This window comes from Trichosurus vulpecula, chromosome 6 (genome assembly GCF_011100635.1).
Source record: "Trichosurus vulpecula isolate mTriVul1 chromosome 6, mTriVul1.pri, whole genome shotgun sequence".
Lineage (NCBI taxonomy): Eukaryota > Metazoa > Chordata > Mammalia > Diprotodontia > Phalangeridae > Trichosurus > Trichosurus vulpecula.
The window spans coordinates 81,241,095-81,766,352 of NC_050578.1; the positions used below are offsets into that span (position 1 = coordinate 81,241,095).

General features: G+C 38.5%; 2 protein-coding genes and 1 pseudogene across 2 annotated transcripts; 2 read left to right on the forward strand and 1 right to left on the reverse strand.

Annotated features, from left to right (window-relative positions):
* The first annotated feature begins 116,017 nt into the window (after positions 1 to 116,017).
* Positions 116,018 to 130,291, forward strand: LOC118854664 (annotated as a pseudogene).
* An 86,498-nt stretch (positions 130,292 to 216,789) lies between these two features.
* On the forward strand, positions 216,790 to 486,222 carry ADAMTS3 (ADAM metallopeptidase with thrombospondin type 1 motif 3). The gene is made up of 22 exons (XM_036763494.1): positions 216,790 to 216,858; positions 218,266 to 218,293; positions 239,366 to 239,772; positions 315,403 to 315,559; positions 416,076 to 416,275; positions 431,565 to 431,648; positions 433,418 to 433,574; positions 434,624 to 434,729; positions 435,313 to 435,456; positions 438,416 to 438,548; positions 440,803 to 440,916; positions 446,261 to 446,406; positions 450,375 to 450,550; positions 453,155 to 453,288; positions 454,605 to 454,728; positions 459,851 to 459,931; positions 463,235 to 463,398; positions 466,679 to 466,844; positions 467,073 to 467,205; positions 468,959 to 469,166; positions 481,667 to 481,784; positions 485,453 to 486,222. Exons 1-22 carry the CDS (start codon positions 216,790 to 216,792, stop codon positions 486,004 to 486,006), a joined length of 3,603 nt encoding a protein of 1,200 aa, XP_036619389.1. The 3' UTR covers positions 486,007 to 486,222.
* Positions 486,223 to 502,227: 16,005 nt separating this feature from the next.
* On the reverse strand, positions 502,228 to 508,909 carry NPFFR2 (neuropeptide FF receptor 2). The gene is made up of 3 exons (XM_036764976.1): positions 508,582 to 508,909; positions 507,098 to 507,197; positions 502,228 to 503,080 (listed from the first exon to the last, which is right to left on the reverse strand). The coding sequence occupies exons 1-3, from the start codon at positions 508,907 to 508,909 to the stop codon at positions 502,228 to 502,230; spliced, it is 1,281 nt and encodes a 426-aa protein (XP_036620871.1).
* Positions 508,910 to 525,258: the final 16,349 nt, after the last annotated feature.

Consider the following 525,258-nt stretch of genomic DNA (forward strand, 5'->3'; position numbering starts at 1 on the left):
TCTGGCAGCTAGGGAGCACGGTGATTAGAGTGCTGGAAGACCTGAGTTCAAATCTGGCCTCAGACACTTACTAGCTGTGTGACCTTGGGCCAGTCATGTCACCTCTCTGCCTCAGTTTCCTCATCTGTAAAATGGGACTAATACTGCCTACCCTCTGAAGTTATTGTGAGGGTACAATGAGATCATATTCAAAGAGCACTTTGTAAACCTTTAAGTGCTTTATACGTGCTAGCCATTATTGAGGCCACTAGGTGGCGCAGTGGAGTGAACTTTGTATCTGGAGTCAGGAGGTCCTAAGTTCAAATCCATACTCAGACACTCACTAGCTTTATGACCTTGAGCAAGTCACTTAACCTCTGTGAGTCTCAGTTTCCTCAGCTCTAAAATGGGGGTAGTAACGGCACTGACTTTCCAGGGTTGTCGTGAGAGTGAAGTGTGACAATATTGGTAAAGCACTTTGCAAACCTTTAAGGCTGTGTAAATGCTATTATTGTGACGATGACGATGATGACGATGATGATGAAGAAATAACTAAATATTCATGGGCTGTTAGATTTAGAGCTGGAAGCAGTCTTAAGGAATATAAACTCTCTTTTACAAATGAGGGAAAAGACCTAGGGAGTAAAGTCATCCAAGGTTATATACATAGTCAATGGCCACTGGTCATTAGCTGGAGGATTGGGGTGATGCATGGCTGCTGTACTTCTAGCCTGGGTGAGTTGGAGATACCAAGTCTTGAAGAAAAGAAAAGGAAAAACAAAAACAAACCATAATAAAGACAAATGAATAACCTAACTTCCCTTAGCAAAGCAGAGGGCCAGAGTCCAGTAGGCGTGGAAACCTTTTATTTTGTTGAAGTGCCTTAATTTTCTGCCATCGGAGTCACATCCTTCACAAAGTTCTACTCTTATACCTCGGCAAGAGACGCAGGTAACTCTAGGTTCCTAAAGCCTGTATAGGTGGAATACAAACTTTGGAAAATTATACCACACTGGAAAGACCTTGTTGTATGGCTCAGCAATGGAGTGAGTCTGTTTTCTAGGGATCAACCTAAGTGAGTATAGAGAGACTTACTACCAAAAGACTGGCCACTTGAAAATGAATTTTGGGGTGATAGTCATCCATGAAATAAAATGACTGTCGATTCTGCGTATTCCTCCATCTGCTTCTGCAAAAAGAGTAGTAAAAAAGGAGTAGAGGGCTCTAAGAAGCACACAGCTTTTAGGTTGTATATAAATTTTGATTCATTGACACTCTAAATGTAAAATGTGTGTCTAATGATCAAGTCGACCTATTGCTGGAGGAGCTGAATCATAGCAATCTTGACATTCTTTCTTTAAACAACACTAGAAGAAATACTAAGTTGCCACAGAATGGAAGGAAGACTCACAGGTGCTTATGGATAAAATCAAAGAGTTGGCCAAATGAGCTTTACCATATAACCAAAAGCAACAAGAAACATTATTTTATGGAATCTTTTGGTCATTGCATATCGCTAATACTATCAATAAACATTTATTAAGAGAAAATAACAAAATAATTATCATTTATGTCATATTGCTAATACTATCAATAAACATTTATTAAGAGAAAATAACAAAATAATTATCATTTATGTCATATTGCTAATACTATCAATAAACATTTATTAAGAGAAAATAATTGGTTGCTGAGAATGAAGAGGGGTAGAAACTATGAATAATGATATATTGTCAAATCAAATCAATAAACACTCTAATACTTGGTGACTTCAATCCAAGGGAAGGAAAAGGTGATGATGGGAAGAAATATATGGAAATACATGGGAGAAGTCAAAGACTTCCAGATTACACAAGGACCTCATGCTTTTATATCATGAATACTTTTTCTTTTTGGAAAAGAATTGGTAGGCCCTGGACATGATGAGTACTGAATAGCATCATAAACAATGAAGTTGTTTATATTTTAACAGACATTGTTTGTGGGAGATTGACATATTGATGTGGGAGATCTCCAAGTCAGCTGTCTATGTATAGTCAGTATCAGACAAATGACTCATCCATCAGTACTAAGATCTGAGATAGAAAGAAGCAAGAATTGATGATGATAATGATGATGCTGATGACCACGATGATGGTTATGATGGTGGTGGTGATAATGATTCAGTGTACATTTGAAACAACTCAATCCTGAACTATTTCTGAACTTGACCAAAAAGCTTGAAAATCTTTAAAAAATGTGGATGCCAAGAAGAAACCCTTTTATCCTTAAGGCTAGCAGTTCTAGTAATGTCTTCTGGTCATAACCTTGAGAGAATATTCAACCTTTCCTATTCAAGCCCATTCTCTTCTCCAGGATGGGATGATTTTCTTCAGCCTGGGATACACTGATCTGCCTTTGAGCTGAAACGTACTTTTAACTCTTAAACTACCCTTTACTACTCACCCTGCCTGGACTTGTTTGACCCCTCCACCTGCTTGGGAGATTCTGAGACCTGACTCAGTGTGCTGGATTAGGAAATGGTAGTTTTGATTAATGGTCTCTCTCCTTACCTCTTTAATTGTGGATTTTTAGTAATTCTAGAGGTAGCTAGGTAACTCAGTGGATAGTCATGGACTGGCTTCAGGAAGAACTGAATTCAAATCCAGATTCTGGTATTCTTAACCATGTGATTTGGGCAAATCACTTAACCATGGCCTGCCTCAGTTTTCTCATCTGTAACATGGAGATAATAGTAGCACCTACCTTCCAGGGTTGTTGTAAGGATCAGATGAAATAATATTTGTAAAGTGCTTTGCAAACTTTAAAATGTTATATGAATGCTAGTCTATTTAAACTAGTAACTCACAATCGAGAATGGGAAGTTATAAATGACGTCAATTATAATAATTTCATATACAAGTTTAACAATAAGTCGATCAACAAGCATTTATTAAGCACCTAAAAGGCACCTATGGTGCCAGGTACTATACTAGGTGCTAGAAATATAAATTAAAAAACAAAATCTCTGTTCATGAGGAGGTTACATTCTAATGGGAGAAGTAGCAACTATATCATATATATATGTATATACACACACAATGCATATATGTATATATAATACACAATGTATATATGTGTATCTATATATGTATGTATATATAGACACATATAGATACATAGAGGCATGTATAGATACATATCATGCAAAAAATATAAGGTAGTTTGAATGGAAGGGTAGTAGCAGTTGGATCATCAGGAAAGGATTCATGCAGAATATGGTGATTGACTTATGAAGACAATAACTCTATGAAGCAGAGATAAAGAGGGAATGCCACCGAAGCATGTGGTATAGCCAGTGCAAAGGTATAGTTTGTGTGTGTATGTGTGTGTGTGTGTGTAGCTGAAAGGCCATTTTTTTCCAGATGGTAGCATATGGATGGGGTGTGGGGAATAATTTCCTGCAAGGTTAGAAAGATAAGTTGGGGTCAGGTTGTTATGGTCTTTAAAGTTAAAACAGAGGAATTTATATTTCATTCTTTAGGCAATAGGAAGTGTTTGGAGATCACTAAGTAATTGAATCACATGGTTGGGACTACACTCAACAATTACTTTACTGTGTGTAGGATGGACTGGAGTGGAGACTTGAGGCAGGGGGACCAGTTATCTAGGCAAATGTGGTTAATGGGAGTGGACAAAAGGGTTGGATGCAATAAATGTTGAGGAGTTACCAATGGCATGATTTGTTAAATTATTGGGTATGTGGGATGTGAGAGAGGAAGGAATGGAGGATAATGCTGAGATTATGGCACTAAGACCCTGGAAAGGGGGTGAAACAGTCTGGTGTTTGCCAAAAACAGTCAAGTTTAGAAAAGAGGGGAAAGATCATGAATTCTGTTTTATGCACATTGGGTTTGAGATGCCTCTAGAACATCCAGCTAAAATGTCCAGCAGGTAATTTGTGGTATGAGATTGAAACTCAGGGGAGTGTCTGGAGCTGGAATTATCTTTATGGAGTTAATAACTATATCCAGGTAAGTTGCTGAGGTAAACAAAGTGTGAAGAGAAGAGGACCCAGAAGAGAACTTTGGGTAACACTCAAAGTTAGGAGGTTGAGTCAGTGCTTCTTAAACTATGGGTTGTGACCCCTTCTGGAGTCATGTAACTGAATGTGGGAGTGCTGAGAAAAATTTGGCAACCATAAAAGGTTTCTGAATACACAAGGACCAAAACATCAGTATCAAATATTCTGCCAAGATTTAATTCTTTATGTAAAAATACACAAGCACATCTATCTCATTAGTATGCAAATTTGCTTCTGTCTTTAATAAATAGTAAAATTATAGGTATACCAAAGAATTGTTTTAAAATAAATTCCTTTATGATTTTTATCAGTTAATGTTTAATTTGTATGCCTATTTTATATACCTATGTGCCCAGAGTCAGGTAAAAAGTTCTTGAGCAAAAAGGGTGGAAAAAGTTTAAGAAACCCTGAGTAGACAATACACTAGTAAAGGAGGCAAAGAAGGAATGGTCAGACAGACAGGAGATAAATCAGGAGACAGCAGTGCCACAAAATTCCAGAGAAGAGGGAGTATCCAGGAGGAGAGGGTAGTCAACAGGCTCAAATAACTGTTAGAGAAGAATTAGGAGAAGCTGTCAGATTTGGTCATTAAGAGAGCGTTGTTCACTTTAGAGAAAGCAGCTTCATTCGAGCCACGAATTCAAAAATGAAAAGCCTGCTTGCAAAGGGTTGAGGAATGAGTGAGAGGAGAGGAAATGGAAACAAAGGATGTACATAGCTTTATCAAGGAGTTTGGCTGAAGAGAAGAGAGATATAGGATGATAGTTTGAGGGGACGTTAGGGTTTACCGAAGGATTTAAAAATCCTTAAGAATGACAGTGATGGCCATATTTGAAGGCAGTAGAAATAGGAATCAATAGATGGGGAGAAGACAAAGTTGAGAGAGAGAGAGAGAGAGAGAGAGAGAGAGAGAGAGAGAGAGAGAGAGAGAGAGAGAGAGAGAGTCAGAGAGACAGATAAAAGGCACAGAGAGAGGGGATAACTGTTGAACAAGGGAGAGGAAGGGGATGGAATCAAGTACACATATAGAGAGATTGGCTCTACATTGGCTAAGGAGAAAGGCTACATCTTTGTTAGAAGCTGGGGGAAGCAGAGAGAGGGAGATGACACTTAAGCATTTTGAGATGAAGAGAATGGGAAATTGTCCATGTTAAGTAACTTCAATTTTCTCAACAAAATGAGAGGTGGGGTCCTCAACTGATGGGGATGAGAAAAGGGTGAGGTATGGGAGGCTTGATGAGGAAAGAAAAGTTTTAGATTTGTTTCTTTGGGGAGTCAGAGAATCAATTAAAGAATAAAAGCACTACCTTTTTTTCAGTAAGGGCCTAGTTGAAGGTTGGATAAGATGAGTTTATAGCATACCCAGTCAGCATGGTTGAGACTTCCTCCAGGAGCATTCCATCTCTCATGTATAGATTAGAGGAGGCAAATGGTGGCAGTAATTCAGTGCTAATTTTTGACAAGAGATGTAGGTGATAAACCAAGGGCACAAAGGATTCAAGAGCAGAGGAGTATAGTATTAAAATGGCTAACTATTGGTTTGAGACTAGAGAGGGAGGAAAGTGAAATTAGTGTAGTCGTATTAGCTTGAGAAAGTAACTAAGGGGTAGAGATATTGGAAATCTTGATGACAGTAAAGAATGGATTTAGGAGGAGATGACCACAGGGAAAGGCAGAATGATAGGAGGTTATGGTCATATAGAGAAATGTCAGAATTGCTAATTAAAGAAGTGGAATACTTATAGGCACCTGTAAGATGTAGTATATGACTATCCCAATATATGACTAAGGTGGAATAAAAAAAAAAGGTCATGGGATTTGAGAAGGCTGAAAATTGGAAAGTTAGGATATTTGAAGGAGGATCTAAGTAGATGTTGAAGTCCCCTAATAGGGGCAGAAGCTGGGAAGAAGATGAAGATGATGACCCAAGTGCTCAAGTCCTTCAGAAGTAGGGAGAATGACTCTGGGGAGGGGTCGCTATGCCACAGCCACCATAGTTTGGACTGGGTGCAAATTTTGATTGAATGGACTTCAAAGGAGAAAAAGTAATGGAATGTCTGGAAGTGACTGTGGAGAGCAAGGAGCATTCTGACTGCCTCTTCAGGACCACTGTGTTGGGGGGAGTGGGAGGAGGTATAGCTAGAACAGACAGGATAACTGAGGATACTAGGAGCCAGGTCTAAGTCAGAGTTAGTCAATAAAAGAAGTGTGAAAAGAAGATGTCCAGGGTGAGGGGAAATTTGTTCATTACAGAACAGAACTTCCAGAAGGTATAATGGCCGTGGTTGATCTAAAGAAGGATACCCACTGAGCTCAGAAAACACCTTATTCTGCTACCCAGAAAACAAACAATTGACTTACCAGAGAGATGGCTGCCAAAGGAATTATGAGTTAGAATATAAACTTGTTTTAAAAATCAAAATGGGAAAGGATAAACAGGAGCACTATCACACCATAAAGCACTGAGAAGCAGTAGATGGCAAAAAAAATTGGAAGAAAGCTTGGCAAAGAGTAATCATTAAGGGAATTTATACCTTGACTTTCTTCACCAAAAAAGAGAAAGAAAAAGTAGATGAATTGGGCATGCAACTTAAAAACAACAACAACTGGGAAACCAACACGTTTTAAAATGACAACTAAATACCAAAATAGAAATTCTGAAAATAAAGAAGAGGTTAATAAAATCAAAAGCAAAAAACCCTAAGCTAATTGAATTAAGCAATAAAAATAGCATAGAATGTTTGAGAAAAAATTCTAGCTATTAGCTCATCTGAGTTTAAAAGAGAGGAATACCAAATTTCCAGTATAAAAATGCAAAAAAAATCACATGAAAAAGAAGGAAAAAAGAACTTATTAGAAACTATTTTGCACAACTATTCCATCATCACCCCCCAAATAGGCAATTTAAATTAAATGGATGAATAGCTACAAATGTGTAAAATATCCAGATTAACAGAACAAGAAACAGAATTTAAACAACCAAATCTCTTAAAAAGAAATTAAGCAAGCCTTAAACAGACTCTCAAAAGGAAAAAAAAAAACCAGGGTCCAATGGGTTTATAAGAGAATCCCATCAAACATTAAAAAATTCCAATATTGCATAAATTATTTGCAAACATAAGAAAAATTGATATCCTACCAAAATCCTTTCATGATATAAATACTGTCTTGATACCTAAATCAGGAAAAGCAAAAGAAGAGAAAGAACACTATAGACCAATATCTTTAATGAGCATTAAATTAAAAATTTTTAAATAAGATTGATAAGAGGTTATAGCAATACATAAAAAGATTCTATGTTATGAAAGGTGAGATTTATACCAAGAGTAGTTCAATATTAGGATAACCATAAACAAAATAGGCCATCTTCATGAAAAAATAATAATATATCAATAGATGCAAAAAAGCTTTTCAAAAACATACTACCAGTGGGAATAGTGGCACATTTTTATTCCCTGCAACCACAAGAGGTTAAGATTGGTGGGTCCCTTAAGCTTGGGAGTTCTGAGGTGCAGCACCAATATGGTGAACTTCCAGGAATGGGGAGCATTAAGCTGCGTAAGAGTGGTGAACTAACACAAGTCAGAAATGGAGCAGGTCAAAGTTTTCATGCTGACCAGCAGTAGGATGGGCCCCATGAATTTTTACTCCACTTCCAATTGGTGCAAGACAAGGAGACCCAGTATTTAAACAAGACAAAACAAAACCAAAAAAACCACAATTATTTCTGGTAAAAACACTAAAAAGTATAAGAATAAGTGGATTTTTCCTTAATATGGTAAATAGTATCCATCTAAAACCAAGAGCCAACATTATATGTAATGGAGATATTCAAGAAGACTTTCCAGCAAGATTAGGGGTAAAGCAAGGATGTCCATTACTACCACTGCTATTTAACATATATAAGTGCTAGAGTTGCTATCTATAGCAATAAGAAAAGACAGAGTAACTGAGGAAATATACATGTGGAAAGAAGGGAAAAAATTCTTTTTATAGATAATATGATGGTCAACATAGAAAATCCTGAGTCACCTAAAATTATTTGAAACAAAAATTACAGCAAAATAGCAGGATATAAAATAAAATTGCACAAATCATTCTTTTCTCTTTATTGCCAATTAAACCCACCATTAAGAGCTAGAAAGAAACTCCATTCAAAATGATTACAGATAGTACAAAGTATTTGGGAATCTACTTCCAAGATATATACAGGCATTATATGAATATACTTAGAATGTGCTCTTTGTAGAAATAAAGGCAGACTTAAATGAGAAGAGAAATATTAATTGCTTAACATTGGACTGTTCCAACAGAATGGCAGTACTGCCTAAATTAATGTATCCAGTGCCATGCCATTCTAACCTCCAAAGAATTACTTTAGAAAGGTAGTGGGGGAAACCAAACAACATGAAATTTTTCTAGAGGAATGAAAGGCAAGATTCTTAAGCAAAGTAATTTTTTAAAAATGAGAAAGAAGAGGCCTTTAGGCCTCCTTAGGCCTAAATTTCTGCCAGATCTCAAACTATACTGCTAAATAGTAATCATCAAAATGATTTGATACTAACACATTGAAAATTCAGTCAGTGGAACAGATTAGGTGTACAACATACAGAGTGAAACGAAGCTAATAACGATATTGGATGAATCCAAAGTCTGTTACCACTGGGATAAAAATTCACTATTCAACAAAAAATGTGATGAAAACTTGAAAGTGGTTTCTCAGGAAATAGCTTTAGACTAAGATTTTGTACCATGTACTATAATATGCTCAAAATGGATAGATGACCTAGATATAAAAGGGCCACGTCGTAAACGAGAACAAGGAAAAACTGACTTTTGCAAATAAGGATAAAGAAAGAGCTCATGACCAGATCAGAGATAGAGAGCATTACAGAAGACAAAATAGACAATGTTAGTTACATAAAATTAAAAAAGCTTTTTTGCATTAACAAAACCAATGCAATTGAAGTTGGAAGAAAAACAGCTAAGTGGAAAAAAATCAGTTTCTCTGATATCTAAGATATATAATGTAATGTAATATAATATATAACATAATATAATAAATTCCATGTATATGTGGAATTCATTTAAATATATGAGAATTCCAGTCATTCTCCAATAGATAAATGGTTAAAGGAATCACTTGAAAATTAACAAGCAGTTCTCAAAAGAGGAAATGCTTCAAAACACTAATGGTACAGAAATTCAAATTTAAAATACTCTGACTTCTAGGTCATGCTCACATTTGCAAAGAAAGTGATAGGTTATGGAAAAGAACCTATTTGTACAAAAATACTTATAGCAGCTCTTTTTGTGGTGGCAAAGAATTAGAGAGGGGATGCCCATCAATTGGGGAATGGCTGGCCAAGTTGTGGTATAGGATTGTGATGGAATACTACTGTGTGATACGAAATGATGAACAGACACATTTCAGAAAAATTTGGGAAGACATATATGAACCGGTGCAAGGTAAAGTGAGCAGAACCAGGAAAACATTGTACACAGTAACAGCAATGCTATATGATAATCAACTGTAAATGACAGCTATTCTCAGCAATACAATTATCCAAGATAGTTCTGAAGGGCTTATGATGAAAAATGCTATCCACTTCCAAAGAAAGAACTGATAGAGTCTTAGCAGATAGAAATATCTCTCTCTCTCTCTTCCTCTCTCTCTCTCTCATCTATGTTTTCTTTTACAATATGACTAATATGGAAATATGTTTTACATCATTTTTTAAAAATCATTTTCCTTTTCTCTAATATATTTTAGTTTTCAACATTGATTTCCATGAGATTTTGAGTTACAAATTTTCTCCCCATTACTACCTCCCCCCCCCCACCCCAAGATGGCATATATTCTGATTGCTCCTTTCCCCAGTCTGCCCTCCCTTCTGTCACCCCACTCCCCCCAACTTATCCCCTTTCCCCTACTCTTGTAGGGCAAGATAGATTTCTATACCCCATTGCTTGTATATCTTATTTTGCAGTTGCATCCTCCTTGAGAAGGCAAGCAATTCAACATAGGCCACGCATTATCATTATGCAAATAATAGTCATGTTGTGAAAGACTAACTATATTTCCCTCCATCCTATCCTGTACCCATTTATTAAATGTTTTCCCTTGACCCTGTCCCTTTTCAAAAGTGTTTGCTTTTGATTACCTCCTCCCCTGCTCTGTCCTCCCTTCTATCATCTCCCCTCTCTTATCCTCTTCCCCCTTACTTTCCTGTAGGGTAAGATATACAATTTAGTGTGCATGTTATTCCCTCCAAGATTCACTCATTCCCTTTCACCTGCCCCCTCTTCCCTTCCAATAGAACTGCTTTTTCTTGCCACTTTTATGTGAGATAATTTACCGCATTCTATCTCTCCCTTTCTCCTCCCTCTCTCATTTCATATTCCTCTCTCATCCCTTAATTGTATCTGTCTGTATATCTATCTATCTGTCTGTCTATGTCTGTCTATCTATCTTTTTATCTACCCATCTATTTTTAAATATCATCCCTTCATATTCAACTCACCCTGTACCCTTTGTCTATACACACACACACACACACACACACACACACACACACACACAGATATATTCCCTTTAACTACCCTAATACTTAGAAAGGTCTTATGAGTTACAAATATCATCTCTCCATGTAGGAATGTAAACAAAACAGTTCAACTTTAGTCTCTTATGATTTCTTTTTCCTATTTACCTTTTCATGCTTCTCTTGATTCTTGCATTTGAAAGTCAAATTTTCTATTCAGCTCTTGTCTTTTCATCACGAAAGCTTGAAAGTCCTCTATTTTATTGAAATTCCATATTTTGCCCTGGAGTATTATACTCATTTTTGCTGAGTAGGTGATTCTTGGTTTTAATCCTAGCTCCTTTGACCTCCAGAATATCATATTCCAAGCCCTTTGATGCCTTAATGTAGAAGCTGCTAGATCTTGTATTATCCTGATTATGTTTCCACAGTACTCAAATTGTTTCTTTCTGGCTACTTGCAGTATTTTCTCCTTGATCTGGGAGCTCTGGAATTTGGCAACAATATTCCTAGGAGTTTTCTTTTTGGGATCTTTTTCAAGAGGTGATTGGTGGATTCTTTCAATTTCTATTTTACCCTCTGGTTCTAGAATATCAGGGCAGTTCTCCTTGATAATTTCTTGAAAGATGATATCTAGGCTCTCTTTTTGATCATGGCTTTCAGGTAGTCCAGTAATTTTTAAATTATCTCTCCTGAATCTATTTTCCAGGTCAGTGGTTTTCCCAATGAGATATTTCACATTGTCTTCCATTTTTTTATTCCTTTGGTTCTCTTTTATAATATCTTAATTTCTCCTAAAGTCACTACCTTCCACTTGTTCCAATCTAATTTTTAAGGTAGTATTTTCTTCAGGTCTTTTGGACTTCCTTTTCCATTTGGCTAATTCTGCCTTTCAAGGCATTCTTCTCCTCATTGGCTTTTTGGAGCTCTTTTGCCATTTGGGTTAGTCTATTTTTAAAGGTGTTATTTTCTTCAGTATTTTTGGGGGTCTCCTTTAGCAAGTCCTTGACTTGTTTTTCATGATTTTCTTGCATCACTCTCATTCCTCTTCCCAATTTTTCCTCTACTTCTCTTACTTATCCAAATCCTTTCTGAGTTCTTCCATGGCCTGAGACCAATTAATATTTTTCTTGGAGGCTTTTGATGTAGGCTCTTTGACTTTGTTGACTTCTTCTGGTTGTATGTTTTGATCTTTTTTGTCACCAAAAAAGATTCAATAGTCTGAGTCTTTCTCTGCTTGCTCATGTTCCCAGCCAACTACTTCACCCTTGAGGTTTTTGTCAGGTTATGACTGCCTTCAGAATGGTGAGTGTTTGTCCCAAGCTTCAGGGGTCTTGCACTGCTGTTTTCAGAGCTACTTCTACACAGCAAGCTCTACCACACCAGCACTCCTCCTCCCCCAAGCCAGCCAGACTGTGACCCAGATCCGAGCAGGACAAAGCAAGAGAACCCTGACTCCATACCAGCAAAGCACTCCCTACACTCCAGCTCTGATCTGCGGCTTGATTCCTCCCACTGGGTGGCCCTGAGGCCGGAAGCAACCGCAGCTGGAGCTCTAGAAGCAGCCACAGGAACTTCCTGCTGCCACCGCCTCCCCCACACTACCTCCACTGCCCCCAGGGCTGGGACTGGACTGCACACTTCTCTGACCCTGACCCAGCAGTTTTCCCACTGACCTGTTAAGTTGTCTTTGGTGTGTGTGGGTTGAGAAGTTTGGTGGCTGCTACAGCTCAGTGATTCACGGCCTTATGGCCTGCTCCGCCCAATCTCCTCAGCCCCTAGTCTGTTCTGGTGTGGCCCATGCTGGGCTGCGCTCAGAGACTAACATGGTGTGATAGACCCTTCCCAGTGACCATCCAGGCCATCTTGGGCTGGAGACATGCTTCCCTCTGTTATTATGTGGGTTCTGTAGCTCTAGAATTTGTTCAGAGCCATTTTTACAGGTGTTTGGAGGGATTTGGGGGAGAGCTTAAGCAAGTCCCTGTTTTCCAGCTGCCATCTTGGCTCCACCCCGCCCCCTCCCCCCACCATTGCAGTTGTAAAAAAAAAGAGAAAGGCTGTGGAAAAACAGGCACTGTTGGTAGGTCCAATTCATCTAGTAATTCTGGAAAGTAATGTGGAACTATGACCCAAAAGTCATTAAGCTGCTCACACCTTTTGACCCAGTAATACCACAAGATCAAAGACAGCGGGAAATGACCCACAGGTACAAAAATACTTGTAGCAGCACTTTTTATTGTAGGAAAGAAATGGAAACTAAGGGGGTACCTATCACTTTAGATATGGATGTAATGGAAAGTTATATGCAATAAGAAATGTAATGAAAAGAACCAAATTGAGAGAAACCTGGGAAGACTTTTATAGACAGGAACAGAGAAGGGTATGTAGAAGCAGGAGAACAATTTACACCCTGACTTCAACATAATCTTAACGTGCAGAATTAGACATAGGTAATGTATGGATTTATTTTGCTTGAATGCGTTTATTTGTCCTATCTCCCCACCAAAAAAAAAGAGAGAAAAGATTTTCAAGATGTGCAGCAAAGCAAACTCTTACCTAATAGGGTACAAGGATGAAAATGGGAGGATAACAAATAGAAGAAAAATGGGAAAAATTTATTAAAAGAATTATAACATTTTCTCTGTGAAAGGAGAATGATCACATTTGGGCTCTAATATCATGGTCACAGTTGTGCTGCTGGGGAAATAGAAATAACATTAATGAAAATAGACAGGAAAAACAGATGAATAGGACTAAGAGGAGATCCTCTTGTGAGGGTATGGAGAGAAAAAATATACAAGTTATCTGAAGGAGGGGAGGGTATCAAAAATGTGGGGGAAAAAACCTGAGATCTTGTTAATACTAGAAAAAGGAATGGGGAGGGGGACACTGAGAGAACATCAATGACTGCTTATTCTGTTCTAGAGTCAGACATAAGCTAATTGAGATGATCTTTTCTGACAGAAGAAGCAGCTTTTCCAACTTCTAAAACTGTGAGATCACAGTTATAATGGAGAGACAGACACACACACACAGACAGTGACAGAGAGGCAGAGAGATACAGAGAGAGACACACACAGAGACACACAGACACACATACCGAGAGAGACACACAGAGAGACACAAAGATACAGAGACAGAGAGAGACAGAGAAACACAGAGATAGAAATAGAGAGCTACCTCTGTGGGTTCAGACATCCTTTCTTAAAGTGCTGTCAAGACACAAATTTGTTATTTGGGAAAGAGAACACATTAAAATATTAACCTCTATTATCCTATCAATTCATTTGTCAGATTTTCACGGGCCTTCAGAACATGGGCAGATAGACTCCCAAATATTTTATATTGTCTCAAGTTATTTTAAATGGAATTTCTCTTTCTATCTTTTCCTGCTGGGTTTTGTTGGTAATCTGGTTCTAAGATATCTGAGGAGTTTTCCTTAATGATTTCTTGAAATATAGTGTCTAGGCTCTTTTTTGGGTAATCCAATAGTTTTTAAATGATCTCTTCTTGATTCATTTTCCATGTCAATTGTGGTTTTTTTGTTCACACTTTCTTCCATTTTTCAGCCTTTGAACTTTGTTTTATTGCTCATAAAGTCATTAGCTTCCACTGAGTCAATTCTGCTGTTTAAGGGATTGTTTTCTTCATTGAGGATTTTGTGCCTTTTTTTTTTTTACTGTTTACCCAATTCTGCTTTTTAAGGAATTCTTTTCTTCAGGCAGGTTTTGTACTTCTTTTTCCATTTGGCCAATTCTGTGCTTTAAAGTTTTTTTTCTTTCACAAGTTTTTGCACCTCTTTTTACCACTTAGCCAATCCTACTTTTTAAGGAGTTATTTTCTTCAGTTTTTTTAACCAACCTGTTAATTCTTTTTTTAAAAATAATTTTGTTGCATTGTTCTTATTTATTTTCCACTTTTTCTTTTATAATTCTTATGCTTAAAATTTTTTTTCTCTCTTTTTATCTCTTTAAGCCTTTTGATAATTCTTCTTGGGCTCATATCCAATCTGCATTTTTTTCTTTGGATTTTTACTTGTAAATATTTAAAGTTATTGTCTTCTTCTGAGTTTGTGTCTTAGGAGAATCCCTGTCACCATAGTAGCTTTATAGTCAGGTGCTTTTATTGTTGTTGTTGGTTTATAACCACCACCACCCCTCCCCCAAAGCCTATTTCTTGACTTTGAACTTTTGCTAGAGTTGGGTTCTGCTCACCTTTGGGAAAGAGGTGTGGGGGTCACTGTCCCATGCTGCAGGCTTTTTTGCTATGCTATTTTTACCATTAGTTCTAGGGGTCTATACATTTTCACTGCTTCCAAAGTCTGGAGGGAGAGGTCTGAGGAAAGGTGTGGCAATTAATCTCCTAGTTTGCATACTGTCATTACCCAGGTAGGGCCCCTGCTGTCTTGCAACCATAAGCATTAGCATTCCTCTCTCCACCTGGAGCTGTGACCGGGAATTGGGTTCTGGGTCATGGTGTTGCCAGGCTGGCATGCAGTCTTGCACCCAGTGCCAGTATAGGGGTCCCCTGTAATCTCTTTCTGACCAGGTGCCCAATCCTTTTACCATCTTTGGCAGTGAAAGCTTTAGGTGCTGCTGCTGCTGGTGTTGCTGCCACTGCCTCCCAGGCCCACAGCTGGTGTTGCCTCCAGGCTGTACTCCCAGCCAACTTCCACCTCAGAGCGTCCCAAACTTTTCCTTCCTACTTCCTAAGTTGTCCTTGGCTGGAAAAAATGTCTCACCCCATCTTTTGCTGATTATGCCACTCCAGAATTCAATTTGACACATTATTATAAAGTTGTTTAGAAGGAAATATTGGGAGAGTTCAGCTTGAATGCTCCCTCTACTCCACCATTTTGGTACCTAGTTCACATTAAGTCTAAAGAAATTGGTTTCAGATTTCCTTTTGACCTTCTTTCTCTTGGATGATTCATTCTTTTTAGCATACACTTGCTTAGAAAGCAACTAAAACCAGCTATCTGGACAAAAGTCCAGATAGCAAACAAGCATGTTTTAAATAAAGCAGGAAACTCACAAGGGTAGTAATCCCATTTGGCAAGGCAGTAGTGAAGCAGGATAGGGCAAGTGGAGTGAAGATAATTTCACCATGACCTAAAGCAAAGAACAAATTCGGTGCAAGCAGAGGTCTAGCAAGTCAGATGAGACTTCAAATGTACAAGAGTGGATTCAGTCCAGGGCAGCAGCACTCTTCTTTGCCATTGGATTGTCACAGGTGCCCATCTTCCCTCCATCCTGCCCCCTCTCTTCAGAGAGTGAGGGAAATTTGCTGGGTTTCTTTTATCCAGAGAGGCTTTCTATCTCCCACAATCCTTCAGTCCCTCCTTCCAACTGGGCAAACTACTCTTCTTGTTAGGTTCCCTTGCCAATAAAAGGCAAATCACTTCATATCTGTGAAACTTGGTTTTTTTTTTTCATCTTCAAAATGGTAATGATAATGTTTGTTGTTACCTATGGGGAGCACCAGCTGCTAGATGGTGCTGTGGACTCAGATTCAGGAAGACCTGAGTTTGGATCTTGCCTCAGATACTCACTAACTGTGTGATCCTGGTCCAGTCCTCTCAGCCTCAATTTCCTTGTCTGTCAAAAAGGAGGTAATAATGTCACCTACCTTCCAAGGGTGTTGTAAGGATCAAATAAGCTAATATTTCTAAGTGCCTTGTAAACCTTCAGGTGTTGAAAAGATACTATTATTACATATTGAAGTGCTTTGGGAACCTTAACACCTTACTCAAATGCTAATTTTAACTTAAATTTACTTTAATTTTGCCAGTGTAGTGTAGTGGAGAGTGCTGGGTGTGGAGACCTGGGTTTAAATCTCAAATTTGTCACTCACTATTTATATATCCTTGGGCAGGTCACTGAACTTTAACGGTAAGGTGAGGCAGTTTGACTCAATGACCACTAGGGTCCTTTCTACTTGTAAATCTAATTGTGTGATCTATAAAATAGGGAAGATAATAATGCTTGTACCATCCACTTTATAGAAGGAAACTTCTTTGAAGGGTCGAAAGACAGAAGTATGCTGGAACCAGCTTGTACCAGTTTATGAGAGCTGGTTGTTAAATTTTCAGTGTGAACATTTATACATTGGAAATTGGCAAATGCTACAAATTGGGGTTTTTGTTTATTGTTGATTGTTTAGACTTAAGAAAGTGATGGAAAAATGGGTTCTTTCCTGGGTCCTCCTCTCTTTTTGCTTTATACTACTTCACCTGGTCATCTCATCAGCTTTCATGAACTTAATGATCATCTCTATGCCAGTGATTCTCACATTTACCTGTCCTGCCCCAATCTCTCTCTTGACTTCCAGACTTGCATCTCCAAGTGCCTCTTAGACATCTCAAACTGAATGTCCAGTAGACATCTGAAACTCAGTATGTCCAAGACAGAACCCACTATCTTTCCCCCTAAAACCTCCACCAGCCTTTCCTGTTGTTGTGGAGGGCAATATATTCCTCTCAGTCCTTTAGCCTCACTAACCAGGAGTCATCCTGGATTTCTCACTCTCTCTCACCCCCATATACAAGCTGCTGCCAAGGCCAGTCAATTTTACTTTTGCACCATCTCTCAAAAATGCTCTCTTCCCTCCTCTGATGCTGGTGCAGGCCCTCATCACCTCATGCCTTGATTATTGCAGTGGCCTGATGGTTGGTCTGCCTGTTTCATGTCTCTCTCCACTCCAACCCATTCTCTATCAGCCACTAGAGTGATTTTCCTAAAATGCAGGTCTGATCATAACACACACACGCACACACACACGCACACAAACGCACATACACACACACACACACACACACACACACACACACACACCCCACTCCATTAAACTCCAGTGGCTTCCTATTACCTCCAGCATCAAATACAAAATGCTATTCGGCATTCAAAATTTTCTAGAACTTAGCCCCTTTCCAGTCTTCTTACACTTGACTCCTCCTCATGTCCTCTTTGATCCAGTGATGCTGGCCTCCTGGCTGTTCCATCTCTCAGATCTGAATATTTTCTCTGGTTGTTCCCATGCCTGGAACATTCTTCCTCTTCCCTTCTGTCTACTGACCTCCCCAGCTTCCTTTAAGTCCCAACTAAAATCCCATCTTTTACAGGAAGCCTTCTCCAATCTGTCTTAATTCCAGTGCCTTCCCTCTGTTAATTATTTCCTATTTATCCTCCACATAGCTTTCTTTGTATATATTTGTTTGCATATTGTCTCTGTTAGATTGCAAGCTCCTTGGGGGCAGGGACTGTCTTTTGCCTCTTTTTGTATCCCCAGTGTTTAGCAGAGTACCTGGCACACAGTAGGGGCTTAATACATTTTTACTAAATGAGTGAAAATAATGCAGATTAAACTTAAAAATATGTTCTGTGTACATTTCCCCCTGGAGAGCTGGTTGTGAAACATGTACAAGCACACCCCTGCTAAAAGCATCCCATGAATGTAAATTTTTAGTTTTCTGCTATGACATTAGCATAGATAGCAGAGAGGAAAAAGCCTTACACAAAGGAACTCTGGGTCCAGATATTAGCAAATGCCTGGACTTGCACTGAAACTGAGCATGAACTACAGATGCCATTTGCTTTTGTCAGAGTGAGGCAGAAGAAACTGATTCCAGATTTTCCGAGTACTTGGAGCCTACCTGATGAAGGAAAGGCCAAAGCATGTTCAAGCTTGAGAACCCCAGGCTAGTGGTAGTGATCATTGACATTGATCTTTCTGATTAATATCGGAACTGATACCTAGCCAAATACTTATTTCCAAGACACTCACCAAAGGCCTTCATTTGGCCTTCATGCTAAAGCCCAAACTCTCCATTCCTGAGAAATTTCTGTATCTACTTTCTAGCTCCCTTGCTCCTTCAAATGTTTTCTCCCTGCCTCTCCCCCACCTCCCTTTCTTCACTTTTATCTTTCTCGAAATAAATGCGTGCCAGCTGAGCATTTTCCAAAGCTTGAGGGAGAAAGTTTCTCTCTCAACACAGTCCCTTTTCTAAAGAGAAGCAGAGGTGAAACTGGAAACACAAGGTCTCATCTTTTGTTCTATCTGGTTTCATGGCTGCCCAGAGAATAATAAATGCCATTCTATACACATTTTCCTCCTAGCTCAGCCAAAACACAGGCCACTGTTATTGGGCAAATGGTAAACTCCAGCGTTTACTGCTTGTCATTACTATTCAGGTATTTCCAGCTAGCTTTTAGGAAAACCAAACAACAAAAAGAACCCTTCTTAAATCTTTTTTTGATTTTGCAACTCAGTTAAATAAACATATGTCAAAATACACAGGGTTGGTTTAATTAGCATAATCCTCAAGAATGACATGGGTGAAATTGAATTTCCTTGTAGTCATGAACAATTTTTTAACCTTTCCTTCCATTTCATTCAGCCCAATTTGGTGAAATGGCATTATTTTTTCTTATTAAATCATTGACACAGCTCTCCATCAGCTGCTGCCTTTAGTCCAAGAGAAGACTTATTATTCCTGAGGTTAGTTATTTCTGAAGTTCTCCAGATTCAAATCCGCTGTGTTCTCTTCCAAATCCCCACATTAATTTCCATTTTCAAATGTAGTCCTAAAGCCAACCGGTGAGCCCAATCTTCCGGGCTTGACATTGGGGCATTTCCATCAGTTGGGTTAGGCTTTCCTCTTCATGGGCCAAATTTTCCCTCCCCGGGTTCACAGAGACATAACAGAAAAGGAGGATGAAAAGAAAACAGCCATACAGGGATGAGAGCATAGGAAGGCCATCCTTCTTCTTGAACTTAGAAAACCCAACAGGAAAAAAAAGCAAAACAAAACTTTCAACGACTTTCCTCAACACCACAAACACCTGATGTTTGTCTTTCCTGGGGAAAGCCAAAATGTCAGCGACACAGGTGCTCTGTAGAGTTTGGCATGCTGAGGTTTCCCCTAAGTAATTGTTTCCTTGATCACATGCACATCATGAACAGCTGTCTCCTCCTAACATTCACAGCTTTTCCCTGCCTTAAGGGAACATTTCTTCAAAAGCTCATAGAGTCAGCAGAGGCAGCTCATCTCACATAGAAATGGGGCCAGTAAAGCTTGCATTAGGATCCCCGAAGGCAGCAGATTGACTTGGTTTTACATGTGCTGTTCTCTATGTTTATCCTGCATCTGTCTGTCTGTCTGTCTATCTATCTACCTATTGATCTATCAATATATCTATCACACTTTTATTTATTTTGTTAAATATTTCCCAGTTGCATTTTAATCTGGTTCAGGCTGCATGTGGGAGTGTTGAGGGGCCCAGACTATGTGCAGGACAGGTGTTTGACACCTTTGATGTAGTGTCTAGAGAGCTGACTTCATTTGTTTTGGTATGGTGGGGTGACAGTTGGGATTAAGTGATTTACTCAAGGTCAAACAGCTAGTAAATGTCTGAGGCCAAATTTGAATTCAGGTGGTCACTCCAGGGCTGGTGCTCTATCCACTGAGCTACCTAGCTGCCCCATCATTACTATTATTTAAAATCTATTATGTGTTCTTTTCATTTTCTTCAATCGATCACCACATTGGCTCTTCCAAGCCTTTTAATCTCTCCTCAAACCTCCCATGGCTCCACACCCCCACCTCATCGTATCAGCTGAAAACCTTGCCTCATATTTAATTGAAAAAAATTGAGACCATGCACTGAGAGGGAGCCGGTGCTTCAGTGGACAGAGTGCTAGGCCTGGAAACAGGAAGATCTGTGTTCAAATCCAGCCTCAGACACTTCTTAGCTGTGTGACCGTGGGCAAGTCACTTAACCTGGTTTGCCTCAGTTTCCTCATCTGTAAAGTGAGCTGGAGAAGGAAATGGTAACCCACTTCAGTATCTCTGCCGAGAAAGCCCCAAATGGGGTCATGAAGCGTTGGACACAATTGAACAACTACCAGGAATTCTCTATATGAATGAAGGCACAAGTTTAATTGCTATCACTGTTTCTCAACCAAATAAAAAAATCCATGACCTCCCCTACCTTTTTTTGTACTCAAATGGTCTATGATCTCGTCAATTCTGAAATTCCCTCCAATGATGAAAATTGCAACCCATCTAAACCTGCCTACCCTGAGGGACTCTGGCCTGTGTCTTCCCAAAAGTTCAGCACAAAGAGTCCATCTGATGTGCTGGAGGCCTTCCTCCATTCCTTGCAGCCCATTGAGGGTACCTGTGAGATACCCTGTTCATCCCCCTGACATCTCTCGCTCTTGCTATGCTCTCGCCACATGACCAGCCCATCACCCCTTTTTATCGTACCACTTTCTGATGATGTCCTTTACTCCTGGGTTTTCCCCAGCATCTCCCAATGCTTCTGTGTTGCATCTTTGACCTCTATGTGATGCTCATCCTTAGGTCCTTAGAAACGCATTGTTCTAGGTTTCAATCCTAGGCAGCTATACCAGCAAAATGGTTGTACTAAAGATGTGCATTTGTTTACACAGGAAGCTTGGGGCCAGTAAAGAAACTTTAAAATTCCTTCAAAGCAATCCAACCCATCCTTCTCCTGTTCAATGCCGTCCCTAACTTTTTGTCCAACTTTGTCCTAGATTTCAAATTAATGGCCAAGCTCTAGGGTGTCTGGTCAAATGCATGTTGAAATCTGAGCAAAGGGCATTCTTTATCCATTTGGTCCTCTCAGTGTGATGGCTAGACCAAACTCCTTTGAATAAATAGGACTCTCTTTTAGGACATTTTGCAGTGTTCTGGGGTTCAATACAATCACCACATTAGCATCCACAGACAGGGAGACTGGACAGATTCCCTCTTCCACCTGGATCCTGTTCTGCCTCTTCTCCATTATAGTGGTGAAAATTTTTAGTAATGAGGATGGACCTGATTCAGGCCAATCCCCTGGTAGTTGAAATGAGATATTTATGTTATTCAACAGTTACCATTCAACATTCAACAGTTTTAAGAGTCATACGGGGCATGACAAATTGTCATTTGTTCCATAACATTGATCTCTTCTGACTCATTCAGAGTTGTTTTTGTTTTTGCAGAGAGATAACAGGGTATTAACACCTTGTTCACTCATTAAATCATCTGTGACTGTATCCACTGGAAGGTGGGGATAGATGCTCTCTTTTACAGAGGCAAAAATCATCCCAAGATCATTTTGGTTTGAAAATGGAAGGACAATGAACAGAAAAAAATGGGAAAAAAATTAGAAAAACATATTTTAACAAACCTTTTACAATCAGGAATGGTGGGGGCATTACACTTGGATTCTAGTATCACAGTCTCAGATGCGCTTATCACAGATATGCTACTGTGGACGTGTCACTAAAGGAAATGGAGATAGGTAAAGCAGCCAAATTGATCAAATGTATATGGAGGTGATCTGCTTTGAAGGCAACACCATCTTGAGGGCATTGAGGGATCAATTCACCAGACCTCTGAAGGCAGGGGAGATAAGTTGTGGAAAAAATCTCGAACTTTATTAATACTGAAGAAAAGGTTATTAAGAGAAAGAATATCAACAGCTGTTATTGGCTTATAGTCCTTGCTTTCCATCTTCACAAAAACTTTCTGAGACTCACCTGTACATTAGTTGAGGGCATCTTCAATGAGAATACTAATAGGGAACAAACAGGTTTTCACCAGCAATCTTCTACAATGGACTGCATCCTTACTTACTATTTCATAACTGAAGGATGTAGAGAATTAAAAATTCCATTGCTTATTTTTGTTGCTGTGGTTGTTGATTATGAAAAAGCATTTGATTTGGTGGAGCAAAAACACCACCTTTAGGGCTGTCTTCCAGAAAAGTGTCTCCCATCCACACATCAAAAACATTCAATATTACATGCAAACCTGGAAATAAATATGGAGCTGCCATCCAACGGATAGACCCTGGTTAGCAGGGGGTCTGTAATATGCGCAGCTCTTTTGACTAGCAAAGAAACTGATCCAGAATCTTTCAAAAAAGCAACATCCCCAAAGAGTCTCAGGGATGGGGGGCACAGCTTTAAATCTGATTACTCATCACTTCCTTTTGTATTTCATTACCATGAACAATTTTGGGTGAGGTAAATGGAAGGAAGAGGAAATTTTTTCCCCAAATTTTGGCTTCATAAAGTCATACATAGCAATTAAAGTTTACTGGCTAATAGCTATTTAAACAGAGGCAGATGTGTGCAGCCCAGGGCAGATGTCTGGGTTATTGGGCGCTGCTGATTACTCCCTCTATTTCTTAGAACCATTTACTCTGATGTATCTATTATCTCTTCAGTATAGGTGCTTACTCCAATGATGCAACTCAACTCATCCATTCTTGACTATCCCATGACATTTGTCTATGTTCTCTCATAATTCTGTGTGTGTGTGCTTCAGGCCATTTTTACATTTTATTGACATTGTATGGAAAAGAAATCTTTGGATACCATTCTATGGCCATAGAAATCTTTGCTTCTCACTACTACTTGAAAGAATTTTAAGGGGTTTGATCACATGTCATTTAAAGGAGAATTTAGAGTCTAAAAGATCATGACGAATCACGAAATCACATGTGGCACCTTTAGCAACCCCAAACTTGAGATGCCTCAAGATGTTATCCAATTTCAAGGTCTTCCATGGCTCACCCACCCTTATTGATATATTTACCTTTTCTTATCAGCCAAAGGATACTGTTAGTCCAAAGCAAAAGCTTGAAATAACACGATAATCAAAGTCATAATAAAACATTTCTTCCTCATATACCTGAGGAATATTCTCTTACAAACATATTTAGCATTAGGGGGAAGAGTTGGTAAACCTAGGGAACACATTTGGCAGGGCACTAATGTAGAGAATGGATATGTCCAGAGCACCTACCGCAGGGATGCAGACATGGACAGGGCATGGTGGTGGAGAGGCAACTGATGTGCTGATGTTTTCTGTTGATGGCAGTTTTGCTCCTGGGCCCACTTCTTGCTGGTCAGGTGGGACAGTAAGTCTATCTCAGGCATGTATGCAGGGAGTATAGCCTCTACCATGCATTGCTCCCTTCTGGTCTTAGATGGCTACTATTTTATGATTTTCCTTTGGCCCTGTGGTCACTGCCAGTTGCCATTAGGTACAGCAACTACTTTGTATTTAACTATTTTCTTTTTATTTTCTTTATAATTATCATCTATCTATCTTTCTGTCATCTCTATCTATCTATCTTTCTATCATATCATATCATATCTATCTATCTATCTATCTATCTATCTATCTATCAATCTATCTATCTATCTTTCTATCTATCTATCTGATATACCTATCCTTGTCTTTTTGCATTAGGATATATGCCTCTTGCAAAGATTGTTTCACATATTTTATTTGTATCCCTATCACCTACAGTACTGTCTGGCATATAGATGTGCTTAGTAATTGTTTGATGATTGATTTATGGATGGCTCCATTGGGCATGAGGTTGTGGATCTTCCAGCTTATAGTTTCAGCCAGAGTACTCAACTGAGGTTGTCTTCTTTGTAAGCTGAATAATAGACATCGCCGTATCTCTTTTAGCTTGAAGCTCACAGGCTTAAGCTAAAGCACTTGTAGAAAGGCATGGCCCTCAAATATATCAGTCTTACAGCCTTGATTATGACAGGCTTTTCTTCTCCAAAAGGAGAATCATCACCAGAAAGTCCAAGTTCTTTAAAGCACAGAATATCCAACCAGGTATACAGTGATTAAATTTAGCTTCAACTTTCTGTTCACCGAGGATAATGTCATTCAGAGTCACCAGGGTTAGTTAAATCTCATCATTACAGTATTTCTTTCTTTGTATCAATTTTATCACCTTCAAATGGGTGTGTGAATAGCATTCTTTTATCCTATGTGTGACAGACATGCTATCAAAGAATGAACCACCAAAATCTTTGGAAAGAACACACCAGATATGAGAGCATGAAATGCAATGGAGTAATGTGGAAAATCAGTGAATTTTGGATAAAACTGCATGTGATTTCATATTACCTGATTGATGGAAATCAACTTTTCTTTCAGGCTCCAGGTTTAAATTCTCCCAATTCCTTTGGGATCCCTTGAAGGAATATTTAGAAATACTGATAGTGGCTCCCAAATATTTTTATCCTTCTTCAGCTGTCTGTGCAATGATGACATCAGTCTGAAGAAGATTAATTGCCTACACTTACTGGTGTCATTATTGGATGGTCAAAGATGCTTTATTGAGATCAAGAGCTAGACATGCCTTCATGGTCCATAGATGAGGAATTAAGCCATTTGTAATGCTAAAAAAATGAATGAGAAAAGAGTAAAAACTCTCCAAAGTTTCAACAAAATGAATTTCCTGTCAATGACTTTCTAGCCTATAACTATATATGTCTGTAAATATACATACACTTACATCTATGTGTAATATTTAAGACTTTTTAAAAGAATTGGCACTGAACTCTGGCATAGAACCAATATTTTTCGGACACATATTGTTAAAATTCTTTCAAAGAAGGATTTGGAAACATTTTTGACAAGCTTGCATTCAGTTTTTTTCTCCAGCTTCTTTGCCAAAACAAATTAGCACAGGTCAGCAGTCATTTGTCAGCCTCAGTCTTCTTTTTGTCACATGTGTATATTATTCAGAGGATGCTGCCCAGAACACTGAAGATGATTGTTTTTGTATTTACAGAATAGAGACTACCATTTTGTCCTATTTATAAAATAAATGATATTTTAAAATATTTATGATCTGGATTCTTTTTACTGTCTCTTTCTCTTCCCTTCCTCCCTCCCTCCCTTCCTCCCTCCTTCCTTCCTTCCTTCTTTCCTTCCTTCCTTCTTCTTCTTCTTCCTCCTCCCTCCATTCCTTCCTTCCTTCCTTCCTTCCTTCCTTCCTTCCTTCCTTCCTTCCTCTCTCCCTTCTTCCCTTCTCTCCTTCCTTTTTTCTTTCTTTCCTCCCTTTCTTTTCCCTTCTTTTGTTTCTTCACTTAGGGATGAAATATTTTACATTGCTATGATTTAATATTTATTATGTTCCCAGTGTGCCAAAATCATATAAGACACATATACACATTCTGTAGGGAAAGGGGAGAGGAAGGGGGAGAGGAAGAATGAAGAGGTAGAGAGACAGACAGACATGTTAGGGGTCAGGAAGATTTGAGTTTGAATTCTTCCTCAGATACTAACTGGCCAGGTGATCCTGGGCAAGTCCCTTATGATCGCTTCACCTTAGTGTTCTCATTTATGAAATAGAAGTGATAATAGCACCTACCTTACAGGGTTGTTGTAAAGATTAAATGAAATAATATGTGTAAAGGATTTTATGAACCTTAAAGAGCTATTGGAATGTTAACTATTGTTACTGCATACATACTCACCCATGCCCACACGTAGGCACACCCCAACACCAGCTCACCAAGTAGTCTCTCTTTTGAAAATTGCATTCAAATGCATGGTATAGATATTATGCTTGCCCATACCTTCTGCAAAATACATGTAAAAATGCAAAGGTTTTGGTATCTACGTGGAAAATTGTTCTCTATTTTAAAATGCCACTAACCACAACAATATCAAGATTTATTTATATGAAATATGGGATTTTTTAAAGAAAATGCATTTTGCCTAACTTTAACTCTATTATTGTCTTTCCTGAATAGAACTAACCATGGCCTATAAATTAAATAAGTTTCAATGAAACACTTTTACCTCCTTGAGGTATATGGATGGTATGAAGCTATATTGGTGTTCTTAAATTCAAATTAAACAGCTTCCACCCCCCCCATGAATCCTTTTCCAATGATAGGGGAATGTGTCTTCTGGATGTTGCAAATTTGCAACAATTGTATAAAATTCTGAGTGCACATCAAGGAAGTATGAAGATAGAAAGCTGTGAGCTTGAATTTGGAGGTTACATTGAATCAAAAAAAGTATAAATACAATACTTCACTAAATCTTGGTCTTCAGGCAAGATACATGGAGCATAATGGGAAGGCTATTACTGAATATGTTAAGAGATTTATTGTTATCCTGAAATAAAATCTAAATGGGAAGTACATGTTTTAAGTAATTATCACAATACAAATCTTAACGTTTACTTTTAGAAGTGTAAAATGGACTGTAAGAAATTTGGAAAATATCCCAACAAAAATCTATACAATATCAACAAAATCACATGTGGGCATTGTAACAAGATAAATAATTCCCTCACCAAAACAAGGTAGAGGATTGAGAGATATTCTTAGAACACATAATTAATAAGTCTAAAATCTATAGAAATATTCTGGGAATAAGAAGATCTCACATCATCAAGCAATAATAAAGACTGAATAACTGGAACCAAAAGTAGCTTTACCTCCAAATGGAGCCAAAGAAACCACTAAGACCCAAGAGTGGAATCAAAAGACCCTCCATGGGTGACAGCTGTATGAATTCAGGCCACAATATGTGGACAATGAAGTGTCAAACATATGACTGAGTCATATAGATTTCTTTGTGGAAACAAAGTTGTTTATATTGGCAATTCAGATATAGGTCACTGCCATGAAAAACTACAAAAAGGTTATGTATTTATGTGGCCCAGACTGTCATCAATATAGATTATGCAAGGAAATGATGGAGACTGTATAATAAAACTACTGAATACTTAGCGAGACATAACTAGAATTATGCATCAGAAGTTTGCTGTCTCTAACAACTGAGAACTTAGAATCTCTGATCAAACACAATTCCAAAAGATGTGCAACGTGATACCCATTTCCAGGGCAGCTAGGTGGTGCTGCAGTGGATAGAGTGCCGGGCCTGGAGTCAGGAAGACTCATTTTCCTGAGTTCAAATCTGACCTCAGACACTTACTAGCTGTATGACCCTGGGTAAGCTACTTAATCTCGTTTGCTTTAGTTTGTTCATCTTTAAAATGAGATGGAGAAGGAAATGGCAAGCTATGCCAGTGTCTCTGTCAAGAAAACCCCAAATAAGGTCACAAAGAGGCAGACATGACTGAACAACAACAAACCCATCTTTCAATAGAAGAATGATGGACTCAGTGCAGATTGAGACATATTTTGGGAGGATATGGACAATATAGTTGTGTTTTGCTTAAATATACATTTTGTAACAATGGTTTTGTTTTTTACTCAATGAAGGTGTGGAGGGGAAGTTGGAAGGGAAGAAGGCAGATTTCCATTTTGGAGCTATTCCTTATAGTAACAAGTTGAAAACAAATCAGGAAAACCTGAGTTCAAATCTTGTCTCAGACACTTACTATCTGTCTGACCTTGGGCGCATTACTTAACCTTAAATTTGTACTCTAATTATGGTTTTCAAAACTAGAAAGGGTTGAGAAGTAAATGAGAAAACAGGAAGTAGACACAGCTTCTTCTAGAACTTGGCTCTGAAAGGGAGGAGAGCATCTTTTTCAATTTTAAATCATGTGATAATATCCTGGCTCTCAGCAATAAAGCTAAGGAACTCTGGCTGGATGTGCTGGATATTTGTGGCATGCCAGAAGTATTGAGGGACTTTCTTCAAAGGTTCCTTTGTACCATAATGGATCATAGAGAAGAGTGTCATTCTGACTGCTATCCTGTTATATCATATACTAATTTTTGCTGTTGCCCCAATGCCCGAATGACATTTTTTTTGTAGGTCAGTGTACTGTAGATTTAGATCTGGAAGTTAACTTAGAGGCCATTTGGTTTTGTCCTTTCATTTTAAAGATGAGGAAAATGTGACCCAGAGACATGAGGTGATTTGTATAAGGTCACATAGTAAATGGAAGACCCAGAACACAGATATAGACTCCATGTGATGTGCAGAGAAATGCAGTGGTGCATTCATCCAATATTGGCTTGTGTGATGCCTTCCTTTCCCCACACTTTAAGGAAGGGTGTCACTATATGAATTATCCTCCAAGGGAGTACAATATCTGAATGGTCTGTTAGGTGGCACCATAACCAAGCCTGCAGCCAAATAGTCTCATCAAAGTAGCTCTGATCCACACTGGCCACCAGGCATCCAACATACAAATGCTCAGACTCTTCCTCCTACCACCACCTTCCCTCCCACCACCGCCTTCCCTCCCATTGTTCTAAACTGTCCAGTTGGTGCAGGATCAAGAGGATTGACAGTCCCAAGGGTGTTTATCTTCCAATGAGGTTCCAATGAGTTGAATGCGTATGTTTCTGTACTTGTTCATAGGTTCCTCTGAGCCCTTTGTGTCTTTGTGAATTTTCTCTAGTGGGTTAAATAAAGGAGGCCCCACACTTGGTATCCACAATGTACTCTGCATACCAGAGTGGGACCTGGGGACTCACCCACAACTGGGGAAAGCTAGACATGAGCTATTATTAAATTTTATCTAAGAGATTTTACTGGAGAACTACAAGTGGGTTCAAGGAAACTGGCCCTTTAGTGAAAGCTCCCAGGATCCAACTTGTCTCCATGTGAGCCTAGAGCCTTTGGGGTTAGGGTAGCAGAGGTGGGGAACCTGAGGCCACATGTGGCCCTCTAGGTTCTCAGGTGTGAACCCTTTGACTGAAAACAGTTTGGATTCAGTCAAAGGGCTGTACTTGAGGACCTACGGGGCCACATGTGGCCTCGAGGCCCCAGGTTCCCCACCCCTGGGTAGGGGCTAGGGACAGTAATTCTAGTGATAGCTTACAAATTGGCAGATTATTTACTATTATTCAAGCCTTTTAGTTCAATAAAGGCAGATAGGTACTGCTTCCGGATAGCACATGTATTGAGCTTTATTCATTTGTTTGTTTATTTACTTTTCTTAAAAGCAAGCTGCTATAAGGACATCAATGCCTATTTTAATAGGTAGGTTGGGGGAGAAACCCTTCTGCAAAAGGAGGGTCTTTACCACCACCACTAACCACAAACCAACCACCCCCAAGGGAAACTAAGAGTCCTTGGAATAGAATGGGTACCCACCCCCACATAAACAACTAGCCCTATTTCTAGCCTGCCTGCCCATTGCTTCTTCTCTTCCTACCCCCAGCCATCATTCAGTATTCAAGCCCTATAGAGGAGGGGCTTCCATTCCTGCCCCCACAACCAGATTTGACTGCCGCCAATGGGTCAGGAAATCCCAGCAGTTCCAGGAATAGCGGTGCCTCCAAGCCCACTGGCTTTGTTTCCACTCAGCTCTCACTGTTACTCTTCTAGTGGAGCAAGTCTTGTAGAGATTTGACCTGGAACCTGCTTCTGCATTAGCCCCCCACTTTCTCAGTTGGCAGAACACCCAACAAAGAAAGTTCTCTCTACCAAAGTCCTTGTCATGGCCAATGGTTCAAGAGATATGGTGTTATCAATGGAAAAGACTGTCTACTTTCTTTGCTGTTTAGTTGTTTCAGTTGTGTTTAACTCCTTTTGGCCCCTTTGGGAGGGTTTCTTGGGCAAATATACTAGAGTGGTTTGTCCTTTCCTTCTCCATCTCATTTGACAGATGAGGAAACTGAGGCAAACATGGTTAAGTGATTTGCCCAGGGTCACACAGCTAGTAAGTGTCTGAGGCCAGATTTGAACTCAGGAAGATGAGTATTCCTGATTCCAGGCCTGGCACTCTATTCACTGCATCACCTAGCTGCCCGAACCCTACTCTATTTTCCTACTCTACCATAACGACCATGGAGTCTTTCCATCTAACTTGTAGCTGAACCATTTTATATTTGTAGTCTCCCTCAATAGAATGAGATTTCCTTGAGATAAGAGGCTATCTTACTTTTTTATTCTCTCCAGCTCATAGCATTTTACTAGTAGTAAGGGCTTCATAAAAGCTTTTTTCATCCGCTCATTCATTCATTCTCAGGCATTTAAAGACTTTGACCTAGTTGGGAATAAATATTTATAACTTATTCATATCTTTTCCGAAGCGTCTCAGCTCCCTTGAAAAATGATCTTTTGTATGTTGCAATGTTTTAGGTTTCCTCAATCCTTCCCACTAGTGCTGGTAACAGATTAGCAAACTATGGGAACGTACAACTGGAGACGTTGTCTCTTAAATCTAGTCATTAAAAGCAGATTATAAGAAACTCTACCCCGAAAGAATAGAACATTCCATCTCATTTGTGCTGATAATCAGATGACTCTGAAATGGTAGTTAATTTTAAATCCTGCATATTTTATTTGTAATTCATTAACCTTTACAAATAGTTACTCAAAAATAGAAATAACAGAAGATGTTTCAGATGTCATCAGCTGTATTCCAGGAAAGTGATCCAAGTCCCCAGAAAACTGGGCCTCCTAACAGAAAGTATGAAAAATAATAAACTTTTATAGAATTCTTACTTTATTATACTCAAATTCTACAGTACTTCAAGGAATGTATGCCACATGTGATATAATACTGCCCTGGGGGCTCCATTGGTCAGGTCACTGAGTTGCCTTAAGTAACAGTAAGTCACCTGAACACTCCAGAGTACAAAATCCCCAAAGTCATGCATGATCCAGGTGTGGACTGATGATAACTATATATCTATATATCTAAATCTATACACATATGTGTGTATATGTGTGTGTACACATATGCATATATATGTACGTGTATATATATGTGTATATATATGTGTGTGTATATATATATCTATATATACAGAGAGATACAGAGACAGAGACAGAAAGACAGTGAGAGAGAAAGAGAGAAAGGGCAAGGCTATTATGTCCATAGTAGGTTCACAGGATTCCAGCTGGTTCTGTTCTGAGACTGAGACTTAAGTTGGAGATGGAAAGCCATGCTAGTTTCCTGAAGGACATTACATAATCAATCAACCAAGTAGCCATTTATTTATTTGTTTATTATTTATTATTATTATTGTGCCAGCTGAGACTGTGCAATTCAGTTAAATTCAATAAGCAAATATTGAGGGGGCAGCTAGGTGGCACGATGGATAGAATGGTGGAATCAGGAGGACCTGAGTTCAAATCCTTCCTCTGACACTTACTAGCTGTATGACCCTTGCCAAGTCATTTAACACAGTTGCCTCAAAAAGAAAAAAAAAATGAACAATTACTGAGTGGAGCCAGTCTTCAAACATTTATCAGGCCCCTAGGTTTCAGGAATTTGCTAAGCACTGGAATCAAGTGTTGGTGATAAAACAACCAAAATAGCCCTTGTCCTCAAGGAATCTGCATCCTACTATGCACAACATGCAGATTTACATTCTACTATATACATAGGTAAGAAAGTGTAAACTATCCAGGCTGTCCCCAAAGTTAGTGCAGTTTTAATAGCTTTAATAGTTATTAAAACTTACACCTGTACTTAGACTTTGGGGACAACCTATATGTAAACTAAATGCAAACTGGTTGAGGATGAGAGCCCAAACTATTTGGGGAGAAATCAGGAAAAGCTTCCTGTAGGAAGTGGCATGTGAGCTGAACCTTGAAAGGAGCTAGGGCTCCCAAGAGGTAGAATTGAAGAAGGGAGTATTTCAGAAATGGGAGACAGCTTGTTCCAAGGCATGGAGGTGCCATATTGGGCACGCCACTTGGGCTAGAATGTAGAAGACGTGAGGGGGTACAATGTGTAATCAGCCTGGACAGATACTTAGCCCTGGTTCCTTTCCCCTGGCTCTGCAGAGGCATCTTTTTGATATTATTTTGTTTGTTCCAATTTTAATTGCTGTCTTCTTTTAGGGATGGAAGCCATCCCAGGCTGGAGTGGGGGAGGCAAGGCAAGAAAGAGCCCGGGCCCTGGATTCCTGGGCTAGATTCCTCCTCATCAAGCTACATGAAAGCAGGGATGAGGGCCAGCTTTTGTGAAATGGAAGTAGTGAATCAGGAAGCCGCATTCCTTTCTCTCTAGTTCTGTGGGGAATTATAAAGTCTTGTTGCTTGAGCATGTTTTCTAGTAGATGGAGCAGAAAAACACAAATACCAGTTCCTCCAGGCTGCGCTATCTAATGGAGTGTGCAAACTTAGAGAGGCTCCGTTGCAGCAGTTTGGGGACTTAAAGGAAGCTTCTAGAAAGAATTCAAGGGGCCAGTAAAGGCTTAAGGCAATAGGCCTCTATTCCACTGTGTCTTAACTCACCCAATGAGAGGCTGAAGGAGATAGGGACAGGGGCAGGGGCAGGGGCAGCAGACAAGGACAGAAGCAGGACAAGGTTGGCTGTGCAGCCACCTCCAAACCAGGGAGGGCATCATGGGCCCGAAGTGGGGTGGAATCAGGGCAGCTCCATGACACAGGCTCGGAGTTTGAGAGGGTGGGAGCAGCAGATTCTTGTTCAGATAAATCTAATTGCATTCCCATCTCTGACATCATGGGCAGGGAGATGCCAGATATTGGCTGGGCCAGGGCTGGCTGTATAAATATGGGGCAGGGAAATTTCTGTAAAAGAGTAAGTGGGGGGGCAGCAGGAGGAGGGGGTGTGAATTGTGCAGAGGCAGACTCCTGTGAGCAAGATTTATTCATCTTAGAGACTTACAAAAATAAAAGGAGAGGGTTTACCCCCCTGGACTATCACACTGTATTCCTCAGTAGACTGACTGTGCCTTGAAGCAATTAGAGATGGCACTCAGGCCCTGATTGCTGAAGGTAGAGTTAGACCTAATCACACAGCAAGAATGTAGGACAGAAAGTGAATGCCCACTGAGGCCTCTCTTTGTGGGGAGAGAGGAGGAGGGAGGGAAGGAGAGAGAGAGACAGAGGAAAGAGACTGACAGAGAGAAAGAAAGAGAGAGGGAGAGAAAGGAGGGAGAGAGAGATAAAGAGAGAAGAGACAGAGAGATACAGAAAGACAAACAGAGAAAGACAGAGAAATAGAGATAGAATTTGATACAGAGAGAGGTACACAAAGAGATGGGGGAGAGAGAGAGAGAGAGAGAGAGAGAGAGAGAGAGAGAGAGAGAGAGAGAGAGAACAAACAAGAACTTCACTATAAACCTGTAGTTAAGTTTTGAGTCCAGAGGTTCCCCTTTGTCTTTCTCTGAGGTGTGTTCTACTCATTGGTTGGGTGGTGCAGTGGATAGAACACTGGGCTTGAAATCAGGAAAACACCTCTTCATGAGTTCAAATCCAGCCTCAGACACTTACTAGCTGTGTGACCCTGGGCAAATCATGTAACACTGTTTGCCTCAGTTTCTGCATCTGTACAAAGTGTCTTTGCCAAGAAGACCCCATATGGGATCAGACACAACTGAAATGACTAAACAACAGTCCTTGTTGCAGTAGAAATTTGTTTATCTTTCTTTGGAGACAAAAGCCATTCTAAGGGTACAGACAGCAAAGAACCACCAAAATGTAAGGGTAAACGATGCTAGTTTGCCTGGCAGGATGAAGCAGGGCAGGTCCCAGCAGTGGCAAAGCTGGTAAATTCTGCTGTGGCAGATTGCTATTTAGGTTGGTCAGTGAGGCAGACATGGCTGGGGCTGCTCTTGGTGACATTCAGTTCGGGGCAGCAGCAGCCACTGGCACTGGCTCGTCTCCTCTTTGGAACTTCTAAATTCCTGGGCCCCTTCTTCCCTAGACCCTTGCCACGCCTGCCTCTCATCTTCCTTCAGATTTTATTCCATCTAGGAGAAATAACACTGCCTGTTAGTCCCTACCATTCGAACAATGACAGTATTGTAGTCCTGAGCGGGGCGGCGGGGGGTGGGGTGGAGGGGAGAGCAACTTCTACCAACAGGTTGGATTTCCCAGGGAATAAGTACCTATTAAGGTTCAAGGTACACTGTAGGTTTGTCCCCCTGAAACTATAGAGTTCTTGGGTCCCCATCGGGGTGCTTGTCCTTAATAGTCAGCCGGTAAGCACAATTAGGTAAAAGCAATGACATTTTCTGAGAAGGCGCCATAAGAACAGCAATAATAATAGAACAGTCCCCATCTAAAAGCTGAGATGACTCTTACAATCACACAGGATCAGTGCAAAGAGTGGCATGAGCACAGAGTGCACTAATAGAGAGGTATGTACTTACAGAACACATGACTCAAACAACTCATACCTCTGGCACTGGAGGATTTGTTGTCTTTCCCCTTCTGACGACATCCCTAGTTGTCCCCTGCCTCTGACTCCCTGCCAGATGTGATTTTTCTCATTGGCTAAGTAGCTGTGCTACAAGGTGCTATGCTCAGTGAAAGGTAGGAGGGAGAAAATGATCAAGGGCTGATTTTTTTCTTTCGTAACTGGCCCTCTGGAACCAGGAGAACTTTACACGCAGTAGCGGCAACATCATAATGATAATCACTTGTGAAAGACTTGGCTACTCTGATCAGTATAATGCTCCATGACAATTCCAAAGGTCTCATGATGAAAAATGCTATCTACCTCCAGATAGATAACTGATAAACTCTGAATACTCATTGGAGCATATTTTTAAATTTTCTTTCTTTCTTTTTGTCTGTGTTTTCTTTTGCAGCATGGCTAATATGGAATTGTTTTGCATGACTTCACAAGTATAATTGATATAAAATTGCTTGCCTTCTCAAGGAGGGGGAAGAGGCAGGAGGGAGATAATTTGGAACTGAAAATTAAAAAAAAAAGCTAAAAAATTTACATGTAATGGGAAATATTAAAGAAATAAAAATTTATTGATATATTGAAATATATCTATATGTTGAAATGTATCAATATATTGAATTACATCAATATATATTGAAGTATATCAATATATTGAAATATATCAATATATTGGTATCAATATATGTCAATATATCAATATATATTGAAATATAAGAATATATTGATAAAAAATTCCTGGCTCTCTCTCTCTCCTCAGAACCATGACTACTTTGACTGCCTTCTTAGAGAGTATGTATCACTTTTCAATAGGCTACCTAGGAGTGGCCAAGCTTTGGCCAGCCAATGGCTGGCTGCCATCTAATTATACCAAAGAGCTGTAGAATTCCACATCTTGCAAAGGAGTAACAGTTTAAATTAAACTTTTCATTTAATTTAAGACTATAACATTTCATTGCCTGTTACCTGTTCCCCTACTTTCTGTAATTTTATTAACTGTATCCAAAAGAAACCCACTGCAGTAGGTGGAAAATGATTATTTTCTTTTCCTTGATTGCTTGTGGGAATGTTGGCATTAGATAGAAAAACATATGAAGAGTTAGCCGATATATCTTCTAGAAGGGGAGAATATGGTCCTGTAGCCCTCTCCTCTAAGTCTCCCATTCCTCCAGCATGAATCCTCACTATCATAAAGGACATGTCTCTAATTTAATTTATAATTGGCCTCCTGGAGGTAGGTTCTCCATTCCCCCCACACACTGGGATTTAATCCTTGTTCTACAGCACCCTTTAATTTAGTTCCAGGTAGTTAGATGGGAGCAATAAAAAAAGAATTGAAAAAGTACCCTCATAAAGGTGAATAGCAGGTCTTTTCTGCTCCCCCCCCACCCCGGGTTATCCTTGCTAGGGAGGACCACCTGGTTATATTTACCCTCAGAGGTTTCACTAGACACATTATTTTTATTGGGTTTAAATTCTATAATTTTGTCTTCATCTTGGGTAAAGTTTGGGTCCTGAGATAGCAGTAATAACCTATAGCATCTATTATGTACCAGCCAATGTGCTAAATGTAAATGGGTAACTGATAATGGTTTACTAATTTATTAACATTGGTTTGCACAGAACAGGGATTCCTCATTTGAAAAGTTTCCATCCTTCCACTATTCAAGGCCAACTCTACACTATTGCCTTCACTGTATGGGGACAACTAAGAATAGGATTTAAGTTAGTCAAACTCAATCCCTTCTCTTGAAGTTAGTGGAGCCAGGCCACCAGAATTTCTTAGCAGTTCCGAGAAAATAGTCAGTGTTCCTTATGATGTATTACAATTCTTTTAAGGTAGTGTCAGTAATGGGCTCCCTATCTCCACTTCAGGTTGGATTTTTCACTGGTAGACAAGGCTAGCCAAGATGGGGATTAACATAGCACTCCTGAGGAAGACCAAAGGACTCTGCATTAGAGGGAGGAAAAAGAAACTTTTCTTTCAAAAGGGAGCTGAAGGGGCTATGACTTATACCATTTTGGTAATAAAAAACCTCTCAAGGTCTTCCCAGCAACTGAAAAAACTCAACCATGTTGATAACTACTCTTTGGAGAGAATTTTGTATATTTCTGAGAGGAATCAAGGTTGAAAATCAAGGTCTCAATTCAGTCCCCTTAGTCCATGACCTAAGTCTGGAGGGTTTTCTGTTCATCCTAAGACTTTGTAAGAAATTCATATAAGTCCCTCATCATCTAGGCTATCAGAATGGACACACAAAGTGAGTGCAGGAGAAATAATGCTGTAGCAATACAGTGCGGCTAAGGCATTGGGCTTTGGGCTACTATAGCTGATCAATGAGTAGAAGAATTTCTACTACCCAACCCAGACCTATTGCAACACACAAGAGAGGCTATACATATGATATTAAATCACTCCTGGGACTACCATTATTAAACATAAACATCCCCTTTTTACATGTATGGGCATATTTTAGGTAGAACCCTTCCCAAGCCTCTTTTGTCACATATTTTATATTCAGAGGCTATCTTTACAAGTAGAAACATCTCTCTCTCTCTCTCTCTCTCTCTCTCTCTCTCTCTCTCTCTCTCTCTCTCTCTCTCTTTCTCTCTCTCCCCCTCTCTCCTCTCAGTCTGTCTCTCTCCTCTCTTATTTCTCTCTTCTCTTCTTTATTCTCTCTTTTGTTCTCTCCTCCTTGTCTCTTTCTTTCCATCTCTCTTCTAGCCTCTCTTCTCTGTTTTCAGTCTCTATCTTTCAGTCTCTCTCCTCTCTTCCCTTTTTTCTGTCTCTTATCTTCCTGCCTCTATTTCTCTGTATCTCTTCTCTCTATCTCTCTGTCCCTATCTCTCTCCCATTTCTTCCTATACCACCAATTACCTCTTGGACATCTCCCAACTGGATGTCCCATGGGTATCTCAAGTTCAGTATGTCCAAACCAGAGGTCTGCCTTTCCTCCTAAACTCTTCCCTCTTCCTAGCTTCCCTGCTTTTGTTGGGAGAGCTCTCAACCATCATGCATGTAATCTAGGTTTGAAGCTTGAGTGTCACCCTCAGCTTTTTCTTGCTCCCTGACCCTTATATCCAATCAGTTGTCAAGTTTTTGTCAATTCCACAGCATATCTCTATAGTAAACTCATCCTCCTCCCAATTAATACCCACCTCCCTAGTTCAGGTCCTTCTCATCTTGCCTAGACTACTGCAATAGTCTTCTAATTAATCTTGCTGCTTCCTGTCCCTCTGGTCTTCCATCTGGGCTCCATGTGATAATTGATTTTTTTTTTAAATTAGGGCTTTCTGTCTTATCTGGTCTGGGAGTGTAGTAGCCACTCATGGGCCTGATCCCATAGCTGATCAGCTCTGAAGCTCTGACTGGCTCCATTTTTCCATCCTGGGCTGGTTTGATCCTAGGTAGACTGGTGGTCCTCGGCCCCCAGGGTCTCACCTGGACTTAGTGTGGGCATCTAATTAGCTTTAGCCCACTGCAACTCAGAGCTCCTGAACTTGAGGGATTCCCTAGCCTCAGTTTCCCTCAGTGGAAAGGACTATAGGTGTATACCATCACATCCAGATGAGCAGCTAGGTAGCACAATGGTTAGAACAACAGGCTTAGAGTCAGGAAGACCCAAATTCCACTCCAGCCTCAGACACTTATTAGCCATTCGACTTGGGCAGAACACTCAGCCTCTGCTTCAGTTTCTTCATCTGTAAAATGGGGATAACAGCTGAACCTAACTTCCAAGGTTATTGTGAGATTCAGTTGTAACATTTGTTAAGGGCTTAGCACAGTGCCTGGCACCTAGTAGATATTTTAAAAATGTTATTGATTATTAATAACAGCCACAAGAACAGCTAGCATTTATTCAGCCCCTACCAATGCCAGGTACTGTGCTAAGCCCTTTACAAATGTTACCTCCTCACGACAACCCTGGGAGGCAGGAGCTATGATTATCTCCATTTGACAGATGAGGAAACTGAGGCAGAGTTTAAGACTTGCCCAGGTTGCAGAGCTGGTAAGTGTCTAAGGCTGGATTTGACCTCAGGTCTTCCTGATGTTCCCCTTGGCTGCCTCCTAGCTTAGTATCATCATGCCCAAAGCACAGACCCGCCGATGGTGTTCTGCTTAAGATTGTCCAGTGGTTCCTTACTGCCTCTGGGGTAGAAATACAAACTTCTAGGTCTTTGAAAGCCCTACACAATCTTGATCTAGCCTACCTCCCCAAACTTGGTGCACATCACTATGCTTCATGTACTTTATCTTATGGCTACACACACACACACACACACACACAGATATAAAAATCTACCTCTCTATATATTGGTGGCCATCTCCAGGTGTCCTGATCTATATCTTGCCACTGGACCCAGATGGCTCCAGAGGGGAAAGTGGGGCTGGTGACCTTGCACAGCTCTGCCTCACTTAAATCCAATTCCTTTGCAAGTCACGGCATCATCTTCCTGATGTCATGGTCCTCTTTGAGAACAAAGGACAAACAGTAACAGCAACAATGTACACACACACATATAATATACACATATATACCACACACACATATATATACACATACACATGTATGTACAGATGTATACCCAGATATACACATAATTTATTATATATTTATTTTGAATTACTTTTTATGTATATGTGGTTCCCTCCCATTTGTATGTAAAAGCTCCTTAAGGGCAGGAATAGTTTTATTTTTGTATCCCCAGCACCTAGAAGAGCACCTGCAACATAGTAGGCACTTAAAATAATTTGAATTTAAGAATACCTTGAATGACCAAGCTTCATCAATTGACAAAGTGAATTTTTAAAAAAAATCTAGGTGGCAAAGAAAATGGAGACAGTAGGATGAAAAAAGATTTCAAAGCCAAATTGTAATATTTTCATGCAATTATTTGTATCTCAAGTACATTCACAGATAGAAATTGCAGTAAATTATAATAAAAGCATAAAATTATTTTTAAAATTCTTATGTCAATTTGTGCTCTTGGGTCTCCTAGTATTTAACAAATATTTGTTGAATCAAACTAAATATTTGGATGGTATATTTTAACTCACACAAAGGAAGGCTTAAGAAGACATTTTGGAGTGAGAACACTATAGCGTGACATTGCTATGAAGAAATATGAGTTAAAAATAATTTAGTGTTATATACATGTCTAAGTGCTGAGAGAAACTGGGGATTAGAATCAGGTCAGGATAATGAGAAGATTTTTCCTGGGAGAGATGATTTTTAAAGAAAAATTATAACAGTGTCTGAGAAGGTGATTATGATAATTATTTTGTAATAGTTACATAAGTGAGTATCTTAAAATGTGACCTCCCAGCCAGGGAAGGCTTCAAGGACTTCTCTTATTTAATTGAATAAGAAAGATGATAGGAATTGACATACTTAATCAGTCAGTTTAGAATCGTCTCTGACAGTACCACCAAAGTATGCATATTGTGGGAAAGCCTGGTTGTCTTTCTTCAAGTCAGGCCCAAAGATTATGACTACCAAGCATTCACTCAGTAATTTAACATGTTATTTCAGTCTGTCCTGAAGGTCATCATTTCTTTGTCTTTTTTTGTTTTCCTCCTTTTGCCCATTGAATTGGTAAGCAAAATGGGCTCCTTAGCACTTAGTTCAAATTGCTTTGAGTAATTCAGTGTATTCATTGAGTCTTACTAAGTGCTAAGCCCCAAGCCCAAACCCCTATTAGGTATAAAACCTATGTGGGTGTGGATTGGCAACTAAGGTGGGGCACAAGGTGGGGCTAACTCCAGGGAGGGCCTAGTTTACATGTCTGGGACAGCAGAGGCTTTTAGATCACGTGGGTTTAAGTCGCCTCTTTGTGACGATTCTAGGTCACGTGGGTGAGTCGCATGTGTGACTCATCCCTGACCCTGAAAAAGATATAAAACCAGGGGTTGGCTGTCTCTTCTTTGGAGCTCTTTGCTGCAGCAGTGGTGGCACGCGTGACTCTGGGCCAGCCCTTGTTCTGAGCTCCCAGGCTGAACCTAGATGTTGCTAACTATGAATTGTATTGGGTCTGTCTGTTGATGTTTGTAATTTGTTTGTATTTTGCTCTGACGTTCAGTGTACTGGCTTTTCCCCCTGAACTAAGTGAATGATATTTGTGTGCTGAATTAAAGTAAGCTTGCCAACCCCTTAACCTTGCTTTCCTTAGTTAAGCAGATCAAAAGAACCTGTGCTGTTGGCTGTGGGTGGATCTTACACCCCCACAGAAGCTGCTAGCTGGATTGTTGAAACACCCATCCACTGTCACTGTACTATTCCAGGTAGACAAATGCAAGTAGTACCTGGGCCACCCCCCACATAGGGGCCCCCAAAAGATCTACCCGGGTTCAAGGTTCTCTATTGGTCCAGATCCACTCAAAATAAAACCTCATGAGCCCCCACTGATGTATCTGCTTTTTCCTCTCTGCTCAGCCAGAAGATATAATTCATTCTAAGCCAAAAGGTATTTGACAAAATAGCATAGTAAGATTTGCAGTGGAACATTCTTCTCATAAATCTAGGGCCCACGCTCCCAAAGACACAACAGCAACGTGTAGAGACACATGAAGAGATCATATATGGTCACAAGGAGCCCAAGGGAGGGGAATATGTGTACAATATTTACCTCTGAAGATGCAGGGAGATATCTTCTGGTAATGGTTATCATGTGCACTCCATAGGCTCCTTGCTGAAGGTAGTGTCTTCACTGCCTGGAGAGTGGTAGTATCTCTGTTAAGCCCATTCCTTGTGGGATAGGGTCACATATCTAATGGGGCAGCGCCTCGTAGGTCATGGGGTTTCTGCCTAAACTGCAATTTCCTGATAAGGGACAAATTGACAGCTCTTGGGTTAGAGCCCACAAGATTCACTAAGAAAGGCCTGGTACCTTGCCCCCAGGCTAAGATTAGATCTATACTTTTTACCCCAGTGTCTGGGCTAGAAAAAAACTCACAGAATTTTGTTATGGATAACTACCTGGGAAATAGTTGGCCACTCTGAAACAATCTTAAGATCCTCTTTAATTTAGCTGCAAATTAATCTGCGACTGGACAAAAGGTAACCTAAGGGGGTGGTCCCCATCAACCTCTAGCCCATATTCCCAACTCTGTCATGCTTACCTGTCAACTCTCAACACAAATGTATGGATGATCTCATCAATTAGTGAGTCCTCTTCAACAACTAAGACCTCTTTCTATGCCTGCCCATCCTCTGAGACTTTTTTCCATGTTTAGGTGCTGAATACATTTCTTGAATTATATTGGATTTAGGATGTGTTGAATGACCAGACTCTTTAATCCAGTGACACTAGCCTCTTGGTTATTCTACAAATACATGTTGCTGTTGTTCAGTCATGTCTGAGTCTCTGTGACCCCATTTGGGGTTTTCTTGTCAGAGATACTGGAGTGGTTTGCCATTTCTTTCTCCAGCTCACTTTACAGATGAGGAAACTGAAGCAAAAAGTGTTAAGTGACTTTCCCAGGGTCACATAGCTAGTAAGTATCTGACACTGGATTTCAACTTCCTGACTCCTGGCCTGGCACTCTGTCCACTGCACCACCTAGCTGCCCTTCCTAATCATTAGAATTAGCCTAAAAAACAATGTATAGCCTCAGGAGGTCAGGAGTTCCCCAACACTGGAAATCTTCTAGGAGAGTCTAGGAGAATACTTTTGAGATATACAGTTCAGGAGATTTCTGTTCAGGTACAACTGTGGCCTCTTTCAACCCCGATATTCTGCCATTCTGGGCCTTTCATGTTTGGGATTATATCACATGACTCAAGGATGTAGAGAGCAAATGAATTCTCCTGCAAGTTCACTGCCTTTGAGGTAATAGATATGAAACTCCACCCTCGGAAGTGACAGATGGAATTCCCTCCTGCAACATGAGTCCTCTCTTTGTGACTGCTTATCCCTGAATTTGGGGGTTTGAATTTAGAAATGTGTTGCTCAGGTATCCGGCTCTGGCTAGCTGATCATTTCCAAGAGTGTAATCATCACCAGTCTATGGAATCTGCAGGCTCAGCCCTTTGGTTTGTGCTTTGGATTAAGGGCATTCCAGAGAAGGTGACTTGTTACTCCATAAAGATTTAGAAAATGTGAAACTTTTCCCCTTTGGAATTAAGCTATGTGGATGGATTCCTGCATTTTACAGTGGAAACGCATGAACTCAGAGCCAGCTTGGCAACTGCTTTTATTCATTTAGCAGGTTTTTATTCTTTTAACAGTTAAACTTCTATTAGGTTTTACTATTTGTTACATGCCATTTTTATGTGGTTCACAGTTTTATGCATTTTACAGTTAACTGTTTAAAAGGATTTTATTTTTGCTTCTTGAGTGGAAGAAATGATATACCAAACCTGAGCCTTTATACTCCTTAATCCTGTGATTATTTTGTTGCTAAGGTATTAGAATTATGGATGAAAAGTAGGCACAAAACTATTCATTTTACTTAAATTCTAGCCTTCTTTTTCTTGCTCCTCATAGTACATTAAAATACTATGACTAATGATACACATTTTTATAAATGTTACATATGATCGATATAATCAGAAGATCCATAATCTCATTTGTAGACGCAGCTGGGTGGTACAGTGGATAGAATGCCAGAGCTAGAGCCATGGCAAGGATGGTGAACATTTAAGTAAAATATTTCAACCTGAATTTAAATCTGGTCTCAGATACTTACTAGCCATGAGATCCTGGGCAAGTCACTTAACCTCTCTGCCTTTGTTTTCTCATGTGTAAAATGGGGGCAATAATAGCATCTTCTTCCCAGGGCTGTTATGAGGGTAAAATTAGATTATATTCATGAGGTGCTTTGTAGATCTTAAAGTGCTATATATATGCTAGCTATTATACTATCACCATCACCATCACCATCACCTTCACCATCATCACCACCTTCACCATCATCACTATCATCACCACCAACACCATCATCACCATCACCATCACCATCACCATCATCATCATCATCACCATCACCATCACCATCACCATCACCACCATCGCCATTGCCATCACCTCCACCACCACCATCACCATCATCATCACCATCACCATCACCTTCACCATCATCACCACCTTCACCATCATCACTATCATCACCACCAACACCATCATCACCATCACCATCATCATCATCATCACCATCACCATCACCATCACCATCACCATCACCATCACCACCATTGCCATCGCCATCACCTCCACCACCACCATCACCATCATCATCACCATCACCATCACCTTCACCATCATCACCACCTTCACCATCATCACTATCATCACCACCAACACCATCATCACCATCACCATCATCATCATCATCACCATCACCATCACCATTACCATCACCATCACCATCACCACCATCACCATCACCATCACCATCACCATCACCATCACCATCACCATCACCATCACCACCATCATCATCACTGTTATTCCCTCTATTGCTGTATAGTGTTCTTGAAGTGTATATATCAGAGGTGTCAAATGCACAGCTCATCAGGATGAATGAGGCCCACTCCCCAGTGCATCTGAATCAGATGGAAATGTAATTGGGAAATATTTAACAAAACAAACAAACAAATAAATAAAACCTTAAAAAACAAAAAAATAACAAAATAAATAAAAGGTGATAAAAGAAATAAAAAACAATCAAATATAGATAACATTACATTTTAAAATTAAGTCACTATGCAACCTGTAGGATCCTTACATATGAATTAGTATCCCTTGTTTATATTTGAGTTTGATGCCATCGGTGTCTATTATTTGAAGTACTGAAGTGTATATTTATATACCCGACAATAAAATTATAGACTTCATTAAAATGAGCACAAAATGGTTTAGCGTATGCAGATGCTACAATCAGAAGAATAAAGTTAAGTCAGTAAAAACATTGATCTAATTTAAATGAAAGGAGCAAATCCATTTTCACATTCCTTTGTGTGTTCTTTATCAAAGAAAGTTTTAAAAATTAATTCTGGCTATTGTTGTATTGGAAAGACTTTATTAAGATTTTAGGTAGACTAACACTGCCATTTAAATGAATCAGCCAATCAACAAGCATTGACTAATAGTGGTATTTTTTAAAATTAGCCAACCAACAAGCATTTAGCAAGCACTGTTGGGTACTAGGCTATATGTTGGAAATGCAAAAATAAAATGGAAGCCTCTGCTCTCTATAGTCTATTACATAAGTATACTTATATAAATAAGTGTAACCCTTGTTTCAAAAGGCTTTCCTACAGAGGCCATGGAGACTGATCCTATCTTTTAAAGAAGTTAAGTACCTAGGAGTTATGGTTTAATCATCATTCTATAAGGTCCCTCTCTCCCTATGGAGTTTAAGAATAGGCACGAATTTACCTGTGATTGATGAGAATCTATGAGATAAATTATGGGAATGACACAGAGAAAGAAGGTGAAAAGAAATTTTTTAAATGTTATTTTATGAAGAAACATTTCACAGGTAAATTTGATGAGAAGTGAATATGCAGAGAGACTACTAAACATGAAATTGAAGATGCTGTTTTCTTGTTATATGTGGAGAGAGACTAAAAGAGACAGAGCAAAGGGAGGAATTTGTAATGGATCCTACAGGCAACAGAGAGACATTGGATTTGGTTGAATAGGAAAGTCATTGAATAGGAGAGAGGCTTTGTCAACTTATACTTTGTGAAATTTCACAGGACAATATGTATGGTGGTATTAGGAGTGTGAGAACATTATCTATGGCATCTTTCTACATCTATTATAAATAGTTATTATAAACAGCAAAACAACTCTGTCACAACTGTCACACAACTGAGAAAATGTACATAAGTACATATGTGACCATTGACCACCTTTTGGCACTAAGCCTTCTTTGTTTTGTTCCTATAGAACATCTGGCTAAGTCTGGGTACAGTGTGATCTACCGGTTCTGATGGGACTGTCTCTCTAGATGATCTGCCCCCTGACACAATGATTTTGTGTCACAAAGCACAACCTTGATAATAGCTTCTAAGCCCCCTATTCTCTTGGGCACCATTGTGCCAGAGGTCATGAGACCCTGGTGGTCAGTTGCCTCAAGACCTTTTATAGGTTTTAAGCTCTGGTTATATTTCAGAAATGGGAAGAGGAAAGGACCAGGAGTTGCAGAGATGAGGATCCACAAGAGAAACTGAGACCTTTTGGATTTTGTGGACACTTCCACCTTGGTCTTCTGGACCTCAAAGACAGTACAATTTTGGTCTCAGGACCCCTTTACACTCTTAAAACTATTGAGAACCCCAAAGAGATTTTGTCTGTGTGGATTGTATCTATCAATATTTACTTCACTAGAAATGAAAACATTTTAGTATTAGGAAAATAATTTTGACCTCATTAAATCCCTGAAAATATCTCATAAACACCCAAGAGTTCCTGGACCACACTCTGAGAATCTCTGCTTTAGCCCACGGCCATGGAGGGAACCACACCCTGCCCCACACACTTTTATTCTTTCTTAATCATAGTTTCATAGATCTACAGAACATGGGAACAAGGAAAGACCACAGAAATCATCCATTCCAATTTCCTAATGTGACAAATGAGTAAAGCAAGGCAGAGAAATGAAGTGATTTGCCCAAGGTTATTGAATAGTCTTTACAAAAGATACACATTTGTTGAATTTGGTACTAAATAGGTGCTTTGTTTTGTGTCCCATGTAATTAGTAATTCTCTTCCCAGTAGAGACCCTTTTCCCATTGGAATTACTTGATGATGTCCTTGTGGCTGGAGAAGGGTAAGTTGGCAACACTTTGTATATCCTTGGTAATGACTCATCATCAATACCAAGTGTGTGGGTTTTTTTTTTGTTGCAAAGCAACGTCATAGGGTGAACAATGTTTGCCAAATGAAAAAGGATGATTCTACCAATGCTGAAGGAAAGGAATAATTTCAAGGATGTTGTGCAAGTCTTACAAGTATTGGAAAGGGAGAATCTAAAATTGCTTGATATATTAGTGAGAATGTTCTCTTTTCCTTGTACTTAATTAGACGCACTTGCATTAAACAACTCAGATGAAGCTAGTAAATGGTATGTGTAAGGATGGCCCATGAAATTTATAATTCCTTAAAAATATTGTTAACCCAACAATCGTAAAAATGTTTTCCTCAATTTGTAAATTTGGTGTGGCATATGAAGATTTGAAGCCATGCATAGATGTAGACGAGTGGAGATGTTTCCTTGCCTTGATAGATGGCCATGTGAAATCCTGGATGTCAGGAAACTGGTATTCTCTGGGCCAAGAGAGCTTACTGGGCTAGAGAGAAGGCTATCTATCCAGCAATCAGGACCGAGGGGCGGTTGTAGAAGGAAGAGCTTGAGTCTAGCTGTACAGCATATGTATTTGTGCCAAGAAATAATGACATTGGTGGATGATGAATGGTTTTGGTGCGAAGCAAATGGCTTATTAAGTTGGATATGAGTGACCACTGGAATTCAAATACTCAAGAACTCCAATGGATCTGTGGGAGTTCCAGGCCAGGTCCTGGGGCATTGCACCTTCTTATTCACCTACTAAGGATCCCACCTGCCCTGGCCCTATGCAAACAGGCAGACCAGGCTAGTGAGGGTATGAGGTAGGGTTTGAACCTAGACCTTCTTGACTCTACGTCCAGCTCTCTGCTACATTTCTTTCAATCTAAGATTCCGGATTTCTTCTCCTACAACTATTTTAAGGGGTTCCCTCCTTAGTATTTATGTAGAACTTTTCTATGCTCACTTCATATGTATCAAGGAGGTCATTTGCTAGCTAGCTGCCAACTATAGTTGCTCCAGAGAGGAGAGCTTCAGGTATATACCAGTATCTACCTTTGTTTCTTTCCCACCCACTCAGTTATTACCATTGGTTCTGTCTTTCCAGAACCCATAAAATTCCATATGGAAAATACTGTGTGATGACTCTCCCCACTGACGGCAGGAAGAAGTAAAAGATGGCATAGGAATGAATATGGACCATAGAAAAAAATGAGTCACTATATGGAATTAAATAACAAATTCTGTTGTGTAGACAGCTAGGAAGAGCATGGACCCTGGCGTGTCTGTGGCTATCCTCCATCCCAAGACCTACCAAAGGTCATCAGTCTTTCCAAGTTTTCCCTTTCCTTGGCCCCTTTGTTGGTGGAGAAGGGAGGCAGTATTGGCCACACCTCTGCAGATGTCTGGCCCCTCTCCCCACCTGGCACACCCAGCATTCTCTGTTGCTCAGGAGTCAAGCCAAGCCTAAGTGTAAAGAGTGTTTGGCTACAACTCCAGCTAATTAAGAAGCCAAAGCTATAAACCATTTGCACGTGTGCCCAATTGGCTCCAGGGCACTGCTGGTAGTCTGGCATGAAGGCGAGTGGTGTGGGGGGGAGCACCCTATCCCCTAGCCAGATCTACTTCTGACTGGTCATGGGGTGGTGAGTGTGTCTGTGCCCTGAAATGGTCTCAGGTAGCTGTGGTCTATCCCTGACCTAAAAGAAATCTAGTGAGCAGGTAGTTATAAGTAGTGGCAGATATGTGGTACAATGGATCTAGTGCCAGGCCTGAAGTCAGGAAGACTCATCTTTGTGAGTTTTAATCTTGCTTCAGACACTTTCTAGCTGTGTGACGCTAGGCAAGTCAATTAACCCTGTTTACCTCAGTTCCTCATCTGTAAAATGAACTGGAGAAGGAAATGGCAAAGCACTCCAGTATCTCTGCCAAGAAAACCCCAAATGGGGTCACAAAAAGTCAGACAGTGCTGAAACATCTGAACAACAAAAGTTATGGGTAGCATCTAGCCCTATTGAGCCTTATGGCACTAGAGTGAGCCCAGAGGAGAGCTAAGCAGAAACCAAAGAACACTGACCTCCCTGATCATTGGCATAGACAGGAAGGAAGATGTGTGATGTGATTTGAGGGGAACAGTTAAGAAACTCCCTTCCCTGAAATACTTCCCTCCATAGATTGCTTCAGTGCCTGAAACTACCATCTTTCATTGCTTAAGCACAGCCTGGTAAAATGCAAACACCCTTTGATAAGGGTGACAAACTGAAGGATTTATACCTTTGCATGATTTACTTTATCTGATCATTAGCTAGCAGGACCCAAGCAAATGAGTTCTGGAAGTATGTTCTGCAAGGTTTAAAGCACGGGAAGATCTTGGAGAATTCTATTCTGAGCGGAGTGCCACCATTTGCCCTGAATGGCTGGGAGCAACAGGAGGATATATAGATTGGGGTTTGAGGGGGCAGGACAAAAAAGGGAGGGGCGTGGTAGGAGGGTGTTGAAGACCAGCCTCTCAGTATTGCTTAAAGGCCAATCCTGGCCAAGAGTCAAAAGACCTGGCACTAGCATGCATTGGCAAATTTCATTTTTGATGCCCCAATTCTTTTTTTATTTGTTTATTTATTTTCAGTTTTCAATATTCATTTCCATAAGTTTTAAATTTTCTCCCCCTCCCTTCTGCCTCCCTCTCCAAGACAGCATGCAGCCTGATATGGGCTCTACATATGCATTACTATTAAACACATTTTCACATTAGTCATGTTGCATAGAAGAATTATAATGAATGGGAGAAACCATGAGGAAGAAAACAAAACAAAACTGCTTCACTCTGCATTCCGACTCCATAGTTCTTTCTCTGGATGTGGATATTGATGCCCCAATTCAATGACCAATATTTTGTTGGATTTAATCGTGATAATAATAGCTAGCTTTTAAAACAGCATGGCAAAGTTTGCAAAAAGCTTTACAAATGTTATCTACCTTGGTCCTCACAATGATTTTAATAATAATAACAATGATTAGCTCAAGGGTAGGGAACCTGTGTCCTTGAGGCTACGATGTGGCCCTCTAGGTCCTCAGGTGTGGCCTTTTGACTGAGTCCAAGTTTTACAGAACGAATTATTTATTAAGGGGATTTGTTCGTGAAGTTTGTATTCAGTCAAAGGGCTGCACTTGAGGACCCAGAGGGCCACATGTGGTCTTGAAGCTGCAGGTTCCCACCCCTGGATTAGTTGTTCAGTTGTTTCTGACTCTCCATGATCCCTTTTGGAGTTTTCTTAGCTGAGATACTGAAGTGGTTTCCCATTTCCTTCTCCAGCTCATTTTACAGATGAGGAAACTGAGGCAAACAGATTTAAGTGACTTGCCCAGGGTCAAACAGCTAGTAAGTAAGTGTCTGAGGTCAGATTTGAACTTGGATTTTCCTGACTCCAGGTCTAGCACTCTATCCACTAAGCCACCTAGCTGCCTCATATAATAATAATGATAGCCAATATCCATATAGTGCCTACTATATGCAAGGCACTGTGTTAAGCTTTTTATAAATATCATCACAACAACCCTGAGAGGTAGGTGCTATTATACCCCCATTTTATAGATGAAAGAATTGAGGCAAACAGAGGTTAAATAACTTGCTCAGGTTTGTACAGCTAGTAAATATCCAAGGTTAGATTTGATTTCATGTCTTTTTTTTTTTTTTGCTTTTTTTTTTTGGCAGGGCAATTGAGTGACTTGCCCAAGGTCACACAGCTAGTACATGTGTCAAGTGTCTGAGGCCGGATTTGAACTCAGGTCTTCCTGACTCCAGGGCCGGTGCTCTACTCACTGCGCCACCTAGCTGCCCCAGATTTCATGTCTTCTTAACTCAAGGGCTAGCGCTCTATTCAATGTACCACCCAGCTACCGATAAATGTTAAAATCCTTGTCACTGTTTTTTTTTTTTATTGAGAACCTAATATCTCTGCTGCTTCTCAGGTAGGATGCCTAGTTTTCATAAAAATTATTCAAAATCACACATTTCCATGAAAATTGACAATTGTATTTGTCAAACTGTAAGAAGAAATGAGAAACATGTTAAGGCAGAGATGATGTGTTGATGTCTCCAGTGAATGATCTTGGGCCCTAGTTCTACCAGAATCCAGACTCCCGCTCACCTTCACATTGCTAGATCGCGGTCTAAATAGTTTTCCAAAACTCTGGTCATGGGAAGCACAGATATTATTTTATAAGAAAGAGGGTCAGTGGGTTCTCAATTTTACAAGAATATCTTTTTGTGGAAAAGAATCCTTCTATAAAAAACCTTCTCACTTTCCTAACCCTCTTACAATGTTGTGCTTGGGAAAGGAAGTTTATGAATTCCAGCCACTTTTCTGACCTAGGACATGGGATCCTGGAACTGCTGCCTGTGAATCTATGTTATGAGTGCTTCCAACCTGGGCTGACCAGAAAAGGATGAATTCTCAACTTTCCATTCTATTTATACTGAGAGAGCCTAAAAAAACACTGAAGCAATGAACAAATGATAAACAATACCTTGAATTTCTCAAACCTTTTATACTTTTCAAAACATTGTTACAGTTAAGTGATAACTAAGAATTTGGGGACTTGGGGGCAGAGGTTGGTGAATTTACGCAGAGAAGGACCGGCAGGAGCAGGATGAAGGACTCACTAGGACAGCTTAATATTTGGATACCAGGAATGACTGGCTGTTTCAGGGAAACTGATGAGGCTGGGGGTTGGCCATTGGGTAGGAGTGGAGAAAGGGGGACAAAGCATGCCCTGGTCCAGTAGGGTCAGTGATTTCTAATGGACACTGTGGATTTTCCCATTTAAAGACGCAACAGAAAACCAACTGGTTTAACCACGTCTTCAGGAAAGGGGAGGGCAAGAAATGCTCAAAACCAGGTTAATCTTTAGGAAGCAGAGGGAAAGTAATGACACTTCGTCTATAAATGGTCTGGTTCTCTACATCTCTTAGGAATGGTGGTGAGGAAAAAAAGATTGGTAGCAAAAAAAAAAAGCAGGGAACTCCAACCTGGTGCTTACATCTCCAGGCAGTAAAAGAAGCTTGTCAAAGGAGCATGGAATTGTTGGTAAATAACTATTAACCTATTGAAATTGGTCTATTTTATTTCTTCATATATGTGGCAAACTCTAATATATTGAATAGGGAGTATGGGAAAGTTTACTGAAAGCCAAGAGTTATTATAGTAAGGCAGGGAGCATTCATTAAGTAATTATTTATTGCAAGGCACTGTGTTGAGGACTAGGAATGTAAATACAAGCAAAAGGAAACACAATCCCTGCCCTAAAACTGCTTATAGTCGAATGGAGGAAGACAATAAAAAAAGAAGATGCCCAAGAGCGTGAGAAAGAAAATTCTAGAATGTCAGAAACAGAAGGCAGAAAAGGCGGGCCTGCCTGGGTCCCTTCCCAATATGGAGGCCCCAGGAGGGTCTCACCAATGGGAGAAGGTGGCAGGCATAGTGGAGGAATGTTCCAGGGAAGGAAGCCCAAATTTCGAGGAAATTTCCAGAATGAGACTGTAGCTGAGGCATGGTATCAAAGTTGAGAAAGTCAGAACCAGAGCTGGGAGGGAAATGAAAAAACGGGCCATTCTGGGACAGTGTATATTTTGTTCATGTTTTCAAGCTAGAACAAGATTTTGTTATAAGGTAGGGTCAATTTGGTTTAAAAAAACCCTACTGTCACAAAGGGCAAACATAGGCAACACAGAAACAAAATATATAAATACAAAGCTAGGTGGCACAGTGGATAGAGTGCAGGACCTGGAGTCAGGGAAGATCTGAGTTCAAATTTGGTCTCAGTCAGTACTAGCTGTGTGATCCTGGGCAAGTCACTTAACCCTGTTTGCCTCAGTTGCCTCATCTGTGGAATAAGCTGGAGAAGGAAATGGCAACCCCCCCCCCTCCAAAGGGTCATGAAGAGTTGGTCACAACTAAAAATGGTTAAAGAACAACAATTTTAAAAATCTAAGTGTACTGAGGCCTGGATGATCAAAAAAAAGTTAATAATCATTCATTCATCCAGCTCTGTCTTCTGAAAAAGACGAAAGGATAAATTACTTTTTCTTCCCATGCGATGGGGAATTTCTTACATGGAAAGTAAGGATTTGAATCCCTATTTCTCTGGGTAAGAAGAAAATTGTAAAATATTTCATTTACTCAAATTCAGGATCTTCACCTCTCTCTAAGAGGCTATGATTCCAAATTATCAATAATATGATTCCAAATTCCAAATGACTCCTCCAAAGTCTCTTATGTTGGCTTGACTATAAGGTGTGAAGCATAGTTGCATGAAATCCATTAGATCAAACCTCTGAAAGCCATCACACTATTCCAGTGAACAGTAGAGTCCCAGTTGTACCAAGGGCTGGGCAAGAACTGAGTATCACCAGCAGCCGAAGGAGCAACTTATGTGGATTGGGGTTATATTTGTGAACTTGCTGGTTCAAAAGAATAAAATCCCAAGGAATAGAGATACAAAGTAGCTAAACGTTTCATAAAGACACACACCTCTGAGGCCATCATTTTTTTCAACTGTGAGGTTGAACACAATTTTTTCTTTGCCTGATTTTTTTATCAACTAGAAAAATGCTGTAAAATACTATACTGCAGTAGGGCAGCTAAGTGGTGCCGTGGATGGAGTGCCAGGCCTGGAGTCAGGAAGATGAGTCTTCCTGAGTTCCAATCTGGCCTCAGACTCTTACTAGACATGTGACCTGGGGGAGTCACTTAACCCTATTTGCCTCAGTTTTCTCATCTGTAAAATAAGCTGGAAAAGGGAGTGGCAAACCACTCCAGTAATTTTGCCAAGAAAACCCCAAATGAGCTCAGGAAGAGTCAGACACAACTATAGGGTCCAGAATTTCCCTGCACAGGTTCCCCTCCAAACAATGGGGTAAATTTGATACTGAGGAAAGAGGGTGGGAGCTCCATGATGATTGTAAGAGCGGTTTAGTGTTCATAATGGGTTATTTACATAGAAGCAGAATGATGAATCCCTGCCAAGAGCTTAATAATCCTCAGTCTGGGATGGTGGCCAGATAATTCAGTGAATCCCTGCAAAGACCCCAAAGAAGCCTTGCGGTAATTATAGAAATCAAACAAAGGGAGGCGGAGTCATAGCGCATCATTACATGTGTCACCGCAGTTTAGCCAATGTTTCGATTTACTGCTTAGTACTGCGCTTGAATCCCGAACCCTGCGCATCAAGGCCAATGCTGTTCGGTAGATGCTCAGACACACAAGGTCTTATACTGGGCACTGTGGCCGTGTTGTGGCTTTCACCAATCATGACTCCACAACAATTGAAATCACTGAACAACACGCAGGTACTATTCTAGGCAAAACCACAATTCAGTCAATCAGCATTAATAAGCACCTACGGTGTATCCGGCTTTGGCCTTTGGGGATGCCAAAACCAAGACTGAAACAGTCCCTCATCTTAAGGAGAAAGCATCACATATATAAGTATGTGCAGAATAAACATAACTAGGATAAATACAAGGTAGGTAGGGGGAAAGGTCACTAACATCTGGGGATAAGAAAAGGCCTCATGCAGAAGGTGATATTTAAGCTGAGTATTGAAGGAAAACTAGGGATCCCAAGAAGCAGACATGAAGAGAAAGTTCATTCCAGTCGTAGTGGACAGGCAGGGCTAAGGCATGAAAACAGACAAAAATAGAGAAGGCCAATGTAGTTGGACCACAGAGTTTGGGGTGGGGGTGGGGTGTTCAATGAGGAAAGATAGGTTGGGATCAGGCTGTGAAAAGCGTTAAAAGCTAAAGAGAGGAGTTAATATTTTTGACCTAGAAATACCAGTACTAGAGCTATTGCCAAAGATGATTAGGGAAAAAGGAAAAGAACCTATATGATCTACAATGTTTATAGCAGTGCTCTTTGTGGTGGCAAAGAGCTGGAAATTGTGGGGATGTCCATCAATTGGGAAATGTTTGAACGAGTTGTGGTACCTGATTGTGATGGAATCCAGCTGTGCTATAAGAAATGGTGAGCTCAATGATCTTAGAAAAACATGGAAAGACTTACACGAAACAATGAAGAGTAAAGTGAGCAGAACCAAGAAGACACTGTATACAGTAATAGCAATCTTGTTTAAAGACTGATTTTGAGCAAATAAATCATTTTGACTATTATAAATACCCAAATTAACTATGAAGTTGTAACTACATAATTATAATATGACGAAAGATGTTATCTGCATCCAGAGAAAGAATTGATAATTCGAAGTATGTATAGAATAATTTTACATATATGTATATATTTTTGTCTAAAGGTCCCCATCTCTAGGGTGAGGGGGGAAGAAATTTATATGATAACTTTATTATATGTTTAAAAGAAATAGAAAGTTATACATAATAGATTTGTAGTTTCATGCACAATCATCTTTTTATGAACTATATTACGAAATGCTTGTTTTATTTCATAAATTAAAAAATAAAAATAAATTTAAAAAATATTTTCTATTGAGAAAGAAGGGAATCACTGGAGTTTCTTGAGTAGAGGAGTGACATTGGTGTGCATTTCAGGAGTATCACTTGGGTAGCTGTGTGGGGAGACATATGAGGAGAGACACAAACTAGGAGTCTGTTGTCACACTCTGGGTGATAAGGGCTTCAAGTCAAGTTCATGAGATGACAGGATTTCAAATTAGATCTTAAAGCTCATAAAAGCCAACCCCTATTCCATTTTTAAAATGAGGAAACTGAGTTGTATGGAGGTGAAATTATTTACCTAAGATAAAGGAGGTAGCATGTGACAGAGAGTGTATGAATTCAAGATCCAACACTCATCTAAAGTTCAACAAACATTTATTAAAAACATTCTCTGTGAGAATTCAGCAAGCATTGTAAGAGATAGAAAGTTTAATTTAATAGGCAGTTATTAATTAACTAATCACTCAACAAGGGTTAATTAAGCCCTGGTTATGTACAAGGTATTGAGCTAGGTTCTGAGGATATAAAAATAAAACCATAAACAGCCTCTGTCCTCATTGTTGAACCTCTACTTGAGGATACAACATGTAAGCAGGGAGAGAATAATAACAGCTGGGGGGGACCAAGAAAGTTTTTTTCATAGAACTTGGCACCTAACCTGAGCCTCAAAGGAAGCTAGGGATTGCATGAGGTGGACATGAAGAGGGTGCACATTCCAGGCATGGGGGACAGCTTGTGCCAAGACTTGGAGGCAAGAGATGGAATGTTGTGAATGGGAAACAGCAAGTGGTCCAGTTTGGCTGGAACAAAGAATGCATGAAAGAGAGGGATGTGAAATAAATCTGTAAAGTTAGGTTAGGCTGGAATGAGACTATAAAAGAGGGGGGCAGGCAGAGCTTTCAATGCCAAACAAAAGAGTATGTACTTGATCTTAGGAGCAATAGGAGAGTGCTCTTGGCATCTGTATGGAGCATGGATTGTACAGGAGAGAGAGAAGGGGACTAATTAGGATACTATTGTACTACAGCAACAACAAAACTAGTGCTACTACTACTAGTACTACTGGTACTAGTACTATCAGTACTACTGGTACTAGTACTATCAGTGCTACTAGTACTGCTACTTCTGACAACAACAATAGTAATATGTTCAAAGTTCAACCCACCATCCATACTACAAATGGGGACATCAGCTGGAGCAAGGTCAAAATAGAGGAATACCAACCAGGGTGATGCACATCATGCACTTCTGTGCCTTATGGTATCTGTGAAGGCTTGCTATAAACCCTGCACCATCTAAGAATTAGGCTCTGGCCACCGTTTGGGTTAGTGCTCCAGTCAGTGTGACAGTCCTAAGTGTCAAAGAAAGAGATGGGTGGCATGATGTTACAGGTTAGCTCTTCTCAAGTCTGTCATGATGATCAACTTGGTAGGGATAACAGCCAAGCAAGTGGTTTTCCTTTGTGTTCTGGTACCCCCTAAAGGCATGAAATATGGGAACCAGTCAGAAATATTGATATCCATGGAAATGCTTCAATGTATTCTGACTGAACATTAAAGTGGGCAAATCACAAATGTGCATGATGTGAATACTTTCATATATACGTATCACAGAATTAGAAACAGATTTTATCAGTTATAGGCACAAATCCTCCCCCCTCCTTTTTTTGTCAATGGTATTTTTAACTACAGGTCACACAACAACATATTATTGACCAATGCAAGGCACTTGTAAGAAAAAAAAACCCCTTCATCTCTAAGCCTAGATTAGATGAAATAAAAGATAAAATGGAGGAAAAAAAAGAAATTAAGGTCCCTAAAAAACTTCACTTAATGAAGAGCCCACGAATTATGCATAATAATGAAATAGATGACAAAAACAATGCTGATATCTCAAATGATTTTGCAAAGGAGATGAGCATATTTTGACAAGAATTTGAAAAATCCTCTTAGGGTCTAATGGCATGACTCCAGCTCTAAAACTGATTATACCAAGAATAAATCATGGCTTAGCAAATAGCATTTGCTAAAACCATCATCCAATTGCTTTATTGTTTAGTCATTTTCAGTTATGTCCAACTCTTTGTTACTCCTTTTGGGTTTTTTTTTTGTGGCAAAGACATTAGAGTGATTGGCCATTTCCTTCTCCAGCTCATTTTACGGATGAGGAAACTGAGACAAACAGAGTTAAGTGACTTGCTCAGGGTCACATAACAAGTAAATGTCTAAGGCTGCTTTGAACTCATGTCTTCCTGACTCCAGGCTCAGCACTCTGTCCACTACACCATCTAGCTGCCCAGCAACAAAAAAAATCCATCATCAATGTAATACAATACCATAAACACTTATTAAACACATACTGTATGCCAGGGACTCTGCTAAGTTCTGGGAATAGAAATAATAAGAAACAGTCCCTGACCTCAAGGATCTTACAGTGTAATGGGGGAAGATAATACACAAAAAGGGAGGGGTAGAGAGTACCCAGAGAAAGGGCATGAGGATGTTGGAGTTGAAGCCAACCAGAACAATTGTTAGTAAATGAAGCAATAGATGGGAATTCTGATCCCTGAATAAAGGGAGACTTTGAGGGGAGTTTTTTGCTCTACTCTTCAGCCCTCCAAGAAGGATAAAGGCAACTGAAGGGTACCGATAATGCATAAGTACCAAAGTAGATGCAGTCTTCATGATGATGACTTTCTTGGTGAACAGTTTATGGGGCAGTGGAGGTGAGGGTGGGAGCATGGGGGAAGGGCATGGTGAGGAAGAAGATGGTAGAATCTAAACCAAGCCCAGCATCTGGTGAAAATTAAAAGTAAGAAATGAATATATTCTCTGATAATATTTGAAAGAAAGCATAAAATCACTTTTGAATATGCATATGATTGTAAATAAAGCAGCTACTGCCATGGTGAGAATCTTAGGATGAAAGGTGGAGCTGTCCAGAAGGAGGAGGGGGGAGAGGGAGGAGAGAAAAAGATCTTAAAGCTCCCCAAAAAGCCCTTGTGTTTCAGAATGTACAAGTGAAGAATAAGAGTCAAAATCTTGTGCATTCCATGCCAAATTATGTAAAACAAGTGACTAGCAAAAGGAAGACATTTTATGTTAAACATTCATAAATATATAAAAGTTATAAAATGTTTGCATATCATTTAATTATTTTACATTATTGTAATGCATTTACATACCACCGTATATTCACAGAATTTTCTTCATCTACTAATTTAGCAATCTTACAAAAAGGAAAAAAAAAGATAAGGCAATTATTCAGTCTTTTTCTTCTTCTTCCTTTTCCTCTTCTTGTTCCTCCTATTTTTCTCCTCCTCTCCTCCTCCTTCTTCTTTTCCTTCTTCACCTTCTCCTTTCCTTTTTCATTTATTTTCTAAGTTTAAAAAATAAGTATGTTCTAAATATTTCTATTGATAATGTCCCTTAAAGTCACTTGTCAAATGGCTCATTACATTTTATTTGAGTAACATTACTGATTATTGTCATTATCGGCCTTGATTAACTTGTTGGACATTTCAGAGCAATGTAAGTACATTTCAGGAACCATCTACTAGTGCTTAAGAATCACCATCATCCCAGGTACCTCTTATCTCTTGTATACAAATCTCTTGAAAATTTCCATGTTGTTTCATTGTTAACTTGGCAAGGACAATGTCATGGAGGTTAAGTTCTTATAAATTGGCTTCCATATATAACGACATTTTCTGAAATAATCATTGATATGTCAAGAAAACAAAACAAAGCAAGAAAAAGATGTGGACTATCCTACTGCAGTAGTAGTGTATGAAGTATGTATCCTTTGTACTCAGGTTTCCAGTGAAGCTTCTGGTCAAAATGGCCATCTGAGCAAGTCAGCACAATAAAATTATCACCATCATCCTGAACCAGAAAACTTCCATTTTAGTCTACATCTTATGGTGGAAGATTTTCTAATCTTATATACAGAGAGCAGTCCAAAAGTCAGCACAGATTTGTAGCACACTTACCTGTGCAGCAAAGTGGGCTTTTCCCCTTAGAAGTCCACCACGATAGAAAGTCCTAAGCAGCTAAGTAATCCAAGCACAAAGCCATTTCTGTTGCCGTTGTTTAGTCATGTCCAACTCTTCACTACCCTGTTTGGAATTTTCTTATCAAAGATATTGAAGTGGTTTGCCATTTCCTTCTCCAGCTCACTTTACAGACTGGGAAACTGAGGCAAACAGGGTTAAGTGACTTGCCCAGAATCACACAGCTAGGAAGTATCCGAGGCCAAATTTGAACTCAATGAAGATTAGTCTTTGACATCCAGCCTGGCCCTCTATCCACTGTACCACCTAGCTGCCCAAGCTAGGGTGATCTGAAGTGCTTCAGGATTTAGAGCGCAACTTTGATTATAATGAACACTTATGGCAGCATCTGTCCAAATAAAAAGAGCTGAAGGGGGAAGACTGAGTCCTTGCTGAAATCACTACATCTGTGACATGATTAGGGTTCCCTTTCTCTTTCACCTCTATTTTTTTTACAAGGATTAATTTCTTCTAAAGGGAGATAAAGTTGTCTCCAAGATATAATTGATCCCTGCTCCCCTTGACACAACTTCCTAAAGGAAAAAAAATCCCTTCTTGGAGATGCCTGAGAACCACAAGAGTCAGCAGATTCAGTGCTATAGAAAGGACATATTTCCATATCAAATCCAGGGAGCCCATGTCTAGACATTAAGTGCTAATGTATCACTGTTGCAATCTTGTGCTTTTTTTTCTTGGCTAAATAAACCTCTTGCAAACTGTCTAATGATTTACAAGTGCATCATTTTTTCCCTAAATTGAACCTGAACTGGTGTCAGGTCCATATCTAACAATACCTCAATAGTTCTCCAAAGTACCTGCACATAGGAATAGGAGCTTGTGCTTTAGGGACTCAGACTCTACAGATTATGGGATGGAGATGAGGAAAAGCCTAGGTCAGGTCCATACTGGGCATTCGCCTTGAGCTCCACCTCAACTAAAACCTCACTAAGAGCAGCAAGACTGGACCAGATAAAGTCTAGAACATACCTTACCATGTGCTCCCAACTGCCCTGACCCCTACCGTGATCATCAGACATGATCAGAGACTCATCTTCTGTCCTATCTTGCTTAGGGACTGATAATCAAACCAGCATTCCCATTCCTAATATAAAGGTTTGATCATTGACAGCACTACCTTAAAGCTCTACTCAGAATTCTTGTGATTCTGGGTCACAGTTTTCCTAAGTCAAATGGGCAGTCCCTAGTTACCTTCCTCCCTCACCTCTGCTTCTTTCACCTTGATGACTTCATCATGAATAGATGGCTTGGGCTATAACTTTTAATGCCATCATCTTTTCCATGAAAATTTATTATCAGCATATTAAATAATATGAGGATAGTAATGATACTGTAAGGTTAATGGGAAATAAGATCTTCCCCACCCATCAATAGGCCTCATGTGGAGCCCATTAAGGGAAGCTTGCTTGCTTGTAGGAAGGCTTACACATCTTTTTAAATTTCTGATTAGGCACTGAACCTAAAGAGTATATATTCTGGAGATGAGCTTTTGCTTTGGGAGATTGCTTATGAGAAAGATGTTGTGATTCCCTGGTCAAGACTCCTCAGAGGTAAAGGCTCTCTCTTCAGTGGTGGATGTAAAGCTTTGATTCAGGCAGTAAAGCCCTGTCTGTTGGTCTTTATTTCTCTTTGTAGTTTTTCTATATAATTAAAGAAGATCATTGACCCCTTTTAAGTTACTTTCCTTAGTAAAGCAGATCTAAGAACCTGCACTAGCAGCCATCTTGGGTATGCCAGGGTGGTTGCCCTTACAGTTACAGGGATCGTTTCTGCCTGAATCTGAGTGAAAAAATGAAAAAAATACAAGATAGTAATCATAATAATAGCTCACATTTATTTTGTGTTTTAAAGTTTGCAAAGCACTTCACAGGTATAAAGGTGTTCTACCTTCTTTGTATTTCAACAAAACTGAAATTTTGAAGGGGCAAAAGACCAAGATATTTTAATATAAGAGTTGTTGTTTGTTCTTCATTTTTGAAGAAGACCAATGACATCACAAGGGGATGTCTTGACTTGCATGTGAATTGGATTTAAGTTAACCCAGACATTTGCAATAGAGGTCAGGCTGACCACAGAGAAAAAGGAATGCCTTTAGCCTTGCAGGAAACATCCCACACCTTAGAAAGGACCTGAGGCTTGAAGGGCTCAATTGCACTTGAAGAATCTAGTGAGACAATAACTTGTGCCAAGGCACAGACCCTCCTTTTTTACCTCAGTTTACCTTTATTTCTCACTGAACATGGCCAAGTGCAGAAGTCTGAGTTTTCTCAAATAAGATTACCTTTTACAGAGACCAAGCTTGAGGCAAATGAAATGTTATCACATGCTATGGATCATGCTACAAGTATCTCGTTTTCTAAGCATTCTGAGACTAGACATGTTTCCACAGAGAGCAAGCCCATGGTAATGGGAAAGTTCTCAGAAAGAGTGATGCCTGGTGGGAGACAGCCTGGGAGAAAGCCGGGCTCCTGAAACCAGCGGAGATTCCCAGGCCTCCCAACACAGGGCGGCAGTCTGTGGAAGCGACGAGAGGCAGCGCAACGCCACCGATCATGAGATACCAACTCCTGAGGCTTGCAGCCCAAAGGTATGAAATGTGGCTTCTTGAACTTCCGGGAGATGTAATGGCCAGGTAAATGGCTCTAATCCCTCCCCTCTCCACCCAGAGAATTCCTCGGGAAAAAAAAAAAAACAAAAATGCTGGAATAGAGGAGACAGAAGTGGGGCTTCAGTGGCCGAGTAGTGGGAGTACCTGAGTTCCAGAGGGGCAGAGCCAGCAGGGGTCAACACCAGGAACCCAGAAGTACTTTTGCTCCCCCAGGGGAAGTGCCAGACACCCAGCTCAAACAACAAAGAGCTGAGACCATTGCTGAAGAGCAACAGTACTGGAGAACAACTCCAGGGGAAGAGGAGATTTCGGGCAGCCAGACCCCCTCCCCCATACCTCAGGAAACTGAAGGCTATAATTCACAAAGCCAACAACTAGACTCACAATCCCCAGAATAAGAAAACTGGAACAGAGAGCCCTGAGCCCCAAAAGCTGAAATTTATTGTAAAGCCAGGAAAAGGCTAACCAACATGAAGAACACACACAAAAAAACCCAAGGACCATTGATTCTTTTTATGGAGACAGGCAAGATCAAAATACCAATTTGGAAGAGGATAACAATGACACTAAACCCACATCTGATACCTCAAAAGGTAGTGTGAACTAGTCTCAAGCCCAAAAAGCATTACTGGAAGAGCCAAAGGAGGATTTTAAAAATCAAATTAGGGAGGTAAAAGAAAAAATGGAAAAAAAATCCACTGATGAAATCAAGTCCCTAAAGAATAAGATTGGCGAAATGGCTACAGAGATTCAGAATCTAAATGGAGAAAATGACACCCTGAGAGGTAAAATCAACCAATTGAAAAAGGAGACTCAAAAGCAAAATGAAGACAGTAACTCATTAAAAATTAGAGTTGAGCAAGTGGAAGCTAATGATTTTATGAGGCAACAAAAAGTAGTAAAACAAAATGTAAAGAATGAAAAAATAGAAAAAAATGTGAAATATCTGATTGGGAAAACAACTGACCTGGAAAATAGATCCAGGAGAAACAATTTAAGAGTTATTGGTCTACCAGAAATTCACGATGAAAAAAAGAGCCTTGACAGTATCTTCGAAGAAATTATCAAAGACAACTGCCCAGTGGTCCTAGAACCAGAGGGCAAAATAGTCATTCAAAGGATTCACCGATCACTCCCTGAAAGAGATCCCAAACTGAAAACTCCAAGAAATATTATAGCCAAATTTTGGAATTACAAAATCAAGGAGAAAATACTGCAAGCAGCCAAAAAGAAACAATTCAAATATCGTGGAACAACAGTCAGGATCACGCAGGATCTTTCTGCTTCCACTTTAAAAGACAGGAGAAACTGGAATATGATATTCTGAAGGGCAAAGGAGCTGGGACTACAACCAAGGATCAACTACCCAGGAAAATTAAGCATAATTTTTCAGGGAAGGAGAGGGACATTCAACGAAATAAGGGAATTCCAGTCCTTCCTGATGAAAAAGCCAGAACTCAATGGAAAATTTGATTTCCAAATACAAAACTCAAGAAAGACATAAAAAGGTAAACAGGGGGAAAAACCCCCACAAACCTCATTAATCAATAAGGGCAAATTATTTGCATCTTTATATAGAATTATATCGTTTTATGCATGTTTTATATGTATACATATATATGTCAATCTTGAGAATAGTACAGCTATTATTACAATTGAAAGGGAGACACATAGACTGTGAATGTCTGTATAAAATAACTGATATAAGGATAAAAACATAATTAAGAGATGTAAAGGGAAGGCTTTGAGAGAAGAGGCAAGGAGGTAGTAGAAAAGGGTAAATTACACCAAATGAAAAGGCACAAAAACACATTTTAGTAGAGGGAAAGGGAAGAGCAGTATTTGATCTTTACTGTCATCTGATCTGGTTCAAGAAGAGAATAACATACCCTGATAAGTATGGAAATCTAACTTGTCCTGCAGGAAGTAGGGGGAAGTAGGAAAGGGGGGAAAAAGGGAGGGAGGTGGTCAGAAGGGAGGGGAGAAGTAGCAAGTGGGAAACGGTAAGACAAGGGAGGGGAATAAAGAGGGAGGGTAAACTGAGGAAGGTGGCAGTCAAAAGCAAAACTTTGTTGAGGAGTGGAAGGGGAAAGGGAGAAATAAAAGCACAAACAGGGGGAAATAGGATGGAGAAAAAGACACAGATAGAAATCATAACTGTAAATGTGAATGGGATGAACTCTCCCATAAAACGGAAGCAGATAGCAGAATGGATTAAAAACCACAATCCTACAATATGCTGTTTACAAGAAACACATTTGAAACAGGGGGATACACACAGGGTAAAGGTAAAAGGCTGGAGTAAAATATATTGCGCTCAGCTAAAGTAAAAAAAGCAGGTGTAGCAATCCTAATCTCAGACAAAGCAAAAGTAAAGATAGATTTAATTAAAAGAGATAAGGAAGGACACTACATCCTGCTAAAAGGCACCACCAACAATGAAGCAATATCATTGTTTAACATTTATGCACCAAGTGGTATGGCATGCAAATTCTTAGACGAGAGGTTAAGGGAGTTACAGGAAGAAATAGATAGCAAAACTATAATATTGGGAGACCTCAACCTTCCCCTTTCTGAACTTGATAAATCTAACCTCAAAATAAATAAGAAAGAAGTTAAGGAGATAAACAGAATTTTAGAAAAGGTAGATATGATAGACCTCTGAAGAAAACTAATGGGGATAAAAAGGAATATACTTTCTTCTCAGCTGGTACATGGCACATACTCAAAAACTGACCATATACTAGGGCATAAAAGCCTCACAATCCAGTGCAGAAAGGCAGAAGGAGTCAAAGCATACTTTTCAGATCATGATGCAATAAAATTATTTGTAACAAAGAATCCATGGAAAAATAAGCTAAAAATTAATTGGAAACTAAATAATCTAATTCTAAAGAATGAGTGGGCCAAAGAACAAATCAAAGAAACAATTAATAACTTCATTCAAGAGAATGACAATAATGAGACAACATACCAAAACTTATGGGATGCAGCAAAAGCAGTTCTTAGGGGAAGTTTTATATCTCTAAATGCTTACATGAATAAAATAGGGAAAAAGGAGATCAATGATTTGGGCATATAACTGAAAAAGCTAGTAAAAGAACAAATTGAAAATCCCCAATTAAATACCAAATTAGAAATACTGAAAATCAAAGGAGAGATTAATAAAATTGAAACCAAGAAAACTATTGAATTAATAAAACAAAGAGCTGGTTTTATGAAAAAACCAATAAAACTGATAAACCTTTGGTCAATTTGATTAAAAAAAAGAAAGAAGAAAATCAAATTACCTGTATCAAAAATGAAAAGGGTGAGTTCACCTCTAACGAAGAGGAAATCAAAACAATAATTAGGAATTATTTTGCACAATTGTACACCCATAAATTTGACAACCTTAGAGATATGGATGAATATCTACAAAAACATAAACTGCCCAGGTTAACAGAAAAGGAAGTAAAATTTCTAAATAACCCCATCTCAGAAAAAGAAATTGAGCAAGCCATCAATGAACTCCCTAGGAAAAAATCTCCAGGGCCAGATGGTTTTACATGTGAGTTCTACCAAACATTTAAAGAACAATTAATTCCTATACTTTGTAGACTATTTGGGAAAATAGGTGAAGAAGGAGTCCTACCAAATTCGTTTCATGACATAAATATGGTACTAATACCCAAACCAGGTAGAGTCAAAACAGAGAAAGAAAATTATAGACCAATTTCCCTAATGAATATTGATGCAAAAATTTTAAATCAAATATTAGCAAAAAGATTGCAGCAACCTATCACCAGAATAATACACTATGACCAGGTAGGATTTATTCCAGGAATGCAAGGCTGGTTCAATATTAGGAAAACAATTAGCATAATTGACCATATCAACAACAAAACTAGCAGAAACCATATGATCATCTCAATAGATGCAGAAAAAGCCTTTGACAAAATACAACACCCATTCCTATTAAAAACACTTGAAAGCATAGGAATAAATGGAGCCTTCCTTAAAATTATAAATAGCATCTATTTAAAACCATCAACAAGCATTATTTGTAATGGGGATAAGCTAGATGCATTCCCAATAAGATCAGGGGTGAAACAAGGATGTCCATTATCACCCCTACTATTCAATTTGGCACTAGAAACATTAGCTGTAGCAATAAGAGAAGAAAAAGAAATTGAAAGAATTAGAATAGGCAAAGAAGAAGCTAAATTATCACTTTTTGCAGATGATATGATGATTTACTTAGAGAATCCTAGAGAAGCAAGTAAAAACTACTTGAAATAATAAACAACTTTAGCAAAGTTGCAGGATATAAAATAAACCCACATAAATCCTTAGCATTCCTATACATTATTGACAAAGCCCAACAGCAAGAGATAGAAAGAGAAATTCCATTCAAAGTTACTGTAGACACTATAAAATATTTGGGAGTTTATCTACCAAGACAAACCCAGGGCCTATATGAACATAATTATGAAACACTTTCCACGCGAATAATGTCAGATCTAAATAAATGGAATAATATCAGTTGCTCATGGTTAGGCCTAGCTAATATAATAAAAATGACAATTTTACCTAAGTTAATCTATCTATTCAGTGCCATACCAATTGAACTACCAAAAATTATTTTACAGAGCTGGATAAAATAATAACAAAATTCATCTGGAAGAACAAGAGGTCTAGAATATCTAGGGTATTAATGAAAAGAAATGCTAGAGAAGGTGGCCTAGCCATACCAGATATTAAACTGTACTATAGAGCAGCAGTCATCAAAACTACCTGGTACTGGCTAAGAAACAGAGTTGTGGATCAGTGGAATAGGATAAGTACACAAGATGGAGAAGTCAATGACTATAGCAATCTCCTCTTTGATAAACCCAAAGAATCCAGCTTCTGGGCTAAGCATTCACTCTTTCACAAAAACTGCTGGGAAAATTGGAAAATGGTAGGGTAGAAACTGCGCATAGACCAATATCTTATACCATATACCAAAATAAAGTCAAAATGGGTTCATGATTTAAGAATAAAGGCTGAAACTATAAGCAATTTGGGAGAGCAAGGAATAGTTTACCTATCAGATTTATGGAAAAGAAAAGAATTCGTGACCCAACAAGAGATAGAGAGCATTACAAAATGCAAAATGGATAATTTTGATTATGTTAAATTGAAATTTTTTTGTACAAAAAAAGCCAATGCAACAAAGATTAGGAGGGAGGCAGAAAACTGCGAGAAAATCTTTACAACTAGTGTCACTGATAAAGGCCTCATTTCCAAAATATACAGGGAACTGAACCAAATATATAGGAATACAAGTCATTCCCCAATTGAGAAATGGTCAAAGGATATGAACAGATAGTTTTCAGAGGAAGAAATTAAAGATATCTATAGGCATATGAAAAAATCCTCGAAATCACTTCTGATTAGAGAAATGTAAATTAAAACAACTCTTAGATACCATCTCTCTCCTGTCAGATTGGCTAAAATAACAAAACAGGAAAATGGTAAATGCTGGAGAGGATGTGGGAAAATTGGAACATTGTTACATTGCTGGTGGAGTTGTGAACTGATCCAGCCATTTTGGAGAGCAATTTGGAACTATGCCCAAAGGGCTATAAAAATGTTTATACCCTTTGACCCAGCAATACCACTTCTAGGGTTGTATCCCAAAGAGATCACACAAGTGGGAGAAGGACCCATATGTACAAAAATATTTATAGCGGCTCTTTTTGTGATAGCTAAGAATTGGAAATCAAAGGGATGCCCATCAATTGGAATGGCTGAACAAGCTGTGGTATATGAAGGTAATGGAATACTATTGTGGTATAAGAAATGGGGATGATATGGACTTCATAACAACCTGGAAAAACCTACACGACATAATGCTGAGTGAGCGGAGCAGAGCCAGGAGAACATTATACACAGCCACAGATATATGGATTCTGTGAGGGCTAACCCTGACAGACTTTGCTCTTCTCAGCAACACAATGTGCAGAGACAGCTCCAAAGGACTCACAATGGAGAGTGCTATCTACATCCAGAGAAAGAACTATGAAGTATGAATGCAGATCGAGGCACACTTCATGCTCGCCCTTTGCGCCCCCCCCCCCTTTTTCTCTCTTTTGTATTTGTTTTTGGGTTGTGGTTTTTTTTTTTGGTTCTGTTTCTTCTTTCTCATGATTCATTCCATCGGTCATGGTTCTTCTCCACAACTTGACTAGTGTGTAAATTAATTCAATGCGAAGTTATACATGGAAGTTATATGGGATTCCATGCCATCTTGGGGAGGGAGGTGGGGAAGGAGGGATGAAAATCTGGAAGTCAAAATTATGTAGAACCGTGTGTTGCAAACTAAAAAGAAAAAGAAAAAATAAAAGGAAAAAAAAAAGAGCAATGCCTGCCACAAGTATCTTCTCCTCTGAGTGACCTCAGACTAGATATGTTTCCACAGAGAGCAAACCTGTAGTAACTGGAATGTTCTCAATGTGTGTCTCCAACCACAAATATCTTGCTGTCTAAATGCTATATAGTTGTGCTGGCATTTTCCCCCCTCCCCTTCCTGGAGGTGAGAGGTCCCCAGGTGTTATACATTCACACATTTTCCGAATGCATGCATCAATTTGGCTGATTTTCCCACCTCCTTTACACAACCCTCCCCCCATGCCTATGCATGGGGGGCATAAGTGAAGAGAGGAGGGTAGGGTTGTCAGAGAAAGGAGAGAGAGGGTGAGGTAAAGGAGGGAAGGGGTGTGGGTGAGGGGCAGGCAGACCTAGAATTACCCAGGGCCCCCTCTCCTGACCTTCCTTTAAGACTTTTTGTCCCCAACAACTCATCATTGTTAGATCCCTACTAGAGTCAGGGAAGCGTAACTTGGTTGATTATTGTAAGGAATGGTGGAGTCCAAAACTGAGGGAAACTACTTCTGAACCAGAAAAGGCTAGATATCTTTCACCTCTGGTGGAAATACGGCAAATCCTAGCCTGAGGAATCTGAAGAAGTCAAAGAGGAGGGACTTCTGTCAATTCCAGGTTAAATGTCATTGCCCTTGCTGAAAGATCCCAGCAGCACTCTAGCTGAAGAGAAATTGGCACTAACCAACTGAATCAATGGCTGAAGATGATGAAAGACCACAGCTCCCAGTGAACAGCGAGGCTGTTGGATTGAGCCGTCCAACAGAGACTTCATGCCCTATGAAGATCCCAGTGCCCAGAAATCTGTCAAGTTCCATCTGGTGGTAGTAGCCAACGGCCAATTAACTTATCCGGCGTAGCCCAGTTACAGCTGAGCCCAGCGCAGAACAATGTGCCTGGTCCGGCGTAGCAGCAGCCAAGCCCGGTGAGGAGCCGACACAACCGGACAACTGTCCAACCGGGTCCACTGCAGATTAACGTATCCAGCCCAGCTGTCACACCCTGCGAGGAGACAGGTTATCTGGTTAGCAAAGTGACTTGTCCATTACCAGCGCCTTGTGAAGCTCCTCTAGAGGAACAAAGAATACAGAGGCCACGCAGTTAAAGAGCTGTGAGTTACCTCAGCCATCTACTCCCCTCCCCCGCCCCACAGATTGTGGGTCTTGTGTGAGAGAGCGCACGGCAGGTTTTGTCAGGAAATGCTTTTGTAACTCTTGCTTTTTCTATGATGTTTGACTAAATGCCCTTACTAAAGAATTGAGTGTCCTGGTTGATTGTTCAAGCGAAGTACAACTACGGGGGCTTCTGAGATAAGGGTTAGGATGACAGCTACTCACCGAATCCCGCATTTGGGGACCCGGCCTGCCAGTGCCAGTACTGATTGAGGGAGGGAGACCAGAAGGGGTGATCCCCGCTACCATCCTGAAGGGTGAGTGCTGTTAGACCATAACAGGTGCTCGAGGAAACGCTTGTTGAATTGGACTAGATTATTACCATTTTTTTAAAAGATGAAATTGAGTCTCAGAAAGGTTACACCTCAAGGTCATACTTGTAGCGGTTATCTGAAGTAGCTTTTTTTGTTTGGTTGGTTTTTTTTGGCGGGGCAATTGGGGTTAAATGACTCGCCCAAGGTCACGCAGCTAGTACATGTGTAAAGTATCTGAAGCCAGATGTGAACTCAGGTCCTCCTGACTCCGGGGCCGGTGCTCTACTCGCTGCACCACCTAGCTGTCTCTGAATTAGCTTTTGAATGTAGGTCTTCCCGATTCCAAGCCCAGAGTTCTATCCAGTAAAGAAAAAGGGCTGTGTTTAGGCGGATAGTGAATGGAGAAAGGGGTCTGGATGTGAAGTATATTTTAGGAGAATTGAGAAAATATAGTCATAACACAGTTTTCATAGGTCCCAGAATCCAGTAGTAGGATAATATGCTACCACTGCAGATAAAAATGCACAACATTACATGATACAAGTGCTAGGTGAGGACCAAGGGGTGGGGCGCTCCTTATTGATAGGGGAATCCATTAAGAGGTGGTATTTGAGTTGGCCTTTAAAGAACAAGCAACAATTCAGTAGTTAAAAAGGGAGAAGGAACAAAGGTGGGGAAGCTTGGGGGCACTCATATAACATATAAGGAGGTACTGAATTGTGAGATGGAGGAAATGAAAGGAAATGGAATTAGAGAAGGAAGAAGTGACTGGGATGGGAAGTCAGAAAAAAATATGGAAATGGAGTCAGCATTTGAAGAAAAGGTGTGGACGAATGTGAAAGACTGGGACTGTATTCCAAGCCGGGTGAACGGCATGAATGAAGATATAGAGATAAGAAGAGCATCGGATGAGAATCATATAAAATGTCCTTCTACATTTCAGGGATTTACTCAGTATTCACCTTCCTACTGATAATGCAGACATAAACCTATATCTATCTTCTTTCCTCCCATCCAAATCTTCCATGGGAAGAGGAGAGGGGTGGGATCTAGTCAACATGTTAAGGGGCTTTTCCTAGATCTCTTCACATTGTTTGGGTACCAGTGATATACTTCGATGCTTAGCAAAGTGCCCCAGTGATTTTCCTAGTGCCTGGCATATTGTAAGTACTTAATAAGTGTTAGTTGAATGATTGAAACTCAGGTTGTTAATCTGTTATCCCCAATACCATATTATGGAGATTTCTTGGGCAGCATCGGCCTTGGGAATTTCTTCAAGAGTAATCCCCAATTAGAGAATTTGGGGAGTTGGCTCTTTAAATAGAAAAATGAAGTTCTTTGAGCTCCATGTCTCCTGGAGAGAGTTGAGGAATGCCTATGTGTTGATCAGCTCTGAAGAGGAGAAAGGGATGAAGGTTATGGCACCAAACTACATTTCATGTTTATCTTTTTTTTTAAGCTAAACCTGTGGTTATATTGGTACAGGGAACTACCCTTTGGGAAACTCCCTTTCCTAGGACTGTAGCTTGAGAGAGTTTGTGTTTGTTAGGATGTATCTGCTGTATAAAAAATTAACAAAGTAAATAATAAATAAAAGAAAACAATTAATAAAATAAAAATATTTTAAATAAAAATAGATGTGCATATTTGATGTTTAATAAGTATTTGTTGATTGATTAAGGAATCTGTTTTACTAGTGGCAAAACCACTTTAAGTTCTGATATGTGAGGTTATTTGCATGAAACTAGATCAATCAAATAATCAATTAATAAGTATTTCAATGGTTACTAAACCCATTTGGAATTAAGTTTTCAATGATATAAACACTTACTATGTGGTCAGCTGAGATTAACACCTGGATCTGAGGCTTTTTTTAAACTTACAAGTTTAACATTGTCTAAGAAATTTTGTAATACCTGTCACTGGTTCTACAAGGTTTGCAAAGCACTTTACAAATATTATCTCATTTGATCCTCACAACCTGGGAGGTAAGTTCTATTATTATCCCCATTTTACAGATGAGGAAACCAAGGCAGAAAATGGTTAAGTGACTTGTCAAGGGTGATAATTCTAAGACATGTCTGAGGGTAGATTTGAACTTATATGTCTTCCTGACTCCAAGTCCAGTGTTCATTACACTGCACCGTGTAGCTGCCTGTTTTAAATAAAACCTCCAAGCCAACAGGTTTTAATGAGTCATTTAATTACATATTACCATTGTTTATGCTATACCATGATGCATTCTATACTTATGGGGGAAAGGAATCTTTTAAAAAGATAAAATGACTACAGCTACTTATTTCACTATAAATTATATCATTTGATTTTTAAAATTTGATTTTCAGTTCTTAATTTCTAAATGATTTTATATACAAGTCAGGATCATGAAGAACAATTGCAATTTTAAAAAGTCTGTTACAGATTATGAAAAGCAAACTCCTCCCTGCTGGGGGTGGGATGGGGTGGATAGTATTGATTTTGGGGTATGTTCTTGTGTAAAGGGCATTCTGGGAAGGATTCTTTAGCATCCCATTGGTGGAAGCTGATTGGCTTTCATTAGCTTAGCCTGTCCCACCTGGCTCTCAGAAACTTTTCAAAGCCAAGCTTTCTTAGGGCAGTCCAGGTCTGCACATCTTACAAGTTGAGACGAGCCTGCTGAGATGAGCCTGCTGAGATGAGCCTAATTGGAGCAAGGAACATGTCTGGAAAGTCTCTGTTTAAGGTGTTTTCTCAGTTCTAGTATCACAGGATTGGAAATTTCCAGACAATATGTAGTCAATGAGAACTTACTAAGTGTTTACTGTATGCCAGGTACTGAGCTAAGCATTAGAGATGCAAAAAATGGTCAAAGACTCTCTGCCCTCTGGGAGCTCACACCTGAATATGGAAATGAGAGTTAGGGTTATATTGCAAGGAATGAAATGTGGCTGGTGCACTTCTGGCCCAGAGGTGGGGCATAGGGCAGCACTTGTCCAGTGTCCCTGTTACAAGTGGGCAGTGCCAGATGTTTCAGCAGAAATGGCCCACTGCCTCCATGCTACACTGGTGTTGGATCCTGTTGTTCATTCATTCACTTGTGTCCAACTCTTTGTGACCCTATGGACTATAACACACCAATAGTGTCCGTAGGGTTTTCTTGGCAAAGATAGTGGAGTGGTTTGCCATTTCCTTCTCCAGTACTGGATCATATTTCTCCCTTATTGCATCAAATGCAAATCTCTATGTAAGGCAGCTAAATTCTTGAAAACCCAAAGATCTAATCACAGAAAAGGGACCAATAATGAGGTGTTATTAATAATAAAATAGCTAGAATTTATATAGCACTTTAAGGTCTGCCAAATGCTCTGCATGGATTACTTCATTTTACCCTCATATCAACCCAGAGAGGTAAGGCTATCATTATCTTCATTTTGCAAATGAGGAACTAAGCTGAAAGAATTAAGTTACTTGTCCAGGGACCCCCACCTAGTAAATGTCTGAGGCAAGATTTGAACTCAGGTCTTCCAGATTCTAAGTTTATTATAGTAGATATATTATGAAACGTACTTTAAAAATAAGGCCTTGCTAGGTTATTGCTTTATAAGATGAGAACAAATCCCTTAAGGGCGGGTGAGAAAGAGGGGGTTTGTGTCCTCTGAGGTGCTTCTGGACACTCTTCTCTTCTTCCTCCATATTGGCTCCATGGATGTTCTCATCACCAACCAGGGTTCAATGATTATCTCTATGCAGGTGATTCTCACATCTGTTTATCCAGCCCTAATCTCTCTGCTGACTTCTAACCTCCCAAACCAACTGCCTATTCAACACCTCAAACTGAAAGTCCCACAACTCTCTCAAACTCAACATATCCAAAACAGAACTCATTGTCTTTCTCCCCCAAACTCTTCCCTTTTCCAAACTTATATAGGAAGTTCTATTATAACACTTGTGGTGAAAACTGAATTTGTTTCAATATGATTGATATAATAGGGGACAGTTTGAACATTGATGTGAATTTTGTATTTGCTTAAATGTGATTTTGTCATTGAAGAAAGCTATACCATGGTGGAGGGGCATGGGTCAATTAGATCACTTCTCTGGAAAAATTGGGAGAGGGTGCACCCAACTTGTGGGAAGAGGAAATCTTTGGCTTCAGCTAGGGGGAAGGACTTTGGTCATCTTCAAACCAGGATGTGGTGAGAGCTATTGGAGGGGAATATGACATTCAGGAAAACAAGAGATGAGGACTTGGAGACGCAGGTGTGGAAGGGAAGAAAGGAGAGCAGATCCCTTAAAGTGTCCCCCCAGAACAGGTGACAATGACCACAGACACCTTTGACTCCAACCACCCTGGAACCACCTGGCCAGAGAAAAGCCAGGTCAGAGCTGATTACAGTTCACCTTACTGTAGGAGTGGGGAAAGTTGGTGTTCCCCTGTGTCATCTCAGGGGAAAAGTTATACCAAACACTAATATTCCCAGTCATAAGGAGAACCTAAGGGTCATTGGCTGGCACTATCAGTGACTTGGATCCAACAATGGAGGTTTTCTTGTGTCTCAGCTTCAGTGTCTTCCCCTGAGACCAAGTTTGAGTATTGGACCTCCACTCTATTTTCCCCATAAAGCCCTGTCCTTTATTGTTGACATCACTTCCTAATCATTCAATGACAAACCAGTCACAAAGAGATCCAGGTGCTCCCTGGTACTTAGCTAGTAGAAAATGTTGGGCAGCTCAGACAAAGGAGCTTTGGTCAGCTGAGTCAACTTGAGATGCCCTCAGTGCCTAGCGTTGTTGGATATCCTTCTGCCATGGCCAAGTAAATTTCTTTTTTTGACTGTAGAATGATGTACAAGTGCCTTATTTCATTCCAGTATTGAATCTAAACTACCAGGGGACTGGCCTGAAACAGGTCCAGCCTAAGGCAATGTGTAACCCAGATACTATGGGAGAAATGAGAATAAAAGATGCCATTACGGTGATGTAGGCTGGGAAGAGAAGATGGGCTGATTACATGGTGAAGGTGAAGGATAACAGGTGGACCTTCTCTCACACTTTCCATTACACTGGTCCTAGAGGGATGACTTAGAATACTTATTGTTTCCCACAGTCACCTCAAGAGTCTTACATTACCTCTATCACTGAGCATTGCTTCTCCCTCTGAAGTTCATGCAATAAAATTTTTTTCTTACAATTTAAATTATGATGGCAGTAATATACTTACCTCCAGGTCATTGTCTCAGCTTTCTAAAGGAGTTAAACACCCAGATCACCATTTTCATCTTATCCCTAATTTTTGCTCATCCTAGGAGCCTTTAGTATCCAGCTACAGGGTGTCCCCAAGGTCTGGACACATAGGCAAAAATGCATATTTTGAAATATTTGGAATATTAACAGACCTTAGTCCCTGTAACTTCTTTTTCTGGAGTATGCTAAGGGAGAAGGTATACTCAATGAAAATCACAGATGCAACACACTTGATTGAACACATAAAGAGTGAATGTGCTAAAATTGACAGCAATATGGAGTTATTGCATTGAGTTCACATGAATCTTGCAAAGCGCATCAACCTTAGCATCACAAATGATGGAAATCATATAGAAGATGTTATTTATTAATATTCCAATTAAATAAAATGTTGTGGAAAATTTCATTCATTTCATTTCTTGAAAATATGCATTTTTGCCCATGTGTCCAGACTTTAGGAACACCCTGTAGAAGCTCTCTCAAACTCCCCATCTCTCAGTCTCCTTACATCCTATAGCCCACTCCTTCTCACCACCTCAGCCAAACATAGGGAAGGTCACAATTCAATGTCATCCCTACCAACGTGTTTTCTACATGTTTAATTAGAAACTTGAACATGATCCTAAACTCCACATCTCCCTATGCCTTACCTCTCCTAAACCTATTCTCCACCCTCATTGAAGCCTTCAATCCGTTAACTCCTTATGACTTTTTCAGGCCATTACCCGGCTCTGAGTTCCTGTACTTTCCCTTTGACCCTCTTTTTAGCTATTTCAATTGCTACTGAATGCCTTGCCCCCTTATCCTATCACCACTTCTTTCTTTCCAAACCTCAACCCTATGTTAAAGTTCCCACCCTCTGCCTCCTCTGGTCTCTACTCACGGGCAACTGAATGCAGTTAGAAGATGTCACATAACAGTGATATAAATTCGTGTTAGATCTCAAAAGGGCCCTCACTGCAGCAAGTCAGTCTTTTCATTCCTCCCTAATTAATTCCCTAGCTCACTTTCCATAAAAACTATTTCAAACCTTCTCTTCCCTCCACAAGTCCTTCACAGCTCTTCTTCCCCCCTCTTTCACCTGAGGACTTCAGCTCTAACTTTACTGAAATGAATTAGAGCTATTCAGTGTGAATACCCTTGTCTCCCACTCTATTCATCTCAATCCCCTTGAAAACTTCTCTCACCATCCTTCTTTCCCTTAGCAATGAGGTGACTCTTCTTGCCCAGGCCAACCTGACTACAAGTGAACTTGATCCTATCCGCTCCTGTCATCACTAGCAAATTGCGTTGTCAACTATCCCATTTCTCTCTTCAATCTTCAGCCTTTTCCAGTACAATAACATTAAACATTCCCAAGCCCCTCCCCCATCCTTAAACAATAACTTTGTAAGACCCTACCATCCCTTGAGGTATTTTCCTTTAAATTCTCCCTTTAAATTAAAATCCCATAAATTCTCCCTTTATTAGCCAAATTTCTTGGGAAAGCTGGGTATGCTCAATGTCTCCACTTCCTCCCTCTTTCACTCACTCTTCAACCCTTTGAAATTTGGCTTCTTATCTCAAAACTGTTCCCTAGAAAGTTACCACTCATTTCTTTATTGCCAAATCCAACGCTTTGTTTTATCAGTCCTCATCCTTTTAATTGTATCTTACAGTTGATACTGTTGACTACTCTTCCTCTCATCCAGGATACTGTTTCCTCTTTCCTGATTCAACTCATTCCAGGTTCTCCTTCTGCCTGTTTGATTGTGACTTCTCAATCTCAATCTTTCACGATGGCTTCATCATTCATAAAATGTCCTTTAACTATATATAGGTCGACTTTTCTTTGTTCCCATAACTAACTGCTAGAGTTTTTCCCTTTAAGATTACATTCCTTCTACTCTGTATGTATCCTACGTGTACCTATATTGCTCTATGTTTTCCCTGTAATAATGTAAGCTCCTTGAGAACAGGGATTTGGGGGCAGCTAGGTGGCACAGTGAGTAGAGCACCGGCCCTGGAGTCAGGAGGACCTGAGTTCAAATCTGGCCTCGGACACTTGATACACGTACTAGCTGTGTGACCTTGGGCAAGTCACTTAACCCCAATTGCCCTGCCAAAACCAAAACAAAAAACAAACAAACAAAAAAGAGAACAGGGATGTGTTTTGCTTTCTCAGCTCTAAGTTCAGTACTTGGCACATAGAAAACACCAAATGGTTTGGTTTCGTGGAAGCAGGGCACTATTTCAGACTTAAATCAAAAAGTCTTGCATGTAGACTAGGCATTGTTCACATGAAGAAAACTATGGAGAAATAGGTTTCCATTGGAGAGACTGCTATGCTTAGGTAGAGAGAATTAGTCAATCAAGGGACAAAACAAGTTCAAGGAGTATGACCTCTGGCAGCAAAGAAGAGAGCCAACTATGGTCCCCAGGGAAAGCCAGCCCTGGCATTTGAGAGCTGAGCTTCATGAGGCCTCCATAAGGAGATTAAGGACATAAGAAACCTGTACTATCAGATTTGTGAAGTGCTTTGGCCACTTATTTTTCCCTACTGTTTACATTACTACCATTGTTGAGTTTGGTTCCATTCTTCCCATGGAGGCTGTGTGTATTTATAGGAGAGGGGGGCCCAGGTTTTTGTGAGGAATGTTTTATAGTTGCTGTTTAAATTATGCCATCTAAGCAAATGAATATTTCCAGCTTTGATAGCTCTCTGGTTAAATGTTCCTGGCATAAGGTAGGCACCTAATAAATGCTTTATCTATCCATCATGAGCTCCTAAGTTCTAGAGTCAGATGACAGTTCCCCAGCAGAGGGCCATTTCAACAACAGCATGCTTCTCAGAGGGGAAGACAGATATTTCCAGGGCAATCCTACAGTGAAGCCCAAACTATGCTTAGACTGGCAAGAGATTTGGACTTGATAAGTCACTCAGCCAGTACAGGTGAAATGTTTCTTCAACAGACCCACAAGGACCTGTGTCCTGTCAGAGGAATATAATAAGCTAATATGATTATTATATAAGCAAAGGTTTTTGCTAAAGGGTAATCATCTATATTGATTGTTGAAGGGGGAACAAAGGTGGGGGTCACCGCAGTAGGGATTGTTGTTGTTTGTCCTTCATTTTCAAAGAGGACCAGTGACATCACAGGTGATGTCTTGATTTGTATGTGAATTGGATTTAAGTGAGGCAGAGTTGTGCAAAGTCATCACCTGTACTCTGTCTTCAGAATTATTGAAGTTCAGTGTCAGGACAAAAGTCAAGATGACTGGCAATGGCTCAAGCTCTAAGCATTCCACAGTGCCTGCTTCAGCCACCTTCATGGCCATTGGAACAAATTGTTCTCATCTGCCCATTCTACTAGGGAAAGTCTTCACATCCATGGGGTAGACATCCCCTGGACTCACTGACAGGCTTGAGGCCTATTAGTTACCCTCAGTCTGGTTTAACTCCTCTGCTTAGATGGTTTTACTGAACTTTGGCCACTGCGTGTGCCACAGTTTCTTAGAGCTACAGGTGAGAGTTGAGTGAATCAGGTGGATGAGCTGCCCTGAAAAGGGCTCAGCAGCCCTCAACATGAGAGGTGCTGGTCCTCCCTAACACCCCATACCTCCCAGTAATATAAGTTGCCACACACAGGGTACACTTAAAATCCAAGGTAGCAGCTGCTGTCTTTAGATCTAACACTCTAGTACAAGTTGGAAGAGTAGGCCAACAGTGTGATACACTAAGGTTAGAGTGGGACACTCTTCTTCCTGCCCTGCTGACCTCTGGCATAGGCAAAGGGGTAGTATTCTACAATTGTTCCCAACCTAGTCTGCCTCAAGCTCTCAAACTAAGCTTTTTAATAGTCAACTATAGCTCTCACCAATCATTATTTACTCAATGAAATTGTTTCCTTCTGACACAATCTGAGAGACATCGTGGTTCATAGTTTATAAAGGGATCATCTGGTGTTAATACCTTGTTAATGATTTAATAGCCCATTATCAATTATTATATCAGCTGAGCTGGGGGTGTGTGTGAATTCTTCCCTTACATTTAGATGAGGAGAATGAGGAGGACAAAGATGATATATGACTAGTCCAAGGTCATAAATGTAGAAAGCGTTGGCATTTAAAGCTGGCACTCTTAAGTCTACTTGCTCTTGGGCTCTAGGAATGGAAAAGAACAAATGGGGTCAGGAAATATGCACATATCCTGAAGATGCAGCAGAGGGGAAAAACAAAGGAGGAAGACCAATCAGAGCAGATTCCTTTATAAAATAGCTTGGTTCATGGGATTCAAAAACCAATGAACATTTTGGTGATGTATTTGAAGGAAAGCCACTTGGCTATGATCAGTTATTGAAGTACTTGATTTTAGTTGTTTTTACTAAAATTGCTGGTGTTTCACTTGACTGTGATAATTTTGTTTATTGGTCTACCTTTTGCCCAGTTTAAACCACCTTATTGGTTGACATTGGAGAAAAGCAAAATCGACATAGGGCAAGTGGAAAAGAATTGAGGAAAAAGGAGAATATTAGAGGTTCGGAGAATAATTAGGAATTAACAGAATGTTAAAGCTCTAAGGAACGTTAGAAATCTTCTAGTATAATCCCTTATTTTACAGATGAGAAGACTGAGCCCAGGAGAAGGGGGATGATTTGTCTAAGGTCCCATAATTAGTTAGTGGCAGAACTGAGGCCAAAACCCATGCCTCTCTTGATGTTCTCCATCCAGTCCAGTGCATGTTCCATGGATTTGTTTCTTTCTCCTTGCCCTTCTCATCTGTCACTTCTCCAGATGAGTGTTCTGAGTGAAGGGAGGCTAAATCAGTAAGAAAAGAGCTGAATATTGCTTAGCACATGCTGGCATATTTGCCTGTTCACATGGCGCCTTTTACTTCAGACTAAACAGTTTTGATGAATGTATTTGGGGGTGTATGGGGGAGGAGAGCATATTTGTCTTAAAACAATGCTATAAATTTTGTCAACCCAAATGTTGTAATTACATGTGGTTCACAAAGAGTCATTCACACAAGTACATGATGTGCAAAGTGAAATTTGAACCTATCATTTTAATGGTACATAACATGGTAGTACTGAAGTGGCAGCTGGCTAAGAAGACACCAGATGAAATTACCAGCAAGAATGTTACCATGATGCAGTACTTGGGGTACTGTTGTAGCTGGGGCAACCAGGGAACTGGAGCATGGAGCTAGCTAGGCTTTCTGGCCACATGATATGCTTTCCTGGATGACATAGCGATTCTCGACCAGTTCCTTGGGTTCCTGACAGAAGGACAGGGTTTTATGAAAGATGGTTGTAGATTGAGTCAAGAACAATCTCTCCCCTTGTTGGTCTATCAAAGAAGTTGAAATAAGTGAGAAATAAGAGAGACAATGACTTGTAATTTGAACATCAAATGGGTTAGCATATTGGAAGTTCTTTGTAAACTTTAAAGCAATCTATAAATACTGGCTCTTAAATGCCTTCACCCCTTTCTCTTTTGGGTCCTACTCTCAGGATGTACACTTCTTTCCCTTGGACATCCATCAAGAAGCAGTAAATGGATTGCTTTCTCCTTCTCCCACCCATCACCCCAAGAAGCAATGGCTGCTATATAGGCACATGACAAGGCAAAATGTGGCTACCTAAGTAAGTTATGTACTCTGGCCTTCTGCTTTCCATTTCAATATTTGAGTATAGGCCATGAACTTGGAGTCCTGTCAAATGAACATTTCCAATTCTGGTAGCTCTCTGGTTAAATGTTCCTGGCATCAGGTAAGTGTCTAATAAATGCTTTATCTCTCCATCATGAGCTTCTAAATTCTAGAATCAGATACCAGCTCCCTGTCAGAGGGAGTTCTACAACAGCATGCTTTTTAGAGGGGAAGATGGACATTTCCAGGCCAATCCTATGGTGAAGCACCAAAGAAAGCCCAAACCATGCTCATACTGGCAAGTGATTTGGACCTGATAAATGACTCAGGCAGGACGGGTCTGAGTACAGGTGAAATATTTCTTCAACAAACCCACAAAGGACATGTGCCCTTTCAGGGGAGTATAACAAGCTAATATGATTATTATACAAGCCATAGAATCCTAGGCAAATCATGTGACCACTCTCTGTTTTGGTTTCCTAATTAATGACACCTATTTCACAGAGTTGTTGTGAAGATCAAATGAAATAACATTGTAATACATTTTTCAAACTTTTAAGAGTTATATAAAGGCTTATTATTATGAATTGGCTATTTGAGATGTTTTATGTTTACTGTATCTGTCCATATGTACACTTATGATTTTATATCTTATTTATTGACATTGAAGGAAACAAACAACTGCCTATACATTATATCCACATTATATACAGAATATAGTTTGTAGAAAAAGGTCTATTACCTGCATTTTGGGAAAACAGAAGACAAGAGCCAAACCTGTCTTTTATTTTAGAGTTTTCCCAGGAATTACACTGGAGTGGGAGAAGCAAGCCAGCATGAAAGATAAGCCTGACATCTCTCCTCCCTGTGCCATGAAACTGTATTTTCCTTTATGTGTTTGATCTCCTAATTCGAGTATGAGATCCTCGACAGGAGAGACTGTCTTCTTTGTTTTTTCTTTTTTATTTTTTTTGTCTATTTGAATCTTCATTCTTGGCATGTAGTATACAGTTAAGGACTTTTTTAATCCATTCACTCATATTTATTCTTTCATTAGTTGAAATATTGCCATTTTATGAATTAACAAGGAAATAAATATGCAAATGTGACCCTGGATTACATGTAGAGATCATGAAGGTAAGATTTAATACAGGCTGAGTCAAGGAGGAGTAGTCTGAGGTGTCCTATAAGTGAGACTGGTGACCTGTATAAACAGGTCTAATTTTTATCAACTAGTTATATATAAAAAGTTAGAATTAGGGAAAAGACTTGTGATATCATCTGATATCATTATTATAGGGCATCTCCAGATAAGAAAACTTCCTTAACCAATGTAGGTCAGTGCCCACTATAATTTATTGTGTTAAAGGGTTGCCTCAAGCCCCGAGACTGAGCAACTTGGCTGGCTCACAAGGACTGTCTTTATTAGTGACAGGACTTGAACCCAGGTCTTCCGGACTTTGAGGACAGCTCCCTTATCCTCTATGTCTCTCAGACATATACAAAATACATTCGAAACAGATAAAAGGTAACTTTAGTGGAGGAAAGTACTAACAGCTGGGGTGGGGTGAGGGTGACCAGGAAAGACCTCTCACACAAAAGGTGGCTCTTAAACTGAGTTTTGAAGGGAAGCAGGCATTCCAAGAGATTCACGTGAGGAGTGCATTCCAGGCACAGGGAACAGCCAGTACAAAGTTAGGGAGAAGAGAGATGAAGTTCTATGTGTGAGGAACAGTAAGAAAGCCAGTTTGGCTGGACAGTACAGTGCGTGGAGAGGAGTGATTTATAAGTAAGTCAGGATGTGTAATTCGGACAGTAATGTTTAACAGGGGCAGCTAGATGGTACAGTGGATAGAGTACTGGGCTTGGAGTCAGGAAGATTCATCTTTATGAGTTCAAATTTGACCCTTGACATGTACTAGCTGTGTGACCCTGGACAAGTCACTTAACCCTGTTTGCCTCAGTTTCTTCAGCTGTAAAATAAGCTGGAGAAGAAAATGGCGAATCACTCTAATGTCTTTGCTAAGAAAATCTCAAATGGGGTCACAGAGAGTTGGACACAACTGAAACAACTGAACAACAACATTACTTAATAAGTCCAAATATGTAATAACCTGTGTTACTTATTACGTATTTCTGCCTGAATTATGCGTTATCGTTACACATTTTAAACCTAGATCTTCTGACTTAAGATTCAATGTTCCTTCCATTATACCATGCCACCTCTCATCTTGGCTGGCCCTTCACTTTTTTTAGCAGATAAGGAAACCAGTCTTCAATCAATCAATCAACAAATATTTTCTCAACATATGCCAGGTACTGTGCTGAGTACTAGACTGAGAACTGCAGAGGCTCATTCAGGACTTTTCCAAAATAACACATGCACTCAGTGGCTGAGTCATGATGAGAGCTCAGATATCTTCCCATCTCATCCAGTGTCCTTGCCATAATGAATTGTTCTTTACACATGTACACAGAACTTTTTCCCTTCTCATCTCTATGATCTGCATTTTTTTAGCTTCCTTCAAGTCTCAGCTAAAATCTTGCCTTCTGCAAAAAGTCTCCCAATCCTCCTTAATCCCAGTGTCTTTCCTCTGAGATTATCCCTAATTTAGACCGTATATATATCATGCTTGTGCATAGTTATGTTTGCCTGTTGTCTCCCATATTAAATTGTGGGTTCCTTGGGGACAGGGGCTATTTTTTACATCTGTTTGTATCACCCATGTTTAGCACAGTGGCTGGCATATAGTAGGTGCTTAATAAATGCTAGTTGATCTGATGCAATAACCCAATTACATAATAAAACTTAGGAGTCATTTTTAAAAATATCAGTGTCAAGATTAAATTGGCTCACATCATTCATACTCCTGGCAGCGTTGTCTTAAAATAGCTTTCTCCAAAATTTCTGGCTACAATTTTTCCTGCATCTCATCCTTAATAACTCAGTGCATTCTTATATATCTTTGTATTTCCATTTGACCTTTAACTTTTACATTTAAAAATCCTAGCAAGATAGCCAAGGACCAGAATAGCTAACGTTACTGTTGTTTTCTTAACAAGATATCTCTGAGAACATGTCCTGTTTGAGCGAAGAGAGAATCTCAGTTCCTATTTGTCAGACCAGGGGATTATCTGTTAGCACAGCACATGGCTAACCGATAAAGAATATTATGTGGCGTATTCCTTGAAAATTCTAAAATGGGTACGTCTAAACAAAGTATTTTTGGATGTTTTGAGTCTAATCTGGACGATGCTCTGTTACCAGGAGGCTAATGGGAGCTGGAGATCACCTTCCCATGCGGTTTAGGAGACTTTGCTACAAATTCCATCTGTTCCTTGAAGCAGTTTATGGGTTTTGGCAGTGTGATGCTTTGGCCTGACAGTTGTTGAAAAAATTCATTTTACCCTGATACAGGTATAATGATTTTTAATGGGCTCCAGTTTTATTTTCTTCAGACAGCTGATTATAAATAAGAATCAACTCCAGCTCTATGTCTGGGATACCAAATGCCTTCGGAATGTTACTTTTTATAGAACAACCTTTTGACCAAAGAGAAGGCAAGGTTCACCCTAATGTGGAGAAATCATTCCTTGTGACCTACATTTTCACTCTGCATGAGAATGGGAATTTTTACCAACAGTAATTGACCCATCAATCAACCAACAGTATTTATTATAGTCCAGGCATGATATCAGGCTCTGAGAATGCAAAGAAAACAGAAAACATTCCCTGACCTTAAAGGACTCATATTCTGGTAAGGTATAACACATACTCTGGAATTATTCTCTGGTCTTACTCTCTCACTGGCAAGCTGAGTCCCCAGAAGGCAGCTACTCTCAGGTCGTTAGGCAAATCCTTCAGGAGTTGAGAGTTGTTTTTCTAGTATCCTACAGTTCATAAGCCCCTATCAGTGTGCTTTCTGTCATTATTACTAGCTGATATCAATTAGGTAACCAAACTTACTAAACATTTCAAAAGGGGTATTTTACTATGGTGGTATTGTTGGTATGAAACATCTCACCCAAAGACACACTCTCCTACTAGGCTATACAGGGTTCACAGGAAAGTGGGCTCAAACGTAAACAGCACATGTGGCAAAGGGAGTAACTCCAAGGTCTTTGATGCCCTTTTGCTGGAATCATCAAGATGTTCCTTTTGAGTCTGGTATAGCTTTTCTGCTGGACTCTTTATAGAGCTAAGTCCTTAGCTGTCAATGTAGACACTGCCATCAGCTGCTCTAGAGGTGTTGCTAGAATGCTTGTGGGAAAACAGGAAATCTAAAATTCTCAGGCTGAGACTAAAGGCTAAAGTGGAAACTGATGCCTACATTCAGGGCTCTGCTTCTCTCTCATAGCATGTTGCTTGCTTCTCTGTCTTCTGTGGTTTCTCCTCCCCAGTGACAGACACTCATATCTCTGAAACCAGCTAGATTGTTTATGTAGAACTATTCCTTTCCCAAATATCTGGAGTAATGGGTACTGTGACCTACATAAGGACAATGTCTACCCTCATTTGAATTCAAGGTTAAAATATTGATCACAGATTGATTCAACCACTCTGGAGAACATTTTGGAACTATGCTCAAAGGGCAATCAAACTGTGTATATTCTCTGATTCAGCAATTCCACTACTAGGTTTGTATCACAAAGAGATCATAAAAAGGGGGAAGGACCTACATGTCCAAAAATATTTGTAGCAGCTCTTTTCGTGGTGGCAAAGAATTGGAAATTGAGGGGATACCAATGAGTTGGGGAATGGCTGAACAAGTTGTGGTATATTAATGTGATGGAATACTATTGTATTATAAGAAATGACAAGCAGGCAAATTTCAGAAAAACCTGGAAAGATTTACATGAACTGATGCAAAGTGAAATGAGCAGAACCAGAGGAACATTGTACACAGTAACAGTAACATTATGAGATGATTGACTATGATTGACTTAGATCTTCTCAGTAATACAACCATTCAAGACAATTCCAAAAGACTCATAATGGAAAATGCTATCCACATCCAGACAAAGAACTGATGGAACCTGACTGTAGATCAAAATGTGCTATTTTAACTTTATTTCCTTTCATGGTTTTTTCATTTTGCAAACCCATAATTGTTTTGCAAACTGTTTGTTCTTTCACAACATAACTAATATGGAAATAGGTTTTATGTGATTGCACTTATATAACCTATATCAAGTTGCTTACCATCTTAGGAAAGGGGCAAGGGAGGGAGGAAGGGAGAGAGAAAATTTGGACCTCAAAATTTTATTTTAAAAATGAATGTTAAAAATTGTTTTTATATGTAATTGGAAAAAATAAAATACTATTACAGAAATTGATGGCAGGAAAGAACAAAGTGATGACTGTTCTGAAATGTTAACCCTAAACTGCATTTAACGTAGTATGGCTTGATTCTTATTCAAGATTCCTACAATGTTAGTGGAAATGTTCTTGGGGGCAGAGTGTCACATTGGAAGTCACGGGGGACTATACCAGTTTGGACATCTCTCTCTCCAAGCTAGAAATGGCTTAGATATAGATTAATTGAAAATGTTTCTGGCTGACCAGCCTAAATCACATATTACATCATTAGTATTTATAATTTTTCTTTGACCACACCACTGATGGTGTAGGGAGGGTAATCCTAACCTCTGCTTCTATCCTTGCTCCATTTCTAACTCCAATTCCCTCTCTCAACCTCATGTCAATTTAACCATAACTATCTATAACAAAACCCAGAGTGTAGAACAAAGTAGCTAGAGTAGAGATTACTTTTATGCTTAGGATCATGTGTCACCAAGGTGATAGACTGGGCTCAGACCTATCGATCTGTATTAATTCTGAATTATTTTGGTGAATGTCGTAAGCAGTATTTTGAATTATCAAGGAGCTGGGGTAGGTGCAAAGAAATGAATGACTTCTATCTTCATCTATCTGACATAAAAACTGAGAGAGGTGATGTGGTTGCATTAAAAATATCTGTCAGAGTTTCACTCTGTTTCTTAAGTCTGTCTCTTCACCCCTCTTTGGGCTCAACTTAGGTAACCCAGTGGTTTAGGATGTGAATTAGAATGCAGTGAGACACTCATGGACCAGAAAATATTTAACAAAAAGAACTCAACCATAAAAAGGATTAATGAAAATACAACACTAATTCAGGTGAAGGTGAATCCCTTCTATGTCCGTATTTGTCACAATGATGATGCCCATTTAGAGAAGTATAGTGACTCCCATAGTGGGGGAATTCCATTAACCTTTAGGAGTCCTGATTCTTCATAGGCTGAACTTTTTATACCTCAGAGCCCGTGAAACCACCCCAGAGGATCAAGCCCTAATTCCCTGCACTAGTCAAATTTTAAGGATGGCCACCATGCCTCTTTAAAGAGAAATCAGTTTAGCCTAGGTTAAATAAATCATATTCCCCATGCCCCCAATTTCATCTATTTTTAAAAAATGTCCAAGCCCCCACGATTATATATCACTGGCTTCTGACTCTTTTCTGTGCTGATCCCTGCCCTCCTATTACTTGTCATCCAAATCTTCTACTTTTCTACCTTCCAGCATCTTCTTGTTGTCCTTTACTGTGACCCCTACTGTCTTCCCAACTGTCTCTAGTGCCCATCACATGACAGCCACCTATCTCAGTGAGATTTGCTCTGATTTTCTGTATCATCATCCTGTCTTGATTTTAAAAGATGAAATACCATCTTCATTCTGCTTTTCTTTGTAGCAAATTCTTGAATGTATGTTGAGGGGCATTTGGCATTTCCACTGAAACATGACAATATAAGATTTGCTGAATGAGAAGTCCTGTTTAGGAAATGACTATAAGAAAAGCCCTCCCAATCCTTGTATATTTTCATTTGATGAGTATTTATTAAGCACCTATTATGAGTGCCAGGCATTGCACCAGGCACTGAAGTTACAAATAGTCCCTTCTCACTGGAGGCTTATATTCTCTTGACTTGAAAGGAAGAAACTAACACTGAACATTTCTAGGCGTCAACTACTTATCTACATGAATTTTGTTGATTAATAGGGATCTTGTCTAGTCTGTGGGAGGCTTATTTATGAGACTTTTATTTTTGGTGTTTTTGTTTTATTTTCTTACAGGCCGCCTGATAGTTTGAAATGAGCATACATTCATTCCTTTTCCTGATAACCATCACATGTAAGAACAAAATAACCAGGTATTAGATTGAGCAAAAACATTCCCAAACTGTTTTTTTTAAATCTTTTGGAATCAACAAAACCCCAAACAGGCTTTGCCCAGAACACTTTTAAAATTCCTCTGTATTTCAATTGATATTCAATATCCCCTTTTCTGCCTCATTTACATGCAACTCATTACAGTATTTTGTGAATGCTCTTTGACTTCCAAGAATCCTCAGGAGTTTTTGCCATGGTGCTCTTTCAGTCCTTTTAAATTTTTATTCTGTCATTCAGTGTGTTAGCTATCACTCCCAGAGAGTGACAGCTAGTGCTTAGGGGGGCTAGCACCTCTGGTGTGAGGGCTTGCTGGGCCCTTTTCAGGGCTGCTTATCCACCTTTGGTGTTCACCTGTCACCCAGCTCTCACCTGTGACTCCAAGAAGGTATAGCATATGCAGCAGCCACATCCTGGTAAAGTATCTCAGCAGAAAGTCTAAACCAGGTTGAGGGTTATAGCCAACAGGCCTCTGTAAGGTTAATGGGGAATAAGATCTTCACCTCCCATCAATAGGCCTCATGTGGAGCCCATTAAGGGAAGCTTGCTTGTAGGAAGGCTTACACACCTTTTGTCAATTTCTAATTAGGCACTGAGCCTAAAGAGTATATATTCTGGGGGATGATCTTTTGCTTTAGGGGATTGCTTATGAGGAAGATGTTGTGATTCCCTGGTCAAGACTCTGAGTGGCCATATGTTCAGAGCTATCTGCCTCCTCAGAGGTAAAGACTCTCTTGATTCAGTGGTGGATATAAAGCTTTGATTCAGGCAGTAAAGCCCTGCCTATTGGTCTTTATTTCTCTGCTCTGTATTATTTTCTTTTTGTATTTTGTGTAATTAAAAAAAAGATTGTTGACCCCCGAAACAGCTATCTTTCCTTAGTAAAGCAGATCTAAGAACCTGCACTAGCAGCCATCCTGGGTATGCCAGTGTGGTTGCCATTACAACCTCAAACCCACCAGTGAGTTGGGGGTTATCTACCCCAAGCATGTGACATATTCCCCCTGCAGAATGAGATGATGAGAACAATTTGTTCCGATGGCCATGAAGGCAGTTGAAACAGGTGCTGCAGAGTGCTTAGAGCTTGGTCAGGCATCAAAGATACCAAGGTCATCCACTGGCATCTTAGGCCATTGCCAGTCATCTTGATTTTTGTCTTGCCCAAAGACAAGACTCTGATAACTTTGGAAGAGAGAGTGAGGCTGACAATTAAATCTGATTCATGTGTAAGTCATGACATTACCCATCATGCTCTATTTTCTTTACTTTGACTCCAACATCATATTGTCATTAGTCCTCTTCGAAACAAAGGACACACAACAATGAACAACAATATCACTCTCAACTTGATATCATCAGCAAATTGGATAAGCATACCATCTAAGTTTTTATCTGTCTTTCATGAAATGGTTAGTGCAAAGTCAGGTGCAGATCACTGGGATACTCCATTGGAGACCTCTTACCATGTGGACATTGAACCATTGATAATTATCCTTTAAGTCTAGCCATCCAACCAATTCTAAATCCATTAGATTGTGTTATGGATTAATCTACACATCTCCCTCTTCTGCACAAACAGTATGAGATACTTTATAAAAAGCTTTTCTAAAATATAGGTAAAATCTATCCACAACATTCCCCCCTTCAATAGTTCTGTCCAAAAAGAAAGGATATTAGTTTGACATAACCTGTGCTTGATGAAGTCAGGTTGGCTCTTTGTAATCACTGCTCTCCTTTCCAGTTGTTCACCAATCATCTCTTTAATTATCCAGTCTAGAATTTTCACAGGACTCGGTTTGTAGACTCTGTTTCTGCCATTTTTTTTGAAAATTGGGACATTTGCTCTTCTTCAATCTCCCATTTTCTGTGATCTTAAATGACAGTGGCTTAGCTTCTTGTTCTCCTCCTACCTATCTTATGGCTTCTCACTATCCTTTGTTGGACCTTCATCCATTTTATACTTGCTAACCATGGGGCCCCCCAGGTTTCTGCCCTGGGCACTCCTCTCTTCTCCTCTATAATGTTTTGCTTGGTAATCTCACCAGATCCCGTGGATCCAATGACCATCTCTAGGCAGATGATTCTCATTTCTATTTATCTAACCCTAACTTCTCTTCTGACCTTCACCCTTTAATCTTCAACTGCCTGTTGTACACTAGATGTCCCCTAGGCATGCAATGTCCAAAACCGGACTCCTTATCTTTTCCCCCAAACCCTCCCATCTTCTTAACTTCCCTGTTATGAGCTTCATCATTCTTGACCCTATTTTTACACTGTACCATGATTTTAGGTTCTCTTACCTGGCCTCATTTAAATCTTTCATCTTCTAAGCTCATTTCTTTTGAAAATCTAAGTTGTTTGGTTAGTTCATATTGGTCTCTGCAGACTAATCCCATTTTCCCTCATGGAATGATTCCTTTTTGTCTCTTCAGAATTTCATTATCAAATATTTTCCATCCCTCCTGGGCTGATGTCACCTGAAGCATTTGACTCCCTAGGACACTACTGATCTTTTGTCTGAATCCTTTGACATTGGCTTTCCCCACATCTAGAGCAGCACAAAACTATCCCTTTCCTTCTCTATCTAGGATCGAGTGGTCCCTAAGCCCCAGAGTTCCCATCAGTTCCCACACAAGAACAATTTCCTTCCTATTAGTGCAAATCAGAGCTAGAATAGAATTTCCTTTTGTTCATTCTTCCACATTTGGTGGATAAAATGACCCCTAAAACAAGTCAAGAAGGGATTAGCTGCTCCACTTTTAGCAGAGACAGAGCTCCAGCAAAGGTCTGGATAACTGACATCCCCCTTTTACTACTGTATCTATTTCCCAAATTTTTCATGTTTCACTTCTTTCTATTCAAGTGGCCTATACAATGTCAATATCACTTCTGTTTCTACCTCTGTTAGCCATCACTCAGTATTCTACTTGGTCCTTCCTTCTTTCTTAATACACAATGTTATCTGATCTGCCTCACGTGCCCCCACCCCCCTTTTTAATCTCTCTTATATGTTGTGTCTTGAATAAGTTGTACATACCTCTCCAGAGTCATGGACAAATCATGGGTTTCATCCCAGTTGTAAGTGACAACTTTAAGGTCAAATTTGCCTCTCCTCATTAGAACCATAAGATCCTTTGGTTCATGGCATGAACTTTGGGCATTTATATATATAGATATTTGAGGCCAGAGGGGTTAGTACTGACTCTCTAATGAATTTCTATAAATTTAATGAATTTTATAAAATAATAAATTTTCTATAAGAAATGACAAGCAAGATGACTTCAGAAAAATCTGGAAAGACTTACATGGACTGATACAAAGTGAAGTGAGCAGGACCAGGAGAACATTGTATATAAGCATTGTTTATAACATTGTTAACAGCAATATTGTTATAAGTTCATGGAAGTATACAGGTATATATGAAAATAGTTGTGATATTAAAAAATTTGTTGAAGTTTCTAGACCAGCATCCTTTTTGAGGGAAAAGGATGCCCTAATCAATTCTGTTGATAATACTGGTTGCTGGGAATGTCTGGTGGAGATCACCTAACCAGGAACTGTAAGAATATATTTGCCATTTGTCTTAGAGGAATAATCAAAAAGGTTTAAACTAACAAGGAGAGGGGAGGGAAAATATTGTCTTTAGAGGGTATTCACAAAGAAAGAAAAAGAGCAGCTGGAGCACTCAGCAATTCATTATAGCACAATAATATTCCATTGCAATCCTATACCACAGCATGTTTAGCCATTCCCTAATTGATGGGCATCCTCATAATTTCCAATTCTTAGCCACTACAAAAAGAATTACTATAAATATTTTTGTAAAAATAGGTCCTTTTCCCTATTATGATATCTTTGGGATATAGATTTAGCAGCAGTATCAAAGGGTATGCAGCATTTTATAGCCTATCGGACATATTGCTCTCCAAGATGGCTGGATCAGTTTACAATTCCACCAACAGTGGATTAGTGTTCCAGTTTTCCCATATCGACTCCAACATTTATCATTTTCTTGTTTTTTTTTTATCATATTAGCCCATCTGGGGTGGTACCCAGAGTTGTTTTAATTTGCATTTCTCTAATCAATAGTGATTTGGAATATTTTTTTATATGACTATGGATAGCTTTGATTTCTTTGTCTGAAAACTGCCTCTTTATGTCCTTTGACCCTATCTTTTTAAAATAAATAAATGCTTTTAAAAATATCATTGTCACTTCCCAATGACCTCAAGTCCCCTCTCCCAATAGAACAATTTCTTTTTTTCCTCTTTTTTCTTTTTCTTTTCTTTTCGCCTTTTTGGCAGGGCAATTGGGGTTACGTGACTTGCCCAAGGTCACACAGCTAGTAAATGTGTCTGAGTGTCTGAGGCCATATTTGAACTCAGGTCCTCCTGACTCCAGGGCTGGTGCTCTACTCACTGTGCCATCTAGTTGCCTCTCAATAGAACAATTTCTTGAAATAATGGCTAGCATTTCTAGAGTGCTATATGCCAGGTACTGTGCTAACCACTTTACAAATATCATCTCATTTGATCTTTGCAACTACCCTGAAAGGTAGGTGCTATTATCATCTCCATTTAACAGATGAGGAAACTAAGGCAAACATCATGCAGCTAATTTACATTTATTATTTAGAAAATTGCTTATTTTTGTATTTTGGGTACTATTGGAGAATGGATTTTTTTCTTACATATTTATTCCCTATTTATCTTAGATATCAGACCATGATAAACCAAAATGACAATAGCTAGCTATCATTTATATAGATCTTCACAATAATTCTGTGAGGTATGTGTGATTTATTATTCCCACTTTACAGTTGAGAAAACTGAGAGTGAGATGCTAAGTGACTTGCCCAGGGCCATACAACTCAAGTTAACATCTGAGGCAGCATTTGAATTCTGTTCTACCTGATTCCAAATTCAACACTTTAGCCACTCTACCATCTAGCTGTGAGAATTTTTTCTCCATTTAAAGCTTCCCCCCCCATCTATATTGATTTTCCTTTAATGCTAACCTTGATTTCTTCATCAAGAATATCTCTCTTGTGACTGTATGCAAATTTCATTGAGCTTGTTTGCCAGTGATTGTGTAATCAATTATTCAATCCACAAGCAATATTCAGGGTGCTGAGCTTGCAATGACAAAGACGGAACAATTCCCAATTTCAACGAGTGTCTTTTTCACACACAGTTTATTGGAAACAGAGCCATATACAGGAATGAAATTTCTACAGCCCAGATCACAGGACTTGGATCAGAGCTTTTTTCACTAGTTTCTAAGAAGGCCATGAAAGGATTCATGTTTTAGGAAGCTAATAAAGGAAAAAAATAGATCAAAGACATCCTTACAACTGTGGGGGGTGGGTTGTCTTGTGAGCTAGGGAAGAGGAAATAAAGTCTAGTAAAAAAAGAAAAAAAAGAAATATCTTTAAAGGAAAAAGCTCTAACCATAGAACCAATCAAAGTTGATTTATTATCAGGATAAGAATTTAAGAGTAGGCAAGTACTCACATAGAAATTAGATGATGGGAATTTTGATAACAAAATCACTGATGGTAACTTGGGGACATTTTTGAAATAATTTAAGCAAAGAGTATTATGAAAGGTTTAACAATTGAGCAATAAGTTCAGTTTATTTTGAAAGAAATATATTTTGGGAAAAAAGAAATAATATTTAGAATTTGTAGCAATACTGTTGAGCAGTCCAAAGATAAAGAAATTAACATATTTACAAAAAAGAATTCTCTATTGGGCCATAGTTATACAAGTTATTTCCTTCCATTCTCATCTATTTAAAAAGTGATTTGACATTTTATGTTTAGATCACATAACCATTTGGTTCTCTGCATAGTTCTATTCCAGGGGTTCTTTATGATCTCATGATGACCCTGGATTCTCAGGGGTATTCTAGTGAATGGACAACTCTATTAGCCTTTTGCCACTCTGGAAAGGCTGTTGAGTGTAGTCCTAAAAACACAATAATTCTGCTTTCCAAGGACAAGCCTTGCTTACATAGGAGTTTGTTGGTGTGGTCACTTAGTGATGAATTCTTCTGCCATGGCAACCCATGAAACAAAGAAAAATACAAAATGGCCCTCAGTCCTACTTCATCAGGGATAGAAGAAGAACAGTGAGAAAGGAGATGAAGGGTAAGAAACATAGAGTTTTTGGACCACCTATATACTTTCAATTCAACATGGATGTAACAAATGTGAGCTATTCTGTCATGAAAAGTTGAAGTCTTGAGAGGCAATGACTCTCAGGTTCTCAGAGAAGAAATAAAGAAGTTGGATTTTATCATGAGTCCAAAGGCCCATGGTTATTTCATAAGACATTTGGTCATATTATATTATATTTCCTTATTTCATCTGGGTTTATATTTTGTATGCAGCCAGTTATTTGTATATTGATTCCTCCACTAGAATGTAACCTCCTATTTGTAATTAAAAACAAACCAAAATAACATTATGAAAACAATTGTAACTTATATACCAATGTCTGTTGTAGAGGATGAAGAAGAGGAATTCTATAAAGAACATAGGAACTTTCAGATTAAATCAATATATATATTTTGATAATTGGTGACCATGCAAAAATGAGATGGAAAAGATGATGACAAATATGTTGGAAAGTATTGATAAGGAATAAAGAATGAGAGAGGCCAAAGTCTGGTAGAGTATATGGAAACTTCATTCCTATATATGAAACTTGAAGATTCATGTTTCTTAGAATAAAAATTGAAAGGGATTGGATATGGCAGGAACTGAGTAACTTCCCTCCAAATGAAACTATATTTAAGAGTAGGAAACAACTCATTACTGATGTGAATCATTTCTGGACCAGGATTCTGTGTAGTTAGACCACTGACTTGTTAGATCAAAGATCAAATTAAAACAATGTTAGAAGAAAAAAAAATAAAAATGAGCAAAAGCTATTGTGTACCTTGAAAATAAATCAAATCTAACCTATTTAAAAATACTGATGTAAAAATGGGATATAGGTATAAACAGAATGGCCTTTGTTTTCTTTGGGTGGCTCAGTTTACCTCATTCGGCCTTGCTGGGTCTGCTGCTTTTCTTCCGGGGCAGGAAGCCCAGAAACCATGCCAGGAAGAAGAGAACTTCCTGTGTGATGAGTCATGGGGCTGGCTGAGGGGAGGTGTTAACTCCAGAGCCACGCCCTATTGGGTGTTAACCTAGTCTACGCTAGGGGAAGGGGCCAACTCAAGAACCAATCAGCCCTGGTCATTCAGGCGGTGCTTGATGATGTCAAAAACTCTATAAGAGGGGAGAGGACAGCTTGAAGAGCTCTCTTTCCTTTTCTGGTTGGCACGGCAGTGGTGGGGAGCATGACTCTGGGCCAACCCTTGCTCTTGGGCCGAGCCCAGATGTTGGTAACTATGAATTGTATTGGGTCTGTCTGTTGATATTTGTAATTTGTTTGTATTTTGGTTTTGAGGTTCGGGGTGCTGGTTCTTTTCCCCCGAACTAAATGAATGTTCTGAACCTCAGGGTGCTGGTTTTTTCCCCTGAAGTAAGTGAATGAAAATGTATTTGGTCTGTCTCTTGATGCTTGTCTCTTTGCTCCCCTGAACTAACTGAATGCTAACTGAATGCTGGCGTTTTCCCCTGAACTACATGAATGTTGTCTGTATGCTAACTGAATGCTGGATTAAAGTAAGCTGGTCAACCCCTTCACCGTGCTTTCCTTGTTTAAGCAGATAAAAAGAACCTGTGCTTTCCCGGTGTCCCGGCAGCCTACTGGGTGCCAGCAGCGTCCTGAGTGCTGGCTGTGGGGGGGGGGGGATCTTACGCCCCCACAGAAGCTGCTAGCTGGGTTGTTAAAACAATAGATGGAGGAAAAAACACTGATATTGCTTACAATACTTTCACGCAGAAGTTTAACCAGTGTAAATCAGTTGATTGATGAGACCAAGCATCCTAAAAATCAAGTTATCCAGCAAATATGTAACTTACTTGGCCAAATGGAAACATTATAGAAGCCAAGGGCAACAATGGTTTGCAATACAAAATCTTTTTTAAATTTTGTAAAGACATATAAAACACAAAAGTACTTTAGAGAAATCTTGGTGAGACAACCAAATAATAAAAATCATCTAGAGGGTCTTTGAGGATGAAACTGGAAGGAGGACAATAAAAAGATGAAAAATGGAAAAGATCTGCAAAAATTTTCATGCCGAACTCTTTTCTCCATGAAGAAGAGTGGAGCCATAATACTTGGACTCTCACTTCACAATCTATATTTATATTTATATGCTTATAAAAGTGGTGGAAAGAAAACTAATGAGAACAAAAATGGTAACCAGTTGGACCAGACTAAAGATACTTACGGAAGATTCGTGCTGGAGAAGACATAGAAATTGTGATAGCATTGAAGGATCAATTCTCAGTGTATCTGAAGTAGGGAAAGACAAAAGATGTTAAAAATTTCAGACATGAAAAAAGTCAACACAGAGAATATCAACTTTTAACAGCTAAATGGATTAAAGAGTGCAGGGCCTGGAGTCATGAAGGCTTGAATTTGAATCTGGCCTCAGACACTATGACCCTGGGCAAGTCATTAACCTCTATCTATCTGTTTTGCCAACTATTCTTGTGAGGATTAAATGAGATAATATTTATAAAGCACTTAGCACAGTGCCTGGCATAGTGCTTAATAAATGCTTGTCCACTTCCCTCCCACTAATAATCTGTTTTCCCAACTATATGACATTTTAATAGAATTTTCCAAAAATGCATTGAGGGAATGAGCATGCTTTCACATGTGAAATTCCACAGTAGACCACACTTTTATCAATACACATTTAAAAGAAACATGTAATGTTTATTGACTATTGAGTATTAAAAATGTAATTGGGTCAAACAAAACTCTTCTTTAAAGTTTATTCTCTAACAAGTTTCTCTTATGAGGTCAAAATTATGTGAGAATCTTTAAGAGATATAGCAGAGGTTTCCTATTATTATTATTAATTATTCTTTGATCATTAACACTAAGCAAAGCATAAAATGGGGAAATAAATACTTGCCGAAAGTGTTCACCCTAACCATGAGATCCAAAATACAAGGCTGAAGGATTTTTGATTGTAAAGTCCTCCAGATGCTCCTATTAGTGGATGGCATTGTACTGGTGGAATCTAGCTCCAGAACATTGTAGAGACTCCTGGATGAGTTTCATAACCACTCAAAAGAGTTTGGCTTAAACACACTCTCTTCCTCTCCCTCTCCCTCTCCCTCTCCCTCTCCCTCTGCCTCCCCCCCCTCTCTCTCCCTCTTTCCCTCCTTCATGGATAAAGAATGTTTATTTTTCCAGGCTATGGCATGAAGTTAGATGGGAAACCTTTATAACTTGTCTATCAACCAATAGACATTTATTAAGAACCTACTATGTGCCAGGCACTGCACTAAGTGCCAGAATCAGTCCACATCTTGGTCAGACACTCAAAATGAAGAATGGGTTGAGACCAAAATTAATCAGGAGGTGTTGAAAAGACAATATTACCCTTAGAAAACTGGAGTATATTTAGTGACTTTAAATTTTTCCTTGAAGCAAAGGCTCATCTTTTTGATACCAATATTCTATTGGTATTTCTGTATGGTTGTGGGTCATCATCACACCATATAGTCTGTGAAGAATCAAAAATGAATATTACTTAAAGAGCAATGGACAGGCAGGTGGTGAGTAGGAGCAAGTTAGAACACTTTACATAGAAACCCTAAAAAAGTAAATAATGTCATCAAATAAATGTGTGAATAAAAAAGAGGGGTTGGTGACATGGTAAAAGCAAGCAATAACCAATGGTCAGCTCAGAGGTTCCACTGGCACCCTTGTGGTGTCAAGGGAAAATGAGAATGGCCCTTAGCATGTTGTACTGGAGGCTTATGGGATCATAGGAACAAGAATTGCACAGGATGGGTGGGCAAAGATGGGTTGAAATCTGCCTAATTGGAGGTTACATCCTCACCAACAAGATTGCGGAACTATTTGAGAATCCGACTACCCATTGGAAGCTTATCATGGCATAGAGTGGGTGAAACTGGTCTAAACCTCATTTCTGCTAAACTGTTTTCCAGTTTTCCAAGTAATTCTAGTCAAATAAAAAATCCTTGCCATAGTGATTGTGTTCTTAGATTTCTCAAACAGCTAACAGCTAGGTGACTCAGTGGATAGAGTCCTGGGCTTGGAGTCAGGAAGACACATCTTTTTGAGTTCAAATCTGGCCTCAGACACTAGTTGTGTGACCATGGGCAAGTTGCTTAACCCTGCTTGCCTCAGGTTCCTCATCTGTCAAATGAACTGGAGAAGGAAATTGCAAACTACTCCTGTACCTTTGCCAAGAGAACCCTGAATGGAATTACAAGAAGTCAGACATAACTAAAACAACAAAGTTAAGTCATTCTTTGAAAGTTCAATAAGACATTAAATCTATAAATTAATTTAGGTAGCATCATCATTTTTATTATATTGGCACATCCAATGCCAAACCGTATATCTCTATTTCTATAAAGCTTTTTGAAGTTGTGTTTTGTCATCTTGAATGTCTTAATAAATTAACTTTGTTGTGTTTTATACATTTTCTGGGTATTTTGGATGAAATTTCAATTTAGAAAACCCATTGATTCTTTGCAGCCTTATCTTATATTCTTCTAAATTGTTGAAGCTATTAATTTTCAATTTTGTATTGAATCTCTGGGAATCCCTGTGTAAATCAGCACGTTATCTGCAAATGGAGATAATTTTAGCTATTTTTGGTGATGCTTATTCCTATCATTTATTTTTCTTACCTCTATGGTTAAGATTTATGAAATCAAATCAAATAGCAAAAGACTACATGATGCAGTAAATGAAGAGCTGACCTTCATCTTCATCTTTGGAGCCATGAAACCCTGACTTGGATACATACTGACTATGTGATCCTAGGCAAGTTAATCACTTCTCAATGCTCTAGGCCAGTGGCATCAAAATCAAATAGAAATGGGGCCACTAATCCATGCATAAGCGTTGTTGGGGGCTGCACATTGACTTTGTTTTAAAATGTGATGTTATCTATGTTTTATTGTATTTTTATTTATTTTATTAAATATTTCTCAATTATATTTTAATTTGGTTCAAGCTATACTTGGGAATATTGCAGGCTACATGAGCTTCCGTGGGCTACTTCTGCTACAGGCTATTTTCTAAGACTGTGGGTCATAGAAAAGATGCTGGGCTATATTGGTAGAGGGAGGTTTTTCCCTGTCTCCCCCCAAATCACACATCCATTCCCTATCTCTATCCCTATCAGATGAACACCAACAACCATCATCCTTGATTTATTCTCAATCTTATTGGAAAGGTTCCTACCATATCTCTCTTACCCAACAATACTACCTCTTGCATTTTGGATAGATAATCTCCTCATACTTCATTCATGAGGCAGGTCACTCAGTATAACTCCTTGGACCTGCTCCTCTCTATAGTCCAGTTACTAGGGCCATTTTCCTTTTTACTTGTTCTCTGTTAGGCATGAAATATTTTTTACTGGAAAAGTTATTTTTTCCACAACATGCCATTGTCAGTAGGCAATGGGAGCAAAAAGAAATATTCCCTCCTTTCACCCTGTTGCTTTCTGAAGAGGTACAAGGAAAATTGTAAAGAGCATTGCTTCTCGAGAGCAGTTGTACCTCCTGCATCATTTTTTCCACACTTGCTTTACAAATATAAGTTGGGGGAGGAGGGATTTTTTTAATCAATCATTTTAAATATGAATCTACTCTCTCCAGGGACCAAATTGGTGTGTACAGTGAAGGTGTGCTTCCTGGTTTGGGGAATGTTGGTATACTTTGATCCTTGCTAATTGATGTTAAGTGCTATATCCCCTCATGAGAGTACTTCATCACTCCTGCAACTGGTCCCTGGCTCTGCATGATCAACCCCAGCCTTCTGGACCCCTCCCAACAGGGACTTTCTTACTATATCCTTTCCTTACTTATCTGCTCAGAAATCTGTTAGAATCCTTAGTCTCTTTCAAAGCTTTGCTCATGCCCCACCTCCTCCAATAGGCAGTGATGAGCTGCTGGTGCCTGTCTCTCCCCACAGATTACCTTGTATTTACTTAGATACATTTTGATTTTATATATATATATATATATATATATATATATATATATATATATATATATATATACACACACACACACACACACATATATATATACCTATACATACATATGTGTATGTGTAAGCATGTGTGCATATATATTATACACACATATATAAAATATAGATATACACACACATGTAAGGCACAGAGTGCCTAAATCCATATATTGCCCCCATCTTCTCTTCTCTGTCTGCTGAGCAGTTTGCTGAGTTGCTGGGACAAGTGATGTCCTGCCCTAGAGGATGGTTTTCCTGTCTTAACAAACTCATCATACTTCAAATGAGTTAAGTTTTTTGAGTAACGTATATTCAATTCTGTTAATTTTAATTTTGCATATGTTCATTAAATATATACAAACATTTATCTGTCTGTGTGTATCCACATAGATCTCTATATACAAATATCTTTCTCTCTATATATATCTACATATTCATATATATACCTCTCTCTGCATATATACATATAGATAGATACAAATATATAGATATATAGGTAGTACAGCAGAAAAAGTGTGGGACTTGCAATCAAGAGAATTGAGTTCAAATCCAGTCTCAGACATTTACTAGTTTTGTGACCGTAGACAAGTCATTTAAGTAGGCACTTTGTCTTCCTCAGTTTCTTCATCTGTAAAATGGAGATAATAATATTTGTCTCCCATGGTAATTATGAGGATAACATGAGTTAATCTGAATAAAGTGCTTTGCAAACCCTAATGTGTTATATAAAAGTTTGCTATTAATAGTCCTGGTATGCATTCATTCTTCCAATAGATCATAAGCTCCGTGAAGGTCAGAACTTTGAATTTTTGTCTTTGTACCTCCCAGGGCCTGGCACACCAGTTCGAGCTCATGAGCAATCGTACTAGGGAAACATAACCATAGAGTTGCCTGGAGAACCCTACAAGAAGCAGTAGCCAGGTGCCCGAGGAACTGATGCCATTTGTATACTTATCAGCCTTTAACCATTTGAATATAACATGTGTGTCCTGCACATGATATTCCTTGTAAAGGAGAAAAAGAAAAGCAACTAGGCGCACTCTCTCTTCTCCATGTCTAGAGCACCTGTCATCAAAGAAAGCCAGTCCTTTACCTGTCAAAACATCACAAACTCTATAGAGAAGCTGATGTTTTAAAACCAAATTGCCTAATTTCTTTTAAAAATCATTTATTCAGTATTTATTCCAAATAAACACAAAGGGATATTTGAAATGGAAACACAAAGTGATGTGCTGAAGGATAAGCATCTGGGTCAGTTTATCTTTTCTTTTTGGGTAATGGAGAGCTTCAGAAATGCCTTGAGATGTGAACAAAAGGTAAATTTTGTCCTTGACTTCTACCTATTTCTTTTTACAGCTTCCATAAGAGCATGTTGGAAAGGACACTCCCCAGTGCTCCAGTCCTTTGGCTTGGGATGTAGCCCTCTAGCTTTGTAAGGCATTTGGGACCTTTCTTTTTTCTTTTCACTGGGGATGGAGCAGTCCTGAACATACTTTCCAAAGATTGTCAGTTTTAATTATGAAACATCAGCCAGACCTTCCACTCTCCTAAACCTTCCTGGCCCCTGTGTCACCAGATGCTGAAGTAAATTACAGCCTTATAAATCAAAGCAGATCTTTTCCCCGAAAGACAAAGAGGCAAAGGGCTCCTAAGTCCATATATCTGCCTCCGCCTCCATCTCTTCTCTTCTGAGTTTGTTGAGTGGATGGGACAAGTGATATTCTGCCCTGGGGTATTGTTTTTATGTCTTGATAAACACATCATACTTCAAATGAGTTTTTGGTAGCTTATGTTCAATTCAGTCCACTTTCATTTGGCATGCATTTATTAAGTGCCTATGACATACAAAACACTGAGCTAGAAGCAGAGGTACAATGAAAAAGTCTCTACCCTTCAGAGCTTTACATTCTACTAGTTATGCGCACAAGAGGCAAAGTAACTTGAAGGGGAAAGGGAATTAACTACTGGGGGGTCAGAAATCAGTTTCCTATGGAGTTGGCTTTTGAACTGAGCCTTGATCAAAGCTAAAGCTCTACAGAAGCAGAGATGAGGGAAGAGAGCCTTCCAGGCATGTGAGGTGGCCCCTGCAAAGATAAAAAGGAGCAAAGTGAAATTCTGAGTTTGGGGAATAACAAATAGGTCAGTTAGCCAGAATATGGAGAGGGCATGAAGGGAGGTGATGTCAAATAGTCCAGAAAAGCAGAATGGAGCCAGACTGTGAAAGGCTGTAGATGTCAACATGAGCAAGCTTTATACTATAGGCAATGAGAAGCTTCTTGAGCAGGACAGTGACATAACTCAAATCAGCATAATTAGCCAACTCTGTGGAAAGATGGATTAGAGAGAGGAGACACGACAATCAGGGAGGCTAATATGGGGTTGAGGGCGCTGTGGTGGGGCGCCATAATGCATAGAGCACTGGGCCTGGAGTCAGGAAGACTCATTTTCCTGAGTTTGAATATGACTTCAGACACTTACTAGCTGTGCCACTAAGCAAGCCACTTAACCCAGTTTGCCTCAGTTTTCTCATCTGTAAAATGAGTTGGAGAAGGAAACGACAAACCATTCCAGTATCTTTGCCAAAAAAACCCCAAACAGGGCCAGGAAGAGTCAGACACAGCCAAAATGAATGAATAACTAGAACTAAATTAGGAGGCTGTTGTGAAAGTCCAGAGACAATGAGGTCTCTGAACTAGAGTTTTGGAAGTAGGAGTAGAGAAACAGGAATGGATGCAAGGACTGCTGTAAAAAGAGGATGGACAGGACAGGAGGACTTGAATAATGAGTCTCATCAGAGGGGCACCTTTTCACAGAGTGGTGGCATGCCCATTGGTGCCTTGTTGAGGGAATGCAGGGAACTGAATTATTGGAAGATTGGGATTAAAGGATGAACTATGCTAGAAGAAAACGTTTGCTCTGTAGTATGTACAAATGAAGTGACCAGTTCTCTCTCTCCCCCCCACCCCCTTTCTCTCTGTCTCTATCTCTCACCTCCTCCTCCCCCTCCTCCTCCTCCTCCTCCTCCTCTTCCTCCACCTCCTCCTCCTCCTCCTCCTCCTTCTCCTCCTCTTCTTCTTCTTCTTGTTCTTCTTCTTCTTCTTCTTGTTCTTCTTGTTCTTCTTGTTCTTCTTCTTGTTCTTCTTCTTGTTCTTCTTCTTGTTCTTCTTCTTGTTCTTCTTGTTCTTCTTGTTCTTCTTCTTCTTCTTCTCTCTGTCTCTCTCTCTCCTTCCCTCTTTCTCCTCTCTCCCCTCCCCTCCTTTCCTTCTTTCCATCTCCCCTTCCACCTTCTCTCTTCCTCCCTCCCTCTGTACCTCCATCTTCTCTTTTCTTCAGCATACAGCAGAATAAACCTGCATCTTGGCTAAGAGAAATCTGTTCCATGTGCATCTTCTTCACCCAAGAACAGTTAATAGTGACTTCTGGCAGAACCTCATGATGAGTTATATATGTTTGTCTAAGAGGCTTGAGAGAGGTGTTCCTGGATCTCAAACTCCTGGCCACCTTCTCCCTTTTATATTTCCTTTTCTGAATATGAATCAGAGACTAGATTTCCTAAGAATGGACCACAAGATGACAACAGTCAAAGAACTGTCAGAGAACCTTCACAAGCATATGTCCTAAGAGGAGATATCCTGAGAGAGGACCATCCCAGCCTTGGGGATTACCAAATAAGCAGTCTTAAACTTGAGAATTCCTAAATTTGATGATTGGTATACCATGATTCTACACAGTATGCTTCTTGGATAAGGAAGAGGGTTGCCTGCAAGATTCCTGAAACTGAAAAACTAATGGTGAGAGAGCAGATTTGGATTTGCCATGAGCTACTTGGACAATGCAAGTCTGATAAGAAGAGGATTGTTGTTTAGCCGCTCTACCTCCCCCAAAGTATATTTTCCTTCTGGGGGAACCTAAACTTCATAGTTGTATTATAAATCTTGAGGAGATTATATAGAAATCAATGGGAAAGAACTTAGTGGAATGTTACAGGGTTGCCCTTAAAGCAAACCCAAGTGTTGTTCACTTTTTAAGGAGCCAATGAGAACTTTGAACACTTTATTAAATGGGATAATATTGGTAAAGCACTGAATATAGTGCCTGACACATAGTAGGTACTTGATAAGTACTTTTTCTACTACATTTATGCCAGGCAGTCAATTAGCATTTGTGGAGAGCCTACTGTGTTCTTGGCAGAGTGTTAAGCATTGAGGACACAAAGATATTGGATTGTATACAAAGAAATGCTTAAAAATAATCCTTACTTTTGAGGAGCTCACAGTCTAATGGAGGGAGACAACATGCAAATAACTATGTACAAACAAGAGAATTATATATATATTATTCTATATCTATCTATCTAGTAAAATTGTAAAGGGGAGAAAATCTCAGGGCAATGGCACTAAGATTAAGGAGGATTGGGAAAGGCTTCTTACAGAAGGTGGGATTCTAGCTTATATTTGAAGGGAGCTGGGGAAGCTAGGAAGCAGAGAAGAAGACGAGGGAGAGCTTTCCAAGTATGAGGGACAGTCAGTAAAAACATGTTTTGTGTATCAAGGGTTCCTCGGAGTCCTATGAATCATTTGTATTTTCTGTGGGATGAAATATAAAGGCTGTCCTATGCCCAATATATATTTAGTATCATGAATACTTGTATAGGATCTAGGAACTCTTTTAACCATATTTTTGGAAACCTAGATATCAGTTTTGTTTTGAGGATATTTAAAGATTTTTTTTGTTTAATGAGAAGAATGACATTGTTTTATTTTTTAAATTCAATTTTCTTTTTTTTTTGGCACTGAATTTTCTTCCTCCCTCCTCCACTTCCCACCCATTGAGAAGATAAGAAAAACAAGAACCATTACAAATATGTATCATCGTGCATGTTTTACATATTTTTGCAAATCTCTTTAATGTCTCTTTAATGTTTAATAGAAGACAGCTGGATTCTCCTATCTGCTTCTTTATTTAATCTGTTGGGATAAGTTGTTCTGGCTGAAGTTCTATACAAAAAACAACACCCCGGCCTCATGAAGATATGTAGTTGTAAAAGGAAGGAGTTTTTTAAAATTTATTTATTTAATTTATTTAATATATTTAGTTTTCAGCATTGATTTTCACAAGAGTTTGAATTACAAATTTTCTCCCCATTTCTACCCTTCTGCCCACTCCAAGATGGCATATATTCCAGTTGCCCCATTCCCTAGTCAGACCTCCCTTCTGTCACCCCACTCCCCTCCCATCCACTTTTCCTTTACTTTCTTGTAGGGCAAGATAAATTTCTATGCCCCATTGCCTGTGTATCTTATTTCCTAGCTGCATGCAAAAAACTTTTTTTTTTGTTTTTGAACATCTGTTTTTAAAACTTGGAGTTCCAAATTCTCTCCCCTCTTCCCTCCCCACCCACCCTCCCTAAGAAGGCAAGCAATTCAACATAGGCCACATGCATATCATTATGTAAAACCCTTCCACAATACTCATGTTGTGAAAGACTAACTATATTTTGCTCCTTGCTACCCTATCCCCCTTTACTGAATTTTCTCCCTTGACCCTGTCCCTTTTCAAAAGTATTTGTTTTTGATTACCTCCTCCCCTTATCTGCACTCTCTTCTATCATCCCCCCTTTTTTATCTTCTTCCTCTTTCTTTCCTGTGGGGTAAGATACCCAATTGAGTGTGTATGGTATTCCCTCCTCAGGTCAAATCTGATGAGAGCAAGATTTACTCATTCTCCCTCACCTGCCCCCTCTTCCCTTCCTATAGAACTGCTTTTTCTTGTCACTTTTATGTGAGATAATTTACCCCATTCTATCTCTCCCTTTCTCCCTCTCTCAATATATTCCTCTCTCATCCCTTAGTTTGATTTTATTTTTTTAGTTATTGCTCCTTCATATTCAACTCACCCTGTGCCCTCTGTCTATATATATATATATACACACACATACATACATACACACACACATATATGTATATACACATATATATGTATATATGTATATTCCATTCAGCTACCCTAATACTGAGGTCTCATGAATCATATACATCATCTTCCCATGTAGGAATGTAAACAAAACAGTTCAACTTTAGTAAGTCCCTTGTGATTTCTCTTTCTTGTTTACCTTTTCATGCTTCTCTCGATTCTTATGTTTGAAAGTCAAATTTTCTATTCAGTTCTGGTCTTTTCACTGAGAAAGCTTGAAAGTCCTCTATTTTATTGAAAATCCATATTTTGCCTTGGAGCATGATACTCAGTTTTGCTGGGTAGTTGATTCTGGGTTTTAATCCTAGCTCCATTGATCTCCAGAATATTGTATTCCAAGCCCTTCGATCCCTTAATGTAGAAGCTGCTAGATCTTGTGTTATCCTGATTGTGTTTCCAGAATACTCAAATTGTTTCTTTCTGGCTGCTTGCAGTATTTTTTCCTTGATCTGGGAGCTCTGGAATTTGGCGACAATATTCCTAGGAGTCTTGTTTTGGGGATCTTTTTCAGGAGGTGATTGGTAGATTCTTTCAATTTCTATTTTACCCTGTGGCTCTAGAATATCAGGGCAGTTCTCCTTAATAATTTCTTGAAAGATGATATCTAGGCTCTTTTTTTGATCATGGCTTTCAGGTAGTCCAATAATTTTTAAATTATCTCTCCAGGATCTATTTTCCAGGTTAGTGGTTTTTCCAATGAGAAATTTCACATTGTCTTCTATTTTTTCATTCCTTTGGTTCTGTTTTATAATATCTTGATTTCTCATCAAGTCACTAGCTTCCACTTGCTCCAATCTAGTTTTTAAGGTAGCATTTTGTTCGGTGGTCTTTTGCACCTCCTTTTCCATTTGGCTAATTCTGCCTTTCAAGGAATTCTTCTCCTCATTGGCTTTTTGGAGCTCTTTCGCCATTTGAGTTAGTCTATTTTTTAAGGTGTTGTTTTCTTCAGTATTTTTTTCTGTATTTTTTGGGTCTCCTTTAGCAAGTCATTGACTTGTTTTTCATGGTTTTCTCACATCATTCTCATTTCTGTTCCCAGTTTTTCCTCTATTTCTCTAACTTGTCTTTCCAAATCCTTTTTGAGCTCTTCCATGGCCTGAGACCAGTTCATGTTTTTCTTGGAGGCTTTTGATGTAGGCTCTTTGACTTTGTTGACTTCTTCTTGCTGTATGTTTTGGTCTTCTTTGTCACCAAAGAAAGATTCCAAAGTCTGAGACTGAATCTGAATCTGCTTTCTCTGCTTGGCCATGTTCCCAGCCAACTTACTTGACCCTTGAGTTTTTTGTCAGGGTATGACTGCTTGTAGAGTAAAGAGTACTTTGTTCCTAGCTTGAGGGGCTGCCCTGTTGTTTTCAGAGCTATTTCTATACAGCCAGCTCTGCTACACCAGCACTCCTCCTCCCCCAAGAACCACCGCCTGGGTACCTGACTCAGATCTTAAGCAGGCTCTGCACTCCTGCTCAGATCCTCCACTTAATTCCTCCCACCAGGTGGGCCTGGGGCCAGAAGCAACTGCAGCTCTAGTTCTGTAGCTGCACCACCCCCCGCTGCCCCACCCCCGCTTCCCCCTGGGGTGGTGGCCCAACCGCAAACTCCTTTCACTCTGTCCGCTGCAGCTTTTCCCACTAACCTTCTCTGTTTTCTTTGGTGTTTGTGGGTTGAGAAGTTGGTAACTGCCATAGCTCACTGATTCAGGGTGCTAGGGCCTGTTCTGCCCAGCTCCCGGTCTGGTAGGTCCAGCTGCTGCCCACCCTGCGCTCCCTCCCTTCCGCTCCCCTCTGCTCCCAGCTCCGTGGGCGATAGACTTCACCCAGCGACCATCCAGGCTGTCCTGGGCTGGAGCCCTGCTTCCCTCTGCTTTTTTGTGGGTTCTGCAGTTCTAGAATTTATTCAGAGCCATTTTTATAGATTTTTGTAGGGACCTGGTAGAGAACTCATGCAAGTCCCTGTTTTCCAGCTGCTGTCTTGGCTTTGCCTCCTAAAGATTTTCTTGTGGTAAATCCAGGTAGGAGCCATAAGCTGACAAAAATAACCCCTTAGGGCTAGCCCCCATGATCAACATAAGTCTTTCTTTGGGGGTGGAGGTGAAGGACCTGAGGCCATGGGTTATACTTGGCACCTGATTAGATGTGGAGCAGTGACAGAGAAGGATGACTCTGAAGCTGAGAAATAGAGTTACTAAAGAGAGTAATATCATCAAATGAAATGGGGAAAATGTGGTAAAGGGAAGGTTTAGAAGGTCGATAATGAGTTCCTTGTTAAACATATCAAATTTGATATGCCTATGGGACATCCAGACAGAGCTGCCCAAAAGGTTGTTGGTGAAGTGGGACTTGAGTAGAGGAGAGAGGTTGGAGGTGTATATTTAGATTTGGCAGTCATCTAAGTAAAGATGATGTGTTAACTCAGGAGAGTTCCACCTCCTGACTTCATTGGCTTCTGTTAAGTCTCAAGCAAAATCCTGTCTTTTTTTGGAAGTCTTTCCCAACGCTCTTAATTCTAGTGCCTTCCTTTGTTTATTATTTCCTGTTTATCCTGTGTATAGCTTAATTTTTGTATATTTGTTTGCAAAGAAAGTAAAAAAATGCCTTATTCTGCATTCAGAGGTCATCGATTCTCTCTGGAGGTGGATACCATTTTTCATCATTAGCTTAAAAAAGATTTTTCACGTGAAACATTAACTTATAACTCCTATGATACTCTCTTAGGAGGTTGAAACTTAAAATGTCAAAATAGTAGACATTTTGTGAGACTGCTGAATCAGAATTTCACCTTTGCCAAGTGATGTGTCCCTTGCAAGCCAGACCAAGGGCTAGGCTGCCCTCATTCCTTAATGGAAAGTCCCAGAAAGAATTCTATACCACATGTTCTCAGAACAAAGGGACAATTCACTACCTGTAGAGTCTTCTGAGTGGGTTGTTCCCTGGCTTTAGTGGCCAGCCCTTGATATCTGCCGATGTCATGGGTGGGGAAGGTGTGAATGGTCATTGCATTATTCCAAAGCGCCAACCTGTTCAGCTCCAGGCCAGCAGTGTGCCCCACTGAAATGGGTAAGGGCAAATGTGTTGCCGGAAGGGACCCAGCTCCAAAGACCATGTGTGTGTGTGACACTGGAAGGGACCAAACTCCAGGCACACTCCATATATTGTACACTCAGTTCTGCTATAAGGTGACTTCTATTCCCCCAAAACACCATGCATTAAAAACCACAAGACTTATGGGAAAATAGGGTTAGGGGTCTAACACGCAAAAACTTCATCTGTGACCCATAAAAAGAAAATCTAGGAACCTAATAAAAACAGTTGCACAGTCTTAGACACGCTGATTGGTTAAGAAATACAAACATAGTACAATAAATAGTGGCCTGGGCCAAGCTTGGCCTTTACCTGGAAGATGCAGGAGAAAGATGGGCAAGCTGCTACTCCAGGCCTCAGACTGGAGGCCTTAGCAGAAGGGGGTGGGGTGGGGCGGTGCAGATCAGCCCTGCTCCTCTTACAGCTTCTACGAATTAAAAGATATACAAAAAATAGGGTACTTTACTAAAAACCAGAAGCTTGCTTGGGGAAGTGGGCAAGGTTGCAGCTTCTGATTCATTGGGAAGTGGCACCATTTTCTACATTCTCCTTCTTTCTTGCAGAAGATACTAAGTAGAAGCAAACCTGAAATCTGAGTTTTGTTCAAAATGTTCCTGAATATATCGATCAAGTTAGATCAGTTTCATGTTTCAAGACACAAGCGATGGCAGAACTGACCATACTCTTTGTTGTTGTAGTTTTTCAGTCATGTCCGACTCTTCATGACCCCATTTGGGATTTTTTGTCAAAAGTGTCACTTGTCCATTTCCTTCTCCATCTCATTTTACAGATAAGGAAACTGAGGCAAACAAGGTTAAGTGACTTGCCCAGGGTCACCCAGCCAGTAAGTGTCTGAGGCCAGATTTAAACTCAGGAAGATAAGTCTTTCTGACTTCAGGCCCAACACTCTATCCACTGTACTCTATACTCTAGCCCAAACTAAAAGGGGTAGAGAGGGGACTGGTAGTTTGTTTAGAAATTTTTGTTCTTTGATTACAAGGGAAATTGTAAAACTTTTACAAGAACAAAAGTCAATGCAACTAGGATTAAAGCACAACTGTCGATTGAAAAAAATGTCTTTCCATCAAGTACCTCTAATAAGAAGTCAATATTCAAATATATATGAAATTAACACAAATCTGTAAGACCAAGAGCCATTCCACAATGGAGAAGTAGTCAGAGGATATGAACAAAACATTTTCAGAAGGGAATTCTAAACTATTAACAAGCTTATGTAAGATTTCTTCAAATTACTAAAAAAAAGTCTGAAGTTTCACCTTATATTCGGTAATCAGGCAAAGATGACCAAAAAAATGTGCATAGAGGCAGCTAGATGGCTCAGAGGACATCGTGTCAGGCTTGGAGTCAGGAGGAGCTGAGTTCAAATCCAGCCTGAGATACTAGGTGTGTAATTCTGGGCAAGTCATTTAGCCTCTGCCTAAGTCACTATCCTCATCTGTAAAATGACAATAGGCATCCATGGCCATCTCCAGTTTTTTGGATCCATAGCTGGCCACTGGACCCAGTGAGATAGAGATCATAGTATGAGGGAAGAGAGAGTGAGGCTGGTGACTTTGCATGGCCCTGCCTCACTTAAATCCAATTTACTTGCAAGTGAAGATATCACCTTCCTGAAGTCATTGACCCCTTCAAGAAAGAAAGACAAAGGCAGCAACAAATAACAAAATGGAGATCATAATAGCACCTGACTCCCAAGGTTGTTGTGAGGATCAAATGAGATAATATTTGTAAAGCACTTAGCATATAGTAGGCACTATGTAAATGCTTGTTTTCTTCCAGCCATAGTGAATTTCTATACGGTTGTGGAAAGACAGATTCCATGAGTACACTTGGTCTGGATCGCAATCTGGAACATGAGAACGAAGTGACTAAAATGTCATCCTTTGACTCCAGGAGCTTACTGCTGGATATATGTTCCAAGGAAGTCAGTGATAGAAAGAGAGGTGCCAGAAGCTCCCAAATATTTATAGAAGAACTTTTGAAGTAGTAAAACAAAACTGGAAATAAATACCCTAAAATATATAGAATAGCAAAAATCTGGAAACAAAAGAGATGCCTATCAGTTGGGGAATTCTAAACAAATTGTGGTACAAAGATATAATGGAATATATTATATTGTATGAAACAATGAAGATGATGCATAGAGAGAAAGATGAGGAGATGCAGAATAAGTAAGCAAAAGAAGGAAAACAATATACATGGCTAAAACCATGTAAATGGAAATACCTTTTTTTTAAACCTTCAAGACAGAATGGGGTACAACTTTGATGGCCAAGCTTGCCCTTGAAGAAGCAATGAGGAGCATCTCATGTACTATCACAAAACTGCTTGTTTCGCTGAACTGCTCCCCCCATTATCTATCTATCTACCTATCTATCTATCTATCTATCTATCTATCTATCTATCTATCTGTCCATTTATTTTTTTTAGGTCAAGGGAAGTGTGTGTGTGTGTGTGTGTGTGTGAGAGAGAGAGAGAGAGAGAGAGAGAGAGAGAGAGAGAGAGAAAGAGAGAGAGATGAAAATGAAGGTGAACTAAAACAATAGCTATCGATAAGAAATTAAAATAAAATTTTAAAAAAAGATGGGAAGGAATGGATTGGTTGTGTTCTGTACTGAGGCAAGCCATACTCTCATTTACGAGAGGACAGATTCATTGATATATTGGCATGTGGTCATTTGAATGTGTGATTTTTTTTATACTTATTCTCTCTGAAGTGTTTCAAAGTAACAAGATAGATCTAGGATCTGTCTGATTTTGTCACCTATTAACTGTGTGACTATGGGAAAGCCAATTTTGCTGAGCTTCAATTTTCCCATCTGTAAAGTGGGATAATCCTTATACTATCTCTCTCATAAAACTGTTGTGAAGAAAGCACTTTGTAATTATAAAACACTACATAAATATTTGTTATTATTGTAAGCTATTTCTATCTGTCATGTATATTTTTCTTTTATTTGCCTACTTGACCTTCCATTGCTGTCCTCAAAAAAACATTTTTTCTCCTCTTTTTTCTTTTGTTTGGTCTCTTTTTCCTTATACATTTTAACCACTAGTAAATGGACATGTGACTAACCAACTGAATAGGGAGGAAAAAAAGAAGATGGAATTATATCATTAACTTATGGAACAAAAGACTGGGAAGTATAGGCAAAGCATGCTGTCCATACTGTGAAGAACTAAGCCTTCGCTGGATGGTCCCAGACCCAGCCGTCATTCATATTTTACAAGTGTCTATTTTTCCAGAAAAGAAGGTTACAAATATCAAATGTATACATTCTCAGTGAATTCAGATTTTTGGCCACATGATTCCCAAAATACTGAGGGTTTTTCTCACATCGGGACTATGTTTACAAGTACTTCTCTAATTATGAAAGAGAAAGAGAATATGGAGAAAAGGACAATGAAGCAGCTTTGAGGATGAGTAACGAGCTATCAAGGAAAAAAATAAACATTTGACTTTAATTATTTTTTAAACCTACCTGGATAGTGTACTTACCTATGAGTCAGGAAGATACAGGTACAGGTCTTGCCTCTGATACATCCTGGCTGTGTGAATCCTGGGTAAGCACTTTAACCTTTAGATGACCATCCCAGATCTCCAAACTATAGCTTGCTGAGAAATTGTCAAAATAAATATGCATTGAGAGGGGGAGTTTCCATACCCAGAGTTTCCTACACACATGAAACAGTAATAATAATGTAATAATAGCTAGTATTTATATAACACTTTAAGGTTTACAAATTGTTTTACAAATATTGTCATTTTATCCTCACAGCCTTGTGTGTGTGTGTGTGTGTGTGTGTGTGTGTGTGTGTATGTGATATTTATTCCCATTTTACAGATGAGGAACTAGAGACAGACAGAGAGGTAGTAAAGTGACTTTCCCAAACATCAAGTGTCTGGGACAGGATTTGACCTCAGATCTTTCTGCTGTGCACAACACGACTGCTTAAGTCATAAGTTAAATACAAAAACCAGGCCAGGTGTAGCAGTTGTGCGGTAGTACAGTGAGTAGGGCCGATCAGCCAGTCCTATTTGCCTCCTTAAGCCTCCTATTGATTCATTGCCTAGATTTCCTGATACAAATACTCCTTCTCTTCTCTGGGAAGCTGTATTAAAGGATTTGTAATTCGCTCTATCTTTATCTCCAAGCCCCCAGCCTGAGACAGAATTCTGGCAAAACACATTAATGGTAGAATCTTCTCTCCCTCTTCTCTGAGGACATTTTCCCCTCAATTGCCTCCTCCCATTAAGCACACCCATATTAACAAAGACCTATGGTCAACAGTGTTTATAAAGATCAAGTAAATGTTTAAAACCAAGAAAAGGCAAATAGACTTTCCCAGTAGTTAGAGGAAAGGTTTTAGAATTTAGTTTCAAGCCAAGGGGATAAAGAAGCTATCGAATTGCCATCTTGAGATTGTAGTATGAGAGAGGGTTGAGATTTCAGCAATATGATGGCACTAAACTTGGATCTTATTGGCAACATCACAATAGAAACAGTTTTTGTGGCTAGGGAAAGTTTACCATTCCCTATTGACTCCCATCAGTTCTAGCCTTTAAACAATGAAAACAAAATCATAGAATATCAGACCTGGAGGGGACCTTAGATCACATCTCAGCTTGAACCCCTCCTTTTTCAGGTGAGGAATCTGAGGACCACAGAGATGAAGGGGCTTCCAAGGGCCCTTTCAAACTAGTTGCCCCATACAACTAATTGACTGAGAAACCTGGTGCTGATGCTCTACATTCACTCCTCCCTGCCCAAAGTCCTAGAAACTGTTTCCATTAGTACCATTTCCTCATTGTGGCCAAAGAACCAATCACTGACAGAAAAAATGACAGTTAGATGTCATGTTGTCTATTCCCCTGCCTCTAATGGGTTTCACTTTACAGTGAAGGGAAGATCCTCATAACAATATTGCATGAGGAGATATTATTTTTGCATAATACAGATGGGACAGAATGGAAAATTTTCATGATTTCCCAAAAGTAGGCTTTAGCAGAGTTTCTTGATTTTTTTGTGTTGTGTACCTCTTTGGCACACTGGTGAAACCTATGGAATCCTTCTCAGAATAATGTTTTTAAATGCATTTCAAAAAATACATAGAATTTGAAAGAAAACAATTATGTTTAAATACAATTATCAAAGTGCTTTTTAAAAAGTTCATGGACTCTAGGTTATGGTCCCATGGATTACAGGGTAATTGTAATTTTAATAGAAAATATTATGGCTGTGTTTCATTAAGTTTGTCATTTAAGAATCAAATGCTTTTCACTAGAAAAATCTTTTTTAAGAGGCCTTCATTTTCTAACTCTACTTACCTTCTGTGTTTCTGCTAACTAGAGTGGTTTCCATGAATTCTATTGCTATAATAAACTCATGACTAGTATAGGGATGGTAAGCTCTATGCTCTTCAGAATTTTCACCCATGAGTTAGGAAGAATAAAGAATAGCAAATGTTTTTCTCCCCTTTTATCACAATTGCATACAACAAGCATTATAGCTCCACCTACTGGGAAGGATTGACTGAAAAAAATTAGAATTTTGATCTGAATGTCTATTAATAACTAACTTGGACACACAATTTAATGGCAACAAACTAAGAATTCAAAAGAAATGGATAATATATAAAATGTAAGGTACTCAAGTTAATAGATGCCAAATCGAGTTCTTAAGTAATCCAATTTTAGACAAGGAAATTGAACTAGCAAGCTATGAAAGAATTAATGAAGAAAAAAAATCTGGTCCAAATGGATTTATGGGAAAATTCTATCAAACTTTTAAATAATTAAAAACTATATTGCACATATTTTTCTCCAAAATTGAGAAAGAAAAAATTCTACCAAACTGCCTTTACAAGTCAAATAGAGTCATAATGTCTAAACCAGGGAAGGATAAAACAAAGAAAGAGAACTATAAACCCAAATCATTAAAGAATATTTAAAAATTTAAAGTTAAACCTTAGGAAAAAGATAATAAAGCATTATCCAAAAAAATCATTCACAGTAACCAAGTTAGATTTATATCAGGGATGTAAGGATGGTTTGGCATTAGAAAAACAACTGATCTAACTAGTTATATTAAAAACTAAAGCACCTAAAACCACATGCCAACATCAATAAGTACAGAAAAGGCCTTTGTCAATGCACTCAGTACAACCCTTTAAAGATGAATCATATTCCTTTTTTTACTATGATAAAAATAATTTATATAAAACTGTATTGTTGATACTGTTTTCACAATTTATATATAACTACACTGTTGATACTATTTTCACAATTTATATAAAACTATATTGTTGATACTGTTTTCACAAAGGTACACAAAGGCTCCTAATTAGTCTCCCTTCCTCAAATGTCTCCCCTCTTGAAGGACAGGAAGTGGGAGAGGGAGAGAGAGAGAGAGGAAGAGAGGGAGAGGGGTGGGAGGGGGAGAGGGAAGGGGAGAAGGAGAGGGGGAGAAGAAGAGGGAGAGGGAGAGGGAAAGGGGAATGGGGAGAGGGAGAAGGAAACGGGAATGGGGAGAGAGAGGGAGAGGGAGAGGGAGAGGGAGAGGGAAAGGAAGAGGGAGAGGGACGGAGATCCACATAGATGGGTTTCCTGATGGCCCCCATTTGGTTGTAGATCACATGAGATTAATCACATATTCCCTGCTGAGTGATATAGCTGGAAATGAGTCATTAATTAAAATGCCAAAGACAATATAGATTTGCATTAGAAAATTTAATTTACCTTTACTACATATAAGTTTTATATATAGTTTTTTTTCAAACTAGCTAGTATTTTTAATTGTTTGAAACTACATTTAAGAGATGAATGGATGGAATATAATTTTCAGAAAAAGAAGAAAGGGAAAGAAATGTGATAAGAAAGGAGGAAGAAAAGCTATTGATGAGATTACAGAGATGGTCTAGAGGAGGGCTTCTTAAATTTTTTTCACTCAAGACCCCTTTTCCTCTGAGAAATTTTTATGTGGCCCTGGGTATGTAAAATAGGTATACAAACCAAACATTTGCTGATAAGAAATCACAAAGAAATTTATTTTAAAACAGTTTTTTGGTATACATACAATTTTACCATTTATTAAAGATGAAAGCAAATTTGCATACTGAGATGGATGTGCTTGTTTATTTTTATATAAAGAATTAAATCTTGGCGGAATATTTGGTACTGCAGGATGTAGAGCATCTCCAACATTTTTCAGAGTTGATCACTGTTTTGATTTTATAATCATCAGTGCTGAGAATAATTGTCAATGCTGAGAACGTCACTTCGCATAAATATGTAGTACAAAATGGCAGAAATATGTTTAAGGCCCTTTCAGAAATAGTTGGAAATTCTGTCATAATCCCAAGCCAAAATTTGTTTAATGATTTTGTTTGTACAGTAAAAACACTGCAATTCATAACATATATTAGTCTTGATTCTGAGCCAAGGGGTTTCTGGCAGCATTCCTTGGCGTTGCGTGGTGTGACGGCATGCGCAGTGTGAAGTACGCATGTTGTATGTTCAGAACCAAGACTGCAGTGATGTTGCTTGATGCAACATGGGCAAGTGCTGCCAGAAACACCTCAGATTTCATTCCTTATTTGAGCTTGAATTAATTTCTGGTCGTTGAGCCTTTTACTGTTGCCAAATCTTTCCAGACCCCCACATTCAGTTATGAGACCCCATATGGGGTCACTACCCACAGTTTAGGAAGCGCTGGTCTACAGCAGAGGTTTTTAGGGTTTATGAATTGATTTGGAGCTTGAATAGGGAAATGACTTTTTATGCTAACCTCCAACTGAAATTTCACATTTATTTCAATTATTTTAAAACATTTTTGTGAGAAGAGGTCCATATTTTTCATCAGACTGCAAAAGGGGTCCATGATGCACAAAAATGTTAACAACTCCTAGTCTGGAAAGAGAAGAGAAGAAGGCACAGGAAGAACATTGAGGCTTACCCGGAGTTAGAGGATTGAAAATGAATGGGGAGGATTCAGTAAAGGACAGTGGGTGTGTTGTACTACAGACAATCACACTACAGTTTGTAGGTTATGTTTCATGACACACAGAGATGAAAATTAATGACAGGGAAGAATTATCTGCTCATTTTTATAGTTTCCACCTGAAATTGATAGACTTAGTCCCTTTGACAGCACCTTCATCTCTCAGGTGGTCTTCACTGTCAGGATAACCAAGCGATCAGAGGCTTTTTACACATTGTGGAAAGATAGTTTTCCTTATTTGTGGAGGTCAAATGAGCTTGCTTTTCCCTCTGTCTGGAATTCAAAATAGTCAGCAGATTGTATAACATATTTCAGCCTTCTACGTGCTCTTAGAATTGCCCATGGGGAATTCTTAGGGATTGAACCTGGCCCTATGTGTCCAGTGACAGGAAGGAAGGCGTGGGAGTGGAAAACACACACACATATACATGGGAAAATATTATAAATATATAAAGTAAATACATTATATATAACATGTAAAGATATGTTCCCCAAACTCATAAACATTTCACTATTTTACCTTCGTCGTTTTGTGGGTCTCTTATCTATGGATTAGAGAAATATACTAATAAATGATAGACCTCTGGAATCATTGGTTGGAAATTTTAGCGAATTGATATCCACGGCACCCAGTTTACCAAATACTTCTTATCCGAAATTTAGGTCCTTGGAAAAGAATAGGGAAGATGTAGCATATCTTTTAGTATACCGATCTTACTGTTCCTTTCGTTCTTGGACCACCAGAGGCCATAGCTGGGAGGAAATCAACCTATTCTCCCTGGCACCATGCATCTTCATCTTTGTGCATGACCTCTCCCCCCAAACACATATATACTTCCCATCTTGTTCTCTCAGAACTATAATCAGAATCACAACTACCATTGCCTCTGAAAAGGGTATGTGCGCAAGTTCATCTAATGTTTCATTCACCATCTGTGTGACTTGTGACTTCCAGAGCACAACACCCTTTACTGGCCAGCATATTGTTTTCCTCCTTAGAATGTAAGCTCCTTAAGGGCAGAGACTATATTGCTTTTGTATTTGTATTCCCAGCACTAAGAGCTGTACCTGGTACATAGTAAGCACTTAACGAATGATTTTCATTCATTCCTTCATTCATATAATGATTTAGTTTTGTGACTTGTCTTGCTAGAATGATATTTTTAGACAGAAATGAGGGGAATTCTTCAAGGTACTACTTGAAGGAAAAGATTGTTTTTGCCTTTTTGTTTTAATACTAGTGCTTAGTACAGTGCCTGACACATATTAACTACTTAATAAATGCCTAATGATTGATTAATACTTAAAATGATTTTTTTCTCTACAACTTTTCGGTGCGCATTTATTTTCAACTTTAATCTAGTAAGTAATACTCTAGTGAGTAATCTAGTAAAAAAAAAGTAACAAATGTTGTAAACCCATGCCTCTAGTTTGAATGTGAAATGCTTGTTGGAAGTGTGTGGTCCTTTTGATTTCAAAGGGTTTACTGTGCTAGGTCATGCAGTGGGTAAACTGCTGGGCCTGGAGTCAGGAAGATTCATCTTTGTGAGTTCACATCCAGCCTCAGACGCTTACTAGCTGTGTGACCTTGGGCAAGTCACTTAAGCCTGTTTGCCTCCGTTTTCTCATCTGTAAAGTGAGCTGAAGAAGGAAATGGCGAGCCATTTTAGTATTTTTGCCAAGAAAACCCCAAATGGGGTCATGAAGAGACAGACATAACTGCAAACGATTGAACAATAACATTGTTAGTTCTAGCTTTCTTGAATTTTTACTGATAGTTGAGGATTTTGGTCAAAAGAAATTGGATAGATAGCATAAAGCTACATTCTGTTGTGAGTGGTCATGTAGTTCCAGGCATGAGGTGATGAGGGCTTGCACCTGGTTGGGGGCAGTATCAGGGAAGAGAAGGGGGCTTATAAGAGAGGTTGTAGAGGTGAAATTGACAGGCCTTGGCAATAGCTTGGATATGGGAGAATGAGAGAAAGTGAGGAATCCAAGATGACTCCTAGATTGGGAGTCTGAGAGACTGGGAGGATGATGTTGCCTTCTACAGTAATGGGAAAGGTAAATGTATAATCTACATATATGTATATGCATGTAAATATGCATACATAATCATGATAACAACTTTCATATAGTATTTACCATGTGCCAATAACCCTGGGAGGTAGGTGGTCTTATTATCTCCACTTTACAGATAAGGAAACTGAGGCAAGCAGAAATTAAGTGACTTACCCTGGGTCACACAGCTAGAGTGTCTGAGACTTAATTTGAACTCAGGTCTTCCTGACTCCAGACCCAATCTGTACCGTCTCACTGCTATATTCACATATGTAAATATGTATGTATATATGTATATTTGTGTAATGCATGTGTGTGAGTATATGTGTGTATCTGTATCATCAGAACCATCAGTTTATGGCAGTTTTCTTGTTCAGTCCATTTTAATCATGGAAGGGTGATACTGATTTATTTCAAAAGCAGATTTTTCCTCCTCTTGGGCTAGTTCTGTCAATTCAATGTTTTTACCTCAAACACTAGATTGGAGTATGCCTCCTAGAATGTTGAGCCAGAATCCTGGCCACTCACTAATAGCTCATTAATAAAGGACTTGGGGGCTTTGGGTTGGAAAAGCAGTAACAACTAAGCAGGAAGAGCCTTAGATTCAGTGTATCTTTAAAAGAGAATGACCTCCCTTTGGTCTCTCTTCTCATTTGCAGATTGAATGAAAGTTACTTGAGTCTATCCCTGGAAGGGGTTGGGGAGAAGCCTGATGCTCTTCTTACCCCAGGAGAAATGGCCAACTACAAGGGAACAGGAGCTTGTGTGAATCTAAGCCTGCAGTTGAGGTCTATGGCTGCCTTTCCTGTTTTATTTCTTTCCTGAGTGTAGGTGACTGAATACCAATCCTGAGACTGGCATGTCCAATTTTAGTGGCAACCTTATGAGTTCAAGAGGACAGAAACAATCTCCCCTGATGGCCAGGAGAATTTTTGCATCTGAAGGGATGACTATCAACAGTAGAAAAAGTCCAACCCCTTTCCAGCCTGGTCAGAGGCAATGGGGCTAGAAATGTTTGGACAGCGCTAAGCTTAAATGTAAATTACTCATTCAGAAGTGGAGCCAAGACAGACTCTTTGTCCCTGCTTTCAGAGAAGACATGGATGTTCTAAACTTCCTTTGGGATCAACTCCAGGATAACGAGAGAAAAACGACATTGGAAGTGGTGGAAATGTAGGGAAAACAAGCACGTCAAAATGTCCTTAATTTCCAGCTTGCCTCTCTAGAGATTCTAGGAATTATCCCTTGGATGAAAACAGGGCTCCTCTCAGTTGAGCTGAGTTAGTTTGCTCCCAATGGGAGAGCTTATTAACTTTTATAAATTTTCTGCTATATTCTGGTTTATAGAACTTTTCCAGTTTCCATTAACTATTTGCTTGGATAATTAGATTTACTCACTTTTTACTATTTGTGGTGGTCTTTTGTGCAACTAACCCTTGTGAGAAGGAGTCAAGCTCACAGGTGTAAGCTTAAGGTACTTTCCCTATTTAATTAATAGCAATCAGGAAAGCTAGCAGTTTTTGAACCTAAAACCCATGCCCCTAAAACAGCAATATTGGGGGAGGGGGCAGATAAGTGTAATTATAGTGTAATGCCCTCTCTCAGAGGAGAATAGACTAGCCTACCTCAAGGGCCCTTCTACTGTTCCCTTCAAGAAAGGCATCACAATCCACCTTGTAGAGGTACGGGCAAGATTCCAGGCATATTTAAACAACCCATGTGGACATACACAAACTACATGGGTGGCATACCCCTTACACTTGATTCATAGTATACATTGAGTATCTTTCTGCTTCTCCATTTGGTGAGACCCTAATGCTTAGAGTTTAAGCTTTAAGTTATTTCCCCTGGGCCTAGGTTAGGGGAGCAGCAGGGTATAAGATAGACAAATTGTATGAGAAAAGGTGTCCAAATCAAATCACCAAGCATTTATTTATTAAGTATTTACTATGTGTGAAGTGCCATGTTAAATACTGGGACTGTGAGTAGAAAGAGGGTCCCTGCCCTCAAGGAACTTACATTCTAATGAGAGAAGGCAACATATAAAAGGGAGTTGAAAAACAGGACATAGAGGGGAGAGAAAGTTGCCATGCAATGGCCCAATAGAGAATAACCAGACTTGGAGCCTGGAGAGGAATGAAGACATGGCTAACCTGAGCATTGTCCTTAAAATGGAGGTGGTGGGAGGTGCTAGTCAATCAGAGGAAGGGGTTACAGAAGATGAATGGACTTCCAGGGTGAGAATGCTCCTATGTCCTGGTAGAAAAAAAATCCAGAGTAAGGACCTGGAGAGGAACAAAGCCAAGTCCTCATTAAAGATCAGGCTTCACCAAGGACTGAACCGAGTCACCACATGCATAAGCCCAGAATCCAGAGGGGCCCCTTAATGGAGAGGGAGAAGGCACAGCTCCCCCACCCTTGTGGCCCAGCTGCAGATGTAATTGTTAGACTATTACATAAAACTGCGGATGCATGCTTTATGTTGAGGCCCACTTTTATATTATCTGGGCTGCTTTTCATGAGTATTTTCTAAAGAGAAAAATTAACAACCAAAAAATAAATATTTACCCTAGAGAAGCTTTTACTACTTGTCCAATCCTTTTATGTCTTAAGTTAGGAATGCTTAGGCCACTTAAAATGATTCTTCCTTTGTTCTTAGGTTTTTTCTTTTTATATTTCCATTTTTCTTCAGTTTTTATAAATTAAAATGAATTTTGTACACATGATATGTTTTATATTAATAAGTCTCAAAACCAAAGGATCTCTGTGCATGGAAAACCACCAAAATTGATAAATGATTCCAGTTCCTATCATGCTACCCTACCTTTCCTGTACATCTCAATATTTTATGAGTCGAATGTCACTTATGTGTATTTTCTATCTCCTCCTTAACTAGTTTATTGTATCCACAAAGGGAAGGGAGAGTTTTCAAAAACTTGGATCATTTCTGAGCAAAGACCAATGGAGGCAGGCTGACATACCAAGCTGATCTTTCTTAGGGCAGAGAATCATTTGGGAGTAGGGGTGACTTGAAACTTCTTCCTAAAAGGAAAAGAAGGCTTTGAATAAGATGCTTTATCTGCTAAAAACAAACTTCATGTCAAAGAAACAAGAAACCAAGAATGGACTAACCATGGGTGGTATAGAAGATGAATGAAGTGAGGCCAACAAGGATTTTTAAAAAAAAGTTATTAGGGAATACATCACCACCTTGTTCCCAAATAAACTTGAGGGAGAAAAGTGCTGAGAGACTAGAGAAAAACAAAACAAAACCCTCACCCTGGAGAAAACAGCAGATGTTTTCCTTCAAGAAGGATTACAACAGGGCAGCAAAGAGATGCAGTAAGACCCTTCAGGGAATTCAGTCATTTCATCAGATGCTTTAAGAGAGTCTATTTAGAGAGACACAACTGTCCCTATTAGGATGACAGGACTCGACCTGAATGGGTTTTTGTAGAAATGAACCATAAGGAAGATTGTAGTGAAAAGATCGCCTGGGAACTATTCTGTTAGGAGAGGAGAGAGGGTGCCTATTTATGGCACTAACCAGGATGTAGCAGAGCTAGGAAAGATAATTATGGTGCATCCAATGGATGCAATAGAATGAGAAATCTGAACAATTATGTTCCTTAGTAACACTCATTTTTATCACTGCTTTCAGATTAAACCTGGGAGGCAATATGACATTGTAGATAGAAAGACAACCTCAGAGCCAAGAGGGTCTGTGTTCAAGTCCCAACTCTGACAGACACTGATTGTGTAACTCTGGAAAAGTAGCTTAATCTTTCAGTCCTCCAAGACACAGATCAGCAAATGATGGCTGGTGGGCTACTCGTAGCCTGCAAGCTAAGATTTTTTACATTTTTAAATGAAGCAAGCCACATAAAGGCAGCCAGTGGTTTGCTGACTTCTGTCCTAGGTGACTCTCTAAGAGTATAGATTAGAGAAGATGCCAACACATTGGTAGAGGTGGTTTCCCCCAATGGGAACCCTCTATACCAATGAAGGGCAGCTAGGTCACACAGTGGATAGAGTGCTGGGCCTGGAGTCCAGAAGAATCGTCATCCTGAGTTCAAATCTGGCCTCAGCCACTTCCTAGCTGTATGACCCTGGGCAAGTCACTTAACCCTATTTGCCTCAGTTCCTTATCTGTAAAATGAGCAGGAGAAGGAAATGGCACACCACTCTAGTGTCTTTGCCAAGACAGCCCCAAATGGGGTCATGGACAGTTGGATGTGACTGAAATGATTAAATGACAATAACAACACACCAATGAAATATCAAGCCTGGTCTCTATTCCTGTTTTTAAACAAAGATGCCAAAATGGAAAACTTACTGATTTCTGAAGACTTCGGGTCTACAGTCCCACATCAATACAAAAGAGTCTCTCCTTAGAAAGAAAGCGAGTGTTTCAAGTTAACATATCCATGTCCACTACTTTCCTTTTTAAAAAATTTCAACTTAGTGACTTGCTTCATTGAAGGTGTCAGAAACTTCCTGAATGAGGACTAAAAATGGAACGAAATTTTCCATTTGAGTTCAGACAAGATAAAACTGGTGATAATACTTTTTGGATGCTCAAGTTGATCAGAAAGGAAGAAAGAAATGAGAAAGTGAGAAAAAGAAAGGAGAGAAGAAGAGATAAAAGAGAAAGGAGGGAAAGAAGGAATAAAGGAAAGAATGAAAGAAAAAGGAGAGAAGGAATAGAGAAGAAAGGAATTAAGGGAAAAAAGATGGAAGGAAAAGAGGTTCTATTTATATGCACTTAGCATATAAAGGGTATAATTCACAGCATTTTATTGATTCCAACTATAACCTTGTAATATAGGTGCCGTTATTACCCCCTTTTACAGATAAAGAAATTGAGGCTGAGAGAAATCTCTTGGGTCGCTGGGCTAGTAATTAATTGTCTGAGTCAATATTTGAACTCTGACTTCAGGTCCAACACTTTATCCACTAAGCCACCTAGCTCACTTTCTCCTATGCTTTTTCCTTCAATCCTACCTTCTCCATAATTGCTAATCTTGTTTTTTCTCTACTCAACTTGTGTGCCTTGCCCATAGCATCAATTGTAGACAATACAATGCTTCCTTGTATATTGACGGCACTTAGTGCAAAGCAGTAAACACACACCCACCAAAAACTGCATATTTATATGTGCATGTTCAGTGTCGTTGCCCTTGGGGACAGAGACCTTCTTTAAATCTTTTGTAAACCTTCTTCCACTCCATTTCTCCCTTGCCCAGGAAAACTTGATAAAGTCAAGTGACTTTATTTGGCAAGAAATACATATAGATGTTAACTTGACATCTTCTATTAGTTCACAATATATAGATCAATTCATAACTGAACAAATTTGTTTAGAGTTTAGATTGGAAGAATAATGAAGATTTTTCAAATCTTTCATTTGTAGATAGAACACTGGGTTTGGAATCAGGAAGACTCATTTTCGTGATTTCAAATCTGGCCTCAGACACTAGCTGTGTGACCCTGAGCAAGTCATTTAACCCTATTTGCCTCAGTTTCCTCATCTGTAAAATGAACAGGAGAAGGAAACTGCAAACCACTCCAGTATCTTTGCCAAGGAAACCCCAAATGGGGTCACCAAGAGTTGGGTGTGACTGAAATGAATCAACAACAAAGACTCATTGCATTCTTAGAGTATATAAGCATTTGAAATTTCCAATGAAAATAGGTCATACTCCACTCTCATCACTTCCTTCCTAACATATTTTGTTTTCCAACTATTAACACTGTTGCAAATTAAGAAAGAACTTCACATGTATATCTAGATTATTATAGTATTCAAATTTTGGACACATTTTTAGAAAATTAGATGAAAAACCTACTTGTGTCCAAGAACTGACTGGAAGGAGAATTTTGTCCCTTAGAGACTTCTTGCAAAGTTTGATACATTTAAGAGCAAGTCATTGATGTCTCTACCAGGAATTCTGGGAAACATGGTTTCATTTTCCAGTAGAGCTAGATTCTAAAATCACATTTGGAAAAATGGCATTTCCCCCCATATTCAAAATTTATGAGTGTCTCCTTCACATACAGGATCATTTCTATAATTGTGACCATCTATCTGCAGTCAGCTTCCTTTTATTTTAACGGCACCATTGGACTTTTGATTAATCAAGAATATAATTATCAGCGACCATGACTTTGTATTAGCACCCAGAAAGGAATGTTAAGAAAGGGAGAACTACTAGAGAGACGTATCCTATTGGTAACCATTGCCAAGTAGTAGAAAACATCCCAATTCAGAAAGGCTTGTGTGCATGTATCTAGGTGTTGATCTAATTCCTCATCCCATTGCAAAGAAGACAGTGTCTAGTACATATTTAGGATCACATGGAACATCTGTAAATTTCTCCCTTCTTGCACAGCAGTGGTTTCTAGCTGCCTGGCATTTATTACAATTCGGAAGGTTAATAACTTACGTGTAGATGTCATTTGTTCTTAAGTTAAGGACCTCACTTATTAGATACATCACAACAATTATGGTATTGCTAGAAAACTTGACATAGGCAATATCTTGAAGAAAGGAAAATATTAAGTGTTGGAGTATGAGTGCTAAGAACTTGGGCTGCCATGTTGTCCTTGCTCTGGCCAAGTTTTCCTTTTCAGGTGGTTAGGACCCCAGTGTTTCTTTGGTGCTAGAAACAAATATGACAACTCTACCAAAGGGTGTCTGTGACCTATAAGGAAAGCTGTCTTTGCTTAATCATGATGCACTGAGGTAGAGAGATGGGATGACTACTGTTCACCAATATTTTAATTTATGGCTTTTATCATAGATCAGGCTATAGTCTGTTTTAATAATTAGCACCAAATATAGTCAATACATTATCTCTTTCCCTTTTTTTTTTCACTTGTCCAAAGGGCAGCAAGCCTTGAACACTTTTTCCAGATATGTTTGTGGAACTATTAGGTACGTGTTCCATCATTTTCAGTCATGTCTAGCTCTTTGTGACCCCCTTTGGAGTTTTCTTGGTAAAGATACTGGAGTGATTTGCCATTTCCTTCTCAAGCTCATTTTACAGATGAGGAACTGAGGCAAACAGGGTTAAGTTATTTGCCCAGGGTCATACAGCTAGTAAATGTCTGAGGCTGGATTTGAACTCAGGAGGATGTCTTCCTGATTCCAGGCCCAGTGCTCTATCTACTGTGCCACCTAGCTGCCCCTGAACTATGAGGTAATATTGTTCAGTGGAGACAAAACTTATTGGAACTAATGTACATGAATCCCACTGCCCACACTCATTTCCTCCATTCTGAGACTGCTCATAAGTATCTATACATTAAATGCAAGGTTGTTGGGGAAGGAAGGCTGAATCAGTGATATAAAATATTTTAGGCACTAGGGACAAAAGGTACCCAGAGATGTGGAGCTTTTCTGGTAGCTAGCATGAATTGTCCTCATGTGAATATATGTCAACATTAAAGGTTACACTTACCCTGGGTATGGTCTTGCCTGAAAGGCGTGTGAGCAGCTTGGCCTGGAAGATGCTTATCATCTGGGTTAATTTGGAGAAAGTGAAGAGATTCAGAATTCTTTGGGAACACCTCCTTGTACCTTTCCTCTGGAATTGTGTTTTCAATAAGAAATGGATGTGGCTTTGTCTCAGTCAGAACTAGGGGAATGGATGACCTTAGGATATGGAGGTTGTATGAATGACTCTACTTGGAGAAACAAGAATTTTTGATGTAATGATTTTTGATACTAGGACAGAAACTTCCCAGGGCACCCAAAGACTGTTTCTGAATTCTGAGCGAATCTACCATCCTTCCTCAGTTCTATTACTAGTGACTGTCCTAGCTTGTAAAATCATAGAATAGACATGCTTTTCATCATCATTCATTCATTCAACTATTTATTCCTTAATTTATATTTATGTAACCATCCATTTATTTATTCACTCATTCATTCTTTTCTTTATTTTTACAAGTATTTATTATCTCTGCCACTCCCCCCAACAGAACAATAAAAAATTAAAAATAAAAAACTCTCTTAATAAATATGCATAATCCAGCAAAACAAATTTCCTTATTGGTCATTAGACATTGCTTTTCATGGATATCTGTAAGTTCTTTTGTGTTTTAATGGTTTCATCTGCAAGGCTATACCCATGTCTTTTTACAACTCATCTATATCTTGCTATGCTATCAGATTCTTGCCTATGTTCTTTTCCTAATCTCCAGTGGAACCAAAGTTTTCTAGATATTTCAATAATTGGCAGATATGCACCAGGCCATCCATTATCCCTTTCCCTTGCTACATGACTTGCCCACTTTCTCTTTCAGTTATCCATGTCCTTTAGGATGCCATTTACACTTCTCTTTTTAACCTGCACATTTTATTTTAATTAACAACTTCAGAATAGTTTCAAATATAATAATGTACCCAAAATATGCTCCAAAATACAGTGTAATGTACCTTCTCATAAAATGCAAACTTTCTTTTCATGATGGATTGCATCCATTTTTTTTCACTACCTTGATGTAAAAGGAATTAAATGCTGCATCCTGGCACATAGAAATTATCTGAACTGAAATAGGATGACTGCCTCCAATTAGCCACTTAAACTCCCATTTTCCATGTTGGTTAAAAGGCAAAATTTGGGAATTTTACTTAATTGTAGCAAATGCAAATTTACATATTTAAAAAGGTAGTTTTGGATGGAATAATGTTCTGGAAGCATTAAGACAGAAAGCTTGAGAAACAACAACCAGTTCTACTATTGATGCACTTAATGTCAACAACGAACAAGGGATTTCAAAATAAATATCACCTATATCATATTTGCAGAATCACTCCCAAAATAATGCAATAAGAAAATAAAAACAATTTTTGCCCTCCTTTCAAACAATTTCCCCCAAATGAGGCAGCTAGAGGGTGCAGTGGATAAAGCATTGGACCTACAGTCAGGAAGATCTGAGTTCAAATGTGACTTCAGATACTTACCAGCTGTGTGACCCTTGGCAAGTCACTTAACCTCTGTTTGCCTTTGTTTCTTCAACTGTAAAATGGGGAAAAAATAGAACCTCCTTCCTATTTTTGAAGATCCAATGAGGTAATATTTATAACATAGTAACTGGAAAACAGTAGAACCTAAGAGAAAAACAACAACAACCCAGCATTGACTGGTAAGTGAGGTCTAGTCCATGTGCTTTAGACCTTCTCCTTCCTTCCTTCTATTTAAATGTGTCTTTCATCTTTATCTCCTTGTATATTTTAGAATGAAATGTCTTAATGGTGCCTCTGTTCTTATTTTGTTGTTCTTAATTGTATGGTTGTCTTTCTCTCTTTAGTTCTCCCTCCCTCCCCCACAATTTATTTTCTTATTTGTGTTTTCTTTGGAATCTATATTCAAGTCCTTTTCTTGTCTTTCTCTTGTCCAGGGTATTTGCAAAGCAAATAATCTCCTCATATCACTATTTATTCATTCATTCATTAACTTATTAATTAATTAATTTATTTACTTATTCATTCAATCATTTATCTATCCACTAATTAACTTATTCATCTATCTATCTCTCTATCTGTCTGCATTTGTAGGAATGATTCAGACCTGTTAAACTTTATCATAGACTTGAATTTTGTATAAGATCTGTATCTTTTGATCATCAACTTCCAACAATTTCTGTAAAGTGATGGACATATAGCATGGACATTAAATCATATCTCTCCCCTTTGAAGCTGCCTGCACTATTTCAGATGAATAATAGAATTTGGGGGTTACTCTATACTTTTATTAAGTACCTACTGTGTGAAATGCTCTATGTTAGATAAAATGAACATGACCTTATGTAGAGCATGGCCCCACAGCATATCATTTTTGGTGGTACTAATTTGCATATATTTAATTTCATAAGATCATAGACGTAGAGCTAAAAGCAACCTTAGAGACAAAACTTTCACCGTATAGAGGAAGATACTAAAACCCAAAGATGTTGTGACTTGCGAAAGGCCACACAGTGAACATCTAAACTCAGGTTTTCTGAACCTAAACCCTTCGCTCTGTCTGTTCCCAGCAAAGATGGGTTTTCTGCAGCTTTGTCTACTCAGGGATGGGTAACCTGCAGCCTTAAGGCCACATGTGGCCCTCCAGGTCCTCAAGTGTGGCTCACAGAAATGTTCTGTGAAGTTTGGATTCTGTCAAAGGGCCACACTTGAGGACCTAGAGGGCCACATGTAGCCTCAAGGCCACAGGTTCCTCACCCCTGGACATGATACCAGGAATCTAGACGAAAACTGCAATAGTCAAGAAGTTTTCTGGGTCTCACTAACTTTTCTCCTGGAAACTCCCTAGTGGTTGGTTGGTAAGAAACTTGTGTCATTGTCCTTTCTATTTCTTCTTAGCCCACACCTCCTCCATACCTTTGTCATATGTGAGTGCATCTGTATCCTTAGGCCAGGCCAGTTTTCAGGATGGCAATGCCTATTTGGAGCTATACTGCCTGGAACACGGCATCCAGCCCAATGGGCAGATGCAAGGGACAAGACCATTGGGGGAGATGACGTGATACCTTCTTCAGTGAAATGGAGGCTGGAAAGCATGCTCCCCATTCCATGTCTGTAGACATGGAACCAACTGTTACTGATGAAGTTTGAATTGGAACGTACCAATTCAATTGGAACAGCTTCAGCCTGAGCAGCTGATCACTGGCAAGGAAGATGCTGCCAATAACTATGCCTGTGGACACTACTACTAGCAAGGAAATCATTGACGTGTTTCTGGACAGAATTTGGAAGCTTGCTGATCAATGAACAGATCTTCAAGGCTCCTTGGGTTTCCATAGCTTTGGTGGTGGGACTGATTCTGGTTTTACCTCTCTTTTGATGGAACATCAGTCCATTGATTATGGCGAGAAAGCCAAGCTGGAGTTCTCCATTTGCCCCTTTCCTCAGATTCCCACAGCTGTAGTTGAGCCCTACAACCCCATTCTGACCATTCATACCATCCTGGAACATTCTGATTGTACCTTCCTGGTAGGCAACAAAACCAGAAACCTTGATATTGAATGCCCAACCTACACTAATATGAATCACTTTATTAGCCAAATTGTACCCTTTATCACTGCCTTTCTCTGATTTGACAGTGCCCTGAATGTTGGTCTGGTGCCCTATCCTTGTATTCATTTCTCTCTAGCTACACATGCCCCAGTCATTTCTACTGAGAAAGCCTACCATGAGCATCTGACTGTAGCAAAAATCACCAGTGATTTCTTTGAGCCTGCCAACCAAATGGTGAAGTGCAACCCTCTACAGTAAATACATAGCTTGCTGCCTATTGTACCATGGTGATGTGGTTCCTAAAGATGTCAATGCTGCCTTCACTACAATCAAGAAAAAGCATGCATCTAGTTTGTGGATTGGTGCCCAACTGGTTTCAAGGTTGGCATCAATTACCAGACTCCCACAATGGTTCCTGGTGGTGACCTGGCCAAGGTACAGTGGGCTATGTACATGTTGAGCAACACTATAGCTATTGCTGAGACCTGGGCTCACCTGGATCACAAGTTCGATATGGTGTATGCCAAGCATGCCTTTGTTCGTTGGTATGTGGGGGAGAGCATGGCTGAAGGAGAGTTCTCTGAGACATGGGAAGATATGACTGCCCTAGAGCAGGATTATGAGGATGTTGGAGCAGATAGTCCTGAGGGGAAAGATGAAAGTGAGGAATACTAATTTGTATGTTATCTTTTTCTTCACAATAGGTCTATCTCCTTTTTTCTGTTCTGTGAAAATGTCCTCTGGGGTCATTAAATAACAATAAAAGTGTGATACTTGCCAAAAAATCTGGATGCTTGGGCATATTTGCCTCAGTTGGAAAATAAGAGGTTCAGTGACTTGTCTTTGTTTCTTTCTTTTCTTTCCTTTCTTTCTTTCTTTCTTTCTTTCTTTCTTTCTTTCTTTCTTTCTTTCTTTCTCTCTCTCTCTCTTTCTTCCTTCCTTCCTTTCCTTCCTTCCTTTCTTTCTTTCTTTCTTTCTTTCTTTCTTTCTTCTTTCTTTCTTTCTTTCTTTCTTTCTTTCTTTCTTTCTTTCTTTCTTTCTTCTTTCCTTTCTTCCTTCCTTCCTTCCTCCCTTCCTCCCTCCCTCTCTTTCTCTTTCTTTCTTCCTTTCTTCCTTCCTCCCTTCCTTCCTTCCTTCCTTCTTTCCTTCCTTCCTTTCTTCCTTCCTTCCTTCCTCCCTTCCTCCCTCCCTTCCTTCCTTCCTTACTTCCTTCCTTGTCTTCTAAAAGAAGACAAAAATTCCAATTTTAAAGGCACTCAGAAGCAACTATCTACTCATGTTATTTCCTAAATCCAGGCAATCATCCTTACAAAAGTTCTCATAAATTTAGAATGAAGCATGGAATAACTCAGTTGTATGAACTTAATGCTCAGAAGTTTTATCTAGATAATGGAGGGCATAGCTAAGTTAGGATTAAAGCCACCCAAGTGTTACAAATGAACAAATGTGGTCAAAATTAGAAAAGGACAAAAGGAAAGCTGCTCATACAAATGAGTTTACAGCATTTTGGCACTGTTTTGCTCTTGGCTCCACATAGTTGTTCAGTGTCCAGAATGCTGTGAGGCCCAGAGAAAACAAAGGGAGTAGAAGCAGACAGCACTGGACCTGGAGGTAGGAAGGCCTGGGTTCAAATCAGGACTCTGACATTTAACTAGCTATGGGACCCTGTTGGCCTCAGTTTCTTTATCTTCAAAATGGAAGTAATAATAGCACTTATCTCCCAGGGTTGTTGTGAGGACAAAATGAGATAACATTTACTAAATGTTTTATAAACCTTACAGCGCTATGTAACTTCCAGCTATGATAATGATGGATTGGGAAATATTTGACTGAATTTTTCCACTTTCACCTAGATTTAGCACTACATAGATACAGCCTATGCGTATGTTGGGAAACATAGGAAATGAATGTGGTTTGGCAGAAAATAGATCAGGTCATATGTGGGTAGCCTCATTCCCTCTCCTCTTCATACTTCTCTCTGCTCTGTAGCTCTGAGAGAGTGAAAGGAGATTCAATGATCAGAGAATCATTGATTTTAGAGGTGGAAGGGACTTTTGAGACCACCTAGTCCAACACAGTCATTTTGCAGATGAGGAAACTGAGTCCCAGAGAAGTTGTGTACTTTATCTATGATCACACAGGTGGTGAGTAGCAGAGCCAGAATTAAAGTCGAGATATTCTTTCTTCTGTCCCCTGTTGCCTTGAAGAGAAGCTCTCAAGTTAAGTGTGTGTGTGTGTGTGTGTGTGTGTGTGTGTGTGTGTGTGTGTGTGTTTATTAAATGTAGCAGGTAAAAGAGGAAAGGCAGAGAGAGCTCTGGCCCAAGAATGGAGTTGTAACAGTATGCTGCTGTATATTCAAAGTCCTCATTGGGTTTTGGGTTTCCTTCCTTTAACCCCACTCCATGCAACTGTAGACAAATAATCTTGTGGTAGGTCACTTACTTCCACTGAAAGTCAAGAAGGGATAAGAAAACACTCCTCACTCCTGGGCATCCCCTTTGGCAAGAGGGAGAAGCAGGAAGTGATGATGGACTGGTAAATGGGAAAATGGCTTCCCTTCTAGAGGGATGTAAGGGGAAGAGAAAGATAGGGACCGAGTTCATGCATTTCTGTTGGTCACTATCTCATCTTCCCCTGGCCTGCCTGGGTCTCCCTCATGTCTTCCTTCAGCTGAGTACTTTGGTTCCATGCTCATTCTCAGCTTCTCCATCCTCTGTTCCTCCCCACCTGAGAATACTTGTAAGCCAGGAAGGGTTTCAGACACATGGATGCTGAGTGGCATTCCTTCATCCTCAAGACTTCCAACTGCCTGTGTAGGCTTTTCTGCAGAAATGTTCTTGGTTTCTCCACATAGGGTGTTGACGTTCACCCCAATCTCACAGGAACTTTGGGGACACTGGGGAATGATGACACCTTAGCCTATGACTTCTGCATGGTAATGAATCTAGAAGCAGGGGTAATGGAACAATATGAGACAAAGTGATTTTAAATGTTATGACTGTGATTTTTATCCCTTAAATTCTACTCTTCTAGAGCTGTGGCCCAGTTCTATTTTTCAGCTCAGGGAATTTTTTTTTTCCAGTAGCCAATGATGGTGAAGCCTTTTGAAAATCAGACATAGGGAAATACACAGAGGAGTGGACCACATGAGAGTTAAAAGGGATGTTAGTGGGCATCCATCTAGGTACAAATACACACATGTTAGGTCAGAAGAGAAACCTGATTTCAAACCTATCTATATTCATAGTTGATATAAACCATTCTGGACAGGTTTTCTACTTAAATCTTCCAAGGAATGAATCTTCTGTCGATCTCTCTTCATCCCAGAGCTCATCAAAATTGTGTGAGGGTAGTTGTGAAAAAGGAACTTAGATCATTGTTTCTACTCATTCACTCTGGAAAAAGACATATTTGTGGGACTAGAAAAATACATCAAAGATGGGATGTCAATGTGGAATAGTAGAAAGAGCCCTTCTCAGAAGTGTTGGATTCAAATCCTGGGACTGGTGCCTATGAGATGTCATCTTTTTGGTTAAGTAGCTTATGCTCTCTGAGCCCCAGTTTCAATATTTTAGAATGAAAATAATGTTTATACCATTCACTCCACATGGGTTTCTGTGAGAGTTGTGTTCATATGGAGGGAGAAACCTTATTTTTTCTTCCCTACTTCCCCTCCCATGCAGTTATAAACTACATAAATTCTGGGAAGAAAGCCTACTCAGACTTTCGTTCTCAAGTACATTAAATGCTCTGCATACAGTAGGTGCTTGATAAATGCTAGTTGAATTGGTTGAAATTATCAGAATCGGGCTGTATGAAGTAATGGGGGGGGGAATTGATGTTTTGCCCAACCTAAACATTTTGAAGAGTATATTATGAAACAGAAATTACTTTATGCACCAAGAGTTCCTCTGAAGAAACAAAAAATGACACACCTATTCAGGATGACCTGGTTCCATGTAGAAATAAAATCAATGAATTTTTCTTTAAACCTTGCGCATTTTACAGCCTCTCTCTTATCCTCCTGAGAGTAATAAATCCTTTATTGTCAAGCAGCTCAGTTGCCAAAAGGGAAAATCCTAATGAGATTTTGGAAGTTAAATGAGAAAAGGTTCACGGTTTTGAAAGAAAGGGGCCCTCTTGTTGTGGAGTGTAATTTACTCAAAGACTGACGCAGGGACCTTCCTTTTACACAAACGCTTCCAAGCACCTTAATAACCCTGGAGTAAATTAGCAAAGGGAAGCCAACATTCCCCCATTACAATCAAATCTGCCAGCATTCTTGGCAAAGCCAAATCTACTTATAAAAAGTATTTGGATTATTTCAAATGTCTCTGGGCTAGAGACAAAATGTGAGAACAATAAGAGAGAAAATGTAATTTTCACTAACTCAATCATTTTAACCATCATTTCAAGATTTTAATAATAGAAAGAATTTATTAGCCTTTAATCTCTCATAGCTCTTTAGGTACTAGAAGATAATATAGGCCTAATATCCAATCCACATGCAAATGCTATGTAATGGGGGACCATCCAATGATGACCCAGTCCTGGTAATATAGGTAGGGAACCCATGGGATGTTTGGCATGTCTGTTCCTGGAAGTGCATGATGATGCATAATGGAGGGGCCCAGCTCTCAGCTTTGTTCCACGCACAGGGATTCTGGGATTTTTTAACATGTACAGGGTTCAGATGGGCTGTTAGACCACAATTAAAAGTCCATACAAAAGGCCCCATGGAGAAACACTTTTTCCTTCATGCTAGTCATGAGGTACAAGCAAGACTCCTTGAACTCTGGTGGGCTGGTGGAAGGGTGCCCTTCCTCACTACTGAGGTGCCTAGGAGGTGCAATGGACAAGGTGTTGAGCTCAGGAGGCTTGAGTTCGGCTCTTCCCCAGCCATATGGCCCCATGTAAGTCATGTGACCTTGGTCAGTCTCTGTTTGCTTATCTGTAAAATACAGGTAATGATAGTACCTTCCTCATGGGGTTGATGCGAAGGTCCAATGGCATAACCTAGTAAAGTACTTTGAAAACTTTGAAGCCCTATAGCAGTAAATGCGAACTATGGATTATTATTGTTGTTTTTGTTCCCATTGTTATAATTATCAGACCCTTACTAGCTGTGTGACCCTGGGCAAGTCACTTAACCCTGCTTGCCTCAGTTTCCTCATCTGTAAAATGAGCTGAAGAAGGAAATAGCAAACCACTCTAGTATCTTTGCCAAGGAAACCCCAAATGGGGTCATGAAGAGTCAAAAACAACTGAACAATGATTGAACAACAACAAAATGATGATGATGACGACCCATGGCTATGTGGCTTCCTGCCTAACCCTCTGTTTGTTGTGTTTGTATATGCTTTTCTTTGATACAGGGCTTTGTGAAATTTCAGAAGTTCAAGGAACCAGAGTCTATAGTAATTTATTGTCAGCCAATTTTAGTGTGAGATACAGCCCCACTTCAATAGTAAAGACATCCTGTGCTGCAAACAGGGGAATGGCTTCTTCCATCAGCCTAGCTGCATTAGAAGCACACTTGGTGGGGCAAATGCCTTGTAATAACTTCTTTAAGCTTGAGTGCACACTCTCACAGGGATTGGAGTAGTGGAAGGGTTAATGTGTCCAGATTCAGGGGGATGTATTTGTATTTTCGTTCTTAATATATCTTTTCAGTAAATAATCTTTAATAAAAACTAGTGCTAGTTATTTTAACTAAAATAATTTAGCTTAATAAATGTCAATTGATTAAATTGACAGTGTAATGCTAAACAATGTTATAGATGACATCAAGAACATATTAATTAGCATAAAGTGAAATAATATTTCAGAGAAAACACTAGAATGGGATACTTGAGCCTATAGCATTAAGACTTTGTAAATCTTCAGGGCCGCTCCCAGAACCCTCAGGAGTAGATGGACCTGGAAGTGCTCTGGGGAGAATAAATCCAGAGTCTGGTTACATATGGGGATTCAGCTAGGCTTTATATTGTTCCTTTTGCCATTGAAAGGACCTATTCAAGAGACTCTCTACCGTGGATTGGATTGATATTGGATTCCTTAGTTTTGTTATTGGATTCCCATGTTTTTACAAAACTAGCTATTTGTTTTCTCTCACTTGTTCTTTTTCTCTTTTCTAAAATTCTAGAAATTAATTCTATTTTAATGGGTCCTTTTGGCCTTCAGGCTAAGTTTTTTAAAGATTTTGTTTGTCATTATTCAAGATGTGAAGTTCTAGAGAAGGCACATAACATAAGCTGACCTTTCTAGTTTGTGTGCAGTTGCGCTAAATCATGAGGCAATAAATAACTGCAAAAACTGTACCTCAATAAAGTTCTGTGTAGAGTATAAGTGAAAAGCTTAGAAATCTGAAGGAACAGGAACCCCAGTGATTATCTAACCTGACCTGCCCAGGTCGTAGAGCTCAGTTCTTACAAACAAGTGCAGGAAAGTTGAAATGCTAAATACGTCTTTTACTGACTATAATGCCATGAAATTATATATGATTCAAAAAGAATTATAAAGTAATATGAAACTACATACTTTAATCCTAGGGAACAGATAAATCAGAGACTAACTCATAGGAATAATAGAAAATTTCATCAAAGAAAATAACAATAATGAGACAATGTAACAAAACGTGGGATGCAGTCAAAGTAGTCCTTAGGAGGGAATTTACAGCTCTAAATTCTTTCATCAACAAGAGAAGGAAAGAACAGGTTCACAATTTGGGCATACAACTTAAAAAAATCACACGAGAAAACCAACAAATTAAAAACCTCAAGGAATACCAAAGTAGAAATTCTAAAGATCAAAGAAATTATCAACAAAATCAAATGATTAAATCAAACTAGGAGCTGCTTTTAAAAATAAAATAATAAACCATTCACTAATTTCAGTTTTAAAAAGAAAAAAAATCCCAAATTATTTTTTTGTGGTGGCAACAAATTGGGAATGAATTCTCCATCAATTGGAGAAAGAATGAACAGATAAAAAAGATGAAAGGATGATTTTAGAGAATTCTGGGAAGACTTCTATGAACCAATGCAGAGAATTGATCAAAACCAGGATATCAATTTATATAATAATAACATTTTAAAGGGGGAAAAAACCTTTGAAAGACTTGAGAACTTTAATGCATTAACCAAAAACAATTCCAGAGGACTAACTGATAAACCATTTGACCCTCTGATAGAGAAATGATGAACTCAAGATGCAGAATGAGACATACATCTTTGGACATGCCCAATTTGGCAATTAGCTTGCTTAACTATGTATGTTTGTTAAAAGGGCTTTTAAAAAAATTTTCTTTTCTTTTTTTTTATTTAAATTTATTTATTTAACATATTTGGTTTTCAGCATTGATTTTCACAACAGTTTGAATTACAAATTTTCTCCCCATTTCTACCCTCCCCCCCACTCCAAGATGGCGTATATTCTGGTTGCCCTGTTCCCCAGTCAGCCCTCCCCTCTATCACCCCCCTCCCCTCTCATCCCCTTTTCCCTTCCTTTCTTGTAGGGCAAGATAAATTTCTACGCCCCATTGCCTGTGTATCATGCAAAAACCTTTTTTTGTTTTTGAACATCTGTTTTTAAAACTTTGAGTTCCAAATTCTCTCCCCTCTTCCCTTCCCACCCACCCTCCCTAAGAAGTCGAGCACTTCCACCTAGGCCACGCATGTATCATTATGTATAACCCTTCCACAATACTCATGTTGTGAAAGGCTAACTACATTTTGCTCCTTCCCAACCCATCCCGCTTTATTGAATTTTCTCCCTTGACCCTGTCCCCTTTCCAAAGTGTTTGTTTTGATTACCTCCACCCTCATCTGCCCTCCCCTCCATCATCCCCCCCCTTTTATTTTTTTTTATCTTCCTCCCTCTTCTTTCCTGTGGGGTAAGATACCCAACTGAGTATGTATGATATTCCCTCCTCAGGCCAAATCTGATGAGAACAAGGTTCACTCATTCCCCCCTCACCTGCCCTCTCCCCTCCTCCCACAGAACTGCTTCCTCTTGCCACCTTTATGCAAGATAATCCACCCCATTCTATCTCTCCCTATCTCCCTCTCTCAGTATGTTGCTCTCTCATCCCTTAATTTCATTTTATTTCTTTTAGATATCTTCCCTTCATCTTCAACTCACCCTGTGTCTGCTCTCTCTCTTTTACATATATATGTACATATATATATAAAAACACACACATATATATACATACATACACATGCATACATATACACATAGATACATACATTCATACACATTCACTTATATATATACATAAACATATATATATGCATATTCCCTTCAACTACCCTAATACTGAGGTCTCATGAATCATACACATCATCTTTCCATGTAGGAATGTAAACAAAACAGTTCAACTTTAGTAAGTCCCTTGCAATTTCCATTTCTTGATTACCTTTTCATGCTTCTCTTGATTCTTGTGTTTGAAAGTCAAATTTTCTATTCAGTTCTGGTCTTTTCACTGAGAAAGCTTGAAAGTCCTCTATTTTATTGAAAATCCATATTTTGCCTTGGAACATGATACGCAGTTTTGCTGGGCAGGTGATTCTAGGTTTTAATCCTAGCTCCATTGACCTCCGGAATATCGCATTCCAAGCCCTTCGATCTCTTAATGTAGAAGCTGCCAGATCTTGGGTTATTCTGATTGGGTTTCCACAATACTCAAATTGTTTCTTTCTGGCTGCTGGCAGTATTTTCTCCTTGATCTGGGAGCTCTGGAATTTGATGACAATATTCCTAGGAGATTTCTTTTTGGGATCAATTTGAGGAGGTGATCGATGGATTCTTTCAATTTCTATTTTGTCCTGTGACTCTAGAATATCAGGGCAGTTCTCCTTGATAATGTCTTGAAAGATGGTATCTAGGCTCTTTTTTTGATCATGGCTTTCAGGTAGTCCAATAATTTTTAAATTCTCTCTCCTGGATCTATTTTCCATGTCAGTGGTTTTTCCAAGGAGATATTTCACAAAATTTTCTTTTCTAATGGGAGGGGAGTGGGTGAGAGGAAATAGATGCTTGATATTGGTAAAAGGGCAAAATAAAATTAAAGTTGAATTTTTAAAAGTTTATGGAAAGTTTAAAAATGGTTATTCTAGGTTCCTTCTTCCCACTTTCCCCATAACTCTACCATATCTCTGTGGAAATTTCTAGGGAATCCATAGGACTGTGGGCCATTTGGCATCATCTTTTTTTTCACAAGTTGTCATGACTATAGGACTCAACATGAAGTCATCATCCAACTGTTTGATGAGGCTCTCTCTTCTGAACTGTGCTGGGCCTCAGAAAGCAGACACAATCTGTTTCTGGGGCCATGCCTGAAGCCTTTTTAGAATATAATAAGCTCCTAGAGTCTGTACTTTGCTAACATGGCATTCAAAAACCCAAGGTCACATCTATGCCAAGAACAGCCTTTGAAATCGGACCTTGTGAAATTGAAGCTATCAACTGGGATTTGTGGTAGCTGAAATCAGTAGCATTTATTGATTTTTTTCTAGTGACACTTAGCAAGAGGAAAGAAATTCAAGAATGGGCATTATCCAATGATGAGGATTGGCAGCCCTGGAATGCTGGAGGGTTAGGAGTTGAGGGATTCTTATGTGGTGGCTAGTTAATATGGTAGCAGACTACTGGAGCATGAAAGGAGTAGAGGCAAGTGAAGCCATGGTAGGATTGAACTTGAGAAAAGTAAAAGGAGAATGAAGTGAAGGGGATGGTCTGGTGAAAACAGACTACAGTGGAACAGAATAGTAAATCTAATATGATTGGAATAGTGGGATTACTGGATAAATAAGAGTTATAACCATGGATTTTCAAAGTGGAATTACAAAATTGTAGATCATGGAGATGGTGCAGTTCTATGAGATACTGAGGTCTACAATGTGGTCATTCTGATGTGTGGCAGTATTGGGATGGTGAAACAACTCGTTGCATTAAAGAGGGTTGAGAAATGCTATGTTCTGCATTTTGAGAGTCTGACAATCCTTGCTGGCCCTGTGAGTCATTGGAAGTGCTAGGTTGGAAGTGATGAGTCCAGTGGGTAAGGATGCCAAAGCTTTGATGTCCTAAGGGAAAAGCAAGGATGCATGAACATGTTGAGGTGGCAAATGGAATTAAATAAATTACCATTCAAAATTATAAACTTCCCTCCACTGTGCTTAGAATCTAAATAATCTCTTGTTATAAGATTCCCTTATTTCCTTTGAGTTAGTGAAATTCTAGTCTTGCATGTTGTAATGGCAAGCAAAGTGAGACTTTTTGTTGTCTTTTGTTTTGGAGTGCTTCTCAGCACTAAGGCAATCAAGTGCTTTTGATTGAGTCTTGCCTTTGTTTGTAGGAAGGCCCATACCCTTTTGCTAAATAGGTCATGAGAGGCGTGAAGCTCTCTGACCCTGAAGAAGTGTATATATACTCTGAGGTTAGCATTTTGTTTGGGGCTCACTTATTGGAAGAGTGTTGGTATGGAGACTCTGAGCAGCTGTTAAGGAACCCCCTGGCTTTGAAAACCCTGATGTTGGTGCTTCTCTTTCTGGTAACTATGTATGTATAGCTTTGGTCAGATAGCTAGAAGCCTGTTTGTTGATTTGTGTTATTTTCTCTGCTTGTAATTTCTGTTTGTATTTGCTCTGAAGTTCAGGGTGCTGACTTTTTCCCCTGAACTAAGTGAATGATATACGTATGTTTGATTAAAGTGAGATTGTAAACCCCTTAAAGTTGCTTCCCTTAGAAAAGCAGGTCAAAGAACCTGTGCTAGTAGCCCTCCTGGGTGCTGGTGTTGTTGGTCTTACACAGCTACAGTAGTGGCAATTAGCATTGTTCTGACACATGTACACCAAGAAGCTCCCTCTGGCATCCATCCATAGCCCATGACAACAGTTTTATATACTAATGATCACCCTAAAAAATCACAATCCTAACTTCAGTTTTTAAGAGGATTCAATTAACTCTGTAGAGTTTTTTTCCATTCCACTTCTGCCTCTCCTTTGTTTTTCATATTATCTCCTCTTCTCATTTCTACCCTCTTCTTTCTTTGATATTTGTATTGCCAACAATCAAGTAATTCCTCTTCACAACCTTCCTTCCCTTTGCTTATTTACTGTACAATCCTAGGCAAGTCATTTTACCATTCTGCCTCATTTGCCACTTTTCCTCATCTGCAAAATGGAGATAATAATAGTGTCTACCTCCCAGGGTTGTTGTGAGGATATAATGAGGTAATATAAGTAAGGCACCTTATAAACCTTAAAGTTCTATATAACTACTGGCTATCGTTACTATTTCATAATTTATTTAACCTTTATCTCAAATAATTTATTCAAAAGATAATTTTAAAATTTATTTAAAATAATTTTCAATATCTTATTTAAATTTTTTAAAAATAATTTATTGAAAATAAAATTTAAATTGATTTAAAATTATTTAAAATAAAATTTAAATTTATTTAGAATATATTTTTCAAAATTAATTGTTCCCATCATTCTCGAAGTTCATTTATGTCATTTAGTTGTTAGTTAAATTGTCTTACTGCTGGGCATTTGTTAATTGATCACAGAATTATAGAATATGAGAGTTGGAAGGGACCTTATTGGCCATCTAGTTCCATCCATACACAAAAAGAAACTTTTCAATTACATATATGACAAGGAATCACCCACTCTCTCCTTGAAGACCTGCAGGGTGAGAGACTAGACTACCACCAATTGAGTCAAAGCCTATATTGTCTTGTTCTTTCTTTACAATGATTCCAAGGGGAAAACAGACCAATACTTGCCACTATGATACCTCTTCTCCAGTGCATCTTACCTTACCTATTCCTAGAAGACAATTACAGATTTTGCTGCAACACATAACAGTCACTCTGACTTTTCCTAACTTCGAGTAATATTTGCAACAAATCTCCTGCCAAATTCTGCCCCCGTTCCCCTGAGACAAGCTCAGATCACAACACCCTGACCATTGTTTTTCTAACCCTGTATGTTTACCCTAGATCCTCTTAGAGAAGCCATTCGATGAACCCAAGTCTAAAAAGTTAGTTATCTCAGTGAGCTGAGATTTTTGTCTGATGGTGGTGTTTGCAGTTGTCCCTGGATCTAGGATATTTTCTTGAGCAATTTCTTGAAAAAATGTAGTTTGACTCTTTCTTTGCATTTTTGGATAATAACAGTGATTTGTAGATTGTCTCACTGAGCTGTCTTAAAGTTCTGTCATCTGCTTATTAGGCATTCAAAACTGTGTCCATCTGAACCCCTCACTTATCTTATTTTGCTGAATTTTCTACTGTTTTTGCTGATGTGGCTTCCAGTTCAAGAATTTTATTTCCTGTTGGTTTCATTTCTTCCCCCCACCCCCAATTTTCCATTGTTTTCTCCATGTCATTGTTGGTAATCTGTTAGCAGTGTGTCTTCTGTTTTTGCTGATGACAGAATTCTCTTTACGGATGCCAGGTTTTTCTTGACACACGATCCTTCTTCATTGCCTTTAAAGTGCTTAATCATACAATTTAATGTTTCTTGTGCTAGCTCCAACTTGGTTTCTTGGGCTGTTGGTGAACATAATTTGTTATTTTTTTTCCTTCTAGTGAGGTCAGTTTAGGGTCTTTAAAACCACAGAATTTGTTCATTGTGCTTGTTCATTATATCTCAGTTGTTTGCTCATTTACCTGCTCTTTTCTTTTCAATTAATCATTCAGTCAATAATCGACAAGCACTTGTGGAGAACCTACTATGTGACAGGCAATAGAGGTTATAAAGACAGAAAAATGAACCAGTTCCTCTCCTCAAGATGTTTATTTTCTGTGGGGGAATAATACACATATGTATAAGTGTGTGCAAAGTATATGTGAAGTAAATGCAAGGTCATTGGGAGAATCATTAGCATCTGGGGCAGGGGTGAAGGATCAGGGAAGGTTCCATAGAGAAGCTTGGACCTAAATTTGAAGGAAGTGGTGAATCCTCCCTCCACCTAGGTGGAAGTGAGAGAGGAGTACATTCCAGGGATAGAGACCAACATGGGCAAAGCTTGTGCCCTGGGACAGGAGATGGAGTGTCTTTTCTTCTGCAAAATGGTGAGAATAGCACCTGTCATCACCATTACAGGGTAGATTTGAGGAACAAATTCCATAATATATGGAAAGTGAATGAATGAAAAAAATATTTGTTAGGATCTTACTGCTTTCTGAGTACAATGCTTAGTGCTAGGAACACAGATACAAAAGTGAAAGCATTCTCTGCTCTGAAGGAGCATGTATTCTGAGGGGCAGGAGAATGACCTGGAGTACGTGGTGAGGAAGAGTTTGGGGAATGATGTGAGGCATGGAGAGAACCTGAATCTTGATGTTGGGGGTGACTGAGGCAACAACCAACCAGGCCAGAGGGTCCTCAGGTTGAGCATTCCAGACACCAAAGTCCTCTAGGGCTTGGTTTCCAGGGGTGGGAAAGAAAAGGAAGAGGCCAGTAAAGAAATACCCAATGGCAATTTGCTATTCTGCAAATCTTAAAGAATGACCCAAATATAAATTATGTCTGTTGGTGTGCTAGCCAAAGAACAGATTGGCCCAAGCTGCTCTTTGAGAATGGAATTCATTTCTCTGCTGTCTGTGAAGAACTGACTGCTGTGATAATGTACCCTGCTTCTCTCAAGGCAGGTGTATGTGCCTGCTTCCCTCACTGATGGAAGGGAATGCTTTGAAATCTCCCTAGGGTTATATCTTTACTATTCACCTGAAGAAGGATTACTCAAAATACTGATAGAACTTTCAAGAAATAGGACTGTCCCAGGGCAAGGAGCCCTGCCTTCCTCCCAAACAAACAATCTGGCTTTGGCTAGAGTGTGCATTGTACACATTCAGCTAATAGCAATGGGGAAAGCAGATATTCCATCTGCCAACAATCAGAGAAATAAAATTGTAGAGGAATGGACAGTAGGAACTACATAGCCAGGGAGAAAGGACCTGCCTGCTTATGCCTCCTGGTAAGGACATTAGTGGAGAAGGCTTTGATGTTTAAGCAATCATATAATTGAATCTACTGTTGGAACCAGCAGTCAGAGCTGGATGCTGGAAGGAACCCTGAACAGCCTTAAGATATACAGTGACAAAGGTTAAGTAGGATACTCTCTGTGGAAACTGTGATAGGGCAATAATACTTTGCAATCCACTTCTTCCTGTCTGAGTGGCTTTAAAATGCATTCTAAATGTTCCCAAATCAAGCAACTCAACCAAGCTGAAGTTACCTGTGTAGAGGCATATGTTTTTGGATTTCTCTCTAAGCAGGAATGCTTAGATTTAGATAATTAATATTTTCTTTTCTTCTGGATCAAGTTGTACCTAACAAGCAGAGTATTGCATTTTCTTCTTCCGTGGGTTGTGAGCTCTGTTTTCCTGGGAGTCTTCACGAATAGGACATCTGCTTGGGATGGTTGAGGGATTATGCTACAATGGGTTTGGGTGGTAGGGAGGTGGTGGTGGTAGATGTAAATGGAGAGTCTATATTGGGGCGACAAGTTCAAATTGTGGGTTATGTTAAATTAGAAAGCTACAAATTAACATTATCTATGTTGTATTTTTAAAAATCTATTTTGCTGAATATTTCCAAATTATATTTTAATCTGGCTTTGGCCACAGAGGAATAGTGTGGGCCATATACAAATGATCCTTAGAGATTATTTGGCAGCTAGGTGGTGCAGTAGATAGAGTGCTGGGCCTGAAGTCAGGATGACTCATCTTTGTGATTTCAAATCTGGCCTCAGACACTTACTACTTGTGTGACCCTGGGAAAGTCACCTAACCCTGTTTGCCTTAGTTTCCTCATCTGTAAAATGAGTTAGAGAAGGAAATGGCAAACCACTCCAGTATCTCTGCCAAGAAAACCCCAAACAGGGTCATGAAGAGTTTTGGACATGACTGAAAAGGACTTGATGAAAACAACAAATTAAGAAAGCTAAATATGAAATTACAAAACTAATAATTAAAATAATTTGGTAGGGCATTCTGTATGTATTAAAATAAGTAACTGAGGAAAACCTCTTATTGTTACTGTCATCTGCAGATTTAAAATTAAATTTCTTTATTTTAAAAATGTTGTTGAACATAAATAACATTTTAGTGAAATGAGTTACAACCTGGAAGGTATTTAACATAATATAATAATCATATATAAACTTAATTTTGATGTTGGACTTTTTCATTTGAACAAAAATGTGTGATATTTGGCTCAACACTAGACAAATACAGTCAAATATGGTTCCATACTGAATTTATTTCTGTATTTTGATTTAAAACATGAATAAAGTAAAAATGCTTCCTCACACAAACATATGGTGGAAATAGTAGAAGAATTTTACAAGCTCTTTTGATGAGAGATGGAAATTTACTTTTTTATTTTTAGCCAAAAATTTACAAGGCCATTATTTTTGAATGATGTTTGTAGTCCAAAATCAATTGGTCTATCATTTAAATTGTCTTTTTCATCCCTTGTCAATTTATTAGCCAGAGTCATAAAAGATACATCAGATGGTTGCAAGTCCAATTTAATTTATTGAAAATTTCAGGAAAATATTCATTGAAAGTCACCTTTAAAAATTTCAGATGATTGTCTCATGTTTTTCTTGACAGCCTGATCGAAAGATGGTTTATTTTCTAGTAAGAAATTAGGTAATGCTGCAAGGGGCTCAGTACTTTTCTTAAATGTGTGGTCTCAAAATTTTATTTTCTTAATCATAACTTTTACTTTGTCTTGAACATGGAATATATTAGCATTTGCACTCTGTAGCAAAATGTGAAGTTCATTAATTTTTAAATTGATATCTACTAACTAGGCTAATCTTTGTAGCCATATCATATCATTTGTATACTCAGGCAGATGAAAAGTATGGGAAGTAAAGATACGCAGTTAACTCTTCTCCCAACCAAATAGACAAGTAATAACTTTGCCATGGGAAAGTTGCCAAGTATTTATGGATCTTAGAAAGTTAACATGCTCATTGTCCATTTCTCTGCTTAAAATGGTAAACAGTCAAGAGTTAGTGGGTCCTGATTTCATAAAATTAGTTATTATTATTAATTATTACAAGACACAAGTTATTGTGACATTCTGTTTCATGCCAAAACTTGTTTGTATATACTACAGTGTGTCCATACTATATTCACATTAATTTTTCATATGTTAGACTACACTCAAAACTTTCCAAGGCATCAGTTTTGCTGCATCTGTGCTAGTTCAACAAAAGGACCAATTAATTTATTTTCCTTCAAAATATGAATTAATTACATTGAAAAAGTCTTCCCCCGTTGTACATCCTGTTAACCAATGACAAAACAGCACATTTTCTTCCATCTTACCATCATGCAGACATTTTATGAATATAATTAAAATTTCTAGGTTACAAATAGCAATTATCTCATCTAATTTCAAAGTGTAAATGTCACTTTTTAAAAAACTGGTCAGATGAGCATTCGTCTTAGTTTTATTTTTATTTTTTTCTTTCTATATTAGCCATGGAAGTTAGGCTAGTTTTTCCTTAAAAGGTATGTATAAACTGTCCTTGGTTTCCTAGTTAGCTGAGGATACTAAAGGCTCCAGCTGCTGATATAACTTCTTGGTCACCTGAGAACAGAACAACCTCCACGTAGACTCTAATGCTTTGTGGACTACAATGAACAGTCAGCTGAGGCATGGAATCTCTGCTCATCTGAATCAGCTTGAGGTGGATGGTTCAGTGGATAAAGCACTGGGCTGGGAATCAGGAAGACATCTTTCTGAGTTGAAAGGTAGCCTCAGATACTTATTAGCAGTGTGACCCTGGGCAAGTCACTTAATCCTATTTGCCTCAGTTTTCTCACCTGTAAAAATGATCTGGAGAAGGGAAATAGCAAACTACTCCCAGATCTTTGCCAAGAAAACCCCAAATGAACAACAGCAAAATCTTCAATGCATATTCTTGCTGAATATCTTTCTACTCTTATGGCTAAGTCAATCTCTTTCTGTTAACTGTTGAAAGACTTATAATTGTCTCATTTTGTTAAATTATTCAAGGCATATGGCTTGAGTCAGGCCCAGCCCATAACAACACCTTTTCATCTCATTGTCTCTGTAACTTGTTTCTTATAACCTATAAATTGGCTGAACCCTTAGCATGTGTGTCACCATACTGTCCTTTTCTGGACCTCAATTATACATCTGAAAAGTAAGGAGGCCTAAATTATCCCTAAGGTACTTTCCCAGTCTAAATCTTAGGGTCCCATGAGTCTGTTGCTATTGTTTGTCCTTTGTTTTCAAAGAGAACCAGTGACATCATAGGTGAAGTCTTAACTTGCAAATGAATTGGATTTGTCAGGCAGAGTTGCACAAAGTCTTCAGTCTCACTCTCTCTTCTAGAGTCATCCAAGTGCAGTGGAAAGACAAAAGTCAGGATGACTGGCTATGGCCCAGGATGCAACGGATGACCTTGGTGGCTGACCAAGCTCTGATCTCTCAACAACCCCTGATTCAGCTGCCTTAATGGCTGTTGAAACAAATTGTCCTCATCTGCCCATTCCACTGAGGAAAGTCTTCACATGTTTGGGGTAGACATCCCCCTTACTTTCTGATAGGTTTGAGGCCTTTCAGTTACCCTGAACCTGGTTTAACCTGGCTACCAAGATGGTTGACTAGGGTGTGGCCAGGGCTGTAGCTTCTTGGAGCCACAGGTGAGAGTGGAGTGCCAGTAGACACCAAAGGTAAATGAGTAACCCTGAAAGGGGATTGGCAAGCCCACACACCAGAGGGGCTAGTATTCTTTGAATGCCCCATACACCCGGTAAGTCTATACTATATATAGCAGTATTAAGGAGATTATAAGACATACCAGTATTGCAAAAAGCTAAGAATAGGATGAAAACCCAGGCATAACACTCGCTGAGGATTTATAATCCTAATGAGGGAGTGGAGCACAGTAGAACGAATTTGATTTTCTGTCCCATGCTGCGTCTTGTGCTACCTAACTTCTTGTCATGGCTTAGTTACGCCTTCATCTATGTAAGATGCCACTCTCTCCATGCTTGTTAGGATCTAGGTTTTTCTAAAGTCCTCATCTTCCTATGGCATCATTAATAATTTTGTAATGAAGAAAGAATCCATGCTTCAAGGCACAACAGCCTCCTTTTAGCAGAAGCAGCTTCCAGCTAGTCCTCTGATTTCCCATTTGTGGTTTCTCAAATTTTTGAATCAGATCATAAATGAATATTCATCTATTTCATTCTACAATATCCCTTGGAGTGGATCTAATATTGTGATTCTCTGAACAGACGAGGAAGCAGACAGATGGTAGTTAAAATGATTTGCTGAAGATCATACAGTGAATCAGTGGCCTGGTTAAGATTAGAGTGTACGGTTTTCTGTATTCAAACCACAAAGCCACAGGGCCATCAAATCATTACCTTGACTTCTTATTTGAAAACTGAGACTTTCGAGTTCTAATAGATAATCCTGAAACTGCTCCTTAGCCGTCGTCTTGACGGCTGTATCCTTAATTGAATAACATTGGATGTAACAGTGTAGCATTTATCTTGTCTGGAGAAAGATACTGAGAATGTATCTGTGCAAAAGAAGTAAAGAAAAAAGCTTACCCTCACAACGACCTACTTGAAATATGCCAGTGGACAATTTTGGTTGCTTTTAAAATATAGAGTATGCAAAGTTTTATTCAACTTTATTTTAGTAAATTCAAATTACAATTTAGAGCTGGAAAGGATGTCAAAGGTCTTTTAGTCCAAACTGCTCATTTTACAGTTGAGGTAGCTGAGGCTCAGGTATGTAAGTCAAGTGACTTACCCAAGGTCAAATAAATATTTAGGTCATAGGTGGGATTTGAACCCAAATTATCTGATGTTTATCTTTCTTTGAAGAAGAAACTGTTCAGTAGAATTTCTAGAAATTGTGCCTTCTCTCTGTTGGTTATCTTCAACTGTCCTGTCTATATCTTGTTTGTTTGGCATTCAAAGCCCTTCATAATCTGCCCCTTCCTCGTCAGGCTTCTTAAACCTTCTGCTCTGAGATCCAAAGACAGTGGCGTCCTTGGAGTTCCTCAGACAAGATGCTCCCTCTCCTGATTGCTCAGCCTTTTTCACTCGCTGTGCTCTTTCCTCTGTGCCCACTGGCTTCCCCCACTTCCTTTAAGTTCCAACTAAAACTCTGCCTTTCCCAAGCCTCCTTAATTCCAGTGCCTTCGCTCTGCTGATTATCTCCAGTTGATCCTCCCTCTGTCTCTATCTCTTTTCTCTCTCTGCCTCTCTGTCTGTCTTTCTCTGTGTTTCTCTCTCTTTCTTTCTATCTCTTCCTCTCTTTGTCTCTGTCTCCTCTCTGTCTCTCCCTCTTGGTCTCTCTTCTTTTCATTTTGTTTCTCCCCTTCTCCCCTCCCTTCACTTCCCCTCCCCTCCCCTCCCCTCTCCTGTCTCTCCTCCTCCTCTTGCCCCTCCTCCTCCTCCTCCTCCTTTTCTCTGTCTCTCTCCCTTCCCCCCAGTCTCTCTCCCTCTTCACCCCTCCCTTCCCTCCCTCTCTCTCTCCCTGTCTCTGGCTTATTTGTGTAAAGTTACTAATACTTATTGCCTAAGGAGAGCCAGGCCTAAGTTTTCCTCCCTTCTCTGGGAAGTTATAAAAATTAGTCAATAGTCTCTTTAATTCAACTTAAGTCCTAAGCCAGGAAAAGTTGCATGGTGGGGGAGGTGAGAGGGAATAAGCATTTATTATGTGCCTGCTGTGTGTAACACCAGTGCTGCTTGCAGCTGCTGTGGAGGTGTAAGGCCAATAACACCAGCACACAGGAGGGCTGCTAGCACAGGTTCTTTGATCTGCTTTTCTCAGCAAAGCAACTTTAAGAGGTTTAAAATCTCACTTTAATCAAACATATACATATACATATATATATCTGTATATCTCTATATCTATCTATCCATCTACCTATCTATCTATCATTCACTTACTTCAGAGGAAAAAGTCAGTACCCTGAACTTCAGAGAAAACACAAACAGAAATTACAAGAAGAAATTATATAAACAGAGCAAATAACACAAATCAGCAGACAGGCTTCTGTCTGTCCATAAAAATACATACACAGTTACCTGAGAGAAAAGCACTAACATCTGGGTTTTCAAAATTGGTGGGGGGTGCTTCTTAATGGCTACCCAGAGTCTCGTCTGGCCAAATCACAGGAATGCTCTTCCAATGAGTGAGCCCCCAAAAGCAAAATGCTAACCTCAGAGTATATATACACTTCTTCAGGGTCAGCCCACAGAGGACATCACAACCTTGTGACTCGAACCCATGTGACTTAAGCTTTCTTGTGACTTATGCAGGTCATCAAAGACTCTTGATTCAAACAAAGGCAGATCTCAATCAAAGGCACTTGATTACTTAAAGCTGAGAAGAACTAGAGCTCCAAAAGAAAAAAGAGCAAAACAAAAAGTCCCGCTTTGCTTGCCATTTCACTGTGTACCAGGCATTTCGCTAAGCACTTTATAAATATTATCTCATTTGATCCTCACAAGAGCCCTGTGAAGACAGTGCTATTATCCCTACTCAATAGTTGAGGGAACTGAGGCAAACAGGTTAAATGTCTTGCCCAGTTACCAGCTAGATTTTGAGCTCAAGTCTTCTTGACTCTAGGACCAGCGCTTTATCCGCTATGCCGTGTAGCTGCTTCCTGAATGAATATAAACTGCAGTTTTGAAATCTATTTCTCTTTACTCCATCCCAGGCATTTCTTCTCTATTGCTTTTTCTGTGTTGGATTTGTGCAAGGACACACGCAGATCAATAACACAATGGTTAACCACATTCATCTAGAAAAAGTCTTTAACAAAGCAAAAGATAATAGGAAACCAACAAATGCTTGAGGAATGGAGCTTGGGGAATGAGCTCTGAAGGAGAAACAAGGGTATCACCAGCCTTAGTCTTTTCTCTTGAGTGAGAGAAGCCTGGTGAGGCCACTCAGACCCTCCTCATTTCCCCAGATTCCAGCACCTGAGAACTCCAGCTCCGCTCTCCCTCCACGGTGCTTCCTCTGTCTCCAGGTCTCCTGCATTGCCGCTCAGTAGGGAAGCCTCCTGGCCTGCCTCCTGCATGCTTGGTGCTCACCTCCTGCACAGGGGTGCATGGCTGTGATGGTGATTCTAATTGGCTTCTATCTGGGGGATGGAAGGGAAGAGAGAGAGAGAGAGAGAGAGAGAGAGAGAGAGAGAGACCCAGATTGAGGTGGAAAAGAGAGAAGGGACATTGTGGTGGGCCATTGGGTAGATGTAAGATTAATTAGGGAGGGCACCACAGTGCATAGAGTGCTGGTCCTGGAGTTAGGATGACTCATCTTTCTGAGTTCAAATCTGGCCTCAGATGTTTACTAGCTATGTGGCCCTGGGAAAGTCACTTAACCCTGTTTGTTTCAGTTTCCTCATCTGTAAAATGAACTGGAGAAGAAAATGGCAAACCACTCCCATATCTTTGCCAAGAAAACACCAAATAGTGTCACAGAGAGTTGGATTTGACTAAAATAATAGAACAACATTGGGTAGCTATAAATATCTTGGAACAAAAATCTCAGCCTGAAGCTCCAAGTTAAAATCAAAGACCAAGGGAAGTTTCAAAAGGTCTACTCCTTTCCCAACTTCTCCCCATGTCTCTCTGATAAGTCTTTTTAATGTACTCTTTTGTTGTTTCTTTTTATTTAATTGGCTGCTTTTATCTGGATTTGCTTCATACAGAAACTTATCATTAGTCATAAAGGCTTATACTCTACTTCTGGGCAATTAGTCCATGGTAAGAAAAGAGAAATGGAGGAAGTCAGGATTAAGATGGAAATACACAAATCTTAATTAAGAGAGAAAGCTGAATATCTATTCAAATGTTAGTAATTTTGATTTTATTAATAACTTTTCATCTAATATATACTCCACATTCTAAAGGACCATGTGGACCTGAGGACCAATAAGCTAAAGGCAAGCTTTTGTGTGTGTGTGTCTGTGTGTGTGTGTGTGTCTGTGTATGCATGTGAAGTCCCTAGGAGCTGGTAAAGATCACAGTATAAGTTCACTGTTCTTTCTTTTTTTCAAAATTAAATTCCACAGGTGATGGTCCCACAGATTCACTTTGTCCTTCCCCCACTATATAGGAACACTTATTACTATCCATTATTGCTGTTGAAATTCAGTCCTTTTAATCATGTCTGACTCTTCATGACTCCATTTGAGGTTTTCTTGGCAGAGATAGTAGAGTGGTTTGCCATTTCCTTCTCCAGCTCATGTTATAGATGAAGAAACTGAGGCAAACAGGGTTAAGTGACTTACTTAGAGTCACATAGCTAGGAAGTGTCTGAGGCTAGATTTGAACTCACAAAGATGAGTCTTCCTGACACTCTACCCACTGCACCCCCTAGCTGACAATCCATCATTAGTGTAAATCAATAAAGCTCAGTCACCCTGGGCTAAAGAAGAAAATTGTTTCTTTATTTCTCTCTAACTCTCAGTCCTGGGCTGTCCTTTCCACCCTATTCCATAAGATCCTAGCTAGTCACTGAATTCTACTTTTTACCTGCAACCTTTGTAACAACCACTAGCTCAGAATGAAATTAAAATTAGTTTAGGATCTCACCATAACTAACCGAGCTCACCTGGCTCAGTTGATACAGCTATGAAAAACTCTACTCGAGACTCCCATTGATAGACCTCTGGTGGTTCTTCCAGCTTTCCAAAGCTCATAAGGTCATTCTGTCTCGGAAAAAAAAACCCAAAACATTCACTTGGATTACAAATACAAGCAAAAAGAATGATAGTTTCTGCCCTCAAGGAGCTTCCATTATCATGGGGGAGAGGAGGAAAGACACAAAAGAGTGATGAAAAGCAAGATGGGGGAAGGACTCAGGGGAAGGCATGGGGTCAGTGAAACTGAGAAAGTCAAAAGCTGAAACTGGAGGGAGATAAATGTTTGGTCTGGGCCTTTCCCCAAAATGGAGGCCCTGGGAGGAACTCACCAATGGAAAAAAGGGCTGACATGGCAGAGGAATGTTCCAGAATGAGAAAATAGCTGTTTCAATTATGCTTTGTCCCCTAAATTCCAAAAGGAAATTCTGACTTTGTTAAAGTTAGAATTCTCTCTCTCTCTCTCTCTCTCTCTCTCTCTCACTCTCTCTCTCTCCCTCTCTCTCTCTTTCTCTCTCTCTCTCTCACACACACACACACACCTCCTTTATAGTTTACCTTTGGGGGATACTTGGGCACCATAGATGCCTTCCTTTTCCTTTCATCTCTTGGGATTCCAATTTAATTTTGCTGAGATCAGAAGTAAAAATTAGTTCAGTGAATTGGAAAGAACAAAGGAGGATTTAATAGCCCCTTTGCTGGGTGGTCTTCCTTAGCTTTTAATTTTTGTTTTTTCATCCCCTATATTTTCGAATCCATTTAAGATGACTGGGAAAATATGACAATGAAAACCAATCCTCCTTATAAATGAACCTGTCATGAGAAGAGAAAAAAGATACAGCAAAGAACGCCAAGGAGTGGTTGATATTTGCTTCCTGATGCTTCCAAAGAAGCCAACCTTAACTGCTGTCTAATAAAATGAACCAAGAGTGAAAAGGTCGAATCTTCAACTTTCCATTCAAGCTGGCTTTAGCAGCACCTGAGGGCCAACATCAACAGTATGCTAGTGAGAAGTTCATGTTTCTGTCTAGTCTGTGGTAAACTGCTGAGATGGCATCCTTGGAAGGGAATGAACTGTCTAAAACCCAAACTGAACATTTACTTCATAGAAGTACAGTGACCTGAGGTCAAAGACACTATCTTTGAGTCTCCTGGCTTCTATTACCCCACCCTTGCTTGTTGTCCTATCTGTCCTCTCCTCCCCCACAAAAAAATTCTATAACGCTAAAGAAACACCTCCAAAAGGGCCAAACATCAGTATTCCCAACAAAAGACCTTTTGTTTTCTATGAATACTATGCACAGTATATGAAAGTTGCTTCCCTGCTGGGAGACAACTGACATTAAATTAACAGTCTCCCAAACAGTTCACATCAATGGAGATTTTCCTTTTCCAGGAAAAAAAAATCCATAATTGCCTTGGCTTCAACAAAGCTGAAAATAACAGAGTGGAGGTAGACGGGCTTCTGACTTAGTTGAACTGCAGTTCACATAGGCTGAAAATCTTTATAATGGGCTTTGACTATAGAAGCTCTAACAAGCTATTTAACAGTGCAAGCTGGTTTCCACCCAAACTGCAGATGGTTCACGAATGTGTCATGGCATGAGAGGCTAAAGTTTCAGGAAACATTCTGCTGGGAACCATTTTATGAAATGATTATAGGGTCACAGGTTTAGAGCGAGACCTTAAAGGTCATGGAGTTTGACTCCCTCATTTTACAGATGAGAAACTGGGGTGAAGAGTGGTGAGTGTCAAAGGTGGGTCCTGAACTCAAGTCTTCAGGCTCCCAGCATGGCGCCTTGTTTATTACAGCAGGATGTGTTTGGTGCACTAGCTGTGAGTGTTTTAAGGTGAGGTAGATGGTGAACAGATATATGGGGATGGTCTACTGTTAGTAACTTTCAGCAGTGCTCACACACAGTTTGGACTGGGCTGTCATGGGTGAGCTTCTTTTTTCTATATACCACTTCATTTGGTGATCCCATCAGCTCCCATGGATTCAGTGATCAACTCTATACTGTTGATCCTCAAATCTATTTATTCAATCCTGACCTCTCTGCTGATTCCACTTTCATGACCAACTGCCTTTTAGACATCTCCAACTGGATATCCTATAGACGTCTTAAAATCAAGATACATAAAATAGAATCCATTATATCTATGCCCCCCCAAAAAAACCCCTCCCTTTCTTCCAAGGTTCCCTATTACTAACAAGTAACCAGCATCCCTGTTACTATCAAGTAACCACCATCCCTATTATTATCCAGTAACCAGCATTGCTGTCACTATCAAGTAACCAGCATCCCTATTACTACCAGGTAACCACCATTCTCCCCATCCTCCAGTTTCACTACCTAGGTATTATCCTCAAATCTTTACTCTCTCTCACCTATATTCAATCTGCTGCCAGATCTGTTTATTTTACCTCTGTAATGGCTCTGAAAAATACTCCCTTCTCTCCTCTCATATGCCCACTACCCTGATGCAGGTTCTCATCTCCTCACCCTAGACAATTGGAATAGTCAGCTTGCCACAAGTCTCTTCTTTTTCTAGTCCATTCTCTATCCAGCCACATGTGACCAGGTCACATCCCCTACTCAGTAAACTCCAGTGGCTCCTTATCATTTCCAGGATAAAATAAAAAATTATTTGTTTGGCATTCAAAGCTATTTACAACCTAACTCCCTGCCCCGTCTTCTTACGATACACACTGCCTCCCCTTCCACCGTGTACTCTTTGATGCAATGACATTGGCCTCCTGTTGTTCCTCAAACAAGGTACTCTGGCCATTTTCACTGTTCCCAAGGCATAAAATGCTCTGCCTTTTCATATCTGTCTCCTCTTTCCCAGGCTTCCATAATTCTAGAACCTTCTTGCTGTTGATTATTTCCTATTGCGTATATAGCTTCTGTGTACATAGATTTTTGCATGTGTCTCCCCATTAGATCACGAGTTCCTTGAAGGTAAGGACTGTCTTTTACTTTTCTTTGTCTCCCTCATTCTTAGCACAGTACATGGCACATACTAGGTGCTTAATGATCATTTTATTGACTCACTGACTTTGAACTGGATCCCTTTGTGATTCTGGCAAACACCTTTTTTTTAAAATTTATTTATTTATTTTTAGTTTACCACGCACAGTTCTACATAATTTTGAGTTCCAGATTTTCTCCCCTCCCTCCCCCCTCCCTCCCCAAGACGGCATGGAATCTCATATAACTACCATGTATAACTTCGCATTGAATTAATTTATACACTAGTCAAGTTGTGGAGAAGAATTATGACCAATGGAATGAGTCATGAGAAAGAAGAAACAGAACCAAAAAAAAAAAACCCCAAAAACAAAAACAAAAGAGAAGCAAAAAAGGCGAGCATGTAGTGCGCCTCAATCTGTATTCAAACTTCACAATCTTTCTCTGGAAGAAGATAGCATTCTCCATCGTAAGTGCCCTGGAGTTGTCCTTGCACCTTAGGTTGCTGAGAAGAGCGAAGTATGTCAGGGTTGGTCCTCACGGAATCCATATATCTGTGGCTGTGCACAATGTTCTCCTGGCTCTGCTCCGCTCACTCAGCATTATGTCGTGTAGGTTTTTCCAGGTTGTTACGAAGTCTGCATCATCCCCATTTCTTATGGCACAATAGTATTCCATCATCTTCATATACCACAGCTTGTTCAGCCATTCCCCAATTGATGGGCATCCCTTTGATTTCCAATTCTTGGCTACCACAAAAAGAGCCGCTATAAATATCCTTGTACATATGGGTCCTTTCCCCACTTGTATGATTTCTTTGGGATACAACCCTAGAAGTGGTATTGCTGGGTCAAAGGGTATGAACACTTCTATAGCCCTTTGGGCATAGTTCAAAACTGCTCTCCAAAATGGCTGGATCAGCTCACAACTCCACCAGCAATGCAACAATGTTCCAATTTCCCCACATCCTTTCCAGCATTTATCATTTTCCTGTTTTGTTATTTTAGCCAATCTGACAGGAGAGATGTGGTATCTAAGAGTTGTTTTGATTTGCATTTCTCTAATCAGTAGTGATCCAGAGCATTTTTTTCATATGCCTATAGATAGCCTTAATTTCATCCTCTGAAAACTGCCTGTTCATATCCTTTGACCATTTCTCAATTGGGGAATGGCTTGTATTCCTATATATTTGGCTCAGTTCCCTGTATATTTTAGAAATGAGGCCTTTATCAGAGATACTAGTTGCAAAGATTTTCTCCCAATTTTCTGCTTCCCTCCTAATTTTTGTTGCATTGGCTTTTTTTGTACAAAAACATTTCAATTTGACATAATCAAAATTATCCATTTTGCATTTTGTAATGCTCTCTATCTCTTGTGGGGTCAAATCTGATAAGTAAACTATTCCTTGCTTTCCCAAATTACTTATAGTATCAGATTTTACTCCTAAATCATGAACCCATTTTGACTTTATTTTGGTATATGGTGTAAGATATTGGTCTACGCCCAGTTTTTGCCCTACCATTTTCCAATTTTCCCAACAGTTTTTGTGAAATAGTGAATTATTAGCCTAGAAGCTATCCTCTTTGGGTTTATCAAAGAATAGATTGCTAAACTTGTTGATTTCTCCTACTTGTGTACTTATCCTATTCCACTGATCCACACCCCTGTTTCTTAACCAGTACCAGGCAGTTTTGATGACTGCTGCTTTGTAGTACAGTTTAATATCTGGTATGGCTAATCCACCTTCTCTAGCATGTCTTTTCATTAATACTCTAGATATTCTAGACCTCTTGTTTTTCCAGGTGAATTTTGTTATTATTTTGTCCAGCTCAGTAAAATAATTTTTTGGTAGTTAGATTGGTATGGCACTGAATAGATAGATTAATTTAGGTAAAATTGTCATTTTTATTATATTAGCTCGGCCTAACCAGGAGCAACTGACATTTTTCCATTTATTTAGATCTGATTTTATTCGCGTGAAAAGTGTGTCATAGTTATGTTCATATATAGGCCCTGGGTTTGTCTTGGCAAATAGACTCCCAAATATTTTATAGTGCCTACAGTAACTTTGAATGGAATTTCTCTTTCTATCTCTTGCTGTTGGGCTTTGTCAGTAATGTATAGGAATGCTGAGGATTTATGTGGGTTTATTTTATATCCTGCAACTTTGCTAAAGTTGTTTATTATTTCAAGTAGTTTTTTACTTGATTCTCTAGGATTCTTTAAATAAATCATCATATCATCTGCAAAAAGTGATAATTTAGTTTCTTCTTTTCCTATTCTAATTCCTTCAATTTCTTTTTCTTCTCTTATTGCTACAGCTAATGTTTCTAGTACCAAATGGAATAATAGGGGTGATAATGGACATCCTTGTTTCACCCCTGATCTTATTGGGAATGCATCTAGTTTATCCCCATTACAAATAATGCTTGTCGATGGTTTTAGGTAGATGCTATTTATAATTTTAAGGAAGGTTCCACTTATTCCTATGCTTTCTAGCGTTTTTAATAGGAATGGGTGTTGTACATTGTCAAAAGCTTTTTCTGCGTCTATTGAGATGATCATATGGTTTCTGCTAGTTTTGTTGTTGATATGGTCAATTATGCTAATAGTTTTCCTAATATTGAACCAGCCTTGCATTCCTGGAATAAATCCTACCTGGTCATAGTGTATTATTCTCGTGATGAGTTGCTGCAATCTTTTTGCTAATATTTTATTTAAAATTTTTGCATCAATATTCATTAGGGAAATTGGTCTATAATTTTCTTTCTCTGTTTTGACTCTACCTGGTTTGGGTATTAGTACCATATTTGTGTCATAAAAAGAATTTGGTAGGACTCCTTCTTCACCTATTTTTCCAAATAGTCTACAAAATATTGGAATTAGTTGTTCTTTAAATGTTTGATAGAATTCACATGTAAAACCATCTGGCCCTGGAGATTTTTTCCTAGGGAGTTCATTGATGGCATGCTCAATTTCTTTTTCTGATATGGAGTTATTAAGAAATTTCACTTCCTTTTCTGTTAGCCTGGGCAGTTTATGTTTTTGTAGATATTCATCCATATCTCTAAGGTTGTCAAATTTATGGGCATAGAGTTGGGCAAAATAATTCCTAATTATTGTTTTGATTTCCTCTTCATTAGAGGTGAACTCACCCTTTTCATTTTTGATACAGGTAATTTGATTTTCTTCTTTCTTTTTTTAAATCAAATTGGCCAAAAGTTTATCGATTTTATTGGTTTTTTTAAAACCAGCTCTTTGTTTTATTTATTAATTCAATAGTTTTCTTGGTTTTAATTTTATTAATCTCTCCTTTGATTTTCATTATTTCTAATTTGGTGTTTAATTGGGGGTTTTCAATTTGCTCTTTTTCTAGTTTTTTCAGCTGTATGCCCAGATCATTGATCTCCTTTTTTCCCTATTTTATTCATGTAGGCATTTAGGGATATAAAACTTCCCCTAAGAACTGCTTTTGCTGCATCCCATAAGTTTTGGTATGTTGTTTCATTATTGTAATTCTCTTGAATGAAGTTATTAATTGTTTCTCTGATTTGTTCTTTGGCCCACTCATTCTTTAGAATTAAATTATTTAGTTTCCAATTAGTTTTTAGATTATTTTTCCATGGTTCTTTATTAAAAATGATTCTTATTGCATCATGATCTGAAAAGGATGCTTTGACTACTTCTGCTTTTCTGAACTGGATTGTGAGGTTTTTATGCCCTAGTACATGGTCAATTTTTGAGTATGTGCCATGTACTTTTGAGAAGAAAGTATATTCCTTTTTATCCCCATTCAGTTTTCTCCAGAGGTCTATCATATGTGCCTTTTCTAAAATTCTGTTTACCTCCTTAACTTTTTTCTTATTTATTTTGAGGTTAGATTTATCAAGTTCAGAAAGGGGGAGGTTGAGGTCTCCCAATATTATAGTTTTGCTGTCTATTTCTTCCTGTAACTCCCTTAACCTCTCCTCTAAGAATTTGTATGCCTTACCACTTGGTGCATATATGTTAAGCAATGATATTGCTTCATTGTTTATGGTGCCTTTTAGCAGGATATAATGTCCTTCCTTATCTCTTTTAATTAGATCTATCTTTACTTTTGCTTTGTCTGAGATTAGGATTGCTACACCTGCTTTTTTTACTTTAGCTGAGGCACAATATATTTTACTCCAGCCTTTTACCTTTACCCTATGTGTATCCCCCTGTTTCAAATGCGTTTCTTGTAAACAGCATATTGTAGGATTATGGTTTTTAATCCATTCTGCTACCTGCTTCTGTTTTGTGAGAATTTTCATCCCCTGCACGTTCAGGGTTATGATTTCTATCTGTGTCTTTTTCTCCATCCTAATTCCCCCTGTTTATGCTTTTATATCTCCCTTTCCCCTTCTCCTCCTCAACAAAGTTTTGCTTTTGACTGCCGCCTTCCTCAGTTAACCCTCCCTCTTTCTTCCCCTCCCTTACGTTACCGTTTCCCACTTGCTACTTCTCCTCTCCCTTCTGACCATCCCCCTCCCTTCCCCCCCTTCCCCTCCTACTTTCCGTAGGACAAGTTAGATTTCTAAACTTATCAGGGTATGTTATTCCCTTCTTGAACTAGATCAGATGACAGTAAAGCTCAAATACTGCTCTTCTCCCTCCCTTCTTTCCCTCTACTATAATATGTTTTTGTGCCACTTCATTTGGTGTAATTTGCCCTTTTCTACTACCTCCTTACCGCTTCTCTCATAGCCCTGCCTTTATATCTCTTACTTATATTTTATATCTTTACATCAGTTAATTTATACAGGCATTCACAACCTATGTATATCCCTTTCAGTTGTCATAATAGCTGTACCATTCTCAAGACTGACTTATATATGTATGTATATATATATATATATGTATATATATATATATATATATATATATATATATATATACATACATAAGATGTTATAATCCCACATAAAAATGTAAACAATCTGCCCTTATTGGTTAATAAGGTTTGTGGGGTTTTTCCCCCCGGTTACCTTTTTATGTCTCTCTTGAGTTTTGTATTTGGAGATCAAATTTTCCATTGAGTTCTGGCCTTTTCATCAGGAAGGTCTGGAATTCCCTTATTTCATTGAATGTCCATCGCCTTGCCTGGAAAATTATGCTTAGTTTTGCTGGGTAGTTGATCCTTGGTTGTAGCTCCTTTGCCCTTCGGAATATCATATTCCAATTTCTCCTGTCTTTTAATGTGGAAGCTGAGAGATCCTGTGTGATCCTGACTGTAGTTTCACGATATTTGAATTGCTTCTTTTTGGCTGCTTGCAGTATTTTCTCCTTGAGTTTATAGTTCTGAAATTTGGCTATAATATTTCTTGGTGTTTTCAGTTTGGGATCTCTTTCAGCGGGTGATTGGTGAATTCTTTCAATGACTATTTTGCCCTCTGGTTCTAGGACCTCTGGGCAGTTGTCTTTGATAATTTCTTTGAAGATACTGTCAAGGCTCTTTTTTTCATCGTGGATTTCCAGTAGACCAATAACTCTTAAACTGTCTCTCCTGGATCTATTTTCCAGGTCAGTTGTTTTGCCAATCAGATATTTCACATTTTTTTTCTATTTTTTCATTCTTTACGTTTTGTTTTACTACTTCTTGGTGCCTCATAGATTCATTAGCTTCCACTTGCTCAAATCTAATTTTTAATGAGTTAGTGTTTTCATTTTGCTTTTAAGTCTCCTTTTCCAATTGGTTGATTTTGCCTCTCAGGGTGTCATTTTCTCTCTCTAGATTCTGAATCTCCGTAGCCATTTCGCCAATCTTATTCTTTAGGGACTTGATTTCATCAGTGGATTTTTTTTCCATTTTTTCCATATTTTCTTTTAGCTCCCTAATTTGGTTTTTAAAATCCTCCTTTAGCTCTTCCAGCAGTGCTTTTTGGGCTTGAGACCAGTTCAAATTACCTTTTGAGGTATCTGATGTATCTGCAATGTCATTACTGTTCTCTTCCATATTGATATTTTGATCCTGCCTGTCTCCATAAAAAGAATCTATTGTCCTCGGTTTTTTTGTGTTCTTCTTCATGATGGTTTGCCTTTTTCTGGCTTTACAACGAATTTCTACCTTTGGGCCTCGGGGCTTTCTGTCCCAGCTTTCTTATTCTGGGGGTTGTGAGTCTAGAATTATAGCCTTCAGTTTCCTGAGGTGTGGGGGAGGGGTCTGGCTCCCTGACGTCTCACTCCCTGTGGGTGCTCTCCAGCACTGTTGCTTTTCAGCAATGGTCTCAGCTGTTTGTTGTTTGAGCTGATGTCTGGCACTTCCCCTGGGGGAGCAAGGTTATGTCTGGGCTCCTGGCGTTGACCCCTGCCGACTCTGCCCCTCTGGGACTGATGAACCTCTACTATTTGACCACTGAAGCCCCACTACTTTCTGCTCAGTTCCAGCATTCTTTTTTTTTCCCGAGGAATTCTCTGGGTGGGGAGGGGAGGGATTAGAGCCCTTTAGCTGGCCATTAAGCCTCCCGGAAGTTCAAGAATCCGAGTTTCATACGTTTGGGCTGCAAGCCTCCGGAGTCGATGTTTCACGGCCAGTGGCGTTGCGCTGCCTCTTGTCTCTTCCACAGACTGCCGTCCTGTGTTGGGTGGCCTGGGGATCTCCGCCGGTTTCGGGCGCCCAGCTTTCTCCCAGCCTGTCTCCCATGTGGATTTCCCAGCCAGCTGCTTCCGCCTTGGTCTGGAGCAGCTCCGCACCGAGCATTCTCCGAGACTACAGGTTCGTGCCTCTGGCCTTTCAGAGTCTCCTGGCTCGGAAATTTGCCCCATGCAGACTCCTCGTGGTTTCTGACTCTCTCAAATCTGCTCAAATTCACTTTTTTATAGGAATCTGACAGACCTTGTGAGAGAGCTCTGGTAAGACGCTGCCTTCATGCTGCCATCTTGGCTCCACCCCCCTGGGAAACAACTTTGATGAGCATCTCTCTCCCTACTTTATGTCTCATTCCATAGTAATAATTCAAGGGCTGCTGAACAAGGTTAAGTCTTTTGCTAAATTTTTCAAGGAATCTGTTGATTTTTGACATATGCTTAGGAAACATCCTGGAAGAAACCTCTTAAAATAGTGCCTCATTCTACCAAATCAAATCCTTTTTTATAGTTAACAAATGACAAGGACAGTGTGATCTTGCATTCTTTACCTCTTTAGACTGATTGTATGATGACCAAAAAGTGATCTGCCACAGAATTTCACTTGTGAAAGCCTACTTGTATGGAGAGGAAAGTAGGTATATGTGTATGCAGTCCCCGATTGCCTTTTTTTGGTAATAATAAGGTCTGAGATTTTTTTGCATCCCTTTTTTTAAGGGAAGGAGGAATGTGATTTTCCCCTCTCTGAAGTTGATATAATCAAAGAAAACAAAGGGTAGATGACAGAGGTAATGAAGTGTTATTGACTTAACACTTGGTGATCCTTTTACACAATACAAATACTTTTTTGAGTCAGAAGGGAAAAATTACAATGGATTGAATGAGCAAATTAGCCACAATCCTGGTGGTTTTAAGTAGCTAAACCTTGACGAGTTCAAAAGAGTTTGTCAATTCAAGCCAGCAGTATAAGGAGAATCTAAATCCTTTGAAGGAGTCAATCTTGAGGATGGGAGGAAAGGATTTCTTTCTATTTTCTACCAACCCCTCCTCTATTAACCATTTCTTTCTTTTTTTTTTTGCCTTTTCCCTTTAAAGAAGAATCAGGTCAGGAGAGATTTGTGCAGGATACCTCTGTAGTGGAGGCAGGGGGGAAGATAGAGGAGGAGATTTCTCTCTCTTCCCCTCTTCCATTAGCTCTAACGTCTACCAGTCACTTGCTCAGAGAGAGAAATCCCATCCAATAATCCTAGCATCTACCAGTTTAGTAGAATTTAGGGGCACGATTGGGGGAGCAGAGAGATACATACCAGATAGACACAGATTTTAAAATGACAGTCTTCAGGGTGGGGGAAGCAGCTTCAAGGAAGAGGACTGTGGGCAGAAGAGAAGATGGTAGCTAGGGGCTGGCCGTTGACTCAAGAGAGCATTATCTCTGGCAACTGAAACTTAAGCAAAGGAGAGGGGCAAAACTTGGCAACCCAGCTAAGCAACCCACCCCAAAGAGGCATTGTACCCAAGGGAGGCTGCATAAGGATTCTACAGAGAGAGAAATTCCAAGTCACACTGCACCCAGAGCTGTGAATTGCCTTTGTCTCTGCTTTCTCCAGTATTTGTGTCTTGCCACCATCTTAATCTCAGTTTGAACCCACTCTTCCCATGGCTTCTATGAGTATTTGTGGGAGAGTGTGCCCCGGTTTATGGAGGAAATATTTTGTGGCTACTGTATATACCATGCCATCTTAGTGTGCCTTTTTTAAGAGCTAATTGTGTCTATAGCTTGGTTGTTAACAGGAAACATACTTGTGGAGGTCAGTTAAGTGTTGGGAATATAAAACTCAAAGGAGTAGCGGCCCTGTGGGTATTCAATCTGCAAATATGGGCACAAGTGGGAAGTAGCTCATGGGGAGGTTTCATTGTGGTGCTCTTCCATCCTTCAACTACCTTGAGAATTAATCTTTTTTTTTCTTTTAAATTCCATATTTTATTATTTAATATCTTTTTAGTTTTCAGCATTGATTTTTACAAGATTTTGAGTTACAAATTTTCTCCTCATTTCTACCCTCCCCCACTCCAAGATGGCATATATTCTAATTACCCCTTTCCCCAGTCAGCCCTCCCTTAGGTCACCCCACTCCCCCCCATCCACTTTCCCCTTACTTTCTTGTTGGGCAAGATAGATTTCTATGGCCCATTGCCTGTATATCTTATTTCCTAGTTGCATGCAAAAACAACTTTTTTGGGGCATCTGCTTTTAAAACTTTGAATTCCAAATTTTCTCCCCTCTTCCCTCCCCACCCACTCTCCCTAAGAAAGCAAGCAATTCTACATAGGCCATACATGTATCATTATGTAAAACACTTCCACGATACTTATGTTGTGAAAGACTAACTATATTTATCTCCATCCTATCCTGTCCCCCTTTATTCAATTTTCTTCCTTGACCCTGTCCCTTTTCAAAAGTGTTTGCTTTTGATTGCCTCCTCCCCTATCTTCCCTCCCTTCTATTTTCCCCCCTTTTTATCCCCTTCCCCCTACTTTCCTGTGGGGTAAGATTCCCAATTGAGTGTGTATATTATTCCCTCCTCAAGTCAAATCTGATGAGAGCAAGATTCACTCATTCCCTCTCACCTGCCCCTCTTCACTTCCAACAGAACTGTTTTTTCTTGCCACTTTTATGTGAGATAATTTACCCCATTTTATCTCTCCCTTTCTCCCTCTCTCAATATATTCCTCTCTCATCCCTTAATTTTATTTTATTTTTTTAGATATCATCCCTCCATATTCAACTCACCCTGTGCCCTCTTACTACATATATGAATATTCACTTCAACTACCCTAATACTGAGAAAGGTCTCATGAATTACACAAATCATCTTTCCTTGTAGGAATGTAAACAAAACAGTTCAACTTTAGTAAGTCCCTTATGAGAATTGATCTTTTAACACTCTCAAAAATGTGTCACATACAGTATCGACTTCTATGTGTGCACTTTGTGGAGTCCAGCTGCTTCTTCCTTCTTTGTTTTCTGTAATGTTTTTTTCCACTTCCTCCAATAGTACAGCTAGAAGTAAGATATTGAGACCCAATGAAGTGGCTTCATAGTCATTGAGAGTGAAAATAGTTTTATTATATCTACATATATATATATGTATATATGTAATCATTATAATATTTTCCTTTCTTTATCTATTCATTATTCTTCTTTTACTTAATCCTTAAAGATTCTTGGGATATCTTTGTTTAGTTGGGTCTCTTGCCAAACTCCAAATTTGTTTTATCTTCCATTGTTTCTCATGGTTTTATCAGGTAATACATTACTGCTAACCTCTCACCATCCCTTTCCTCCATAAGAGTCGACAAACGAGTTGGTATTCCAAATCAATTTTGCACGTGGCTTCCATCTCTGTTTCTTGGCAGAGCAAGTGGTGACTAATACTTTGACATAATTTTTATGGCAATTGATTTCCATTGGTTAAACTTATTTTTGAAGTTGTTATAATCAATATAGTATATTCTTCTCTGTTTTTAAGCATCAGTATCTTATTTAAACATATCAGGTTGGAGTTGTTGTTTTTTAAAACAGATTTGTATTGATATCATTTTTTATGTTGCTTAGATATTTCCGGGATCCTTCCTCTTATCCACTCCCAGAGAGGCATCCCTTATAATAAAGACTTTTAAAAAATAGAAAGAAAGAAGAGGAAAAAATCAGCAGAACAAATAAATACATTGAAAGACCCTGATATTGTATGCAATATTCCATACTCATAGATGATGCTCTTCGCCGCACCCCTCCCCCCAAAATAAAAAAACCCTGCACATTTACCACTATAAATAAGCAGGGGAAGGTATATTCTCACATCTTTTCTTTGGGGCTCAAGTCCATTTTGTATATTTTGTAACAATCATTTTCAATTTTTTATAGATGTATTTTTCATTTACATAATTTTGGGTACTGTGTGTATTTTTTCCAGGTTCTGCTTACTTCAGTTTGCATCAATTCATTTAAGGCTTTCAGTGTTTCTCTGTGTCCATCTTGTTCATGATTTCCTTTAGAGCAATAATATTCAGCTGCCTTCATGTATTCATTTCATACTTCTTTGTTTCAAGTTCTTTACTACCACAAAAAGTACTGTTATGAATATTTTGGTTTTTATGGAGCATTTCTTTTTGTTAATGACATCTTTAGGGTTGATGCCTAGCAGTGGGATCCCCAGGTCAAAGGTAAATGGATAATTTAACAACTTTGTCTGCATAATTTCCAATTCTTTTCCAGGATGGTTGTACTAATTTATAGCTCCATCAGCACTGCATTATTGTGCCCATGTTTGCACATCCCTTCCAACACTGACTATTCCCACCTTTTGTCATCTTACTCAATTTTCTAGGTGTGAGGTAAAATCTCAGGATTGTTTTAATTTGTGTTTCTTTTTATTATTAGTGATCTGGAGCACTCTTTCATATGTTTGTTAATAGTTTATAAGTCTGCTGAGAACTGTTCATATGCTTTGAACACTTATCTATTAATGAATGGTTTGAGGTCTTCTAACAGAAACATATTTCTGTTAATTGTATTGACAATTAACATTCTAATTCCCCCTTTCCCCAGTCAGCCCTTGCTTAGGTCACCCCACTCCCATACCCTTTTCATATCTTGGATATGAAACCCTTATCAAAATATTTGATGGAAAGATTTTTCCGACTGATCCCTTTCCTTCCTATTTTTTAAATTTGTCAAAAGTGTAAAAAATAAACACGAGGCTTATCTACTTAGGGAGAGATGCTAGGTTTTAAAAAATGAATGGAAGGTTAAAAAATGAAATTAATCAGGCCCAAATAGTGTCAAAATAGGTGTATTTTTCTTAAAAATTTGAACCTACTACTGTCAGACATTCATATCAGTTCCATGTCCTTAATACAATGTGAATTTTATTTGTACAAAAACTTTCCTATTTCAAAATAATCTAATTTTTTTTTGGTAATTGCCTCCATCCTTTGTTGGTTATGAATTTATCAACCCATGGCTGTGAAACATATATGATCTGTTTTTCTATTTATTTTAAAAATGGTTTCATCTTTAATATTTAGGTCACATATCCATTTTAAATTTAGTTTGGAAAGTGGTGTAAGATGTTGATCTAAGCTTAATTTCTAACAGATTGCTTTTCAGTTTTCCCAGCAATTATTATCAAATAGAGAGTCTTCTTCCAAATAATTTATGTGTAATTGGAGTTGATGCAATCCTCCACATGGAAAAGGCTGAAGAGCCCAATTCTGGAAAAGCATAATGATGAATAATGAAGTGCCCTGATCTCTAATCTGGAGCATGTGACATTCTAACTCATTCCAATCTGTTAACCATGAGACGAGATGACAAACTATTTACTGGATGCAAAGCTGGAACGGGGGTGTAGTCAAAGGCCACTGGTCAGCCAAGGCCAGTCTCTTGGCTTTACTCTAGCCTTTTTCTCTCTGGTGTGTTCAAATGAAGAAGTAAGGACTCAACTCTTGATAAGGAGAAAGACCTCAGCTTTTACTTTCTAACTGGAACTACCACCATGTGACCAACGAGCACATGGCCCTTTGGTTATTTCTTTCTCTGTTGTGTCTGCTTTTGGCTTGAGGAAATTAGAGATGGCTGTGTCCTGTGAGCTCTGAAATATCAGAATGGTGAGCCATGAAGGTCATGGAGCCAGGGATTTTCCAGAAGTCTAATGGCAATAAATGATGTTCTGAGCAGCCTGCCTGCCCCAGTTCCATTGCAGCTGAAATGAGAACTCATTCAGTAACTGTGCTTCATTTGGAAGTAAACTTGGTGGGACTCATACTAGGTAGGGACTGCCTTCAATTTGAGCTCATTCTCCCTAGACACCTAGGTGGTAAAGGTGAAACAGAGTATTGGTATATGCCCTGACCATCTAAAATGGAGTCACCCACATGGAAGATGCTAGATGGTACATGTATGGACATTCCATGTTGGCCTACCAGGTGGTTTGGAACAGTCTCTTCCCATCAGCTACTTAGCCAGAATTGTCTGTCTTTAAATCTATCTTACTAAGTACCGTTGCTCTCTTTTCCCACATTACTGTCTAGAGATGAAGGCTTGTCAAGTCACAGCAGGTGGCACCATGTGGTAAGGAGATAGGATCTGAGAGCCATTCCCCTTCTTGGGCCATGTGACCTCCTAAAATGGGACTTTGATTTTATTTTTTTATTTTGTCCTGTTCAGTTCCAGATAGAAGGAGGGGATTTCCTGAACTGGAAGCTTGATCTTAGGATTCCAGGCTGTATGTTAGGAGGGAAGCCTTAAGAAACTGGGTCTAGGGATACTAAGAAACCCAGGTTACAGGGGGGAGAATGTGCCCCCATGTGTTGGGGAACAGCTTCTGTTCTTGCTGTGTCATAAAATTAAAGATACCCTTATAAAAGCTAATTGATGTTAATTTGTTTAAATGGAATAGGAGTGCTAATTATCACCAGCTAATCTTGGGGGAAATGCACTGGAGTGGGGTTTGAGCTGATACTATTACCCTAGGAGCCTGAGGGGGAAGATGTAGCCCCTGTGCTCTGGAACAAGAAGTCCAGAGCCAATTATACTCTGTCCTTTGTCCAAGATAAAATCAGCCCCTTTGCATTTTCAGGAACTACTAGAACCATCGTCCACAAAGGGCTTCCATTATTGGATATCCCAGTTTGGGGAATCCACTGGAGAAAAACTGGCCAAATATTTCTATAGGGGAAACATACACATATACGTAAATATAAAATACACGGAAGTAAATAAAAAAGTAATTTTAGAGAAGGGAAACACTAGCACCTGGAGAGAGCAGGAAAGGCCTCATGTAGGAAGTAACTGGAACTAGGCTATGAAGGAGTTTGGGAATTCCAAGAGGCTCAAGTGAGATGGGAGTCTATTCCAGACATGGAGGAGAGCAAGCGGAAAGGAACAGAAACAGGGGGTGGGTGGCATGGTTTCAGGTTTTTGGTTCTGTTTGGCTCAACTTTAGAGGGAGGAAGGGAACAAGCATTTGTTAAGTATCTACTACGTGCCAAGTATGGTGTTAAGTGCTACAATGTGCCAGGCATTGTGTTAAGTGCTTTAAAATATTATCTTATTAGAGATCTTCCCAGTTCCCCAGGCTCATAGCCTAGAGGTCATCCAGGACTTCTCACTCTCTCACCCCCCATATCCAAACTACTGATATCACTTTTGGAACATCTCTCAAATATCTTATCTTTTCTGACACTACCCCTACTCTAATTTGGGCCCTCATCACCTCACACCTGGACTATTGCAGTAGCCTGCTGCTGGGTCAGCCTGCCTCAAGTCTCTCCCCTCTTCAATCCACCCTCCATTCAGCTAATAAAGTGATTTCTTAAAGCACAAGTCCAACCATGTCAGCCCGATACTCGAACTCTAATGGCTTCCTACCAACTCTAAAACCAAATATTCATCAAAATAAAATGTTTATTTGGTATCGAAAGCCCTTCATAACTATCCCCTCTCCAACTCTTGCCTTTCTAATCTTCTTATACCTTATTCCCATGTACTCTTCAATTCAGTGACCCTGGCCTTCTGGCTATTCCATAAATAAGGCACTCCATCTTCTCAGCTCTGGGCATTTTCTCTGGCTGTCCTTCATGCCTAGAATGCTCTTACTCCTCATCTCTGAGTACTGGCTTCTTGGGTTTTCTTCCAGATTCAGCTATAATTCTACCTTCTTCTATAGGAAGCCTTTTCCAACCTCTCTTGATTATAGTGCCTTTTTCCTTTGTTAATTATTTCCTATTTGTCCTATATTTAGCTTGCATACATTTGGTTGCTTGTTGTCTCCCCTGTTAGACTGTGAGATTCTTGAGTGCCGGGATTGTCTTTTGCTTCTTTTTGTATCTCCAGTGCTTACTTAGCATAATACCTGGCACATATTAGGTGGTTAATAAATGCTTATTGACTGACTGTGTGAAAACTAAAAGACCAATGTGTAATGAGCCTGAGAAGGTAGATTGGGAAATGTGTCAAATACCAATGGAAGAATTTGCATTTTATCCTTGGGAGTCCATGGGACTTTTTGAGCAGGGAAGTCAGGAGGTCAGGAGGTCAGTGATATTAGGAATATCACTACAGAGAACAGATTAGAGAAGGAGGAGAATGGAGGCAAAGGAACTGAGGAGCAGGATATTGCAATGGTGTGGATGAGAAGGAATAAGGACCTCAGCTAGGGCAGGGGCTTTGTGAGGGGAAAGAAGAGGATAGATATTATCAAGGCTTGTCAACGGATTGGATCCATAGAGTGAGGGAGAGTGAAGAAGCCAAGACAAATCCAAGGCTGTGAAACTGATGGACTATAAGGACTAGGTTGCCTTTGGCAAAGATAGAGAAATTAGGAAGAGGGATTTGTTTGGTAGATATGATAATACCTACCTCTATAATATAATGATAAAATAATTTGGTAGAAGATAATAATTTCTGTTTTAGACATGTTGAGTTCAAGATGCTTAAAGAATGTCTTGTTGGAGATGTCCAGAAGGCAGTTGGTGATAGTGGGGAGCTCAGGAGAGAGACTAGAGATGGGTGGGATATTCTGTCTAGAGGTCATATTTGAACCCATAGGAGCCATAGAGATCATCATGGGAAAAAAGAGTGTAGAAAAAAAAGAGTAGGGGGTCTAGGAAAGAGCCTTCAGGCACACCATTAGAGGGCAGGAAAAGGGGAAAAGGAACAAGCATTTATTAAGTTCCTACTATGTACCTGGTACTTTTATTATATTATTTCATTTGATCATTGCAATATCCCAGGAGGGGGATGCTATTATTAGCCTCATTTTACAGTTTAGGAAACTGAGACAGAAAGAGGTTAAGTCACACAGGATCACATAGATTTTAAGTGTCTGAGGACAAATTTGTGTTTTTTAAAATTAGTTAGTTAATTTATTTTTTACTTTTCAACATTCATTTCTATAAGTTTTAAATTATGTCCTCCTTTCGCCTCCCCAAGATGGCATGCAATCTGCTATGGGCTCTATACATACATTCCTACTAAACATATTTTCACATTAGCTCCCAAAGATAAATGTTGTATAGAAGAATTATAACAAATGGGAGAAACCATGAAGAAGAAAACATAAAACAAAACAAAAAAAAAAGAAAATAGTCTGCTTCACTCTGCATTCTGACTCTGCAGTTCTTTCTCTGAATGTGGATGGCATTTTCCATCATGAGTCCTTTGGAATTGTTTTAGGTCCTTGCATTGCTGAGAAAAGGGTCAGTTATCGAACAGTGTGGCTGTTACTGCGTGCAGTGTTCTTCTGGTTCTGCTCACTTCACTCAGCATCAGTTCATATAAGTCTTGCCCGGTTTTTCTGAAGTCCACCTGCTCATCATTTCTTATAGCACAATAGTATTCCATTATATTCATATACCACAACTTGTTCAGCCATTCCCCAGTTGGTGGGCATCGCCTCAATTTCCAGTTCTTGGGCACCACAAAGAGAGATGCTATAAATATTTTCGTACTTGTGGGTCTGTTTTCCATTTTTATCATCTTCAAGGATGAATTTGAACTCAGGTTTTCCTGATGTCAGGTCTAACATTCTATCTACTGCATCACCTTGCTGCAGAAATTTCATTACAAGTTTCAGAAATAAAACTGCATTTTGATCTGGGACAGTCAGAGCAATGCAATGTTGTTCTGCAACAGAGAGCTTCTAGCAACTGTTTATCTTCTGGGAAATTGGGAGAAATGTAGGAAATGAGGGCTTCAGGGCGGAGCAACATAGGACATCAAAAAGGGAGCACAATAGGGGGAGGGACCATTGACATCTGGAAACAGTCACAGTGGACAGGAACTATTGGGAAAGAAAGACTGTGCAGAGGACCAGCAGAAGTGAGCAAAGGAGCTCCAATACGGAGGAGCTGGAAGTGTCTACGGAGTCCAACTCATGGCAGACAAAGAATTCTCCTTTAAAATATGACTGACAAGTTGTCCTCCAGTGTCTGCTTAAGACTTCCTCCAGTGGCTAGGAGGACCCAACTACTTTCCATAGAAAACAATTCCACTTTTGTTTAGTTCTAATTGTTAGGAAGCTTTTCCTTAAATCAAAGCTAAAATAGACTTATTTGCAACTTTCATGCAATGACCCTAGGGAATTTTGGTAAGAAAGGTGAGAGAGGCACGTTATATTCAATTAACATCTGGGACAACTTGCTGTCAAATGGGAGGCTGAACTCAGGTTCAAGTATTTCATGTCTCCAAATGCATTCATAACCATATTTTTTCAAGCCCCCATTGATGTTTACTTCTTTTCTAATCAGCTAGAGGATACAATTAGTTCAAAGCAAAGACATTTAATGAAATAGCATTGTTTTAAGAGTCAGAATAGAACATTCACCCATAAATTTAGGACTCATTCTCTCCCATGACTACATACACCATTGGTGGAGAGAGAGAACATGCACACAGTTTGGGAATACCTTTGACCTAGGCACAATCGTGAAATAATAATTCACCTCTGATATCCAGGATCACTGATATCTCCTGATTAAGTCATTGGATTTGGTGTGACATGGTGGTACCTGCTGGGCCTGATAGTCTCTGTTCGGTCTCAGATGGTCTTGTGATAGATGGCTAGCTACTGCTGGGATTATCATCTCTGCTGAGCATTGCTCCCTGCTATGAGTTTCTGTATTCATCTTTTAGGGCCACCTGCTGAACATTTCATCTTCAGTCTTTTAAATCTTAGAATCTAAGGTATAGAGACCAGAACTATCCCTCATGAGGGCAGAATAACAACTCTTTGGTCACAATCACCTTTTCCAGGTAACAAGAGCCATGCATAGAGTGGCACCAGATTAAGATAAAGTCTTTTCGTTTTGACTCCTATATTTGGGCAGAGATCACAGTCTTGCTCTAGGAGGATTCTACATTCAGACAGTTGGGTGTCATCTGTGTTGTTCAGTTGTTTTAGTGGTGTCTGACTCTTCATGACCCCATTTGGGCAAAGATACTAGAGTGATTTGCCTTTTCCTTCTCCAGCTCATTTTACAGACAAGTGTATTGGCAACCAAAAATGGGCTCCTTAGCACTTAGTCAACAAGTGCCCTTTACTAGTTTGGCTTTTTCCCCTGAACTGAATGCTGTTTGTATGTTGGACTGGAGTAAGCTTGTCTGCCCCTTCACCTTGCTTCCCTTGCTTAAGCTGATGGAAAGAACCTGTGCTTTCCCGGTCAACCCCTTCACCTTGCTTAAGCAGATTGAAAGAACCTGTGCTTTCCCTGGTGTACCTTACACTCCCGCAGAAGCTGGATGGTTAAAAGCAGCTCCCGTTGGAGCCAGAGGCTGCTACAGCTACAGCCACAGCTGAAGCAGGAGCTGCCAGTAGCAGAGCTGACCTACGGGAGGAAGCTGAACAAAGACTTCAGGCCAGTGGGTAATCTTTTTACTATAGAGGGGGAAGCATGATTTTGCTTTACGCAATCATGCTTCTCTGTAGCCTCCTGGTTACTCTTTCAAGGCGTACTTATTGGGCCTGGAAGCTTTTGATCAATATATCAAAATGGGGTTGCTGGTTCATGGGTTGGTTACTGTGGAGCCTAAATATATGTTTTGATTCTTCTGCCTTCTACTTTGAGAGTTTCTTATATCCGGCAGTTCCGAACCTTTCAGACATGTTTATGATCCTCTTTGAGATTATAAACTCTGCCCTCCTATTACAACAAGGAAACTAAGGCAGACAGGGTTAAGTGACTTGCCCAGGATCAGCCAACTAGTAAGTATCTGAGGCCAGATTTGAACTCAGGAAGATGAGTCTTCCTGATTCAAAGCCCAGTTCTCTATGCACTATGGTGCCACCTAGCTACCCCAATATCATCTGTTTCCCTCCCCTTTACATTTAAAATTAGTCTCTTTTAAATCTCCTGCCTTAGTTTTCTCCATCCCAGCCCTATGGGGCTCATTCTCAGCATGTACTCATGCCTGGGACTCTGAAAGAGATGAGTTTTACAAGAGCATTGAAGAAAGCTCTTTACGAATAGATGAAAGAAAAGCCTTATTCTACCTTCTTTCCGTATTTTGTATGTATGCCCTTACACAGCAGCTGCAAGGAGAGATTTGTTCCATAATTTCAAATTCCCCCTTAGACTCCCACTTAGTGCATGGAGGGCTTCTCCCTTAGATTTATGGCAAGGCATTCAGAACCCTGGGCAGTTAAGAACCATATGTATGTTGGAAGAATGGAATCAATTGAGCTATCACTGTTCATACCCCAAATATCTATTTCATCTGTGGACAGTGCCATTAAAGTTTAATTAAAATAGATTTCTCATGATTAACACAACTGCAGAAATCAAGGAGAGAAATGAGCTTTGAAAATCTGCTCATATGGCAAAGTGGCAATCAAAATAGGAGACAATGTAGTAAAAGTTGTCTTAAGAAATTTCCTCTTTTCAATTTCCTTCCATAGAGTAGGCAAAGAATTTTAGGTCCCAGCTACATTTTAATTTTTTTCTGCTATTTTTTGTATTAATTTTTATCAATCAATCCCTTAAAAGCAACTTAAAGCTGAAGTTCTTAAGTTTTCTTTTTCATACTGGATCTCTTTGGCCGTCTGGGGGAGCCTATGGATTCCTCAGAATAATGTCTTTAAATGCATAAAATAAAATACATGAACCAGAAAGGAAACCAATTATATGGAAATACAGTTATCAAAATATTGACAGAAACAAGTTCCCAGTCCCCAAGTTAATAACCTTTGACTGAAAGGGAGTTACCTGCCCATTCTACGCTAAGAAAAAAAAGTTAAAGCAAAGGCAGTTTTCCTAAAATATTTCTTTAGTGATTTTCCTGAGAAGCTAAGAATAACAACACATGGATTAGAAATGGCTAGAAAATAATCTGTTTAATGGCTAGAAAATGTTCTGTTTAATTCAATTCAGCAAACATTTTAAAGCACCTATTATGTGGCGGGTACTTTCATGGGTACTGGCAATAAAGCAAATGGCTCATGTCCTGAAGGACATTAATGAGATAATGTTTGTCAAGTGCTTAGCACAGTGTCTGGCTCATAGAAAGCACTATAGAAATGTTAGCTGTTAGTAGCTATCAAGGGTCTAATTGAACACCCCTGGGCTGGGCCGTCACCTCACCAAAAAGAATTCAATAGATTTATGCTCATATAGCTGTTTCTTTTCTTGGTTTAGGCTTCATAGACTTACTCCTGAGGATTGAACTCAAAATTGCCAGGTATGGGACATATCCTCCCCCTCTGCGGCGTTTACACTGACTTCAAACAGTCTCTGCTACTGGGCATTGATGTCATGGGAAAAAAGCCTGCCAGGGGGCCCTTCTAAAATTCACAGGATGTAGAAGACTGCCCCAGTGACTTAGCTAATAACAAGAAACTGAAGCCAGGAGTGCCATAGCCTATTATCGAAAATGTCAGTTCCTGGTAGACCTCCTTCCGCTGCAGCCAGTAACGGGGCAATGGAGCCAAAGCGCAAATTGTTGAGCGTGGTCCAGACTGAAACCAGAAGGAGGGGAGAGGAATCATGTCACCTTGAAATAATCATTCGAGTGACTCATGTTTCACTCCTCTTCATGCATCTGTTTTTGCTAACCATTGCCAGCATGGTGAAAATGATTTGTTGCAGGGGTGGAAAACCTATTCTTTTTCCTATTAAAGACCACTGAACCACAGAGAAAATTAATCCTGGCCACACAGAAGTAGAAAAGCAACTTAATTTACTTGGTTGGAGATTTTTTTTTCTGAAGAGGTAATAATTACGTGATCTTTAACATAAAAATCTGATGTTCATTTCATTTCCTTTAGTTTGCTTTCTTCCTTTCTCTTTCTTTCTTTTCTTCTTCCTTTCCTCCTTCCCTCCCTCTCTCTTTCCTTCTCTTCTTCCTTCCTTCCTTCCTTCCTTCCTTCCTTCCTTCCTTCCTTCCTTCCTAACTTCCTAACTTCCTAACTTCCTAACTTCCTAACTTCCTAACTTCCTAACTTCCTAACTTCCTAACTTCCTAACTTCCCAATTTCCTTCCTCCCTCTCCCCCTCTTTCTTTTGGGATCTGGCATTTAATTGATGTATGAAACTCCTAGCAAAAAAACTCTGACCACCAATGCATGTATCTGGAAACATTCTATAAACTGCTTGAAGTCTTAGGGAGTCACATGGGGGGCACTGAGAAATTAAATATCCTGCTCAGGGCCACAGAGCCAATTTCATAAGCAGGACTTGAACCCAGGTCTTCCTGACTCTAAGGCCATTTCTCTCTCCACCATCCTTCCATTTTCTTTCCTTCCATTCAATTAAAAATTAACCTTTATAGATATCAACAAACATGTACCTTTCTATATACAAACAACAGAAAAAGAGGATTATTTATGAAACTACAAGATTTATTTTAAGTATATTTTGAATTAAACATAATAACAAAACACAACATTACCCTTCTTGTCAGTTTCCTTTTCTGTACTTTTTTCCTGTTCTCCTATGTACTATTAGAATGGTTCATAGATATTTTCTTTCTTTTTTTCTTCCATTGGCTTCACTGTAACTCTTACCTTCTCTCTTATAACTCCCTCTCAAACAAAATTAACACCTTCCCTAGAGCTTTATTAATTTAAATAAGTATAGTTTATTTCTCTAAGTAAATATTAAATTAATATTTAATAATTAAATGTAAATTAATATTTAATAAATTGAATATTTAAATAAATAATATTTATTTAAGTAAATATAGTCAAACAAAATAAATCTACACGTTGCGCCTCTCTGACGAAAGGTAGGAAAGATTAGTCTTCATCAGTCTTCTGGAGCCATGACTGGTTGTTGGCCAGAGTTCCTAAGTGCTTCCACATTGTTTTCCTTTACAGTATCATAGTTACTGTATCAGTTGCTCTCTTTGTCAGTCACCCTCTTTAGAAATGTAATAATGACAAGAACCAATGCTTCTTCTGGGCCCAGTGGTTCTGGGAAGCCTTGTCCTTTCCCTCTTCACTGCACCCTACCCCCTAGCTATGTAAATGCAGATTTGACTCAGTCCTAGGGCATACTGGCCCCTAAAGAGCAGTTGGGGGCAGGGAGGGGGGAAGCCACCACCCTAGATCTCTGAGGAAAAATCTCTTATTGCTTATCCGCCTAGACTCTCCTCAACGTGAGGAGTAGAAAGGTACTCCATTTATAATGCAAGTTATTGATAGGACAGCTATTTATTTCCTGTACACAAAAGAAATATTTAACACAAGAAATTCACAAGCATGCAGTAACAAAGACTTAAACAAGTAGCATTAGTTTCTTATAACTACTGGTTAGTGTACTCCCCAGGAAAGTTGAGACCTACAGAGCTAGGTGGCACAGTGTTGTCCGAACCCCTGGGCCTGAAGTCAGGTAGACCTGAATTCAAATCTGGACTCATGCATTTACTAGCTGCATGACCGTGGGCATGTCATATAACCTCTGTCTGCCTCACTTTTCTTAACTGTAAAATGCGGATAATAACAGCACCTACCTTACAGGGTTGTTGTGAGGATCAAATAAGGTTATCTTTGTAGAGTGTTCCTTCCCTTCCCTTTCTCCTGAATTAGCCTTCACCGAAAATTAGGCTCTGCAATGCAAGGGGACGTATGTTTTTTTCCTGCAGCTAGGCAAGGTAGTTGAGCTCATCTTCCTGCTGGGGGTGGGTGGGTGGGGCGACGAGCAGCAGAGACTGCTCTTCCTTCAGCTCCAACTGAGAGCTGGTGTTCCTCATTCTCAAACTCTAAAGGCTGATGCCAAGGTGGAGCACATCCATTTCAACATTGCTATTTAGTCACCTGTATTCAGGGAAGGAAACACAAAGCAGAACAGGCAACCCAGATGCCCAAGGCCCAGGACCCACCTTGCCTAGCTGACACATAAGCCACGTTAGCTGCTGTGTGCTCAGTGCTCACCATTCGTTCTGTGTATAGGGAGGGCAGCCCTTCCAAGACCCCTCATGGGAAGCCCAAGGAGGGAAATCTGCTTGTTGTAGTAGGTTAAGTCAAAGGAAGAGAGAGATGGAAGGCAGAGACACTCTATAATAATAATAATAATAATAATAATAATAATAGAGTCAACGAGTCAATGGCTATGAAAGGGATAGATTCATCATCTCAAAACACAAGTCCTTAGGTGCTGAGCCACACATATCCCCAGAAGCTGGAAGGGGAACTGAGTAAATCCTCCATGGAATGGCACCTGAAGGCCCATGGTCCATGGGGTATAACTTCCACTAGACAAAGAAGATCATGATGGTTAATGAGAAGGAATATGATTAAGATTATATAATATTATAGATCATAATTATGTAATAAATTATTATGGATAATTATATATTAGGGCAGCTAGATGGCACGGTGGATAGAGAACTGGGCTTGGAATCCAGAAGATTCATCTTCATGAGGGCAAATCCAGCCTCAGACACTTACTAGCTATGTGATCTTGGAAAAGTCATTTAACCCTGTTTGCCTCAGTTTCCTCATTTGTAAAATGGGCTGGAGAAGGAAATGGCAAAGCACTCCAGTATCTTTGCCAAGAAAAATTTAAATTGGGTCAGGAAGAGTTGGATATGACTGAAAGAACTTAGCAACAACATATAATATAGTATCATATATAACAATTATAAAATATATTATTATATGATATATTATAAATAATGATTCTGTATTATCGCCTACAATAATATAATTACATTATACATTACTACATATTACATGTTATTATGTTGTATATTATTAAAGGAAGTGGTCCATTCCTACTCCTCTACCCCTCCTCTCTTCACCTAGCATGGACCCAGATCCCAATTCTTACACATTCTTTCTCTCTTTGTTACCACTCCTTTAAAATCTGCTCTCCACAGCTGTAATTTATTTTATCTGTGACTATTCCCACCTTGCCTCTACACACCTTAATTGCCCATCTTCTTACTGTCCCAGTCTCTTTTCCTGTTTAGGTTATACTATTTTACATCAAAATTCAACTTTATCAGCATTTGACTCCTTCCAAATGCTCATATGCATTTACCTTTCTAGATTTGTCTTGCGTTTGCATGTCAAAGATTTTCCCCAGCTCTAGTCTTTTCATTCCTAATATTTGAATGCCCTCTATTCTATTCAAGATCCATTAAAATAAATAATTTATAAAATTCTGTATTTAACGAACAGCAAAAAAGGGGAAACATTTCTTAATATAAAGTAGGATATAAAAAGACAATCGTATGTGAAACTGTGAAGCTCTATCAGGTATGATTTCACTTTTCTTAAAGTACATTTTAAGGGGGGGCAGAGCCAAGATGGCAGCTGGAAAGCAGGGACTTGCGTGAGCTCCCCACCAGGTCCCTCCAAACACCTATAAAAATGGCTCTGTACAAATTCTAGAACCGCAGAACCCATGAAACAGCAGAGGGAAGCAGGGATCCAGCCCAGGACAGCCTGGATGGTCACGGGGTAAGGTCTATTGCATGGAACTGGAAGTGGAGTGGAGCAGAGCCCAGCGTGAGTGGTGCCGGGACCAACCAGACTAGGAGTTGGGTGGAACAGGCCCTAGCACCCTGAATCAATGAGCTGTGGCAGTTACCAGACTTCTCAACCCACAAACACCAAAGACAACAGAGGAGGTTAGTGGGAAAAGCTGCGGGGAACAGAGTGAAAGGGGTTCGCGATTTGGCCAGCTCCCCCAGGAGCAGTGGAGGTGATACAGCTCTGAGGCTGCTTCCAGAACTATGGCTGCATTTGCTTCTGGCCCCAGGTCCACCTGGTGGGAGGAATTAAGTGGCAGATCCAAGCAGAATTGCAGAGCCTGCTTAGATCTGAGTCTAGTCTGGGTTGGCGGTTCTTGGGGGAGGAAGAGTGCTGGTATGGCAAAGCTTGCTGTGTAGAAATAGCTCTGAAAACAACAGTGCAGCCACTCAAGCTTGGGACAAAGTACTCTGTACTCTACAAGCAGTCATACCCTGACAAAAAACTCAAGGGTCAAGTAAGATGCCTGGGAACATGGCCAGGCAGTGAAAACAGACTCAGATTCAGACTCAGACTTTGGAATCTTTCTTTGGTGATAAAGAAGACCAAAACACACAGCCAGAAGAAGTCAACAAAGTTAAAGAGCCTACATCAAAAGCCTCCAAGAAAAACATGAACTGGTCTCAGGCCATGGAAGAGCTAAAAAGATTTGGAAGACAAGTTAGAGAAGTAGGGGAAAAATTGGGAAGAGAAATGAGAATGATGTGAGAAAACCATGAAAAACAAGTCAATGACTTGCTAAAGGAGACCCCAAAAAATACTGAAGAAAACAACACCTTAAAAAATAGACTAACTCAAATGGCAAAAGAACTCCAAAAAGCCAATGAGGAGAAGAATGCCTTGAAAGGCAGAATTAGCCAAATGGAAAAGGAGGTCCAAAAGACCACTGAAGAAAATGCTACCTTAAAAACTGGATTGGAACAAGTGGAAGCTAGTGACTTTATGAGAAATCAAGATATTATAAAACAGAACCAAAGGAATGAAAAAATGGGAGACAATGGAAAATAGATCCAGGGGAGATAATTTAAAAATTATTGGACTACCTGAAAGCCATGATCAAAAAAGAGCCTAGATATCATCTTTCAAGAAATTATCAAGGATAACTGCCCTGATATTCTGGAGCCAGAGGGTAAAATAGAAATTGAAAGAATCCACTGATCACCTCCTGAAAAAGATCCCAAAAACAAAACTTCTAGGAATATTGTTGCCAAGTCCCAGAGCTCCGAGATGAAGGAGAAAATATTGCAAGCAGCCAGAAGGAAACAATTTGAGTATTGTGGAAACACAATCAGGATAACACAAGATCTAGTGGCTTCTACATTAAGGAATTGAAGGGCTTGGAATATGATATTCCGGAGGTCAATGGAGCTAGGATTAAAACCAAGAATCACCTACCCAGCAAAACTGAGTATGATGCTCCAAGGCAAAATATGGATTTTCAACCAAATACAGGATTTTCAAGCTTTCTCAGTGAAAAGACCAGAGCTGAAGAGAAAATTTGACTTTCAACCCCAAGAATCAAGAGAAGCATGAAAACGTAAAGGAGAAAGAGAAATCATAAGGGACTTGTTAAACTTTAACTGTTTTGTTTACATTCCTACATGGAAAGATGATGTATATAATTCATGAGTATTATGGTAGCTGAAGGGAATATACATACATATATACATACATACGTACATACTTACATACATACATACATACATATGCATAGACAGAGGGCACAGGGTGAGTTGAATATGAAGGGATGATATCTAAAAAAATAAAACCAAATTAAGGAATGAGAGAGGAATATGTTGAGAGAGGGAGAAAGGGAGAGATAGAATGGGGTAAATTATGTCACATAAAAATGGCAAGAAAAAGCAGTTCCATTGGAAGGGAAGAGGGGGCAGGTGAGGGGGAATGAGTGAATCTTGCTTTCATCAGATTTGACCTGAGGAGGGAATAACATACACACTCAATTGGGTATCTTACCCCACAGGAAAGAAGGAGGAAGGAGATAATAAAGGGAGGACGATAGAAGGGAAGGCAGATGGGGGAGGTAATCAAAAACAAACACTTTCGAAAAGGGACAGGGTCAAGGGAGAAAACTGAATAAAGGGGGATAAGATAAGAAGGAGCAAAATATAGTTAGTCTTTCACAACATGAGTATTGTGGAAGGATTTTGCATAATGATACACATGTGGCCTATGTTGAATTGCTTGCCTTCTTAGGGAGCAAGTGGAAGCTAGTGACTTTATGAGAAATCAAGATATTATAAAACAGAACCAAAGGAATGAAAAAATGGAAGACAATGCAAAATATCGCATTGGAAAAACCACTGACCTGAAAATAGATCCAGGAGAGATAATTTAAAAATTATCCCAAAAAAGGGATAGGGAGGGTGGGTGGGGAGGAAAGAGGGGAGAGAATTTGGAACTCGAAGTTTTGAAAACAGATATTCAAAAAAAGTTTTTTCATGCAACTAGGAAATAAGATATACAGGCAATGGGGCATAGAAATTTATTTTGCCCTACAAGAAAGTAAGGGAAAAGGGGATGGGAGGGGAGTGGTGTGACAGAAGGGAGGGCTGGCTGGGGAATGGGGCAACCAGAATATATGCCATCTTGGAGTGGGGAAGGGTAGAAATGGGGAAAAATTTGTAATTCAAACTCTTGTGAAAATCAATGCTGAAAACTAAAAATATTAAATAAATTAAATTAATTAATTAAACAAAAAAGAAAATAACAATCGGGACCAATAACAACAACAACAAAAATTCTTATATATAAGAATATGTGACTTTTCTTCAGAATAAATTTTAAATAGGATTGGATTGATTATATTGAATAAATTTCACAGAGAAAAAATTAAGTCCTTACACTTAGGCTAAAAATTGGTAATTCTTAAGCAAACAATGTGAGAAATGTGGTTAGCAACTTTTCTGGCAAAAAAAATTGGTAGACTATCTCTTTGATATGAATCAATAATGTGATATAATAGCCAAAAAATGTTGCATTTAGAGAAATGTAGCTTCTAAAATAGAAGGAAAGAAAGAAGAAGGAAGGATGGAAAGAAGATGGCCAGAGTGCATTGTGATGTGTTTGGCATGACAGTAATTATTTTTAGTTATTTGAACATCTGTGTTGTGGAAAAAAATTGGCTTGTTCAGTTTGGACTCAGAGTAGAAAGTTTCTAAGAGGCAAATTTTTGATTATTATAGGGGAGGGAAACAAAAAAAAAGAGTACATTTTAAATTCAATGTGTACTTTTAACATTGTCCTGCTTATCCAGTTCTTTCTGAAATTCATTTTGCTCTTTTCTGTGCATTTAAAAATATGTTTCAATGCAGTATCAGAACTCAAACCATACTACAAAGCAGTAATCATCAGTCTGAGTAAGAAATATAGTGACTGATCAGTAGAATAGATTAAGTATGTGATATACAGAAACAAACAAGCACAGAAGTCTAACGTTTGATTAACTCAAAACATAGAGATATTATTCTACAAAAACTGATGAGAAAATGGGAAAATGTTTAGCAGAAACTAGCTGTAGAACAACATCTCACACCATATAGCAAGATATGCTCCAAATGGATACACAGCTTAGATACAAAGGGAGGTATCATTAACAAATTGGAGGAACAAGGAAGAAATTACCTTTCAGATCTATGGGAAGGGGAAGTGCTCATGACCAAAGAAGGGATAGAAAGGATCTGAGAAAATTAAGTGGATAATTCCAAGTACAAAAATTTAAATAGTTTTTTGTAGGAATATAATCAACACAGCTAAAAATCAGAAGGGACAGTTAACTGGGGGGGTGGTGGGGCAGGAATCTTTACAGTAATTTTCTCTGAAAATATTCTCCAATATATAGAAGGAACTGAATCAAATCTATAAGAATAAGAGTTATTCCCACATTGGCAAGAATCAAAGAACATGAACAGATAGTTTTCTCAGGAAAAAAAATCCAAGCTATCAGTACCCTTATGAAAAAATGCTTCAGATCACTATTAATTAGAGGAATGCAGAATAAGGTAACTCTGAGGTACTACTTCATATCCATTGGATTGAAAAAGATGACAAAAAGGGAAAATGACAAATGTTGGAGAAATTTCAGGAAAATGGGGACATTAATGCATTGTTGATAGAATTGTGAAATGGTCCAGCTATTCTCGATAATCAGTAGAAACTATGCCTCAAAAGTCACTAAATTGTGCATACCCTTTAGCTTAGCTAACTCATTACTAGGCCAATACATCCAAAAGATTAAAAAAGACAGTAAAATGACCCATATGTACTAAAAGATGTATAACAGCTCTTGGTTTGTTTATTTGGGGTTGTTTTGGTAACAAAAAACTAAAACTATGTGGTACCCATCAATCAAGGACTGGCTGAAGAACATGGTATAGAAATGTAATGGAATATAGTCAATCCTCAACTTTTTTGGGGGGGGTAACATTCCTAGAAAATAATGTGAAAATCAAAAACCCAAATGTTGAATACATTTAACCTATGGGAAATAAGGTTTTAGGTTCCTGTGATCACAAAAAACATTATCTTTTGCTAGAGACTGCCGAATAGATACCTTTCTGTATACAATTCTTCATAAGAAAGCATTGATTCTGATAAAGCACACTTTCACTAACATAGTAACAATGAAATAACCCAAAAAATGCAGTACACAAAATAAAATTGGTAATAATTTTTTTTCTTGCTAGTAATTTCTTAGAATTCTGTGACCTTTTGTGCTAACATCTCAATTTAAAAACCATTGATTTCAAACAAGATACACTTTTTTATAACACATGAAATCTATGGTACCACAAATACTGTACAGCAAATAAAATTCTTAAAACAAAAACTTTTTAACCTTAATCTTGCCTTCCGGTGTGTCAGATGGCAGTGAGAGTGTTGTACTCCCTACTATACATCTATAAGCCTCTCTTCCTTGCAAACCAAGGAAGAGGTTGCAAGGACTTTAGTCACTGCCCTTAGAAGATGCTGAGACTGGGGAGGTCTTGACATCACCTCCAACACTCTGTCCTTCACAGCTGGTGGATAGTGTTGGATATTGTGAAGGATGCACCAGCTTGGAATACTTTTCTGCTTTTTTGCAGATATGATAAATTGATGATTTGGTAACACCAAACTCAAAGCCGATGCAGTGGCTGCAGAGTTTCCAGCATGTAGTTTGTTTAACACCTTTGTTTTCTCAGTAAGTCATATCACTGACTTTAAGCCTCAAGGACATGCACTATGCTTTGGGGGACATAATTGCAACACAAAACTTGAGCTTTAAAGGCAAATGATGAAAATATGCAATGAATATGTGGGGAGCTCTTTACAATGGTAGGTTGAACAGGACCAGTGAAGCAGCTAGAAGGACACCAGCTACTCCACAACCTTGCCCACATCAAACCTTTCATTTTTTTCTACTATACATAGCCCTGAATGGGCTGCCAGTGCAAAAGTGAAAATAAGATTACTGATAAGATCATGCAAAGGCTTGAAGTTGTAAAAATTAAATGCAGGAATGTTGAGGATTTACTATACTATTTTGCTATGAGAAATGATGGAAAGAATGGTTTCAGTGAAACCTGAGAAGTCTTGAATGAACTGATGCAGAGTGAAGTGAGTAGAACAAGGAGAAAAATATATCCATAAAGAAAAAAACAGCTTTGAAAGACTTAATAACTTATCAGTACAGTGACTAACCATGATTGGTGACCAAAGATGAAGCATGTTATATACCTCCTGAAAGAGAGATGATAGACTCAGAGTTTCAAAATTCTGTGTGTGTGTGTGTGTGTGTGTGTGTGTGTGTGTGTGTAGCCAATGTGGTGATTTATTTTTGCTTATCGCACATATTTGCTATGATGGTTTTGGGGATGTAAAAGGGAGAGAAGGGAGAGGAGCTTGATTTTTGTTAATAGAAAAAAATGAAAATTAATTTAAAATATTTTAATGATCCTCTTTTGCTTATTTTCTCCTTCCTCATCCTCTTCATCCTCCTCCTCATCCTCACCCTCATCCTCCTTGTCCTCCTCCTCTGCTGCCTTCTTCTTCTTCTTCTTCTTCATATTCTTCTTCTTCTTCTTCTGCTTCTTCTTCTTCTTCTTCTTCTCTCTCTCTCTCTCTTTAAAAAGCAGACACAATCCTGGTAATTTGTACTTTTATTATTAGATATTCTGGATCTCCTAAGGAAAAAAAAAGGTTGTCTGTCTGTCTGTTTCCATCTCTCACACTAGGTCTCCCTCTTGCCTAGTCTGGAAATTCAGTGGCTACACAGGAGCCTGATCTCAATACTGATTAGCATGGAAGCTTTATTCCTGTTCCAGTTTTTGATCTGGGCTGATTTATACCCCCTTAGATAGTCTGGTGGCCCTCTGCTCCCAGGGACTCACTGTATTTGTGCCAGATTTAGCCTTGCTGTGGCTCAAACTCCTGAGCTCAAATGATTCAGCCTTAGCCTCTCCAGAAGCAACAGCAGAGACCACAACACACATAAACACCTCTCTGTCTCTCTATCTGTCTGTATCTCTCCCTCCCTCTCCCTTTCCTTCCTCCTCTCTCTCTCTCTCTCTCTCTCTCTCTCTCTCTCTCTCTCTCTCTCTCTCTCTCTCTCTCTCTCTCTCTCTCTCTGCAATTGTACAATAGTTAGGGTTTTTTGATATGTTTCCTTAAAAATCACACCAGTTCTTTTGAGACAACCTTCATTTGTCTGAATGCTTATGTACTAATAAATGTTGTATTCCTGAAACTCACTATGAGTATTGTAGCTAATATAAGAAGTATGGATTTTGCACCCCTAAATGCAAGTGCCTAACAAGTAAATAGGATTTGTTCTGTGAGGTTTGGATTCAGTCAATGGGCTACACTTGAGGACCTAGAGGAGCACATGTGGCCTCGAGGCCTCAGGTTCCCCACCCCTGGTCTAGAACATACAATAATGGCAGATTACTATTCATATACTTTTCTTTTTCTTTTTAAAGAATACCTAGAAGCCTCGGTGTACTTGTGACACAAGTCTAGACGGCTTGTCACAGATCCTTTTGGACTTTTAGGCCATTGGATAAAGTTTTTCTGCTGGCCCAGAAACCCTGAGTAATCCACTCCAAGTGCTTAATCCCTTTTCCTGGAAGCCTCATCCTTATTTGGGGCTTATTTGCTCTTGTTTTCTTGAGTCTCTAATTGAGCTTAGTTGTCCTGTTGTTGGGTGAGTTTCAATTTCTGGTTAAGAGAACTTTGCTTTTGACTGGGACCCATTGGGGAAATTTTGGCTGCCTCTTGAAATAAGCAGCTGGAGGAAATTTGTCAACTTCAAAAGGGATCGCTAATGGTAAGGGACCCCAAAGAAAACTCGGTATGATCCGTGTAGAAGGGGGACACTTAAAAAGTGTCATCCAGGCTCTAGTTAGATGGACTTTATATTCTGAGACATTCACAGAAGAGTTTTCAGCCAGGACATTTTGGTTTCTCACCACAAAGTAAGGGATGACTTCAAGGCCAACTCATGTCCCCACTTCCTGGGACATCCCATCACACCTTCTTCTCAGATGGGAAGTTTGATTTTCTTTTCCTTTTTAAGTTAGTCAGTGATTAAACCTCATGTGATGGGTGGGCCTAATGTAGCCTGGTACCCTGTTGTTCAGGTTTAAAGGTGCTCATAGATCATTTAACAGCTAAGAAAAGGATATTTACTTAGTCTTTATCATAGAAAGTACATCCAACAAGGATACTACAGCAATTACCTTGAGTAGATAAGCTCCATCTTGTGTCCATGTGGAAGTGTTTTTTATTAGCAGGTGGGGCTGTGGTAACTAGTTCAATCTTGGGGTATCTGCCAAGTCTTGAGCATCCTGACTCAACGTGGTTGGGTCATTTAATGCCATTAGGTGTCAGAAACCTCAGCAATATGGGCAAAGGCTATCAGGAAGCTATAGCAAAGGCGACCCATCATGAGCCTTGGTTCTATGAACTATTCAAGCCCTGGGGATAATTTTATCACCTAACTTGTCTAGGGGATGGGGTTAGGATGTTGCTTTCACCACACCTGAACTGTGTTTGAGGGTCCAGAGTTGAAAGGTCTCTTTAGTGGGAAATACAGAGGACAAATTCACCCATGTCCCCTTATAGCCAGTGCCAGTGTTGTTGCAGCACTTGGTAACTAATTGAGACCAGTGTAGACAAGTCCCCTCCATGGGTAAGGGGTAGAGCAAGGACCCCCAGTCCCCTGGAACCAGTGGATTATTGTTGCTACACAAAATATTTGGTTTCTCACCTGAAAGAGGAAGGACTGACTTTCAGTCACTCCATGGTCCCTAATCCTTGAGAGAAGCTCAAATACTTAAGCAACACTCTAAGGAAACAGGCTTTCTTACCCAGTATGAGGGCTTGTTTTTTTTCTTTTTCTTTTCTTATTATTTTTAGCTTGGTAAAGGACCTTTCTAGCAAGTGACAAGACAGGAGGCCATCTCTTATTTTTAGGTTATACAGTATTGTTTTGAAAAATTGTATCACCATGTATTTGGGATTGCAGAAGAATGTGAATGACTATATTTGGTTATGAATTATACCACACAGACTTTTCCCAAGACTCTTTAGTTCAAGGCGCTGTAGAAGAGATTAAAATAAGATACTATAGACCCTCTCCAAATCACTGAAGTGTTATTTAGGACTTGGAACTTTGCCAAACACCCTGCAATACGTTTCTTGGGACAGCAATTATCAAAATTGGGAGGAGAATATAAAGATGGGGTTGACTGATTTACTCAATCAATTCACCTCACCTTACTTAAAAGTGACCAAGTTCTCTCCGTGTCCAGCTGGAGGCTGCATATCTTCCTCCAAGCATCTCCTTCTTTCCCTCCAAGGTGATGGCCTGAGTAATCAAGTTTCTCTCAGTTAATCAGAAATGCCTTCAAGAGAATGCAAAATGGCTTGATCCACAATGCGGAACACAGGAATTACCACATAGGTGAAGCTTAAAGGCTGGGGGGCAGGGGTGTTCTGTGAGTAATTCAAGCTATAAATAGTGGCTGTTTTCACTCAAGTCCTGATTAGTGGCTAGTGACTTAAATAAACTAGTGACAGGTTTGCTTACCAAATCTTACCATTGGTGGTCTGTCCTATGTGGGGGTTCCAGAGTCGTTCATAAATACATATTTTTACCAACCTATACCACATATATGCTTATCTTAGTATTGAAAAACAAGTTATGAAAATAAACATTGGGACATTTTATCACAAGATGACAGCCTAACAGAAAATAGAAACAGTTATGTCAAGGCAACAAACATATTTCTCACTATAGTTCCAACTACTACCACCCCACCCCCCACCCCAGAATGATACCAGCAGCAGCATGGAGACAATAGAGAAGACAAGACCAAACAGGACTTGTCTACCCCATCTAGGAGTTCAAAGTCAAGCAGATCCTGGTCCTGGTAAAAAGCCCAAATCTAGAAACTGAGGTTGGCGATGTGAGCAAATGAAAGAAGACAATCCAAACAATGAAACCCGAGTGACTCCTCCAAGAAGAAGAAACTCCACAAGTAAAAATGGGGCTGCAGAGAAAAGAATGGCATGTACGTAAGTAGTTTGACAGTAACTAGAAACGAAATGTGATTTTTTTAATGCTGTTAGAGCTGTGGAGCAAAAAATTAGGAGAATAAATAACTTAGAATAGAAGATGGAAAATATTACCCAAGTGGTAGACCTCCTACAAACTTAAATAGAACTTAGAGATTCCACAAGACAACCATAAATATTAGAAGGTAAAAAGACTGAAAAATTAGAAGAACATGTAAAGTATCTACTATGAAAAAAACAATTGACTTGCAGAACAAGTGAAGGAGAGATAATTCAAAAATGACTAGACTCCCTGAATACTATGACCAAACCAAAAACCTGGATAATATATTTCAAGAAATATTTTTTAAAATACCATGCTTTCTTTGAGTCTTTAAGTGGCATCATGTAAACCCCAAAGCTTTCAGTGAAAGGTGAGGAAAAGACTGCCTTTCTCTGCCCAAGAATCTAAACTTGGCTGCCTCAGTTTCCCCACTCTTCCCAAATTGGGCCATAGGGACTAAACTAGGCAAATGTCCGCACCTCAGGCTGCTTTTTAACAAAAACGCTTTTTCACAATCTTAAGAGAATGAGTAACTGGAAATGGACATAACTAGGCTTGGAGCATGAGATTACGTGAGTATGAGAGGTCTGGAAGTGCTATCAATCTGAGCTAAATGGCATAGAACTGCAGCTACTCAGTGCTCTTGGAAAGAGGATAGGCTGCCAAAAGGATAGGCTCCAGACTAGACATTTTACCAGCAGACGTTCGGGGACTTGTTTGAACTGTGCAGAGCCGAGTTGAAATGCAAAATGCCTAATCAGTAGCTGTGCAAATTGCTTTGTGTTCTGATGAGGTTTAAGTATCAGTCTCTAGGAACATGTAAAAGTAGTTATAACTGAAGTTACTGAAACATCGTGTGTATGTATGTGTGTGTGTGTGTGTGTGTGTGTGTGTGTGTGTGTGTGTGTGTGTGAAATACATACTTGTGGAAAAAAAGAGAAAACATCACAGATCTTCTAAAAACCAGAGGGTAAGGTAAAACTAGAATCTATTGGTGACCCTTCCGAAAAAAAATCCCCAATTGAAAACATCCAGAAAAGTCAAAGCCAAAATCCAAAGCTTCTAAGTAAAAGAAAATATTCCGCAAGCAGCCCGAAGGAGAGTCCAAGGAACAAGAAACCGCAGTCATGATCATACAAGACAATGCTGCTCTACTTCTCAAAGGGAGAAAATTTTGGAATATGATCTTTCAAAAGACAAACGATGAAGGCCAGAATAACAACTTACTGAAGAATAAACCTATGGAGGGACTTGTAGGGAACTTTCCATAAAACAATGAATGAATGAAAAAAAATGTTTTAACATTTATTTACCGTATGCCAAGTACTGTGCTAAGCATTGAGAATACATAATGCAAAAGCAACGAAAGTTCTTTCCCTCAAGGAGCTTACTTTCTAATGTGGAGAACAATACCCAGAGGAAAGTGGTGGTGGAGGAGGCACATTCTGGGCAGGGAAGTTATAGGATGATGAATGGGGCTATAGAGGACTATTTCATGTTCCGTCCAAGAACAATGTCAGAAATGAAGGATGAGAAGATAAGGTTAGGCACACTATGTGTATGTTAGAAAGGATTTAGAGGTGACTGGAGGAGAGGGAGAGAAGTGAATGATGGGACTTTTTCTGAAATTTTATTCCAGGAGAGGGAGTCACTAATCAGGAAGACGATTAAATTAAATTAAACCCAAATCCAAATTAAAAATTCCTCAAAGGCATCGTCTCTGATGTAGGTGGCAAGGGAGGTGTTGAGGAGACTGAGGAGGTAGCCAGAGAGGAGAGAAGATAGTGTAGCAGAACCCTTTTCTCTACTTCTCATTATAATTCCAGAAAAGATTTTTTAAAAAATGCTAGAGAGAAAAATGATCCAGAAACCAAAGAAGAAACTATGGTTAGTACATTTCACCAGTCTAAGTCCATACAAAGAGACCCCCCCCACCCCCGCCCCAGGAGAGTGAGGAGGCCAGTGCTTCAAACAGAGCCCAAGGCTAGGAGCACATCTCACTGAAGCAAGCTAGGGAGCCAACACACCCTAGGAACAAGCAAGATTGAAAAAACAAATGTTCATCATTCTCTATATCTTTCATATTTCACTGGAAGTAGTCAGAAAGTAGGAAATTATGACCAAGCCATTTGTTATGATTATTGAGCATAACAAAGGAGAAAGAACAAACCAGGAGGGTATCCGATGTTATCTCGTTTGGCCTATGAGCCTTGTGACATTTATACAACCAAAAGGAGAGATCTGAACAAGTTATGCACACACAAAAGCCGAGTTTGGACACTTGGAGAATCAAGCCACAGTGCACAGAGTTCCCTAGCCCCAGGCTTAGGAGCAAACTGGCTGCAAAACATTTGTTCACTTCTTTTGATTAAGAAGGTACCATTTTGCAGATTGTATCAGAGATGGAGTAAAAACAAACAAAAACAAAGCACCAACCAAGTTTAATTGGTTTCTTCTGTGTGAATAGTGAATAACAGTTTTATTTTAAGGAAATAAATTAAATCTCTATTTAAAAATATTAATTGGCTTTACCTCAGTTTATAAATGGATGTCATATTAGCAATATGCTCATGCTAGGAGGGGGGCACGCCTGCCTTCCTGATCCTGTCTGGTTTATCAGGTATAGCTTTGAGGTGTTCTAGCTGTGAGGTCTATGGGAGGGGAATTTTTTTTTTTACTAGAAAAGCAGAGACCCTGGATACTAAAGAAAACAAAGGGTCTGCATTGTTAGTAGAGAGTTCTCTTTTCTCATGGTAGCCTGGCAACCAAACTGCATCCCTTTGATGGAAGGTGTTCCTACTAGAAAATAGCTTTATGAATGGTGTCAGGGTCATCTTTAGAAAACAAAATTAAACCTCTGCAAAAAAAAAGCCTACCACCCAGAAGACAGGGGGTGGGAGAAACCTCACAACTCAATTATTCAGCAGCACACAAATGTGCCTGTCAGGTCTTCCTAACAACATTCACCCCAAATTTAATTATGTGAGCCTGGACAGCATGTGAACGGCTTTGGTAGAATTGGGATAAAAAGCCTGAAGTCACGCAGCTTAAGGGCATTGGAGAGTAGGGCACAACATTTAGAAGGGAGGTAGTTTCTCATCCATCACTATACAGACAATCTTCCTAGAAGGTGTTTTCTTTGGTTGGATGACTTAAGAATGAGGTTGCAAATGAATAATCATTCCTTGGGAAACTTAAGAAATCACATGGACCTCTCTTCAAAAAACAACTTAGACAGAAGGCCCAAGTGAACTCAAGAAATGTTAAGGTTCTCTGGATGGGTCCATTCAGTGTCTTTCTCTTTTGAGTTTGTGGCCCCTCCTTGCTGAAATCCTATGTGACTGACGTGTTTGGCAAAGATTCTACAAAATAGCCCTTGTCATGTAACAGCTTCTCATGGTCAATCCGGAACTTTCTTCAATGTTTCTTTGTGTTCTTCCAATGTCTTTCCAAAGTTTGTGAAGACATCCAGGTCCATGACCCCTTCCATGAAATTTTTGTATCGAACTAATGTCTATATACTTGAACGTGTGATCCAAGGCACCTTGAGGATGCCTTCTGCTTTTTAATAGTCAGAGACATGAGTTACACAGAAAGAGCTGTGTACCCAAAAGGCCTCATCATCTTTGGAAAGGCAGTCAGTCAGTTAAACATTTATTACATACCTACTGTGTGCTAGGCACTGAGCATACAAAGAAAGGCAAAAATAATCCCTGCTCTCAAGTAGCTCACAAACTAATGAGGGAGACAACATGCAAACAACTATGTAGAAACACGTTACATACAAGATAAATGTAAAGTAATCAACACAGGAAAGCACTAACAGTAAGGGAGGGAGAGGCAAAAGCTTTGTATAGAAAGTTAGAATTTAGCAGGAATTTGAGGGAAGCCAGAGAAGTCAGGAGGCAGAGGTGATGAGGGAGAGGATTTCAGGAATGAGGGACAACTAGTGAAAACACCTGGAATTTAGAAATGGCCTATCTTGTTCAAGAAACAGGGTCAGACGTTGGAAAAACTAGTCAAATCTAGCTCAGCAAATGAAAATTGTCTTTTCCTTGTCCTTCTCTGACATGGGAATTTAATTGTGTAACTCTAGTACTGAAAACCACTGGCATCTTGTCAGTCGATAAATTTTATGTGCCAATTTCCCATCTGTAAAATGGGGATAATATCATCTATTTTATGGGGTTGTGGGGATCAGATGAGATTGACCAATCAGTCAACTAGCAGTTATTAAGTGCTTATTATGTGCTAGGCACTGTGCTAAGCACCACGGATAAAGAGAAAAGCAAAAAGACAGGACCTGCTCTCAGGGACTTCATGGTATATTGGGTATATATACTGTCATTGCAAAGAGCTATGACAAACAAGACACATACTGGATAAATCAAAGATAATTAACAGGGATGACACTAGAATTAAGAGGGATTGGGAATGCCTGGACCCATTGGCATGATGAACTGGTCAGCTGTAGTCCTCTTGTTCGAAGTTGGGTTTCTGCAACATTCAGATCTTCCAAATCATTTTCCATTCCACTACTATAGGTGAATCCTAGGGACTACTGGACTCCATGATGATGCTATTGACCAATATTTCTTTCAGATGGTTCCTGACATCTCCAATCCTAGGCAGAAGAGTCCTCCGTGATGGTTTTCTAGGAGTTCAGAAATAAGTGAGCTAAGGATTCTGTGGATGGACCCTCAGATACAACCCATTTCCCATTCTTTCAAGAACATATCTCTCATCCTAATGAGTCAATCAGTCCTCCCGTTCTCCAAGCTATGAAGTCACCAAAGTCAGGCTTCTCTAACTTTACTCCTGAGCTAGAGGAATCAATGGTCTTGGGATGTTCTATGGTGCCCCTGGTTTCTCTTTTCCTGGAAGTTCTTCACAGGCTGCATGAGTGATAAAGGTGTTCAAATACTAAACCACAGCTTGGAGCTTTCAGGAAGCCATAGCACTTTGATTAAGTTGGAGTTCATTTCGATCCACATGGAAAGTTCAGGCCGACATGAAACAGAGCCAGTGTGTCTGCCTTCTTAGCACCAACTCCTTTCCTAGTGAACTTCAGGCTCACTCTGATGTAGCCCCAGAGTGAGAAGTCCTTGTCACTCAGTGAAGAATGTGTTGAACACAATGGTTTCTTGGGATTGACCATTCTACATAGGAGGGCACTGTATTTTCTATCTTCATGATGACTTCTGCATAAGTCTTGTGAGTCCAAGTAGAAGGGATTCAAAAACAATTTCAGATGAGGACAGGTCAGCATCATCGTAGCCAAGAGTGATCTTTTTGCTAGGTCCCATACTTGTTTCCTCAAAGAACATACCTTTAGAGAACATGTGGTCAGATTGGACAGTCAACTCATGCTTCTGATGTTGCATGGCCAATGGGACCTTCTGGTGATATCTTGTTGTTTCTCCTGGTCTCTGCTCGATATGTAGTCTCAGTCAGAAAATACACCTCTAAATGTTTCCCAGATGGTCTTTTGCACGTATAGTCTTTGCCATGTGCTACTTTGATGGACCCTGGACACCCCCTAGATGCGTATTTTTCTATTGCTTTGTTGGATTGGACACTTCTACCACATACAACTCTTTAGTTGAAGTCTTTAGCTTTGACAGATTCTTGTGCTCTTTCCCCCACTTTTTATTGATAAGTTTCATTTTTGACATGATCAGAAAGTTTTTCCAATATTCCTCTTTCTCCCCCTACCAGAGGGTCATACCTTATACCAAACAATATTTTAAAAAGAGAAAAGGAGGAGAAAGAGAAAAAAGTCAGCAAAACCCATTAATATATTGGAAAAGTCTGAAAATATATGAAATATAGCACATCCACGGATCTCCCACCTTTACAAAATAATTAAGTGGAGGAATGTGTTTAGTTTCTAATTCTTTGCTTCCACAAAAAAATGCTACTATAAGCATTTTGGTATATATGGGAGCTTTCTTCTTATCAACTACCTTGTTGGAGTATAATCTTAATAGTGTAATCTCTAGATTGAAGGGTATGGACATCTTAGTCACTTTATTTGCATAATTCCAAATTGCTTTGCAAAATGGTTATACGATTGACAACTCTACCAACAATGTATGTATGCTTATCTTTTTACAACCCCTCCAACACTGATTTTTCCTATCTTTTGTCATCTTTGCCAATTTGCAGGGTGTGAGATGAAATCTTTTGATTTTTTTGATTTGTATTTTTCTTTTTATAAGCGATTTGCTGCATTCTTTCATATGTTAGTCAATAGTTTAAAAGTCTTTTGAGAATTATTTGTACATATTCATTGATTGCTTATCTATTGGACAATGTCTTTTAGTCTGATTTATATGATAGTTGTCTCCATATCTTAGATGCCAAACCCTTATCTAAGAAATTTAATTAAAAAATTTTCTTTCCCATTCTACCACTTCTCTTCTTATCCTAGATCTATTTGTTTTATTTGTGCAGGAGCTTTTCACTTTTACGTAATCAGAGTTATCTATTTTACCTTTATAATTGTCTCTATCCCCTGTTTGGCTATGAATAAATCTCCTAATCATAGCTGTGACAGTTATGTCATCTGTTTCTCTTCTCATTTTTTTATGTATGATTTTTTAAAATATTAAAGTCATCCATCCATTTTGGATTTATTATAGAATATGATATAAGATTTGGAAAGGTATAATTTCTGACAGATTGCTTTCCAACTTTCCCAGTGAATTAAAAAATTCAAATAGGAAGTTCTTTTTAAAGTAATGAATGTTATCTGGTTTAATCAACATTGGATTATTGAGTTCCATTGTTGGTGGAGTTCCATTGTCTACTCTGTTCCACTGACCTACTTTTTTATTTGTAAACCAATACCAAGTGGTTTTGATGACTGCTGCTTTGTAACATAGTTTGAGTCTAGAAGTATTATTCTCCTTTCCTCTCTGCTTTTTTATTTCCCTTGTCTTTCTAGACCTTTTATTTCTCCAAATGAATTTTGTTGTTCTATCAAGTACTGAAAGCTTGATAGTTTGATTAGTGTAGCAATTTATATGTAAATCCACTTTGGTAGTGCCCTTTTTTTTATTATTACATTAGCACTCCCAGTCATGAGCACTTTGTTTTTGTTTTTTTTTTAAATGCAATTTATTTATTTAACATATTTGGTTTTCAGCATTGATTTTCACAACAGTTTGAATTACAAATTTTCTCCCCATTTCTACCCTCCCCCCCACTCCAAGATGGCTTATATTCTGGTTGCCCTGGTCCCCAGTCAGCCCTCCCCTCTATCACCCCCCTCCCCTCTCATCCCCTTTTCCCTTCCTTTCTTGTAGGGCAAGATAAATTTCTACGCCCCATTGCCTCTGTATCTTATTTTTTAGTTGCATACAAAAACTTTTTTTGTTTTTGAACATCTGATTTTAAAACTTTGAGTTCCAAATTCTCTTCCCTCTTCCCTTCCCACCCACCCTCCCTAAGAAGTTGAGCACTTCAACCTAGGCCACACATGTATTATTATGTATAACCCTTCCATAATACTCATCTTGTGAAAGGCTAACTACATTTTGCTCCTTCCCAACCCATCCCGCCACCCCCATCTGCCCTCCCCTCCATCAACCCCCCGCCTTTTATTTTTGTTTTTTATCTTCCTCCTTCTTCTTTCCTGTGGGGTAAGATACCCAACTGAGTATGTATAGTATTCCCCCTCAGGCCAAATCTGATGAGAGCAAGGTTCACTCATTCCCCCCTCACCTGCCCTCTCCCCTCCTCCCATAGAACTGCTTCCTCTTGCCACCTTTATGCGAGATAATCCACCCCATTCTATCTCTCCCTATCTCCCTCTCTCAATATGTTACTCTCTCATCCCTTAATTTCATTTTATTTCTTTTAGATATCTTCCCTTCATCTTCAACTCACCCTGTGTCTGCTCTCTCTCTTTTTACATATATATATATATATACACACATACATAAACACATATATATATATACACATACATACACATACATACATATACACATAGATATATACATACATACACATTCACTTATATATATATACATAAACATATATATATATATATATATATATATATATATATATATATATATATATATGCATATTCCCTTCAACTACCCTAATACTGAGGTCTCATGAATCATACTCATCATCTTTCCATGTAGGAATGTAAACAAAACAGTTCAACTTTAGTAAGTCCCTTGCAATTTCCGTTTCTTGATTACCTTTTCATGCTTCTCTTGATTCTTGTGTTTGAAAGTCAAATTTTCTATTCAGTTCTGGTCTTTTCACTGAGAAAGCTTGAAAGTCCTCCTATTTTATTGAAAATCCATATTTTGCCTTGGAACATGATACTCAGTTTTGCTGGGTAGGTGATTCTAGGTTTTAATCCTAGCTCCATTGACCTCCGGAATATCGCATTCCAAGCCCTTCGATCTCTTAATGTAGAAGCTGCCAGATCTTGGGTTATTCTGATTGGGTTTCCACAATACTCAAATTGTTTCTTTCTGGCTGCTTGTAGTATTTTCTCCTTGATCTGGGAGCTCTGGAATTTGGCAACAATATTCCTAGGAGATTTCTTTTTGGGATCTATGTGAGGAGGCGATTGATGGATTCTTTCAATTTCTATTTTGCCCTGTGGCTCTAGAATATCAGGGCAGTTCTCCTTGATAATTTCCTGAAAGATGGTATCTAGGCTCTTTTTTTGATCATGGCTTTCAGGTAGTCCAATAATTTTTAAATTATCTCTCCTGGATCTATTTTCCAGGTCAGTGGTTTTTCCAAGGAGATATTTCACATTGTCTTCCATTTTTTCATTCCTCTGGTTCTGTTTTATAATATCCTGATTTCTCATAAAGTCACTAGCTTCCACTTGCTCCAATCTAACTTTTAAAGTAGTATTTTCTTCAGTGGTCTTTTGGACCTCCTTTTCCATTTGGCTAATTCTGCCTTTCAAGGCATTCTTCTCCTCATTGGCTTCTTGGAGCTCTTTGCCATTTGAGTTAGTCTGTTTTTTAAGGTGTTGTTTTCTTCAGTGTATTTTTCAGTATTTTTTTGGGTCTCCTTTAGCAAGTCATTGACTTGTTTTTCATGGTTTTCTCGCATCCTTCTCATTTCTCTTCCCAATTTTTCCTGTACTTCTCTAACTTGCTTTTCCAAATCCTTTTTGAGTTCTTCTATGGCCTGGGGCCAGTTCATGTTTTTCTTGGAGGCTTTGGTTGTAGGCTCTATGACTTTGTTGTCTTCTTTAGCCTGTATGTTTTGGTCTTCTTTGTCACCAAAGAAAGAATCCAAAGTCTGAGACTGAATCTGGGCGCATTTTCGCTGCCTGGGCATATTCCCAACCAACTAACTTGACCCTTGAGTTTTTCAGTGGGGTATGACTGCTTGTAGACTAACGAGTTCTATGTTCTACGTTTGGGGGGGAGGTGCCAGCTCTGTCAGAGCCGCACTCCTCCTTCCCCAAGGACCCCCAGTCCAGACTGCGCTTAGATCTTGAGCAGGCTGTTGCACTCCTGCTCTGATCCGCCACTTAATTCCTCCCACCAGGTGGGCCTGGAGCCGGAAGCAGCAGCAGCCATAGCTGCCCCACCTCCGCTGCCCCCGGGGCTGGAAGCCGAACCACAAACTCCTTCCACTCCCGCAGCTTTTCCCACTAACCTTCTCCGCAGTCTTTGGTGTTTGTGGGTCGAGGGGTCTGGTAACTGCCGCAGCTCACATATTCAGGGCGCTAGGGCCCCCTCCGCCCGGCTTCTGGTCTGGATGGTCCAAGTCGCTCAGGCTGGGCTCTGCTCCACTCCGTTCCCAGCTCCCAGCTCCGTGTGGAATAGACCTCACCCAGAGACCATCCAGGCTGTCCTGGGCTGGAGCCCTGCTTCCCTCTGCTGTTCTGTGGGTTCTGCCATTCTAGAATTGGTTCAGAGCCATTTTCTATAGGTTTTTGGAGGGACTCGGGTATGGAGCTCACTCTAGTCCGTGCTTACCAGCCGCCATCTTGGCTCCGCCCCCCTCATGAGCACTTTGTAATTGAATCTATGTAAGTATTTTGTGTGTTTTGGTGGATTGATCCCTAATTATTTTAAGCATTTGGTAGTTGCTTTGAATTGAACTTCCATTTCTATTATTATTTCATGGATTTGGTTATTTTAATGTAAAACACCATTAATTTTTGTGCATTTGTTCTATATAGTCTGCAACTTTGCTGAAGCTATTGCCTCAATTAGTGTCTGATGGTTCCTTAGGGTTTCTAAGTAAACCATAATGTCATCAGCAAATAGAAATAATTTTATCTCCTTTTTGCCTGTCTTTATATTTTTAATTTCTTTGTTTTGTCTTACTGCTATTGATAGTATTTCTAAAACTATATCAAATAATAGTGGGGAAATTAGGTCTCCTTGCTTTATTCTGTATATATTTGGAAAGTTTTTAGTATATCCCCACTACATATAATGTTTGCTTTTGGTTTAAATAACACTTTTAATGACATTTTAAAAAGCCTCTTTATGCCTATACTTTATAGGGTTTTTAGCACAAATTATTTTATTTTGTCAAAGGCTTTTTCTACATGTATTAAGATGACGATGCATTTTTAAAAATGATTTTGTTTATTTTTTCCTAATTTTCCCAAGTTACTTCCTTGCATAAATCCAACTTAGTCATGATTGATTTCTTTGATGAATTGTTGTAATTTGTTTGACAGAATTTTATTTAAAAAATTTGGAGTCGGGGGGAGGGTAGAAATGGGGAGAAAATTTGCAATTCAAACTCTTGTGAAAACCAATGCTGAAAACTAAATATGTTAAATAAATAAATTAAATTAAAAAAAATTTGAATCAATACTTGATAATTATATTTGTCTATAGTTCTAGTATGTCCATTTTGGTTTTTCCTGGTATCCCCGGCACTTAACATAGTGCCTGGCACATAGCAGGCATTGAATAAATGCTAGTTTACTAACTGAGGGCAAGGGAAAGGGTAGATGACAAGCTCAGACCTTTGGGAAAGTCAGTTTGACAGCTTAGTGGAGGGTGAGCTAGAGTGGGAAGAGACTTGAGGTGGGTAGTCTAACCAGTAGATTATATCATAGAGGTTACAAAGATAGAAAAGACAGAACTTAAAAACTGATTGCATATAGGGTCTTCTATTCCTCATAGAATTGAAGCCTCTACAGTATCTATTTTGAGTTTCCTCCTCCAAACAGTTTCAGTGTTATTGTCCCCTACCCCCTTTTTCCATTGTGTCTCAGAAATATCAATTCCTGAACAATGTAGAGAAGATAGAAGTATTGTTCTTGGTAGAAATTTTCCTGTGTCCCCAATCCTGAATTCTATTACTACCCCCTGCCCTCCTCAGGTGACTTTTCCTTCCACTTGACATGATATGACTGAGAAGATAAAAATTAATATTACCTCAAGTTTCTACTGTATTAATTTCTCCTATATAGATTCTACAATATAATTGATTTTATGCTATATTGATTTTTGTAAGTCAGTCTGCACTTGCCTAAAGCCACTTTTCTATGTCCTTGAGTTGAGCTCAGGAATTTAGCTTTTGCTCTGAGTTAGTCCAAAAGAAACATTATGTGTTATATTAGTAGCCCCTGGGGTACTTCTTGGACATCTGTTTGTTATCTCTAAGCCCCACAAGTTAACTTGTTATCATCCCCAAAGGATATGTTGTCTGTCCTTTCATGTCTTTGTGTAATTAGGGGAGTTTTTAAAAATCTCTTCCAGGGAGACAGCAAGTCTGGTAGTTTTAATCCCCTAGCAAAGATTACAAGATGCAGATGGGTCCCATAAAACAATTAACATTCCTCAATTGTTAGAGAAGAACAGGATTAGCCTTACCAAGACCCCTTCTCTGCTGTGAGTTAATAAAGAGGGTCCCCTCCTTCTCATTGGGGTTACTGGCTTTACTGAGGTAGGCAGTCTGACCCACTTTACTAAAAGTTGCATGAATCATTGTTAATAAACTGATCGTGCTTAGAGTCTGTACTTGGTCTGCCTTTATTAAATTTACTCGGGACATGGCCATTATAGAATATCTCCCTTCCCTTCATGGCAGTGTTCTTCATTGGGATTCCTTCCTACTACTGAATCAATATTTATCTCTTTCCTGGTTTCAATAGCTTTTTTATTTTTTTGCACCTCATCCTATAGGCTCCCCTGAGACATTGCAAGTGTTAGTTTCCTTTTTACTATTTACCATTGACTAGATTAGGGTACATCATATGTCCCTCTGTATCTTCTGTATTCCCTCTGTATGTGCCTACCCATTCTGCAGTTTAGTTCCCTCCTAAAACAAAACAAAATGTTGAATCATTGAAAGGCAAAATATTATGGGGTTTAGTCCATGTTGTTTCAGGTTTATTCTGTCTCTATCACTTCTATTTAAGTTATCCTCCTCTCTTTATCTTCTTTTGTACTTTTAAAAGAAACTCCTTAATGATATTTTGTTGTTGCTGTTGTTGTTGTTTTTAACCTAGGTTAAAAACTCTTTCTCTTTCATAGAGTGATTTATTATGGCTTTCTTAGTTGTTGGATTTATTTGCCTTTTGTGTATTTCTGTTGTCTGAGTGCTTTGTAAACCAAATAAGCTGTTCAAATTATTTTTTTGGTAAAAATGCTTCAAATGCCTCTTTTTAAATAAATTCCCTTTTTTCATTGATGATTAAGCTCAAATTTTCAGAGTATGTCAATTTAGTTTGCATCTTAAACTCTTTTGCTCTTTGGAACACAGTATTCCATTCCTTTTTGTAGTTTCTTGTATGTGTGGAATAATCTTGTGTTAGTTGAATTTCCTTTCCTTTGCATTTTAAGGTATTTCTCCTGGTCACTTGCAGAATTTTTAACTTGTCATTGGAAAATTGTTAAATCTAAAACTATTTGTATTGGAATTGCATCATAAGGTTTTAGAGGTGGTCTATAGATTCTTTTGTTTGGCCCCTTGTTTCCTATATTCAGAAATTCTGGATAGTGTGTGTGTGTGTGTGTGTGTGTGTGTGTGTGTGTGTGTGTGTTATTCTTCGTATTATGGTGTTCATGTTTTTTGGTCTCATTATATTTTTTCTGGGAGACCTAGAGTCCTTAAATTGTCTCTATGCATTGTATCTTCTAGAGCAATACATTTCACTTATATAGAAACCATGTCTTCTTTTAATATTATTGGGTTTTTTTGCTTTTCTTCCATTCACTTCTGTGTATCTGGATCCCCACTCATTTGACTTCAATCCCAGTCACTCTTTCATTTCTTTGGTGAGACTTGCCAATGTGGATTTAAGGTTTAACATATAAAATATATTTAAAAATAAAATATTTTTCTTTTTTATTTTTATATTATATATAAATACTTTATAAATTAAAAATATGAAATATAAAGAAAAATCTATAAAATAAATAAATCAATCAATATTTTTATTGTACCAGGCCATAAATCTTACTTTCCTGATTCTTTTTTCTCTCTTGAACCATTAGCCAGCACTCTGCTATGGTTCCATGTTCTTTTAGGAATCAACAGAGTCCTCTGCCTTGTCATGTCTTAACTAATTTTCCTTTATCTTGAAATATTTATTCAGAAATATTAGAACTTATTTAAATACCCTGGAAAGTATCTTATCTATTGTTATTAATATCTTTCCTCTTTGTTCCTCTGCTTGTGCTCCAGGATTTTAACTAATTTTTTTTTCCTCCTGAGATCTTTGGAAATTTTAGTCTTCTTTTCCCTTCATGTTTCCCTATCTTTTACTTTTTAACTCTTTCCCTTTGATGGTGCATCCCTTGATGACTAAAGTTCAAAGCTGTATCTCTCTCCTTCCACACGAGAAAATTCACCTTTCAGCAGCTTCAGTCTCTATACCAAGGGGCTTCTGGTGGTAGGATGGGGGTGAGGACAGAACTTGCTTCAGCTAGATGCTAGTTATCTTTCCATTAAGATTGATAGAGCCCTACAAATACACTGGAACCCTGTTCCCTTGGTTCTCTTTTGGTTCCCTCTGCTCTCTAGTTCTCTGGCTGTGCAGTTTTATGTAGGTCACTTATCCTTTCTGGGGTCTTTTTCTTCATTTATAAAATTTGAAAGTGACCTATAAGACACCATGAACTTCTAAATCTATCTTACTATGATGCGTTCATAGATCATGAAAAAAAGTAACCCCTATCTCAATAGGACATTCTCAGTCTTTGACATGAGCTCTTTGCAATAAAGAACAGAGATGCTCCTAGCTAAATAGCTACTACTCTCAGGCTCATATTTGTTTTTTTTCCCTTAAACTAAGCCTCCCAGTTCAGGGACTTGGGTGTCTTGTCAGAAATCTCACCTTACTTTACGGTGAGTATTCCCTATGCCACCTGATGTTATCCTCTGAAATCTAGACTCCCCTTATTCATTTTCCTTGTAATGTTTATTTCTCCATTAACTAGCCCCAAATTGGAGTTCTATGCTCACCAGTGTTCCATCTCCAAACCTTTCCCATTCATACATGGAGATAAGTAGGCAGAAAGAGAGAATAGGAACAGAGAGGGCTAAACTCATAGCCAAGACAACTGTCTCCTCTACCACCTGCCTTGCCTTGCCAGTGTAGATGGAACCAGCTGAAGCCTGCAGGGGATTTAAGTTCATCCCTACAGATTTTTGGAACAAAAACAGAAAAAAAGTATCTTTCTGATAATAGTGGTTGTAAATGTTAAAGGGAGTTGCTGAGGGAGGGCATGGGTCCTCCTTCCTTGACAGACTTTAAAGCTATTAAGAATTCTTATCTGCCTGGTTTTCATGAAATGTAGACCTGGCCAAAAGCAGAGGGACTGACTAGATAACACTTTGAAGTCCTTTCTAGTCCTAGGAGTCTACAAAACACAGTCTAAATGTTTTCAGATGGCAGGGGGGTGGAGGGGATGGGAGAGAAGCTTGTACAATTTGGACAAACCCACAGAAAATGTTTGCTTTCAGAAAAAATTCCCTTATTTGGTAATTGCTAATTGCCAGAGTAGCTTCAGTTCCATTACCATGGATACAAGTACAGTGATAGCCAAACTTGGGTGTTTTTTTTTTTGACACCATAAGGTGTTTCAAAGACGTTTGTGAAATTCTCAAGATTTTTCAGAAAAAAATTAGGGTTTTTTTGTCAGTTTTAAGTTATTCCAAAATGATTATTTTTTCATTCAAAACAACCAAACTAAACATGTTTATTTTGTTTTATAATAATTATTACATAACTTAGTCTTCCCCTTTTAAAAGATAGGACCTTTACTTTTGTATTACCCACTCTCAGCCTAGGGTCTTTCCAAACATTTTCCTAACCCCCTTTCTCTGAAACACTCTTATAAAACTGTCAGTGATTTAGTTAACACAGTGACCTAAGGGTTCCCACATTTCATTTCACCTATGCTATATTAGTTATTTAAAAATATACCTTTTTCATGAATGTATTTCATTTTGACATAGTATTCATCTCTCAGTAAACCTATGTGCTTTCCTCTCCCCTCCCCAAAAGCCAACTTTTGAATCAATAATTTTAAAAGAAAGGGGAAAAATCAATTTAGCAAAACCAAACAAAATATCAATAAAGTCTGAAGGTACATGCAACACTCTATACTGGGGTGGGGAACTTGTAGCCTCGAGGCCACATGTAGCCCTGTAGGTCCTCAGGTGCAGCTCTTTGACGGAATCCAAACTTCTGTGTTCTATGAAGCTTGGATTCAGTCAAAGGGTTGTACTTGAGGACCTACAGGGCCACATGTGGCCTTGAGGCTCCAGGTTCCCCACCCCTGCTCTATACACATGGTTCCCCACCTCTTCATTGACAAGAAATTAGTGGGGATCTCTGCACTGAATCATCAAAGGGTATGAACATTTTGGTCAGCTTTTTAACCCAAATATAGATCATCTTCCAGAACGGTGGGGCTAGTCTGCAGATCTATAAACAGAATATTAGTGTGTTCATCTCTCTGAAGACCAGCCAACATTGACTATTTCCATCTTTTGTCATCTTTTCCAGCTTGCTGGAGATGAAACCTCAGAGTTGTTTTGATTTTCATTACTCTTAATATTAGTCATTTGGAACACTGTCTTATGGTGAAGGCAATATTTTACCCATAGTGTGAGTCCTCAGTCATTGCACTGACAATTCCTGTATAGCAAAGCCTAACAATACTTGTATCCTTTGCAAATTTTTGGCATGACCATCACAATACCTTCTAATTATCTCTGTCTATCCATTTGAATTTTGAATGCTTTATTCTTGGCTGTAAATTTTTTGCCTTTTGCTTTTGTTGGCCCACAATCAGCAGAGAGGGTGTTTGCTGATTACTGATAGAACATGTCTTTTTTTCCATGTGTAAAATCGCCAATGGAAACTCCTTTTTTTCAGGCTGCCTTGATTGCCTTAACATTATTGTATTAGTTGGGATGATTCTTTTAGAGAGTGAGGGAAGGGAAAATTTGGGCTGAAAAATCCAAGTTATCCATTTCCCCTCTCTGCTCCTGTCCATGAAGGAAATTCCCAATTAACATTTCAATATCTAGCACACTGGCTAGTACATGTTGAAAATCCTTTTTTTTTTTTTGTAAGAGAGAAGGTTTGAACCTTTGATTTTTATCAGTTTAGAGAACTCCTGGTATGAAAACTCCCTCTCCAATATAAAGGATCATCCTTTCCTCAGTGTCTTTCGACAACTTAACAACTTGGCTGTAGTGTTTTGTCTTAGAAAGTTGCCTGGGACATTGAGAGGTAACATGACTCCCCAGTGGTCATACAGCTAATGTGTGTCAAAGGTATGACTTGAATCCAAGTCTTTCTGGTTCCAAGGCTGATCCTCAATCTGCTAAGCTTTCTCACCTTAAATATGCCATAGAATGATATAATCTTAGGGGCAGAAGGTATTTTAGGGTTAATTGTTTGAACCACCCATATGACAGATGAGGTAAGTGAGGCTTGGAAGTGTTTGTGATTTGACCATTTCTCACAGAATAGCAAAAGGACACATCTAGAAAAACAGCAAATTCTGCAGTTCACTCCTTAAGTGGATCAGTGAACCAAACAAGGCTCCCACAGCTGGTAATTATATTCACTTAGGGATAGCAGGGCCCTTGCCAACAGCTCAACCCTTTTATTCACCTACTGTTAGTCCCTATTCTCTCTTCAGAGAGCAAAGGTTCCCATTGCTTCTTCTGGCCTTCTCGCTTTTGCCTCCCGTAATCCTTCAGTCCTTCCACCTAGGAAAAGGATACGTATCACCTAGAAGGTGCAATGGATATGAGCCCTGGGCCAGGAGTCAGGAAGACTTGAGTTAAATCTGTTCTCAGTCACTTACTAGGTATGTGACCCTGGGAAAGTCACTTAACCCTTTTTGCCTTAGTTTCCTCATCTGTAAAATGAGCTGGAGAAGGACATGGCAAACTACTCCAGCATCTTTGCCAAGAAAACCCCAAAAGGGGTCATGAAGAGTTGGACATGACTGAAATGACTGAACAACTGGTACGTAGTACTTAATAAAGTCTTATTTCCTTTCTTCTCTCTCTCTCTCTCTCTCTCTCTCTCTCTCTCTCTCTCTCTCTCCCTTTCTACCCTTCCTTCCTTCCTTCTTTGCTTCTTTTCTGCCTTCCTTTTTTCTTCCTTCCTTCTTTTCTTCCTTCCATCTTTTCTTTCTTCCTTCTTTTCTTCCTTCCATCCTTCCTTCTTTGCTTCTTTTCTGCCTTCCTTTTTCTTCCTTCCTTCTTTTCTTTCTTCCTTCTTTTCTTCCTTCCTTCCTTCCTTCTTCCTGTTCTTATCAGCCTTTTTGAAGATTAGGGGTGACATTCCTCCCCAGGGTTTGGAGTTTTGCAATCTCTTGAAAAATCCACTATGGCACACTTGGTATTTGAAATTATACAGCATAGGATACAATTGAGTGTCAATACCTACTGGAATAAAGCCACTGTCCCAGGTAATAGGCTCAGGATCCCATTTACATAAAACATCCAACAAATATATGCAACACACATAGCCCCAAACAAAAGTATCACTTATCAGTCAGCTCCAATGATTATAGTCTATATTTCATCCTAGTTATAATATATGTATATGCCATGCCAGTATATACATATCCACACAGCTCAAACATATGCACCATAGCAGAACTACCTAGCTAACAGGTCAAAGCCCCTAGTATATAGGCGTAATACGGCTACAATGCAGGTAAGCAGAATGAGAAATAAGAATCTGAAGTATGCCTACATATGCAACAATTAGCATTTACAACAATGAGCACCCATAATAACGGGAGATATGGGGATATGATTAACATTGGCATTAGCTTCTGAATGTGTGTACCTCCATTCCTCAGGTTTAATCAGGAATCTTGCAAAATAGTTTGGTCGTAGCTCATATATTCCTAACCCTCTTGTGATCAGCTGTCTTTTCTGCCCCTCTACCTGTGCACAGGTTGGCCAACCATATTACTGAATTTTGAAGGGTGTGTCTGTACCCTAGGAGTCTCTGTGGCTGAAGTAGCAAGCAGAAAAGGCAATCCCATAGTTTAAATTTGTTGTTGGGGGAGAGGGGTGTAGTATATAGGAGTTTTGCAGCTTGAAATGCAAATTTCTAACCCATTGTCTGCATCAGACAGTCTTTGCATGACTGGCAAACACTCTTTCTTGCTTAGAGTCTACTGAGGCGAGGTGAGCCCCAACTAGTCTCTGGCATTATTTTGAAAATAGGCAAGTTGAGCATTCTCTCCACAATTAGGTTCGGAGTGGTTTTCCATAAATCTGCTATCTTTGGTGTTCCATGCACATCGAGGTTTCTGAGCACAGCCATCTCACCTTGTTGAAGGTTTTGACAACAAACATGGGAATCATTTCCTAGTTTTCTGCTTTCAATGTTCGTCTCAGCAGAATTACTCATGATTATGGTCATTTCATCTTTTCTTGCAACTGGCTCACTGTTGACATACCACCCCTGCCCCCACAACCTGCCCAATCTCTTTTTCTCTCTGTAAAGCACCAAAGTTCTCAGGCTTCCTTTGTGACCCTCCAGTCTCTTCTTCTATCCGGGAAAAAGGATACTTCCCTCTAGTCCCCTTACAGACAAGGGGTTACACACTTCTCTCAAGTTATTCATTCTGCTATACTCTTTTCCTCCAGAGCTTTAATTTTAGTTCTCGATTTCATTTATTATCTCTTGCTTAAGTTCTTCTAGACATTATTATGGTCTTTGCGACCAAGTCAACCTTTTGTTTCTGAGGATCAATTTGAACTTAAGGGTCACCTCTTAGACTTTTCTCAACACATATTTTTCTACTGTTGATTAGAATTTTAATTTGTTTATTCCTCTCTCCATCCCAGTTTTTTTTATTGGGACTTCATTTCAGATCCTACCCCTGCCTGAACTCTTGGTGGTCAGGCTTTGCTTGGTTCTGTCATCTCTATGTCCTTGATCCTGCTGCCTGGGCTATTCTGGATGTGGTAGGCAGGTCTACATTCTGCTCTCTGCAGGAATCTCTGGCTTCTGGCTCAGTCTTTGGGTGGATAGATGTCTTTTTGGCCTTGACCCAGCCTCTGTCTACTTCTCCTTCTATAATCCTCTATCAGAAATTGGCTTTATCCCTCACTGTGGCCCCAGCAGGCCATAGGGCTTTTAGAAAAGAAAATCAAAAGGGCTATAAAAATTAAGGCATGGTTCTGTTTTTCTTTGCCATGGCATTGATTAGAAAAGAAAGAAGTAAAGAAGAGATTCCAAGGGTTCCATAGAACCCATTGGATCCAGAAAGTAGGGAAAAAGACCTTTGGATTACGAAGAATACAAATACTTCCAAGAGATATAGGCCATTGATCATGATGTTAACAATCCTTCTGGAAGACCTGGGGTGCTTATTCTGCCCAAGTGCTAGCCCTGTCTCTTCCTAGAACCCTGGCAATGAGTGGCTGGGCGCTGTCCTGGGTTATATGGGTGCTCTGCCCGTACTGTTTTGTGCTGTGGTTCTGGTGTGGTTCTGCTTGGTTTGTCAACAGTCATCATTTCATCAGCAAGGCTCCCTCACTCTTCTTGTCCAACCTAGTTAAAGATATTTCCTCTAGGTTTTCTTTATCATTATTCTTTCTGATGAATTACAAAAAGTCCTGAAGCATCTTTTGGAGAACTGGGATCCTCTGGGAGCTCTCAGGTCATTATCTTAAGAGGAAATCTCCAGTTTCATTCTTAAATGCTGTTGGGTTGGCTTGGATTAATTGGGTCTCTTGTTAATCTTTTCCTAAACTATTTTTTCTTTCCACTGCTTCTCACTATCTTATGAAATGCCAGTGCTGACAATCTTCTATTATGCTTGTCTGTATAAGTTTATAAATTAATTCATATTCTAAGTTGGTGCTGTTCATGGTTGCATATTTTGTCACCTGGCAAATTGTTGTGTTTCTCCTTCATTCTCAAAGAGGACTATGACATCAGGGAAATGATGACATGACTTGCAGTTGACCTTCATTTGAGTGAGGGAGGGCCATGCAAGGTCACCAGCCTCACTTTCTCCTCCAGAGCCATCTGGGTCCAGTGGCCAGATATTCACCAGGATGACTGGAGATGACCCAGGATGCATTGGGAGACCCACCTGGTAAATAACGATCGTGCTGATTGTATTATGCATGAAAAAAAACATGGCAAAGCCTCCTAAATGAGACCCATAATCATTCCAAAGAATTTGGCCCATATTTCTATAGAGGAAAAAACTAGTAGATGAAGGATGCCTATTGTCCAGACCATCCAGTCCACTAGTATTCTCATTTTTGTTCAGTCATTTTCAGTTGTGCCTGACTTCGTGACCCCATTTGGGGTTTTCTTAGCAAAGACAGTATTTCCTTCTCTAGATCATTTTGCAGATGAGGAAACTGAGGAAAACAGGGTTGTGTGATTTACCCAGGGTCACACAGCTATTAAGTGTCTGAGGCCAGATTTGAACTCAGGAAGATGGCTCTTCCTGACTTGGGTCCTGGCACTCTGTGCACTATGGTGCCACCTAGCTGCCCAGAGTATTCTCATAAAGCCACGAAAAAGTAAAGAAGTGGAGCAGATTGGGTGAGTGGGCCCTTTGTGGCCAAATTATGAAACAAGACTTGCACAGGATGAAGAAACATAGATGGGTTGCAATCCCTACGTTGCTGAGATTATGAATCCATTTGAGGTTCTGAGGTTCTGAATATCCAGTTTCCTTAAATAGAATACAGAACATTGTATTCTTCATTCCTGATGTCCAAAATACTAAGAGACGCTGATGCACAAAAATTATGTGTCTTAAAGTAATAGACTGTAAAAACACAATTATACCATGAGTGACTGGAGGGCAGGGATTCTGTTTTTGCTTTTCTTGGTACTTCCAGCACTTAGCACAGGGTCTGGTATACAATAGGTGATTAATAAATGCTTTGGACCCGTTGCAATAATAGGTCCTAATGTCATGCTGTAGGAAGTCTCATAATCTAGGATTCTTTAACTCTAATATTCTCTCTTAATAGAGAATTGCTGGGATTACAAAATTATTTTATTCCTTTAAATGACTCACATACTACAGAGACTATTGGGTAATGAGGAATGTAAACAGAGTGATCTTCATCAAGTTAGCTTGAAGGGGGAGTGTGAAGCAAAAATATTGGAAAATAGAGTATTTTATGTTACTTAGAATGATCAAAATGGAGAGCTGGATAACCCTAGCATCTAATTAAAACCCCTCATTTTGTAAAATGGGAAGGTAGAAATGTAAAGATTAAGCAATTTATTCAGTGTCACAGAGCTAGCCAGTGGCAGAGCTGGTGTTGTGGGCTGTAATGATCAAAATACTAATAGCTAACATTTTCATACATGTCTTTGACTCTCAAAGCTCTTTGTAACCTGCCTCCTTTTACCTTTCCAGTCTTCTTACACCTTCATCCCCAACGTGTACCTTTCAATCCAGTGAAACTGGCCTCCTGGCTGCTCCAAAAACAAGGCACTCCATCTCTAGACTCTGGGCATTTTTTCTGACTGTTTCCCATTCCCAGAAGGCTCTCCTTCTTCATCTCTGCTTCCTGGCCTTCCTTGGCGCCCTCAAAATCTCACCTAAAGCTCTACTTTCTACCTTTTCTAGTCCTCCTCCATTTTAATGCCTTCCCTCTGAGAACACCACTAATTTATCCTTTATGGATCTTGTTTATTCATAGTTTGCTTGTTGTCTCTCCCGTTAGACTCTGAGTGTTTTGAAGGAAGGGCTATTTTTTGCCTTTCCTTGTATTCCCAGTGCTAAGCACAGTACCTGGCACATAGTAGACACTTGATAAGTGCTAGCTGACTGATTCATCAATCTCATTTGATTCCCATCACCCTGTAAGGTGATGTTATCTCCATCTTACAAATGAGGAAACTGAGGCTGAGAAAGGTTAAATCAGTTACTCATAGTCACATACCTAGGAAGTATCTGAGGATGGATTTGAACTAAAGTCTTTCTGATTCTAGCTCCAGCCCTCTATCCACTAAGCCACTTGGTTATTACTAGACTCTGTTTTGCTAGCTACCCAACCTACTCTCAGGCTGACATGGCATCCAACTTTTGGGGAAAAAAAAGTAATGGTAGGGAGTTGTTCCTCTGACATGGCAAGCAAGACCCTTCTCATTCAAGTGGATAGCTGCTATCAGGACCCAAAGTAAATCTCTGTCTAGGACAGACAGAGGGAAGAAAGTATTATCCAACTGCAAGTGCCATTGGCTTTGATTTTTTTCTTTTAGAATTGTGACTCCTGTATCCTCTGATGATTCTCAGTGAACATATAATTAGCACATCTATATTTCGAATATATTAATTTTTTGATGGATCTGAGACTTGAAGTTCCTTGGGGATAATTCAACTGAGTCTTGATTCAACATAGACCCCCTGGAGTCCCAAACCAGAGCTATTCTACTAACTAGGATTTTTTTCCTTTTTCTAAAAAGATTATGGAATAAAACAAGCATGTCCATAACATAGTATAATATAAAAGATACTTGCTCATAAAACTGCAAATCTATTATGTACAACTTGCCATTCCTTTTAAATATATAATAAATTTATCGTGTACATTTCTTTTTTTTTCTTTTTCATTTATTTTCTTCCTTCCCCCTCTCACCCCACCCTAGAGATATTTTCTTTTGTTATTTATAAAACCCTGAAGAATAGTTCCTTTTAATGGAAAATAAATTAGGACCCTAAGAAATTCAGCACCAATCAGATTATTAATTAGTTGAGTTTATTAATCAGTGGCAGAGGTTAGAAAGCAGAATTCTTGACTGACTGATTGACCTGAGAAATCATTTTAGTTTATGCAAACTGGGAGCTCAAATCAAAAACTTCTAATCTCAACTTAAATTTAAATCCTTTGTGGTGGGGAGACCCCTTGGGGCTCCTACATTTAATTTCTTGGCTTCTATTTTTCCCATTCATCGAAGCTTCCTATTTGTAACCTACATGTGGGTATGAGATACAAAATCCTGAGCAGTGTGACTGACTTGTGTATTTCTGTATAGAGCATCTTGAGCTATCCTGAGATAAATACACAGTTTTAATTTACCTCTGTAAAGAGTAAAATAGAACATAAAGCTATGCTAAAAAAAATTTCCCAAACATACCTCTTTTTAATAAAGGAAAAGTATCAAGGTTGTCTAAGAAGGCATGTCCTGTGAAGTCAATAAGCATTTATTAAGTGTTTACTATTTGCCAGGCACAGTGCTAAGTACTGGGGATACAATTATAAGCACAAATAGAGACCAGTTCCTGCCCTCATGGAGTTTTACATTCCAGTGGCGAAGATAACACACAAAAGTGAGATGAAAAGCAAGGAGGGAGAGGCATGTGATAACAGCATAATAATAGAAGATTGTTGTGGATTGTCCTTTGTTCTCTAAGAGTATCATGACATCAGGAAGATGATGCCATGACATGCAAGTGAATAGGATTTAAGTGAGGGAGGGCTGTGCAAGGTCACCAGCCTCACTGTCTCCTCTGGAACCACCTGGGTCCAGCGGCAAGATGTAGATCAGGACAACTGCAGATGACCCCCGATAGCGGATTGTAAAATGCCACTAAGTCCCATAGTATAGTGTATTAAATGCTATCCTTGAATTTACAAAGACAAAGTTAAATCCTGCCATAGTCATCAGGCATTTACCAATGTGACCCTGGGAAATAAGTAAGCCTATGTTTGCATTTCTCATCTATAAAATGAAGGGTTTGGACCAGGGGTGGGGAACCTGTGGCCTTGAAGCCACATGTGGACCTCTAGGTCCTCAAGTGCAGCCTTTCGACTGAATCCAAGTTTTACAGAACAAATCCTTTTATTAAAGGGATTAAAGGGGAAGACACCCCCATGATGTCAGAAGGGAAGATTAAAAAAACAACAAATACCTATTGCATGCATTCATAAATACACTTCATAGGGTTGTTATAAGAATAAACGAGATAATATAGGTTAAGTACTTTGCAAATGCTAAAGGACTTTAAAAATATCAATCGATCGATCAGTAAGGTTTTAGTAAGTGTTTATGATGTGCCAGACACTGGGGATACAAAGAGGAAAATGCCACAGTACCCGCCCTCAAGGAGCTTACTCTCTTGTGGACATGTGTACACACACACACACACACACACTCATACATATATATATGCACAAAGTAAATATGAGGTAATTTTTGGGGGGTGGGAGAAATCAGAAAAAGTTTCATTTTGGTGAATGTATCTGTTACTTTATCAAATTTTTAAAAAATTCAATATTTCTGAAAAATTGCAAAAACATTTAGAAAGAAAACATTAAACATTAAAACATTAAAAAACCTCAAATTTTTAAGTAAAAAATGCAACAAATTTATACAATTCTACAAAACACTAGTTTGTAAAGGGAAGATAATTGTCTACAAGGTAAACTTGCAACATTAATATGCTTCCTAATTTTGGAAGTTATTGATGGCAAATAATTGCATCCTTCTCACAAAGCAAATGATGGTAATATTATTAGATTAAGAGTAAATTAATCTTAGGGAGTTTCCAGAAATCATAGGCCCAGCTTATTCTTCTCCCAAAAGGAAAAAAAAATGATCTGCAAATTTAGTACTATACATGTATCTACATACATGTACTAAAGGCATATACTTGGGGGAATCTGGGTGGTACAAGGGATAGAGTATTGGACCTAGAGTTAGGAAGACCTGAGTTCAAATCCAGCCTGTGATATTTGTGACCCTGGGTGAGTCACTTAACCTTCACTGCCTCAGTTTACCTGTAAAACAGGGATTACAATAACACATACCTGTCAAGGTTGTGAGGCTCAGATGAGATAATAATGGTAGAGACTTTGGCATGATGCCTGTTGTATCATAAGCACTATGTAAATATTAATTATTATTATTGTTGCTGTTGACATACCCTTAATTTTACTACACATATTGGCCAAACAATTTCTTTATCTGGGGCCCCTCCAAAATTAAATCATAGGTCTAGTCTTCATATATATACATATATACATATATATATATACATATATATATATACACATATATATATATTAAACCAACCTTAATTTATCTGTACCACTAATATTGAATAGCATTGGTACCACCCAATTCAATTCAACAAATGCTTACTAAATGCCTTCTGTGTTCAAATTCTGGGGGTACAAAGATTTTTTAAAATGCAGTCTGCCCTCAAGGAGGTTATAATCTCATAAATGAGTTAAGGCATGCATTAATAACTGTAATGAAGTTAAAACTCCTGTATCTTCAACTGGAGTCTATAGACTTAACAAAGAGTTGAAAATAGATTTTAGGACACAGGGATCTGAAAACCCGAAAAAATATTTTATGTATTTAAAAACATTATTCTGAAAAGCGGTCAATAGAGTTCACTAGTCTGCCAAAGATATCCATGAGACAGAAAGACCTGAAGGGCCCCTGCTTAAGAATTTAGGCAAAGTCCCGAAATATGAGGATGGAGTAATCCAGCATTTAGCACAGTACCCTGCACACAATAGGGGTTTAATAAATGTCAGTTGACTGACTGAAGGAGAGAGAAAGTATTTTCTACCATTAGTAAAATATTAATATCTTTTTAAAGTATTGCTGAAAAATTCGACTAAGTTTTGTTTAAAGACAAGGTGGAAAACGCTCATCCCCAAAAAAGCAATAGTCAGGTTAAGAAAGCATTTATTTAGGGTCTATTAGAGCAAAGGCAGGGCAGGTAGGTGTCAAAGCTGATGGAGCATCAGGCCTGGAGTTAGGAAGATTCATCTTTGTGAATTCAAATCTGGCCTCAGACGCTGCCTACCTGTGTGACCCTGGGCAAGTCACTTAACCCTGTTTACCTCAGTTTCCTCATCTGTAAAATGAGTTGGAGAAGGAAATGGCAAACCACTGCAGTATCTTTGCCAAGAAAACCTCAGATGCGGTTATGAACAGTCGGACACGACCGAACAACAAAAGATCCAAGACACCTAAGAAAATCTAAAGCAGACTGAGACTTCTATTTTGTCCTCCAGGTGAGGCAAGCACATGCTTTGCAAGTCTTAGCGGGTTCTGGCTTGTTTTTCCTTCACAGGGTCAAGCTTGGGACCCCGCAGCAAAAGGAATCATGTGGCACCGATCACCCCCGGGATAGGTGATCTGGGTGCAAGGAGAAGCCTTTGGCTTCTGCAGTCGCGCGCCTGCTTCTGGGGTCCTCTCTGGGAGCAGGGCTTCTCCAGGCGGTCCAGTCCCTGGAGGTGCATTTCCTCCATTCTCTTCCCGTTCTGCTTCCTGAATCTCCTCCATGCTTTCCCTGGGTTTGTAGCGGTCATCCCCAACCCAAGGGGAGCAGCTCCAGCCCCTCAACCGGCCTCCTAAAAAAGCAGTAGGGCGCTGCTGGAGGTCTGAGCGATCTTGCAGCTCACATGCATGCATGCACACGCAGGATCATGTATGCATACATGCATGCACGCATCCTTCCTTCTACGCCGTCCCCGCTGTGCCTACTGGATTGGGAGCCCGTCTGGGGTCACCCAGCCCCCAGAGTGTGTATGTGTGCGTGTGTGCGTGTGTGTGTGTGTGTGTGTGTGTGTGTGTGTGTGTGTGTGTGTGTGTGACGTGGGCAGGGGCAGCTCCCACCGCCGTGGTGCAGGGAGGAGCTCGTGCTGCTTTATTAGCGCCCCGCAGGTTGCAATGAGGGAGCAGATTGCAGCTCGGAGAGCCACGGGAGTCAGCGAGGGGCGCTCTCCTTCCTCCGCCCCCCAACCCCCACCCCGCGCCTCCCGCCCCCGCCCCCGGGTCTGGCTGCCTCCCTCCCTCTGCCTCCTTCTCTCCCTCTTTTCTCTTCTTTCCCTCTTGCTAACGCCAGACCCAGGCGTCCTCGGCTCTGCCCGGAGGGACCAGGACTGATTGAAAAGCCCAGGGCAAAACCCAACTAAAACCAACTGCTTAGGGATCGCGCTGAAAGCCGCCCCTCAGCCCTCTCCTCCTCTTTCCTGACCAGCCTCTCTTCTGTCTTTCTCACTCACTCACTCACTCCTTTTTTCTCTTTGCACACTGGGTTTAAGAGCAAAGGGGGGAGAGAAGCTGCAGCGGAGGAGGAGGGGGTGGGGGGTGGGGAAGGAGGCTGGGATAAAAGCTCAAATTTCATTTTCGGTGAAGGAAAGCGCAGAAGAGCAAGTCTTTTTTATTTTTTCCCTTTTTTTAAAAAAAAGAAACTTTTTTTCGGGTTGTTGTTGTTGCTCCCCCTCCCCCCGCCCCCTTTTGGGGAGTTTTGCTTTGCCCAAGTAGTTGAAAAGTGAAATCGACTCGTGATGGTCCTCCTGTCCCTTTGGTTGGTAGCAGCTGCTCTGATAGAGGTTAGGACTTCAGCTGATGGACAAGTAAGTGCAACAAACAAACAAACAAATTCAACTCTTCCTCCCCCTTTTCCCCCCTCAAAGAGATGATTTCTCCTCCCACTCTCAGCTCTCTTTTGTAGAAGCCAAAAGTGAAGACTGGATCAGGATGGATGGATGGATGGATGTGTGTGTGTGTGTGTGTGTGTGTGTGTGTGTGTGTGTGTGTGTGTGTGTGATATTTCTTTTAAAAGCATGAGATTTCAGAAAATCTTCCTGCGGGAGCCCAGGGATTGTCATAGATATGACTTGCCCCGCTGTGCGGCAATCAGAAGGATTATTGGGGGGCAAATTTCTATCCACCTTTTGGCAAACTGGGATCCGCCTTCCCCTAAGTGTCAGCTCATGAATGAGATTCTGGAGGAGAGTTTCCTTAATCTCTTCCTTTTGCCTCCTTCCGTTCTATCCTGTTTTCCCTGGATTTTCTCTTTCTCCTGTGCCTGTAATCGACAAGGATAGACCCAGCAGCCAGTTATACACGTGTCCACAGAGAATCTCTGCCCTGTTTGGGGTTTGACAGATGGGGAGGGGGCCTGGAAACGTTTCCTGACTTTTACATTTTCTTGCCCCACCACCCCTACCCCTGTTCCCTGTTCTCTCTTCTCTCCTCCCTCCTCCACAGCCCCTTCCACTACAGCTCCTCCTCCTCCTCCTCCCCCCTTTCTAAAAAAGCTAAGTTCTGTTTTCTTTTCCCCCTTTCCCCTTCCCCCACTCTTTGGAGACTCAAGGTGAACGTTGTAAACTTAGTTGAGTTCTTGAGAACTCTAAATCGAAGGAAGGGGCTGCATTTTGTAAATTAAATATGGACAGGAAGGCTGTGGTATGCACGCACGCAGGCTTCTTTGCTGAGTGTGCTTCGCGTCTTCCAGTCTGCCCGCTCTGAGCCAAAGCTATAAGCTAGACAAACTGATTTGTTGTGATTCTTTCCTGAGCTCAGATCCCTGGAGTTCTGTCCTTTTTCATGACAGATCTCATCCCCAGGGGCCTCCAGCAACCCTACCCCCTCCATCATCCCGTCTTTGTAATTCAGACGCTTCGCTAGCTGACCAAAATCATCTTCGTTTTAATCCTTTCAACCTGGCCCAGCTTCAGTGATTTTCAAAATAGGGCATTCAGTGTTAAGATGACTTAGTTGTGTCTCAGAGTAAGTATTGGGATGTGTGTACAAATATGCAAATACACTGACATACGTTTATAAGACAATATCACTGATGAATTAAGGCAGAAAAAACTGGCAAGGCTGCTTCACCCAGCACACTGCTTTAGTGGCTAGGTACTTTCTAAAAATCATTGCTTGAAGGTAGAAAACTTTCAGGAGAAAATGCTCGTTTGACAGGACAGGACCTCAAGTAACTTTTTTTTCTTTCTCTTTTTTTCTCTTTCCCCTTTCAGGCGGGTAATGAAGGAGTGGTGCGCATAGGTAAGCCTCATTAATTATTTTCACATAGTAAGATTTCAAGTAATCTGGAAAGTTAGCTTAGAACTGTTTCTGATGCATATCCTGATATGTGGTTGGAAGTGTTTGCCCCCATTCATTAGCTGCATGATCTCAAGTGACTGCTTTCTCTGAATAGTTAGGGCGACAGCTTCATTCTTTTATTTATTCCCCACATTTTTTTCTCTTTCTTCTTTTTTGGTTAACAGGACCTTCTTGAAATCTTAATTTTTTTTTCTCAAAATTATACATATACATACGTACACACATATAGTCTTGTTTGTTTATATTTGTTTGCTTGTTGTTCTCTATATTAGGTTGTGAGCTCCTTGAGGGCAGGGACTGTCTTTTGCCTCTTTTTATATCCCCAGCTCTTAGCACGTAGCCCGGCACATAGTAGGTGCTTAATAAATGTTTATTGATAGACTAATTGTAGGATTCCACAAACCTTAAATTTGTCATAAAAGTTTAATTCATTATTATAATATACTTACATAGTAAATATTGTAATACCCTTATATGTAACATTATACTTAGAATAACTTATTGCCGACATTCTTGTAAACAGAAGAAAATACTTTCTAGGCAACAAGCTACATTCTTGTACATTGCCTTTCTGTAAGCATGTCCTTGGTTACTTGGAGAAAAATTATCTCTTCAGGTAAAGAATTTGCTTCAGTGACATAACAAGGGATATTAATAGTCACCTTTAAAAGAAGTACTGTATGCCATACATATATACAACATACAACATATGTGCATACACACTACATAAGTGTATATGTATAATCACTGATGGGGAGAAGATAAATTCTAACAGTTTGTTGCTATTAAGAAATAAGTAGGAATTCTACTCCCATACTTGCCTCTTACCTACTTCTTAAGTAAGTGTTGGGTGCCATAGGTCTTTTGTTTTGGATGATAAGAACAGGTCATAGATCTTGTGGGGTGGGAAGGAAAGAAAGTTTTTTCATTTTTGTTTTAGGCATGTGGTCTTTACAAATAGCATTGGTAATTTCTTTTTATTAGTAGGCCATATTATTCAGAGATCAACACACAGCTCTGATCTCTTCTACTTTTTGGTCTATTGATCATACAAATCTTTTAAAAAGGAATTTCTTAAAACAACCTATAAAATCTATAATTGTCTTGGCAGGTAATTCCTGGTGTGGTAATTCCTTTCCATCAACTCAGTCTCTGACTCAGTAGGTAGGTCTTACAGAGCTGCCTGAGGGAGAACAGGGTTCAAGTCTTGCTTCCAACACATAATAACTGTGTGGCACTAGGCAAGAGCTGCAGATTCCCAAGGCAGCTCCTAAGATATATATCTTATATATAATCTCCATGTATATATACCCCCTATATCTATGGTAGAAGTTCTTACAAGGCTGAAATCACAACTCTAGGACCAAATATAATAATATAAAAGCTTATGGAATCATATAATTCAAATTACAAAGTACCTACTTTGAAGAATCCCAATCACAATGGCAGCACAAAAGCTATCACTCTCATTTTATACATGAGGGAAGTGAGGCTCATAGTCGACTCCAAATCCAACATACTTTCTATTACTATATTTTCTTGCCTAAAATGGGTATATATCTCATTTTTACATAATTGTGTGAATGTAACACAGTAAACAGAGCATTGGGCCTGGAGTCAGGAAGATGTGAGTTCAAATCCTGCCTCAGACACTTCTGTGACCCTTGGCAAGTCACTTAACTTCTATTTGATTCTGTTTCCTCAACTATAAAATCATAATTGCACTTACCTCCTAGTCCTTACCCTTTCCCTTTTTCCCTCTCCCTCTCCCTCTCCCTCCCCCTTCCCCAAACCCCTTCCCTTCTGGCATTGATAAGTTATTGGCTTCTCAGAGATGCCATTGACAAGAGACCTTATATTTGTCTTATGTGTATATTCTTCTAACATATGAACTGGATCAAATTGCACAGGACTGATTAATTTCTACATGTTTGAATGTTAGAGGCACAGTGCAAATTTTCCAGTAGATACTGGAAGTAGATACTTCTAAGCAGATACTTTTTCAAGTATCTACAGAAGATGTAGGCACTTAATAAATGTTTATTATTGACTGATGTAAACAGATAGAAGATTTATGGTGATGGAGCAAGGGAGCAATGTTTCTACCCTCCTTCCCACACTATCCATTGGAAAGATGGTTTCTTGTCTTGTGGTTGGATCTGACCCTGTTAGAAACTGAGCTTGGTCAAATGACTCAGATTTCCAGTCTTGACCCATTTCTCTGTTCCCATCTCCATCAGAGGCAACATGCATATCTCTGTGCTGTGACGTGACTAACCTAATACCCCCTTTCCTCCAAAAGTCATCTCATTTCTGACTCATGAAACAGAATTGTAGGCTTCTTGGTAGGGGGGCCGGTAATTATGGGTACTCTTGCTGACTGTCCTTATTGGGTAATGATGATAAATTTTTGGTGACACACAAAGTTTGGGACATCTGAGCATGCTATAAAAACTGGAGAATCTGCCAAAGAATCTTTCTGATTATGACCTTTTCTTCTTCAGGCACCACACTGGGGCTGCCGTGAATTATTTGGGGGGAAACATGGCCAAGCTTTATGGTAGTGGTGGCCATTCTTCCCCGCCCCTCCCTCCTCTCCCGGCCCAGGAATGGGACACATTGATCTTTCTCTGGCTGGATTTAGTTCTGCATTTTCCTATTTTTTCTCATTCCCCCTCCACCCACCTCAACATCATGGTGCCAGTAACACCATCATTTCTGACTACCCATTTGCCCTGAACCACTTTTAATAATTTTCAAGCTTGTTTGATTGGGCAGCAAACATGATATAATGATTCTACTGCTGTTGCTAATTAGCATTTATACCTGAGATAACTAACTGGTACAGTGGATAGAGTGCTGGGCCTGGAATCAGGAAGACTTGAGTTCAAATTCAGCCTCAGACACTTGGTAACTGCATGACTCTGAGCCAGTCACTTAAGCGCTTTCTGCCTCAGTTTCCTCCACTGTAAAGTAGATGTAATAATGGCACCTACCTCCTATTGTTGTGGTGAGAATCAAATGAGATATTTGTGAAGTGATTAGTACAGTTCCTGGCACATAGTAGGTGCTTAATAAGTGCTTGTTCTTCCCTCCCCCTTTCCCCTTCCCTCAGGCTTTAAGGTTTTATGAAGCACTTTTTGTATGTTATCTCATCTGATCCTCACAACAACTCTATGAGGTAGGTGCTTTTATCATCCCCGTTACAGATGAGGAAACAGCCTGAGAGACTTGCCTTGGGGTCAGAAAATGAATGATTGTCTAAGGTAGCATTCAGACTCAGTTCTTCCTGATTCCAGTGATATATGGTTAGATGAATATTCTCTGAAGCCTTGTCTCTTTCTCTCTTCACTTCAATTTTATTTCCTTCCCAAATGGGATGTTGGCACATTTCACAAATGATTGTCCAGAGATCGGTCTAGTTTGAGGAGCATCTAAACCCTCTTATTTTTAGTTACTTCAACTGTCCATCTTTGATCATTCCACAAACCACTTTTAAGTGCCTACTGCTTACAAAGCACTGACCTTTGGATCATTTTCCTGGGCATGGGAAATAACATAGTTGGATATTCAAATTAGTCAGTTCCATTTGCTGGCAATTTGTGTTGAAATGTTGATGGATGGTAAAGTTGATATTGTTGACTAAAAGATGGCTTAAAAATTATCTGTGGATTTCAATCATTTACAGTGTTGGATTCCCTATAACCAAAAAGAACCAAGCAAGTATTTGCCAGGCTCATTTATTACATGCTGTTATTTTGTGCTTTAAGTTTCTTAGCCAAAATATGCAATATTTGTATAGCAAGAACTTTCTTTTGCTTTTATCATTGAAGTATTCCACCCCCATGCTTTTGATGCACCCCAGCCCCTCTCTCTTCTGTGTCTCAGGTAACTATGGTAACCTAATCCTGGAATCCTAAGGCTGGAACAAACCCCCAAGGTCACTTCAAGCCTTTCCCGGCTTTTCGGCAGGACTGATCATCCTTTTGACTGAGGGTAGCCAGCCCAAATTATCTTGAAAATCCATTAGGGGCAATTCTAGGTTGCCTGGTAAAATCATCAGTGGTTCAGATAGGAAGAACTTGGCTATACTCCTAGGAATGCATGTGTTGCCAATGATGACCTGAATTTGGGACCCTAGCTTCATTTCTCAAAGCAGACTGCTATTACCACCACTCCTGGATAGTCATCTATGGCCTTCTTTTATCAGATAACCAGGTCATCTTTTTCCCTTTGGTGATATGCTGCCCACTGCATTATTATGGTAGCATAAAAGTTTTTGGCATTAATTTTTCAAAAACTTTTTTGGCATGCCAAGGCTGATAATAGGAGACTGTCACAGAGTCTGCAAATTTTCATTCTGTTTTTGTTCCCTCCCGCCCCCCAAGATAGGATCAATTAACCATTTAGACATTTCCATTTTCTGTCTACTCATTAAACAACTATATGGAATTTTATTGCTACTAGAAGGTTCAACTCCCCCTTAAAATAGAACCTGTAGATTTATGTTCTTCAGAATGTGGATAATGAATCTCTTGACTTAGTAACCTCAGTTGACAGATGTAATTAATTCAGTTTCATTTCCCAAATGCTTTCAGAGTCCTTTGCTGACTTGCTGTAAATTCTTGGGAAAGACAGTCTAACGTTTTGTGGTAAAATTGCAGTCTATTGTTCATAAACATGATTATTGTGGGTTCAGGATGATGAGTATTTATAGAATTTGGCCCCATTTGCACTGCAGGCCTCACTTAAAGGCTCTATCTAATGGTTAGAAAGACTGTTGTGAAAACACATAGAGGTTAAAATGACTCTTCATGTGCTGCAATGTCAGCAAAGAAAAGGCTGTAGACCAATGGGAAACAAGTTCTTTGATAGTCAGTTTCCAGTGGTAGGTTGACATACATGGCCATGCCCTGCATATTTGAATACAGTATAGTAAAGCAGCTTCTTTGACTCTGTTTCTACGTTTGAAGGTTTTTGATTCCATATAGCTTAGAGATTAGGACTACTTAGTATGACAACATCCATTGAAAGCATTGTTTTTAAAATGATTCTTTTGTTTTCATCATTTTCAAGAGACTTCATATAGAAACAGCCCTGGAACAAATTGATGTTCTGTTAGCAGTGTTCAGCGGACCACTGCTGAGGCAGATGGTGCAAACCCATCCTGGGTACAACTCCATAATAGATAGGGTGACAGGAATCTCTTCCTGTCCCCGTATGATTCCCACGAGGCCTTTTAAGTCAAGTCTCTATGCGTCAAAAGCTTTTCATTCCATGTAGCTTGGAAATTGAGGGTTTGGAACGGTGACATCTATTCAACCTTCTGAAGTTTTTCTGATTCAGTGTTGTGTCTGGGAAATTGATGGACCCAACTTGTATAGACTTCTTACAGCAAAACAGACCAGACATTTTCTCAATTCTCTTATAAGTTTGCTCTCTTTCCTTCTCAAACTTCTACTCAGGTTTCTGATTGATGTCAAATTGTTTATTTTGGTCATTGTGCTGCATTGAGTCTTTGGATTGCCTAAATCCTCTGACTTTGATTTTCAGTTGCTGATTTTTATATTGCACTGATGATGTGTTTTTCTAATGGGGGAGATAAGTCTATACACACATATCTTATATATATGAAATCAATCCTACCAACATATACAAGATAATTTGGGGAGGGAGAGCACAAGCAGTTAGGAGGATCAGAAAAGGCTTCATGCAGAAGATCATTCTTGAGTTGCATTCTAAAGGAAGTCAGAGGAATTTTTTTGAGGCAGAATTAAGGAGGCACACGTGCCTCATGTGCAAAGACACAGAAGTGGAAGATGGAATATTGTGAGTAAGGATTCAGTGATGTTGCCAGAGCTCAATTTGCCAGTGTTTGAAGCATGCCTTGACATCTACCTTAATGGTTTCAGGGAACATCAAATCCCACTCTGTACATCATCCTGACTGGCATTCCCCTATTTTGAAGTTGCTGCCCCAAGCATGGATGATAGGTTGGTCTTTGAGGAGGAGGAGGAGGAGGAGGAGGAAGACAAGGAGGAGGATGAGAAGGATTAGCGTCTTCATCATTGAGGAAGGAGACAAGCATTTATTAAATACCTACCATGTGCCAGACAATGTGCTAAGTGCTTTACATAGATTGTCTCATGACAATCCTAGGGAATAGGTGTTATTATTTATCTCCATTTTACAGTTGGGAAAACTGAGGCACACCATGATAATGTGACTTGACCAGGATCACATAGCTAGGAAGTTTTTAAGGCAGGATTTGAACTCAGACTTTCCTGATGCCAGGCCCAGAGTTCTATCTACTGCACCACCTAACTGCCAAATCATTTTTTTTATTTGGACACCTTTTAAAATTTTATTTGGAATCCTTTTGAATCTAAGCTCTCCTACTTGTATTTGTGGGATCTTGGGTGAGCTATATCTCTATAGACCAGTTTCTTCATCTGCAAGTCTTGGAGTAGGAAATCTCTAAAGACTTCTAATTTTTTAATACACCTTTCCCCCCTTAGGATAATTTTATTGATATCTTTTTCATTTTCTACAGGGTCTATATTTCCCAATATATCCATCCTAGCAAGCCATTCATTATAACAAAAACTAAAAAAGTTGGAAAAAAGCATTCAAGAAAACTAACCAACGCATTAAATAGTCTGACATTATCTATAGGCTTTCACTCCCATAGTTGCCCACCATTGCAAAGAAGGTGTGTGTGTGTGTATGTGTATGTGTGTGTGTGTATGTGTGTATGTATGTAAAATGTGTGTGAAATGCCTTCTCATAGTTCTTCCTTGGAGTCACACTTGGCTATTATAATTTTGCAGCAATCAATTTTGATTGTTTTGCTGCTGGTCTTTCTATTTCCATTATTGTAATCATTATGCATATATTTTCCATGCTGACCTTTACTTTCTTTTGCATCAGTTCCTATAAGTGTTGCATGTTTCTCTATGTTGATCGTATTTGTAATTTCTTATAGCACAATCACATTTTGTTACATTCATGGACCACAACTTTGATTAAACATTCTGTAATCTATGGGTATCTACTTTGTTTCCAGATCTTTATTTCATAAGAAATATAGCTGTAACTTATATATGTATGTATGTATGTATGTTTTCTTTCTGTCTTTGATTTTCTTGGGAATATGCTAGCAATGGAATTTGATTCAGTAGGTATGGACATTTTAGTTATTTTCTTTAAGTAATTCCCAATTGTTTTCTAACATGGTTGAACAAATCATAGCTCTGACAATAAATAATGTATTCTCATGCGTCTCTTTCTACAACTTTTCATTGATCATTCGTGGCATTTGTCATCTTTCCCAAACTGCTGGTGAAACCTTAGAGTTGTCTTGATCTGGAACATTCACATGCTTAATAATTTAGAATTTTTATTTTGATCAAAAACTTTGATGTAAAGATTTTTTCCCCTCATTGACTGCTTCACTTTTTATCCTGATTGTGTTGCCTTTGTATGTGTAAAGCTTTTTGATTCCATGGAAACAAAAATTATCTATGTGCAGCCCCTGTTTTTGAGCTACTTTCTTGGGGTAATGCTAAAGGGTTGGGGGTATGATTTTTTTAAATTCTGCATAGTCCATAAGCCCACACTGGTGTGTTCCCCACCATGTTTGGTTTTTACTTCATTTAATAAATCAGATTCAATTATCTTTTGGAAAGGGGCATTATCTAAGGTGATACAATGAGGTGGCACAACCATTGCTCCTCCAAAGTTTGTGTCACACTCTCCTATGGGTATGTACAGAGTGCAAGGGAGCATGGATTTGAGCTTTGAGATCACATAAATAAAGGGGGTAAGTCTTATCTCCTGGAAGTCCTTTTGTTAACATCTTCAAAGTGTTCTCCTTAGGCTCTAGCTTTTTCTATGGCCTCTTTGTTAGAGCCTTGAATCCTCACCCACTCTGTCCTTGGCTTTTAATATATACCTTGCCTTCAGCTGATTTGGGGAAACCTACAAGAAGAGGGATGGAAAGTACCCTGGGGCAGCTAGGTGATACAGGTGATGGAACCATGGACTTGGAATCAGTAAGATTTGAGTTCAAAACTGGTCTCAGACACTTAGTAGTAGTATAACCCTGGGCAAGTCACATAATGCCTATCTGCTTCACTTGCCTTGCCTGTAAAATTGGAATAATAGAAGCACCTACCTCCCAGGTTGTTGTGAGGATCAGAGATATTCATTATAAAGCACTAAGGCATAGTAACTTGCACATAGTACCTTTCTCTCCCTCTCTCTTCCCCTCCCCCTCTCCCCTCCCCCTCCCTCCCACCCTCTCCCTCTGTCCCTTCCCCTATCCCCCATTCCATCTCTCCCCCATTCCATCTCTCCCCCTCCCTTCCCTCTTTCCATCTCTCCCCGTCCCTTCCCTCTTTCCCTCTCCCTACTCTCTTTCCTCTGAGATTCACAAAGTCTTCCCCCACTCAAGAAGAAACCCAGACCAAGGTCTGAAGCTCTTCTCTATTCCCACTACCCAGTCCATTCCAGGGACTTAGCTAGAATGTTCTCTTTTCTGCATTTGCTCAAATGTCCCAGGTTCTGAACTACCTCCCTCCTTTTTCTATGAGCCTCATAGCATACGAGTCCTTCTCCCAATCTGGACAGACTTTCTGTAGTATCTCATTGAAATGTCTTTGTTTCAAGGAATTGTTCACATATAAAATGCATTTATTGATTCAGTCAATAAATGTTATTGCTTAGTTAATGTACTAGAGCTTCAGATCATGACACTTTAAGGTAGGCTAATTTGTTTGATGTACTAAGCCCTGCCCTTACCAATTTTGTCTTTTATAATTACCTCAATCTTTTACCCCCTAGACACAGGTGTAACAGATACCTGACATGGGTGTCTTCTAATTTTTTTTAAATCATGTAATCTTTAATATTCTGGTCACATTCATTTTTAGTTCATTGTTGTATATAGTATAAGCTAGGCAGCTAGGTAGTGAAGTGGATAGAGCACTGGCCCTAGCGTCAGGAAGACTCATCTTTTTGAGTTCAAATCTGGCTTCAGACATTTACTAGTTACGTGACCCCAGGCAAGTCACTTAACCCTGTCTGCCTCAGTTTCCTCATTTGTAAAATGAGTTGGAGAAGAAAATGGCAAACCACTCAGTATCTTTGCCAAGAAAACCTCAAATGGGGTCACAAAGAGTTAGACGTGGCTGAACAACAATTTTTAAGCAGCCCCTTCCCTGTATGGGTGAGACTCTCCTCTCATTCAATAGTCTGGATTCAATTCTCCCTTTTGCTGTCTCTCTAATTTTCCTGCAGCCCATAGATGGGGTTAGGAATTTGGTCTAAGTGGCTTCTTTTCTTTTCCACATTCATTTTTCTTATTTCTTTAAGTTCTTGCATTTTTATTCCATTTTGTCCTTTTTTATGATGATTCAGTTTTTGCACTGTAATTCAGTATTCAGTCTGTGTTTATTACTAAACATGATATAAATAACCAGCAGATTATCTATATCTCTTGGATACCAAACCCTTATCAGGAAGTTTGACACAAGATATTTTTCCCATTTGATTGCTTCCCTTCTTCTCCCAGTTATATTAGTTTTGTCTGTTCAAAAGCATTTCCTTTTCATGTAATCAAAGTTATCTATTTTCTCTTCAGTAATTGCCTCTATCCCTTATTTGGTTAAGAATACATCTCCTACCCATTGCTGTGAAATATATATGATTTCCTTCTCTTCTTAGTATAATATTTTGTAATAAGGTCACATATCCATTTAGAATGTATTGTGGAATATGGTGTAAGGTGCTGGTCTGAGCCCAATTTCTGCCAGATTGTTTTCCTGTTTTCCTCCAATAGGGAGTTCTTCCCTGAGTACTGCCACTATTCCTTAACAACCACCTACTCTTCTCATTTGTCAATTACATTTTGACACCCCATTTCATGGACTTTACCAGGAGAACTCCTCAACATAATGTTGTCCAACTCCTTCCTTTTACAGGAAAAGAAACTAAGGTCTAGCTAAGATCCTTCTTCAAGGTTACCCGGGTACTAACACAGTTGGGTTTGAAACCCAGATCTTCTGATTCCCCAACCTGTGATCTCTTTTTATTTGAAGTTGTTTCATTCAGTTTATCATAATAAGCTTTTTGGGGTAACTATTTTTTTTCTCTCCATGGTCACATTTCCTGGCAAATTCAGTATTATTGGACTTCTTGGAATATGTAATATATATATATATAGAGAGAGAGAGAGGTGAAGGAGAATGTGGAAGATACATCCTGTCATCTGCTGTTCCATGATACCCAACACACACAAACACGATGCACACAATTGTTCTATCTCATTGTATCTAATTAACAACCCTAGGTCTTTTCACCCAACATCACCCATCTGCTTAAAAAAAATCAACTAGAGGAGTGAGGAAATACAGAGTACTGTGCCACACCCAAAACTTCTGAGAACACTGCTTCAGACATCATGTCCCGGCTTCAATCGTGGCCCATTATCTTGACTTTTCATGTTTAGTGTGCTTTATAGCTGGTTAAACAGCTTCAGTGGCCCAGTGCTTTTGCTGGATAGAAGCCTTTTTTATTTTAACACAAACAAAATCTCCTTAGATGCTAAACAGTCACGTTTTCTTAATGCTGGCACAGGTCCCCAAAAGGGAAGTTAGGCACTTGAGGAGATGTTAGCAACAATGCTGGGAGTCAAAAAATCTCATAACTCCAAAGAAAAACCATTATAACACCTTGATATAGCTCTTTAAGATTTATAGAACACTTTCTTTACCATCACCTCATGAGGAACATGTGTAAGTGCTCTCTCTATTTTACAGACTTATAACACTTATTTTGTTTATTTTACAGTCCCCTAAATGATAGTAATTGTTTATTGTCCTATGTAGTACTATATATTATTAATTATACTACTAATCATATTACTAATTATACTATTAACCATACTATTAATTATATTATTAATTATACTATTAATATATATTAATTGTTTATTGTCCTATGTAGTACTATAGTGACTCAAAATTAATATTCCCTAAGAAGTATCTCATCTAATCGCAGAGAAAAATTTATAAATTGGAAAAATCTGAATAAATTATGTTCTATGAACAATTTTCAGATTGAGCAGCCTATAACTAGACATACACCAATATTTGCTGGCCTTCAAGTTTCTTGGTATTCCCTTTGAATTGACAGCATCCTACATCTGAAAATGATTTGAAAGGTGGCATAGGTTATATGTACATGTTTAAATTACAGTGATTTTAATGGGCTATTTTTCTGGATTCTTATTGTCCCAATGAAGTGATGCTTTTTTTTGGTAGTGATAATGTCCCTCTGTTGTTGTTTGTTCTTCATTCTCATAGAGGACCATGACATTGGGAAGGTGATATAATGACTTGCAAGTGAATTGGATTTAAGTGAGGCAGGTCTGTGCAAAGTCACCAGCCTCACTCTTTCCTTGGCCTTTTAAAGCTAATGTCTTTCCCAGGTGTCAGTTTGTCTGAGGCAACACCCATTTAGTGATTAGGGCTAGGTAAGAAATGAAGCAAAGAATGGCCTCTTTTACCTAGTCAAAAAAAATCAGTCCTGGAGGGGAAGACCCTCAGAATTTCTGGACAAAACAGAAAAAATTGCAATTTACACTCACTCTGAGCCATCAGAGCCCAAACAGTGACCAAATGAGTCTTGGGCTGGGACCTATTGTTGACCAATCAATTAAAACTGGAATGATTTAGCTTTAGGGTCTGGTTTTTAAAAAAGAAATCTAGCCCATAAACCCCAAGATATCTTGTGAGGTTTCAGTGATCAAATTTATGTTCCTTTGGGCAGAACACTCATGGGTAAGGGTATGATTCCCTATGTGGACAGAGGGAGAGGAAGGAAAGAGAGGAGGGAGGAAGAGAAGGAAGGAAGGAAAGGAGGAAGGAAGGAAAAAAGGAGTGGGTTTCATCTTCCTATGTAAAGTGCAAAGCCCCCATTGCATGCATTGTTGAGGACTTTTTTTCTGGCATTGATGTTTCTTCATCAAGGTATAAGTTACTTGCTTTGTGTCAGGTACTGGTTGCCCCATTGACACCATGTTGATAATGATGGATAGGTGGTACTGGTTGCTCCACTGACACCATGTTGATGATGATGGATCAGTGTTATTGGTTGTCTATTGACACCATGTTGATAATGATGGATCAGGGGTACTACCACCATGTTGATAATAATGGATTGGTGGTACTGGTTGCTCCATTGACACCATGTTGATAATGATGGATTGGCAATTACTGATCAATTCATCATCAGCTGGTATACCTCAGGTTATGCCCTTGGACTAGGCCCTCTTAAAGGGATTACAGATAGAGAAAACAGACTAAAAAGTTGGACAGAAACACTGAGAGGAGAGGGACTGTAGGGATAGATGTGATTCTCTGAAAGGAGCCCTCTCCACTCACCTGGCTCCATCACAAGGGAAGCTTGTGGCCCCAGGACTGACATAAGATGGAGGAGACAGAGTAATAAGGAAAAACTGGGTTGGGCTAGGATGTGAACCATCAATGGTGGGGAAGCTTTAATTTAGCAACAGAATTCCTGGGCCAAAGGGAGAAGTTCTAGGAGCTATAGAAGAGCTAGGACAAGAGCCATAGTATGGAGGAGCCAATCTGGACCTCTTCATGGTTACCATGAGTTACCATGGATTGTGTAGACCTTGGTGGGATGTGTTGTTCTCTATTAACCCTAAGTGCTTTTATCTTTCAGAGTAGTGGTAGAGGGAATTCCTTATCTGGGAGTTCTTTATATCATTTAAATCCCAAGGTTCATCCCTGTTCCTATTCCTGCCCATAGCCATTTTGGGTCTTGGCCATTAGGCTTCTCATTGGTGAATGACTGGGGAGTATCATTGCTTTGAAATTGTGTGTTAGGGATTATCTCTTGGTAACTTATTTTGTTTACGGCCCAAGACAGGCCATGAACAAATACATATTTCTGATGTTCATGAACAGTATTGATTTCAAATGCTTTTAAAAAGAATGTGCCCCCAGAGCTAAGATTAGCACACTAACATTCTCGCCTTCTGGTATGATTTTTTAAGAGCCCTGTTCTACATTTATCAGCACAGCTAACCACATTAAAACAAATTGAACAAAGTTAAAACCACCCCTTTAAAACTCCCCCCTTACCTGATTTTGTGCACTGAAAGAATGTGCTGTTCTTTCCTAAATGGTTTTCTTGAACACAAACATTGGACAACTGGAGTTTATTTTCAAAGCCAGATGAAAAACATGAGAAGAATTTTAAGATCACAACTATTTGTTTCCTCTTTCCTAATAATGAGCAAAAAATTAATGTGTGCCTTCAAATAGCTAAACAAAGATTCTTTGGAAGTAAAACAAAGATTGCAGCTGGGATAGAAAGCTAGTGAACATATTTCTTCGGACTGAAGTGATAAGGTTGTAGAGCTGTAATAGGCCAAAGAGTTGGCTGGATTAAAAATTTCTGCACATGTCACAATCAATTTTACTTACTTTTGAGAAAACATGCCTCCTCTTTCATCTCTATGTCTACAGACCATGGAAAGCCTTTCTGTTTGGATGGTTCCTTTATACGACTCCTTAAGACCATCCTCCCAACTCATTTTTCTCCCTTCAGGGACTTGTCATTCCTGATGGCAGTTCCATCTTTACAGGAAAAGTGAAAAAAACATTTTTAGAGTTATTTCTTTAGCTACTGGAAAACACTCAAAATTATTTTTGAGGTCAACTTGTTGCATGTTTAGAGTGCATACCTTTGTAAAGAAAATGCCTTTGTAGACAGCCTTTGATACATCTATATCACTAATCTGTCCCAGAGTGGATAGGACAAAGACCTAAGTTCAGGTGTCACTTCTGACACACATAGGGTCTGTGACTCTGAGCAAGTCACTTACTTTTCCAGTCTTCCATGCAGTCTGTGATCAAGTGACACTGGGTTCCTTTAGGTTCTTCATATGAGACACTCTACTTCCCAATTCTATAGGTTCCTTGACTGTCTGGTTCCTCTTGTCTAGAATTTGCTTCCTCCTTATCTCTCTCCTGGCTTTCCTGGCTTCCTTCAAGTCCCAGCTAAAATCTAAAATCTTCTACAGGAAGTCTTTCCACATCTCCCTTAATATTACTGTCTTCCTTCTGTTAATTTCCTCCAACTTATCCTGTATATAGCTTGTTTGTACCTAGTTGTTAGCATGTTATCTCTCTCATTAGACTGCATAAGTTCCTTGAGGGCAGGAACTGTCTTTTGCCATTTTTTGTATCCCTAGCACTTGGCATAGTGCCTAGCATATAGTAGGCACTTATTAAATGCTTGTTGACCAACCGACTGTTGACTTAACCTCTCCAAGGAACTCTAACACTATAAATTGCAGAGAAAATGCCAACCTTCATTAATATTGGGAGTCTCTTAGGCCTTTCCTATGATCACTGACATCACAATTTGATGTTCTATCCATGTCCCTTTGTGTAGCAATAAAGATATATAATGGGGGAGGGTTGTTAATTTTTCAATGTGATCCAACTTAAAAATGTTTTGTGCGTACACTTTGAAAGGCTGGTTGTCAAACATTTATCAGCAGCCCCCAGTGTGTATATATGTGCGCACTCATATATCTATAGCTCACATTTATATAAAAATAAAAAATTTACAAAGTGCTATCCTTACAATATGCCTATGAGATCAGTTCTTATTACACAGTGTTTCCCAGCCTTTGAGGGGAAGGATATTGGAAATGTTGGTGTTATAACCAGCTTGGTCTGACACCTGGATCAGTTATTGTCTATAGCTACCAGACAAAGCTGGGAGTGGGGCAGCCCCAGCAACGGTCTCATATTCTTTATTACTAGGGAGCCAGTAAACCCTTGGCAACTTTGGGCTAGAAAGGGTCTCCTGGAATGGAATGGGGGAGAGGGTTGTAGTTGCTATAGAGATGATCATATGACCACTTTCCAACCCACTTTCTATGTTGAGCATAGTGTGATGAAAGAGTCATGTGGGCTCGTACTTCCAGGTGCAGGTGCACAGGTTCCTTCTGGGTCTCCCCATGGCAATAAGTTAATCCAAAACCCCTTCAAATATGATAGACACTTATTCTGCTCAGCGATGAGATGGAAAGGGAAATAATGTTGGAGAGGGGCAGAAAATGTGGGCAGTGGAACGATGGCAGAGGGGCCTAGAGGGAGAAGAAGCTTCCACTTGAGGGAAGAGATTGAAGTAAGAAGAAAGAAGAAACCCTCTTGTGTCAGTTCTTGTTCTTTTTCCCTGTTCCTTCCTACTCTTCCCCAGTTTACCCTGGGCAGGAACTTGAGCTGACCCTTCCCCTGTTCTTCCCCACCATGAATAGTCTGAGATTGCCCAACTCAAACATTTTCATACCAGGTTTAATGGGGAGGATCCAATGAATTGGGAAAAAAGCTAGGGACAATTGCCTGGGAATACAAAACAAAATTAAAAGGTTTAATTCCCCAAAGACTAAGAGTTAGAGTAATAATCTGCCTCACAAGTAAATAAACCAACTGAGAATCAGCTCATAGAGACCAAAGGAAAAATTTATGAAAATACTAGGGGAAGACAGAATAATGAACAAATATTAGTTGAGGAAGGAAAGTGGACCACAATTCCCCAACAAAAAAGAGAATCTTGGAGAAACTGATACGATCTTATGATGAGTGAAGGGAGCAGAACCAGGAGAACATTGTGCACAACCACAGACACATTGCTCCTGTGATGACTAATTTTGATAGACTTGGATCCTTCTCAACAATGCAAGGTTCTAAGACAGCTCCAAAAGACTCATGATGGAAAAGCTATCCACATGCAGAGAAAGAATTACGGAGTCCGAACACAGATTGAAGCAAACTATTTGCTTTCTCTCTCTTTTTAAATTTTATTTTATTTTTGGTTTTGTTTCATCTTTCTCATGGTTCATTTCATTGGTTATAGTTCTTCTTTACAACTTGATTATTGGGAAAATAAGTTTAATGTGAAGGTATATGTTGAACCTATATCAGATCACAGGCTGTCTTGGCGGGGAGAGGGGAGGTGGGGGGGGGGAAATTTGGAACTCATAAACTTGTGGAACTGAGTGTTGTAAACTAAAAAAAAATAATTAACTTAAAAAGAGAATCCTACATATTCCCCAGAGATCCTGAAAAACAGCAAGAAATCCTAGAAGGGTTCGAAAGATAAATACAGCTTCCAAGAGAAGATATTAGGAATGAAATGAGTTAATTGGGTTGAAAATCAAAATTTTCAAAACAGAATCTTAAAAACACAAACAGTAAGGTAGAAAAGGATTGAATACAAGAAATTCAGCCAAAAAGATGCAAAAGGCATTGTTAAAAAGAACACATGCATTGTGTACTCATCGAAGTGATTGTGTTTGACAGTAGGATGCTATGTCTTGGAGAAGCAAATGACAAATCAAAAAACTTGAATGACAAAGTGCATTCGAAGAAATAATCCAAGAAAACTGTCCAAAACTTTAACATAAACAAAACACTTATCGATCAAATCCACATCACCGCCAAAACAAATGCAAAATTCATGTATTGGACTCCAAATCATGTTGTGGTTAAATTTCACAACTACAATAGCAAATATCATATTTTGCAAGCACCGGGACAAAGACTTTGAAACATAAAGCAACAATGAATTTTCCAGCATTATTCTGGAGCCCCAGGAAAATCAGAGCAAGAACTGGAATGGATAGCCTAAAATTAAAAGGCATAAATTGCAATCCCAAATAATATTCTACAAAGTTGAGAATAATCATCTACAAAAAAGAGGATCTTTAACCAAAGAGAATCATCTGAGGCATTCTAGGGTGAGGGTGGGGCAGAGAGACGTAGACAGACAAAGAGAGGAAAAGGGAGAGGGATGACATAGGCTGCTTGACATGCAAGCAGCCTAAACAATGAAATATGGGAAAGATAAATGCTAGCAATTAAATAAAACCCTAATGTAAAGTGGCCTCATGTTTAGAGCCTAGTTTTTTTAAGGGAAATATGAATTGAGGGACAGGTAGGTAGGTTGCTCAGTGGGTAGAGTGGAGAGCCTGTAGTCAGGAAGTCTCATCTTTTTGAGTTCAAATCCAGCCTCAGATACTTATCAGCTGTGTGGCTTAGGGCAAGTCACTTAATCAGTTTGCTCATCTGTAAAATGAGCTGGAGAAGAAATGGCAAACCACTTTAATATTTTTGTTGAGAAGGCCCCAAATGGGGTCATGGAAGAGTCAGATATGACTGAAACAGCTGAACAACAACAACACCACCAGTAAATTGAGGGGGTGAAAGAAACAACCCAAAGGGATCATGATAGACAACAAGGACCTAAGAGGTGGAAGATAAAAGGAAATGTAAAGGATAATGGAGAGCTGATAAGTGAATCAGTATCTATTGTGGGAGAGATCACACAGTGGGACATTGTATAAGTGGGGGAGAAGAGAAATAAGGGGTGGGGGATGCTGGGTACACATGCCCATCAAATGTAGAGGTGTGGGTATCTGGGAGTGCTAATCATTTCATAGAGAGTGGTCATGGTTAGGGTAGCACTGGCTATCATGACTGGAGACAGAGTGATTCAAGCTATAGGACAGTACTTCCAGTCGGCATTGTCTCCTTCACCAAATACTATTTCTAAGAATTAAGGTACAGTAAGTAAGGAGGATGTGGTAAGATTGACAAAGGCAATAGTAGTAAAAGTGAGAGTTCTAACTGAATACTTCCAAAGCTCTACCCTTGGGAAGAGGAACAATGAAGACAAAGCCAAGAAATACCCCACAAAAGAATATTACTCAATATTGGAGTGGAGGGAAGAATTTGAACCATAGGCTTGACTGGGTGAGAAAAGAGAAAAGACAAAGAGAAAGAAGGGGAAAGACAAATAAAAAGAAAAAAACAACAGTAACAAAATTAAAATCGCTTTTTTAGGGCAGCTAAATAGGAAGAGAGCAAAAATCTATCTGTGGGGAAATTAACGTCAAAATGGGTTAAAAAAACCTTGTTCCTAAGACAAAGTACTGACTTTAAAGAGGACGGGATGAAACTGTAAGCTGGAGAGTGTCTAGAAGGATAGGAAAAGGCCCTGAGTTCATGACATATGAGCATCAGTTGAAAGAAGTAGACATGCTTAGTTTAGAGAAGACTCAGGGGATGCACAGTAGTTGCCTTCAAACATTTTTCAAGGTTTATCATATGAAGGAGGGATAAGACTAGTTTTGTTTGGCTCCAGAGGGTCGAACTAGGAGTAATAAGTAGGAATTGCTTAAGGGCAAATTTTGATGTGGGAATAAACTTCCCAATAAAACTGCCCAAAATAAATGGAAAGGCTTGCCTTCAAAGGTCATGGATGTCCTCTCATTGAAAATCTTCAAGGAAAGGAAGAGTGATGGATTCTTTTGGAAGTATGCCCCACTAGACCCTCCACAATGTCCTGCTCCAACCTCTCATCTTGCTGTGGGGGTGACACTAGGTTTCAAAGCTTTCTTCGGGGATTCAAGAATGCTTCTAAGGACTAAGCTGTGTCAATTGATGTACATTTTTGTTTATAAGAAAGAGGAATAAGGGATGATCTTGGCAATGTTCTTTCTATTTTCTTTATTTCCTGAAAATAATATTTTGTTTTTCTCCCCAATTACATATAAAACAATATTTTAACTTTTTTTTAAGTTTTGAGTTCCAAATTCTATTCCTACTTCCCCTCCTTCATCCTTGAGAGAGTAAGAAATCTGACATAGGTTTTATATATATGCAATCATGTAAAACATTTCCATATTAGTCATTTTGTGTAAGAAAACTGAAAGAAAGAAAGGAGAAGAAGAAGAGGAGGAAGAAGGAGAAGGAGAAGGATGAGAAGGAGAAGGAGGAGAAGGAGAAGAAAAAAGGAAAGAAGGAAGAAGGAAAGAAAGAAAAATAGTATGCTTCACTCTGTATTCAGGTAACATCAGTTCTTTCTCTGGAGTCAGATAGCATTTTTCATCATGAGTCCTTTGAGATTGTCTTGGATCATTGTATTGCTGAGAATGGCTAAGTCATTCACAGTTCTTCATTGTACAATATTGCTGTTGTTGTGTACAATGTTCTTCTGGTTCTGCTCACTTCACTTTGTATCAGTTCATGTTAGTGTTTCCAAGTTTTTCTGAAAGCATCCTACTTGTAACTTTTTATAGCACAATAATATTCTATTACAATCATGTGCCACAACTTGTTCAGCCATTCTTCAGTTGATGGGCATCCCCTTAATTTCCAATTCTTAGCCACCGCAAAAAGAGTTGCTATAAATATTTTTGTATTAATAGGTTCTTTTCTCTTGCTCTTTTAAAAAATCTCTTTGGGATAGAGATTTAGCAGTGGTATTGCTGAATCAAAGGGTATGCGCAGTTTAATTGCCCTTTGGGCATACTTCCAAATTTTTCTCCAGAATGGTTGGATCAGTTTAGAACTCCACCAACAATCCGTTATTGTCCTGGTTTTCGCACATCCCTGCCAATATTTATCATTTTTCCTTTTTTTGGGTCATATTAGTCATTTGATAGGTGTGAATTGGTACCTTAGAGTTGCTTTAATTTTCATTTCTCTAATCAATAGTGATTGACAGCATTTTTTTATGACTATGGGTACTTTTAATTTCTTTTTAAAAAACATTTTTATTTAAATTTTTGAATTCCAAATTTTATCATTCTTTTCCTCCCTTCCTTCCCTGAGAAGATAAGCAATCAAATATAGGTTATATATGTGGAATTATGTAAAACATTTCCATAATAGTCATTTTGTACAAGAAGACTTGAATAAAAGAAAAAAATAAAGTGAAAAAATAGCATGCTTCAGTCTCTATTCAAACAATATCGATCCTTTATCTGGAAGCAAATAGTAGGCTTCATCATTAGTCCTTTGGGATTGTCTTGGACCATTGCAATGCTGGTGATCTGGCACTGAAGCTCCAAGGAGATGTATAAATATATATACACACATGTATACACATACATGGGAAGGGAGAAAGAGTAAGCTTTTGTATAGTGCCTGCTATGTGCTGGGTACTGTGATTAGTTCTTTACAAATATTATCTACTTTATATGCACTATATATATATATATATATATATATGTATATATGTGTTTATTTCTCTCTGTCTTTCTGTCTATCTATCTATCTATCTATCTATCTTCCTGTCTGTCTAGCTATCTATCCATCTAACTATCTATCTATCTCAAATACCTGTACCAGGATGATAGTTAAACCTATAGGAGCTGATGAAGTTCCCAGGTAACCAGGAAGCTCATCCACACTGAGGTTGAATTTGCTCTTCTAGGGTATTTGTATTTTAAGAGGAGGTACAGGCTTTCTTTGGATTAAGCTAAAGGAATTAATTTTGAATTGTGGAATCTAGGTCATCAACAGTAAGGTTGGGGAATTTGTCCTCTTGATGTCCCCAAATTTGTGCAATAGAGAGAAGTGTTGAGATACAAAATCCCATGTAATTAATTGGGTTCATGTTTCATGGGAGAATCTATTTGGTGTGCAAAATGAAAATGCAGCTAACTCTGAATTAATCAGTCCCTGAATACTCATCTTGTTTATTGCTTTTCTTTCTCCTTCATTTTTTTCTGCACTCATCTGTTCTTTGCTCATGAGCAGTTTTGCCAACACTGGGATAGCGGACAAATTAGAGGTGGTTACTTCTATCACAGGAAAATTCTTTTTTTTTGGTGACATATTATTCATTCTTTTAATTTTCAGCAGATATTTATGGCTCCCATCCCTCGTATGTGCAAGACTCTGGGCCCAGGATGTGTCAGATAGAAAACTCCCTCGGTGCAATTATTGCTGAGTTTGGTTAGCAAAAATTTCATGTATGCACAAAGTTTTTGGAATATATCTTTTGGGTCAAATTAGGCATGCAGTTGCTAGTTGTCATACTTCTAGCCTTATTATGTCCTCTTGTTTGCTCCTATTATAAGAGAGAATTCTATAGCTGTATTTTTTCTTCCCACAGATTTGCCAAAAAAGCGATCTAGAGAATACGAGCTGGTCACTCCCATCAGCACCAACCTCCAGGGGCACTACCTCTCCCACATTCTTTCTGCAAGTCAAAAAAAGAGAGTACCAAGGGATGTGTCTTCCAACCCTGAACAATTGTTTTTCAACGTGACAGCTTTTGGAAGAGACTTTCACCTCCGGCTGAAACCAAACACTCAATTAGTAGCACCAGGAGCCATGGTGGAGTGGTATAAGACCTCTGTGGTCACCGAGGATAGACCCAGCCATGTAAATGATAGTCAGCCTGGAAGTGATTCAGAGCGGATTTGGAAAAGAGAACCTTTATGGACCAACTGTGCTTATGTTGGAGACTTAACAGACATCCCAGGAACTTCTGTTGCCATTAGCAACTGTGATGGTCTGGTAAGACTTCTCTCCCATTTTGTCATTTTTATTATCCACTCCTCTTCCCCCTGACCCAACACTTCACTGAGATCTCCCTTGTCCTTCAACATGCTTCAGGAGAAAGGTGGATAGGAGCTCAGATTTCAAATGACTAGCTACTGAGTACCTACTTGATCTGCCATCTTTACAAGAAACAGGGAAGGCATAGTATAATGTTTCTTAGGCACATTATTTATGTCTGGTACATTGAACAGAAAGACTTCTAAGGAAAATTGCAATGTGTGGTGGTTTTGAAGTTGGAAGGCTAATAATTATGTTTTTATTCCATTCTTCTAGTGGTGGTTCTTGGTGTGTCTTTGAATTTTTTAGAAATCTCAACATTTTCCAATCCAAAATAGATTCTTTTACTTCTTACAACAGAATCTTGTCCTTCATTTTAAAAGCACCTTGATACAAAGCATTCATTATCTTCACCAGTAAGTGCTACAGATTGTGAGCTGAACTCTGCTTACACATGACCATTTTTATGTCATGGACCCATTGGCAAGTCTGGTGAAGCCTGTGGATCCTTCTTAGAAAAAAAAAAGTCCTTTAAATGTATAAAGTACGTAGGAATCCCGTTATATTGAATATAGTTATCCAAGGTCCTGGAACCCAGGTAAAGGACCTGCTCTAGGGTCTGTCTCCCTAAGTATACTTTTCACCCTTGAGAAGCCATTTTCTGAGTTTGGGTGGGTAAGTGAACAGTTGTGTACTCACACGTAGGCGATGTCATGCCTTGCTTTTTTCCTTTCACTTTTAAATGTGCTGATGATGACAGTGACAATTGTGGTGGGAAAGATTAAAGAACAGCCTGCTGTCACTGTAGTGACTTGATTGTGCTTTGGTTTGGATCTATAGATGTTATTTGGAAATATTCACTGCTGGTGACTTTGCCTGTTATCTGTTATCAGCTGTTTTCCCAGAGTCCATATCAGTGACACTTTATAAATGTAATGGGAGGAAACGGGGTGTGTGAGAAAGAGCAATGACCCTGGAGTCAGAGGACCTGAGTTCTAATCGCATCTCTGATGGCCTTGGACAATCCACTTAACCCACTTGGGTTTCAGTTTCTTCATCTGTAAAATGAGGTGGCTTGACTAGCCACTGGCTACAATAGTAATACTGACAAGAACAGCCATTGAGCACTCTGAGGTTTCCAAAGCTCTGTAGGGACGTGATCTTTACAACAACCCTGGCAGGTAGGTGCTATTATCATCCCCATTTTATAGATGGGGAAAGTGAAGCATGGGTTAAGTGCTCTGCCACAGTTACAGAACTATTAAGTGTCTGAGACAGGATTCAAACTCAGGTCTTCCTGACTTCTGGGTCAGTAATCTCTTCACTGAGCCACTTAAGCTGCCAGTGGCTTCTGGGATCCCTTCCAGGTCTATATCTCTGACCCGATGATCTCACCTGGCCAGCATTTAACTTGCCATAGAACTCAGATTGTCCTTTTGCCTCACAAGCAACCCAATGGAATTTTGTTATTATGAGCTTCTTCAATGCTGGTAAACTGCTAATTTATAGGACCTGATTTTTAATGATTTTGTATTTGCCTGAAATGGTTAGTAGGGTTTGTAGCTTGTGCTGAAGGAACTTTTTAAGAAGCCAGATATACCATATGTAACACGTCTAGGCCTCTTATTAGTTGTGTGTGTGTGTGTGTGTGTGTGTGTGTGTGTGTTCATGTGTAAGGTAATACAGATAAGATGTGTCAGAGCTAGGATTAGAACCCAGAACCCAGCCTCTCATACGAATGTTTTTGGGACTTAACACACAGTTAAAGAGTGGTGCTGTTATGGATTTTTTTTTAAAGAAAACAAACAACCACAGATACAGACATATATAGCCAATATGAATTGTCTATATATATATGTGTGTGTATATATATGTATTTGTGTGTGTCTCTACATGTAAGTATATATACATATATGTATACATACTATATATGTATATATACATATGCATATGATATATATGTATACACATGATTTATATGTATACACATTATATATATATATGTATGTATGTATGTATGTATATACAATTTTTAGAGGAGCCTGACCTTAAAGAGAGAGGATTAGGCCTTTCTTGTACCATAAATCTCATTATATCTCAACCCCAGAGTCCTGGGGAAAATTGATTAATTGTCTGGGGCAGCTGGATGGCTCAGTACATAGAATGATGACCTAGAGTCAAGAAGACGTAAACTCAATTGCAGCCTCAGATATTTACTAGCCATGTGATTCTAGGCAAGTCACTTAATCTCTGTTTGCCTTATTCTACTGGAAAAGGAAATGGTACACCACTCCAGTATCTTTACCAAGAAAACCCTATGGACAGTATTAGGGTCTGTGGGTTCACAGAGAGTTAGAAATGATTGTACGATAATAACAACAGCTCATGTCTAGGGTCTCCCCCAAAAGGATTGACAGCATCCCTTCTAGAGAAATTATTCAATGTACAAAATAATAGATATCAGGAATAGGACAGGACACTGCAAAATCATGCTCAAAGCACAGAAGACTCATAAGCATATATTGAAAAATTCTTAAAATGTGAAATAGTAATCCAATATTCCTTTCTTGGGAAGTAGACTTCATTTTCACCTTAGTCTATTCTATCTCACCTCTCATCTCTCATGTCTCTCCTCTGTCTCTGTCTCTCTCTCTCTCCCCCTCTTCCCCTCTCTCCCCCTTTTTCTCTCCCCCTCTTTTCTCTCCCCCCCAGCCCCTATCTCTCCCCTTCTCTCTTTCATGCCTTCTGATCTTTGCTAAAAGACATGTATGACTAGAGGTTCCTGGTCAATTCCTTGATCCCCCATGACGGGTGGTTGTACTAAAGAAGATTGGCTGTCGATCTGAGAAATGATATCTGTTCAATAGATTTTAAAGAGAGATCAAAGTCTCTGCCTCTACATTTCTTCCTTCTCTTTTGACTGTGTCTCTTGGGACTTTGCTAAGTGTCCCCCAAGCGCCCAATGGGATAGAGAGAGTCTCTCTCCCCTCTCTCTCTCAAGCAGTTTCTATGGAGGCTGTGAGCACATGGCCTTGAGAACACGTGTGTGCCTGGGACAGGACTTCTGGTTCCTGGCTGCCTTTTCTGCTTTGCGGGTCTTTCCCAGATCACTGGCAAAGTGTCTGAAAAACAATACTGAATGAGAGATGTTTCTCTGGTGTCCTACCTTGTGAGCTCAAGAGGTTCCTAGTTACTAATGGGCACTAAGAAAGTACTTCCTGCAGTTACTCTTCTTAGAGTAGGGGATGTATAGAGAACCAGCTTTGGAGTTAGAAAGACCAGAGTTCAAGTCCTGCCTATAGTAAGGTGTTAGCTGTGTGACTCTGGACAACTTGCTTAATTAAAACTAATACGCTAGGCAATTGCGACTCTTCACTGATAGAGGGATTTTTCTCACCTCTTATTCCCTCTACTAATAAAATCATATATTTAGACAAAAAACCCTAAAAATACTATTAGTCTCAAAATATTGGGCTTTTGAATGAATGAAAATAACACTATTAATTTCAAAATATCAGGATTTTGGATTAATGAGAATAATGAGTTTGACTTATTGAGGCCAAAGAAGCTAACATCCTACTATTTTGAAACATAGCATCAGCTCGCAATTAAGAGCCCCTAAGGCATTTGAACAATACTTAAGTGATATGTGAGTATAGCACAGAATCCCAGAGAAAGAAGGCATGTGAGAGGCCAACTAGACCACGGTATGGGTGGCTCTCCAGCCTCCACTTGAAGACCTTTAGTGGGGAGTAGACATTCCTTCCATTGTCCTTTTTGGGGAAGTTTTTCCTTAAATCAAGACAGCATCTGCATCACTTTCCACCCACTGCTCCTAGCTCCGATCTCTGGGGCTAAGCAGACAAAGCTTATTCCTACCCCACATGACTGTGTGTCTCAAACCAACTCCACTCAGAATTGGCCAGTGTTTGTGCAAGTCATGATAATGGGATACTTCATAACATGATGGAAAATGTTTAACAATAACTTTGCTTATAAATGAGAGAGCTAGCAAAGGGAGATGGGGAAAACTAAACATTTGGTTTTCCTTTGTAAACATCGCCCCAATTTCAGTCACTTACGTAAACTGCTGATGCTTTATGTCTCATTACCATGAAACATGAGGAAAATGGTGTAGATCATTAACTATGCATCATTAAGCTTTGTTCTAAGTTCTGATTACAAGAAGGAACTTTATAGGTATGCTGAGTCAACACCATAACTTGTTGTTTGTGGAGTGTGGTTGCTTATTCACAACTAAAAAAAAATAGAAGGGAAATCGTGAGATGAGGGAGTCCCTTCTGGCTCTAGTTTTTAATGATTCTATAAGTGTATAAAAGTGGTGCTTTAAAAAAAGTAAGTTTGAAAAAATTTTAATAGGCCAGATGCTTACTGAATATGGCTAACTTTATTTGGAAAATGGAGAAATCTCCAAGATTTTATGATGACTAAAGCTGGCAATTGATCAAGTTTTGTACATTCCTTCTCATTCACTTATGGTTTATGTATTATTTATACTATTTATTATTATTTGCTATTTTTAATTATTTATACTATCCATGTAGTAAATTCTTCACCATTTTTGGAGGTCCATTCTCAAGAACTGATTATACATAAAATAATAATGATGATAGTTAATAGATACAGAGAGCTTTAAGATTTGCAAGGCTCTTAATATATGTCCTCTCATTTGATCCTCCCAACAACTCAATGAGGTAGGTGGTATTATGTCCATTTTGCAGATGGCGAATCTGAGCCTGAATGATGTTAAGTGACTTGCTAAGGGTCATACAGCTGTCAAAGTGTTAAAGAAAAATTCAAACTCAAGACTTGTGACAGAGAAACCTAAATATGGAAGGCCATGGTGAATGCAAGTGGCAAAGTAAATACTCTAACAGCTTAATTACAGTGACAGGAATCCCAATCACAGTCAACTTTAAATTCACAAATAATTTTCAAAGGTTAGTCATATCTCTAAACACTAAATTTGATATTCTCTTCTAGGAAGGTGTTGCAATAGATAGAGCACTGGACCTGGTGTCCATTAGACCTTAGTTCATAGACACTTAATATCTTGAGATGTGGATGAGTCACTTAGTTTCTGCCTCAGTTTCTTGCATGTGTAAGATGAGGATCATAATAGCACCTACTTCTCAGGGTTGTTGTGCAGATGAAATGAGATAGTAAATGTAAAAGATTTTGCCAACCTTAAAGTCCATATAATGCTATTATTATTGTTATGATTCTGTTTTCCTGCTTGATACTGGTGCCCATCCTTACAGAGGGCAGGGGCTTCTTCAGACTGCACATGCTATAATATTTGGACTGATATGAATCCTGGAAACATTGGCTGGTCCCGTTTCTCTATGCAGTCAAAATAGCCGTGCTGGGATGGGAGAAACAGAGACTTAAATCACTGGTGGCTGCCTTTAAAATGCCTTAGCTGTTCCGCCCATGTGAGTTCCCAGCAGACTCATGGCTTTTACCATGCTCCACTTCCAGAGGGGAAAGGAAGAAAGCAGCTGGCAGTAGCTATCTGTGAGCATCCCTTTTCAAAGGGAAAGTTTTCTGTGAGTTAATGCCAATGTTACAGTCTTGGAATACCCAGCTGGATGGCAGCCTTCTCCCACTCTGGTCCTTGTGCCCTGATTGAGTAGTCCATTGGGAACTAACAGCGCTTCCTGAACGCTGTGTCCCTGACCCATCTGAAGTATGTCATTAGAGGCTGCTCTCGGGTCCCTTTGGAAGCAGCCTACCTTTTTTTTCTTTGCCTACTGATGGGAAACAATTTGGAATATTCTTCATAAATCTAAAGTCCTATATTATTTGCATAAAAAATTAATTTTCCATATGGTTAGCCTTTCCCCAAAGACTCCAATTAATTGAGAGTTGGCTGTAATTGTGATTACTGCAGCTTTGGTTGTGTGTGGGATCATCCTTTGGAAAAAGGATCCCAGTGTGCTTTCAAGATATAAACTTGGAAGAAAAGAAAATAATTAGAAACACAGTCACAAACTGTTTCTCTATTCTGTTTTGCAGTTGTAGATCTATTCAGAATTAATTTAGGGAGGCTGATGTCAAATATTATTTGTTCAATCATATTAACAGCTGACATTTTTGTAGCTTTGAAGCAAAAAAATTTCCCTCATAAGAATTAATATATTTTTATTTATTTCATTAAATATTTCCCAATTACGTGTAATTTTTTTAACATTCATTTAACAAAATTTTAAGTTCCAAATTATATCCCTCCCACTAGCCCCTCTCCCATCCCTGAAGCAAATATATACATACGTGTGTGTGTGTGTATATATATATATATATATATTTGTATGTATATCTATAATATATTTTATCTCATGTGTTCTTCACAACAGCTTTGTACTATGGGTACTATAACCCCATTTTATAGATCAAAAATTGAGGTAGAATAAATTGAGGGACAAACCAACCCAACTCCCATGCTGAATAAGAGTGGAACCAGACCTGAGTAACTTCTGAGTGAGATAGAGAAACCCAGTCTTTAAAAAAAAATATGTATACACACACACACACACACACACATATATACACACATGTGTGTATGTGTGTATGTTAAATAATAGAAGGCCCAACAGAGATCCCTCTTCTACTCCACTGGCAACCAGCCACATTAACATTGTTCCATTGCCATCTTCTCTTTCCATCTATTCTTTCAACCACCTCAGAATCTAATTGTATTATTGTTTAGTTTAGGGTCTCTTAAACTTTTTCTACTCATAACCCAGCATTTCGGCAACATTTGTTGGCATTGTGAGGGGAGATGGGACGCACAGTGCAAAGTACGCAAGCTTTGTGTTCAGAGCCAAGGCTGCAGTGAAGTTATATGATACAACACAGGCAAGTGCAACCAGAAACACCTCAGATTTATTATATATTTGATTTTAAATTAATTTGGGGTCATTGTACATTCACAAATATTTTGCTGTTGACAAATTTTTTGTGACCGCATACGGGGTCACAACCCAGAGTTTAAGAATTGCTGAACTCTAGTCTATGCATGTTCTCTACAGAGTACTTTATCAAGAGCTTTGCTAAAATCTAGACATTTCCCTAATCTACCAGTTATCCTGTCACGAAAAGGAATGAGGTAAATCTGACCTGACCTGTGCTCAGTAAAGCTATATTTAGCTTGTTGCAACCACTGCTTCACTTTCTAGATGTTGGCCAACTATCTCTAATGATCTGTTCTAAGATTTTCCACAGAATCAAAGCTGGGCTCATGGGCCTACGGTTTGTAGACTCTATTTTCCTTCCCCCACCTCCCTTTTAAAAAATTGGGGCATTTTCCTTCCTCCAATCTTGTGATGTTTTCTCTTTTCCCACAACTTTTTTGATATTATTGACAGTGACCCAGTTATCACATATATATCTCGGTTCTTTCAGTGCTGGGATAAGTAGTCTCTCTGGGCAAGATGACTTTGATTCACCAATGCCATCAGCGACGTCTTGACTGTCTCTTTACTTATGTAATGTGGAGGGACTAGCCAATGAGGGAAGGAAGGAAGGAAACAGGCATTCATTAAGTATGTGCTATGTGTCAGGCACTGTATTAGGTACTTCACAAATATCTCATTTGATCCTCATAACAACCCTGCATTGTAGGTACAATTATTATTTCTCATTTCACAGTTGAGAAAACTGGGTCATACAGAGGTTATGTGACTTGCCCAGGGTCACACAGGTAGTAAAAATTTCTCTCTCTGGCTCTTCCCTGACCCTGTAGTAACTCTAGGGGGATGTCCAAAACAAAACTTATATTTGGCTCACATCTAGGTTTTCCCTACCAAAAGTGGACAACAGGGTCCCTTCTAACAGAAGTAATCATTGGGTAATATTGCATCAGCTATGGGACAGAATTTTTATTTTCTCCTCTGAAAATGAGTAAATTACTAAAGACTCAGTCACACATGAACAAACACAGAAAACATAAAACATCTCATCTAACTCATTATACTTTACTGGGAAGTAAAGACAACTCTGTGGAAATGTTAAACATGTTTGCCCATCACTTTAGATCTTGACCTTTTAAGTAACTCATAAGATCTAGATCTCCTGGACAGTCAAGGTTTATCAGGCCAGGCCTAACCCAGGATGATCAACTCTAGGGTTGAGACTGTAATGAAATGAGACACTTAGAGAACATGGGACAGTTGATAAAAGAGGTTCAGTTAGTCATAGGAGGGGAAAGGCATTCAGAGCCAGAAAGGTTATCCAGCAAGGCCATAGAGCTTTGATGCGGTTGAGTGTTGCTTTCTGTTACCGGTCTTGGTCATGCTGCTGCTCTGAAGGTTAGAAACCCGAAGGTTAGAGCTGGAGCTCAGGAAATTACATCAGTGGCTCAAGCCTTTAATCTCCTGACATAATTGGGGAAAGTTTCAATACTTTTTAAGAAGAAGAACCAGCATGGCCTACAGGGCAGGGAACTCTGGTAGATATTGCTTCTAAATATGGCTTTCTTCAGCTGAAGAATCATCTTGTGAATATTCTTCTCTTCTGAGAAATGTTTTATTAGGGAAATATTCCTTTCTTTGGAAGGCTGATTTCCATGAGATTGCCACCAAGGCTGCAAACATCCATTTATTAGGATCATTAACCTGTACTTGACAAAGGGAAAAAAAGGCAGTAGGAGGTAGCCAGGGATTCAGGGGACTGCCTACTTAAGCCCTTGTTTCTCTGCAAGGATATGTTTGTATTGCAAGTTATCATTACTGTTGGGGGTTGGGAGCCCCCATGTGAATCAGCATTGATGTAGTCCGTGACATGGAGTCCTCTAATTCTGGAAAACCAGCTTAAGGTACTCAAGATAGAGGTACTCCTTGGGAAAGGACAACACATTCCAAAAAGTGTGGATGGTCATTGCAAATCCAACAGGCATTATGATCTGCTTCCAAAGTGTAAGGAACTGTCCTTAGGTGGTGGGCATACAAAAAAAAATGAAGCAGTCCTTGTCCTGAAAGAGCTTACATTATACTAAAGGATACAGTGTGCTCACAAATAAGTGTCATGGAGAGAACACCAGGAGATAAGGATGGATCATTTGGAAGAGGTGGCAGCTGATTTGAGTCTTAAAGATAAGGGCACCTAAGAGTTGGAATTAGAGAGAAAAACATCCCAAAATATAACTTGTATGAATGCCTGTAAAAAGAAGATAGAAGGTCTAATTTGCAAAATTTCTGGTCATTCATATTGGTTGGAACATAGCATGTGTATGTAAAAGAAAGTAATGGAAAAAGAGTCTAGTACAACAGACTGAACTAGATTGGGGTAGTCTTTAAGTGCCACATTGAGGAGTTTGCTTTTTACCCTAGGCATAATAGGGAGTCAGGTTGAGCACGGAAATGGCATAATCCTGTACTTGAGGGCAATTATTCTGGAAGCTCTATAGAGGTCAGATTAGAGAAAAGAGATAATGGAAATTTGGAGACTATAGTATGGGACTATTTTTTAATAATATATTTATATATTTAATAAAATAGTTCCCAATTTTAACGTTCATTTTTAAAAATTTAAAATATTTTTTTAAAATTACAAATTCTTCCTCCCTCCCCTCCTCCAGCCCTTGAGAGGGTAAGCAATATGATAGTGACTGTGTGTGAATGTGTGATGTGAAGTCACGCAAAACATATTTCAATATTAGTCATGTTGCTAAAGAAAACATATACACACAAACAAGAAAAATAAAGAAAATTTAAAGAGTATGCTCCCAATATGCCCTCAGAATCCACCAGCATTTTTCATCATTGATCCTTTGGAATTGTCCTGAATTATTTTCTTGATCAGAGTAGCTAATTCTTTCATAATTGGTGATTGTTACAATATTGTTACTATGTATAATGTCCTCCTGGGTCTGCTCATTTCACTTTGTATCAGTTTGTATAAGCCTTTCTGGATTTTTTTGAAACCATCTTGCTCATCATTTCTAATAGCACAGTAGTATTCCATAACAATCATATACCAAAACTTGTTCAGCCATTCCCCAATTGATGGGCAGAGGAAACTATTGGAACAATGAAGGACAAGCATGTTACTTCTTTTGCTTTATCAGTTTGTCCCAGTAATCTTTATAAATTGGGTGTTTTCCAAAGAGTTGCATAAAAAAGAGAAAGCAAGGGGTTGAGGGAGAGAAGTAACAAGCACTTATTAAGTACCTACGCTGTGGTAGACTTTGTAAAGCTAAGTACTTTACAAAGTTTGAATTCTTTTTCAAAATTCGGGGTCTTCTATAGCCATCTTTCTTCTCTGCTACCAGAGCTCACGCTCCTCAGAGCTCTCTCCTGCCTCAACTACTACTTGGCTCTTTAGAATGTGTGGTTTTTTAAGGGCTACCATGGGGCATATCCAGTTCTTGACCATTCAGTGACTGTCCTCTAATTCTGTAAGTTTTGGTCCAAACTTCTTCACATCTCTGTAAGAATAATGAAGTGTAAGCTCTTATTTCTACCTTATTTAAGACCATAATACCTCATTATTTCTATATTATTTAAGACTAATATGTTTCTTCTTTCCTCCCTGTGTGCTTGAATGGTCTAAATACACAGGGAAAGGACAATACTTATTCCCTCTCAAATATCTTGGGAGGCTTTTAAAATTTGACTAGCTTGGTGTCACAGTGGATCAAGTACTAGGCTTGGAATCCGGAAGAGACTCATCTTCCTGAGTTCAAATCTGGCCTCAGACACTACTAGCTGTGTGACCCTTGGCAAGTCACTTAACCTTGTTTACCTCAGTTTCCTCATCTGTAAAATGAGCTGGAGAAAAAAATGGCAAACTGCCCTAGTATCTTCACCAAGAAAAACACAAATGGGATCATGAAGAGTTGGACATGATTGAAAAATGACTGAACAATATCTAATCAAGTAATTGTAAATGATATTTCTCTAGCGCTTTATTGCTTACAAAATACTTTATTCACAACAACACTGTGGTATCCATAATATAAGAATTACTCCTGTTTTACAGATGAGGAATCTAGGTTCAGAGAGCTTAGGAGATTTATCTTTGGGTACACAGCGAGGGCACATCAGAACTGATTCATGCCCAGGTCTCTCAAATCTCTAGACCTAAGGATCTTTTCCTGCTATTCCCATAGCTACTTCTCTAATGTGAAAATCAAGGGCATATTCAGTATAATGTGTGTGATTACAAGTATCTATCTATCTGTCTATCCATCCATCCATCATCTATCTATCTGCCTATCTATCTATCTGCGTGTATATGTACACACACACACACACATGCACACACACACACACACACACACACACACACACTTTTTTCCCTTAAAAGTATTAGAAAAGGACTGATTCAGAGTCAGGAGTCCTGGGCTTCAGTTCCAGGTAACCCACTAGCCTTTGTGCCCTGGGTGAGTCATTTAGAAGGAATTGGACTAGATGGGTAAGGCTGTTTTTTAGTTCTAATTTTACAATTGTTGATTTCTTAAACTTTGTCATTTAGGACAAAAGTATCTTTAAGTCCGTTTGAAAATCATGGAGTCTCCAGTGTTGCTCCGGTCATGAAAACAACAGCAACAGTAGTAATAGCCACCATTCATATAGCACTTTAAGTATTGTTAATTGCTTTGCATGTTATTTAATTTGATACCTATAACAACCTTGTGAGGTAGGTTCTATCATTATGTGCATTTTACAGGTGAAAAAGCTGAGGCTGAAGGAGGTTAAGCAACTTGCTTAGGGTCATAGAGCTAGCATATGTCTGAAAGTGGATTTGAACTCAGGTCTTTTTGACTCTAAGTGGAAGTTTGTTTAAAGTGTTCTGATTTTTATGTTTAGAGACTAGAAAAATATTAAGATTTCCTAATAGAATTTTTCTGACACACATACACAAATGAGGACTGCAACATGGTGGATTGTGTTTGGGCATGTCACCCCAGGATTTTGATTTCGGGCTAACTACCCTCATACTTCCTTCTCCTCAGAATTTCCACAAAAAGGATCATTTGCCCTTACAAATGACTGCTTCCACCAGTCACTTTTTCCCTAGGGTTCCTCTCCTTTCTAGAGCACTTCGGATGAGTAACACAATCTTACAGGCTGGTTTTCCCCTTAACTTGCTTCCTCCTTCAACATACATCTAATCTCATTGTCTTGTCCAGGTTTTTTTCTGCCAGCTCAAATTTAAGGACAATTAAAAAGGGATGGGGGGACAGCAAGAGGGGAGAATTACAAAGTTTCCAACATAAGATAAAGGTTGTCTCATAATCACAGTAGGATAAAGAGGAAGCTGAGATTAATTTCATTTTTTTTAAATTGTTGATTGAATTGGGATGTTATTAAGACTCCCTTGGCACCTAAGATATGTGCTCACTTGGAGAGAAAGCTGAGCCAAGAAATGGTTGGCAATTGTGGAGCAAAAAAAGAGTGGACAGTTTTCAGAGATTTGGTATACTGCATCACGTTTACTCACCTGGGCCAGAACATTTGCAAATATCAAGATTGGTTTGATGAAAATGATGGGGAAATTCAGAAGCTGCTAAACAAAAAACAAGAACTCCATAGGGTTTACCAGCAGGATAGTTTGTCCTTCTCTAAGAAGGCAGCATTTAATTCCATCAGAAGTAAGGTGCAAATGAAGCTTGGAGAGATGCAGGATTCTTGGCTCTGTAAGAAGGCAGGTAAAATTTAGTTTTACACTCATAGTAACAATCCAAAGCACTTTTATGATGTCCTAAAGACTATTTGTGGGCCAAAGACCTATGGTGCATCTCTACTACTCAGTGCGGATGGAGCCATATTGATTAGTGATAAGGAAATGATCCTGAATACTTCCATAGTGTCCTCAACAAACCATTGTCAATTAATGCTGAAGCTGTTGATGGAATATTTGAGGTTGAAGACAATCCTTCTCTAGCCAAACTTCCAATTGAAGAAGAGGTTTTGAATGCCATGATGTTCCTCTCACGTAGCAAAAGGTGCGGTGCTGATTCTGTTCCAGTTGAGATTTACAAGGCATAGCATCCAGTGCTCTTACAAAAACTGACACATTTTCTGGGTTATATGCTAAGAGGAGGTTATCCCCCAGGAGTTCAATGATGCCTCCATTGTCCACCACTATAAAGAAAAGGGAAATAGCTTGTCCTGTGATGACCACAAGAATTCCTCTCTCTTAGTCATTTTTAGCAAGATTCTGGCCAGAGTCCTCCTTAATAGGCTGATCCTTTACCTGGAAGATGGTCATCTACCCAAGAGCCAGCGTGGCTTCAGAAAAAGTCAAGGGATGGTCAATATGGTGTTTGCTGCCCAACAACTCTAGGAGAAATTTCAGAAGCAGAAGAGGGGTATGTATACAATATTCATTGATGTAACCAAGGTCTTTTATACTGTTGGTTATGAGGGCTGGTGGAAAATTATGTCAAAATCTTGTTGCCCGGAGAAGTTCATTGGTATTGTATATCGGTTTCATGACAGCACACTTGTGTGGGTTCTGGATGATGGACAATGTTCTTGAGCTTTCCTAGTCACTGGTGAAGTAAAGCAATGCTGTGGGCTTGCTACCATTCTTTTTGGCATGATGTTTTCAGTAATGTTGTCAGATGCCTTCAATAAGAATGAAAATGGCCTGAAGGTTAGCTATTGCACTGATGATCAATCATTTAACTTGAAAAGACTACAATCCAAGACTAAAGTAGAGGGAGACTTGGTGCTTGACTTTTTGTTCTCAGTTGATTGTGCACTCAATGCAGCCTCTGAGGTGGAGATCAACAATTTATGGGTTGATTTTCTGTTGCTTGTGCTAATTTTGGCCTAACCCTTAACACCAAGAAAACAGAGGTTCTCCACCAGCCAGCACTACAGCATCCATATGTGGAACCAACAGTTACAGTAAATGGAGAAATTTTGAATACTGTGGATAAGTTCACTTACCTTAGCAGTATACTTTCCAGGAATGTACACATAGATGATGAGATTTACATACACATTCTCAGAGCTAGCTCAGTGTTTGAGAGGCTCTGAAGGAAAGTGTGTGAGAGAAGTATTCGATTGACTACCAAACTGATGGTCCACAGAGCTATCGTGCTGGCCTCATTGTTGTATGCCTCTGAAACCTGGACAATATGCTGACACCATGCCAGGAAATGAAATCACTTCCATTTGAATTGTCTTAGGAAGAGTCTGAAGATAACCTGGCAAGATATTGGACACTAAAGTTCATTCTTGAGCTGAACTGCCAGACATTCAAACTCTTCCACAGAGAGCACAACTCTGATGGGCTGGCCACATTGTTTGAATGTCAAAAGTACAGTTGCCTAAAAGACTATTTTGCAGAGAACTTATACAAGGGAAGTGCTCATGTGGAGGTCAGAAGAAGTGATACAAAGTGATACAAAGAAGTGATTCTCAAGGTCTCTCTGATGAACATTGGGATAGATTATGAGATATGAAAACACTGCCATAGGACCACCCAGCATGCTGTGCCCACATCAAAAAAGGCACTGTATTCTATGAACAAAACAAAATTGTAATAGCTCAAAAGAAATGTGAGATGAGCAAATTTAGAGACAACACTCCAAATGTTCATATGGACTATTTGTGCCCGACTTGTGGTAGAGCCTTCCAAGCTGGTATTGTTCTGATCAGCCACAGTTGGACACACTGTACTTTGACCCCAACATGGTGGTGTCATTTTGGTCCTCTTTGAGAATGAAGGACAACAACCAACCAGTGGGCTCGCTGTGGATGTTCTCAGCATTCCACACAGCTTGGGGAATTTATGTACTTTTGACAACTTCCATGCTGTGGGGGTAAAGAAAAAATAATTTTAAGTAAATGTGGAACTCATTGATAGAAAGTTGAATTTAGGTTTTAGAGTGAAATCACTTTAGATTTTCTCCAATAAGGAATAAAAAACAACAAAAAAAACATTGCTGCCTGTGATGCCTAGCAGACCAGATACTTAGTGGCTGCCCATTCAATTGGTCTGCTTCTAGGTAGCTGCTAAAGCATTCTCTTTGATCCATAGTAGCTCCTTACATCTTTAAATAGCCTGCCCCTGCCCTCCCTCTGGCAGTGATCCCTCAATCCAACCAGGGTCACAGGGTTGGACTGAAAACCTGTCTGGGAGGCCCACAAAGGGGATTTGTAAGGCTGTCAAGACACTCATGTGGGGAAAAGAGCTGAGCAGTGTTTCACTTCAGTGCTTTGGGGGCAGCACCCGAAGGAACAGAACAGGTTTTCCCAGTGTTATGTTTCCTTTTCTCTGCCTTCCTCTCAGCACTGAAATTACCCTGATATAGGGAACTTGAATGGTTCTACCCTCCAGTAAACCTGGCCTTCACTTATAACTGAATTGGATCACTTCCTACATGGAAAGACCTCCATGCTGCCAAATATCACCCTTATCAGGCTACCTCCCTGCCTGAATTTCCCCCAAGTATCTACTTCTCCGGTGTCAGGTTTTAAAGTAGTTTAAATTTGTTTGGGGACTATTTGGGGATGTTGGTTTCTTAAGTTAACTAGCCATTTCCTTAACAGGAACTTGAAAGGATGGATACAAACCAAGTTAGAGCTTTAAGCCGGGTTATGTTGGGGGTCTTGGGGTGAGAATCTGGAAAAATCAGCATGAAAGCATTTGGGCTTGCATGGCAGATGTGATCCAGTTTTGGGGATGGGGCTGTGGGAGGAGAAGAGGGGAAAGATGACTATGTCTGATTGCCTGCTCTTGGTCTTACCCCTCCTAAGAACTTCCTTTTCTCCCTTTGAAAGGGGCACCAGTTTAGTCAGTAAATAAGTATTTATTAAGTACCTACTGTGTGCCAGGGATTGGGCTAAGTGCTGGGGATACAAAGAGAGACAAACAACAACAAAACCAATTTTTGCCCTCAAGAAATTTAAAGTTTAATGGGGAAGACAACATACAAAGAACTATGTACAAACAAGACACATACAAGATAAAATGGAGATCATCTCAGAGGGAAGGCAGTAAGATTGAGGAGGAAGGGTGTAAAAGGCTGTCTTGAAAAACCAAACAGAGAACAGATTTTGTTTCTCTAATTGTCAGTCATAATTTCTATCATTACATTAGTTTCCACAATTAGAATGTCATTGTCCTGGCCTTTCTTTATCTCTTCAGTGCCTAGCACAGTGCCTGATATATAGTAGGCACTTAGTAAATGCTTATTGACTGACTGAACTGTGCTTTTACCATTCTTTGTAACCTCAGCACTTAGCAGGAGTGCCTACTGCATAGTAGGTACTTAATAACTGCATGTTGAATTAACTAAAAGGATCTGTAAATTTGTGTTTTGTCATAATTTCTAGAGTAAATACTACATGAACGTTTGTAGTGCTGGTTCTTGATATATATATATATATGCATATATATGCATATATTTATACATAATACATACATATATATACATACATACATACTTACATACATACATGCATACAGTCTACGTTGGGTTCCTGTATAGATCACCTGATCTTCAGCGGGGTCTCAGAGACATTTTCTCTACTATTCAATTTCCTTTTCATTCTTTCCCTTATGTTCATTACTGACTTGTATGAGGGATATTATGCATATGTTGCCAGATTTTTTCTTATAAATACTGCAACTACTGGTTTAAATGCAGCTGTGTAAAAAAATTACCTGAAAATGTATCGGTATGTTGGGATTTATTTTGGGGGGGGGATTTCTTTTTTTTGTTTGTTTTGTTTTATGTTTAATGACAACTACATATCATTTGCACTGACTATTTTTAGTGACTGACACCATCCTGTGCTCGTTTTTTTTAACCACCATCAGTACAGCAAACAATTGATTGTTCTATTTGAAGCTGTTCGTTTTTTGAATTGGCATTTAGAAGATAAAATAGAGTACAGAAGCCTTCATCCATTTTTCTTGGGGAATAATACCATTTCTGTATTAGTCAAATAAGTATATGATCATATTTCAACATATGCCCTATTTTAAAAAATTCTGAGCTTAGCAAACAAAACATATTTCAGTTGGGGTTAACTGGATTTTTGTCAAGTGATTCTTCAGTGATTCTAGAATTTTAGATTGTGTTTAAAAAGACACAAGGCTAAATCCCAACTCCTGTCAAAGGTGGTGCAGTGGACCTAGAGTCTGGAGGATCTGAGTTCAAATCTTTCCTTAGAAATTTAGTAGCAGTGAGACCCTGGGTGGATCAGTTAACTTCCCTGTGGCTTGGTTTCCTAATCTATAAAATGGGGAACCTTGAGCCCTCTAAATGAAGATGGATACAGCACCTGCCCTGGAATCAGGAAGATCTGACTTCAAATTTGGCCTCAGACACTTACTATCTATGTGACTCTGGGCAAGTCACTTAACTCTGCCTCGGTTTCCTCATCTGTAAAATAAGCTGGGGAAGAAAATGGCCAACCACTCCAATATTTTTGCCAAGAAAACCCCAAATGGAGTCACAAAGAATCAGACAAGATTGAAACAACTGAACAAAAACAACCCCCCCCCCAAACTATATGCTATAATATATGGCAAATTTTTGTTAGCGTTCAGTCTAGTGCCAAGCAAAGAAAATGATGGCCTCAAAAGCCCTTTCAGCTCCAAATCTATGATACTATTGCCTTGTGACCTTAAATTTACTATCTTCAAGTATTTCCCAGGATTCTCTGAGCTCATCAATACTTTCTTTAATGGACAACTTGTAATCCACCCACCTATGCTGTCTTTCAAGAAGTTCCCTATGAGCCCTTAAAGGAAATCAGGCATTCTCAGAGTCATAGGTTGGGAGGAAGAGCACTCCCAGCATGGGGAACCACCAGTGCAAAGATATGATCATGGGAGATGCAGTATATGGTATAAGAAATAGCAACTACGAAATAGGTCAATGTAGGTAGAGTATGTGGAAGGCCATAGTATAAGAGAATATGAAAGGTAGTAAGGGGTCAGACTATGAAGAATGTTAATGCCAATGGGTAATAGGGAGCCACTGGAATTTGTTGAGGGGAGGGAGGTGACAGATAGACCTTCAAATTAGGAAAATCATTTTGGCAGAGGAGTACAGATTGGAGTAGCCAGAGATCTGTGACAGGGAGATCAATTAGGAGGTTACTGCAGGAGTCCAGATATGATGTGATGAGGGCTTGAACTAAGGCAGTTGTTGTGTGAGTGGAGCAAATGAACTACGTAAAAGACATCACAAAGAAAATGTCAGACTAGAGTCAGGAAGACCTGAGTTTGAATTCAGCCTCAGACACTTCATAGCCATGCAGCCCTGGAAGTTACTTGACCACTTTCGGCCTCAGTTTCCTCACCTAAAAATGAGAATGATAATAGAACATACCTCACAGGCCTGTTGTGAAAATCAAATGAGATAACACATGTATAAAGTGCTATTTTTTAAAAAACTTAAACCACCATATAAATGCAAGCTATTATTATTATTACTATATTTGCAGACTTATTGGATATATGGAGATACTGAGGTAGTGTAGTCAGGTGACTGAAACAATTCTGGTGTCTTTGACAAAAAAAGAAAAGGGCTGAAGTTTGTAACAGGGTCAGCTGCTCAAATAAAAACAAACTAGGGAGGTTAGTGCTTCCTTTAGTCATTTATTCACGATCAAGTTTGATGACATTTTCTTATGGGTGAAAAGGTGAATCTCCATAAATTCTAAGGAATGAGTGTTGCGTTTGTTTTAGATATTTTTTGCTTACTCAACCCCCTTTCTAAAGGATTTGAGACAGTTTATATATTAAACAGTGTCAGATAAGATGGGGATAAGACTGAAGTCAGGATGTTGGAAGGAAGAAGAGACCCAAGGTAAGTAAATTACCGCACTCCTGTGATAAATTTAGCTCTGTTTTCTGGCAGCTAAGACCAAGCTGGGTTACCTCGCTCTCACTGGACCGACAATGCAAAAGTGTACACATTTGTCTGAAGTGGCTCACTTTTTCCTGGAATTAAATTCAAGCTGAGGCCAGTACCAGGAGCTAAAATAACCTTGATAAGCCAGAACCCAGATCATAAATTTTGTAACGTCTAACTTCACATTAAAGTCTTCTTTTACATAATAATTTAATTAGATCCAGAGTATATGGTAGGAATACAGTCTTTTGGGTACACATGGAAATAATTAAATGCCATACTGTGAGTCATAACTGAACGGGCTATGTATCTTTGGTTTCATTAAATTTTCAGACTAGAAAAGGCATCAGTGATGGCTAATAAAATTATTTAAAACTGCTGTAAGCAAAGAGATTTTTGGCTAGGTCAATTATATTTAATCTGAGAACTACAGTTATACAGAAATTTCAGAGAGTGATTGGCACTTTTTACATCAATGGAAAAAAAGTCCTTCTGTTGCAATCTGCAGTAAGAAGAAAACAGGTTTTTTATGGCTTCATTTTCTAAACCTGAATCTAAGATTTATAAACCGACTCATTTTGTCTGCATGGACATTGCATTTCAGAAAAGTTCCTAGAATTCATAGGTGAAGAAGGAAAAGAAAGGACCCAGACTAATGTGAAAGGAATATTGGCCTATAAGCAAAAGTGTTTTTTTAAGTGTGAAAATGCAGGTGTAAAAAGTAGATTTAAAATATTCTGTGTGTCATTCAGTTGCTTTTTTGAAATAAAAATATCCATTCCATCCTTTCTGATTTTGTGTTGGTTTGGTAAGCATTAATTTGGCCATATGATTAAATATCAGGGAAGTATAGACATCAGATTATAGGATTGCCAAAGTCAGGCACTTTCAGGCACTATCAACCTCATTCATAACTTTTGTTTTTGTTTTTGGAGCAGAGTCCTTTAGGAAACTGCCATTGAATACATTCTTTATTATTTGCTTTTTTAAAAATATTTTTTAATCTTTAGATAATCTAAAAAAACCTCTACAGTGTCTTGTGGATTGCTGCTAGACCTGGGTTATTATAATGGCTACTCTTCTGTCTTATTGCTTATTTTAAGTTGGCAAATACCAGCTGTTCTCTCTTTATTATAATTATGACTCATCTCTTTATCCCATATTTCCCCAGAGTCTGCTAGATCAAGGTATAGAGATTGCTCCAGTATGGTAGAATCTGAGGGTAGGGGTAGGCGATGTTTAATAAATTTTATTTGATGGTGGGTGTAATTAGATTGCATTGAATCCACAATTTTAAATGCCCAGATTTCATAGTGCCACTATTTGTATACTTGTAGTAACCAGGATGAATCACAGAATAACAGAATTTAAAATTGGAAGGGGCCTCAGCAGCCATCTAGTGTCCAACCCATATATGAAAGGAATTTCTACTATAACATACAGACGAGTTGTGGTCTAGCCTTCCACCACCTCTTCAGGCAGCCCATTTGTTGTGGGCCAGGATACTAGTGGAAAACTGGAGAGGCTTGAGTTACCTGCAAATTCCCTGGTCCTCCTCCCCACCTCCACCCCCCATCCCCCACCCCCATCAGCCTATACTGTTGTAAGCACTGAAGTTGTGGTGCAGGCCTGGGGGACTTATATCCCCTCTCCCCTGTGTAGATTGATCTGGGACCCAGATGTGGGCCCTTTGGGCAAGAGGAATGTAAAAGTTAACTTTTTGGACTGTTTTGAGGAGCTTTCAAGACCCTAGAGAACTTCCTTGATGATTGCTTTTGAACGTTTTTATCTTTCTGAACTACTTTTTAAGTTGCCTTTGAGAACTACTTCCACCTGAGGGTGACTATATTTTCAGTTAAAAGAATGTTTGCATCCTGGGGCTCTGAGTGATCTGCTGTTCCATATGTAGAATGGCCACTTGGTCACCATTCCACTTTTGGAGAGTGACATTAGATTGAGCCTAATTTGTTCTCTGTAGCTTCCACCTGGTTCTGTCTTCTAGGACCCAACTAAACAAGGCTAATCTCTCTGCCATACCTTTCAGATATTTTTAGACAGCTGTTATGCCTTCTTTGAGTCTTTTCTTATCTTCTTCAGACTACCATTCCCTTCAGTTGACCCTATGACATGACCCCCACAGCTCTTTACCATTATGGTTGCCTTCTCTGGACGCTCTTCAGCTTATCAATCTCCTTAAATTGTGGTGCCTGGAAATGGCCACAGTCCTCAAGATGAGGACTGAAGAGACCACCAGGAAGATCTTGCCCTCATCCCACAGCCCACGATTACATTAGCTCTGTGGGCTGTGGTGACACACTGAGGAATCATGGGTTATCTCCCTCCAGACTCCTGTTTGGAAGCCTTAACTAATGTTGATTCACGTTCTTTGCCCCTGTCCTAATGAACCCAACCAAAGAGAATTTTTCTGTAGTTGGATAAGAATTATAACCACGATAAGATAAGCTGCATTTTATAGTCTTATTCAGTGGAAGAAGATGGGCCATGATAATGAATGAAGGCAACAGGGTCTGAATAGAGACTGTCTATCCTTAATGGGGCCCAGGATTTGGAGTGTGGGTTTGATATTGGTTCTGCTACCTGTACCATACTCCTAGGCCAGGGAGGTGACTTCTTTGAATCCCAGCTTTTTCAGTGTGAAAAGTGAAGGAGGCTGGGTCCCAAACACCCCCAAGTCTTGTGGTCTAATGGGCTTTAAAGGACTAGCTCTTATCTGCTGTAATTTCATTGGGTATCTTGGGAGACTAAGGATTTTCAAAGGCCTTTTCAACATCTGGTAGTTGTACCCCCCCATGTTGCAAGGATTTTCAGCCCTCCCCACGAGCAATTACTTGAATAAGTAACCACTTTGGAAAGGGGTATCAGCAAACATGACATCTACTAACTCAATTAGAACTTGGGGGTGGATTTCTTCTGTAAGATTTTACTTCTGACTGTTACTCACCTTGCTCTGTGGGAAGGGAATAAGCATTTATATAACTCCTACAGTGTTCCAGACGCTGTGCTAAGAGCTTTTTACAAAAATTATCTTATTTTATATGTGCTTAATGCATTCTAAATTCCTGTAGTCACTGGCCGAGTCATTAAGATGGAGGACCACTAGACCTCAGCGTCTGCCTTGCCACTGTATTCTAAAATGCTTTGGGCCTTACCATCTGCTCTGCCTCTACATCCTCCATGCCTCCAGGCCCTGTTATATGACTTGATGAAGAACCCTGCTTCATCCTCACTGGGGACTTTCAAGCATTTCTATTTATCTTGCTACCAAATTCTCTTTTATGTGTTGGTTCCTCAGTTAGAATGTGAGCTCCATGAGAGCATGGCCCATTTTGCCTTTTCTGCATACATTCTGGCATTAAGTATAGTGCTTTGTGCATAGTTAGAACTTAATAAATATGTTTTCATTCATCCATTCACTTATAGAGGCTGTCCCCCATGCCTGTAATGCCCTTCTCCATCTGCTGCCTGTTGAAATCCTTCTCTTCCTTCAAGACCCTGCTCAGTGCCACTCTTACCATGAAGTCTTCCTTGATGCCCTTTGTGGAATGTATTTCCCCCATCCCCATATTTTCCTGGAGTGCTTTGTCTGCCTATCTCCCATGTGCTGAGTGTGTTCTCCTTTGTGTTAGACCTCTTTGCTTACACACCCTCCACTAATATCCTTCCCAGATTCTTATGAGATAGAACTATCTGTGAAGTCCAAGTTGGGGCTGGTCCTCCCAACCTTCAGGTATGTGCTGGGTGATGGGCAGCATGCTTACCATTGGAGGATCAGCTCACCTCAGCTGAGAGATGTTCCTCACCAAGATGACATTGGGGGAGGAATTTTTTTTTTTGCCATAGTCACTCAGAAACCATCAACTAAATGATATGGAGGTTTCTGTCTTTCATTGGAAGGACTACTCACATCTATAAATGACATCCTGGAAGTCTTAGAGTGTGAAGAAATATGAGTCATTTGCTATCGACTTCTTGCGGGAAGGAATGGGGCTTAGATGATAATTGTTCATCCTTCAGTTTTGAAGAGGACCGATGACGTCACAAGGTTGTATCTTCACTTGCACGTGAATTGGATTTAAGTGAGGTAGAGTTCCACAAAGACATCAGCCTCCTTCCCTGAGTGATCAAAGTCTAGTGACTTGACAAAAGACAAGACAATTGGCAATGGCCTAGGATGCCATTATGACCTTGGTGTCTTTGATGTCTGACCAAGCTCTAAGCACTCCACATTACCTACTTTCAGCCACCTTCATGGCTATTGGAACAAATTGTTCTCATCTTCCCATTCCATAGAGGAAAGCCTTCCGGGCTTGGGATAGAGAACCCCCTAGCCCATCAATGGGTTTGAGGCCTGTCAGTTGCCCTCAGCCTAGTTAACCCATCTGCCAAGATGTTTTTAACAGGGTGTGGCTCCTATGCGTACTACAGTTTTTTGGAGCCACAGGTAAGAGTTGGGTGGGAGGTAGACGCCAAAGGTTGATTAGCAATCCTGAAAAGGGCTGGCAAGCCCTCCACTGGAGGTGCTGGTCTTACCCATTACACCCCTAGATGATAATAACTTGAACAACAACACTTATAAAGCATTTTGGGATCTTTAGAGTGCCAACAAATATTATCTCATTTGATCCTCACAATGACCCTCAGAAATAGGTGCTATTATTGTCCTTTTACAGATGAGGAAACTGAGATTCTTAGAAGTAAAGTGATTTGCCCAGGGTCACACAGCTAGTAAGTTTCTGAAGCAGGATTTGGACTCAGGTCTCTCTGAATTCAAATCTCTCTCCCTATCGACTGTGCCATCTAGCTGCTGCTCCTTAGATATTGTAAGTGTTTAATAAATGTTTGTTGAATAAATGATGAAAAGGTAGAATCAGGACAAACAGGATTAGCTTTTAATAATGTGGGCTTTTGCAGTCTTGCATCATGCTCTTGAACAGGTATTAGAAAAATCAGAATCCGCTCTGTGGGCCCCTGTTTTTCCCACTGTACTGAATCAGGGGCTATGGTGCGAGGACAAATTTCAGCTCTTCTGCTCAGCTATGGAATTGTATGTAGGAGAGAGGATATGTAGTTTCCTATCTGATTATGAAATGTGTGTTCCCGGGGCCACCCTCACTTCTTAGCCATTTTCATAGATCACTCAACTCTCTCACTTCATCATTTCTACAGAGGTCTCTTCTAGCTTTATTATATTTTTCATTAATTGGTATGTATCCTTATCCCAAGGTCTTGAGATCTCCTTTACTAGCCCTTAAAGGAAAAGTTTAAACTGACATGTTTATATAAGAACTGTCAGAAACAGTTGGAAGGGGCCCCTGATACCATCTAGTCCAACTTGTACAATTCCCCTTTGGTCATGCCTGCCAGAGGGTCATCCATTCTTTGCTCACACCCAGTCCAATTCAACAAACATTTAGTCAATTGGTTACGATCAATCATTCAGTTAACAAACATTTATTAAGCATCTATTATGTGCCAGCAACTGTGTTAGAGATAGACATACAAAGAGTGAAGTAACTTCCTACTAACAAAGAACTTACATTCTAATGGGGGAGATAAAAAGTACCAAAAAAGTCCCCCCAAAACAAAAAAAGTTAATATAATTAACACATTTATCCATATAATTATGTATACTGTAATTTGGGAGGGAGGGCTCTAGAAGTTTGGAGGGGTTCAGGAAGAGCTTCAGGCAGAGGATGCTGCTTGAGCTCTATCTTTGAAGAGGAGGAACTAAGGAGCAAGAGCATTCCAGGCCAAAGAGTTGGAGTGTTGGGTGGAAGAATAAAGAGAGGAGGCTAGTTTGGCTAGCGGGCAGGAGGAAGAGTCAGGTCTAATGAGGCTGGAAAAGATTGGTTGGAATGTGGTGGTGAAGGGCTTTCAGAGATAAGAAAAGGTATTTATATTTTGTCCTAGAAGCAATGTTTACTAGAGTTCGTTGAATTGTGGCATTACCTACTGTCTGTAGGGCATTGGGAATAAAAAGACAACTGTCTGCCTTCAAGGATTTTATATTTTTCTGAGAGATGCAAATATTAACAGCTAAGTCTTGTCTGTGGGAATTTGAGGAGGTAATAACTAAGGATTTTAAGGGGTCAGAGGTGAGGAAAGAGTGCAGCAAAGACATCAGGGACAGCTTGTACAATGTCACGAAATGGAGGTAAATGTTGTGTGTGAGACCACTTTGGCTTCTGTTTAGGGAGCATGGAAGAGAGACACTATGGGCTAAACCTGCCAGGATGGGCCAGGGTCAGCTTTGAAGTGTTTCTAATGCCAGGCTGGGGAGCTGGTACTTTAACCTAGAGCCAAATCCACTGAAACTTCTTGAGCAGGGGAGTGACATGGTCACAGTTGCACTTTAGGAAAATTATTTTGGTAATTGTTTGGAGGATGAATGGGAGAGGAGAGTCCATTTAGGAGGCTTTTGCAATAATCTAGATAAGAGCCAGTGAGGGTCTGAATGAAACTACAGACTATGAGAGGAGAAAAGGGGACAGAGATGACAGATGTTGTAGAAGTAGGGCAGAGAAGATGTGGCAACTGATTTGGATATGGGAGGTGAGGGAATAGTCAAAGGCAGCTCTGAGGTTAAAAACCTGGTTGACTCAATAGAAATAGAGGATTTTGAAGCCAAAGTGGTTTAATGCAGGAAGATAGTGAATTCTGTTTTGGACATGTTGAACTGGAATGGATCCAGTAAGCAGTTGGTGATATAAGATAGGACTTCAAGAAAGAAAAGTAGATCTGGAAAAGTAGATATGAGTGTCATTGGTATAGAGATGACAACTAAGCCTATGTGGATGAGATTACCAAGAGAAAGTGTAGGGAGAGTGGGTTGGTAGGTGCATGGGTGAAGATGTGGCAAAGAAGATAGAAAAGGCATGGTCAAATAGAGGAACTAGCATTGACCCTCTCAACTTTCTTTTATAAGTTGTTTTCCCTCATTAGAATGTAAGATCCTTGAGGGCAGGGACTGTACTGTCTTTCTTTTTGCTTATATTTGTATCTCCAGATCTTAGTACAGTGCCTAGCACTTAGTAAGTACCTAATAAATGGTTGTTGATTTAACTTGATACCTGCCATCCCTCCTGTTTGCCTCTACCAGTTTTTTCTTTTCCAAGGTACTAAAGGGGGAAGTCTTATCTCATGGTTGCTGGTGCTCTATCTGAGACTAGGTTGCTTGGGCATCCCCAGAATATTAGTGGGACCCTGGAGAGTAAGGATCTCAAAAAAGGATGTGACCCAAGTTCTATGGCCCCTCCCTCCTCCCTCTTGCCACTTGACTCTTGACCACTAGTAAGTATAATAGACATATTTGTATTTTAGATTATGCTCTCTGGGCCTGCTTTGTATTGTCACAGAGAGTCTAAAGCCCTTCTCAGCAGTGTGAGTAAATTATCTGAGGATTTTCAGAGAAAAAAGAGACTCTCAAGGCTCTTCAGTAGCCCAAGGCCACATAGCTAGTATGTATCAGAGCTACACAGAACCCATGTCCTCTAACTACAAATTACATTGTCCTTCTCATTTAGCTACAGAATTGATTGGAACCAGAAATTAAATTTGTCAAAGAAGGGCTTTGCTCTAGGTAATCCTAGGTAATCTTATTCTGAGGTAACTGGCAAGTTCAACCTGAGGTTATCCTTTACTGGGAGGGGGGGTGCTGTCTTGTCAAATCTGTGTTGAGAGAGAGAGAGAGAGAGAGAGAGAGAGAGAGGTTGAGAGAGGAAGAGAGAGATTGAAAGAGGGAGAGAGGGAGATTGAAAGACAGAGGGAGGTTGAGAGGAGGGACGGAGAGATTGAGAAAGAGGGAGAGAGACATTGAGAGGGAGAAAGCTTGAGACATGCACAGAGAGACACAGAGACAGCTATGTGCAGAACTATAACAATCCTTTTTGAAATCAGTTTCAAGCTTTTTAAAGAATGAGTTATCTTTTACTATGGGGACTTGATTTTATTTGTAATGGTTCCAAACACAGATTTTTGCAATATAATATCTCCCATATGCCCATTTCTGTATTCATTATGTCACTCTGCTTCTCGGTATGGGAAACATCACTCAGTGTGGACAGGGAGAGGATGGGTAGATTGATGGCTCTTTCTAGATTCTGTGGGTGATGGTGCATGACTATTTTTAGTTGATGGAATGATTTGTCTGATTAATTCTGATAATTAGTGAGATTCTTGCATGTTAACTAGTTATCCAGTCCTCAAGTGGTTGGAATCCCAACTTCTTAGGGGGACAAAGTTCAGGTGGCCCACTGAACCCCATTTATGATGGGGATCAGGGATGGAAGTTATTCTCCACCAATGGGGAACATCCAGCACTGTAGCTAATGTGCTTCTATTGATTAAGTCTCTTGCCCTTTGCTATTGTTTGGATGGTTTAGCAAGGTCCTCAGATTGAGGTGGGTGGGGAGAAAGTTTAGGGTTTAGAACACTGAGAAGATAGTTGAATATAAATATCAAATTTTGAACAGATTTTGTAACATTCACCCTGGTTTTGCAAACTCACTTCATTCCTTCCACTCTATCCTTTTTACTCATTTATCTAGATGTTAGTATGGAAAGGTATTGGCACATAGTAGGTATTTGGTAACTATATGATATATTTATCCATATACACACACTCATATATACAGTCTCATAGATATGTTCATAGATACATATCTGTATCTGTTGCTTGATGGGTTTTCAGAACCTGTGACTTCTTTGGTGTGAGGAACTCCAGAGCAGGAAATTACTTAGAACAGTGCTGATTAGTCACTGTTTTGCAATCTGAGTCTTAGAAATATCTGAGTAACTGAGAGGTTAAGTGATATCTCGGGGTGACATAGCCAGTAGGTGCTAAAGATCATCCCTGTGAATCTAATCTGGTTCTCTATCTGCTATCCCATGTTTCCTTGTGCATTCAGAAAATCAAAGGAAGAACTGAGAGAACCAATATTTTACAGAATTAATGCAACTCTGTCAGAGGAAAAATAGTCCAAAAAGCTCTGGTTGGAAAAACAAGGTGTTGTTCAAGCATGATGGCACATATCTGTAGTACCTGTTATTGGGGGAGGTGAGGGTTGGTGGATTGCTAGAGCCCAGGAATTCTGAGCTGCAGTCCAGATAAAAGCAAGTTGAGTGTCTGCATGAAGTGCAGCACCAATATGATGAAACTCTAGGAGCCAAGAGTCACCAGGCTACCTAAGAAAGGGTCTGCCTAGATCAGGTCAAAAACAGAGCAGGTAAAAGCTTCCATGCTGATCAGTGGTGGGATTGGACATGTAGGTGGCTGCTGCATTTCCAGCCTATTTGAGTTAGGGAGATCTAGTCTCAGAAAGAAAGAGAAGGAAAGAAAAAAAGAATGAAAGGGGAAAGGAAGGAAGGAAAACTATGTGTTATAAAGAGTCATCAAATTACTCATGAGAACAGGAGGGAATGGCTTCATTTAATTACTGAACTATATGAATTTTAAAATCATTTTAAATAATGCAGTTTTATCTCCTTTAGGCAACATAGTAATACAGGCTAATAAAAGCAGCTAATGTTTGCATAGCATTTTAAGATTTACAGATTCTTTGCATACATTATCCTATTTGCTTTTCATGCCTGGTTCTATCAGAACAGGCTATTTATGACTAAATAGAGATTCTTAGGAGGTTTTTTATATCTTTATATTATTTGTATGTAAACAATAAGACTCATTTAACAAGACTCATTTGGTTCATACCAGTAACATATAAATTATTCTTAATTATGTTTGAACGTGCTGAATGATGCTTAAAAACAATTTTAAAAAGTATTTTGGCATAGAATAAGAAAGATATTCCCAGCAATTAGAGATGGTCAGAAGTGGAATAGGATGCCTCTGAAAACAAGGAATTCTAGAATCAGTGGATGTGATGAAGCAGATATTGGGTAACCACTTGTCAGAGCAGATGAGAGAGAAGTTAGACAAGGTAACATGAAATGTCTTCCAATAAAATCCAGTAAGAAAGGTTAGCTACCTAAACTGTGTAAGGCACTCCTCGACTCTGGAGCTACAAAGAGAAAATGGAAAAGATGGTCCCTGCCCTCAAGGAGTTTGCATTGGCAGAGGGTGGGGTTGGGAAGGGGGATGCAGTTTGAGCAAATGAATGAAGGAACAGCATTTCTTAAGCACTCACTGTATTGTGAAATATTCCCTATTCTCAAGGAGCTCATCTTGGAATGGGAGAGACAACACATGTGGAAGAATTGAGTTGTAATATAGAAACAGATGAATTGACGCAGGATTAGTGGAGGAGGAGAGAGAAAAAGTATTGATAACTAAGGGAATCAGTAAAGGATGGTGCTTGAACTGAGCTTTTGGGCAGCCGAGTAAAAGTGTAAAGGTGAGAGCTGAGCTGGGTGATTTGGGCAATAGCAAGGAAGTCAGTTTGGCTGGAATCTTGGATGTGGGAAGGGGACTAATGTCTAATAGTCTTGGAAGGGTAGCCTGGAGCCAGACCAGGAAGGGCTTTGAATGCCAAGCTGAGGAATTTGTATTTTAGATGGAATAGGCATTTCTTGAACATGAAATGAGATACCCATTTGGAAGATAATTAGGGAAGCTAGATGGTAAAGTGGATAGAGCACTGGACATGGAGTCAGAAAGACCTGAGTTCAAATTCTACCTTAGATACTTACTAGCTGTGTGACCCTGGGCAAGTCACTTTAACTCTATCCATCTCAATTTCCTTATCTGTAAAATAAGGATAACAATAGCCCTGACTTCCCAGGGTTGTCATAAGGATAAAATGAGATAATACATATGAAGAAATTTAAAGTGCTATATAAATGCTAGCTGCTATTATCATTGTTACTATTAGATTCCGTGTATTATGTGAAGATGTGCATTGTCTTATTTACAGTATTAATTTGTATTTTCTTTTATAAATAACTTAATTTCACAAGGGAAAACTTCTGCTAGCCCAAATTGAAAAGGAAAGCTTAGTTTCCCTCTCTAAACAATTTTTCTCTATAAAGGGAGGGGTGGGGTGGCAAAATTTTATCGGTGGCCAAGTAAGAATACTACCTATATTTATGTAAAAACTGGGGGTCAAAATAAGAGCATCCATATTTTGTTGAAAGAAATATCATTTGAATTCTAAGGTAAAGGGTTAAAAATGCTGCCCAAGAGTGAAATGTTTGTCGTGATATTAAAAAGATAATGAGGATGATGTTGGGGAGTTACAAACATTGGATAATGTGTTTTCAAAATCTTATTGTGGTGTAACTGTAAACTCATTTGGAGCTTGTGATTGTTGCGTTGAAATCATTAGCATTTCTTAAGATAATTATAGATACTCCCTAAAATGAGAGGAATTAAGGTGGCTCCATTGGCGAAGTGATGCTTCAGGGTCTTTCTTCCTCCCTCCCTCTCTCCTTCCCTTCCTTCCTTCCTTCCTTCCTTCGTGCCTTGCACAGCTTAGGTAGCAAACCTTTCTTACTGGATTTTATTGGAAGACATTTCATGTTACCTTGTCTAACTTCTCTCTCATCTGCTCTGACAAGTGGTTACCTAACATCTGCTTCATCACATCCACTGATTTTAGAATTCATTGTTTTTAGAGGCATCCCATTCCACTTCTGAACATCTCTAATTACTAGGAATATCTTTATATAGTTATAGACAAGATATAGTATATCCATATAATGTATCATATATAACCAACCCAACTATGTATTTTATGTATATATGTGTATATATGTATATATTATGTATACATACACATATGTATGTATATGTATGTGTGTATATATATTATATATAAGAAATAGCATTATACTGGTAATCAAGAGATTGTAATAGCTGTTTGATCTAGGGTTATTATAAGAACAATATTGCTGCAGCTACTGTGGCTGTGACACCAGCACATGGGAGGGCTGCTAGCACAGGTTTTTTGATCTGCTTTTCTAAGGAAAGCAACTTTAAGGGGTTAACAATCTTACTTTAATTAAACATACATATGTCATTCACTTAGCTCGGGGGAAAAGCCAGCACCCTGAACTTCAGAGCAAATACAAACAGAAATTACAAACAGATCAACAGCCAGGCTTTTATCTCTCTGATCAAATCACAATACATACATAGTTACCAGAGATAAGCACTAACATCTGGGTTTTCAAAGCCAGGGGGCTGCTTCAGTGGCTACTCAGAGTCTCGTCACCAATACCCTTTCATTGAGTTTACCCCTAAAAGCAAAACGCTAACCTCTGAGTTTATATACACTTCTTCAGGGTCAAAGGGCGTCACAACCATGTGACTCAAACCCACATGACTTAGGCCTCCCTATGACTTAAATGCTTGCTCCAGGTCAAAAGGCATCATAACCATGGGACTCAAACCCATGTGAACTAGGCCTTCCCTTGACAAAAGCAGGTCATCAAAGACTCCCGATTCAATCAAAGATTCCTCATTGCTGAGAAGCACTTCAAAACAAAGACAACAAAAAGTCTACTTTGCTTGCCACTACATTTGAAAGGCAAAACTCATCAAAGGTACCTGATTACCTTAGCATTCCAAAAGAGAAAACAGTAAAAAAGTCCCACTCTAATTACCATAACAGCTATTAATAATGATGATAACAATGATAATATCTAGCATTAATATAGCTATTAAGATTCACAAAGTACTATATATATCCCTTGGCTTCAGTTTCTTCATCTGTAAGATAAAGGGCTTAGAAAAGATGGTCTCTAAGACTTCTTGCATCTGTAACAATCCATTGCTCTGTGATTGGAAATTCTGGTGGATATTGAAGAGTTTATAGGAGAAATGGCAGGTTTTTGTAGTAGGTGAGAGGGGTTATTTTTTGGGCTGGGTGATGACATATAATACTGCTTCAGAGGCTTAGAAAATTGGAGCAGATACCTGTCAATGAACAAAGTAGTCTGATGAACTGAAAGGGAAATATGTATGTATATGTATATGTGTAAATACATATGCTATGATGGTTGCACTAAGGCCTTAGAATTATTTGTACCTATTTGCTCCACCACTCTACTATCCCATCAGTATGGGGAACTGACTTTACCAAGTGATTGTGTGTGTATGTGTGTGTGTGTGTGTTTACATAAGATCAAATGAGACAATATAAAGTGCTTAACAAGGTGCCTGGCACATAGTAGGCAATTACTAAAGATTTGTTTCGTTCCCCTTTCCTAGGAGTGAATGAATGAATACGCTGCATTCATTAAATGTTCCTTTTTTCCCACTCCAGTAAATGATGAAATTGCTAATTTATCAATAATGCAACTGACTTATTTGGGGCATAATGCTTAAGAATGTCTTTCATATGCTGGCAAGGATGGCACTGAAGCAGTGAAATTAACAAGGCAACCAGAGAATGGTGCCTCCATTTTTGGAAATGCTATTCCAGAGGAAGAAGGCTGGGAGTGTGTCTTTATGCATCCTTAAAGTTACCTGGAGTGCTTTTCCTTTAAAATTTACTTGGTAGCTTTTATATGAATATTCTTGCTAAAATCGGTTGTGGGTTTTCCAGTCTGAAGGCTTTTATTTCCTGGGATTTTTTAAAGAGAGTCTAGTATGTGGTTTGTATTTTTATTAAGGTTCTATTCTTCCCAAATGTCATGGAATCCTGGTCTTACTGAAACATAAGAAGCAGAGCAGAATGAGAAATAGAAAATTACCTGAATGTTTATCTAAAGTTGACTGTTTCATCTGCTTTCTCCTTACATGGCAGAGCTAACGCATGGGTTCCTTCAACCAGAGCATCCAGATATGAAATAAAATTGCTTTTGGATTCTACAGTCTCATTTCTAGGTGTATGGTATATCCAGCCCAGGAATTCTAAACATCTGTTTAAATCGCATAGTTTCTGACATTCCAACTGGGAGCCTCTGCTAGCTCTGCTGATAACCTGATTGGTTAGGAAAATTGATTTCTGGAAAGCCTGGAGGGAGAGAGAGAAAGAGAAAGAGAGAGAGAGAGAGAGAGAGAGAGAGAGAGAGAGAGAGAGAGAGAGAGAGAGAGAGAGAGAGAGAGAGAGAGAGAGTGCTCGAGCGCACAAATGCACAACCCAGGGATTCTTAGTGCTTTAGATAACTCCCTCCTTAAAGATTCAGAGGTGCTGCTAAAAATAGCCCAGATAATCTTCTGGGAGGCAGGTGAGATTGGATTGTTCTACAGCAGGGGAGAGAGAATCAAAGCTGAGTTAAAGCATTTCTGTGTGGTATCACACCCAGTAAAATCCTCTGATTTGAAGCTTTGCTTGGTTCAGTCCTATAATCCCTGGAGAACTTATATTAATTGTGACAGATGCTGAGAAGGGGCATGATATTGGGGATGGAGATCTGTCCTGAGAGTTAGGAAGTCCTGGGTTCAGATCCTGTCTCTGACACATCCTGGCCACTGGGTGACCTTAGCAACATTCAGAGCCCTAGATATCCCTCAGAGACTATAATATAAATTACGGGGCAGGAACTGATATGCATTGGTAGAGGAAGGAAATAGGCACTCATTAAGCACCTATTATGTATCAGGCACTGTGCTAAATGCTTTGTAGATACTATCTCATTCGATCCTCATAATGATACTGTAAAGTAGGTGCTGTTATCATGCCCATTTTACAGTTGAGGAAACTGAGGCAGATAGGGTTAAGTGACTTGCCCAGGGTCCCACATCTAGGAAGTGTCTGTGGCCGGATTTGAACTCAGGAAGATGAGTCTTCCTGCTCTTTGCGCTATGGTGCCGCCTTGCTGCCTTTTCTATTGCCTCTAGGATACCATTGGCCCCAGCCTATCTTTCCAGACTCATTTGGATGTTGCTCCTCCTTCCACAATATAATCCAGCCAAACTGGCCTCTCTGTTCCTCACACATGACACTCCCATCTCTGCATTCTGGATGGGCCATTCCCCCATGCCTGGAATGCACTCCTTTTCCCCTCAGTCTCAGACAGCATCAAGGTGGTACAGTGGCTACAATTCAGGACTTGGAGTCAGGACATTCAAGGATTTATTTGAACTCAAATCCAGCTTCCAACGCTTACTAGCTGTGTGACCTTTAACCCATGCCTGCCTCAGTTTCTCATCTATAAAATGGAAATAATGGTACCTACCTCTCAGGGTTGTCATGATCAAATGAGTTATAGTTACAGCCCTCTCCTGTCATTTAGAGTTTGCAGATTGCTTCACAAATATCTCGCCTTAGATTATACAAGCTCCACGACAGTTCCATCAAAGAGGCACCATCAGTATTGTCCTTTTTTTAGGTGAGAAAAGTATGGGTCAAAGAGTTCAATGACTTATCCAAGGTCATGCAAGGAGTCAGGGCCAGCTGGAGTCAGGATTTGAACCCAGGTCTTTCTGGTTGCAAGTCAAGCACTCTGTTCACTAATACCATGCTGTGTTTCTGTAGTGATATCTTACTTCTTTGGTGTTGCTGGGAATGAGCTGTTCTACACAAATGAATTTTCTAGATAGCTAGATGACATAATTTAGAAGGGGTTAGGCATTCATTCATTCATTCATTCATTCATTCATTCATTCATTTATTTCCAGTCCTATAATGTACAACATACCTGTGTTAAGTGTTGGGGGACATAGGAAACCTAGTTTTGGTCCTGAAAGATCTTAAAATGAATGGAAATCTCCATGAAATCCTCTTATTTCTTAAACAGAATGTTCTGAATCATTGAATAAATGCATACAACTATTTGAAGCAGTAGATAGAGTTCTGGACCCAGAGTCGGAAATACCCAAGCTCAAATTCTGTCTCATCCATTTGCTAGTCGTGTGACCCTGGCTAAATCACTCAACTTCTTTTACCTCAACTTCCTCATCTGCGAAGTGGGGACAACAGCAGCACCCCTCTCTCAGAGTTGTTGTGAGTATAAAAGGAGGTGGTATTTGTAAAGTGCTTTTTGGACCTCAAAGTGCCATATAGATGCTAATAATTATTATTATTATTATTAATTATTATGGTTGTTGCTGTTATCCTTTTCATCATCTTGGCTGTCAGTGGTTTTATGTTATGATGCAGTGGGTTTTCTGTCTCTTCCCTGCTTTTCAGTTGGTATTATTCCTGTTTACCCATTTCCCTCTGATAAGAACTTTAATAAGCCTATTGGGCAGCTACTGGGTACAGTGGATAGAGTACCAGAAGATGTGGCCAGAAGTCAAGAAGATCTGAGTCTAAATCCAGACTCAGAACTGTGTGACCCTGGGCAAGTCACTTCACCCTGTTTGCCTCAGTTTCCTCATCTGTAAAATGAGCTGGAGAAGGTAATGGCAAACCACTCCATTATCTTTGCCAAGAAAATCCCAAATATGGTCACAAAGAGTCAGACGTGACTCAAACTACTGAACAACAACAACAAGCCTATTAAAATTATGTGTAAATTATACTCAATAAGCTCCAAATATTGGCTTTTTGGGCCTCTCCTATAATGTAATCCATTAGCTTAGTACTTTGGTTGTCCCAAAACATCCTCCCCCTACCCCACTTTCCCCCCCTCTACCATTTTCTTGGTTGTGTTTTATGTTCATATGTATTAAACTCTTAATATCCAGTTCATCCCTTCTATTTATAACTAGAATGGAGCCATGGTGGTGGCAAGGACTCCTTTCCATTCTTCAAGCCTCTGTCCATTTCTGGCATTCAGAGTTCAAGAGATTTCTATTTCTGGTACTATGTTGTCTTCACATAGGCATATCCAAGGATTCCACAGGGCAAGAATATAGTCTGGGGCTTAAGGGCTCTTTGATAGGAAGGCCAAGGTTATGGGTTTGGTTCCTCTGTGGGCCAGTCTGTCAGCTTTGCCCTTGCTCCTCCACAGTGGTCTCCTAAATACATACAATTATAAGGACAGAATGTGGGGGGGAATAGAATATACATCAGGACCACTACGAGCTCAAGTCCTCCTTGGTGGCACACCATAGTATCTATCATCTTTCCCATTTTGGTATCAGCTATAGGAGCAAAGCCTCATATTCTTAATTGGCACACATGTCCTCTGGAGTCTGGCTAGAGATGCCGTCCCATGAGTTGAATATCTGCACCATTCATTAATCATGAGGGATTTTTCCAGTAGAAGTGATTGGCATGAAACACCTGGTATATTTAATGAAGACCTATGATATAACTTTGTTTGCTGATGGATTGTAAAGAACTAGTCTGTAAATGAAAAGCTACATAAGGTCATTTATGAAGGCATCTACCACAGAGTGGGCATGTGTTAGTTAGCATTCCCTTGAATAAGATGACTGATGGTACAATAGACTTGGAATCAGAAAGCTGTAAGGTCAAATCTGTCTTTAGACATTTCATAGCTGGGCAAGTCACAGCTTCTCTGGGACTCATTTTCCTTATCTGTTAAATAAAGGAATAGGCTCGATGGTTTCTGAGGTCCTGTTTAACTCTAAATCTGTGACCCTGTAATCTTATGAAGTCATAAGCATAGTTATATTCTCCTGGGATGGGATGGGGAACCTGCAGCCTCGAGGCCACATGTGGCCTTCTAGGTCCTCAAGTGCAGCCTCTTGACTAAATCAAGCTTCACAGAACAAAATTTGTTTGTGAAGAACATTTGTTCTATGAAGTTTAGATTTAGTCAAAGGCCTGCACTTGAGGACTTAGAGGGCTGCATGTAGCCTCAAGGCTGCAGGTTCCTCACCCTTGTCATGGGAGGTTAATACTTCAACTACATTTAAATATAAGGCATTTTTGTACGACTTCTGAGTAGGTTTTCTTTTTTCCCCCATTCGTCTCATCTCTGCACTGTCCCCCTCATGGCTGATATCTTTTGACAAGTGGAATCAGAACTTGGGCTCTTAGTGGTGGTCATCTGCTCCAAGAACACTGGAGTCCTGCCTCCAGTCAGCTTCCACCAAAGGATCCGGTACTAATGAATCTGTCAAACTCACAACATGGCCTTCAAGCCTGGATACATCCATTTTGGGGTCTATACTCATTCACTTTAGTAGAAAACACCAGGAAGGGGCAGCCTCAAATTCAGGATCAGGCTTCCATTGACTGGCATAAGATGGGCTTTAGCTGCCTGTCCTAGTGAGCAGATGGTGGTCCAGGTGGAAGGTAGAATGAGCTGCCCTACCCCGGCCATCATAGGAAGTTTCAGAGCTGCATGATGCCATCTGGAAGGTTGAAAGTATAGAGCTGCTGGGGTGGAGTTGCTCCATTTTTAAAGGTCCACTGAGACACCAGTGGCCATTAAGGCCATTTGTCATCACCAAAGAGCTTTTCATTGCTAAGACACTGGAAGCAGCAAGGAGTTTCATTATCTCCGAGGCATGGAAGCAATGAGCTAGCATACATGTTCAGCCAGAACCAGGAAGGATAGCTCCATAAAAGCTCTGCATCACCCAATGTCATTGGGACAGGATGAAGGCTATATGGCATGACTAAAATGGAATTTCTGAGTGTGGCTTTTGGAGATCCACTGGAGCTTTCTAGTCATAACCTGTACATTCTTTGGGTCCTAGACTTCCCTTTTGAAATCACCAGGGTATTTGTTGTTGTTGTCGTTTTCCCCTTCTCAAGAATATCTTCCTGAATTGATTTATTATGGAATTCTTACTAAAGATTAATCCTTAAAATATTAGCACTCTATTTAAAGAACCCAGTAGTCAATGTCAGATTAGCAGATTTCAAAACTGACTCATACATTTCTTGTGTCAAAAAAGAAGGTTAACATTTTCAGAAGCTTGTCAGACTTGACGGAATATGGATGGCAAGCGCAATGAATCCTCACATTTAATTGAAACCATGTCCATAGAGCCACAGCAGCAGAGGAAATCTATAATCAATAAGTCCCCTCCTGCAGCTCTATTTAGATGAGGTTGGGCAGGAGAGGGGGGAATGTACCGAGGCAAAGCATCCTTTTTCACCCTTATTTTCCTTTGGATCAATCAGTCAGTGTTCAGTCTGGCTCCAGAAGGTTTTGGTTTGGGGATTAAAAAAGGGAGCAGCAGGTAGCAGTGACGCAGGTCTTGTTGGGTCCCAGGGCCGCACACACCTTAAGCTAACACGGCTGCTGAAAGGTGACAGTGTTTGAACCAAGTCGGGGGGGCGTTGATGGAGCAGCACCTTTTCCAATAAAAAGCACATTTATACCAGCTCCTTAAGAAGTTGAGACTGGAGGGCTGTCTCCAGAAGCTGGCTCCCCTTCAGCCCAGTCCCATATGTTTGTCTTGGCAGTCTGGCGATGTCTGCTTGGCCAGTGCTAATGCTGGGATATTGAACTGATGAAATGCAGAGTTCTTGATCTCTTTTTACTGGGGTTTCTATTTAGCTAATGACAGGGCAGAATGCTTCGCTGTTAGCCACCTGCAATTGTCCAATTTTTTTTTAAGCTATAGGGAGGGGTCAAGGGGAAATTTTTATTTTAATACTTAATTCTTAGCTTAGTAAATGTGTGTGGAAGGCCGTAATCTTTTTATACTGAGAAAAATCAGTCTGACTTTGATTCAGAAATTTATGTCACCTTCCCTTTGACCTAGATTGGATGGTTAACTTTGGATGAAAAAAGAAAGGTGGGTGGGGAAGGCAAGAAATATTCATTAAGCACCTACTATGTGCTAAGTATTATGCTATGTGCTTTACACATACTATCTCATTTGATTTTCACAACAGCTTGGGAGGGTAGGTGCTATTATTATCCTCCTTTAACAGCTGAGGAAAATGAAGTAGATAGAGGTTAAGTGATTTGTCCGAGGTGACACTACAGTCTGGGGTGGGATTTGAACTCAGGTCTTCCTGACTCCAGCCTTACTACTCTATCTCCTGCATCACCCAGCTGCCTAGGGATGCAAGGGAAGAATTTTCTAGATGGCATGACCCATGCATAGACCCATTTCTGTAATATACCATGTGTGATCTCAAGCAAATTATCTTTGTAGGTATCATTTTCCTCATCTGTAACGGGACTAGATAATACTTAATATCTCCATCTCAAAGTTATAGGATACTATATTTAGAGGTGAACTGGACCTCAGAGGAATAATGATAGTAATAATAATAAATAATAATAATATAGCTAGCACTTATATACCTCTTTAAGATTTGCAAAGCACTTTACAGATATTATCTTATTTTATTCTTGCAACAATTGCGGGAGGTAAGTGGTATCATTATGTTGTTTTGTAATTGGGGAAACCAAGGCAGAGGTTAAGTGGTTTGCCTAGAGTCATACAGCTCCTGGGTATCTGAGGCCCGATTTGAACTCAGATTTTTCTAGTGCCAGATCTAACTAGTTCAAACACTTCATTTTACAGATGAGGAAACTGATACCCAGATAGATTTAGCCACTTACTCAAGGCCACACAGGTAGTAAGTACCCAAGCCAGAATGTAAACACAGGTCTTCTGTCTCCAGTATCCAGTGTTGTTGAAACTTTACCCAGGCAGAGTTTTCTCTCTTTTGTGGTTGAGCTATGGTTGAGAGATACTGCCTTTCCAAATTACTCTTGTGCTGACACATGTTTGGTTCGATTGGAATGGTGCTAAATGCCAGACTGCTAATGTTAATTATCATGCACTGTTTTGCTGTGTGGGGTGAATCTCATTTGCTTCAGTGAGAAGCATTATATGTAAGAACACACAATAAGGAGTGAGAAGAAGCCAACTTTTCTTCAATCTTTCAAGGATTTCATCCATGTGAATCCTCCCTTTAATGATAGGGATCAAAACCCTCTAATAAATGGTTCTTGTGAGCTGCTTCGACCATCCCCCCCAATCCCTAAATTCTCTCAGTATGCCAATTTTCCTAGAAATGAGCCCATCTAAACTCAACTAGGCTAGAACACATACAACAGACAAGTTGTTGCTGAGCCCATAGTCAAAGCATTTTAATTCAGTAGGACCTGAAGACTTTTAGACTTCATTAGTAACATCTTTGAGAGGCCAGTGGAGCGCTGGAGGAGAACACTGGAGAAATCCAATCTTAAATAATAATGTTGTTGTTGTTGTGTTGTTTCCGTCATGTCTGACTCTGCAGATGAGGAAACTGAAGCAGACAGGGTTAAGTAATTTGCCCAGGGTCACACAGATAGTAAGGGTCTGAGGCCGGATTTGAACTCGGGAAGAGGAGTCTTTCTGACGCTCTGTTCACTGTGCCACCCAGCTTCCCCAATAGTAGAAGTACTATTGTGTGTCATTTTATAGATAAGGAAACAGGCTAAATTACTTGCCCAGGGTTACACATTGAGGTACACCTACCATTTTATATCTTGTTCTATCTAATGTTGCCTTCTGAAAGCAGAGTAAAGTAGTGGGAGATGTAAAGGGAAAATCAAGTGTGAAGAAAAAAAGAATGAAAGGGTCCTACCTGTGAGACCTAGACTATGGGATGTCCTTTTGGTGAGTTGCTGCCTTAAAAGCATTATTGAGAGTCTTGTGGCTCACATGTGGATACATGAGCTTATACATGGGAACCTTTTTGACCGTTTTCGAACTAGGGCAAATTGGAATGTAAATGGCAAAAGTATCAAAAGGTGGAGTTTTTTGTAGTCATTGATGTAGCCAAAAATAAGGCAACTTAAAGACACATAAATTGAGCCAGAGGAATGGAGGGAAGATGATGATTGAGGTCTGGACAGAAGAAATGAAATTCAATAAAGAGATGAAAAGTGATTAAGTTTGAAAATTTTCCAAAAGTTATTAAGGAACATTGTATATCCCCATGTTCTGGGCTTGGAAAGGTAATTTTCTATTTCTATTTCTATTTTCTATTTCCAGTCCCTCCATTGGGACCTCCAAAGGATCCAAGTTTTTTTTGGACGTGATGACTCTTTGTACCTTGTGGCATGTGATTGCTGTGTTAAAGATGAGTGTATTAGAGGCTTTGGTACTGCAGCCCATATTGTTACAGACAGATGGACTTAACTGAGGATAACAGACCTATCCCCTGGGAAAAACAGGAGAATGCCTAGTGCATGACAGATGGCGTGAGAAATCTCCTGTCAAGTTGAGATTAGTAATATTGGATTAGTTATCACTCCTGATACTCTTGTATAAGAAGAGGAAATATATTGTAAAAATGGCTCTAATTATTCCTTTCCCCCTCTTTTAACACATTGTTGATGAAATTTACAACCACATTTGGGCACAGATGGCATCTTTATTTGACTGACTTCATATTTCTGCTATAGCAATTTTCAGCATGTCTAGGCATCTGTCTGTCTCTGCTTAGGGTCTTTCATTCCTGTTTTATTAAAAATAAAACATTCTATTAATTTTTATGAGGCATTTAGAAGTCTTTGAGGGTGGGCATTCCTAAATAAATAATAGTTACTGGCTCAAATTGCTTTATTTTATTCTCTGACTTCTTAGGTGATCCCTATGTCTTTAAAGGTCCTGAGGACTTTTCATCCCACTTTTTTTTCTCTACCTCTTCTCCATTTCCACCCCCCCCCATGAAGTCCTATCTAACAGGGAGTAAAGTAGTATTCGGATAGTTAAAGAACATGATGCAAATGATCAGCTATCCTTCAAGGTTCAGTTATTAAGTAACATAATGCTAAGCCCATCTTGTATTTTTGCATGGTTAGGCACGTCCTAGAAATGGCCATCTTTCCTGATTATCTACTAATGAAAGAACTAATACTTTGTTTTCTTGCTTTAGGAAATAGCCATTTCTTCATTTCTATACTATATAGAATTTTGAACATGTATAATTGCTTACAGAGATGGTAACAGAGGAAACCAGGTGCAATCTCCTCTTCACTCTTGGCTATTGAGATTATTAAGGAATAATAAGACTAGAGGGAATTAAGATTTAGGTTATGAATCATTCTCTCTGGTTTTTATTCTTTGTTTCCTTTCTCCCACTTATTACTTTGGACGGGTTTAGAAAGAGCAAGCGAGTTAGAGAAGGGGAGAGGAAGGGGAGAAAGGAGGCGGAAGGGAGGGAGAGAGAGAGAGAGTGAGAGAGAGAGAGAGAGAGAGAGAGAGAGAGAGAGAGAGAAAGAGAGAGAGAGAGAGAAGGTTAGTAATTAGTAATTTCTGGAGAAAAGACCTTGTTCATCTTCTGAAGGTGACTTCTACACTCAGCTTTAGAAAATAGCCACTTCTTTAAATAACAGACAAGTACACAGTTTTAAAGTTATCTCTCATCTTCTATACTGTATTGAATTTTGAAGGTGTTGCATTGCCTGCAGTGAAAACTTTGGGTGGTTTATTTTGTTTATTAAAGATCCACTCTACCACTCCACTTTCAATGCTTCACAGATAATCATGTAACCAAGACTAATTCACTATATTAGTTTTATGTACCAGGGAGGATGAATTAGAGGAGAAAGAGGGAAACAAATAAAACAATTCGTGGGGAGAAGAACTGATGAGCACATACAGTGGAGAAAATGCAGTAGCCAAAGTTTTTCTGAATTTAAGGAGCAGGGACAGGCTTCCTAATCAATGCCTTCCCCCTCTTTTTAGCTGGAGGAAAGGGAGAGGAAGTGTTGCTTTTAAGAGGAGGCTGTCTCAACCAAACTGGATTCAACCCAAAGAGCAATGTTATTATGTTTGAAATAGTGTTACCACTAGCAGTTCAAGACTGCCATAACATAATGTCCTTTTGATGAATTGTTGAGAATACTACTTTATAGTGATGGTTATTACGTAATGTCTCTCCTCAATATCCTCCTTTAACTTAAGATCTAACTCTTCACTCATTGATCTAAAGCCCATCACTAAACTGATCTGAACTACTTTTACCCACCATGCTGACTTTTTGGCTATTTCTTTAAGGGAAGTATAGCAGTAGGTATATTTTTGCTTTTGTTATTATATTTGTTATTTCTGAGTTACTTCTTATATTCCGAGACAGAATATAAGTTAGGAGAATTTGGGCCTCTGGGTGTTTGTTTAGACCAGGTCATTTCTGAATCTATTATTTCTGTGATTGGTGCACACAATTCAATAACCTAAAAAACAATCCCAGGATTCCCTTTTTCCTCCTACCAGTCAGTGAAGGATATCATTCCCATTCAATTTCTCTGTTTACTCTACCAAATGTTACTCAAAGTGAGATTCCCAGCGGGCTAACCCAGATAAAGCCCTCTTCTCATAAGGCTGCATAGAACTCTTGGGTCCCTGGCTTTGGTGACTGACATGAAAGGGAGTTGAGAGATGATTGCCAGGGACTCTCTGTCCTATCTAAGCTCTTCCTCAGTTTCCATATTTTTTTCACCCTGGCTCTTGCAGAAGATGCTAAGTCATAGAAATATGCCTTTCTTGTTTGTTTCAGAGAAAGGTAAACAGGTAGTGAATCAAAAAGGCAGAGGGAGAAAGGATATGAAGTTTGTAATTGATTACAAAACTTACAGGGAATTTGGGCAGAGGCAATCGACCTTGAATCATTTATGGTTCTAAAAATTTTGACTCCTGGAACCACCTGTTTTGTTTTCGTTGACATTTCAGAAGTTTTAATGATTCTGTCAGGGAGTGTCTAACATTTGCATATTCAAAGCAACAAAGGAGATGCAGAGTGGAGAAATAACTTTATAATCTGAGCAACACTCATTGGATCACTGAATCTGAATTGGAAAAGAGTTGGGAAGTTATCTATTCCTATCCATCCCGGAATAGGAATCCTTTTATGAGACTCTTGATCCATTCTTTACTTAAAGATCTCCAGGGATAGATAACTTACACCCTTGCACTCTTGTACAGCTCTAAGTATTAGGAAGTTTTCCCTTGTATCCCATTGAAATCTACCTTTTCTGATGGACTGCTTGATAATCTGTTTTGGTTATTACAAAATAGATTAATTAATTTTTTGGGTATATTTCTTGGATTTCCAGTGGAATCAGCTTTATTTTGGATGGAGTTTTGTCTTTTAGGTTCACTATATGCAGACACTCCAAATTAATTAAACATATAATTTAATGGTCAAGAGTCAGGCAACAAATATGCATTAAGCACTTAACTTGGGCCAGATCTTACACTAAGCATACAGGATACTAAGAAAGACAAAAATAGTTCCTTACACTCTGATGGTGCTTACATTGTAACATGTAAAGAGTTAGGTACATAAAAGATATATACAGAGTGGATGGAAAAGTACTCACAGAGAGAAAGACACTAGCAGCTAGAGGGTGGGGAAAAAGCCTCCCACAGAAGGTGGGATTCGAACTGAATCTTGAAAGAAGCAAAGGAAAATGAGAAAGCATTCCAGACATTGGGGAGAGCCAGCGCAAAGGCACTGAGATGGGAAATGGAGTTTTTGTGCCAGAAACAGCAAGAAGTTCAGTAGAGCTGGATTGTAGAATTGTGGAGGGGAGGGAGAAAAGGGTAAGACTGGAACGGTAGGAATAAATTGGATTATGAAGAACTTTAAATGCTAAGGAGAGGATTTGATCCTGAAAGTAGTAGGGAGCCACTCAAGTTTAATGGGTAGGAGTATGACATTGTTGGACCTACATTTTAGATGTTTATAATGAACTGTTTTCTTCATTAGTGACAATAGAGGCATCACATTTGGGTTCTGACTTACAGTCCCTGGGGTGTTGCATGGGAAAATAAACATGGTGTTAAAAAGAAGATAAGCTAGGCTAGGTGAAATATATATTCAGTGGAGGCCCATGCAAACACACACATATACAGATATATGTATATGTGTATATACATATACACATATATACATACATATATATGTATGTATGTATGTGTATGCATATATTGAAAAGTGCCATTTCTCTGCATGAGTACCTTGTGACCTCCCTTTTATATGGTGCTAGTTTCCCAGGGGGCCAAGAGCTATCTTTTATTTTTTTTTAGCTCTTCACATGGTACTTAGTAAAGTATTCCATGCACAGTGGACACATGATGAATGCCTCTGCCTGAATGATGAAATTTATGAGGGAGCAAGGTGAAGATGGAGAACAGGGATACTACTATTTCAGGAAGCCTGGATACAAAATCAGAAAATTTGGGGGGCACATCTAGTTCAAAGCTCAGTACTACCATGGAGGAAATCACTTCTCACAGTAACCTTCAATAAAGGCCCAATGTCACTATGTCACCCTGCTAAAATAACAATGTTTTACTGATTCCATCTTCCACTAAAGTCCTCTTTTGTTGTCTTATCATGACATGGACATGACTTTGGATTCCCAAAGGCTGTGCCAGTGGATTAAAACCTTGAGAAGCTCTTACCAGTCAGGAAAGATCAATATTTTGGTTATTATAGTCCTGATGGAAGATCATAGATGTGTTCTTCAAGATTATGATAGAGGGATTGTAATCTAGGGTTGGGAAGATAGTAGGATGTGGACAAAATAATGAATTTCTGAAGTATTTCAGGGAACTTTCTTCTGACTTTGGGATAAAGTAAGAATTTTAGAGAAAGCTAGCCTATTAATATAAAGACATTAATTGGGATGCTTAGGGGATCCTGTTTTTTCATTTTTTTATAGTTTCATTTTTTTGTCTACTCAGATTGGGAATACCAGTGACAGGAAGAGGATGTCTTCCATCCACAGAGATTTCATGTAAATATAACTATATGCAGCTTATATAGTTGATCCTCTATCTCAAGAGGGAATGTCATTTGAGATTACTTCATTTGAGGTGATCCACTGATTATCTTAAATCCCTCCATGCATCAATTCTAGTAAGTTTTAATTGACTCAAATATACTTCTGTAAGAGATGGCATGAGGAATATGAACAAATCACATGAGACTATAATTTTCATGTTACCCATGAACAGGTTTAGATTTTACACTAAAGTAGTTAGTGTATCAGGGAAAGATATTTGTTCTCTAGGGACTTCAGTCTTCCTTATATCAGCTTATTGGTTCTCTACCCTTTTTTCTTCAGGGTGTTTAAATAAAAATAATACCATGTCTTAACTCAGGATTAACTGTTTTGTTGTCATAAGATTCTTTAGTAACATTTCTATAATCTTGTTAAAAAGGAGGAACTTTTTAGTTAAGACTTCTTAATCTTATAATAAAAGCCAGAAAATTTATTATGTATCAGGTATATGAAAAAGCAGGAATAATAATCATATTATCAGGCAAAACAAAAATAAAAAAACATATAAATATAAATAAGAAAACTATATTATGCATAAGGGAACCATAGATATTGAATCAATATCATTTAAAATTTCTATGCTCTGAATGACATAGCATCTGAATTAATAAGGGAATAATCAACTGAATTGTGAAAAAGATAACACAATATTAGTAGAATACTTCAATGTTTCTGTCTCAGAAATGGACCTATCTGTAGGATGATAAAAGGAAAATACAGACTTGAACAAATTGTTGGAGGATTTATACCTACATATTTATAGCACTTTTTGAATGGGAGACATATAGAGTATACATATTTCTCAGCAAAATATGCACTTAAAAAGTTATGTATTAGGGCTCAGAGAAATTGCAAATAAATGTAAAAAGAAAAATGTAAACATGTACTTTAGAAACCATAAGAAATAGTAATTATTTCAGGGAGCACAAACAAAATATGTGGACCTAAATGGAGAAATGAAATACGGGCCAAAGAACAGACTGTAGAAATAGTTAAGAATTATGTGAATAAGAATGATGATGATGAAACAACATACTAAAGTTTCTGGGATACAGCTAAAGCAATCTACAGAGGAAAAAGTATATCCCCAAAAACAGATTAACAAAATAGATAAGGAGAAGATTAAGGGACTAAGTGTACATTTAAAAAGTTAGAAAGCCAACAAATAAACAAGCCCAATATAGATGCAAAAGAGAAAATAATTGAAAATTAGAGGAGACAGTAAAAAGCATGATGTTGTAACTGTAAGAATAGTGTTAGAAGAGCTAGAAGTCAGAACCAGCTAAAGTTGGCAAAGAAAGCTCAAGATAATAAGAATGTCTTTATGGCTGTCTTTATCAAAAGAGAAGGATTAAGGAAGATACACACTATTCATTTCACTGGGTCCTGAGGCAGTAAAGAGAAAAATCTAGATCTGTCCAACAATTAAAAAGGATCAAGCCAAACCAGTCTTCATAGCTTGAATTCAACTCTCCCAGCTCTTTCTGGGAATAAGTGTTTTGGACTCCACTATATCTTAGAGACAATCTCAATCTTCTACCATAAACATCTGTGGATGGCTCTTTAGGGTGTACAAATGATAAAAAAAGATGACAGAGAAAATGGAATTCCTTAACACATTTCATTATGGCTTTTTTTTTCCAAGGAGAATGATCTTTTGACCAAGTAGGCTAGGGGAAAATGACTTATGAGCAGTTAGTACCCTGGGTAATTAGAGACTTAATAAGAGAGCACCTGACTTCTCTAAAACGGTTCAAGTCCCAAGCTCAATTGAATGGCATCCTTGAGTATTTCAAGGACTGGCAAATAATATTGATGAGCCATTCATTCCAGAGTCATCTTTGAAAGGTCTTGAATAGGAACATAAAACAAACCTAGATAAAGGTAAGTATATTCCCAGTTATCAAATAAGGTAAAAGAGTGAGATGTGCAAATTACAAGCTAAATCTGTGCTTCCCAAACTGTATATTGCAAAATATTTAAAATTTGAGAGGTAAACATGGATGTTATTCATCTTTCAGATACCATGCAAACTGTTAGCTCAAAGTACTTCGTGATTTCTCCATCGGATCATGCAGTATTCCTTTTGATGACTGTTCTAGAATGAGATGTTTTTGTTTATTTGTGCTTTTGGCCATGTCAGTGGCTTCTGGAACTATCATCTGTGATATTGTATCTTTGCAAAACTGGGTTTTTGTCAGTTGCTATGATAAAAAGCAAGTACTAAGTAAAAATAAGAAATAACACTTGAGGACTGATAGCATGCATTGGGTGCAAGAGAGTGAGAAGCTAAGGGTGGTTCCGAGGTCAAAAGTCTGCATAGTGCTCTCAAAGAAATACAAAAGTATGGAAGCAAAGTGGTTTGGACATGGGGAAGGTAATGAATTATGTTTTACACATTTCAAATTTAAGATGCCTATGGGTTGTTCAGGCGAGAACTTTTTTATGATTTTTTTTTCTTTTTTTGGAGAGTGGAGGGCAGGGCAATTGGGGTTAACTGACTTGCCCAAGGTCACACAGCTACTAAGTGTGTCAAGTGTCTGAGGCCAGATTTGAACTCAGCTTCTCCTGACTCCAGGGCCCGTGCTCTACTCACTGTGCCACCTACCTGCCCCAGGGGAGAATGTTTACCATGCAATTGGTGATGGGGGACAAGCTCGGAAGACAGAATTATGAAAGAATGAATTAATAACAAAGCATTAACTACATGAAATCAAAGAGGTCCTCAGTCATATCAGGCTTATACATTAAATTATAGTTAAACTTATAGTGACTACTTAATGAATACAGATGAGAACTAAAATAATACTATACATTGTTTTTAATATTAGAAATATTTGTTGTATTTTACCACATACTCCTATTCATTTTCCCCACATCAAAAGCTATGATGCTTTTCTCCCCTTCTCTCAATTTCTAATTTCCTATGTAATAAAAAAGAGAAGATGCTGAAAGATATGTTTTCTTAAAATTTTCTTCAGTAGCAAAATAAAAACAAATTAACATAAAAATGAGAAAGTATTTACTGAGGGTTTACTATGTGCAGGGTAGTGTGCTAAGTCCCAGCATTACAAATATAAAATTAGGATTGTCTCTGATGTTAAGTTGCTTAATTTTAATAAGAGGAGACAACATATGGTGGCCAGTTTTATTTTGTTTTGTTTGTCTATTGTAGTTTAGGTTTCAGATATCACAGGAATTGGTGAGTAGAACCAAAAGAGAATTGATGGACATGTTTTTTGTTTGTTTGTTTGTTTTTGTACGAGTGGCAGATTTGATTTGATTATGGTACCAGAACTAAAGAGAGGTGAGTAGAGAGTACATGATTAGGGGTGGGGTAGATGGCAGGAAAGATAACCAGGGCAAAAAGTGAAGCTTGGTTTATACTAACAGCAGGAAAGATAACCAGGGCAAAAAGTGAAGCTTGGTTTAGACTAAATATAGTAGGCAATGGGACATACTCACCAATGAGGATATCCTGGGTCCCAGGTTGAGAGAACCAGGGCTAATAGGGTTAAGTTCCTCAGGCTTTGGTCTCTGGTCTGGAGTAAATAATAATGGGGTGAATGACAAAGTCTGGTTGTCCAGAGGGTGCTCAGTGTGGGACATGTCTTTCTTTTTTAATTTTTAGTTTACAACACTCAGTTCCACAGGCTTTTGAATTCCAAATTTTCTTCCCCTCCCTCCCTGCCACTCTCCCCGCAAATGGCATGGAATCTGATATATGATCTACATATACCTTTGCATTAACCATATTTACATAATAGTCAAGTCATAAAGAAGAACCATGATCAATGGAGTGAATCATGAGAAAGAAGAAACAAAACAAAAAAAAAAAAAGATATAGGAAAAAAAAGAGCAGATAGTTTCCTTCAATCCACATTCAGATTCCATAGTTCTTTATCTGGATGTAGATAGCATTTCCATCATAAGTCCTTTGGGGCTGTCTTTGAACCTTGTATTGCTGAGAAGAGCCAAGTCCCTCAAAGTTAGTCATCACAGAATAAATATGTCTGTGGTTGCATACAATGTTCTCCTGGTTCTGCTCCTTTCACTCAGCATCATATCGTGTAGTTCTTTCCAGGTTATTATGAAGTCTGTATCTTCTGCATTTCTTATAGCACAGTAGTATTCCATTGCATTCATATGCCACAACTTGTTTAGCCATTCCCCAGTCGATGGGCATCCCCTTGATTTCCATTTCTTTGCTACCACAAAAAGAGCTGTTGTAAATATTTTTGTACATATGGGTCCCTTTCCCCCATGTGTGATCTCTTTAGGATACAGCCCTAGAAGTGGTATTGCTGGGTCAAAAGGTATGCACATTTTTATAGCCCTTGGGGCATAGTTCCAAATTGGTCTCCAGAATGGCTGGATCTGTTCACAACTCCACCAACAATGTAGCAATGTTCCAATTTTTCCACATCCTCTCCAGCACTCCCGAATATTTTATAGTGTCTACAATAACTTTAAATGGAATTTCACTTTCTATCTATTGCTATTGGGCTTTGTTAGTAATGTATAGGAATGCCAAGAATTTATGTGGGTTTATTTTATATCCTGCAACTTTGCTAATGTTGTTTATTATTTAAAGTAGTTTTTTACTTGATTCTCTAGGATTTTCTAAATAAATCATCACATCATCTTCTTTGCCTATTCTAATTCCTTCAATTTTTTTTTCTTTTCTTATTGCTAGAGCTAACATTTCTAGTACCAAATTGAATAATAGGGGTGATAATGGACATCCTTGTTTCACCCCTGATCTTACTGGGAATGGATCTAGCTTATCCTCATTACATAGAATGCTTGCTGATGGTTTTAGTTAGATGCTGCTTATAATTTTAAGGAAGACTCCATTTATTCTTATGTTTTCTAGGGTTTTTAACAGTAATGGATTTTGTATTTTATCAAAAATCTTTTCTGCATCTATTGAGATAATCATATGGTTTCTGCTAGTTTTGTTGTTGATATGATTAATTATGCTGATAGTTTTCCTAATATTGAACCAGCCTTGCATTCCTGGAATAAATCCTACCTAGTCATAATGTATTGTTCTCGTGATAAGTTGCTGCAATCTTTTTGCTAATATTTTATTTAAAATTTTTGCATCAATATTCATTTGGGCAATTGACCTATAGTTTTCTTTCTCTGTTTTAACTCTTCCTGTTTTGGGCATTAGTGCTATATTTGTGTCATAAAAAGAATTTGATAGGCCTATTTCTTCATCAATTTTCCCAAATAGTCTATAAACTATGGGAATTAATTGTTCTTTAAATGTTTGATAGAATTCACATGTAAAACCATCTGGCCCTGGAGATTTTTTCCTAGGGAGTTCATTGATGGCTTGCTCAATTTCTTTTTCTGAGATGGGGTTATTTAGGTATTTTATTTCCTCTTCTGTTAGCCTGGGAAATTTATATTTTTATAACTATTCATCCATTTCCCTAAGGTTGTCAAATTTATGGGCACACAATTGGGCAAAAGAATTCCTAATTATTGTTTTAATTTCCTCTTCATTGGAGGTGAATTCACCCTTTTCATTTTTGATACCAGTAATTTGGTTTTCTTCTTTCTTTTTTTAAATCAAATTGACCAAAGGTTTATCAATTTTATTAGTTTTTTCACAAAACCAGCTCTTAGTTTTATTTATTAGTTCAATAGTTTTCTCAATTTCAATTTTATTAATCTCTCCTTTGGTTTTCAGTATTTCTTATTTGGTATTTAATTGGGGATTTTCAATTTGTTCTTTTTCTAGTTTTTTCAGTTGCATCCCCAATTCATTGATCTCCTTTTTCAACCTGTTTTATTCATGTAAGAATTTAGAGATATAAAACTTCCCCTAAGAACAGATTTTGCTGCATCCCATAAATTTTGGTATGTTGTCTCATTATTGTCATTCTCTTGAATGAAGTTATTGTTTCTATGATTTGTTCTTTGGCCCATTCATTCTTTAGAATTGGATTATTTAGTGTACAATTAAATTTTAGTTTCTCTTTCTATGGTCCTTTATTACAAATAATTTTTATTGAATTATGATCTGAAAAGGATGTGTTGACTATTTCTGCCTTTCTGCACTGGATTGTGACGTTTTTATGCCCTAGTACATGGTCAATTTTTGAGTATGTGCCATGTACCACCGAGAAAAAGTATATTCCTTTTTATCCCCATTTAGTTTTCTCCAGAGGTCTATCATATCTGCCTTTTCTAAAATTCTATTCACCTCCTTAACTTCTTTCTTATTTATTTTGAGGTTAGATTTATTAAGTTCAGAGAGGGGGAGGTTGAAGTCCCCCACTAGTATTGTTTTGCTATCTATTTCTTTGTGTGATTCCCTTAACTTCTCCTCTAAGAATCTGCATGCTATACTACTTGGTCCATATACGTTAAGTAATGATATTGCTTCATTGTCTATGGTGCCTTTTAGCAGGATATAGTGTCCTTCCTTATCTCTTTTAATTAGATCTATCTTTGCTTTTGCTTTGTCTGAGATTAGGATTGCAACCCCTGCTTTTTTTACTTTAGCTGAAGCACAATATATTCTACTCCAGCCTTTTACCTTTACCCTATGTGTATCCCCCTGTTTCAAATGTGTTTCTTGTAAACAACATATTATAGGATTATGGTTTTTAATCCATTCAACTATCAGCCTCCCTTTTATGGGAGAGTTCATCCCATTCACATTCACAGTTATGATTACTATCCACATCTTTTTTTTCATCTTATCCCCCCCCATTTATGCTTTTATTTTTCTCCTCTCCATTCCACTCCTCACAAGAGTTTTGTTTTCGACTGCCGCCTTCCTCAGTTTACCCTCTCTATTGATTCCCCTCCCTTATCTTACCCTTTTCCCCTTTCCACTTCTTCCCACCCTTCTGACCACCCTCACTTCTTTCCCCTTACCCTTTCTACTGCCTGTAGGACAAGTTCAATTTCTACACTTCTCAGAGTATGTTATTCCCCAGATAGAGTAAAGCTCAATCTTCCTCCCTTCTTTCCCTCTATTATACTATGTTTTTGTGCCTCTTCGTGTGATGTAATTTACCGTTTTCTACTACCTCCTTACCACTTCTCCCAAATCCATCTCTTTACATCCCTTGATTATGTTTTTTATCATTATATCAATTATTTTATACCAACATCCACAATCTATGTATATCCCTTTCAATTGTCATAATGACAATGACTGATATATATACGTGTGTATATCTATATCTATATCTGTATCTATATCTATATCTATATGGATATAAACAGTTTGCCCTTATTGATTTCTCCCATTTACCTTTTTATGTCTCTCTTGAGTTTTGTATTTGAAGATCAAATTTTCCATTGAGCTCTGGCCTTTTCATCAGGAAGATCTGGAATTCTCTTATTTCATTGAATGTCCATCTCCTTGCCTGAAAAATTATGCTCAATTTAGCTGGGTAGTTGATCCTTGGTTGTAGTCCAAGCTCCTTTGCCTTTTGGAATATCATGTTCCAGTTTCTCCTGTCATTTAATGTAGAAACTGAAAGATCTTGTGTGACACTGACTGCAGTTCCATGATATTTTAATTGTTTCTAGCTGCCTGCCTACAGTATTTCTCTTTGACTTGATAATTCCGCAATTTGGCTATAATATTTCTTGGAGTTTTCAATTTGGGATCTCTTTCAGGGGATGATCAGTGGATTCTTTCCATGATTATTTTGTCCTCGGTTCTAGTACCTCAGGGCAATTATCCTTGCTGATTTCTTGGAAGATACTATCCAGGCTTTTTTTTTCTTTACTATGGCATTCTGATAGACCAATAATTCTTAGATTGTCTCTCCTGGATCTATTGTCCAGGTGAGTTGTTTTTCTAATTAGATATTTCACGTTCTCTTTTTTTTTTCATTCTTTAACTTTTGTTGGACTGACTCTTGATGCCTCATAGAGTCATTAGCTTTTACTTGCTCAATTCTGATTTTTAATGAATTGTTGTCTTCATTTTGCTTCTTGGCCTCCTTTTCCATTTGGTTTATTTTACTTTTTAGGGTGTCATTTTCTCTAACTAGATTCTCAATTTCCTTAGCCATTTCACCAGTTTTACTCTTTAAAGTTTTGTTTTCATCAGTGAATTTTTTTTCCCATTTTTTCTTTTATCTCTCTAATTTGATTTTTAAAACCCTTGAACTCTTCCAGGAATGCTTTTTGGACTTGAGACCAGTTCACATTGCCTTTTGAGTTTTCAGATGTGGGTATAGTGTCCATGCTGTCCTCTTCTGAATTGGTATTTTAATCTTCCTTGTCTCCATAAAAAGAATCAATAGTCCTCAGTTTTCTAGAGTTCTTTTTCATGTTGGTTAACTTTTTCCTGGCTTTAAAGTGGACTTCTGTTTCTGTTAAGGGGGCTCTATCCCAGGCTTCTTGTTCTGGGAATTGTGGGTGTAGTTATTGGCTTTGTGTATTATGGCCTCTGGTTTGGTGAGGTGTAAGGGAGGGGTGGTCTGGCTGCTGGAAGTCTCCTCATTGCTTAGTGCTGTGGTACAGCCTTTTTCTGTGCTGATGTTTGATGTCTGCGAAGGTACATCTGGGGTCTTGGTGTCGACGATTACTGTCTCTGCCCTCCTGAGGCTCAGGAACTTCCACTGTCCTGCTGAGGTGGGGCCTGCTGGAACACCTCACTTCCTGCACTAGTCTCCTTCTACCACCACAGTAAGGGCCCTCTCCCCAACTTCTCTAGCTAAAAGGCTACTGAAGTCCCACTTCTGGCTCTTCTATTTCAAAGTTTCTCCTGAAGGGCATGATATCTGGGTTAGGGAGGGACGAGAGCCATTTTAGCTGGCCATTATGGCTCCTGGAGGTTCAAGAAGGTGAGTTTTACACCTTTGGACTTATGCTTACAAGCCTCTTGGGTAGTTGTTCTTGTGGCCTCAGGCACTGTGCTGCTTCCTCCTGTAGATCTGAAAGACTCCCATCCTGGGCTGGGAGGCCTGGGGATCACCACCAGTTACCTGTGCCCAGTGTTCTCCCAGCCTGTATTGCTGGCTGAATTCTGCAGCTGCTTCAGCTTTGGTGTGGTGTGGTGCAGCTCTTCATGCTGGGTGCCCTCCCAGCCTACAGATCTGTCCTGTTGACCCTGAGAATTCTCCTGGCTTGGAAATTTGCCACACTCAGTATACTAGTGGCTTCTACCTCTCTCAAATCTGCTCAGATTCACTTTTTTGGAGGCATCTGACAGAATTTGTGTGAGAGCTCCTATAAGACACTGTTTTCACATGGCCATCTTGGCTCTGCCCCCCAGGATATGTCTTTCAAAATAGATCTGAAAGTTATTTGCTTGGTCATAACAATTGAAAACAGAGGAGCTGATGTGATCACCAAAAGAAAGTATAGAGGGAAGGGAGAGCCTTGGGGGCACACCCATAGTTAGAATGTAAGCTATAGATGAGCATCCAACAAAGAAGACTAAAAAAGATAGGAGAACTAAGCAAGTATGTTTTCATTAAAACCAAGAGAGAAGATTTTCAACAATTTCGAATGCTGCAGATTGGGCAAGGAGAAGGAGGCTTGAGAAAAGTACAGTGGATTTGACAACTGACTACAATTGGTTGCAACATCACAGAGAATTCTGGGCTTCTGATTTCTCATGATATGTTGCAAGTGCATGTCCTTGTTTCCTGTTCTGATGACTGACTGATAGCAGCTTGTCTTTTCTGTGCTTTAATGCACTGTTGGACTTGTTGATAGTTTTAAGTTGCTTTTCTTCAGACTGAAAATTTTAACTGCTTTAATTAAGCTATCTTATTTCCAAAGCCTTAGCATTATTTTATTGTTCTCTTTTGTTACTCTCTCTATTTCCACATCACTGTTCAGTTGTCAAGTCCCTAGTGGACATAGGACTCTGCTAAAGCTCTGAGAGGGGCTAACCAGTAGCCTCTGTGATATGAGGACCTTATTTTCTAGTGTGAGGAGAAGCTACTGGCAGAAAAAGACTTACCAATTCAAGCCTATTCTTAGCTGTCAGACTAACTCTCTTGGAAGAATCTAGAATGTTCAAATGGGGCAGAGGGCATAATTGGCTATTAGCACTAACCAGCTTTTTGAGAGGACTGAAAAATGTTAGAGACATGGGAAAAGAATGCCAGACATGGGAGAACTGAGCTGAGCAGGGCAGACTTTTAATGGTAATCAATCATCAGAGAGAGGGCAGGTGCTTCTAAGGATACTTTGACAGACACAACGCTTTCGTACAGCATGGCAGTTAATAGAAGAAGAAAGCTCTTTTGGTGCCTGGGGGCTTTCCAGTTGACTAAATCATACTTTTCTCCAGGGAGAGGGGAAAGAATAGAAGAGGGGCCTTAGGGGGAAAAAAAGGTAATACTATCACTTCCATCAGTAGTTGTGATGAAGCTGGCATGAGTTGGCTTATTCAGCACTGAGATGGGGATAGCATTTTCCCATTTGCAAACAAGCATCCATGGATCCCTGTTGCAGTATTTTATAGGGACAACAGTATTGAGAACATGGAAGAAGGACTAAGGGCAGTTAACAATGCAAAAAAGAAAATAGGATATCCAGTTGGAAGGGACTCTGGATATCCTTGAGTTCAAACTATTCATCTTAAAGATAAGGAAACCAAGGTCCCTAAAGGTAATATTTATAGCAGAGTTAGTTTTGATCCCTAGTCTTCTGACTCCAAATCTAGAACTCTTTTTCTTCCTTTATATTCTCACAGTTATGATAAACTTACCCCCTTTTATGCTTCTAAGGTCCTCTAATTTGTTCTAAGAACAAATTCCCTGGCCAAGCTTCAGGGAATGGGAAGAGGGGCGTAAGATTGACTAGATTTCTCAAGGAGAAGCTTACCTACTTGATATGGACTTTTGTATCTTTTCCCTGGTGTGGAAACTCACAAGGAAGCAAATAGGGTAAAACATGTGACTTGGGGCAGCATGTGGTACTGGCCCCATGTGGCCAAGGGTCCTTATTCAGCATCTGTTCTATAGTGCTTATTCCCACCCTCTGCACTAACAAGTCATGGAATTTCTTCTTTTCTGATAAAGACCTCGTTTCTCAAATGTAGAGAGCACTGAGTCAAATTCATTTATTTTATAAGAATGCACGTCCCTCCCCAATTGACAAATGATCAAATGACAGGAATTTCAGAGATCACTAGGACCACATAGATCCTCTCCAATATGTGTCTAAAATGCAATTTTCTAGCCCATGCTTGAAGACCTCAAAAACCTATGAAGACAGACCTTTACACTGTACTTTAATCAGCTTTAATTGTTAGCACTTTTTAAATAACATCAATCTTAAATTTGCCAACATCTGTTGTTATTACTGTGAGATCCTTGTGATCAGGGATATTTTTTGCCTTTTTTGCATCCCCAGTACTTAGAAAAAGTGTCTGGAAGATAGTAGGTGTTTAATACATACTTGCTGACTTCTGTCCATTGCTCCTAGCTCTCTCTGGGCAAGGCAAAATGAATCAAATTTTGCTTTCACATGAAACACTTTCCAATACTTAAGGACAACTATCATGTGCCAAGTGATTTTGTTCTTTTCTAGTCTAAATATCCTCAGTTCCTTTAATAGATCACCACCAACATGACTCTGAGACTTAAAAACACACACAACACAAAAATCACAACAATACCCTGGTTGTTTTGCTCTGAATACCCTAAATCACGGGTTCTTAATTGTTTTGTGTACGTTAATGACCCTTTTATCAGTCTGGTGAAGCCTCTGGTGGACCCCTCATTAAAATAATAGTTTGACATGCATAAATAAAAGACAAGATTACAAAGAAAACCAATTATATTTTAATATGGTTAATATATGTATACATACATATCTCTGTGTCTCCATATAATTTGTACACATATTCAAACATATCTCAACAAGTTCATGAACCCCAGGCTAAGAAGTCTTGCTATAAAACCTATCAATGTATTTCATCAACTGAGGCAGCAAGGAAGAATAAAATATTTGAGCTGTGAGTAGGGCATCGCAGAGTTGGATACCATATCTCTTTTCATGTAGCCAGTAGTTTCTTTTTGGCTGCTCTCTCACACTCTTGACTAATCTTGCCACCCACAAAAATTCCTAGATTTTTTTTCAGGTGAATTGTTGTCTAGCCATGTCTCTCCATGCTAAGGGCATGTCATCATCAGCATCCATGGATTTAATTACCATCTCCATGGGAATGATTTCCAGATCTTTATAACCAGTCTTTATCTCTCTCCTTAGTCACTTATTTCCAACCATCTAGATGATATTCTAAACTGGATGTCCTGCTCTGGAGTGGATTCCCTTCTCATTTCTGCCTCCCACAACTTTTTGTCTCCCTCAAAATTAAGCTCAGTTACCACCTTCGACGTGAAGCATTTCCTGTTACCCCCAAATGGCCGTATTCTCTGCCACTTAAATTATCTTTTATTTTGTGAAATATATACACACCACACACTTGGAAGCACACAACATGATAATTTCATCAGTGGAGCTCACCTTTCCAGTGATCAAAATTTCAATCTCCTTTTGCTTTGAGAAAAAGTACTTCATTCTGGAATACTAAGATTTGAGCTAGAAATGACTTAGAGATCTAATATAACCTCCTAATTTTACAGATGAAGAAACTGAGGCCACCAAAAGTGAAAAAAATCTTGTTCACACAGCTAGTGTGTATCAGAGCCAGTATCAAACACAGTTGTGTTGATTCCATCCATTTAGTTTTATTCCATGCATCCATTTATTGATCCAGAATGACTTGCTGTAATTAAAGAAAAAATGTCATCATCTATCATCCCACCTTCTGGCAATGAGGCTCTTCCAACTGATTCCTAGATGACATATGCACTGTCCATTAATGGGCCTCATACCTGAGGCATTTCTAATTCACTGGAAACTAGCATAACTTGTCCTCTGCTGGCACAGCCTTTCAGGACCATGGTCACCTGCATTCCATAAAGAATCCCTGGGTAGGATGCCTTTAGACTTAGAGTTGGGTTTAGCCCTTCAGATATTTTTGTTAATAGTATTCTATTTTTTCCAATTACATGTAAAGACAATTTTCAACCTTCATTCTTCCCTCCTCTCCCAATCCCCAAGATGACAGGCAACCATTTCAGATATTTTTAAAAGACATCTATAATGTCTTCTTTTAAGTCTCCTCTTTTCTAGGCTAAAGTATCTACTCTCAGCCAATTCACATGAAATGTTTAATAGACACCTCCTTGGCCTAGTTAATAGGCTTCTGTTAATAACCTTTACTTTGCTGATGTTTCTTTTAAATATTCCTCCTTTTTTTTTTAAAAAAATCATCATCTCTTTCTTCCAAGTAAAGATAACTATGCCACATAGCTTTGTTAAATGATCTCTATGGAGTGATCTCTTTTTTAACTAAGATATTTCTTTTCTGGTATAATGACTGAAGAGGACTCCTAGTTAAGATGGCTAGGAGATGGGTTATAGAGAAACCCACTTTTCCTGCAGTAAGCCAAGGGAATATCTGAAGAGGATCTCAGAAAGTGAGAGACAAAACTGAAAATAAACTGAAGTGAGCTCTTCTATCCAGGCCAAAACTAATCAACCAATCAAGAAACATTTATTAAGTATCTGCTATGTGCCAGGCACTGTGCTGAGTTCTAGGGATACAAAAAGGGGCAAAAGATGGTCTTTGCCCTCAAGGAGCTCAAAATTTAACAATGAAGGCAGCAAACAAATAGGTATAATAAGTTTCCAGGATAAATAAGAAATAACTAGGAGGGGGAAGGCACTAGAATTAAGAGGAGTTGGGGAAGGCTTCTCATAGAAGATGGAACTTTAGTTGGGACTTAAAGGAAGGCAGGGAAGCTAAGAGGCTGAGATAAGGAGGGAGAGCATTCCAGGCATGACTCCAGCCAGAGTCAATGCTCAGATCCAAGAGATGGAGCATCTCGTTTATGAAACAAGCCCAGAGGCCAGTGTCACTGGATCAGAGAACATAGAGTAGAGTAAGGTATAAGAAGACTGGAAAGTAGAAGGGGACTAGGTTGTGAAGGGCTTTGTGAGTGCTAAGCAGAGGATTTTGTATTTGATCCTGGAGGCAATATAAAGCCACTGGAGTTTATTGAGAAGGTGTGGGTAGGGGATGGGTATGGGTGTTACATGGTCAGACCTATGCTTTAGGGAAATCATTTTAGTTGCTAAATGAAGGATGGAATGGAGTGGGGAGAGACTTGAGGCAGATAGATCCACCATCAGGATATTGCATTAGTCTAGGAATGAGGTGTTGGGGGCCTACACTATGACAATATCAGGAGAGAAGGGGGCATATTTGAGAGATGCTGCAAAGGTAAAGTTGAGAGGTCTTCCTTATAGATTCAGTGTGTGTGGGGGGGATGAGAGATAGTGAGGAATCTATGATGACTCCTAGATTACAAGAGTGAGGGACTGGTAGGATAGTGTTGCCCTTTTCAGTAATTGGGAAAGTGCGAGATGGGAAAGTTTGGGAAGAAATAATGATGAGTTTCATTATCAAATAAGAATGACTGAAAACGTGAGTAGCCACATCAGGGAAACTAGCACCAAGTCAAATGAACTTGAAATCTGGAAGAGACAAGAAGAACCATGACAAAGAATGCTTCTGCAAATGGACTTGAACTCAGCCAGAGTTTTGGGCAGTTGCAAACCTGAATGACCTCTAGTAATTGAAGTTCTGAAGCCAGAACCTGGCCCAGGTCTGTCCACATAGAAACTAGGGACAAAACTAGGGCCTAGTTGTTACTACAAAGGGATACTGAGCACAGCTATGAATTCCTCAAAGCACTGGGAGTTAGCTCCATGCATTGGCACCAGTACATGTTGGGGTTCTCTTCAAGAGGCCTGAGATCAATATGATCTCCACTATTCCATTGGAGTCCATCATGGCCACAGCAGAGCATAAGACCACTTCCTAATTAGAGTTAGTATGGGAAGATTAGAGAGGCTATCCAAGGCCAGAACTCACAGTGGACAACCAGGAGACTGAGAGAGAAGCCAAGGATGGAGGCAGAGGGTGGGATCTATAATGATCCATTCCATTCAGATTGGCAGTGGCATCTAGACCTCAGAGGGGACAGAACCAAAGAAATGAGACTAAAATTATGACTAAAGAGAAAAAAAAAACACTTAACCCAATGGAGAAAAATGATGAGTTAAGACAGGGGCTGGCAAACTGTTGTTCTTGGGACACAGTTTCTTGAACCTTGGGTTAAGAGAAAACTAAGAGGTAAAGCAAGAAAAAAGAGTAACTCTAGAATAATTATAAGTAGAACCTCAGAGAGAAAAAAAAGTTTGGCCACAAGGACTATGTATGTGGCTGGAAGAAATGAAGAAAAGATTACAAAAAAATTATAAATGAGAGTTTGAGAAGAAAAAATTGAGAAGAAAGTAAATAGTCTAGAACATAAGGTGACTAAACTTGCCAAAATATTAGGCTCCTTGAAAAATAGGATGGAACAAAGAGAATTTAATAATTCCATGAGACAATAAGAACTATTATTATGAAGTCAAAATAGTATAAAAGCAGGAGAAAGTATGTTACCAACTATCAAAAGCAACTGTACTGGAAAAGAGATTAAGGAAAGAAAATTAAAAGAATCACCAGGCTCCATAGGAATCATGACCAAACAAAAGACCTTGAACCCTATTTCAAGAAATCATAAAAGAATGTTTTCTAGAGCTATTAGAACTGTTAGATATGGATCACCTCTGGAATGAAATCTCCAAAGGAAAAGATCCAAGAATGTCATAGCCAAAGTTGAGAGCTTCCAGGTCAGTGAAAAAACACCACAGCTTCTGGAAAGAAAGAATTCAAGTACCAAATAATCACAGTCTGGATCACACATGACTTTGTGATAGCTATTATGAAAGATAGAAAATCTTGGACTATGATTTTCCAAAAGGTGAAAGATAGAGCAAAAGGAATAGCTTATCCTGAAAAACCTTACCAGAAAACAATAGACATTTGATGGAAGAGAACTTTCAAGCATTCTTGATTTAAAAAAGAGATCTGAGTAGAAACTTTGAATTGCAAACATGGAAAGAGAAACCTAGAAAGTCAAACCCATTTAGGCATTGATAAGAGGCCAACCAATGACAAAGTGCTTATGTTTTAATAGGATTCCTTCAGAAGCTTTATGTCTTTAAGGCTTACAGAGGGAGATTAAGAAAAACATGGCTTGGGACTGGCTTCTTTCTATTTTGTTAATTTTGGGAGTGGAAAGAAAAGGGAGGTTGGAGGGAGGGGAATGCTCCAAGCACTGTGCTAACCCCTTTTAAAACTGTTATCTTGTGGCAGCTAAGTGGCACAGTGAGTAAAGCACTGGCCCTGGTGTCACAAGGACCTGAGTTCAAATCCAGTCTTAGACACTTGACACACTTACTAGCTGAGTGACCTTGAGCAAGTCACTTAACCCCAATTGCCCTGCCTTCCCCCCTCAAAAAATGTTATCTCATTTAATCCATGTGAGGTAAGTGCTGTTATTATCCTCGTTTTACATTTGAAGATACCGAGACAAGCAGAGGTTAAGTGACTTGCCCAGGATCAAACAGCTAGTGTGTCTCAGGCCAGATTTGAACTTAGGTCTCCAGGCCCAGTGCTCTATCCACTCCGCTAGGGAAGAAATGAGGAAGAAGGAGGAAAAACTTACTATTTGATATCAATGGGGTATGAAAGAATAAAAGCATATGAACCTGGAGGAATGGATGGAGAATCTAATGTAATAGTCTCACTCTTAACTGAGCAAGATAAAGGAGTGTTGAACCGCACCCACAAATGTTTGGTGTAGTAATACATTAAAGTGACAGAGAAACAGGTAGGGACAGGGAAGGAGGAGCAAGATGAGTGTAAGAATGAGATAGGGCAGAATTAAGGATGAAATATTCAAGAGAAAAACAAATTTCAGCTTGAGAATGTCATTCATAAAGGAAGAATGAAAAGAGAAGTTGTCAGAATTAGAGATTGGGGTCTGGGCATAGGGAGGAGATGAGGGGCAGAGGATTAGGAACAAACCACTTCCATCATTGATTGTGGGTTCTGACCCCATTTCCTCTCTTTAGCCACTTTCTTCTTTGTAAAGAAATGGATGGGAGGAAAACAGGCAAAAGTATAAGAGATTATGATGAAGAGAAATACAAAATTAAGAATCTTAATAGTGATGTGAATCAAAAGAACTCCCCCCCCCCATACAGTGAATGGAGGGTAGCAGAATAAAGAACAGAAGCCAACAATATGTTGCTTAGAAGATGCTCAGTTGAATAATAATTAAAGTTTTGCAAAAGTGAGAGTAGGTTGTAATTTGCATCATTGAAGGGAATTCTGATACTGGAACACAGGAATTGTCTCTCTTATTATAAGACCCTTTCTAGAATAATCCCTCAAAATACACTTTCTTCTTCCAGTAATATTAATTATAAGTAGTAATCTCTGGCTCAAAAAGAATTAGAAAAATTGGTAATAAAATTTAATGGCTACTTGCTATTAGTACTAAGACAGACAGTCATTATAAAACTGAATTTAACGCTAAATTGCCATGGGGAAAAGGGAAGAAATCAGTGAGATATTTCATGACAGCTTTTAATACCCAAGATAAGATCATGATGACAGCTACCAACTTATTTTAATGATCTGGGGAATATATGAAAGATAATGTTTAATCATGTGTCACCCACTGTGATTTGTGAGACAAATATTTGTAAAATGGCTCTGTTGTCCTTTTAGCTTTCTTGTATATTTTTATAGAATCTGCTCCATTAGGTAGTAACAGAAGGGACTCCGTGTGCATTGGGGTGTGTATGTGTGTTTTCTCTTCAGAAGTGAAATCAGCACTGGTATAAAATATCTGATTCATTAGTCTTCAGAACTGATGTCTTTTATTCCTCAAATGCTGACAGCACAAGGAGTCCTCACGAAGAGAGCTACCTATCATGTACTTGTCATTAAACCTATGCTTGGATCCATCTTTCTTATTCAAATAGGATAGGACCGGGTTTTTGAGAGAACCTTTTGAAATGATAGATATTTTCTGGCTGAGGTACTCAGATTGCCAGTCTATAATCTCACAATTTTCTTTTTATTTTGTAACTTTGATGAAATCATAACTCTGAGTAACTGGTGGTCTAAGGTTTGTGGTGCCTGGTACGTAGTAAGTGCTTGCTACTTGCTTGTTGATTTACTGGCTGCCTGAACTGGTCCCCAAAGGTGACAGACTTCGTCTTCATGCATTGTAGGATTTTGAGGAATGATTGACTTCATAGTTGTGAAAGCAAGAAATTAGTTGAGTCAGGTAGGGAAAGTAATGAGGTTTAATCCACTAGCTTCATGGTGACTGTCCAGCCTAAATCTACCTTTTATTTTTGTGACCCCATAATTCATTGTTGTGGTTTGATCTTTGTTCTTAGAAAGCCATAATAAGCCCTTCCATATCAGTCAAAACATATTTCAGTTGCTTTTTGGAAAGGATCTTGGGTTGCTTGTCTAAGAAGAACTCCTTGCCTGTTTTCTATTTATGAGGTATTGCACCTTTTACAAAAATATTTTATATTTCTTCCATATGACAGCAAACTCAGAACTGAATGTTTCTTATGTTCACATACTTGTCAAGTACGTTTGCTTGGATGTTACTCAAGTAAGGATCTCCATCTTTTTAATCTCCACATATATCATGGCTACAATTCATAGAGTACTTTAAAGTTGTCCAAGGCATTTTACAAATTTTTTTTTGATCCTCAGGACAACTTGGGAGGTAGGTTCTATTATCCTTACTTTACAGATGAGGAAACACGCGGAGGTTTAATGACTTGCATGGCATTTTCCATTGAACTTTTGATTGTGTCTCCTTCATGAATGAGAGTGGTATAGTGTGGGGTACAAGACCCTTACCAATATAAAATTTATAAAGCAAAGAGGTATCTCGAGGTAAGAACAGAAACTATTTATTCAATTCTCGAGAGAAAGGGCATCACCTCCACTAGGACAGAATAGCGGAAGGAGGCGGATTACAAAAGATAAGACACCAGTATATATCCTAACGCAAAAGATTCCTGCCCACCACTATCCCTCCTCTCCATTGGCTGGGAGGTGGGCTTACAATCTAGGCACAAGAAGCTAGACAAAGAACCAGGAGATCAAGCACAGCCAATCCAAAACTTATCTTCTTATTTAGCAACTAGCTGCTGATGTGGCAGTAATATGGCTAAGGTAAAGAGGAGGAATGAGGAAGGGGAGGGGGAATCTTCCTGGAGCAGAAAACGAACAACCTGTATGTAGTCCATTATATCCTTATTTGGTAAAAACTTTGTGCTAGCACCAAGGAATAGAAGGGAGATGGCACTTTCTGCCCCAATCCCTGAATTCCTAAGAGTTAGGTAATCAACCTCGTGCAGGGTTAAATCCTGAGTCCATTTTTATCCCCCGCCCCTCCACTTACTTTAAGAATAAAAGAAGGAAATAATTTTTATATTCTCCCTCTGTGAAGTCTTCACATGAGTTATCTCCCACTCAGTATGGATCAAAACATATTTTGTTTATTTCTTCCTGCTTGAAACTGCCCTCCACCCACCCACCCCCATAAAACTGTGGTTTTGTCATATAGTTGAAAATTGTCTGAGGCTGGATTCAGACCAATCTTCCTAACTCCATTTCCAGTGCTCTATCCACTGCACCACCCAGCTACATGTATCCTTGTTAAATTGATATTTTACACATACCTTTTTGGTGCCAGGCATGTATTTTCTATAACAAGGGTGTGATTAGGGGAACCTGCTTATCCCTTGGACTGGGGCACCTCCCAGGGAACTGGGTGTGTGTACTTTGGCTCTGAGGATATGGATATGGGATGTGTGCTCTGGCTTAACTCCTGAAGGAATTACTCTTCGAGTAAATTCATCATTCTCTCATTGGTCCCTATGACTTTGGCACCAAGACAAAAATGTTTGGTGATTGAACTAGGAAAAGCCACTTTTTCAGCAGGCTACATGAGGAGAGGAAGAAGTATCCTCCTTGGTGGGCCTCCTCCTACTTTATGGTTCCTTTGTACTTACAAAAGGGAGATAACATTGTAACATTGTACTGAGGAGAAAGTAAAATATCAGTCCAGTAATTTCTTAAAGTTACTTTCCCTTTCCCAGAGATTATGAATAGGTACTAGGTCATTGTTTCATGTTTTAAATGCACATTTGTGAAACTTTTGTGTCCTAAGTATTTCTTTTGTTGTGGAGGAAATAAATAGCTGCCCTCTACCTAGTATCTGCTTTCAATACTGAGGGCCTTTTACAGAAGAGACCTTTTTAATCCTTTTAGGACTTTAGACGTGAATCAGACTTAAGCTCTATTTACTAGATTTTTTTCCAGAAATCAGGGATGGGAGCAATGGGCCAGAGAGAGTATAAGAAATCTACCTCTGCTTTACAACCTGACTTGGGTGTCAAGTTTCTCTGGTATTAAACTCTCATTCATGTCAGGTCCAAACTTGTTCCTATTATAAGGACAAGTGACCCTTGGGCCACTGGGGATAATTTTTCAAATTGTTTATCGACTTGTTAAAAAGGGTTTTTTAAGCACTTGTTATGTGCTAGGTACTGTGTAATAACTTGGCCTTTACTTATGTAATAATTATTAACAATTTTGAACTTTTCATTTTTAGTCGTAATTATGTGGTAGAGCAGGACAAGTATTAGGTGAGGGAAGTTTGAAGGATACTTTTTGCCTACACTGGATGGAGGAAAAAAAGTTAATCTTAAGTGAATTGAAAGCTATTAAAAAAGTTCAGTGGAAAATTTTGCAATTTTACTTTGGTGCTCACAATTTTATTTTGGTGTTCTAAAAAAATGAAAAAAGTTATTATATAGCAATAGACTTCTTTTTTTTTTCTATGGATTTGTAGACATCACAGAGAAGAAAAAAAATCACCCCCTTCAGTTGGAAGGGAAAGCCAAGGTTAGCTTTTATATTGCCTTTGGAAATAGATACTTTCAAATGTAGGCAAATAGCTTTGCAGCAAATGGATTATTTAAACAAAACTCCTGTGCCAAGATAAGGCCTTATACCAGTAACATAGCAACTGTAGGTATAAACTCAGTTTTGCCCACAAAGATGGCAAGAAAGTGAGTCATTAGCATGAAAAGAGAGTGGTGGTGTATTGCCAACTCAGAAATGCTAATTATCCTACCTGAAGAGGGAAACCCACTGCTGTGTTGGCAAGGTTTCCCCCCATCTCTGAGTCTGAAGCCCATGGGATCATAGCTGTCTTTCATATCAGAGAGGTTCTTAAGGATTTCCTAAAGACCATACACTTAACTGAGCCTCTATTAAATTATGTGCCTAATTTTGAAGAAATACATTATCGGACAAATGTATAAATGATAAAAACAGATGACTTTATTACTTAACAGAAGACTTAGTCATACTCCTAGGTAATTTCATTTAAAATAAACTGTTAGGGTGAGGAGGCAAGACATGTCTTGGCACTTGGATATAGTAAAACAAAGTTTGTGTGCTTCATGAAGGAAAGCAATATGAAACATTTTGTTTATTTTTTTCTATTTAAAAAAACCAGTGGTTTTGTATATTATGAACTTGACAAAAGTTTCCACATGCAAAAGACAGCAATGAAGATTGTATATATTTTATTGCTTAAAGTTTTTTAAAAATGACAAATTTAATAAAGTTATATATGATGTGATATATACATGCACATACATGTACATATATACACATATACATACATATATATGTATATATAAATTTAACATTTTTATTCCGAAGCTATCCTGTTTATTGGCATCTATCAGTGAACTTTTGTTCTCTACTGTGCATTAAGAAAAAGGTTTCATTGACATACTCTTTTTTTCTTCTGTTCATTTTTTTGGGGCATCACAATGATTAGCTTCTTCCTTCTCCTTCCCTTCCCACAAAACTCTGTGCTTTTAATAAAAAACATAGTCAAGGAAAACACCCCGCCTCTACTCCTCCATATATATTGTCAGTGCTAAAAATATGTATTTCATTCTTCACCTACAACCTATCACTTCCCTGTCCAAAGGTGGGAAGCCTGCTTAATCCTCAGTTTTCTGCCCTCATGATTATCCATTGAATTGAGCAGAGTTCTTAAAACTTTTGCAGTTTTTTAGACACTATGAAAATTGTCTTAGTGGTACTTCCTATGTCACTTCATACAAGTTATCTTAAATTCATCTGAATCTGTTCCTTTTTGTCATTCGTCATGGCATAATAACATTTCACTATGTTAATACAGATAATTAGCTTAGCCATTCACCAATTGTTGGGAAACCTGTTTACATTTTTTTTTGCAACAACCAAAAAGTATGTTGCTTTGGATATTTGTGTGTGTGTGTGTGTGTGTGTGTGTGTGTGTGTGTGTGTACTTTTGCTCTTTCTTTTGATCTTATTGGGATATAATAAACATAGTTAATGATATTCTTGGGCCATTTGGTATTCATGAATTAGTGGTTTTTAGTGTATATGTAAGAGGTGTTGTCTTGTGTGTGGGCTATGTCCATGGGGGTCTGTATATGTGGCTTACAAAAAGGCAAGAAAAGGTATCATCAGAATCTTCTCTACTATCTCTCCTCCAAGGGAGACTGATTCTTTCCAGGTAAGGGAGAGGCTGGCCTCTCTGTTCACCTCAGAGAAGTGGGGTGCTGGGCTAGAATTATATCTCTATGCTCCCTGAACAGTGTTAGTTTAGCAGAAATAATTTTTTGTTTCAAGCCACTCTTCTATTCTCTATCTCTTAGTGGGGAAGCTGTGCCTTAAGCTATATATTCAAGACTTGACTTTCAGCAAATGCCAGTTCCACATTGAACATGCATAGCAAATAGCAAAATAACATATTTATTCAAGCTGATATCAAAGAAAAAACTGAGAAGATATACAGATAAAGCAATATGCTGGACAATACACAGAGTGAATGGGGTCTTTTATAGGGAGTGAGAAATATTAGCTCAATCAAGAGAGAGTGTTCTAGATCTCATTGAAGGGGAATTTGCCTGAAGTCTTTAGTGTATTAAGTTGGAGATAGGGACGCAATCAAGGTGCCAACTCTTCTATGTGTCAACTTCTTCCCAGAGTACATTTTTTTCCTTTTAAGGACGTGAGGAGATTCTGAAACCACATATATTCTCCCTAAAAGCTGGAAACAAGCACAGTAATTTTCTTCTTTCCCATGCTTCATCAAGTCGTCCCCTCTTGTAGGCATGGAACCAATAAAGTCCCATGCCAGAAATTCTAAATTACTTTCTGGAATGGTTGAACCACTTCACAGCCCCACCAACAATGTATGAGTATGGCTCTTCTCTCATGGCCCCTCCAACAACTGCCATTTTTGTCATCTTTAACAATCTGGTGGGTATAAGGTAGAAGCCCAGAGTTGATTGTGTTTGCATTTGTCTTATCAGTAGTGAAGTGGAGCATTTTTTAATGTGGTTGTTGATGGCTTATATTTCTTCCTTCATGAATTATCTATTTATATTCTTTGAGCATTTATCTATTGTAAAATAATTCTTAATGTCATCTGTGTATTCCGTTTTCTTTCCCTTTCCTTTCCTCTCTTAATACTATCAAAATATAACCAAATCAACCCAAGGCTTTGCATTCATCTTTTATAACTCCCTTTGGGGAGAGGGAGTATGGTGTAATACCTAGCACATAGTACTTGGAGTCTTGGAGTCATGAAGTCCTGGGATCAACTCTTACCTTTATTAGCTGTATGACTAGGCAAGTCATTTAACTTTGCTGGATCTTAGTTTTCTGAATGGTAAAATGAGAGGGTTTCAAGGCCCTTCTAGTTCTAAATCTATAAACCTTGAAGACAGTGGGATACTGAAGGGACTCTTGTCATTTCTCCCCATATTAGAAAGTAAAGAATTCATCAAAATTTAGTCCCTTCCAATCATTCAAATGTAGTTACCTTTTTAGGTTTCTCTGGACACCTGTATTTACATTTCATTGTTTTTACTCAGCTATGATCTTTTCCTCTGGAATACTTAGAAGTCATCTATTGTATTGAAGATCTATTTTTTCCCTTGTAGAATTATCCTCAGCCTTTCAGGGTAAGTTATTCTTACTTGTAAACCATTTTATTTCATTCTTTTGAACATATTGGAAGTTTTTATTTCCTTTGTGGTGGTTTTAGCATAGTCTTATATTAAGTTGACTGTGATTTCCTAAACTCTTTCTTTCTGACTGCTTGCATTATTTTTCCCCCCTTTTGTCTACAAGTTCTCCATTTTGGCTATGACTTTCCTGAATGTCTTCAATCTTTTGTTTTTTCAGGAAATCATCTGTGAATTCTTCTATTCTCATTTTGTCCTTTGGTTCTAGTAGATATGGGCATTTTTCTGTTATGATCTAAAATATAATATTCAAATATTTTAGTGGTCATGGTTTTCAGGGTGCTTGATCATTCTTAAATTATCTCTCCTCAACATGTTCTCTAGGACTATTGTTTTTGATAGCTGATACCTTGAATTTTCCCTACTTTTTAATTTTTTCACTTTGTTCTAATATTTCTTGGTGTTTCAGAGTTGCTAAATTCTGATTTTTCTTTTTGTTTTGAGAGGGAGTGTGCTACTTAGTTTATAATATTCTATTCTAGATTATTTAATCCCAAGGTTTTCCTCTAAAGTTCTTATTTCATTTTTTTCATCTCTTGCTTCATTTATTCCAGGTACTTTTCTATTCCTTCTTAGCATGCCATTATTTTCTCTGAGATGTTCTGCTTGTAGTTGTTGTAGAATTACTATTTCTAGGATCATCTTTTGGGTATCTCTTGACCCATAGTATTTCTTCATTGTGTTGGATGTTTTCTCCTGTTTACTCAGGTGATTGACTAATGAGCTTTATTCTTAGGGCAGTGAATCCTGGGGTTGACTCTGTCACTGATTTTCTGTGTGACCTCAGGACCTGAATATTTGTACCAGTTTCCATATTGATAAAGAGATAAAAATAGAATCAACTTTTTCTCTAAGGGTTTTTTGTCAGAAACAATAAATGCTGGGAAAACTGTTTGTAAATGCGAATTATGAAAGGTCTTGCTATTGAGAGCAAAGAGTTTGATTGTATAAAATGTAGGGAATCTAGTTTAGAATTCCTTTCCATCCCTTAATGCCTAATTTAGAAGCCACCCCCTCCTTGAAGTCTTCTCCGACAATCTATCCACTTTACCTTCACCTAACCTATTGATGGCAGCCTTCTCCTTGGACCATACATAGTATTTAAAATGTATTACTCTGTATTAGAATTATTTGCTATTTTGTCTTATCTCTCTACTACTCTCTAAGATCCATGAGGGCAGAGACTGTGTACAATCTAAACTTTTCTTAATCAAAATATATTTGTCTGAACAAATGACAGCTCTTTATATCATTCAATCAATTAGTTTTTATTAAATATTTCTTTTGTGCCAATCATTGTCTAGGCACTGGGGATATACAAAGACAAGGATGAAATTCCAGTCCTCAAGGATCTTACATTCTACTGGGGAAAGAATAAGACATAACTTACCCACCCATTCTCTAATACCCGTACAAGAGAGGTAGCGAAAGAAGGTGAAGTTTAGCCCTAAGCTTCATGTTCTAAGATCATTTCAGGGTTCAGTGTTGGGGTTAGTGTATAAAGGTATTGACTCTTGGATATTTATTTCTTCCCCCATTTTATGTCATTAATACATATTTATGGAAGAAAACAAGTAATTCCATAACATAGTACAATAAAAAGATCATTGTACGTGAAACTGCACATCTACTATGTACAACTTGCTATTCCTTTCAAATACACAACAAAATTATCATGTAAATTTCTTTTTTTCTTTTCTTTCCTCTCCCTCCACTCTATAGATGACTACCATTAGATACAAATACACATACAGAAGCACACATATAAATACATATACATATACACACATATACATATAGACACACATATATATGTAAAATCATTCTGTATGTACTCCTATTTATCAGTTCTTTCTTTGAATGCAGATAGCATCTATATTTATATGTTCTTTATAGTTAATTTGGGTATTCATAATAGTCAAAATAACCTTCACTCAAAGTTGGTCTTAAAATAATATTGCTGTTACTATATACAATGTTATCTTGGTTCTGCTCATTTCACTCTTCATTTTTTCATGCAAATCTTTCCATGTTTTTCTAAGGTCATTGAGTTCATCATTTCTTATAGCATAGTAGTATCCCATCACAATCATATACCACAACTTGTTCAGCCATTTCCAAATTGATCAGTATCCCTGCAATTTCCATTTCTTTGATACCACAAATAGAGCTACTGTAATCATTTTAGAACATCTAGGTTCTTTTCCTCTTCCCCAATCATCTTTGGAAATAGACCCAATAAAAGTGTTACTGGGTCAAAGGGTATAGGTAATTTAATAACTCTGTGGGCATAATTCCAGATTGCTCTCCAAAATGGTTGGATCAGTTCACAATTCCACCAACAATGAATTATTGTCTCAGTGTTTCTGCATCCCTGCAATATTTGTTGCTTTTCCCTTCAATCATTTTAGCCAATCTGGTAGAGGTGTAAAATGATGTCTCAAGGTTATTTTAATTTTCATTCCTCTAATCAATAATGGTTTACAATATTTTTTCGTATGACTATAAATTGTTTTGATTTCTCCTTTAGAAAACTGCCTGTTCTCATCATTTTACCATTTATCAGTTAGGGAATATTGATATTAATATATTAAATATTCTATATATATATATATATTTCGGCAAAAAAGAGTAGCAGGCATATACCATCAGAGGAAAGATAGGACCTGTGATTTCATTGGCATAGGGAACTCTCTGTGAGGAGTTTTTGTTTTTGGTTTTGTTTTTTTTTTTTTTGGCTCCGTAACATCAGATTTAAAAGTGTTCAGTCAAAGAGTGGGTAACATTTTGTGATCTGAAATTCTGTAGAGGAGGTCAGCCCAGTTGGAATGAAAAATGCTTAGGGATTGAATTCTGAAGGCAGAAAGAAAAGCAGGTCCTGTGAGGCCAGGTTCAATGGGAAAGGGGTGGAATTGAGAGTTAAAAAAGCATGTATTCCAAACCTGACTTTGCTTCTTACTACTGATGTGACCCTGAGAGTTGTTGTGAGGATCAAATAAGATAATATTTTTCAAGTACTTTGCAAACCTAAAGGTGCTAGCTAAAATCCTAGCTCTTGGCAAAAGCTACAGATCAGAGTGTGGTTTATTCTTTTATTGTCTAGACTCAAGAAAATGAGAGAGCATATGTTAATAATGTTGATTAAGTTTAAAAGCCAGTTATATATGTTTTTCTCCTCTGGACATCTGGTTTTTAAACATTTACCATCACACACTTGGACTAAAGGAAATGTAAGAATGAAGACAGGGTACCTGAATTGATTTAGGTATTGAGGTTAGTATGTTTCCTTCTGATTCTATATATGTTAAATTAATTTTTTCTTTTGTTGAACCATTGTTGAACATATCACCTTCATGATAACATTAAAATTTCAATGTTATTTTATTATAAGCTTTAAAAACTTAAAATTGCACTTAAACTTGGGACACAGGACTGAAAAAAATTAATGAAGGATGAATTTTCAAAATAAAATATTGTGAGGTACATCTCTAATAGTTCAACTATTAGAATGATATAATTATAAAGTTGGAAGAAACTTTTACTTATATTACATATACACGTATACGCATACACACACACACACACACACACACACACACATATATATATATATATATATATATACATACACACACATATATGTATATATAGGTGTAAACTTGTATTACCCAATCTCATTTTTACAAATGTGGATGGGAAGCTTCTGTCAATAATAATAAATGATTTGTCCAAAGTCGTACCTTGACAACTGAATGTAGAATCCTATTTTCTCAATTTCTCATCCACCATGCCCTGTATTGTAGGGGTATCTCAGACTTGCATGAGAACCTAGGTCTTGGCTCAAAAGCATTATCAGTGATTGGGAGGTAGAGATGAAAAAGAGCTGAAGGGAATCAAGTCAGATCATGGGTGATGATCAAATGAGATAATTGAATGTGAAAGCCCTTTGCGGAGGGATAAAGAAATGGTTCTCTTGAACTATCCAGCTGCCCAATTGAAGCAACCACAGAATTCAGTTTACAAAATCTAAAAGGCTGGCATTTTAATTGTTCTTAGGGTATGTTGAGTTAGACTGAACTTTTGCTCACTGACTTTATTATTTTAATATGACTAATTGTTGAAAGGCATATATCCTCGAAGGCTTCTCCAAACTAATTGAATCCATTCCTTAGAGCTTTTTTCTTCTTCTAAGAATTCCTCGTTAACTTCATCATGCTGTAGTTGAACTGCTGGACATGGGTAAGGAGGTTATGGGGAAGGGTAAGAAATTTAGATTTGCCTTACTTTAAGAGATGCTGTTGTGCAAAATACAATTGAAGAATATTTATTTTCCTTATGAAAGGAGGCAGTGACTTATAATTACTGTGATACTCTCTCTTGAGATGGATTTTTAAGACAAGAAAACATGAAGCATTTTGCCAGAACTGCTGAATCAGTATTTTGCCTTCAACTGAACTGATACTGTCCCCAACACACTGTCTCCCTCAAGGCTCATGTCCTCTGGTAAGCCAGGGGCACTTCTCCAAAGCTCTATCTCAGATTAGAGCCCCTCTGACTTGTCAGTCTCTTGTCCAGACTCCCCAAGCTATACCTTTGCCAACTTCTATCTTCTATAAGTCTAGCTTCTTGGATCTCTCTGGTCTCAACATCTCCACCTGCTATACAGGTAAAACTTGAAGAAGGTACTTGAACAATATAATCAAAATTTCCCTTTCTGCAGCCATTGATAATTTGCCTGGATTCATTCTCCAGTTGACATAAAGCTAAAGGGAGGAGGGCTCCAGAGGGCAGAGTTAAAGGCATAGTAGAACTGACTGAGCTAGCCATGATGCTCAGTTTTCTTTTTCCACAGGAGATAAAATGGATCTTTCTAATTCTATAAAATCAAAAAGTTTTGCAGGAATGGGGAAACAACCTTTGTAGAAGATGACTTTGATAAAGGCAAGCTTTATATGGAGAATTGATACAAATACATAAGAATGTTAAGCTTATTGAGGGCAGGGACTATCTTTGTATTGCTTTTTATCCCCAGCACTTAGCACAGTGTCTGGCACACAGTAGGCACTTAATAAATGTTTATTGATTAATTGATTGACTGATACTCTCTCTTATATACTGTCTCCCTCAAGGCACCTGTCCTCTGGTAAGTCAGGCCAGGGTTTAGACCTCTACTCCAGTTGATGTTTTGACTCCTCTTCCAAGAGGTGATATGGTAGTCGTATGGGGAACATTTAATAATGCACTGAGTGAGGGACCCAGAAACTCCTGACATTTTGAATTCAAAAGTTGCTTCCAAGGCTGAAAATGTGCATCTCAGGGTCCATATTCAGTCTCTCATGCTCGGGAAAGAAACAGAAAGTCAGCTACTGCTTTGAGATCCAATCTCAAGGTCAGGTAGGCCTGCACATATGCTGAGTGCCAGGTATAAGCCCTTTGTAGTTTCTGCCAGAGTGGGTGGGGATACTTTCTTTTCACCACACTACAGGGTGTTCCTAAAGTCTGGATACATAGGCAATTGATGGCAATGTGGAGTTATTGCATCGAATTCACATGAATCTTGCAAAGTGCATCAGCCTTTGCATCACAAATGATGGAAATCATATTGAAGATGTTTTTTGTTAATATTCCAATTAAATAAAAATTTCATTTCTTGAAAATATGGATTTTTACCTATGTGGACAGACTTTAGGAACATTCTGTATGTTGCCTTCAAAGGACATATAAAAATCTCCAAAAGATAGAAAAATCATTAAAATTTTAAAAATTAGAAGCCAGGGGAATTGAGTTAACTAATTAATTAATTCCTGGCAGCAAGACACAGTGCTGGACCTGGAGTTGGAAGACCTGAATTCAAACCCTATCTCAGACACTGCCTCAGTTTCCCCTTTGGTGGATAATAATAGCACCTACCTCCCAGGGTTGTTATGAGGATCAAATAAAATAATACTTGTAAAGCCCTTTAAAAACTCTAAAACATTTTCCCAATTTAAAAGACAAGGTGAGCTCTAACAAAAAAGTCAGAATAGTTTTGTTTAAGTTATGTGTACATTGTGTTCTTCACTTCCATTTCCTTTCTCCAGGCTGGAATGATAAGGACAGAAGATGATGAGTATTTCATTGAACCTTTGGAAAAAGGTAAGCAGAAGGAAGAAGAAAAAGGAAGGATTCACGTGGTATATAAGAGATCATCAGTCAAGCATGTACCTTTTGACATGTCCAAAGACTTCCTATCCAGAGGTAGGTATCTTTGCTAGACTTTAATTTTTAAATGTAAAAGAGAGGTACTGAAACAAAAATTCTCCTGAGGTACAAGAATTTGGCTGTGTGCTTTAGAATAAGTAGAACTTCACAAGTAGAAGTAAATAAATTAATAGAGACATAATGTGCTGAGAGTTACTTTACTCTGGGTCATTGAATGAACTGCAGTATTCATATAAATAAGACATAGAAAAGCCCTCATAGCATATCAGCCAGCCATTATCAGAGGAAGGCCTGGTTTCAAATCCTGCCTCAGACAATTACTACCTATATGACTTTGCTGGGGTAGGTCATTTAACCTGGGCCTCAGTTTCTTCATTTGTAAAATGACCTCCAAGATACCTTTTAGCTCTAAAGCTAGAATAGCATGCATATTTTGATGGCTAGATAGCTCATTACTTACCTTTAAAAGTCAAGGCAAAACTCTTTTTAGCCCAAAATATGAAAATATTTGTGCTTTTCAGTTACCCTTATAGAAATAAATACTTTTTATCTTTCAAAAAGTCTTTATAACATGTTATTTCTGTGATAGAAATACATCTTAACATAGCATAGAGTTGAGTTATCACAACTCTAGAACTACTAGAAACTGATAGAGTTATCAGTTTTTAGTACAGAATTCCTCAACTTTTTATGGATGTTGGGTGAGCCAAAGAACTGAGCAACAGTTATCTAACAGAGTTAGATAAGAGAAATTCTGATTTTTTGTAGGTGGTTTCCCCCCATCTTCATTCTAGTAAAGTCTGAAAATAGTCATTAAGGTTAAGGGGTTATTCTTTTGAAAAATTATGCCATTTGGTTTTTCTTATAAATATGGGATATGTAAATGGGAAGTGAGTATCTCAGTTTCCAAATATATCTGCTTATGCTTCAAAAAAATCTGCACCTAATTATCATTGTGAAGCTTTCTAATTTAAGATTTAAAGATTAGAGAGTCTTTTTTTCTAGGTCTGTTATTACAATTCCACTCCAGAGCTTAGTAGGTACATCTTTAACAATATTATGCATTTCAGTTAAAGTTTTTAATGTATTTTATTGATTATAGTTATAATTAATATTTAATCCTGAAAGCTGAGACAGACGTACAATATTTTCAAATATTATTGAGGAAAGGAATTGCTTTACAGGTTTATTAGAGTTCCTTGAAGTAGCTGAGAAGTTGTATTTTATTAGTCTAATGCCTGTATCTATGCAGTAATTTTCTCTTTTTGAAAGGTTTTGATGCAATTTTACTTTTAGGTGACAAAATCTTCACCTCTGCCATAGTAGATATAAGAAATATTTACTTTTTGTTAAAATTGAACACGTTTAAGGTTTTTGTATTAACATTTCATTAGTTATATTGGTCTATAATTCTCTTTTTCTGCTTTATCCTTTCCTAGTTTAGATGTTATGCAAGACACGATATAATGGTCAGGACTGACTCAAGCCTATTCTCTAGTAGTTTAATTTCAGTGTTAAAACAAAATGGCACAGAAGGAATATTTAGCAAGGATACTATTAGCACTTTTCTATTCAGAAAAGTGTCTGGTTAGCAGGGAGGAGTGTAATGTCTCCCGTGGTTTTAGGACATCCACCAACTCTGAAGGGCTCTGACTACACATGGGTATTTTTATGCACTTAGGTAACCAGGAAGTTGCATCAGTGGAGGCAAGACTTGAGCCCTAGCCCCCTGGACCAATCATGTCCCAAGGACAGTGTTTTTACCTTTCAAGGGGGAAAAACCAAACCAAATAAAAACTAACCTAATTTACCTGGTGGTAGGAACCATGGTGGATAGTAATCCTATCACACATGGTGGGGATCCAGCTTCTGGAGGGGCTAATAGCTCAATTGTTGTGTACTTTTAATGACCATTCTGACCTCCTGAAGCTCACAAGGTTGTAATCTGATCTGTTCCGTTTTTGCCACTCCATATAAGATCAGGAAGGAATAAACACACCAGAAACAAAAGAAACAGTGGCAATATCCTGTGTTACTGTCACCTAATACCTAGATGGGAAGATAAGGCAGAAGCAACCAGAGGCTTACAATAGTTCTTACTTTCCTTGCCACCAGGGACCCAACACTGAAGGTGCCCTCCTCCCTTGCCTGATTTTCCTTTGTCCCCTCACCCAGCTGGGGCATCCAAAACCCATCTGGATTTTTCAACTGCACATTTGACTTGGGTAAGATGGAAGTCACCAACTCTATTCTTTCTGTTTAGATAGAGGAAACAAGCCTTACCATTTGCCAACTTCCACTGCCTCTTAAGACCTCCAGGCCTTTCCTGCAGACCCCTAGGAATGTCATCTGTTCTATTTATGTGATCTAAAGATCCCAAACCTTGTCATATCCCTTGCTTCTGAATCCTATGGATTTTTAGGTCTTTCCATCAGTCCTAAAGCTTAACCTTTGATGTATTGCCTCTACCAATTAGAAGATGAATTTCTTGAGAACAGGGACTGCTTTACTTTTTCTATTTGTATCCCTAGTACTTGGTACATATTGAGTGTTAATAGATGATTTTTTATTCATTAAGTTCACTTTTGAATGACATTTCTTTTTCTGGCTCTTCTTTGGGGGTTTTGTTGACAATGTACAGAAAGGTTAACAATATGCATATATTTTTATATCCTGTTACTCACTGAAGTTATTCACTTTTCAACTATCTCTATGTCTCTCTAAATAAACCATCATGTTATCTGCAAAAGCAATAATTTTGTTTCTACTTTGCCTATGCCAGAGGTTCTCAAAATTTCTCGGTCTGTGGTGTCCTTAGTAATATTTTCATGGCACCTCTAGGCCAAAAGAAATACCCAATAGTTCTGTTTATTAAGTAGTTATATCTAAACAACTTAATAAGTAGTTATGTTCTAACAACTTAGTAGCTGTTTTTTTAAAACACACACGTAAATTGAAACAAAAAATAATATTTTTATTTATTTTTAGATAAACACAGTTGTTTACTAATGAGGTATATGTGCCTGTTGGGTGCTGTATAATTTCTCAAACCTTGGAATCATATTGGAAACCACTATCCTTTTTCCTATTTCACATTGGCTTTCTTGAATTACTTGCTTTATATCATAGCAACTGCTGAAAATCCAGTCTCACAAAGACATGGTGCAGCAAATGGAATTAGTATTAGCTGAATTTTAGCACTTATCAGTGGGTATTCATCTGATAAGGTGAAAAGTTTGAAAACCACAAGCCTATGGGCATTCCATAAATTTCTTTTCTAGTGGTGACAGTGAGCATTCTTGCTTTGCCTGTGATTTTATTGGTAAGGATTCTAGCCTTACCAATCATAGAAATGCTATCTTCTGGCTTTAGATAGATATTCTTACCATATTAAGGAAAGGTCCATTTATTTCTATGCTTTTTAATGTTTATAACATAAATGAATATTGTATTTTGTCAAAAGTTTTTTCTGCATTTATTGATATATTTATGTGATTTTTAGTCATTAAAATGTTCTTATGTTTATAACTTTGCTAATATAGAACCAACACTTCATTTCTGGTATAGATATCACCTGGTCATGGTGTATAATATTTTAAATATATCATTGTAGCCTCTTTGCTAAAAATTTTATTCAATGAACAAAACCACTACTCCAGCCCCATTCATGCCCTTGTATAGTTAAAAGAATGAAAACAATATTTCATTTCTAAGTCTTTTATTGCTAACTGAAAGTATTTAATTTTCTATTGTTTTGCTCACTTGTATACAGACTCTCTTCCTCACCCCTCAGTTCTTTTAAAGGAATGATTACAATTCTTATATTAAAAATATACTTATTCTTTTATATTTTTAGGGTTTTTTGGTTTCAAAGTACTTGTCCGTTTAGATGAATCATTCCTTTCTCCTACAAATCAGCTTTTATCTGGCTTAATTGATCACTGAGTTAATTTTTATATTGTATTCTTGCTGAAAATAAGCTTATAGTCAATCTTTTTCCTTTAGAAGACCCAGTACTATTAAGTCTTTCCCCCAAAACTTTGGCCTGTTTCCTGTTATTTATGCCCTCCAGCACTAAATGTTGGACAAGATCTGTTTATGGAAGATGATGAGAGTGACCATTGGAGACAATGCTCCAGGGAGATTCTGAATGGCTATTCCACAAATGATTTTCTTCATTCCTTAAATTAGCCCCTAGAGTCCTGGTCATGAAGGGGTCTTGAGTAGCTACTCTGAAAGCGAGTCCACTGCTGAAAAGGATGCTCTGGGAAGTATTTGTTTTCAGTTCAGTCCTTCACCTTTCTTTCATTCCTACTGTCTCCTTGTTTCTTCTTGTGCTACATTAAATCATTGTAAGCAATACTTCATTTTTAGACTCTTTTCTTCTACCTTCTTGTTACCAGGCTCTATGCTTCTCCATTGCACCCCCTTTTCTTTTCAGGCTCAGGCTTAGTCTGGATCATAGGTCTCAACTCAACCTTGTAGTGAAGTTCCCCCTGGGATACTGCCAAGACATGGCCAGAGAATGGGTATGAAAAGTGGAATGTTTAAAATTGTCCCAGTCAGTGGGGTTGTGGGGCTCCCTTAGGCCAGTGCCAATTCTTTGGGAAAATGAGGTTACTTGGTGTTGCAGTAAATAGAGCACTGGACCTTGAGTCAGGTAGATACGGATTCAAATCTGGCCTTAGATTAGACTCAGTAGCCGAAATATAGTAAATGCCTCTCTCTCACTCCCTCACATTTGAAACCCTTCAAAATCTATGTTCTATTTACCTGTATTACACATTCCTCTCCCTTACACACTATACACTCCAGTGAAACTGGAATACCGACTGTTATTGTCCCATAGATGAAATTCCACTTTCTACATTTCTACAGTCAGTACCTGCCTTGAACTCTTTCCTTCTATACCCATATCCCTGGCTCCCTTTGTAGTTGATAGTAGTTGTAATTGATCTCAAGGGGAACCTCTTTCAAGATGCCTTTCCTGATCCCACCTCTTGTCAGGGCCCACTCCCACTCTCCAGAAATCATTTTGCATTTACTTGTAAATATCTTGTATTTACTTCTCTTTGGATCTGTGGTGCACCCCAATGGTGCTTAAACTTTTTTAAAGGCAACTTGATTCTTTGAATCCCCAGAGCCTGGGACATAGTAGGTGCTTACTAAATGTTCATTGATTGACTAAATTCTAGCATACCATCAGTTTTTCCTCTCTGGTACTCATGTATTAAAAATATTTGACAGTTCAACACATGAAATGTTGAGGTATACAAATTTTGTTTAGGGTAATTTTTTTTCATTTTTTTTTAGAAATCAGATTCTTAGAAACAATTAGAGTTATCCTAGGGGCTACTCTTCCCACCCTATTAGGTAATAAGTTACATCACCCAATGTAGAAAACTCAGCAACAACAAGAAGAAGAAAACTGAAAGAATCGGTCATAAGACCTCATCAAGTTGTCCCTCATAGAACACTGACAAATGTTTCTGCTCCATTTCCCACCCCCACCCTTCTGTGCCCACACTACTGGTGGGGGGAGCATACAGATCCCACAGCAGTAGAAATCTGAAGCAATATCTTTCACAGTTAACCCCTAGACAGTCTTTCAAGGGCTCCTGCTCCCAAGTTGGGAGGTGCTTCCTTCATTGTGGGCCCTCTCATTACTGGCTTTTCTCCTTTATTATTATAATAACTAGTAATAACAACTGGCATTTATATAGTACTTTAAGGTTTGCAAAGGATTATACAAATAACAGCTCACTTGATCCTCACAACAACCCTGGGAGGTGGATGTCGTACAGCCAGTAGTAAGTGTCAGAGGAAGAATTTGAAATCAGATCCTTTTAAAAGTAGTATTTTAATTTTTTACAATTACATGTAAAGACAAAAAAATGGGTTCTAAGTTTCCTCCTCCCTTGCCTCCCATTCCACCTCCCTAAAAAGGTAAGAATTTTAAATAGGTTATATATGTGCAATTATGTGAAACGTGTTTCCGTATTAGTCGTGTTGTGCAAGAAACAAAAAAAAACATAAAAAGCATAAAGAAAGTAAAAATAGAATACTTCATTTTATCTACATTCAGACTCCATTCCGTTGCTGTATGCAATGTTCTCCTGGTTCTGCTCATTTCACTCAACATCAGTTTATTTAAGTCTTTCCAGGATTTTTTTTTTCTGAAATCAGTTCATAGTTTTCCAAATATAGGACTTAGCTCTTCCTGTTTACAGAAAGAAGCCTTTTTGCCTCATTCAGGATATATGTTTCTTATCAGTTTTTCTCATTTTCAAGATCTATATCATGTGGGAATTAAGTGTTCTATTTAGAGGTGAAACTTGGCAGTTTTGGAAACTGCATCTGTGAAAAGCCATTCTTATCTGTCTGTAGGGGTAGGATTACGGTAGAATTTTTGGATAGGCATCTTATCTTTAAGCTCATGGCAGACAGTAGGAAAACTTGGTGGAAACCACGTCAATCTTAGGAATTTAGTCAGTGATGAATAAGAAACCACTGGAGATGGTTGACTTCATTTTTCTAACAAAAACTAAACAAATAATAACAAGCACAAATGTATACATAGGCTATACAAGAAATTTATCAGTACAGTGCTTACTAAGGATTTTATATACTTTCAGAAACTTCAATTTAAACATGTCTCTAAGCCAAAGAACCGTCAGTTTGTTTTCCTAATGCTTTGGGCTTAGACTAATTTAACAGAAAGCAAAGAAAGATCTCTTTAACAAAACAAACAAGCACAGAGATTAATTTTCTTGCCATAGGTAGTAATTGGGAGGGACATGATTCACTATTACTAAGCAAATATGAGGAAAAGAAAAAAAAAGTAATTTTAACCAAAATAAAAATTTATATACATATATACATGCACACACACACATATATACATATGTGTATATATTAACAGTTCACTAACACCTTTGGGAAAGTAAGATTTTTTTGGGAAACATATAAATATATGTCAGTGAAATATTTATCATATATTATACACACATACACACATGCATATATATGAACTGAATTACTGTCTATATTTGTTTAACTATCTTGTACCTACTCTTTTTTTAAACAAAAGTAGTTTTAGAATGAAATGTTTACAAAGATTATTAATAAACTTGAGTAATTTGTGTCAACATTTAAGCCACATCATTAAAGTTTCTGTTGAATTGCATAATAACTACTGTATTTTAAAGCTATGTTGAAATTTAACATTAATCATATTTCAAAATATTAAAGTTAGGTCTTGATTAGTGTAAATAATGTATCTTGTGAAGTAGTCCTATTATTCAAATTTGTACTGTGTATTTTCATTGCACCAGAACCACTTATGATATTTTACATAATTGTAATTTCAAATAGTGCGAATTCAAATACATGCTGCGATTGCAACTCGGTCCTAATTAGTGTGAATAATGAATCCCCTGAAGTGATAGGATTAATCTGAGTTTTCACTGTATATTTCCATTGGACTGGAACCAATGGGCATATTTACATAATTATAACTTAGAATAGTGTAAAGTCAAATACATGCCACTACTTCGGGGAAGTCTTTATTTGTACTAATCTGGACTGAGCTATAATAGAAAAGATTATTTGTCTTTTTTAACTTAGAAGTTGATTTAGTGTATCCTTTTGCTCAGTATATCTACTAGAGATTATAAAAGGTAGTCCTTGATTTTATGGTTTAAAGAAACAGTGGTCGAAATCATTTCTTAAGGGAAAGCTTTATAGAATTTTGTAACAAATGAAATGGTAACATTCAGATATAAAGTGACCAAATTCCATACAATAGCTATAACTAGAAGATAATTCAAAATGTTTCCCATAATTTACACTCATTTAATGAATTACTAAATTCAAAATCAACCATGAGGCAATTTTATGGAAACAGAGCTGCTCCTCAGAATCTCAACTGAAGATAGGTTTATTTTTAAATTAACATTTACTTTATTTCCTTTCTGGAATCTTAATTATTGCTGAATGACTTTAAAGCTGAATAGACTTAGTTATGGCACATGGAAAAATAAATTAATTTATGACACGGCTCATCTATTTTGGTGGGTATTTTATGAGCAGGACTGGATGTAGACTTAGTTGTGACATAAACAAGTTTGTTTTCTGGGTCTTTGCATACCCTCCACCCTTTTTGTCAATTTTGTTGCCTTTATTATATTGTTGTCCTACCAGCTATTAGGAGACTCGGCATTTTTGTATTTATTGATTGAATGAATGATTTGGGACTTCTGAACAGTGGTTCAGATCTGAGCCCATCTTATCTATTTTATGCCAATCCTGTGCATGCCGTCCCTAAAGTTCACCTCAGAAGGTCTACTCAGAAGGATTTCCCTCTTTTTCTCATTTTTTGCAAGGATATCAGTGGAACAATCTAGGTGTCTACCTGCCATTCCTACCTCCTGCACATGGCCAGTTCATTTACTCTTCCTATCACTAAATTCCTTGATAACATCCTTTATTTCTGTCCTTCAGAATTCCTTGTTAGTTATATGTTGTAACCTACTGAATTAAAAAAAAATAGTAAGCACTTTCTGTGTGCTATTATGCACTGAGAAATAGTCCCTGCTCTCAAGGAGATCACACTTAAAATTTTTATTTTCTTTATTCTAAATGTAATGAACATCAAGAAAATAAAAGGAACATTTCCATATTGAAAATAGAATAGAAAAAGAGAATTTCATGTCAAAATATTAATCTCTATTATGTACAGTTTGCTTGGATGAGTTCGTATTCTAATTGGGGGAGACATTACATGTAGGAAGGTTCTTTGTTGGAGCAGATGGAAAGACCCAGGGGTCTTCAGGGTACAGTATCAAGACAGATGAAAATGCCCAGGGTTCTGCATGGCTCAGTGAAAAGGGAGATGATAAGTCCTAGTGAGGTCTCCATCTTACTGGAGAGATTTTAGTTGGTAATTCCCTCTTCAGCAAAGGGGTATGAGTCCATACCACAGCCAGAGTTCAGGAGTGGTGTTAGGAGTAGGCCTAATTCAGGCCAGTCCCCTGGTTTGGTATTGGAATGAAATGAGAAAGTCATCCCTTAGTTAACAAAATAAAGTTTATTTCACCTTGATGTAGAAAGGATATTCAATAAAGATACTTGTTCACTGTGCTTGAGTAGATGAGTCCCACCTTGGCAATGCATATGGTGAGCAGAGCAATGTTTGGTAACTTGCAAGGTCTTGGGGCATCTGCCAAGTCAGGAAGGCTATGACTATACCTGGGTAGAGAGAGAATTTGCATAACTGGCACTTAGTTGAAAGATCAGCTCTAGGACAGAGGTCTTTAACTGCTTCCCCTCTTTTTTGTCAGGGACCCTGTTGGCACTTTGGTGAAGTTAATGGACATCTTAGAATAATATTTAGTTGCTTACATTCGTAATTAATAATAATGTTAAATTTTAGAGGTCAGCAAAAATAAATATTTTTTTACATTTATTAATCGATTGCAGGTTAAGTACCTTTGGGTAATGGTTCTCAAACTTTTGGGACTCAGGATCCTTCGATACTCATAAAAGTTATTGAGGATCCCCCAAAGAGCTTTTGCTTATATGGTTTATACTGATTAATATTCACCATATTAGAGATGAAAATATCTCAGTATTATTATTAAAAGTTTGGACCAAACTTTGTGAATAATCTCTTGAGGAGACCCAACTCTTTCACATTTCACATATCCAGATGCATGCATATTTGTTCTCTTGCTGCACTTTTGTATCAATTGATACTTCTATTATTTCAACACTAGTGAATGATCAAAGAAAAAATTCTTAGGAGCCACTTCTGAGGTTGAGGCCAGTGCTGTCTTGATGTTCATGGTCTCATTACTTGCCACTATTGTCATGTATATGTTTCTATACAGGTTGCATGGATAATCAAAGTGTGTAGATACTGAGTACAAGTATTTTTTTCTTTAGTATCTTGTTATTATTTTGAATAGACTGGAATTGGTTCCAATAAGTTCTCTGTTTCTCACACGAGAGCCATGTTGAGCAACTTCTTGACACCAATTAATTCTTTAGGAATCTTATCTTTCTCTGATGGAACTTGGGTTTGAGTGGGTCCATCAAGGCCCAGTGCTTTCATAGATAAATTATCATAAAGATAATTTCCTCAAGATGTCTCCAAAAGAATGATTGGGTTATGATGGTAACTTGAGTGTGACTGTCCAGGACAGCAGTGCATCTGACATTCTCACTCTTCACCATCAACTTTATTTCAGGATCATGGAACCACAGAATTTGAGAATTAGCTGGGATCTCATCAGAATCTAGTCTAAGTCAAACACAGATATGCCTACCATGATATTTATGATAATTTCCTCTGCACCCAGATGGAATGAACTCATAAGGCCTTGATGATGAGATTGTACTTAAAACATTTTTCAGGATTTGAAGTGACCTTCTTTTCTATCCCTATCTCCATGTTCCAGTGTAGATTCAGCAGCTTTCAGCTACAGCAGGATCAAGTCCATCTTCTCTTGGCAACTGAATCTAACTCTTATATAATTATATTATTCAAAATTTTAACAAAAGGTTGTCGTCCATCTATGACTGTGTTTTGCTGATGCTACTCTTATATCCAGCCTCCACGGCCTTATATCCTTCTTGTGGGATTGTGATTTTTGTGTCTTCATCATGGCAGCCTTCTTTGGCTTCTATAGCTTGTATGTGAAAGGTTGTTTCCAAACTGGTTGAGGTTGGAGCTTCCCAGTAGGAAATCCGGGCAATTGTATCCTACATATCATATTCATCAATGAAATGAAATATGATAAAATCAATTGTGACTGGAGAGCATTAAATGTTCCTTGCACCTCCTGGACGTAGCTCATATTTCTGTTCACTTACTGCAATATGACCATATCCACATCCTCAGTGGTTATAGCTCTTCTGTGAGTCAATCTCTTTAACCTGGCAACTACCTGAGTCACAAACTCATTTGTCTTTTTTTCTTTACACTGAACAGTTAAGTGAATAACTATGTCAAATACTTCCCATGGACTTTCACTATTTCTAAATTAACTCTTTAAACTGATAATTGCCATGAGACGTCAGACATTATGGCTTGTAGACTTAGTACAAATATTGAAACTACTCACCTAAACTTTCCATCAACATATTTCTCTTTCCTCAGCAAACCAATCCTGTAGTGTTTCTTACGCATGAGTGATCCAAGTTTCCCATAAGTGTCCTCCAGGACAACTTGCTTTCTTTCATGAGAAGATTCTTAATTTGGTCCTATAACGGACTTCTCTTAGAATATCCCTAACCTTGGACTTACCCCGGTGATGTTTGTCTGTCTGACCTGAAAGCTGGCCTTCACTTCATCCAAGGGTGTGGCCTCAGTTACTGACATAGGGAATATAGTCTCTCCCTCAGCCACAAATAAGATGTCTATTTCTGACAGAAAAACTAGCCTCAGTCTCATTCACCTAGAGTTTTCTATTTCTAGTTTGCACCATAATTTATTTGCTGAGGTTCTCCCTTTGCTCCTTAAGGCTACAAATACTTCTTCATCCTCAGATGGGGAGCAGGTGGGGGGGGGGACCAAAACTTGTTGATTTAGGTTCAGAAGGGAATAGTCGCAGGTAAAACAAACTTCGGTTTTAGAGGCAGAGTTGTGTAGGGTAGGTTAAGAGCAAAGAAAGAAAAGGTAAGGACAAGTAAGTAAGGTTTGCATGAGGGGAAGGAAAGAGAGGCAGCTGAGTGGAAGCAGGGAGGTTCAGTTATGGATAGTGATAGTCATATGCCATTTTCACCACCCTACTTTTGCTATAGAGGAAAAAAAAGTGAAAGAGGGTATGATGGAGGAAAATACATGATTAAGAATCATAGTTGTGAATGGGAATTTTTAAAAAAATCACCAATGAAAGGAAGTAATGCAGGATATATTAGGGAAAAAAAGAATCTAATGATTGTTTACCAGAAGCCCATTTGAAAGAAACACTTAGAGTTAAAATAAGAGCCTGGAGCAGCATGAAGAGGGTAGTAATCATGCTCTCAGACCTAGCTCTAAATCAGTAATAATAAGAGAAATGCAAATGAAAACAACTCTAAGGTCCTACTCTTTGGCTTGCCGAAGACTCCCCCTCCCCTCCGCCAAAAAAGAAAAAGACAATGGTGGAGGGACTGTGGAAGAAGAGGCACATTATAAACTGGTTTAGCCATTCTGGAAAGCAATTTTGAACCATATCCAAAAAGTCACTTAATTGTGATTTTTGACCCAGAGATAACAATACTAGGTTCATATCTAAAGAGATACAAGAAAGAGGGCAAGGACCCATTTGTAAAAAAAAATAGCAGTTTTATATAGAGTAGAGTGAGAAAATTCTGAAAATTAATTTATTCAGTGTTACAATTTTCAATTTATTCCATAACTACAATACACAAGATACAATACAGACAAACAACTTTGAAAGATTCAAGAACTGAGATCACCCATAACTTCAAATGACTAATGATGAAGCAAGAAACTCTTGACAGAAATGTGATGGACTAAGATACCAAATAAGACACATTTTCTGACTGGACCAATGTATGGATTTATCTTATTTGACTATCTGTTGTAATAGAGCATTCTGAAAAGCAAAACTTGTGTGTGGGAAGCAGGCTTAGGGATAATCATGCCCCTCCCCCTAAAATAAAAAGAAGACAGAAAAGAGGTTCATTAAAGTATTTTTTATTCACAAAAGAGAGCAGAAGGAAGTTCAGAGGGAGATACGGATGAGCAAGACAACTTTGAACTGTATTGAATTTATTATATGCTTACAAAAAACAAGCTGTACATAATAGATTTTTGGCTTCACATAACAGTTCTCCTTTTTTGGTTCTTTATATGTGGAAGTGTTTATATTTTTTGTCAAATTCAAATGTACAAAAAATAAAAGTATTAAATACAAATACTTAGTGCTTAATCAAAGAAAATAGTATGTAATTAATAGCAAGTCAAGACCACATTCATTTACCAACAGTTGGTCTATAACTACTTAAATGTAATCAATTCAATATGAGTTAGACATGCATATGCTGTCAATTAGAGTTACTACATTATTAACAGTATTGAATAGTGGACTTTTGTATTTATATTTGTCATATTACTATAACAGATTGATTATGATAGAGGAAAATGCTTATGGGGATGCAAACAAACACAAAATGAAAAATAATTGAAATAGGATTTTAAAGATATCAGGTTGTAAAACTTCAGTGAACCAGAAACAAGAAAGTATTCCCATAAACATGTATAAAATTATAAAGTCAAAAGGAAAATGAAGTTTAAATTAGAAAATTAAAAAACATAAACTAAATTTTGCTTGAATCCTAAATAATCATAAGGAAATAAAAATCTCCACTCCCCCTCCTTCCCCCCCCCCCCCCAAGGAAGTATTACTGAAACAACCTTGGAAAAACAAAGGAACAAGTCTTAAAAAAAGACATATTTTCATAAGAAGCTCCCATTTATAACCACTAGGTGGCACTGATCAGCAAGGTAAACTGTCAATCAAACCATAGCTTGAGGGGGCTGTCTACAGGGGATGGAAGGCTGGGGAAGAACTCATTCCCTGTCTTTACTTCTCAGAAGCATGGCTTTCTATCTCAGTAACTTACTCACTATTTCTTCTGGTGGGTTTGGCTTCCTTTTCAAGTCTAGTATGCCACTGTCTTCTAGAGAAAAAATGAAAACAGATGCCTTCTTTCATTCACTAATTCACCATCCTGGTTTTACTAGCTTGTGTTTACCATGAGGACCTGGACCTAAGGATCATTCGCTCTTTCTCCATATCTCTGTCTCCTAGTAGAGAGGGAGAAGAAAAGAGGGTCAAGGACCTTTTGGGACCCCCACAGTTAGCAGGTGTGACCTAGATGAGGATCCTTCAGAAGAGAGTGAGCTGGAGTTTTCAAATAGGTAGGAGAAGAACCAAGGTGGAGTAGTGTCACTAAAACTTAGAGAGAAGAGAATATAAAAAAGAAGATGGTGATTGACAGTGTCAAAGGTTACAGAGAAGTCAAAAAGGACTGAGAAAAGGTTATAAGATTTGGCAACTCAGAGAAGATTGGTTTTGGTTGAATGATGTGGTCAGAATCCAGATTGTAGAGAGTTAAGAAGAGAATAAGTTTAATGTGAAGGTATATGTAGAACCTATATCAGATTACATGCCATCTTGAGGGGGCAGGGGGAGGAGAGGGAGAAAATTTGGAACTCGAGAACTTGTGGAATTGAATATCGTAAACTAAAAATAAAAAATAATTTTTTTAAAAAAGAAGAGAGTAAGAGAAAAGGAAGTGGAGGCACCTATTGTTAATGGTCTTCTCAAGGAGTTTAGCTATAAAAGGGAGGAGAGAAATGGGGCAATAACTAGTAAGGATGGATGGAATAAGCGAGGGTTTTTTTAATTTGACAGAGACATGGCCATGTTTGTAATCAGTAGGGAGGCAGATAGGGAGAGATTGAAGATTAAATAGGAGAATGGGTATAATCTGCCAAAGGAGCAGGATGGAACGAAATCACTTGTGTATGTTTTCCTTGGCAAGGAGAAGGGCCACCTCTTTCTATGAGAGAAGAGTGAAGGAGCAGATAGAAGCAGAAGGTACCTGAGTAATTAATAAGAGGAGGGGGAAAGATGGAGCTAATGACAAATAGCTACAGTTTGTTCAGTGAAATATAAGGCAAGGTTCTCAGCTGAGAGGGTGAGGGGAGAGCCAGCTATGGGAAGTTTAGGGAGGGATGAAAATATGTGTAAGAGTCACTATAGTGAATAGGATAGTAAGGCAATTAGGGACTTGTAGAAGGATTACCTAGCATCAATTAGAGCCCAGTTAAAATTATGTAAGAAATTTGTAATGTGAAGGTATATGTAGAAGCTGTATCAGATTCCATGCCATCTTGGGGGGAGGGGGGAGGAGAGAAAGGGGGAGAAAATTTGGAACTCAAAAACTCAGCATGGTTCCATGATTTTTTCAAGCCTTGTTCAATAGCACATGTATAGGAGTGAAGAGATTTTGTAGGAGTGATGGGAGTTATCCATAGTTGAAGCTTAGCAGGGCTACATCAACAAGAGGATAAGTGGTCAATGGAATTCCAGAGAAGAAGACAGTGTAGAACTGAACTGGTTCACCAAAGGAGCCAAGATGGGGGATGGAGGAGAGGTAGCTGGTGATGGCCTGAGGAAGAACTGTGGAACTGAGGGATTGGAGGTCACAGTGAGGATGAAGGCCATTCTTGAGGCTGCAAGGCAGAGAAAGAGGTGCAATGGGCATGATGAGATGCCCAAAGGTGTCCTCCACTCCTTCTTTATGACCAGATGACTTTGTGAACTTAGCAAGTTGTTCCTGGAACAGCAGTAGATGATGGCAGTGTATGCATTGGGAAGCAAGGACAAACTAGGCACATTGAGTAAAGGCTGCTTCAGGGAGTATGAGCTCTTGGGTAGGAGAGAATTGCAGCCTTGAAACTCTACGAGAGATTCCACCCAGTAATGAGCAGAGGAATACCACAGGTAATACCTCAGGGGAAATTCATGAATACTCCAGGACAGTTGATTTATGAGCCTGAGCCCCCTGTCCCCCAGCCTTAATATGTACTTGTTGGAGAGAGTATCCCAGACTTGGTGGTGGGAGATTTTTTTTTAACCAGGTGTTCTCACTATGCCACATTAATCTGTTTTTTCTAAAAACTAATTAATTTTAGCTGCTTTAGATAATTGATGGGGAGCACAGCACCCAAGGGCTCATGAGTAACAGTATGAGAAACCACTCCCAATTTCTCAGGAGAACCCTGAGAACTTTTGAAGGGAGGTGTCAGCTACTCTGTGGGACCTAATCCATCAACAGGAGTAGGAGTCAGAGTTGGGAGGCTAAGTCCAGCAAAGATGCTACCACAGCAGTAACAAAATCTAAGAGTAAATGATAGAAATGGAACTCCTATTCAAGATGTGCACTACAAAGTGCCTAAACAACTGAGAGTGAGTATCTGTATGAATAAAAAATTACAAAACATTCTTTAAAACAAATTGATAACTTGAGGTCTATTTAGTGCTCGTGATTGGGCTATGCCAATATAATTTTTAAGATGATGATACTACCTAAATTAGGTTTAGTGATACAGAAATTAAACTACCAAGGAGAAGGCTTTATGGAGCCAGATAAAAATATTTACCAAGTTCTCTTGGAGGAACAAAGTCTAAAATGTCAAGAGAAAGAATAACAAAATTTCCAAAAGAATGAGGGATAATACTTTCAGGCTTTCCATAAGGAAGTTGTTGTTCAGCACATCCTACTCTTTGTGACCAGTGGACCATCCTGTCCATGGGGTTTTATTGGCAAAGATACTGAAATGGTTTGACAGTTGTTTCCCCAGTGGATTAAACAAACAGAGATTTAGTGACTCCCCCAGGGCTGCACAACTAATAAGTGTTTGAGACCAGATGGGCACCCAGGTCTTCTTGACTCCAGTCCCAGCAATCTACCCACTGAGCCATCTAGCTGCCTACAAAAAAGTAGTAATCATCAAAACTATTTGTCATTAAGAAGAGAAGAGGAGATCAGTACAATGGACTAGATAATGATGAATCAGAAATTAAGAAATCCAAGATTTGATAAACCTGAAAAGATTGTACTTACTTGGGGAAAAGTACTTATTCGACAAGAATTTCCAGGAAAACTTGAAATCACTTTGGCAGAAATTAGGTTTAGACTAATATGTTACAACACATAGTATAGTGAGCTCAAAATGGATATTCATCCTGAGTATCATAGAGAACTCCACTGAAAAAAGCAGAAGAGAACTAAATCAAGTACTTTTCACAGGCATGGCTAGCAGAAGAATTATTAACCAAAGAAGGGATAGAGGGTTATTGGAAAATATAGACCAGGTAATTTTAATTACAGGAAATTCTCTTTTACCTTTAAAAAGCAAGTTACTTTATTCAATAGGGTAGTTATTTTGAAAACAATAACAGAAGGAAATTTCGAAAAAGTATATTACAGTGGAAGGAAGGTAATAGCATCTATTTCAACCTCAATCATGAAAGTAAGAAACGTAAAAGAGTTTTTTCTCTTGACAGCAGAAAGTAATACACTGTACCCATGTCATAGCTGGCAAGTTTTCCTTAGGCATAGTGTTGCCACTGTCTAGCCAAAAGAATATTCTTCCCTCTTCATTAAAACAACAGCAACACACACACACACCCACAAACACACATACACACACACAATCTGGCATGGTTAAGTCATAGAGACTTACTACTTCATCACCAGGGAAGAGTTCAATTTCCTTCTGCCTTTTCGAGATTTTTACTTGAGAGTTAGGTAAATAGCATCTGTCTTTGCCATTTTCACTCTGGATAAAGTCATTTTCTCCTTTTAACTTCTTTTCCTTAAAAATCATTAGAGAAAGCCTGGCTAGGGAAAATATTAAAGGGTCATATAGGAAAGGATTACCTCTCTGGCAAACCACAGACCAGTTAGTGGAGAGAGCACTGAAATCAGGGTCAAAGTACCATCTGACTTTGAGTTTTGGCAATGCTACTACCTCTGTGACCTGAGGAAGCTCATTTAACTTTCTTGGCCTCTGTTTCCCAATATGTAAAATGAGAAGGTTGCATTAGATGACCTCAATGGTCTCTTCAGTTCCAGGTCTATACTTCTATGGCCTTCTGAGCCCATGTCTGCTTAAAACCAATTAAGTAATCAAAAGGTGAACTATACTATTGAGCTGTTCAGCTTGAAAAATAAGAGAACCTACATCAAATTTCCTTGTAGTGATATGTGGCTTGGGAGATGTATTTTTTGGTTCTATTTGCACAACATCATTGCAATTCTTTATATTTTTTATTTATTCAGGGGCATTTTCCCCCTGCCTCTTGTAAATTATAAACCTTTCATTTACCAGAAGTATTGTGCTAAAGTAATTTTGGTAATTACTTGGAAACAAGGAATAGGAAGCCTTTATCTCCTTGCTCCTTTTCAGGGTTTTCATTTTCTCTCATGAGCTCAAGTGCTTGAGTGGGTGGTGTGGTTGTCATAGCACTGTCCTTGAACATCTTTGTCCCAGGTGACAAACATGTAGGAGTCACAGATGATTTGGGAGTTGTTCCTGGTTGCCAGGGAATGAAACCATGAGTCAGAAGTTGGAATAATGGGAAGACTTGCTTACTTTAAAAATCCTCAGAATATCTCAAGGCATAGGGATATTTCTTACTCCACAGTCCCATCAGCAGGGGCCAAAGCACTCTCTCTCTCTTTTTTGAATTTCTCATGACCTGTGCACCCTGATCAAAGAGAAACTCTTGCCTGCTTTGATTCATTACACTTCAAAATTCAATAAGACAGGGTAATTTTAGTGGAGCTGATTTTCCCCTCTACTAATATGAAGGCATAGAAGAAGATAATATGAAATCAATAGAATCTATCCAAACAACTGTTGTTGTTTTAATGGATGAATTTATGGATGAATATCTACATTGATGGATAAATATAAATGCTTCACAGCTGTTGGGACCGATTTATTCATGAAGTTCACCAATCCAATGGTACACGTATGTACCAATCTAAAAGTCAACCTCATTTTTAAGGACTGCTACTGTAACATTTACATGTAAGTACTCATTGATATTAAATTCACAGAAATCCAGTTGGAAGGAATCTTAGCAGCCACTTAGTCTAGCCCATACACAAAAGAAATCCTGACTAGAACATATTTGCCAATTGGTCATCTAGCCATTGCTTGAAGACTTCCAAGGTGATGGTAACCTACCTCTTCTGGAGGTAGCCATTTTCACTTTTTTACAGTTCTAAATATTATCAAAATTTTTACAACTTCCTCCATCATTCCTTGTCTGCCTTCTGGGGTCAAATGGAACAAGTCCAAACCCTCCTTCTCATTCTCCTCTCTATATTCCTTAAAATACTAGAAGGCCCACCATGAGTTTCTCTTCTCCAGGCTAAACAGTCCCAGTTGCTTCAGTCAACGCACATATGACATGGATTCAGGGCTCTTTACCAGACTGGTTGCCCTTCTCTGGATACCCTGAAGCTTGTCATGGTTCTTAGGCCATGGTGCCCAGAACTGAACACAGTTTTCCAGAGGAAGTCTGGCAAGAGCAGAGTACAGTGGGGCCATCAGTCTCTTATTCCTGGGAACCCTGCCCATCTCAATGTGTACTGAGATTTCATTAGTGTTCTGGGCTGCAACATCACACCATTGACTCATATTGACTTTGCAGTCCACTGAGGCCCTGATCTTTTCCAGAGCAAGCAATGCTTCCCTTAGCTTGTGTTAAGTCAAATAGTCAACAAGCATTTATTAAGCTCCATTGTGTTCCAGGCATAGTCCCAAACACTGGGGATGCAAAGAAAGGTAACAGCAAACCGCTTACAGTCTAATGGGGGAGATAACATGCAAACAACTCTGTGAAAACAGGACAGATGGAGGATAAATTGGAGATAATCTCAGAAAGAAGGCATTAGTACTAAGAGGTTCTGGGACTTTTTCTAGGTGGTAGGATTTTAGCTGGGACTTAAAAGAATCCAGAGAAGCCAGGAGATGGAAATAATAAGAGAGAATTACAGGCATGGGGGACAGCCAAGTGAAAATGCCTGGAGTTGGGAGATGGAGGGTCTAATGTGATAGAGAGCAAGGAAGCCAATGCCACTGGGTCACAGAGTACACAGTAGGGATGAGACTTGAAAGTTGGAGGAGGCAAAGTTATAAAGGACTTTGCCAAACAGAATCTGTGAAGGGCTTTGAATGCCAAATATAAAATATTCAATAATGGAAGTGATAGGGAACCACTGGAATTTATTGAGTAGGGGGATGATGTTGTATTTCAGGAAGATCAATTTGACAGATGAATGGAGTAGAAAGAGACTTGAGACAGGGACACAAGTAGTAGGCTATTGCAATAATCCAGGCTCGAGGTGATAAAGGCCTACCCTGTCAGCAGTATCAGAGGAGAGAAGGAGTATATCCAAGAAATGTTGTGAAGGAAGAATCTACAGGACTTGGCAACAGTTTGGATATCTGGTACTGAGGTGGGCGGGGGGGGGGGGAAGAGAGAGAGAGAGAGAGAGAGAGAGAGAGAGAGAGAGAGAGAGAGAGAGAGAGAGAAGCCAATGATGATATCAAATCATATCACATCACAACCAGCCTCTCACTTGCCTTGGGGAGATTTGTTGTCTAGGAAAGGGGGCATAGAGATGCTCATCTGCAGTCTGTCAATGACCTTTAATATCAAAGACAGGGCAGACTGTCTTTTGATTGGCCTTGCCCATAGATCTAGTTAAAGAAAAGCAAAGGACAGGAGCTCCATATGACTCCAGTTTACCTTGAAATGTTCTAAAATGGCATTATTTATGTCAAAAAAGGGAAGACAACATGATCTCCTCTCTCTGCTCCTAGTTTTCTCCTTTGAAGCTCTTTCAGTCTCATTCAATTGTTTCTAATCTCTTGATAAATAACTATGTATCAAGTCAGCCCCTGGAATTCTTGGCAAGAGCCAGATGGTGTTACTAGCTTTGGGATGACAGATAGCTCTGGTTACATATGTGGGGACCTGTATGACAAGGGGAAAAAAGCTAAAAGGCAATGGGCCATGAGACTAAGTTGGGGGAGAGGGAGACCCTGTTTGGATTGCCTAGATCAGGAATCCAGGGAGCAAGGACCAGTTCAAGTCTTCGATTGTCAAATGGTATAGGGTAGTGGTGTGGTCCATAGACCCGCTGGGGCCCCTTGGCACCTTCAGGAGATCTGTAAGTGAAAGCTATTTTCATAACAATACTAAGATGTTATTTGCCCATGAAAATTCCAACCACAATTTCTGTGAGGACAAATTTTCTTCATTTACTTGAACCAAACAAACATAACGTATCACAATAGTTTGAATGCAGAAGTAGTTTCAAGAATCCAGCTGTCTTCTGTTAAGCCAGATACTAAAGAGATTTACAAAATATTTATACATATACATACATACATACTATTTTTAAAAATTCCCATCTTTCTCACTTTTTTTTTGGAAAATATTTTTTCATAAAAATACATCACTTATGTAAAGTGATGTACTTATTTTTAATTTAATAAATAAGTAAAACATTTTGTTTTTTGTTTCTAATAAGTAAATATTGATAAATACAGTCTAGATAAACAAGAGAGCTTTGGGGGAAGGTTCTCATTAACTTTAAAGAGTGTAAAAATATTCATCCAAAAGTTTGAGAACCATTGGTTTAGGAATAGAGGATCTGTGTAGAATTGAACTGGTGTACCCATTCTGGGATTCTTTTTCTTTGGTCCTGATAGGATACAGTGATTCAGGGGAAACAGGAAAGTCCTTATTATAAAGGGGGTGGAATATGTAGTCAGTATTCAGGATGGAAAATAAAGGGATGAAAGGCATCCCAGTGAAGAGGATTTTTGCATCAATGATGCACATCTGGTATGTTGGTGGTAGACAACAGTGTTGAGGGTTACTAATACTCAGAATGAATCCCTCCAATGGGATTAAAGAGTATGGTGATCATTGATATAGATCATTTTTGGTGGTCAGGGAAGAACTTCTAATACCTGTTTGTTGGTTTTTTTGTTTTTTGTTAGCATTTGACTGTATTAGCATTGGAGAAGGAAATGGCAAACCACTCCAGTATTTTTGTCGAAAAAGCCCAAATGTGGTCACAGAGAGTTGGACATTACTGAGAACAATGGAACAAAAACAATAGAGTTAGCATGATCTTCTCTGTTAAGAGAAGCTCTATTTGCTGTGGAATCCCATGAGAACCTTCCACATCGTTGAGCTATGCTCATTTGTTCATAGTGTTCTCATTGAGCATGAGAGCACAGGGGGCAACATCAGTCTGCTCAAGTTCACTCTCAGTACAAATTTTAGCTATATTAAAAAAAGAAATTTGTTATTCAGTTATTTTTCAGTCATGTAACTCTCTGTGACCCCATTTGTGGTTTTCTTAGCAAAGGTATTGAGGTGCTTTGCCATTTCCTTTTTCAGCTCATTTTACAGATGAAGAAACTGAGGCAAACAGGGTTAAGTGACTTGCCCAGAGCCACATAACTAGTAAGTATTTCAGGCCAGATTTGAACTCAGGAAACTTAGATCTTCCTGATTCCAGGCCTGACCCTCTCTCCTGTGCCACCTAGTTTGCCCCTTTTAAAAAAAGAATTGCAGCCAGTGGGTGGTGATAGGCAGTGAGAATTCTGTTAAATATACCAAACTCTAAAAGTCATCTTAAGATGCATTCTGTAAAGGAAATACTTTTGTCCTTACTGGTAGCCAAATGTGGAGATACCAAATCTGGGATTAAATTGCTAAAAGTCTTGTGGTAACTGTAGCAATATCTATCTTTTTACAAGTATAACTACAAACCATCCTGAATATTAGCAGGCTATAAATACATCTTCAAAAGAAGAACAATTAGCATTAGAAAAATCCATCTGTATGTTTATAAAAGGTCTTCATGGGGAAGTTTGAGTCACTTATTTCACTTTTGCTGGCTTCCCAATTTACTTCACAGAAAGAATAATTCAGTCACTACTGTTGGGGTTAAAGAAGGAAGCTGAGATCAGCTAATGTCCTCTAATTGTTTCACTTATAATTGCTCCCATTTCCTTGGTTACTTTTGTACACAGAGGTATCCTAGAACCCACGCAAGTACTTAGGACCCTCCAAGCTGTTGTATTGATGAAGGTTCACCTGTTCTCTTCCTTGAGTGGATACCCTTGAACAACGGATAAAGGCCAAAGTCTCTCATTGCATCTGGGACCATGTCCAGTCATCCTGATCTATATGTTGCCACTGGACCCAGATGGGTCTGTAGGAGAAAGTGAGGCTGATGTCTTTGCACAGCCCTGCCTCACTTAAATCCAATTCACTTGCAAGTCATGGCATCACCTTCCTGATGTCATGGTCATTTTCAAGAACAAAGGACAAACAATAATCCTTGAGCAATAGGGAGTACTTAATCATGAGTACCATGCAATAATTAGGAAATGGTTGATGTTATTTGAAAAAAACATCATTCCTATATTTTTATTAGTGTGGGCTTAAGTATACAAAGTCAAACTCAACACATTATTAGATATCCATTAGTCAGAGGGATTTACTGTCAGAGAGGAAGTGAGGTTTTGTGATGATAGTATAAATCTTTCCCATCTGGATCTGAAAATTGCAGATTGACCCCTCTCTCAAGGCAAGCTGAAGTAAAATTTTGTCGTCTCTGCTTGATCCTAGTTGTAAAGGTCAGAAAAAAACTTGGAATAGCCAGTTTATAACTTATTCTGCATCACTCATTGGAGTATGCTAGGCCCATGGTGTCACTAGTGGGGAGGGGGCTTTCCCATTTAGCAGGGAGATGCAAAATAAGATTGGTGAGTATGGGAAGGGAATACTTTAGGATGCTCCTGCCTTTATTTTCACGATTGTCACAAAATCTTCCAAGCAATCCTGATCTACTTGGAACAGAACTGACTTTTTGGTGGTATCAAGTCTAGGAAGGAAGGAAGGAAGGAAGGAAGGAAGGAAGGAAGGAAGGAAGAAAGAGAAAGAAAGGAAGAAAGAAAGAAAGGAGGACAGAAGGAAGGAAGGAAGGAAAGAAGGAAGGAAGAAAAGGCTATACCCATTGCCTCCATATCCTCTCCTCTCACGTCCTCCTCATTTCTTTGCAATCTGGCTCATAATTGAACCACAATTGCTTTCTAAAATTAATTAATCTCTTAATCTCCCAATCTGATGGTCTTTTCTCAGTCCACATTTTCTTGACCTCACTGCTGTATTTGACATTGTTGGCTACTTTGTTCTCCTAGATGTGGAATGAGAGTGCTCACTGTTTGTGAGCCTAGGTTTGTTCAGTCATTTCAGTTGTGTTTAATCATTTTTTTGTCATATCTAACTCTTTGTGGCTCCATTTGGGGTTTTCTTGGTAAAGATACTGGAGTGGTTTGTCATTTCCTTCTCCAGCTCATTTCCAGATAAGGAATTGAGGCAAAGAGAGTTCAGCGACTTGTCCAGGGTGACACAGCTAGTAAGTGTTTGAGGATGATTTGAACTCATGTCTTCCCAACTCCAAGGAAGGCACCCTATCCACTGTACCACCTAGCTCTCCAATCTATGAGCCTGGGTTACTTGAAGGTAGTGAGGGGAAGTTCAGAAGAAGGGAGGTTTTTTAGGATGAGATAATAAGCTTTGTTTTTGATGTGTAAGCTTCTTGTGAGTAAGGGTTGTTTCATTCTTTGTCTTTGCTTCTTCAGAACCTATTACAGTGCTTTGTATACTGCAGGTACTTAATAAATGCTTATTGATTGATTCCAGGCACCTGGAATAGGAGCTGTTTGAGGAGGCTAAAATCTCAAAATGGAATAATATTCTTTTCAAAGCTTGGGTCCCTTTTCCCTCTTGCATTTTGGTTCTAAATTCAAATTTAGAATTAGAATTCAAAATTTTAAAAAATATTGTCAAAGTTAAAAATATTCCATTTGTTATAAGGATTTCATTTTCAATGACACAATGGCACAGGTTCAAATTGTGATTGGACATTAAAACTACATGCTTTCCAATGTCAATATCATCCTGAAACATTTTAATTCACAGCATTCAAAGTCTTTCTAAGGCACACATGCAATTTTATAAGGAAACCTTTTCCAAACATAGTTTTTTCAAACACACTTGAAATATCACACCATATAGCTTTAGTATACAAAGTACCATGATTATTTTTTTTCCTCCAGAACTAAAAGGTACCTCACACATGTGAGGGAAAGATTAGATCAAAGAAAAACATACAAATCATTACTTCAGTAAAGTGAGGGGGAGCAGATAGGATTTAACTTAGTTCCAAAAAGCACTTAAACATAAAGAAAAAATAATCCAAGGACTGGTGAGTTTCTGTCTTTTGTTTTAAGAAAGCTTTTTATGTAGTTGAATACACTCACCAGTTGTACTCTGAACATAAAACTTTTCCCATCCTGAGGAAAGAAAAAAAGCTCTAAATACACATTTGTTTCCTAGGAGGTATGCTGTATTCTGTAATTTCTGCCTTATTGAAAGATGTGTGAGAAAGTAATGTCAGAAGCCTGAATACAAATTGGAACCTTCCCACCCCCCCATCCCATATATAATAGCCAAGGTAAAAATGTCATGAAGTTCAATTTGTGAAAAGCCATTAGATACCATACACATTTTGTAAACCTGACTCTGACTCTTTTAATTTACTTCAGGCTCTTTTCTGTTTCCCATGGACCTGGTATCATCCTATCCAATAAATCTTGCTTCCTCTCTGTTTATTTTTCAAGGAGATACTATCCTAGAGGAGTAGGGAAAGAGACAAGAGAAGATTAACAGCTGCTCAGAATTGATCCTAAAACCTAGATATTTGGATGGCTTAAAATACTTTGCTACTAACCCCCCCCAAAAAAAACAAACCAAAAACAAAACAAAAGACCCCCAAAATTTTCCCTTCTGAAAGTGGACTACACCTTAGTTAATTGCTGTTCCTAAGCCCGTCAGCCTGAGCAGGGGCAGAGAGCACATGAAAGAAAGCCTTCTAAAAACTCATTTATCAGGCCAGTATAATAAAGATTTCTGCCTGGACCAGGTTCCAGCTCACTTCATTAGAAGTAAACAGACAGAGCTTGATAAAATACTTTCCCAGCTCCACCCCTACACACTCACACATTCAGCAGACCAAAGAAATATTCCCTAGACCTCTAAAGGACACTCACGTACTCAGCAAAAACAAATGAAGCTCAAATCTAAACATACTGTTTTCTTTCTTGTCCTATGGTACCAGTTAAATCTTAAGAGAATAATGCCTGATATAGATACTACCTGTCCCCTGCAGAGATACATGGAAAAGAAATAAAGGGCTTTTAGCTCAGGTCACCTCACTGTGAGGGTCCAGCCCTCTGTTGATCCAACAGGGAGGAGGAAAAAAAAGAACCCTGAATGAAAACCAAAAAGACTAAGACAAAGAAGGGGTAGACAGACATCAAACATTCTAACTAGAAAACTTGCAACAGGTTTTAACCCTAAACAAAACTTACAGATTCTCTCTGGGGATACAGATGCTGGAACAGGCTAATGCTTTACTTGGAATGAGGAAGATCTTAGTTCAAATTTGATCTCTGACACCTTACTAGCTGTGTGACCCTGGCAAGTCACTTAACCTCTATCTGCCTTAACTTCCTTATCTGTAAAATGGAAGTAATAATAGTACCTACCTCCCAGGGATTGTGAAGATAAAAATGACCTAATATTTGAAAAGTACTTTGCAAATCTTAAAGCACCACATAAATGGTGCTATCATTATTGCTAAAGTGTCCATGAAATATAGATTCTGATGTGGTAATTCTAACCTGGTAGGTCACCTCTTGTTAGGTATTAGGAAGAGGCTAAGTTTTTATGATCTGTGGTGATGCTGCACAGCTTCTTCTGTTTCTTTGCAAAGCCCACCCTGATCACTACTACAGGGTCCTTAAGGACAATCTTTATATATTTTATATTATCAGTGACCAGCTCCTGGATCTCTATCATAAACCAATTCCCCAGTGAATGTTGATGTAAAATTTTAAATGGCATACTAGCAAGGAGACTACCTCAATATATCACAAGCAACATACACTATGAACAGGTGGGATTTATAAAAGGACTGCACAGTTGGTTCAATATTGAGAAAACTATAAGCATAATTGACCATATCAATAACAAAAACAACAAAAATCATATGATTATATTAAGAGATGCAGGAAACACTTTTGATAAATATCACACCCATTTTATTAAAGCATCTGAAAGCATGAAATAAACAGAGCTTTTCTTAAAATGATAAGTAATATCTATCTAAAACTAATAGCAACCATTATCAGTAATGGTGATAAACCAAATTGTGGTTTAGTCATTTTTCGGTTGTGTCCAACTCTTAATGACCTAATTTAGGGTTTTCCTACAAAGATACTAGAGTGGTTTGCCATTTCCTTTTCCAGCTCATTTTATAGATGAGGATCTGAGGCAAACAGGGTTAAGTGACTTGCCCAATGTCACACAGCTAGTAAGTGTCTGAAGCCAGATTTGAACTCAGGAAGATGAGTCTTCTAGACTCTAGGCCTGGTACTCTATCCACTGCGCCACGTAGCAGCCCATGGATGAACTGAAAGTCTTCCCAATAAGATAAGGACCAAAGTAAGCATATCCATTATCACTATCATTATTCAATATTGTACTAGAAATGCTAGCTATACCAATAAGACAAGAAAAAGAAATTGAAGGAATAAAAATTGGCAACATGGAAACAACATTCAATTTTTGCAGATAATATTATGGTGTTCTTAGAGAATTCAAGAGAATCAACTAAAAACTATTTGAAACAATAAACATCTTTAGCAAAGTTGCAGGATATAAAAAATACCCATATAAGTCACCAGCATTTCTATACATTACCAACAAAACCCAGAAGGAAGACATAGAAAGAAGCATTTCATTTGAAATAACTGCAGATATCATAAATACCTGCCAAGACACACCCAGGAACCATATGAATACAATTGCAAAATACTTTTCACACAACTAGAGAGAGTTGAACAATTCAAGAAATATTAATTGCTCATGGCTAGGCCAAGCCAATATAATAAAAATGACAGTTCTACATAGATTAATTTACTTATTCAATGCCATGAAAATAAACTAAAGAAATAAATAAATCAAAAATTATTCTATAGAGCTAGAAAAAAATAGTAACAAAATTCATCTGGAAGAACAAGGTCGAGAATATCTACTCTACTGGAGTAGTTTGCCATTTCATTCTCCAGTTCATTTTACAGATGAGGAAACTGAGGCAAAGAGGTTAAGTGACTTGTCCAGGGTCACACAGCTAGTAAGCATATGAGGCCAGATTTGAATTCAGGAAGAGGAGTCCTGTTGAATCCAGACCCAGCACTTTTTGTCAGCTAGCTGTAGCTAAGCTGTAGCAAAGTACCAGGCATCAAAACAATTTGATACTAGCTAAGAAATGGGGTGACTGATCAGTAGATTAGGTACACAATCTACAGTAGTAAATGACCTTAGTAGTCTATGTTTGGTAAATGCAAAGACCTAAGCTTTTGAAGCAAAACTCACTTTTCAACAAAATTTTCTGAGAAAACTGGAAAACAGTTTGACAGGAACTAGGCATAGACCAACATCTCACATCATATATAAAGATAAGGTCAAAATGGGTACATGATTTTGACATAGAGTATGACATCTTAAGCAAATTAGAAGAGCATGGAAAATTTTACCAGTCAGATCTATGGATAAGGGAAGAATTTATCACCAAACAAGAGATCAAGAGGATTATGTGAAGTAAAATGGATGCTTTTGATTATATTAAACATCTTGTTCAATAAAACCAATGTAGCCAAAATTAGAAGGAAAGCAGGAAAAGGGAAAAATTTACAGCAAGTTTCTCTGATGAAGACCTTATTTCTCAAATGTATAGGGAACCGAACCAAATTTATAAAAATAAGCCATTGCCCAATTGATAAATGGTCAAAAATATAAATAGGCAGTGTTCAGAAGAAGAAATCAAATCTATCAACAATCTTATGAAAAATGCTCTAAATCCTGAATAATTAGAGAAATGCACATTAGAACATCTTTGAGGTATCACCTCACACATATCAGATTGGCTAACATGACAGAAGAGATACATGACAGTTGCTAGAGGAGGTATGGAAAAGTGGGGACACTAATGTACTGATGGTGGAGTTGTGAACTGGTCCAATTATGCCCAGAGAGCTATCAAATTGTGCATACCCTTGGACCCAGCAATACTACTACTAGGTCTGTATCCCCAAAAGATTAAAGAAAAAGGTAAAGGACCTATTTCTAAAATATGATATACATTGATAGCAGCTCTTTTTGTGGTGGCAAAAAAATTGGAAATTGAAGGGATGCCCATCACTTGGGGAATGACTAAATAAGTTGTAGTATATAATTATGTGCTATAAGGACAGATGAAGGTGATGATATCATAAAAACATGGGAAGATTTATATAAACTGATGCAAAGTGAGCAGAACCAGGAGAGCATTGTATATAGTAACAGCAATATAGTAACAATAATCAACTGAGAAAGATTTAGCCACTCTGTTTGATACAATGATTCAAGATAATTCCAAAGGACTTATGATGTAAAACGCTCTCCACATCCAGAGAGAGAACTAACTGATGAACTCTGAGTACAGATTGAAGCATGTTTTAAAAACTTTTTAAAATCATCTTTATCTTCTTCACAACATAGCTAAAATGGAAACATCTTTTGCATGACTTCACATGTGTAATGAGTATCATATTGCTTGCTTCTCAATGGGTTGGGGATGGACTACAGAAATGGAAAGAATTTTGGAGCTCAAAATTTAAAAAAAATGAATAAAATGTAAAGTATAAATTTTATAGATTTTAATTGCTCTTGTCATATTCTCCCCATTCATCTTTTATTTCTCTATGCACATCTGTTCATTTAATTATTTTTGCCACATCCTTCTCCTTGATATGTGTATGTTCAATGTTTTTTTGCCAGGCAGACACTAAGGTATTTATGGGTATAGATTGTGTTTAAGTTATTAACTTCAGGGTATCAGTTAATTTATAACAATTGACTCTCTAGCAAATCCAGATAATTTAGGCTAATATGTATTTGTTTCAGGGAATATTTTTATTATTAATTATCATAATATTTATAATTTGAGATACTTAGCCATAAAATATATGTACTCTTTTTATACAGAGATTGAAAATAAAATACATCCTCTCATCTCTTACCCATTTCCCCCAGGGTAATATTTTGAGGCAAAACTGTTTGAATTCATTTATGTCAAGTGCCTTTATTTAGGAGGAGTACTCCATTTTTATTAAGATATTATATTAAGTACATTTCCATTATGTGTTTGCCAAGCACAGTCGTGTAAAGAACATTATAAAGGCTGTGCTTATTTCCCCTCCCAGAAACATCTATTTTTATCCTCCTGGTGATGGTTAGTAGAAGGTATTTGTGTAGGAAACCTGATTAGTTCCAGAGGTTTGGGAGATCTCTTTATTTCTTGGTACATATTTTTAAATTTTCATGAATTGGAATTTTTTTCTTATTAAAACCAACGAACAGCCTGCATTAAGTGGATTAACTTTTTGCTTGCCTCCTTTCTCATGTATATCACTACCTTTGCTGGTTTCATCATTTCTCCTCTGTGGAGTACCAGTTATCTACTTTGAATGGATTTCTTTGGCAAAACCCATCCTATTTTCTACTAGACATCTTATGATGTCATGCTTTGGGTAGGATCCTATAATCTATGTCCAGTCTGATGGAGGAGTGACCAGACGGTCACCTTGGGGCTTCCTTCCTTTTCTCATATTCTGGATCTCTCCTACTCTCTGTGGTCAATTACATGGCAAAAAATGTACATATGAGATGTGGTAATTGAGAAGAAATGTACACCAAGAAAAATCAGTTTTATCTTCAGGATGATGATGGTGGTGATGATGATGATGATGTTGCTTCAATTTGAAATGTTCAAGAATTTAAGGTATCTATAAATTGCATTTATTTTCATGCAAATACATTTGGTCCCTAATTGTTTCATGAACCTGGAAAATTGTAGAAGAAATTGCTTAGCTCTGATCACTCCCTTTTCCTTTTTAGAATAATATCTTTGAGGTGGCCATGTAGTTTCTTCATCTGCTTACAGTCTTTTTTAGATTTAAAGGATAATACTGTTCTCTAAGACTGGTGTCAAATAGATAAAGTTCTTCCTGTGAAAAACTGCCTTTGTGACTGATCTTATTCAAGCAAAATTGTATTTTATTATTGCCAGAAATTGAGGTATTAAATAGATGGGCTTCCCAATCAATATCTAGGGGAGGTAGCATTAAATTAATCAGTACTGATATGGTACCATAGTTCTGGGATAAGAACAATTAGAAAGACCTGTAAAAGTGCTTATGAATTTATGAAAGGAACTTTATGAGCACCCCACCATCCACCTTTTTAAAATAGTGCCTGTGTTAAACATTTTGTTGTTAATTGTCTTTCACAGAGGTACACTTACTTTAGTGGAATTGGGTAGTATGTATTGCAGTTGTTATTTTTATCCTCACTTTAAAATGAGAAGACTGATGCCCAGAAAGTTTAAATAACTGGTGTAAGGATATGTCATTACTTTTCTGTATAAGGCAATCTAAATTATTACTGAAGTCCATTCCATCCCTTCTGTGAACAAAATCAGGGCAAGAAGGATGAAAAAAGGAAAATCGTGATTTAGAAAAAAATTTTTTGAATCAACGCTTTTCTGAAAAGGGTCTGTGTAAGACAGGTAACACTAGCACACAGAAGGGCTGCTAGCACAGTTTTGTTCTTGATCTGGTCAGGCAAGGAGGACAGGAAGACAGCTTCAGAGGTGTAAACAATCTTACTTCAGTCTAGTCCTCTCAAAAGAGTTGCTGATAATGGGAGCACCAACTCCTACAGCATTCCATAATCACCCTTCTTTCAGGGGACAACAAGAAGGGGGGTGGGGCAACTACTCCTATGTCTTGATGGGGTCAATTGAGATGGGCACAGCTTTTACACTCCCCTAAATCCCCTCCAGTGTCAATGGGGGCCAGTTGAGGCAAACACAGATTCCCCCCAAGCCTTGATGTGGGGCCGATCAAAGCATGCACAGCATTCCAGCTTGTGCATTCAATCCTAAGGGTTCCCCACTTACTGACCAGTGCCCACCTGCTTTATAGGACAACAGACAAAGAAGACATATTGACAGCAATAGTCTCACAATTTTACATTATCTCACTGTTATATCTTACTGTGCAGTTACAGTGGATATTTACAATTTAAGTACAAATATTTATATTATTTATCATTATATAACACTTTGCAAGTGCGGAGGAGATGTTTACAAGTCAGGCTGGGAAATAGAGATTGTTATGGCCTTGGATCCTGGGAACTAAACTATAAGGAAGAACAAAAATCCCCCTCACCTACAGTCTGATATCCAGGATATATAACTAACAGCAATATGTAAGGCTATGTCCATGACCCATGCCTAGAATGCTTCCCTTCTTCACCTCCAAATTTTGGAACCCTTACCTCATTCAAGGTATTTTATGTTTGAGATAAATAGTATTGTTTAAATGGAATGAGAGCAATTCCAAGACTTGTAAATAGAGTCAAGGCTTTGGCGGTTATTGAGTTATTATATCTTAGTGACAAAAGGAAGCATGGCATATGAAAGAGTTAGCTGTGAAGTCAGGAAGGCTTGGGTTCATTTCCTGCCTGTGATAATGTACTGACTGTGGGAGCCTGGGCAATATGTTCTCTCAGTGTTTTAGACTAAGGCTAATTTGCAAACAAGATGCCATCCTGCCTTGGTAGAAGGAGATTCCTCACTGGGGAGCTTTTATGCCAATAAAATTACAGGTTCAGTATTTAACTCTATTTGTATTATCTGTATTATCTGTATTAATATTCAGTCTCACCTCCTGTTTTTTTAGAAGAGCAACATTAAATACAAACTGAATCTATCTCCATTTAAGGATGCTAGGTGGTGCTGTGGACAGAGCACCTGGCCTGGAGTCATAAAAACTAGTCTTCATGAGTTCAAAGCTGACCTCAAACACTTACTAGCTGTGTGACCCTGTTGCCTCAGTTTCCTCACCTGTAAAATGAGCTGGAAAAGGAAATGGCAAACCACTCCAGTATCTTTACCAAGAAAACCCCAAATGGAGTTCCAGAGACTCAGACACAACTAAAAAGCAACTTAACATTTCCATTTAATGTCCATGGTAGGCAACTGAGCAAGTAAAGTTTGTAACAGCTCCAATTCACTGCTATAGGGTTCAACAAGTTCAATGCCAATGAGATACTCCTGCCTCCCTTCCCCGCCACCCCCCCCCCCCACTCCCGGCTTGTGCTTAGTTTCACAGCACAATTTATGTTGCAGTTATTTCTGTCTTAAAGTACAGGATTATTTTCACATTGATAGCAGCCATATGTTAATTTGAATCCAATATCTTTTTTTAACCTTATCTTTGGTCCCATATATCTCAATCCATAAGTAATCAAGACAAAAAATTATGTTATTAAGTATCAGACATTTTGGAAAGCTGGGTCTGTTGTAGCTGCTGTTAGTCACAACTGGGGGAAGGGCAAAAAGGAACAAGAGGAAGAAAAAAAAGATGCAATTCCAAAAAGCATTGCAATAAATGAGAAAGGCGATGATAGGAATATAGTAATTTGTATAGGCTATAGCTGTAGGGTTCCAATTTCTAAAGCATAAATCACTAAATTATTTACATATTATGTAAATCATCCTTTTACATTTGCATTCAAAATCCCAGTTTTATGTGTGCTGCCTAGTTTTTAATTTATTCTCTAAATGATCAATGGTTACCTTCTCCACAGGGAGAAAAAGTATTCATAAATTTACGAAAGCTTTTAAATATTAATCTGAGATTTTTAATAAAATATAAGTTTCCTAATTTCTATATTTTCAAGGAACATGACTTTTTGTTGAAGATAAAGGGACATCTAACTCCTATTTAATTTTAAGATGATTGCTTCCCTCTCCCCCAGAAATTGTTTTGTCCATTTTTCTATACATATAATTATTAGTGAAAGGTATTTAACAATTTAAATAATCATTTTGTTTGGAGTGTTCAATTGGCCAACCTGAAATAGGCAGAACCTGTCCATGGTTCACTTTCTTCCCTATTCCCCATTTGTCTTCTTGCTGCCTGAACCACAGACCATGCTTTGGATTTAACCCCTTTATCTCTTGGAACTTAAGCCATAGGGCCCTACAATTCTTTGCCATCAACCATCATTTGGAACTGTGATAGAAATCAATTTTTTGATTTTGAAATTGGTGAAAGGAGTATCTCAAATTACTCCCCAATGCCTCCACTGACCATCCCTGTAAACTCTCTGGTCTAAAGTGCTCCCCCTACCTAAAACATTCTTATGTTTTTCTCTCCCCATTAAAATGTAAACTTCTTGAGAGTAATGGCTGACTTTTAAAAAATTATATCCCCAATACTTGGCACAGAGTAAGTGCTTAACAAATTCTTGTTTTATCACTCTTTTTAAAAATATTATTTTATTTTCCCTCTAATTACACATAGAAACAATTTTAACATTTTTTTCAAATTCTGAGTTCCTAATTCTCTCCCTCTCTCTAATCCTCCTCTATTGAGAAGGCAAGCAATTTGACATAGGTTATACCTGAGCAGTCATGCAAAATACATCTCCACCTAAGTCATGTTGTGAAAGAAAGCCCAAACAAAAACCCCACAAAATGAAGAAAGTAAAGAAATGATATCTCTGCTCTGCATTGAGGCTCCACCATTTCTTTCTCTGGAGATGGATAGCACCTTTCATCATAAGTCCTTCAGAATTGTCATGGATTGTCAGATCATCATACAATATTGCCGTTATTGTGTACAATGCGCTCCTGGTTCTGCTCATCATTCATTCACTCTTAAAGGAGAGAACCTATGTTTTGATCACATGAAGATCCCAAAGTCTCTGTTAACTTTGTATCAATGCATCCTAATTCACTAAATAGCCATATAGGTAACAAAGAAGAAAATGCAATTTAACGAGTATTTCCACTGGTCTTAAGGGTTGTAGGAACATGCCATTCATCATATTTGATAACATACAAGTTATTTTTTTCTGGCTTCACTCACATGTACAAATTCAAAAAAATAAAAGGAACATTTTCTCAGTTTCATTCATGCATTGAACAAAAACAAAGATTTGAATCTAACTGTGCTTTTCTTTAAAGTATACTTTCATATCAATTACATTTTAAGAGAATACTACATGACACACATATTGGAGTCCCTTATTGCAACTTATTTAAACACCCCTGTTTCCTTCAAAGCCCAGTGAAGAAAACAAGGAAGGACCATCAGCCTTCAGTCATGTCAATGATGGTGGTAGTTGTTGGTAGGTGGGATTGGGAAAGTATCTAGCCTCTCTGAAGGGAGTGGGAGGAGAAATCTTCCAATGAGCTGAGAAAAAAATCTGACAGAAGATCAGAAAGCTAGAGACAGCCAGGGAAGTTTAGGATAGACAAACAACGAACTCATTCCACTAAAAAACAATATGCAATAACTGTTAGACCTAAAAGAAATAAACATTGTCTCTGAGCACAGATAGAAACAATCCTCCCACAACAGTGAATGGAGGTCATAAAACAGATTCTTTTATGGAATCTAAAACTCTTGCTTGTCCTATACCAACATATTTGTGTCCTGTACTCAAGTTGCACTTTGAACTGAAAGAGAATAACAGGAATAAAGGTTTTTGCTGACTGAAACAACAAATATCTAAATCTTGAAGAGATGAGGAAACTCACCTTGGCCTTCTCCATCCACCACACTGATTTGAAGAGTTTCTCAGTAAATGAGAAGTTCCTGAGTTACTTCAGTTCTGATACCAGGAGATATAGAACCAAGGAATAGCCGGCTATTTCTATTCATCACTATACATATAGATTTCCTCATAGGTACTTATAGTATACAGTGCTAGTCAGGATTGACTCAGGTCAGCCTCCTGGTAGTTTACATTCAAACAAAGGATACTAATAGGTCATTCAACAATTAGCCAAAGATTTACTTAGTCATAACAGGTGAAGGATATTCATGGGAAGAGAAGGGAAGGGAAGGGGGAGGGGGAGGGAAAGGGAGGAAGAGAGAAAAGGAAATGAGGAGAGAAGAAAGAGGAGGAGGGAGAGGAGACACACAGACAGAGCTATTGAAAAAGCAATGCATCCCATGTCAAACATTTATTAAGCAAAGTATAAGGCCAGAAACTGAGTAAGGTGCAAAGATAAGAACTGTTTCTGCCCTCTTCGTTGTTGTTTAAGTCATTTTTTTCAGTCATGTCTGACTTTTCATGACCCCATTTGGGGTTTTCTTGGCAAAGATATTGAGTGGTTTGGGAAGGGAAGGGAAGGAAAGAGAAGGGAAGGGAAAGAGAAAGGAGAGGGAAAGGAAAGGAGAGAGAAAAAAAGAGGAGGAGGAGAGGAGAAAGAGGAGGAGGGAGAGGAGACACACACACAGACAGAATTATGGAAAAAGCAACACTGAGGATCCATGGAGTTGATTCAGCTGAGTGAAATGTCCCTGAGTTGATCATCATTTCCCACCAACAAAACATCAGAGATATCCTGGAGCTCCTTGTGGTTGTTTTGTACTCAGGTTATGAGGAGGGGATGTTAACAGCCTGAGTGAGTCTCTTGAACCAACCATGTCTCAAAAGATTTTAAGGAAAAACTAAACCAACTTGCAGGGGTGCAAAGGTGAGGATAGTTCTCCTGCCACAGTTTTCACCAAGCCAGTAGCTGACCTGGGGGGCAGGTAATTGTGCTCTAAGGTAAGGGATAGAAACTTTCCAATCTATTAGTTGGTCATTGGCCTTGCGGGTCTGGGACAAGGCAAACTGTCTTTTGATTGACCTAGTCCATTATCTGGCATAAAAGAAAATAAAACATAGGGGTTAATTGGAACTGTCCATCCATACTGCAATGGAGACTTATTCTAAAAGAGCATTACTTATGTCAAAAGAAGAAAAAATACAGCCTTTCCTCTCCCTTCTCAGCCACCACAAGTATCTTTTTCTTTTGTTTGGTGTTCTTTTGTTATTCTTATTGCATAGAGGCAGATTTTTTTTATCCTTAGGAGGGGATCAGAGAAAGGATAGGATTAGTACTTGGTGTGGACAGGATGATGACTGAGAAAAGATGATTAGTTTTTATTTTGTTTCTTTTTTCTCTAACAAGGAAAACCTTTGTACTGAAGAGCTGAACAAAACTGCGCAACAGGATAAGGGTCTAATACTCAAGATATGTAGGCAACTAACAGAAATACATAAGGTCTTAAAAGCTTTTCTTCATAGGATGGGCAATGTCAGCAAAAGATACAAAGAAATAGTTCCCAAAAGGAGACTTCTAAACTATTAAGAGCCATATGAAAGAATACCCTAAATCACTAATAATAGAAATGTAATTAAAAATAAACTAAGGTTTCACTTCATACCCGCAAATTGACAAATATGACAAAAAATATAAACCTACTGGGGAGGTTGTAGAAAAACAGGGCACATTACTGCACTGTGAGTGGAGTTATGAATTGGGTCCCACCATTCTGGGAAGCAGTTTGGAAGTATGTGAGGAAATTGACCAAAATACTCGTGCCTTTTCACTCAGAAATTCTTCTTCTAGGCATATGTTTTTAAGGATATCAGTGGTGAAAAGAAAGATCTCACATACACCAAATATTTATAGTAGCTCCTTTTGTAGTAGCAAAAATCGGAAATAAAAGCAAACTAATTGTGATATTGGAATTTTGTGAAATATTGCTGTATTATAGAAATGATAAATATGATAAATACAGAGAAACAGAATGATTTATATAACTGATGCAAATGAAGTAAGGAGAATCAGGAAAATAACACATACAATGATTATAACAATTTGAATGGAAAGAACAGAAATGCTATGAAATTATGAAGACTGAGCTTCACCCCAAGTATGAGACTTGAGAAATCACCTCCCCATGCTTCTTTGGAGACGTAAGTGACTGTGGGAGAGGAATACTGTAATATGTTGTAAGATTTTTTTTTATATGTTGCTTAGTTTTTCAGAACTGATCTCCCTTTTTATTATTTGTTTGTCTTCTCAGGGAGGGGGAGAGGGAGTGACACATTAGAATCACAGGTGATGTTTATTGTTGGGAGAAGAAAAAACCCTAGCAATATGAAATCAATATCCAAAACAAATAAACGAAATAATGAGAGAGCTCCTAGTCACTCTCGATGGATGGGTTCAAGTCACCTGGCCTAGATGAACTACTTTCTCATGTATTTAAAAAAAACTGGCAGATGTTATTGCCAAGTCACTTGCAGAGATATTTGAAAGATGGTGAAAAATAAGAAAGGTAGTTGACATAGGACTGGAGAATGGAAAATGTCCTTATTTTCAAAAAAGGAGGGAGAATAGAATCTATAACCTTTAGGCCAGTAAGCTTAACTTTTTATCTAGTAGTCTCTGGTTTCCCTTCACCCTCTTCAATCCCATCCCTTTTCTCGATGCACAGAACCCTCCCATCCCCAATGCTAGATATCCTCAAGTTGGGGTATATGGGACTCTGCCGTTGTCCTCACCCAGATTAAACTTTGTGGGCAGAGTACTGACGCCCCCCCCCCACCCCCAACATCATTACAGCCCTCTTTCTCTTGGGCATAAATGCTTTCCCCACAAGGCTTTGCCTCTGAACTGTCTCTTCTGTCTGTTTTCCTCTAGCTGTTCTTCCCTTCCATCATGTGGCTGGGCAGAATCAGTCTCTGCTACTTTTTGTAAACTAAAGAGTGGTGGTGGACAGGGTCAGGTCAAGTCTATAAGTTGGTGTGGAGGTGGGGTCAGCAATGACTTACGTGGTCAGTCCCTAAAGCACCAACCTGTGAGGTTGCTTATGACAGGTGAGTGGTAGGGAGAGTCAATGTGGCTTCTTAGTATCACAGTTCTCTGTTTTTCTCCTGAGGTTTTAATGTTTTGTTCTATCTATCTATATGTGTATCTATCTATCAATCTATCTATGTATCTATGTATGTATCTATCTAAGTATCTATGTATCTATCTTCCCCTTGAGGTTTTTAACTTTGTGTCTTCTTATGGATTCAGCTTGAGTTACTAAATATCTGGTGCATAATTCCCCCCCCCCTTTTTTTTAAGATTTTAGGGTTAGAAGAGTTTGCCATTTTGCATCATATGATCTGACTCATTTTGACAAATGCATTTTTTTTAAAAGCTGCAGGAGGAGGATAGAGATCATTCACATTCTAGGGCTTAACTTCCAGATGCTGGTCTAGAAGACACCATCATTATCTTGGGAAGCTATGTTCTCTGGAAGCAATGACATCATTGTTCCCTCATTGACTTCAGAATTCAAGGGGAAAAAAAGACTAAAGTCTGCAAACTTTAGAGAGAATCTTTGGGATTAAGAAGAAGCCAAGAGTTTTGCACTGAGTCGTAGAAAGGTTTGTGACTCCTTTCCTATTTCCTTTGTGAGAGCACACAACTGGCCTTGTAGAAGATTAACCCCCTTAACATTTCGGCAAAACGCTAAATAGATGCCAAGTAGCTTGATCACCTCTTTTCATCTTGGTTGTTAATTCAATCTTACTGTTGGCAGTGAATTATTTTGAATTCCCTTGGAGAGGCTGGGGCAGTCAATGGGGGACTCTGAATGAAGCCTCTCTAAAATGCTCGGTTGGGGCTTTACTTCGTCTTTCACAGTCTTTGTGGCATTATTCCACAGAAAGCCTTCCATCTAAGATTGGGGTCAGTGTAGGGCCCTTTTGTACTGCTTAAAGGGACCCTCCCTTTAATCTTTTCCTTCCTGTGGGAAAATGAGTATGAAAGAAAAGATTGAGATAGTCATTACCTTCAAATATAGCTGGTTTGCTTTTCATTTATCACCAATTTTTTTTAAATGAAAATTATCTCTGTTCAAATGCATCTAAGAAAGGAAATAACTCTCTATTTTGTGTGGAAGTAGAGATAGCTTTGTTAAACTGATATTAAGGCCAAGCAGTTTAGCATCCTTAATGTAATTTTCTTTCCTAGTTCATATTGTGAATCCTGGAGACATTGTTTAGTGGTTTGTTTTTCTTGAATAAGAGTCACTTAAAAGTTTGTTGCCCTAACAATGGTTAGCTTTTAATCTCATCCCTACCTCTTCATTCTTCCCTCTCCCCACACAGAATCAGTTTCAGGCATTATGCAAATTTAAGGCATCTAATTAAATATTTTATCACTGCATATCAAACTGATATTTTTTTTTCCAGATGCTTGCTGACATATTTATTTGCTGACATTTATCCCTTTTTTTAATGACTTATGGAGACAAACTTGAGTTGAGTTTTTTTTAAGGAAAGTGGACTACTTTGCTCTGTCTACCTTTCTCTTTTTTGGGGAGGTTAATCACAGGACCTTCCTACCTGCTTCTCATGTTTGCTTAAGGTCCCATTTTTCATGCAACATGGTCATTAAGAAAAAAACAAACAAACAGTATTGTTAGAGGGAACAGTGATCAACACCTAACTTTATTTGTTCAACAATATGTAAGTCAACAAAGATGAGTAAAAAGGATAAGCAGGGCTCTGAACAAATGAGTTATAGGGATAGACTTTCACAGGACTGGAAGCAACCAAATCTGTCATTGTGTTTTCTCATCCCTCATCCTTGTTCTCTCTGTAGCACTTTATACTGTTGACCACCTTCTCCTGCTGAATATTCTCTCTTCTGTGGGTTTTCGTGATGCTCTTCTTTGTCTCTGTCTCTCTTTGTCCCTTGTGCTCTCTGTCTCTATCCGCTCTTTGTCTGTCTCTGTCTACCCCCTCCTCTCACTATCTAAATATTATGTCTCACTTCTCATTCCTGACTGCCATCAATGGAGTTGGTGTAGAAGCAAAGTTAAACTCTTCTTCATGTTCTCTCCATCATATGTTAGAAAAAATTTACCTCCCAACCATATGAATAATAAACTGTGAAGACTGACAATACATTGAATTTACTCAAGAGGAATTGCTATCTTCATAGTCTCCAGTGATCTCTTAATTGGCAAATCTTTCTATTTTCTCAACCCTCGTCCTTCACGACCTCTCTGCAGCATTTGATAATTGACTACCCTCTCCTTTTGGTTACTCCTTAGGTGTTCATGATCCTGCTTTCTCTCTATCTTCCTCCCTCCCTTCCTTCTCCTATCCTCCCTTCCCTATATAAGTTCTCAGTATCCTTGCTAGTTCATCATCCTTACAATTCTCCCTAACTGTGGCTGTTCCTCAAGGTTCTCTGGGCTCTCTTCTCTTCTCCCTCTATACTCTCTCTCAGTAAATTTCTTCACTCCCAAGGGTTTAAGTATCTCTATGTAGATGACTCCTTTTTCTTTCTTCCTGCCTGCCTTCCTTCCTTCCTTCCTCTCTGTCTATCTATCTATCTATCTCCAGCCCCAGTCTCTGCCCTGAGGTTTACTTTTGTTATGGCAATTCTGTATTCTACATTTCAGACTGGATTGGAAATTTAAACTCAACATGTCAAAATCAAATTTATTATCTTTCCCCTGAAACACTTGCCTCTTCTACTTCACTCTTTCTGTCAAAATCCCCACCAACCTTCCAGTCTCTCAGCTTTGTAGCCTTCTTGACCGCTCACTTTCCCCCATCCTCATATCCAATCAGTTGCCAAATCTTGCTATTGGTCCCTGTCCCACCTGTCATGTCTAACCCTTTGTCTCCATTCTCAGCTGCCATCTCTAGTTCAGGCCCTCATCACCTCTCACCTGAATTATTGCAGCACCTTCCTAATTGGTCTTCTTGCCCTAAACCTCTCTCCAGTGTATCCTATACACTACTGCCAAAATAATTTTCCATGGGGGCTGATCTGACTTTGTTTCCTCTCTACTCAGTCAACTCCAGGTGTATAGCTTACTGAGAACTGAGTATAACCAGACCTTCAATTTCTTGCATTTAGGGAACTCCCAAAGTGGAAACTTCATCCATCAAAATCTTGTATAATTTCTAGTCTGAGAGTTGCCTCAGACACTGGGAAGGTCAGTGACTTGTCTAGTATGGATCAGGTACAGAAGCAGGACCCAGGTCTTAGTGACTCCAAGGTTATCCTTTGTCAACTACCCCACGGTGTTACTGTTTGGAGAGCTAAAGTCATACCAATTAAGACAATTGGCAGTACATGTATATAATTTGTGGGCAAGTTATGAAATCAATCAATTAGTCACAAGTGCTGATAACACTTTTTGAGGTGCTCAGGGTTCAAAGACAAAAGTGAAAAACATTCCTGCCCTCAAGGAGCTTACGTTCTATCAGGGCAAACAACATGCACCTAAACAAATATTAGTAATGGTAGTTCCCATTGGGCTCAGGAGCTGGGGACCCCGTGGTTGACTAAAGGGCTCCTTGACCCTGGGAAAGGGAAGGAAACAAACATTTATGCAGTACCTACTCTGTGCCAGACACTGTGCTAAGTGCTTTACAAATATTAGAACCTTTGATCCTCAGAACAACGCTGTGAAGTAGGTACTATTACAATGCCCATTTTGCTTTTGAGGAAACTGAGGCAGACAGTGGTTAAGTAATAATAATAACCATAACAGCATTTACTATGCACCAGCCTTTGTGCTCAGCACCTTACAATTATTATCTCAACTGATCCTCACAACAATGCTGGGAGGTAGGTGCTGTTATTATCCTCATTTTACAGATTCGGGAACTGAGGCAAACATAGGCTAAGTGACTTGCCCAGGGTCGTACAGCTAGTCAATATGTGTCTGAGGCTGAATTTAAACTCAGGTTTTCTTAATTCCAGGCCAAGAACTCTAACCATTGTGTTACCTAGCTGTCTTGGGCATAGGTGACTACTAGGTTCAGCTCTGGGGGATCTTGGCCCTTAAAGAAAAGGGTCAGACTTTTCTTATTGTCTTTGACTCTATAAGCCTCCACCATGGAGATCTTGGGAAAATCACTTGAAATTTAGGTTTGGGCCAAGTCTAGGGTATCTCAAAAAGGAGTAGAAATGTACACAGTGACCAGTGTCCATCAGGCATAGGATGCATATTTATTTTCTCTACACAAAAGACATGCCTTAACACAAAAGAATTGAAAGCACACATTCATAAAGAATTAATCTATAGTTCCTATTATTCTATCCCAAGAGGTTGATAAAGATGTGAAACATTTTTGTAGGATGCTTGAATCACCATTTCACCTTAACCTTGGCTTTCCTGTGTTCAGGGACCTGATTTGGGCTTATCTTTCTATTGGTGGTCATCTCAGAAAAGTTGAAAATTCCTCCTGCTGCCAGTCATCTCTGGTAAAGAGAACCAGGAGCTCCCAATATCTGGAACTTACAAAGGTGTCCCCAAGACTGAGAGCACCTATCTCAGGATTGCTGTTTGGTCACTTATTTTCAGGGAAAGAGATCCTCGAGGTCTAGGAGGCTCATGATTGCATATGCCTGATATCATAGCTGTCAGGGTATTGACCTCTAGAAGTGCCTCAGAGAGTTTCCATGCCATGTTCCGAAGAAAAGAGGAAGAGAAAAAAGGATATTTTCTTATCTTTTAAAGTCTGCTGAATGGACAGTTCTTGGCTAACAGCCAACCTTCTTTGATGAAGCTCCTTAATTCCACTGCCATCATTGATACCAATAATGTGTTATGTCATCCCTAAATCCTTCCACGATGAGCACATGTTCCATGTTGCATGAACCATATGGCCCTCCCAATTAAACATAAACAAAAATAAATGCAATTTACCTTTTTTTTTTTAGCAGAGGGAGGGTACTAGCATATGGGGGAATCAAGAGAGATGTCCTGTAGAAGGTAGTGTTTGAGCAGAGTTTTGAGTGAAACAACAGTCTCTGAAAGGCAGATCTGAGGGAAAAATGTCTTCTGAGAATTAGGGATAGCCCCTTCACAGATGCAGATATGAGAGATGGAGTATTTTGTGTGAGCAAATGCAGAACCAGCTTGGCTGAATGATAGAGTACAGAAGGAAATAATAAAGTTGGAGAGGCAAGTTGGGTTAGGTTTTGGGGGGCTTTAAAAGCCAAACAAGGGAAATTCCATTTGATCCTAGAAGAAATAGAGAGCCGCTGGAGCTTATTGAAAGGAGAAGTGACATTATCAGACTTTTGCTTTAAAAACACTTTGACAGCTATTTGTATGACGGATTGAAGAGAGGAGGGACCAAATCCCCCTTTCAATCACTTGGCTCTGAAATTTATATACTGGTATTATGGGATGATGGGACACCCAGTGATAGCTTGGCTAACAGAATAACTGGCATCAAACTTGCGGATGATGAGATGGAACTGGGAGGGATAGTTAAAACACTGAATGACAGAATCAAGATCCCAAAATATCTTAACCCAGTGGACTGACTCTAATAAAATGAAATTTAATAACAACGACTGAAACTTTTTCACTAGTTTTCAACTGCTATGATATGAAATGGGAGAAATGTAGTTAGAAAGATTTTCATGTGAAAAAGATCTGAGGGCTTTAACATGCATTTAACACTAACAGTACCTCTGATATGAGAATAAATAAACAGAAGTAGAACATCACATCCAAAATGAGAGGCTTTCAGTAGAAACTCAATTCATTCTATTTTGGTCAGACCACTGTAGTACCTTGATTCGTATGATATAAACATTTAAAAAATAATAAATTTTTATTGGTATCTTTTGTTTTTATATTAGCTACATTTCTTTTTAAATCTAAATTTAATGAACACCAAAAAATATTTCCATATAAAAAGTAGGACACACAAAAAATTTCTTTATGGAGCGGTTAATACTGATTACCTACAGTTTGTTACTGGATTGGTTTTTTTTTTGAGTATATAAATTCATGTTACTTTCAAAGCTGTCCAATTTGTTTCTTTCTGCTTCTTTCTGTATTTCTGCCGTTCTTTTCTGTGAATTAAAAAAAATGCTTCAGTGACCCTCCTTTCCTTTCTTCTTTATTTTTAGGAATACTATTCCTAGCTCCCATCTCTCTTTCCCAATCTTCCCCCCAATCAAAAAATAAAAGCCTCATTCTTATAACAAATAAGCTTAGTCAAGCAAGATGAAATAAAATAAAATAAAATCCTGTGTTAACCACATTAAAAATGTATTTCTTATTTTGTATCTTGAGTCCATAATCTCACTGTCAAGAGAGGAGTATAATGCTTGATCACCATTCCTAGGGATTCATAACTGTTCATTACGTTGATCGGTTTGAGTCTGCTTTTCATTACACTGTTGGTATTAATGTACAAATTGTTTTTCTGGTTCTGTTTCCTGAACTGTTCATCCTTCCATCAGGTCTTCCCAGGCTTCTCTAAAACCACCCCTTTTGTCATTTCTTACAGTGCAATTATATTAATATACTGTAATTTATTCAGTCATTCCATGCTTGGTAGCCATCCCCTTTGTTTCTTTTGCACAATTGATGGGCACCCCTTTTGTTTTTGTTTTGTTGTTGTTTAGTCATTTTTTAGTCATGCCTGACTCTGCGACCCCATTTGGGGTTTTCTCGACAAAGGTTCTTGACAAAGGTTTTCCATTGCCTTCTCCAGCTTATTTTACAGATGAGGAAACTGAGGTGGGCAGGGTTAAGTGAGTTGCCCAGGGCCACACAGCTAGTGTCTGTGGCCTAGATTTGAACTCATGAGGAGGAGTCTTCCTGACCCCAGACCCAGCACTCTATCTACTGTACCACTTAGCGGCCCCCCTTTTTTCTAATTCTTTGCTAAAACAAAAAGAGCAGCTATAAATATTTTTGTTCCCACGCTTCTCCCCTCCCCTCTTTCTTTGATTCCTTTGCCATATAGGTCTAGTAGTGCTATCACTCAGTCAAAGGGTATTCATAGGTTAGTGACAATCCAAAGTACTTTCTGGAATGACTAGACCAATTCACAACTCTGCCAAAATTGCATCAGTGTGCCTCTAAATTCCCATAGCTCCTCCAACAATTGTCTTTGCTCTTTGTTTTCATCTTTATAAATTTTTATACATGTCAGGTGATAATTCAGTTTCAACATTTATTCATATCTTAGCTTGGATTTCTTCCATTGAGAATTGTCTCTTCCTATCCTTTGCCTATAAGTGTGTGTGTGTGTGTGTGTGTGTGTGTGTGTGTGTGTGTGTGTGTGTGTATACATATATATACACACCCATATATATATGTATGTATGCATATATAATACATATTATATATATACGTATGTATGTACATATGTATATATGGGAAGGGATGTTATTCTTACACATTTAAGTCAGTTCTTTCATTTTCATCCTTGTTTATCTTGGATACTGTACCTTTACCAGCAAAACTTGATGTAAGGATTTCTCCTTCAGTTAACTCTTTCCCATCTCCTTTAACTGCATATGTTATTTTTGTACAAAACCTTTAAATTTTATATAATGAAAATTGTTCATATGTTTTTCCTGTGATCTTCTCTACCCCTTGTCTGGTCAGTCAGTCAACTAACATTTATTAAGTACCTACTATGTGCCAGGAACTAAGTATTAGTCATGAACTCTACCTATTCATAGCTGTAAAGTGTTTTCTCCTTGATCCTCTAATTTATATCTTATGTTACTTTTTATAACTAGGTCATATGTGCATTAGAAATTTATTGTGGTATAGAGTGTGAAATGCTGGTCTAAACTTAATTTCTACCAAACTACTTTTCACTTTTCCTAGTATTTTTTGTTGAATTGTGAGTCCTCACCCCAATAGTTGTAATGGTGTAATGAACACTGTTGCTAGGTTCATCTGCTTCTATATGTTGTATACCTAGTCAGTTTCACTGGTCAGCTGTTCTAATTTGTTTAGCCATTACCAAATCATTTTGATGATTATTGCTTTGTAGTATAATCTGAAATCAGATATTGTTATACCCCCTTGATTACTATTTTTTGTTATTTTCCTTATGAATTTTGACCTTTTCTTCCTCCAGATGTTCTTTGTTATTTTTAAAAGCTCTAAAGTAATTTTTTTGGAAGTTTAGTATGGTACTGAACAAATAAAATAAGTTAGGTAGTATTGTGGAAGTTGAAAAAAAAGTTTACGATTTTTCAAGATAGCCATTATAGTCCTTTGAAAACTAGAGTGAGCAGGGGTAGAAAGGTAGGCCAAAAGGCTGTTGGTGTATTGCATAATAAAGTGTTAAAGACCTCAAGTTAGTGAATGGTGGCTGAAAATAAGAAAGAAGGTCTTGATGTCAGAGACATCACAGAAGAGGAGTTGGCAGGATGTAGTTGAAGGCTAGAAATATTCCTGTGTTCAACAAGGTAATTTCAGAGTCTGGAGAGGTGGTCATTCCCTCATTCATTGCCCAACATGGCAATGGACAGTCTTTTTGAAAACAGTCTTTGGAGCCTTGGCTTGAATTCAACAGCCTGAACAACTTTGGACACAGGTAGCTATTTTCTGTTTGAAAGGCCTATATTGTACAAAGTTATGCTCAGGATAACCTTAAAGGGGCTACTGTTAGAGCTAAGGGGAGGCTAAGTCTGTTATAATGTTCTTTAAAGAGAGCTATTACCTCAATGTGCAGGCAGAAAGGCTTTCAGTTTATAATATGCATATATATATATATATATATATATATGTGTGTGTGTGTGTGTGTGTGTGTGCGTGTGTGTGTGTGTGTATGTATATATGGTGGGGGGGAGTGCAGTGGGGGGCAGAGTTGGCTTCTCTTATTCTGACCTAGTTGATATAATCATAGAAGTATTTATATGTTAAATGAAGTGCAAAGATATCTCTATGACCTATTAGCCTTTTATAAAGTAAAAAGTTTCCTTGATGAAATTGGAAGGGCGCTTGCCATAGGTGGGCTAAGGATTAGCCACATGCATGGTGGCTCTTAAAAAACAAAGCTTACCATCCCTGAGAGTGAAGTCAGTTGGGAGGTAGTTTGTGGATATGCTCTTTTCCAAAGAGCAGTAAGGGCAGCTAAGTGATACAGTGAATAGAGTACTAGCTCCTGGAGTCAGGAAGACTCATCTTTCCAAGTTAAAATCTGACCTCAGACACTTGCTAGCTGTGCAACCCTGGGCAAGTCACTTAAGCCTGTTTGCCTCAGCTTCCTCATTTGTAAAATGAGCGGGAGAAGGAAATAACAAACCACTCCAGTACCTTTGCCAAGAAAACCCCAAATTGGGTCATGATGGGTTGGACATGGCTGAAATGACCAAACAGCAGCAACAATAAAAGAGAAGTAATGGGAAGGTGACAGGATTTATCTCTCCTTCCCCCCCGCCCCATCATGCTATGTAGTTACTCATCCTTCACATCCATCAGGGGCAGAGAGATAGTGAAGAGTTAGAGAAGGCAACAAAGAAAAGAGCCAATTATGGATTCAAGAGAGAATCATCTCTGACATTTGGGAGTGGAGCCGTGGAAAAGAGAAGGATCAGGGAGACTGTATGATTGACTGAACATTCAGGATGCTACTTTTATTGGGTACATCCCAAGGAAAGGATATTGGGGCCCTGTGCTACCCGAGGGGTATATTGCCTTGACTACGCAAGTTTCCTACCTGAGTCTAATTAACATATTAACAAGCATTTATTAAGCCCTGACAATATGCCAGGCACTTTTTAAATGCTGGGGATACAAAGAGAAGCTACAATAAAGATAATTCCTACCCTTCAGGAACTTACATCCTAATAGGTAAAGATAACACATGAAAGGAAGGTGAAAAGTTGGAGGAGGGAGATGATGAAGGAAGGAATGTAGAGAGTAAGGGGCAGGACCCAGAGAGGAAGGAAGGAGTGAATGTGGCTGGCCTGAGAGGCCTTCTTTAAAATGGAGTTTCTGAGAGGAAATGACCAATCAGAGTAATGTATCATGGGTGCATTAGAGCACTGCAAAGATGGAGGGATCTTCCAGGACAAGGCTCCTGGAGCATGGTATGGAAGGCAGCTTCCAGGGTGAGAAGGCTCCTGGGACATGGTCGAGAAAGAAGTCTAGAAAGCTAGGAATGGGATGCAGAAAGGAATGAAGAGGCCTCTCTACTTCCAATCCATATACATTAAATGTGTGCCCATTCTTCCTACTGACACCGTGTGTAATTATCTTAGTGTTTGTCCCCCATCTCTGAAGGCAATGTTGCATAGCTATAATTTTTGCTATGCCATCTCAGTAATCCCTTCTCAGAAGTAGTGTCTACTGGTTGGCTACTAAAGGTAAGCTTCTGATGGGGACTCAGAAGCTATAGTTTTTGCTTGCTGCTGCTGTTTGTCCTTTGTTCTCAAAGAGGACCATGACATCAGGGAGGTGATGCCATGAGATGTAGTAGGGATCCATAATGTAAACCTGGGAGTAGCCAGCTCCCTGACTCCCCATCCTCTGTTCACCTGCAAACCTGCAAATGTTGAGTAGGGGACATGTAGCCCAGGAGTGCTACAAACATACTACCCTTTTTGTAAATGTTTGTTCTACTTAGGAAGGTAATTTCCACAAGTGGAGATTACACTGTCATTCCAGTATTCACGAAGCAATAAATTAACCCAATCCCACATAGTGTCTTGGTCCATCAGTTAACTTTAATTCTGTAGGCAGACATTAATACATCAGTGATACCTCAAGATAGGAGGGGACCTGCAGTAGTCAACAAGGCATTAGCCAGCAAAGGACACTCATTGCAGAAACTGTTAGTGAAAAACAGAAAGAAAGGGAAAAAATGCATTTAAAATTCTGTGACTATGGGTCACTGAAGGTAGCTGTTGGTAAAGAAATTAAGAATGTAAGGCAGTTTCAGAGTGAAAATGGTGAGTTCAGTTTTTGATGTGTTCAGTGCCAACTTGGGCATCCCATTGAACCAAAGGAAGTTGCTTCCCATCTAGGTGTTTTTCCTTTACTTGGAGCCATGAATGATGGAGGACGACTTTAAATCTTCTCTCAGCTCACAAGCAGCAACATACGTCTTTGCTTCTTCCTGTACTATGGCACTTCTTGTGCCAAAATTATGAGTAACCAGTGGAGGAAATGTATTTATTTTTAGCTGAAAATTACTTTTTCATAGGGAATGAGATAATCGGGGAAGAAGTGGGTGAAATAAGTTAAGTTACAGGAGGCTAATATTTCAAGGAAGATCTGCCATGGAGAACCCTGGGGGATAAAAAAAAAGACCTGTTTGACATTCCATGAAGGCAATTGGTATGCAAACCTCATTAGATTAAGATGACGGAACTGGGATTTCTGTTGATCTGCCAGGACTTCCTCCTTGCTTATTGCCATTCCAGAATATGTAATTAATGAATGATGAAACCACAATGTTATTGCTAGTTCTTAAATAAAGTTATTAAACTTCTTTTTTTGTTTTTTATTGTTGCCAGGAAGGCAGAATCATTATTTATATTCTTTTTATAAGCTGAAGTGTGTCGAATGTCTTGGAAAAATATGACAATGAAAGACATCTGGGCTTCTAGTAGTATATTTTGAGCCTGGAAATGTCTACCTCACTATTAGGAACCTCTGAGTGGTTCAGAAATATAGACTATCTCCCTTTCTTTTTCTTCTCCATTTTTTTTTCCTAAGGCAGAATTATCACTTGTGGGTGGTTGAGGAAATTCACTACATATGATAAACTATTTAACTACACATTTAAGTAACCCAATTGAAACACATTGTAATTAAATGAGGGGGGTGTATAGCAGAGGGTTCTTCAGGTCATTTGAGTCCCCAGTTTGATTAATGAAATTATGGGATGTGAAGGGCAAGTAACAGACCTTAAGTGACCATCTGGAGTGGCTGTCTTTACACAGATTGTAAATGGTATGAATTTGGAGTGCCTCATTTAGATTTGAAAGGGTAGGCAACCTTAGCTGAGGATTGGCAAAAGCAATGACCCTGCTACGTTTTTATCTGCTCCCTACCTGAATAAAAGGTAGTGTGAGTTTCAGAACAGGGAAACCTACTTGGTTAGTACTTGAACCATGGAGTCAGTTGAAAAGAGTTAGCTATGGAAGAAGTCAACTTTTGAGAGCTTATTCTTTGCCTTCTCTCTTGTGTCTCCTAGAGTGTGCAGCGAGGGAGGAAATCATTTCTTTCCTGTTCCTTACCTCTAATGACAATGATGCCTTGTGGTAGAAACACTTGGCTTGACATGAACAGCATGAGGCTCAAGAGAGAGGTCCAGCTATGTAGTTGAGGTGGGCAGAGAAATGAAAAGTTGATATCTCCAGCTGGGATCCTGCTCAGGTGACAGTAGGCCCCAGAGCTGGAACTTGCTGGTACTAGGGCGCGGCCTCCAATTATTTCTGAGAGTGCATTTAAAGGATATCAGCTAAACCTGAAGATGGTGGAGGTGGTATCTACATCCAAGCCATGTGTCCATTGAGGTTGCATTTGGCATCCACCAGAGGTTCAAGTTCTAGTAGAGATTTTCAGAACAAGGCAGGTGAGAGCAGCAGAAGGCATCAAGGTCTCTGCAGCACTGAAAGCATCATTTCTTTCTTTCTCATGTGTCACCTACATGTGAGTGTTCAAAGAGCAGCATACAGAAGGATTCAAGGGAGCAGTATTATATAACCAGGGATGGTAGAAACCATATGGTTAATTGTGGTGACAGGGCTCTTTCCAATTACATCTCTAGTAATGATGATTTATTACTAATCCCTTTGGAATATTTGAAAAGTTTATAAGGCAGTAGTTGTGATTTTAATTTTTTTTTCCTAAAAAAAGATATAAAGTGAAGTTTTCTCCCTTTTGAATTTTGTTATCATTATTATTCCAAATTAGTTTTTCAGAGCTGTTCATCTGACTTTATTTTATCAGCTAATTAAGCTAACAATTGGTTTTCTTGAACCTGGGCCATTCAGGTTAGTTTGTATCTGCTGCCCAGAAGTAGAGCCCTTTCTAAAAATCATTTAATAACATGCTGAGTATGTCAAGAACATAGATTTCCCTATGAATGAGGGAAAGAGGATTGAGCAAAATCTCTTAAGAAATCTCACTTTCTGAGAGAAGAGAAAACTTAATGCATGTCTTCTTTCTTGTTTAAACAGTTGTTTGTTTTAAATACCTTGCTTTTCCTGGTTAAGGCATGATTTTTCCCTCCATGGCAATGAGAGATAACTACTACTTGAAGGCTTCTTATAATCTGTAAGTTCCTAGAATCATAGAAATATTGTAGGAAAGGCCTCATCCTCAAAGCATGAATCCATCCTTATCTATAATATCTCCAACCAGCTTTGGCTTGAAGACCTGTGGTGACAGACTTTCACTGTGGCAGCCCCTTTCTCTTCCAGGTTTTAGATGGCTAAAAAAGAAAGCAAAAGAAATCACTAATGAGCTGAATTGAATAAAAAAGTAGAAAGTCTAAGTCAAACAGAAATGGATTGCTGCAGGCCCCATATTAACTTAGAAAATTACAAATGAACATTACATGTGTTGTATTGTACTTTGACTTATTTAGTTGAACATTTCTTAATTATATTGTAGTCTTATTTCTTTTGTTGAACATTTTCTAATTATATTGTAGTTTTGTTTATTTTGTTGAACATTTCCCAATTATATTGTAGTCTTATTTATTCTGTTGCCCTTTTAGCAGAATTAGTTGTAGTTTTATTTATTTTGTTTATTTTATTTATTCTGTTGCCCTTTTAGCAGAATTAGTTGTAGTTTTATTTATTTGTTGAACATTGCCCAATTATATTGTAATTTTATTTATTTTGTCAAACATTTCCCAATTATATTTTAATCTGCTTCAAGCTATACATGGGAGTGTTGCTAGCCCTGAGTCTGACTTCTCTGGGTAAGAACATGTCAAGACCTGAATTCTGATTCTGTATCTTACAGTATCTATGACCTTAAACAAGTCCTTTTACCTTTGTAGGCCCTGTTTTCTTTATCTGTAAAATTAAGAGGTTGGTCATTATAATGCCTAAGGACTATTCTCTATCTATGAAACTGATGGGCTCCCTAGGTCCAGGAGGAGACAGAGATAAATTTAGATATAAAAACAAAGATATCATTTTAAAAAATCCTCCTCCGGCTAGGAAAATAAGGTCCCTAATATCCACTAGGTACCTGTTCCCTTATTTCAGGGCTCTAAAGATTGCACACCTCACTCTGTATTAGTTCTTGTTCTTGTTGTTGTGTTTGTCTTTCTTCTCAAAGAGGACCATGACATCAGGGAATGATGACATGACTTGTGGTTGACTTTGATTTGAGTGAGGGAGGGCTGTGCAAGGTCACCAGCCTCACTTTCTCCTCCAGAGTCATCTGGGTCCAGTGGCTAGATATTCATTGGTACCAGTTTCACAGAAGATGAAATTAAGGTTTAGGGAAATGACTGACCCAGGGACACAGCTTATCAATAGCAGAACCCAGAGTAAAGTCCGGATTCCCCAATTCCAAGGCCAATGGTTTCTACTCTTTTCACCACTACTCGACAAAGCCACTTGGCGTTATGGTGTGGTAGGAAGAACATTAGACGTGATTTTACCAAAAGGATAAAGGATTTGAGATTTGATTTTGCCCCTTATTGGCAGCATGTTTGTCATTTCCCTAAGCTTTCTGAGCCTTAGTCTCCCCACATTTAAAATGGGGACAATAATACTTATATTTTGTAACTCATAAAGCCCTACAAAGTAGGAGCTACTACTATGATTTGATGGCTGAATTGCCATATCATCTCCATCCCAGAAGGACAACATGGTCACTCAGTGGTACATTTTGCCATTTTCACTGATTTTGAACTCAGCAATGTCTGAGAATCCAAATTGGATAACTGACCATTTTGGGTCTGGTCTTGTCTTTCATTAGGTTCATATTTTCATTCTTTGATGTCAGAAAATTACTTCCCTCATGGCTAATGTTACTTAATGACTTTATTGAAGAACTTGCAACCAAACTGTGTTTTTCTTTTTTTGCTAATTATATATTCTAGGATGGCACTACAGAGTATTTTAGTACTCTGCCTTTTAATCAACTGGAAAGAAACTGGCCAGCCCTCTCTGTTTTGTACAGCCCATCCTGGTACGTTGCTTTGGGCACTGAATTTATGCTAATGCCAATAAGCAAAGATAAAGGAACTGTTCTTAGCAGGCACAAGTTCCACCATGCACAAAATATACTGTTTATTGAAATGTGGATTCCCTTTGGTTCAGCAATGATGTTAACACAAATTTTCCCTTTTAGCAGAGATAATCCTTTAGATCATTTCTTCTAGGTTGATCTCTCACATTTAAATATTCTGGCCTAAGGAAGACTTGTTGCCCATGTATTCAGTAGTGATGATAACACACAGGAAATTCTGTTGAGTGTTTGGTTTTTTGGTTTATGACAACTTATGTGTTTTTAAAATTTCAGTTATGATGAGAAAATTACTTTATGTATTTATTGGATTCAAATGGCATATTTTTGTTAAAGGTTAATTACCTCAAATTTAAAAGAAATTATGAAGTTGTACAGGGGCAGTTAGGTGGTGCAGCAGATAGAACATTAGTCCTGGAGTCAAGAAGACCTGAGTTCAAATCCATTCTCAGACACTTACTTGCTATGTGATCCTGGGCAAATCACTTAATTCTGTTTGACTTAGCTTCCTCATCTGTAAAATGAGATGGAGAAAGAAATGGCAAACCACTCCAGTATCTTTGCCAAGAAGACCTTGAATGAAGAGTCAGTTATGAAGTGAAACGACTGAATAACAACAATAAAGTGGTATCAGCATATTGTTTTACATTGATGTATTAAGATAAATTAATTAGACTAAATTACCTTAACATATCAACTTATTTTAATATATGAGATATATTGGCTATGGACAATTAGATAACATTCCATTCTTAGCACGCAATAGAGTGGCACGCCATCAGTTTTGGAATCAAACAACCAAGTTCTTTTAATTTTACTATTTTTTTAAACTTAAAAAAGCCAATATTTATTTCAAATCTCAGTATAGGTTTTTTAGTCACAAAAAAAGGAAGAGAAGAAAACAGTGATCTGGCAGTGGTCATGTCCTGTACAAACAAACAGAGGGTAGCAAAGAGGCAGCAAGGACTACTGGGACTGTTTACATTGTAAAATAAAGTCTCCAGTAGCTGAAGTCAAGCCCTCCTGTGACCAGATGAAACCAAACAGAAGGCCTTTTAGATGGGTACAATTATTCTTGCATTAGTAACAAAGACCCCCATTATGGAGTCCATAAATGAAAATGATCTAAATATTCATACTTAAGGTAGAGTATATTATATCTTAAATAGATACAGCTAGATCTTCTTAGTGACCAAAATGGTGAAGGTTTTTTTTGCCATTTTTCCTTCCTCTTCTTCTCCCCAAACCACTGGAGTTTATTTATTGAGCAGGAAAGTGACGTAGAAACTTACTTTGGAAGCTTGGTGGAGAATGTAGAAAATAAATCAGATTATAGAAACCACCCACATATGTCACAAAGTTCCAATAATTTTTTTAATTGAGGAAAATTATGTCAAACTTGCCTAATTTCATTTCAACCCAATGGACGAAAGGCTCAATTCTTCAGCAATCTTGAATGTAAATGTTTACTTTTAGTCAACGAAATAGGAAGACATTAAAAAACCCTCAAAGGTTCCTTTATCTATTGAATTGAGCCCTCCAATCCATACTCAGACCACAACTCCTGGCTTTCAAATAAAAGAATGCAATCTATATTGTGTATCAAGAAGAGATATCAATCAATAAACATTTATTAAGCACTTACTATGCACCCCTTGTACTTCGCCCTTTGTTCCCAAAGAGGACCAATGACAAAGGTCAAGGCCCATGGTGCAATGGGTGACCTTGGCCTTTCTAAATTAATGTCTCTGCCTGGTCTCAGTTTGTCTAAGATCACACCCATTCAATGACTAAGGGCTATGCACGAGGCAATGTGCAAAGCAATGGATGTTTATAAAGCGTGCCATGTTTTCAAACCTCTTTCTTGCTTCTCTGACTTTTTTTTATAATTTCTGACTCTTCATACATGCAGGAAATGAGGCCCAACAAGAAAAGCAAATCCAGTATGCTGAATCTCTCCATCTAAATAACATTCCAAAGTGGAGGAAAATAAATAACTAGCATTTGCCCCATGATCAATCCAAGAACCACAGAACAAACAAAAAACAAACAAAAAAGCAAACAAAAATCCCTTTTGCATACTCTGATCTGTAAAAAAAAAAATTGAACTTGCAATATGTTTATTTACTTATTTACAAATTATAGGTCCACTACTATAGTAATTATTATGTGGACTATAAAACTTACACCAAAAATAGATATTTTAAAAAGATAAGATAAAGATGAAATAATATTTGATCTTAGAGCCAATAGGGAACCATTGGTGTTTATTGAGCAAAGGAATGACCTAGAAAATCCCTTTGGCAATCTTGTGGAAGATGAATTGGAGATGGAATAAATAGACATTTAGGATGCTGTTGCAAGAGGGCAAACTGCTAGCCTTTCCCTATATACAAAATTCTGTTTCCCACCTTTGTATACGTGGTCCTGATGGAGCCCATCCCAGAGACACCCAGAGGGGTTCACAATTACAGTACCCCTCTCAATAGCTGAGGAGCTTCCTTTCACCACATGTTGACTTCTTTCTGCTTCATGGCTAAGTATACTCCACATGCCTCTTTTTCTGTTTATTTGGTTTTTGTTTCCCTTTCCCTGAGCAATTTATCCTTTTAATTCTCCCTCCTTCCCTAATTGCCTTCCCAGGTATGCTGCGTTAACTTTTGGACTTCTTGGCTAACTTCTCAGTGAGCCTTTAAGGTTCATTAAAACCTACCCAACAGGAAATTGAGAGGCAGTCCCAAGTGGGCTCCCCTTGCCAAATAGGGATATTTGGCAAGACTACGCTAATAAGGAGATGCCTTGTCTGTGAAATGGCCTCATCCTTTTAAATCAGGGTGTGTGTGTGTGTGTGTGTGTGTGTGTGTGTGTGTGTGTGTATGCACTGCACAGGCTGACTGAAGGCTTTTAGATATCCTCTATAAATCAAGCATGTCCTGACAGCAGCCATCCCCACTTAGTGGCACCATTTTTTCTCTTACTGTTACAGTACTTTGAATGGAATACTTTAGCATTCCCAAACAAAATTCAGGAAAATCACTTCAACTGAGTGAAATGGAGCTTAAGGGATGCTGCTTATGATGCAAAGCTTTTCCATTGATTGTTGAAAGTGAAAGATACTACTGTACTATGATAAAAAAAAAAAACTCCTGTTGAAAACAGAAAAACCCTTCTAGGCGCAGTCTACAATAATGCTGGAAACTCTACCCAAAGCAGGAATGAATTACTCAGCAAAAATTTTATGTTTTTAAATCAAGTTAAAATTTACCACTAGACCTGGGGATGGGGGCAGGGACTTTAAAGTAGGTAGCAAAAAAAAAGAAATATGCTTTTGTGGTGGTCCATGTTGGAGTTTTCACTTGTATCTGCTTATAAATTGAACAGAACCATTCATCTATTTTGGGGTTATGGGTGGGTGGGAGTAAATACCAGACTGGGTTTTAGTATTCCCTCTCCCTTAATACTTCTCTGTATCTGTGGGCATGTAAGAGTGGAAAGGGAGTAAGCAAAAAAAGGGGGAATAGACAAATCTCAAAATATCCCCTATGTTTATGTGACTGTTATCAGTGGGAGATTTAAAAAGGCACTGTCTTTTAGATCAGAAAGAAACAGAGGGCTGAAACACATCAAGAAATGTATTATCATATGCCATGTTTTCTGTGAGTTTCTAAAGGAGTGGGGGTAGGGAGAGGGAGGAGTACAGGCAGGATCCACTGTGATTGATATTCATAATTCTTCTTGTAAGACTTATTCAGGGCTAGCTCACTTAATGGAATCTTTTGATTTGGTAGAAAAGTGGGTTTTTTTAGGTACAGAAAAAGCATATAATAGAAAAATGGAAAGTGTTGCTTCTGCAATGCATTCATACCTCAGGTCACTCTTGCATTCTTGAATCAGTAGATTAGAGGTTATCCTGTTTGTGTCTCTGGAGTTAGTTTTTAACTGTTATGTCCCTTTAGTTGCAAAATTTCCCCAAATGGTTATAAACAACACAAGATGTTGCATAGCTTGAAGATTTAGTGCTACTCATAGGCTGGGGAAGATAGTTATAAATTTTTACCTTTTTTTTTTACCACCTTAACTGTCCAATATATCCTTCCATCCTCAGCCTCCTAGAGGTTCAACTCTTATAACAAAGAATTTTTTTAAAAAAAAAAAGTAATTCAGTAACTAACCAACACATTTGTCAAGTCTCACATTATATGTAGTGTTCCACACCCGCAACACCCACTTTTATAAAGAAGAGAAGGAGGTGTGGGTCAGGGAAGGGGGAAAAGGGAATAAGCATTTATTAAATGCCTGCTATGTGCCAGGCACTTTGCCAAGCATTTTACAAATACTATCTCATTTCATCCTCATATCAACCTAGGAGGTAGGTATTATTCTTATCTCCATTTTACAGTTGAGGAAACTGAGGCTGGGAGAGGTTAAGTGACATGTCCAAGGTCACACAGCTAGAAAATATCTGTGGCTGGATTTTAACTCAGTTCTTCCTGACTCCAGGCACAGCACTCTATCCACTGCATCAGCAAACATACTTATTTTTCCCCCACAATATTCTGTGGTTGTTTGTTTCTTTGTTTTAAATAAACCATCCCTGCTCTTTGAGACTCTCAAGGTCTTCTGTCAATAAGTTGAAAAGTAGAAAACTCATCATTTCCAAATTGGTGAATTATAAGAATAAAATGTGGGCATATAGTCCAACATCCTGATACTCTTTTGAGCAGTGTTTCTAAGGCTGAGAATTAAGAGAACACTTCCCTTTCTCCCAATAACCATCAAAGGCAGACAGAAGTACAGGAAGAAATGAAGATTCTGGGCCAGATGTGAAGTCTGAATGACTTCCTCACTTTAGCACCCTTATCCAGGGTGACTTGATAAATGATAAACAACCTTGTCTGGGGTGGAACTAGGAAAAACAGAGGAAATGTATGCCCACACAATTTAATCTTCATTATTAACTATTTCATAAGTCTATACAGTCAACAAAAAAATCAATCAAGATCTTCTTTGTAGTTTCTTGATTTCTAACACACTAAGCATTTAGCAAGTACGCCCCCAAGGTAGCAGAACTAACTCCAACACACTCCTGACCTTATCCCATTCTTCCAATCTCTTCTTTTATTCGTTCCTTGTAGTGAAATCCACTATGAGGCAAAGAGGAAGCCACAGCTTCCTTCACACAGCTGTTTAGAATTGATCACCATTAAAAGAAAAAGGAAACAGTATACTGTGTTGAAGTCAGAGGACTTGGGTTTGAAACTCAACTCTGCTACCTGCTAACTCCAAAAACTGAGACTCAGTTTCCTTACCTGAAAAACAAGGAGGTCATATGAAATGATCCCTTTGGTTCTTTCCAGCTCTAGTTCTGGATCTGTTAGTCTTAGGGGCTATTTCTGGGAAAGCAGGAAATGGGGAGCTTCCTTGGACGTGTGTTTGAAAAGCACTACCCTGCAATGCAAGGACCTAAAACTTTTTTAAAGGACTCATAATGGAAAATGCCATCCACATCCAGAGAAAGAACTATGGAATCAGAATGCAGAGTGAAGCAGGCTGTTTTCTCTTTTGTATAGTATTGTTTTGTTTTCTTTCTCATGGTTGTTCCCATTTGTTATAATTATTCAATGCAACAAGACTAATGTGAAAATGTGTTTAATAGGAATGTATGTGTAGAGCCCATATCAGATTGCATGCTGTCTTGGGGAGGAAAGTAGGAAGGAGGGGAGAAAATTTAAAACTTATGGATGTGAATGTTGAAAACTGAAATAAATAAATTAAATATTAAAAAAGAAAAGCAGTACTCTATAAAGTTTACCTACTCTACTTAAATTCAGTTGTTCTTAATAAAGGGTCTAAAGTACTTTCCACATGGAGAGCTGTAATTTGCCACAAAGAAAGTTCTGAGGTTTCTAAGTGGTTCAGTGGATAGAACACTGGTCCTGGAGTCAGGGACGCAAGTTCAAGCCCATCCTTAGACACTCTCTAGATGTGGGACCCTGGACAAGTCAGTTAACCTCTGCCTTTCTGTGTTTCTTCAATTACAAGATCAAGATAATAATAGCACCTGCCTCTCAGAATTGTTGTGAGGATTAAATGAGATAATATTTGCAAATTATTTATCCCTATACCTGGCACATAGTAGGTACTTAATAAAAGTTTATTTCCTTCCTTTGGCTTTGTTATGTGTCCACAGTTCATGGTACCAACCCTAAAGAACAGTGTCAGAAAAGTTTGTCATTGTAACAAAACAGTGAGCAAACTAATTAGGATGACCATAATTCCCCTCAATATCACCCTTGGGAAACAAAATTCAAAAGCCTTATTGAGGGCATATTTGAAAGATGATTTATCTAAAGGTTGATACCTTGTTTCTAGCAATGTAATAACTATGATGCCTCCCATAGTCTCAGAAAACTATTTTTAAAAATATATTTTATTTAAATATTTCCTAATTACATGTAAAACATTTCAACAATCATTTAAAATGTTTTGAGGTCTGAATTCTCTCCTTCCTCCCCCCCCCCACTTCTCCCTCCTTAAGAAGGCAAGCAATTTGTTATAGATTATGTAAGTCATGCAAAACGTATTTCCATATTAGCCATGTTGCAAAAAAAAGAGACAAAAAATCAAGAAAAATAAAGTTTTTTTTTTAAAAGAATGCTCCAATCTGTATCCAGAATTCATTAGTTCTCTCTCTGGAGGTGGATAGCGTGTTTCATCATGGGTCCTTTGGTATAGTCTTTGTTGTCTCTAACAGAGTAGCTAAATCTTTCATAGTTGATCATTCTTATGATACTGTAGTTACTGTGTACAGAGTTCTCCTGGTTCTACTCCATTTTGCATCAATTCATATAAGTTCAGAAACAACTCAACCTTCCATAATGGGAAATCTACAGCAATGGGAAAGATTCTCCTAACCACCCACCTTGGAAAAACAAAATGAGAGAAATGCACATATGGTCTCAATAATAAATTTACCTGGATGGGCAGAGTTCTTAATTAGTCCAGCTAAATATATACACATATCTTAAGATAGGCAGTAGTGAATAAAGAGAGTTAACTGGTTACAGCCTGGAATAGGCTGAAGAACTCATGGGAGAGAGGATTTGGTATCATACAGGAATTTCTGACTCCTCCAAACCATTCACCACTGTAAAAGCTCTTCTCTTTATTTTTGGTGTTGTTCAGTCATGACCCCATTTGGGGTTTTCTTGGCAAAGATACCGGAGTGGTTTGCCATCTCCTTCTCTTCTCCTTATACCAGGATCTAAAAAGACCTTGGCCGACAAGAACGTTGGACCACATCTAATAAGGTGAAATTTGACCCTTGGGCTCTTAAGCAGTACAAGATAGGGTGCACCTATTAGATTGCATTGATCTGAAAGAGATCTGGGAGGTTTAGAGAGCTGAAAGATCTGTTTATGTTGCATTAAAAGTGGCCCTTTTTTTGCAACTTAGATTGATCCTTTAACAGGCCAGGGAAATCTTTTCACTTCCTTGCTGGCTGAGGCATGAAAGATCCAGCCTGGGGGGAGTTGGTGTCAAAGGTTTCACCAGGAACTCATACTGCTTTGCAGGGAAATGCTTTTATGATCTAGCATGGCTGCTTGCCATAGTGACTATGGAGACTCAAGGGAGTAGTGTATTATCTGTGTCTATAGCCTTTTTAACTTCAGATAATATGTTCTTTAAATCACTTTATTGCATTTTATGATCCACAAGAGTCTTATTGCATTCAGAAACTTAAGACTGAATGGGTTAAACCTGACCCAGAAGAAATATATGTGTACAAATATATGTGAATGTGTGTGTTGTTTTGTAAAGTCAAGAAAAATGGGACTTTTTGCTGTTTTTTCTTTTGGAGTGCTTCTCAGCACTAAGGCAATCAAATGTCTTTGATTGAGTCTTGCCTTTGCTTGAATCAAGAGTCTTTGATAACCTGCTTAAGTCACAAGAAAGCCTAAGTCACATGAGTTTGAGTCACATGGTTGTGATGCCCTTTGACCTTGAAGAAGTGTATATATACTCTGAGGTTAGCATTTTGCTTTGGGACTCACACATTGGAAGATTGTTCCTGTGATTTGGCCAGAAGAAACTCTGGGTAGCCTTTAAGGAGGCCCCTGGCTTTGAAAACTCAGATGTTGGTGCTTCTTTCTCTGGTAACTATGTATGTATTGCTATGGACAGATAGAAACTCTGTCTGCTGATTTGTGTTATTTTTTCTGTTTATATAATTTCTATTTGGGTTTTCTCTGAAGTTCAGGGTGCTGACTTTTTCCCCTGAACTAAGTGGATGATGTGTGTATGTATGTTTAATTAAAGTAAGATTGTTAACCCCTCAAAGTTGCTTTCCTTTAGAAAAGCAGATCAAAGAACCTGTGCTAGCAGCTCTCCTGTGTGCTGGCGTTATTGGCCTCACACCTCCACAGTAGCTTCAAGTCACATTGTTGTTACACGTTTGTCCATTTTTGAAGAGGACAAATGACATCATGGGGGTAAAGTCTTGACTCGTTTGTGAATTAGATTTAAGTGAAGCAGAGTTGCACAAAGTTGCCAGCCTCACTCTCTCTTCTTGAATCATCAAAGTCCACTGGCAGGACAAAAGTCAAGATGACTGGTGATACCCAGGATTTAGTGGATGACCTTGGTGTCTTTGATGTCTGACCAAGCTCTTAGAGCTCCATAGCACCTTCTTTGACTGCCTTCATGACCATTGGAACAAATTGTTCTCATCCTCCCATTCCACTGGGGAAAGTCTTCACATGCTTGAGGCTAAACATAACCCTAACTCACCAACAGGTTTGAGCCCTGTAGGTTACCCTTAATCTGACTTAACCCATATTCCGAGATAGTTTACTGGGGTGTGGCCACAGCTCATGCTACAGCTTCTTGGAATATGTATGTGTATTTATGTTTGTATGCCTTGTATGTAAACCATGTAATGCGACCACCAAAAAAAGTTAAGTTTTTTATTAGGCTGAATCAACAGAAGTGTAGAGTCCAGGACCAAGGAGATGGTGGTACTGTCCCCTCCCATCTGGATAGAAGTTTAAGTTTGGGATTTGAATGAAATAAGATACTTGGTAGCCCATCTAGCAGATCAGCTCAGGAGCAGCTAGGTAGTGAAGTGGGGAGAGCTCCTTCATCCCTGGAGTCAGGAGGACATGAGTTCAAATGTGATCTCAGAAACTAACTAGCTACGTCACCCTAGGCAAATCACTTACCCCTGGTTGCCTTAAAAATAATAATAAGAAGAAGATCAGCTCTTCTGAAAGGGTTCATGAAGATAGGAATGTTAAATTATTAGACAAATACATTTATATTATTTATGTGCAAGTAATAACCAAGTTTTGTCATTCAGTAATTTTTCAGTCGTGTCTGACCCTTCATGATCCCATTTGGGGTTTTCTTGCAGTGGTTTGCCCATTTCTTCTCCAGCTCATTTTGCAGATGAAGAAACTGAGGCAAACAGGATTAAGTGACTTGCCCAGGGTCACACAGCTTAGGAAGTGTGTTGAGGCCAGATTTGAACTCAGGAAGATGAGCCTTCCTGATTCCAAGCCCAGCACTCTGTGCACTATTGTGCCACCCAGCCAAGGACAGTATGTGAAAATGAGGGGGAACAAAATATTTATGTTTTTTATGTTGCACAAACAGCTTCTCTCATGCTTCCAGTCTTCTGTGGAAGCCATTCTTGAGCTTTCTACCACTGGCTCATTTCCTTAGAGGGCAATGCAATTGTCAGTGATTCCCCAGCTCTCCTAAAATAGATCCCAAACTGCTGATGCTTGAAAATTCCAAAGACATCTTGCAAAACCTGTGCTTTCAGTCAGACCCAGTACCTGTGGAGGCATTAACCCAGGTCCAAGATGGGAGTCCCTCCATGCTGGCCAAATGCCTGGCTGCACCCAGAGCCAGAGGGAACGTCACAATCCACCAGCAGCTGAAGGTAGCAGAGTTCCTGGCACTGGATCCTTGCCACTCCAGATGGCACCTTGGAAGACTGCTAGGCACTAGTATTTGCAGAAAGGAGAGCTTACTTAAATTGCTGAAAATGCCCTGGCAAGAAGACAGACAATCTTTTACTTCAGAGACCCATCTTTCATTAGAAGCCTAGTTTGCCTGCATGTATACAGAGTAGCATTCCCAGGTGTCCTAATGGAGTTTTGGGGCAGCAATACATTACACTAGATTTATATAGAATTTGAGAATCATATTTTCCTACCACATTTTATTTTAATTATATAGAAAGTTCCTATAGTTCAAATGTTTAATTGTATCTTATGTATCTATTGTATCTTATTATTCTGGGGGTAACCAATGAATTGCTCACCGGAGGTGACTTTTGATGGCTTCCTGTACTTTCTTTTCCTTTCCCTATGTGTGTCAACCACCTGCTAGAGCCCCATAAGTGGGGTCGAGAGGCAGAGAAGACTCTAGACATGGACAATACCATGGTGACCCACAAGGATGTCAGGATATGGCAGAGGCTTATTAAAAGCCATTTATTAAGAATATTTCAAAAATAACAAGCAAATATTCATGGGGCACCTGGTATAATGGACTTTGGTTATAAAAGATTCTTTCAAGATCAATGCTTTCATTCATATGGTTACTTCTTATGGTGACACAGATAGCTTCACCTTGCAAGACAGCTTTCCTGAAATGAAGCCCAGAGTTCTGCCTGGTGTGCCATATTGGCTTAAAAGTGGGGTTCTATGATCAGTGACAATGTAGTGCTTATCTGGTGCCTGCCACATAGTAGGTACTTAACAAATGTTTTTTCCCTCCCCTTTTCCCCTTACTCTCCTTTTACCTTTATGCACACAGAGTGTTTCATCATTAATATATCATCAAAGAGAGGTGTAATCATTTCTTTTGGCTGATTCTCTATTACTTTGAATAAGGGAGGAAGGTGAAAATAGTTAGCAAAATAATGAATACCTTTAAAAACGGTTTTTTTAAAAAAAGCCATTTGACATTACATAAAAAGAAAAAAAAATCTCGTTTTCATTTAGGAGCTATAATTTCATGTTCCAGACTGAATGATTTTTGTATTTTTGTTGTTCAGGCATTCAGTGATGTCCAACTCCTCATGACTCTGTGGACCATAGCACAGCAATGCTGTCCATGGGGTTTTCTTGGCAAAGATACTAGAGTGGTTTTCTATTTCCTTCTGAAATCCTGAGGGTCTTCCCCTCTCAGTGTGATTTTTTTTCTGGATTAGGTTACAGAGGCCATTCTTTGCTTCATTTTTTACCTAGCCTTAATCACTGAATGGGTATTACAACAGCCAAGCTGAGACCTGCTAAGACCTGAAACCTTAGCTTTAAAAGGCCAAGGTCTTCTCCTGCACCTGGGGCCATCTCCAGTCCTCCTTATCTATATCTGGCCACTAGACCCAGATGGCTTTGGAGAAGATTATGAGGCTGATGACTTTGCACAGCCCTCCCTCACTTAAATCCGATTCACTAGTGTGTCATGTCATCACTTCCATGATGTCATAGTCCTCTTGGAGAACAAAGGGCAAACAACAACAAGTGGATTAGGCAAATGGAAGTTAAGGGACTCACCCAGAGTCACACAAAATCTCTGAGGCTGGATATAAACTCAGGTCTTCCTGACTCCAGGCCCAGTGCTCTATCCACTGAGCCACCTAGCTGCCTCCAAGGCAAACAGAGGTTAGTAACTTGTTCAGTTTCACATAGCAAATGTCTGAGGCTTGATTTAAATCCAGGTCTTATACTTATTTATATTTATTTTATATTATTTTAAATATATTATTAAAATTTTTTTAAATTTAAATTAAATTAAATTTAAATAAAATTAAAATTTTAAAATTTTAATAATTTCAACATTATATTTAATTTAGCTAATTGAATTTATTATATTTTGTTGTGTTTTTATTTCATCTTTATTATTATTATTATATTCATTATATTTTTTCAATCAATTAAAGGTGAAATTTGAATCCAAGTCCTTTGATACCGTGGCCAGGTCTCTTTCTCTTGAATCATGTCATAAACAATTAGAGCTAGCTCTTCAGTGTGCTTTGTTGATTACAAATTAAATAGCTTTTTGGGAGAGATGGCCCTTTCTAGAAGGGGAAAGCTCTGGGATTCAGGGATTGCCAGAGAAGTATTTTACCTTGAATCTACACCCATGTTAATAGAGATGGGTGGAACTTTGTCTCCCATTTTCTTTCTGTGCCCAGAATGGGGATTTTGGTCCTATTACCTTCCAGAGGCTGAGGATTCATAGATACCAGTTGTCATCAGTAGAAAGCAAACGTTCCCATAATAGTGATAACTGAAGCTAAAGGTGTAGTTCAGAGCTGTCCTGGGCTGGCCCCTATTGTCAGGCACTTTTGATGCCTTGAATACAAGTTCCATATGTTCAGAAACAAATATCTTTCACAGCTTTTTATACAGAGCATCTGTGTGAAAGCCTAGTCCCTCACCTCATTCACATGCACTGAAATAGTAATAAATAATTCTGCAAGAGGGACAGGATGGAAGGAACAGAAGTGGAAGAAAATCATACAGAAGGGGAAAATATCATAAAAATCTATTATGTTTGGGTTTTTTAAACATTGCCCTGTTAATAATTAATGACATCTCTTGCTTCTATTTATAACTTTATTCTTTCTTTAGCCACCTAAAAATACCCAGTTTGTCTTACAGAGATGTTGTTAAGTCTAAGTATTCTGTAAGTATTTGGCATCATCTCCCTTCTACACATTCATTAGGCTCAGTCTCATTCATGCCTCTGTTTCCTAGAAGTGAGAATTTGGCCTATTGTTGCTATTGTTAAATCTTTTTACAGTCATGTCCTACTCTCTGTGACCCCATTTGGGGTTTTCTTGTCAGAGATACTGGAGCTGTTTGTCATTCCCTTCTCCTGCCCATTTTACAGATGAGGAAGCTGAGGTAGACAGGGTTAAATGACTTACCTGAGGTCACACAGTAAATGTTGGAGGCCAGATTTGAACTTAGGAAGGTGAGTCTTCTTGACTCTGGGTCCCCCAGTCTATCCACTATGCTACTTAACTGCCCAGTCTTAGAAAAACCTTAAGTCAAATTCTGCCTCAGACACCTACTAGCTGTGTGATTCTGGGTGAGTGAACTGATTCCTCCCAGTCTCAGTTTCCTGATCCGTAAAATGGGGATAATAACAGCACCTGCCTTCTAGGGTTGTTGTGAGGATCCAATGAGATAATATCCTTAAAATGCTTTTCAAACCTTCAAGCTTTATATTGATAAAGATACAGGTATATTAAACCATGAGTCCAGAAATCCAGTGAAGTGATGTCCAAGGAAATGAAACTTCTCGTGTCTTTATGTATCAAATGTTTTAATGAGCAAATAAGAATATATCAGCCACATTAAATACAAGACTCAGAAGGTTATTTACACAGGAAATTAATAATTACTAAAATTTGTAACAAATGTCTTTGCATTAAGCTAATTGTGTATACTGGCTGATCATTAAAGGTAAACTCATTTGTGGGGGCTCATGAACTTCAGTTTTAGAGATTTCAATCCATAAGGTACCCTTGGAACCTGGGAGTAATTGAGTCTTTCTCTGGTCTCAATCTGCAAGTCTGTGAGGGCCAAGTTGGGGAGGCACCTCAAAGAGGGGTGCTTCATATGGTTGGCCTTTGTGGGGGAAATGGGGTTACATGTATATTAAATTTAACACAGTAACAACAAAACTACCCGACTTGTCTGCATTCCCTTCTGAACTTCCCTCTGTTACTTTCTGTATACTTTAGAAACCATTTCATTGGTTTTTTTTTTGGTGTGAATTACTAGCACTATTCACCAACGAACCCCACTAACTCCTGGTTAGACTTCTTAGTCTTGCTTTGGTTAACTTGGTTTGAACTTTATTTTCATTGGGGGGGAAAATGAATGTACGAATGCATACTCCATCTCTCCTCCCCTCCCCCTGCCCTGCCTCTCCTATCCAGTAAGCTGCAATACAGAGTTTGAAAAATTCAGCTTTAAAGGGTGGATTTAAATATCAAACAGGTCACAAGACAGAGGACATTTGAGATTGGAGAACAAGGAATTTGAATGAAGGTAGGAAGGTGCAACATATTTACATGAAACTTTTTTGACCCTTTGCACTCCCACAAATATTCTCTTGATTATAAAAGTTGGGACAAATGAGATTTTTATATTGAAAGTGTCCTAGCCTGGCCCTGTATCATCAGCGAGTTCCCATCAAGGATCAGAGGAGCCATGATCTTGAGATAGGAGGCTGTCAGTGATGGTTGTGCCTGCAGTATTTCTCAGTTCTTTCTGCCTCTGTCCAGCTTCACATCTGCCTTCTAGTGTAACCTTTTCTGTGATTCTAGATTCCTCCCTGTACCTTAGTTCTTTGCCTTGGTAGGATTAGAACCCAGCCCTGATTACTGCCCTTCATCCCTAACATGATCAAAATCACTTGCTCTTAAGGCCTTTCCTTGCTTTCATCTCAGTCCTGGAGTCTTTTTAAGCAGGTGGGACTAACCGGCCTTTGGTGGTTCTCTGCTGCTCTCTGCTGTCACTGGGAAAACCCACTATTTCTGGGCTGATTTGACTGCCTGCTTATTAACCCCATCAGTCATAGGTTCACATAAGATCCACTGTGCAACATTATTTATGTTCTCCTGGAATTCACTATCTAATCAGGAGACAATAAATATATACATAAAATAACTACAAAAATAATGCAAAGGCAATAAATAGACAAATGCAAAACCCAAGTAAGTCATAAGTGCATTCAAATCAGGAAACCACACTTTTAAGGCAGGATTCCTGTTATTAGGAAATATAAAAGAAAATGCCAGTCTTAAATCCTGAAAATCTTGAAATGTAAACACAGAAAGGCAAGAAAAGGAACTGGAACTGAGATTTAATTGCTATATAGGGAAATCTCTCAGTAATTGGGGGCAGCTAGGTGATCCAGTGGTTAGAGCGCTGGGCTTGGAATCAGGAAGGCTCAGCTCCATGAGTTCAAGTCTGCCCTCAGACACTTACTAGCTGGGTTACCCTGGGCAAATCACTTAACCTCAGTTAAGTTTATATTAGAGTTCCTCATCTGTAAAATGAGATGGAGAAGGAAATGGCAAAAAACCCCAAATGGGGTCACAAAGAGCTGGACACAACTGAACAACAACAACCCTCCACCAATGCAAGTTTGATAGCTTCTTGGTGACATGTGGTCATAGTGGGTTGCCTAAAGTAAGGTGACTTGCCCAGGATCACATAGCCAGTTTGGATCAGAGATGGGACTTGGACCCATGTCTGCTTGACTTTTAGGCTACCTGCCTAGTCACTATGCCTTGGCTGCCTATCTAGAAATAACACAGTTATTTAGTAACATTATGAAGCAATTGTATCTTTTTAAAAATTTAAATACAAATCTTTGAAATTAGAGGAAAAAAATGATCCTGTCCCTATAATTTTTTCAGAAATAACAACTCAAGGAAATTTGGAGGTGAGTAGCATGAATAAACAAGCTGGGTCTTTTTTAGGAGGAATTTTATAGCACCTTAATGCATATTTTATATTTGATATGCATATTTATATAATGAATGGAAACTACTGAGCAGACAGTATGCATTTAATTTCCATAAAATCCTGTTCCTTCTATCCAGTGGTATTCACTTCAGAGAGTGAATCTTGATAAATCACACTCTTTATTTCTCCTTTCATGAAAGGCGCCCTTATTTAAATGAGGAAACAAATGTTAAATTCTGCTACCAAAAGTTGGCTCATTTTGCTGAGATCTCTACCAGTCAAAGCTTGGACCACTAAAGTCAATAGGGATGCTATTGCTGCTGCTAATGGGCATAAGGATGATGCTAAGACTAACATCTGACATCTGAACTTTTTTTTAAAAAGTTAGGAACTTAAGTTAATTTTCTCTCCAAGTTTTAAATTTAAGGTAGTTCCTTGTTTTTTTTTTTTTTCAGAGAGCTAGGTAGTCTAATGGATAGAGAACTAGGCCTGGAACCAGAAAGATTTGTGTCTAATAGTGGCCATCTCTAGGATGAGGGAGGGGGAAGGGAGAAGAAGAAAAGAGAAAGAAAAGAAATTTAAATGATAACTTTGTTGTATATTTAAATGGAATAGCAAGGTGTACATGGTAGATTTTCAGTCTCATGTGCAATCATCTTTTTATTGTACTATGTAATGGAAATACTTGTTTTATTCCACAAATTAAAAAAAAACAAAAAGAAATATCTGCATTCAGATTTGACCTCAGACACTTACTTGTTGTGTGACCCTGAGCAAGTCACTTAATCTATGTTTGCCTCAATTTCCTCATCTGTAAAATGGGAATAATATTAGAATCTAGCTCTTATGGTTATTGTAAGGATCAAATGAAATACTATTTGTAAAGCACCTAATACAGTACCTGGCATATAGTAAGAGCTAGATAAATTATTATTAACTCTATTCATTATTGATTATCATCTAACTTTATGCAAAGTAGTCCCATGTTGGCTATCTTGCCTTCAAAGATTCCTTGTCCATTTTTGCCTATGTTATTTATTCCTACAACTCAGTCAATCCAACTTCTATTGAGATGAACATTAGAGGGGAGGTGATCATGGCCACAACAACCACCACCCTAAAACAAATAAACAAATGAAAAACCCAAATTCTAAGAGCTACGAAATCTCACAGTACTAAGAATAGGACTGGGGGAAGCGAGGGGAGACTAGCTTTGACTCCTGTCAGCCCATCTCACCTAATCAGCCCTTTCCCTCCCTCTACTATGGCCATGGCTGCGTTGGTCTCCCGCTGCATCCTGGGCCACCTCCAATCCTTCTGATCTATATCTGGCCATTGGACTCAGATCTGGATCCAGATGCTTTCTCTGGGAGGAGAAAGTGAGGTTGGTGATTTTGTAGAGCTCTCCCTCACTTAAATCTAATTCACTTGTAAGTCATGGCATCACCTCCTTGACTTCATGGTCTTCAAGAACAAAGGACAAAAAACAACAACCACCTAGGCCAAGGAGTACTTACAAGTACCACCATCTACGTGAAGCCTTTCAGTTCTGCTAGTGCCCTCTTTCCCTAAATACCTTGTATCTAATGATTTATTTTGTATTTCTTCTGCATCTCCATTCATTTTGTATATGTGCATTGTCTCACGAGAATATAACCTCCCTAAGGACTAGGACTGTCTGAATATTCCCAGCTTCTACCACAGTCCCCCACCCATAGTAGGCATTTAACAAATGCTTAGTGATTGTTAAGACCATGAGTTAAGTGGGAATTTTCTCTGTCCCACCAGAATCAATTTAGAATCATAATGTCACAAGACTTATGTGAAAACCAGGTTTATTACAAGAGAAATTAATATGCATATGGAGTCCAAAGAGTTCCCAGTCCCTACAGAAGTTTGTATATTTATGATAGTATAGCGAAAGGATGGGGAGAAAATGGGAAGGGGCATGGCATGGGAGGGGAAAATTGCAGTAAGGGTGAGAAAAAGGACAAAATCACTCCTGACAGGGAGGAGCAAGAGTACAGCAAAACCACCTTCTTTTTCCTTGGGAACACTAGACTACAAAGATAGGAAGGTCTGCTTACCTTCCAAGGCCCCCAGCTGCACAAGCATCATCCCAGCCTAGCACAGACTGGCTGGCACCTGGCTTGCCTCCCAAGAACATGCAGGGAGTCCAGCTTGGGGTGCAACACAAAATTATGTCAGCTCATGGGCAGCTTCATCCTGGACACATTCAGGCTTCCTGCATGCTCTGGGTCCAGTGTTTCTGGAAAATATGGCAACTCAAGAAGTTCAGAGTACCCCTTAACAACCCTTAACCCCAGTAACATGAGAATCTCTGGGAGATTATACTCCTTCTGCATATACCACAAAGTTCCGTTATTTTCCACTTTGTTCTTTTCTCCCAACTAAGAACTTTCTGGTCTGTAGGTAATTCTCATTAAGCAAATACAGCTCAAGCAACCATCCAGTGAATTCTCACCAATAATTATCTATTATATTTATGTAACATGAATTTTTCTGTTTATTTCCAGACTTTGAACACACAATTTGTCTGCAGCCTTTTATTGTTACAAATAATGCTGTGATGTATAACTTGGGGCATCTAGGTGGCATAGTGAATAGAGTGCCAGTCTCGGTGTCAAGAAGACTCCTCTTTCTGAGTTCAAATCTGGCTTCAAACGCTTCCCAGCTGTGTGATCCTGGGCAAGTCACTTAATCTTGTTTGTCTCAGTCCTCATCTGTAAAATAAGTTGGAGAAGGAGATGTCAAACCACTCTGATATCTTTGCCAAGAAAACCCCAAATGGGTTCAGCAAGAGTCAGACACAAGTGAAAATGACTGAACAACAACAAAAACAAGTGTTTAACTCCATATATGGAGACTTCTTCTGCTGTTGATGTTCTTGGGGTATAGGCCCAGGAAATGAATCACTGGACCAAACACTGGACCTAAACTTTATCGACAATTAAGTAACTTTTCTAGCTTAATTCCAGGTTATTTTCTAGACCAGTTATACTAATTCATGGTTCTAGCATCAGGGAATTAGTATGTCTGTCTTTCTAGAGCCCCTTCCCTTTTTCTTATTTTTATTCTTTGCCAAGTTGAGGCTATGAGATGATTCCCTAGGGTTTGCTCTCCATCTCTTATTCTTAGTGATATTGACTATTTTTTTCTAGGAATGTTGATGTTTATATTTATTCTTTTAAAATTGGTAATTCAGCTATTTTGACAGAACAGATACCTACCTTCCTCTTCCATAATATGCATTTCCTCCAAACAGTTCATTTATTGGTTGGTTGTTAGAGGAAAGGAAACATGTATCCTTTGAGTTTGATGACATGGTTCTAATATTTGCCTTTTCTGGACGGAGTTTATTTATGCCTCTTTATTTTTATGTTTATTTGTTTGTTGTAGTGGTTCAGATTATCCATTTCATTATATGTTTTAAACCCTAAATCACTTTTCATGTCTTCTCATGTTACTTTAAATTTTTCGTGTTCACTCTCCCATGACACAGTATTATGTTATTACGTTTACATGCTGCAATTTAGTTTTTTTAATCATTCCTCATTTGTCAGTCATACATTATGTTTACTAGTTTTCTGCTTTTATACATAACATTGCTATGAACACTTTTCTTCATCTGGATCTTTTCCTCAATTAATTTCAACAAGTAATTATTAAACATCTTCTAGGTGCTAGGCATTGAATAGTTTTAAAAAACCCTAGCTCCAAAAAGTTTGCAGTCTACTAGGTAAGGGAAAACAATAAATGCAAAGAAGAAAATAATTTTTAATGGGTAATGGAGGGAATCAGGAAAGGCCTTGGGTAGGAAGTTCCACTTAAGCTGAGTCTTGAAGGGACCAAAGGATTCTAAGAGACAGAGGTAAGGAGGAAGAACAGTCCATTTTTGGAGCATGGCCTAGGCAGAGGCATATAGGTGGGAGATGAACTAGCCTATATGATGATTGTCAGTTTGCTTGGAATGTAGAGTTCATGAAAGTCAGTAATATAAAATGACTTATTTTCTTACTGTTAAGAACCTTGGGCTGTAGGAATCTCTGAGTAGTAGAATCTCTGAGCTAATGAATGATTTTAAAACTTTTTTCCAAATGATTTTCTAGAATGGTTGAACCAATTCATGGTTCTACCAAGAGGGTATTAGTATGCTTGTCTTACCAAAACCTCTCCAAAAATTTTTTTTTCCCAACCTTGCTTACTTAATTTGTAGGAAGCGCCCTTTTATTAGGAACTCCAATGTATATGTTGATGTTTGTTCAAAAACATTAACCTCCAAGTTAATTAATCTATTCAGCTTCTTTTACCTATTGCTTTATACCAAAACTCATTTTAAATTTCCTTTGCTGGGTCATTGTCTACTTGTGTCCACTAACTGTGATAATCCACTGAGGTGCTAGAGGGCCGAATGAGGAATGAAGTATGGAAATATGAAAAGGGCAGATCTTGGTTTGATATTAGATCAAATGGCCAACCATTAAAGCTATCCTGAAGTGGAATTGGCTGCTTCCATACAGAGGAGGTTTCTACTTCTTTAAGTAAGAGCTCAGTTCCCACTTTTTAGGTATGGTGTAGCAGGGTAGTTATCATTCAGGTATAAGCTGAACTGGAAGGATGCTCAAGTCTCTTACAATTCTGACATTCTATGTATAGATGTAAATATGTGTGTACATACCTACATAGGGATGTATGAGTGAGTATATATGCGTGTGTGGATACATACACATACGTACATATAGTTATTCAATTATTTCAGGGGGTTGCGTTTCTTGGCAAAGATACTGAAGTGGTTTGCCATCTCCTTCTCTGGCTCATTTTACTGAGGCAAATGAGGTTAAGTGACTTGCCCAGGGTCACACAACTAGTAAGTATCTGAGGCCAGATTTGAAGTAAGGCAGATCAATCTTCCTGATGTCAGGCCCTGCACTCTATCCACTGTGCTACCTAGCCACCCCTAGATAGATACATAGATACATAGATAGATCTTTATGTTTGTATATGTGTATATTGCATTCTAAATATGTGTGTATCTACACATATACATACATACATACATATCCATATATCTGACAGGTCTGTATCAGTTGCACATCATAGTTTGGACCACTGGTATTAATTCAGTTGATTTTTCTTATGCTGATAGTTAGAACTTCATTACATGGCAACTAGACTGCAGTATGGGAGTTGGATTTGGAGTCAGGAAAATCCAAGTTCAAATCTTGCCTTAAATATTTATTTAACTGTTATGACCATAGGCAAGTCATTTAACTGCTACCTGCCTCAGTCCCCTCATCTGTAAAACAGGTATCATAATAGCTCCCACCTCTCAGTGTTGTAGTGAGGATTAAATGAGATAATGTTTCTAAGTGCTTTGAAGACCTTAAAGTGATAGATCGTCACTATCATCATCATCCACCACCACCATCATCATCGTCGTCATCATTATCATCATCATCATTGTGGCTGTCATTCAGGAGGCACAGCACTGTTTCAGAGTTTGATGCAATCAGCATACTGTTTAACTGCAAATAAGAGTCTTTTAAGAACTTCGCTATTTATAGAAAATCCTTCTTCTCTTTGGACTCTGTCCTGCATCACAGCCAGACAAGTGCAAACATACTTTGTAAGTATACTTTCTTCCTCCTGTTTTGTGCTTCACTTGAGGCTTTTAGTTGGAGAATCATTGAATACAGTGAATGGAAGACACCTTGTTGGAAGAGTGCAGTGAAAGCTGGTGCTTCAATGAAATGTGCTTTGAGGTCAACAAACATTAAGTATAATATACCTGAGTAGGCTGCAGCACTGTCAGAATCACTAACATGTACTATCTACAGAGAATCCTTCTCTTGCAAAATGTCTTGTGTGTATTGTCTCATTTGAGCTTTACAATAGCTCTATGATGTAGATATAGGTATAATGATTCCATTTTACAGATAATAAAACTGAGACTTGCCAGAAAGAAAATTTTAAATCTGGTCTTCTCGACTCTAAGTCCAACACTAACCACCATGACATACTGCCAGTCAGTAAGGATATAGTTTGCTACAAATTATCATTTCCAAAAACCTTCACCTACATTCATAATAGATGCCCTCAACATACAATTGGATTGTTCTTATAAAGTTTTTGTAAAGGCGCCATATTATTACTTTCTATTGTTTTTTTTTCTATGGCACCTGAATTTTAGCAAATATTCACTATGTTCCCATCCTTCTTGAGGATCCTAAAATTTTTCTTTCATCTAGCTTGGACCTCCTTTGTCTATATTTTGCCAGATAATCTTCTCATCTTCATTCTCTTGAGTGCTTTTTCTACTTCATGCAGCACATGGATTCTAATGAGGTTAAAATCCCAATGTGGTAATTCCAATGTTACTACTGATAAAGAGTCAATTGTAGAGTTTTTGAGATCTTTTTCCTTTTCTTACCTTTTGCTTATCTTTATTTCACATACAGCAATAAATGTTCCTGGGATGAGCTGATGTAATCGGACCTCTTGCCAAGTTTTCTGTGAATTTGTTTTTCTCTTCAACATATTTCTCAGTTATACGAGGTGATATATTCTTAGTTTTCTACCATCCTCTTCAATGCAATTTTAAAATGAGTTTGCTCTAAGTCAATGATACCTATGACTATCATATCTCTATTTGGCAAAGGAGGTATTTACTAGTTGAAGCAAGAATTTTCTAGACTTTTTTGATACCCTTATTGTCATAATTGACTTACATAGGTTAATTTTTTTTTATGAAATGGTGATGGATTGTGCTAATGCTTGTTTTTTGTAGTACTTCCTTTGGAAGTTACTTCTATGACTTGTACTTGTAGTAATGACTTGGATTCCTAGAGACCATCACTACTAAGTCAGGGCCAAGGTTACTCCGTGAGTACATAGTTATAAAACCATAGCTCACAGGCTGTCACCCATGTGTGTATACAATTAGGTTAAAACCAAAGGCACTTACTAAAATGGTATAGTAATAACACAGCAGGTTACTTGTGAAGATGCATGCAGGAATTATATGAGCATAATTACAAAACACTTAAAACACTTTTCATGTACAAAAAGACAGATCCAAACAATTTGAGAAATAGCTATTGATGATGGGTTGACCAAAGCAATATAACAAAAATGATAAAGTTACCTCCATAAATTTACTTATTCAGGGGCACACCAATCAAACTACTAAAGAGTTATTTCATTGAACTAGAAAAAAAATAATAGCAAAATTCATCTGAAAGAACAAAAGGTCAAGAATATCAAGGGAATCGATGAAAAAAATGTGAAGATTGTCTAGCAGTACCAGATTTCAAACTATGTTACCAAACAGTAGAGTTATCCCTTCCACATCATGACTTTCCCCATTGTGATTTCAATATATCACAGGTTGGCCTAAAAAATTAGAATTTTTGGAGAGTCTTGCAGAAGCTGCAGGTGACACACAAAGGCCAGCAGAGGACACAGAGCCTGTGACAAAATATTTAACCAAAGTTTTACAATAAGGCGTTGTAAACACTCCAAAAAGAAAAAAAAAACAATTCAGATTTCTTCTCTGATATGAAGGGAGGGACAAAAATTTTACATGGATTTTCCAGATTGCAGGGGCTCTGTACCCCATAACCCCTGCAATGTGGAGGGAATAACCGCAATAATGAAAACAATATGGCATTAGATCAGGTACAGAGTGGTGGATCAATGGAATGGTTTAGGTATGGAATATACAGACACAAATAAGCACAGTAACCTATTCTTTAGTAAATCCAAGGATTCCCAGCAATTGCAACAAGAACTCACTATTAGACAAAAAGTGCTGGGAAAACTGGAAAGCAGTTTGGCAGAAACTAAGCATAGACCATCTCACACCATATACCAAAATAAAGTCAAAGTAGTAATATGATTTAGACACAAAGGATGCTATTCTAAGCAAATTACAAGAGAATGGGAAAAAAATACGTGTCATATCTATGAATAAGGGAAGGGTTTGTGACTAAACAAGAGAAATGGAGGATCATGGGAGGTAAAATGGATAATTTTGATTATATTAATATAAAAGAGGTTTTGTACAAACAAAACTAATGCAGCCAAAACTAGAAGGAAAGCAGGAAACTGAGAAAGAACTTTAAAGCACATTTCTCTGATAAAGGTCTCATTTCTCAAATATATAGGGAACTTAACCAAATTTATAAATAAAATAAAACCCATTCCCCAATTGATAAATGGTCAAAGAATAAAAATGGGCAGCTTTCAGAAGAAGAAATCAAAGCTATTAATAGTCATATAGATACACTAAATCATTAATAATTATAAAATGCAAATTAAAACAACCCTGAGGTACTGCCTCATATCTCTCAGATTGGTTAACATGACAGAAAAGAAAAACAACAAATGCTGGAGGGGATGTGGGAAAATAGGTACACTAATGCATTATTAATGGAGTTGTATATTAGTCCAACCATTCTGGAGAACAATTAGGAACTATGCCCAAAGGGTTGTAAAACTGTGAATACCTTTTAACCCAGCAATACCACTCCTAGGTCTATATCCCAAAGATATCAAAGAAAAAAGGAAAAGGACCTATATGTATAAAATATTTATGATAACTGTGGTGGCAAAGAATTAGAAATTGAACAGATGCCTATCATTTGAAGAATGGCTGATTGTGGTGGAATACTATTATCCTATAACAAATGATGAAGGGGATGCACTTAATACAAAGTGAAGTGAACGGAACAAGGAGATTATTATACATAGTAACAACAATATTGTAACAATAATCATCTATGAAAACTTATTTACTCTTATCAATACATTGATTCAAGACATTTCCAAAGGACTTATGATAATAATGCTGTCTACCTACAGAGAGAGAACTGATGAACCCTGACTACAGATTGGAACATTTTTTTGCTTTTTTTTATCTTTCTTGTTTTCCTCCCTCCCTCCCTGCACAACATGGCTAATATGGAAAAAGAAAAAAAAAATGTAAGTTCTTTGAGGGAAGTGATTGGCCTTTTTTCTTGTATTTTTATTCCCAGAACTCAACACAGTGCCTAACACATGGTAAGAACTTAATAATGCTTATTGCCTTGTTAAAAAAAAGCCAACATATGAGTATGAAGAACTCAAAGAAAAATGTGAAGACATATAAATTGATATAGTAAGTTGATGCTAGATGAACCAGAAAAACAAGGTACAATGATTACATCAAAGTCTTGAAAAGTACAAAAGGAACAATAAAACTCAATACTATGTATTTATGACTTCACTTAGTCCCAGAAAAGAGTTGCAAAAATGTACCTCCTTCCCTTCATTATAGAGGTGGGGACCTGTGCATGCAGAATATTGCCTTTACTGTCATATATATTCTTTTAGCTAATTTTGCAAGAAAAAATATATTGGCACAACTGATCACCAAATTGAAAAAGTCCAAAAAATATTTGTCATGTATAATACCTGTGGACCTCCCACCTCTATAAAGGGATGATTTGGGATATCTTTTCATATATCTTTGTTTGAGTGCTCCTAGATTTTCATAATTTTTCTACATTAACTTTTGATACCTCTACATATGGTGGTTCTTTCCACTAACATTGTTGTGGCCATTGTGCATAGTTCTTATTTCACTCTGCATCCATTCGTGTAGATTTTCCAATGATTCTCTGTATTCATTGCACACATCATTTCTTATAGCACAGTAATCTGTTATATTCATGTCCCACAATTTGTTTAGCCCTTCTCCAATATGAATAGATACTTTGTAGCTCCTCACTTTCAGGTGAAAAATCAAATAGTCCTAGGTGAAAGTATTCATTGGTCCCTGAAGTATATAGGGCAGCCGAAATTTCCCCCATAAACCCATGAGCTTCATAGGGTATTCTAAATGGAGGTTTTGATTCACCTTCAACTGAAACAGTCTAGGTTAAAAAGAATTTTAACTCAGAAACCATCCAAATGGTGTGGGGTTCCCTCAACACTTAGGAGTGATCATTTGAGTTTTCTAGGCCATCAGGTAAACTTGATCCTATGGACCTGTAGTTCATAAGGATTTCATAAAACCTATCCAGACTCATTATGAACCACACAAGGAGTCTCAATCTGCTTAAAAAACAAAATAAATTATTTATAAACATGAATGAGAGTCCATAGTTATATCACCAGGAAGTACTTTTCTAGAGAGACAACATCCACACTGCTGGTATCAACTTTGACACTCATAATGGACACAGTAATGTGACAAATATTAGTACTTCAACATTCAGCCATGCAAGAGTTATTTCAAAGGAACATACCAGAAAATGAATTGTTCAATTACAGTCCAACACAAAATAAAGGGAGAACTGTCATCTTTTTTCCCACTACAATCTTGTAGTACCAGTGAAAAGAATCACAGATAGCAATTCTTTCTCATGGTCCCTGAAATTGCTAAGGCATCCCCAATATATCCAAGATAAAGGTCCTAGAGGTTAGCACACTCCTTCTGGGGCTACTTCCCCAACTCGCTTTCATATATTGGTGGCCCCCAGGTGATTTTACCTGAGAGTCAAAGATGACTGGCAGGTTTTTTAATATAGCTCATGAGTCCCCACTGATGCTTTTGCCTTTAAAAGTAAACTCTCCTACCCCCATGGTACTATGCATTTCTCTTCCTTTTGGTACCTATGACTTCTAAAAATAATTCAAATGGGAACTGTTTTAATTTCATATCATATGAATTCATTATTTTTCTTCTTTTCAAAAATTAATTCTTGATTTTCATCTTTGTTCAGTGAATTGATTATAAATTATATATAACCAACTGACTTAGAAAGCACTGTCACATTGGTAAGCATTTGTTTCTGGTTTATTAAAATGTAGTTATTTTTTACTTTGTGATGTTTCTTGGGTCTCATTCATTTTTATTCTCTTCTTTAAGTATAATATTCATGATATATGGTCCTTAGGCTTCAGTATAATCTACAAGCTTTCAGTTCCTTATCCTGAGCTACCTTTTAAAAAAATGTTCCATGGCTTTCCCCATGCCCATGTTCAGTGGATCTGGGATTGAGAAAGACTTTATTGGTCATTTATAACTTTAAATATGAGCATAATCAGGTTAAAGATATTAAGTGTCAGGCTGAGTGTATAAACTTAGATTCTTGGATTCTAAATCCATTTCTATTTACAGTACAGGTCTGACTATATCTTTGAACTTTAAGCCCATTGTGTTTTTTGTTTTCCTAACTTGACAGTCATCTTTTTTTAGGAAGAAGTTATTTTTATCGAATTCTTTCCAACATTATTTGTTAGTTAGCATGATTTAGAAAATTTAGGGAAGTATTTTTCTTTTAATATACCTTTACTGGAATTGCTAATCTCTTGAAAGGTTATTCCACCATTTTCACTAAAAAAAAGACAATCTGGAAAGGAACAGAAATGCCCAAAGTCTTCCTGAAGGCTAAGTGTCCATTATTAGATTAAATAATGCCTATTTGCTGTATTCTTTGCTGGTCCTGATAAATTCCTGTATTTAAGTTTGCTTTTGTTGGAAATCTGAAAGCCCTTATCATACTGGATAACCACCATGTCATTTATTTTACTTAACTATTCTCTAAATTCCATACTCCATCTCTTTCCTCTGTGCATTTGCACAAGCCATTCTAGTCCTCATTTCAACTTGTACTATACTCACTTATTTACATGCTGTGGCCCTATCCAATACCTACTAGAGTAGGAGGATCTTTAAAACAGGTGCTTTTAATTTTTATTTTCATATCCCTGGTGCTTAGCCTAATCTATTACTTATAGTAGTCATTTAATGAGTCTTTGTTGACTATAACCAACTTAAAGTCATTAATTTTTACTAGATAGAAATATTGGTTCTATTTCTTTTGAAAGGTTAGCTCAAACAACAGCTGGTTTTACTTAAAGAGCTATGAAATTTACCAAAGGAGTTTCCACACTTGCATAAATACCAACCCAGTTTATATCATGTCAGGAGTATGGAAGCAAAGCCTTTTGAGGAATGACCTCATAAGCATTCTTTGGCAAAAAATATGGCGCATGTCCTATGTGCTTGATTCATTTCTAAAAATAATTCTTGTCTTCAACATCCACATGCACAGCACATTCTCCTGCTTGGCTTACATTAATCGAAATGTATGAATCCCAGAAGGTAAAAGTTGGGTATAGATTTATAGTGCTTCCATGAGGACCCTTAGCATAGAGTGCCATGATAGACTATATCCCATTTTACCCATCTTGCATAAAATATTCCTAAATAGTCTTGAATAAACTGTTCTTAAATAGTCTGTATTGCTACAGTACTTCTTCCTCTTCTTTCAAAATAAAATTTATTGATACCTTTTGTTTTTATAGAACAGTTTTTCTGGATATACCTCTCCTGCCTAGAATCAATCCCCTTTCTAACAAAGAAAACTGATTTAGCAAAAATCATTGACACAGTGATTGTGTCTTAAAATATATGTCATATATGCAACATACTGTCTTTATACACTCCTACCTGTCTGTCAAAATGAGGGAGATACTTATAATTATCTTTTCTTCTATCAGGGGTGGGGAACCTAGGACCTGAAGGACCTAGACTATGATTTAGCTTTCAATTACTGAATTAATTTTAGTGTGTTCTTGGTTCTTTTTTTCACTCTGGATCAGTTCAAGTCAATCTCCCTATATTTCTCTGACTCTAGATAATTGTCATTTATCATGGCATAATAATATATGTTTACATTAATATATTACAAACATATGTAAATTATATATGCATATACATAAATAAATGTGTCTATGCATGCATGCTATTCTCCAGTCCCCAATTTCTTTCAAGTTCCTTGCTACTCTAAAGAGGGCTGCTATGAATATTTTGGTATGAACTCTGTTTCTGTGTTTGACTTCCTTGGGCATATAACCATTAATGGGATTGCTGGGTCAACGGCTATGGACAGTTTCATTAACTTTTACTGAATAATGCAGATCAATATCCAGAATACTCAAATAGCTTTAGTATTCCATCCTCAGCCTTGTATTTTTTTCTAATATATTTTATTTCATTAAGTATTTCCCAATTACATTAAAAAATTTAACATTCATTTTTTTAAAAAAATGATTTCTAAATTCTCTCCCTCCTTCTTGCTCTTCTTCCATTCCTTGAGAAGGTAAGCAACATATTGACTATACATGTGAAGTCATGCAAAGTATATTTCCATATTAACCATGTTGCAAAAGAAAACACACAATACAAAACAATAAAAATGAAAATGAAAAAAGTATGATTCAATCTAGACTCAGAGTTCATCAATTCTCTCTTTGAAGGTGGATAATCAGCCTTGTAATATTGTATGTACCTTCCTACAGTTCTTTGAACACTGACTATTCTCCATTTTTGTCATATTTGCCAATATTTGCATGGTATGAAGACAAACTTCAAATCTGTTTTAATTGCTTTTGTTCTGCAATTATCATTTGGACTCTCTTCTCATGTGACCATGTATTGTTTGGAATTCTTTGGAAAACTAAGACTTTAACTTTGGGGCAATAGCTCTTAGTATTTGTTATGCATTTCTCTTAACTCTCTGTATATCTCAAATATCAGATTTTTTATTAGTGATATTGGCTGAAAATATTTTTGAAATATTTCTGGAAATTAATTTTTGAAATATTTCTTATTCCGCCTACATTGAAGTTGCCGGCTGCCTTTTGAGACTTCATTCTACATCAGTTGATATAAGTTTTTCCATGTTTTTCAAAATGTCATATTACTCATTTCTTATTCAATAAAATTACATTATATCGATATACCATAATTTGTTTCGCTATTACCCAATTGATAGGTGCTCATTTTGTTTCCAGTTTTTTGCTGCCACAAAAAATGCTGCTATAAATATTCTTGTATTTATATTCAATGGATAGAGCCCTGGGTCTGGAGTCAGGAAGACCTAAGTTCAAATCCAGCCTCAGACACTTACTAGATATAAGACCCTAGGTGAATCACTTTACTTTTGTCTGCCTCAGTTTCTTCACCTATAAAACAGGGTATGTAATAATAGCACCTACATCCCACAGTTGTTGTGACAGTCAAATGAAATAGTATTTTTAAGCACTTAACACTGGATAAAATGGTGTATACAGTTTAGTGACCTTTTGGAGATGGCTCCAAATTGCTTTCCAGAATGGTTGCACCAATTAGCTATTCCAACAGTAATGTGCCTGTCTTATTACAGCCCCTCCAAAAGCAAATGGGTATGGCCTGTCAAATAAATAATGCCATCACCAAAACAATGTTTAAGGATGATAATTCTCATCACCGTGTATAGGACAGAGTAAAAAGGGAGAGGAAAGGAAAGAGAAGAGAAGAAAGGAGAGAAGAGGAAAAAGAAAGAAGACTATAGCAGTGGAGAGCTAGAGTTTTGTTTCAGAAATATTGTATAGGAAAATTAATAGAAGTTGGTGATAAATTAGATAAAAGGGAAACAGAAATTGAAATTTGATCTTGGGGATCTGGCAGATAGCAGCATTCTGTTAAAGGTATATAGGCTAGGAAGAGTTGATACATAAGGGAAAAATCATCATTGAGCTTGTTTTAAGACTTGGTTTTAGGTTTAGTCAGTGAAACATCAATCTGCATGCCTCCTGTAGGCAAAGACTAATGGAATTTAAAGGGCAAAATAATCAGTTTCCCTTCACCTTCAAGAAAGTGGCAATACCAGGTAACTAAATGAGTTACTTAAAGGAATATGAATAAAACAAGGTCAAATTCACTCAGGGGTACAGTTAACAAATAGGGAGAACAGGAGCCAGAAAATAAGCCTCTGGAAAAAACCCCTAGAGTGCTCTGGATGCTAAGGCTGCAGGAGCATTATAGTGTTGAAGGAAACAGAGGTGTCTAAGAGAATAGAACCAAAGATTTAGAGATAGAAGGGACTTTAAAGAGCATCTATTGGAATGCTCTCTTTTTGCAGGTGGAAAAATCATATCTGGTTTGGAATATTTAGATCTAGGGACCAAGTTTTAGGAGGGACCCCCCAAAACAGGAATATGTTTAGAGGATGATGAAAAAAAATTTATTGTGTGAGAGACATTTGAAGTAATTGGGAATGTTTAGCCAAGTGGAGAAAATTAGATCTATCTTCAAATATTTGCGTAAGAGTATTAAACTTGTTCTGTCTTTCTCCAGAGGATAGGGCTACAAGTAACAATTTGAAGGTATAGTAGTTCAGATTGAGGTTAAATAAAGGGAAGAACTCCCTTGCAATTAAGTGGAACCATCTGAAAGTAGAATCATTGGTCCCTAATGAGCCATCAATGGAAGTGTTGAAGCATAGGCTATATGACAATCTGGCAGAGATGTGGAGGGAATCCCTCCATTGGGTGGAAGCTAAGACTAGATGACCCCTGAGATTTCTTCCTGGTCTAAGTACCTAGTCAAGCCATGAATTGGTGTGAGAGTGGGAAGGGGGAGCAAAATGAGCTTTGATTTATTTGGAAAAAAAGAAAACAGGCCAAAATAAGAGAAAGTACTTTTTTAATGAGGAGAGAGATTATTTGACTCAGCACAAGTGGGTATGAAGTCATCCCAGGCAAAGCCTAGAGTTGGTAGATTCAGATGAATAGGGTAGGAAGTAGAGGTAGGGGGAATTAATGTTGAAAGCAAGGTCCCATATCTTTCTCTGTAAATTAGGCACCCATACCACTGCTAGCATTTGCCTCTGACCCCATAGTCTAATAACCAACAAGAAAGGGTGGGGAGAAACAGGTAGCAAGACCCATAACCCCCAGACCTATGTCCCTCCAGTGCTACCCTTGCCTATTGCACTACCATCCTGCCCAATGTGCAGAACAATCAAGACTCAGAATCTGCGAGCATTCCAATATACTTACTATCTATTTATACTCTTATGGAACAAATTTCTACCACTTGTTAGTCTCCCTAGCCCCATGTAACTTAATCAATGTCTGTTTTGGTAACCTACTTCTAATTCTCACTTATCTTCTCATCTGTAACTTAAAATTAAGGTAAACTGAGGCACAAAGCTCCTAGCATGATAAATTCATTAGTAAAGCATGAATTTACCAATAACTAGGATCTCAGCTTCTTCAGCAACATTCAGACCCTAAATGAGGGGTCTTTTATAGTTTGGGGAAATACAGAACAGAGAACAGGACTTCATAGGTCGGGGAAAAGTTATGATTAATTTAAAAAGCTCAACATCATTGAATGGCGAAATCAATATGATTGGTTATACATCTGAGGTGTGTGGGACAATATAATTGGCTGGAAATTGGGAAAGTTGGGCTAGAAACAAACCCCTCCTTCCCTCCCATGGCTTAGAAATGTTCATTGTTTAAATCCACTTGCAAGCTTAGAGGTAGAGGATCAGACTTCTTTGGAAAACAAACCAGACATCCTGGACAAAACAATAGAACACTGATTAACAAGAGAACTATATTCTAAACTTAACTCATTACAAACCAGCTGAATTCTAAACTAAGTTCAGATACAAAGAACCATGACTTAGACCTGGACAAAATCAATTAATTGCAAATAGGATCAATAAAAAGATACAAATCAGTCTAATTATTTCACATCTCTATCCTTTTCTGCACTCCCCTTCCTATGTCCTACTCCAATTCTCTCCAGCTGTGCCATCTGGAATTCTTATTCCATAATGAACAAACTTCCCTTCATTCTGGATTTCTCTGTCTTATCCTCCTTCCTACCACGTTTGCTCACAGAGCTGGCTTCCCCCAGATGACATCGCATCCATGGCTATCCAGTCTGTCATTGCATGCACCTTCTCTCATATTCACTTCATTTTCTTAGAAGGGGAATCAAAATACACTTTGCTCCCCATGGCCACTTCCAAATTCTCCTTTTGCCACTGTCACTCAGAACCTTTCCTCCATCAGAGTTCACTGTATTGAAGATTTTACTCTATATGGATTAGAGTAGCTCCTGCCTCCTGGTCATTCTCCTTCTTTTCTCAAAGGATCTCACTATCTAACTCTTTATTTTCCATTCTTCCCAAACTCTTGACCTTATCCTAGTGGATTTCAACATACATGTTCATGCTCCCTCCAACACACTAACTTCCAAATTCCTCTTTACCAGTGATGTCAAATTCAAATAGAGCCAGGCACTAAGTCATACATAAGGTTCCCTGAATGAGAGAACAACAGAGGCAGCTAGATGGTTCAGTAAATAGAGTACTGGGCCTAGAGTTAGGAAAACCTGAGTTCAAATGCAGCCTCAGACACTTACTAGCTGTGTGACCCTGGGAAAGTCATTTAACCTCTGTTTGCCTTAATCTACTGAGAATAAAATGGCAAACCACTCCATTATCTTTGCCAAGAAAACCACAAAAAGGGATCATGAAGAGATTGGCATGACTGAAATACTGAACAACAGCAAGATTCCCTGAAGGCTGCATATTGGCTTAAAAAACAAAATTAACATTATCTATATTTTTATCATATTTTTATTCATTTTGTTAATATTTTTTCCAATTACATTTTGATCTGGTTCTGTTGTGGACTGCAATGCTGCCCCAGGGCCATACATGGGACACCTCTGCTCTATGTGACCTGAGCCACACAAGAATGTTAACACACTGGATCTAAACATTATTCACAAGTATTCCTGATCAAACCTGTCATATTCCTCTATCTCAGGATTCAGCAGCCTACAGCCAGGTCATAATCTGCCAAGAGCTAACTATTTAACCAGAATCTTTTATCATTCCGTCTCTCCCTATGTCAGAATCTTCCTAAACCTACTTATCTTCATAAGGACTTCAACTCTACTGTTTGTTTTCTTTTTTAAAAAAATTAAGATGTTTTTATTTTTTATTTTACAACACTCAGTTCCGCATGATTTTGAGTTCCAGATTTTCTTCCCCATCCCCCCTCCCCAAGACGGCATGGAATACAATATGTCTTCTACATATAACTTTGCATTAAACTTATTTACACAATAGTCAAGTTGTAATGAAAAATTATAACCAATGGAATGAGTCATGACAAAGAAGAAACAAAACCAAAAGAAAAAACAAAAACAAAAGAGAAAAAAAAAGGAGAGCAAATAGTTTGCCTCAATCTGCATTCAGACTCCCTAGTTCTTTCTCTGGATATAGATAGCTCTCTCCATCTTGAGTCCTTTGGAGTTGTCTTTGAACCTTGTATTGCTGAGAAGATCGAAGTCTATCAAGGTTAGTCATCACAGAATCAATGTATCTGTGGTTGTGTATGATGTTCTCCTAGTTATGCTCTGCTCACTCAGCGTTATATCATGTAGGTTTTTCCAGGTTATTATGAAGTCCGTAACTTCCCCATTTCCTATATTTTTGTACATATGGGCCCGTTTCCCACTTGTGTGATCTCTTTGGGATACAGCCCTAGAAGTGGTATTGCTGGGTCAAAGGGTATGAACATTTTTATAGCCCCTTGGGCATAGTTCCAAATTGCTCTCCAGAATGGCTGGATCAGTTCACAACTCCACCAGCAATGTAACAATGTTCCAATTTTCCCACATCCTCTCCAGCATTTTGTTTTGTCATTTTAGCCAATCTAATAGGAGAGATGTGGTACCTAAGAGCTGTTTTGATATGCATTTCTCTAATCAGTAGTGATTTAGAGCATTTTTTCATATGCCTATAGATATCTTTAATTTCTTCCTCTGAAAACTGCCTGTTCATGTCCTTTGACAATTTCTCAATTGGGGAATGACTTGCATTTCTATATATTTGACTCAGTTTCCTGTATATTTTAGAGATGAAGCCTTTATCAGAGACACTAGTTGTAAAGATTTTCTTTCAGTTTTCTGCTTCCCTCCTAATCTTTGTTACGTTGGCTTTTTTATACAAAATGTTTCAATTTAACATATTCAAAATTATCCATTTTGCATTTTGCGATGCTCTCTATCTCTTGTTGTGTCATGAATTCTTTGCTTTCCCATAAATCTGATAGGTAAACTATTCCTTACTCTCCCAAATCATGAACCCATTTTGACTTTATTTTGGTATATGGTATAAGATATTGGCCTATGTCCAGTTTCTGCCCTACCATTTTCCAATTTTTCCAGCAGTTTTTGTGAAATAGTGAATTCTTAGCCCAGAAGCTGGATTCTTTGGGTTTATCAAAGAGTAGATTGCTATAGTCGGTGACTTCTGCGTCTTGTATACCTAACCTGTTCCACTGATCCACGCCTCTGTTTCATAGCCAGTACCAGGTAGTTTTGATGACTGCTACTTTATAGTACAATTTAATATCTGATATGGCTAGGCCCCGTTCCCTAGCATTTCTTTTCATTAATTCCCTAGATATTCTAGACTTCTTGTTCTTCCAGATGAATTTTTTCTTTTTTTTTAAAATCTTATTTATTTATTTATTTAATATATTTAGTTTTCAGCATTGATTTTCACACGAGTTTGAATTACAAATTTTCTCCCCATTTCTACCCTCCCCCCACTCCAAGATGGCCTATATATTCTGGTTGCCCTGTTCCCCAGTCAGTCCTCCCTTCTGTCACCCCACTCCCCTTCCGTCCCCTTTTCCCTTCCTTTCTTGTAGGGCAAGATAAATTTCTACGCCCCATTGCCGGTGTATCTTATTTTCTAGTTGCATGGAAAAACTTTTTTTTTTTGTTTTTGAACATCTGTTTTTAAAACTTTGAGTTCCAAATTCTCTCCCCTCTTCCCTTCCTGCCCACCCTCCCTAAGAAGTCAAGCAATTCAACATAGGCCACACGTGTATCATTATGTATAACCCTTCCACAATACTCATGTTGTGAAAGACTAACTATATTTTGCTTCTTCCTAACCTATCCCCCTTTATTGAATTTTCTCCCTTGACCCTGTCCCCTTTTGAAGGTGTTTGTTTTTGATTACCTGCACCCCCATCTGCCCTCCCTTCTATTATCCCCCCTTTTTTTATCTTCTTCTTTCTTCTTTCCTGTGGGGTAAGATACCCAATTGAGTATGTATGGTATTCCCTCCTAAGGTCAAATCTGATGAGAGCAAGATTCACTCATTCCACCCTCACCTGCCTTCTCTTCTCTTCCTACAGAACTGCTTTTTCTTGCCACTTTTATGTGAGATAATTTACCCCCTTCTATCTCTCCCTTTTTCCCTCTCATAGTATATTCCTCTCTCATTCCGTAATTTGATTTTATTTCTTTTAGATATCTTCCCTTCATCTTCAACTCACCCTGTGCCCTCTCTCTCTCTCTCTCTCTCTCTCTCTCTCTCTCCATATATATATATATATGTATATATATATATATATATATATATACACACACACATACACATTCACTTGTGCATATATATATACATAAATATATATATATATATATATATATATATATATATATATGCATATTCTCTTCAGCTACCCTAATACTGAGGTCTCATGAATCATACACATCATCTTTCCATGTAGGAATGTAAACAAAACAGTTCAACTTTAGTAAGTCCCTTGCAATTTCTTTTTCTTGTTCTTTTTCTTGATTACCTTTTCATCCTTCTCTTGATTCTTGTGCTTGAAAGTCAAATTTTCTATTCAGTTCTGGTCTTTTCACTGAGAAAGCTTGAAAGTCCTCTATTTTATTGAAAATCCATATTTTGCCTTGGAGCATGATACTCAGTTTTGCTGGGTAGGTGATTCTTGGTTTTAATCCTAGCTCCATTGACCTCTGGAATATCGTATTCCAAGCCCTTCGATCTCTTAATGTAGAAGCTGCCAGATCTTGAGTTATTCTGATTGTGTTTCCACAATACTCAAATTGTTTCTTTCTGGCTGCTTGCAATATTTTCTCCTTGATCTGGGAGCTCTGGAATTTGGCGACAATATTCCTAGCAGATCTGTTTTTGGGATCTATTTGAGGAGGCGATCGATGGCTTCTTTCAATTTCTATTTTGCTCTGTGGCTCTAGAATATCAGGGCAGTTCTCCTTGATAATTTCTTGAAAGATATATCTGGGCTCTTTTTTTGATCATGGCTTTCAAGTAGTCCAATAATTTTTAAATTATCTCTCCTGGATCTATTTTCCAGGTCAGTAGTTTTTCCGATGAGATATTTCACATTGTCTTCCATTTTTTCATTCCTTTGGTTCTGTTTTATAATATCTTGATTTCCCATAAAGTCACTAGCTTCCACTTGCTCCAATCTAATTTTTAAGGTAGTATTTTCTTCAGTGGTCCTTTGGACCTCCTTTTCCATCTGGCTAATTCTGCCTTTCAAGGCATTCTTCTCCTCATTGGCTTTTTGGAGCTCTTTTGCCATTTGAGTTAGTCTATTTTTTAAGGTGTTGTTTTCTTCAGTATATTTTTCAGTATTTTTTGGGTCTCCTTTAGCAAGTCATTGACTTGTTTTTCATGGTTTTCTCACATCCTTCTCATTTCTCTTCCAAATTTTTCCTCTACTTCTCTAACTTGCTTTTCCAAATCCTTTTTGAGCTCTTCCATGACCTGGCACCAGTTCATGTTTTTCTTGGAGGCTTTTGTTCTAGGCTCTTTGACTTTTTTAACTTCTTCTGTCTGTAGTTTTGGTCTTCTTTGTTACCAAAGAAAGAATCCAAAGTCTGAGACTGAATCTGGGTGCATTTTCGCTGCCTGGCCATATTCCTAGCCAACTAACTTGACTCTTGAGTTTTTCAGTGGGGTATGACTGCTTGTAGAGTTTAGAGAACTATGTTCCAAGCTTGGGGGGGGGGGTGCACCAGCTCTGCCACACCAGTACTCCTCCTTCCCCAAGAACCCCCAACCTGGACTGGACTTAGATCTTCAGCATGCTCTTCACTCCTGCTCTGATTTGCCACTTAATTCCTCCCACCAGGTGGGCCTGGGGCCAGACTGCAGCTGTACTTCCGTAGCTGCCCTACCTCCACTGCCCCCAGTGCAGTAGCCAAACTGTGAACTCCTTCCACTCCCGCAGCTTTCCCCACTAACCTTCTCTGTTGTCTTTGGTGTTTGTGGGTTGAGAATTCTGGTAACTGCTGCAATTCACTGATTCAGGGTGCTAGGGCCCGCTCTGCCCAGCTCCTGGTCTGGTTGGTCTGCGCCGCTCATGCTGGGCTCTGCTCCACTCCGCTCTGCTCTGCTCCCAGCTCCGTGAGGGATAGACCTCACCCAGAGACCGTCCAGGCTGTCCTGGGCTGGAGCCCTGCTTCTCTATGCTGTTTTGCGGGTTCTGCCCTTCCAGATGAGTTTTGTTATTATTTTATCCGGCTCTGTATGTTTTTTCTTTTTTTAACAATAGGCCATACATGCATAATCATATTAAACATATTTCCACATTAGTCATGTTGTGAAAGAATCAGAACAAAAGTGAAAGCTATGAGAAAGAAAAAAAAGAGCAAATAGTATGCTTCAATCTGCATTCAGACTCTATAGTTCTTTCTCTGGATGTGGATAACTTTTTCTATCTTGATTCTTTTGGAATGGTCTTAGATCATTGTATTGATGTCTATCAGATCTTCACCTGTACTGTTAATCAATTCAAATTCCTTCTGTCCTTTAAGCTTAGACCTCTCCCTCTCTTATTCTATTGCTGCTCTGCGCTTGCCAAACTTGAACCCTAGATTGCCTTTACCATCTGCCTCTTCTGAACCTACTCATATGCCACTAAATGGAAATTAAACAACTGAGCCAACGGGATTCACTACAAACTTGTTAAATTTTAGTTCAATTGGACCTTCATTGTAGATAGTAAGTCCTGCTAAACCTTCTTTATTGATTCTTTATTCCATTTCCCATGAATGCTTCTCCTCTTCTCTTCAAATCTCTCAAAGTTCCTCCCTAGACATCTCTACCAAAGACCTCACCTCTTACTTTATTGGAAAAAATGAAGTCATTCACTATGAGCTTGTTCTTTTCCCTTTATTTTTCTCAAATCCTTTCTTATCACCCCCTACTCTTTCCCTCTGATTATGAGGTGATTCTTCTCGCCAAGGCCAAGCCCTCCTCAGTGCCTTTGATCTCCTCCTGTTCTCCCCAGCAGAATGACCCCTCAATTCTTCCCTCTTTTTAAACTTCAGTCTCTCCCTATCTATGTGTTCCTTTCCTACTGTTTCAGGAATGCCCATTCCTCTGTTCTTACACACACACACACACACACACACACACACACACACATGCATACACCCCTTCTAATAGATCCTAGCATCTCCTGAAGGTGTCATCTTAAATCTCTGCTTTCTTTCTCAGCCAAATGTATAAAAAGCTATCTACACTCATTTCCACTTCCTCTTCTCTCCCACGCTATTCATCCCTTTGTAAGCATCCTCTCTCCACCATTACCAGTGATCTCTTAATTGCTTATACCAATGGTCTCTTTCAGTCTTCATCCTTCTTTTCTTCTTCACTTCATTTATCACTGTTGACCATTCTCTCTTTCTAACTATCCTTTCCTCTCTGGATTTATATGATATTCCTATCTCTTGGTTCTCCATCTACCTAACCATTACTACTCAGTTTCATTCACTGGATCATTATCTATTTTGTGGCCATTATCTATGGCTGTGTCCCAGAGCTCTGTCCTGGGCCAACTTCTCCTTCTTAACTCTTGTGATGCTCTCCACAGCTTTCATAGATTTAGTGGTCTCTATGCAGGTGACACCCATATCTATATTGCTAGTGTTAATTTCTCTTCTGCTCCATTCCTAAATTACAGAATAAAAGAATTCCAGAGTTGGAAGCGAAATCAGCAGCCATCTAGAGCAGGGTTCAGGGAACCTTACAGCATACGGATCGTATCTGTCCCACTGCCTGGTTTTGTATGGCACAAAAGTCAAGAATTTTTTTAATGTAAAAAACTACTCTTAGCATGGCATACAAAAGCAGGCAGCATCCAGATTTGGCCAGTGGGCCACAGATTTTTTTGCCAAGCCCTGACCTAGTGTATGTGATATCAGGAAGGAATCTCCACTAAAATATAACCAACAAGTGGTTGTTATACTCTTGTGTAACCTCTGCTTGAAGATATTTCGGGTGGGGGAACTCACTACTTATCAAAGAAGCCCAATCTGTTTTTGGACAGATCTGTTAGCAATTTTTTTTCTGGAATGAAACCTAAATTTTTCCCCTTGTAATTTGTACCCATTGCTCCTGATTCTTCCTTCTGGAGAAAAATAGAACAAATCTGATCCTTCTTCCACAGGTCAGCCCTTTGTATACTTGAGCACAGCTATCACGTCCCTGAATATTCTCTTCTTAACCCAATCATCACATGATACAGACCCAGGCACTTCTACCATTTTTCTTGCCCTCTTCTGGACCTTCTTTATCTCCTGAGTCTATTGGTTTCTTCTAAGTCCTCATTCTTCTTGTACTCTCTGATCTACTTGACACTGTTGGTCATGGATCCTTTTCAAGCTACAATTGAATTTTGTACTGAGGACGAGTCCTGTCAAAGGCCAAGTACAATGAGCCCTATCCCCTTTGGAAAACATAAATTTCAAAATTTTATGGCTTACTTGATATTAAAACCAAATAGATGGTTGAAAAAAGGCATCTTTCATTAGATCTTTCAAGAAATAAACAATGGAAATTGACAGCTGAAAAATCTGAGGGATTTTTAAACTCACTTTAAAACATTAAGAGAATTTTTCACACACATTTGATGCTGGATTTGAGTAACATTTTATTGCTTGTTGGGCCAGAGCAGAAGAGGTGACACCCAGAGGCAGTGACCCAGCTGAACATAAGGACTTTAGCAGAAATGAATAATGTACAAGTGAAATCATTGATTTGGGAACAGTTTCATACAGTTTTAAAATTAAAAGTGTAAGTGACATGACATCTGAATAGGGCTCTAGCTCAAGAAGAATAATAGAAGGAAAATAAAAGCAGGTGGTGGTGTAAGCAGGGAAAAGAATGATCGAGACACAATTATGACATGATTATGGAGAAAGTGATAAAAAAAGAGAATCATAGCACAAAAAATCATAGACGATTACTTGTATGGAGCCAAGTCACGATATGGGCAGTGAGTGGTGGGCTTGGGGGAGAAAGTTATAGCTGACCAAAAGGAACAGAAAGAGTTGAGGACAGTTTTCTAAAGGCTAGACTTACAATTAACAAACCCTTACTATAGAAACATCAACCCCAAAGTGTGTGAAAACATTTTTTCACATGCTAAGTAATGTCATTTTTCCAATAAGAGTTCCATGTTATCCTAGTAAGGCAATCATTGAAAATAGAAGAAAACACATTTATCTCAGAACTAGGACTGTGAGGGAAGAGAAGTTATGGAAAGTAGTATTCATTCAATGGTAATAGGTTTAAAAAAATTGAAACAGTTACTTAAGCACAACTTCAGAACTGACATCATAAATTGGCTAGAATAGTTTTCTTTGAACTATCTTGATGGAATTTCCCAGTTGGTAAAGAATTCATCAGCTTTCTGCAAGAATATTTTATACCTTTGAAGAATAGTTAATTCTCAGTATTCTTCACTATAGACCATTTGTGACAATACAATTACCACATCTTTTTAATAAATTACTTTAATAATTTAAAAATTAATGTAACATTACCAACATTTTCTAGAAAAAAGTATCCAATTCAAATAATGTAACTGTATTTTACCTCTTAGATTGCTAACAGATGGAACTGATTGGACTAAACATCCATTTTTTTAGTCTTGATCATATACAGCAGGGTGTAGCGTTTCTAAAGTTGGAGGACTTGGTTCCAATTGCAACCTCAGATGCTGACTACTTCTATGACCTCAGGAAAATCAATTAATTTCTATTGGCCTCAATTACTTTAAGCCAACAAGCATTTATTAAGCATTTACTATGTGCCAGGCACTTTCCTAAGTGTTGGGAATACAAGTACAAGCAGAAAGATAGTCCCTGACCTCAAGAGGCTTACATTCTAATGGTGGAAGATAATACCTAAAAGGAAAATAAAAGAGGTGGGAGGGAGAGAGAAAGGGACATGGCGGAGGAAGCCCAGAGAGATGGGAGTGGAGCCCAGAGAGGAAGGAAGGCCTGAATGGTCAAGCTACTCTTTCCTAAAAATTCAGGTTCTGGGAGGAGCTAAACAATCAGGCCCCCTGGGACAGATAGTACTTCCAATGTCAGATGGTCAGGGGAAGAGAGAATTTCTAGTGGGATGAGGTTGTTATGGTATAGTGAAGAAAGTTGTAAGAGTCAGGAGTGGATCTCTTAAATGAAGGGATTGGATTACATCGCCAGTAGAATCCCTCCCAGATCTAGAATGATGGTCTCTAACTTTGCTAAATCTGTCATCTCATTGCTGTGGGTGCTCCTACCAATAGGTCAGATTACAATCTAACTCCGCCTTCCAAGCCCCTGCAACATTTGTCTCTGGCACCCTCCACAGAAGCTCTATACAAGATGCTAGATATGTTTCTCTAATCTCTTGTCTTTAGCTTATGGTACCTAGCACATCCTCAGCTCTTAATAAAATTTCCTTCCTCCCCTCCCCTCCCTTCCCTTCCTTCCTCTCTTTCTTCCTCCCTTCCTCCCTCTTCATGAATGTGGGTAGATTCTGAAGATTGGTCATCCCTTGTTCTTGCTTTACTGTCAGTCTACCTCCTTTTCTATTCATGCATTTCTTTGATGACTTCCTTTATACACCTTCTCCTGTACAGTTTGTTGGTGATTATGTTGTAGCTTGCTGACATCAATCATGAATCCTTCCATTGCCCCTTAGGTGGCCTTCAAATTTTAATAGTTTGGAGACTGTGAGTACTTTATGATTCTCTACACCATGATGTCACTATAAGAATTCCTTAAAACATGGGCTTCTGTTTCATCAAAAGACTTGGGAACGATAAAGGCAATGCATAATTTCTCAGTTGCAGTCTAGCTTCCTCTCTTCCTCATATTCCATTCTAGGCTCAGTTTATTGTCTGTCTGAAGTGTCTAACATTCTATAGATTTCCAACCCACTTCTAAAAGTCACACATCCCATACATTGACCATGTCTTAAATATATACATATACATATATACACATATACATACATACATGGTCATGTGTAAATATATAATGTATATATACACATATGTGTGTGTATATACAATTTTGCACTTCAATTTCATTACTTCTGCAAAAGCATACTTTAACATCAAGCTTATTGAGTACTGATTGGTCATTGCATTATTTTTAATATGTTGTCACCTCTTTGCTCATTTTTGAATCAATATTTCTTAGAAATAATGGGTTTGATTTTTTCCAGGTTAGTTGTTTTTGATAGTAGCTAATTTATGTTTTTTCTTGTTTTTCAATCTTTACATTTTGTTCTAATATTTCATTTCATCTCTTAGAGTCATTGAGTTCTGTTTGATCCATTCTATTTTTTCAAGAGTCTACTACTTGAGTAATGTCTTCCACCTTCTGTTTTAAATTGTTCTCCTTTCATTTTTTCCTCAAGAGCTTTAATTTCATTGTTTAACACATGTCATTTCCTCCAGCAATTCTTGTGGTATTTATGGACAAACCCTTCTTTTATCTGGAGCTCTATTTGTGTGGCAAGACAATTACTCTGGGTTCACCTCTTGGGCTTCTCTTGACCCCCTAGAATTTCCTCATTGTTTCTTGCAGTTTACTTCTGCTTACTTATGTCTTCAGCCCAAGTACTAAACCCAATGCCTGGCATTTAGTAGGTACTTAATAAATGGTTATTTAATTGAATTGATTTGAAAGTTCCTGGATTAGGATTTTGTGCTAGAGGCAGGCTCCACCCCCAGATAAACTCAAGGATTGGAGTGGGGTCAGGCCTTATTTGGTGTTATTCCCTTGGTGGTACAGATGCCACTGCTTTGCTACAATTCTGGCTGGGTGTCTGGGACCAGGCTTGTCCCCTTGTTTGAAACCTGTGGCTTATGTCTCTTTCCTCTGAGAGCCCTATATCGCTGCTGGCCTCAGCCCGATCTCTGCCTCTTATCCTTACACAATCCCCAAATGGGAATTGGCTGCAACTGCATCTCTCTTCTTCTGCTTAGCTTGGGGATGAACAGGCCATGTCTGTTGCTGCCTGCCCCTGTTCCCCTGGGCAATGGTTTACCAGAGTCTGGCCCTATCCCCTGCAGTGACACTGTAGCCTGGGGCCAAGATCCCATTTACCAGAATTCTCACCGTCTTCTATCCCCATGGCACTGCTCCAAGTACCCCGATGGCATCTGGCCCAGCTTTTTGTGCAGAACTTGTCTGAATGGCAAAACTTACTGTTATCATCTACAATTCCCTTATTTAGATCCCCTATAACTATTGATTCACTTTAACTGCAATGTTCCCAAGGTTGGGAAGCAAGTGAGCTGATAAGTAAAGGAGTTTACTTCTTTACTTTAAAAATAAACCAAAATTACGTGAGATGTGTATATGTGTTCATTTGTGTTCATGGTAAACCTTGTTGGTTTGAAAGCAACTTGAAGAATAAGAGTAAAGGTGTGAATATTTCTCAAACTTGTACCAGCATTTCCTTGGGTCATGGTGGTGAGTGTGTTGACCTTCAGTTCGTTATCAAAGAAGGTCTCTGTTGATTGTTTCTTAGATCTCTTTAGAACATAGATATAAATTGATTTTGATTTGTTTAATTTGTCAAAGGCAGTCTTTATTTTCAGATAAGAGAGGCTTTCACAATGAGCACATTCTGGGACCTCATCTTTCCCCACCAAGAGGCAATAGAGTGGTAGCTGGAATACATATAACCTTTTAAGGTTTGCTGAAAGCTTTGTCTATACCATCTCCTTTGATCCTCACAATAACTAAACAAGAGTAGGTGATATTATTATCTCTGTTGTATGGATGAGGAAACTGAGGCTGGAAGGGGTTCAGTGACTTGACAAATGTCAGAGAGCTATTAAGTTTCTGAGGCAGGATTTGAACTGAGGTCTTCCTGACTGCAGGTTGCGTGCTCTACGCACAGTGTTACCTAGTTGCCTAGCTGGTAGAAAAAACACTAATGTGGGATCTGAGGATCAATCCTTGCAACTCCTGTATTTGCTTCATAGAGCCTGAGTTACTTTGGCAAGTCTCTTCCTATTTCTAGGCCTGTTTTCTCCTCATTAAAATGAGTTGGTTGGACCAGATTATCATTAAACTCTCTTCCCAGCTCTAAGGCCAGCAAACTACAGTAAAATGAATAGATTGTACTGAAAGGAGCCAATTATGGCTCAAATTATTTCATGATGTGTCAAGGTTGCCTGCCATAAATAGCAATGTCAATATGGGCAAAGGGCTGGAAACTCGAATGCCATTTTTTCTCCAAGATGTTTGACATTTCACATTAGGAGTCATATAAAAGGAAAATTGTATGGTATGAGGAAAATATGTACTTGGGAAATCTTGGTGGAGAAAAGGCAACAGTTGGAAGAAAAATTTTCCTTTTCATTTCCTAAACTGTCTCACTCACAGAAAGGGGATTCTCCTTTCTTCCCAATCAGAATCCTTCCTTATTTAAGAAGAGATGGAAAGGCTAACCCAAAGCAAAGGTGCTATAGAGAACAGAAAGTGCCCTTTCTCTGAAGTCATTCTTTCCCTGATTCCATTCATACAGGCACAGTCCTATGATGACATTTCCAGTGTGTTTCCTTTGGATATCATAGATGACAACTCTTCCAGGCAGAGCTATATTTAGAACTGGAATCTCATGTATGAATTTCCCACTTGTATGTGAGGTACAACCATGTGCCGCATTCTGAAGCCAGAAAAGACTTGAGGGTCAAATGTAAAATTGTTTGTAGGTACAATTTCTTGCTGTTAGATGTGGCTGGAGGTGGGAGTCATTTGTGTATTGTTGAACCACTGTGATTCCTCAGTGAAGCCAGAATGCCCATCTAATAAGCTAACAGGTGGGTTCAGGTCAAGATGAATTATAATGCAGCTTTTAAATCTGAGCGGTCATATTCAGGTCTCATAACTATATTTGGAGTGGGCGTTTCCATATATTTTTCAGAGCTGGGGAAGGTTTGAGTAGGGTTTGAAAGTCTGCCACTTCAAATCCTGTGGAGTTGGTTGGGGCTGGGTCTACATTCATTTTGGCCAAAAGATAATTTTAAAAACAAATTTTCCTCAACATTACTAAAACCCCAAAGGTGGAAGAGAAAATGCCCATTTATTAGTGTCACTAGATGTTAATTCAAGTGACTTCTAGAGTCAGTAGAGTATTAAATGTGGCTCCTTTAAGGCATGAGTCAGAATGGATTTTCATATGTGGTATCTTTAGAAAGTCAAGGTAGTTTATAATTATATTTCCATATTAAAATATTTTACATGTGAATGAATACAACTTAAGTTTTGATGCTAACTGTATTCAATCAATCAATAATAAGCCTTTTATTTAAAAGCCTAGCTGTGTCTGACACTGTGCTAAATAGAATATTGCAAAAATTTTCTCTGATTAAGAATTTAAACTATACATTTACTTTTTCATTTGTCTTTATCTCCTAAATATTATATGAGATATTTATACATAAATATATTTAAAATAAATATTTCATCAACTTATAAAACACACAATATGTACTTTGTTGTTGTTATTAAGTTTGTAAATAGATAAGGGGTCCAAATATGAAGAGAGAAAGAACAAGTATCTATCTATCTATCTATCTATCTATCTATCTATCTATCTACTCGATCTCGCTATTTCTCTCAGGTAGGAAAGAGAAGAGAAAATTTATATGCCTTATCCCACTCTGATCAGTATGGGAACTTTGACCTGCTCAGTTTCTGACCTGGACTGGTTCAGCCGTCCTTAGGAAACCTGGTAGCTACCTGGTCCTAAGGGTTCACCATATTAATGCTGAACTTAGTTTAGACACCTGATTGACTTAGCCCACTACAGTTCAGAATTCATAAGTTCAAGAGACCCACCAGCCACAGTCTTCCTGGTAGAAAGGTGTACACTACCATATTTAACTTGAGATAATATTTTTAAAGAACTTTGTAAACCTTAAAACACTATATAAATGCTATAATAATCATAATAACATATAATAATAATATTTCATTGCTCTGATATACCAGAATCCCTCCGTCCTTCCTTTCAGATGATTATTTGGTATAAATATTTTGGTTTAGATGTTAGAAATTGTAGACACACAAAATAATAGTATGAACCAATAGTATATGCCAGATTAGCTGCATAGTTAAGCATTACTGAGCAAGATTACTATAGAGATGATTAATTTTTCAAATCATTACCATTCATCCACATTTTCATACTACCCTTAAAGTAGATATTTTCAGCATATACTGGGCATCTGTGAATGAAGCTTTAGGAATCTGTGAAAAGATAAATTTTTTTAAAATGTTTTTTGAAAGAAAACATTAGAAGCCATTATGAGTAAATTAAAATACTTGAATTTTTTTAAAAATTTTTTTCAATAGGACCTGAATGGGAGGGCTTTGATGACCTCAGTGCCAGTTACGACCACTTTGAACAGCAGCTGAATGAGACGATGAGGCGGCGACGGCATGCCGGGGATGATGATCACAACATCGAAGTGCTCTTAGGTGTGGATGATTCCGTAGTCCGCTTCCACGGCAAAGAACACGTCCAAAACTACCTCCTCACCCTCATGAACATCGTGAGTATCCGTTCCTTTCCAAGCTCATTCTGGATTTCTATTGCTGTGCTCTTATTATCTTTGACCCTCACCCCTGTCGCTGACTCTGAGTTCTTGCCTTTCGTTGAAATCTGACTACTTGAAGCCTAGACACAGCAAAATTAAATGAGAAAAGAGGCAAGAGGGGTTTTTAATAGGTTTCCCAGTAGTAAGCGTTTGGAGGCAGGAGATGGCATTTCTTCTATCACGTAGAAGGCAATGCCTAAATTCAAAAGGAGGTATCTTGAATCAGGGCAGGAAATGGGATTTTTATTTCATTCTGGCATAGAGCCTTGACCTATTCTATTTTTGTCTGTCTGCCATGAATGCTGGCTTACATGATAAAATAGTTTTTTTCCTCTCCCAATGTTTACTTACCAAGTTGATAAAAAAGTAAAATATTTGTCTGATGATAACAAGAATTAGCATTTATAATGTGCTTTAAGGTTTGAAAAATTCTCTGCACATGTTGTCTCATGTCTCACAACAATACTGGGAGGTAGGTGTTCTTACTACCCCCATTTTACAGATAAGGAAACTGAGACTCAGGCTAACTTTAGGTTATTCTTACGATCATACAGCTAGCTGGTAAGTATCTAAGTCAGGATTTGAACCTGTTTCCAGTGATCAATTGCTAAGTCCAATGGCTTTTTTTCTCAGCCCTCCTTCTTCCTGACTTCTATGAAGCTTCTGATAGCTAAGCACTCTCTATTCCTAGATGAGGGGTTCATCACTTGGTGTCCCCAAGGGGTTTATGAATAGATTTCAGGGGGTCAGTGAACTCAAGTGAGGAAAACGTCTTTTTATTTTCACTGACTTTTGTCTTCCATTGTAATCTTTTTTATTTTATTTTATTCTCTTAAGAACATTATTTGGAAGAGGGGTCCATAGACTTCACCAGACAACTAAAAGGGATCTAAGACAGAAAAAAAGTTAGGGACTCCTGTTCTAGATTGATGCTGTCTTCTCTCAGGGTTGTGGTGGCATTGATCTCTACTGGTCTTCTTCGAATTATATGTCTCCTCTTTGGCTTATCTTATTTCTTTATCATTCCTAACTTGGTATACTCTAGGGCTATTTCCTGGGGACATTGTAGTCACTCTCTACATCCTCCCCCTTGGTCATCCTGTGGATTCGCTTATCTTCTCTATACAAATAACTCCTATATCTCTATATCTAGTCCATGTCGCATCTGAACTCTAGTCCCCTTATAACTTTTTTGCGGGGAGGGATATTTCAAACTGAACATCCCATATATCTACTCCTCATTATGATCAAAACAGAGCTCATTGGCTTCTCCCACTCCTCTTCCCAATTTTACTCTTTCTGTCCTTTCAGTCTTCTTAAGTTAGCAATCTCAAATCATCCATAAGGCATACTGAATGTAGAGCACAGAATTGGAGTTGGGAAGATCTTTTTTGAAACCTGCTTTGTGACCTTTGGTAAGTCTTTTTTCCTCTCTGGACCTCAGTTTCCATTTCTCTATGATAGGATGGCTGGACTCAATAACCTCTAAGGTCTTTTCTAGCTCTAAATATATGATCCAATGACTCCTGTTGTCCCTTAGCCCATGGGGCCATATCCAATCAGTTGCTAAGCCTTGTTGATTTCACATAATTTTTCATGTCTTCCTCTTCTCTTTATTGACATGGTTAACATCCTAGGGATAGACCTCGCCACCCCACACATGGACTATTGTAATAGCCACCTACTTACTTTGCTTACCTCAAGGCTCTTCCCCTCTCCAATCCAGCCTCCAAATATCCAAAGTGAAACGCCTAAAAACCACATCTGATTATGTCATTCCCTGCTTTAAAACCTCTGATGCCTTTCTATTGCATCTAAGTTAAAATACAAACTCTTCCATTTAGCATTTAAAGTCCTTTCCAGTCTGGCTATGGCCTGCTTTTCCAAGCTTATTCTATATTACTTCCCTTCTTATTTTATAAGTTTCTAGCCAAAACATCATATTTGCTTTTGCTTGTTCATTTCCCATCTTCATGCTATTGGCCAGGCTGTTCCCCCGATGCCTGGAATGCATATCCCTAGCTCTCTTCAAAGCTCAACTTTATTACCACCTCCTACATGAAGCCTTTCTTAATTCTCCGTGTGGTAGGAATTGTACCTGAGGTACTGGGGATCATCATTTAAGAGAAATGCCAGGTGGCTATGCAAATGTGTCTTTACAGGCGAGATCACATCCAGGCCTCCACTACACTGGGAGCTTCTTTCACATCCTTTCCCATTTATCCCTTTCGCTCTCCATTCCCTTTCTTTAACAGCCTCACTCAGCTTCTTCTATCTTGGCTGGTATCTAGATTGCGCTACCCAACAAAAGCACAGGGCCAATTGCCTATGGTATAAAGAGATTTGGCCTAGAGGGGGAGATTGTGCAGAGGTCATATCTGAGCTTAACACCTTTCTGAATTCCTGACCTAACTTAACTGGTTGCCATGGCAACTGTGCAGGTAGAACAAAGTTGGGTTTTATAGCTCCTTCTTTATTAGTAAAGTTGCTTTTCATGGTCTATGAGTGCCTCATTGCATTTTAAACTCCAAGCCTAACTTATAGACTAGCCCATAATACCCATAAGTAGTAGTGCCCCCCTAAATTATTTCTTTGTATTTTCCTTGTTTATACTTTGTATTTACTTTTATGCACATGATGCCCTTTGGGACTCACTTATCCAACTCAGGCCAACACTGGCCTGCTGGGTTCTCAGAAAGTAGCAGTTACTAGTCTTAGGGTTCTAGTGGGTAACCCTGTGGATGGCTGTCCTCTGAAATACTAGCTCACAAGCCCCTACTGGTGTGTTTTCCCTTAACAATCATGTAGTAGGGGCAGCTACTTTGCAAAAGTATTTACTTAAATGGCATTGTAAGGACAAGTTACAAAGTATTTTCTTCCCACACTGGGGCAAACTTTCCTACAAATACACTCAGAATCCAGGATGGGGAAGGGGGGGAATGAACATGGACCTGAAAATAAATAACAGTTTAGCACATGCGTAGAAGACACACATAGCCAAGGCAATCCTGGAGACAAAGCAGAGTTACTCAATTCTGATTTGGCTTCTCTTTTCTCTGGTAAGAAGAATGACCTTTGGATTGTAAATGACAGAATAAAAATGACTCATAGGGTGCTGATGCCTGAGGTATGGTAAGGAGATAGTAAGGAACCCATAGCTATTCTTGATAAATTCAATTCATTTGGCCCAAAAGACTGTGTGTCCTTAGGTACAGAATTACTGAACCATGGTCAGTGTTGTGTCAAACATCATGGACAACAGGCAAGTACTTCTGCTTGGCTGGTTGTTGTTGTTCAGCAGTGTTCAACTCTACATGACCCCATGGACTTTTTCCCCATGGGGTGGTTTTCCAGTATGCCCCCATTTTACAGATGAGGAGCTCAGGCAAGGGGGGTTAAGTGACTTGTGCAAAGTCACACAGCTAGTGAGTGTCTGAGGACAGATTTGAACTCAGATCTTCCTGACTCTACACCTGATGCTCTGTTCACTGTACCACCTAGATGCCTCTGCAGGACTAGGGAAGGACAAATGTCCTAATTTTTCAAAAAGAGACTAGAACAGGGGTGGGGCACCTTTGGCCTCGAGGCCACATGTGGCCCTCTAGGTCCTCAAGTGCGGCCCTTTGACTGAATCCAAACTTCACAGAACAAATTTGAAATCCAGGAGGAATTTGTGCTTGGTCCAAGAGGCAATGGAGTCACCAGGACCTCTTGAATTCCTCTTCATTTAAAGGTTATGCCAGTGGCAGTGGGTGCAGATGAGATACATACTGAATAAGTTTCCTAGGTGACCCTTGAGATGCTGCAGAAGTAATAACAGCCTAATATGTGCTCAGAAAATAGCCACTTAACTTTGCCGGGCCTCAGTTTCCTCATATGTTGAATGAGGAGATTGGACTTTGTGACCTCTCAGGTTTCTTCTGACTCAAACTCTATGATTCTTCGGTTTCTATGCACATGCAAGTGATTCAAACCCAACAACCTTCAAGCTTAAAAAAGTTGGATGAGAAGGAAACCGTCATTGACCTTGATTCTGACCGAATGTGGTGTATGATCCATACATAATTCTTGCTCAGGATCATAAAAATCAGAAAATTTATTTCTCTGAAGACCTCAACCCTATTTGTCTGAGAATTCCCTTTTTTCCATCATGTCATCGTTAGATCATTTTTCAGTTGTGTGTGACTCTTTGTGACCTCATTTGGGGTTTTCTTGGCAAAGATCCTGGAGTGGTTTCCCATTTTCTTCTCATTTCATTTTATAGATGAGGAAACTGAGGCAAATGGGGTTAAGTGACTTGCTCAAGGTCAGACAGCTAGTAAGTGTCTGAGGCTGAAAGTGAATTCGGAAAGATGAGTCTGTCTGACTCCTGGCCCAGTTCTCTGTCCATTGCCCCACTTATCATTACTAAATGGCTTATCAGTCAAAACTTAGCAAACTGTCAAGCTCTTCCATTGTGCTGTGTTGAGTACACCTATCTCATGAAGCTTCCTCTTGCAGTGATGGAGGTATTGGTACTCATCTTAGAGAGATTACAAACCAGGACAAAAGAAAAGATGGAGTAGGGTTCAGGGAGAAAGGTGAATGGCATGCATGCTTTTTCATCAAATGCTCTGGTTTTATAATAGCTGCTAGTTAACTAGTGTTTATTAGGCAACTACTATGTGCCAGACACTGTACTAAGCACCGTGGCTACAAAGAAAGACAAAAACCCATCCCTGCTTGCCCCCAACATTGGATTCTATCTGGATTCTGTACTACAATGCTGGTGTCAGTTGTCATGGTTACAGCTGATGGCATCTAGGAAGTTCTTAACTGCAGGCAGCACTTGGCGTATTACCCACCATTCTCCATCTTCCTCCTAGCTCCCAGCCTTGTACTGAATAATGGGTCTAGAAGAAGACATGTTTGAACCTCAAGGAAAGAGAGGAGAAAGAAACCAACATCCTTTCCCACCTATGGGATTGGTCAAGCCTCTGTCCTCTCAAGCAGTCTAGTGCCCACTCAAAGGCTCAAACCTCACCACCCTTTCTCCTTCATGGAACTTGGGCCAGACAGGGCCATGAGAAATAGCTATAAACAAAGACCTCCCAAGGAGAAGGGATTCCTCAGCACCTGTATTTTGACTAGCTCTCTTTAAATCCTTATTTTTTCCTCAGACCTCAGGGAAGGAATAACAATAATTCAAATGCCGAGGCCAGATAAAGCTAAAGTCCAAACTTTAGATAGTATCTGCATCATGGAAAAGCAATAAACAAATTCAAGGTTCAGTGAATCATCACTGTATTGAACCATCTGTTTGGAAGGATAAGCATATGTAAGGGGAAGCCAAATATTATGATTTGATTAGAGTTGTTAGTGTTTAGAAAAAAAGCAAAGCCTTTCCTGTGAAATTGAATATACTTGTGGAAATTCAAACGCATTTCCATTTACTTATGGGACACTAAAAGCTTTTATACCTGAAACCCATGATTTGTCTTGACAGTGAAAGTATCAACAGCACCCTAATAATTAATTTTCTAATTGTTCGCACTCACTGTGAGAATGAGCTGGTATGTTAACATGCATACCCATGCTCTGATGAAGAGATCTCTTACTCTCTGCTGAGTTCCTGTGGAAATTATTTATATGCAGGGTCACTTTCCTTTTTCATTCAGTCTGCTTCTGGGTTTTCTCTGTTGCCAACCAGCAATCAATAAATCAAAAAACATTGGTTGAGCATGTGATATCTGTTAAGCTCTGTTAGGTTCTTTTACTGAACAGCTTGTCTTAGAAAGTTTGGACTCTTTGAGTGATCATGATAAGATCAGATATAATTATCAAGTAATTTTTACTACCTAAATTATTTCAGACTTCAAATAGGAAACAAAATAATGTCCTTCAAGGTTCATGTCAAATGCCTCTCCCTCAATAAACCTCCTTTATGGATTATTCAGTCAGAAATCATCTTTGCTTCCTCTGACCTCATATAATACCCGATAACTGTTATATGCTTCCATTCAATTTTATTCTGCATAATCATTTTTATAGATTTCTTATAGGACACTGTATTTATGTATGGCTGTCTCTTTCTTGCTATGTTCCACAAGGGAAGAGGCCCTATCTTTGTATCAACCCAACATCTGCTCCAGTGATGTACACATAGAGCTGGTTTTTTTGTATTAACACGAACAAATATGAACTACTTTGATGTTTATAGAGGCAGAGTGAGTAAGAGCAGTGGATGTGGAGTGAGGAAGACCTGAATTCAAATCCCATCTCTAAGGTATTATCTCTAGCACAGTGCTTTATTAACCACTTTCAGCCTCAGTTTCCTTATCTGTAAAGTGGAGATAATAATAGCTCCTAACTTACGGGGTTGTTGCAAGGATCAAGAGAGAGAATTTTTAAAAGGCTATTATTATTAAAGCCATTATTATTTGGGTAAAGAACCCAAAATGACATATTTGTAAGTAATATTAAAATAGCATCTTATGCAGTAGAGAACATCCATTGGAACCAGAAAGACTTGGATTCAAGTCCCACCTTTGATATAGAATGTCTATGTGACCCCAGGCAAGTGGCTTAATTTCTTCTCAATGTCCCAGACTGCTCTGTGAGACTTAAGTTATCAAACAAGCCCTGATATGCAACGATAGAAGAAATAACCTCATTAAGAGTTCTCTGCCAGGCATCCATCCCCAGAGAAAGAACTGATGGACTCTGAATGCAGATTGAAGCATCCTTTTTCATAACTTTTTTTCTTGGGATTTTTTGATTTGTGTTTTCTTTCATAACATAACTAATATGGAAATATGCTTTGCATGATTGCACATGGATAACTTATACCAAATTGCTTGCTTGCCTTCTCAATGAGGAGGGAGAATAGAGTGAGAGGGGGGAAATTTGAAACTCAAAATTTAAAAAAAGCAAACATTAAAAATTATTTTTACATGTAATTGAAGAAAACATAAAGTATTAATGTAATAAAAAAGAGTTCTCTGCCAAATAAATCACAGATCTGGTTTAAAAATTATAAGGTTGATTATTTTTTTTTAAAAATTTGATGTTGGTTCCTTCTCTATCAAAGTTTTCCAGGAAGCATTAGATGCAAGTACATCATAGACTTGGCCCTAGCAATGCAAAGGAATAGTGTGTCTGTTTTCTAGTTTTGTAGATAAAACTCTTATATTTGTCATAATCACCCGGTACCTTTCTTGACATCAAAAGACATGTGGAAATGCACAATTTTCTAGTCATGTCTGTATCAGTTTAGAGAAGGTTTTTTTAGCCTTTTTGTGTCATTAATTTTAAGCTGTAGAAAGCACAGTTTTCACATCCCAGGAAAGCCAACTCAGTAGAAAGGTTTAACCAGGTTGATGGTAACTGATAGTCCTCAAATCCGTTGGTGAGTTAGGGGAATGTCTACTCCAAGCACATAAAGACTCCGCCTGGTGGGATGGGTAGATGAGAACGATTTGTTCCGAGGACAAAGGAAGGTGGCTGAAGCAGGTAGTGTGGAGGTCTTAGAGCTTGATTAGATATCACAGATGCCAAAGTCATCCAATGCATCCTGGGCCCACTAGTTGTCTTGACATTTGTCTTGCCACTGGGCTTTAATGACTGTAGAAGAGAATAAGGTTGATGACTGCCTCACAAATCCAATTCACAGACAAGTCAAAATGTTACGCATGACGTCACTGGCCCTTTTCAAAAACAAAGGATGAACAACAGAACAGAACTTTGCAATGGTTGCTAAAGTCCACAGACACCCTTGCTGAATAATATCTTGTAATGCATAAAATAAATACACTAATATGAAAATACATTTATAAAAATATCTTAAAACATATTCACAGACCCTAAGTTAAATCCTCTGATTTTTTAATAATAATATTGGTATCTAGGTGATACAATGGATCCAGCACTGGCCTTGGAGTACAGAAGACCTAAGTTCAAATCCAGCCTTAGATTCTTGTTAGCAATGAAGTCACTTAACCTCTGTTTGCCCCAGTTTCCACACCTGTAAAATGGGGATAATAATAGCATCTCCTTCACAAAGTTGTTATGAAGATCAAATGTGGTAATATTTGTGAAGCACTTAACACATGCCTGCTATATAGTAAGTGCTATATAAATGCTTACTTCTTGCCATTTTCTTGCCTCAAATCATTCAAAAACTAGGAGGGACTTTAGAAGTCTGCTAGTACAGATGTCTCCTTTTAAAACTCAGAAAACCACTGAGGTCAGAGTAGTTAAGTGATTTTCCCATCGTCACACAGCTTACCAGTGGCAGTCAGAATTTGAACTCAGATTCTGGGTCTCTAAACAGCACCATGCTTTCACTTTTTCCTTTTACCACGTCTACATATTTAATATTTTTCTGTGAAAAGTACGATCTGAGCAACCAATCAGAAAGACTACATTTTACCCTTTAGAAATTAATCAGACAAAACAGGTCATGTTGTCCTGCCAGGGAAATGTCCTGGGAGAAATTGTCCTTTCTGGGAACAAACTTGGAAGGAGTTTTCATTTCAAGGAAAAAGCCCTTAGAGGAATATTTTATTTGATTTCACTTTCTTGCTCTCTCTCTCTCTCTCTCTCTCTCTCTCTCTCTCTCTCTCTCTCTCTCTCTCTCTCATATCATTGGCAATCTCTTCCAATTTAAGGTCATCTGAAAATTGAATTAATGTTCTGTTTACCCCCATTTTTTCTGGATATTTAATAAGGATCCTGAGTTGAACTTCACGCATTTCAGAGGATATCTACCCTTGGCTTCATGGGTTGATTAAGTAGACTCTGGATGTTCAGTTAGATTGTGCTTGTTGCTGCAGATTATAGAGTATCCTCTGTTTGTTTATACTCTTTGTTGTATTTGCATTATAGCTTCTCTCAAACCAGTACTGTGACTTGTTTTCAGCCCAGTCTTCCTTTCCTTGACAGTTCAACCAGATGCTTTCTTCTGGTTTCTTTTATTTCAACACTCTCTCCTGTTTTAATACTTTCTTCCCTAGGACAAAATTCTGCCTCCATTTTGTTCCTTGTTATTAACAATTTGGAGAGGACCGTCAATTTGTGATTCATCTTCCAGTCCAATTTATTGAATAGTGACTGGAAGGCAGATTATAGAAAAGTATTTAATGGAGAATTTGTTTGAATATATATGCTTTGTCCTTGCAATCTCAAGACCTAAGACTGAATGATTACTATTTTTTTTTAAATTCCAGGTCTCTTTTGAGTAATGACTCCTAGATTTTCTAACCTATGAATCACCTCCAAATGGATATGTGACCTGCATATAAAAGGTCGTATTTTTAAAATATTCAAAAGTAGATAATGAAAGGGAAAGCATTTTTGATCAAGGTTACTGATCCCTCTAATAAAGGAGAGAGTTGATTACAGGACATAAAATTAGCAATTATGAGGACATAAAATCAAAAATTTATTTGAATAAATAAAAACAATACAGTTATAGAATGATAAACAGTTAATGGGGGGAGGGAGCATCTTCACACCAAATTTTAAAAAAAATAGGGTAACGATATAAACATTTTTAACAAAAGCCAATCCCTAGTGGGTAAATGGTAAGAAGAGTTGAATAAACAGTTATCAAAAGAAGAAATTTAAGCAAAGGCAAACATATGAAAAAATGTTCCAAGTGACTAATAGTAACAGAAATTAAAATTAAAACTATTTTGAGGTTCCATTTGATAGCTACCATATTGAAAAAGATAACAAAAAAGGGAAAAAGATAATTTTTAAAGGGGCCTTGGAAGATGAGTATTAATTCTGTATTGTTGGACCTGTGAATGGCTCCAGTTATTCTGGAAAGCAATTTGAAACAATACCCCCCCCAAAAAAGTCACAAAATTTGATACCCATTGACCCAATGATACATTTGGAGGTGATTGTTGTATGGAGTATTAATCTAAGCTTCATTTCTTCTCCATTGCTTTCTAATTTTCCCAAGAGTTATTGTTGACTAGTGAATCCCAACCCCACTTTGTGTTGATTTTATCTAACACTATGTTACTATGTTCAATTGCTTCTGTAGCATATGACTTAATCTGTTTCATTGATCAGTTCTTCAGTTTTTAAACATACCCTCTATCCTCTCCCCCATGCAAATTAGGTGATTTTTTTCCTTAAAAGGATTTTAGAACTTCCCAGAGACTTGGTTCAGCTCAGGGCCTTGAGGAGCTGCTCTGATACTTGTCTAGTGGATCATGATGGCTAACTCAAGCATTTAGTTGAATCAGTTCAAAGGGTCCTTACTGTCTAGCTTTGTTAAATCTTCTTGCTAAATCAGCTGTAGCTAAGTAAATCCCTTTTTAAAAGTGATTAACCCAAAAGTGTCTCATTTTATTACAATATCAAACCTAACCTTCAAGGGGATTGACCTGGGTCAAGTCTAGCCCAGAACAAAACCAGCATTATGATGCATGGTTTGTAGTATAACTTGAAATGATACTGCTGGACAACTTCCCTCCAAGTTTTTTTAAATCATTATTTCCTTAGAGATTCTTGATCTTTGTTTTGTGTGAGTGTGTGTGTGTGTGTGTGTGTGTGTGATAAATTTGTTATCATTTTGTTTTATCTCAATAAAACAATCTTTTGATAGTTTGGTAGTTATAGATTTAATAATCTATAAGTTAACTTAGATAGTATTATAATTTTTATTATATTAGCATGGCCAACCATGCACAATTCATCCCTTTCCAATTATTTAAGTATTCCTTTTATTTCTGTAAAGAGTGTTTTGTCATTGTAAAACTGGCGTGTATTTTGATATCTGCATTTCCACATATAAATATTACATGAACTCTACAGTAATTATGAATAGAATTTATTTTACCTCTACTGTCTGGGTTTTGTTCACAACATATAGAAAGACCAGTGATATTTGTGAGTCTAGTTTACATCCTGCTATTTTACTAAATTTGTTTGTTGTTTCTATTGATTTTTAGTAAGTAACCTATCTTGTCATCTGAAAAATATTTCATTTCTTCTTTGCTTTTACTTACTCTATCAGTCCGCTTTTTGTCTTATTTCTGTAGCTAATATTTCTAGAACTATATTAAAATTAATCATGACAGTGAACATCTTTGCTTTAACTGCAAATCTTATTGACAAAATATCTAGTGTTTCTGTATTATATGTGATTTTATTTCTTGTTCAGTTGTTTTGGTCATCTGACTCTTTGTGACCCCATTTGGGGTTTTCTTGGCAAAGAGACTAGAGTGGCTTGCCATTTCCTTCTCTAGCTCATTTTACAGATGAAGAAACTGAGGCAAATGGGATTAAGTGACTTGCCCAAGGTCACATAGCTGGTAAGTGTCTGAGGCCAGATTTGAACTCAGAAAAATGAGTCTTCCTGACTCCAGGCCCAACATTCTGTTTATTATGTTACCTAGCTACCCCTTACACATGATATTCACTCTTAGTTTAAGACAGATACCACAATGGTGTCAAACTGAAAAAGAAACAAAATCCCCATGGGCCAAGTTAACATAATTTATGTCACATTGCATTTTTATTTATTTTGTTTAACATTTCCTAATTATATTTGATCTAGTCCAGCCACACACAGGTAAACTTCTGGTTTAACACATTAAGGATAAAGCTATTTATTTCTATGTTTCCTAGTGTTTAAACATAAAAGAATATTGTATTTTGTAGGAACACAAGAAAAAGAAAACCTTTTTCTATATCTAATGTTATCATATGATTTATTGCTGTATGTTATTTACATGGACTATTATATTTACAATTCTCCTAATTTTGAACCAACCATTCATAGTATAAATCTAATCTGATCTTAACAAGTAATCTTTTTTAAAATGTTTCTGGCAACTCTTTGCTAATATTTTATTTAATATTTTTGCATTGATATTTGGTAGGTATTAGTCTAAACTTTTCTTTCTCTCATTTACCTCTCCCTGATTTTGGTACCAGAACCATATTTTTCCACATAAAATAGATTCAGTAGTGTGCCATATTTCCCTATATTTGCAAATATAAGTAAAATTAGATTTAATTCTTTTAAAATTTTGTTTATAAAATTGCCTTTTCAATCCTTCTAATCTAGTCTGACCCCTACCCTCTTATCCCCCTTGTGGGAAGGTAAGGTATGACTTGTTCAAGTTCTCTTTTTAAAATTGATTTATTTAAATTTTCAATATATCATACTAGAAATTTAGATAGTTTATATTTTGTAACTATCCAGCTTTTTCATTCAAATTATTAGTTTTTTGCACAAATTGGGCAAAATAATTCCAATAATTTCCTCTATTCTTCATTTGTTGTGAATTCATTTTCGCTTTTGAATTGTTTTTTGGTCAATGACCTAAATTTGTCTTTTTTGTTAGTTTCCTCACCCTCCAAAAACTCCATTACTATTTCTATTTATTAATTCAATGGTGAAGGTTTTTTTGCAGGGGGCGGGGGGGGGGGCTCTAGTTTACTATCTCTTCAAAGACTTCATTTTTTGCTTTTGATTTTTATTTGCTTTTTTAAATTTCCAACTCATTATTCTGTTTTTTTCTCTCTTTTGTTAATGAGTTTTTAGGAATAAATTTTCCCTCAAGGACTTCTTTGACTACTTCACAAGAATTTTAGTAGGCTATTTCATTTTTTTTTATTTTTAAAACGAATTAGCTATTTTTAACAATTTGTCCTTTGATCCAACAATTTTAATGACTAAATTAATGTCTCTAAGTTTGAATTTTTCTTCAATTGCCATTTATGGATTATAATTTCTTTTAAATTGTGGTCAATAAAGGTTATGTTTAATATTTCTGGTTTTCTGAAATTATTTGTGAGGTTATTATGTCCTACTACACTTTGTAAGGGTAATGTGCAAAGCTGAGAAATATGTATATTCTTATCCAATGCTATCTAGAGACAACATGCTGATCTGGGCCCTCTACACAACTCTATATTTCAACTCCAGTAGTGGTACCTAGACTCTGAGTTAGCCCTGTTTCCTGATGTGATTCCCAGGTTTCTATACAATGCTATTCTAGGCCCTGCCTCTCATTTCAGGGATCTAAAGGTGGTGGTGGTGGTGGTGGTGGTGGTGGTGGTGGTGCTGTTCTATCAAGGGTCAGACCCCCAGTTATTAGAACTCATGCTGGTTTTCAGTGCTCCATGTTCAGATTTTTGGTTGGCTTAAGGTTTGTTTCTGAGAATTGGGCTGCTCCTCACCCTTTTCCCATGCCTTTTGATTTCCTTTTTGTGTTATTTGGCTTCAAAATGGTTTTCTGTTTCTTGTCTGCATATTTGTTTCAAGAAATTTGCTTCTTGTCTTCTCTCTCTCTCTCTCTTTCTTTCTCTCTCTCTCTCTCTCTCCCCCCCCCCTCTTTCTCTCTCCCCCTCTCTCTCTGTAATGGGGTGAAAGATGGTCTTATTTAAATAAAATAGAGAGATAGAAAGGGTACTACAGATGTAAAATGTTGCATGCACTTTCAGATGAGGTCACTGAATCATCAGTATTACTTAACTGTTTTACTTTGTTACAAGATACCTCTCAAAAAGTGTGGATAATCTGTAAATATTTTCAATGTAAAAAGAAAACATCAATAAAAGTGAAAGTGTAAAAAAGTATATTTTTTTTCTGTGATGGGATTATACCAAAAGCTTCAGAGGTTTTCTTTTAAAAAGAGATCTAATAATAATTGCATGGTTTATTATTCCTATAAGCCAATATTATAACTGATTTAAACTATTTCTGGCAATGAGCTGATTTACTTTATCTTTGTAAAATACTTCTAATATTCTTCATGCTCTTTACTCATTATTATGAATATCTAAAATTTTGCTTAAGAAATAAGAAATATTAAGGTTAGTAGTATTTACAAAACCCATAGTGAATATTCAAACCCTGGAAGATGCCATTGCACATAATTGATCAGTGTTACAATAATATAACGTTTGTATCTCTTGCAAAAGTTAATAGAACTATACGAAATTGCTCAGCAAACTTGCTGATTTAAGTATTTATTTTGCTTCCAAAATTTGTTATTTCTGGGAATATCACTCCTAGATGTGCACTAAGTATACATATATATATATAAACTTATTAATATTTATTTTATTTTCAATAATGACTCTTTCTTAGAAAGAGACAGGGCCATGAACACGTTGTTGAGTTGTTTCAAACATGTCTGACTCTTTGTGACCCCATTTTTGGTTTTCTTGGCAAAGATATTGGAATGTTTTGCCATTTTCTTCTCCAGCTCATTTTACAGATGAGGGACTGAAGCAAATAGGGTTAATGACTTGCCCAGGGTCACACAGCTAGTAAGTGTCTGAGGCCACATTTGAACATGTGAAGATGAGTCTTCCTGACTCCAAGACCTGTGTTCTATCCACTGTGCCACCTAGCTGCCCTTGAACTTATGTCTTATCTCATCTGAGGTCAGCTTTCTATAGTGGCAAGAGAAGAAACCTGTATATGAATATCTCCACTTGATACTAACTAGTCAACTCATCACTGATAATTTATTCTCTGTAAGCCTTAGATTTTTTACTTATATATAGGAGATGAGAATACGTGAGGTCCCCAGTGGTAAAGATCAAAGGAAGTCATGACTGTAGTGTGATTTGCATCTCCTTCCAGCATGGTATAAAAAGTCAGTTGTCTTTCTCTGACTCTCGCAGCACTTTGCACTTTTGCCTTACATATAGTACGTCCAAATGAGAAAGGAACACTCCCATCTTCATCCAGGGAGAAACTAGTGTCTTAATACATTTGGCCAGTGAATGATGGGTGAATTGAACACAGATTTTGACCACTCTGGTCCTGTTTCTAGTAGTAAGTATATGAGCTTAGGAAAGTCATTTACCCTTTGGGAATCTTTATTTACTGGGAAAATCTGGGGCTTGGATTCGAGATCTCTATGGTCCCTAAAATTTTGTCATTTCTAAAATTCTATCACTCTAAGATGTCACTAAAATTTTATGATTCTACGATGTCTCTCCTAATTTCTGTTTACAAATTTTCACCCAACTTTTGAAATTAGATAAAACACATCAATAAAAACTGTCATTCCGCCACATGAGCACATTTCCCTTCCTCTCCTTGCTTCTGCAAAGAGGGCTTCACTTCCATGTTCAAAATGATTACAAGATGCTAGGAAGCTTGCTACTTTGATCTAGCTGTATCCATACAGGGCTGCTATGAGTGTCAGGCAAGTTATTATCTTGGTTTTGTCATATCCTTTCGTGATGCCTTTCTTTGAAACCTTGCCTGTTTTGTTTCTAGGTGAATGAAATTTACCATGATGAGTCACTTGGGGTGCATATTAATGTTGTGCTGGTACGCATGATAATGCTGGGTTATACCAAGGTAAGAATGGTCTCTGATGCCACTTTGGTCAGAGGGCTAGATAGAGTCATTTATGTAACCTTGGACACCCAATTCCTACAGCTCCAAATAACAGCGGAACAGATTGTCATGAGCTGAAGAAAAGGAATTATCCATATGAGAAAAGAAAACTCCCATACTTTAGCCAGAAAGGCTTTGGTTTATCTCTTTTAATACAAGGAGGAAATTAACTTATGATTTTAGCCTATGAAAATGGTGTTTCTTTTCCAGTAAGCAGATTCTTGAAATGAACAGAGAGGCCTCAGATAGGCACAAATATAAAGATTCACAATTTTCTACTAACTCCTAAACTTCTAAGGATAGGAAGAGTGTCTTATACATCTTTGTATAAATCCCCATAATGCCTTGCTCAATAAATATTTGTTGAATAAATAAATATGATCCAATTAAAGAGAAATTGCTTAATCATTAAATCACACCAACTAGATCCACTTTACCTACATATAATAATTTACAAAAGTAGCCTTTCTTTTGTGTAAAGAACTTTGGATAATTTCTCCATTTAGATGTGTTTTCTTTTTCCTTTGAGAGAAGGGGTTGTAGAAGAAAAATGAGGTATCATGGAACTATATGGCTTATTAGCAGGCATTTCTTGTAAAGCAACTTCTATAAATGGCACTTCTATGGTCTTCACATTCTCTCCCATGGAATTAGTCAATGCTATTTTGCTTTTGATAGATTTTAATGTCTTTTAATTGTGAAAGCCTGATAGGAGAGGTAAAAAGGTTAATTTCATAATTGCCATCATATTTAAGTATGGCGTTTTTTTCTTTCAGTTTTTCTTTTGCCAGGTTTGAAATACTAATGAGCTTGTTCATTTAGGAAAGAGAAACAAAGACTATTATGTTACTATTTCATCCTTTATTTGATATCCCTTTATCTCCTTGTGATGAGATAGAATGTCATGGAGTCTTGCTTTAGTCCCTGCAGTCTAACCTACTTTATCTCAATCACAGAGAATGTAAGCAGATTCCAGCTGGTATCCTTGGAAGAGCCAGGGATTAGTAGCTCCATCATTTGTTAGGGGATGTGTGTGTTCTGCATAGAACCATCCGTGGTTATTTTATTAAGAATGTAAACACTGATAATAGCATTTGTCGAAACATACAAGCCAATCCAAGAAACATTTTAACCACTTCCACACTTAACGGAAGAGGACCGATGTTAGAATGTTGTACAACAGAGAATTTTCCCATTCAGATAGGGATTACCATATAGTGGACCCTTGAGAAGAAATACTTGTTTTATTTGACTTAGACATTCTAAGAAGTGGCAACTTTTCACCTACCCTTCTGATGGTCAGAAAATACACAGCCAGGAAGTAGAGAATACATTTAGCTCCATCTTCTTCCCATTATCCCATGTTATGCCGTGCAAATAGACACTTTAAAAAATATTTTGTCATTTTCCCTCCCACCGTTCCTCACTCTGAAAAAAAGTAACAAAGCCAAACCCTTGTAACAAATAACCCTTGTAACAAAATATCAACAATTTCTATGTCCTTATGTACCCGAGTCCATCCTCTCTCTTTCAAGAGACGAATGGCATGCTTTATCATTAGTGTTCTGAAATACTTCTAGAAACTCACGCATTGTTTTCTCTGTTCATTAGAATATAAAAGTAATTGTCTAAGAATTAGAAGCCCAAAGATTTAGTGTCAAATAAAGGCACAGAATGTAAGCTTTGGGGAAATCTGGCATGTACACGTTTAATTAGTTGTTACTGTTCAGTCCATCAGCCTCATAGAGAGAGGAAATCCATCTCGGAGTCTGGAGAATGTATGCCGCTGGGCATGTCAGCAGCAGAAGTCAGATCCCAACCATCCTGAGCACCACGATCATGCCATTTTTCTAACAAGGCAAGACTTTGGCCCTGCTGGTATGCAAGGTAATGATGCTGTCATATAGGAGGAGATTCCTGTGTAACCCCCAAATCAGACAGTATTGCCAGGTGTTCCAACCAGCTTAGTGCATGCAATTTCATATTATTTGCATCTGTCCTTTCTTTCTAACACCCTCCATTGACTTCTTTGGAGTGTTGCAAAGACAAGAATACTTCGTAGTATTCATTACTTTCAAACTGTTATAATAAGTATAAGTCCAAGAGAGGCATACAGTTGTAGTGGATAGAAAGCTAGCCTTGGAGGAAGAAAAAGTTGGGTCATATCCTGCATCAGACACACATTAGCAACATGAACCAAGACAAGACACCTCTCAGTGTCCCAAGGCAACTCCATTATACCTTGAGAACAGCCACAAAACTGCGTTGATAGAAGTAATTTCCTCACCAGGAGTTCCCTATACCAATCAGATAAAAAAATCCAGACTAAATGATACTAGTAAAAATTAAACTTTTCTTAAATGACCACTGGTATAGATTTGGGGGGGAAATGAACCACAAAATCCATCATGAATTGGACAAACTGGTAATACTAAAAATGAAGACCAACATAAGAAGATGACTTCTACTCATCTTACCTACTTGTCATGAATTCTTCCATTGGCATTGGGGAAAAAGCCAGATTCCATACTTCTAATGTCCTTATCAGTTTCCATGGAATTAAAAAATTGGTCACTACCATGGTAACAAAGTCATACAAGTTGTTTATCACCCTTGACTTCAGTTCTCTCACCTGTAAAGTGAGGAGTTTGATTAAATTACCTCTAAGACCATATCCAGTTCTAAATCTGTGACCTGTATGGCCAATGAAAATATTCAGCAATGACCAGACAATGCACAGCAGCCATAAAGGAGCTCATGTATCTTCATCCAAAAGAAAAGACAGAGTCAGATGGTTGCTGCTTTGTAGGACATGGCTTTGTAATTGTCCTTGTTTGTTTCATAGAAGATTTTTTGGTAGGGAGGGATCCAGCAGCAATCCCTTATGCGTTTTTGGATGAAATGAACATTTTTAAAAAAATTATTATTCTTTACAGGGTATGCACCAGTCACAGGAATGTGTCATCCAGTAAGAAGCTGTACCTTAAATCACGAGGATGGTTTTTCATCAGCCTTTGTAGTAGCCCATGAAACTGGCCATGTGTAAGTCACTCTTTGCCACCAAAGGACAGAAAAACAAAAACATTTTTTTTCTTCCTGTTTCTTCCAATTGTGTTTGTACTTGGAAAAGAGGCATGTCATATCTTCCAGGTGCTATTTTTATTCCTCTCCCACTATTCCATGTGTCTAAACCAGGCAAGGGGCCATGTACTGAAATTGAACAAGTGGCTCCCCATTGGGACATCCATACTGGGCTCAGGTTTGCTATGAAACAATACCAAGATATAGGAAGTTATCTTATCTCATTATATATTATATGTGTCATATATATATATATATGTGTGTGTGTGTGTGTGTGTGTGTGTGTGTGTGTGTGTGTGTGTATATTATATTTTATATCTCATTCCATAGTAAATGTGGTTTCTCAAAGAATGCCAGCTTTCTTCCCAACAAGTATAAAAGTTTTCATTGGTACTGTTTTTGGTTTAGTTTGGAATCTTTGGCATAGATCTTCTTTTCGTGAACAAGTATTAAACAAATTTGAAATTGTCAAGCCAGGTCCCATACTCATCAGAGTGCTTTTGGTTCCTTCTTATCTTATCTTATCTCATTTTGATCTTTCTAGGTTAGGAATGGAGCATGACGGTCAAGGAAACAGATGTGGTGATGAGACAGCCATGGGAAGTGTTATGGCTCCACTGGTACAGGCAGCATTTCATCGCTATCACTGGTCCCGGTGCAGTGGCCAGGAATTGAAAAGATACATACAGTAAGAACGCCACAGACATGTGTAGAGAGTACTGGGATACTATAACCTGAAAAGAGAGACATGAGTTGTCGATGTCTATCCTTGGTCATATGAGGACATACAACAAAGTATAAGTCTAGATGTTCAAAACAGATAATTTCATAAGATCATAGATTTTGAACCGGAAGAGATAGTAAAAGAAATCCCTCTATCAATCAATTGCCAATCATGTATTAAGAGCCACTGGCTACCAGCCACTTTGATAGGTGCTGAGGACAAATATCAAACTGAAACAGTCATCTGGCCAAAACCCCTTCAATTTATAGATGAGAAACTGAGGCCCAGAGAGGCCACAGAATCACAGAGTTAGAGCTAAAAGGGACTTCAGAGACCATCTAGTCAAACTCTTGTTTTAAAGATGAGAAACTGCATCCCAAAGAAGTTGGTATTTGCCCAAGGGAATTCAAGTGTCGGGGCCAGGTTCTGAACCCAGGTCTTTTGCTTCTTTGATGGGTTTGGATTCATGACCTAGTTTCAGCACTTACTATGGGTATGAGCATGCCAAAGTCCATTAACCTTTCTGAACCTCAGCTTTGTCATTTATAAATTGATGATCATGCTGTTTATACTGTGTGTCTCACAAGGTGGTTGTAGGGCAGGATCTCTGTAATTCTAAAGATGCTATATAAATGTGAGCTGCTTTTATTATCTTTATCATTACCCATCTCACTTTTCTCATCTTTTTGGACAGAATTCAGGTAGAAATGGTGTTCAGTCAAGTCACTATCCTGCTAGGTGGCACCATAGTGCACAGAGCACTGGGACTAGAGTCTGGAAGACCTGAGTTTGAATTTCTGCTTCAGATAGTTACTAGTGGTGACCCTGGGCAAGTCACTTATCTCTGTCTGCTTCAGTTTTCTCCTCTATAAAATGGGTATAAAAATAGCACCTACTTCCCAGGGTTCTGGTGAATATAAAACGAGATAATATTTGTAAAGTACCTTGCAAACCTTGAAGTTCCATATAAATGATTATTATTATATTTGATCTTTTAATATGATAATTAACATTATATTTTATTATTATGTGATCAACAAAGTAATACACTATATTAACATATTATATTAATACTAACAATCAATATGAGGGGCAGCTAGGTAGCTCAGTGAGTAGAGCACTGTCCCTGGAGTCAGGAGGACCTGAGTTCAAATCTGGTCTCAGACACTTGACACACTTACTAGCTGTGCAACCTTGGGCAAGTCACTTAGCCCCAATTGCCCTGTCTTCCCCCCTCCAAAAAAAACCAAACAAACAAAGTGATTGATCAATATGATTACTATCATAACACAAACTAGGATAACTATGTAACATTATATATTAATGAACATATTTGCTGTTATAGTTGATATTTGTTAAATTAATCGTATATTAATTTATTTGATATTAAAATTAATATTTATTGAATAATTTAAGAAATGATATATAAAATAAATTTAATAATTAATTTTATAGTTTAAGTTATTTTAAATAATTTAATTTGATTTAGTAATATAATAATAAATAGTGTTTAATTATATTTAATGGACTATTAAACAGAGAGGTAAAAATGGCTTTTTGAAATTCATATAATTATTGAGTTGTAAATTCATTTTCTGTATCTTTGGGAGATCTTCAGTATGAGACAGGACAACAGGAGTGATTTGTGCTTGCTGCCATGTGATTTTAATTTCTTTCTTTGACTTCTATAGCTTCGGAAGCTTTATCATTTTGTGTAGTTTGGAAGTAATGAAAATTTTTATAAGGCTACAATCTATCCGAATTGTGCTCTTGAGTTTTTACAAATCAGCGTTATGTTGGTGTTGTTGTGGACACCAGTTCTGTCTGTGATTATAGTTTCGTCATATCATAATTCACTTGTTTGATCCTGAAGGGTAGTTTAGAGCCGCGTCTGTGGGGCAAGGAATTGTCATTTGTTAGTTTTTGAAAGGCAAAGAGTTTCTGATCTACAGTCCTACCCCCCAGGTCATATTTTGTCTTTCATATTGGGTTGGTGTTAAATTTCTGCAATCTTCAGTGATGTGTCTTATACATATTCTACCATTTTTTTGTTTGCATAATCTCCCTTGTGCAGTAAGTCCAGGCTCCTTGAGGATAACATGAAAAGCCTTTTTCAACTCATGGAATTTTGCCTTCATGATAAAAAAAATATTATTTGGAGTAGATAAGTATAAAATTCTTAGTGTACAACAAGGAAAGATAGACACAGAAGATTTTGAGCTTGAATCCAGAAGTTAACCTGGGTTTGAACAAATATTCGTAATTCTCCAGGAAAGATACATTAAGGTATCAAGAAGAAAGCTGTGACTATACACCCAAAAATTTACCAATGTCCTGAAAGCAAAACTTCGTTTCAAGAATATGTTGAAAGCAACCAAAGCCTATGAAATGCTAATCTTGACATGCAATTTCAGATTTTTAAAATGGACCTTAACAGATTTGGAAAGTACTCTAACAACAGCCTGTACAATGTTAATGAAACACAGGGCTTATCACCCTAAGGCAGCTATGGGAAGACTACTTTCCGGTAAAAAGGAAGGAAGCAGATTGACAACATATTCTCAGAACACATGATAAATAGGTTGAAAATGTACAGAAATACTTTTGGAACCAGCACATGTAACTGCATCATGCAATGGTAAATGCTGACATTAGCTACATGCCATTAAATTTTTCACATGCAACCAAAAAAGATTTGCATGTAGATGGAGCTTATGATATAATTATGATGCAAGAGTAGAATTAAAAGGCCCCTCGAGGAAGATGTCCATATGAACTCATCCTCCTCCTTCTTTCTTCTCCTCATTTGCTTTTTCCCCTTCCTCCTCCTGTGTGTCCATCTCTTCTTCTTTTCATTATGGTTATTGTCTTCATAGAAGTATATCCAAAAATTTAACTGTTTCCATTACTTACCTTCTCACAGTTCCTATGACTGTCTTCTTGATGACCCTTTTGAACACGACTGGCCCAAACTCCCAGAACTACCAGGAATCAATTATTCTATGGATGAACAGTGCCGCTTTGATTTTGGTGTTGGATATAAAATGTGTACTGCGGTAAGTCACCCAAAGTAATATTAAAATGTAAAAGATAAAATCCGTGCACCTAATTCTGATTAGATAAGTTGTGCTGAATGAACATCCCTCACATGAATTGATTTATACTATGGCAGAAGGTGACTGGGCTCAGATCTACAGAGACTTAGAAAGAAAAGGAGCAAAGAGATAAAAACCCATTTTATCCTGTGACTCAGAAGCCTCAGTGAGGAAGTCTAATTCTGTTTATTGCTTTTCTTCAAGTTAAAGAGCAGTGATTGATAGACCTACAAGAAAAGAGAGTAGCTAACCTTGATGATTTCACACAGATTCCTTAAAGTCCATCTTTCTTTTTTACATTCAGATTAGAGCTAGGCAAGTTCCTTTGTCTTATAATAGAAAGTAGTCTAACCACAAATAATTTAAAAGCACTCTACTTGCCTTTGTCTCAGTAATGTCAGGGAAGCAAGTTTCATTTGCAAGGAAAAGCTTGTTGGAGGAAAACTCCCAAGTACAAGATGTGGTAGTGAGGGAGGGAGAGTTATCTCAAGGCTTGATGCTCTAGTTAACCAATGTGGACAAATCCAGAGTTTATCTAAAGAGTTGGGGAAAAGGTCGTGTGTATGTGTGTGTGTGTGTGTGTGTATGTGTATACAGATGCACATATGTGTGCATATATGTACCTACATTTGTATGTATGTATAATATATATGTACTTGTATCTATTGTATATACACAGACATACATGCATGTTATCTCCTGATCAATCTAACAGAAAGGACACTAGATTTGGAATGAGAATACTTGGGTTTGATCCCTGGTTTTGATATCTTTTACATACATGAGAATAGGCAAATTAATTTTATTTCTCTGAGCTTCACTTTTCTCAGATATGAATAATATTTTTACTATGTCATAGGATGACTGTGAGGAAAAACCTTTGTAAATGATGGAACACTTACAGGGAATCCCAGAAGTCCTAGTTCAGTTTTAAACTCTTCAAGCTTAAAACTTGTATTTTATCCTAGAGGCAATTGGGAGCCACTGAAGATTTTTGAGCAGGGGAGGTCAGACATATGCTTTAGGAAGATTGTTTTGGTACTTGTGGGGTAGATGGATTGGAGAGAGGAGAGACTGGAGAGACTTTAAGGTATTTAAAGCTTAAAACTGTACTAAGACTTTTGGGACACCCTGCATAAATGTACCTCTCTCTATATAGATCCAAATCTATCTATCTATTTATCTATTTATCTATCTATCTATCTATCTATCTATCTATCTATCTATCTATCTATCTATCTGTCTGTCTGTCTGTCTATCTAGCTACCTAGCTAGATAGCTAGCTACCATCTCTTTATCTATCAATTGATCAATCTATCTCCCTTCTCTATCCATCTCTCTCTCTCATCTCTATCTATCTATCTATCTATCTATCTATCTATCTATCTATCTGTCTGTCTGTCTGTCTGTCTGTCTGTCTGTCTATCTATCTATCTATCTATCTTCCATAGAAGTCTGTGTTTGTGTACACATATATTTAGGTTGTGAAATACCAAATTTCATATTAGGAAAATATGGTGGAAATAACTTCCTCACCTAAGAATTCCCTGTATTGTTGAAATCACAGGTTCAGTCCCTATCTCTATAGATACCTCTCAAATAATATACCTTTCAAATATAATGGTCCTTTTTTGTTCCATTCAACTGAATGAATTACACATGATTACTGTTATAATTATTAACTTAGTTCATATTTATAGGGACACAATAGAATTATTTTGATTGAAGCTTTGTCTTACCTAAAATTTGCATGATAATAGTCACTATCTCCTTCCTGCATCTTAACATTGTGAATTTAACTATATTAAAGATAATGACATAGTGTTAGATTTAAAGATGGAAAGGACCTTGAAGGCAAGCTCCTTATTTTATAGATGATGAAACAGAGGCCCAGAGGTATGTAATCAATTTCCTTCATATCAATAAACAAAGCAGTTAAGCCTAATTAGTTGAGTAATCATGAGATTAGAAATTAATTAATTTGACATTTATTTATTTAGCAATTTATTAATATGATATTTTAGATAAGCCAAAAAAGATTATTTATTTGGGAATTACATAAGTCACCATTCTATGTAAAGCATACTGTAATTTTTGCTAATGAACTAAAATGAAATATAAACAAGAAAGATAATATGAGGTAGATATGAAACATACTATTTTTGAATCTTATATTACCTACAATGTCATTTAAGCATTTTACTCCATTTTGCAGTTCCGAACCTTTGACCCATGTAAACAGCTATGGTGTAGCCATCCTGATAATCCCTACTTTTGTAAGACTAAGAAAGGACCCCCACTTGATGGGACCGAGTGTGCCCCTGGGAAAGTGAGTATATCTCATTCAAACTTTAACCTTAAAATGTTCTAGTGTGTGTTTGCATAAAGGGGAGTGACAAGTTATAGAGAACATATACCTTTCTTTTCCCTACTGTATTGGTAAGTTTAATTAACCGCTGATGTTTCAGAGTTCAGTGTAATTACACTTTTGAGTTAAAATGCAAAGCACTAATTCATTTACTAAAGCTTGTGCCCTCTCGGTGGGATTGAAATTACTTTTTGGGCTCTTCCTTCTGAAGGTTTCTTGGCAGTGATGTTTTGTAACCCCGTACAGAAGAAGCACTTGCTTTACTGGGAAAGCTGCCCAGAGTGTCTTATACCTTAAAGGAATGTAGGTTGGACTACTTAGACAATTTTGGTCCATGGATAGACTATACTAGTAACAGAAACATATATATATATATATATATATATATATGTATATATATATATACATGTATATATACATACACACACACGTACCCAAACAAGCAAAAAAAAAGCCATATTGAGACCTCCAGTTGACAGGCCTTATCTACATTAACAATAAAATGATTTGAGTCATTTTTCAGTTATGTCTGACTCTTTGTGACCCCATTAGGGTTTTTGGGGCTTTTTGGTGTTTCTTTTAGCAGAGATACTGGAGTGATGTGCCATTTCCCGCTCCAGCTCATTTTATAGATGAGGAAACTGAGGCAAACAGAGTTAAGTGACTTGCCCAGGGTCACACAGCTAGTAAGTGTCTGAAACCAGATTTGAACTCATGATGAGGAGTCTTCTAGACTGTAGGTCTGTTACTCTATCTGCTGTACCACTTAGCTCCCCCAATAAAATAATATACATTGACTAAGAATTTTTTTTTCCTGATGACTTTGGCCTTGCTAAGGCACTTTGTTCACACCTCTTTATTCACTTTACCAAACTGTTTTACTTATAGCTGCACACAGTTGCCAAAATGATATTCCTAGAACACAAGTTCACTCCCCCCTCTCAATAAACTCTAGTGGTTCCCTAACACCTCTAGAATTGATTACAGATTCCTCTTTTTAGCATTTATAACACTTCCCAACCTGGCTCCAACCTATCTTTCCAGACTTATGACAAATTGCTTCCCCTGTTGTATTCTTGGTCAGGCAAACTGGCCTTGCTGCAGCTTGTTCAAGACATTCCATTCCAAAGACCTCCATGCCTTCTTCTCACTGGCTGTGCCCCAGGCCTGGGATGTATTCCCTTGTCACTTTGACCTTTTCTGGGTTCATGTAAAATGTCACCTCCTACAAGAGACCTTTAATGAACTGCTTATACTCATCCCCATTATCATGAATATATTTTCCAATGACATTCACATTGTCTTCCATTTTTTCATTCCTTTGGTTCTGTTTTATAATATCTTGATTTCTCATAAAGTCACAAGCTTCCACTTGCTCCAATCTAATTTTTAAGGTGGTATTTTCTTCAGTGGTCTTTTGGACCTCCTTTTCCATTTGGGTAATTCTGTCTTTCAAGGCATTCTTCTCCTCATTGGCTTTTTGGAGCTCTTTTTCCATTTGGGTTAGTCTATCCTTTAAGGTGTTATTTTCTTCAGTATTTTTGGGTCTCCTTTAGCATGACTTATTTTTCATGGTTTTCTTGCATCACTCTCATTTTTCTTCCCAATTTTTCCTCTACTTCTCTTACTTGCTTTTCCAAATGCTTTTTGAGCTCTTCCATGCCCTGAACCCAATTCATATGTTTCTTGGAGGATTTTGATGTAGGCTCTTTGACTTTGTTGACATCTTCTGGCTGTATGATTTGATCTTCTTTGTCACATAAAAAAAAGGAATCTTAAGTTTGTTTTTGAGTCTGAGTTTTAGTCTGAGTTCATTTTTACTGCCTGTTCATGTTCCCAGCTACTTGACCCTTGAGCTTTTTGTCAGGATATGACTGCTTGTAGAGTAGAGAGTACTTTGCCCCAAGCTTTAGGGTCCAAGCACTGCTATTTTCAGAGCTACTTCTACTCTACCGTCACCCCAGGCTCTGTCACAGCAGTACTTTTCCTCCCCCAAGAACCACCAACCAGGACCGCAATTCAGATCCAAGCAGGGCACAGCAAGACAATCTGTCTTTGTGCCCCCAAAGCGCTCCTTGCATTCCCTCTCTTATCTGCTGCTAGATTTCTCCCACTGTGTGAGCCAGGGACTTGGGAAGCTGCTGATGCTGGCAGTCTGGAGGCAACCTCAGGAGCTTCCTGCTGCTACTACCACCATGACCTCCTCCATCCCCAGAGCTGGGCTGGACTGCTCTGAATACAATCCCACAGTTTCCCTCTAACCTGCTCTTTGGCGTTTGTGGGTTGAGAAGTCTGGTAACTGCCACAGCTTGTTGTTTCATGGACCCGAGGCCTCTTCCAGCTGGCTGACACTGGGTCTGGTCTGTCCTGGTGTGGCCCTGACTGGGCTGCCCTCTGCTCTCAGCACCATGTGATAGACCCTTCCCGGCAACCATCCAGGCTCTCCTGGGCTGGAGATATGTTTCCCTCTGCTATTTTGTGGATTCCTCAGCACTAGAATTTGTGTAGAGCCATTTTTACAGGTGTTTGGAGGGATTTGTGGGGGAGCTTAAGCAAGTCCCTGCTTTCCTGCTGCCATCTTGGCTCTACCCCCTCCATGAATATATGTTCTATTTACATATATATGCATGTGTATTTGCATATATATAATATATAATATGTCATATATTATCTAAGGTATAGTGAATACATTAATTATATCATTATTTTAATTATATTAATTATTATTATATTAAATGTTTAATTTATTAACTATATGATACATTATATAATATATCCCATCTCCCAGTACTTAGCACAGTGCCTGGCACTTCATAAACACTTAATAAAAACTTACAGATGGATTGAATGGTAGCTCACACTTTATTCATACAGGCATCTTTTTCTTTAAGAAAGACCGGCATTCCAAAGCCAAGACTTCAAAAACAGACAAATTTAGAGTTGATGCTTTATTTTAAAATAAAAGCTTTCTGGTAGGATGTCTCTAACCAGACAGCTCTCCTAGAAAACCTGAATGGTAATCCATCCTGTGCCAGTTCTTACCCATGGGAAGGTTGACAGTTCATTTAATCTTTCTGAGACTAAGTCTTTTAACCTTCCTTATAAGGTTGATTTAAGGCTCAAAGGAGGTAGAGTGTGTGAGAAAAGGTTTTCAAAATGAAGGTCAGTATGGATAGAATTTATTATTGTTGTTATGTAAATCAATATATGGCACTGCTACTATTATTTTAAAGGGTATAAATCTTACCTTTGGGGGAGCTCCAAGACTGTGGCTGATGATATACATGAGAGAGGGCATAATCAGATCATCCCTCATTCGAGTGCCCTGGGTGACCCCTACATTCTTGTTGGTCATGATAAGATCCTTCTGCTTTAGTGTGGATTCGGTGACTGTTAGAGTTGGGATGGGGCATTCTCTGGAATCTATTCTCACTACTCCAGAAAGTTCTGAAAAATTAAATCACATATTAATGGTTTTGTTCTCACTATGTATGTAATTTTTTTAAAAAAATCTCTTCATTCTGCTCTGTTTTTTCATGACTGTGATTATTTAGTTTTATTTAGGGAAATAGCTATAAAACCTACATCTAAATTCCTTTTTCGATAATGCACATTTCAGGTTTCGTATTATGTTTGGGGCTAATTTCAAATATTTCCTTTAACTGAGAAGTGGAGAATAGAAAGTTTTTATCTATCAATCAGTAATCATTATAAATAATTATTTGCTAAGGGGCCATTACATTCCATACATTTACATTCTGGTGGGGGAGACAATATGTGTATGTAATCATGTATGCAAGGACACTTTTAAAGTCTCTCTGAAGAACTTTGGGATTGATTATAAGACATGGGAGACACTGACATAGGACTGCCCACCATAGCGTTTCTGTATCAAAAAAGCTGCTGTACTCTGTGAGCAAAGCAGAATTGCAGTAGCTCAAAGAAACGTGAGATGTACAAATTTAGAGTCATCTCTACTTCCAATGTTCCTACAGACTATTTGCACCTGATTTGTGGTAGAGCATTCCAAGTTCATATTGGTCTGATCAGCCACAGTCAGACACTCTCTATCTTGGCCCTAACATGGTGATGGCATTTTGGTCCTCTTTGAGAACAAAGAATGACAACTAAAGTGCGTGCGCGCACAGACGCAGACACAGACACAGACACAGACACAGACGCAGACACAGACACACACACACACACACACACACTATTTAGTATACCACATACTACGCAGCCAATGTGTTAGAGTAGGGACTTGAATCAGCTCTTCCTATTCCCTCCAAGGCCATCTCTCTATCCACTATGTCGTGTTGTCTCCCTACATAACTACAGAGGACCATTGCCACCGTTGCAAAGTGCTGCCAGAGTGGATTCCCTAAAGCACAATTCTGATGGTTCTATTCTCTCTTCCACTCTCTCCCCAACCCCCATTAAACTTCAGTGGTTACCTTTCATTTCTAGGATCAAATATAAAATCTCATTTGGTATTTAAAGCTCTTTACAACCGGGCCTTAGCCTAGCTCTCCAGGCTCATTCGCTTTATTCCTTTCTTTGTACTCGTTGGTCCAGCCAGAGGGACTTTATTTGTTCATTCTTCACAGGTGACATTCCATCACTCATCTCTGTGTCTTTGCCTTGGCCATGTTCCATTCCTAGAAGGTGCTGCCTCCTCATCAATGCATTTTCAGATTCCTGCTTTCTGTCAGGACTCATATCAATTGATACTATCTGTATAAGTCTTTCCCTGGGTGCTAATGCCTTCTCCACCACAAGTAACCTTAAATTTTTTTTCTGTGGATGTTTTGCATCAACCTATATATGTGGGGCCAGGTGACACAGTGGATAGAACACCAGGCCTGGGGTCAAGAAGACCCAAATCTGGCCTCAACATTTAGTAGCTGTATGACACTGAACAAGTCACTTAATCCTATTTGCCTCAGTTTCCTCAACTGTAAAATAAGCTGGCAAGGCACCCCAGTATCTTTGTTAAGAAAATCTCAAATGGTGTCACGAAGAGTCAGACACAACTGAAAAAAAATGGCTCAATAACAACAAATATATTCACAACTAAAAAAAATGACTCAATAACAACAACAAATATATGCACAATATAAACTTGAAGGCAGGGGTTGTTTTAGTTTTGTCTTTTTATCTCCAGCATTGGCATAGAGTGGGTACTAAAATGACTGTTGGTTTATTGATATGCATCATATTCTACTGCATGTGAATTATTTTCATATTATTAATCCATCAATATTAATTATGTTAGTAATCTAGTTCATATCTTGATTTTTTCAAGTGGTGCTACAAGGGTCACTGCATGTGGAAGAATGCCAATCAAGAGAAGCAAGATGGAAACTGGGGGTCCTGGACCAAATTTGGCTCCTGTTCTCGTTCGTGTGGGACAGGTGTTCGCTTCAGAACACGTCAGTGCAATAACCCAATGTGAGTGAGAATGTATTTTAGGATAATTGTGTAACTGCTGTAATTAGTAGGCTATTGGCATATTGGACTAGACCATAACCTCAGAGCCATTTCTATGGAGCCGCCAATTGGAAATTTGGGCAATTCCATGTGTATCCATATGATAAGTAAGAAGTAAAAAATTCATTAAAATTTCCAATACATTTTTCCAAATTTGAAATAGCAAGAAAGAGCCCTTACATGGGTCACATTCCCCATGGGTTAACCTTTCTGACTTGGTGCTCTTACTCTCAGGTTGTGTCCCCAAAGGACTGCTGTTCCTCCCAGGCTCCAGGGTAGAGATGGTGGGTCTTTTGATCTGTTCTTTGAATAACTCAAGAGCCTCAACTAGTGTTTTTCCTATCAGTAGCTAGCCAGAGCAAAGGCATTTGCTAAAATGTCATAATGAAAACAGCAACTATAAAACATCTCCAATTGTTATGTAAATCTGTATATGCCACTGCTACTATTGTTTTAAAGAAGATAAACGTTGCCTTTGGGGGAGCTCTAGGACTATAGCTGATGATAAACATAAGAGAGGATATAATCACAGCATCTCTCATGGTACTACATTCTCCTCTTCCCATATGCAGCATTTGTAAGAGTGGGCACAAACTTGGAGTATATGGTAGCGATATGCAAGAAACCCATGTAGCCAAGGCTACTGCCTCCTCTGTTACTACCTGGCCTAGATGTCCTTTCTTTCCTGTGGAGGCTTCACAAAGTTCCACCCTTCTTGTTATGTCCCTTCTGGATGGGATGCTCACCTGGTATCCCAAAGTCTACCCCTGTCTGTGGTTTAATGCTTGATTGCCAAAGCTATCTATATCCAGCTCTATTCTTTTCTCCCAGAGAGTCCACTCCTCTAACCTGTCAATGTCTATCAGAAGTATTTGTGTCTTCTAAAACTATAACTTAAATTCTCTCAAAGTGACTTTCCAAATGTTGGATGGGTATTTCCCTTTGGAGAGTAGCTCCATTGCTAGATGTTATGGCCAGTGGAGGGAAGGAGGATGAAAGGAGAAAAATCCCCCCTTCCTCTTGCAAAAATTGTTGTTGGGTTTTTTTTCAAGGGCTGGGTTCTTTTCCTATTTGGGGCTCCTGGAGCAGATTGTCTTAAGCTCTCTAACCTACTATCATTTAACAACCACCATGACATATGCCCATCTTCTACTAGATAATTGGGAGGTGTCCCTCTAATTAAATGAAGGCCTTTGCATACCATAAAGAATTGACAACTTTCCTATTTTTGTCTTCTTTTTTTCCAGAGTCAAATTTTTGTTTGTTAATGTTTTTGTTATTTATGGCTTCCTTGGGTGCTGCATTTCTTTCTTCTTTTCTTGTATTTCTGCTGTCTGGAGTATTTGCAGAACGAATAATCTATCATGTCTGGTTTCCTTTGTAGCAATGCTTCTAATGCCTCTCTCTTATTGAACATACCTTTTTTCATGATTATTAGGTTCAAGTTTATAACATGTGTCATCTTGGGTTGCATTTTGAGCTCTTTTGCTCTTTGGAAAACATTATTTCATTGGGGTTTTTTTTTGCGCTTTCTGGTGGGTGTAGAATAGTTTTATGTTATTTGAATTTCCTTTATATTTAAAGGTTTTTCTCCTTTGCTTGCACAATTTGTCATTTGTTTTTGCCATTGTTCAATTCAACTACTATGTGTCCTGGAGTTGGCAGCCCAGGATTGTTTGTTGTTGTTGTTATTGTATGTTTTTTCTGTAGGTGGGCTGTGGATTCATTCAATTGTCATTTTACTTTCCATATTCAGAAGTATCAGATCTCTTCTCATCATGATGTTCAGATTTTTTGACTTGTATTATTCTGGGAGAAATATAATCCTTCAGTTGTCTCTATGCATCCTGTCTTCATAACCAATATTTTGTTTTAATGTTGCTCTTTGCTTCTCTTCTTTCAGATTGTTCTTCACTTCCATGTGTTTACATTCCCGATCTTTTATATTCTCTTTCATTTCTTTGGTGTAATTCACTGTGATGGATTTGAGATTTGCTATTCTGCCAATTTTTGCTGGCCAGGCCATGAATTCTCTTCTCTTGAACTGTTTGGGATGAACATCTTGATGTGGCTCCATATTCTCTTGGGGATCCACAGGGCCCTTTACTTCACTGGGTATTTATTCATTTTCCTTTTAATTTATTAACAGAGGTATTTGGACTTGTTAGATGATTGGGAGGCCATATTTCCTTCTGTTATTAATGGCTTCCCCATTGGTTTATTGGGTTGCACTCAAGGTATTTAACTGAGTTTTCTTCCTCCTAAGATGTTTGGTCATTTCAATCTTTTTTCTTTATATTCCTTATCATTCACTTTCTAATTCCTTCTTTTTGAATGGCAATTTCCCTGAGGGCTAGACCCCAAGGCTATCTCAGTGTCCTCTCACACTGGAGAATTCACTTTCTGCCAGCCTCACTTTCTGCCCTAAGAGACTTCTCTGGGAAACAGAAGTGCCGCAACTGAATTCCAGTCCCCTTTCATTCAAGCCTGGTGAAGTTTCCCACTCAAGCTAGGGCCCTGCCTTAGCTCCATCCACTGCTTAGTTGTCTGACTGATGTTACTACAGGATAGTGGGCTGCCACACTCCTGCCCCGAGCACAACAAGCTTCTCACTTTCCTGTATCTCCACCTCCACTGCATAGCGTGCATGTACATAGGGGAAAGAGGTTGTAATTAGCCTACCAGGGAATGGGGACTGGTGAGAGAGGGGTACTCAATGATCTTGTTAGGGAGTAGCGTCTTTTCTTGTTAGTTGATTGGGTTGTTAACTTATTATAGTTCTTGGTGGCTAAGACTTAAAATGGCTGCAGTTGATTTTTACCTGCTGTGCACAATTCTTTTTTGGAGAAGTTTGAATGGTCATGAGGTTTAGAGAAAATGTCCTCTCCTCCATCTTGTTAGTCACATGTCCCAGAAACCTGATTGACACCTTTTTCATCCAACACCTATTGTCTTACAATTATACCCTGGGAGTGTTGGCACCTTGTCACCTCAGGTTTGGATTCTGGGCTGTCATAAGGGAAGGGAACTAAATCCCTCCCCCTCCTTTAAAGATGTAATTTATGCCTCTTTCTTTCCCCTTTTCCTCTCTACTTCAGTTTTTTTTCTATTTCCTGTTACTTTCCTTAGTTGTGACTCTCTCCCAGTCCTGTTTCTTTAAAATATCCCTGCCTCCCCAGAGTTTTAGGTAATCTAGGGAGATTTAGAACAATTATCACCCTTGCATCCTGGCTCATCCTCTTGCCTATACTATCCCATCTTTCTCCATGATGGCTTTCTGTGCTGGCACTGAAGGTGAAAAGAGATAAGGAAATGGACTCACCCATCTTCATCTCTACTCTCTAGAACAGCATCTTGCCCAGGAATAAACAGGCAATTTTCCAAAGTGTTCCTAAAAGGCAAAAAGAAGAGATTCTTATCTTTCTTTGAGTTAAGCATAGCTAAGAAGGCCCTACTTTGGATGGATTTTTGGACTAACAATCTTCTCCAGTCTCTTCTATCAGGCATGAATTTGCTGTTAATTCTGGGTTTTCTGCCCCTCTCTAGGTGGGTGCCAATTGCAGATGGGATCTGTTGCTTCCTCAGGATAAGATCTGATCAATACTTCCTTCAGTAGGGATATAAGCCGTGTATGTTGGGGCAGGAATCCCTTTTCTAGGCACACATATTCATTTTTTGTTGTTTGTTTCTTTCTTTCTTCTTTGTGCCTATTACATCAAAATGTAGGTTTCTCAGCTTTCTTCATTTTTCCTATGTATGCTGTCTTTCCCCCTGTGGTAGAAAGGTTTTTAAGCTGGGAAGTCTGATTCCAGTCTCTTGAAGCTGGCAGCCCAAAGCCTCTGGCATCATGCCCTTGGGCACTATGTAAGGAAAACTTCCCATGTGAACCAAGAGCCAAGAAACCTTCTTAAAGATTGTCTTTTCTTTAGGCCAATCAATGGTGGTCAGGATTGCCCTGGCGTTAATTTTGAGTACCAGCTTTGTAACACTGAAGATTGCTCAAAGCTTTTTGAGGATTTTAGAGCCCAGCAGTGCCAGCAGCGGAACTCCCACTTTGAGTATCAGAACAGCAAACACCACTGGCTACCCTTCGAGCATGCAGATGGTGAGTAGAGTTCTCGTGTTACTCATGTCTTACCAAGGACACTTCGAAATTTAAGTTCAAGATCTATTGGGTTTATTGAATTTGACATGGCGACATGGGAGGTAGGTGCTGGTCAGAAACCCTCGCCTGAGTTTTCACATGTGAGGACACGCTGAAGCTAATAAGTCACAGCTGCCTTCTGTGCTGTGACATAGGAACTGGGATGAGTGAGCTGCATAATGATTCAGTGTCCAAACTGGAGTCTTCTTCCTGAACAGTAACTCTTGAGCATTTTGGCTGACGAAGGGTTGATCCAGAACACACACACACACACACACACACACACACACACACCTCTGTGAAACACAAGAGTATTTAATGGATGGATTTGTAGAAATTTTTCTTATTCAGCAAAAACATATTTGATATATATTGACGTATCATGGCAGCGTGGAAAGAGGCTGTGGAGTCAGATGACGTGGGTTCAAATCCCACATTTGATGCTCATTACCTATATATGACCTTATACCAACCACATAATGTTCCTCATAAGTGAAATGAGGCCTTTGGTTTCAGCTCCAGTGTCTACACTCCATCCTACCTTTAGCTCTATGATCAAGGGAAGGGAAGGGAAGGAGAAGACAGAAGGAGAGTGCAGGGGAGGGAAAGGGAAGGGAAAGGGAGGTAAGAAAAAGAAGGGACCCTAGTACACTCTTATTCTAGCAGTGATTATCTGGAGAAGGACTAAAAGAGTGAAAGATTGTAACCCAGTCCTGCTGAGTGCTAGATCTCAGTACCTCCTTGCCTCTATCATCCCTTCCTAAAGATGAAGCAAAAAGACATGCCACCTCCTCTGGCTGCTTCCCCGTCAGAACGATAGAAATGGTCAAGCAGTGGCCAGCTCAGCTTTTGGGTTTGCAGGGAAGGCGTTCTGAATGTGTCCACTAATATTCCCAGTTTTGCCAGGGTACATGAACAAGAGTGACAAAATGACCTCTCCTTGGCCGGTCTTCTCCTCAGATTCCCTGAGGGGAGGAGATAAAGTCATAGCCTTCCTATTTTGAGTACCCCTCTATATCTGAGGCTGGACCCCCAGCTTCCTCTAGAATCATGAATTAAGGGAAGCTGAAGGAAAATCAGAGCAATTAATTCTGTCCTGACCAAGTAAACCTACTTCTTCTCAGATTTATTTCTGGTGAAAGTTGACATTTTGGAGTCCAGGAATCACAAGACTCCAAAAGAAATAGGTCATTGAAAGGAATAACTGGGAAACCTTTAATAGAGGCAGCATTCAGTACACTACCTGCCATCTACAAAACTCTAAAAGAAGAAACCGGGCCACCAACTGGGAGGCTGTTTGCCTGATCACAATTCAGTTCATCTGCTTTAGGGCATTCCCCCCCTCCCCCCACCATGTTTTGATATTTCTACTCTGGCTAATTTTGAAAAACCCAGCTCTTTGCTGGCATCTTTAGAAGCAGGAATAAGATCAGCCTCTCAGATCCCACTTGTGAATGTAATGTTCTGTGACTTAAACGTACTTTAAAATTTCATCTCCATTCACAGAGTTTTTAACGTACTGATAAGTAGATTGAATTTCTGCCAGAACTGTTACTTCAGTTTGATAGGCAGCTAGGTGATGTAATACTCTGGGAGTCAGGAAGTCTTGAATTGAAATCTTGACTCAGATATTCGCTTTATGATACTGGACAAGTCACTTAACTTTTCCTCAGCTGCAAAACAGGAATGATTGCAATAGCTCTCATGAGAATCAAATGAGATTAGGCCTATAAAGCATGTTTTAAAACCTTAAAACCCTATATAAATGCTGGCTTTTTTATTTAGAGCGAATCAAAGACAATAACTGTGAGACTACAGCACAGTATAGCCTACCTCAGTGCCTATTTTAAAAGAGGTAGGACTACCACTGTTAGAAGTTAGTTAGAAGTGTATGACTTCATTAACAATATACTATGCTGTCTGTCTCTAGGTGGTACAGTAGATAGGGCCCTGGACCTGGAGTTAGGAGGACCTGAGTTCAAATTTGGCCCCAGACGCTAGTTGTGTGACCTTGAGCAAGTCACTATAACTTCTGTTTGCCTCAGTTTTCTCATTTGAAAAATGAAAATAATGATAGCACCTCCCTCCCAGGTTGGTTGAGGATCAAGTGAGATAATATTTATAATGTGCTTAGCATTATGCTTAGCATACAATAGGGGCTTAATACATGCTTCTTTCCTTTAATTCTCACTCTTGTCTTAAGTACATATGCAGAATTCATATCAAGATAGCTTTTATTAAAAACTCATGAGAGCCTAGATATTATGTTCAGTGACTCTCACAGGCCAAAGAAGTGGCAACTCTGTTGTATCAGTTAAAGCCAATTGGAATATGCCTCAAAATCTGTGTTGGGCTCTTGTGCCTGGATAGTTCAGATTTACACTTAAAATTCTGAGAGTGTGGATTTGTTTCCCGTGCGTTGCTTGCTTTTCTTTATTTGTACAGCATCCCTTTTGCCTTCAGGTGACTTTGTCAAAACTTTCTATTTTAAACGTAAAACCAACTGTACTGTTTAAACCAGCCCATCAAATGGAAAGAGTTGACGTTCTTCTCCACTCTCTGTAGCCAACAAAAGATGCCACCTTTACTGCCAATCCAAAGAGACGGGAGATGTTGCTTATATGAAACAGCTGGTGCATGATGGAACCCGTTGTTCTTACAAGGACCCATATAGCATATGTGTGCGAGGAGAGTGTGTGGTACGTCCAAAGTGATTCCCAACTGATCATTATGCATTATGTCTTACTCTAACAATTTTCCCTGTTATATCATCTTGGGAGGGATGGATTGTAATACAGATATGTTAGGAAGAGGTCCTTTAGGTAATTTCTTAACCCTCCAACTCCAAATGCTTTTATGGACAATTCGTGCCTGTCCTGTGGGCACGGAGGGCCTTCTGAACTCATATTGGTCTAATCAGCCACAGTCAGACACACTGTACCTTGCCACCAAAATAGTGATGTCATTTTCATCCTCTTCAAGAATGAAAGGCACCAACCAACCAATCTTTGAAAAATATGGTAATAGCATCGTTCCAGAAGACCATATTCTATTTCTGTACCTAAGTCAAGTTGTGTTATTTGCTGCTCTTGTGTTGGCAACAACAGCTATGACCACAGCAGCCACAGTGATGATGGCTGTAGGATGCAGATCACTAACCTTGGAATGAGAAAGACCAGTTAGAATTCTGCCCCAGAAATGGGCAAGTCACTTAACCTGCCTTTGCTTCATTGTCCTCTTCTATAAAATGGGGATAATAATAGTGCCTACCCTACAGGGTAGTTTGTGGGCAAACAGTGGCCCAGTGAATAGAGTACTAGGCTATAGTCATGAAGAATCAACTTCCTGAATTCAAATGTGGCCTCAGACACTTACTGTGTGACCCTGAGCAAGTTGCTTGACCCTGTTTGCCTCAGTTTCCTAATCTGTAAAATGACAGAGCACTCCAGTATCTTTGCAAAGAAAACTCCAAATTGAGTCATAAACAGTCAGGTCTGAATAATGACTCAACAACAATAACAAAGGATAATTGGGGGGACCTAAAGAAGTAATATTCACTGAGCACTTTGCAAATCTTAAAGTAGTTCAGAAATTGTAACTCGTATTACTATTATTTTTATTACCTATAGGACTAAAGACAAGTCATTTATCCTCTCTGGGCCTCAGTTTATTCATGAAAAAGACACATATATTAAGGGCCAAACAAGTAGTATAAATTAATATAGATCAGGGAGATGCAAAGTCCTGCTGTCAAAGAGCTCTGAGTCTAGTAAAAAATGTTTTTAATTTGATCCACAATCTGGACACATCTGAACAAATCAGAAGGGAAGGAGAAAAGATTTAATTGGCTCAATTTTACTGCTCATGGACATTTCTTTAAACAGAAAGAGAAAATGGAAGCCAGGAAGTCCTGGGAAGATGCAGATCATATGCCTTGTTTCACTTGTTCTGGTTGGGCTGATCTCTGGTACAGTCTAGTCCTAACCTGGCAGCCTTTATGGTCATTTTTCTGCAGAAAGTGGGCTGTGATAAAGAGATTGGTTCCAATAAGGTTGAAGATAAATGTGGAGTCTGTGGAGGAGATAATTCTCATTGTCGCACTGTGAAAGGAACATTTACCAGAACTCCCAAGAAGCCTGGTAAGATCAGTGTTTGCATGTGTTCATGTAAATGCTGGTACATTGTTATTTACAAATGAGAGATTTTCCAAATCATCTTCCCTCCCCCTCCAAGCCACTCTGTCCTTAGAAATCCGAAGTGTCATATGTGTATATACATGTATGCACACATATGTATATGTGTGTGAGTGTATACGTATGTGTTGTTAAGTTTGTGGTTTGGTAGATGAACACATAGTGATCTGTAATAAGATATATTCATTTGGTTTTTTCAATGTAATTATTTTCTTGGGAAATATATACGTATATATAAATTATTTTACTGAATTCATATATACCTCAGTACTTGTGCAGAAAAAAATCTTATGGAGATCAATGATTATAAGCATTTAATATTCTTCTTTGTAAACAAAAAAAACAAGTGGAATATTTGGATGACATAAATCTTTTATTTAATAATTTGCTTTGGAATTTTTGATTGAGCATCAAAGGCCTTACAAGGAATGCAAAATCTCATTTTCAGTTATTGTGGTTTTGTGTTCTGTACTCATTTTGCTCTTTTTATTTTCATGGTGAACAGGTTTATTCTGTCCCTGTGTCTTCCAAGAATACAAAAGCCAAGCTTTAAATCTTTTTAAATGACTACTTTTAAATTAGAATTAAGGTTCCACTAAAAAGTGAGATGTTCACTATTTGGTAACTGTCCTGCCTTGGACACTGTCTAGCTGCATGACCCTGAGAGAGTCACTTAACTTCTCTGTGCCTCAGTTTCCCCATATGTCAAGTGGGGATAATAGCCCCTCCCTCCTAGGGTTGTTGTGAAGATTAAATGAGATAACATAAATAAAAGGCTTTTTAAACCTGAAAGCACTATTATTGAAAATTATTATTAAAGCTGTCAGTATTATATAATCATCACAGGAAGACATCCTATAAAGGAAAATGGCCTGTTAATGTTAAGTTGGATGTCACCTTTTATAGCGGTTTACAATAGGATTTAAAATTTTAATGGATGATGTTACCATGATGCAATATTCAGCTCCTTCTGAACATAGAGTAATTAACAAAAGTGCTGATGTTCTATAAGTAATATTTTCAAGATTTGAATTTTTCAGGGAGCTTCAAACAGAAATATTTTGCTCTAGGACGACTTATTTGCAAGGAGGATTCCTCTACAACTCATCAGATACTTGCCGAGAATTGCTAACTTTCAGCAGTAGCAAGGGTTGTTCACCCATTTCAATGATGAAGGGATCCCAAATGCGGGTATGGCGTTTGCTTGGGACCATGACAAGATCCCTGTGTTGACTGACTCAGGATCCATGGAATAGATCAAAGTTTCTCCATGCATTTTTATATCTCTCTTGTGAAGATGCAAACCTACCAAATTAACCTGGGTATGCTCAGATAAATATGATAGAAGGAAACCATATCAGATCAGCCATTGGTTAGATTTTCTTCTACAGCCTTGACTTGAACCCGCGTAGAGTTGACATTTTGAAAAGAATCTTTCCACTTTATGTAGCTCATAGATGTTAATGGAGTTCTTAGGATTTCAAGCTTTAAGAAAATGTCAAGATGATCCAATGAGTTCTCCCATTTCGCAGATGATAATATTGAAACCCAGAGAGGTAAACCAATTTGCAAAAGGTCATAAAGAGCAGTGCTTTTTATTATACTAAACTGTCTGTGACAGTATGTGCTATATTATTGACCCATGATCCCTAATCTCTGCAACAGAATGAAATGCTTTTAGAAAACAAACAGTCAGTTGCATGGCATGAACATTATAAATGTTCCATCACTGAATGAAACCAACATAAAATTTGATGATTTTGAAATAGGATTTTAATATAAAATATTAACAACATTATTGCAATATTATGTGACAAGTTTTATGGTTCATGCCTTTTATTTCTATCCATAATTCTATCTATTTGACATTATATGATTAAACTTAATGACTTCTTATGAGTGTGGTTTTTACAAAGTAAAAGTTAGATGTTCAGTAAAACATTTCTTCTTTGTTATATGTTACTCATTTGAGGCCCTGGACAGCCATTGAGGAACATTTTTTTTCTTGTGTCAGATGCCAATGTTGGATGGACACGAGCATATCACACATTTTATGGCATGTCCTCTTATGCCTTCCAAGAGTATCTTAACCCAGTCTCTGAAAAAGTGGGGAAAAAATAAATTTGACAAAATTCAGACTGGAATATCATTGTTACCAAAATGGCCTCCACGGAAATGGATAATTTTTAAAATTTTATTTTGCACATAACTTTTATTCTTCCAATTTACTTTATTCCCACACAAGCCAGCAACACAAATCAAAGGTTTTTAAGTGCTACCTTTATTCAGTACAATAGCCCTTTGAGGAAGTAAAGGTAACTTCATTATGGTGCAAGGATTTGGGCCCCTAATCCATTCCCTCCATCTCAATTTTTTTTGGGCAATGCTGTCCAAAATTATTGGTGTGTAATTTTTAATAACATGAAGACTATATTTAAAATGTCAGTATTTATTATGAGTTTATGAGTTATATTATTATTAGTTCTGTTATTATGAATTCATGTTGTGGTCATCCTATAAGCACCCTCTCTGAAAAATCAAGCATTTATTAAGTTCTTATTATGTTCTAGTCACTGGGGATACAAAGAAAGGCAAAAACAGTCTCTGCTATCAAGATTCTTAAAGTCTAATAGGGAAAAAACATTCAAAAAACTATGTAGAAACAAGATATTTACAGGATAAATTGGAGGTTATCAATAGAAGAAAAAGCATTAGCACTAAGGGAGATTGGTTGAACATGAGTAACGTGCTGTGTTTTCTTTCTAAACAAAGTCCCTGAATACCTAAAAGAGCATTTAAAGCATAACGTATTCTATTATGAAGGTTGTATGGAGTAGGGATGACATTTCAGATAGCATAAATATAACCCTGTGGTTTAAGGCAGAAGTCATGGGAATGAATCTGTGATAGAATATTAGTGATAGGATATTAGAGAAGGCTTTCCTCAGTCACGGATCCCAATTCAAATTCAATATTAATTTGACATCAATTGCTTTGCAGGGGTATTGACAACATAGTCATTCAATAGACTAATTAACCTCTTCCAACAGGGAAACACTTAAGCAAGAGATGCCAAAAGGAACTCAAGTTACTGGAAAATGAAATCTGCAAGTATCCAAACTTAAAATCACTTACATGATTTTTCATTCATACTTAGTCTTACTTTCATTGACTATTAATTTGTCTCAGTCTTATTCACATTGATAAAATGCCTATGGAAGACAACTATAGTCAATGAAACAATAAGACTTTGGTTCCCCCACTCACTAACTGAAGAAATTTTATTTAAGGGAAGACAAGAGGAGCCTTCACATTGCCCAAAGGAGCTCGCAATGTATCTCTTTCTGAAACAAAGGCAGCTAAAAATGTTCTGGGTGAGTTATGGTAAATGGAAATGGCAGCAAGATGGGCCTCTGTGATTGGCATAAAGGAGTTGTCTGCAATGGCTTCTGGAGCTTGGCACATAGAAGCATCCCAGATAGAGGCAAAAGTGGTACATTTCATGTGGTTTTTGATGCAAGAATAAGGCTGTGTTATTAGGGCACCATGGTTGCCAATCCATTCAATCAAATTACTAAGGCATTTTGGGAGGATAAATGAGTGAGGATATTGTTTGGGTTGATTGCACTGAATATTTAACTGAATTGATTTGTTAATTTTGCTTTTGGGCACAGACTTTGACCATCTTCTCTGCAGTTAGTCATCATAAACTGTAGTCTCTGACTTCAAGGGTGAAAAATAAATCTCTGTAACCACCAACATAAATGTCAGACATAACCTGTGTATAATGGGCTAAGGGCAGTTGTTGCCTAGGGGCAAAAATGGCACAGTAGATAGAGTGCTAGACCTGGAGTCAGGAAGACCTGAGTTCAAATCCATTCTCAGACACTTACTAGCTATGACCCTGGGCAAGTCATTTGACCTTGTTTTCCTCAGTTTCCTTATCCATGAAATGAGCTGGAGAAAGAAATGGCAAACCACTCCAGTATCTTTGCCCCCCCAAAACACCCAAAAGGTGTTTGAGAGCCGGAAATGACTAAAACAACTCAACAACAACAAAAGAGAAATGGAGCATCTTGTTCATTGAACAGCCAAGAGGCCAGTGTCACTGGATCAAAGAGTATATAGGAGAAGCGGGGAGAAGTAAGTTATAAAAAGACTAGGAAGGCAGAGGTCCATGTAAGCATTCAATTAGTCAACTAGCATTTATTAATAATAATTGTTAAAATTAAAATAGTTATTAATAAATGTTTATAGAATTAAATTTATGAAATTATTAAGTACACACTTCATGTGCACACTAAATGCCATAAAACATTAATTTGCTGATATTGCTGAATCTTAGAGTTTGGCCAAATCTAGAAAACTAACTTGTTCTATTTAAATCTAACTACCAATCAGCAATCAATTTGCCTTTTCCTTTTTCTTTAGAGTAAAACAGCTTCCATCCTGATATAAAAGTATTTATTCACTCGAGAATTAGCTACCAGGGGTCACCATGTACAATTTTTAAATGGCAAATAAAGAAGGGGTTATTTAAGAATCCCATGAAGTTCATCAATCGGGGCAGAAGCCAAGACATGATGGCTGCTCAATGGGGAGAATGGTCACTTGCCAGAACATAGGAAATGTACTGCCTTTGCCTGAGTTGTTGGTTGTCATGAGACAGCACAACAAGAGGAGGGATGCATAGGTTTGTAACAACAATTGATAGACCATCAATGAGTGCTGAAATGTGGCCCTGAAGGAATGGGCTTCACATCCCAACTCCACCAAGTACCACCTGTGTGACTGAGCAATGCTCTTCATTTCTCTAGACTCGATTGAGGAAGCTGGACTGGTTAACTTTCATCACTAATTGATTTTTTCCCCCATTAATGAGTGTTTATCCCAAGCAAACACCAGATGTTACAAAACCTATCAGTATGCTGAAGTGACCAACTGCATTTAGGTTTGCATATGACCACTTCTGCAAGTAGAAGCGATAATAATAATAATATAGCTTGCTACTAACCTCAGCTATTCCTTCTGTTTCCTTCTTGTGTCCTGGTTACTGAACGTGCAAAAGGGTACCTTAAGATGTTTGATATTCCCCCTGGTGCTAGACATGTGTTAATACAGGAAGACGAAGCTTCTCCTCATATCCTTGGTAAGTGTTTCTATCCTTGCATTCTTCACTGAGTGCCAAAGTCTGCTTAAATATTCAATTATGAAGGAAATGCTTTAGTTTCAAGAACCAAAAGGACATTTTTAAAAGCAGTAATTGTATAGGGTTAGGGAGAGGGATGGGATTTGTGATTTCATTTGTATAGGAAACCTCCAGGTGAGAAAACTCTCTCCCAGTGCAGGTTATCACCTTCCCTGCAGGCTTAAAGAATCACTTAGGGATAAGTGACTAGCCCAGCACCACACAGACAATATGAAGTGAAACTCAATCCAGATCTCATTGACTTTGAGGTCAGGTCTCTCTCCCTGAGTGTGGCTGATGACTTTTCATGGCTCTGCCTCACAAATCCAATTCATTCCACAAGTCAACATATCACCCTCTTGACATCACTGGTCTTCTTCAAGATCTAAGGATGAACGATAACAACTCTCTCTACTATGAAACATTGTCTTTCAATATTCATATAACAGAATTTGACCTAATCATTGACCTATACTACGTTTACCTCAAAGCAAGATCCAATTCAGTTAAATGAACATTTATCATACTCCTTGATATGAAGTTTACTAAGCACTTGGGCAGACATACCACAATCTTAGAAGACCAGTTCTAGTTTGCAAGGAACTCAAAATCTAGTATACGAATAACTAAAATGAGGTACAGATATAAATGACTAAAGGATAATCAGTTGAGATACAAAAAGGGAGAGCTAGATTGTGAAAGTTGGGGGGAGTAAATAAAGGAAAACTTCTGATGCAGTGGATAGAAGGTTGGACTTGGAGTCAGGAAGTTCAAATCCTGCCTCAGAGCATCACTAGCCATGTGACTTCCTGAAAAGTAATTTAACCTGTCTCAGTTTTCTCTCCTTTAAAATAAAAAAACAAAATAATAGCACCTCCCTGACAAGGCTGTTGTGGGTATTAAATATGTTAAGGTGCTTTACAAACCTTAAAGCTCTATATAAATGTTAGCTATTATTAGAGCAGGTAGCTACTCAGCTGTGCTTTGAAGGAAGGGAAGGATTTCAAGAACTAGGAGACTGAATCAAGAAATAAAAGCTTTAGTTTGGGGGATGAATCCTTGTTGGTTTGTTAATGCAAAGAAAAAAATAAAACCTTGTTTACCTCAGTTTCCTCATCTATAAGATGAACTAGAGAAGGAAATGGCAAACCACTCCAGTATCTTCCAAGAAAACCGCAAATGGGATTATGGCCAGTTGGACATGAATGAAAATGACCGAACAACAACAAAATGCATTAAGGGATAATAATATTAGAACATTTGTGTATGGTTGTGATCACCCTACCAAAACTAGGGCATTCTACCTGTTGCTATGTTGTAATCTGGTGATGTCACATGTCAGATATTCTCTGGCTAGAACAAAAGCCATGTGTTCTGAGTATATTTGCACCACTTTGGGGAAATAAATCTGGATGATTTTAGCAAATTTCTTCCTTCCCACACATGCATTTTCCAGCTTGCACAATGATCTATACTATCCCCAATGGTCCTTCTCTTTTTTCTCAGCTGCTAATAGTCCATTTGAGAAATAACCTGTTCCCCTCACATAAACAAGTCACACAAATGAACTTTGCCTAATGTTCCACTTCTAAGTCCACACGCAGACTGTAAGCATGCTGCTAGCTGTTGTTAAAGCAACATCAAGGTTTCAAAGAACCGGTTAACCTCATTTGTTGCCATAGTGAAATTTCTTTCATTTTTACCCTAAAAGTAGAGAAAGGAAATTATTTATACAAGTTTACTTGATTCAGTTTTTAAACTGAAATTTAAAAGTTGATTCTCCTTGTTTTTAATTAAAACAATAATAATTATAAGTCCTAGAGTTCTGAGGTGATTCTTACTTCCCCCAATTTATCTTCTTCCTTCTCCCTCCTTTCATGTGCACAGTAAAGTAAATGAAAGCATTATTATTTTTATAGGCCATAAATTGTCTGCAGGATATTCATTATTTTCAAGTTACATGACAGACTTTATAAAAAGATGACTAGAATATATGGGGATCTGCTTTTATCATTCCATGCCAATAGGCTTTTAAATTTTGAGTGCCAAGCAAAAAGTGTGCACACATACCTAATACATGCACATCTGCTTATTCAAACTTAACCTGTTTACTGTATCACATTTCCAGCTATGTATTGGACATCTTAGACTGGATGTCCCAAATCATCTTAAATATCATATGCCCCAAACTGAACTCCTTGTCTTTCCTTTTAGATCCTCCCCTCTTCCAAACCTCCCTATTACTGTCAAGGCACCACCATGCTCTGAGTCACCCAGGCTCTGCCTGAGAGATAGTTTGCAATAGCAATCAGAGATCTGTCCTCAAAGACAGAAAGGCCAAGGCTCCAGTCCCATCTCTGACACATACTGTTCTATGACCCTAGGCAAGTTACTTAACTTCTCATTAAGAAATGTTTAACAAAATAAATGAAATACAGTGCAACATAGATAATGTTAATTTGTGGTTTTCTAAGTTGATATGGGGCTGCAGGGATCAGTTTCTATTTGAATTTGACACCCCTGGTCTAGGTTACTTCCTAAACCCAGGGCTGTCCAAAATGCAGCCCGCGGATGGCATTTCGCCCGCAGTGTGATTTATGTGGCCAGCCTACAAGCATAGAAATTTGTATAAATGCTTTAGTAAAAAAAGCTGAGCTACTGCAGAGCTATCACTAAAATGGCAAATCAAAATATATTGTCTATTGTTTCAATAAAAACCCAAAGTTGGAAAGCCCTGGTGTAAACCTATCAATTGCAGAGAAGGTGCAGGATATATTAGTAGAGGGAGATTCCTCACCCAGGAGTTTCTATTCCAATGAAATCACAGATATATGTGTATATATATATATGCATATATATGCATATATATGTGTACATGTACATATATACATATACATCCACATAAATACATGGTATCCTAAAAATCATATTGCATTTTAAGCTTTATCAAAGCTTAAATATATGCATATATGTATACACATATGTATGTGTGTATACATAGACACATGTGTATTGCGTGTATGTATATATGTATGTACACCATCTTCCATCTAGGAAGCTTGCTAGAGATGCCAATATTAATGTCCGTTGTGGGAAGCAGGAGTCACTTCAAAACACTGAGGAGTTCTGTAATTATTATTCTTATTTTTTTAATGATAATACATAAAGAGAGAGAAAAAGGTTTTAGTTTTTTAGAAAAAAATGGATTTACCATGTATCCTTAGTTTTATCATGTCTGGCCCCTCAAACTTTCCCATTCTTTAGCTATCAAGAACCAGGCAACAGGACACTACATTTTAAATGGCCGAGGGGAGGAAGCAAAGTCTCGGACATTCATCGATCTAGGAGTGGAATGGGACTACAATATCGAAGATGACATTGAGACTCTTCACACTGATGGGCCTTTGCATGACTCTGTCATTGTTTTGGTATGTGGTGTAATGGTCACAATTTCCTTGGTATTGTTTTTTTAAAAAAATATTTAATCTCATTATAATAGCTTTTATATTGGACAATATCATTATTAAAATGTATCTTCATTTAGGTGGTTTTAACAGGATTATTTAGGTTTTATGTGATTACATGTAAGGCATTTTAAAATTTACTTCCACTAAGTTCCTTGCTTTTAGGAAATTCAGACTATCAAGTCAGCTTCTTGTATTCTTAATCTTTTAAAGTCTGACTTGAAATCAGTTGCCATCCTTCAAATTTCAAACATGATTAACATTCTGAAAGAGAGTCAAAGTCAATAAACTTTTATCGAGCATCTACTATGTTCCAGGCACTATGCTAAGTGCTTGGGTTACAAAAAAAGGCATAACCATCCCTGCCCTCAAGGACCTCACAATCTAATTGGGGAAGACAACACATAAAAATAAACTGAAGTGGGTGATGGGGCATGATGAAGTCCTAAAGCCAGAGTAGAAGTGGCCTGAATTGTTTTCATCTTTCAGAGTGATGAGTTTATGGAGATCATGAATCCAGGGAGTCAGGTGGGTGGGAAATGATGACATGAATGCCCTGGGTTCCCTCCTCAAATGATGGAGGATCTGGGAGGAGCTATGTCCAACCTCCATCTTCTACAACTGGGGGAAAAAGCCAGTCTCCCCAACATGCCTCCGCACTCTCAATCTAGGACTCTGCTGACTCTGTTACATTAATAAAAAATGAAAAGAAAAGCCAAGATACAGTACCATTTGCCTACAGCTCATCATTTTCTTCCCACACATACCATTCCCAAACTAGTTTTGAAAATTCTTTTACTGACCTATTTAACTTGGACAGGAATTGACATGTTACCACACATCTGCCTTCCAACACATAACCCACTTAGAACAACAGTGTTGAGCAAAGAGTCTGGCATCAACAAGAACCCTTGATACTTCAAGCTCTCAGTAGAATTGATGAGCATCATAGAATCTAAGGATTCAAGAACTGAATGGGCTCTTAGCCATTGTTCTCATTTTACAAATGGGGAAAAACAGGTACAAAAAAGTTAAGTGACTGGCCCGAGTCTTTCTTTAAAAACAGGACTAGGGAACACCAAATGTTGTCCCAAACTTCAAAGAGGAAATAGAGCAGTCTGCAAACTATGGGCAAGGGAATTTAACTTTTGACTGCTGGCAAAATTTTAGAATATATTATTAAAGTGATACTTACGGGGCAAAAGTCAGGGGGTAAGTCATAAAGAGTAAGTATAACCCCATTCCTTAAGAATTGGCCAGAAGAAGAGGAAAGGAAATGGAAAAAATTATGCCAGACAAACCTCATATACTTTTTTTTTGACAAGATTACATGACTAGTTGATCAGGAAAATTTAATAAAAGTAGTTGACCTAGATATTAACAACATGTTTCACATGTGATTATCTCATGCGGATGAAATGGTAAGATGTGGGCTAGGTAATAAATAATACAATTAGGTAGAACTGATTGACTTTCTAGACCCAAAGAGTAGTCATTTATGTTTCAATGGCAATTGAGAATTGGTGCTATACCTTGGACTAATTGACATCTTTATTTATGGCTTAAATCACAGGTCCTTAGTTTGGGGTGGTGAATGAGAGAGACAGGGACAGAGTCAAAGAGAGAGGGGGGAGAGGGAAAGAGGAGGAGAGAGGGAGAGGGAGAGAGAGGGAAAGATGGACACAGAGGGAGAGGGAGAGAAAAAGAGAGGGAGGGAGGGAGGGAAAGAGGGGAGAGAGAGAGAGAGAGAGAGAGAGAGAGAGAGAGAGAGAGAGAGAGAGAGAGAGAGAGCAGGGAGAAAAAGAGAAAGAGAAAAAAAGAGCAGCATTTGACACAATTTGTTTCCTTTTTGATCAAATCTACTTTATTTTAAGCATTTAAAAACATTATTCTGGCAGGGGGCCTACAGGCTTCACCAGATTGCCCAAGGGGTCCCTGACACAAAGAAATTGGGCCCTTGCCTTACATAAAGGTACAGATGGCATGTTTATTTCATTTGCAGATGACAAAATCTTAGGATAAGTAACATGCTGAATGACAGTAAGGATACTAAGAGATCTCCATAGACTGAAACATTGGCCCAGTCTATTCTGATGAAATTTAATAGCAATGAATATAAAGTCTTACATTTGGGTTCAAACAATCAACTTTGCTTGAATAAAATAGGGGAGATGTGGATTGAGGACAGTCCATCTAATAAAGATGCGGAAGGTTCAGTGGGTTCAAATTCAGTAAGTATCAAAAGTATAATATAGCAACCAAGAAAACTAAGGCAATCTTAAGGTGCATTATTTAAGAGGTCACAATAACTTGAGGCACTTTCCTATTCTCTTTACCTCCCTCTGAACGCTCCTGACTTTATGAAGTCAACACAAATTTTAAGTGCCTATTATGCCAAGCACTGTACCAAGCACGGAAGATACAAAAATAGCTCAAAGCAATCCCTGCCCTCAAGAAGCTCACAGTTTAATGGTAAAACAGCATGCAAACCTATGTAAAAACTAGCTATATAACTGGGCAAATTATGGGTAATCTCTGACAGATGGTACATGCATTGAGGGGGATTAAGAAAGGGTTTTTATAGAAGGTAGAATTTTAGCTGAGATTTGAGGGGAGGGATTGGGTATTTATTAAGCATCTATTATGTGCCAGGCACTGTGCTAAGCACTTTAAAATATCATTTCATTTGATCCTTACAATTCTCCTGTAAGATAGTTGAGGAGGTTGGGAACTAGGTGCCTTCTGAGGACCCTTCCAGATCTAAATGAATAAGCCATGATCCTGCCATTCATTTCTATCTGAAGTGGAGAAAGAAGATAACTAATTATCACTATTAATAACTAAGAACTTAGTTATTAGTTATGTAAATTAGGATGGGACAATGAAATGATTTTGTATCTCTAAATGCTTACATGAATAAAATAGAGAAATAAAAGATCAATGAATTAGGCATGCAAATAAAAAAAGCTAGAAAAGGAACAAATTAAAACTCACCAATTAAATACAAAATTAGAAATTCTGAAAATCAAAGGATACATTAATAAAATTGAAAATAAGAAAACTATTGAACTAATACATGGGTCTCTTAACATGTAGCCAAAACATCTGATTAAACTTTCTGGAACTAAAAGGAGGCAATTTCCAGTTTCAGTAACAAGAATAAGTCGAGTTAACATAGAAACTTTCATTTAAGAGTTTCTGATGTGTTAGCCTAATTCACATGGCTGTATTATGTATTTAATAGATTATTCCTCAGGAGAATGACACGCGTTCCAGTTTGACGTACAAGTATATCATTCATGAAGACTCAGTGCCCACCATTAACAGCAATAATGTAATCCAGGAAGAATTAGATACTTTTGAGTGGGCTTTGAAGAGCTGGTCCCAATGCTCGGAACCCTGTGGTGGGGGTGAGTGTACCACATTTTTCTCATAGTGATACACAACAAGAAGAGGGGAAGAAAACAATATTTTTTATGCATCTTCAGAATCTACATACTTTGTCAGTGATGCATGTTAAGAGTATCTTTTTTATGGTTGGCATGCTTTTAATGAACTGTTGTTTAAAGCTAGATTTTTTTCAAATCTTGGTAAGTTTTTACTTTGGGTCCAAAGTAACCTCTTCAGACTTTCCCCAGGTTCTCAGTACACCAAATATGGGTGCCGCAGAAAGAGTGATAATAAAATGGTGCATCGCAGCTTCTGTGAAGCCAGCAAAAAGCCAAAACCCATTCGCAGAATGTGCAATCTTCAGGAGTGCACACATCCCCTGTGAGTATGATTATGATTATAATTATTAATAATATTGCTTGTCTCTCAGTCTCCACTTCAGATAAAAATGAAAGGCAGAATCATGGCTCATGCATCTAGATCTGGAAGGCCATCTACTCCCCAAGCCCTTCATTTTACAGATGAGAAACTGAGTCAGGGAAAAATTAAGTGACTTTCCTTGGGCCATATGGACAGTAAGCATCAGAGGCAGAATTTGAACCCAGTTCCTTTTACTACAGAACCAGCCTAGTGGACCTCACTATTTCAGTAAATGTCTGCAGATTCACATTTCACAATGACTGCCATGTGAGCCGAGCCCAGTGGTGTCAGGTCCTCATTTTATTGTCCCATCCTAATTTACAGGCCCACAAAGATAAGCATAGACTGTTTCTGTGTACCCTTCTAGCTCATTCACTTATTTAGTAGTCATTTATTGTGTGAAGGAAGACAATGATTCTAAAAGACAGGGATAAGTCTAGGTTACATTCTGGGCATGAGGGATTGTTTGTACAAATACACAAACATTAGAGATGGAGTTCAGGCAGCAGCTAACAATTGAATTTGGCTAGAAGACTGGGTTTGAAGCTAGATTTATTTTAGAGACATAATAATCAGTAATCATAGTTAATGATCAAAGTTACCTAGATACTGCCTGCTGAAAGGATAACTCTTCTGAGCTGTTCCCTAGACATCATGTCAGGATGCCTGAACAAAACTCATCTTTCCCAATAGACTTGACCATTCTCTAAACTCTCATTTCTGTAGAGAGCAGTAATATACCCTCAGTCATCTAAGATTCAAAGTTGGATACATTCTTGATTCTTCCCTCTCCCTCATACCTCACGTCCAGTGAACTGCCATCATTGACATTTCTTCCATCTGTTCCCATCTGTCTATTCTTATAGCCACTAGCATAGTTTAGATCCTCATTGCCTCTCTCATCTGGATTACAGTCAAAGCCTCCTAATTGATATCTCTGACTCATGGCTCTTGTTTCTCCAACTCATTCTCCACAAGCTGGAAAAATCATCTTCCCAAGGCATATAGATCTGACCACATTACTATCTTCCTCAAAAACCTTCCCTGCCCCCCTTGCCTCTAAATTAAAATCCAACTTCACACTCCATATTCCAGCCAAATTAGACTGCTAGCTACTCCCTGAACTCAATCTCTAACTCAAATCCCACCCAACCCATAAGCAAAAGAGTGTCTCAACTACAACATACCCAGCTTGGTGTCATCCAGTCTTTTTTAAAAGATCTCTGAGAAGGCGCAACCCATGATATTCCTTCATGAGTGGTCTTTTCCTTTTTTTGGACAACTCTAATAGGAGAGAGAGAGAGAGAGGATTTTTTAAAAGCACAAAGATTTGGGGGGAGATCCTCTTGAAAAGGCCTCTTGCACAAAGTAAGATTTGAGCTGAGTTTTAAAAGAAGCCTAGGAAATTTTTTGGAGTCAAGATGAGAAGCACAAACATTCCAGGCATGGGGGATAGCAACCAGTGAAAAGACACAGAGATGATCAGAAAGGGAATGATTTTGCAGTTATGGAAATTCACGAGGCCAATTTCTTGGAAGGCATGGAAAGGATGCAGCCTTCCTCAGTAAGGGAGGCCAACATGAATGAAATCAGGACTGCTTGTGGGTCCGTAATCTGGGTGATGGCAGGTGAAGAGGCAACATGTCTCTGCTTTGGCTTGAACATTGCTGACCCCACATCATTAAAAGCGTATGTCTTTGCCTCCTTTCTGTAGCTGGGTGGCCGACGAATGGGAATATTGTACCAAAACCTGTGGAAGTTCTGGGTATCAGCTCCGCACAGTACGATGTCTTCAACCTCTACAGGATGGAACCAATCGCTCCGTGCACAGCAAGTACTGTCTAGGAGAGCGTCCTGAGACCCGCAGACCATGTAACAGATTGCCATGTCCCTCTCAATGGAAAACAGGACCCTGGAATGAGGTGGGTATGTGGGTTTGTAGTATATTTGTTTATTTATTTTTGCTTTCCCCCACTAAATATAATAATCATGTAATTGGTAATGTATAATGATGAATCACCTATGTGTCTATAAAGCTTAACGCCACAATTCCTGTTCTCAAATAGTTTATGACCAATTGACTGACAAGACAGGTAGAATTTGCTGGGTCGTGTATGTGTGTGTGTGTGTGTGTGTGTGTGTGTGTGTGTGTGTGTATGATTCAGGGAGGGAGTTTGGGGAAGGAATTAATATCCCTTCATTACATCTCTTCCTGTATCTCAAAATCAGCTTGTTTATAACTAAGCTTATTCTGTCTCTCCCTAAAGTAGGTTTGGCTCCTAAGCTATTTGTCATTGTGTGTGTGTGTTTGTATGGCAGCATCATTCATGCAGTCTCCAATGTTTGCAACCTTAGGGTTTTCTTTGATTTTTCTTCTTCCTCATCTTTCTAATCTAATCATTCATCAGGTGTGATTGATTTCACTTCAGCATCTTTTTCATCCCCACCCTCTTCTCCACCCTAATTTGTTCCCACAAGTACAAAACGGATGAAGCATAGTTAAATAGCTTTTGTCTGGAAAAAAATAATTTGTCTAGGGGTGAGGAAGTTCTGGGGAGATGGTGAAGTAAGCAGGATCCCATAGACAGATTTCCCCATACCATACCACACAGTATAATTAAAGAGCCCCCAAAATGCAGAAAATCAGCAATGACATGAACACAAAGAGTGAAAGGCCATACCAAAGGAGTTCTTAAAAAAAAAAAAAAAAAAGAACTGAAGGTAATTCATTAATCTTCGTTGCACTTTTAGGACTGCCTCCTCACACCCCAGTCATCCTTCTCTCACAGCCTACTGACTGGCCAAGGTGATACCAACACCTTCATGACTGCTGCCATCTTAGCAAATGACTTTTAGAATGAACCCATTAGTAGTCTTCCTACTCACCAACCAATAACTCCTAAAGTGGGTGGAGGAAGCTATAACTCCAGACCCTTTGATTCTAGGCTCTTAACCCCTCAAGTAGCACAATCACTGACTTGGGGCCTATTGAAATTTTAGATACTGCCTTTCAGAGTTAACCCCTTGGAAGTGTTCTAATGGGGACCTTATTCTCAGATAGATTGAGACCCATGAATGCAATCAGCTCCAAGCAGAAGAAGAGGTTAGCTATAGATGAGTATAGAGGCAGGGAATAAGAAAGTAAAGGAGGGAGAATACCAGAAACGAAATGCTCATTTCTAGTTAATATATGAAAAGAGGAAACAAGACAGTCAGTAGGAGTGAAAGATAGAGAAGAGTCCCAAGGGCAAAGGATTGTGGGACCATCCCTCATAGTAGTGCCTGGGAGCACCATTTCTTATGCCCCTCACAACCAGCCTCTACACTAATAGAGAGTGAATAAAGTCAGCAGAGAGGAGAATAGAGCACCAGAGCGATTAGTAAAGGCAATGAATAGGCCCCATTGCAGTGGCCACTCAGGATCTGCCCTCACAATTTGGGAGGCACAGACTTCTTTCAATCCAAGAGAAGAAAAAGGCAGAGATAAAGCACAACAGCCTTAGGAAAAGAATTGGGGGTAAGAAGCATAGTTTCGTTAAGGATACCAGAGAAAAATCAACAGCATTATTGAAAAACCATACAAAAACTGAGGAAGAAAAATACATAAATATCAAAAGAACAATCTTTTTTATTTGGTTTTTCCCATTCTAAAAATATGTAAATTTAATGAACATCAACAAAAAGGAAGACTTACTTCTACACAGCAGAACAGAGAGGGTTGTACGTAAATCTGAATCTCTAGAACATAGAGCTCGCTTTGCTGAAAACTAAAGAAAACAAAATGAAAAAGCAATCTCAATGTTCAACACTTCTCAACAAGATATTGAGTCAACATCATCTCAGGAAGATGAATGAATTACAATTCATTCTGTGAGTCCTTAAACAATAGAGGAGCAGCTCTAAGAACCCCTGGAATGGTTTGGAAGAACAGTCAAAGATTATTAGGTGAAAACATTGAAGCAATTGGAGCTCTCAAGAAAGGAAATCATTAAATCCAACTGGTGACTGGAGAATTTCTAGCAACATGTAGTGACACTCACCATAACAGTAGACTCTGAAAAGAGAATGATAGAATTGCATGTCAAAAATGCCAAGGTGGAAGGTTAAAAATAATGAAATAATTTTTTTTAAAGTTTGTAGGAACATGTACAAAAAGATCTGGGAGAAGCAAGATGGGTAATTAGTCTAAGCTAACCTCTTCAGCCTTTCAAGCTCCAAACAAAGGAAGTTGGCATCACATGTAGATTAATTTTTATATAGCTAGCATTTATTAAGCACCTACTATGCTCCAAGCACTGTGCTAAGTGCTGGGGATATTCATTGTTGTTATTCAGTTGTTTCAATCATGTTCATCTTTTTGTGGCCCCATTTGGGGTTTTTGTGGCAAAGACACTGGAGTGGTTTGACATTTTCTTCCTTTTACAGATGAGGAACTGAGGCAAAAAGGGTTAAGTGACTTGTTCAGGGTCACACAGCTAGTAAGTGTCTGAGGCTGGATTATGAACTCATAAAACTGAGTCTTCCTGATTCCAAGCCCAGTGCTCTAACCACCCTACTATCAATTGGGGATATACAGAAAAGCAAAAGATTGTCTGTGCTCTCAAAGAGCTCATAGTCTAAGGAGTTTTTTTAGAACTAAATCCTCATGGTAAGGAGAAACAGCTGTGGGAAAGAGAAAAATCTTGTGAAATAATATCAGACAACTTTAATACTTAGAATATTCACTCCCCACCACTACAACCACCACGTTCCATTTACCTGTGGCAGGGAGAATAAGCTAAGTCATAGGTTTGTGCTAGGCCACAGATCAAGGGTAGACACCCCTGAAGCTACAGTGACTCTGTCCAAACATCCCCAGATCCCCTGACCAGCAAGAAATAATTGGCAGGTACTGACTCTATCTAGCCAGAGAAATGAAAGGAAGTAAGTGGAGAAAGAGTGAAGATGGCTGAACCAATCCAGGTGTAGTCATCCAGCTGCCTTGGTCTTGAGAGAAAGGCCACTGGAAAGTTAGCTGGGATCAGCCTCCCACCCTAAGCCTACTTAGAGCAGAGAGTTCTGTGGCTTCAGGGGCTCTTCCCAAATGCCTTTCACCTCACTTCCTCTACCAAAGAGTGACAGATGATGATTCTGTCCAACCAGGTGGAAGAAAAGAGTAGGGATGAGGGAAAATTGAATGTATTGAAAATTGTACTATCTAACTGACGTTTGGGAGTGTAGGGGAGAGAGTGGCAACATAGCTGGGAGTGATCCTATATTCTGGATATTTCTTAGAACAGGGACTGGTGAATTCCAAATCCTCTATAAAAGAATGAGGAATTTCTTTATTCTCCCTTCAACAGTCTTCAGTACAGGCAAAGGAGAGACCTAAGAGTGACGAATGAGGAATGCAAAAAAAGGCTGAACCACCAAATTAAAGAAAACACATCAATAAAATCCAGGCATGTAAGCAGATAACCCAAGAAAGGATGCTAAAAAACATGAAAAAATTAAGTAAAACTATTTAAAAATGTACCACCAGCAAATATTTCAATATTAAGCAAAGTGAACCCCCTAGTAAATGATTAAAGGGTCTATGGATTCCTCAAAAATGATGTTCAAGAAATTTTAGAATGACTAAAAAGGGAAATAAAGTTCAAAAAAGAAAAAAAATTAAGAATTTAATTCAGCAATTAGAATGCTCAATGCATAAAACAGTGATCAACACAAAATTTAAAATACAATGAGCAGCATAGAAAGAATTGAATCCATAATATAGACTCTTTCTTGAAAAATAGGTGTGGTAGAAAGATTAACAGAATTATAAAGCAAAAATATTGAAGTGAAAGAAAATTTGGCAAAAGAAAAATTTAAGTCACTTCAGATTCTTCATGACCCCATTTGGGGTTTTCCTGGCAAAGATACTAGAGCAGTTTGCCATTTCCTTCTCCAGCTTATTTTACAGGTGACAAAACTGAGGCAAACAGGGTTAAGTGACTTGCTTGGGGTAACATAGCTAATAAGTGCTGAGGCTGGATTTGAACTCAAGAAGAAGAGTCTTCCTGACTTCAGGCCCAGGCTCTCTATCCACTATCCGCTGTACCACCTAGCTTCCCTAGAAGAAGAAAAATAAAAGACAACAACATTAAAAGAATACATGAAATCTATACAAACCAAAAGTGTCCTGAACATAGATTGCACAGTGATAACTAAAGACTCATAGATATCACAGATGATAATAAATTTTTAAAAACCAGAATACCATAATGCAGGATATAATACAAGAAAACTGTCCAGAATTTCTGAATATAGTCAATAAAGCATTGTCCTCCAAATGGGAGGGATGGGGTACTGCTGAAACTGAATCCCCCTGGAGACAGAGTATGACCCTTTGATTGGATATCAGATATTCATGATGGATTTAGTCTTCAGAGAGTTTGCACATTCAGAAATCGCCTTATCTTTAGTCTGTTGTGCCTCTTTGGGAGATTTCTGGCCCAAAAGAAAGGATTTTCAAGTTCCTAATGGTAGCTGGCACCTAGACTGGTAGATAAAACATAGAGGCAGAAGTGGTTTTGACATAACCTTGAGGATGAAGAATGATCATAATGAAGGCAGGAAAGAAACAAAGGACCCATGATTTGGGGCACAAATTTTGTGTGCATGGTTATCGTTTTAGTCAGCTAACATAATTAGTAACATAGTTTAGTTAGTAACATAGTTAACTCAATGTAAGCTACCTCCTACCACAGAGTCATTTCCATCTAACTAACGTTGTTTCCTCCATGAAATATTTCTAAGAATGAAGCACAACTAGAAAAAAAAAAGACTAGTGAAGTCTTGCAACGGCAGTAGCATAAAAATTAGACAGAAGAAAGAGCTCAAATATTGCACTTCAAAAGTTTTAATCCCACAAGGGACACCAACAGAATAAAGAAGGTTATAGCCCATGAATTATAAAAATAAATTCTGGCAAACTGGAAAGGAAGAGGAATAATGAGGTAACAAAGCAATGAAAACTTTTTAGAAAAGGGCAAAGTAGAAGAAAGTTACTAAAAACAAAAGGTGAGAGGGAAAAGAAGATTTTGAACTATACACTTAACTAGGTAGGAAATTAGGGACAAAATAAGGGAACAAATAAAAAAATTAGGTTAATTCAAAATACTTGAGAAATGTCAGGCACCTGGGAATAGGAGCTAGAGAAGAGCTTGTGAGAATAAACTAGCCTCAGAGTAGTGTAAGTGAAATTAATGTCAGAAACAAAGTACTTACTTAAATGAAGAAGTGGACAAAAAAATAATGACCAATGGGGAAAACACAAGCCTTACAATCATAACTTTAAATGTTATTTTTTTTAAATTGAGACACATGAGAGTGACAGAATGAGTAAAAAAATAAAAGCTAACAATCTGTTGCATAAAATAAATGTCTGGAATCACAACAAATATGCAATGAAAATTAAGTTCTGGAACAAAACATACTATGCATAAGATGAATTTAAAAGCACAAAAGTTGTTATCATGCCATCAGACAAAGAAAAACTCAGAAACTCATAATATCAAGAGAGAGAAACAGGGAAACTATATTATACTTAAAGAAACCATTAACAATGAATCAACATCAACACTAGACGTTTACAATAGCCAGTATAACATCCAAATTCACAAAGGAAAAGGTAATAGAGCAATGGAAAGAGATAGACATAAAAATAATTTTTTAAAAAACACTTTAATCTTCTTTTTTCAGAGCTAGACAAATCTAACAGGAAAAAAATTGAAATAAAAAATATGGAATGGAGCAAACTGTGGATGAATTTAAAGCTGAAAGAAATGGCATCTCCTGAACAAAAGCACATGGTACCTTTACAAAATTAAATTCTGCTTTGGGTTATAGAAATGAACAAATTCAGAAATGCTAAATACATTCTTTACAGACCATAATGCAACATCAATGGTAGTTAATACACAGAACACAAGGATCGGTTTGCTCAGTTCTATATTTTCTTTTTTTAAAAAAATTTCCTATTTGGATTTGTCCAGCTATGAAAGAGAAATATTAAAGATTCATATAGAAGTGATATAACAGTGACCATTATACAAGATATCTAAAGGAAAATATATAAAGAACAAGGGAAAAAATTAGTAAACTTTATTAATATCCCTAAAAGTCAAAAAAGAGAACATTAATAACTAACAACAAATTGTATGCCTATGTTTCCATCAATACAAAATCATTCTCAGAGTCATCTTTATGCAAATAAAGAACATTATTTAATGAGGGTATTAGTCAATGAGAAGGCTTTTGCAAGCAATATTTAACAAAGAGATACATCCTTACAGTTTCTCAATTAAGAGAAAGATTTAAGGAATACAAAATCTTATTGTGTTTTTTTGTTCTTTTTTGGTTATGGAAAAAGCTTTTGATTTGGCAGAAACAAAACATCACCTTGTAGGATCAACAAAATGTCTCTAATTCATAGATCCAGATTACTCAAGATTTCTTGGAAAATATAACAAAATAACCTTTATCAGTGACCTTCTGATAATAAACATCAGATAAGTCATAAAATAGGAAGATAGGCACTTGACAGAGGCATTCAGCACTGAGATAAAAGGGACATACCACAGAATCTGGGTGAATGAGAAATTTTGGGTAAATGGTGAAGTCCTCCTAATGTTCCTATTTATGGATGATATTGTACTAATTGTATCAAACCTCAGAATATTGCAGTGCCTTCTAGAAGACATCTGAAATCCCTCAAAAGAAATTGTTTATCTACACAGGAAAGACCAAATGGATGAAGAATGTGTGCCACCCAAATTTTAACATTTATTTTGACGGCCACCTATAGGGATTTTCCATTAATATGTACATCTGCACAGACAGTAGTTTTGGACAGTGACTTAGGGCCAGATTTGAAAAAGAGGAGGGGAGGAGACTGATTCCTTTCAGGAAATTGCAAAGCTCTTTTACTGAACCCAAGCTTCCCATTAAATCAAAGTCTTATCTTATCTTATACATGATGGTATAAACAACAACCCATGGAATACCATTGCCTCCAAAAATTTGGCATCACACAGAGGAAATTGCATGTGTGTGTGGAAAGTATGTAAAGAACACACACAACCCAGGAGTAAAGGATGTCATTGAAGAATTTGTATTACAGAAATGTCATAAAATTGTAATGACCAAACTTGCACTTAATGAAAAAATATGAAAATATACCATCTTCCATTCATTACAGAGGTAAGACAATAAGGCAGTGGAATATTTATTTTTTCCCTCTTATTTTTTGTTAAAACAGATGGCTCTCTAGGAGGAAAATGGACATTGGCAATGTAGGTGACATAAAAAAGGTATCAAAACTTTTTTTAAAGCAAACAAATAGCAAATAAAAGCTCTATGAAACAACAATTCTTAACTTCAAGATGAGGTATGAAGAGATAATCAAAAAAATATGTCTTAAAATTTGACCAAAAAAAATCCTGAATACAATATTTCAATATTTCAAGAAATCATACAGAAAAAAAAATTCCCAGAAATTTGTGGATGCAGAATACAAACCCCAAATGAAGGGAATCTACAGAAAACTAAATCCAACAGAAAGAAACCTCAAGTCTAACTCAATGAGAAACATTATTGTCAACTTTCAGAACTATAACATTAAACAACAAATTTTACACTCAGTAAAGAAAAAAACCCTCAGATTCCAAGAGGAATCAATCAAAGTAACTCAGAGTTGTTTTGTGGTTACAAGAAATCAAACAAAAAGCAAAGTATGATATTCAAAAGAGCAAAGGAGACCATTTGGCACTCAAAGGAAACACAAGATACTCTTTGAGGCTGAGTCTAATATCAAAGAAAATTATTTTATTTTTAGTAAAAGGGAAGAATTCCAATTGTTCCTTGCAAGGAACCCATGGGTGACCAGGGTATTATTCAGCATGTAAAATGACCAAACATTAAAAATTTAAATATTTTCAAAGACTAAGAAATGCAATTTTATTTTCATGTAACCACATGATTAGGTGATTAGGTTAGGTCTACACAAAGAAATGAACATGGGATGTGGTAAAAGATAATGAGAAAAATCAGGAGGAGAATAGATATACAAAATAAACTAATCTTTCAAAGGGGAAAATATTATCTCCTCTCCCCACCCCCATTATTTTTTTTTCCTGACCTGTGATTTCTTTGTTATAAGAAACTCCCAGGGAATAAATTTTCTACCATAGCAGAATGAATACCTTTTTTTTAAAAAAAATAATCTTAGAGTGTTGCCTGATAGTTCATATTATTTTAAATAATATCTTTTCATGCTTCTTTGTATTTTTCATATTCACTATTTTTCATAGCATAGCAGTGTTCCATCATAGTAGCAAAGAATTGGAAACAGAGTAAATGCCCATCAGTTGGGGAATGGAAAAACCAATTGTTGAGTACAGCAGTGTAGATGGGGAAGGAGGGGCAGAGAGGAGAGAAAGGAAACCAAATTGTATTGGCCATTTGAGTGGTGAAATTTTCTCCTGAAGAAGATAGGAGAAAATGTATCTCCCTCCCCTAACTGCAAAGGTACTGTTAGACAGCTGATGTGCTGGTTAGTTCTTCTGAACTGTTTTTTCCCCTCTCTTAAATTTTTGCTATTTACTATAAATATTTTGGTATACATAGGAGCTTTCTTTCTACTTTGTTCTCTTAAAGGTAAATACCTAGCAGTGAGATGTCAAAGTCAAAGGATGTTGATTACAAGCAAATTAATTTGTATTGATAGCCTTCATTTTTTATCACCTACATTTTTCAATACGTTTCAATATATTTTCAACTGCTTTCACTCTGAGCCATCTCTTATTATAAAGAAGTTCAATGAAACTAATCAGCGCATTGAAAAAGTCTGACATTATATGCAATTCTACACACCAATTCTCCACATCTGCAAAGAGAGAAATTAACATGTCTTTTTTTGGACCAAGCTTTAATTTCACAGCATTTGGTCTCAGATATCTTCATCATGTCATTTCCATTGGCATTCGTTGTAGTTATTCTAACTTTATTTTCCTGGTTCTGCTTACTTCATTTTGCATCAGTTCATATGTCTTCTCATGGTTCTCTGTATTCATCACATTCATCTTTTCTTGTAGCATAGTAATATTCCCTTACATTTGTGTACCATACCTTGTTTGTTTCCATTTCTTTGTAGTACAGAAAGTGCTGCTCTACATATTTTGGTATTTGTGGTCTCTTTCTTTTTTATCATTGACATCCTTCATAGGATCACAGAGAGAGTTAGAAGGGATCTTAGAGGCTGTAGAGTTCCAATATCCTCCTTTCATAGATAAAGACTGAGGTCAAGTGAGATTAAATCACATAGCTGGCAAGTAGCTGATTTGAACCCAGGTTTTCCTAACTCCAAGTACCACACTCCAGACACTTAACCATGTTGCCTCCTTGAGATAAATCCCTAGCAGTGGAATCTCTGGGTCAAAAGAGAAGAATATCTTAGTGGGTTTTTTTACACAATAAAAAAAAATGACAATATTACTTAAGTTCTTACACATTTAGTCACATTACTGAGGGGATACTTTTCTTTAGTACTCAACAAAATAATAATGAAATTCATTTGGAAGGACAAAAGACTTAGAATCTCATGGGAGATGAGAAAAAGAATGAATAAAAGGAGCATCATATTAACAGACCTCTAAGTGTATGTGTTATAAAGCAGTAGTCACCAAAATGACCAGTCCTTGGTAAACAAACCACAAAACAGTGGAACAAATTAAATAAGCAAGAAGTTAAAACAATTGAAAAAAGCATCCCTGTGTCTTATAAACTCAAGATGAGAAATTACATCGCAAGGATTTCCTTTTTGATAGGAACTGCTGGAAAAACTGCAAAGCAGTTTGGCATAAATTAGATTTAGAGCAATGTCTTGTACACAAGTTGGTACTTAACCTCAAAATTGCTATAAGACCTACCGATAAAAGATCACACCATTAGAAATTTAGAAAATATAGGTATCTAGGACCTTTCAGAAGTATATCTATGGGAATCATTCTGAACTAATCAAGGCATAAAGGAGATCATAGCAGATAATTGAGATAATTGTAATTACTTAAAATAAAAACACTTTTGGAAAAATAAAGTCAATGACAATAGAAATGGAGATAAACTATGAAATAGAGGCAATATTAGCTTTAAGTATCATGGATAAAAACTCTGATATCCAAAATATATTGGATATTTACACAAATATATCATAACAGGAGGCTTTCTTCAAAAGATTAGTAGTCAAAGGATATGAGTAAATAGTATTCAAAAGAATTGTAACCTACAAATGATTAATTGAAAGCATACTAGAAATACAAATTAAAATAACTCTGACATTTCACTTCACACCATGCAAATTGGCGAAGACGAAAAGAAAATGGGCTAACTAGTCTATGTTCCAGGCACATCAGGTCACTCTGGGTCAAGCTATGTTGCGGCCCTACTGCATTACATGTCTGTTTGGAATCATTCAAGAAAAGTGAATAAGCTGTCCATACCTTTTGATGCAGCAATCCCCCTACAAGGCATCTATCTCCATGAAGTCAGAAACAGAGGTCTAATATGTGGTAAAATATTCACAGAAGCTCTCTTTGTGTTAACAGAGAATTGGAAACAAAGTAGGTACCCATTGATTGAGAAATAGCTTTTAAAACTTATTATATAAATATAATAGAATGTTATTGTACAATAAGAAATTGTGACTAAGAGGAATTTAGGGAAGCATTGAGAAGGTTTGTATGAGCCAAATCAGAGTACGATAAATAGAACCAAGGGACCAATTAAAAATGACTACAACATTGTAAATTACAAGATCACTAAAAGGAAGTCAAAACCAATAAAAGTCTTGGAGAATGAGGGCAGAATAATGCCAACATTGTCAAATGCTGCCATTATTATCAGGTGTTTCTGTTTCATTGGTTTTCTTTTTCATAAGGCAAGGTTTCCACCTCCGGGGGAAAGGGGAAGAAATGACTGATGTAAATAAAAGAAGCACCAATAAAATATTTTTTACTACCCCCCAAACTCAATGTGGCAAGCAAAAGGCTAATGAAATCTCAGGGTGCATTGAGATGAATAGTTTCCAGGAACACGGAAGTGATGGACCCACTGTTCTCTGCCTTCAGACCTCATCCAGAGGTTTTGTGTTCTGTTCTTGATGAAACAGTTTAAGAAGGACGTTGATGAGTGACCAGGATGGTGAAGGGCCTTGCTTGCTGTCACGTAAGGCTTCACTGAAGGAATTTTGTGTGTTTATTCTAGAGAAGACTTAGAGAGACATGATAGCTGCCTTCTATTATTTGAAGGGTTGTTTTTATTTTTTGGTTTTATTTTTTACTACTAGACAAAATAATAATGAAATTCATTTGGAGGAGAGATTACGCTTGTTCTATTTTGCCCCCAAAACCGGAGCAATGGGTAAAAGTTGCAAAAAGGTAAACTTAGGCTGGATGTTGGGAAATACTTCCTAACGAAGCTTTCCTAAAATTAAATGAGCTGCCTTGAGATGGTTAGGGGGCATAATGGTTAATACACTGGCCTGGACTCAGGAAGACCTCAATTCAAATATGGCCTTGGACACTTAGCTGTATCAACCTAAGCCACTTAACCTCTGTTTGCCTCAGTTTCTTCAACTGTAAAATGGAAACTGTGATAGTCATGTTAAGTAACTTGCCTAGGGTCACACAGTTAGTGTCTAACACTGCATTTGAACACCAGTCTTCTTGATTCCAAATACAGGCTCTATCTTCTGTACTACCTAGATACCTTGATATTGGAATAAACTTCTAATTTCTAACTTCTTCCAGTCACTTAGCTTTGCCTTCATATGTGTGAGCATATTTGAGTCCCTTCTGATCTTGGAGTCAAGTGAGACTTCGATTCAAATATTTCCTTTAAGACTTACTGTCCTTTAACCAAAGGTTAACCTGTTCAATTTGTAAAATAGAAGGACTTAGGACAGGATATTTAATGTCTAGGAGCCTAGTCCTTCATCTGTAAAATGGGAATCTTTAGCAACATATAACTTCTACCTTACAGAATTGTTATAAGAATCAAATTCTTATATTCTTATAAGAATCAAATGAGACAATGTATGTGACCTTAAAGGTGCTCTGAGATCTTCTGTGAGTTAGAGGCTTCCCCTCTAGATGTTTAAGCTAAAATTGGTATGCTTGAATAGGGCTTGGGGAAGTACCTTTAACTTTGTAGTATTTTGCCCAAAGGAGGAAGCAAAACCTTTTCGTGGCTTATAACAGGTAGAGGTCATACACCAGATGTTTGTGTGTATGTGTGTGTGTATGTATTTGTGTATGTGTGTGTGCATGCATGTGCACATTAGGAGATAGGACACAGCCTATTTTGGCAGATTCACCCATGCCTCATGCCTTTGTTTCTTCAGTGTTCAGTAACTTGTGGTGAAGGAACGGAGACAAGACAAGTCATCTGCAAGACTGGAGACCAATGTAATGGCGAAAAACCCCTCTCAGTGAGAGTCTGTAAGCTTGCTGCTTGTAATGGTACGTGTAGCATTAAAATCTACTATTGTATTGATAAGGGTTAGTTTAGAGCCTAAATAAAAGTTTCCATTCAGCCTAAGGGCCAAGGTTTTTATTAGCTTACTGGTGCCAACCATATGATAATACTCTATCAAAATCAATCTGATAAATTTATTTGCAAGGTTTGTGTCTTAGCCAATGCTTTATACGGGTTATTGAGTATGGATGCCAAAGTGTGACATCATCCCTGTTTGGTGGTGGTCCCACAGGCTCATGTCATCTATTTTTAACTTTGTTTTTGTTGTGCTGTGGGGCCTTCTGTTCCATGTATTGTCTGAATATTAAGAATATTATGGAAGGCTACACAATCACATGTGCCAGATTCAGAAATCTGTCAATGTGGGAATAGTAAAGATGCCTATGAATCCCTATAAATACCAACACTACATTTTATCTGCTTTCATTTTTACTGTGTTGGATTTTCACCCCATTGGTGGGCACTAATACTACTGGGCAAGGGATAAGAACTAGAAGCTAACCATTCCATACACCCATTTCTCAGTCTCTCTGGCACAGAAAAAGGCTGAAATTTTTTGCTCTAAAAGAGATAGGATCATAGGCCATATGGCCTAATCCCCTTACCCAACAGAAGAAGAAGTGAGGTTAAATTAAGTAACTTGACCAAAGGCACACAGAAAGTAATTATCAGAGCTCAGGTTTCAACTCAAGTTCTCTGATTCCCAAGCCAGTATTCTTTTCACTGTTGTTGTTTGGTTGTTTGAGCCATATCCAACTCCTTATGACCCAATTTGGAGTTTTCTTGACAAAGATTCTGGAGTGGTTTGCCATTTCCTTCTCCAACTCATATGCCAGATGAGGAAACTGAAGCAAACAGGGTTAAGTCACACAAGTCAAACAAGGTCACACAGCTGATACATGTGTGAGGCCAGATTTGAACTCAGGAAGATGAGTCTTCCTGACTTTAGGCCTGGTGGTCTATTCACTGCATTTCCTTGCTGCTCCCTCTTTCAGCTATGCTATGCTACAAAAGTACCATTTTAATTGCTATTTCTTAACTTTTTGATCTGCATTAATTCTCATCAAGTAGGTAAGTACAAACTATGTTCCCCTATAGGTTTCATTTTTGAGAATATTCTCTTTAGACATTCATTTTACTTCACCTTCATCAGGTCCTTAAGCTAGACAGAGATCTATTGCCTCCTACCTCAAACAATATTACATTATCTACAGGCTTTCAGACTTTGAGCTGGAAGGAATCTTAGATGAGCATGTCCATTATTTTGAAGAGATCTTTATAGTATCTTTATAGGTTAATAGCTGGAAAAGGCCATAGAGCTCACAAATCTGCAGGAAAAAAAAAACTGGAAAAAATCTGGTGATAAGAGATTACCTTATTTAAAAGTGTGGTCTAAATAATTTGATTCAGTCAGTTCATTTCAACCAACACCTACTTTGTAGCAGTCTTGCCTCTGCTGGGCCTGGGGGAATATAATGGCAAAAAAGTAATACGTCCTCTAAGCAGCTTGCATTCAAGTAGGAGAAGAGGGGATGCAATATGCACACCGGTAATAAATGCAGAATGTGTACAAAGTAGAAAGTAAAAGGTTCTAGAAAATAAAAATATTTTCAGTTACCGTATAGGAGTCGTTCCCAAGATTGTTTGAGTTACTCCAAAGTGTTCTCCAATGACCTCAAGTATTACTATGAAATGTCTATACATACCAGATCCTTTGCATATTATGCATGTGCATATATTAAATTAAACACTTTAGTATTTACACATCAAATGCTAGTATTTGGTATATATTGGATATTTTAGTAATTGATAAACTTTTTAAAGTACATACTATGTGCCAGGCACTGTGCTAAGCTCTGGGGATACAAAAAGAGGCTAAAGATAGTCCCTGCCCTCAAGGAGAGACAATATGCAAGGAAATATATGTATATATATATATATATATATATATGTATATATTTAAGCTTTATACAGGATAAATAGGAAGGAATCGAGAGAGGAAAGGAATTAGAATTAATAGGAATTGTAACACACACACATACACACGGATGTACATGTATATGTATGTATGTGTGTGTTCATGTTAACATCCAGAGGAGTTGGGCTAACATAGTAAAATAAAGCAAATACCAATAAAGTGTCATAACTAGTAAGTTTATTACAAATAAAAGGCTGAGAATCACTGTTCTTCATCATTTATGAAACCTCATTCCTCCCTTCATATTCTCTTTTGGACTGGGGGAAGTAGAGTTCTAGCACATATCTTAAACAAATGAGGAAACTGAGGTCCCTAGTGTTAGATGACTTGACCAGGGTCATAAGTGTCAGAGGGAGGAATCAAACCACATTCCTCTGACTCTATCACTATGTATTTTACTACCTCTACAGTAGTATGGTTTTGTTTATATATAATAGGTCCTTCTTTAGGGTGTAGGGAGAAGAAGGTTCTTCAGAATTAACCCAAATTAAAAGCACTACATGATAGAACTATCAAAAATCCATTGAAATTAAATCTTTACCATGCTATACATTGGAAGAGGGGTTCTGGGGTGAGAGATCAATGATGCCCTGACATATGTAGTCTTTTTTCTGCATCCTGAAAATTATAAAGTAAAAAAATAAATGCAAAGAATTTTGTGGCTATTTATTTTAAAAGATTCACAAAATCTGCTTAGCCAAGTGCTGGGTTAGTCACTGGTCTATTTTAAAATAAAGTTGCAACCAGTCTCATTAAGACCAAATTGAATTCATTTGTTTTTAAGAGAAAATTACTTTCTAGACAGAGTTGGTTCATTTTCCCTTGTAGGTGCTTTTATAAAACTCAATGAGGCCAGCTAGGTGATGCAGTGGATAGAGCTTGGGGCCTGGAGTCAGGAAGATTCCTGAATTCAAATCCAACTTCAGACGCTTATTAGCTATGTGATCCTGGGAAAGTCACTTAGCCCTGTTTGCCTCATTTTCCTCATCTGTCAAGTGAGTTGGAGAAGGAAATGGCAAACCACTTCAGTATCTTTGCCAAGAAAACCCCAAACAGGGTCACAAGGAGTCACACACACAATTAAAACGACTAGACAACAATATACAACTTGAGAGCATTAATATACTCATCTCACAGCAAACGCCTGACATTGAATTAAATTGAATTAAAAGGTCTTTTAATCAAGATGATGTTTTGAGCAATTTTCAGTTGCTTCTTAAGTATATTTCCTTATCTATTTTATTTTATTTGTATCATTTATGGTTCTTCTTCTAGACAGAGTGACTAAAAATACATTTATGTCTACTCTTCGGCTATACCTGTGGATAGATTACATGCATTCTTGCCAAGTTGGCTGTAAAATGGATCCTGTTTTCCCCAAAATTTTTGTGATATAATGAGTCACATATCATTATTGCTGAAGGCCTCCAGGGGCTGAGTACAAAGCTGGAGGAGTCAAGATAGAGCTTAGCCCTGGTGCTTATTAAGCACTGACGTGAACTGTGTTTATTATAGGCTGTTAAGCACATAAATACTATTCCCTGTGAATTGGTTCATAAATTCTTATGTATCACAATGAAAATTCCATTTGGATAGTTCTTAGCATTGCTACACTGACTTAAATCTTTTTTAATATTTACTAAAACTCTATGTTCTTTTCTGCTTTGTGTACAGATGAGCCATGCTTGGGAGACAAGTCAATATTTTGTCAAATGGAGGTCCTGGCACGGTATTGTTCTATTCCAGGTTATAACAAACTCTGCTGTGAGTCTTGTGGCAAGCGTGGTAGTACGCTTGCCCCACCGTACCTTACAGATGCTGCTGAAACTAGTGATGGTGCAATTTTTCACCCCAGTGACTTCCCCAGATCCTTAGTAATGCCAACACCTCTGACAACTTATCGGGTGGGACCAACAGCCAAGAAGAAATCTCTGAGTAGGATGCCCTCCACCGAAGAGAACTCACGTGTATATACAGACAATAAACCTAATGGTGCTAACGTTCCCCAGAGGAGAGCTCCCCAAACAGAGAACAAGAACTTGAGACCTGACCAAGTACCATCCCCACCTTCTACCAAAGGTCACAGTTTCAATTCTTCTCAGGTGGCATCTCCTCCCATGGCAATAAATACTTCCTCAGGTGCTTTACCTCCCATAAGAACCTCAAGGAAGAATGAGAAGGCAGCTGACAAGAGACATCCTTTAAGACCATCCACCGTGGAAAGATGAGAAAACTAGTTCTGAAAGGGTGGAAACCATAGGAAATTCTGGACACCCCATGGTGCATGTTGCTTTTGTCGAAAGCAGAACTCTCTACAGGTCATCAACTCATTCATTTGACGTGTAAATGGAAGAGCAAAAAGTGCTGGTTCACTTTCTAACTGCTTTCATTTTCCATTGTCTGATTACCTTGAATTCATTGGAAGAAAGCACCAAAGATTATTAGCAGAAGTGAAAGTGAGTTGCTGAGTGTATCAGCCTTTCCCTTATATGGAAAAGGGTGGCTGGAACCAATTTTGCACATCAGCTGATTTTTTATTTTTTAAAAAATCACATGTAAAAAAAATAAACCAGAGGTATGAAATGTTTACATGTCCACAAAATATTTTGGAAATGGAACAAGAGAATCCATAAGACTTGTATTCCTATTTATCTATATAACAGATATTATATGAGCAAATTTGCAGCTGTTGTGTAAATACTGTATATTGCAAAATCAGTATTATTTTAAGAGATATGTTCTCAAACAATTGTTTACTCTACTACATTTCTAAATATTCTAGGTGCCAGCCATTGCGTACTGACTGCCTTACTGACATTCCATGATTAAAACAACCTGTGATATAGGGGATCTCCAGTTTGATATGAATTGGAGAGAACTGGAAATGCAACAGATTTGATTGGGTCAACAATGTGATGCTTTAAAAAAAATTAAACATGAGATATAGAAATTCCAGTCCAAAAAAGCATTGAAAGCCCGTGGACAGTCAGAGGCAATAGAGAAAGCTATTGAATGTGGATGCTCCTGCGTGTAAGCCACACAGAGATAAACTATCTTGGTCTCAACAAGCACTCTGTGAGTTTGGGTAACCATGTGTCTTCTCATTTTTCATGCTCTCCCCAGGAAACATAAACAGCATATGTTCTGAGGTATGGAGAGTAGCCATGTGGGTACTTGATAAACTGTGACATTCACAAGGGAAGAGGCATTTAGGAAAACTTGTTTGACCCCTGAAAGTCGAGAGAAGTATCATTACTCCATAAGAGGCATTCATGTACATCGCCAACAGCAGGTGGCAAAAGCAGGGCTTGGGAGAGAGAGGGCATTTGAGGAAGCTTCAGTTACAAGATGAAATGGAGATATGTATTCAGAACAGTTTGCAGTGGCACTCACCACCATTCAACTAAGTGCAAATTCAATAGCACATGAATAATTTGTGTCCATCATCACCTTTCCTACCAGAAAGTCAACCACACTAGCAAGCAGATGTAAAGTAAGTGTATATAGAATTCAGAACTGAAGATATTTATTAAAAGTTGATGTTTTCTTGATAGTATTTTTATGTAATAAATATTTACACTAATAGCAGTGACATTGTGGTAAAAATAGACCTAATTAGAGACATATGTTATACTGTATACCTAGAACAGAAATTTAAGCTAAGTAAACTACTGTAGTTGAATCCTTGAACTCAATTTGAGGGAAAAAAAACCTGATGGTGACAACAAGCGTCTTACATTTTTAAAGTTCATTGATCAAATTTTGATAAGGGTCACCTTCAAAACAAGAAAGCTGTCAACCAAAAAATGCTTCATCCTATGACAGTCTAAGATGAAAATGCAGTTCAATGAAAGGGTGAATTCATAGCATTAAAGGAGGCTATGACCTAGATTGCGGTTGAATGCATTTTGGAAAGAGAGAGAATGGAAAATTTAAGAACTGTGATTTTCCAGAACAGCTGGTTGAGTAGAGATCCATACCCCATCTAACTGTGCAGGCATACCTAATGTAAATTCGAATGTAGCTTGGTTAATACTAGAAAGACCAGGATGTGAAACACATGGCTCATGGTGCTCTTTGTCATGTAAGCTAGCCCACTCAATATTAACTCAGTACCTCTCACAAACTGCTGCTGTTTTATGCAAGCTATTTGAAGGTCAAAGTAATTTAGTGAGCTGTAGATTTTTTTAAAGATTGTCCCTGAGCCTCAAATAGACCAATAAGATGTTTATTTTTTCCTCATGCTGGTCCAGAAACACAACTCTCTCTATGTTGCTGAGGTGTCAACATTTGTCTATATACACAGGGGCATATGCAGGTCTATGTGGGCATACATGCACCTCCAATAAAGATGTATATATTACTTCATTCCAGATCTTTGGACATTCTTTTGTACCAAGCTCAAATTTCTTGTTCATAGAAGTGTACACTACTGATGCTATTTGTTGTATTGGGGAGCATGTAGCAATAAAAATGTTAACAAAATCCATTTCTTTCTGGATTGAGTTAGATTTTTTACTTTAATTTTTTTAAATTATTATTTTTAAAAATGCATGGTCAGTTTTTCAGTCATGTCTGACTCTTTGTGACCCCATTTGGGGTTTCTTGGTAACGATACTGGAATGGTTTACCATTTCCTTCTCCATTTTATAGATGAGGAAATTGAGGCAAATAGGGTTAAGTGACTTGCCCAGGGTCATGCAACTAGTATGCATATGAGGCCAGATTTCAACTCACAAAGATGAGTCTTCCTGATTGCAAGCCAGTGCTCCATCCAAGCATTTATTTTCTTTCCCTCTATCCAGTTGGTAAAGGGAAACACAAAATAAGTGTCTTGTAACAAATTTACGAACACTATGTGTCTGATTACATTTTAATCTTCATATTGCCCAAGTGAATTCATAGCACTTTAACTTTTTCTTCCTGCAAAGTGGCTACCAAGTCACCTACTACTCATTTAAAAGAGATTAAAATAAACAAGATTATAATGATTCTTATAAGGACCTTGTACTTACAAAGTACTTTCACATATGTTAACCCTTTTTACTTATGAGGAAACAGACAGATTAAATGGCTTACTCAAGACCACACAACCAGCAAATGGCAGCTAAACTAGAATTTAGGACTCTTTATCCCACATCCTCCCACATCTTTTATTTTTTAAAAAATTATTATTTATTTATTTAGTATTTTTAGTTTTCAGCATTGATTTCCACAAGAGTTTGAATTACAAATTTTCTCCCCATTTCTATCCTCCCCCCCACTCCAAGATGTCATATATTCTGATCCCACCGATCCCCAGTCAGCCCTCCCTTCTGTCACAGCACTCCCCCCCATCCCCTTTTCCCTTACTTTCTTGTAGGGCAAGATTGAATTCTATGCCCCATTGCCTGTATATCTTATTTTGCATGCAAAAACCTTTTTTTGAACATCTGCTTTTAAAGCTTTCAGTTCCAAATTCTTTCCCCTCTTCCCTCCCCACCCCCACCCTCCCTAAGAAGGCAAGCAATTCAACATAGGCCACATGTGTATCATTATGCAAAACCATTCCACAATATTCATATTGTGAAAGACTAACTATATTTTGCTCCTTCCTATCCTATCCCCCTTTATTCAATTTTCTCCCTTGACCCTGTCCCTTTTCAAAAGTGTTTGCTTTTGATTACCTCCTCCCCCTATCTGCCCTCCCTTCTATCATGCCACCTTTTTATCTCCTTCTTCCTTCTTTCCTGTGGGGTAAGATACCCAATTGAGTGTGTATGTTATTCCCTCCTCAGGTCAAATCTGATGAGAGCAAGATTCACTCATTCCCCCTCACCTTCCCCCTCTTCCCTTCCAATGAACTGATTTTTCTTGCCACTTTTATGTGAGATAGTTTACCCCATTCTATCTCTCCCTTTCTCCCTCTCTCAATATATTCCTCTCTCATCTCTTAACTTGATTTTTTTTAGATATCATCCATTCATATTCAACTAACCCTGTGGCCTCTGTATATATATAGATTCCATTCAGCTACCCTAATACTGAGGTCTCATGAATTATATTTACAACATCTTTCCATGTAGGAATGTAAACAAAACAGTTCCACTTTAGTAAGTCCCTTGCGATTTCTCTTTCTTGTTTACCTTTTCATGCTTCTCTTAATTCTTGTGTTTGAAAGTCAAATTTTCTATTCAGTTCAGATCTTTTCACTGAGAAAGCTTGAAAGTTCTCTATTTTATTGAGAATCCATATTTTGCCTTGGAGCATGATACTCAGTTTTGCTGGGTAGGTGATTCTTGGTTTTAATCCTAGCTCCACTGACCTCCTGAATATCATATTCCAAGACCTTCAATCCCTTAATGTAGAAGCTGCTAGATCTTGTGTTATCCTGACTATGTTTCCACAATACTCAAATTGTTTCTTTCTGGCTGCTTGCAGTGTTTTCTCCTTGGTCTGGGAGCTCTGGAATTTGGCGACAATATTCCTAGGAGTTTTCTTTTTGGGAATTTTTTCAGGAGGCAATTAGTGGATTCTTCCAATTTCTATTTTACCCTCTGGCTCTAGAATATCAGGGCAATTCTCCTTGATAATTTCTTGAAAGATGATATCTAGGCTCTTTTTTTGATCATGGCTTTCAGGTAGTCCAGTAATTTTTAAATGATCTCTCCTGGATCTATTCTCCAGGTCAGTGGTGTTTCCAATGAGACATTTTGCGTTGTCTTCCATTTTTTCATTCCTTTGGTTCTGTTTTATTATATCTTGATTTCTAATAAAGTCACTAGCTTCCACTTGCTCCAATGTAATCTTTTTTATTTTTTAAAATTTATTTAATATATTTAGTTTTCAGCATTGATGTTTCCCCATTTCTACCCTCCCCCCACTCCAAGATGGCATATATTCTGGTTGCCCTGTCTCTCAGTCAGCCCTCCCATCTGTCACCCCACTCCCGTCCCATGCCCCTTTCCCTTCTTCTCTTGTAGGGCAAGATAAATTTCTATGCCCCATTGCCTGTGTATCTTATTTCCTAGTTGCATGAAAAAACCTTTTTATTGTTGTTGTTTTTGAACGTCTGTTTTTAAAACTTTGAGTTCCAAATTCTCTCCCCTCTTCCCTCCCCACCCACCCTCCCTAAGAAGGCAGCAATTCAACATAGGCCACCTGTGTATCATTATGTAAAACCTTTCCACAATACTCATGTTGTGAAAGATTAACTATGTTTTGCTCCTTCCTAACCTATCCCCCTTTATTGAATTTTCTCCCTTGACCCTGTCCCTTTTTGAAAATGTTTGTTTTTGATTACCTCCTCCCGCCATTTGCCCTCCTTTCTATCATCCCCCCTTTTTTATCTTCTTCCTCCTTCTTTCCTGTGGGGTAAGATACCCAATTGAGTGTGTATGGTATTCCCTCCTCAGGTCAAATCTGATGAGAGCAAGATTTACTCATTCCCCCTCACCTGCCCCCTCTTCCCTTCCTACAGAACCACTTTTTCTTGCCACTTTCATGCGAGATAATTTACCCCATTCTAAGTCTCCCTTTCTCCCTCTCTCAATATATTCCTCTCTTATCCCTTAAATTGATTTTATTTTTTTAGATATCATCCCTTCATATTCAACTCACCCTGTGCCCTTTGTGTGTGTGTGTGTGTGTGTGTATACATATATATATACATATGTGTGTCTATGTATGTATATATGTAGATATATACATACATACACACATACACACACACACATATGCATATTCCTTTCAGCTACTATGATATTGAGGTCTCATGAATCATACACTTCATCTTTCTATGTAGGCATGTAAACAAAACAGTTCACCTTTAGTAAGTCCCTTATGATTTCTCTTTCTTGTTTACCTTTTCATGCTTCTCTTGATTCTTGGATTTGAAAGTCAAATTTTCTATTCAGCTCTGGTCTTTTCACTGAGAAAGCTTGAAAGTCCTCTATTTTATTGAAAATCCATATTTTGCCTTGGAGCATGATACTCAGTTTTGCTGGGTAGGTGATTCTGGGTTTTAATCCTAGCTCCATTGACCTCCGGAATATCATATTCCAAGCCCTTCGGTCCCTTAATGTGGAAGCTGCCAGATCCTGTGTTATCCTGATTGTTTTCCCACAATATTCAAATTGTTTCTTTCTGGCTGCTTGCAGGATTTTCTCCTTGACCTGGGAGCTCTGGAATTTGGCGACAATGTTCCTAGGAGTTTTCTTTTTGGGATCTATTTGAGGAGGCAATCTGTGGATTCTTTCAATTTCTATTTTACCCTCTGGCTCTAGAATATCAGGGCAATTCTCCTTGATAATTTCTTGAAAGATGATATCTAGGTTCTTTTTTTGATCATGGCTTTCAGGTAGTCCAATAATTTTTAAATTATCTCTCCTGGATCTATTTTCTAGGTCAGTGGTTTTTCCAATGAGATATTTGACATTGTCTTCCATTTTTTCATTCCTTCAGTTCTGTTTTATAGTATCTTGATTTCTCACAAAGTCACTAGCTTCCACTTGCTCCAATCTCATTTTTAAGGTAGTATTTTCTTCAGTGATCTTTTGGACTTCCTTTTCAATTTGGCTAATTCTGCCTTTCGAGGCATTCTTCTCCTCATTGGCTTTTTGGGTCTCTTTTGCCATTTGAGTTAGTCTGTTTTTTAAAGTGTTTTTTTCTTCAATATTTTTTCAGTATTTTTTTGGGTCTCCTTTAGCAAGTTATTGACTTGTTTTCCATGGTTTTCTTGCATCATTCTCATTTCTCATCCCAATTTTTCCTCTACTTCTCTAACTTGCTTTTCCAATTGCTTTTTGAGCTCTTCCATGGCCTGAGACCAGTTCATGTTTTTCTTGGAGGCTTTCGGTGTAGCCTCTTGGACTTTGTTGACTTCTTCAGGCCATATGTTTTGGTCTTCTGTGTCACCAAAGAAGGATTCCAAAGTCTGAGACTGAATCTGGGTGTGTTTTCGCTGCCTGGCCATGTTCCCAGCCAACTTACTTGACTCTTGAGTTTTTCGTCGGGGTATGACTGCTTGTAGAGCGAAGAGTACTTTGTTCCAAGCTTGAGGGGATGTGCCATTGATTTCAGAGCTATTTCTATACAGCCAGCTCTTCCACATGAGCACTCCTCCTTCCTCAAGTACCACCAACCCGGATCTGACGCAAATCTTCAGGAGGCTCTGCACTCCTGCTCTGATCCGCCACTTAATTCCTCCCACCTCGTAGGCCTGGGGCCAGAAGTAACTGCAGCTGTAGTTCTGTAGCTGCACCTCCCCTGCTGCCCCTGAGGTGGTGGCCGAACCATGAACTCTGTCCCCCACAGCTTTTCCAACTAACCTTCTCTGTTGTCTTTGGTGTTTGTGGGTTGAAAAGTCTGGTAACTGTCACAGCTCACTGATTCAGGGAGCTAGGGCCTGTCCTGCCCGGCTCCTGGTCTGGTTGGTCCTGCTGCCTCCCACGCTGAGCTCTGATCCCCTCCACTCCGTGCACGATAGCCCTCATCCAGCGACCATCCAGGCTGTCCTGGGCTGGATCCCTGCTTCCCTCCGCTATTTTGTGGGTTCTGCAGTTCTAGAATTTGTTCAAAGCCATTTTTATAGGTTTTTGGAGGGACGTGGTGGGGAGCTCACACAAGTCCCTGCTTTCCAGCCGCCATCTATCCAATCTCATTTTTAAGGTAGTATTTTCTTCAGTGCTCTTTTGGACTTCCTTTCCCATTTGGCTAATTCTGCCTTTTAAGGCATTATTCTCCTCATTGGCTTTTTGGAGCTCTTTTGCCATTTGAGTTAGTCTATTTTTAAGGTGTTATTTTCTTCAGTATTTTTTGAGTCTTCCCTAGCAAGTCATTGACTTCTTTTTCATGATTTTCTTGCATCACTCTCATTTCTCTTCCCAATTTTTCCTCTACTTCTCTAACTTGCTTTTCCGAATCCTCTTTGAGCTCTTCCATGGCCTAAGACCAGTTCATGTTGTTTTTTTTTTCCTGGAGGATTTTGATGTAGGCTCTTTGACTTTGTTGACTTCTTCTGGCTGTATGTTTTGGTCTTCTTTGTCACCAAAGAAAGAATCCAAAGTCTTATTCTGAATCTGAGACCATTTTCGCTGCCTCTTTATGTTCCCAGCCAACTACTTGACCCTTGTGCTTTTTTGTCAGGATATGACTGCTTGTAGAGTAGAGAGTACTTTGTCCCAAGCTTGAGAGGATGTGCTATTGTTTTCAGAGCTATTTCTACACAGCAAGCTCTGCCACACCAGTGCTCCTCCTCCTCCAAGAACCACCAACCTGGACCATGACTTAGATCTAAGCAGGCTCTGCACTCCCGCTCTGATCTGTTCTGATCTGCCACTTAATTCCTCCCACCAGGTGGGCCTGGGGCCAGAAGCAACTGCAGCTGTAGCTTTGTAAGCAGCCTCAGAGCTGCACCACCTCTGCTGCCTCCAGAGCAGTGGATGACGGTGACCTCCTTTCACTCAGTCCCCTCAGTTTCTCCCACTAACCTGTGTCGTCTTTGGTGTTTGTGGGTTGAAAAGTCTTATAACTGTCACAGCTCACTGATTCAGGGTGCTATGGCCTGTTCTGCCCAGCTCTCAGTCTGGTTGGTCTGGGTGCGGCCCACGCTGGGCTCTGCTCCACTCCGGTCCCAGCACAGTGCGATTGAACTTACCCAGAGACCATCCAGGCTGTCCTGGGCTGGAGCTATTAATTTGGGGGTTCTGAAGTTCTAGAAATTGTTCATAGCCATTTTTGTAGGTGTTTGGAGGGTCCTGCGGGAGAGCTTTAGGCAAGTCTATGCTTTCCAGCTGCCATCTTGGCTCCCGCTCCCATCCTCCTGCATCTTACATGAAGTTAGATTATTTCTCTAATTTTTGCCTCCTGAACCAGTATGGCTATTGTATAGCCAACGTGGCCTGGCTGTGGCCTGGTAAGTGGGCTCAGATTCCCATATCCTGCTAAATTTAGCTAGTGTCATACCATGCCTCCCATCCCATCCAGCCATTCACTCCACCATATTACCATCTACTCCATTGTTTACCTGATAACAATAGGTAGCACTTATAGTGCTTTAAGGTTGGCAAAGTGCTTTACAAATATGTCACTTTACCCTTGCAACAACTATAGGATGTTGGTGCTGATATTATCATCTCTATTTTATAGATGAGAAAACTGTGGCAGTCAGAAGTTGTGACTTGTCCAGGGTCACAGCTAGTCAGTGACTGAAGTCATATTTTAATTCAAGTCTTCCTTACTGTAGGTCCAGCCCTCTATTATATCTCCTAGCTACTGTATGCCATCTTTCCTTTCTCTAACTTTATACCCTTTGCTTTATAAATTGTAATCAGGTCAATTCTACTATTGCTTCTGAAAAAGTGATTTCAGCTTAACTCTCACTCAACTCTTCCTTCCTTGTCTTCCACTCCTCAATGTGTGTTGCCTTCCTCTATTAGAATATAAAGTCCTTGAAAGCAAGGACTGCCTCCCTTTTGTATTTTCATCCTCAAGGTTTAACAAAGTGCTTCAGACATAGTAAGTCCTTAAGAAATGCTTTTCATGGATATATTCATTCATTCATTCAAACAATTTTGTGATTTTTTTAAAGGAAAACTCAGAGTTAGGGCAAGACAATATCTTATTGAGAAATCCAGAAGATAGCAGAAAGGGAAGTAGCAAGAACAGATGAAAGAATATTAAAATTCCTTGTTGCTTCAGGTTCAAAAAATGGTTAACCTCAGTCCTGTGTATGCCTATGAAGAATTGGAGCAAAGCAGTCTACTGGCTTTCTAATTAGCAATGGTCTGTCATTTCTGGGAGAAGGAGCAGAATCACTGCCCCATACAGCTAAGGAATAAAAGAGCAAATAGATCTCCCATCATCCAACTGGATTCCTAACCCTTACATTTCATCTACCTAGGGACAAAATAACCATTGCCCAAATGGTAAAGGATATAGGATAAACAGTCTTACTGGACATTTTTGTTGTTCAATCATTTTCAATAATGTCTGACTCTCTGTGGCCCCATTTGGGGTTTTCTTGGCAAAGATAATGCAATGGTTTGCTATTTCCTTCTTCAGGTCATTTTACAAATGAGGAATGAGGCAAACAGGGTTCAGTGACTTGCCCAGGGTCATACTGCTAGTAAGTGTCTGAGGCCAGATTCGAACTCAGGTTCTCCTGACTCCAGGGCCAGCACTCTAGCTGCTGCATCATAGGTGGTTGTTGTTCAGTCATGTCCAAATCTTCATGAACCCATTTGGGATTTTCTTGTCAAAGATACTGGAGTAGAATGTCATTTCCTTCTCTAGCTTATTTTACAAATGAGGATAATGAGGTTAAGTGATTTGTCCAAGGTCACTGAACTAGTAAGTGTATGGGGCTAGTTTGAACTCAGGCAGATGAGTTTTCATGATTCCAAGTCCAATGCTCTATCCACCTCACCACCTAACTACCCCTGGACTAAGTACTGTCTCACCATTCATCCTCCAAAGCCATGAGATAGTAAGAAAATAAGAATATTAATGACAATTTCAAATAGGTCTCATGGTGCAGTAGTAGTTTCCTTGGAATAATAATGTTCATAGGCAGTGGTTTTCTGGCCACTTAAGTAATGGAATATGGCTGGTGGCCATTTTCTGGGTTTGTAATTGTTCAAACTACAAAGAACAAAAACCTTTTAAAATCTAATGACAAAGTTAACTTATAATCTTTCATCACTAAACCCTACAGTGATGATAAGTTGGAAAGGGAGACAGGCAGATACTGATCTTTACTAAATGGGTGTCAATGGAGACTCATAGAAAACCCAATACCCTCACCAGTAAAAGGAACAAAGCCAAATTTCTTTGTAGAAATAGCTATGGACGTATAGGAGAAAGGGATTGTGGGAAACCAGCAACATGCTAGAATGCATCAACTGCAAACTTCATCAAGGATGAGACATGTACCACCACTCTAATCACCTCTAGGTTCTCCCACATAACCCAGGAATTCACATAGGGAGATCCAGAGTCTTGAGAAAGACAGAAAAGGGAAGGTTGAGGTTAAAGTCAGAAGGTGGAGCACAGGCTGCCTTTGGGAGGACTAAAAGCACTCCTTATCTCTCTCTCTCTGTCTCTGTCTCTCTCTCTCTCTCTGTCTCTCTCTCTCTCTCTCTCTCTCCTCTCTTCTATCTACAATCTATCTCTTCTATATCTATCTATCCATCCACCCATCCACCCATCCATCCATCCATCCATCTATCCATCCATCTATCCATCTCTTTGTCTCTCTGTCGCTGTCTCTCTCTGTCTGTCTGTCTCTGTCTCTCTGTCTCTGTCTCTCTCTCTCTCTCTCTCTCTCTCTCTCTCTCTCTCTCTCTCTCTCTCTCTCTCTCTCTCTCTTTCTCTCTCTCTCCTTCCCTCTACATAAAGCTGGTCTTGGTGCCTTCCTAGTGTCCTTCTTCCCAATCATACCTTGTAGTTAACTACTTTCTATCTACCCTGTAATATATTTGCCTATTGTCTCCCCTAATAGAATGTAACTATGTAGAGATTTATTAGAATCTCAATAGAATCAGACAAAAACAAAGATGTAAGTTGTAGATTACATATTGACAGGAATGTATTAGTACCCTCAGCTCAAATCAGATTAAACCAGGGCAAGGGCCCTAAAAGGCAAGCAACAAGAAAAGGGAACATAGGCAAGTCTTGTCTGCACATGTACAGAATGATGAAAGGGGCCACAGGACTCAGACCTCCAAAGTTCTACTCATTTGTGTGCTAGGGAAGGAGCGCCCCAGGTTCAAGACTAGGGTGCCACCTGGTGACTCATGCACAGATTGCACTGTTTCCAGCCCCAAGTCTCTTCAAGCTAATGTAAAAGAAGTGCTCCTATGGAGTGGGGCATCCTTTCTTTACATAATTATGGTGATCCTAGGATCATAGATCTAGAGATGGAAGGTATCTTAGAAAAACACCATTGTGGCTTACAGTTACAAATTGTTTCTTTCTGGAAAGTACTAAGAAGCAATGTTGTAGAACAGCTTTGGAGTCAGAAGATTTGAGTTCAAATTTTGCCTCAGAGTCACTTGCTGCCCATGTGATCTTGGGCAAATCATTTATTCTCTGTCTCCATTTCCTCACCTGGAAATGAAAGTGTTGGATTTTGTGGTCTCTGAGGTCCTTCTGTCTTCAAATCTATGATTCTATGAACTTTGCATGTAATCTGAGGAGAAAGACATAATCCTATTATATTGCCAGACATTGTGCTAAGCACCAAAGATACAAAAGTAGAGACAAGAATATCCCCTTTCTTTAAGACATGGACATTCTCATAGGGGAGACAACATATATAAATAAGAATATATATGGATATACCTTCTCTTGTTCAGTTATTTCAGTCATGTCCAAGTCTTCCTTCGAGGTTTTCTTGGCAAAGATACTAGGATGGTTTGCCATTTCCTTCTCCAGCTCATTTTACAGATGAGGAAACTGAGGCAAACAGGGGTAAGTGACTTGCCCAGGGTCACACAGCTAGTAAGTGTCTGAGACCAGATTTGAACTCAGGGAAATGAGTCTCCCTGACTTCAGACCCAGCACTCTACCCACTGCACCATCTAGCTGCCCTGCACCTTCTTTTACTCTTCCCCAATACACATACACTACTCCTAGGGTGGGGATGGGAGTAGGATTTGGAATACCCCTTGTTTCTTTTGCCATAATCACTCAATCTCCTTTCTTCTTTTGAAGTTCACACAGTCAACCTTCCCCAAGATTCTGTCCTGAGACCTCTTTTCTTCTCCTTCTATACTCATTCTCTTGGTAACATCATCAACTCCCATGGGTTTAATTATCATCTCTGTGCAGGTAACTTACATCTTATTGTCTATATGTCTGTCTGTCTGTCTATCTGTCTATCTCTATCATCTCTATCTTCAGCCCTAGTCTCTCTTTTGACCTTCAGTCTTATGTCAACAATTGCTTATTGAACATTTCAAACTCATTGTCCCAGTGACATCTCAGACTCAAAATGTGCAAAATGAAAAGTCACAATCTTTGCTCCCAAATAAACTCTTCACCTGAATATTCCTATGACTATACTACCCTCTTACTACCATCTTTCCAGTCACACACATTCAAACCTTAGCATGATCTTCTCCTCATTCTCCCTCACCTTGCAGATGAATTCAGTTGCCAAATCTCTCCTTTCTTATAAGCTCTCTTATTCACACCATCATCATTTCTCACCTGGATTATTTCAATAGCCTCCTGGTTGGTCTCCCTTCCTCCAGACTCTCCCCACTCCAGTTCATCTTACACCCTACTGCCAATGTGATTTTTCTGAAGCTCAAATCTGTCTGTCACCCCCTTTTACAATCAACTCTAATGGTCCCTTATTGTGTCTATGACAACATATGAACATTTCTATTTAGCTTGTAAAGTCCTTTACATCCTAACTAGCCCCAAACTATCTTTCCGAATCCATTGAACAATACTCCTCCTCCCTAACTCACTGATCCTACAAGACTGGACCTCTCTCCATTCCTCACACACACAACACTGTCTCCCGTCTCTGTGAGTGTGATTTTTTTACCCTCTAAATTCCATTAGTTTCTTTGCTTACAAGACACCTTCAGATGTATGTTTCACTGACTAAACAACCCTAAAATCAAGCTTTAATACAAGTTCAATGATTATTTCTCCCCCAAATTATCAACTCTTCCTAGCCTTCATATTATTAAGAGAACTTTATCTGTCAGATTCATTCTCTCAGGTCAAATTTTACCTTCTGTTTCCCTTTGGTCCAGTTTATTTTCAAGTTTTATTAATTCTTCCTATGCAATATTTCTAAGACATGACCCTCACTCTGCACTGCTATAGTCTTCTCTCTCTCTATCCTCTCCTCCCCCTTTCCCTCCCCTCCCCCTCACTCTCCTCCTCCTCCTCCTCCTCCTTCTCCTCCTCCTCCTCCTCCTCCTCCTCCTTCTTCTTCTTCTTCTTCTTCTTCTTCTTCTTCTTCTTCTTCTTCTTCTTCTTCTTCTTCTTCTTCTTCTTCTTCTTCTTCTTCTCCTTCTCCTCCTTCTCCTCCTTCTCCTCCTTCTCCTCCTTCTCCTCCTTCTCCTCCTTCTCCTCCTTCTTCTTCTTCTTATTCTTCTTCTTCTTCTTCTTCTTCTTCTTCTTCTTCTTCTTCTTCTTCTTCTTCTTCTTCTTCTCTCTCTTCTTCTTCTTCCCCTCTCTCTTTTAAACCCATCCTATACCCAGTCATGAGAATTATGTTCCATAAGCATTGTTCTGATGATATCACTATTTATCTGGTAGGCTACCTCAATTTGCATCTTTATATTAGGGCAATTATGTAACACAGTAGATAGAGCCCTGGACTTGGAGTCTGTTAGACCCGAGTATTCCCAAAAATGTATATGGAATAAGGGGCACCTAAGAATGGAGTTCATGTACAATGAGTTCCTAAGCAGTGTGATATTCTAATCCCCTAATAATCCCCCCTTTAAGCCAGACAATGGAGGTTTCCTGGGCAGTGCCAACCTTCTGAGAGGAGTAGGAAGCATTACACTTGATTTTTTAACCAACACCATAATTATATAAATACAATTCAGCTATGGTATGAACCTCATTAATGAGAATATAATGATTCCAGAAAACATTTCTAAGGAATAACTTTATTTTATTTTTCTATCTGAAGCAAGATAATTAACAAAGGAATGGGAAAATATTTATCAAGCTCTATGACTATATGCCAAGTACCATGCTAAGTGTACAAATAGAAAACAAGGCAGTCCTTGCTCTCCAGGAGCTTCATTCTAAGTAGGGGAGACAACATAGGAAGTAGGAAGGTAGGGAGTTTAGCTGCAGGTCAGATGTATAGTCCCAGTGGTCCTTAGGGTGTAGTATCAGGGTAGGTGATAAGGCCCAAGAGTCCTTAGCATGTAATGGCAGGCCATTTGACAATGCTCAGGGGTTTGCTGGGCTTAGCAGCAGATGTTAAGCCCCGGTGATCCACCATCTTACAGAAATAATTATCATTGGTAGTTCCCTGCTTGTCTAACCAATCTGATCGGACATGTCTGACCAATAGTTGGTAGGTAATAATAGGCCTGAGAAGAAAATCATTCAGGGTTGTTTAGAGCAGAAATGAAGATGGGAGATGGAGATGTATCTTTCATAACATTCATATACCATAACTTGCTCATCCATTTTCCAATTAATGGGCATCCTTTCAGTACTAAGAAATGGAGCCTAGGTCAGGGAAGGGGAAGGCCTCCAATTCCCTATAGTCTATACTTGTTTGGCCCTAAGACTATCTGTTAGGATAAAGTGTAATGTGAATTTTTTCCCCTGAAAATACACACTTTCATAGGATTCAATTTAATTTAATTAAAAATAAAAAGAAATATTTATTAGATGATTAGTATGTGCAAAGCACCATGGTAGGCCCTGAGGTTTCAAAAAATAAAACAGTCCCTACCCTCAAGGGACTTACTTTTTGGTGAGGAGCACATTCTGAGCTAGGCTAAATTATACCAGGCTTGGAATAAAATGAAATGCTTATAGATCATCTAGCTTTTAACAAAAAAAAGATTTACTTAACCATGATACGGAAATGACATTTGTCAAGCATTCATTTTCTTGTGGGTTCAGACCTAGGGTTCCCTTCACATTTGCCATGGCAGTGTGGCCAGTCAGAAGGGTGTGTCAAGCCTGAAGATTACTTGACCCTTTGTGTGCTTGTCTTTTGTACATAGGTGACCATGAAGCTACATCAATGGTTTGAATCTTAGCTTCCTGAACCAATTAAGTCTTAAGGATTGGTTCATTGCCTTTTAGGCAAAACCTAACCTAGTATGTATGGATTAGATATAGCCCCTATCACAAAGTTCCTCCATTACAACACAGTCAACTTTTTAAGCAAATATGAGGTTAGCAGAATAATTAAGGGGGAGGCTGGTTCAGCACATGCTCTATAGATTGGCTCTTACATGTCCATCCCCATGCATGCTCCATGAGAAGCTGGGAGGGATAAAGTACCATGTTCATGCTAGTTAAAGAGTTGTGATCTACGAGGATTTCTACTTTGCTCCTTTCTGATTGAGGGTTGAGTGAGGCAGACATAAACTACCCCATTTTCCACAATCCATCTCTCTCTCTCTCTCTCTCTCTCTCTCTCTCTCTCTCTCTCTCTCTCCCTCTCTCTCTCTCTCTCCCCCCCTCCCCCTCTCTCCTCTCTCTCTCTCCCTTAGTTTTCTACCCACCTACCTACCTATCTATCTCTCTGTCTGTCTGTCCATCTGTTTGTCTATCATCTATTATCTATGTGTCTGTCTGTCTATCTATCTATCTATCATCTATCACATACACACATTCACACCAGCGCATGTTTCAAGTCATGCAATTCTTAAAATAATTAAACTCCACCAGTTGAAGTGGAGTCAAAATCCACAAAAAAAGGAACTGTATCTAGCTGTGTAACAGCAGTCTCTGTAACACGTTTATGCAAATTCTTTCATAGTGTTCTTTTTGTTGGAGGCATTTCCCAGGTCTTCCATAGTCAATTCCTGCTTGGTCTTGGGCTGGGGATTTGAGGTCCTCCACAAAGCAGCTTCTTTTCCCAAGGGGTTCTGAAATGAAGGGTCCTGTGCCAGCTGGGTAGACATGGTTCTGACAACATTATTCTTAGCCCTTTGTGGATAGTCTTCCTCCACCCTCCTGTGGCAGATCTGGACCTGAAGAGCATCCTGGAAACCACCTCTGAATTTCTTATTGAAAAAACCATAGATGATAGGGTTCACACTGCTGTTGCAGAAAGCCAGCCAATGTGCAAAAGGATAGACATAAATGTTGATGACCTGCAGGTGGTATGCAGAGAGGTTGCTGTAGTCAGAGAGCATCATCAAAGTCCAGAGGGGCAGCCAGGATAACATAAAGAGCAAAGCTACAATCAGAAGCATCTTGATGACCCTCCGTTTCTTCCTAGATACCATATGACTCTTCTCCTGGGTCTGCTTGACGCTTAAAGGCCTTGTTGTCCGAGAGAGTGAAATCCCAATTCTGCCATACATAAAGATGATGATGAGCAGAGGGACCAGGTAGATGTTGGCAAATAACACAGTGGTGTAGATTTTCCTCATTTCCTGGTTTGGCCAGTCCTCCCGGCACCAGTAGAGAGGGCTGGTTTCATTTGGGGAACTGAGCCTTGCTCGATAATATTTTTCTTCTTGTACGTGTAGCATGACTGCAGATGGAGAGATGATAGTGATGGCCAAGGCCCAGATGATCACAATGATTCCTAATGCTGCCTGCATGGTGAGCTTTGGCTTGAATGGGTACACAATGCATCGAAACCTGCAATGAAAGGGAAGCATCAGAGAACATTTACTTTGTAATGACAAACCTGATCATCAGCTAAACTGAACAGAATAATTGTGTCCAGAAAAAAAACACACCATAAAATGTATCGAACTTGTTTGTTTTTAAAAAGTGCTTTAAGATCAATCTGGCAGTGGTAATAAGAAAAAACAGCAACTAAAGATGGAAAGACCTTGAAGAAGGTTATTTTAGTTTTAAGGAGACTTGATCAAAAGAGGCATTGATCAATTATAGATACGTATATTATGGGTATATTGTTGTATCCGTATATGTTTATACAAACTAGGTTTAGAACCCAGCCTGGAAATATTTTCCTAGGACTCTCTTAGTGGGCAGAGAGAGGGTTTATAGGATATTGCCCCCCTGAAGGAAAGAATTGGAACTAGAGATCTGGAGAAGAGAGGTATTCTTCATTCCTTCTTTAAGAGAGACTCTAGTGGTTTCAGACTCTCTTGTGGATGATTCCAAGAAGGAGAAATAGAAAGAATCCCTTGGGCACATGTAGGAGAAACCACCTTTTTAATGAATTCCTGATTTCTAGCTTGCCTCCGAGAGACTTTAGGGTAAGAGAGTCTCATTCAAAATGCTCCAGGATTCGTTGGAAACCTGAGTTAAATGAATATATGGACATACAAGTCATTGGTTGCAAAATTATCCCCTGCACCTACATCTTTCTTTGTATGGGGCCTTCTCCATTCATCCCATCCTTCTTCCATAGTAGACCTATTGGCCAACTCTGTGTCCTGCCCCTGTACAAGACAGGTTAAAAGCCACTCCCTCAATCTCTTCTTCCTCCAGAACTGTCTCATCTCTTTTTTTAGAGGGCAATGACATTGTCCTTCGCCTACTACAGCCCTATGGCCCTCAGGTCCCCTGAGGTTCCACCTTGCATTTTGGGGTGACCTCTAGGTGGAACAGAGGAGTACATTCCCATTTATTGCCTTGCCAAAGGGCCTCCTGGGATAGTTTTTTTGTGTGTCTTTGCCTGGGGGAAGGAAGCTTTTCCATGGTGTTCCTTGCATCAGACCCTGTCTTTGGCATGAGATAAACCAACTTAGATCAAACTCCTCCAATCTGCTAATCATTTAGCAAACTCAATCAGGAAGACCAGCCAAGGTCAAATGTTCTTTCTCGGGTTGATTTGGGGCAACAGAGATGTAAGAGATAAATAAGAAACTCCTGAGTTCACCCTATATTGGCTTATCACATAAGGAATATGGGACATCCAAGAATGGGGCATTATTTTTTACCTTCTGTCCTTTTTTCCTAGTTTTTTCTTTAACTAGGGAAAATTTGTGTTGTATTTACTTCTTTATGATGATTTCTATCTCTTCTCTGGTCCCCTGTTTCAACTTGTGGTATGGTCTGGAGTCAGGAAGAAGCTGGATATTAGGAAATGTACTTGCACGGAGAGAAGGGGAAGGCACTAGCTATTGGGAGCAGATGTTGAAACTAGAAAAGTTATCCTTCAGAAGGTGGACTTTGAGGAGAGTGTTGAAGGAAGCCCCAAAGTAGAAGTGAGGAGGAAGAACATTCTAGGCACAGATGATAATCAGTAGATAGTAGAGATGGTAGGCAAACTATAAGGAACACCGAGTAAGCCAGGGGACTTGTAGAGTGTGTATAGGGAAGCAATTTGTAAGAAGAAGGTAAAGGGAGTAAGGGGCCATCTGCTTTAGATAATAAAAGATTTTTATATTTGTCCTTGGAGGTAATGGGGGCAGTGAAGTTTACTGAAGGGACATGATCAGACCTACACTTTAGGAAACTCACTTTGGCAGCTAACTGGTAGATAGCTCATAGTAGAAAGAGAGAGAGAGAGAAAGAGAGAGAGAGAGAGAGAGAGAGAGAGAGAGAGAGAGAGAGAGAGAGAGAGAGGGAGGGAGGCCAACTAGAAGGGTATTGTGGTAGTCCAGGTGGCAGGTGGTAAGATCCTGAACTAGAATGGTGGCTATGTGAATGGAGAGAAGGGAGCATATTTTACGGATGGTGCAAAGGTACAAATATCAAGATTCAGCAATGTGTTGGATATGTGGGGTGAGAGTGAGAAGTTGAGCGTGACACAGAAGTTCAAGGCTGGATGAAGACAGTGGTTTTGCCCTCAATGGTAACAAGCATATTGAAGAGGGTAGGGTTTGGGGGAAAGATAAAGTTATGTTTTAAATTTGAAGTGTATAGTGTATATTCCTGTAATGTCATTTTTAAAATAATGAACAGGCACTTACTAAACATTTACTTTGTGCTAAATACTTTGCAAATATTATATTGAATTGACCCAAAGTTCTTTTCAGGTGGAAAACCTTCCCATTTCATTTGATTTATAAGTTTAATTTTTGCCCAGACTTCCTAAATTTCTTAACATAAAAAAATCATGTAGGACTTGAAGCCAGGAAGATTCCTGCAGAACCAGATTAAAAGGTAATTGTAAATGTTTAACAAAATAAATAAAAATACAACATAGATAGTGTTGATGTTTGGTTTTCAAAGTCAGTATGTTGCCTGAAGGGACTTGTTTCTATTCAAGTTTGACATTAGTGGCCTGGAGAACTGATTGATGAAGTGACTTGCCCAGGGTTACATACACAACCAGTGTCTGGTTCTGCAAGACCAGGAGTTTTGCAGGCCAGACTCTTCAAAGTTTGGCAGCTCAGCTCTAGGCAACTCCCTAAGAGGAAGAAATCCAGAGAAGGCGCTGACCTGCATTGAGAGAGGGAATTTCCTCCCCTGGGAGTTCCCTGCACTAATGAATTCCTTATCCTTGTCTAAATTATAAAAAAAAATATTGTGTCTGCTTTAAGTTTCTTATGCCTTTATAGTGCTACGTAAGGAAGTTTTCCATTAAATGAAGGTTGTAGTTATAGCAAGAATTATAGAACCCTAAATTCAAATTCAAGCCTCATGTCTGTAACATGTGATAATAGGTTTGTTTCTAAGCCTACAGCTTCTCTATCTGTGAAGTGAATAGAACTGAGTCAATGGCACGGATAGGACAGCTAGGTGGTGAAATGGATAGAGCACCAGGTTTGGAATCATGAAGCTTCATCTTCCTGAGTTCAAAACTACCTCAGACACTTACTAGCTGTGTGACCCTGGGCAAGTCACTTAACCCTGTTTGCCTCAGTTTCCTCATCTATAAAATGAGCTTGAGAAGGAAATGGCAAATCACTCCAGTATCTTTGCCAAGAAAACCCCAAATGGAGTCATGAAGAGTCTAAAATGACTGATCATCAGCAAAACTATGAAAGTATCATGCTTAAAATAGTATATTCAGCTAGCTGATGCAATGAATAGATCTAAAGTCTGAAGACAGGAAGGCTTGGATTCAAATCTAACTTCAGACATTTACTGGGTATTGACCCTGGACAAATTGTTTAACTTCTGTCTCAGTTTCCTCATCTGTAAAATGGGGATAATAACAAAACTGACCTCTCAGAGTTGTGAGGAAAAAATATAATATTTGCAAAGTACTTAGCACAATGCTTGGTACAAAGTAAATGTTTAATAAGTGCCTGTTAATTATTTTTATTATTTTTAAAATGATATCACAGGAATATACACTATGCATTGAATTGTTCTAAAGTTCTCTTCAGGTGGAAAACCTTTCCATTTCATTTGATTTACAGGTTTAATTTTTCCCCAGACTTCCTAATTTTCTTAACCTAAAAATCATGTAGGATATAATTAATTTCTGTATGTTATAACTCTGAACCAATCTTTGCAGTCTTGAATGAAAACTCCTATGATCAAAATATTTCATGTTTTCTATCCCTGGGGTCAACTTACTAAAACCAGACAGTGTAATAGTTTTTCACTACTGAATCTTTTAGAGGCATGTGCATTGCTCCAAATGGGGGAGAGATATAAGGATCAGTGGAAAGACAAGAAAAAATAGGAGTAAAAATGTGTGCCATTTGTTATCATGCAAATTTTTCTTTGATGAATTAATGATGGTGTAGCCACTTGGCATGATTTCAGATTCTGACAAGGGCTTACCTATCCCCTGCTATGGCCACCAAAGTGAAGACTGAAGAGGCCACTGACATGCCCTGGACCATTCCACTGATCTTGCAAACTGCGCTTCCAAATGGCCATCCTGACAGGGAGGAAGAGAGCAACTTTAGCAGAGATGCTCTTTCCTATTATCTTAAAAAAGCTGTTCGAAGAGAGAGCAATAAGGCACAGCACATCATGGCAACCAAGTATTTTTAATATCCAAGGATCTATCTGACACTGTTATTATTTCCATACATGGGCAAATAACCTGGAGTAATAGTCAGAGCCTGGATTTCGTAAATTTCACTCGTATAGGGCAAAAATTTATCTCCAGGTGAAAACAATGTGTTTATTTGAGAGTAGAGGTTCTTCACCTCTCCAGGTGGTTATGTCTTGGTAAATGTTTAACTGCTAGCTCTCTGGGAAAAATATGAAAAATACACCTTTAAGTTTAATCTATATTATTAATATTTTCTCCATTACTTTTTCAAAGTCTAGACAATCAACAGAATGATAAATCAAGTCACAATTTGTAGCATTTGCTTATTAAGTGCTGGATCAATCTGACTTGGAATCCTGCCTCAGATACTTCCTAGCTGTGTGACCTTGAGTGAATAACTTCTCTCAGCTTCAGTTTGTAAAATTGGGATAATTTCCCAACAGTTTTCAGTCCTTGGACTAGATCCCACCATAACCCGAGGAAAACTCCTCATCAGGAAACTCAATGTCTTGCAAAATTGCATCAGCTTTGATACTCACACTTCATCTATATCCTCTGCCATCTTTTTGGAGGGGTAGAAGATAGAGAAAAGAACTCCTCTCAAAGCCTCCATTTAAAGAGGGCTCCCAGGCCAGACAGCTATTCATTTCCCACCAACCCACACGCCTTCAACTGGTTCCACCATGCCCTCAGACGGGGGGACCATCTTTGCCTGCCCACTCCTATCCTCAATTCTCAGTTTTCTTTTGGTCTTTTGGTCCTTCTCTATTAGATAGCAAGTTCCCTACAGGCAGGTATTGTCTTCCTTTTTCACATTTGTATCCCCAGAGCTTAGTACAGCACCTGGTATATAGTAGGAAATTAATATCTGTTTACTGACTGACTAATAACGTAGTACTTACCTCAGGGGATTGTGAGGATCAAACAAGATGATATATGTAAAGCACTTTGCGAACCTCTAAGTATCACATTTTTATATTAAATTTCTATTTATATTGAATATTATTTTAGATAGATTTTCATAACCAGATACCATAAATATGTTTCTAAAGCCTCCTCTTTGAAAAATGCTTGATACCATTGTTTCCATAACCTTAAATATGAGCCAAAACATGTTTTCCTGACAGAATAAACAAAAAAGATGTGTAAAAATACATTTTTATTTCCTGTTCCCTGCTACTTTATACCCAAACTATAGGGGGAAGTAAAGAGAATAGATCTTTTGAGTTTTCTTCCATTTTGCATTACACAGGAATCAGCATACCTGCTATGATATTATCCAGGAGGGTTGTAGGCATGCAAAATATCCCTATCAGCAAGTCGCTGATGGCCAAGTTCAAGATGAAGAAGTTAGTCACTGTGTGCATGTGTTTGTTCCGTGCCACGATGAAGCAAACCACTGTATTCCCCACTATGCATAGAACAAAGATGAGAAAGTAGGAAATGATGAAGACAGCCGCCACCTGAGGCTGGTGGAGGTAGTAATCTACATAGGTTATGTTAATGTCCAGGTACTGCTCCTCCTTGGTATCATTGACACTCCAGGTCTGAGGACTAGGTTCAGAAAAATTGGAGTCCAATCCTTTATTCATGCTGAACCTTGAACAATAAGAGATATGGAAGAAACAACACAATTAGAAATCACAGATTTAAGAATTGCTAGATGAAGTCCTTTTTACCACTCAGTAACTGTCTCAGGTGAAAGGAGTGGAATGAGGGAATGTAGGAGTTTGAGCCAAGGGGAAGGGACTTTGGTGTTATCTGTGCCACTGTTTAAAAATATCCAAAATAAATGCTTGACTTTAGTAACCATCTGGATATCTTAGTCATTTTGCATATGCTTATATGTATATCTGTGTTTCTTTTGATAGAATATAAGTTCCGTGAAGGCAGTAACTTTCTTTTCTCTCTTTGTAGCCTAGCACAGACTAGGATGGAGTAGGTGCTTAATAAATGAGTATTGACTGATTATCCTGGATCATCTCACAGGATGCCCCACATAGTACCAACAGCTTTGTACCATCAAAGAAATAAACATCCACCATTATGTCAACTAGGGCAGCTAGGTGGAACAGTAGATAGAGCACCAGACTTGGAATCAGAGTTCAGATCTAACCACAGACACTCACTAGCTGTGTGACCCTGGGCAAGTTATTTAGCCTTGTTTGCCTCTGTTTCTTCACCTGTAAAATGAGCTAGAGAAGGAAATGGCAAGCCACTCCAATCTCTTTGCCAAAAAACCAAACAAAACAAAACAAATGGGGTTGTGGAGAGTTGGACACAACTGAAACAACTGAACAACAACAACAAATTATGTCAACTCCAACTGTAGAACTAACATTTAGATACAAGAGAAGGAAAGGCACAAGGAAGAAAGGAGAAAACACATAAAACATATACACAAGTGCTAGATAGTGTCTGAATGCTAGCAGGAAAATCAGTTCTTTTTCCTTGGTTATATGTTTGGGTCATGGGAATAGACAAGTAGAAAGGATTTCTACATTTTCTAAGTAAAAGAAAAGTATGAATGAATGAATAAAAAAGCATGTATTGATTACTTGCTATGTGCCAAGCACTATCCAAAGCATATAAACACACATAGAAAATCAGATAGTCCCTGTCCTCAAGGAGCTTATATTCTAACAAGAAGGGAGGGATAATATACATAAGGGGTGGCACCTGGGGCGGGGCATATTTTGGTTTGTAAAGTTATAGGACCAGTGAATGAAGTTACAGGAGAATAGATTGATACACCCTTTCAAGGAATAATGATAGTTTCTAGAACTAGAAAGCGAAGAGGGTTGGGGGAGGATATGAAATACAGTTGACTACTGAGGCAACCAACATTTGATACAACAGGACCTGTGTGGTTCTGGACATGAGAGGGTTAAGTCTTCCAGGGCTTGGTTTCTGGTCAAGGCAGTGTGGCAGCTGGGCAATGCCCCAGGAATTAAGAAATAAAGATGCACTTAGAATTTAAAAAGAAAACTTAAAATCCAGATATAAAAGGAGATAAATTAGTATAAAAGACAGTAGCCCACACCCTTTGATACCAATTACTGTAACTGACAAGATACTCTATACCCTGTCCCTTCATCAGATGAGAATGACTGATTGAATTTCAGAATCAATCAATCATATATATGAACTAGGTGTGAACAATTCTTAGCTACCTCTCTTGAATCAGTCAACAAAAGTATAAACCATGTAAAAACTAAATGAAAGTAGATGACACCACACAGGAAATATCATATGGTTAGGTGAATAATAATAGCCATCACCTATATAGCACTTTAAGATTTGAAAGGTACAAATTTCATCTCATTTGATCCTCATAATAACTCTGGTAAGTAGGTACTATTATTATCCCCATTTTACAGATGAAAAAATTGAGGCAGATAGCAGCTAAAGGATTTGACCTCACACAGCTAGTAAGTGTCTGAGGTAGAATTAGAACTTAGATTTTCCTGGCTCCAGGTTCAGCAATCTATTCACTGCACCACCTAGTAGAAGAGAATCACTCATGCTCTATGGGGCTCTGAGGAAACAAGTCAGTTCAGAATCCAAGTATCTCAAATCAAGTCACCCTGGGAGGGAATTACTGAGAAGGGAGAGGAATGATTGTGGCTGTCTTTTCTCCATCCTGAACCAGAGAATGACTTCATGAACTTCAAAAGGTCAGAGGATTTGGACTTCCCAACAGTGACATTAACCATGTCCCCAACAACAGTGGTCAATGACATTATTTACATTGGGATTTGAGGACCAACCATATACCCAAAGGAAAAGTAGCTATATTCATCTAAGGGGAATTTCATGCGGTCTCTACAAAGGAAGAAAAGAATTTCCAATAATTAGTTGGGTTGAATTTACCTTTTAGCCATCTGTTATCTTAACTGGCATCTACTCTTCTCAGGGACCTTGTGTGTTCGAAGAGAAAATGTGACATAGACTTTTGGAGTAATATTTTTGTACCAGCTGTTCTTATTCTACCACTTTAGTAAAATCCATTTCTTTAAAAAAAATGAAGTCTAGTAAGATAGTAATCAATGGGTAACATACTAGGTAGGGGTTCATGAGTGATGATAATAGAGAGACACCTCGATTCTACTATTAGAACCCTGAGAGCAATTAGCTCTCAGGACCCAACCTGCCAGTGGGAGAGGGGTTTTGGGAGAGTGAGTCCAGAGGGGATGTTTCATTAAAAATGGTCATTCGCATTAGAAATTAATTATTTGCTTTACCAAATCTGCCTTACCAAATTTGCTTTACCAAATTTACTATCACATAGTTCTTTAAGTAGCAAGGACTCATATTATATCTCAAAATGATTAATTTAGAAAAAAATCTTCTTTTACTGAACTTATCAAGAATATATGTATTGTACACATTAAATCTAAACACTGGCCCATTTCTCACAGGTTAGGGTACAAATTTTTTACCCTTTATCTCAGAGCTCCCACCTGACTCACCTAGAAGCAAATATAATATTTATCTCCACAATCCTTGAGGGTCATTTGTCATTCCTTCTTTTCTGTGACAGGAGCTAGAAAAAGCTAAGAATTCAATAATGCAAAAAATTGGAAACTCTAATATCATTCAATCGTAAAATGCATTAGAACACTTCAGGGAAATGATATGCTTCTTGCAAATGTAGAAGTTGAATTTTGGGTTTATTGTTGACTGTTACAAGGCTATTTGTCAAAATTTAGTGAACTGGAACTTTTAAATGCAAGCATTTCAAATCATTTCTTAAATTTACCACTTATGAATATAGTAGAAGGCTAAGCACATTTAAAAAAAACACACCACTACTTCAACAAACAGAAAAGAAATAACATTATGAAAAAATATTTCTGTTGTTTCACCCTTTCAGGCTGTTCCTTTGTTCTTACCTCATATAAGCCATTTTGAATTTTGAAGCTCTCTGCTTGATTAATTAGGGTTCCACTTGATGATTAATTTAGATGTGTTGATAACTCAGCATCTCCCATCTTCATCTTTTCAGGAAATAAGCGAGACAATACACACAAAATTCTCTGAAAACCATAAATTAACACACATGTGATATTTTTGTTGCCATTACTATAAAGCAGTTAAGTATGCTCAAAATTGATTTAATGGACATAGGACTAGCAGAGGTATAGCTGATAGGCATAAACCTACCCAACGAATTCTGAACACATCTAACTGCATTATGAGCTAGGCTTATACCCAAATGAGAGCAAAATGAGAAGAAAAGGTCTGTTATGTATCAAAATATTTATAGTGACTCCTTTATGTGTGTGTGCTGGCAAAAGGTGGAAACCAAAGGGATGTCTACCTACTGAAGAATAGTTTAATAAATTTTGTCATATGGCTAAAATGGAATACCAGTGTGCTGTAAGAAATGAAGAAACACATGATTTAAGAAAGACATTGAAAGATGTATATGAACTGATGCAGAGTGAAGTGATCAGAAAGATGGATTGGTGCCAGGTTGTTCACGGGTAAGGAAGAAGAATTGTAAGAAGTAGATATAACATGGTACTTTTATTTTTATGTTATGTAAATGGTAATTTTATGTTTATGTTTACTTAAAATCTGTTTTACACCCCCAAATATTACAATGCAGCATCTTATTTCCATGGTCACAATATTTCTATAGTCTTAAGTAGTAACTTATTTCCTTAGTTATGAAAAGTTAAAATATGTTTAAATGCTTTTTATAAGATGGCAGAAGATATATTTTATGAAAATTTTTATATTTCTATTTTACACAATTAAAATGTTTTAGGTACTTAAAGGGTCACTTGAATTGGCCTAATTGCAATATTGTTGTGTCTAGGGAGTCCCAAGGAGAAGGATAGTCCAGGGAATAGATAGTTGGTGGAGCAATCAGAACATGCACAACATTTGTTGATTAAGTTCACTGTCTTAAGTACAACACCCATTCCTATTAAAAACACTAGAAAGCATAGGAATAAGTGGAACCTTCCTTAAAATTATAAATAGCATCTACCTAAAACCATCGACAAGCATTATCTGTAACGGGGATAAGCTAGATGCATTCCCAATAAGATCAGGGATGAAACAAGGATGTCCATTATCACCCCTATTATTCAATTTGGTACTAGAAACATTAGCTGTAGCAATAAGAGGAGAAAAAGAAATTGAAGGAATTAGAATAGGAAAAGAAGAAACTAAATTATCACTTTTTGCAGATGATATGATGATTTATTTAGAGAATCCTAGAGAATCAAGTAAAAAACTACTTGAAATAATAAACAACTTTAGCAAAGTTGCAGGATATAAAATAAACCCACATAAATCCTCAGCATTCCTATACATTACTGACAAAGCCCAACAGCAAGAGATAGAAAGAGAAATTCCATTCAAAGTTACTATAGACACTATAAAATATTTGGGAGTCTATTTGCCAAGACAAACCCAGGGCCTATATGAACATAACTATGACACACTTTTCATGTGAATAAAATCAGATCTAAATAAATGGAAAAATATCAGTTGCTCATGGTTAGGCTGAGCTAATATAATAAAAATGACAATTTTACCTAAATTAATCTATCTATTCAGTGCCATACCAATCCAACTACCAAAAAATTATTTTACTGAGCTGGACAAAATAATAACAAAATTAGTCTGGAAAAACAAGAGATCTAGAATATCTAGAGTATTAATGAAAAGAAATGCTAGAGAAGGTGGCCTAACCATACCAGATATTAAACTGTACTACAGAGCAGCAGTCATCAAAACTGCCTGGTACTGGTTAAGAAATAGGGGTGTGGATCAGTGGAATAGGATAGGTACACAAGTAGGAGAAATCAACAAGTTTAGCAATCTACTCTTTGATAAACCCAAAGAGGCCAGCTTCTGGGCTAATAATTCACTATTTCACAAAAACTTTTGGGAAAATTGGAAAATCGTAGGGCAGAAACTGGGCATAGACCAATATCTCACACCATATACCAAAATAAAGTCAAAATAGGTTCATGATTTAGGAGTAAAATCTGATACTATAAATAATTTGGGAAAGCAAGGAATAGTTTACTTATCAGATTTATGGAAAAGTAAAGAATTCATGACCCAACAAGAGATAGAGAGCATCACAAAATGCAAAATGGATAATTTTGATTATGTTAAATTGAAAGGCTTTTGTACAAAAAAAGCCAATGCAACAAGAATTAGGAGGGAAGCAGAAAATTGGCAGAAAATCTTTGCAACTAGTTTCTCTGATAAAGGCCTCATTTCTAAAATATACAGGGAACTGAGCCAAATATATAGGAATACAAGTCATTCCCCAATTGAGAAATGGTCAAAGGATATGAACAGGCAGTTTTCAGAGGAAGAAATTAAAGCTATCTATAGGCATATGAAAAAATGCTCTGGATCACTACTGATTAGAGAAATGCAAATCAAAACAACTCTCAGATACCACTCAGATATCTCTCCTGTCAGATTGGCTAAAATAACAAAACAGGAGGATGACAAATGCTGGAGAGGATGTGGGAAAATTAGAACATTGATACATTGCTGGTGGAGTTGTGAGCTGATCCAGCCATTTTGGAGAGCAATTTGGAACTATGCCCAAAGGCCTATAAAAATGTTCATGCCCTTTGACCCAGCAATACCACTTCTAGGGTTGTATCCCAAAGAAATCACACAAGCGGAAAAAGGACCCATATGTACAAGGATATTTATAGCGGCTCTTTTTGTGGTAGCCAAGAAATGGAAATCAAAGGGATGCCCATCAATTGGGGAATGGCTGAAGAAGCTGTGGTATATGAAGGTAATGGAATACTATTGTGCCATAAGAAATGGGGATGATGCAGACTTTGTAACAATCTGGAAAAACCTACACGACATAATGCTGAGTGAGCAGAGCAGAGCCAGGAGAACATTGTACACAACCACAGATATATGGATTCTGTGAGGACCAACCCTGACATACTTCGCTCTTCTCAGCAACGTAAGGTGCAAGGACAACTCCAGGGGACTCACGATGGAGAATGCTATCTCCATCCAGAGAAAGAACTGTGAAGTTTGAATGCAGATTGAGGCGCACTACATGCTCGCCTTTTTTCTTCTCTTTTGTTTTTGTTTTTGGGGTTTTTTGGGGGGGTTCTGTTTCTTCTTTCTCATGATTCATTCCATTGGTCATAATTCTTCTCCACAACTTGACTACTGTAAAAATTAATTCAATGCGAAGTTATACATGGTAGTTATATGAGATTCCATGCCGTCTTAGGGAGGGAGGGGGAGGGAGGGGAGAAAATCTGGAACTCAAAATTATGTAGAACCTAGTGTTGTAAACTAAAAATAAAAAAAAAAATTTAAAAAAAGTTCACTGTCTTATATGGGAGCATCCCATATAGCACCACAAAACAGATACAATAGTAACATCAAAAATCACTGATCATACATCACCAAAACAATATAATAATAACTGTAGTGTTTGAAATATTACAAGAATTACCAAAATGTGACAGAGACATGATGTGAGCAGATGCTATCAGAAAAGGTTGTCAATAGATTTGCTCAAAGCAGGATTGCCACAAACCTTCAATCTCTAAAAACATTATAGTATTTGCGAAGCACAACAAATCTATGCACAATAAAGCCATACATAATAAAACAAGGTATGCCTGTATTCAAGATACTCAGATTAATCACTGAAAAAGTGTTAATATGGACCAGCTACAGCCCCAAGTAAATGAACCCTGATGCCCATTTAAGACTAAAGGATAACAATAATTCCCCAGCCCCCACCTCTTCCTACTAAGCATATTCAGAAACTAGAGAACTTTAAAAAAACTACTGTCCCTGAATCAGCTACTTCTCAGCAGCAATCTGAGTATGTGTCGAATACCCATGGGAACACAGGAAAACCAATGCAGTGTTTGGCAAGATTTATATTCAACTATATTTCTGCCTTTCAAAGTTTAGAAGGCTTATATGAGCTAGCCTCCATATTCCTTTTACCATTGAGTGAAACAAGAGTTGTTATTGACTAGCATGATGCTTAAATTTTCTGCATTTGATCATTCCAAAGTACTTTGGACATGAACCAGTCCCAGCTTTTAATGCTGCTAATCTTTTCCTTGTTCTCTGTTTTGTTTCAATCGGGCTTATATATCAGCTCCAATAAAAGAGGTATCTGTCTGTAGGCCAGTAAGCTAAACACCTACTGTCAGGTGTTTAGAGTCAGGATATTAATGATCCATATTGGTATTGCCAAAATGTCCCACTGAAAGAAGCCCCAAATCCTCAAAGGATATAAGGGGATATGAAGCATGTTGGGGAAATCTATATATTCCCCTAAAGTATTATGCTTTGTAGGTATGGGAAAGGTCATTTGGAGTTCTTTGCAGGGGTGAACACTAAAACTGTTTTATCTTCCTCATTTGTCACCCTCCATCCACAATTGAAAGAATGAGAATCTTGGGAGGTACTTTTTTAAGGAAAGACTCTAAGTCAATTGACTCTAGAAGTAAGTAACTTTTGGGTAAGATTGTGGACAAATACAAAGCTCCTTCTCTTGCTGCCTTTCCTGTTGGGAACCTGTAGAGAAAGTATAGAGAAAGCATTTTTAAAGAACAGCTCTATTTTTAGGATTACATGGTGGTGTTAAGTGGTATATGCATTGAAACTCTTTGGAGAAAGGAGTTAAAATGACCCCAGGCCATGAATCCTCCTTTTGCAAATTCCACCTTTAAATCCACCATACCTTATCTTCTGGGGAAGCTGCTTAATAGGTTCAAAGTCTATATAAAGGAATTAAAGAGCAAATTTGAAATCTGCATAATCCATTGTGCTAAAGGAGTTTAGAAGAGAGAAGTTTTGGAAATGGAGTTTTGTGACTGGAGAGCAACTGAATGAAAGAAGTCAAGTCAATGAGCATTTATTAAGCACCTAATGATGTTCCAGGCAGTGTGCTATGCACTAGAAAGAAAGGGGGAAAGCATGATTTTTGACCACAAAGAGTTCATATTCCAAGGAAGTAGGTAGCATGCAAAAAACTGAGCATACAAGTTCTCTCTCTCTCTCTCTCTCTCTCTCTCTCTCTCTCTCTCTGTATCTCTCTGTCTCTCTCTGTCTCTCTCTCTGTCTCTCTGTCTCCCCACCTTTTCTCCTTCTCTCCCTTTTTCTCTGTCTCTCTGTCTCTGTCTCTGTCTCTCTCTCTCCATATAGATGCACACACATATATATGTACATACACACACACCTATGTGTATAGTTTCAATGCAATATAAGTTCATAGGGATGGCACTAGCAAGGGAAGGACAAGGAAAAACCTCTTGCTGAAGATGAAGTTTAATTTGAGTCTTGAAGGTAGCAGGGAAAGCAAGAAGTAGAAATGAGAAGGGAACATTTCAGGTGTGGGAGATGGGAAATGCATTGTTATATGTCAGGATTATCAAGGATCACCAAGAAGCCCTGTGTTGCTGGATCACAGAGTACACAGAGCTGCATAAAATATAAGGAGACTGGGAAAGACTGGAAAGGGCAAGGTTGTGAATGGCTTTAAGTGAAAAAGAAAATTTCACATGAAAAGATGAGTTAATTGATTTACTTGATCAAATTATCCTACTCCATTTAAATGAAATAAAATGTTCTGGAATATTCCCCAGGTGATAATCAGTCATTCAAAAATAGGTTTTAACTTACATGAAAAGGTACTTATAGTGATATTGGAAATAAAGAATGTTTTCACAACCAGGAAATGTGGTCAGCGGTCATCTACAAATATCAAGCCAGTTACTATTTCTTTTTGTTTTTTTACCTATACTTTGATTTATTATTTATTTATTTTAACATACTTTTCTTTTTAAAATTTGTTTCAAAATCTCTCTCTTCCTCTTACTGATCCCCCACTCACTGAGAAGGCAAGCAAAATTATATTAATTATACATGTGAAGTCAAGCAAAACATTTCCATATTAACCATGTCACCAAGAAAAAAATAAAAAGAGAGAATTATACTTCGATTTACACTCAGAGCTCATCAGTTCTCTCTTTAGAGGTGGATGGCATTTTTTCATCATGTATCCTTTGGAATTGTCTTGGATCATTGAGTAGCTGAGTCTTTCACAGTTGGCTATGATTACTGTTACTGTGTACAATGGTCTTCTGGTTCTTCTTGCTTCATTTTGCATCATTACATAGAGTTCTTGCCATGTATTTTCTGAAATCCTAACCCTAATCCTTGTCATTTCTTATAGTAAAATAGTATTCTATTACAATCATATGCCATAATTGTTCAGCCATTCCCAAATTGATGAGCATCCCCTCAATGTCCAATTTCTTTTACCGCCACAAAAAAGAGCCCCTCTAAATATTTTTGACCGTATATGTTCTTTTTCTTTTTTGTGAGACAGTTAGGTGGCACAGTGAGTGCTGGCCTAGAGTCAGAAAGATTCATCTTCCTAAGTTCAAATCTGGTCTCACTTACTAGTTGTGGGACCCTGGGCAAGCCATTTAACCCTGTTTGCTTCAGTTTCATTATCTATAAAATGAGCTGGAGAAGGATATGGCAAAACACTCCAGTACTTCTGCCAAGAAAACCCCAAATGGGGTCACAAAGAGTCAAACGTAACTCAAATGACTGAACACAAAAAATGCTTTTCCTTTTTTGTTGATCTCTTTGAGGTACAGACCTAGTGGAGTTATTGCTGGGTCAATGGTTATGCACAGTACTAAAGCCTCACAACAACTCTGGCAGATAGATTATATTATTATCCCCATTTTACAGTTGAGAAAATTAAGCAAACAGAGGTTAAGTGACTTGCCCACAGCTGCTTACACAACTAGGAAGTATCTGAGGCTGGATTTGAACTTAGGTCTTCCTTACTCTAGTCCCAGTAATCTATCCATTCACCTTGCCATCTGTTGTTTTTATCTCTGTATTGCTAGACTTGAGGTTTATTCTTTCTTTTGTTCCTAACTTTTTTGCATAATTTTAAGTAGTTTTTGAGAATAGCTAAATTAGTTTTCAGTACCAATGACAGTGAATTAGCCCATCTTCCCCTACTCCCTCCAAAAATGTTTCCCCATATACTAGCATCTTTTCTGGATTGATGGGCATGAGATGTTATGGCAGGGGTCCTTCTGATTTATGTTCCTGCAAATATTGGTGATTTTTAAAACATTTTTGCAAGTGGTTATCAATAAATGCATTTATTATAGCAGAATAAAAAAATTGATTGCTTGGTGTTTGAATAATGAATCCTAATAAGCTTGTGCAAATTCCTATCTAGTTTGAATGTCAGATGTTCATCAGAAAATTTAATTCTTTTAATTGTTAACATTTTCACCATTTAATGTTTAATACTTTTCACCTTTCTGTATCTTTTCTTCTGATTCTAGCTGCATTTACTTTATTTGTGTAAGTTATTTTAATTTATGCAAATTGATTTAATTGTACATAATTGAGACTGCTCTTTTTTTGTGCCCTTGGATCTCTTCTTAGTTACATTTTTTTTCTAAAATGTAGTTGTGAAAGATATAACTTTCCATTCTTCTGTAATTTTTTATGATGTGGCTTTCAAATATTTCTATGACTAATCCATTTGGAATTAAATTTGGTGCAATGTAAGGTATAAGCCAAAGGCATAAAAAGCTAAACTAATCTCTTTTTTTGCCAAATTACTTTCCACTTCTCCCAGAAATTCTTGTAAGAGTCTTTTCTACATCAGTTTGCATTCTTATTTTTGTCAGAACTAGAGTTCTAAGGTGTTGGGTTTTTTTTTTTTTGTCTTTCCTTGTTCATTCGACCAATCTATGTTTCTATTTTGTTTATTCCTTTCCAGGGAGTTTTGATGACAACTATTTTTCCATGTGATTTGAAATTTGATAACACCAACCCCCTCTCCCTCCTGCTCTTTTTTATTATTCCTGATATTCTTGACCTTTATTATTGTCTAACCCTATAAAGTATTCCTTTGATGTAGAAGCAGTGTTGTATAGAGGAGAGAGTCCTGGGCTTGGATCCTAGAAGATTGGGCTAAATCCTACTTTTGATACTAACTACTCTTTGACCTTTGACAATTAACTTAACGTTCATGTGCTTCAATTTATTGATTCAATTATTCAATGTACTTATTCAATTTATGCACATCTATCTTACTTTTTCACAGAGACATCACAGTACATGCTGGTGAAGGCACTTCCCAGCAGGATGACCCCACATTGGAAAAGTCATAGATATTTTGCATAATTACACATTCTTCTTGTAATATGCTTGATATAGCACTAAGTCCATAGTGTAATTTGGGTATCATCAGTTACTCTGGTTTGTAGCATTGAACTTGCATTAAAATCCTGCCTCTGATACTGTGAGACATTGGTCAACTCATTAAACCTCTCTGAGTCTCAGATGTCTCTCTCAAAATTATCTGTTCAGTTAGAAATGGGTGAAGACCTTCATTGGTTGATGGAATTCCCACACAGAAAGAAAAAAAGTCACAACTCCTTAATGAACTAATATACATATGCACGCATATTTGCACATATACAGGAATATATATATATATATATGCATACATGTGTATGTATGGAAGTATATTTGTACGTGTATCTTGTGTGTGCCTTGGTAGGTTAATTTCCAAATACTAAGTATAATTCTGTATATTTTAACTATCTCCTTCTTTTGAGTTTTTTTAAAAGCAATTTATAGAAAGGTGTTGTTTTCCATAGATTTAATCTGTATTCCGATTACTTCACTGAACATCAATTTTCTATATCAATTTTCTTGTTCATTATCACTCTCTAAGAAAACCGTGCCATATATACATTGATTTTTTTTCCTCTTACTCTGTACTTATTCCCTCAAATTCATTTTTCCCCTCTCCTTATTATAGCTAGCATATCTAGCGCTGTCAAAGTATAGAGAAGACTGTTTTCATCAAGATGTTTTTTTTTGGAAAGCTACCAGTGCTATTCCATCATAAATAATGCTAGTTTTTATATAGACCTTTGATCATATTAAGGAAATGTCTTTTTATTCTGGTGCTTTTAAAATAAAGTTAAAAGTCCTGCATTTTGTCCAAAGCTTTTTTTCTGCATCTGTTGACATATGCTATCATTTTTATTATTTTTATTATCAATATGATTTATTACATTTATTTTTGGTAATGCAGAATCATTCTTGCATGCTTAATATAAAACAAACCAGGTCATAGTGGAAAAAGGTATATATGACTATAACAACTCTGCTAGTATTTTATTGTTTCATCCATCTTCCTTAGTAATTTGAGTGATACTTTTCTTTCTCTGCTTTATTTATCTTTCTAGTTTATGCATCAGGGCAATAGTTGTCTCATAGAATGAATTTGGTAAGATATGTTCTCTCTCTCTTTTGGCAAATAATTTATATAAGAATTCTTGACATGTTTGATAGAATTCATTTGTAAAATCACTTTGGTACGTAATAGATATGTGTGCACAGGTAAATATACACACACATATATGTATATGTATATATTATTAGAACTGGCAGAGAAAAATGCTACCGGAAAGGCTCGCCTCCAGAAATGTGTCCTGTGTATATGCATATGCGATTTTGACCTACTCTGCCATCTTCCCAGAATTCCTCTGCATATGACCAAAATTTTAAAAATTCAATTGGTCATATGAAATTCCTACTACATTTAAGGCACACAGAGGTAGTTTGGAATGGTAGATAGAACTTTAGAATCAGAAAGATCTGGGTTAAAGTCTCACTTCCAATACACATTGGCTGTGTCACCTTGGGCTAGTCACTTAACCTCTTGATGCTAAAAGCAACTCTTTAAGATATGAATTGTAAAATCTTGCCAGTCTCCACCAACAGAGGGAGTTTTCCTCACTGGGAATTCCCTACACTCACAAAATCATAAGTTTGTGCCAAAACAAAAGAAAACCAAATCACTGTGGGTTATCATGTTAGCTAGTGAGGATAAAAAGTCAAAATGAAAAACTGTCCTTGTTCTCATGGAGTTTACATTTAAATCTTGTAAAATCCTACAACATTTTTTTGAAACATGTAACAGCATAAATAACTGTTTGATGTGTTCCTTTGATTGTTAATATCAAGTAATGCATTACAATGGAGACTGTATTACCAAAGATATTTGCCATGCTCATGGATTAGAGTTAATTCTAAAAAGACTTATGAACTTTAAGCCTAAAGGAAAATTCTTAATTAGTGTTTCCTAAAGTTTCATGTAAAAGAGACAGTAAAGAACCACTAGTTCTAGTCTATGCTCTGTCACATTGGGTGGTAAAGACTAATCACTTACCGATGACTTCAATATCTCTTTTCGTAACAGTGAGATGAGATTATTTCAAAATCTTTTCAAACACTTTGTGAAGTAGCCAGCTCCCTGCACTATATGAGGCCATTTATCACTTCCATTAATAAAACTATGTCCAAGGCTTTGCTCTTATTTATAATTTAATAGAGGAGATGAAAGATGAGTGCCTTATTTCACTCTTCATTTTCTCAGAAACTGGAGGTGGTAACAGGTCCCCACCAAGGAATAGATATAGTAGGATGATGGATGCAACTAGCCCAGAGCTGTGACATAGGTAACTCTTGCAAGGAACAATTAGGGACAGTAGCTGAACACCATGCTGCTGCAGTCTTCATCACCATGGGGTGATGAGGCAAGGAGCACAGCTCTGAGAGGCTGGGCTTATAAATGCCCATTTAACTCCAGAGTACAGGAGAGAATGTCACTTCTCAGAGCTGATGGAACCCCAACTCCATGCAGGCCACTGATCACTCTGTGATTGTGATTGTACCTTCATGGGAGGCTAAGAAGACATGGGAAGTTATATTCAATGACATGTATTTGAATTTGCTTTATCCTCTGAATAAATGCACTGCACATGCCTTAGTTGTTTATTGTACCAAAACAGATAGATAGATAGATAGATAGATAGATAGATGAATGGATATGGATATGTGTATACATGTATATATGTGTATATGTATGTGTTTGTGTGTGTGTATATATATATATATATATATATTCATACACACAGAGAATGCTTTCTAGCTCTAGTGGTTTGAGATCCAGACTGCCAAGTTCTTGTGTCTATGCCTTTGACGATGTAAAGTGTAAGTCAAGCATCCTTTGGGAACTATGAGATTATACTTCTTTGTCTACTTACGAGAATCCAATCTGTGTATGTCCTAGAACTCCTAGGTCCAGATCAATCTTATGTTTCAGAGACTTCTGGGCTCTAGAAAGTGGAGGGATTACAATCTTTGAATAGATGTGTATTTCTTGTTTTGTGAATTGTGCTCTCACTATTAAGTACTATTTATTGGTTGATTCTGAGCTAAGAATAAAAACCACTTTGCAGCATTTTTGCCTCCATTAGGAAGCAATTCCATTAAATCAAAGTCACATGACTAGTTTTTCATGAAATACCATAACTCAGAAGGAAGCAGAGTTAGCCAGTAGATGGGGGCTCAGAGGTAAGTTGCAATTGATAAATCTGCAAACCCATATTCCCCTAGACAACAATTAGTACTTCCTAGAAGGGAGTGGAGCTGAGGGATAGGTTGACAACTCTCTGATAACCAAAGAGAGCGTGACCCTTACTCAGAGCTTCTACCTTTATGGGGCATGTGCTGCCAGAATGAGTGATGGTTAAGTTCATTTTCCTTTCTTCCCAGTTAGTGGTAGTCAACATCATCTGGTTGTTGCGCAGGCATAAAACAACAAACAAACAAACAGCTATGATAGTTGCCTCACAAGGATATTATCTGGGGGTAAGGATCAAGAATGTCAGAACCAGCACTAGAAATCCAGTGTTCTGAGTATAAGATAAATACCCTAACTGGTCATGGAATATTAGAGAAGTCCAGTCACAACTCTAAGACTCAATTGTCTTGTCTGGCAAAAGAATTATTTAGAATAGATAATCACTGAGGTCAATCTATAAACGACAAGGACATTTAATGTCACTAACAAATCTAAGCAATCCTTTTCTGATAATCCATATATTTCATATCTTTACTACCTATACTGCTCCCTAGAAGTGTGGTGGGATTTTGCTTACCAGATAAGGGCATGGCACATCAAGCTCAAACTTATATAGGGTTTTTAAAATTTACAAAACATTTCCTTTCCAAATACTCTGTAAGGGAGCCAAGGCAAACATATCACCCCCTCCTCCTTTTACAAATGAGTAGAAATTTATTCTAAGGGTGGGGTGGGAGAGTGGCACATAGAGTTTTTGTACCTAAATGTTTACTCACCTCTCCCTGTCTTATCCCCACTCTGAATCCACTATGGTCCCAGGTGTCTCTCTGTGACATGAGTCCCCAGGCCAGGTGACATGGAAGCCAAGCTTTTGGAGACATTTTGAAAACTCTACAAGGCCCTAGGGAGGGGCAGTTAACAACTTAGTGGGTGAAGGAGTGGTGACGGAAGTGTCACAAAGGGCTAGGAAATGGCAGTTTAATTTCATTTTCCTTCCTAAAACATAGCCTCATCTGCTAAATGAAGACCATAGCAGACAAGGCTATGTCCTCGTTCTGGCTGTAGGATGTGCACCATTGATGAGATTACCCATATTAATAATATTACCGGTCCACCGAAAAATCTAAGTATGAAGTCTAAAGAATATATTTAGTATTTCCTCCTTTCTTCATTTATCTGATCCTATTCATAAGTGATGGGTAAATGTGCTTTTCCTTGAATGTGATCAATTTTTAAGTTGTCATGTGATGCAAAGAAGGTGTTTTTCTTAAGAATACCATTCAGTAATCACTAAAGTACTTATTATATATAGTTTTTTCCTAACATTTTGTTCTATTCTTACTATCTCTCTTTTCTTTTAGGTTTTTTTTAAGTCTAAGAGAGGTGCATTGACATGTCCAACAATTAATGTCTTCCCCTCTGGGTCTTCTTATAATTGTTAATTTTCCCTTTAAGTACTTAGAAGCT

Bases quoted from the DNA above. Each gene is read 5' to 3' on its own strand.
- ADAMTS3 (XM_036763494.1), top strand. From the start codon at position 216,790: ATGGTCCTCCTGTCCCTTTGGTTGGTAGCAGCTGCTCTGATAGAGGTT. The intron at 416,276-431,564 runs GTGAGTATCCGT...TTTTGTTTCTAG, and splicing joins TCCTCACCCTCATGAACATC to GTGAATGAAATTTACCATGA. The intron at 438,549-440,802 runs GTAAGTCACCCA...TCCATTTTGCAG, and splicing joins GATATAAAATGTGTACTGCG to TTCCGAACCTTTGACCCATG.
- NPFFR2 (XM_036764976.1), bottom strand. From the start codon at position 508,909: ATGAATAAAGGATTGGACTCCAATTTTTCTGAACCTAGTCCTCAGACC. The intron at 507,198-508,581 runs GTATGCTGATTC...CCTCCCTGTCAG, and splicing joins CCTGGATAATATCATAGCAG to GATGGCCATTTGGAAGCGCA. The intron at 503,081-507,097 runs GTAAGCCCTTGT...CTTTCATTGCAG, and splicing joins GTGGCCATAGCAGGGGATAG to GTTTCGATGCATTGTGTACC.